This window comes from Hemiscyllium ocellatum, chromosome 5 (assembly GCF_020745735.1).
Source record: "Hemiscyllium ocellatum isolate sHemOce1 chromosome 5, sHemOce1.pat.X.cur, whole genome shotgun sequence".
Lineage (NCBI taxonomy): Eukaryota > Metazoa > Chordata > Chondrichthyes > Orectolobiformes > Hemiscylliidae > Hemiscyllium > Hemiscyllium ocellatum.
Window position 1 is genome coordinate 82,796,727 of NC_083405.1, and position 576,716 is coordinate 83,373,442.

The 576,716-nt window shown below is 41.3% G+C and overlaps 3 protein-coding genes across 8 annotated transcripts; 2 read left to right on the plus strand and 1 right to left on the minus strand.

Annotated features, from left to right (window-relative positions):
• The first annotated feature begins 11,386 nt into the window (after window positions 1-11,386).
• LOC132816096 (lanosterol 14-alpha demethylase) lies at window positions 11,387-33,433 on the plus strand. The gene is made up of 10 exons (XM_060825537.1): window positions 11,387-12,206; window positions 14,383-14,481; window positions 17,927-18,103; window positions 21,781-21,907; window positions 26,351-26,525; window positions 27,121-27,240; window positions 28,121-28,316; window positions 29,759-29,854; window positions 30,659-30,827; window positions 32,380-33,433. Exons 1-10 carry the CDS (start codon window positions 12,042-12,044, stop codon window positions 32,556-32,558), a joined length of 1,503 nt encoding a protein of 500 aa, XP_060681520.1. The 5' UTR covers window positions 11,387-12,041; the 3' UTR covers window positions 32,559-33,433.
• A 2,177-nt stretch (window positions 33,434-35,610) lies between these two features.
• akap9 (A kinase (PRKA) anchor protein 9) lies at window positions 35,611-277,994 on the minus strand. Of its 5 annotated transcripts, none has more exons than XM_060824923.1 (52): window positions 277,909-277,994; window positions 274,218-274,454; window positions 235,322-235,366; window positions 233,403-233,459; window positions 229,712-229,882; window positions 222,942-223,097; window positions 210,340-210,537; window positions 201,802-204,408; window positions 201,447-201,557; window positions 200,929-201,142; window positions 199,757-199,833; window positions 195,979-196,123; window positions 186,721-186,818; window positions 178,055-178,166; window positions 177,654-177,885; window positions 167,538-167,619; window positions 153,776-154,141; window positions 152,744-153,211; window positions 147,817-147,981; window positions 143,998-144,135; window positions 143,407-143,519; window positions 142,036-142,259; window positions 136,341-136,576; window positions 123,184-123,346; window positions 114,087-114,299; window positions 109,766-109,801; window positions 108,692-108,924; window positions 105,801-105,920; window positions 104,736-104,912; window positions 104,217-104,321; window positions 99,960-100,112; window positions 92,247-92,399; window positions 83,750-84,766; window positions 83,301-83,468; window positions 82,489-82,755; window positions 77,037-77,097; window positions 75,380-75,534; window positions 74,797-74,988; window positions 72,136-72,300; window positions 70,822-70,978; window positions 69,623-69,845; window positions 68,349-68,499; window positions 60,651-61,337; window positions 55,398-55,654; window positions 54,244-54,346; window positions 48,455-48,631; window positions 46,969-47,172; window positions 46,485-46,717; window positions 44,355-44,440; window positions 43,223-43,379; window positions 40,595-40,734; window positions 35,611-37,530 (listed from the first exon to the last, which is right to left on the minus strand). In XM_060824923.1, exons 1-52 carry the CDS (start codon window positions 277,954-277,956, stop codon window positions 37,487-37,489), a joined length of 12,297 nt encoding a protein of 4,098 aa, XP_060680906.1. In that variant the 5' UTR covers window positions 277,957-277,994; the 3' UTR covers window positions 35,611-37,486. The 5 variants fall into 5 exon arrangements, with proteins under 5 accessions (XP_060680906.1, XP_060680907.1, XP_060680905.1 ...); XM_060824924.1 differs by having other exon boundaries at window positions 54,244-54,343; window positions 136,341-136,579; XM_060824922.1 differs by having other exon boundaries at window positions 136,341-136,579.
• Window positions 277,995-345,103: 67,109 nt separating this feature from the next.
• LOC132816097 (transcription termination factor 1, mitochondrial) lies at window positions 345,104-355,703 on the plus strand. Of its 2 annotated transcripts, none has more exons than XM_060825538.1 (2): window positions 345,104-345,210; window positions 354,380-355,703. In XM_060825538.1, the coding sequence occupies exon 2, from the start codon at window positions 354,431-354,433 to the stop codon at window positions 355,577-355,579; it is 1,149 nt and encodes a 382-aa protein (XP_060681521.1). In that variant the 5' UTR covers window positions 345,104-345,210; window positions 354,380-354,430; the 3' UTR covers window positions 355,580-355,703. The 2 variants fall into 2 exon arrangements, with proteins under 2 accessions (XP_060681521.1, XP_060681522.1); XM_060825539.1 differs by lacking the exon at window positions 345,104-345,210 and adding an exon at window positions 345,244-345,444.
• Window positions 355,704-576,716: the final 221,013 nt, after the last annotated feature.

Consider the following 576,716-nt stretch of genomic DNA (forward strand, 5'->3'; position numbering starts at 1 on the left):
TAACCCATTTGGTCAGGCCTGCCTCTTCCACTCTTAAAAATCACACAACGCCAGGTTATAGTCCAATAGGTTTATTTGGAAGCACTAGCTTTCGGAGTCACTAGACTCTCCACAATCACTAGATGAAGGAGCAGCGCTCCAAAGCCTAGTGCTTCCAAATAAACCTGTTGGACTATAACCTGGTGTTGTGTGATTTTTAACTTTGTACATCCCAGTCCAACACCGGCGTTTCCCAAATCATGTCCTCCACTCTTGCAAGCAATACATTCCAGACCCGAACTACTGGTTTGTATTTCCTCACATCATATTTTATTGCTTTTTCACATTTACTTGCATTTTCATACATTAATGATGAAAAATAGTTCAGTTATAAACAAAAAAAACTGTAGATGCTGGAAATCAGAAAATAGTTCAGCTATTTTGGAAAATTATAGATGACAACATCATGTACTTGGAAAAACACTGGAATAGCTCAGTAAATAAATACCTAGGGTATTTAGCTATGTTATAATTAAGAGCTACTGTAGTCAATAAGTAAAGAAAAATCAAAAGCTCATGAAATGCTGACTTTAACAAAAGTAACAAAAATGAAAGCTAATAGTAGTACGGCAGTTACCCCATTTGGTTTGTTATTAGAGAGTGTAAATTTATGTTGTATTTTCTGAAGATGATAAATTATCTGATTGAGTTTAGATTTTGAATGGAATCTTCACAGAGAATTAAGTCTTTTAGAGAAATTCAAAGCATGGAAACATAATCTAAAATTTAAAATTAGAACAATCAATTAAAGGATAATTGAGGGAAAGTATAAATGCTATATGGAAAATATAATGGGCACCTGAAGAAAAGTCTTTATCTTTTTAAATAGTTGTAGAAACTCTTACTCTGTTTTCATTTGTTTTGGCTAGGTTCTTCTGTCTACTTCCTCTTTTTCTTTAGTCATTCTTTGCTTTTGGAGCACTCCTCCTTCATCAGATAGCTGTGGAGCAGGACCATAAAACACAAAATTTATAAAAAAAAATTAGTATCATGCATCTGAAATGATATATTCATCCCATAAACTTATATGTGTGTGTGCATGCATAAGAGAGTGATTTTGTGTGTTTGTGTGAGTGCACGTGAGAGAGTGTATGTATGCATGCTTGATAAAGTGTGTGTGTGAGTTGATGGAGTATAAGCCTATGAGAGGGTGTGTGCGTGAGTGTGACTGTGTGGGGTGTATGTATGTTGTATGAGAAAGAACATGTGTATGAGAGAGGGTCTGTGTGAGTGTGTGAACATGTAAGAGTGTATGTGTATGTGTGCTTGTGTGTGAGTGTATTGTGTAGTGGGTTCACCTGTTGTGTGACATGAACCCAAGGTCCTGGTTGAGGCCATCCTCATGGGTACCAAACTTTGTTATCAGCTGCTGCTCGGCCACTCTATATTGTTGTGCATGCCAAAGTCCACATTGATGGATAGTCACCTGAAGATCTGAGGCCAACTGTCCCTGACTGTTGAAGTGTTCCCTGTCGGGAAGGTAACATCCCTGTCTGGCAGTTGTTGCATGGTGTCCATTCATTTGTTGTAACGTCTGCTTGGTCTTGCCAAAGTACCATGCCTCGGGGCATCTTTGCCTGCAACGTATGAGAGAGACAGCATTGGCCGTGTCACATGAATACTTGCTGTGTACACGATGGGTGGTGTCCCCACATGTAACAATGGTATCCATGTCGACACTCTGACACATCTTGCAGTGGTTGGCGTGACAGGGTTGTATGTACTGTGTTGTGGTCAATGTTGTCAGTTTGCTGCGGACAATGGTCTGTCCAAGATTTGGCAGTTGCTTAAAGACAAGAAGTGGAGGCGTAAGGAAGGTCTTGGCAAGGTGCTCATCCTCATCGATAATGTGCTGCAGATTGCAAAGAACATGGCGTAGTTTCTCTGCTCCCGGGAAGTACTGGACAACGAAGGGTACCCTATCTGTTACATCCCATGTCTGTCTCCTGAGAAGGTTATTAAGGTTTCTTGCTGTGGCACATCAGAACTGGCAATCTATGAGTTGAGCATCATACCCTGTTCTTATGAGGGCATCCTTGAACACCTTCAGGTGTCCATCACATTCCTCCTCATCCGAACAGATCCATTAGCTGCACCCACAAGGTAGAGCAAAACATCACCTGATCAAAACATAATGCCATCCAACACTCTCAAAACTAATAGCATCATTGTCATCAAACCAGCAAATAAAAGAGGCGTCATCATCATTCAGAATAGAACAGACTACTGCAAGGAAAATTGAACAACAAAGAACACTAAAGGCAACTACCGGCTAATCTGACCAAAGAACACACCCATGAGCTAAAACATTTATCAGGACTTTTGATCCAGTCCTTCAGAGTTCCCAATACACTCTCATCCCATGTACTTCTCGTGTAGGGGAATTCTACTGCCTTTCAAGGATACATAAACACATCTGGATGTTCCATCATATCAAGCAATGGGACCCTGTATGAGAACCTCTCTGGCTATGTCAAGGGCATCTTGAAACCCAATGTACAGGGGAACTCCAGCTTCTGTCGCAACACTACAGATTTTCTACAGACACTTCAGCACCCACAAACTAGTCAAACCAGGAACATTCCTCATCATAATATACGTTTCAGCACTCTACACCAGCATCCTCCATGATGACATCATCACTGCAACAGCCTCAGTACTCAATACAAACAACTGCCAATCTCCAAGCACCATCCTACAACTCATCGACTTCATGTTTGTGTTGCAGACGTTTCGTCCCCTGTCTAGGTGACATTCTCAGTGCTTGGGAGCATCCTGTGAAGCGCTTCTGTGATCTTTCTTCCGGCATTTGGAGTGGTTTGAATCAGCCGCTTCCGGTTGTCAGTTCCAGCTGTCCGCTGCAGTGGTCGGTATATTGGGTCCAGGTCGATGTGCTATTGATTGAATCTGTGGATCCAAACCACTGTAAATGCCGGAGGGAAGATCACAGAAGCGCTTCACAGGAGGGTCCCAAGCACTGAGGATGTCACCTAGACAGGGGACGAAACGTCTGCAACACAAATTCCCAGCTCGGCGAACGGAACCACAACAATGAGCACCCGAGCTACAAATCTTCTCCCAAACTCATCTGCTTCATCTTAGGCCAAGTTTTCACCTTTGACAACCAGTTCTTCATCCAGATGCCTGAACAGCCATGGGAACCAAACTTGCACCCCATTATGCCAACATTTTCATGCACAGATTTGAACAAGACTTCTTTGCTGCATAAGTCCTCCAACTAGCACTATACACCAGGTATATTGATGACATTTTCTTCCTCTGGACCCATAGCGAGGAGTCACTGAAACAACTATGCAGTGATATCAACAAGTTTCATCCCACCATCAGATCTCCTAGGGACTACTCTTTAGTATCTGTCTTATTCTTGGTCACATGCAACTCCATCAAGGACTGGCACATCAGTACCTCATTCTACTGCAAACCACGGATAGCCTCACGATGCTACACTTCTCTAGCTTCCACCCTAAACATATCAAATAGCCATCCCCTACGGACAATCCCTATGCATACATAGGATCTGTTTAGATGAGGAGGAACGTGACAGACACCTGAAGGTGCTCAAGGATGCCCTCATAAGAACAGGATACGATGCTCAACTCATCGATCATCCATTCTGACATGCCACAGCGAGAACTCGTAATGACTTCCACAGGAGACAGACATGGGATGCAACCGATAGGGTACCCTTCATTGTCCAGTACTTCCCAGGAGCGGAGAAACTATGCCGTGCTCTTCGCAGCCTGCAACACATTATCGATGAGGGTGAGCACCTCGCCAAGACCTTCCCTATACCTCCACTTCTCACCTTTAAACAACTGCCAAACTTGAAACAGACTATTGTACGCAGGAAACTGCCCAGCCTTCAGGACAACATCGACGACAAAATCGAACAACCCTGTCATGGCAATCACTGCAAGATATATCTAGAGTGTCGATATGTGGGACATGTGGGAACACACCCACCATATACGCACCAGGTACTCATGTGACTTGGCCAACATTGTCTATCTCATACGCTATGAGGCCTGGTACATTAGCGAGACTAAGCAGACGCTGCGACAACAAATGGATGGACACAGCACAACAATGCCAGACAGGTGTTTTCTCCCAGTTGGGGAACACTTCAGTGGTCAGAGACATTCAGCATTGGATTTTCAGATGTCCATTCTCTAAGGCTGACTTTGGGATACAAAACAACATAGAGTGGCTGAGCAGAGGCTGATAGCCAAGTTCAGTACCCATGAGGATGGCCTTGGGTTCATGTCACATGAAAGGTGACCTCACTACACTATACACTTTCTCTCTCACACAACACTCTTACATATTCACACACTCATGCAGACCCTCTCTCATACACACACACGCACACTCTCACACTCTCTCTCTCTCTCACACAGGCTGATTCTCGCTCTCTCTCTCACATGCACACACACACATACATATAAGTCAATGGGGTAAATTTGCAATTGCAGAATTATATTTGCAGATACATTCTGTTTTGCTCAAGAAGTGCACAATATTCACATCTGCGAATCCATGTAATATTTTATAAATTCCACTTTGGAAGTAGAACCAGTCTGACTCAATTGGGATACAGACAGACTCTAACCTCACACCTTTAATGCATTGTCTGAGCTGAGGTATCACCTTTTTGTAAAGCCTTAAGTTATCTTAATAATGTGACTTTAAAGAAGTTATGGGATTTACATATTAATGAATATTAGGATGCATAGGATGTGGAAGGAAACTGCAGTGGATGGACACACTTGAAATGTGGAGCTTATTCAAGGAACAGCTCCTGCGAGTCCTTAATAAATATGTATCCATCAGGCAGTGGGGTAGTTGTTGAGAGAGGGAACCAAGGTTTACTAAAGAAATTGAAACTCTTGTCAAGAGGAAGAAGGAGGCTTATGTGAGGATGAGGCGTGAAGGCTCAGTTAGTGACTAGAGAGTTATACATTAGCCAGAAAAGATCTAAAGAGAGGGCTAAGAAGAACCAGGAGGGGACAATGAGAAGTTGTTGGTGGATAGGATCAAGGAAAACCCTAAGGCCTTCTATACGTATATCAGGAATAAAACAATGATTAGAGTAAGATTAGGGCCAATCAAAGATAGTAGTGGAAAGTTGTGTGTGGAATCTGAGGACATAGTGGAAGCGCTTAATGAATACTTTTCGTCAGTATTCACATTGGAAAAGGGCAATGTTAGTGAGAGTACTGAGATACAGGCTACAAGTTGAGATGGGATTGAGGTTGACAAAGAAGAGGTTTTAGCAATTTTGGAAGATCTGAAAATAGATAAAACCCTTGGGCTGGATGGAATTTATCCTGGGATTCTCTGGGAAGCCAGGGAGGAGATTGCAGAGCCTTTGGCTTCGATCTTTATGTCATTGTCAACAGGAGTAGTGCCAGAAGACTGGCGGATAGCAAATATTGTTCCCTTCTTTAAGGAGGAGAGTCGGGACAATCCTGGTAATTATAGGCCAGTTTGCCTTACTTCGGTTGTGGGTAATGTGCTGGAAAAGGTTATAAGAGATAGGACTTATAATCATCTGGAAAGGAATAATTTGATTAGGGATAGTCAACATGGTTTTGTGAAGGGTAGATCGTGCCTCACTAACCTTATTGAGTTCTTTGAAAAGATGGCAAAACAGGTGGATGAAGGTAAAGCAGTTGATGTGGTGTATGTGGGCTTCACTAAGGCGTTTGATAAGGTTCCACACAGTAGGCTATTGCACAAAATATGGAGTTTTGGGATTGAAGGTGATTTAGTGGTTTGGATCAGAAATTGTCTAGCTGAAAGAGGACAGAGGATGATGGTTGATGGAAAATGTTTACCCTGGAGCTCAGTTACCAGTGGTGTGCCGCAAGGATCTGTTTTTATAAATGATCTGGAGGTAGGCATAGAAGGATGGGTTAGTAAATTTGCGGATGACATTAAGGTAGGCAGAGGTGTGGATAGTACCGAAGGATGTTGTGGGTTACAGAGGGACATAGATAAGATGCAGAGTTGGGCTGAGAAGTGGCAAATAGCGTTTAATGCAGAAAAGTGTGAGATAGTTCACTTCGGAAGAAGCAACAGGAATGCAGACTACTGGGCTAATGGTAAAATTCTTGGCAGTGTAGATGAACAGAGAGATCTCTGTGTCCAGGTGCATAAATCCCTGAAGGTTGCCATTCAGGTTGATAGGGTTGTTAAGAAGGCATATGATGTGTTGGCGTTTATTGGTAGGGGGATTGAGTTTTAGAGCCATGAGGTCATGCTTGTAAGGCTGCACCTGGAGTATTGCGTGCAGTTCTATTCATTGCATTATAGGAAGGATGTGGAAGCTTTGGAAAGGGTTCAGAGGAGATTTACTAGGATGTTGCCTGGTATGGAGGGAAGGTTTTACGAGAAAAGGCTGAGGGAACTGAAGCTGTTTTCATTGGAGAGAAGAAGATTGAGAGGTGACTTAATTCAGATGTATAAGATAATAGAGGGTTAGATAGGATGGACAGTGAGAGCCTCCTTCCTCGGATGGTGAAGGCTAACACGAGGGGACGTAGCTTTAAATTGAGGGGTGATAGATATAGGACAAGTATCAAGGGTAGTTTCTTTACTCAGAGAGTAGTGGGGCTGTGGAATGGCTTGCCTGCAACAGTAAAAACAATGACTGCAGATGCTGGAAACCAGATTCTGGATTGCTGGTGCTGGAAGAGCACAGCATTTCAGGCTGCATCTGAGGAGCAGTAAAATAGACGTTTCAGGCAAAAGCCCTTCATCAGGAATACAGGCAGAGAGCCTGAAGGATGGAGATATAAGTGAGAGGAGGGTGGGAGTGGGGAGAAAGTAGCAGAGAGTACAATAGGTGAGTGGGGGAGGGGATGAAGGTGATAGGTCGGGGGGGGAGGGACTCGTCGACTTCAAGGGCATTTAAATGAATATTGGACATTCATATGGATAATAATGGAACAGAGTAGGTTAGATGGGCATCAGATTAATTTTACAGGTCGGCGCAATATTGAGGGCTGAAGTGCCTGTACTGTGCTGTAACGTTCTAGAATCTATGTTGAACCGAAACTGCAACCCATTCTAAAAGATGAATGAATTAACAGCAATCTACGTTTGTTCAATATGTCATTTCAGTTGCATGACACTGATCTTTTGCTACAAATTCTCTATTTTCTACTCCTGCTACCTGCTCCACAGCTACCTGATGAAGGAGCAGCGCTCCGAAAGCTAGTGCTTCCAAATAAACCTGTTGGACTCTAACCTGGTATTGTGTGATTTTTAATTTTGTCCACCCCAGTCCAACACCAGCTCTTCCACAAGTAGGATTATATTCACTAGGAATCTCATAAATACCTATAAAATTTCAACAAGGTTGATGCAGGATGGATAGTTTCAATGACCAGGAGTACAGAATCAGGGGCCGCAGTCTCAGTACAAGGGGGTAGTCCCTTTAGGACACAGATGAGTAGGTATTTCTTCATAGAGAGAGTGCTGAGTTTATGGAGTTTTCTGCCACAGGAAAATGTTGAGACCAAAATATTGAAACCTTTCAAGAAAGATGTAGATCTAGTTCTTAAGATGAAAGAAATTGAAGAACATGGCGAGAAAGCAGGAATTGGCTATGAAGTTGGATGATGAACCATGATCATATTGAATGGCCTACTCCTGCTCCTATATTCTGTTTCTATGGCAGGAAAAATAGAGGAGCTAGATATTATTTAAATAAAAGCATTTGGAGTTTTCTTTTATGAATCAAGTTCAGTGTAATAGGGAAGGCAAATGTAACTTTGGTTTTTATTTCAAAGGGAATGAACATAAAAAGTGTGGTGGTTTTGCTAATACTACACAAGGCACTAGTCCAACCACAACTGGAGTACTGAACATTTCCGGTCTCCTTAATTAAGGAAAGATGTCCTGGCATTGGAGGCATCCTAGAGAAGATTCACAAGATTGATACCAGGTCTGGAGGAACTATCTTACTGGAGGGGTTAAGTAGATTGGACCTGTATTCATTGGAGTTTAGAACTATGAGAAGTGACCTTATTGCAAGATACAAGATTCTTAGCAGTAGATATGGAAAGATTGATCCCCTTTGGGGACAGTCAAATATCATAGGGCATAGTCTCAGAATAAGGGGCCTCGTACTTGGATAGAGATAAACTTGGAAACATAGAAAGCAGATGCAGGAGTAGACCATTTGGCCCTTTGAGCCTGCACCACCATTTAATATGATGATGCAATTTAGCATCCCAGTACCACTTTCTCTCATATCGCTTGATGCCTTTCACTGCAAGCTCCTTCTGGAATATGTCTGACAAACTGGCTCCAACAGCTTTCTGTGGTAGAGAATTCCACAGGGTTTACAACTCTGAGTGAAGAAATTCTTCCTCATCTCAGTCCTGAATGGCTTACCCCTTATTCTTAGACTGTGACCCCTAGTTCTGGACTTTCCCAACACTGTGAATATTCTTCCTGCAGCTAGCCTGTCCAGTCCTATCATGATTTTGTATGTTTCTATTAGATCTCCCCACCCTGCCATTCTTCTAAATTCTAGTGAGTACAAGCCCAGTTGACCCAGTCTTTCTTCATGTTAGTCATACCAACCCGGGAATCAGTCTGGTGAACCTCAATAGCAAGGAGATTTCTTTTCTCAGAATCAGGGGAATTCTTTACTATAGAGGGCTGTCAAGGCTGGTTTGTTAAGTATATTCAAAGCTGAGATAGATTTTTAATGAGTAGGAGAATTCGGGCTTTTAGAGAAAAAGCAAGAAAATAGAGATGAGATCAGCCAATATCGCACTGAATGGGGAGCAGACTCGATCAGCTGAATGACCTACTACTCCTATGGCTTATGATGTAGACTTGTACCCAGGAATAGTTAATGATTCACTCCTGCCCTTCTGCCACCATTCCTATTTGTTATAAGCTGTGCATTAACATACATGTACTGTAATCATGATTTAAATTTTGTCTTACTCTGAGCTCATCTAAAAACTTACTATTTCCTACCTTAATGTTAGTCACCTCCCTGAATTTTGTACACTTGGTATTCATTGAGCTTTCCTATAAACATCACAAAACTGCTCTGTTCCCTTTACACCACCATGGGTGGCTGTGCCTTCAGCTATCTAGAGCTCAGTGCCTGAAATCTGAGTTCAATTAATACAACCATTAGAAATAGAAACAGGAGTATGCCGTTCAGCCCCTTAGCTTGCTCTACATTCAATAGGATCATTATTGATCTGATCCTTGATTTCTCTACTGATCAAGAATCTATCTATCTCAATGTTAAATATACACAAGGACTGTTCCTTCTCAACTCTCTGTGACAAATAATTACAAAAATTCTCAATGACCTGAAAGAAGAAGTTTCTCCTCCTCTGTCTTAATTGATATCTCTTTATTCTGAGACAATGCCCTCTCATCTTAGATTCTCCTATGAGGCAAAAATCCTCTCAGCATTTACCCTGTCGAGAACCTTGGGGTGGCACGGTGGCTTAGTGGTTAGCACTGCTGCCTCACAGTGCTAGAGTCCCAGGTTCAATTCTAGCCTTGGGCAACTGTCTGTTTGGAGTTTGCACATTCTCCTTGCGTCTGTGTGGGTTTCCTCCGGGTGCTCCGGTTTCCTCCCAGATTCCAATGATGTGGGGGCCAGATGAATTGGCCATGCTAAATTGCCCATGGTGTTAGGTGCATTAGTCAGAAGGAAGTGGGTCTAGGTGGGTTACTTTTCGGAGGGTTGGTGTGGACCTGTTGGGCCAAAGGGCCTGTTTCCACCTAATCCTGTAAGTTCCAACAAGATCACCTCTCATGCTTCTAAACTCCAGTGCGTAGACTCCTCAACAGTTTAGAGAGTGTGTTGCAGGAAAAGCACAGCAGGTCAGGCAGCATCCAAGGAGCAGGAGAATCGATGTTTTGAGCCAGAGCCATTCATCAGGAAGGGCCTGACCTGCTGTGCTTTTCCAGCAACACAATCTCGACTCTGCATCTCCAGCACCTGCAGATCTCAATTTCTCCCAACCAGTTTAGCCTTTGCTTGTAAAACAATCCTGGGAATCATCTTAGTGAACCTTCTCTGAATTGTCTTTAAGAAAATAATATCATTCCATAAAGGGACCAAAATTGCTTCTCCAGATGTGGTTTTACCAGAATCTTGAACAGTTGCAGAATGACTTCCCTACTGTTATACTCCACGCCCCTTGAAATAAGGGCCAACCTTCCTGATCACCACCTGCACCTCTGTGCTGGCTTTCTGTGTTTCTTACAATGGTACCTCCAAATTCCTTTGTATTGCAGTTTTTACTACATTTAAATAATTCTGTTCTTCTATCCAAAATGAACAATTTCTTATTATCCCACATTATACTCCATTTGCCAACTTTTTACCCACTTAGACTATTAGGATCTCTCTGCAAACCATTTCCTGATGAAGGGCTTTTGCCCGAAACGTTGATTTTCCAGCTCCTCGGATGCTGCCTGACCTGCTGTGCTTTTCCAGCACCACTCTAATCTAAACTCTGGTTTCCAGAATCTGCAGTCTTCACTTTCGCCTGACTCTGTAAACTGTTTGAATGCTCCTTATAATTTGCATTTGCACTGATTTTTTTTGTATCTGTAAATTTGGTTACAGTACATTTGGTTCGTTCCTCCGAGTTGTGATCCCAGCACTGAACTCTGTGGAACCATATTGCCAAGTTGGGCAATCTTAAAAAAACATTCCCAATCACTGCTTACCAATAATTCTGTCTATGCCAATATACTACCTTCAACACTCTTATGACATTTTGTTGAACACCTTTAAATCTGAAATATAACTCGTGTCAGTAATGATGACAGTAACAGCTGCCCTCAATTGTCAAAATCTTCAGGGAAGGAATTCTGCCTATCGTTACCCATACTGGCCTCCACATCAATGTGGTTGGTCTTAACTGCCCGCTGAAACCTGCAAGCTGCTCAGTTCAGACATGCCCATAATCTGTGAAAGCGTAATTCACAATAAACCAGATGATGCTGTAAACTGTCAGTAATTTGTAGATTTCCAGCTTCTATGTAGTTTATGCCATTAAATGTGTAAGCTGCCTTTCTCCTGATACCTGGGACGTTTTATTTGCGGAAGAAAAATGTTGATAAACGTAGGCCTGTATTGGGGCAGTACGCGTGTGTACAAGGGCAAGTAGAGAATCGCGGGGTATGGGGTGGGGGCGGGACTATCCACTGAGGGTGGGCCTCGTATTGTGACATCATATAGTCAGATATGGGTAGAGCGACGATTAGCCAATGAGAGCTGCAGAGTTGAGTGTAGCCAGTCTGTAGCCACAGTAGGGGGATTGGTCGCGCGAAAAGCACCATTCACTGTGTCAGTGAGAACGGCAGATTGTATCCCACTGGCTCAGAAAGGGAAATACTGTATGCCACTGCTGCTGAGGAGACATAGCGTAGCTCATTGCTTCAGTGAGAAAGAAATACTATCTCACTGGAGGGACATATTGTATCCCACTGCTGTTGAGGGGGAGGGGGCATAGTGTAGCTCACTTCCTCAATGAGAAGGACATACTGTATCTCTACCTCTGAGGGTTATACTGTATCCCATGCCTCTGAGAGAGGAATATACCGAATCCCACTTCCTCCGTGAGGGACATAGCCCACTGATCAGTGAAAGGAACATCGCGTATTCCATATTCTGTGAGGATATACTTTATCCCACTGCTTCAGTAAGAGGGATATTGTCCCGTTACCTCAGCGAGAGGGACATGGTATATTCTGCTGCCTCTCCGAGAGGACATTATCTCACTGCCTCAGTGTGAGGCTTCCTGTCCCTCTGTCTGAGAGGGGTTACTGCCTCAGTCAGAGGCCAGCGACCCGCGGATTCGCTGAGAAGATCATTGTTCCTCTACCGCAGTTCTGCTCCATTTCCACCAGATCTTCCCTGCTGTCACAGCTTCCTAATCTGCCGAAGTTCGCTAGTGCAGACGGGGAGAAAGAGGAGGAAGATGCTGCCACTGCTGGAGGCTGGCACCTCTCTGATAGAAAATGCCGTGGAGAGAGTGGCGGAGGGCAGTTTGACATCTACCGTGCTGGTCACTTCAGCTTTTATCTTGAGTGTGGCGTATTTCTCTAAAATGACTTTAAAACAGACCGAAAATCAGAAGGGTGTGGTATGTACGATTTTTTAAAATGTCCTTTTTATTCTTGCTTTTACATTTTGAAAATATCCATTCGGAACAATTAATGGGCATGAAAGAAATGCTGACAAGTGTACTTCATGTCACATCTTTTTTTTACCCAAGTTATTTCGTGTGTGAGCTAGTGTTCGATCAGAATTATAGCGATTCGTTCCTTTTTTCTAATGCGATCAAAATTAGAATCAAAATTCAAAATGTTTAATTGTGAAATAATAGGTTTGTTTTGAATGCATCTGTTGTTATGTTTGAATTAGTCCACTAATAGCCAGCTATGATGTAATGGTTTCCTTCAGGGTGGACTGTTCGCCGAAACTCTGTTGATGCCCATTGCCAAAGTCAGTGTAGGGTTCCACGATTCCTGCTTTGTAGTTTGCCTTTAATAAAAATATTTGTTGTTTTGTTGTAAGCCCACTTGAAACGAAGAGGGGCAAAATTAATGTACGGAGAACTTCATGCAGCTGATACATCAAAATGAAACTTCTAAAATAAATGAACAATTATAATAGACAACACATTAAAATATTACTGAGAAGATTTGCTGCTCTAGAAAATCTAAGAACACCACTCCTGGGTGTCATTGATTAAAATGGGGAAGATTTACATTTGGTCTTTGCTCATGAGAAGGTAAGATATTTCCTGAAGTGATTGCTAGTAACATGAGTGATGTTATGAAACTTTAACTGGAACTTAAAACTAGGTATCAAAAACAAAAACAACAAAAGTGTATTCCACCACAACATATAAGCCCCTGGCCTGGCACATCTCTATGCTACTATTGTAACTATGAAACTGAGTGCCCGAATCTTCTTCAATAATGTGTGTGGAGGAGCAACACCAGACCTATCTGAGAATTAGATTGGAACCTAGTGAAGTTTTGATGAAGGACAACATGTGTGCTCAATAGCAGGAGCAGATGTTGTACACAGCCAAGTGATCCTGTAAATGACAGTTCGGATTAAAACTTTGCTGTTCTACCACAATAGTTGTGAGCAGGTAAAGGACCAAAAGGAGGAAGACAGGGAACCTCCAAATGCATCACGATCCTCAATGACACTTAAACCCAGCCCATGAATGCAAACAACAAGGAAAAGCATTCACAACCATTTTCAACCAGAAGGCCTTAATTGGATGATCTTTCTCAAGTCCGTTTTATGGTCTCCACTGTCACAGATGCCAGACCTTAGTAAATTTGATTCACACCATGTGATGCCAACAAACAACTGATCACACTGGAAATATTAAAGGCTACAAGTTCTGATAAAATCCAAAATTCTGGCTGCTCCAGAAGAAGAATGCTTCTATCCAAACTGTCCCAGAATAGCTGCAGCACTGGGTCCAACTGAGAAAGTGGGAAGCTATTCAGTGATGTCTCTTCCACAAAAAGTAGGACAAATCCAACGAGACTAATTACCATTAGTGCATTCTTGCTTTTCAGCACAACAATGGAAGATGTTGGTCACAGAGGGAGTTGCAAGGTAATTCCTAACAGACAGTATGGTTAATTTTTTGGATTAAAAATACATTGTTAGCCTAGTGGGCAGGAGGATATAAAATGTGTCAGATGGACATATCATTAAAGGCAAGACTTGAAGTTGATAAGGCTATTAAAATGATAATTAGAGTGCTATGCAGTGTTAATCTCCACATGATTGCAAGGAGATGTGAGGCTTTCCAAAAAGTACAAGTAGGATAGTCCTTATTATGAACAATACAAATGAGAAGACTTGAAAATTGCAAAGTATTCATTCAAAGCATGCAGATTATAGGGTGATATAATATTAAATGAACTTATCTTATGATCATTGTCCTATTTATTGGGAGATTATTTTCAGTTGTTGAAGGGCATTTATTAGAAAATTAAATACAATTATTTTATGCGTGGTAAGTACTATTTGTCTTGATTTGTGAGATTGTGGAATTCACCCACATGTTATTAGTTGAGGCTGAAACTGCTAATGTTGAAGGTGCAATTGGGTCACTAGGTATAGGAACAGAATGGGTAAATGTGATCAGAATTATGTGTTTAGATGGTAGATAGATATTAACTTGGGACTGATGGCACAAATGAACTATTTCATGTGGTATCAATCCATTGTTTTTGATTACTATTTTATAACTGTTATTATAAGATTTTGCTTTTTTTTTTCAGAAATACCCACCTTATATTTATTCCAGTATTCCATTCCTTGGACATGCAATTGCCTTTGGAAGAAGTCCAATTGAATTCTTAGAAAATGCATACTGTAAGGTTAGTGCTAATTTCCCTACGTTGTAACACACAAGCTTAGCTTTGAAGCTTCTAAATGTACCAAAAATAGGAGTTGAAATGGATACATAAAATAAACTTGATGCACTGTTAGTGTGGTAGTCACCATTTTGAAATGTGAAAGAACAGCACATTTTCTTTTTCTTTTCTTTTTCTTTCTGCAGTACAATTAATGAGCAATTTACCAAAGTCAGCTTCACACTTCATTCTTTTTGCCAGGTGTTGTAATTCTGTTCCCATGTATGGTCTGTAGAGCGTGAGCATGTCTTAAAACTCTTAAAACCCATGTTTAATTCATGTGTTGCCTACTTGACCCCATGTGCTTATATGTAATATGAATAAACGTGCATTTCTGAGCAGAAAGGTTGGAGTAGACTCCTAATATGAGTTTAGCATTTCTTTGCAAAAAGAGGGAAGTTGACTTAAATGCCATGATCCATGATATATTTGTATTCCTTACTTCTTCCCTCCATCCCTGAGAACTGGGCATAATAATGTTAATTGTGCATACGGTTCCAGTTTCTCCCAATGCATGGTTTCTGTTATTACTAAAGTAGAGCAAAATTTTTATTAACTAGCACCTATGGGACCAGGAGTGTGCCGGTTCACCAAATATTAGATTAGATTTCTTACAGTGTGGAAACAGGCCCTTCTGCCCAGCAAATCCACACCGACCCACTGACGTGCACTCACCCAGACCCATTCCCTTACTATTACCCCTGCATCTAACACTACGGACAATTTAGCATGGCCAATTCACCTAACCTGCACATTTTTGGACTGTGGCAGGAAACCAGAGCACCCGGAGGAAACCCACGCAGACACGGGAAGAATCTGCAAACTCCACACAGTCAGTCGCCTGAGGCAGGAATTGAACCTGGGTCTCACTGTGAGGCAGCAGTGCTAACCACTGTGCCACTGTGCCGCCCACGGTTAATCAATGTGAAAACACATACTAAGCAATACATCGGATATACACATCAATATTATACTTTACTTACAACATAAATCACTGAAATAATAATGCACATTTGCCTTAAATAAAACTTACAGGCAAAGAGCCTTCTTATACCCTCAATTGACTACTCTGACGTCACAATAATACAGTAAACTTCTGGTATTTTAGATATATAAATTGTGCTGGTTTATAAGGTGCTGGCTAAAATAAAGTTTTCTGCAAATGGTTTAAATCCTTCCATAGAATATTGGATTTTGAAATGAAGATTGCACTATGGGTCTAGGTGGGGAGATGGAATGTGGAAGAAAGGTCTCTACCTATCAAACTCTTTGTGCTAAATATTATTTGCACTTTGAATTATGTACTCCTTTAAAACTATTAAAACTTTTAATGAGAAATGCAAATTTCCAATAGCACAACAAACTTGTTTACATTGTAAGACCAGATGATAATCTAGTATTTATATTTACATTATTAATTCTGATTTCAAGGTTGAAGTTCCTCTGCTGTGAACTTTCAGTGGACTGAAAGCATTCGCAAAACTGTTATTCCTAAATTTATTTTTGTAATGTTCCTGTTATCCATCTTTGTGTTTAGTTAATATATAACTGTGTCTACTTCACATATTTGCCTTTCTACTGAATAGGATTTATACTAATTGTTTACATCATTTGAAGTTTAGCTGTCATATTCTTTAAGGCTGCTTTTCTAATACATTTCTACAGAGGCCAAATTGAAGCTTTGTCTTTTACTCAACAGGACTAGGATGCAAGAAACTGAGTTGGGGGAGAATAAGAATGATAATTTTTATCACACAACAATAAAGTGTTGATAGGTTGGACCTTATCTTGGTCAAGCAGTAAGAACAGTTGATGGCTAACCCTATCTCTCAAACCAGGCTCTGATTGGTCAGAGTGTTGCTGTGGGAATGTAGCAGAGATTGGCAGATTCCATGACTCCTTTTATCCCAATGAGAAAGCTTCAATGAATCTATGAATTGTCTTTGCCTATGCCAAACAGGGTTCTGTGTTTTAAAATGTGTAACTTCTAGCATGTGCAATTCCATCACATTGGGAGCACAATTAATACTCTTAAACTGGTTTCTGTTGTAATTCTTAGCACAGTCAGTTTTATTAAATAAATGTCCAACAGTTGAATCACATGTATTGTTGGACATTGTCAACCATCTTCTGCAGAGTACAATGATTGGCACATTGCCCACCACTAATGATCAATGGGATGTGTAGTTTGATGTCATCTGCCAGTAACTGGGCCATGCAACCGACATACCTGGCATCAAACTGGCATTGCAACTCCTGTATCGGATTACTAAGTTGTGAGAAAGGAAACCTTTTTTGCTTGATGGCAATATCCTTAATGGAGAAAAGCACTTGAGTTTGGTTGCAACGTTTAGCCTGGGACAACTGGCTTCACTGCCCTTCAAATTTTTGAGATGTACTCCTTCAAATGCTGCCTTAATGTCAAGGGCAGTCAGTCTCAGCTTGTTTCTGAAAATCAGCTCTTTTGTTCATGTTTGAAGTGAGGCTGTAATGTAATTTGGAACTGAGTACTTGGCTAAGCATTGCTGTGCATGTTATTGGTGAGAAATTTCCCACTGACAGTACTGTTGATGACTCATTCCATCAGTTTACATAAACTACAACTAATGGTCTGATTCCAGCCTGTGCTTCTTGTATTTTTTTCTGTCATTGATATCCATACATGGCAGCAACTTCCAGATACTTTTATTCTTTGTAAGTTATTCCTGTAGATATTTCTGAAGTTATGTATAAAGTTAAAAACGTGGAATTAATTCTGAAATATTACACAAGATTAGATTGACTTGTAATGAGACACCCTGGTGCTGCCATTCTTAATTATTACCTTTCAAGGTTGTGCTCAAGCCAATATAAGTTGTTTTTGACAAGTATTCCATACACTCTGAATTTATTAATTATTTCTGTACAAATGGATAGTACATGTTTAGGTAATCCTGTTGGTTTTGTGTAGTCTAATCCCACTAACCAACATTGTAATTTAGTTCCACATAAAATCCATCTGTCGTGCCTGGTTTCATCCAGTTAATTTGATACTGATCCCATGGAATGCTGTCAGCAATTCATAGTTCACCTGGGTAACGGCTAATGCTGGCAGTTGTCAAGCAGATTGTAACATCGTCAAGTTGCACCCTATTTGAAAATTTAACACATCAATGTGTTGTGTTGTAGACATTAGATGCAGCTGTAAATTGCATCTTCAGAACTTTTAGAAGTTGCTGTTTTAAAATAAGATGAATGTGAACCAACAGAGTTGGAAAACCAGGTTTATATTTATTGGCGTGAATGCAGGCAATTATTAAACTGCAATTACGCGAATGTATTTTTTGAAGATAGAGTAATGTGAATTAATTTGGTTGTTTATTTTTATAGCATTTCTTAATCCATATTATTCTTTTTGTTTTTTGAACAGTATGGTCCAGTGTTTAGTTTTACAATGGTTGGAAAGACATTTACCTATTTGCTGGGGAGTGACTCGGCAGCTTTGCTTTTCAACAGTAAAAACGAAGACTTGAATGCTGAGGATGTTTACTCCAGGCTGACAACACCAGTGTTTGGCAAAGGAGTTGCTTATGATATCCCAAACCCTGTGCGTATGTTCGAATGTTGTAAAGCAAATATGATGCAAGTAACATGCTAGAATCTCAAGCCCACCTTGTAATTAATTTATTCATTTGTTTTGTATAGTCTTGTTTTGCTTTTGAAATATAGCTTGTTGCCAGTTTAGTTGCGGTAGTCCATGAGCATCACTTTCCGCATGATTTCAGTAATTGTTGAATATGAAACCAGCCTCATTAAAGAGGTAGTTAAATTATGAGTGTGAATTGAAGATAGCTGTAGGTTAAAGGAAGATATCGATGGGTTGGTCAGATGGGCAGACCAGTGGAGATGGTATTTTACTCTGATGAGTGTGAAGCGATGTACTGTGGAAAAAGAAACAGGATGAGGAAGCATTTAATGAATGACAGGACACTGGGTAGCTTAGAGGAACAAGAGATGATTATTCACATTTCCCTGAAGTCAGCAGAGCACATGAATAGGATAGTTAAGAAGGCATATAGGACACTTGCTCGGTGCAGACTTGATGGGGCAAAGGGCCTTTTCTGCGCTGTATGAATCTATGAATTGCACCAAACTGAAACTTCTTTTTCCCCAGTTTCCTGCAGAACAATTAATTCTTGTTACAAAAGAGCTAGTAAATGATCCTAGACTTCACTCATATTTATAGTCACATAAACAAGATGCTAGAATAAATAGAAATTGCAGGATAGAAAACAGCAAGTCTGACAGCGTCATTGAACAGAAAGTAAAGTTAATGTTTTGGGTCCAGTGACCCTTCAAAATTGATTGTAGCTAGGAAATATTATATAAGCTAAGGAAGGGATTGGGGTAGAAAGAAGGAGTTAACAATTGGTGGAGATGGAGCCCAGGGGAGAAGAAAACAATTGGGCAGACAAAGGAAGGTCCTCGGATGCTGCCTGTGCTTTTCCAGTACCACTCTAATCTAGACTCAAAGATAAAAGTCAACCTGGGAGAATGAATAGCTGCGAATGGGTGACATTAGTTGCTGACAATGGGACAATGACCAGGTCCCACAAACAACCCTACTGCCTGGAGTTTTGCTGTACCAAATAGCAAACAGCAACTGACTTGCAATCGCAGGGATGTAGAGATTTTTATACACCTTGTTCAGAGACGCTATAACTTTTTAAACTGATGGGACTTGAACCCAAGCCTTCTAGCTCAGAGGTAAGGACACTACCATTGTGCCACAACAGTCCCCATCCCAGAGATGTATACTTCAGCAATTCACAAAGCTTATTTCAGTCATGTTCTAAAGATGGGTAGTTCAGCTGCCAAAAGCCCACCTTGGTAGTCTAATTAGAAGGTCATTAAGCTAACAGCATAGCTTTGTCTTATCCAGAAACTAGGTGAAAAGGTATTTGTAAAAGCATGAGCAGCCATTTTAAATAATGGGTTTTGAGGTTTCTCTTTACCAAAATATGCCTGGAGGAGATGACTCATCTTCAAGCCATTCATGTCAGTTTGGTTTGGAACATCCATAAAATGGGGTTCAGAAACTTCTGGATATATGATCATAGCATCAGCTATTTTGAGTCAAGCAAGGTTGTTTGTTTTTTAAAGAATCAAGTTAAACACAGAAATAAAAATGTAAATAGTTTTCTTTGAGATTTCTTTTCATTCCTTCTGGCCATGACATTAGGATTCTAATAACTGATCATTCAAATGTGCTTGATGCTGCTAAACATACTCAGAAACAGCCACTGCATATAGGAAATACTCCCAAATCTTTTGGTTCATGCATGCCTACCTTCCATTACAAGTTAATTCCCTGAGTTGCAGTTTTGCAGAACTTGTATGTAACATCATCTCTGTCAGATATATGTTGTCATCCTTTGTGTCAGCATCAAAACATTAATGTCATACTTTATTTGATGATGTTTCTCAGCTGACTTGATATTTCAGTAATAGCCAGAATTTATCTCCAATGATTCTCAGCTCTGTCAATTTATTTCGAATGACATTGCTAATGTTTCGACTTTCATCAGGAAAATGGTAGAAATGATTAACTTGCAAAAGATATCACTTTTGTAGTTATTAATTTTGCTAACCGTGATCATTGAAGATGGAAGTCACATGACACCAGGTCATAGTCCACCAGGTTTATATAAAATCACAGGCTTTCGGAACACTGCACCTTTGTCCCTTCGCCGGTGTGACATGTGACTTCTGACTTTGTCATCCCCAGTTGACGCATCCATGTTGCTATTTAAGACGCTTCTGATAAAACGTGGTGGAAGCTGAAAGCCTAACTAATCCATCAGCCTGTCTGCTTCCATTTTCATTTTATTTGAAAACATTATTAAATCTTCAACGGGATGTAATACATTGTGGAAATAGGCATTGTGATTTTGATACAATTAATGTTGTTTGTGTCTTGATCCCGATGTCTGATTTGAGAGCCAAGTTTTTCCTCCTCTTCAGTTACTTCAGTGCTTGCTAGCCAAAACTAAATGAAATTATGGGAATTTCACAGTGTGACAGCCTTTTATTCTATGCTAACTTTTCAAGAGAGCTGTCATGTTTTGTCCGACATGCCTTTTTGTCCATAACTCTATAAGTTCCTCATCCTGAAGTAGTTATTCATTTCCTTTTAAAATCATGTAAAAGCTCCCACCACCTTTTCAAGTCTTGCTGATTTAGAATCCTGCTTTTGAGTGAAATCATTTCATCTTGTCTCCCTCTAAATCCTAAAATGAATTTGAACCCATGGCCTCAGATATTGGTCTCCTATATTACTTATAACAATACTGTACTTTTTCCTCCATCTACTCTGTAAAAATCTTGAAAACCATTATTAAGTTATCTCTTACATTCATCTGTTCCAAGGAACAGGGTCCTAATTTTTCCAAACGTTGTTCATGTCTGAAGTCCCTGATCTATTGCAATATTCTGATAAACACTAATCTTTGTCATTTCTAAAGTTTTTTTATATCTTTCCTGAATTTTGTTACTTAGGATTGTCACAATATTTCACACCAGGTAACGATTGCAATGTGCCTTTGGTATCATTAAACATAAGAAAGAGAAGATGGGAATAAGAAGGTTTTGGCAAGCTTGGCTAATTCAGCAGAGAAGGTTCATTTAATTGATCCTGAGCATAAAGGGATTATCTTATGAGGAGAGGTTGAGTAGCATGGACCCATACTCATTGAAATTTAGAAGGCTCAGAGGAGACCACATTGAAGGGAAAAACAAGATTCTTAGAGGGCTTGTCAGGATAGATGTGGAAAGGTTGTTCCCCTTCTGGGTGAACCGAGAACCCGAGTATAATCTCAAAGTAAGGGGTTGCACATTTAAGACAGAGTTGAGGAGGAAATTCTTCTACAGAATTCTTTACTGCACAGGGCAATCTCAGTGAGGCTAACAGTTTGCTCATGTGGGATGTGCTGTAGCTCGGATGGCATTCTGTTGTACCAGGATGGTTTAAGAGCAGAGGCACCTGAGGACAGAGTAAATGAAGTATTACTCTGCCATTACCTTCACATGGGAATGGCCAGCAATGTATCCAAAATAGGAAATGTTTAAACTTTGAGGCAAAAAACATTCCCCTCACAGTTGTTTAAGAAGAAGCTGTTCCAAGTTAGAGGATAATTTCTTTATAGCATTGACTTCTTTTCGTAAATGAAAATTGCTCTGATAATTCTTCATCAGTTTATTGTTGTTACTTTCTTGTCTTACAAGATATTCTTGGAACAAAAGAAGATGCTCAAAACTGGTCTGAACATTGCTCAATTTAAACAGTACATCTCTCTGATTGAAGGGGAAACCCATGAGTATTTTAAACGCTGGGGTGATAGTGGAGTTAAAAGTAAGTATTCAGATATTTCATCCTCATAATTGTGCACAAAGTGCCAAATTGTTAATTTTGACCAGTGAAGTTATTTTGCAATTTTGATTAAAATTTGAAGGCCATGTGTATGTTATAAAATCTATGCAATTATCAGCACATAACTCGTCTGATACTGAAAGAAACCCATGCGTAATTTCACAGGTCACTGAGCAAATATAATACTGAGCATAGCAAACTTGAAGATCCCATTTTATTGCTAGGTCTGTACTTCATTTAATGAACTTACTCATTTGGCATATTCATAGAGTCATACAGCATGGCACCAGACCCTTCAGTCCAACTCTTCCATGTCGATCTTATCCTAAACTAAACTAGTTCTATTTGCCTGTGTTTGTCCCACATCCTTCTAAACCTTTCCTATCCATGTACATATCCAAATGTCTTATAGATGTTGTAATTGTACCCACCTCTACCACTTCATCTATCACCTCATTCCACACATGTACCATCCTCTGTGTGATAAAGTTACCTTTCAGGTCCATTTAAAATTTTTCCCTTCTCGTCTTAAACCCATACATTCTAGTTTTAGACTCCCCTAACCTTGGAACAAGACCGTGTCTACTCCCAAGTTGGCTAATGCCTATTTAAACCAAGCAATATGAATTTTGATGCAAAGCTAAATTGTTCTTGGCTGTGGCTACTTCAGAAGTTTCCTCCTAGCATGCCAGATTCTGGTATCCTAATTTATGTTGTTGTGGTTCTGTTCGCCGAGCTGGAAGTTTTTGTTGCAAACGTTTCGTCCCCTGGCTAGGCGACATCATCAGTGCTCTGGAGCCTCCTGCGAAGCGCTTCTTTGATGTTTCTTCCGGTATTTATAGTGGTCTGTCCTTGCCGCTTCCGGGTGTCAGTTTCAGCTGTCCGCTGTAGTGGTTGGTATATTGGGTCCAGGTCGATGTGTTTGTTGATGGAGTTTGTGGATGAATGTCATGCCTCTAGGAATTCCCTGGCTGTTCTCTGTCTGGCTTGTCCTATGATAGTAGTGTTTTCCCAGTCGAATTCATGTTGCTTGTTGTCTGCGTGTGTGGCTACTGGGGATAGCTGGTCGTGTCATTTAGTGGCTAGTTGATGTTCATGTATGCGGATTGTTAGCTGTCTTCCTGTTTGTCCCGATACCCAACATGAGCAAAACTAATGTAGTTTACAAAATACCATGCAAGGACTGCACAAAACACTATATAGGACAAACAGGAAGACAGCTAACAATCCGCATACATGAACATCAACTAGCCACGAAACGACACGACCAGCTATCCCCAGTAGCCACACACGCAGACAACAAGCAACATGAATTCGACTGGGAAAACACTACTATCATAGGGCAAGCCAGACAGAGAACAGCCAGGGAATTCCTAGAGGTATGGCATTCATCCACAAACTCCATCAACAAACACATCGACCTGGACCCAATATACCAACCACTACAGCGGACAGCTGAAACTGACACCCGGAAGCGGCAAGGACAGACCACTATAAATACCGGAAGAAACATCAAAGAAGCACTTCGCAGGAGGCTCCAGAGCACTGATGATGTCGCCTAGCCAGGGGACGAAACGTTTGCAACAAAAACTTCCAGCTCGGTGAACAGAACCACAACAACGAGCACCCGAGCTACAAATCTTCGCACAAACCTTGAATCCTAATTTATGCCTTATGATTGTACACTTGGATGAGCTATTAACAAAGGACAAAAAGCCAGTAAAACATGTGAATGATCTTCAGTGTTTTTCGGTTTTCTGGCACAGTTGGCAATGCTCCTCCTTCTAGGCCAGCTGGTTCCATGTTCATGTCCCATTTGCCTCAGAGGTGTCATAATCTGTTTGAACAGGTTGACTTAAAATACCTGTAAATATGTTCCATGCTCTTTCCTGACTATTTAAAATTGAGTATCACACCTGAGAAAACAAAGAGACAAGGTTTTATTTGACTTCTGAACCTAAATATTGCTCACCTCTTGAGTGAACTTATCAATCTCAATTCAAGAGCAGTTCAACTTGGACCTCACCTCATATTCAATGAAGACTAAACACACATTTTGCCATTTAAGTGACATTGATTCACTTCAGCAGCAGAATAGTATGCATTATGTATTGAGCGTGATCCTTTTACAATAACATACCAACCAATTTTACATATGTAATACCATGGAATATCTACCAGCTTAGAACACAGTGCTTAATGCTTGTTGCTGACAAATGGGTGCACTTTTTTCGGCTGTAGTCATGAATGGTTAACATAAGCAACAAGCTCTGACATTAATTAAATCTTGAAAGAGACTTTTAAAAACTCATCCAGAAAATCTGACCATCCTATCTTTTTATGTTTTGCACAGAAAGGCACACTCTGAATTTTGTTTTGCCATAACTTCCTCCACAATGATTTCCTGCCAGCCTAGCAACTTGAACTGTTTTGAAGCTTGACAGACTAGCAGCCACAAAAAGCAAACATAAACATTCTGATTAACTATTGAATTGTTTGGTTGGATATCATCATGTAATTTGTTTACAAATTCACAGGAACAAAATGGTTACTACTTAACAGAGTGTCTGTTCCTATACCAATATAGCTGGTGTATTTGAAACATTGTAAGATTAGTAGAAATCCCTCACCACGAGAGAAAATTATTGTATACGGGAATTGTCTCCTTAAAGTTCACTAATTTAATATTGTTTTACTTTACTGCCATTAATAAAGTAGGTCACTATACCTGTTAAAAGTTGACTTTTCCAGTCTTGAAATCCCTCTTGTGACCCAGTCCCTGTTTTCATCCTCTGGTCTTACTTTTACCGTCCCTTGTCCATTGCTAGTACTCGGCATTTCCCTTGTATCTCCTGTTCTACTTGCGACTTGCCTTACCGTCAGTATATCTCCTCCTAGCTCCTTTTTAAAAATGAATTCATGGTATGTGGGTGTCACTGGCTGGGCCAGCATTTATTGCCCTTGATAAGATGTTGGTGAGCTGCTGCTTTGATTTGCTACAACCTATATGGTGTCGGGAGACTCACAATGATTAGATTAGATTAGATTCCCGACATGTGTTAGGGAATGAACTCCAGGATTTTGACCCAATAGCACTGAAAGAACGATAATATATTTCCATGTTCGGATGATGAGTGGCTTTGAGGGGACCTTGTGAGTGATGATGTTCCATGTAACTGCTGTCCTTGTCTTGATGGTAGCAGTTTTGGGTTTAGAAGGTACTGTCTAAGGAGCCTCTTTCCACCTTCCTCTTACTCATATCCATTGCCAATGCTACTTTAGCTGCTGTTTTAATTCCATTACATTCTGCACTTGCAATGAATTCCTGATCTCCATCTAGTTCCAGACATTGGTCAGTACTGTACAAACAGTCCTGGGACTTCACTGGCTACCTGCAATACCAAAAACAATAGCGACTGCAATTTAATATTATTTAAATTTTTATTGCATTTTTTTTTAGTTTTATGTTTATTCTAAAGATTATTTTGCTAATGAATGTCAGCGTCTAAAATGTGCAGCATTTCCAAAAGTAGCTCTGTATTCCCTTTTATATTTATTAATTTATTTTGTTTGCAAGTTATATCAGTGAGCAATGCTCAGTACTCATGATATTCTTTCATGTCATTATCAAGACTATTATTCATCTCTAATTGTCCTTGAACTGAGTAGCTTAGTCAGCCCTATCACTGGTCATTTCAGAGTCTTTGTGAGTCTGGTGTCATATGTAGGCCAGACTATGTGAGGATGACACATTCCCTCGAGGATATTAGAGAACCAGACGAGTTTTATGAAAATTGATAATTTCACGGCAGCAATACTGAGACAAACTTTAAATTTTGCATCTTAATAAATGAATTTAAATTCCACCAATTCCTGTGATGAGATTTGAACACCTGTCCCCAATGTACTAATCTGGATGAATGCAATCAGGATTGGTAGTCCAGTGATACAATGCCAAGTTTGGTTTCTCTGGGCAAGAAATGTCCAAACTCAACTTTTACATAAGATCCCATAGAAATCAATGTTTCATTTAAAGTCGTGGTCCTCAGGACCAGGGGTACACCTTAAATGAGGATTTGTTCAAAGCCAAAGGGGTATGAATCTGCAAGCATGGGATGAGATGTGGAGATGGATATTGCTTTTTAAAGTGTTGAATTTAGCACACTTGACATTTTCATGGTGAGAGCTGGCAAACTGTTGATTGTAATGATTAAAATTTCAGGTTTTTAGGATTCCAAATACCTCCATGCGTTACCTCCAAGTAAGGATTTTGATTAGCTTTCATTATGGGAAATGTTACGTCCAAAAGATCCATATGTGCTTGTATTAATACCAGTATATTATTTCCTAGCATAAAATGTTCGAACTCAAAACACATTTCTTATTTAATGACTCTCTTATTTGCTCTGTCATTTTATTTTTTAGATTTGTTTGAGGCTTTGTCAGAGCTGATCATTTTAACAGCTAGCAGTTGCTTACATGGGAAAGAGATACGAAATCTGCTGAATGAACAGATTGCACAGCTCTATGCTGACCTCGATGGTGGATTTACCCATGCTGCCTGGCTTCTTCCTGGTTGGTTACCTCTTCCCAGTTTTAGGTAATGAATAGGAGGCAAAGTGGCAAAGCCTGACCCCTTAACCAAACAATAATTGTTTAGAAAATGTTAAAGGAGAATTCCCATGTTTAAAACTAATATTGTGTGTGTCTTAAGTTTATTATGTATGCTTCCTTGTGAATCTTCTGTAGCATTTCTTATCAAATGATTACACTGTTCTAAAAGAACAAAAGTTACACTTCAGAATATAATCTGTTAGGCTAGTACATAATGCTTATATACCATCTTATTTTTTTGGGCGGGGCGGGGGAAAGGTGGGGGGGGGAGGTGGGGTGTTGCTGCCAGCCTGAGGAGCTAGACCCTGGTAAGCAGAAAATACCTTTATGAAATTTGTACCAAAGGAGGAAGAGGAAATACCAAGTTCTAAAATGGCAGGTAGAGCTAGAACATTTGGCTGAATGCAGCTTGAGATATTCTTGATTAGTTGGATTTATGCAAATTGATTTTGCATCATGTTTTCGATTAATGTTTTCTAGCTGGCACATGTGTACTTTTGTCATCTTATTAAGCTTTGTAAAAGTTTTATATACATTTTTTAATTTTTAAATCATCAAAACATTCCTGTCTTTCTGGATAGGCGGAGGGACAGAGCGCACCGAGAAATCAAGAATATCTTCTTTAAGGTAATCCAGAAACGCAGAGGTTCAAGTGAGAAGGAGAATGACATATTGCAGACCTTATTGGAGGCCACCTACAAGTGAGTGTTATGGCCAAGTATGGAAGGGTGAATAAATTGTTCTTGTAGTTGGAATAACAAAGTTTGAATTTTTAAAAAGGTGGTGCTTTCCAAATCAGTATTGCTGTGTTTATCAATCACTTTGGTTCTCCTCTGTTTTAAAAAAAAGTGCATCTGTTTTTATACTGTGTGCGCAATAGTCTATAAGGATAATAATCTTTCAACAGATAATTGGATATGTCGTGAAGAAAGAATTTGCATCGGTCTAGAAAAGCAGTTGGTTAAATGACTGTATATGTTGGAGATCTGAAGCAAAAACAGAAATTGCTCAAGAAACTCAGCAGGTCTGATTGCATCAGTGGGGAGAAAGCATTGTTAATGCTTTGAGTCTGGTGACTGTTCATTAGAACAGTCCTGATTAAGAGTCATCTGACTGGAAATATTAACTCTGCTTTCTCCCTACAAATGTTGTCAGAACTACTGAGTTTCTCCAGCAATTCCTGTTTTTGTATTAGAACATAGAACAATACAGCACAAAACAGGCCCTTCGGCCCACGATGTTGTGCTGAACATTTGTCCTAGCTTAAGCACCTATCCAAGTACCTATCCAATTGCTACTTAAAGGTCACCAATGATTTTGACTCTGCCGCTCCCACAGAAGTTATTAATTAGCTCTTATAAACAGCAGGCATGATGTTGTGAATAGACTCTTCTGTTATCTGTAACTATGTGGAAAGCAGCAACCTTGCACCCACTACAACCTAATTATGTTGAGTACGTTCTGAGGGACTTTTGTTTAAGAGCAGCCTCCTAGTCTGCTCCTACCAGCTAAGGTTAATGTTATATATTTCATTTGTTTCTTACTGAATCACTGCAATTTACTTTGTTGTATGTTTTCCAGGGATGGTACCCCTCTAACTGATGATGAAATTGCAGGCTTGCTTATTGGCCTGTTGTTGGCAGGGCAACATACTTCCTCCACCACTAGTGCCTGGATGGGATTTTTCTTGGCTAAAGACAAAGAGCTTCAGGAACGTTGCTATGCAGAGCAAAAAACTGTGTGTGGAGAGGATTTGCCACCACTACACTATGATCAGGTACATGCCTGATCTGATCTGTGAAATGCAGAAAGATTTGTAAGCAATGACTGTTTAGCAGATGAAAGGTTAAATACACATTGTACAACTTACTCTGTGCATTTATGCTTGCATTTTAACACAACAGATCTCTCTTGGATTATTGTAGTTTTGTCTGGGGAAATGAACTTCATACATAGGTGGATCCACAACATCTGATTTTCTACCCATTTTTAAAAGGAAAGAATGCTCATATTACTTGTGTCCTCAAAACTTGCCCTTTGTTACTTTCATATTTTATTAATTTGTTTTCCTGCTCAAAAGTGAAGAGTGGAACATAGAAACACAGAATATTGAAAATAAGAGCTGGAGTAAATCCTCTGAACCTGTTTCACTATTCAAAATGTTCATAGCTGAGCATCTAACTCAGTACCCTGTTCCTGCTTTCTGCTCATATGCTTTGGACAATTTAAGATTATTCCATAATCATTTGTAGATTTATACTGTACAAAACATAGCCACATTCCTTTTATTAATCTATCCCAAATTAAACCAGCAAATCTCTTTAACCTTAAAGCGCTGCTGTTAATATTTCTATTTCTGTTTTAATACTGGCATAACTACTGAATTCTGAAACTTGTTCAGAGATATTATTAAACCTCTCTGGAGTAGGTGGGAATTGAACCCAGAACTCTGTCTGGAGGTAAGGATATTAAAGTAATCGGTGTCCTTTCCTTCTGAGCCATTTTAGACTTGTGGATTTGATAAGAGAAATTCAATATAGAACCCAGTAATTTTCTTTGTTTTGATTTGTCCTTTAAATTATTTAATTGAATCAGTGCCTTGAATAGATTGTAATTATTGTAGCAGGAACCTGAGCAAGCATTTGCAACTTGGGAGTGATCCATTAGTCCTCTATAAGTGTTGCAAACCACACTTTTTCTTTCTTTAAGATGAAGGGAATCTGTTAAGAGGAAAGGTTAAGTAAATTGAACCTATACCCATTGGAGTTTGGAAGAATGCAAAGTAATCTTACTGAAACTTCTAAGATCTTGGGACACTTGGCAGGTTTGATGCTGTGGAAATGTTTTCCCTTGTGGCAGAGTTTAGAAGATAGTGTATAGAGTTTTTTTTACTTTATAGAGTTAGTCTGTGGAATTCTCTTCCCAGGGAAGCTGGGACCCTTGAATATATTTCATGCATGTTTTGTTAAATAGACTTGATTAAGAGTCTAGGATTACTTGGGGCTGGTAGGAAAGTGGAATTGAGGCCACAATCAAATTAACCATGATCTCATCGAGTGATGGAGCAGGCACAAAGCCAAATTAGCTTCTCCTACTTTTAACTTTATGTTCTTTCATATAATTGTAAAAGAAACTGGTAAAATTAATAATGGTCAAGGTCTGGCCTGGATTAGATTTACTGCTGCACAGTCAACATTGTGCTTTTTGTTTTATTTGTAGCTGAAGGACATGAACTTGTTGGATCGCTGTTTAAAAGAAACGCTGAGGCTCCGTCCTCCAATAATGACAATGATGAGAATGGCAAGAACACCACAAGTATGTAAAGAGCCTGAAGGAACAGTACCGGTACAATTGGTATTGATTTTTGTTTAGAAATGTCATCATGGATTTTGTGGAGCTGAGAGCTACTGTACTTCTGATTGTGTGTTTTTCAACTTGTGATTCTGTTCAGAAAAAAAGTCAAATATTTGCTAACAACCACAAAGCTTTTCAGTAGATTTACTGGCAGTTATTTGTTTGCATCAAAGAACAAGTTAGATACATATTAATGTCAAGTGATAACTCTGTGAACAGGTGTAACCAACAATTATTCTCAACCATTGCGCCCTTTGGATCAATCAATCAGGATTGAATAATTAGAGTGTTTGCTGGATAATCCATTGTTCTGTGTTGATAACTAAAATGGCCCCAGGTTCTATACTGAGTCACTAGGGTGGCAATGACACTTTGCAATTGGCTTCAGTGTTCAAAGGGTGGGAAAGATCAACAATATATCACTTGACATTTGTGTTTGGACATATTTGTTGCTGCTTCACAGTATCTTTTGCCTTAATTTGATCTAAATCTATTAACTGTTCTCCTCTTGCCATCTTTCTCCTTACTAATTCTGAGTTTAATTTGGATAGACAATTTTTTTGCTTACACTTAGTCAATTAAGGATCAATAAGACCTTAATTTGTGACAAAAAGCCATTCTTTTTGTGCTATTGAAATACTTAGCAAGATTATTAATTAATTATGAACATTTTCATTCAATATTCTACCACTCTTTACTTCTAATTAGCAATTATATGAATGAGCTGAGAAATATTTGTAATCCTGAGCTTTAATTACTTCACAGACTGTAGCTGGTTACACTATTCCTCCTGGTCACCAAGTGTGTGTGTCTCCTACTATCAACCATAGACTTCAGGATACTTGGACTAACAGGCTTGATTTCAACCCAGATCGCTTTCTTCAAGATAACCCAGCAGCCCTGCAGAAGTTTGCATTTGTACCTTTTGGTGCAGGTAGGCTTTATTGGTCTCGAGTGTTTTGTGAAACTTGAGAAGATTAGATTCCCTACAGTATGGAAACAGGCTCTTTGTCCCAACCAGTCGACACTAACCCTCTGAAGAGTAACCCATCCAGACCCATTCCCCTATATTTACCCCAAACTAATGCACCTAACACTATGAGCAATTTAGCATGGCCAATTCAGCTGTACAGCTTTGGGTTGTGGGAGGAAACCAGAGTACCTGGAGGAAACCCACGCAGACACTCAGAGAATGTGCAAACTCCACACAGACAGTCACCTGAGGCTGGGATTGAACCCAGGTCCCTGGTGCTGTGAGGCAGCAGTGCGAACACTGAGCCACCATGCCACCCTAAGAAAACAAAAGCGATGGTTATCATACAGAGATTTAAATCTCTGGGCAGAATAACTGGAGTAGATAGCTAATGAACTAACATACTGTAATATTTTAGTTTATGTTGGCCCATCCTATCAATTTATTCCATACAGGAAACTCTTAATCCTAGAATGAACTTTTCAGATGATAATGGCAGAGCAGTCATGGAGTCCCTACAATCTGGAAGGAGGCCCATCAAGTTTGCATTGACCCTCCGAAGAGCATCCCACCCAAACCCAGACCTCAGCCTTTCCCTGTAACTCACTAATAGCTAATCTGCCTAACCGGCACATCTTTGGAGGGAAACCAGAACACCCAGCAGAAACCTATGCGAGAGTGTGTAGACTCCACACAGAAGCAAACCTGATTCCCTTGCACTGAGGCAACAGTGCACATCACTGAGCCACCTGCTACTGGATCAAAATTAACAAAGGATCAGGAAACTATTAAACATTTTTTTATAGATCAACTTTCCTCCTAACTGACGTATCACCAGATTTTTTTCCCTTTATGAAAGTGCATTGTCAACTTCAGTCTGACTTTTCCCTCTTATTGTTTAGGTGCTAATTTGTAACACCTTAAATGAAAAATCTGCTTTCTTAAGTAAATTCCTTTACAATTTTGCAACATATGTCATTGTTCAGAAATAAACTCCAGCCCAATTTTGATTTTTTAAAAAATAACATCAGTTCCTGACTCACTAAATTGTTTGCTGCTGTCGAGGCAAGAATGAGGAGCAGCGTAAATAGGCAGAAGGAATAAGCTGGATCCTGGGGATAATATTAGAAGCACAATTTGAGAATGAGGGAGAACGAGAAAAGAAATGACTGCACCTTGGCATGCCATTCGGCTAATGTAATGTCATAGTCAGACCAAGTGAATTACTAATGTTTACTACACTTTTAGTTTCAGATGCTGATCACCCAATCCACTCATTTGACTTGTGCAATATTTTCTTCTAATTCAGTACATTACCTTATTTGCTCTTTTTTAAATCATCAGGTAAAGCATGTTAATAATGGTTTCATGGGTTACCCTAGATCTTATAGTTTTTGGTTTGTTTTTAAATCCATAAGTAATCCAAAGCATCATAAATCACTGAGGAAGTTCAGCTATTGTCTTAATAGTTTTATTTATCACACTTGTAACTTTCTTTCTTTTCTCTGTCTAGGGCGCCATCGTTGTATTGGAGAAAACTTTGCATTTGTACAGATCAAGACTATCTGGTCCACTTTAATTCGATTGTATGAATTTGATCTTGTTGATGGATACTTTCCAACAATAAATTACACAACTATGATACATACCCCTAATAATCCAGTAATCAACTACAGGAGGCGAATACAATGAGAACTGGATTAATAAAAGTAATTTTATTGTATTCAATTACTCATTAAGGTTTTGGCCCTAAGATTTATTTCACTGATCTGTTATAGGTACACAACTAAAATGTAAATGAAATAATTTAGTACTGATTATTTATATGTAAGATGGTACTGTACACCTATTAATTTCATTTTTAGAATTTTAAAACCCAACTGGTGAGAGACTTTCCCAGCTTGTTTCTTACAAAGTAAGTTCCTTGTGCTAAGATTCTGAATCTTGTTTCTATTAAACAAAATCAAATCTCATTAGACTTCACAACAACGTCAGATCTTTTAGTAAATTACATGCTTTATTGGTTTACTCAAATTTAAAAAATGAATGTGGGTCCTGTTTTGGCAGTGATTTATCACCAGACATTAAGCAGCTGATTCAGGCCACTTGTATTTTATTGATTTTATGAAGTATAATTATGCCCCATCTTCAAATATGAAATTTTATGTTGACATAATTTGACATTTTAATTTCCCTTGTGACAATTATTTTTAAATAAGTACATTGAGAAAATGTAGTAATTTCATTTTTATTGTGGTTTTCTTATATGGAAAGTGTGGGAACAGGGTTCTAGCATGAATATTAGAATAAGTAATTTAATATTCATTTCATTATAATTATTGAATGATAGAATTTGGACAAATTTTGGTATTTCTGAAAGGCTATATACCATGTTGAAAGTTTGAGTCATATTTTCCCAACCTCAAGTTGCAGTCACAGTTTATAGCTTCAGCTGTCTCGTTTACTTGTAATGTTGGATAAAATAAACAGTTGTCTAATATGCCAGATATTTTGTGATTAATGAAAATTGTTTCAGTGCAACTGTCTACTTCAAGGGGACATTCTTAAAACAGTCAAAGTCCAATATACTTAAATATTGAAAGTTAAAGTAGAAACTGGTGAAATTGTTACTTGGAGGAAATTAAGTGAATCTACTGATAACTTTAGTATTGGTATTTCTTATGATAGATTAAATGATAGGTGCCACTTCTTTAGCTGTAGAAATAAACTTTACAGCCAGGCAAGAACAGACTCTGGGTTTACAAAGGTTAGAGTAAATATGTGCTTTTAGAATGAAACAATTGTGTTCTAAGCAAAGAAAATTTTAAAAATTTGTCTCACTTTCCATTGTTAAACACACCGGCTCAGATGCTTCCTGCAATTTAACATGTAAGCTGGCTTTACACACTGCAGTTAGGTGCATAGGTTGTATAGGTGTTTTATATCCAAGTCCAGGTGAGGACGTTTTTTAAATTTAAAAAATTCCAAATGATACAATTACTTTCTATAATGTGGAATACTGTTTGTGCTAGATGTATATTTTGCAGATTTTAAAAATTCATTCATGGGATGAGTTCATTGACTGAGCCAGAATTTTGCCCATCTTTAGTTGTCCTTAAGATGGAGGTGGTTAGTTGCCTTTTTGGACCACTACAGTTCATTTTGTGTGGATATACCCACCCATATTGCCATTAGATTGAGAAGATTGGCATTTGCTTTCTTTCAAGAACAGTAACGTGAAACACATTTATCATTGGGAACATGGTAAGCCTAGCTGAATTGCTCCTGCAGAGACCCAACACAGACAAGATGGGTACAAATGGCCTTTTTCTGTGCTGTAAATATTCCACGATTACATGTAATGTATTTACTCCCTCCATGACCATTAACATCTAGAAAGACAAGGGCAGTAGATACATAGGAATCTGATGTACAATTTTCCCATCAAGCCACTCACCATCTAGATTTGGAAATATAATTACTGTTCTTTCAGTGATTCAAAAAAAAAAGCAGCTCATCACCACCTTTTTGATAGCAAAACTAGGAATGAATAAAAAAAAATCTTATCCCAGCCAGTGATGCTTGCATTCCATGAATGAATTATTGAAACTGCACTAATACCCAGTTGGTCTGCCTATATTTGACTGACTGTAATGATTACTGGGGGAGGCAGTGGCAGTGTTGCTGGACTAATAAGCACGAGTCCAAGGCTAATACTATGGAAACATGATTTTGAATCCTATACAGATGGTGCAAGTTAAATAAATGAAAATCTGGATTTGAACAAAAAATAAACTGGCCTAATGGCAAACATTTAGCAATCAACTTATTAAAAACTGATCTGGTTTACTAATGCCCTTCAAGGAAGGAAATTTGTCATCATTACCTGGTCTACATGTGACTTTAAACCAAAGCAGTTACTTCAATTGGTAACTATGAATGAGCAGTAAATACTGCCCAATTAGCAACAGAATCCATGACACTTAAAATCAGGCATTAAATGACCTATAATGTGATAACTCAAATTGGATGCTAACTCCAGCCTCAATATTTTATTCAAGTTTATCACAATTTTTACTCTTGAACTCTGCACTATTTATAAAAAATATTGACTGTTACATGCATTTTCATGAAATTATGTATTTGAAAGCCCATGTTTCTCTGTTCATCCATCCTTTGAGTATTCTCATTTTTGTGTTGCCTCAGTGGTCTTGATTACAACGATTCATTGCCAGCTAACCTTTTGCGATAGTGAAAGGACAGTTTGCAGCACAGTACACTTTGCAATTACACCAAGTTATACAAGTGCACAGATGCAAAATAAAATGACAAACAAAAAAAAATGTTAAGAGATGGACACATCTAAGGCCTGTTCTGTTCTGTGTTCTATGATTTTTATATCATTACTGTGTAGGGAAAATACATCCAATATTAGAAATCAAAACAAAATGCTGTAGATACTCAACAAGTCAAGCAGCCTATTACAGAGAGTAACAGCTCAGATGTTGCCAAATCTGATTATTACCTGCATTTTCAGTTTTTATTCCATATTTAAAGTATGTGCAGTTTTCTTTCCTTTTATTCCAATAACAAGAAACATTCTTACTAATGCCAAACCACTTGGCAAAATGCTGCAGTGGAGAGTGATGGTATTCAAAGCTAGTTGGACAAATTGAATAGATAAGTTAAGGAATAACAAAGTTTAATGTTAATAAATGTAAAGCAACATGCATTGTTACAGGAGACATGAAACTGGTATACAATACACAGATGCTATTTTGAAACATTACTTTTGTAGTTCAGTAACTTAACAGGCAAACAACAAGATGAATAATCATTTGTTTTGGCGGCATTAATGAACAAACATTAGCCAGGGTAACAGGAAACATTTTTATTCTATTTGGAACAATGACATGGGCCATTTATTGACATCTAAATAAGTGGATGATATCTTGGTTTAAATTCAAAGCCACAGAATGCTGCTCACTAGGAAGAATGCAGCAGGATTCTTGAACATTCACTGAAACAATTCAGTTAACCCAGCATCAGATAACTAATCATCAATAAGGCTAATGAAGTAGTGGAAAATACTGGCAGTGTTTGACCATGCTCATTTAAATCTCATTTGAAAAATGGGCGTGCACACACAATTTTATTGCTCCAACTTTAAAAATCCAATTGATACTGTTGACAGAGTTGACCAAAGTCCTGTTAGTTATGAAGATATACTTAAAGAATTTAATTGACTAAAATCTTAGTCAAGGTGCTGGTGGCTGCCCAGAAAGTGGAATAAAAGCTGGGACTTACTCATCTGCATTACTCAGTCTTGAATCAGGTGAGCCACCAGGAAAGTTGATTTGATGTTTGAAATGCTGAAAGCCCCAAGTAATTTATATGGTGGTATGTTATTTATTTAATTTCCAGTACTACAGGATATTTGTACAAACTTGACAAACTTTAGTACAACTAATTCATTCCTGAGTAGATCTTTTAGTGCAATGAAGGTTTTCTAGAAAAGAGAAAGACTAAATTTTTAAAAAGTCGTTGGACCAATAGGTTGGACATATGTAGTTAAAGGCAGTATTGACTATTTTGAGGCTACATATTGAAATTGTTTAATAAATATTCTGGAACTATGACTTCAATTCTGAAGTGACTATGATGATATAGTTTATGAAATTCTACTTGTCTGTGTTTGATTAGACACAATGCAATGTTAGACGTTTTCGCTGGAGTTTCCATTAAATTAATCTGAATTAAGAAAAATTTCAGGTATCATGTTTGAAGTATTATCAGCTGTTATCTACATCCCTCAAGAATCAAATTATTTGGACTACATCTTTGAAGGTACAAGCTATACATGGTTATTTGTGGAAAAGTGACCTGAATCAGAATAGACCGCATTTTCACATTTCATGTTGAAAGATTGCCACCGCTACAAGAGATTAGAATATTGGAACATATTGAATCCAATTTCTGGGTCTAATGTATCAAAATATCAAATTCCAGTTTGCAAGAGGCAGACTATACAATTACATAAAAATGTCCCTGTAGTTGTTGAAAGAGCAAGTCTTAAGGAGTTAGCCCACTTAGAGAGTTTCAATTTTATCTTCATACATGTACTTCGCAGAGAAAATGGCAAGTTTCAAAATTCTGAATTCATATTTATTTTAGTACTTTGACAAAATGCCCATATAATTCAAAACTTCTACCATTACAAAAATAATTCCTCTACAAACTGTGTACTGTCCACAATGCCATAGTTAATTATGGATCATGTAGTGTAAAGCTCAGCAGCCATTAGAGGGACTGCAGTGCACCTGAAACCATTTAATAAACATTTTTCCTTTCACCCTTTAAATAAACAGTATTAAGTTATAATCATTTTTAAATTAGCATTCCACAAATATACACAAATTAATTAGACAGATTGTATTGTGCACACTGGAAGCTTAAACTTATATAAAGGATAAAACTCATTTAAATTATTTCATTTGGACTTGCAGGCAAGACATTTTCATTATTAAATCCATGATGGTCCCATAATATACATAAAATAGAAAAACAAAGCCCAGCTTCAAAAGCAATTCAGTTTCAAGTCAAAATCTATTTCCAGGACACTATCTTCTGGTTCCACAGTACATCTGAGCATAAGTTGTTGAACCTAAGCAAGCAGAGAACACAGACTAGTTAACAGTTGTACAGAATACTTTAAAAAATTAGTCATTCCATTTTACAAAATGTACAAAACAAAACAAGTGCAATAAATTCATCCATTTAAAAATATTTGAGGTAAAACCTAAACTGATTGATTGATTTATCAAGGCTTTCACTAGGTTGGAATAAAATCAGAATTTTTAAATTAAGTAACAGCAGTAATTATTGCTGCTTTCATCACCTGCAAGGGTTTCCACAACTATCCTAAACATTTGGACTGAATGTTGACATATATCATCTGAAAATAACCAAACTACTGTGCTGGCAGAACGTATTACCTTTAATGCACCTGACAAACCTTTAGCAACTAAGGGGCAGCATGGCTCAGTGGTTATTACTGCTGCCTCACAGTGCCGTGAACCTAGGTTCGATTCCACCCTTGGGTGACTGTCTCTGTGGAGTTTGCACATTCTTCCCATGTCTGTGTGGGCTTCTGCCAGGTGGTCTGGTTTCCTCCCACTGTCCAAAGATGTGCAGGTTAGCTGGGGATTGGCTTTGCTAAATTTCCCATTGTATCCAAGGATGTGTGTGTTAGGTGATTAGCCATGGGAAATGCAGGGTTGCAGGATTGGATACGGGCTTGGGTCCAGGTGGGATGCTGTTTGGATATCAGTATGGATTCATGGGGCCGAATAGTCTGCTTCCACATTGTAGGGACTCTAATAGTGATCATGACTTAAACAGAACTCTTTTCCTCAAATAAGTGTATTTACATTCTAGACTGATATAGAGAAAGTGTTGAGTAATAGCTGCCTGTATACCTTTCACATTTCCATTTAATTCATTTTACTATTTTCGGCAAATCCATACATACATTGATGTTATCTTACAGACAGACAGATAATTATTTATACAACTGGGGAACTTACATCAGCATGTCTCGATATGACTTTCACAAAAATGCCACACAATGGGCTCATGGAAGTGGTCAGAAACAAAACCCAGTAAAGCCTAAATGTTTCTTCTCCCATTATATAATCATTCTTAGAAGTACAGTATGGGATGAGTTGGAAATCATTATAGTTTGATGATCATCTTTCAATAACTAGCCTTTTCTCAAATGTGCTGATACCTGGAAAGGCTATTATTTCACTCCAGTAAGTGAGCAAGATGTTGTTAAAATTCCCCCACTGGTTATTAAAATCCAGGTCTGGCACACAAAACACATTCTTCCTTTTTAGCATTCAATTTTCTCTTCCCTCCTTGTCTGAAGAAGTCTAACAATTGCCCAAAGCAGTGGAATAGTTAAAAGTTTAAACTCAAAATGTGTAAGTAGCATATAATTTAACTGGTCACAAAAATAATGCACTGATTCTCAGTGTTTAATGCAGTAGGTGTGGACACTATGCACCATTTGTGCACTATTTCTGTGCAAGCAGAATTCCATTGTCAGTTTTTAGGTGCAACAGGAGGATGAAAAGGAGAATTATTCTTAAAAGGTCCATATCTGCCTAGGATCTTGAACAAGCAATTTTCCTAACTGAACCTTAGCAAGAAAGTGTGCGGTGTGAGAGTCTGCATCTCACTAAGGTGTTGGTCACTGAAATATACAAATTGTTCTAACACAATTGTAGCCTCAGAGTAGGGTTGGCTTGACATTGCCAATGGTTACGAAGTTGATTATGATAAACGTTTCAGTTTTATTATTTTGAGGTTAAAGGTGATGATCAGCAACATCTCACAGATTGACATCCCCTGCTGTATATGACCAATGAAGCTCTTAATAAGGTAAAATCAGTCTGTACCCTTGCCAAAGGCAAGCAGACAAAGCACAACAGGATTTGTTCAAATTGTAGGCTTTCCTATGGTACACAATACCTTCGGAAACAGAGGAGGTTCCAGGGCTTGATGGCAGCAGCGGGTTAGCAGTGACTCATGGTTTTGGGAATGGAAGCCCACTTACCTTCTGGAGATGAGACTAAGATACAGGCATTTCTCTTTCTTCCCGGCTCTGTTTCTTATATTTCTGCTTTTTAAAAAAAATTGTGTGTTTTGTATCTAAAATGGTTGTTTTGGTTTTGTATCTAAGAAGGTTGTTTCTGTTAAGTCTGGACTTTTGTACCCAAGATGGTGCTGGATAAAGGTGATTTTGTACACTGTTCACTGTTACTCCTGTATTCCTGTACTAGAGTACACATGACAATAAAACCTAATTCTAAAATTCATTACCTTTGGGCAATCCTATAGTCATCTATGCATACTACCGACGTGACTATTCCTACACAGTGCTATCCAGGTTGCTGACTTTCAGTGGAGGGAGACTGCAGATGGAGAATGATTTTGTGTATCATCTCTATATGGGTGGCAGGACTCTGACCTGGCTGGTTGGCTGATAGCAAAGAACATAGAAATCATATTAATAAAAAGCAGTATGAAGATGGAAGCCTTCCTGCATTACACCCAATGGGCACATGAGAATCAAGTATTGCAATGCCTGCACATATCTGACACTTAATCTAATTTAACCCCCAGAGGTTCAGGACAAAATTAGGATTTAGTAGATCTATAAAGCTCACTTCAAAAAACACAATTTGAATGGATAAAAGTACAGTTTTCAAAATGCTATACCATCAGGTGCACCAAAACTAAGAATGTCATCCCAGCTTGGGTTGATCATTGTCTGAAACGAGATTCCAGATTAGATTGGTGCTGGAAAAGCACAGCAGTTCAGGCAGCATCCGAGGAGCAGGAAAATCGACGTTTCGGGCAAAAACCCTTCATCAGGAATAGAGGCTCTATTCCTGATGAAGGGCTTTTGCCCGAAACATCGATTTTACTGCTTCTCGGATGCTGCTTGAATTGCTGTGCTTTTTCAGCACCACTCTAATCTGGAACCTGGTTTCCAGCATCTGCAGTCCTTGTTTTTACCCATTGTTAGAAACAATCCAATAAGCAATATCGAAGACGATATGAAAGCAGGTTACTGGCCTGCTGAAGGAGGCTAGATAACTCACTGCACCCATCCTCAGGAGAGATTAAACCCTGTTTATCTGTACTGAAAAATACATTACCTGATTGCACACTTCCCAGTCGTCTCTGCAATGTTTCTAATCTATTAATATAATCAGTTAAAGCTCTGTCAGGGTCATAACTTTGCAGGTGTGAAGATGCCAAAGAACTTGGATTAGAATCAGGTAGGCTTGATTGATACCTAGGATAAAGAGGAAAAATAATTGGATACCTAGATCTACAGTTCCAATGAACATTTCTTCAAACTGACACAGTAATTATCTGCTAATGATCTAATGACAAACAGAAACTCCTTAAACCAGTGGAAGATGATTGGAGTTACGTGGAAGGATTACAGTTGCCTTCTCAAACATTTTTGTTCATTTACATAGATAAATTGACATGTAATCAAAATAGTTAAGTAAAAATACTTTAAAACTTCTCAGTGCAATAGCAGTCACTGAATTTTCAAATTGGTGTTTGACAAAAACATGAATGAGGTGTTCTTGATATAATTATCATGATGGGGAGGTGCCAGTGTTGCACAGGGTGGACAAAATTAGATGTCACAAGACACAAGTTTATTTGAAATTGCACTTGAAGTCCACTTCACCTGATGAAGGAGCAGCACTCCAAAAGCTTGTGATTTCAAGTAAACCTGTTGGACTACAACATGGTGTCATACAGTCATAGAAATGTACAGCACGGAAACAGTCCCTTCAATCCAACTCGTCCATGCTGACCAGATACCCCAAACCAATATCCCACCGGCAAGCACCCAGCCCATATTCCTCCAAACCCTTCCTATTCATATACCCATCCAGATGCCTTTTAAATGTTGCAATTGTAATAGCCTCCACCACTTCCTCTGGCAGCTTATTTCATATACGTACCATCCTCTGTGAAAAAGTTGCCCCTTACGTCTCTTTTATAAATTTCCCCTCTCACCCTAAATCTATGCCCTCTAGTTCTGGTCTCCCCCACCCCACAGAAAAGACTTTGTCTATTTATCCCATCCATGCCCTTCATGATTTTATAAACCTCTATAAGGTCACCCCTCAGCCTCTGACGCTCCAGGGAAAACAACCCCAGCCTATTCAACGTGTCCCAATAGCTTAAATCCTCCAACCCTGGCAACATCCTTGTAAATCTTTTCTGAACCCTTTCAAGTTTCACAACATCCTTCCGATAGGAAGGAGACCAGAATTGCACACAATATTCCAACAGTGGCCTAACCAATGTCCTGTACAGCTGCAACATGACCTCCCAACTCCTGTACTCAATACTCTGACCAATAAAGGAAAACATACCAAATGCCTTCTTCACTATCCTATCTACCTGTGACTCTACTTTCAAGAAGCTATGAACCTGCACTCCAAGGTCTCTTTGTTCAGCAACACTCCCTTGGACCTTATCATTCAGTGTTCCAAGTCCTGCTAAGATATACTTTCCCAAATGCAGCACCTCACATTTATCTAAATTAAAACTCCATCTGCCACTCCTCAGCCCACTGGCCCATTGGATCAAGATCCCATTGTAATCTGAAGTAACCTTCTTCACTGTCCACTACAACTTCAATTTTGCTGTCATCTACAAACTTACTAACTATACCTCTTATGCTCACATCCATATCATTTATATAAATGAGGAAAAGTAGTGGACCCAGCACCGATCCTTGTGACACTCCACTGGCCACAGGCTGCCAGTCTGAAAAACAACCCTCCACCACCACCCTATGTCTTCTATCTTGAGCCAGTTCTGTGTCCAAATGGATAGTTTTCCCTGTATTCCATGAGATCTAACCTTGCTAACCAGTCTCCCATGGGGAACCTTGTCGAACGCCTTACTGAAGTCCATATAGATCACGTCCACCACTCTGCTCTCATCAATCCTGCTTCAAAAAAACTCAATCAAGTTTGTGAGACACAATTTCCTACGCACAAAGCCATGTTGACTATCCCGAATCAGTCCTTGCCTTCCCAAATACATGTAAATCCTGTCCCTCAGGATTCCCTCCAACAACTTGCCCACCACTGATGTCAGTGTTCATGGGTCTAAAGTTCCCTGGCTTGTCCTTACCACCTTTCTTAAACAGTGGCACCAAGTTAGCCAATCTCCAGTCTTCTTGCACCTCACCTGTGACTATCAATGATACAAATATCTCAGCAAAAGGCCCAGCAATCACTTTTCTAGCTTCCCACAGAGTTCTAGGGTACACCTGATCAGGTCCAGGGGATTTATCCATTTTACACATTTCAAGACATCCACCACTTCCTCCTCTGTAATATGGACATTTTTCAAGATGTCATCATCTATTTCCTTACATTCTATACCTTCCATGTCCTTTTCCACATAAACACTGACATAAAATACTGGTTTACTATCTCCCCCATTTCCTGCAGCTCCACACAAAGGCCTCCTTGCTGATCTTTGAGGGGCCCTATTTTCTCCCTAGTTACCCTCCTGTCCGTAATGTATTTGTAAAAACCCTTAGGATTTTCCTTAACTCTATTTGCCAAAGCTATCTCATGGCCCCTTTTGCCCTCCTGATTTCCCTCTGTTGTGTGACCTCTGAATTTGGTACAGTTGTGACTTATTTTTCTCCTTACATGTATAGATTCTATAAAGATTGATTGGTTGTACATTTCACCACTTCACATGATACAATAACTGTTTTTTAAAAAAATTACCTGGGTTGAGAATTTGTGATTGATCTCGGAGATTCTTGACCAGACCTTTGCCTACTTGTGCTGTGTCTATGCTCTCCAAACAACTCTCTTGTCAGGCTTGATTCCAAAGATATGCTCCCAGAATGGAGGAAAGGAGAATCTGCTCTTGGTTCAGTAGCTAGGTTTTATAGAAAATTGATGGCATGAGTGGGAAATGCTCGCCCATTTCATGGTACTTGATTCACAAATAAAGTTCTATATCTGTGATTAAGTTCTGTTTAAAGTATTGCAGTCGTTTTATTAATTTATCAAAGGTGGTATGCTTTGCTATACTAGAAGAGAAACAACACTCTAACATTGTCTGATTGAAGATGAAGAATTATCAGCCATGACAGAAGTTATGACAAAGTCCCTAACACGTACTGGCATAATCTTCAAACAAAGCTGCATATTACTGACAGAAGGGGGTGAGCTATTGATGGGGAGTAGATTACTTACAGTGTGGAAACAGGCCCTTTGGCCCAACAAGTCCACACCGACCCGCTGAAACGCAACCCACCCAGACCCATTCCCCTACATTTACCCTGTCACCTAACACTACGGGCAATTTAGCATGGCCAATTCACCTAACCTGCACATTTTTGGACTGTGGGAGGAAACTGGAGCACCCGGAGGAAACCCACACAGACACAGGGAGAATGTGCAAACTCCACACAGTCAGTCGCCTGAGGCGGGAATTGAACCCGGCACTGTGAGGCAGCAATGCTAACTACTTGAGAGAGAGAGAGAGAGAGAGAGAGAGAGAGAGAGAGAGAGAAAATATGGGACAAATATCCAAGTGCTTTCAGACTCTCTTTCATTCCAATGCAGTATGTTTTTTTGAAATTAAACAGATACACCTGTTTAGTACTTCACTGTGTACTCTACAACTTTTGCAACACTGTTGTTATTGCTGTGGAGTTTCCAATCCCAAGAGCAGAAAGCTAAAGGCATTTAATTAGTGGTTATTCTGTACAATTTCAAATGGACAAAATTGAACAAGTGCAAGCATGCAATGTACAGAGAGATTACAGTACATTAAAACTGTTTGCTTTTGCAGAAGGTTTTAACTTCAGCACTAATGCCATTAGTTGACTGATATTGGTGAACTTACCTGACACCTGACCGTGACCATTCCGATTACCAATCAAACTGCTTGACTCAGCAATTCGTGACCATCTGCGGACCAAGAATCGCAACCTGTGAAGATTTAAAAGAAGTCAAGAATTGAAATAAAAATTGAAATAAATCACAATGATGTGAAAACTTAATTAACAACAACCAATTGGGGTTTCAAAATGTTTAATGCATTAAACTATCCCTTGAATTCTGAGGATATGACCAAAACAAATTAACTGAATTTCAAAGATTAAATCTAATTATAAAATAAATATCCAAATGGGTGTGAACGAATGGAATGGACAATAGTAAATGCAGTCAGAATGTATGAAAGCATATGTAGAGTGCAAAACAGAGTTAATGGTTTGAATATTCCCAGCCTGAAGAGGTTAAGCTTGGAGGCACTGTAGCTGGAAAAGTACTAATGGCAGCCACCATGTCAGGATGACTCTATGATGCGTGCCTGCTGCTGAGGAATTTTACATGAAGGAGCTAGTTATTGGATTGAATGCTTGCTCTACTTATGCGGGTAACCATACTGGTGGAGTGGCAAGCAGAGACTGCCCATCTCAATGAATGCTGTCTGCCAGGCCATCAGAGACTGAAACTCCATGACTCAATGAAAGAATTCAATCTTGGCCAAACTCTTTCATGGATTTGCCAGCTCAGATATTGTTTATTTCTTCACTATTGCATAATCCGGTGAGGGCACCTACTTGCTGAGGCACCCTCACAATTTGGTATAAAAGTGCCTATCTCTCAAGGTAGCACTATCAAGACTTCAGTGTTGGTTGTCCTCTGATTGCGTCTGTGAGAGCTCACTATGCGTGGGCACAGCAAATTAGTAATTTCTACTTTACTCTGGATTTCCAACAGGTGCACTAGTTCAGAGTATATTTCAAAACAAGTTCACTTGATTCATACCTGTGACGGTAAGAGAGAGATTATCTAATGAGGAACAGTTAGATAGACTGGGCCTATATCCAGTTGAGTTTAAAATAATGAGAGGTGATCTTGTAGAAATATACAAGATCTTGCAGGGACTGGACAGGGTAGCTGTTGAAAGTTTGTCTCCCGTTGTAGGAGACAGAGTAGAAATGGTTTAAAAGTCAAGAGTCTTCCATTTAAGACTGAAATAGGAGAATTTATTTTCTCTCTCAGAATGCTGAGTAACTTTGCAATTCTCTTCCCCAGTGAGCAGTGAAAGTGCAGTCATTGAGTATATTTAAGGCGGGGTAGATGGATTCCTGACTAACAAGGGAGTCAAAGGATTTGCAAGTGCATGGATTTGAAGCCACAATCAGATCAGCCACAATCTAATTAAGTGGTGGAGCAGGCTAGAGCAGCTAAATGCCTTACTCCTGCTCCTAATTCATATGCATATGCTCATATGCTTGTAACCTCTGTACATTGCTCATGAATTTATCTCTGAACACATTTAATTAGTAAATGTGAATTTTATAATAGCCTTGAAACCAATTAGACATTTGTTTTCTTTCCTACGCAGCAAAGATAAACAGATCTAATTTATACACAATTAGTGTCACTGATCATAACGTATTCAAACAATTAGCAGCAAATTACGTATGATTTTTACGTGAATTTGCAAGTCAGCTGATAAGATTTTCAGTTCCAGCAAATGGTACATTATTCATATTTGGCACAGACAGAAAGAATCACACAAATTACATACATAGATGACCTAACTACCTTAGCTGATTTGTACCTTATGACGGTTGGAGGCGGCTTTATTTCAACAACATTTACAGAAATAATACCCAATGAGAGACAAAAATAACATCTGCATCACCTACACTATTTGTTTTACATTGTTAATGCCAGTTCTTAAGCTATAGCTGATGCATAACTAACCCATTTATACAATAGCTGCAAACTATATAATGTGAAGGGATTCCAAGAAGCAACAAATGCCTTAATGTCACCTTTAAATCATCTCTTACATACCAATGTTCAGAGTGTCTATTAGGCAACATTTCTGAAACAGGACTGCAGTTATGTGCCTTGCACCCTTGTCCTTGATAAATTGAGTTAACACTGATTTATCTGAAATAGGTTCAAATTCCTAAATCTGTAACACCATTTGAAAAAAATTTCGATTGTTTACCTTGAGATTGCTATGGAAACCCTAACCACCGAGCGGAATCTGGTAAAACCTCTGGAACGACGGGTAATAGTCTGTAAATCAGTACAAGATGGGTGACCTCCCATTCGGGCTATAAATGAAAGCGTTGCTTGCTCACATTCTTGAAATCCACCAAGTAGGAGTAGCAAATATTTCTTTTGATAAATGAGAGCTTTTCGGAACCCTTCTGCCCGCAGATACTTTCCATAAATTCTCTACAAGAGTTCAGAAGAATAATTCCTGTTAAAATGCCAAACCTTATTTCTAGTTTTCTTCCTTCCAGTTACACATTAATCTATTTTTACAAGGCAATCTTTAACATCTTCAAACTCACATTGAGGCTCTTTACATATATTACAAATGCAAATCTACAATGAAACAAAGATTATGTCCATCATGCAATGCTATATTCAAGTTAAATATAATTAACTATAGTCAAAACAACATGCACTTTCAAGTAACTTACCTTTACAGCAACAGTTTCAGAAATTGATCCAAGCAACTGTGTGTGTAAAGATTCACTTCTGGCTTCAGCCTTCATTTTAGATAGTTCTGCCTCTGCCAACTTTAAGGCCTTCTGCAAGTTAGATTTTTCTCTAGCCCAAACTGTTCTTTCTGATTTTATTAGGGCATCAATACAGTCTAGATTATCCACTGGCCTTCTTGATAACTGGAAAATGGAAAAACAGATTTACCAACAGATAAACATAGGAAGAAAAAGGGCAAGTTGTGACACAGACATACCCCATTTATATTTCTTGGAAGATGTTTTGAATGGGTGGGCACAGATTTGGCAGATAGAAGGTAAATGTGAACTTCACGTTAAGAAGAACAGAAAAGCAACATATTAGTAAGTTGATAGAGACTGCAGAAATGAGATGGGAGAGATCTAGGAATCACAGTACACAAATCATAAAACATTACTCACCTGGGACAGCAAGTGATCACAAAGGTTAAAGTTGTTTATTGATACATTTGCAATGGACATTAGTGAGACTACATCTGGAGTATACTTTATGTAGTTTTGATCTCCTTATTTCAGAGAGTATATAAATGCACAAGGATCAGTCAGAGAAGATCCACTCAACTGATACTGGAATGGGTAGGGTTATCTTAGGATGAAAGGTTGAACAGGCTGGATCTATATTCATTGGAGTTAAGAAGAATGAGAGGTGATCTTATCTAAACAAAATGAGTGGATTAGGCTGGGGGAGGTGTTTATTGGGAGTGGGTTTGGAAAAGAAGAAAAAGAACTATGGGACACTGTATAAAAGTTAAAGAGTCTTTTTCTCTCAGAATATTGTGTCTTTGAAACTCTTGCAGAGAGGTGTTGAGATAAGGTCATTCAATATTTTAAGGCAAGTATTAACACATTTTTGACTAACATGGGAATCAAAGGGCATTATCAGATGCAGGTAGGAATGTTGAAGTTGAGGCCACAAACTGTGATCTACTAAATTGTGGCTTGAAGCCCCAAGTGGTCTAATTCAGAGATCTTTAAGTATCTAATCTATTCATTTTGCCTGTTGTCAACGGGAAGTGGAATTGGCTTCGTGCTATCCAAAGACTGCAACTTCTGTTATGTATTTAAAATCAGGATTTCACATTTTCATCCAACTGCTTAACATTTAGAACTCCTTTTACATGCTCATTTAAATAAAACAAATGCATTTCCTAAATATTGTACACATCTTCATGCTGGAAGCTTCTTTCAGAAAAACAAATCTTGAAATTTAGAACAAACAAAATCATAATGAAATTTATTGATAATTCAGTTCTTATTTTACATACACAAATATAAAACCTTTGTCTTCATAGCGTAGGCATTTGCTAACCAAGTTCAGAGTAATGCAGTTAAAACTGCCACATTTGCTGCTGTTTTTATCAATTGTAATATTTACTGAACAGTATGTTTTATTTACTTTGATTAATTTTTATGAATTAAAACATACCTGATCACTAGAATTTCGCTGACGGTATTTTCGAACTTCTTCCTGTAATTTCAGTAGACTGTTGTGCAGATCATTCTTTTCTTCAGTGAGTCTGCTGACAAAGCTGGTCAAGTCGGTATTTTGCTTCAAAAGTCGCTCAATGAGAGCAGCAGTTGATCCACTAGAGGGAATGAGATTCTGTTGGAAAATCATAATTGAACATTTGCTGTAATGAAAGATACTAATGAGAAAAATTTTCAATGCTAAAGATCTATTTTCAGCAGACACAATAAAGATGAAAATAAAACAAAATCAGAGTCTTCATAGGTTAAAAAGGAGATATTGTTGCAAACAGGATATATACTTCAAAATTATCCAATTAAAATCAATCCATCTTGCACATTGCTGATGATACTTGCTTAATTCTGCACCATTAAGGTAAATGACAGGTGCCAGGGAAACTCAGTACTCTAAAACTCTGACCTATTTATGCTTTTATTTCATGCAATATCAACCAATGTAACATTCTAACATTCAGAGGGATGCTCACTCATGGGACATGGTGCAAAACCACAAAATTCTCATTCTATTTCCACACAGATGCAATTGACAGAGATAACTTTCTTACACTACACCTACACTTTAATAATACTTCATTGGCTATAAAGTGCTCTCGGACATCCTTAAGGTCAATGAAAGATACAAAATAAATACATGCCTTCTTTAACTTTCCTTTCCAGCTGAAGTGAAGCTTCATATCCTAATTCCCTCAGCTTTCAGCTTCTGAACAAAATTTTGGATCCAACTTACTGATTTATGTCCAGTACAAGTCTGTCATATAGGATATTGTCAAAAGCTTTGTGAAATTGATACAAACTAGTGATGACATGAAAATTGGAAGTATCGTGGACAGCAAAGAAGGTTACCTCAGAGTACAACGGAATCTTGATCAGATGGGCCAATGGGCTGAGGAACGGCAGATGAAGTTTAATTTAGATTTATGTGAGGTGCTGCATATTGGAAAAGCAAATTAGAGCATGACTTATATACTTAATTGTAAGGTCCTAGGGAGTGTTGCTGAACAAAGAGATTTTGGAGTGCAGGTTAATAGCTCCTTGAAAATAGAGTCACAGGTAGATAGGATAATGAAGAAGGCATTTGGTATGCTTTCCTTTTTTGGTCAGAGTATTGAGTACAGGCGTTGGGAGGTCATGTTGCAGCTGTATGGGATATTGGTTAGCCCACTTTTGGAAAATTGCGTGCAATTATGGTCTCCTTCCTATCGGAAGGATGTTGTGAAACATGAAAGGGTTTAGAAAAGACTTACAAGGATGTTGCCAGGGTTGGAGGATTTGAGCTATAGGGAGAGGCTGAACAGACTGTGGCTGTGTTGCCTGCAGCATCAGAGGCTGAGAGGCGACCTTATAGAGGTTTATAAAATCATGAGAGGCATGGATGGGATAAATAGACAAAGCTTTTTCCCTGGGTGGGGAGTCCAGAAATAGAGGGCATAGATTTAGAGTGAGAGGGGAAAGATATAAAAGAGAACTAAGGGGCACCTTTTTCACACAGAGGGTGATACATAAATGAAATGAGCTGCCAGAGGAAGTGGTCGAAGCTAGTACAATTGCACTATTTAAAAGGCATCTGGATGGGTATATGAATAGGAAAGATTTGGAGGGATATGGGCCAGGTGCTGGCAGGCGATTGGGTTGGGATATCTGGTCAGCATGGACAAATTGGATGAAGGGTCTGTTTCTGTGCTGAACATCTCTATGACTCTAAATGCTCAACTCATCAAGTTTCCTTGTTAACTTCATAAAAAAAATTAGTCTCATTGATCAAACATTGATCTTGCTTAACAAATCCATGCTATCTTTGTTTAACTCCTGTTTCTCTAAATGAAGATTTCTCCCATTCCTCAGAATTTTCTGCAATAACTTTTCCACAGAGTTATTCCTAATTACCCATTAATTATCCCTCTCTCCCTTTTAAACAATGTTAACTGTCCTCTCAGCCTTTGGCACCACCACTATAGTCAAAGAGAACTGGAAAATTATGTTTGAGTTTCTGTTGTTTCCTTCTTGCTTACTAGCCTCAAAGATTTTGTTTGGGACTGCATACACGAGGGTATTTGGAGTCGTACGCACATTGAAAAGAAGTTAAGCTCCATAATGCTTCATTTCCAACAATGTTAATTTTGTCTGATGTCTCACACTCCCAACACACAGGTTAGCCTTATGGTCTTGGTTTCAATAATAACTAAAAAAAACATACTCCCATTGATTTGCCTTATTCCCTGCATTTCTTGCACTTGATTGTATACCATTTAATATTGTCAAATTCCTATGCTGCCTGTAGAGTTTAGTCTTCCTTTCTCTTCCCAATATGTTTATTAATCTTCTGCCTTTTATTTCCAAATTTTCTTCTCACCCGTCTGAATCAATTCTTAAGATCCCAATCCGAGGCTTAGTTATTTCAAACCCTCCTGATTAGCATCTGCAATGATACTTTGCCCAATCTTGTTAAGGCGTAACTCATTTGGCTTGTAGATTGTATCTCATCTGAAGCAGTCACAATACCTCAGAATTAAAGCTCCATTTTACCTCCCTCACACTAACCTCTCAGGCCATGCACATATCAGGTAAATCATCTCACTTCTGAACTCAAATACGAGAGTAATTACTGAAAGCAATACAGAATTTTTACTTTGAGGTTGCATTTTCCCTAGGTCCTGAAACTCTGTCTTCAGACCTCATCCCTCTTTCAACTTAAATAAGGGCAATTACAGACAGAAAGACAAAGCAGCAAGAGTTGCCTAAAGCAGGCTGGGAAATGGACTAAGGGAAGGCCAGCAGATGAGCAGTAGCAGTATCTTAGCAAATTTTCAATTCTGCTCAGCAAAACTTTATTCTGGTCAAAAAAGATTAGATGAGAAGAATTAACTACCCGTGGTTAATGAAGGCTGTCAAAGACAGCATCCAATCAAAAACTAAGGCATACAAAGTGGCACAAGTGATAGGCCAGAGGATTTCTTTTAATAAAGGGAACCAGCAGCAATGACTTGAAACCTAATAAAAAGGCAGAAGATTGATTCGGAAAGTAATAGTAAACATTGAGAGGATGTTTCCTCTTTTGACATAATCTAGAACAAAAGGTCATAGCTTTAGGATAAGGAATTGCAAATCTAAAACAGCAATGGGGAGAAATGATTTCTCCCAAATGCTCATGAATCTGTTCAATTCATAATCCCAGAGTGCAGTGAATGCTGGGACATTGACTGAATTTAAGGAGACAGACAAGATTTTTAATTAGTAATGGATTTAAGGGTTATGAAGAGCAGGCAGTAATGTCGAATTGAACCTGAGATGATATAAGCCATGAGCATATTGAATGGCAGAGCAGGCTCAAGCTGCTGAATAGTCTACTGTTGCTTCTACTCCTTACATTTTTATATTCTAAATATAATGACCAACAGCAAGAGTTCTAGGGGATGTAAAAAGAGAGTGACTAAAGTGAGCGTAGGAGCCTTGAAGGATGCAATGGGTCATTTTGATAATGGGAAACCAAGAAATAACAGATAATTTAAACCAATATTTTATATTGATCGTCATGGTGGACTACACTATAAACTTGCCAAAGATAACAAATAAACAAGCTGCTAAATGGGAGGAGAAGGTTTCTAACAGTTTCTATCATAAATGACAATTTATCTGACAAACTAATTGGACAGAAGGCAGACAAGTCACAAGGACCTGATGGCCTGCTTCCAAAGATTTTAAACAAAGTGGAAGCATTAGGCAAAATATTGCAGAACTCACTGAATTCTAGGAGGATATTTGTAGATTGCAAAACTGCAAATGTCACATCCCTGATCAAGAAAGGAGGGAAATGAAAGCAGGAAGACATAATTAAAGACAACATAGCAGGACATTTAGAAAAGTTAATGAAATCAAACAAAGTCAACATGGGTTTTGTGAAAGAAAAATTATGTTCCACAAACTTGCTTCAATTTCTTGAGGTTATAACAAGCAGAGTTGACAAAAGGGAGACAACAGATGTAGTACTTAGATTTCCAGAAAACACTCAATTAAGTGCCATATAAAAGATTACTTCACAAGGAAGGGACTCAAGATATTGGGGCTAATTATTAGCATGGACTGAGGTTTGGCTAACACACAGAAGAGCTACAATTAAAGGTACTTTTTCAGGCTGGAATGATGTAACTAATTGATTGCCACAAGGAGCAGTCTTATGACCTCAGTTATTTATTATCTATATTAATGACTTGGAGAATTAAAGGACCTAAGGGGCAACTTTTTCACGCGGAGGGTGGTGTACGTATGGAACAAACTGTTGGGGAAAGTGGTGGAGGCTGGTTCAATAACAACATTTAAAAAGCATCTGGAGGTGTATACGAATAGGAAAGGTTTAGAGAGATATGGGCCAAATGCTGGCAAATGGAACTAGATAAACAAAAGTTTAGCATACATGTGCAGTTGGTAATTAAGGCGACAAATAAAACTTTGGCCTTCATTGCTAACAAGTTGGAGTTTAAAACTAGGAAAAGCTTGTTACAACTGCAGAGGGTCAAGCTGATATTGTGGAATATTTTGTGTTCAATTTTTGTTCCCATATTTAAGAAAATATATTTTGACATTGGAGATAGTTCAAAAAGGATTCATTAGGGCTGATTTCTGGGATGAAGTGGTTGACTGATTGAGAACTGTCTTTATTAATTATAGAAGAATAAGGAATGATCTTATTGAAACATGCAAGATTCTGAGGGACTCAACAGGATAGATATTGAGAAGATTTTTCTATTAATGAAGGAATCTTGAACTAGGGGACATGGTTACAGAATAAGGGGACATTTACTTAAAACAGAGATACAAAGGAATGTCTTTTCTCATGGGTAGTGCATCTGTGGAATTTGGCATCCCAGACAGTTCTGAAGGTTATACCATAGAAGTATTTAAAAAGGAGGTAGATAGATTTTCTTTTAAATTTCAAGAATGACAGAACAAGATTAAGGGACTGAATGGCCTACTCCTATTTCTTATGCTGTGTTCTACCTATGCCATGGTGCCCAAAAGATAATTGATTTTACTAAGAACACAAGTTTCTGCTCAAACTAATGGGTGCACTTTACATATTGTAAACCATGGCACTAAAAAGTGGTTATGCTATTTACATAAGACAAATGAGCTAATGGGACCTTACTGGACCAGACCAGCAACACAGGGTAGCAGCTGTATTCTAAATAGATGTCTTATTGAATGGAAGACCGTCAAGGACACTGCAATGTTGGACCCAGAAAACATTGCATTGATCATATCCAAAATTTAACATAAAAGCTTAAAATCACAGCTTAAGGACTTGTAGAAATCTTGGATCTCCAGGGAATAACTAAACATAAAGTAACTTCCTGCAATTTAAAAAAGTCTATTGTACTTTGAATTAATGCGATATTAATTTATCTGCTTCTTGTGGGGAAGGAACTGAACTACAATTGGTGTTTATGAGGAAATAAGGGATAATGTTCAAGGACAGAGGTATACCTGGCTATATGTTAAGACAATCCTTTTATTAAAAAAGTTCTGTCACCCAAAGCTCAACAGTCAAATCGTAATTTACCCAGGCAGGGTTGATTGAAAAGGATAATACTTAAGCTGCTTTTGTTTTTAGCAGATGTTAAAAAGCTCCATTTTGTTGCTTAGCTCCCAATCCCAGCAGTAGAAAGATAACTGAGAGACCGCAGGGTTGAACACAGAAAACAATACCAGATCTTTAGTGTAATTTAACCTCACCTCTGGAACAGGGATTTGCAACTGCAATGCAATGTCCTGAATGTTATTCTGTAACCAGATCAGGTCTTCATCATCTGTGGTTTCACTGCTGTGCTGCATTCTACTTTAAATGAATAATGGATTTCAGCTAAAGATACTCAAAATTGTAAAATAAGTAAAATTGGCATAAATACTAGCATCAAGCAATGTTAACATTTCAATTGTTTTGTTAAGTGAGTTTCTTTTCTATTATCACACACATATCACATTAAACATTGAACATATTCTCTTTAGGGCCTGCCACTAAGATGACAGAAATGTCTCCAATGTCAAGTGACACTTCTATTCAGGAGGGAAGAGGATGAATGTTTTTAAAAAACTTTAAAGACTTTAATTACAAATGTTAAATAACTGCACTAGTATAAAATACAACTAAACTAAAGATATTATATATTCATCAGCTGCACAGAAATACAAGAATAATTTCCAATCTTTTAAACATTGTTTCTTCCAATGACAAGTGCCAAAGAAAACTGAACATTGAAAATAAGCATGGGCAATAAATGCAGACTCAGCCAACAGTACCCTCATCCTACAAATTAAAAAGAAAATGGCCCCTTGTCACTTTCAGAGTGAACGTTTCCCTGTAGCAAATAAAGCTGACCCATGTGAGCTTTGATTATTTTGCATAAATGTTTACAGGGAGGGAACTGAGAGCATGATTAGAGGTTTGCTGAGTACAGATGAGAAGATAAAGAAATCACACAACTGCGGAATGTAACAGGGGAACCTCACTAATTTTCTGACATTCTGTTGCCTGTCTATTAGCCAATGAGATAGACATTGGCTATTTTCTGGCTCAGAGACTGAAGGGCAGAGGGTAGCACACGTCAGGCATGACTGAAAGAATGTAATATAACAAGTAGGAGAGATAGAAATAATGGTGACTAGTGCAGGGGAAAGGGCTCCATCTCCACCAGTCACATGGAAGAGAGCAAAGACTGCCTAGGTGCAAACCTATTTAAATAAAGGAATTAAGTTCCTAGTTCTCTATGGTGAGATGCAGACATACAATCTAATGACATACAAAAGACAACATTCATGTATGTAGGAGTTTCAGTCACAATACATTAACATTTTTGAATCCCCATTATTCATTTCAACACTCTTTATACCTAGTAGTAACTTTGTTGGCCAACATTCTAAGTTTGGAAATAATCAGCTGCATCTTCTGTCTGATGCATTCCATGTTAATATTTTCTCCAGGTGCGCTGCCTCCTCCATCAATTTCAGTACCATTCACTGATTCAGTATACCATTGCTCGCTATAAACTGAGGCATCCTTTCCATTCTCTGTTGCTGCCAACTTTTGGTGCATAATCCAGTTTCTTGTTCTATCAGTTGAAAGCCCAATGTTGCAAGTATTCTGCAACTGCAGGGAAACAAAAATCAGGTTAACAATGTGTATGAAAAATAAACTAACAGTCCACTCTCATGACCATTTATATTTACGTATATACCAGAATAATTTGTGTTTTTGTTTGGTGTTCATCAACCATGTACTACACATTCTTTTGATCTATCTCAAAAAGGTATCACCTTTGGCAACAAGGTAAGAATGAGTAATCCCTAGCTTAAAAAAATAAATTGGTTAATCTTCCAAGAGCAAGCCAAGAGAGGAATTTAAGTTTCATTTTTCTGAGAAATAGATTTCAAAATCTGGTCCTGGTGGAAAAGCTGTTGGTACACATGGATAGGTTGCCTTTCAAAGATAGTTGCATTAACAGGTATTAATAGAATATGATCATGAATGTTTTGGTGCATATGAACAGTGGCTGAAGAGGTCTTTCACTGCTAATAATATCCTGGATAGCCCTGATAATCAAACTATGGGGTAACAAGTAGGGAAAATTCAAAGATTTGCTTGCCCCAGCTAACTTAAAAGACATGTCACTGTCAGACATTTTGGACCAGCTTGAGCAGCATTATAGTGCCAAGTCACTGGAGATTACTGCAAGTTATCAGTTTGGAAGACGGGATCAATTGTCCAGTGAGGGCATTGCAGAGTTTATTGTGGCTTTGAAAATTAAGGAAAATTTCAAGAAAGAGTGTGTTACGGTTCAGAGTTGTGTGCATTTTAAAAGCGAGGGCAGATGTATTAAGTTCCTGACCTTGCCAAATAGCAGTTTTCATCAATAAGGTAGAATACAACACAAGAATAGTCAATTGTCAGTCACTACTGAAGTAAATAAGCTTCATTAGATTATGCCAAAAGTCCCAATCAAGGCAATTGTATAGTCTTGTCACCATGTTATACCTTTGTGGGGCTGTGAATTGTCCATTTCTGCAGTCAGAATGCTACTGTTGCAAAAAGGGCCATCTTGCCAAGGGATTGATTGGATTTGATTTGATTGTCATATCAGAGGTTAGACAAAATACTGACAAGGAGGACATGATACAAGTGAACATTGACAAATAGTAGCAGATCATTGACTGTTAATGCGATCTTTTCAATAAAAAGCACAAAAACATTAAATGCAAGTTCACAGTCCAATTATCATCCAAGTAGTACTGAATGGAGTTTTATTGGACAGGGAGTTTGATATGGAATTTCAGCATGACACTGAATAGCTGTACCATCAAAAAACAAATTAGCATCAGTTGAGAAATCACATCTAAAATTAAGGAGTTGTAGAGGATATAAAATTTCTACAAAGAGCAATGGGCAAAATTACCAACTGTCATAACGAAATGTCAGTAACTAGTCCCACTCAGAAGGAACTGATTAAAAACAGTGAAATTACTCTCGAATATGATTTTTCACATAGAAATGAAAAACACAATGCAAGAGTGATTGTCAAGGATCCTCAGCTGTTTCAATAGAACTGATCACCTGATTCAAGGGCAAAGGGTACTTGGGCTGCACCCATATGGTCGGGCCAAAGGCAAATGGCTGTTTGACACGATGTGGAGATTATAAAAGTAACTCTCAATAATTTGCCAAATGTCAAAAATCTGTTCATTGTGTTGTTCAGAGATCAGGTTTCTTCAAAGTTAGATCTGATATTTCCCTTTCCACAAATAAAATTGACAATGAGTTAAAGTCATATTTCATAATTAACAGTCACATAGGTCTACTTCAGTTTCCAGTGTTTCTGAGTCCTCAGAAAGTTTGAGTTGGTGAACTAAATGTTGCAAGGAATTCAGGGATTATGTTACTTGAATGACAGATTTGCTTGAGATCCAAATAGGCAGACCCATGATGAGAAGCTGAAAAAGGTATACAAATATTTAGAAAAGCATGAAGATCAAGTAAAAGCAGTTAAAGGGAAATGTTTCAAAATTCTGTAGTGTAGTTGGATCTCATAGTAGCCAAAGATAGGTTACACCCTACCCAGAGAATTGTTCAAAGCACTAAGAAATGCTCCACACCCTCTATACTCCATTAGAACTATTTTTGGTAGTGGTGAATTATTTCAAGAAATTCATACCAAATTTGGCCCCCTTTTTGGCCATTAAACAAACTTTTTGAAAAAGGGTGTTCTATAGTTTTTGATAAAGGAGTATGACAAAACACTCAAGCTGCATTAAAATAAATGCAAAGGTGGGAAATGCTTATGTATTGTGGTGTCCAAAAAGATTAAACTATCGTGTGATGCATGTTGATGCAGTGTAGCTGTTGTGATCTCTCAACTGTTAGATAAATGCTGGAAGTGCTTTCAGGAAAGATATTTTGCACACAAAAAGCAATAGATGTTCGAAACTCTATTTCACAAATGGCAGTTGATGCTGGATAGGTTGTTAATTTAAATTTGAGATTGATCAATTTTTGTTCAGTAAATGTATTACAGGATATGCGCCAAAAGCAAGTAACGGAGTTAAGCTACACTTCAACCATGACCTCACTGTATCCCTCTTAGAATACAAAACTAATGGTTAAGTTAGATTTGTGGATAAATGGAAAACAAGTTGTATTGAATTTTGAGTACCATATACCACATTAAAGACAAAGGAGTCTAATACCACCTTGTGGTCATTGGCACATATATATATAACTGAATAATTAATTCAATGTTGACGTCCCACGTGCTAAACACTATTTAATATGTTTTGAAAATATATCAAAGACTTTAATTTCAGCAATACCATTTCAAACAAATTTCAGTCTTTTATATTATTAAGTTTTTATAAAACTGAAACACAATGCCTTTATGGTTAAATTTGTATGCGTTAAGAACATAATACTATTACAATGCTTCTAAAGTAACATCACTAAGCAGAATTTAGGGATTCTCAGTTGGTTGAATATACATTTTGGCACTTATTCATGGTTTTAAAAAGCAAAGATACGTTCAACCCAATAAACTATTTGACATAGTAATGGACGCCAGAGTGGGGCCTGTGACCAAGGATTCAAACTCTGAAAACACAGAAGAAGGAAAACATACGTAAAGTGTGTAGTAAAATAGATATTCGACAAAAAGAATGGCTTTAAAACAAACTACTGGTGATACTGTATTTTTCTGAATTTTGATACGTGTCAGCTAAATCATTGTGGTCACATTCAAGTCTCTACATTCCTATGTCGCTTTGTATTTTATTAGGTTTGTATGAAGAGGCCTTCCTTGTTTGCTCTTTCATATTATAGAAACAGAAAACTGTGCTCCAGTATATTTTTGCTTGATACCACATGGCAGAAACAGTTTTCTAAGAAGTGACTCATGTTGAAGTGAACAACAATACAGTACAACCTTGATTATCCAAACATCAATTATCCGAATTTCAGATTTTCCGAATAAGATCTCAAGGTCCTGTTTAAACAGCATTAGGCAACTCAGCATTCAGTGATCAGTTAAACAGCATTATGGAGCATATTGCTGGATAACCGAGAAATGTTCGATAACTGGCTCTCAAATTACGATAGAACAGTTATCGGTTAAACGGTATTATGGCATGCATTGCTAGATGACAGAGAAATTTTCAGATAACCAGCACTCACAAATTATCGCTTGTTTACGATCAGATCGATTATCTGAACGATCAATTATCTGAACAAAATACTCCCTACCTGTTTCACTCGGATAATTGAGGTTCTACTATATTTCCTTTAAGCATGAGAAAAGCAAACTGCTTTAAAATATAATATATTAATAGATTGGGAGTACACTTGGAAAAACTTGTGAAACCTGTTGAACTGCTCTAGCGCTGAGCTGCACGCTACAAGAGAAACTGGTATGAAAACAAAGAACTGTGGATGCTGGAATTCTGAAATACAAGCACAATATGCTGGAGAAACTCAGCAGGTTCTGTAGCAGCCGTGAAGAGACGCTTCAAGTCGGGATGAGTACAGTTCTAATGAAGGGCCACTGGACTTGAAACATTTACTGAGAGTTTCTGTCTACAGATGCTGTCAGACCTGCCTGAGCTTGACTAAAAACTGGTATTGAGAATGCAAAATGAGGGATTTGGCATATGATTGTTGACGACTTTTTTTTCATTTGTGGACAACTGATCAAAAGCTTATCGTAAATTTTGTTAACAAGATCTTGTTGGCTAAACTATTAGAATTTAGCATAAATTTAGCTCTGGTTAGTTTATTTTATTAAAAATAAAATACTGCAGATGCGTGACATTTAAAATAAACACAAAGTGCTAGAAAATGCTCAGCAGTATTGGCAGCATTTGTGTAAAGAAAAACAGGGTTAATTAGTCAATTTGAAAATGACTTATTCAGTCATATTTGAATCAAATGTTAACTTTGTTTCTCTCTCCATCTGTTTTATGCTGCTAAATTTCATGTTATTTTGAAATATACAAAATAGTTAGATTTTATTTCTTCTAGACTAGCCTAGATCAAGGGAGAAAGTGAGGACTGCAGATGCTGGAGATCAGAGCTTAAAAATGTGTTGCTGGAAAAGCCTAGATCAGCCAAGTTACAAGGCAAATGTTCTTCATTTGTGCGAAAAAGTGAAACTCTGAGGATGACTACGTTACTTTTGACGGTAATTGCTCAAAAAAGAAAGTGTCATGATTATGATTGCAACCCAATATTTGATTTTGTCATTGTAATGTTGCACAAGTGAATGCATTAGAAAATAAAAGTCAAGTTTAGATTCGATACCATACTCATAATCTCTCCACTTATGTTCCAAATCAGATTTAGTGGAGCATTTTGATATGCATAAAATGACTACAACTTTTTGGGTACACAACTGGCTATCCATTTACAATTCTAACATTTCAACAGATATCTCTCTCATTTATAATTTTTAGTTTCACATTTTATACTTTATTTCCTATCTTTGACATTTTACCCCAAACTATAGAGAATATCTACACACATAATAAGTACTATATAAATGTAAACTTTTGGCTGTAGTTGTGACAAGTTGTTGAAATGAGGTATTAGTCAATTTTACACCATGTACCTTTGCTTGAGGGATCTTTTCAGTGACAGCCACATCTGTGTCCAATTGATTTTCTGCCTCTCCTTCAGTTCTCACTTGTTTCATTTCCTGTAATGCCTGAACAGTTTCTTTCAATTTTTCTTTCTCTCTTTGCAACTTTAAAACTTCATGTTTTTCTTTTTCCAACTGGTCCATGAGTTCTTTTGCTTGTAGCTGCAAGGAATCTACTTTTTCCAGGATCTGTTTATGCGATTCTTGCTCCTTTAACAGGGACTTCCTATGAATCTGTTGCTGTTCCTCAAGGTGTTGCCTCAACTGAACTGACTCAAGTTTGTACCTTTCCATCTCACTCACCAACTCTACTATACGATTATGTTGATCTTCTAGTTGTCTTTGCAGCTCCCCTATTAACATTTCAGATGTCTTCACCATTCCTTCCTGCTTCTCCTTTGCCTGTGGAAACAGCTTCAAGATGCGCCGTTCTCGTTCTAGTGCACTGCTTAATTCGCAAGATTTTATTTTTTCAGCATCCAAGGCAACTTGGAGCTCACTGACGCGATTTTTCTCATGGGATAAGTCAGTTTCATGTAGGGCTTTCTCAGAATCTAGATTCTGTCTAAGGTCATTTATTGTCACCCTTTCATTTTCCAAAGTACATTCCAAGTGCAAATATCTTTTCTTTTGATCCTCAAGTGCAAATTTCAGGTCCTGAAATTAGATAAGAACATGTTTTTCTAATATTGCTAATAAAATTTGCTTCAAATATGTTTAGTTTTATAATTACTGGAATATTTGTGACTATTTTATCATGCAGATCTTCCGTAGAAACAGAAAAAAGGAGTAGGTCATTCAGCCCATCGAGCGTGTTTGCCATTCAACGATCACTGATGTTCATCTATATCAATGCTATACTCTCATTCTCTCCCCATACCCTTTAATGCCTATAGTGTCTTAAAATGTTTTTTTTCTTAAATATGGCCAGTGCCTTGCCCTCCATAGTCATATGTGTTAAAGAATTCCATGGGTTCACCACTACCTGAGTGAAGACATGCCTCTCTATTTCAGTATTAAATGGCTACCACATATCCTGAGACTGTGACCCCTTTCTCAAGACCAACGAGAAGGGGGAAATATCATTACATCTAATTTGTCCAGCCTTATCAGAATTTCACAAATGGGTGGCACAGTGACTCGGTGGTTAGCATTACTGTCTCACAGCACCAGAGACCTGGGTTCGATTCCCACCTTGGTCAATTATCTGCACATTTTCCCCATATCTACATGGGTTTTCTCCAGGTGCTCCGGTTTCCTCCCACAGTACAAAGACATGCAGGTTAGATGGACTAGCCATGATAAATTTCTCATAGTGTCAAGGGATGTGCAGGCTAGGTGAAGTAGCATGGGAAACGCAGGGTTATAGGGATAGGGTAGGGAAATGGGTCTAAGTGGGATGCTCCTCGAAGGGTCAGTACAGACTCAATGGGCTGAATGACTTGCTACCACAGTATAGGGATTCCATGTTTCTTTAAATGAGATCCTCTCTCTTTTTCTTCCAAAATCTATTGAAAATATAAGCCCTGCTAACCTAATCACTCCTTGTATAAAAACTGCCATCCCAGGAATGTTGGTTGCATTCCCTCCATAGCAAGAATATACTTTCTTAGGAAAGAAGACAAAACTGAATACGATACTCCAGGTGTCATCTCACCAATGTCCAGTATAGCCACAGCAAGTACAATTGCTCCTATAATCAAATTTTCATAAAGTAAACCTGTTTACTATTTGCCACTGAACTGTTTTGCTGCACACTTGCTTTCAGTGACTAGTATACAATGACATCTTGGTCCCTTTTGTATTATTGACAATTCCCAACCTATCACCATTTAAACAATAAACTTTTGTCTGCCAAACTCTTAACTCACACTTATCCAAGTTTTTTCCACATGTCATGCATTTGCCCACTCTCACAACACATCTAAATTGCCTTGAAACCTCCATACCCGTATATCCTTTTTACCACCCAATAATTTTGTGCTGTCAGCAACTTGGAAATGCTACATTTCATTCTCTCATTTCCCAAACATTCCTATACTCAATTACTGATCTCTATTGCACCCCATTAGCTACTGCTTTTCACTCTGGAAAATAAAATCTGTTCCTCCTCTGATAATGTCTACGGAATAATTCTGAATCTATGCCAGTTTATCGTTCTTTAATCCGAATGTGCTTTAATTTTGCACGCTAACCTATTATATGGGACTTCATCAAAGCTTCCTGAAAATCCAAATACATTGCACATTCTCCCCGTGTCTGCATGGATTTCCTCCGTGTGCTCCGGTTTCCTCTCACAATCCAAAGATGTGCAGGTCAGGTGAATTGGCCATGCTAAATTGCCCATAGTGATAGGTGCATTAGTCAGGGGTAAATATAGGGGTGAGGGGAATGGGTCTGGGTGGGTTACTCTTTGGAGGGTTGGTGTGGACTTGTTGGGCCGAAGGGCCTGTTCCCATACTGTAGAGAATCTAACCACCATTCACTAGTTTCCCTTTAACTATTCTATTAGTTACCTTGCCAAAGCTCAAGTAAGTTTCTCAAACATAATGTGTATTTTATGACAGTTTAAAACTTTGAAATAGAATAAGACCATTTAGCCCACCAAATCTGCTCTCCATTGAACTAGATAATCACTGATCTGATAGTCCTTATCTTCATTTTACCGCCTTATCCATATACACTTTGATTCCCTCACTGATTAACTATCTATTTCAGTATTAAATTTATCTAATGACCAGGCTCAGCGGTCCTCTGCTGTAAAGAATGCCACTGATTCACTACCCTCAGAATAAAAAAAACTCCTTATCTGTATCTTAAATGGGGAATCTCTGAGATTATATTCTCTAGTCCTAGACTTTCCCACAAGGGTAATATCCTCTCCACATCTATACTGTCAAGCCATCTAAGAATGTTATAAATTTCAATTAGGTCTCCTCTCATTCTTCTAAACTCCAGTGAGTATATGCCCAATCTCTCAACCTCTCCCCATAAGAAAATTCCTCCAAAGCCAGAATCAATCAAAGCAACTTCTCTGGACTGCCTCCAATGTAGTATATCTTTCCTTAGATAAGTGGATGAAAAAGTGCTCATAGTATTCCAGCTATAGTCTAGCAATTGCCTTAATAGCTTTAAAAATACCTCTCTATTTTTATACTTCATTCCCTTTGAAAATAAACACCAGTAATCCATTTGTCTTTCCTATTATCTAGGAGAAAGTGAGGATTACAGATGCTGGAGAGGCAGAGTTGCAAAATTGTGGCGCTGGAAAAGCACAGGTCAGACAGCATCCAAGAAGCAGGAGAGTTGATGTTTCGGGCATAAGCCTTCATCAGGAAACATTCAGGGGGGTGGTGGGGTACTGAGAGATAAATAAAAGGGTGGGGGTAGGACTGGAAAAGCAGCTGGGAGGGTGATAAGTGGATGCAGATGCGGGGTGATTATGATAGATCAGTGGGGAGGGTGGAACAGATAGGTGGGAAACTAGGTCGGATGCTGCCTGACCTGCTGCGCTTTTCCAGCACCACACTCTTTCCTATTGTCTGTTGAACTTGCATGCTAGCTTTTTGTGATTCATGCACAAACATTCTTAATCTCTCTTTGCTGCAGCTTTCTACACTTAAATAATATTCAACTGTTTTATTCTTCCTGTCAAACCTCAGTTTCCCACATGTCAAATTTTGCCTAATCACAATCTATTTATATCCCTCTGTAGGCTCTCATCTGCAAACCTCCCTAATTTAAGTCATTAATTAATACTATAAATAACTACAATTCCAGCAATGATCACTGTGACACTCCACTAGTAACAGGGTGACATCCTGATTATGCTCGCTTTATCCCAACTCTGTAGTCTATTAGTAAGCCAATCAACTAGCCATGCTAAGGTACTACCACTAACATCACAGACTCTTATTTTGTTAAGTTACCTTTTGTGCGGTTTCTTGTCAAATGTCTTTTCGAAATCAAATTACATTTACTAGTTCCTTTTTATCTGTATTGTTTGTTATTTGCTTTCATAAATACATATTAACTTTGTCCAATCCCATTGATATTTTCTGAGTGCTCTGTTATTACATCCTTTATAAAAGACTGTAGCATTTTCCTTTATATGTTAACCTAACCAGTTGGTAATTCCGTGCTTTCTCCCTTGCCCCTTTTTAAATAGTGGGGTTACATTTGCCACACTGCAATCTGCAAGAAATATTTTAGAATTTATAGAATTTTGGTAGATGACAACCAAACACATTCACTATTTCTGTAACACCTCTTTTGACACCCTGTAATGTATATTATCAGGCCTTGTAGCTTGACCAGCTTTCAGTCCCATTAATTTCTCAAGGATTTTTAAAAAATTGATATGGATTTCCTCTAATTCCTTCTTCTCATTAGAGTCTTGGCACCCTAGCATTTCTGGACAATTATTTGTGTCTTCTCCTATGAAGACAGAAATAAATTATTGTATAAGTGCTCTGCCATTTCTGTGTTCTCCATATCAATTCCTTCATTGCTAATTGCAAGGAGCATATATTTGTTTTCACTAAACTTTCTCTTTTTACATAATGTATGAAAGCTTTTACGGACTACTTTTACATTTCATGCTGGTTTATTTTCTTACTATATCTTTCCCTTCTTAATTGATCAATCCTCTTTTGCTGAATTCCAAAGTACTCCCAATCCCCAGACTTGCTCATTTTTCTAGCAACTTTATATGACTCCTTTTTGGATCTAATATAATCCTTAATCTGTAACTGTTGGAACTCATGAATTCATTCCTTTAATAGTAACCACTGCTTATCTAGTCATGCCTTTTCGTGATGTTACCCAATCTATTATAGCCAATTTACCCTTGATACTTTTCTGTTTTCATTTATTTAGGATTAGGACCCCAGCTATAGATTGGCCTACTTCATTCCCCGTCTCAATGAAGAATTCTTTCAAGTTATGGTTACTCTTCACTTAAGGACCAAAAAGATTATTCATTAAACCCTCTGTACTGCACTATACCAATTCTAGGCTGACCTGTTCCCTAGTTGATTCCTCAACATACTAGTCTAAAACACCATCTTGTACACAATCCAGGAATTTACCTGTCACCGTATTATTGCTAATGTGGTTTACCCAGCCTATATGTAGATGTGATTTAGAGATGCCAGTGTTGGACTGGAGTGTACAAAGTTTCCAGCACTGTGGTGCTGGAAAAGCACAGCAGTTCAGGCAGCATCCGAGGAGCAGTAAAATAGACGTTTCGGGCAAAAGCCCTTCATCAGCCCTTCAAAGACATTCCTATACACACATACACAATGACAAACGTATACACACACATGCATCCTCTCATAGACTTAGACCACTTTACACTCACATACACTCTCTCCCACATACACACACACACTCATACATGCCCCCTCTCACAGACTTAGAAATTTACACTCACATATACACTCTCTCTCTCACGCTCAGCACCCCCCCTCCCCCCCCCCCCCCACAGACAGACAGACAGACACACACACACATATACATTTGTAGGGTGAATTTGTACTGCTGACAACAATTGTTATGGTTAACCTGAGAATGTAACTTTTAGAAAAGGTTTTGTGATTTACATATGAAAGAAGTGAAGCTAACATGGTCATTCTAACAGATCAAACACTTAACAAACAATCAAGGTATTTTTCAATGTATAATTTCAGTTACATCACACTGTAAACTTCTGTCATAAATTCTGTGTCTTACAATTGCATACTCCACAACCACCTGATGAAGGAGCGGTGCTCCAAAAGCGAGTGCTTCCAATTAAACCTGTTGGACTATAACCTGGTGTTGTGTGATTTTTAACTATATGCTGATGCAAATCACCTAGAATTGTAATGTTATCTGTGTCTCCAATTTCCTGTTTAATGCCATCCCCACTTTAGCAATATTGACTGGAGGCTTTTTAACAACTCTCGCTTTTTCCCCTTGTTGTTTCTTGCATTCAATCAGACAGGTTTTACATGTAGATTTTCTAAGCCAATATTCTTTCTCACTGTTGCATAAACCGAATCCTTTACCAACACCATCCACCTCCTTTCCCCTGCTCTTTCTAAATATTAAATAACCTTGTCAGTTCAGTTTCTAGCCTTCGTCACCTGCAGTCATCAGTCACCCTGTTCACAACTGTAATCATATTTTACTTGTTTACAACTATTTGCACTACTGCAAAGATTCTGTGCATCTACATGCAGTATCTATGGATTTGTCTTTGGTTAACCTTTTTTTCCCACACTTTTTTGTACTATAATCCTATTTATTGCTAGCCTTCGTTTCCTCTGTTCCCCACTTCTGCATTCTACATTTCTATCTTTCAAGTCTATCTTTGTTTCCGTTTACTTCTCCTTGCTCAAGTCCCCTTCGCAAGCCCCTCTAAGTTAAACCCTCTCCCACAATACCAACAAATGCCCCTGCTAGGTACAACTCATCCAGCTTCAACATGTTCAACACAATTCCTCAGAAATCTAAACCCTTCTTTCTAACACCATCTCTCCAGCCACACTTTCATCCAGTTTATTCACCTCTTTCTGAATGTGTTAGAATGTTTCAGTGGAAGCATCTTTTCCAGCTCCCTATATTTGCCTGAGGGATCTCAACCTTCTCTTATATATATATTTTGTATACGTATCAACATCTGACAGTTTACCCTCCTTCAGAATGTCCTGCAGCCATTCTGTCATCCTTGATCCTGACATTAGGGAGGCAATGCAACATAAAAGGATGTTACATCTGTGACCCTAGAAACATTGATATGTTTCTCTTATGATAGAATCCCCTATCACTAGTGCTCTTCAACCCTTTTTTTCCCTTCTCACTCTGGGCAGCTGAACTGATTGTGCCATAGACTTGGCTCTCACTATATCCCTGAGATACCATTGCTCCCGGCAATAAGTTCTCAGTGCATTGAAGCCAAATAAATCAGTCAAGTTTATAATCGGTGAGCAATTTTTTTTATATTTTACTGAACTTGCTAAATAATATAAATCTCCACTAATGATAGAATACTGTCCCGAACATAAAACTCATTTCATTTCAAAACTAGGGTTTTCTCTGTAATTTTATAAGCCATTTCTACTTATACAAGTATGTGGCAATAGTTAACTAATGAACTAAAATCTTAATTGTGATCAGGTTATTTGATTTTAGGTTTAAATATAATACAACCCTTTAATTTGAAGTTCATCTGTAAAACCAAAGTAAACCACAATTAAATTCAACATTCAAGCATTTCTGTTCTATGCGGCTGAATAAATTTTCATGAGACAGATGCATCAAGGATGCAGTTAAGAGTGCACACAAAATCATAACAGCTATCTAGATCATGAAGATAATTAAGCATTAATACTTTTTTAAAAAAAGATTGAACCTTCCAAATTATTTTGGCCACTAAACTCAAACCTTAAATAAATTTATTTCATTTTTGACCCAGGTTGGTCATGAACAGGATCTGAATTTAGAAGATCTGAGAAAAATCAGAAAATGTACTTAACAACATGCTATGGATTACACTAATGTTTTGTTGACAGAGCAATGAAATCAGTCTGGGATTGGGGAGGGGGGCAAGAGGAGATGGCAGTCAGAAAATGTTAAGCCCTGCTTCTTTGATTCATATTTGATTGACAACAAAAGAATACTAACCTCCAATTCCTCTTGGTCTTGTTCTTCTTTTCTACTTGTCTTACACTGCTCTTTTTCCAATGCCCACTGTAGTTCCCGTGCTTTCTTCTGTTCACGTGCCAACACATCACTCAGCATGTCTACTTCAGCGGCCTTGTCAGTTAACTCAACTCTAAAAAAAATTAAATGATCATTGGAACTTCATTGTTAATTTGGTTGGCCATTTTATATTTACCAAGTATTAAAAAACTTAATAGCAGTAAAAATGCTAATGTTTGAGCTTCTTTGTTGATATCAGATCATGTCTTCTGATAGAAAAAAAAACACCCTCAATAAATTAGCAATTAAGAACAAAAATTGCTAAGCAAAAGGTATTTGTTTTAAGCTTTTTGACTTGCACACATTAGGTCATTTCACAAGAAATTCAAATGTAAAACCAGCATTTACATTGCATGACAGGAGATTGCTAATTGGTTGGCAATAGACTGATTGCATTCTCCAAGGCAACACCTCTCCCAATCACAGTCCACTTGACAACTAACCAGCACTCTTCTCTCATGCAGGTCTTCATGTCTGGCTACCGGGCGAATGTAACAAAGGTTTTCTAGACTGATCCATGGGATGACAAGACTGACGTATTGGATCAGTCGGGATAATATTCACTGGGGTTTAGAAGAATAAGGGGGATCTCTTGAATCCTATTACATTTTAACAGGAGCAGACAGGATAAACACAGGAAGAATGTTCCCGATACCTGGGGAGTCCAGAACCAGAGGTCATAATCTAAGGATACAAGGTACGCTATTTAGGATTGAGATGAGAAGTTCCTTCACCAAGAGAGTGATGAGCCTGTGGAATTCTCTGTGATGGAAAGTGTTTGAGGCCAATACATTGAATGCTTCCAAAAGGAGTTAGATATAGTTCTTAGGGGTAAAGGGGTCAAAGGGTATGGCAAGAAAGCAGGAACAGGGTACTGAGTAGCATGATAAGCCATGATCATATGAATGGTGGCGCAGTGTTGAAGATCTGAATGGCCTATTCCTGCTTTACTTTGTGTTTCTATAAAAATTGGTTTCCCTTTGAATTTGCATTCTTGCAAAATGCCCTGATAACAGCAAGATGAAAAAGTTTGACAAAATGTCTTGTTTCAGCAATATTCAGGTTCTCTACTACTAAACGAATAAAAGATATATTACTCACTTTAGCTGAAAGGACTCAGGAGATCAAGAGTATTAGCATCACAACTAAGATGAGTATTTTTAAAAACTGCTTGACTGAGCCAGGTACTAAATTACCTTAGCATCTCTAAATCTTTCAAGTGCTTATGTTGTGTCTTAAGTGTCGTTTCAAGCTCCAATTTAGTTTGAGAAAGCTCATTTTTCATCTCTGCCATGATTATTTTCTCCAAATTCAGTTGGTCTTGGAGTTCAGCTCCTTTTTCCTTTACTGTATTCAATTCCGTCTGTAACATGAGAAATTGAGTCTCCTTTTGTTGTAAACTGCTTCCTAGTAGTTCCACTAAAAATGAAGAGATGCATTAAGTTTGAGTCTATAAGTACAGATAGCTTGAGATACACATCAGTTTGTTTTAAAGTCATACTTTTGACAGCCTCTTTTTGTGTATTTGGTGAAATTTGCATCAAATTTGGAAGCAGCAAGAAGTTAGTTACAGGTTAAGTGACTGTATAATGGGAGGTAAGTTGGGGAGCTACAGACAGTTTTACAGTTATCAGGCAAAGTACTATCTAAGGGCAGAATTTCCTCTTTCACCCTTCCCCAACAGGCAGGACACTTGGCACGGCTATAAGTCTACAATGAACAACCATGAAAGAGGATGAACTAGAACCTAGGTACTCTTGCTTCTTCAGTCAGACAGGGCGTTGCTAATAGGATGCTCAAATAGGGCAATGTGCTGCAAAGATTGCCTTCATAATAGGGCAGCCCTGCTGCCTCAGTGTCAGAGGCCCAAGTTCGATTCTAGCCTTCCGTGACTGCATGGAGTTTGCACATTTTTCCAGTGTCTGTGCTGGGTTTCTGTCCGCTGCTTCAGTTTCCTCCCATAGTCCAAAGATGTATAGGCTCACTGAATTAACTATAGTAAGTGTGGAGTTATGGGGTAGAGATGGGGGTTGGGTCTGGGTGGGATGCTCTTCGGTCAGTGCAGACTCAATGGGCTTCTTTCCACACTAGGAATTCTTTGATTATAAGCAAATTCCAAGCCTGGTAGTCTTGCCAAGTACAGCAAGGGGAAGGGCTTCTTCAGAGACCATTTGTTAATTAGCCAAGAGCTTCAATTTACCCAAGGACATGCAGGTGGCTGGACACCAACCCTGCCACTATTACAATGCCTGCAGAGGCATGTAAACTACGAGCAAACTGCCACCATCCTCATCCTACTCGTCAGGTTGAGGGCAAGTTCAAGCCTTAAAAGTGTCACTTAAGTATAAATATAATCAATTATGTGGATTAGGCATGATCATGAACTTAAAACCACCTTCGCTTCTTTGTGCAATTCGTTCTTCCACAGTCATTGGCATCTTGTCACCCTGTTGGGACCTTTGCAGATATGACCACAATTCACGTATCTCCATCATCATACTATTCCTATCTGCAGTCATTAGATGCTCCATATCAGCACTCCTCTGTGCTTCCTGTAGCAAATAGAAAAGGAACAGATTCTAGTATCATCTATATCTGTGTTAACACAAGATTCATTTTTCCAATGCTCTCACAGCTAGCCTCCCACCCTCAATAAACTTTAGTTCATTTAAAACTCTGCCATTCATATCTTACCTAACATCAGATCATGTTCACTAATCACACATTGCTTGATGACCAATTGACTCCTGGTCTGGCAACAGCTTGATTTTGAAAAGCTCATGCTCAGGTTGGAATAACTCTACAGACTTATTTCTCCTCATTGTTGTCATGTCCTTCAAACTGACAATTCTCTAAAATTTCTGCATTCCTCCACAATCAGGCCTCTTGCATAACTTTGCTTTCTATTGCTATGGTTTGTGACCTTTGAAAGGGTAGGTTGTAAAGCTCTCGAATTTTTGCAATACATCTTTCTGCCTCTCCACGTTTTTCTCTTAATTCATTTCTTAAAATCTCCTTGTGGAAATCTGTGATGGATTGGGTTTGAAAATGTTCCTTAAAAACTCCCCTATATACTTCCTAACAATAATTTTCCATCTTGTGCCATACTTTGCCATGAAACCTCACAGTCATTAAGTGTTAATATACAACTTAATGCTTGGTGCAGGTCCATGCAAATACTAGTTATGGAATTATTTTTGTTCATGTCGCTAAGGTGCTTTAACTTGAGAAAGACATACAAGATCACAAGAACTGTTTGTGTGGAATTTGCATGTTCTCCCAGTGTCTGCGTCTGTTTCCTCAGGATGCTCTGGTTTCTTCCCACAGTCCAAAAATGCACAGGTTAGGTGGGTTGACCATGCCAAATTTCTCCATAGTGTCCAGTTAAGTGCAGACTATGTGGGTTAGTCATGGTAAATGTCAAGTTATAGGTATAGGGTGGAGGCTGGGTTTGAGTGGGATGTTTTTGGGAGGATCAGTGAGACCTGATGGACCAAATGGCCTCTTTCTCTACCAATCTATGACAAAATAAACTATGAATAAAGTAAGAACTCTGTTAATAAAAATCTTGTAAACGATTTTGTAACAAATACTTTAGATTGAGTACTTTAGTAACCTACACTCAATGTCCAATCATACAACAAAGAAAATCAGCTAATTATATTTTCAATTAGGAAAAATAAGGTGTATTTTTAGTGAGGAGAGATACCTGTTCTTTTAGCAAGTTTAATAATGCCATTGCATCCATACTATTCAATGATGAAGCTTGTGCACGAAGAGCAACCATTAAAATATCTCGTTCTTTATTAAAAACATTTTGAACAGCTTGGAGAAGTTCACGCCGCCAGTCTGTGATGTTTTCAGGAGATAAAGCCTGTGAAGACATTTTTTTGAATTTATATATTTTTCAGGTAGATACCACATCTGAAACTTAGCAATATAAATCTTTCAAAAGATTACACTTAGTGCAGGCAGTTACATATCATTACTTACATTCTTTGGATGAGATAATGGACCAAATCTTTCGGCAGTCTGAAAGTCAGAGATTCTGTGGGAGTTGCCTGCAAAGTTTAATCTTCTGATGGACAATGGGCCTATCTCTACGGACTCTCAGGAAAAAGTACCCAACTCTGAGTTAGAGTTGAAGACTTTGGGCAATTCTAACATACTTACCTGAATGTTTATTTAGAAAATGCAAGTTTAAAAAAATTCTAGACTAATGCCTGCACACCTATCCAAATTCTATCAGGCTTTCTGACTACTTCCAGACACCAGCCTCCACCAATGCCTAACTACTTTGTTTCCAAGCCACTCTGGTGCTCCCCACACCCAACTACCATCTGATTAAGACTACCACCTACATACATCACACATGCACCCCTATCCCAATCAGCACCTAACCTAACAACCCCTCCGAACTCAATTACGCACCTCACACCTGCCATTCTTACCCAGGCTATCCTATCCCCTTAGCAACACTCATTCACTAAAACACCAAAAAGATGTTTAAACATCCCAAAACGTTTTGGTATTAGTAAATTAACATATAATAGCATACAGCAATTAGTGTGCATAACTAACCATAATCACACCACCATCCTGTGCTGCAAAGATGATTGGCGGAAGATCACTCTGCATCTCTGAAGACACCAGATTTAGGAGTCCCAGCCAGAAAAGCAAAACTTGATTGCAGCAGTTTCAATTAAGAGTAAACTGCTAATCTGATGATAAGTACTGCTATTTGGACAATTTGGGGCAATTCTATTTTGGCCAATCGGTGGATTTTTAAAGAACACATAACACTTCTCAAAGTCATGCTATTTGAAAGGGCATTTTCCTGTTCAATCACTATATATATATCAAATTATTTAATTGTGGTGCACTGCTTACCTGCACAACTGTGGTGATTATGCAAAAGTGATATGAAGCACTATGAAGTGAAAATATGTACTACAAAAAAATGTATTGCTTATTTCTTGTCTAAATTGGATGATTTGTGCTTTTTTTTAATACAATGAATTTCTCTTCATACCTAAGTCTCTATGTAATATATGATGTGGATTAGTGGGTGATCAGACTAATGCCAACATCTGCTAATGACACTTTCAACCACCTAGAAGAATATATATCAAACCTGATGATGGCATTTTCCAATTTCCACATTGCAGTGTGACTGAGATTGAAAGCTTTGTGAAAATTACGAGGTTCAAATACATTGTATGCTACATCATCCTGCAAGATTAGGCTGAAGATTTTATCAATATAAGACTAAGGTTCTGAAATCATATTGAGAGAGCGTGGGCCACATATTTTATAATGTGGATGAAATTCCTCTGTTACTTTAGTGGCTGTGGTAACCTATTTAAGATTAGTAGAATAGAGGAAGCAATTAGTTTTAGTTAGTTAATCCATTCAGAAAGGACTCATGGTTCCCAAATCACTAAGAGCACCGAGAGAGATCTTTATCATCATCCTTTTCTTTGGCAGTCCACAGGGTTGAGGATGACTCCCTTCCACTCAGGTGAGATGGAGAAGGGATAGTGGGTTGGGTTATGTGGTGAACAGTCCTGGAGCTGCAGACTCTGCCACAGGTGGAATAGTTGCTACTTGACGAGGCAGACAGGTAGAACTCTCTTCATTCTGCGCGCTCTTTCTGCTACTTGCACATACTCACTGACACTCCAAGTGGTCGATGCCTCTGTGGATACTTCTTATATTTTCTAGGGCAAGAAATTCCCATAGATTGATGGAGATGTTGAATTTGCTTAGGGAGGCTTTCAAGGTGTCCTTAAGGAATTTGCTGTCTTCCCACTAGCACAGCTCAGAGTACAGCACTTGTTTTGGAGAGTAATTGTGCAGACAATGTGGTCCATCATCATAGCTCGTTGTATGTGAGTAATCCCTTAATACTGAAGACATTAGCCTGGGAGAGAACACAAGTTGGTATGTCTATCCTGCCAGTGGATTTGCCAGATTTTGTGATAACAACCCTTGAATCCCTGAAGAGTTAGGAATGCATTAAATAAATCTTAGTTTGTGGGCTTGGATCAGGAAATTAACCATGAAGATTTTGATGCCAAAACTCTGGATTACGAACGTCTCAAAACAAAGCAGATCAGTGACTCCAGTCCCATGTTATATGCATAAATCCTAAGACCTTCAGGAGTGAAAATTCTGATTAGGGAATATTTGTGTGCTTGTATGGTAAATGCCATAAATAGGCCAATGATCTGTTTCTTCTGTAATTACGTTTGGATGTTGATGCTTAGCTATGGATGTTCAGTAAATACTTTCCACAATTATTATCCATATTTGCAAACAAATGTGAACAGATACTATTAAAAACAGTTCTTAAATGTTTTGTTCTTACCTTAGTTTCTCCAGTGCCCTGAACATTGGCAAGTACATCTTTCAGTGATTGTACCATATTCAAAAGTTCCCATCTTTCCTGAAACCAACTATCTGTGTGACTTTCCAGAGGTGGTTGTTGCCCTTCAAAGTAGGGGGATTTTGAAAGGGTCAATACCTGTATACCCTCTTGATGTACCTCATGAAGTAAAGCCTATAAAAGATTGAGCAAAGAATGGATTAAACATTTAAGCAGTTTCCTTACATTGTTTTGGAAGCAGATTACTGATACTAATTTCTTCAATAAGTAGTATATAAGAAACATTTACTTAAAAAAGGAACAATCATCTTTTAGAAAATTTTATTTTCTTTAATTAAATCATTTTGATCAGTGTGAGGAATGTTTTTAACAAATAGAACTCTTAACTTGGTTATTTGACACTGTATTCAAGTATTCCAAATTAGGTCAGAATAAATGTGCTACTGGATCCCAACAATGGGTTTGGGCCTACTCTCCGGAAGAATAATGCCTTTACTATCAATATGGTATTTTCCATTTCTTCAACTACTACACTGTGGTGTTAGAAAGAATATTGACACCTTACCTTTATTTTATCAGGAAGATTCTCTGTATCTTCCCTAAGTGTTGTATGAACTGGGTGGGACACGTGGTTCACTCTCCTATTTTCTGCAGACATGTTTCTGTATTCCTGTCCTTCAGGAGGAATATCAAAAGTTCTTGGACTCCCAGAGCTACTACCTGCAAGCAGGGTGAAATACGTACATTCAGTTGAATTAACATACTTGAGTGAAAAACATTCAACCAGCAACATATTTCATGGTGCTTGGACATTTTGATAGAGAATTCAATTATATTTTTGAAAATAAAAATGTGGTTAACAAACAGTAAATTATAATGTAATCTCTCCCTGACAATGCTGCATTCTGTTAAATCAAGGATCCTTTCACAGCAAGTTCCAAATCCACAAACTCTACTGCCTGGAAGGACAAGGGCAGAAGATGCATGGGAACAGCAGCATCTCCAAGTTCTCTCCATGCAACATGCCATCTGGACTTGGAACAATATCATGAACCCTTCACTGATACTGGATCAACATCCTGGAATCCCCTACCAAAAATACAGTATTATTATTACAGTAATACAAAATTACATGGAATTCAGCCATTCCAAGCTGGCTTATCACCATCTTCTTTAGGACAATAATTGCTGTACTTGCCAGTAAAGCCCATATTCCATTAACATATTATAAAAAAAAGTTGATCTTGCTCTTCACATTCCCTGTCTGCTTTCCCAACATTCCCTTTCCAATTCCTTAATACTGATTACATTTCACAAGTACTAAGCTTGCTGTAACCCATTTTGAGGGGTCTTCGAAGAGACTACATAAATACAAGTCTAGCTTTTCCCTTTTCCTTTCAAATCTCTCTCCTTTACTGCTTCAGTTCTAATTTCCAGCAATTGGAGGATGCTTTTATTCACAAAAACCGAGACTATCTGTTTAATCGCTTCTCCTCCTTCCCCTCACTTCATCTTGCTCAGCAAGCCAGGCTTTTAGTTATTTCACAGCTTAACCTTGAATCCACAGTGCTCTGCCATTTATAGCCTGTTATAGTTCATTTTATTCAAAAAATCCAAAACCCCTACTGCCTTGAAACCCATTCCCACTAAACTGCTGACCATCAGACAGCTCCATGCACACTGAAATACTGGATAGCTCTCTTTCCAGGTACCACCCCTTCACATTTTCAACACTGCCATTGTCTAATTTACTATTGACCAACACGTGTTCCTCTGAAAAGACTTTAAGAGCATGTCTTGGCTCACATTCTTATTCTTCTTCCCTATAATTCCACATTTGACAATGATCAATTAAGTATATAACCTCACCATTACACTGAAAGCACCAGGAATATTACAGAGAGAGCTGAACCTGTTGTTGCAACTCCTTACAACCAAAAGAAAGAAGATACTTTCATCCAATCAGTATTGAGTAAGTTAGAATCAAATAGGCAAAAAGGTCCTGTACTAATTCAATGCATAATTTATTCCCAAACTACATTCTTAGTAATAATTTGTATTTATATATGTAACATCACAAAGTATTAAGCCTATTATAGGTACAAATAACAAATCTTATACTTTCAAACTAAACCATATCCTTTCTGACCAGTATTGGAGATTGGCTGAAATTTTAAAAAAAGATAGTTTTGGAAAAGTTTCGAGTAATAAAATGTTCTTACCACTGACATTGTTATCCCTGAGTTGTAATGTGATTGATGGTTCTGGTTGACCAAGATAAGCCTGAGTGTAGGAAAAAGTTTTTAGAACATAATTTAACACTAGCAATTAAATATCTGTCAAAAAATAAAAGCTGTATAAAATACCCAAGACAACAAAAAAATTAATATAGTTTATAATAGAAAATAAAAAGGATGCATGCCATAAAAATAGCAATGGCATCACCATAATATCTACAGTCATTATTATAGCATAAACTTGAATGAAATTCTACTGGAAATAATGTCAAATTATTTCAAGAACTGGTTTAGATCTGTTCCAAGTTCCAAGGTGACACACTGGAAGAATCATGGTAGATTAATTTTAGATCTGAAATGTCCCTGTCCAGGATTCCTACTGTGCAAGATGGGTGAGGACAAATTTTTTTTGTTGTATTTTTGAAATTTTCAAAAATGAAGTCCTTTTCTGTCCAATTAAATGAGCCACCAGTGCCAGCCCAATAGGACAACACCTGCCTGTATTTTATCCTCTTCAAAACAGTACCAAATTTTGTCTCACCATTGCTAATTTGATTTGTGCCCTTGCTTCAGTCCTCATCCATTAATGTTGCCTTAAATAATTTGCAGCATTGCACCTGATCATATTTCAATAAATATTGGTTAATTCAAAGGGGAAAATTTCGTTGTCATGAGTGGGCACATAACCACCAGTCTGAAAAGAGTGAAGCAAATGAAATTAAGGTGAAATCCCTTTGCTAAGAAGAAAGAGCAAAGCAGGAATGGCTAAAAGGAATAATGTTCACAGACTTTGTCATTGCAAGGAATTACACAAAAAAATCTTCTGACAGTGACGCTACAGCAAGTTTTATGTATGGAATTTTCAATAAAAGCCAAGAGCAAAGAGATTATATTGAAGATATACAAAAAATTTATTCAGCCTCAGTTGGAATACTGTGTCTAGTTCTGGACACTGCACCTTAGGAAGGAAGCTTGGGTATTGGAAAGAGTGCAAAAGAGGTTTACAAGAATAGTTCTATAGATGAGGAATTTCAGTTATGAAAATGGATTGCAGAGCTTGGAACTGTTCCTTACGGCATGCTGAGGGGGGATCAGAAAGAAGTATTCAAAGTCATGTGGAATCTGGACAGAACAGATTGGGAGAAGATGGTCCCACTCGTCATAAAGTCATAGAGGTGTCCAGCATGGAAACAGACCCTTCGGTCCAACCCGTCCATGCTGACCAGATATCCCAACCCACCTGCCAGCGCCCGGCCCATATCCCTCCAAATCCTTCCTATTCATATACCCATCCAAATGCCTCTTAAATGTTACAATTGTACCAGCCTCCACCACATCCCTCTGGCAGCTCATTCCATACATGTACTACCCTCTGTGTGAAAAAGTTGCCCCTTAGGTCTCTTTTATATTTTTCCCCTCTCACCCTAAACCTATGCCTTCTAGTTCTGGACTCCACGATCCCAAGGAAAAGACTTGGTCTATTTATCCTATCCATGCCCCTCATAATTTTGTAAATCTCTATAAGGTCACCCCTCAGCCTCCGATGCTCCAGGGAAAACAGCCTCAGCCTGTTCAGCCTCTCCTTGTAGCTCAGATCCTCCAACCCTGGAAGCATCCTTGTAAATCTTTTCTGAATGCTTTCAAGTTTCACAACATATAGGAAGGAGTCCATAATTGCAGCAATATTCCACAAGTGTCCTAACCAATGTGCTGTACAGCCATAATATGACTGCCGGACTCCTGTACTCAATACTCTGACCAATAAAGGAAAGCATACCAAACGCCTTCTTCACTATCCTATCTACCTGCGACTCCACTTTCAAGGAGCTATGAACCTGCACTCCAAGGTCTCTTTGTTCAGCAACACTCCCTAGGACCTTACCATTAAGTGTATAAATCCTGCTAAGATTTGCTATCCCAAAATGCAGCACCTCGCATTTATCTGAATTAAACTCCATCTGCCACTTCTCAGCCCATTGGCCCAACTGGTTCAGATCCTGTTGTAATCTGAGGTAACCATCTTCGCTGTCCACTACACCTCCAATTTTGGTGTCATCTGCAAACTTACTAACTGTACCTCTTATGCTCGCATCCAAATCATTTACGTAAATGACAAAAAGTAGAGTAGTCCCCTGGTGAGATTACACTGCAGTATTGTTTTGGTATCCTCACCAGCGGAAAAGATATATTTTTCAGTGATGGAGTTTCTCTAGACCAAGTTAATCCTTTGGATGGTGGGATTGTCCTATGAGGAGAAAATGGGAAACCCAGGCCGGCATTCTCTCAAGTTTCAAAGATTAACAGATGATCTAATTCTTATAGGGCATAATCAGGTGGACATAGTAGGATGTTTCCCCTGGCTGGTGAATCTATAACCAGGGGACTTAACATCAAAATAAGGAATAGATCATTTGAGATGGAGATGAAGAAGAATGTCTTCAGTCAACAAGTAGCGAATCTATGGAATTCTCTGTCACAGAGGGCTATGGGGACTCAATCATTGATTGGGTTCAAGACAGAAATCAGCAGATTTCTGGAGACTAGTAACACCAAGAGAGATAGAAATAGTTCATTTAAAAAAAAAAGTTGTATCTGATTAGGTATAATCTAAATGGCACAGCATGCTTGACAGTCTGAATGATTTACTCCAGTTCCTGTGTTTGTTTTTTTAAAATAATTCAAAGTTGGCAGCTTTAAAGGGAAAGTTTTCATTTTCTCTGTCACCTAACAGGGTAAAAACAAGGACTGCAGATGCTGGAAACCAGATTCTAGATTAGAGTGGTGCTGGAAAAGCACAGCAGTCCAGGCATCATCCGAGGAGCAGGAAAATTGATGTCCCGGGCAAAAGCCCCTCACCAGGCTCCATTCCTGATGAAATAGAGCCTGATGAAGGGCCCACGCCCGAAGCGTCGACCCTCCCGCTCCTCAGACGCCGCCCGAACCACCGTGCCCCCCCAGCACCACTCCAATCTAGAATCTGTCACCTAGCAGCCAACACGGTTTCTAACTGCACTGTTGTGTTCTGACATAAATGTTATCTGAATCTTTTTGTGTGCACTATAAGCATAATTGCTTAAGTTCTCCGAAGGCAGCCTGGAGAAAGCTATCAAATGGTTTTCTGTGCGGAATCTCTCAGTTTGAATATCTACAAGTACCAGTTTTGTTGATGCATTATTTAATCTAAACAGTTTAAAAAACAGGACAAAGACAAGAGTTCCTATTGCAATAAAGAATTCATGAATCCACAGCATGTAAATGTGTATAAATGTTTGAAAACAAGCATCAATAAAGTAGAGTCATCAGTGGGTAGTTATGCAGCCATTTATAGCATGAAAACATTCATAACCCTAAGATGAGCAGGGTAATTACACCAAACCTTAGGGGTGAGTGGGGAGTGGGGGAGGATGTTGAAGGGGTAGCCTCTGAAAGCCACCACCCACCCCCGGCACTCCGAAATCCCCACCCTGTCTGCCATCTCCTCCCCCGCCGTTGGGGGCAGCATGCCAATCATCCCAAACCACACTCATGCCACCACTCCGAAAAATTGCACCCGCCGTCACAGCAATGTTCAAGCAGACACCGCTGCGACCTAGTGCGCACATCATGCAGGTGCCTAAATTCTATTCCTGTTACCCCCTCTCCCCTCCACCTCTTCGACCACTAGACCGCACAACAGACATGCTTGACTTGTGAAAGGATCAGGAATGAGAGGGCATAGATTTAAAGTTAAGGTGTACAAGAAACACCTTTTTCACAAGTGGTTAAGATTTGGAATGCACTGCCAGAAAGTATGGAGAAGGCCCATTCAATGGAAGCATTCAAAAGAAAATTAGGTTGTTATTTGCAAAGGAACAAAATGAAGAGTTGCAGAGAGAAGTGGCATTAAGTAAGCAGCTGATTTAGAGATCTGGCATAGACATGGTGGGTTGATGGCTTACTTCGCATTAAAACAATTTTTTTTGATACTCAAGTGCAAATTTCAGATCCTGAAATGAGATAAGAACATGTTTTTCTAATACTGCTAATAAAATTTGCTTCAAATATGTTCAGTTTTATAATCACTGGAATATTTGTGCACGGTGGCACAGTGGTTAGCACTGCTGCCTCACAGCGCCAGGGACCTGGGTTCAATTCCCGACTCAGGCGACTGACTGTGTGGAGTTTGCACGTTCTCCCCGTGTCTGCGTGGGTTTCCTCCGGGTGCTCCGGTTTCCTCCCACAGTCCAAAGATGTGCGGGTCAGGTGTATTGGCCATGCTAAATTGCCCATAGTGTTAAGTAAGGGGTAAATGTAGGGGTATGGGTGGATTGCGCTTCGGCGGGTCGGTGTGGACTTGTTGGGCCGAAGGGCCTGTTTCCACACTGTAAGTAATCTAATGCCTATCTTCCACCAAAACATAGAAAATAGGAGTAGGCCATTTAGTCCACCGAGCTTGTTTGCCATTCAACATGACCATAGCTGATCATCTATATCTATGTTATACTCTCATTCTCTCCCTATACTCCTTGATTCCTGTAGTGACTTGAAATCTACTTTTTTTCTGAAATATAGCCAGTGCCTTGCCCTCCACAGCCATTCATGTTGAAGAATTCTATGGGTTTACCACTTTCTGAATGAAGACATTTCTTCATATTTCAGCATTAAATATCCCAGACTGTGAGTCCTGTCCAAGACTAACAAGAGAAAACTTGCCAAACCTGTTGAACTGCTCTAAGGCTCAGCTGCACGCATAACATGAGAAACATAAAAAACAAAGAACTGTGCATGCTGGAAATCTGAAACAGAAATGCTGGAGAAACTCAGCAAGTCCAATAGCATCTGTGAAGAGACAGAGTTAACACTTCAAGTTGTGACAAGTCCAGTTCTGATGAAGGGTCACTGGACTCGAATGTTATTGGACACCATTTGCAACTTAGCCACCTAAGGATATTTTTGGACTGGTGATCAAAGGCTTGGTTAAGCAGAAGATTTAAGAAGTGTCCCAAATGAGGATGGAAGGACAACAATATTGAACAGGATGTGGGCATCTGAAGGCTTGAAACCATTATTGGAGCAACAGAAATTGGGGATGTGCAAGAGATCAGAATATTGAAGTGCATAGGGGATCTCACAGTGCAACTCTTACTATGCTGGAATAAATAATCCAATGCAAACGCTTTAACCTGTTATAAATGCAACAGCTTAAACAAAATTGTTCAACTGCTTAAACAAAATTACTGGGTAAATTCTGACATTTCATTACTGAAATTTCTGTAACCAGTCTTGAGCTATTAATCACTGTTTTGAGAGAATGATATTCTTCTCTCAGTGTATTCATTTGTGTTGTGCGGTACTTTATCAATGCTTCTATTTCAGCAGAATATTTAGCTTCCAGTTTGGCTATTTCTACACCATGGAGTTCTTGTAGTTGATTAAGTTCTTCAAAGCTTTGACTTACTTTTGTAATTTCCTCCGAAGAACTAATATATGATTTACAATTAGTTTGGTCTTCTACATTTGTGGTTGATGTTGCTCCAGTAATATCAGAAATCAGTATTTTGCTTTGGACTACAGAGTCTACCAGGCTTTTTATTGGTCTTTCTTTGATTATGCATTTTTGAGGAGTTTGTTCTTCATGTTCCAAACTGATGCCTTTCTCTTTGCGTAAGGCTTCCTTTGCAATGTTGAAGTTTTCCTGAAGATTTATTATAGTTAATGCTTTTGCCTAAATAAAAGAAAGACAGTTCAGGTTTTTAACACATTTTTGGTTTGCTGTCAGCAGACTTCCCAGGCAATCTTCTGGATCCTGGCAACTGATCAGATTTAAAGGTACATTTTCTGAATTATACAATATCACAATTTGAGAGGACCTGTGCATTTTACAAGTACAAAGGATTTTAAAAAGTAAATATCCCTCTTAATTACAATAAAGAAATCCAATCTCTAATTATGAGCAATCACTTTTTAAAATGTTCTAGAGATAAACTGTCTCAGCTATTAACAGAAGTTGATAATCCTTTTCCTCAAAAGCAGAATCAAATTGCAAGATAGTACGGATCTTAAAGTTTATATATTACAACATATATAACAATACTGAAGATTGCATCAGGGACCAAGAGATGGAAGACAAAGATGATGACAGCAAGAGCAAAATAATGATGGGGAAACAGCAAAAGGAGAAAATCACCTTGCTGAGTACATGAACTACATCATCCTTGGGATGCACAACAAAAAAAACTGTTTCTTAACATAAAAATGGTAGTTTTTTACCTGTAAATCTTCTTTGAGTTTCTCAGTCTGGTTTCTGTAGTTGTTTAATTGTTCTTTAGTTTCTTCAGCTTCAGCTTTGACTTGTTCCAATTCCAGAGTCAGGGCAGTTACTGAGGTGGCACCTTGTTGGACGGGATTTATTAAACATGAAACTTGCTCTTGATCAGCCTGCAAGGCAAAATTATGAAGCGTTATCAGCGCTGTACAATGAATACTTCAACAGAGTTCTGGATGGCAAAGTTTTTTCATACTAAAAGGTTAACTATGAAAAAAATTATACTCAGTAATTATAATCTCTAAGTTTGACTGGATTTACCTAGCCATGAAGAAACTCTTTACAGTTTATCAGGTAATAGTAAACTGGTGTTATGAATCTTGCTTAAAACTATTCTTGGCAAAGCAGCACTGTACAGTTGATAATAACTAATTAATAGCTAGGTTATATTTACAATTAATGGTGTTGAAATCTGTCTTCCACTATCATCTTGTTCTTTTGTTTGTTCTTTTTTCTCTTCCATCATTTGATGCAACTTAATTAATTTCTCTTCTTTTTCTGTGGCTTCTTTTCGAGTAATTGAAAGCACTTTCCTTTCCATTTCAAGTTCTTTTTGGAGATCAATTAACTGCTGTTGCACCTCAGTTAACTGCTCTCTTAACTTCATTAATTCTTCTGTTTGGTGATCAATATTTATCATGCCTTGTTTCTCTGGATTTATTTGATTGGTATCTTTGGAGTCTACTGGCCACATCCGTGTTTTTTCTCCTTCCTCTAGATGCTCCAAAGATGATGCCTCCATTCCAATTGAAGTAGTATCTGTTTCTTTAATTTGACCCCTTTGTTGTTCAACACATATCCTTATTTGCTGTTGCACTGCCTTTAACTGTGCTTCGCTCACTAGAATTGTTGCTACTTTTTCCCTTACCGCCTCTTCCAGAGTGAGTATTTGGTTTTCATGTTCTTTAGTTTTAGTTTGGGCTTGATCCTTTAGGCTTTGTATTTGAAGGTAACATGAATCCAACTCTTTCTCTTTCTTTTCAATGGTTGCTTGCAATTCCTGAATTCGGAATTCCACAGTACTGATGGAGTCTTGAACGCATTCTGGAAAAGTATCCTTTTTCTCTGCTTGGATTTTTATCAATTCTAAGCCCTGAGATTGCAACATTCTGTTTTGTTCTAGTTTCTGCTGTGTAAATATCAACTCTTCATTTAGCTTATCTATTTGTTGCTGCAGCAGCTCTTTTTCTTCCGTCACCTTGTCAAGCTGAAGTTTCAAATTTTCTGCATCTTCAGAAGGAACTAATTCCAATGGCGTTACATTTGTCAGTTCCAACTGCAACTTTTCTATTACTTCATTTAACTGTTCAACCTCTTCCTCATGATACTTTTTTAGGCGCTGTTGATCACATTTTAGGAATTCTATTTGGGCTTCCAGTTCTTTCATATGTTCGTTCTTTTTCTGAATCACCTAAAAGATAAAAATCATTGACACAATTACTTAGAATTTCTAGAATTATATAAAAATCTATGATTTTAAAAGTATTTTAGCTTCTCTGGTTTTTTTCATCCATGTTACAGAGCCGTGAATTTCCCAAGCACTGCTAATTCTATACAATCTGAACTTCCTCTGTAAATTCATATGCATATTTTGCTTGCTGTGTTCATCCCAAACCCATTAATTCTACCTTTTCTTCCTTCTGTTGGTGCCCTTCTCTTGTGTTTCCTCTGAATCTCAGACTCCCTGTTCTCAAAATAGCAATCCATAATGCAGGAGTTGGCCATTTAGCCCAATGAGACTGCTGCACGATTTAATACAATCTTTGCTGGTCAAATACTTCAATGTCCTTCAGCCAGACTATTCCTATAACCCTTTACTCCACTGATAGATTATGTTTAAAATAAAGAATGGCAAAGACGAGGCTTTCACAGCCCTTTGAGGTACAGAATTCTAAAGATTCACCATTATCTGAATAAAATAAATGACTCCACATCTCAGACCTAAATGGCAGCACATCTTGTCGGCATCTATGTTTCCTATCTCAAAGTATTTTATAGGTTTCAAGGAGATCACCTGCCATTTTTCAAAATTCTAGAAAATACAGGTCTAGAGTGACCTATATATATATATATGGCAACAGTATCCTTTGAGGTAAGGAGACCAAAACACACAGCATTCCAGGTGTGGTTTAACCAAGCTCCTATCCAGTTGAAGCAAGACTTCACTTCTCCTGTACTCAAATCCACTTGCAAAAAAGGCTAACATTTCATTGGCTTTTCTAAAAATTTGCTGCACCTGTATTTTAGCCTTCAGCAACTTGATGAACTTTGGGTCCTTTTGTATATCTAAATTTTCCAACTTCCTACCATTTAAAATATACTCTGTATATCTGTTCCTCCCAGCAAAATGGATAACCTCTCATTTTTCCATATTTCATGCCACTTGCTATACTCTTGCCCAATCATTAGGCCTGTCCAAATCTTCCACAAGATACTTTACATCTTCCTCACATCACACATTTTCACTTTAGTTTTGTATCATCTGCAAATTTGGAAATGTTACATTTGGACCCGCATCCAAATGATTAATATAAATTGAGAGATGCTGGGGCCATAACATCATAAGATATAGAAGTAGAATTAAAACATTTAGTCAGTTTGCTCCATCATTCCATCATGGTTGATAAGTTCCTCAACCACATTCTCCTGCCTTCTCCCCTTAACCTTTAATCCCCTTACTCATCAAAATCCTTTCCACCTTGGTCACAAATACATTCAATGACTTGGCCTTCTGCAGCAATGAATTCTACTGATTCACCACACTCTGGCTAAAGAAATTCACCTGTATCTCAGTTCTAAGGGGTTGTCCCTTCACTTTGGGGCTCTGCATTCAATCCTAGTCTCTCCTATTGTGGAGACATCATCTCCACGCCCACTCTGTCCATGTCCAAGTACTAGCTCTTGTATCCTATGAGTCACAGCATGCCAAATTGAGAATTATCAATCTATTCCTACTGACTGTTTTCTGTCAATTAGTCAATCTTTAATCTAAGTCAATACATTACCTCCTGTGCTTTAATATTTTCTAAACAATCTACTCTAGAGGGTGACCTAATCAGAAGCATCTGAAACTTCAAGGATACATCTCCCTCCCATAGGTTCTGGGGGATAACTTGGAGATTATCAGATCACACTTGAATTTTGAAAACGCTGTCTTGAACACTGATGGATGGCATGCTTAATAGAAGAAAGTCTATTCTGTGACTAAAGAGAGCTTTGTCCACTTCGATCTTGTGCTGCAAGTGGTCTGGTGGCTTCAAAAATGCTTCACATGTCATGGTGGCAAGCATATTGTTGAATCTTTTAAGCTTTCATTTCCCATATGCCCATCGATTTCTGGAGTTATCTTTGGGCATCAATCTTGAGCTAATGAAATGCTACCTCTGTATCTAAATAGTCACAAATGGTTCTGAAAATTTTGCAATCAATGAACATCCCCATTTCTGACTTTATAATGGAGGGAAGGTCATTGATAAAATATTTTAAGATGGATGAGCATAGGACACTATTTTGAGGAACTCCTGCAGAGATACCCTGGAGTTGAGATGACTGGCTCACAAGCATAACCCTCCCCCCATACCAGCCATAAGTATGACTGCAACCAGTGCAAAGTTTTCTCTTATTTCCATTGACTCTAGTTTTGCAAGGGATCCTGAATGCTATTCTCATTCAAATGTAGCCTTGATGGAAACAAACAGTCACTGACACCTCTCCTCTGTAGTTCAGTTCTTTGGACCATGTTTGAACTATGACTAAACTCACCGACTCCCACAGCTACCTAGATTACACTTCTTCCCACCCTATCTCGTGCAAAAATGCCATCCCGTATTCCCAATTCCTCCGCCGCATCGGCTCCCAGGAGGACCAGTCCCACCATAGAACACATCAGATGGCCTCCTTCTTTAGAGACCGCAATTTCCCTTCCCATGTGGTTAAAGATGCCCTCCAGTGCATCTCGTCCACATCCCACACCTCCGTCCTCAGACCCCACCTCTCCAACCGTAACAAGGACAGAACGCCCTTGGTGCTCACCTTCCACCCTACAAACCTTCGCATAAACCAAATCATCCGCCGACATTTCCGCCACCTCCAAAAAGACCCCACCACCAGGGATATATTTCCCTCCCCACCCCTTTCCGCCTTCCGCAAAGACCGTTCCCTCCGTGACTACCTGGTCAGGTCCATGTCCCCCCCTACGACCCACCCTCCCATCCTGGCACTTTCCCCTTCCACCACAGGAACTGTAAAACCTGTGCCCACACCTCCTCCCTCACCTCTATCCAAGGCCCTAAAGGAACCCTCCACATCCATCAAAGTCTTACCTGCACATCCACCAATATCATTTATTGTATCCGTTGCTCCCGATGCGGTCTCCTCTACATTGGGGAGACTGGACGCCTCCTAGCAGAGCGCTTTAGGGAACATCTCTGGGACACCCGCACCAATCAACCACACCGCCCTGTGGCCCAATATTTCAACTCCCCCTCCCACTCTGCCGAGGGCATGGAGGTTCTGGGCCTCCTCCACTGCCGCTCCCTCACCACCAGACGCCTGGAGGAAGAACGCCTCATCTTCCGCCTCGGAACACTTCAACCCCAGGGCATCAATGTGGACTTCAACAGTTTCCTCATTTCCCCTTCCCCCACCTCATCCTAGTTTCAAACTTCCAGCTCAGTACTGTCACCATGACTTGTCCGGACTTGTCCAACCTGCCTAGCTCCTTTTCCACCTATCCACTCCACCCTTTTCTCCCTGACCTATCACCTTCATCTCCTCCCCAACTCACGCATTGTACTCAATGCTACTCTCTCCCCACCCCCAACCCCCCCAAGCTTATCTCTCCACGCTTCAGTCTCTCTGCCTTTATTCCCGATGAAGGGCTTTTGCCCGAAACATCGATTTCGCTGCTCGTTGGAAGCTGCCTGAACTGCTGTGCTCTTCCAGCACCACTGATCCAGAATCTGGTTTCCAGCATCTACAGTCATTGTTTTTACCACCCTAACGAGATCAGGAGCTGAGTGACCCAGACGGAACCCAATACTGAGCCGGAATGAGCAGAACATTGCTGAGCAAATGCTGCTTCACAGCACAGTTGATAATCCTTTTTATACTGATGATCACTAGTCGACTGATGGTGGGGAAAGTGAATGAGTTGGGCTTGTCTGTGTGTGTGTGTGTGTGTGTGTGTGTGTGTGTGTGTGTGTGTGTGTGTGTGTGTGTGTGCGCGCGCGCGCGCACACACACACAGAGGATACTCCTGGGTAAATTTCCATAATGTCAGGAAGATGCAGTACCGTGGCTATACTATTGTTTGCATTGTACTATATATAGTTTATGGCGAGCTATGGATAAACTAAACTGGGTCTATCACCTATATAATTAGAGTTCTGACAGCACATTTAAGGTCCTCCTCCAGTTAAAAAAAACACGATCCTTATTCTCAAAAAAAACTCTAGCTATTTCCTTGCAAAGTACTTCCCCAAAGCTCCTATCCACTCCAAAATATTACAACACTCTGTCACTGCCCAAATTCATTCACAACTTTCCTGTAACTCTTTACAAACAACTTCCCAAACCACCCCTGAAAGACACATCTCCACCAAAATGCCCAAATCTAAGACACAACTAATATCTTGACCGTAACGTTTCCTTGACCTTGATCACTTGGCAAACTTCGACTTCTGCTACACCACCCTCTTACAACACTACTCCTAAGTTGTCCAGCTCACTAAAGCGGCCCTCACATACTTTCACTACTACCTATTCAATAGTGTTAGTTCACCTGCAGTAATGGCTTCTTGTCCTGCCATCAATAGTGTTTACAGTTGGAATCTTCATCAGCCTTTTTATTGACATGCAGTCCTCTGATGACAAGTGTGTGGGTTAATGAATTATTTCAAAATGAAATTTGTTACAAAATTGAGGGAAATAAACTTGCAAGATCACAGGAAAAAAGGACTATGACCAATTGGCAACATCCTTCTAATTTTTTTGAATCCTTTTAAGTTTTAAATATAGCAGGGAAACCAGGAACTGCAGGCAGTATTTCAACTGTGGCCTAACCACAGTTAGGCCTGTTACAGCTGCAATCTAACCTCCCAACTCCTATACTCAATGCACTGACCAATAAAGGCGAGCATACCAAGTGCCTTCTTCACTATTCTATTTACCAGAGACTCCACTTTCAAGGAATTATGAACCTGCACTCCAAGATCTCTTTGCTCAGTAACACTCCCAAGGACTTTACCAAGTCTTTCAGTCCTGCCCTAATTTGCCTTTCCAAAATGCAGCACCTAATATTTATCTAAATTAAACTGCACCTGGCACTCCTTGGCCCAGTTCTGATCAAGATCCCATTGTATTCTGAGGTAGCCTTCTTACAACCCACGACACCACCAATTTTGATGTCATTTGCAAACTTCCTAATTATACCTCTTACGTCTACATCCAAGTCAGGAGTATGACTGAATATTCTCCATATGTCTCCAGCTCCAGCAACACTCAAGAAGCTCTACATAATCCAGGACAAAGCAATTTATTTGATTTTTACCTCATCCACCGCCTCAAACATTCTCTCCTCCATAATGTGCCTATATCGGAAAGCAGGGCCAAACTGAAACGAAGAATTAGTAGGGGTAAAAGGGGTCATGAAATATCTTTAGCAAACAGGGTTAAGGAAAATACCAAAACCTTTTATTCATATATAAGGAACAAGAGAGTAACTGGAGAAAGGCCCACTCAATGACAAAGGAGGAGAGTTATGCAAAGAGTCAGAAAAAATGGGTGAGATACTTAATGAGTACTTTGTGACGGTATTCACCAAGAGGAGGGACATGACTGATGTTGATGTTAGGGATAGATGTTTGATTACTCTAGGTCAAGTTGGCATAAGGAGGGAGGAAGTGTTGTGTATTCTAAAAGCCATTAAGGTAGACAAGTCCCCAGGTGCAGATAGGTTACTGAAGGAAGACAGAGAGGAAATAGCTGGGGCATCAACAGATATCTTTGCAGCATCCTTGAACACAGGTGAGATCCCAAAGGACTGGAGAATTGCTAATGTTGCCCCCTTGTTTAAGGGTAGCAAGAATAACGTAGGTAATTATAGACAGGTGAGTCTGATGTTGGTGGTAGAGAAGCTGCTGGAGAAGATACTGAGGGATAGGATCTATTTACATTTGGAAGAAAATGGGCTTATCAGTGAGAGGCAGCATGGTTTTGTGTACAGAAGGTCAGTAGATGTCATATATGTGGACTTCAATAAGGTATTTGATAAGGTTCCCCATGGTAGACTGATGGAGAAAGTGAAGTTGCATGGGGTCCAGGGTACACTAGTTAGATGGATGGAGAACTGGCTGGGCAAGAGGAGACACAGTAGTTGTAGTAGAAAGGGGTTTCTTAAAATGGACAACTGAGACAAGTGGTGCTCCATGCTGGTACCATTGTTGTTTGTAATATACATAAATGATCTGAAGGAAGGTTTAGATGGTCTGATTAGCATGAACATAAATGGAGTAACAGGTAGTAAAGGGGACTGTCAGAGAATGGAGCAGAATATAGATAGATTAGAGAGTTGGGCAGAGAAGTAGCAGATGGAGTTCAATCTGGGCAAATGTGAAGTAATGCATTTTGAAAGATCCAATTCAAGAGCAAACTATATGGTAAGTGGAAAAGCCCTGGGGAAAATTGACGTACAGAGAGATCTGGGTGTTCAGGTCCATTGTACCTGAAGGTGGCAATGCAGGTCAGTAGTGTCGTCAAGAAAGCATGTAGCATGCTTTCCTTCATTAGATGGGGCATTGAATTGGCAGGTCACATTACAATTGTGTGGGACTTGAGCTCGGCCACATTTGGAATACTGTGTACAATTATGGTCGCCATATTACCAGAAGGATGTGGATGCTTAGGAGAGGGTGCAAAGGAAGTTCACCAGGATGTTGCCTGGTATGCAAGGTGTTAACTATGAGGAGAGGTTGAGTAGATTAGGATTATTTTCCTTAGTAAAACGGAGGTTGAGGGGGAACCTGATTGAGGTCATCAAAATCATAAGAGATATAGACAACAAGTATAAGATAGCAAGAAGCTTCTCCCCCTCCCACAGAGTGAGGGGGCTCAATTACTCAGGGTCACGAGTTCAAGGTGAGAGGGGAAAAGTTTAAGGGAAATATGCATGGAAAGTTCTTTACACAGAGGGTGGTGGATATCTGGAATGCATTGCCAGTGGAGGTGATAGAGCATCTTTTAAGATGTATCTAGACAGGTACATGAATGGGCAGGGAGCAGAAGGATACAGATCCTTGGAAAATAGGCAATAGGTTTAGATAGAGGATCTGGATCGGCCAGGCTTGGAGGGATGAAGAGCCTGCTCCTGTGTTGTAATTTTCTTTGTCCTTTGTTCACATCAATGCCATTTACCTGCACTTGTCTATATCCTACTGGTATTTAAGTGATCATCCAGATGGCTCCACAACACACTAGGCAGTGTGCTCCATATTTCTACTCCTCCTTGGATTGCCTCTAAACAACTTACCCCTCACCTTAAATGTGCCCCCCGGTCTTATATTTTATCTGGGCCAATTGTAATCATCATTTAAATCAATTAGCCCCTCAGTATTCTTTTAGATAGGAGACAGGAGAAGATATTGCAAGCCATATCATATTCTATCTATAAACAACTAAAATTTGTAAAACTCAAAGGAAGGCACAATTCTTTAAAAGAAATCTTCCTAATTGCTGAGCCTCAATTTGAAATGCATGAAGTAATTGGTTCAGAGGGTTACAGGAAGGGAACTACAAACATCAGTGGTTTGAAATCCTTACATATCTATTTATCTTCAATACATATTGTAGAAATAGCTCATATCCAGTGATACTATTAGTTTAATTTTACTGACCTTATTGTCAGAAGGGAGTTCAAGCTGCTGTTCCAACTTTATAATTTGTTCACTGAGTTTTTCTAATTCTTGATCTCTTTCCTTTAGGGTTTGAGACAAATTCCCAACAGATGAGCAATAATTGTCTGATGAATGCAAGCTGTCCACTTCATCCTGCCATGGACATAATTTTAAAACATGAATAACTAAGGATTTAAAAGAAATTAAATCAGACTGCAACAAAGTTACAAACTCACAAAAACTACATTGTTCTCAACATCTAGATTTACCATCCGGCAACATATACTGAAGAAAAAGCTTCTATTTCATATTTAAAAATTTAGTCAAAGTACTCCTACACGTTCCATACAAACTAAGTCTTTTATATTCAAAATTAAGTCTATAAGATTAAAAATGAACCATATTCACAGTCAACAGAGCAAACCTACGCAGTTACAACTAGATACTTTTAATCAGGGCAGATCTTTAGGAATTTTTTGATACATCCATTGAGAGTAACAGACAGAGCTGCTATGTTTATAACCATCTGTTTGAATAGATGGTTTACCTGGCCAATAACGGGCATCCATGTGATGCTGTGGAGCACCAGTAACAACATTTGTTTCAAACACAATCTGTAACCTCATTATAGAATATCATCCAACTGTAATATCATGTGGGCAATTAGTACAATTGAAAGCTTGGGATGGCATGTCAAGAACAACATCAATTCTAGCTAAAAATGATATGCCAACCTATTGAAGTTACAGCACAGGGGAAGTAGTTACCAAACAGTGGAAACAGCATGCCATGGACAAGGCAAAGCAATGTGACAATTGAAGGATCTGATCTACAGTCTGCAATCCTGCCATGTTCAGTTGTGGATAGTGGTGGACAAATAAACAACCAACAGGAAGTTCTTTCACAATTCTCTCAGTTGTCAAGGATGGGGAGTCTGGTACATCAGTGCAAAAGACAAGGCTGAACAAAGTGTTTTCATCCATCTTCAGTCAAAAGTACCACATCCAATTCAGCCTTCTGCTAAGGTTTCCAGCATTACACACACCAAATTGGATGCATTCTATGTTTTATCAAGGAACAGCTGAAGACAATGAATACTGCAAAAGCTATAAAGGTCAGAAAGCATCACAACAAATGTACTGAACAGTAGTGCTCCAGAATTAGCCAAAACCAAAGCTAACCTGTTGCAGTGAAGCTACAAATTGACATCTACCCAACAATATTGGAGTTTCATTGAATCATAGAATCTTTGCAGTGTGGAAACAAGCTATTCGGTCCCCAAAAGAGAAAATGCTGGAAAATTTCAGCAGGTCTGGCAGCATCTGTAAGGAGAGAAAAGAATTGATGTTTCAAGTCTAACTGACCCTTTGACAAACATCAAACGTCAGCTCTTTTCTCTCCTTACAGAAGCTGCCAGACCTGCTGATTTTCCAGCACTTTCTCTTTTGGTTTAGATTCCAGCATCCGCAGTAATTTGCTTTTAAGCCATTCAGTCCATTGAGTCTACACCGACCCTCTGAACAGGATCCAAACCACGGCGATTTCCCTACCCTATTCCTGTAAAGCGTGTATTTCCCATGGCTGACCTACTGAGCCTGTACATCTGGACACTATGGATAATTTAGCATGGCCAATCCACCTAATCTGCACATCTATGGACTGTTGGAAGAAACCAGAGCACCCAGAGGAAATCCAAGCAGACAGGGGGAGAATGTGCAAACTCCACACTGACAGTCACCCAAGGGTGAAATTGAACTTAGGTTACTTTTGTCTCAAAGTGAAACCCAGAAGTCTTCCATTAACATATAAATCATTGAATGTTAAGAGGTTGCGCTGATTAATGGTCAGGCAGGCGATCAATCCAGAGAGGCACAGGGCATGGCTGAGGAATTAAATGACTATTCCGCATCTGTTTTTATCAAGTAAAATAAGGTTGCCAAAGTCATAGTGAATGAGAAGGCCTCTGAGATTCTTGATAAATTAAAAATTGACGAATATTAAAAACACTGGCTGCACTTTAAAATTGATAAATTATCAGTATCAGTTGGGATGGTTCCAAGATGCTAGTGAAATAAGGATACAAATTGTGGAGGTACTGCCCATTATCTTTCAATCTTCCTTGAAAACAGAGATGCCAGAGCACAGGAAAATTACAAATGTTACTGGTGTAAGGATAAGCTCACCAATGATGGAAGGGCATTCAGAAATAATGATGAGACAACATTAACAGACATATGGCGAATGGTGAATTAAAAGTAAATTTTCAGCATAAATTTGTTAAAGGCAAATAACCCAACTGAGTTTTTTTCATGGGTTGACAGAAAGGGTTGATGCAATGCATGTATACTAAAGGCGTTTGATAAAAGTTTACACAATAGCTGGTAAGCAAATTTGAGACACATTGTATAATAGGGACAGCAATGACAATGAGGGTTAGTTGAGTGATACAAAACAATAAACAGTTGCTTTCCAGATTGGAGAAAACTTTATGGCAATGTTCCCCAGGAATGACTAGTAAGGCCTTTGCTTTTCCTCATAAATATTAATGACTTAGACTGAAGTACAAAGCACAATTGCCAAATTCATGGAAAACACAAAACTTGGATTGTGAATTGAGAAGGAGCTAATATTATATTGAGTAAAATGCACATTTTAAATCAACATCACATTAATAAATCTGTAGTAAATAAAAATTTTAAAATCTGAAAATGATAGAACCTGAAATTATACCAAAAATGTTCAAACTACATAGATGCTACCACTGTGTTTATACATGAATACAGAAGTAGCAGTAGGCCATTCAACCCCCTCAAGCCTGTACCACCATTCAATGAGATCATAGTTGATCTGTGGCCCAACTCCATATTCCTGCGTATGTGCCCTATTCATTAATACAATACTCTCACTACACAAAAATCTTCCAAAGTGCTTCAGAGGTATAAAAGAATTATGTCAAACAAGCAGAAATTGGAAAGCCTAGTTAAAGCTCATGAGGTGGAATTTAAAAAGGATCTTAAAACAGGTAAGAAGAAATTTTGTGTGAGTATTGCAGAGAATTAGTCTCAAGCAATAACAAGGGGAGGAGAGATTGAAGAGGGTTGGCTATGCACAAGAGATCAATCAAAATAATCAATAGTTTTACAGCCAGGGAGGCTGTAGAATTAGGGCTAAATGAGGCCATGAGTGTGATAAACAAAAAAAATGCAGATTTTCACATATAAGACATTAGCAAACAAGGATCTAAAATTGATCTGTAAGGACAGGGGTGAATCAGGGTAAGATGCAGATTAGCATATTTTTGAATTTGCACCTAAGAGAAGACGAGGAAGCAAAATAACAACTCCACTGTGTGAGGAATGAGTAGATAACAATTAATAGAGACGCCCTAACCACAACTAAATATCAGAAAATTAATCATGCAAGGCAGCCCACATAATTGAAAAAAAAAGTTTACATTCTAAATTTGAATTAACTTTCTTTTCTCCTTTTTTGGATGCTGAAGGACCTGCTTTATATTTCCAATTTATTTTATGTATTGGAACTTTGCGAATGATGTGCACTTTTTCCAGCCCTCTTAAAGGAATGCTAGCTATAACTATCATTTAAAATTTAGTACTTTATACCACATATTAAAAATGAAAAATAGCTTAAGTTTTTCTCAAATATTATAATGTTTAATCTTCTAACATTACTATTTATATGTTGCCTTTAATCTAATAAAACATCCTGACAAGTTTTACTGAGACATCATAAAAGAAGCCAAGTTATTTAATGAAACATTAGTGCAAATGGCCAAAAGCTGGAAAAGGTGAGATTTAAAAATGTCTCAAATGAGAAAAAGTGACAGAGATAAGGAGAACATTTTAGAGAGTTCCAGTGCTCAAGGACTAGACAGAGTACAATTTAATGTGAATTTACCATTCCTAGATTGTTTACTTTTACGTACTTAGCATTGACATAGAATGTACAGAACAAACGTTTGGTTTAAGCCCAAAACATCAGTTTATGCAGTCCTCTCTGCCGTTCTTGTAGGCTCCCATTTAGCAGTGGAAAGTCCCAAACTTTGCCAATTTGCTTTATAACTTAGCTGAAAATGTGTTGCTGGAAAAGCGCAGCAGGTCAGGCAGCATCCAAGGAGCAGGAGAATCGACGTTTCGGGCATGAGCCTTCCTGAAGAAGGGCTCATGCCTGAAACGTCGATTCTCCTGCTCCTTGGATGCTGCCTGACCTGCTGCGCTTTTCCAGCAACACATTTTCAGCTCTGATCTCCAGCATCTGCAGTCCTCGCTTTATCCTGCCTTATAACTTAGTCTTACACTACCAGGGGTCAGCCTTATGGCTTTTCTCTGCACGGCCTGCAGAACCTTAATGCCTCTGTGGCTCAACATCTAAATCTTTTGGGGGTCAGTTAGCTCAGTTGCTGGACAGCTTGTTCATTATGCAGAATGATGCCAACAGTATGGGTCAGCTGAGGTCACCCATGAAACTATTAACTTCTTGACTTCACCCCTAACCTGAGTTGTGGTGACCTTCAGATTAAACCACCACCAGTTGTCTCTCTCTCTCTTGAGAAAGCAGCTCTACAGTTCTCTGGGAGCATGGTGACTTTAATTTTACTTATTCACACTTACTTATAAAACAAAATGCAAAAGGTAGGAGCAAATGGGGACAATATGGTTTTTATCAACACTGCTTCACTATTCAACATGATTATGGCTGAACTTTGGCTTGAACTCAGTTTTCCTGCCTGCTCCTGATATCTCTTCATTCCCTGAGGCACCAAAAGTCTGTCTGTCCAGCCTTAACTGTATTCAGCAAAGGGATATCCATAATTTTCTGGGGTAGGCAATTCTAAAGATTCATATCCTTTGAGTGGAGTAAATTTTCATCATCTCAGCACTAAATTATCACCCCCTTATCTGAAACTGTGTCCCAGTGCTTTGGATTTCCCAACCAGTGGAAACCATCTCTGAGAGTCTATTGTATCAAGAATCCTGCATGTGAGATCACTCTTATTCTTCTAAACTCCAGAAAATATAGGCCCAATTTTCTCTGCTTATGGGCATACCCAACCACCTCATTGCAGGGGCTAATTTAGTGAATTTTTGCTGTACTGCCGCAATGCAAGTTTATCATTCCTCAATTAAGGTGACACAAGCTACAGACAGTATTCCAGATATGGTCTCATCAAAACCCAGTATAATTGTGGCAAGACTCACTCTAGTACTCAAATCTTATTGTAATAAATACCAACATGCTATTCGCCTTCAAAAATTACCTGCTGTACCCGTGTTTCATTTCCTATGCTCTTTGCACGAGCACAGTCAGAATTCTTTGTGCACCCACATTTAGAAGTTTTTAAAAATGTTCTGCTTTTCTATTCTGAACTACTTCACACTTTCCCTATGAAAATTGCATCTTATTGCTGCTCACTTAAACTTGCCTATATAGTACATGTTCACCCCACAGACTGCTTTCCACTTAGCTTTATATTATCAGCAAACTTTGATGTTTTACTTTGTCTCTTTATCTAAATCATGAATTTAGCTCGTACATAGCTGAGGCCACAGCAATGACATTCGCAATACTACACGAGTTACACTCTGTCAGCTTGAAGAGGCTCCATATATGTCCACTCTTTGTTTTCTGTTTGTTAACTAATTCCTTTCGAATTCTAATATATTACGCCCTTCTACTCCATGACCCTTTGAGGCCTAAGGCTTTTGTCATATATTAAGCAACTTAATTTGGAAGAAGATTTCTGTCCGTAATGTTAGTCATCATAAAACAATGATTTCTGAAACAATAAATAAAAGTTAATGTTAGAAAAAAAAAGTCAAAACAACAACAGAGTGGGCGGCACGGTGGCACAGTGGTTAGCACTGCTGCCTCACAGCGCCTGAGACCCGGGTTCACGCCTCAGGCGACTGACTGTGTGGAGTTTGCATGTTCCCCCCGTGTCTGCTTGGGTTTCCTCCGGGTGCTCCAGTTTCCCCCCACAGTCTAAAAATGTGCAGGTCAGGTGAATTGGCCATGTTAAATTGCCCGTAGTGTTAGGTAAGGGATAAATGTAGGGGTATGGGTGCGTTGCGCTTCGGCGGGTCGGTGTGGACTTGTTGGGCCGAAGGGCCTGTTTCCACACTGTGAGAGAGAGAGAGAGAGAGAAAACCTGCACAGTTACCGCCTTTGCTGTTTGAATTCGTGTATGGAATGAGCTGCCAGAGGATGTGATGGAGGCTGGTACAATTGCAACAGTTAAGAGGGATTTGGATTGGTATATGAATAGGAAGGGTTTGGAGGGATATGGGCGAAATGCTGGCAGGTGGGATTAGATTGGGTTGGGATATCTGGTTGGCATGGACGAGTTGGATCAAAGGGTCTGTTTCAGTGCTGTACATCTCTATGACTCTAACTGAAAACCCAGCACCAATGGTAGACAATTAAAAATCAAGGATACCCAGGAAATTAGAGTTAAATTAATAGGGAGATATCTTTGAGGGTAGCAGAGCTCTAGGAGATTCCAAAGATAGGAAGGGGCCAGGTAAAGGAGGGATTTGAAAACTCGTATGAGCATTTCATTTGGGGCTGTGTTTAACCAGAAGCCAGTGCAGATCAGCAAATATAGAACTAATGGGAGAACAAGAATTGGTGCAAGTTAGGACATTGGCAATAGCCAAGTTTAGAGACAAAAAAAAAGCATGGATAATGTGAGCAGCAGATGAGCTGATGGAGGGATAGAGTTAGGCGTACCACAAAGATGAAAATAGGCAACAGTTGTGATGGTGTAGGTATAAGGAGTCAAACATGGTACCAATGTCACAAAGAGGCTGGTTCACCTTCCAACAGTTGCCAGGAAGAGCAATAATAATGAGTTAATGATGGTAACCTTAGATAATAGCTTTAGCCTTTCTAACCTTTAATTGGAGGAAATTTCTGCTCATGCAGCACTGGATGTCAAATAAACGGTCTGACCTGGTGAAGAAAAATGGTGGAGAGAATAGAGCTGGGTGTTGTCAGTGTCCAGGTGGAAGTGTGTTTTTGGATGATGTCACATCAGGGGGCTTATAGATAAGAACAGAAGGGAGAACAAAGGTATGCGGGATACCAGAGGTAAGTGTGAAGGAATGCTGATCTCCGGTTAAATGAGTAGAACCAGATGAGTGCAGATCTACCCAGCTAGGCAACAATGGAGAGATACCAGAAGGAGGTGTTGAAATTAAGTTTGCAAAAACTGCAATAAGTCGAGGAGGAAGAGGAGTAATAGTTTTCCTGATATTTTCATGTAAGATATAATTTATGTCTTTGGTAAAAACACTGTGGTTGTGGCAGAAACCTGATTGGAAGGGTTTAAACTTAGAGTTCCTGGAGTTTGGGGTAACAATTTGGGAGGCTAGATATATTCAAAGACTTCAGAGGAAAGAAGTAAAGATGAGATATCAACTTTCAGGTATGGAGGGATAAGTAGACAAATTAAAGTCTCCTAAATGATAAGGATAATCATGAACTCAAAAGGAGGCTACCATAATATTTCAGGAAGACCAGTTCTGAAGCTGGACTCAAAAATATTCTGAAAGATTGCTGCCTGGTGATAGTGAATTCAAAACTAATTTATTTAAGGTTATGCAAAGTCAAATAACTTATCACAGTTGAATGTTTTACTGAAGGTTACAACAGATTGGATCTTGAACTGATTAATGGCAGCAATATCCTTACCTCAAGTCGTTTGTTTTCATGCTGAATCTCTTGCAACTGGGTGGCAGCTTCTTTCTTCTGAATTTCTAACTGCATAAGCAACTGCTGAACTTCTTCATTCTTATTTAATAGCTCTTCCCTAAACTGCTCCAATTGTTCTTCTAGGTTTGCTATCTGTAATTAAACAAAATCCAATTCACGAAATGTAATCAACTATTTCAAAGCTCTGGTTAATGTTGTGGGGACATTGATTTAAGTCTCAACATGGCAAATAGTAAAACCTGGATTCAATAAAATTTGGAATTAAGAGACAGGCTAGTCTAATGGCACCATCTAATCAATGCTGATTGTTGTAAAAACACAATGCCCTTTAGGAAAGGAAAGCTGCTGTCTATACATGATGTGGCTACAGGTGACTCCAAATCCACAGAAATAATGTTGATTCTTAACTACCCTCTGAAATGGGCTACCAAGCTACTCAGGTAAAGAGCAATTATTGATGGGCAACAAATGTTGGCAATGCCAGTGATAACCACATCTCATGTGAGAAAAGTGCTTATGACTTTCATTACATAACAAAGTGAGGTACCTATTTAACATTTTTCAAATCAGCAAAATCTGGGAGAATAGTTTGTGGATTGGAGGAAATGAAAAGAGGTAGAAAAGAGTTAAGGAAACAAGTTGAACAAAACCTTGGTAAATTTCACAGTATTTAAAAAGCATGGATGCAAAGGCATGATAGAAGGTAATAGAGTCTTCCCAATGGCCCAACACTGGCACCACCACATCAAAGGACCATAGTTTGGTGGTGAATTTCAAAGCTGAAAATGTGTTGCTGGTTAAAGCACAGCAGGTCAGGCAGCATCCAAGGAACAGGAAATTCGATGTTTCGGGCCAGAGCCCTTCATCAGGAATGAGGAAAGTGTGTCCAGCAGGCTAAGATAAAAGGTAGGGAGGAAGAACTTGGGGGAGGGGCGATGGAGATGTGATAGGTAGAAGGAGGTCAAGGTGAGGGTGATAGGCTGGAGTGGGGTGGGGGCAGAGAGATCAGGAAGAAAATTGCAGGTTAGGAGGGCGGTGCTGAGTTCGAGGGAATCGACTGAGACAAGGTGGGGGGAGGGGAAATGAGGAAACTGGAGAAATCTGAGTTCATCCCTTGTGGTTGGAGGGTTCCCAGGCGGAAGATGAGGCGCTCTTCCTCCAACTGTCGTGTTGAGCGCCTCATCTTCAACAACACGATGGTTGGAGGAAGAGCGCCTCATCTTCCAACAACACGACGGTTGGAGGAAGAGCGCCTCATCTTCCAACAACACGACGGTTGGAGGAAGAGCGCCTCATCTTCCGCCTGGGAACCCTCCAACCACAAGGGATGATCTCAGATTTCTCCAGTTTCCTCATTTCCCCTCCCCCCACCTTGTCTTAGTCGAATCCCTCGAACTCAGCACCGCCCTCCTAACCTGCAATTTTCTTCCTGACCTCTCCGCCCCCACCCCACTCCGGCCTATCACCCTCACCTTGACCTCCTTCTACCTATCACATCTCCATCGCCCCTCCCCCAAGTCCCTCCTCCCTACCTTTTATCTTAGCCTGCTGGACACACTTTCCTCATTCCTGATGAAGAGCTCTGGCCCGAAACGTCGAATTTCCTGTTCTTTGGATGCTGCCTGACCTGCTGTGCTTTAACCAGCAACACATTTTCAGCTCTGATCTCCAGCATCTGCAGACCTCACTTTTTACTGGTGAATTTCAAAATCAACATTACATGTAATAATCAGCAAACAAATATTGTGCATAAGCGATAGGACTGCAAGGAACCACTGAGGCAAGATGAGATAAAGCCCAGGAAGGAACTTGATGTCAAAAATAATAATTCCAAAATTGACTTCTAGGCACGCAAGAGTAGTGTAATTAGATGCATCCTAATATACATCTCAAGTTTTAAAACTATTTAGAAACATACCAGAATAACACAGCTTATATTTCATATGCTTATATTTTTTCCAATTTACTTTAAGTCACACAAAACCTACAGCACAAGATAAAGCACTTAACTAAACAGGTGCTTTAATCCACATGAGTATCACATTGTATTTACCTCCTCTCACCATCTTCAAATATGAATCATGTCTCCTTGTAAATGTCAAATCTTCCAAGGTACGTAACGTGGATGTAGAATTACATGCAAAAGATCAAAGCTAATAAGTAATAGAATCCAAAGACAAAGGCTACGGACGAGTGATTTGTGATACCCTTGTTATGTATTATCCAGTGACCTTTTTAGAAATGGCGACTCCGTGTCTGCTTAAATATGAATGGTCTTGATTTTACAGTCACCTCAAGTTTTTTTTTATTAATTCATACATTTGGGCGTCACTGCACCGGTCAGCATTTATTGTCTATCCCTATTTGCTCTTGATAGTTGTTGGTGAGCTGCCTTAAATGAATCACTGCAATCAAGTAAGTGTAGGTACATCTGCAGTGCGGTTAGAAAAGGAATTCCAGACTTTTGATTCAGCATCAGTGAAGCAACTGTGATATTGTTCCAAGTCTGGATGGTGAAGTGAATCGAAGGAAAACTTGTATGACAACAGAACCTACATTTGCTGATCTTGCACTTCTAAGTGGACTGATCACATTTTTGGAAGGTAGTATTGAATGTGCCTTGGTGAGTGACTGTAGTGCACAATACAACACTGTACTTTGGTGGTGGAAGGAGTGAATGCTGAAATTGGTGTATGCTACACTAATCAAACAGGCTGCTTTGTCCTGGGGATGGAGATAGAGTTTTTCACTGCCGAATACTTTTGCATCCACGGTATGCGTATGCCTGTTCCATGTTCAGTTTCTGCTCGAAGGTAACCCCAGGATGTTGAAAATGGAGAACTCAGTGGTGGCATGCCATTGAAAGCCAAGATGCAATGGTTAGGTTCTCTCTTCTTGGAGATGGTCTTTGTCCAAGAAGGTGTTGACATTATTTGTTACTTATCAGCTCAAATCTGAATGTTGTCCAGGTTTGTTGGATATGGATACAGACTTCTTCTATATCCAAGTTGTGAGTGGTGCAGAACATTGTGGAATCGCCCTCAAACATCCCACTCTGATCTTCTTTCCAACATAAGGTCATTTAAGAAGCAGCTGAAGATGGTTGGGTCTAGCTAATTATACTGACATTTTACTGTGTGCTAGATAAGGCAATATCCAGTGAAAAGCTTTCCCTGATTCCTATTGAGGTCATTACTGCTGGTGATCCATGATACGAAGGATAGCTGCCCTCCAGATTACATTAAAAATTATTACCAGGAAAAGGATTTTAACAGTATCCAGAACAATGAAACTACATTAGGCAATGAACCAAAGAAATGCAAAATAGGGTGGTCCATATTTGCTGCTGCAGACATCATAGGAAAAATATTTTCCATAAAACAAAACAATAATCAAGTATTTGACATTTATTAAGTGTTCTGTACGACAGACCCTTCCATGCTGAAGCAAAATCACTACTGCAATACTTTTCTGAACTTATATCCATATTGGATTAAGATTTTTGATTCCTCGATCTTTGCAATTCTAGAATTTCACTTTGTAGTAATATGCAAAGAAAAGCGCATAAAAACATAAAGAAGGCAGTGACATTTTCCCTTTTTGAAATTTTGAATTGCCATGATCTCATGCTTCCTCTTCCTTTGCAACCCTGGCAAATTTCTTTGACAATGTGTCTTCCTTCATATGGAGAAGGTACTGAATAGAATAGTCATTTCCTCAATTTTGTACCTCCCTACACTAATGTAGTATAATTAACATCACTCTCCACTCAATTTCCTCATTCTGTCAAAAAATATTAATGTCTCATTTCAATAAATTTCAGAGCAGGAGCTGAGTTGAGCAGAATTCAAACCTGTGTCAAAACTTTATGCCCATATCTGCCCCACAACTACCAAGCCAACAGACATACAATAAAAACAAAATACAGAGAAGTGAAATAGTAAAAAGTCACTCAAGCTGGAAGAATGCAAGATAAGCAATTTTTCTTTTGAGAGAGAAAATAGAATTAGATAACATACCAATGTATCATGTTTCCTAGCATGTAGCAGATCCAACAGATCAATGAAAAGAAGTAATTGCTGGAAACATTCAGCAAGTCAGGAGGATATTTGTACAGAGAAATACAAAATTAACATCACTTAATGTCAGCAAAAAGAAGTATCCTAATTCTAAAAGTCTGACTTCAAATGTCACACAAGTACATTTTTAAAAGAAGTTTTAAAAATGATTTTATACCTCCTTCTCCTTTCGCTCTAAAGCGTCACGTTCTGCTTGCAGCTGTATCTGAAGTGTGTTGTCTCCTTGGATTTCTAAGGCAACGTGCAATTTTCTTTCTTCATTCTTTTTAATTATAACAGGAAATTAGAGAATGTCCGATTGTGAAAGACTAGTGATAGTTGTACTGTATAATAACATGGCAACGGCTATCATTTTCAATCCAGAAAACCCATAGTCCATCTAACTCATCTACCAATCGTATTTCCTTGATGTATATCTTGTAAGTCTCTAAATATTTTAACAGGTTAAGAATCCCACAACTTTATTCTGGAATTCTTGAATTCATTCACAGGCTTAACACATTTTTAATTTTAAAAAATCTCTTTGATTTTATTTCCAAAATTTGTAAATTTGACCACTTGCAACTATAATTCTGTTTATGGCAAAAACGTCTTCCTTGGATCCAATTTGTCCAAATCTTCCATAAAGTTAAATTCTCTATCCTCATATACTTTATATAGCAGTCAAAATAATTACCGTTTGCAAAGGATAAGTGGTACTGATCAATGCATGTTCCAATTCTCTAACTCGGTTTTCCATTTTTTCAATTTCTTCATTCCGTTCTTGTACATCTCTCTGAAGTTGTTCCTTGGCAAGCAGAAGTTCACTGCATCGGTCAGTCTTGTCTTTCAACTGATCTGCAAGATTTTCCATCTACCAAAACATGAAGCCAAATTGATTAGATTAGATTACTTAGATTACTTACAGAGTGGAGACAGGCCCACACCGACCCGCCGAAGCGCAACCCACCCATACCCCTACATTTACCCCTTACTTAACACTACGGGCAATTTAGCATGGCCAATACACCTGACCCGCACATCTTTGGACTGTGGGAGGAAACCCACGCAGACACGGGGAGAACGTGCAAACTCCACTGAGTCGGGAATTGAACCCAGGTTCCTGGCGCTGTGAAGCAGCAGTGCTAACCAATGAGTCGCCTCAAATTGGGCAAAAAGTCAAATTTTTGAAGTGAAGCTAGCTAAAATTGCAAGAATTTTTGAAAGTGGGATCCACACAGACATAGCAAGGTAGAGAGTCTACTGTTTGTTACAATTACTTTAAAAACAGCAGCATCCAGTTGTTACTGCAATTCACAAGAATGACCAAAACAGGTATTCAGACTTTTATCATCATTGTTATATTTGATGTTTACATTATTATAATATGAACTTGGTGCAGTATTCAGTATTAAGTTAGAAACATGATTTACATGTTTTAATTATTAATTAATCAGAATTTAAATTTGGTGGTAAGGCATCTTCTTGAATGGTTTACTATGCCACTTCAAAGGGCTGTTAGAGTCAACCACACTAGTGGCTGCATCATTTGAAACTTTAATGATGTAAACTGAACCAAATATTGATGTAAAGAATAATCAATGGTGCTCAATTTTCTGAGTTTTGGCATGAAAGTGAATGTTATTTTGTGGGCGGTGAGGAATGAGAGAATGTCAATCACATTTGCAGTAATATACTGGAGATTACTCAGTAAACTTGGTGTAGATCGAATGAGTGGGTTTTGTTTTACTGATCAAATTACCTCTCTATTTCTTTGATCATTGATAGGTTGGATTCTCTGTGGAGTTTTCAGTTGTTGCTCTAATTTAACTATCTCTTGCTGAAACACATCTCTCTCCTGCTCACGATCAATTGCCTGCTCCTGTGTGGAAAAACAACAATGCACTCATAACAATTTTCAGCATTTCTGTCTGCATTTAATCAAATAACTCTCTCAGGTAAACATTTTTGTTGCATTATATCACCTAAATTGAGATACAACTTTCATTACATTGCAGATCGTTATGCAATTTAAGGTTTAATTGATTATACAACTGAAATAATATAATTTTTATTTTTGCACTAAATAGATTAGTTGCATTAAGATGTCTTGGTGTATTTGCTTGTATTACTATGTACATGGATGAAGTGAAGAACAGGAATGAGGCAGGGAGACTCCGGGGTGGAGAGATGAATGGGAAGAGGGTGAGGCTGGGGAGAAGGTAGCTAAGAGTCCAATAGGTGGATGGAGGTCGGGATGAAAATGATAGTCGGAGAGGAGGGTGGAGCAGATAGGTGGGAAGGAAGATTGGTAAGTAGGACAGGTTATGAGGATGGTGCTGGCTGACAAGTTGAAACCGGGGTAAGGTGGGAGGTGGGAAAATAAGGAAACTGGTGAAGACCACATTGATGCCCTGGGGTTGAAGAATTCCGAGACGGAAGATGAGGCGTTCTTCCTCCAGGCATCGGGTGGTGAGGGAATGGCGACGGAGGAAACCCAGGACCTGCATGTCCTTGGCAGAGTGGGAGGGGGAATTGAAATGTTTGGCCACGGGGCAGTGGGGTTGATTGGTGCGAGTGTCCCGGAGATGTTCCCAAAAGCACTGTGAGGAGGTGTCCAGTCTCTCCAATGTAAAGGAGACCTCATCGGGAGCAAAGGATACAATAAATGACCTGGATGGATGTGCAGGTGAAACTCTGATGGATGTGGAAGGGCACTTTGAGACTTTGGATGGAGGTGAGGGGGGTGGTTTGGGCGCAGGTTTTGCAATTCCTGTGTGGCAGGGGAAGGCGCCAGGAGGGGAGGGTGGGTTGTTGGAGCACGTGGACCTGACCAGGTAGTCACAGAGGGAACGGTCTTTGCGAAAAGCGGAAAGGGGTGGGGAGGGAAATAGATGGTGGGGTCAGTTTGTAGTTGGCGTAAATGTTGGTATATGATGCAGTTTATGCAGAGGTTGGTAGGGTGGAAGATGAAGACTGGGGGGCTCTGTCCTTGTTGCGTTTGGAGTGGTGGGATTTGAGGGTGGAGATGCAGGATGTGGATGTGATGCATTGGAGGTTCAACCACGTGGGAAGGGAAATTACGGTCTTTAAAGAAGGAGGTCATCTGGTGTGTGTTCTGTGGTGGAACTGGTCCTCCTGGCAACATTGTACTCAGAGGTATTCTGACTCATCTGGAATTGAACACCGAGCATAAGCCCGAAATGAAATTTTTGTTTGAGGTAAGATTGTGTCAGCTGAACCCAATAAGTAATTCATCAGATTTGAGCCAGAATGTGTCATCTATTTGGTCAGTACATACATTTTCCACTAGTATTGGCTTCTGTAATCACCACAACTTCAAAACAGTTTGAGTCTCAACAAAAGCAAATTTCTTTACAAAATTGATAGTTTTTGGCAAGAATAAGTTCCTAAACTTCACAAGTAAACTAGCTGTTTTGAATTTAGTTAAGAGTCATGGGCTTAAGTTTGAAATTTTCTTATGGTAGATTTTGTAGTGAAGCAGCACTCCGGAGGGTCCCTGCCTCATTCCTGAAGGGCTTTTGCCTGAAACATCGATTTTCCTGCTCCTCCGATGCTGTCTGACCTGCCCCGATTCACAGTTCTGCTCACCCTACTGTGGTCAATCTCTGCTGCTCACTACAAAGTCTACCATATGAAAATTTCAAACTTAATTTCACACATTCTGCCCTCCCAAAAATAATATTGAAATCAATCATGTTATGGTCTCTATCAGTCATGTTCCATTATAGTTAGACTCATTACTCTTGACTAAATTCAAAACAGGAGGATTCACATGCTGCCTGACCTGCTGTGCTTTTCTAGCAACACATTTTCAGCTAAATTCAAAACAGCTAGTTTACTTGTGAAGTTTCTGAATTTATTCTTGCCAAAAACTATCAGTACTGTGAAGAAATTTATTTTCGTTGAGACTCAAACTGTTATGAAGTTGTGATTACAGAAGCCAAAACTAGTGAAAAATGTATGTACTGACCAAATAGATGACACATTCTGGGTCAAATCTGATGAATTACTTATTGGGTTCGGCTAATACAATCTTACCTCAAACCAAAAATTTAATTTCAGGTTTATGCTAGGTGCATAATTCCAGATGAGTCAGCATACCTCTTGAGTACAAGGCTCAAGTGAATATTTTAATGCTTAAGTGCAGATAGCAGATTATTCACCTGCTGAGAACATTCACAATCGACACCAATGTGGTCCTTAATGATTATTGCACTTTCAGCAGAGTCACTGGGAGAGTGAACAGGAGTGAATACTTTAGCTGATTTTTTTTCTTCAAAATAAAAGCCCAAACATTTTCAGGTGTGTATTTTCGCAAAGTTAAAAGTCACACAACACCAGATTATAGTTCAACAGGTTATTTTGGAAGCACTAGCTTTCGGAACGCTGCTCCTTCATCAGGTAGCTGTCTACCTGATGAAGGACAGCACCCTAAAAGCTAGTGCTTCCAAATTAACCCGTTGAACTATAACCTGGTGTTGAGATTTTTAACTTTGTCCACCCCAGTCCGATGCTGACTCCTCTACACCATATTTTCTGAAGGAGCATCCTCTAGCCAAGGAAATTTATCTCACATACATTCTGTAAACATTACAGAATTCTAACATTAAAAAGCAAGAACATACATACATCCAAGAATTTTCTGTTTTTCTCCAGTTGTTTTTCCAGGGCCACAATTTGCTGCTGGAGGTCCAGAATCTCAGCATTCTTTTCCTGTTCTATTTCTATCATTCTGTTCACCTGCTCCTCTAACTCACTTTCCAACACTTTCACTTGTTTGGTCAAGTCATTTTGTTCTTTCTCTGCCTGGCGCTGCACTTCCTGTTTTTCCTTCATAAGTTTTTCCGTCTCTTCCAATAGATCTGCACATAAAGTAAAAACCTATTATTGTCTTTGAAATAGAAGGATAAACCAGTCTCAAGGTACCTGAAGTGCAAGGAGTCTTCAAAAGACTTACCAAAGCTTCCCCATCACCTACCTCTGTATCAAAAATGAAGAACCACAACCATGAGAAGCAGTTTAAGTAATCATGTTAGAAGAATATAGAAAATTTGTAAAGACAGAATCCATGTTAGTAATGCTCAAATTATATACCACAGCTAGTATGAATCCAATGGCAACCGTCATCTTTTTAAAAAAAAAATTTTTAAAAAAAAATTCTTCAACACACTTTTGCTCTGATAATTTTGTGAAGCCTAGGAAGAAAGAGTGGCACTAAGCCATTTATTTCACCCCATTTGCATAATAGAAATGGCTCAAATGTTATGATTTATAATTTAGATGGATTCTAATATTGATAAAAATCATTTTGTATTAAAAGATATTGAAGCTTGTTTATCCAACATGAAATTAATATGGACAGCATAAAATGGTTCTGTTTTTATATAGTAATACTTAACTCAGAAACGGTGTTAAAGGATATGATTTGTCTCTATTAAAAATGTCATTTTTTTTAAAAAGATGATTTACACTTCTGTTGCATTAATTAGTTAACAGGGATCATGCTTATTTTAACCTGTTGTGATTACGTGTCAGTAAATCTAAAATTATAATAATTGTATATAAATTGTTTTGAAAGTTCGATTAATAATTAGAGAGCCAAAGAAGCAAACATCCAGCCCAAAACAATTGAAATCAGTACAGCTCAACTTTCCAAATGTACAGAATCTGATTGCAGTTTGGCCATGCAATATACAAACACACCTGCTTCTGGTGCTGCATCTGCAGCTTCAACTAGGCCTAGGAGAACAAAAAAGCACAGTAATTCAGATGCCAACTATAAAGCTTTCAACTTAGAATATGGTGAGTTTACAGAAGAAAGTACAGCAAAGAATTTCATAAAATGATTAGTAACTCAGTTATATTTTACATGCAATGTCAAAACATGGATATTAAAAATTGAACATGAAACACTTTTTAAAATAAGTAATTCTTTTGTCAAAATATACTTACTTAAAATGAATAGACTATTTAACAGCAAATATGCTCATTATAAAAAATAGTTTCTGACAAGAAAATATAAAAAATTCAATCCCACATAACTAAAGCATGATTCAACATATATTGCTAGTCATACAAAAGTTTGTTCTTAAAATTAATTTTGGAATCTTTACTCCTGATTGTGATAAGTTTTCATGTATTTCAAATATTGACAATTAAGGTACCAATAACTGCGACATGCACAGCAGTATGGATCTGGCAATTAAGGTGTGTCAAATAATGATACACAGGGGTCACTATTTCTAATGACAAGCTTGGAATCAGTTTGAATTGCGTTAACTGGCCCCAAACTACAAATTGCTTACCACTGAAAAAGGGACCTTCTTTTAAGTAGCAAACATTTAATAAGGAAGGTCACAGAGAAAGGATGTCTTAAATGGTAAAACGAATAGATTTTGAAAACGTTTTTAAAAATTAGGTGAATATTCTAAGATTTGTCACTGCCTTACGATGAAACAAAATTTATTTTGCTATTTCCTTGTTTCAAAGTGAATCACTACTTAAACAAATCAGATCAATCTTGTTAAAAGGTCAACATAAAACCTTTAAAAAGCCATACAGATTTCACATTAAACAAATGATTTTTACCATTACTTCTCAAACATTTTAAATTTTCATCACCTAACTATCCAACTTCCTCAAGATATGCATTAGAACTTTGATCAAAATTACTTTTCTTTTAAAAATATTCAAAATTTTATTTTTTAAGATGAATTATGCCAAATAAACTCGATGTTCTAATGCCATTTATTGGAATAGCCTGTTTTATACAATTTCATAGTGCAGTAACTTTTGTATCACACAAATGCCAGCAACGGTCATCTCTAATAACAGGCAAGCTAACCACTGCCTCTTGACATTCAATGGTATTACTATCAATATCCTGGCGGTGACCATTGACCAGAAACTCAATTGGACTCAGCTATTGTCTCTGGAGTGTCAGAGGCTGAAAGGTGACCTTATAGAGGTTTATAAAAACATGCTGGGCATGGAAAGGTTAACTAGACAAGACTTTTTTCCCCAGGATGGGGAAAAGTCCAAAACTATAGGGTATAGGTTTAAGGTGAGAGGGGAAAGATTTAAAAGGGAACTAAGGGGCAACATTTTCATGCAGAGGATGGTGCCTTTATGGAATGGGCAGTCAGAGGAAGTGGAGGAGTTTGGTACAATTACACCATTAAAAAGGCATCTGGATGGGGATGTGAATAGGAAGGGTTTAGAGGGATATGAGCCAAATGTTGGCAAATTGGACTAGATTTATTTAGGATATCTGAATGGCATGGACAAGTTGGACCGAAGGGTCTGTTTCTATGCTGTACATTTCGAAGACTCAACTTAAACACATTGTCTACAAGATTAGGTGATAGGCTGGGAATTACTGTGGCGAGTAACTCACTTCTTGACTGACCCAAGTTTGTCCACCAACTATAAGGCACAAGTCAGAATTGTAATGAAATACTCCTCAGTGCAGTTCCAACCACACACAAGAAACTTGACAACCTCCACAACAAATCAGCCTGCTTGATTGGCTCTACATCCACAAGCACCCACTCCCTCCAGCAGTGACACTTCGAAGTAAAATCTACAAGTTGCAATGCACAAATTCACCAAACATGCTTAGATAACATCTTCCAAATCCAGGACTACTAGAAGGAACATCTACATGCGAACACCACCATGTGCAAGTTACCCACCAAGCCACTCAGTGTCCTGACATGGAAATATATCACCGTTCCTTCATTGTCACAATCCTTGAATTCCCTGCATAAGGGAAATATGGATCAAACTACAATATGTGGACTGCAGCAGTTAAAGAAGGCAGCTCACCATCACTTTCTCAATGGCAAATAGAGACAGACAATAAATGCTGTCAGTATCCCATGCATGAATTCAAAAAAAAAGTGACTGAGAACCATTTTCACAACAACTTTCAATTTTTGCCCCTGTTACAAAGCACCAGACAAACAACTCTATCCCCTGTCAAGGTGATGAAATTCTTGCCATGAAGATCATGTTTAAGTAGATTGATTTGATGTCAACAGTGAGCACGGTTACTGTGCTGCTGACTACAGAATACGTGTTTCATGACTTCCATGAAAACCACAAAGAAATCAATTTTCATATTCAATGTTAAACAAATATCTATGAATAGATTTTAATATAGACTTTTGATGTATGGCTCATTTTATTTCACAAGATAATATGATAACTACAAATGAGGAAGTCCATAGGGTTACCTCATGCATTAAGAGGAAATTACTGAGCCGCTCCAAGCATTCACAGCGCCCAATATTATTTACGTTAAAGTTTCTCTATAAATATAAGTGGCATTACTTATTTTGCCATCCATTTACAAGGTTGAAGGCTTCATGTTTCTCCGATCTGTCCTCAGCATTCCATTCACAATGTACACAAGTTTAGAGAGGATGAATTGGGTTGATTGTTGGGATGAAAGGGTTGGCGTAAGAGGAAAGGTTGAGCAGGTTGGTCTGATAAACATTTAAAGTCATAAAAATAAGATTTCGAGGTTTTAGAAAGTACAGATACAAAGGATGTTGTGTCTCACGGGAAAATCTAGAATAGGGGTATAGTTTCAAAATAACCAATCACTTATTTAAACTGAGATAAAAAGGAATTCATTCCATCAGTGTGTTGCCGGTCTTTGAAATTCTATACATCAGCCACCAATGGAGGCTGTCTCATTGAATATATTCAAAGCTGAGTTGGTGGTTTCTCATTTCTACTCCATTAAATATAAATTTAATTTTTTTTTGATCCAGTGACATTTAATAAAAAGGACATCCTAATTAATACTCCTCTCTACTCTAACATCACTGTTTGAACAGTTTTTATGTTTTCAAATTATGCACAAATATAAAATGGCTTAATGAATACCATGACATAATAAATACATCGCACAGAAAAATTGATATTCACAATGTTTTGAAAGGAATTTCATCAGTGTCTTCTTAGATCTATACTGTTTCCTAGGATCATTGCATAGACCAATGAAAATAGAATGCCTACATTCCAACCAATCAAAGAGAAAACATTTTCGCCAAAGTATTCCTTATCAAACAAAAAAGGCTTAATTTTGCTTTATATTCATTAAAACAAAAAAATATAATCTGCATGAATCTTTAGAAATAATACACGTTATACTGAATTTGAGAATAGTAAGCTCTACAAGCATGTCAAGAGAAACTCATTCCAATAAATAGCTTGTCATCTGAAGACTTCAGTTTGGATTCTCAGCCTTTTGGAAGTTTCGAATCACAAAAGCTGCTGTGGGAATCAAAGTGGTGACTTAGGCCACAATACTAATAAGCAGTCATGTTGAATCATCTTTCCTGAAATGCATTCAATGTCTGGAAAAAAAATGCCAGAATTTTCCAACTAATGATGCTTGACTACTATTACAAAATATTGTCAAGAGAGGATTCAAGCAGTCAAAAACATTGTAATCCAGATTCAAGAGACTTATCCTAAATGTCGATGAGTTTCTTATATCACAAAACAGAACTTCAAGCTTATGTAGTCAAGGTGAACCTAGTATTGCATACATTATATTTCAAAGAGAAGCACAGAAGCAGACAAAGACAAAAGGTTGACTGGCAACTAAAGTATACCCTAAAGACTTCTGCTTCTGCAGAAAAAAATGGAGGGGGAACTACTTTCTGTCCAGTGCAGACACAATGGGCTAAAGGGCCTTTTTAGTGCTGCAATCTCTCAATCAATGACATATAACAAGTTCATAGTTTATGGGAAATCACAGGCCTCTTTGTTCAGCTGTGAGAAGGAAAAGGGCTAGCATCCACAATGAACAATTTTAAAATTACACAAAGAAGGCAATTAATGAACAAACACCCTGATATTCAAAATGCAGGAATAGACATAACTTGGGCAATTTCCTCCCAAACGCAACCTAAGATTGATCCAGCAGTTTACTAAAAACATTAATGAAACACAATGAAACAACTGCTTCCTATCTCTCAAAGAGTCACTTAAATTAGACAATACGTACGGAGCTCCACAGTTCCTGCATTTTCTTTCATTGCAACCTGTTGTCTTATGATTAATTCCTTCTCTTGATGAACCTGTTGTCGCTCCTCTTCTAGCTCATGCAGACGACTACTTGTATGTTGGAGTTCCTGTGTGATCTGATTCTGGATCTCAATTTTCTCCTGAATTTGCTTTTCCAGGCTAGCTTTCTCCTCCGTGTAACCATCAATGATACCTGAAAAAGAGATTTTTATCAAACAAAATGAAGCACTCTGACATGAATGGGATATCAAAATGATAAAAACACAGCTGAGGGAGTAAAAGGCAATATTTTAGGAAACCTGATGTGTGTCAACAAAAAACCCCACTAATTCTGTGGACTGAATTATGAAATAGATTAGGTACTTACATTTCTGAAAAATGATTTTTAAGTTCTTACACAACATGGATGGAGTCTAATATTTTCTTTTGTCTTTTTAGATTATTTGCTTCTATGATCTGGGCATTACCTGCTGGACCAACATTTATTCTCGCTCCTCATCACCCCCAAGATGATGCTTAGCCACCTTCTTGGATTCTTGAGGTCCATGGGAAATGCACACCACAATGCTGTTAGAATGTGGAATTCCAAGATTTTAAGCTAGCAACAGTAAAGGATCAACAATATAGTTCCAAGTGTTGCTTGGAGATGGATTTGCAGGTGGCAGCACTCCTATATGTTCTCCACCTTCTAGGTAGTACACATCACAGGTGTACAAGTGCTGTTGAAGGTGATGATATTCTGGATATTTCTAATCAACCTATTCAGACGTGTTTGAAACACAACTGGAGCAGGTGGGACTTGAACCCAGGTCTCCTGGCCCAGAGGTACAATTACTACCATCATGCCATGGAAACCCCCTTTTTTGCAAATCAACCTGTACAGAAATGTTACCACACATCTCTGGAGCAGGTGGGACTTGAACCCAGGTCTCCTGGCCCAGAGGTACAATTACTACCATCATGCCATGGAAACCCCCTTTTTTGCAAATCAACCTGTACAGAAATGTTACCACACATCTCTGGAGCAGGTGGGACTTGAACCAGAGTCTTATCGCTCAGAGGTAGGGACTCTTTGGTGTACTATATTCGTAGACAGCATCTTCCAACCCACAACCATTTCCATCTAGAAGAACAAGGGCAGCAGATACATGGGAACACCACCACCACCTGCAAATTCCCCTCCAAGTCACTAACATTCCTGATTTGGAGATTTATTACTGTTCCTACACTGTCACTGGGCCAAAATCATGGAATACACTGCCTAAGGGTACTGTAGGTCTACCTAGAGCACATGGACTACAGCAGTTCAAGATCACCTTAAGGGCAACTAGGGATGGGCAATAAATGCTGGCAAGCCAGCAAAACCCAAGTCCCACAACATAAAAAAAAGCTACCACAACATCATAAAAGCCATCTTTTAACAAATATATCTAGAATAGGTTTTAATGATCTTAATTCATGTGTGCCACAACTAAAGAGTTAATAATAATGTTTTACAATTGGGACTAAATCAGCAATTTCATTAAGAGACAACATATAGTAAAAAGGTACGGTTTTCAAAAACCAACTATGACTTCACAAGTATTTGAAAAGACACAGATGTCATTGCAAACTAAACAGCAAAAGGAACTTACAAATTGTATTGTATTTCCACATTCTGAAAGTATGTTTCATAACTGAAAGCAAAATCCTGCCAATAATGGAAATCTAAAATAAAAAAGAAAATGCTGGAAATATGCAATCATCTATCAGCACCTGTGGAGAGTGAAAGAGAGGCTGAAATGTTCCCAGCTTCTGAAAGACATGGGCATTGGTGGGAAAGTTGGGAAAAACTGGGTGAGATTGGCATTAAGAAAATAAGTCATATATTTAAAGTAAAATGCTCCATTCTCCAGCCAGATGTTGGATCTTAAGATAGGAATCTCACTCGCGAGTTGTGAGTTGCCTATTTACATCCATTTTTGTTCCATTATTAGTTAATCTCACCTCACTGATATGGAGTCTCCTATTCTCCCACCTACCAGCTAGAAATCAGATGATGATAATTCTGATATATAAATCGGAGTTGTTACATGGCAACTGCAGCTTGCCACTTGCTTCTCTACCTCTCCAACTTGGACAGCGGACATCTATATCTCATGGAAAGCAACTGCACACACTCATTGAGCACATGTGGTGGCATCGGATATGTACCCACCTCACCTCATGGTACATTCCCGATTCACTTGCTCTATGATTCTGTACTTAAGTGCTGCACTTTAGAGTACACTATGATCTTTCATTGTAATCCCACTACAAGGACACTCAGGGTTTGGAACAGGTATCATCTCTGGGTGATGAAACTGCTCTCTCAGTGCTCAATCACCTTGTACATGCTTGAATGCTCACAGCATCTCTGCCTCATCTAGTTAAAAATCACACAAGACCAGGTTATAGTCCAGTAAGTTTAATTGGAAGCACTAGCTTTCAGAGTGCTGCTCCCTCATCAGGTGGTTGTGGAGTACACAGTTGTAAGACGAAATTTAAAGCAAAGTTTTACAGTGTGATGTAACTGAAATTATACATCGAAAAATACCTTGATTGTTTGTTTAGTCTTTCATTGGTTAGAATGACCATGTTAGTTTCATTTACATTGAAATCACAGAACGTTTTTTAACAAGTTACATTCTCAGGTGAACTTTAACAATTAGTGTCAGCCCAGATCTCCTGCTCCTTGGATGCTGCCTGACCTGCTGCGCCTTTCTAGCAACACATTTTCAGCTCTGATCTTCAGCATCTGCAGTCCTCACTTTCTCCTGGGTGGACCATAGTCAGTCTTGGGGGTCAGCTTAATGAAAGTCACCAGGAGCTGTCAGGGGAACAGCTGTGGTAGGCAAGTGGAAGAACTTGATTCTGGGGGTTTAGAAACAGCATGCTGCGATGCAAAGGGGACAGCAATTGTGAAAGGAAAACTCAACATGTGGGTGCAGTGGGGTGAGGTAGACAATAGTGCATTTAGGGAGACATGGTTTACCCAGGATGTTGGGAGAGATTGGGTATCATTGACAGTCACCACCACCCTGGCCTTGACAAGAGTGCATTGCAACCTGATGGTTGGTATGAATAAACTGTCAAGCCAGGACTCGGGGTTAATGGTAAGAGATTAAATCATATTTCAAAGCTGGTGTGGGAACATTTAGAGGCTCAGTATTGATGGGCTTGACAGCATTTGCCAGGAAGAAGGGAACAAAGGAAAGCTCAGGAGGGGCCACTTTGAATTACAGGCTCAGCCTAGTAATGTGCCAAACTACTTTTCATACGCAAGTGACATGCACATCTTACTTGAGTACATAAATTGTAAATGTATAGTTGTTGCAACCACACCCTTAATGGGCGTAGTTAGTGTTTCTTTTTTTTTGTGAACATGTGTGCTCTACTTGTGAGAAATATGAAGGGAAATGTATTAATCAGGTGCTTTTACAGTAGAGGTTGAAGTTATCTGTGATCTCATTCAAGGTCTCCAAGGTCTCTTTGTTCAGCAACACTCCCAAGAACCTGACCATTAAGTATAAAAGTCCTACCCTGATTTGTCTTTCCAAAATGCAGTACCACATATTTACCTAAATTAAACTCCATCTGCCATTCCTCGGCCCACTGGCCCATCTGATCAAGACCCCTTCGTACTCTGAGGTAACCTTTGCTGTCCACTACACCTCCGATTTCGGTGTCATCTGTAAACTAACTATACCTCCTATGTTCACATCCAAATCATTTATATAAATGACGAAAAGCAGTGGACCCAGCAGTGGATCCTTGTGGCACACTTCTCATCACAGACCTTCAGTCTGAAAAACAACCCTCCACAACCCTCTGCCTTCTACCTTCTATTCCACGAGATCTAATCTTGCTAACCAGTCCATCGTGAGGAACCTTGTTGAACGCTTTACTGAAGTACACACAGATCATGTCCACTGTTCCGCCCAATTCTTCTTTAGTAAAGATAGAAGCCAGCTAATTATTTAATATCTCAATATTGTCCTCAGCTTCCATGCATGAATCTCATTTATGGTACATAATTGGTACACTTCTTTTACTACTTTTTCCCAAAGACAACTTTAGGACCCCTTCTCAAAGATTTGCCCGTCTCTTCTCCTATTCCCCCATTGCTTCTCTTATTTGCTTTATCACCATCTTGCTTAACTGTTAATTAGCTGTATTTTTAATAATAATTTCTACATCTTTGTCATTCGGAGATTTCTGGATTTAGCTGCGTTACTTCTCCCTTTCGAGGGTATGTATCAGAACTCAGCCCACACTCTCTCTTTGTTGAAGGTAAATCCATTGCTCCGGTATCATTTATTATACCAACCTTCAACTTCAATTTACTCAGTCCAGATCCCTTTCTACCTGAGTGAAGTTAGCTTTTCCCCAACTAATCATTCTTACTCTTTACTATAAGAATAATTAATTGGGGGATTACTCCACATTCTCCTTTTTCAGTCACCTCAAACCTTCTGGCACAGTGATCACAATCCCCTAAATCCCACTAAGACTTGATCAATTTGGTCCATCTCATTTCCTAAGAAGAGAACATGTAATGCCTCCTTTTTCACTGTACTGGAAACACACAGCTGTATTCATTTCTTCTGCCCTTTGTACAGCTACTAACCTAGTCCATGTTTGGATAATTAAAGACTCCCATTATATTTACTCTAATTTTCAGTTGTCTGCAATTTCCTAGCAAATGTCTCCCCCTATTATCTTTTCCATTAGTTGGTAGCGTATAAATTACACCAAGCAATCTGATTGCATTCTTCTTGTTCCTTATTTTGAGACCTGTCGATTTTGTTTTTGATCCCTCCGGGACATTGTCTTCCTCTGGCACTGCAATATTCTCGTTAATCAATAATATTACCCCACCCCCTTTTCATTTTCCCTGATCATGGGAATATGGAAACAACACCTTTTAATATAACTGGCAGCATATCCCTTAGAAATATCAATTTCAGACAGAACTGAAACTGAAACAAAAAATTAAAATATGAACAACCACAACTACTTGTGAAATTCCTGTTGTTAAGGATGAATGGTCAACAAATAAGCCAATTCATCTTCCTGCTTTACTATGGACAACGGAGAAATCAAAGTCAAAAGGGCATGAAACTAATTTAATCAAATGTTCAATGTATTGTGATGGATCCTCACTTGAGACAAGATAACCTCAGCTGTCTAAAACCATGGCATGACATGCCACAGTACTGTCTGAATACCAGTCAAACACACCACTTCTTTCGAAAAAGGACTGGGACTAATATTAGGGCATGAGTGCATAACAGCCATGTTTGCACTTGCTTTTAGGAGTTACAGCAGAAACAGGAAAAGTCACCATGAGAGATTTTATGTAAAACCCATCTGAAAAGCCATCAAAACCTAATGCAAGAGAACTATGCAGACAAGGTAAAACAGCCATACCTTGGAAGTGGAAGAAGGGATCTACCTGCCACCTTTACTCCATTCCAACCTTTGGGGCAAGTGTGTGATAATAAATAACCTTTTGATTTTAAATTTACAGAAGCTCGGTGCTTGAAGTTATTTAAAATGAGATAAACCAGTTCAGTGTAAGAAAACATACAAAAAACCATGTAAAAACGCCCAACTCTGCTGGTCAAATCTTCATTTTGCCTTTGATTACCAAAAAAACTGCTCAAAGTTATAAAGACAGCTTCTTCCTACTTTAACAGCTCTCCGTTCTCATCCAACTACAGCAATTACTTAAGTGCTGCAAAATGAATGCATCTGAATTAAACACTAGCTCTAGTCTTTTAATAAACAAAAATGTTGATGAACCTGTATATCGTTCCACATTTTTTCATGGCCAGAATCGTATACATATTTCAATGTCCAGCAGTCTTTCATCTACATTTGTTGCTAGAAGCAACTCAATTCAATACTGCAGCAAAACAGTTTTAAAATATATCCAAGTCATAAAAGAGCACTTTTATCTAAACAAACAATGTGAATGCTGGCATGATCAATCTGGGTTGTCATATATTTAATCTTTTGTTTGGCTGCTCTATTAATATTTGATACTCCCATTTTGAAATGTGAAAACTTTTACAAGAAGTAATAATACCTTCGCATATACAAAACTTCCATGGTGCGGTAACTCAATATCAAAGCCACCATGGTGACCTTACACCAAATGATTGCATTATAAAGACATCTTTCAACACGAAAATATTCAGTTACTTCACCTAATGTATAATGTATACATTCTATTCAGAAAGAAAACTTGCTTTACTGTTATTACTCATGCATCACTGAGTTTCTATTCATTCAGATTTTATCATTTAAAAGAACTGTAAGATCTAGTAATTAATAGGAAGATGAAAATGTTTATAACTTATGGATGATATACCTGAATTTTAATTTTTTGGCAGGGGGGGCAAATTAGAATTTCATAATGATAACAATAGGTCTAATTCTATACTTTTTTGTATACCAGCACTGAAATTTATACGTGGGGTTGCTCAATTATATGTTCAGCAGAGAGTTTTTTCAGACTGATACCAGCACCCTGTCCAGCAGAGTACAGGACATACTCATCAAGCAAACGTTTAGATTAGATTACTTACAGTGTGGAAACAGGCCCTTCGGCCCAACAAGTCCACACCGACCCGCCGAAGTGCAACCCACCCATACCCCTACATATACCCCTTACCTAACACTACAGGCAATTTAGCATGGCCAATTCACCTGACCCGCACATCTTTGGACTGTGGGAGGAAACCGGAGCACCCGGAGGAAACCCACGCAGACACAGGGAGAACGTGCAAACTCCACACAGTCAGTCGCCTGAGGCGGGAATTGAACCCAGGTCCCTGGTGCTGTGAGGCAGCAGTGCTAACCACTGTGCCACCGTGCCGCCCAAAACAAAAATCCAAAACAAAACCTCTTCTTTCAGATGGAATTCTGCAACTGGAAAGCACTTCATGAACAATCCTAAGTGTACTAAAAACATGAACAACCAATTTAAGACAATCAAAGGCTAAACAAGGGACCGTTTTACAAGTCCTAGAATTGACATAAGCAATGATGCATTCTTTGCAAAAATACACCTGCAATATTTCTGAATCACCCAAGAGCATAGAGAGTTAATTTCCTGTTATTTCAAAATGATAATGAATAGAAGAATAAAGGCCAATTTGTCATTCAACCATATGAAAGAGAAAGGATAAAAGGTGTGGACCAAGAGGCAGACATACAGTGACATTGTGTTTTAAAATGATGTGCAAATGAAGAAAGGATGATGTAAGAAAAAACATCTTCACGTACCAAGTGGTTAGGGATTGCACTGCCTGGAAATGTAATGAAGGCTGGTTCAATTGAGGCATTCAAAAGGGCATTAGATGACTGCTTGCATAGAAATAGTGCGCAGGGATATGGGGAAAAGGCAGGAGATTGGCACTAGGTAACAGAATTGGTGTAGGTACAATGAGCTGCATGGCTTCCTTCTGCACCCTAACAATTCTGCGATTGAATGATGTCATAAACCATAGCATAACGGAAGAAGCTGATTGCTGAGTAGGATTGATGAATACTCAAGTTTTTAAAGTACAAGTCTTCCGTTTGAGTTCAAGTCTCCAGCCCTTCTTTCTTTAGAGTCAGTAATACAATGTAGAAAGAAGTGTAGTAAATACCATGGATGATTTGGTTGTGGGGAATAAAACCATTCTTTTCAGCATGATAACATTTATGGACATAAAGAAAAGGAATGAAGCTAAAGGGATCACCTGGTAAGGTTCTAGGCATTGGGAATAACAGTAGTAAAGCTTTTGCAGTATGGTTTTCAGCAAAGTGGAGATAGTGAGAACTGCAGATGCTGGAGAGTCAGAGTAGATAGAGTTTTGTTGGAAAAAGCACAGCATGTCAAACATCATCAGAGGAGATAGGGAGTTGATGCTTCAGGTCAGAAGATTTCATCAGGAGTGGAGGAAGGGAAGAGGGCTGCAAAATAAATAGAGGGAGTTGAGTGGGGCTGGGGGAAAGAGGAGTGGGATGTTAATAGGTGGATGCAGGTAGGTGGTGGCTGTCATTGGTCAGTGGGAGGGGTGCCCCCTCCACCTGAGCAGACATGTCCATCTTCCTTCCCACCATCCGCTCTACCCCTCCCACTGACTGATGAATTTGAACAATGTGTTTGAAATTTATGATGTGAAGTCCTGTGGGCCTCACAACAGCAGAATAGAACTAGCAACAGCAGATTTGCAATCAATTGCAATCTATAATCTCATAGTTCTACTAAGTTAGGGAATCATCTCTTGTTTAGTGAAGACTGCAGGAGTATATGCCAGGAGCAGCACCAGGTATTCCAAAAAATGAGATGTCAACCTGCTGGAAGACTACTTGCATGCCAAAGCATAGACCTGTATGCTCTCTTTCTATTTACATATTTAAAGAAATTCTTACTGTCTGTTACTTGTGTTACTTGTTTGTTTGCCATCATAATTATTTTCCTCCTTTTATGATCAACTTTTGTTGGCCTTTAAAACTTTCCCAATCCTCGGATTTACCACTAATCGTTTTATTCAATTTGATAATATCCTCAACTTTCCTGGCTAGTCACAGTCATTCCAAATGTCTTTCTACCTCACTGGGTTACATCTTTGCTGACATCATGAATTATTTTCCTAAACATTTGCCTTTTCTCTCAACCTTCTTTTCTGCTAAACTCTTGTCACAGTTCTCTTCAGTCCTTATTCTTTTATAAATGCCCTTATTTAAGGTTAGCACAGTTGGCTGCAACTAAAGCTTCTCACTCTCAAACGTAATGCTAATTTCAACTGTGTTAGGTCACTATTTCTCGAGGAATTTTACTCTGACATCATTTAATAAACCTGTCTCACGTGCCTCATTACACATGATTCATTTGGACAGTGAGCATGGGACATATTGTATAACCTATACCTATTTTCTCAAACTAACAACTTAATTAATTTCAAATGGTGACACTCCAAGCATATAACCAGCCATTATTCCAACTAATCAGATATAAATGCTCAATCTGATTTTAAAACATCAGTTCACATTTAACATACCTTCTGCTTTATGAAGTTCCAATGCAAGCTGCTCCCTCGCCTTCAGCTCTTCATTAATTCTCTCAAGTAGTTCTTCTTGGCGTTTACGTAAATCATCGATCTCAGTTTTCTTTCTGACAGATTTTCGCATGAGCTCAGTCTGAGTAATTCTGGCATGTTCAAGCTACAGGCAAAGCATATTACAGAAATGAATTTTAAACAACTGTTTATCCGTTCTTAAAAAAGCTTTGATACATTCTCAAAATAATTATTATTTGCTGAGTTTAAAGTGCACTTATTATGTAGTATAATTCTTATTCATTCATGGGATGAAAGTGGTGCTGACTAGGTCAGCATTTATTACCCAACCCTAATTGCCCAAAGAAGAGTTAAGAGTCAACCATCTATGAGTCTAGAGTCATATGTAGGCCAGACCAGGTAAGGATGGTAGTTTTCCTCCCTAAAGGATGTTAGTGAACTCGTAGGTTTTTCTGACAATCGACAATTGATTCATGGTCTTTTCACTAAACTTTTAATTCTAGATCTTTACTGAAATTTCATCTTCTGCCATGTGGGATTTGAACTCAGGTCCCCAGAACATTAGCTGAGTCTTTCAGTTAACAGTCAAACAGTAATACCACTAGTCCATTATGTCCCCCAAATTGTTAATATGTTTGGGTTTTGTATTAATTAATGAAACATGTTTGGAAGAGAGTTGGTGGTTAATTAGAAACCATAGTACATTTTACTGTAAGAGGGAATACATACCTTTCCCTCAACATCTGAAATTAAAAATGAATTGAAAGCTCCATTACTTTTTTTTTATTTAGCATAAGTCATCCAGAAAAATTTAAATTAGTAAGGATAATGTTTATGTACTCAGTTCACTGTACTGGGGACGTAATCTTACAAAATAATTATTATTTGTTCCATCTACTCCACAGATATAAATGTTAAATGAAAAAATAATCAAATATATAGTACATATTTGATGCTGCCACATTAGAACCATTAGGGTATATTCTTAAAAAAATAAAATGAACTTTGTTAAAATCTTGAAATCCTGAACTATAGTTCCCCAGAAATTGAAGTGTCCCGATCTACATAATCTCTGAGACTGGCAGGAGATGTGTCTAATACAACAAAACTTTATAGAATTAAAGATACTTCCACATCAAAAATGTCAATTTGTGACATGATGGAATATTTGCCCTGGGTAGGGTGGGTGGAAAGAATGAGTGAATAAAAAAGGGAAATTGACTTCAGGTCTTAAAATAGCTTCATATAGCAGTTTGAGATATTAAACAAGTGGAGAGCTTTCAAATCCACCAGCTTTCTATGGTAACTGATAACAGATCTCATATCACTTTCTGCTCCTAAATTTTAACAAAATGGTAAAATATGTGCCCATAAGTATTTTATCATTAAAAGGTCACAAAAGTTTGGACTACAAATGAATACAACTTCATAGAAGTATGCATCACTATTCTACCCATCATATTTGAAATGTTATACATACCCTCACAGTATCTAATTTTTCAACAGGTGTACTGACATTAACGCTTTCCATGGAGTTATGCTGCATTTAAGGTGCAATACAGAATGAAGTTGTCAATACTTGTGCTCAGCAGCTGCTCGATTATATATAAATCTGTAATGATCGGTCACTGCAAGACTTCAACTAAGCAGTGCTTGCTCACACTGTATGAAGTATATCAACAAAAGTAGAATTTAAGGTATATTTTGCAAAAACTATTCCACCAATTTAATCTTGCAAAACCCAGGAATGTCCATACATTCCAACAGCTCTTGACAACTTCTAATTTGCTTAATACCTTAGAGTCAGAGTTGCGCAGCATGAAAATGGATCTTTCAGTCCAACTGTCCATGCTGACCAGATACCCTAAACTGCTCTAGTCCCATTTGCCAGCATTAGACTCATCCAGATATATTTTTCATGTTGTAATTGTTCCCAGCTCCATCACTTCCTTTGGCAGCTCATTCCATACATGTGCCACCCTCTGCATGAAAAGGTTGCCACTCAGGTGCCTTTTGAAGCTTCCCCTCTCATTTTATACCTATGCCCTCTAGTACTGGACTCCTCTTCCATGGGGAAAAGATCCTGGCTATTCACCCTATCCATGCTCTCATGATTTATTAAAACTCTGTCAGGTGATCCCTTCAGCCTCAATGCTCCAGGTGAAAAAGCCTCAGCCTATTCAGCCTCTTCCTGTAGCTAAAATCCTCCACAGAGTCTTACAGTATGGAAGCAGCCCCTTCAGTCCAACCAGGCCATACTGAACCTAATCCCAAATTTAACTAATCCCACCTGCCTCCATTTGGCCCATATCCCTCTAAACATTCCTTATTCATGTAATTATCTGAGTGTCTTTTAAATGTTTTAACTGTGTCCACCACTTCCTCTGGAAGTTCATTCCATGTGTGAAAAACCTGGGCATAAAAAAATCTGCCCTTAATATCTTTTATAAATGTCTCCTCTCATCTTTAAAATATGAGATCAAGTCTTGAAATCTCCCACCCTATGAAAAAGACACCTGTCATTCATTTTATCTATACCTCTCATGGACATTTCTCAACTACCTATGTTCCAGGGAAAAATGTCCTAGTCCATCCAGCCTCTCCTAATAACTCAAGAACTCCATTCTCAGCAACATCCTGGTAAATCTCTTCTGAAGTCAAAGTGTAGTGCTGGAAAAGCACAGCGAATCAGGCAGGATCCAAGGAGCAGGGGGAACGATGTTTTGGCATAAGTCCTTCATCAGGAATGAGGCTTGTGGGACAGGGGTACTGAGAAATAAATGGGAGGGTGTTGGGGCTTGGGGGGGGGGAAAGATAACTGAGAATCCAATAGGTAGATGAAGGTGATAGGTCAGAGATGAGGCTTGAGGGGATAGATGGAAAAGGCGATGGACAGGGCAAGAGGGCGGTGCCAATTTGGAGACTTGGGACTGAGAAAAGGTGGAGGCAGGGGAAACGAGGAAACTGGTGAAATCCACATTAATCCTGTGTGGTGGCATGGTCCCAAGGCAGATGATGAGGCGTCCTTCCTCCAGGCGTCGGGTGGTTAGGGTTTGCATATCCTTGGTGGAGTGGGAGGGGGAGTTGAAGTGTTCAGCCACGGGGTCGTGAGTTTGGATGGTGCGGGTGCGCTCTGAAATGAACCACAAGTTTGCTTCCTGTCTCCCCAATGTAAAGGAGACTACAACGGGTGAAGCAGATACAGGAGATGACTTTTGTGGAGGTACAGGTAAATTTCTGTCTGATGCGGAAGGATCCTTTGGGACCTTGGGTGTATGTGAGGCAGGAGTGAGAGCGCAGGTTTTGGACTTCCTGCATTGGTAGGAGAAGGTGCCGGGTATGGGGGTGAGGGCTGGTGGATCTGACAAGGTAGTAGCAGAGGGAATAGTCTCAACAGAACACAGATAGCGGTGGGAGGGAAATATATCCCTAGTGGTGGGGACTGTTTGTAGGTGGCAGATGTGGTGGAGCATGGTGTGATGCACACGGAGGTTGGTGGGGGGGGGGGTTGAGGACCAGAGGAATTTTGTTGCATTGGTAGGAGTGGGTTTCAAGGACAAAGCTGCAGGAAGTGGAGGAGATACGTTGGAGGGCATCATTGAACATGTGGGAGGGAAAATTGCAGTCTTTGAAGAATGAGGCTACCTGGGATTTTCTATGGTGGAATTTGCTATCCTGGGAACAGATGCAGTGGAGGTGGAGGAAGAGGAATTGGGAATAAGGGATGGTGTTTTTACAGGAAACAGGGTGGGAGAAGGTGTAGTTCAGGTTGCTGTGGGTTTGTAGAAGATGTCTGTGGTCAATCGGTTGCTGGAGAAGGTGGTGTCCGAGATGGTCCAGGTGAATTTGAGGTCAGGGTAAAAGGTGTTAGTGAAGTTGATGAACTGTTCAACCTCCTTGTGGAAGCATGGGGTAGCGCCAATACAGTCATCGATGTAGTGGAGAAAAAGGTGGGGGATTATGCAAGTATACTTGCGGAACATGGACTGTTCCCGACAAAGAGGTAGGCATAGTTGGGGTCCATGCGAGTGCCCATGGCTACCCCTTAAGTTTGGAGGAAGTGGGAGGATTGGAATGAGAAGTTAAGGGTGAGGACCAATTCAGCCAGGCGGATGAAGGTGTCAGTGGAAGCGTACTGGTTGGGACGGCATGACAGGAAGAAACAGACGGCTTGGAGGCCTTTGTCTTGGTGGACAAATGCGTACAGGAACTGGACGTTCACGGTGAAGATAAGGCGTAGGGGGCCGGGTAAACAAAAGGCTTGGAGGTGGTGAAGAGCATGTTGGTGTTCCGAACATAGGTGGGTCACTTGCACCAACCAACCCCACTACCCCGTGGCTGAACATTTCAACTCCTCCTCCCACTCCACCAAGACATGCAGGTCCTTAGCCTCCTTAATTGACAAACTATAACCACACGATGCCTGGAGGAAGAATAACTCATCTTCTATCTTGGGATGCTGTAACTACACGGGATTAATGTGGATATTACCAGTTTCCTCATTTCCCCTCTCTCCCCACCCCCCAATCTTATCCCAGTCCCAAGTCTCCAATTCAGCACCACCCTCTTGACCTGTCCATCGCCTTTCCTATCCACCTGCTCCAGCCTCCTCTCTTACCAATCACCTTCTCCCTCACCTTCATCTACCTATTGCATTCTCAGCTACCTTCCTCCCAGGCCCATCACCCTTCCATTTATCTCTCAGCAACCCCCACCTCCCCGGTCCACAAACCTCATTTTTGATGAAGGGCTTATGCCCAAAACATTGATTCTCCTTCTCCTCAGATGCTGCCTGGCCTGCTGTGCTTTTCCAGCACCACACTCTCGACTGATCTCCAGCAAATGCATGTCCTCATTTCCTCCATTATTGCTTCTGCAGTTAAGTATTTGATCTGTATGTGTTGTTTTTCTGTAGACGCTGGTTTGAAGTTTCCCATTGACTGTTCACTCTACTGTGACACCTAGGAATGGCAATTTGTTGTTGTTTTCATCTTTTGTGAATTTTACACCAGTAAGGATATTATTGATGATCCTGAAGGTTTCCTCGAATTTGTTTTGTTTAGTGATGGCAAAGTGTCATCCATGTAGTGGACTGGGAGTTTGAGTTGGACGGTTGGGAGAGCTGTTTGTTTGAGTATCTGCATTACTGCTTTTGCTAGGAACTCTGATATCGTTGACCAACGACTGTGGCAACTCCATTTTCCCTCTCCATATCCCTTGTTTCCCAGAAAAATGAACGATGGAGCATTTAAAATCCTCCAAGTAAAGAAATGTCTCCACATCTCAGTTGTAAATGATTGATTCCTTATCCTGACCCCTAGATTCCTCAGGAGAAAGTGAGGACTGCAGATGCTGGAGTTCAGAGCTGAAAATGTGTTGCTGGAAAAGCGCAGCAGGTCAGGCAGCATCCAAGGAGCAGGAGAATCGACGTTTTGGGCATGAGCCCTTCTTCAGGTATGAGAAAAGTGTGCCAAGCAGGCTAAGATAAAAGGGAGGAGAGACTTGGGGGAGGGGTGCCGGTGACCAACCCCTGCAACCGCAAGAAATGCAAAACTTGCGCCCACACCTCCCCCCTTACTTCCCTCCAAGGCCCCAAGGGATCCTTCCATTTCCGCCACAAATTCACCTGCACATCCACACACATCATTTACTGCATCCGCTGCACCCGATGTGGCCTCCTCTGTACTGGGGAGACAGGCCGCCTACTTGCGGAATGTTTCAGAGAACACCTCTGGGACACCCGGACCAACCAACCCAACCATCCCGTGGCTCAACACTTCAATTCCCCCTCCTACTTCACCAAGGACACGCTGGTCCTTGGACTCCTCCATCGCCAGACCATAGCAACCAGACGGCTGGAGGAAGAGCGCCTTATCTTCTGCCTAGGAATCCTCCAACCACAAGGGATGAACTCAGATTTCTCCAGTTCCCTCATTTCCCCTCCCCCCACCTTGTCTCAGTCCCAACCCTCGAACTCAGCACCATCTTCCTAACCTGCAATCTTCTTCCTGACCTCTCCGCCCCCACCCAACTCCGGCCTATCACCCTCACCTTAACCTCCTTCCACCTATCGCTTTTCCAACGCCCCTCCCCCAAGTCCCTCCTCCCTACCTTTTATCTTAGCCTGCTTGGCATACTTTCCTCGTTCCTGAAGAAGGGCTCATGCCCAAAACGTCGATTCTCCTGCTCCTTGGATGCTGCCTGACCTGCTGCACTTTTCCAGCAACACATTTTCAGCCCTAGATTCCTCCGCCTAGAGAAACAATCTCAGTGTCTAAACATGTTAAACCCTGTCAGCACCTTCTACATTTCAATGAAATTGCCACTTCAAACCCCTCCAGTAAACTAGAATCTTATATCCAAAAGATTTCTCACAGCTTTGCACAAACGATATTCCTTATGAAAAGTTTCTCAATACCTGTGAATCATTAGTTATTCTGAACACTGCATCCCAGAAGAATTGTAAATCTCTATATGGTGGTCATCACAGAATAAGATGGGAATCAAAACAATGTCTGTAACTCAGTACCCACAAGCACTTCAGATCTTTGATTACAAATGCAAATCTACCCTATATAAAAAAAACTATTTTGTTTCTCTTGGCATATAAGATTATCATAGTACGTTGATGTATATTATATAATTAAACTCACCAACAAATACACAATATTTCAAAAAATGAAAACACACATTCTTATCAGCTAAAAATTTCTTCCAGCAACATCTCTTACAAACTCAACACAGGCAAGATAAGCCAAATGATGTCCCTCTGTGATGTATGACTGCGTTTACTAATAAATGAAACTTCAGGTGAATTTAAAGCAGCTCATAATTTCTACTTAAATCTTCAATCCTCTAGCAACCTGTGCATTATAAAAACATGACTGCACTTAAAGTATTCACCACATAATTAGTTTTAATAGGTAATTTAACAAGAGGAGTTTCAAATTCAAATTATACTGTTATGTTCTGCAATGTTTATAGTAAGCAAGGAACAAAACGCTTGAACATTGCTTAATCTGTACTTTGTAAATGGCCCACCTGTGACAAAGCTGAAGTGATAAATAAGATATTTCAATATAATGCTTTATAATATCAAACTAAGTTTACAAACTAACCAAAAGTTGTAAATTTTAATTATCAATTTTTCAGTTTTTCTATTTTTATACAATTTTAACAAACTTTTATACTGCCATAAATAATTTAAAAACAGCACTGAGAGTAGATGCTTTATGAATAAATTATTTTGGAAAAATAGTAAAATTACAGAACAGAATTAGGTAATCTAACCTGTTGCATCTATGCCATCTATAGAACAGCTTGTCAACTGAATCTCAATTTCCAGTTCTTGATAACTTTCCCTCTAGGCCATGGCACTTCAAGAATATATCCTAAATGCAATAAGGATTTCTGTCTCTAGCGGCCTCTCAGGCAGTGACCTCTAGAGCTTTGGTCACCACCCATGGATTTCTTTTTGGAAAATAAATCTTTCACGTATACTCTATGTTCCTCATAGTTTTATGTACCTCAATAAAATCTGTCTCCTCCAATCCAAAGAAAACTAACTCTGCCCATTACAATCTATCCTCATAGATTGCAATGGACAGGTGGCATGATGGCTAAGTGGTTAGCACTACTGCCTCACAGCCCCTCTGCTTGAATCCAGCCTCTATGGAGTTTACACATTCTCTGTGTCTGCATGCGTTTGCCTGGTTGCTTCCTCTCACACTCCAAAGATGTGCAGATTAGATGGACTAGCCAAGATAAATTGTCTGCAGTGTCTAGTTGTTGGGTTAGCCACAGGGAATGCAGAGTTATAGGAATATTGTGGGGTGTCGGGTGCGATGCTCTTTGGAGGGGTGGTGTGAACGGGCTGAACGGCCTTTTTCTGTACTGTAGGGATTCTATGAATATAGTTAAAATTCTCCAGTCTGCAACATCTTTGCAAATCTTGTCATACCATATAGTGTAATGCAGAGACCAGAACTGCGCACACCATCACAGCTGTGGTTGAACTATTGTTTTATATAACTCTAGTGTAATTCAACTTTAACTCTATATTGAGCTATTAATATAAATTCAGACATTTCTTAATTGAACAACTTTGTGAAGTCAACTAGTTCCACAAAATATTACTCCAATAAGTTTTATAAAAATTACTTCAGTTTGATTAAAACAGTAACACTGACAATTTTAACCCATTTTACTTGTACTTTAAAATATAAAGGAACAAAATTAAAATAGTCTTAATACTTACTGTGTATGGAGGGGTAGGCAAGGAAATCTGTGAAATTACTCTTAGCAAGTGTCCATCCACATCACTATAATGACCTATCGCAATGTGGACCACTATTGAATTTAGTTCCGTTAAATGTGTTGAAAAAGTAAATGGCCGTGGCAGTGGGACACGTGATTCAACTTCATAAACTTCATCTTCTTCACCTTCTGGCCAAGCATTGTTTAAAGTATCAGAAGTACATCTCCGCTGAATAGACTCCATATCAAGAAATGTTTAATCCAACTCTTATACATGGGCTTTTATTTTATAGTAAAAGCTTATCATTTTACTAATGAGCCCAAGCCTTATCAAAACCATCACCAACCCAATGCAACTTCAAATCAGCTGACACTTTTTGCAAGTGTTCAGCAAAGGTCTATTCAACAGATGATCACAAGTTGAAAGCAGTGAACAGATAGCAAAAAACTGGCAAAAAAAGTGAATAAATCACTTTTGTTTAGCTTATGACAGAATGCTTTAGTCAACTCCAAAAACCCTTTAGAGAATTAAGATCCATGCTTCAGTTTAGGAAACTCATGGATGATGAGTTACATAGTCAGTTGCCATTTCAATAAAGTTCACTGCTGATTTAAAAAAAAGTACATCTGCTCCAAGCCAGTATAACTAAAGAAATCCATCTTATACTCATTCAATGATTATCTGCCTCAGTGTAGCCAAATAGATCACTGGAGTTTGTCCTGTTGCGTACTTGAGTCTTCATATAAAACAGCGTATTGAGATCACACTTCAAAAATGGTTGTTTTCGTAGGAGCACAAGAACTGTAGTCTGCTTCCTGAACCCGATTATACAATAACTGCTTCCTGGATTTAGATTTTACATGCAGTGCAGGGGAGTGGCCTAATGCTCATACCTCCAAGCAACCTAGCAGGTGCGACTGCAAACAAAGGTCAGTCAACAGAGCCAGTAAAACAGGATTCAAAATCCACGTCACTGGAAGTGCTAATTGCTGGTGCCAAGAACTTTGCATTTCAATTTCAGAAAGTTTACAAAACTTTGTATATTTTAAAAAGTACATTCCACAGCTATATATCCAAAATTAGATGTCAGTCTTGGCTTGATGCTACAGCATTATTACAATTAGAAATTTCTGACTTTAAACCTCATTCCAGGATATAAGCACATAATCTTAGTTGAACATACAGTGACTGCTACACTGTCACAGGCATTGTTTTTCAGTTGAGATGCTAAGACGAGGCGTTGCCTGTCTTTGCATGTCATACTATCTGAACAACAGGTGGGAAGCTCTCCATGTATGTTGGCAATGTTAATTCCTCAATTAACATCACTACATAGACTATCTAGTCATTTATCTCATTGATATTTGAGACGATTCTGTGCAAATTGGCTAACCATATTTCGCCTTGAAAGTGTGACCGTAATTCAAAGAGACTGGACTGTCAAATAACATAATTGAATGTCTTATAGCTTGTGAAAGGTTCTATTTAAGTTCTATTAAAATGTTAATGCTCAGAAGAATCTTTTTTAAAAAGTCCTGAAGCACAAATACCTCAAAAACATTTCTCAACTAAAAATAGCTAGCTTGTAAACAATATTCTCAAAATCCTTCCTTTAGTGGCATAAAAAGCAATCGTTGTCCAAAACGAATTCCATAACTTCAGTAATTCATTGACAATCAAGCAATAAAGTCATAAGACATATGTACAATTCAATTCAACCACGAGAATTTGATTAATGTAAAGTTTTGTCCCCAAAATAAAGTAACTACTTATACTACAAACAACTTGCATTTATAGTCCATAAGATTAGATTAGATTAATTACAGTGTAGAAACAGGCCCTTCAGCCCAACAAGCCCACACCGATCCTCCAAACAGCAACCCACCCAGACCCATTCTCCTACATTTACCCATTCACCTAACACTATGGGCAATTTAGCATGGCCAATTCACCTAACCTACACATCTTTGGAGTGTGGGAGGAAACCGGAGCACCCGGAGGAAAGCCACACAGACACGGGGAGAATGTACAAACTCCACACGGGCAATAGCCAGAGGTGGGAATTGAACCCTGGTCTCTGGCGCTGTGAGGCAGCAGTGCTAACAACTGTGCCACCCCAATAAATAGAGATGCAAGTTCATCAACCTGCTTCTCATTGCACAAATGATGCCAGTCCTGCTGAATAGTTCCAGCACTTTTTCTTTGTAATTAAAGAAAATTTAGAGCAGATGCCCAAAGGTTTGGTTAAACAGGTAGGCTTATATTAAGTACTTTTAATGAGAAGCACTGATTGGACAGCAGTGAAGTTTGGAGAGAGAATTTCTGACGTTATGATTTCAGCAGTTGAAGGCAATGCTATCAATGGATAAAATAAAAATCATTGAGGCTTGAGAAAGAGATCTGCATTGTTATAGCACTTAACATGACAACTAGATGGCTCAAAAAAGCTTTATAGCCAATGTACTATGATGTGCCTTTTGAAGTGTAATCACTTTTTTCTTTGTCCATGGGATTTGGGTGTCATTGACTAGTCAGCATTATTACCCACTGCTGTTATCCAGAGGATATTTAAAAGTCGAGTAAAAAGTGAGGTCTGCAGATGCTGGAGATCAGAGCTGAAAATGTGTTGCTGGTTAAAGCACAGCAGGTTAGGCAGCATCCAAGGAACAGGAAATTCGACGTTTCGGGCCAGAGCCCTTCATCAGGAATGAGGAGAGGGTGCCAGACAGGCTCAGATAAAAGGTAGGGGGGAGGGGCGATGGAGATGTGATAGGTGGAAGGAGGTCAAGGTGAGGGTGATAGGCCGGAGAGGGAGTGGGGGCGGAGAGGTCAGGAAGAGGATTGCAGGTTAGGAGGGCGGTGCTGAGTCCAAGGGAATCGACTGAGACAAGGTGGGGGGAGGGGAAATGAGGAAACTGGAGAAATCCGAGTTCATCCCTTGTGGCTGGAGGGTTCCCAGGCGGAAGATGAGGTGCTCTTCCTCCAACTGTCATGTTGTTATGTTCTGGCGATGGAGGAGTCCAAGGACCTGCATGTCTTCGGTGGAGTGGGAGAGAGAGTTAAAGTGTTGAGCCACGGGGTGGTTGGGTTGGTTGGTTCGGGCGTCCCAGAGGTGTTCCCTGAAGCGTTCTGCAAGTAGGCGGCCTATCTCCCCAATATAGAGGAGGCCACATCGGGTGCAGCGGATGCAATAGATGATGTGTGTGAAGGTGCAGGTGAATTTGTGGCAGATATGGAAGGATCCCTCGGGGCCTTGGAGAGAAGTAAGGGAGGAGGTGTGGGCGCAAGTTTTGCATTTAAAAGTCAACCATTATGAAATAGGCCTGGAATCCCAAGGAGGCCATACCAGGTAAGAATGGAAGATTTGCTTCCCTAAACTACATCAATGGGTTTTTATAATGTGGTTACATGATTGTCATTAAACCAAGATCCAGTGCACCCTTGACCTTTCTGCACTTCCAACACTCAGATTTGTACATTATGCGGATCATGAAGCTTCATGCATTCTTTTTATTAAAATGTATATCAAATAGTTCGGTGACTACTATTGCAGTCATTGACTGGCACAGACTCAATAGTCCAAAGAGCTTTTTCCTTAGACTTGTATGACTCTAAATTTTCTACTCTCCTTGTAAATCTTACCTATTTATAGATCATCATAAAAGCTAAGACCTTTTAACATGTTACAGACTTCTCCAATCATATATTTTAGTGCTAGATTTATTTCTGCTTCCGGTACAAGGTTAAATAAGTAAGTTAACAACAAGCATCATTCTCCCAACTCGACTCTTGATATAAGTCATGTTTTGTATCTAGTGTCAAAGGTAGTTATTGGTTTAAAGGTTTTATTGCTGCCACTATCAGATGACAACATGAAAGTAAAATCAAATCAACCTCTATTTAGATAGTGCTTTTAATTATGGTAAGTACTCCACATTGCAAAAACTGTTGATGCAATTCCCAGAAGAGTAATTCCAAAGTATAATCAAGTTAACATGAATCAGCATCATAATCAACTTTGATAGTGTGCAAAGGAATATAGATGGGACAGTTAAACAGCAAAGAAACTAAAATCAACCATAAGTTTGTAACATATGCACTGGTATCTTAACCCAAACCAGTAGGCTGGTTACAGGACATCCAAATCTGGTCTGACTCTCAAAGGCATACTCAGTATCGAGTGTATCCTTTCCTTTATGTACAAGTTTCCACTTGATGGAAGTTAGAATGATAGAAATTCTTTGATTCTCTATCAATGAACAGAAAGAAGCCATTCAGCCCATTGCATCTGCACAGGCCCTTCGAACACCATCCAACCCAGACCCAGCTCCATACCCAATCTCCGTAACCCCAGGGCTAATCCACCTAGCCTACATGCCCCTGGACAATACAGACAATTTATCATGACGAATTCACCTAACCTGCACACCTTTGTACTGTGAGAAGAAACCAGAGCACCCAGCAGAAATCCAAATCTGGGAACCCAGACAGTCATCTGAGGTTGGAATTGAACCAGAGTCCCCAGCACTATGAGGCAACAGGCTAATTACTGAGCCACTGTGCTGCCATGGGTGATGAATGTGCATGCAGATGAGCCTTTCCAAAGCTACTGTCCCATCTCTACATTTAAAAAAGAATGTTGAGAGGTGTGATCACTGAAGATCGTTGGGCCTTAGTATGGTATAATTCAATGGATGGGATGCTGGAGTGACCCTTTAGAGGAATCTATATATGTTGCTGTGGTGAAAATAGAGAAGTACTTTAGTACAATTCCAGGAAAATCCTTGAAATGCACCTTCCAAATGATGGAAGTGGGTGAGAGTAGAAAGTTGTTAATGAGGAAAAAAAACCTCAATTCAAACTTGTATAGAAAATATGTTACCTGATGGGTAGTTTCACTGATAGCTTCCAGCAACTTTTCCAAAGCAGCTTGCAGACGAGCGCCCACATTTAGTACAAGCTCTTCCGTCTCAGGATCCAGTTCTCCACTGCTGAAAATGCTCTCTGTGAAATGGTGAGAAAGCTCCAGTCCTCCATCTGGAGTTCCAGCCATTCCTCCTGGCCAGATACTACTATCATCCCCTGCTGTGTCATGTCCATCATAGGAATGTAACTGCTCTTCTGAGGATTAAACAAAATGTCTGTAAATCGCGCTTTGCTCACTGAACACAAGACCATTTCACAATAATAGTTATGAAAGCATTCAGAGCTTTAGTTCAAACACAATGGTCCAGATTTTGCATCATTAAATATTTTGAAATTGCCTGCATTCACAGCCATTACTTCTTTGAAATCGACAGCAATTTTTGGAAATCCAAAGTCTACTGCCAGCGATTCTATCCTCTTCAAAAGGTCCCACTTTAGGAATTCCCTAAATCCGTATACTATTTCGAGGTTATTGAGCTAACTTTACTCTTTTACCCAACTAATGTCGCTGTAATGATCTTTGAAGAAGTTACACATTAGTGAATGATGGGTACCTGTGTTTTTAATGACACACTAAGTTCACAATTATTATTGAATAACTCCTCTAGTTCTGTAGAAAGTGTCAAAGTTTTCCATTATTCTTCAAGAATTCCATATTTTAATAATTGTTTTATAAACCTAATACATCCCTGAAGGTGGTAGGACAGATTAATAGGGTAGTTAAGGCAGCATGTGGGATGGTTGCCTTTATCAGTTGTGGCGTAGATTATAAGAGCAGGGAGGCTATGTTGGAGCAATACATAAATTTGATTAGGCCACAGCTGAAGTACTGGTGCAATTACGGTCAGCATACTATAGGAACAATGTCATTGCATTGGATAGGTTGCAAAGGAAATTCACCAGGTTTTTGTTTGGGATAAAGCATTTCAGTTATGAAAAGAGATTGAATAAGCTCTGGATGTTTTCTTTGGAGTAGATTGAGGGGAGGCCTGATAGAGGTATATTAGATTATGAGGGGCATAGACATGTTGGATAGGAAGCATTTCCCTTAGTTGAGGAATCAATAACATGGGGCCATAATTTTGAAGAGAAATGCAGGAGGTTTAGATAATTTGCAAAAAAACCTTTGTACCTAAAGGGTGGTAGGAGTGTGAAATGGACTGCCTGCGAGGGTATTTGAGGCAGAAAACATCACAGCCTTTAAAAAGTACTTGGGATGAACACTTGAAGTGTCACAACATACAAGGTTAAGGGCCTAGTATAAGTTGTAGTGTATTTTTGTTGGTAGAGACTCAGTTGTCCAAAGAGCCTGTTCTGTACTGTACGATTCCATGCAACATTTTTGATATTTCATCTACTAGTTTAATATGCATATGATTTATTTATTTCACTCTGTAAAATGTCATTGATAATGCATTTTATTTCATGGTGCTCTGTCTGAGAGAACACTTTGAAGTGATTGGATATGTAGCCATCACAGCTTTTGGGCACTTGCACCTGGAGACAACACATCCCCACATCCAATGCCATAAATCACTAAACTTGTGCACCTGATCCTTCTGGATCAATTGCGAACAGTCATTTCACTGTGATTGTAAAATTAGGGGCATTTCAGTAACAATATCAGTATGTATGCTGTCTACTAGCCTTCAAAAGTTTTCTAAAATAAATGTTCTTTCTAACATTTTGAATTAAAATTACTTAAGAATTTTAAGTAAACTACCTAGAGAACACATTATAAGTCTGCTTAAAAATACATAGAACAGTAGCTTTGGTAATGAAAACAAAAACACAACTTATGGCATTTTGGGCTTAAATTTTCAGACATCTAGAAGGTTAAGAGATAAACATTTTAGTAATTTTGGAAAAAAAAATGGAAGAAATATGATAGTGATACACCAGTGGAGTGAGTTAATCAAATAATCATTCAGCACAGAAAACTTTGGGTTTACTATGCTAAGATAACTGTTTGAAAGGAACATGTAATTAGTCTTACTCACTGGTACTTCCCACATAAAACTATGACCCCTCATGTTAGTCATTTCTGCCCTGGGAAATAGTCTCTGGCTATCGACCAAGGACAGGAGTTATACAGTTAATGGTATAGCCCTGGTGAGTGTTGTCGAACAGAGGGATCTAAGAGGTTAGGTACATAGCTCCTTGAAAGTGGTGTCACAGATAGACATGGTGCATGATTGCCTTTCTTGCTTAGATCATTGAGTATAGGAGTTGGGATGTTATTTTGTGGTTGGACAGGATGTCTGGCGAGGCCACTTCTGGAGTATTGTGCACAGTTCTGGTCACCCTGCTATAGGACAGATATTATTAAGTTGGAGAGGACACAGAAAAGATTTAGAAGCATAAGTTACTAGGACCTGAGGATTTGGGTGGTAAGGAGAGCCTGGGACCTTTTTCACTGGAGTGGAGGAGGTTGAAGAATACATTGTGGAGGTTTGTAAAATCATGAGGGCATAGAGAAGGTGAATAGCAAAGGCCTTTTCCCTGCGATAAGTAAGTTCAAAACTGGCGGGTATAATTTTAAGGTGAGAGGAGAAAGATTTAAAAGGGACCTTAGGGGCAACTGTTTCATACAGAGGATAGTTCATTTGAGTAATGAACCACCAGAGGGAGTGGTAGATTCAGGTACAGTTATAATATTTAAAAGACATTTGGATAGGTACATGAATAGAAAACGTTTAGAAGGATATGGGGCAAACGCAGGCAAATGGGACTAGTTTACTTTGGGAAACTTGGTCAACACGAACGCATTAGATCAGAGGGTATGTTTCCATACTGTATGATTCTATTACTCGAAGTATAAAATTATCTCCTATAAATCCAACAAAGATCAACGTGAATATTTTCTGATGAGAAAGTAGGAACTAGAAACAGAATTTAGATACCCATGTACAAAACTAAAAAGCTATTTTATATTAAAATAGGACTGAAAATCACAAGAAAGAAAGTGATCTTCGGCTATATAGAATCAGACCCCAATCTGCAGCGCTGCAACCACTTTTGGAACACTGCACATCAGGAAGGAGTTATTCTCTTGGAAAAAATAATGGGGAAATGTAAGAGATGTATATCAGGGCTTGGAAGACTACTCACAATACTGTTGTATTCCATTGAGCATAGAGAATTGCAAGATGATGTAATAGAGATGTTTAAAATAATAAAGTGATTTGATGGAGTGGATATGTGGAACATAAGCTTAACATTACAGTTGGATCATTCAGGAGTAAGAAGCACATTCTTTGTACAAAGGTTTGTGGAAATTGTATCTCCTAAAGAATGTGAATGGACTGAGCCAATTAAAATGTTTATGACTGAATTAGATAGATATTTGTTTGGTCAGGGATATGAAGGAAAGGCAAGTAAATAGAGACAATATCAGTTATGATCAAAACTGAAAAATTCAATGGTGTCTCTTTATTCATGCAATGTTAGTTTCAATATTCCAGTGCTTTGTTATCATTACTTCCTGCAAGACTGAACTAGGACACTAATTTAAACTAATAGTCAGGAAATTAAAAGCTTTCAAATGTATAAAACAGTAAGTGAATTAATGAAGTTATTAGCCAATGTTAACACAATTCTCCAAGTATGGCATGTTTACACTGCTGTGAACATACTTTAAACAGACCTAGCAACTCAAACTTAGGCATCCACATGGTGCTGTGGGCCATCAGCAGCAGCAGAAATGTGCCTGACCACAATCTATAACTTTTTGCCTCAGTATAACTCAATCAAACCAGAAGATCAACAATGGTTTGATGAAAAGTGCAGGAGGGCATGCTTCTCAGCACCAGATTTATATAAAATGAAGGTGTCAACTTAGTGAAACAACTACCCAGGACTACCTGCATCTCAAACATTAGAAGCAATATGAAACAGATAGAGCTAAATGATCTCACAACCAATAGATCTGTATGAAGCTATGCAGTCCTGTCACAACCAGTCCTGAATAGTGGCAGACCATTAAACAACTCTCAGGAGTGGAGGCTCCATAAAGATCCTCCTCCTCAATGAGTCATAGGGGGTGACAGCACAGAAAAAAGGCCTTTTGATCACTGAGTCTGCACCTATTAAAAACAACCACCAACTATTTTAATCACATTTTGCAGCATTTGGCCCATAGCCCTGTATGGTTTGGCATTACAAGTGTACATCGCAAGGGTTTGTGCTTCGACCACCCTTACGGGACATGAGTTCCATATTCCCATTATCCTGTGAGTGAAAAACAATTTCCTTATATCCCAACTAAACCTCCTGTTTTACTATGCTCCCTGTCATTGATCCCTCCACCAAGAGGAAAAGTTTCTTTCCAACTAGCCTAAACTATGCCCCTTTTAATTTTATACATCTCAATCTGGCCCTGCTCAGCTTCTCTACTCTAAAGAAAACAATTCTATTTGAAAACAGCTAATTCTCTCCCTTCATAGCAAAAATTACCACCTGGCAATATCCTGGTAAATCAACTCTGTACCCTCTATAGTACAATCATTTCTCTCCCATAACACGGTTTGCGGGGCAGGACACAATACTGTGAGAGAACACCTTATCAGTGCAAAGACAAGGCTGAAGTATTTGCATTCGACAACAGCCAGAAGTGCCAAGTGAATGATGCATCACAACCTCCTATCGAGGTCCCCAGCATCCCAGCTCCAGCCTTCAACCAATTCAGATCACATTTCAAGAGACAAGTGAAGATTTGGATACTGTAAAAAAGAGTGTGGGGCCTAATAACATTCAATACATGAGTACTGAAGTATCCCTCCATAATTAGCTGTGACCTGGACAAACTACTCCGGTACAGCTAAAACACTGGTATCTACCTGACATTTTGGGAAGTTACACAGGTGTATTCAATACACAAAAAGCAAGATGAATCCAACATGACCAATTACTACCCTGTTAGCATACTGCCTGTCATCAAAGTGATGAAAGGAGCATCAACCCTGCTATCAAATGGAACCTGCAAAAGAATAACCTGCTCAATGATGCAACATTTTTGTACCACCATGACCTCTAAGCTTCTGACCTTATTATACCCTTTGTCCAAACATGACCCAGAGTGGGAAGTCCAGAGGGGAGTGACTGTCCCTCACATGAAGGCAATATTCAACAAAACATGGTATCAAGGACCCGTAAAAAAATCAGGTCAATGGAAATCAGGAGAAAACTCTGTGCTGGTTGGAGCTGACACAAATGCACAGATCAAGACTATCATAGAATTTTCTCTTCTTGCTTGGATGCAAGCAGCTCTAACAACTCTCAAGAACCTCGACACCATCCAGAACAAAGCAGGTTGCTTGACTGGTACATAATCCACCACCGTCAACGGTCACTTCCTTCACAAGCAATGTACACTGGCTGCAGTGTATGCCATTTATAAGATGTGAAGCAGTTACTCACCAAACCACCATCAACAGCACATTCCAAACGAGTGACTTCTACCATCAAGAAGGACAAGAGCAGCCAATGCATTGGAATTTCACCAGTTGCAAATTCCCCAAGTCAGACACCAAAAAAAACTTGCTCTTTAATCTAAAGTCCAATTACAGTATACCTTACATTCGTCAACATCAGCCATCAAGTTATCTGATGAAATTAGATAATTATAAGAATCAGTATCAACATAGACAAACCTTCTACAGTTCCAAGGTTCTGTAATCTGAAAGACTGCAGTGCTTCAATAGATTCTTGCGTGCCTTGATCCCATGAAGGTGTTCCCAAAGAAGGCTGTCCCCTAATGGATCTCTCCACAAAAGCTGAAACATGCCTATTTATGGTTTCTTCTGCAGCTGCCGTAGTCTTAACCACTTCTGACAACACTTTCAACAGTCTCTCATTGGTCTTTTTTAAACTATTTCTGTACAAGTAAATGAAACATTAACAAGGGAATGTTTTAATGTACAAGTTTAAACATTGTATAAAGAATAATCAAATATTAATAACACTACCTTTATTCAGATAGAAATTAAATACAACTTCTTAATTTAACAATTAAAAATATTGAATTTCTTATGTCACTTAACCAGAACCAAAAGTACTCAACAGTAAGGTAGGACAGAAACATTCATCACTGTTAAAATGAGGCAAAAAGTTGACCCTTTTCATTTTACACTCATCAGACCTAGGAAGCAAAAACAGGAGCAATATTGCAACATGATCACAGTCAAAGAGGAAATTATTTCTGACTTGCATTAAGACATTTTCATTGCTGTGGCAGAAGTAGAAAACTAATTGGAGAGCTTCAAGAAAGCTGGACATATATCTGGAAGAAGAGACCATGTTCAAAAGCTTGGGAGAAAAAAGGGAAGTTGGAGATATAGGGTTTGTTTTCAAGGATGGGAATGGGTAAACAATTATTTTTCCTGAAGTGAAGTGATAATAGCAGATTTAAAAGCAAAAGGGACAGTATCTGAAGAGGGAGATCTGTTTATGGCATCAACAAACATGAGGATGAGGCCAAAAGAAATGTTGGATGGTTAACAATTTATTAGGACTAAGATCAAGAAGTGGGTCTCATCAAAGGAGGATCTCAGAGATACATATGGTACACGTGGCTTTAGCTATTCAACCCAGCAATATTGCTGAATTTCATAGTGTTTATATATTATACCAAAAATGCACTTGAACTACTCTTCAAATTATTCTATAATTAATGCATAATTACTCTAATTTATTATTCTGTTTCACTCTGTGTCAAGTTGTAGCTTTGTAGCAAATAAGTACATTAAAAAATCCTGTCATTTTACTTTAATATTTGTGTTGCCCAAATTCATTATCTCATTTCATACAAACTTTGGACTTAAAGCAACTTTACATAATATTCAATCTGTCAGCTTCAAACTATGCTGAAACATGCATTTACGAAGTCAGTTTTTAAAATCCTAGTCGTACTCTAAACTTTAAAGTTTAACTCTGGGAAATAAAATACAAATAGGGTTCAGTTAATTCACGTTTTCAATGTTAAGTAGTCAAACTTGTGAAGCAAATTGCTACACCATGCTAACCTTTGTTTTGTGAGGGCATTTTCATCATCGTCTTCGGATTCTTCTTCACTTGTTGATATGCTCTTTGGATCGTGAGGATGTTCTTTGGATTTATGCTGGTCTTCTGTTTCGCTCTGTCCCAAGTTGTGGATTGGTAGCAAATTAACAAATGACAAAAATCCTGTCATTTTACTTTAACACCTTTCTTCCCTAAGTTCATTTCCTGATTTCATACAAACTCCAGACCCAAAGCAAATTCACATAACGTTCAATTTATCAGCTCCAAATTATGCTGAAACATGCAATGAAACAACACTGTTTTTAGCTACTTCTTTTCAATGTTTTGCAAATTTGAGACCAATGCATTACATTTGGCTTGGCAAAACAAACAGCACATAACTAAGTCCCTCTTGTATGCTGCTATGACAACACAAGAGTTCAGCTATTAATGGTGTAAACGATGCCACACCTTTACCTGTTGAAACCAATAAATACAACAGCCCACGAATTTTACATTCATTTGTTGACAGCATATAATTGCTGAATTTGAATAATTGAGAAATTATTTAAAAATAAACATCAGATCTGCATTATTAGACAAGCATAATTTACCATCTCTGTCTGTGTACTGTTGTGGATTCCCTGTGAGTGCCTTTCCTTTCCAGTTGCATTAAGACTGTTAAGCTTTTCCAATTCTGCAAACATTCTTTCATTTTCTAATGTCAGTTTCTCATTATAAACAGAATCATTCTGTAAGTAAATAAAATGTGAAAAAATTCTAGTGAACATTAAATTGGTCCAATATTTTATCAATTAACATTCAAGCGTCAAATTATATTGACTGCATACTAATTTTATTTAAAAGTGAAAGAAATGGAAACATTTATTTTAGCATTTTTGATTGTTTATCATAGGTATTGTTGAGAACTGACACTTTTTTTTTTAAAAGTCATACAGGGCTGAGACAGAGCAGATGGACAGAAACTACTCTAAAGGATCAAGGAACTTCAACTGGCTGGCAAAAGAATTAATGGCGACATGAAGAAAAATTTTTATGGAGCAAATAGTTAGAACCTAGAATATATCAACTGTGGTGCAAGTAGTCACAATTAGCGTTTTCACAATGAGATTGATAAGCAACCACGAGAATGAATTCCACAGTACTGCAATTTTATTACCCACTCTAGTAGGAAAAACAGAACGGCAGAATTGTTTTCAAATGGTGATAAACTGGGAAATATTGATGTACAAAGGGAACTGGATGGTCTTGTTCATCAGTTACTGAAAACATGCATACAGATGTAGCAAACAGTTAGAAAGGCAAATAGTATATTAGCATTCATTGCAAGGGGATTTGAGTGAAAGAGCAAGGGTGTCTTGCTGAATTTGTACTTGGCCTTGGTGAGATAATACCTGGAGTATTGTCAGTAGCTTTGGTGCCTTTATCTAACCCCATTTAAGCCAGAAAATGTGTATTTTAATAGTAATATTCTGTTCAGTGAATTGAGGTCAAGAATTAAAATTGCATAAGACAGAGTTAGCAACAAATTCAACAGGTTGATTCCTGGGGTGCCAGGTTTGTTCTGAGAGATTGTGTCAACTAGGCCTGTGTTCACTGGAGTTTGGTAGAATGATAGAGGGTTTTGTTGAAATGTATTATTCTGACAGGACTGTACAAACTGGATCTGGGGATGGTTTTCCACTTGCTGTGTGTTGACTGTGTGCTCTAGAATCAAGGGTCACAGTTACAGGACACAGGGTATATCATTTAGGACAGAAATGAGGATTTCTTCACTCAGATTGTGGTGACCCTGTGAAATTCTCTACCATATGAGTTATGGAGATCATGTATGGGACCTTTAAAGTGAAATTATGTTTAATTAATTTGCTTGAGTTTTTAATGAGATAATGTAACAGAGAGGGTTGATGAGGATAATGTTGTTGTCATGCTGTTCATTGACTTCAAAGGTACTTAATAAAGTAACTCATAGCAAAACTGATTAAAATCAATCACACATCTTAAATTCAGCAAAACAAATCTCAGATAACAACAAGACTGAGTGATGAGCAAATATTATTGGTAAATAGTTGTTTTATGGAGTGGAGAAAGGTTTATAATTAATTTCCCAGGGACAGTTTCAGCAATTCTTGAAATCCCTAATCAATGATTTGAGTCAATTGAAACTTCCAAAGAGAATTGAATTGTCTGAGAAGGAAATGTTTCCAGAGGAACAGAGAAATGGCAGGGCAGTGGCATTATGTCAGCATTCAAAATATGCCACTGGAAGGTCGGGAGTGAATTTGCACCTGAAATCCCAAAATACCTAAGACCATTCAGCCACAGGAAAGACCAATTAAGAAAAATCGATCCAATACGAAATCTTCCATACTGCTTCTGCAATCACTGCCTTGTCCTCTCTCAAAGTGATGCTGAGAGTGACAGGGAAGGGATGAGGGAGGGAGGCTGCAGGAGAGAGTGAAGTCGAGAGAGAGAGAGAGAAATCCAGAGAGAGAGAGAGAGAGAGAGAGTTGGCGGGAGCACAACAAACAATGGAGGGATAGAGTGAAAGTCAGGGAGGAAGACTGAAAGGCGAGGAGACAGAAAGGCAAGGAGAGACTAGACAGGAGGATGTAAGCAGCCGAGAAAATCAAGGAGAGGCTCCAAGACTGTATGAGACAGATTATGAAAGTCGTATGGGGAAGCAGTGGTTTGCAAGCTCTAAGTTAGGTGGTCTGAGGAGGAAGGCTTCAAATGAGAACAGTTTTGAACCTGTCAATAAAGAAAGACTTCATTAACTTGGCAAAAAGCAACTTAAAAGTACTGCAAATGAATTCCAGTTTTGTCAATCCGTGATGGTGGGGTACAAGTTGTGGCTTCATCAATCTGCAAAGGATGTCTTTAGGCTGATGACTTTCTGTGTGTAATAGTCTTTGCCAGTTCTTTTGAGCAAAAAGATTTTAATTTATGCCTGTTGCCTTGTGCTAAAAACTGTGCTGTATAAGGAAACAATGCTTTTCCTTTGTACAATATTGTGACTTTACATTTAATAGAAGGTTGATAATCATTGAAGATATCAATGAATCCTCTTAATTCTGCCTTTGTACAGATCCGAAGACCATATATACTGCATTTCAACAGACATATAGAAGGTATTACTACGTAACTACATCACCTAGTAAATATGGAGCTAGAAGGGAAACGGAGCACCTAGAAACCAAATTGTTTCCTTCAAACAAAAAACACAGAGTAAGCAAAAAATAAATCATTGGTGCCCTGCATCAGGTGAATGGCTCCTTTGGAGGGCCAGCACAAACACAATGAGCTGTATGCCTCTTCGAGCTGTAATAGTTCAATGGCTCAATGAGGGTCAATTAAACATTAGTGCAACATTTGAGTGAACAAATTGTTGCAGCAGAAACTGATCCTCACAGAGAAGAAATTAGAGGCTGCTCAATGGTAGAAACATGCAGAAAATAAGAGACAATCTATTAACAAAAGACAGTAATTGTGGAATGTCAAAGTGTGGGCGAATTTGGTCATAGGCCTATTGGTTAGATAAGAGAAAGTCTCAGCTAAGGATAAGGTTCTAATACTAAATTATAGTCATGAGATAATATATATGCAACCTCGAGTTAAGTTTTTACAGGATCAGTGCTGGAAAGATACAAGCTAAATATAATCTGTGTGATTACAGTAGAAATTTCTAACAGCCACACAACTAGAGATGGATGTAATGTATCACAAAGGAATAATACAATGCTGGATTCAATGCTATTCAATCATGATGTGAAAAGTCATGATGAAGAGAAAGCATGGGAAACAGTTCCAAGATGGAAGTCATTCTGCACAATGTGATTTAGAGACAAAATTCAGAACTTACAGAGCACCCTGAAGAATTATGACATTTAGACCTTGATGTTTGTGCTAGACCTTAGACCTTGTGCTAAGCTTATTTAGTATAATATGCAAGGGTAAAGATAAAGACCAGAAAATGGAAAATAGAGAAATTGAACAGAGATCTAAAAAGAGATCAGGATCGTGGCTGCAAATAATACAAAAAAAAATCGCAGCTAAAAAAATCTGATTGATCTCTCTTCACTCACCATGACCCTCACTAAAGAAGTAAATGTATCATACACAAGTTCTCCCAAACTTGTTTTTATTGGTTCTTTAGGCATTTTTTAAAAATATAATTTTCACAAAACTTTTCAATCTAAAATTGCAACCCAATTTCTTTCTTATTCATATATAAACATCTCCATCTCATCCTTTCAGTACTTTTGTTGATTTTCAGATGTCCTACATTCAGATTTCTAGGACCCTTTTTAACTTGGTTTAATATATATTGATACTGTGTTAGTGCCTGCATTCCATCTTTACAAACTGGGTACATATTATTCTCAATCTGCATATTGTTAATTTATTCTCACCTCTGCAAGTTGCTTCTTCAGTTTTTCCACCTCAGCCAACAATTGCTCTTGTTCATCATTCAGTCGTTCTAGCTGTAGTGCATGAAATTGTCGTAAAGCTTCTACTGATTGCTGATGTTCCTGATCTTGTCGAACAAGCTCCTGCCTCAAGTCCTCTAAACTCTCCTGTGAGCAAGTTGGAAAAAGGTGAGGCTGCAATTTATTTTCTGTTTGTAAAGTACATCATTCATCCAAACTGTCATATTGCAACATCACCACTCTACTGCAGATGTTTTAGTGCTTCTGAATAAATACTGTTTAAATATATTCTCAGACTTTGTGTTTAAATTCTTATTTAATTTTTCTTTAAAATTTATTTATCAGAGAATACATGAGAATGAGAAAATTCTTTAAACACTGTCTCAAGAAATCTTAACTAGTCCAGGTGTTCCTATACTCATACTTAAAAGTGAGAAAGTACTCCAATTAATTACAGGAAAATGCTTAGCGCTTAGAACAGAACTCCCAATTTCCTGTAACAATCAAACATGTCCTAGTGCACTGCATTTTATGTTCAACTTACCAAAGAATTAAGAGATCATAGAGTCATACAGCACTGATACAGACCTTTCAATCCAATTCGTTTGTGCCTACCAGGTTTCCTAAAGTGAACTATTCATTTGCTTGCATTCCTCAAAACCTTTCTTATCCACATACTTGTCCAAATATCTCTTAAATGTTGTAATTGTACTCATTTCTATCATTTCCTCTGGCAGTTTATTCCATATACGCACCACCCTTTGTGGGAAAAAGTTGCCACTCTTTCCCCTCTCACCTTAAACCTATGGCCTCTAGTTTTGGACTCCCCTAACCTGGGGAAAAGACCTTGTCTATTCAGCTTATCTATGGCTCTCATGATTTTCTAAACCTTAATAGGTTCACCCTTCAGGCCCGTACAGTCCAGTAAAGGTTAAAAAAAAGACCAAGCCTGTTCCTCTAACTCAAACCCTCCAGTCGAGGTAACATCCTTGTAGATCTTTTCTGCACCCTTTCCAGTTTAATGACATCCTTCCTATAGGAGGGCAACCAGAAATGTACACAGTACTCCAAACATGTCCTGATCAATGTCTTGTACTGCTGCAACATGATGTCCCACCTCCTATAATTCAATGTTCTGACCATGAAGGCAAATGTGCTAAATGCCTTCTTTACCACCCTCAATATCTGTGGCCCAACGTTCAAGGAATTATGTATCTGAACCCCTAGGTCTCTCTCTTTGACAACACTTTCCAGGGTCAAGATTAGAGTGGTGCTGAGAAAGCACAGTGGATCAGGCAGCATCCGAGGAGCAGGAAAATCGACCTTTTGGGCAGGATCCCTGGCTTATTTGGAGACTTACCCCACAAAGGCAATTGCAAAGTCTTGTTGTTGGTGTCCAGTCCAACTGCCCCAGAGTGTGGGGTGGGTGTGTACGGGGTTACGGGGGGGGGGGGGGGTAGGCAGGCGTGTGGGTGACGGTGTTGGACTGGACTGGGCTGGGGGGTGGGGGGGGGGGGGGGTGTTGGAGAGGGTCTGGGATGGGGGGGATGTTAGATAGGAGTGGGGACTGATGTTGAACAGGGTTGGGGGGGAATGTTGCACGGGGTCAAGGGCGGGGGCGGTGTTGGAGGCGTGGCCAGTGTTGGGGGCAGGGCCTCGCACGTTGTGGCCTGCTGCAGTCTTCTGAACAGGGAGCAGACTTTAAAAACTCCCGAGCCCCAGAGGAAAGGCATTTAATCGATTAACTGAATAATCGATTATCTGAACAAAATAGTGCCTGCCCATCACGTTCAGATAATTGAGGTTCCCCTGTATAAGGTGGGTGGGGAATTTCAATGTCCACAAACAAGAGGGGCTCAAGAGCAGCACTACTGATTGAGCTGGTCAATTCCAAAAGGATATAGCTACTAGACTGGGTTTGCAGCAGGTGATGAAGGAACCGCGAGGGGGAAAAAGTGCTGGTTGCAGATCCAGCTGACCGGTAAGAGTGACCACTGCACAGTCCTTATGGAGATGAAGTCCCACCTTCCCACTAAGAATAAGCTTCATGATATTGTGTGGCACTATCACCATCGTAAATGGGAGAGATTTCAAACAGATCTGGCAACTGAAGATTGGATACGCATGAAATTGGATCAACAGCAGCAGAAATGTACTTCAACACAATCTGTAACCTAATGGCCTGGCAAATCCCCAACTCAACTATTACTATCAAGCCAGGGGATCAACTTTGCTTCAATGAAGAGTGCAACAGGGCACACCAGGAGCAGCATCAGGCATACCTGAAAACGAGGTGTCAACCTGGTGAAGCTACCAAACAGAATTACCAAATAGCATAAGCAACAAGTAATATTCAGAGCTAGCGGCCCCACAACCAGGAGATCAAACCTAAGCTCTGCAATCCTGGCATTTCCAATAGCAAATGGTGATGATCAATTGAACAACTTATTGGAGGAGACGACTCCAAAGTATCTCTCAATGACGAAAGAGCCCAGCACATCAGTGCAAAAGGTAAAGTTTAAGCATTTGTAGCAATCTTCTACCAAAACTGCCCTGTGGATAATCCATCTTGGCCTCTGCCAGTGGTCCCCAATATTATAGATACCAATCAGATCTTCAGATACAGATATTTAACCAATTTGATTCACTCCATATGATATCAAGAAACAGTTGGAGGCACTGGTTACTGCCCTGACATTCCAGCAATAGTACTGAAGGCTTGTGCTCCAGAACTTGCCCAGGTACGTGTCGTACATAAAAAGCAGGACAAATCCAACCCGGCCATTAACCACCCCATCAGTCTGTTCTTGATCATCAGTAAAGGGATGGAAAGTGTCATCGACAATGCTAGCAAGCAGTACCTGCTCAGCAATAACCCGCTCAGTGACACCCAGGGCCACTCATTACAACCTTGGTTCAAACATGGACAAAATTAATTGAATTGCAGAGGTGAGATGACAGTGATAGCCCTTGACACCAACACTGCATTCGACCAAGTATGGCAACAAGGAACCCTAGCAAAACTAGAATCAACATCTATCAGGAGACAAATACTCCACTGATTGGAGTCGTACCTGGTAAATAAAATGATAGTCGTTGTTTTTGAAGATCAGTCATATCAGCTTCAGGACCTCTCTGCAGGAGTTCGTCAGGGTAGTGTCCTAGGTCTAACCAATTTCAGCTGCTTTATCAATGACCTTCTCTCTATATAAGGTCAGAAGTGGGGATGTTCGCCGATGATTGCAGTGGTTAACACTATGCAACTCCTCAGATAATGAAATAGCCCATGTTCAAATGCACTAAGATCTGGACAATGTCAAGACTTTGGCTGACAAGTGCCAAGTAAGATAAATAGCCACACAAATGCCAGGTTATGACCATCACCAATAAAAAACAATCCAACTACCGACTTTTGACATTCAATGGTGTTACCATCACTGAATACCTCACTATCAACATCCTGGGGAGTTACCATTGACCAGAAATTCAACTGATCTTTCCATATAAATACAACAGCTACAAGAGCAGGTGAGAGGCGAAGAATATTGCAGTGAGTAACTTACCACCTGACTTTGCAAAGATAGCCCACCATCTACAAGGTGCAAGTCAGGAAGTGGAATACTCCCCATTTGCCTGGATGGGTGCAACTCCAACAACACCCTAGAAGGTGAATTGACCATGCTAAATGGCGGCACGGTGGCACATGTGGGCGGCACGGTGGCATTGTGGGCGGCACGGTGGCACAGTGGTTAGCACTGCTGCCTCACAGCGCCAGAGACCCGGGTTCAATTCCCACCTCAGGCAATTGACTGTGTGGAGTTTGCACGTTCTCCCCGTGTCTGCGTGGGTTTCCTCCGGGTGCTCCGGTTTCCTCCCACAGTCCAAAGATGTGTGGGTCAGGTGAATTGGCTATGCTAAATTGCCCGTAGTGTTAGGTGCAGGGGTAAGTATAGGGGTATGGGTGGGTTGCGCTTCGGCGGGTCAGTGTGGACTTGTTGGGCCGAAGGGCCTGTTTCCACACTGTAAGTAATCTAATCTAATCTAAAAAAAAATTGCCCGTTGTGTTAGGTAAAGGGGTAAATGGAGGGGTATGGGTGGGTTGCGCTTCGGCGGGTCGGTGTGGACTTGTTGGGTCGAAGGGCCTGTTTCCACACTGTAAGTAATCTAATCTAAGCTTGACACCATCCAAAACAAAGCAGCCTGCTTGATTGGCACTACATCCACAAACATCCACTCATCACACCACCGATGCTCAGTAGCAGCATTGTCTACAAGATGCACTGCAGAAATTCATCAAAGATCCTCAGACAGTACCTTCCAACACTACCATCTTGAAGTACAAGGGAAACAAATATATGGGAACACCACCAGCTTTAACTTCCCCTCCGAGCCACTCACCATCCTGATTTGGAAATATATTGCCGTTCCTGAACTGTTATTCAGTCATACCCTGGAATTCCCTTCCTACTGGCATTGTGTGTCAACCCACACAAGTGGAATGCAGTGGTTCAAGAAGACAGCTCACCACACCTCTCAAGGGCAACTAGAGATGGGCAATAAAAGCTATTCATCCAGCAATGCCACAATCCCACAAATGAATTTTAAAAATTGACTGATTCATGAAAACATCATGGCACCAAATACACCAACAGCTAGGACATGAATAAATATAAACATAAATATAAATATGTTCATACAGGCACAAAGTTATATTATCAGCATACTGTACTGAAAAAATGTGGCCCAAAAATTGAATACTGTACAATGTCTGTTATGATATTTTGAATATAAGGTTAAGCCATTTGATAAGGCACTGAATCTGACCTGAGCTCTGCTATAACATACATGGAAGTGCTAGAGGAACTGCTGCAAGATTTTCATTATTTATTCCGGAGAAGTGGAAACTCACCTTTGTGACTTCATGCATCGTTAATTCAGTATCTTCTACTTTACATTCACTGCTAATTTCCTTCAAATTCAGACTTGAGTGATCTTGAACATAAGAATGTTTGTACAATTGCTGGTCAGCTTTCAAAACCTCTTCCTGCAAGGCCACATCCGTAACTTTACCATCATTTTCAAATTTATATTCTGTCTTGTAATTCTCCAATTGCCTTTGAATAGCTTGAATTTCAGTTTCCTTTTGTTTCAAGGAATTCTGAAGTTTCTCTTTTTCTTCTGAAAACAGATTTTCTAATCTTTTTCTGTCTGCATCAAATTGAATCTGGAGATCTTGTTTCAGAGTACTCAACCTCTGCTCCACTTCCTTCTCTAATTCTTCACTTATTTTACATGGATTAGGATCTTCTTGAAGGTTCCTTGTCATCCTGGCCATCTCTGTCTGCTGAGCAAACTGTACAGACATGTGTACGATTACCTACGAAATAATTGAAAATACACTGGACTAAAATACTGATTTAAAAACCATGTCAGAGTCATGCATCATAAAGCAAGTTTAGAAATCACACAACACCAGGTTATAGTCCAACAGATTTATTTGGAAACACTAGCTTTTGAAGTGCTGCTTCTTCATCAGGTGGTTACAGGTGGTACAATTACCTGATGAAGAAACAGTGTTTCAAAAGCTAGTGCTTCCAAATAAATCTGTTGGACTGTAACCTGGTGCTGTGCGATTTTCAACTTTGTCCACCCCAGTCCAAGACCTGCTCTCCAACTCATCACAAATCAAACAACTTTAATATTTCTATTGTTTCATAGCAAACATTTCTGACATTCTCAAAGTCAAAAGCAGCGCAGTTTCAGCTACTGCTAATTGTCATTTTAGACTTGTAATTATGCTGTAGTGAGAGAATAATAAGGCAAGGGAAAAATAGACTGCAGATTACTAGTACAGCGAACATTAAAACCAACCTCTCCAATTCATGTCAAACCACTAATTTTACTAAATCTTTTGCATTGTGCCATATTCTTTAGTATTTACCTTAGCTATTTCTTCCTGCATGCGTTTTTCGTACTGTTCCTTTAGAAGATGTATAACTTGATGAGATTCACTCTTTTGTTCTTCTTTCTCTTGCAATACATCTGTTAGAATAACTTCATTCAGGACCCTGAAAGTAGGATCTCCTCCGGCATATTGAGTTGACTCCTCTCCAAATATTCCCACCCCTTGATTATACTGTGTTCTTATTTCAGTTTCCACGTGCTCCAGTTTGTGATTGTGTTGTTCCTTTAAATCAGAACTTCCCTCTTTATTCTTGGCACACACACTTTTTCCCAAGCATTGCAGCTGTTGTGAAAGATCAAGCTGTTTCATGTCCCTTTGAGTGACACCGAACTTTGCCTCATCCTATATGAAAAAAAAGTAACTCCATTAGCTCATAAGTTGTCTGGTGTTTTAGTGCTCATGATGCATTTTACAAAAGTGATACTTAATAAAGTTGTCAAGGGTCTAAGTATTGATTTAAACTACTTCATTTTCCAAGTTGATAGTCTGTTACATTAACACTGAGTCATTCGACGCAGCACAATATTATCCTAACAGAAATGTAATGCCAAAGCCACAACAACCAATCTGAAACATATAATTTTACTAATCATTTGGTTAACCATTTAGTAAATGCTTTTGTAACATAGGTTAACCAAAAATACACCATATAATAGCTTCATTTACACTTAAGAGCAATTATTAATACGACACAGCAAAATTGCCAATGTACATTATCCACAGTCACAGGAATTCAGTTGCCAAAACTATTGCTGCTCTTAACAGAAAAAAAAGCATTGAATTATAGCCCTTGTTTATCTTCTGCACAGCAAGCTTGGGCTAGCAAGTGGCAGCTAACATTGATGCCAACTGATGACCAACCTTAACATAAAAACTCAGCCTTCTGTTTCTGGAAAAGACAAGTTAATCTATTCAGATCAACTGGAAATTAATAATAAATGGAGTTCTACCAGCATTGCCCACATCGGGAAAGCATCAGAACATATGGTAGATTCTCATCACTGGGACACCCTTTCGTGCAGAACGGTTGCTGTATTTTCCCACAAAACTTCACCTCAAATGTAATTCAATCTGTGGAGCATTTTAAGACAATCAAGCGCAATAAAATCCTGCACATATTTGGAAGGGCATGCACAAGACATTCTGTCTTGAGCAAGCACTTATTATCTTGTAACAAAAACCATTCACCACGATAGCACCATTTTCAAACTAAAGTGCAAGATTTATGAAAATCCTACCTACATACCCACCTCAAGGTGGCCTGGAGAGTCACTGGAACAGGAATATGCCATTCAGCACCTCAAGGCTGTTCTGTCATTTAATTAGATCATAGCTGATCTGTGGACTAACTTCATATATAGGCAGTCCTTGCATTACAAATGGGTAATGTTCTTGAGTCTGTTCGCTAGTCACTTTGGACACAAATCAGAACACAATGTAGGGAAATATAAAATAGCTGTTCACAAGTAGAAGGAAATGCCCACATGTTGGATTTTTAATATTAATTTACTCCCTTATGTGATCACGTTCATAAGTATGAGCATTTGTAAGTCAGCCACTCATAAATTGGGGAAAACCTTTACTGCCTTTGGCTCATATCTCTTCAACCATTGTTTACAAAAAATTTATTTGTCTCAGATTTAAAATTAACAACTAATTGAGCATTAACAGCCATTGATGGAAAGTGTTTCAACCTATAGCAACCTTTATTTTAGAAGTGCTCCCTAACATCTTTCCTGAATGGTCTGACCCTTAATTTTTAGACTGTGTCCCACAGTTCTAGAATCTTCCAGCCAGTGGAAATAGTTTATCTTTATGCATTCAGCCATTTCTTGTTAATATCCTGAAGACTTCGATCAGAACACTCCTCAATCTTTCATATTCTAAAGAATAAAGACCTAATTTATGTAATCACTTCTCATAACTTCTCCCCTGAAGTCCAGGTATCATTCTTGTAAACCTACATTATACCAACTTCCAAAGCTAATATATCCTTCCTGAGGTGTGGTGCCCAGACCTGCTCACAGTATTCTAAATAGGGTCAAACCAGGATTTTGTATAGCTGCAGCATAACTTCTGTATCCTTATACTCCAGTTCTCCAGGTATAAAGGCAAGTATTCCGCTAGCTTTCTTGATCATTTTCTGTATTTGTTTGTGGCAATTTATACATGTATGTAACTGGACTCCACGTCTCTTTGCTGACATTGGTAGGGAAAACAGTACCAAAAATTTGATCAAGGATCAGTTTAAGTAGTAGCATACTTTTGCAGAGTTTATATTTGAGTTTTTAAATGGAAATACAGAATGGCAATGTTTGAAAAGTCCAAAACAAAAAACACTGGAGAAACTCAGCAGATTTGGCAGTATCTGGAGAGAGAAAAGCAAAGTTAACACTTCAAATCCAATGACCCACTTGTTAGAACTGAAGATAGCTGGAGAAAGATGGTTTTTATGCTGATGATGAGGCTAGTGAGTGGAGGGGGGGAGTGGAGCACATGGGAACAGTATGTGGTGGGAGGGGTGGGAGAAAGTTAAAAAAAAAACAACAGTGATTGCTGATAAACCACAAGAGACATAATTGTTATCTGGATCGCAAACAAGAATGTAAATGATTGAAAATTGATTGGTTATGCTGGGATCAGTCTGTGTACAGCACAGGATCCGGTGTGGGGGATGGGAACAAACATGGTAAAAGGTGGACAAAGTTGAGTTCTGAAGGCTTTAAAGTACCTAGCCAGATGAAATGCTGCCCTTCCGGATTGTGTTAAGCCTCACTTCAACATCACAGCAGGCCTGAGACAGAACATTGGCATGGGAACATGGCATGCAAGTGGCAGGCAACTGGAAGTTGGGGTTATTTTGGCAAAGCCGTTGGTGTTTGGGCAAGTGGACATCCCATTCTGCATTTCACCTTTGCAACATACAGGAGACTGCATTGGGAGCAGCTAGATTGAATAAAGTGCAAGCAAATTGCTGCTTCCCTTAGGAGGCACGTCTGGGGCCTTGGACAATGAGGAAATCGGTAAACAAGCAAGTGGTACACCTACTGTGATTGTATGAGAAGGTGTTATTGGGATATGGAGAGGTGTTACAAGTGAAAGAGTGAACCAGTGTGTTCTGGAGGGAATGGTCCCTGTGGAATGCTGACAAGGGGTGAAAGGGAAAATTGTCTTGCGATGGCATTCCACTGCAGGTGACAGCAATAGTGGCTTATGATCCTCTGGATGTGGAAACTAATGGAGTGGAATGTTAGGATCATGGGTACCCTATTGTTGACACAGGAGGGGAGAGAGACAGCGAGGGCAGAACTGCAGGAAATGGGTCAGACACATCTGAAGTTCCTGTCAACCAGAGTAGCAAGAAATCCTTGGTTGAGGAAAAAGGTGGACATTTCTGAGGGCCTCTGTGGAAAGTGGCATGATCAGAACAGATGCAATGGAATCAAAGAAACTGCAAGAATGGGTATAGTCCTTACAGGAAGCAGAATGCGAGGGCATATAGTCAAGGTATTTGAAAGAGTTGGTGCATTTGTAATAGAGTCAAAAGTGTGGTGCTGGAAAAGCACAGCAGGTCAGGCAGAATCCAATGAGCAGGATAATCAACATTTTGGGCAAAAGCCGTTCATCAGGATTGAGGGTGTTAGATATCCCAACCCAATCTAGTTCCACCTGCCAGCACCTCACCCATGCCCCTTCAAACCATTCCTATTCATATACCCATCCAGATGCCTTTTAAATGTTGCAATCGTACTAGCCTACACCACTTCTTCTCATTCCAAACACATACCACCCTCTGTGTGGAAAAAGTTTTTTTTTTAGATTAGATTACTTACAGTGTGGAAACAGGCCCTTCGGCCCAACAAGTCCACACCGACCCGCTGAAGCGCAACCCACCCATACCCCTACATTTACCCCTTACCTAACACCACGGGCAATTTAGCATGGCGAATTCACCTTACACGCACATATTTGGACTGTGGGAGGAAACCGGAACACCCGGAGGAAACCCACGCAGACACGGGGAGAACGTGCAAACTCCACACAGTCAGTCGCCTGAGGCAGGAATTGAACCCAGGTCTCTGGCGCTGTGAGGCATTGTCCCATAAGTCTCTTTGATATCTTTCCCCTTTCACCCTAAACCTACGCCCTCTAGTTCTGAACTCCCCCACCCCAGGGAAGAGATTTTGTCTATTTATCCTATTCATGCCCCTCATGATTTTGTAAACCTTTATAAGATCACCCCTCAGCCTCTGACACTCCAGGGAAAACAGCCCTAGCCTATTCAACCTCTTCTTATAGCTCAAATCCTCCAATCCTGGCAACATCTTTGTAAATCTTTTCTGAAACCTTTCAACATCTTTCTGATAGGAAGGAGACCAGAACTGCATGCAATATTCCAACAGTGGCCTAATCTATGTCCTGTACAGCCGCAACATGACTTCCCAACTCCTTTATTCAATACTCTGACCAATAAAGGAAAGCATACCAAATGCCTTCTACACTGTCCTATCTACCTGCGACTCTACTTTCAAGGTGCAACTTAGAACGAAGCAATTTGTGTAATAGGACAGCTGGTGCCATCAAACTGTCAGTTTTAAAGTTACCAGTCAGAAATGTTCACTGTTTTCTTCAAATGAGGATTCCCCCCCCCCCCTCCCCGCCACCGTAATTGATGGAGTCCTCAAATATGTCTTACTCATTTCCTGCAGCTCTGCCTTCATCCCTTCCCTCTGCTCTTAATCAACAATAGCATACCACTGGTTCTCAATTTCCACCCCACCAGTCTCTACATCAAAAGATCATAAGCCACTAATTCCTCCACCATCAGACACAAATCCTCCAATCCCAAGATAGCATTCCAAAAAGTCTGTTCCTTCTGGTACACCCTGATGCACTCCTCAAATCCCAACACCTCTTCACACCACCACTGCACCACCTCATGCAATCGCAGAAGGTCTGTTTACATCTCCCTCCTCATTATCCAAGGCCCCAGATACAGCTCCCAGGTAAAGCAGCCATTTACGTGCACTCCATTCAATCTAGTCTACTGTGTTCGCCGCTTACAAGACTGATTCCCTTACATTAGGGAGATGAAATGCAGCCTGGATGATCACTTCTCTCTGTCAATAAACTCGGAACTTCCAGTTGCCTGCCAAATCATTTAAATTAATTCAGTTGTGGCCAACCAAGACAAGGGGCAATGGTGATATAAAGAGGAGCCTCCATCACCATTCAGGAGAGTAACAATTTGCCGATGCTCTATCCAGAATCATAATGATTTGGGGATCATCACCCAGAGACTGATCACAACATAGAAAATTGGAAAAGTCAGGAGATTTATTCCCATTCTGCATGTTCTGTGTTCCCTGCAGTGTATCCGTTGAGAACCCACATTGGTTATTTTGTTCCCAAAATGAGGAAGGGAGAAAATAAATCAGCCAGAACACCTATTCTTGTCAGCATAACTGTACGTCAATTTGCATCTGGCTATCTGTGGTTGTGGCTGAATTTTTCCAGGCCCTTCATAATGTGCGCAGTGGCGCATCAATTGACAAAATATAGCAAGAAAGATTAGATTTTTGACATTGAGGAAACAAAAAGTTCAATCTTCCACCCAAAGTTTTCATGGCTCCTTGAGAATTGCACTGGTGAGCAGAGCAGATCCTATTTGATGCATAAACATCTCTTTATTAATTAATCTCACCTATATGCATGATGATATTTTCCCAAACAATAAAGAGAAACAATTCCCAACAAAGAGGTCAGTGTGTGTATCTGGAGCTGTGATGTACTAATGCATACTTCAGGCCCCCACCTTGGCCGGCATTCTCAAATATTTCTGGCATACTCAATGGGCTGCCTGTGACTGCCTGCACCCTCTGTCCACAGTAGTTAGTATCAGCAAAACACTAGATTCACTACATCATCTTGGTACTTCTCAGATTCACTTCTATCACTTCAATACTGGTCTTTGGCACACACCAACACTTTACCTATGGAAGGTGGGTCCTGTACAAGAAGGACCTGAACTGTATGGGCACAAATGTCCTGGGTGGGAGATTTGTTTGGTGTTTTGGGAGGGTTTAAACTAGTTTGGCAAGGGGGTGGGAGCAGAGCTACCTATCTGAGAGGGGGTTAGTTGTAGATGGGGCAGTGACAGGATGTAGTGAATCTAACAGGAAGGTTTTTCACGTGATGAAACAAAGGGATCCATTAAAGTGTGTCTGCTTTAACGCAAGGGGTGTCAGAAATAAGAGAGATGGACTTAGTCCCAAGTACTGATCCATGGTCTATGATGTCGTGGCCATAACGGAGACTTGGGTTTCACAGAGGCAGGAATGGTCGCTAGATGTTACAGGGTTTAGAACGTTTAAAAAGAACAGGGAGGGTGGAAAAAGAGGGGGGATGTAGCATTGCTAATCAGAGAGTGGATCACAGCTACAGAAACAAAGGTTGTTGAGGAAGGTTTGTCTACTGGGTGGAAGTTAGTAACAGAAAGGGAGCAACCAACACATTTGGGGTTTCTACAGACCCCTTAACAGCAGAAGGGAGATTGAAGAACTCATAGGCTGGCAGACTGCTGAAAAAGCACTGCAGTTCAGACAGCATCCAAGGAGCAGTAAAATCCCATCTTTCCTGATGAAGGGCTTTTGCCCGAAATGTCAATTTTACTGCTCCTCAGATGCTGCCTGAACTGCTGTGATTTTCCAGCACCTTTAATCCAGAATCTGGTTTCCAGCATCTGCAGTCATTGTTTTTACCTAGATTTTGGAAAAATGCAGTTGTAACTGGGTTGTTGTTGTGGGTGACTTCAACTTTCCCAATATTGAATGGAACCTCCTCAGTGCAGATGGTTTGGATGGACTCATTTTTGTCAGATGTGTTCAGGAAGGTCATTTGGATATCAGGCCATTTTGGATTTGATACTCGACAATGAGGCAAGACAGGTGTCAGATCTCGCAGTGGGAGAACACTGATGACAGTGACCACAACTGCCTCACATTTACCATAGCCATAGAGACAGAAAGGACAGTTACCAAGGGAAAATATTTAATTGGGGAAAAGGAAATTATGATGCTATCAGACAGGAGTTGGGAGCAGATTGGGAGCAATTGTTCCACAGATAGGGCACAACAGACATGTGGAAACTGTTTAAGGAGCAGTTGTTGCAATGGATGCAAAAATTTGTACTTCTGAGACAGGCAGGAAGGGGTAAGATTAAGGAGCCTTGGATGACGAGAACAGAGGAACTTCTCGTCAAAGGAAGAAGGCAGCTTACGTAAGGTGGAGAAAGTAAGGATCTAGCATAGCTTTAGAGGATTACAGGTTTACTAGAAACGAACTCAGAAATGGACTACGGACAGCCAGGAGGGGTCACGGAAAAATACTCATGTGAGGAATAAGAGATTGATCAGGGAGAAGGTAGGGCCGATTAGAACCGTAGGGAACCTGTGCGTGGAGTCTGAGCAGATAGGGGAAGCCCTAAATGAGTTTTTTGCCTCGGTTTTCACTAAGGAAAAGGACCTTGTTGTGAATGAGAACTTTGAGGAACTGAGAAACAGGCTTGAACAGATCAAGATTGATGAAGTTGATGTGCTGGAAATTTTGACAAACATTAAGATTGCGAAGTCCCCAGGGCCAGACCAGATTTAACCTAGGCTGCTCCGGGAAGCAAGAAAGGAGGTTGCTAAGCCGCTGACGAAGATCTTTGCTTTCTCACTCTCCATGGGAGTCGTACCAGAGGATTGGAGGTAGGTGAATGTTGTTCCTCTTTTCAAGGAGGGGAATAAGGAAATCCCTGGCAATTACAGACCAGTCAGTCTTACGTCTGTGGTCAGCAAAGGTTTGGAAAGAATTCTGAGGGATAGGATTTATGTCTATTTGGAAAACCATAGCGTGATTCAAGGCAGTCAGCATGGCTTTGTGAAGGACAGGTCATGCCTCACTAATCTTACTGAGTTCTTTGAGGAGGTGACAAGACAGGTCGATGAAGGTCAAGCAGTAGATGTGGCATATATGGTCTTCAGCAAGGCATGTGACAAGGCTCCCCATGGTAGACTCATTCATAAAGTCTGAAGGTTTGGGATACAGGGAGATTTGGCTGTCTGGATTTAGAATTGGTTGGCTGATAAAAGGCAGAGAGTGGTTGCAGATGGAAAGTATTCTGCCTGGAGGTCAGTGGTGAGTGGTGTCCTGCAGGGCTCTGTTCTTGGGCCTCTGCTCTTTGTAGTTTTTATAAATGACTTGGATGAGAAGGTTGAGGGGTGGGTTAGTAAATTTGCCGATGACACAAAGGTTGGATGTGCCGGTGATAGTATCAAGGGCTATTGCAGGCTGCAGAGCTGGGCTGAGAAACGGCAGATGTAGTTCAATCTGGATAAATGCAAAGTGATGCATTTTGGAAGGTCGAACTTAAATGCTGAATATAAGATCAAAGACAAAGACAGGATTCTTGGCAGTGTGTGGAGGAACAGAGGGATCTTGGTGTTCAAGTTCCCTCAAATTTGCCACCCAAGTAGATAAGTATTGTTAAGAAAGCACATGGTGTTTTGGCTTTCATTAATGGAGGATCGAGTTTAAGAGCCATGAGGTTTTGCTGCAGCTCTCCAAGATCCTGGTGCAACAACACTTGGAATACTGTGTCCACTCTGGTCGCCCTATTATAGGAAAGTTACGGTGGCTTTGGAGAGGTGCAAGGATAGCTTTAGAGGATGTTGCCTGGACTGGAGGGCTTGTCTTGAGAGGTTGACGAAGCTCAGCCTTTTCTCTCTGAAGAGAAGGAGGAAGCGAGGTGACCTGATTGAGGTATACAAGGTAATGAGAAGCATGGATAGAGTCAATGGCCAGAGACTTTTCCCCAGGGGAGGACTGACTGCCACAAGGGGTCATAGTTTTAAAGTGTTAGGGAGAATGTTATAGAGGAGATGTCAGAGGTAGGTTCTTTATGCAGAGAGTTGTGAATGCATGGAATGTGTTGCCAGCGGTGGTGGTGGTGGAACAGAGTCGTTAGGGACATTTAAGCGACTACTGGACTTGCACATGGACAGCAGTGAATTGAGAGGTGCATAATTTAGGTTATTTTATTTTAGATTAGGATTAATCCTCGGCACAACTTTGTGGGCCGAAGGGCCAGTTCTGTGCTGTACTCTTCCGTGTTCTATGTTACATTGTAATATTGTTACCAGTCAGTTTGCTCACAGAAACATTTCATGCATCAGAATAGGATATATCTCAGGTATCTTTCCTTCTTTGCAAGCACTCACTTTGTGCCCACTTGAATGGTCACAACATCTATGCCTTAGCTTGCCTATCTGACAGATAGGCAGATTATCACATTTGGCAGCAATGATCGGTCAAGGGGGATTATAGTTACTTAATAGGGTAGTTCATCATCAATGAGGGAAAGGGGGTGAGGTGTCTTGAATAAGTGAGAAGAAACTGTAGAGGGCAGGAACACTCAGTAGCTTGGGTGGAGTTGGGGGTGAATGAGAATCATTGATCGAAGATGCTGCATGTAATGGTGAGAGTGTAAACCATGAGGTTTGACGGGATTTGGATGCAATGGCAGAATGAGAGTGAGTGTGAAGTAGCACTCATCCTGTGGGATGCAGAAAGTCATTAACCTTCTTGTGACATTGCTGTACGTTTCTCCACACTGTGGGCATTGAACTGACCTAGTGACAAAACAGCTTTACAATAATGTGCAGATCAAATCATGAGCAACATAAAATTACGTCTGAAAAATTGCTAGGGCTCACGGAGGTCAACTCTCTGTGAAAAACCCTGAAATTGACAGTTATCTTTTGGTAAAATTCTGCCCAATGTACATATTCAGTGATTTTGGATGAAAAGTCAGACTCAGCCATATGGTCAAGGAACTGCCTATTGAACTATATCCTTCAAAAGAATAACAAAAGAAAGAAAGTTTAAAGACAACAAAAATGCTGGATTAAAAATGAATATTAGTTCTGTTTGATCAATTTTGTATTTGGTAATAGGGATTAGTCATAAAGTCATGGAGATGTACAGCATGGAAACAGACCCTTTGGTCTAACCTGTCCATGCCGACCAGATATCCCAACCCAATCTAGTCCCACCTGCCAGTGCCCGGCCCATATCCCTCCAAACACTTCCTACTCATATACCCATCCAAATGCCTTTTAAATGTTGCAATTGTACCAGCCTCCACCACATCCTCTGGCAGCTCATTCCATACACGTACCATCCTCTACATGAAAAAGTTGCCCCTTAGGTCATACTGTTTTAAATTAACATGCCACTGTCATACATCTGGAATTGCAGTGCCTTTGCTGACAAGAACCTAATGATAATTAAATTGCCAATATGTACTCATTGGGACCTGGTCTATAAACGAACGAATATATCAGCATATGTGTACGACATCCTTCTAACTACTATCGTAAGTAAGGCCATTATGTTTAAATGATTTTAGAGCAAGGGCTGCTATCTTTGTTGAAATAGTGGACAAAAGAACATTTAATACATTAATAAGAATTTCTGTGCCAGTGATTTTTGTAAAAAAAAATGTGAAAAGCAAAAGGGAACTATTTTAAGCATAGAAAATAAAATACACTGTCTCTTCAAATAATGAAAAGGAACCGCAGCAGCAGTTAGAAGGGTCATAACAGTCACTAGAATTATAGACAACTGAATGAGAATAAAAACTGAATGCAGCACTATGATAGTCACATTTAGCTGCAAAGATAACAGTAACTGGAGGGCATAGGCTTAAGATGAGAGGGGAAGGGTTTAAAAGGGACCTGAGAGGCAACTACCTCTCGCAGAGGGTGGTGCATACACGGAATGAGCTGCCAGAGGATGTGGTGGAGGCTGGCACAATTACAACATTTAAAAGGCATCTGGATGAGTATATGATCAGACAGGATATGGACCAAGCGATGGCAAACGGGACTAGATTAGTTTAGGATATCTGATCGGCATGGATGTGTTGCCTCGAAGGGTCTTTTTCTGTGCTGTACATTTCGATGTCTTCAATTCACCAGCATGTTCCCATACGAACATTTGTCTCTCAGTCCCACTGCTATTCTCCAGAAAGGCTCAACACAAACAGGAGGAGCAACACCTCATCTTACAGCCTTCAGGACTCATTGAACTTAACAACTTAAGAACATGTACATTCTCTTTGTTTGTTTCCCTGCCTGACACAACATAGGTCATGTCCCATATTGTATACTACAAGCACAGTCAATCCATTTTTAACCATTTACACTTCTCAGTAGCACCACCACCTAGAAATTCTCTTTCTCATGGCTTAACATCGGCAATCTATTTGTTTGTTTATCACTTTATTCTCTATCTCTTCCTCTGGGCACTGTTTCCTTGCACTCTATTCTCCAATCCCCACCATTGGCATACTGCATTTAAGTTCTGATGAAGAATCATCCATCTCAAACTGTTAACTCACCTATATCTGCTTTTCCCTCTATAGATGCAGCAGACATTCTGAATTTCTCCAGGGCTTTCTGTTTTTGTTCAAGTTTCTCTAAGCTTACCCTCAGGAGCAAATTTCAACATGAAAGTAGTTCTTCTGTGGAACTCTATTTGATACATTGCACTGAATTTTCACAATCAGGACTGTCATTTTAGCTTGGAATGGCACTGACGTAGTCAGGGGCTACAGACAACATCAGACTAATAAAACAAAAGTTTCCTGCTGAGTAAAGATAAACTCAAGAGAACTACCATACTGTTACACCAACTAGAAATCTCACACTAAAGGAATGGCTGAAATGACAAATAAGTATATGCAAACTGTTGAAACAGAAGGTGTTTTTTGAAGAGTGGTGTTGAGATGCCTCATGAAGATAGAAAGAAGTTAGCCCAATTCTGCATCTTATACATGTGTGTACAGGTCATTCTGCTATAACATGCATTTGAGTAACATGAATTTGCTGTAACGTGACTGTCAACTTGAGGACACTGTTTCTAAAGTTCAAACTTTTAAAATGTGTGTTGGCTGTAATGTGATTACATCAGCAACACTGTACGTGCTGTTTCTAAAGTGGGATTTTTCTATCATGCAGGGTTGCACAAGAACACAACTATCAAGTTATCGAAGAACTATTTGCAATTAGATAGCAATTAGAATATTGAATATTTGCCAAGAGTGAGAAAAACATTCCTAGCCCAATACCTTCAAATGTATAACATTCACCAAGATTAGGGGCAAAGTGACTAGATGTTTCTAATGGAAGAAGGGAAGGTCTGTGGGATTTGAGTACAGTGTTTGAATTTTTCTTTCCCTTGATAAAGAAGATTCATGTGCATGAAGCTAAGAAGTTTAGTGTAATTAAGTTGAACAATATATGTGGTGATATTTAAAATTCAAGGATGACGGGTTGGCAAATTGAGGGAAATATAAGACACTTCAGAACAATCATGCTTTTCAAATAGGAGAGCAGCTATGTACGCTCACGCAATTCTCAAACTGCCTTAAAAGACATCAGTCTCACAATTGACAATTTGGTTTTAGCTAAAGAAAACAAATTAAGAATGCATAAGTTTGTAATTAAGCTACATGAAAGTAGGAACGTTCAGGAGAGTGTGTGAGAAAAGTAAAAAGACAAACCAATAAAACAAATACCATGGTGTAAATAATAAGGACGGCATGGTGGCTCAGTGGTTAACACTGCTGCCTCACAGTGCCAGGGACCCAGGTTTGATTCCAGACTCGAGCGACTGTCTGTATGGAGTTTGCACATTCTCCCCGTATCTGTGTGGATTTCCTCTGGCTGCTCCTGTTTCTTCCCACAATCCAAAAATGTGCAGGTTAGGTGAATTGGCCATGCTAAATTGCCCATAGTGTTCAGGGATGTGTAAGTTAGGTGCATTAGTCAGGGGTAAATGTAGAGGGATAGGGTATTGGAATGGGTCTGGGTGGGTTACTCTTTGGAGGATCGGTATGGACTTGTTGGGCCAAATAGCCTGTTTTTACACTGTAGGGATTCTATGATTTTATGATGATTTAAAATAAACCATTTTTATTAAAAGCTGAAATTGAAATCATTGTATCCACACAAGATGTTACTATTATTTCTAAGCCATTTTCAGTATGGTTTTCCTTACAAAACAGTTAATTCAAGTACTACACTGATAAGATAAACTGTCACTCCAGTAAGAAACTAAACAATAGTACTTAAAGATAGCTAAACATTCACACTACACAAATGACAGGTAATAACCAAAGCACAACAAGTCCAATCACCTACCCTTAACATTTAGTGGTATTGCCAAAAGCTGAATCCCCAGCACATCACCAACGATCCAAAGCATAGCTGGACTAGACAAAATAACATGGGTACAAACCCAAGTCAGAGTCTGGGTATTCTGGAGTGATTGTTCACCTCTGGCATTCCCATTTTTCCATCTACAAGGCATCAGGCCAGGGATGTGATGGAATACCTGCCACTTGAGTGACTACAGTTTCAAAAACACTAAACTAGCTCAATTATATCATGAACAAACCGATTAATTATTTGCATCCCATTCACTATATCTGCAATGTGGATGCAAAGCCCCAAGGCTCCTGCAATGGTACACTTTCCAAATAAGAATCCTTTATCATCTAGAAAGAGAAGATCAGCGGATGCATGGAGAACATCATCTCCTCCTAATCTCTCATTTCAAAACACCACAAATATACAAGATTAATTTCTCTATTTCTTATTTAAAGTACACTTATGCTTTGTTGCATTACCTTAAATGCTGCTACTTTATCTTGGTCAAGATCAGCAATACAACCTTCAGCCACTTGATTATCATGGGCAATTACTTCTGACCTAAATGATGCGATAGAGAAAACAGACAACAAAATAAATCAGTATGAACGTAATCACTCTATTTAGCTCTCATCAATTCTGTAATCTTCGCATTATTTCTTTTCTCTTCTCAGTCTTTAAACTATATGGCCAAACTTTTGTCATTTCCACTAATCTCTCTCTTTCTTCGTGTCAATGCTCATTGAGAGTAAGATTAAGTCATTATAAATACCATTGGTTACTGTTTAGCTAGATTTATTCAACAGTAGCAGCACATATTAATATTCAAAAGTTGAAGATATAAGCCAATGTACAAAGTTTACTGTAACTATTTACATTATAGCTTCTAAACAGTGGAAGATAGCATTCAAAACATTCCAAATAAAAAAAACTTAAGATGCATCAACAGAATTAATTTCAAACAAAAACCTGTGCACAGAACATCTGAGAGATTAAACATAATGAGTACACAGAGTTTCCTTTCACAGGATAAAAACATCATTAACGAATATAATTTTTCCAGCTGCAATGAGGGAATTTGAACTCAGATCTTAGCATAACTAGTCTAGAATTCTGGATCACTAATCCACACATGTGACATAAGGAGCTGTGTTTGGGCCTCAATTCTTTCTAATTTATATAAATGACATGGATAAAGGGACAGGAGAGTTGTGCCATTATTTTATATTGCTGCTCTACCATAGAACATAGAAAAATACAGCGCAGTACAGGCCCTTTGGCCCTCGATGTTGCGCCGACCCAAGCCCATCTAACCTACACTAGCCCACTATCCTCCATATGCCTATCCAATGCCTGTTTAAATCCCCATAAAGAGGGAGAGTCCACCACTGCTACTGGCAGGGCATTCTATGAACTCACGACTCGCTGAGTAAAGAATCTACCCCGAACATCTGTCCTATACCTACCACCCCTTAATTTAAAGCTATGCCCCCTCGTAATATCTGACTCCATACGTGTAAAAAGGTTCTCATTGTCAACCATATCTAAACCCCTAATCATCTTCTACACCTCTATCAAGTCACCCCTAAACCTTCTTTTCTCCAATGAAAACAGCCCCAAGTGCCTCAGCCTTTCCTCATACGATCTTCCTACCATACCAGGCAACATCCTGGTAAACCTCCTCTGCACCCGTTCCAGTGCCTCCACATCCTTCCTATAGTATGGCGACCAAAACTGCACACTCCAGATGCGGCCGCACCAAAGTCTTATACAACTGCAACATGACCTCAGGACTCCGGAACTCAATTCCTCTACCAATAAAAGCCAGTACGCCATATGCCTTCTTCACAGCACTATTTACCTGGGTGGCAACTTTCAGAGATCTGTTTACATGGACACCAAGATCCCTCTGCTCATCCACACTACCAAGTATCCGACCATTAGCCCAGTACTCCATCTTCTTGTTACTCTTACCAAAGTGAATCACTTCACACTTACCTACATTGAACTCCATCAACCTACATTGAACTCCATTTACCTACATTGAACCAAAATGTACCCTTCATGATTCCCTCCCTTAAGCTTCTTTTACCAATTCTATCAATCTCTGTTTGCCTGCTTTAAGTCTATCACTGTCCTTCACAGTTCGCGATACTTCCAAATTTTTTGACATCTGTAAAGGTTGAACCTGTGTCCTTCATGTCAAAATCTAGGTCATTAACACATATCAAAAATGAGATAATCTTGGACCAATCCACCAGCAACACCATTGCGCACATTCATCCAGACTGAAAAACAAACATTCACCAAGATTCTACTCCCTACTGGTTAATGACATCCTATCAATAGGCTCATTCAATACGCTTCAACTTTGCTGGCATGACTAATTATTTTATTACACATGTTGTGGAAGTCCACGTAAACCTACAACTCAACAGCAGTTTCCAAATGCATTGACTCTACCACCTGAAAGAACAAGGGCAGCAAATGCACAGGAGCACACCAATGCAAGTTTTCCTCCAAGTCATACACTGGCCTGAAGTTGAAATTATTTCATAATTTCTTCACTGCTGCTGAGCCAAATCCTGAAACACATCAACCATGTTATCCTCATCGATGATCTCTTACCAAAAAAGCCCAAATGAGTTAAACAGTTAGCATTTAATACGTCTTGTTATTTTCCTAATTAAACCACACTTCATAGAGTCATAGAGATATACAGCATGGAATCAGATCCTTCGGTCCAACCCGTCCATGCCGACCAGATATCCCAATCCAATCTAGTCCCACCTGCCAGCACCCAGCCTATGTCCCTTTAAACCCTTCCTATTCATATACCCATCCAAATGCCTCTTAAATGTTGCAATTCTACCAGCCTCCACCACTTCCTCTGGGAGCTCATTCCATACACACACCACCCTCTGTGTGAAAAAGTTGCCCCTTAGATCTCTTTTATATCTTTCCACTCTCACCCTAAATCTATGCCCTCTAGTTCTGGACTCCCCGACCCTCGGGAAAAGACTCTGTCTATCTACTCTTGCCATGCCCCTCATAATTTTGTAAACATTTATAAGGTCACCCCTCAGCCTCTGACGCTCCAGGGAAAACAGCCCTATAGCCTCTCCCTATAGCTCAAATCCTCCAACCCTGGCAACATCCTTGTAAATCTTTTCTGAACCCTTTCAAGTTTCACAACATCTTTCCAATAGGAAGGAGACCAGAAATGCATGCAATATTCCAACAGTGGCCTAACCAAAGTCATGTACAGCCATAACATGACCGCCCAACTCCTGTACTCAATACTCTGACCGATTTCCAATACATGACTTGGAAAGGGTGGACGCTAGGAAATTGCTTCCATTAGGCGAGGAGACTAGGACCCGTGGACATAGCCTTAGAATTAGAGGGGGTAAATTCAGAACAGAAATGCAGAGACATTTTTTCAGCCAGAGAGTGGTGGGCCTGTGGAATTCATTGCCGCACAGTGCAGTGGACGCCGGGACACTAAATGTATTCAAGGCAGAGATTGATAAATTCTTGATGTCACAATGAATTAAGGGCTACGGGGAGAATGCGGGTAAGTGGAGTTGAAATGCCCATCAGCCATGATTGAATGGCAGAGTGGACTCAATGGGCTGAATGGCCTTACTTCCACTCCTATGTCTTATTGTCTTATTTTGTTCTGGATTATCATCTTTAAAAGCTTTTGCACCACTCAAGTTGAAATGATTGACCTGCAGTTGTTGGGTTTATCCTTGTACCTGGTTTTGAATAGATGCAAATATTTGCAACTCTCTAGTTCTCTGGCACCACTGCCTGTATGTAAGGAAGAATTTGGTCTGATTGCCAATTACAATAATCTTCATCTTCCAGCATTCTAGATGCATCTCATTCAATCCTGGTAATTTATTAACTCCAAATGCAGAAATACTTTCTAATACTCTTCATATTCAAGTTTTAGTTCATCTGGCATTTCAAATGCCTCTTCTTTCACTATGATCGTAACAATATCTTCTACCTTTGGAGATACAAAATATTTACTCAATACCTCAGCTCTTCTCCAGGATCCCCAAATACCCCACATCCTCCTCTTACTACTATTTTACCTATTAAATTTTGGATTCCATTTCATGTTAGCTACATTTATTCATAAACTCTCTTTGCCTTTCATGTTTCCTTTTATACTTATAATCCAGCAATGAGGTGATTAGATCCATGGTTAAAACAAAAATCATGTTTTATTTTAACATCTTCCAAGCATCGCGGAATTTATTCTTAAAAAATTATTCAGAGGATGTGGTCAATACTTGTTATGAGTTTCTCATGGCTTTCAAATTGAGTGACTTGGTTGGCCACTTCACAGGCCAGTTAAGAATCACCAACATTACTGCAGATCTGGAGTCACATGTAGGCAAGATTGGTAAGGATAAGACCTTAAAACATATGAGTTGAAGAAGGCCATTCAGCCCATTAAGTTTGTTCCGAATTTCAAGGAGATCATGGCTAAACTAATAAAACTCAACATTCCTTCTCGTGTCTTTTCACTATAACCCAATTCCACTCCTGAATAAAAATATGCCTAGTTCAGTACTTAATATACTTCATGACCATACCCTTAACAACCTTCTATGGTAAAGAATTCCACAGATTCAAAGCCTCAGAAGAAATTCCTCCTCATAGCTGTCTTAAATATGCAGCCCCTTGTTCTGAGATTATGCCCTCTGGTCCTAGGCTATCCCACAAAGCGAAACCACCTTTTCAAATCTGTCTACAATGTCAATATAATTTTTCTTAAAAAGGACTCCAAAACTGCTCATAATAACCTAACTATGGTCTGACTAGTTCCTGCTATAGTTTTATCAAGACTTCCCTATTTTTATACTCCATTCCTTTTGAAATAAAATCTAACACTCCATTTGCATTCTCTATTACCTACTGAACTCAGATGTTAGACTTATGTGATTCATGGACGAAGACTTCCAAATCCCTGCGTACCATATTTTCTGCATCCAGCTTTGTCCATCCAAATAATATTCAGCTCCTTTACTCTTCCTGTCAAAGTGCCTAACCTTACATTTCCCCACATTTATCTGACATCTTACTGTCCAGTCACTTAACATATCAGGATGTGTGTCAACCTCATCATTTGCCTTCCCCCCAATTTTGTGTCAGCTACAAACATAGCTATGGTACATTCACCTTTCTTATCTAAGTCATTAATATTGTAAATAATTGTGGCCCAACCACTGATTCATGTGATACTCAGGTTGTCACCATGAAAATGCCCCTTTAAGCCAACTCTATCAGTTTGTTAATTGCCTATCCATGCTAATATACTACTTCCAACTGCATGGGCTCTTATCCTATTAAGTACATCTCTCTCTAAAGGGTAGTAGAGAACTAGGTTGATACTTACATCAATTGATAATATTTAGATTCCCTATTAGATTCCCTATTTTGATCATCATTACTCAAACTAGATTTAATTCCAGATTGATTAACTGAATTTAAATTCCATCAGCTAATGTAGTTGGATTTGAACTAGTGTCCACAAATCATGAACTGGGAACTCTGGATTACTTGGCCATCTCCCTCTTCAGAAGGTTGTGGTAACTGCCTTCTTGAAGCACTACAGAGCATGGAGATACAAATACACCTATGTGCTATTAGAAAGGAAGTTCCAGGATTTTGATTCAGTGACAGTGAACAAATATGATGTTCCTGTGCATCTGTTGCCCTTCAGTAACTTGCTCAACCATCATCCTTTGTTCTAAGAATGACTCCAATGAGTACAGTAAGCTTTCCTGCTGATTTCCATTGACTCTAGTTTAATCAGGCACATTTATAGGCAATTTTCCTTCTGAATGGTATGAAATCTGGTGAAGGGGAAGTGATGTCTATAACTAACAAATGACTGAGTCAAGTAAGTGTCTGAAGCAGGCTAGGGATGTGGAATATGCTGTATGTGTAAAGTGGAGATCAACTGATTGTATTAGCTTCTAAGGTCTGGCGTGAAGTTTGATTCCAGTAATCATTAATTCTTAAACTCTGGCAATCTTGATTCTAAGTCTGGAACATGATTAATGTGGTGTAACTATACTATGTAAAGGAACTGAACAGACAAAAACCTGGAAGATTGTTTTCTCGCTAAGATGAAATATGAAATTCATAAGACTGAGGTTGTTGTTAAATTTGTAATAAATACACCATATGGATAGTCACACAGAAATTGAGAAATTGTCTAGTTAATCACGAGGGCTGGAGAACAAAGAACTAGCTGTTCAAGATGTTTTAAAAATTGCTGATGTTGCCAAGAGGCTTCAGGCCAATCACTGAGCCTCAAGCGGGTAGGTTTGGCTTATCAGACAACTCACCAATTGCTAAGTGGAGAGAAGGCAGGTTCAGCATACCCAAAGTCAATTATGTCAGAAGCATGTACTAAGTTGGGTATAGAGGTCGCAACTTGCCATAGCTAGTTCAGGATCAAGTAGGCTGATCATTTATTTGGAGACAGGAAGGAGAGAACTGATCACTTAGAGGTTATACAGAACTGAGAGAGACCCTTCAACTCATCACATCTGTGCCAATCATCATTCATTTATTCTAAACCTACGTTTCAGCACTTGCCCCATAGTCTTTAATGCTATGGCATTCCAACTGCTCACCTAAATGGTTCTCAAAAACCTTCAGGATTCTCACCTCTACCATCTTTTCAGGCAGTGAATTCCAGGCACCCACAACCCTGTGTGTGAAATGTTTTTTTCTCAAATCCTCTCTAAACCTCTTGCTTCTTACCATAAAACGATACTCCCTGGTTTCAGATCCTTCTAAGAGGAAATATTTCTGCCTGTCTACCTCATTTATGTACATCTTGATCAGCTCTCCCCTTAGCCTTCTCTCACCTAAGGAAAATAACCCTAGCCTAACTAGTCTCCCTTTATAGCTGAATCACTACAGCCTAGGCAACATCCCTCTCTGGTACACTCACATTTTTCCTATAGTGTGGCAACCAGAACTGTACACAGGTGTCCAACGCAGCCAAACTGACATTACAGAAAGCTCCATCATAACCTACTTGCTCTCTATTCAATGCTTTGACTGACAAAGGCAAGTATTTGACATGTCTTCTTAACCACCATATTTATTTGTCCTGCTGCCTTCAAGGATCTATGAACATGCACACTAGAGTCCCACTGATCCTCTCTACTACCTAGGGTCCTTTCATTCAATGTGTGCTCCCTTACCTTGTTGGCCCTCCCGAAAAGCATAACCTCAGGCTTTTCATGATTAAATTCCATTTGCTACTGATCAGCTCATTTATGTCATCTTATAGCTTAGGGATTTCTTCCTCACGGCTTACCAGCATCACCAACATTTTCGTCATCTGCAAACTTACTGATCGTACCTTCTACATTCATATCTAGATTATTAACATATCAACAAACAGCAAAGGAAGCAGAAGCAAAATTGGTGGCCCACCTCTCAATGCAGGCTTCCTGTCACAAAACACCTTTTGACCATCATCCTTGGCTTGAAGCCACTAAGCCAGTTCTAGATCCAATTTGTCAAATTGCCCTGAATTCTATCAGTTCATAGCTTCTTAACCAGACCAGCATGCAATATCTTATCAAAAGCCCCATCGAAGTTTATGTAGACTATCTACACTACCCTCATCTATGCCAAAGGGTCTGTTCCTGTGCTGTAAATGTTCTACATACACACCTCGCCATCAACTCGAAAAGTTGTTAAATTTGCTAGACATAACCTCTCTCTTACAAAGCCCGGTGATCACCCTTCATTAATTTTAGTCTCTCCAAGTGGAGATTAATTAGTGAAGGAAGTGTTTGGTATGCTTATCTTTATTGGTCAGTTAATTGAGTATCAGAGTTGGGAGGTCATGCTGTGGCTGTACAGAACATTGACTAGGCCATTTTTATAATACTGTGTTTAATTCTGGTCTCCCTGCTACAGGGAAGGATGTTGTGAAACTTGAAAGGGTTCAGAAAAGATTTACAAAGATGTTGCCAGGGATGGAGGGTTTGAGCTATAGGGAGAATCTGAATAGGTTGGGATTATTTTCCCTACAGAGTCAGAGGCCGAGGGGTGACCTTATCAAAATTTTAAAAATCATCAGGGGCATGGATAGGATGACTAGCCAAGATTTTTTCTCCAGTGTGAGAGAGTCCAAGACTAGAGACCATGGGGGTTTAGGGTGAGCAGGAAAAAATTTAAAAGGGACCAAAGGGGCAATGTTTTCACTCAGAAGGTAGTGCATGTATGGAATGAGCTGCCAGAGGAAGTTGTAGAGGCTGGTACAATTACAACATTTAAAAGGCATCTGAAAGACATATAAATAGGAAGGGTTTAAAGAGTGAAATGGGTCAAATGCTGGCAAATGGGACGAGATTAATTTAGGATATCTATTCTGCATGGATGGGTTGGACTGAAGGATCTCTTTCCATGCTGTACAGCTTATTGACTCTAAGTTCCAAAGTCTGTCAACCCTCAGAAGAAATTATCAGCCCAAGCCTCAGTGAAGAAGTTCCTCCTCATTTCACTCCTAAATTGTCACCCTTTATTCTGTGACTATCCCCTCTGGTCCTACACTCAACCACGAGGGGAAAAATCTTCTCAAGCCCCTTAAGAATTCTACATTTCAACAACATCACCTCTCACTCTTCTAAACTCCAGTGGGTAGAGTCCAACTTACTTAGCTTTTGCTCATAAGAAAGTCCCTCCAAACCAGGGATCATCCAAGTGAACCCTCTGAACTCTCTCCAATGAAATAAATGATTTTCTTAGATAAGGGAATCTAAATTGCTTATAGCACTCTAGATGTGGTCTCATGAGCACCTCGTACAGTTGTAGTACGACTTCCCTACTCTTATACGTCAACCCCCTTGAAACAATAGCCAACATCTCATTAGCCTTCCCAATTACCTGCTGTACCTGTGTGCTAGCTTTCTGTGTTTTACTGGTTTGTTCTAATTTTGGCACCCGCCCAATATGTTTATAAACCAGGCTTCACAAGCGGAACAGGGTCGGATTTGCTGAGTCACACCTGGTTCCTAAGTCCAGGTTTTATTTTTTGCTTTCCTTTCCTTTGGCTTTGTTGCAGTTGACCAAGTCAGGGGTCAGTCAGATAGCATCAGAAAGTATTTCAGAACCAGCCCCACTCTTGAGAGTCTGGACCCTCACAACGTCCAGCCTTCTTTTTTCACACGTGGAATGTGAGTGTCACTGGCAGGTAGACATCTATTGCCCATTCCTAGTTGAATTTGAGGTGGTGGTAATGAATTGCCTTCTTGAACTGCTGCACACCATGTGCTACAGGTTGACCCACAGTGCCCTTGGGGGATTGGAGGGGGGGGGGAAATTCCAGGATTTTGACCTAACCAAAGTGAACGAATGGTGATGTACTTCCAAGTCAGAATGGTGAGTGGCTCGGAGGGGAACTTGCGGGTAGCAATGTTTCCATGTATCTGCAGTCCTTGTGCTTCTAGGTGGAACTAGAAGTGGAGGAGAAAGTGAGGTCTGCAGATGCTGGAGATCAGAGCTGAAAATGTGTTGCTGGAAAAGCGCAGCAGGTCAGGCAGCATCAAAGGAACAGGAGAATCGACGTTTCGGGCATAAGCCCTTCTTCAAGGAGGCTTATGCCCAAAACGTCAATTCTCCTGTTCGTTTGATGTTGCCTGACCTGCTGCGCTTTTCCAGCAACACAGTTTTAAGCTCTGATCACCAACATCTGCAGTCCTCACTTCTCCCTGCAGTAAGATCTGGACAATATCCAGGCTTGGGCTGACAAGGGCAAATAATACTTGTGCCACACAAATGCCAGATAGGGATCATCTCTAATAAGAAATAATCTAACCACTGCCCCTTGTTATTCAGTGATGTTACCATCACGGAATTCCCATTATCAATATTGTGGGTTGCCATTGACCAGAAACTCAACTGGATTTGCCATATAAGATCTTACTGCACTTGAACATGTCCTGCTTCAGTTTCAGAAGAGTTATGTATGCTGCTTTTCATTGTGCAATCATCACTTTTGATCTTATGATGGAGGAATATTCATTGATCAAGCAGCTGGAGATAGCTGGAGGTAGGACACAACTCTGAGGAACTCCTGCAGAGATGCCCTGGAGCTGAGCTGACTAACCTCTAATGACCACAACTATCTTCCTATATGCCAGATATGACTCTAACCAGCACAAACTCTGTCCCGATTCCCAATAATTTCAGCTTTGCTAGGGCTCCTTGATGCCACACTTGTTTGAATGTAGCTTTGATATCAAATGCTGTCATTTTCATTTCACCTCACTTCTGAAATTCAGCACTTTTGACCATGTTTGAACCAAGACTGTAAGGAAGTCCGAAGCTGAGTGGCCAAGGAAGAATCCAAACTGGGGGTCAGCGAGCAAGAGTAGGTAGAGACTGTATATTTCCTTCCATAAAGGACATCAGTGAATTAGACACCGGTGACGTTGCCACAGTGCTAAAGACATTGATTTGTATTGATCCTTGAACATACTCCCCTAAATGTTTTAAGGTATAATATTCTATTTCAAACGGTGAATAAAATTGGTTCATACCTGCACTGAGAAAGTAAACTAGTTAAATTCTGTAGTTTTTCCTGCAGAGAGAAAATCTCTGCAATGTACTTCTTCTCCATTTCTTTGCATTGTTGTTCATGAGTAGTCCTCAGATCATTTAGTTCTTCTACATGCTGGTTCTCTAACTCAGCTTTCTGTTGGCAAAATTCCAGCTTTATCTTTTCAATCTCTTCAAGCCGAGCTGACCGGACCCGCAACTGCTCCTTAAGATCTAAACAACACAGGCAGACAAGAAAAGTGGATTATTGCATACCTTCAATTAACGATGCAAGTTTGTAATTTACTTTCCCTCACACCAGTACACTTTGCTATTTTACATTTACAAATTACAGTTTTGACTCCAATTACATTCATTTGCTAAATAAAGTTACATAGCATACCATTAAGGTCTTGAGAACTAGCACGTGAACTCTCTATCTGCATTCGTAAACTAGCATTTTCTTCTTGGCTTTGCAATTGCAAATTTACGTAAGCAGACTGGAGGTCTTCAATCTGCAATTACAAAAAAAATGAAACAAGGTTTTGCATTTATAGCACATACACTGACATCATACCTTTAAAATTGTTAATTTCAATTTCTAGGTAATTACGTTTTCTCAATCTTTTCATATTTAATATATAGCATTATAATTTAGATAGCAACTTTGACAACTTCAACTAGGTAAAAACAATGACTGCAGATGCTGGAAACCAGATTCTGGATGAGTGATGCCGGAAGAACACAGCAGTTCAGACAGCATCCAAGGAGCAGTAAAATTGACGTTTTGGGCAAAAGCCCTTCATCAGGAATGCAGGCAGAGAGCCTGAAGGGTGGAGAGATAAGTGAGAGGAGAGTGGGTGTGGGGAGAAAGTAGCATAGAGTGCAATTGGTGAATGGGGAAGGGGATGAAGGTGATAGGTTGGCGGGGGGGGTGGGGGTGGAAAGAGGGTGGAGCGGATAGGTGGAAAAGAAGATAGACAGGTAGGACAAATCATGGGGACAGTGCTGAGCTGAAAGTTTGGAACTGGGATGAGGTGGGGGAAGGGGAAATGAGGAAATTGTTGAAGTCCATATTGATGCCCTTGTGTTGAAGTGTTCCGAGGCGGAAGATGAGGCGTTCTTCCTCCAGGTGTCAGGTGGTGAGGGAGCAGCGGTGAAGGAGGCCCAGTACCTCCATGTCATCGGCAGAGTGGGAGGGGGAGTTGAAATGTTGGGCCACAGGGAGATGTGGTTGATTGGTGCGTGTGTACTAGAGATGTTCCCTAAAGCGCTCTGATAGGAGGCATCCAGTCTCCCCAGTGTAGAGGAGACTGCATCGGGAGTAACGGATACAATAAATGATATTGGTGGATGTGCAGGTAAAACTTTGATGGATGTGAAAGGCTCCTTTAGGGCCTTGGATGGAGGTGAGGGAGGAGGTGTGGGCGCAGGCTTTGCAATTCCTGTGATGGCAGGGGAAGGTGCCAGGATGGGAGGGTAGATTGTAGGGAGGCGTGGACCTGACCAGGTAGTCATGGAGGGAATGGTCTTTGCGGAAGGCGGAAAGGGGTGGGGAGGGAAATATATCCTTGGTGGTGGGTTCTGTTTGGAGGTGGCAGAAATGTCGGCAGATGATTTGGTTTATGTGAAGGTTGGTAGGGTGGAAGGTCATCCAAGGCATACAGCACCACTAATCCAGAACTTGACAACTTCAAGTCATCCGAAAGTGCCTGCAACATATGGCCAGATGTCAGAATGTTTGCTGTGTTGAGCAACTCCTTTGCTGAAATAGGCCTTAACTGGCACAGCATAACCTCAACAACATTCAAGCTTGAGCTGGCAAATAGCCTTCACGCTGTGCAAATGCTAAGCAATGCCTATCGTGACAAGAGTAAACTTAATCATACTCATTGAGGGTCAAAGGAGCTACCATCAATGAATTCCACCCAGACATATAAATACAATGGTTACAAGAACAAGTCAGGGGCTCAGAAGTTCAACACATCTCCCGACTTCCCAAAGCTTATTTATAGGACATTAGGAATAGTCTCTACTTGCCTGAATGACTGCCACTTCAACAATCCTCAAGAAGATACAATACAATATAGGATACAATTGCCCTTTTAATCGGCACCTCATTTATCAATTCAAATGTTCATTCCCCCCACCATCACTGCCCAGTGACATTAGTGTGTATCATTCACAAGATACATTGCAGCAAAGCAAGGCTCTTTTCACTGCAACTTCTATCACAGAGAAGAACAAGGGCAACAGATGGACAGAAACCATCCACTGCTATAGTGGGCGGCACGGTGACACAGTGGTTAGCACTGCTGCCTCACAGCGCCAGGGACCTGTGTTCAATTCCCGCCTCAGGCGACTGACTGTGTGGAGTTTGCACGTTCTCCCCGTGTCTGCGTGGGTTTCCTCCGGGTGCTCCGGTTTCCTCCCACAGTCCAAAGATGTGCGGGTCAGGTGAATTGGCCATACTAAATTGCCCATAGTGTTAGGTAAGGAGTATATGTAGGGGTATGGGTGGGGTTCGCTTCAGCGGGTCGGTGTGGACTTGTTGGGCCGAAGGGCCTGTTTCCACACTGTAAGTAATCTAATCTAAACTCCACAACTTGCAGGTTCCCTTCTAAGTCACACATCATATTGACATGAATCCATATTGCTGTTTATTTCTTAAAAATAGTCGGTGAACCTACACCACATGCGCTTCACTGGTGGTTCACCATCACCATCTTAAGTGCAATCAGCAATGGCCAATAAATTATACTCTGACCAGCAATCTTCTCATTCAATAACTTTGTAAAAAAAGGAGCCACAGATAAAAGAACAAATTTCATAATCAATGCAATTAAACAACATTTACTATCTACCGAAGAAAAAGTTGCCAATTTACAAAGTTCAACAAATACAATACTTGTGTCTCAATCTCAGAGAAGCGGTTTAAAACAATTATGATTGAGGGTGCTATTATTTAGATGATCAGTTACACTTTAATCAACATGACTTAACATTTTCAATGGTTCAATAGCAAGAATAGATTTTAAAAATCAACCTGTTCAGAGGTACTCTTACACACTTCTGGAGCAGGTGGGACTTGAACCCAGACAGCAAAAAGTTGAAGTTGACCTCAAATCGCTGATTTGTTATTGATTTCATCTGCGATTTGGAGAGCAAGCCATCACTGACAGCAACTTTCAGCTTACTACTTTGCATTGCAGATGCACCATGCCATATTTTGTTTAGCGTTTTACACAGTAAAGACTAACTGATGACAGTTTCCATCAATATAATAGCAAATCCTAAACCAATCTGTTAGAGATTGCTGCAAAAAGAGATACATTTTGCCAAAGTTTCTCCTCACTCACAATTTGCAAGAAATACCAAAGTAAAAGAAAAGCCTCATTTATGCTGTCTCGCAGGGGAAAGTAGTTGGCATACAAACTCTAGATTGGTGGAGTCATTGCCATGGAGAATGCACCAGTAAAAGATAACTTGGCAGTTGACTGCCAAGTTCTGTTTAAATTTTAAACAAGGCAAGTTAATTCTGATTGGTCAAGGTACTGCTCCATGAAATGAACAAAAAATGGCTGTCATTTATTTTACTATGTTGAAACAGATACAGTGTGTATACATTGTGTCTTTCTGCAAAGAACAGGATTCTGTATTAATATATGTAACTTTCAATACATACAAATGTGCCATAATGTGAGCCAAACAAACATTCCTAAAGTGCCAGCACTGGATTATATGCAAATATTCTCCAATTGCAGAATCACATCCAATGTTGGTCACTGTTGTGAGTTTTGCAGATGCTTGTTGTTGTACAATGTTTGATGTCATCTGAAAGTCTCTGGGTTGAACAATTTAAATGTCTAGCCAGAGTGAAACTCAAATGATAGGCAGACTGTTTACTGGCTAGACAGCAGCAACCTCTTAATGGCAAACACTACTCTTTTTGCAAATGCATAATAGTAGTGTATAAGTGCTAGTTTCACGTATTGCTCTTGCAGGGTAATCCAACCAACTGTAGGACAAAAGTAACCAATCTTGAGTCCACTCATGACTTACAGCGATGTACAGAAATAAATTATCTACTTAGGGTAGCAAGGATGGCTTTGATGTACCCTATTTCAGCATACTGAACAAGTAACTTGGGCCCTTATTATGAGTTTGCCAATAAAACCATTTCTAAGGTGCATGGAACTATAGGTTCAACACCTGGAGTCAGGTGTTCTACACTGCTATAAGGCTGTAACAAAATGAGTGGTACTAGAACAGACTGCATGCATTGCTTGATAAGAAAGTTTAGATAAGAAAACTGCATGATAAGAAAATTCAGCCTAACTTAGTATGTAGCTGGCATTAAGAAGAAGGATGCAGTTTTAATTCTGTAGTAGCTGGCCTTAAACAGGACTTTTTAAAACAAAACGTTGCAGTGAAAGAGTAGTTTAATTAAGAACAAGCTAAAACTGTTTCCCAATTAAGTGATTGAGCACCATGCTACAAGAAGTTCTTCAAGTGAGGGGAGGAAACACGCATTTAGTAGAGGTGGGGGACAATATAATTAGCTCTCTAATTATATTGCAACTATGAATGGGAGACTCAAAGGCTGTGGTTGCCTGTCCATTGCTAGTGTTAAGGACATCTCTTCAGGGCTTGAAAGATCCAGATGTAGTCATCCATGGAGATACCAACAACATTGATAGCACTAGAAAAAAAGTTCTGTTGAAAGATTTTGAACAGTTAGATCCTCCAAGGTAACAATCTCAGGTTTGCTATCAAAATCACAGGCAAACAGGCATAGGGTAAATAAAATCAAGGGGTTAAATGCATGGCTCAAAGATTAATAGAGGAGAAATGGGTTTTAATTCATGGGGCATTGACATTAGTACTGGGGTAAAAGGAAGATATTCAGTTGAACAGGTTTTACATGAAACGTGTTAGGAACAGTGTCCTGGCGAATCAAATCACCAGACTGTGGAGCAGGCTTTAAGTCAATTGAGTGGAGGGGTTCTGGAGAGGAGATATAAAGCAAAAGGAGATCACAGCATTACAGAGCAGCCATTTAGGTCATTATACTCAAAGAGGGACAAGATTAGGGCAGTATACAAGCACTAAAAAAAACAGCAAATGGGATCAAAAGAGGAAAAAAATGTGAAAAAGGCAAAAGAATGACTGTTAAAATGCTCTTAGGACTCAAATGAATTAATGATGCAAATAGAGATTAATGGATGTAATCTTCATGGGCATTACAGAGACATGATTGCAAGGAAATCAAAACTGGGGCATGTGACATTTCAACAGGATGGGCAAAAAGGAAAGGGTGGTGTTATAGCTTTGTTAGTAAGGGAGAATAAATAAGATAGCTAGAAATTATCTTGGATTGGAAGATGCAAGATCCATTTGCCTGGATCTAAGAAATAGAAAGGGAAAGATGGCACTGGTGTGAATAATATATAGGCACTCTAAGAGTAGTTACACAGTCAAAGAAAGATTAAACCAGGAGATAATGATGGAATGTAAAAAAAAGATAGTAATCACATGACTTTAATTCTCATGTTGATTAGGAGTAGTCAGATTAGCAGAGGAAGTCATGAGAATGAATTCTTAGAGTATTTATACGACAATTTCAAAGAATAATATACTGTGTATCCAACCAGGGATCAGACTATTTTGGATCATATAATATGTAATGAGGCAGTTTTAATAAATTGCATCAGAGTAAAAGGTCATCTAGGGGGAGAAGTTTGAGAGAAATGTCTATCCTAAATTTGAGGGTAATCACAATGGAATGTGAGTGGAGGTGGCTTGAGAAAAGATAGTTGATCAACTGCAGCAGTCGTTTAACAAAATGGTTCATGACCTACAGCAAAGATATATCCTAGTGAGGAAGGATTCCAGGAAGGGGACAAACTGACCATCGTCAATTAAGGGAGTTAAGGATAGTTTCAAATTGAATGAAAAGAAACATGCATTGTGGCAAAGAGGGAAACTAGAACAGTAGAAAAGTTTTAAAAGATAACAAAAGATGACAAAAAACATAGAAAATAAACTTAGGGTAAACTAGCAGATAAGAGAAAAACAGGCAGTAGGAACTTCTTTGAATGTAGAAATGAAGAGACAAAGGGAATGCAGGACCTTAGAGAATGAACCAAGGAAAATAATAATAGGGAACCAGAAAATGGCACAGGAGCTATGTTACGTCAGACTTTACATTAGAAGACACAAAAAGCATTCCAAAAATTCTGAACCTTTGGGGTGACAGACTGGGTAAAGAGGAGAGACAGACAGATAGACAGTAAATAAATGCAACTAACACTAAAGAAAAATACTGGGCAAACTAATGAAGCTAAACACCCAAAACATTCTTTGGACCTGATGTGATGCATCCTAGGATACTAAAGGAAATGGCTACTGAGATAGTGGATGTACTGATGGCAACTTTTCAAGAATCTTCTGATTTCAGCAAAGTCCCAGAGGATTGAAAATTATTCAATAAAGGTGGAGTTTTTTTTAAAAAAGCTATCTATAGGCTGGTTAGCTTAACATCTGTCATTTGGAAGATGTTAGAGTCTACTAGCACAGCATTTGAAATACACAATATAATCAAGCAGAATCAATATGGCCTTGTAAAGAGGAAATCATGTCTAACAGTTTAATTATAATTGTTTGAGGTGGTAACAAGCAGGATTCATAAAGGGGGACCATAAAGGACAAACATGTAATATATTTGAATATCAAAATGGTACACTAGGCTACCTAATATGAAAAGAGCAGGGCTGGAGGATAAGCTAACTGATAGAAGATGGAAAGTTGAGATAGAGGGGAACCTGTAACTAGTGGTGTGTCACAGGGATCAGTGCTGGGGCCACAATTACTCACAATATATATTCACGACTTGGATGAGGAAAGTGAGAGTACTATAGCCAAATTTGTGAATGACACAAAAATAGCTGGGAAAGCAAGTGCTGAAGAAAAAACAAGGAATCTGAAGAGGGATATAGACAGGTTAAGTGTGTGGGCACAAACGTGGCAGATGGCATATAACGTGAGGAAATATATGCTTATATATTTTGATAGGATAAACAGTGGAGCTGAATGCTATTTGGATAGAGAAAAACTGCAGAAAGCTGGAGCAGAGGTTTTTGGGATTCTTATTCATGAGTCATAATAAGCTTGCCAAAATTCACTGGATAATAAGGAACGTAAATTGAATGTTGTCCCTTATTTCAAAATGGAATGGCACAGTGAAAAAATAGAGAAGTCTTGCTGAAAAATGCAAGGCACTAAACTAACCAGATCACAGCTACAATACTGTGTTGAGTTTTGGTCTCCTTATCCAAGTAGAATTTACAGTGGCACTGTAGGCAGTCCACTGGAAGTTCACTCAATTGGTCCAGGGTATAGAGAAATTTTATGAGGAAGATTAAGTAGGTTGTGACAAAAACAGAAATCGCTGGAGAAACTGAGCATGTCTGGCAACATCTTAAGAGAAAAAAACGTAATGGTTTGAATTCAGTGACCTTCTTCAGAATGTCTCCATAGATTCTGCCAGACCTGCGCTTAAGATGGAAATCAGGTGCAATTTCTTCTCTCAGACGTAGTGAATCTGTGGAGTGCCTTGTCGCGAGACCTGTCAATACTGCGCCGTTAAGAATATTCAAGGCTGAGACAGACAGATATCAAGTCAATAGGGGAATAAAGGGTGGGGGTAAAAGACACGAATGCTGAGTTGAGGGTTACAAGATCAGTCATGGTCTCACTGAATGGCAGAGCAAATAAAATGGGTTGAATCACCTACTTCTACTCCTACATGTTATGGAGTGGTGGTCACCTCTAACAGAATGCTGCCATTAAACTATAAAGATGTATCACACAAATAAATACTGCCATATATGAATTTTTGTAACAGCAGGATTCTAGGTATGTCAGCCATTTGTCCCAAAGCCAAGTGGGTTATATCAAATGGGATATCACTTCAGCTGTTCGCAACAAATAAGGTACTAACCACACCCAACCAGTCCACATTTGCAAACTCACAACATAGTATATAGGATTAGATGGAATTGTAAAATTGGAGGGCATTTGCTAAATAATTCCAAGTGTGCAGAGAATTATGCTGCAACCAATTTAGGATTTACTGAATGTCATTTATCGCAGCAATGCATTGAGCATTTTACCTTATTTAAAATTTAAATAAAGCTTGGCTGTTAATTGCCAGTTATTATCAGATGATGCAATCTTCATGGTAACATATCACTCACACCAGAGTCCATCTGCCCATCAATCTACACTCTTCTTATTTAGTGGTTATATTTTTTCACTTTACTTGGATACTTCTTCTGAATTGCCTTGGCAGGTGCAAGGCAAAAATTTCAAAAACAATTTTTTTTAACGCAACATGTTAATTTGGTACAACCAAATGATTATTTATTGTAGAGGTAATGATTAAGGAATAAACAAACACTGTCTAGGATACAAGGCAAACTTTCTTTCCTTCATGGGATCATTTCTGGATGTAAAAGATGCACAGGGCCTTGGTTTAACGTTGCATCTGAAAGACATCATCTCTAACAATGCACATTGCACAGCCCAGATCTATGTTTGAGACGATTGCTCAGTGGTATTATCGTTGGACTGTTAATCCTGAGACCCAGATAATGTTCTGGGGACTAGTGTTTGAATCCCACCATGGCAGATGATTGAATTTGTATTAACAAATTTCAAAATTCAGTAGATGTCCCTTAAGGAAGGAAACTGCCATCCCTACTTGGTCTAGACACATGTGACTCCAGACTCTTAGCAATGTGGTTGACACTTAACTGCCCTCTTGTCAATTAGGGATGGGCAATAAATGCTGTCCAGCTAGCAACGTCTTCAACCTATGAATGAATAAAGGAGATTTTGCACCAAATCTGTGCAATGGAACTTCAACCCGGAAAGATCGGAATTAGAACCAAAATATATTACCAACAGAAACGTGGCTAACAGTGAGAGTTTTATGGAGAAAATCAAATTGCTTTTGTTTTTCAAAATCAACTGCTGCTTCTGGATACACTGAATTACTTTACTTACCTTTTTGAAATCATTAGTTAATTGAGTTTGGAGAACTCTCAGTTGATTGTACTCCTCATGTAGTTCCCTTTGCAGCATCTGTAGATTTGTTAGCAGTGCTTAAATAAAAACAAAAGTTACAGGTCACATCTCCCGCCGAAATCTAATCTTGAGGATGTGCTTTGTGAAGTGAAACTGTGAAATTCTGATTGAATATTCAATTCAAAGTCCTATAAGCATTTCACAATTTCTAATAGCGTTTGAATTGAAAAATCTTTCCATCCATGTCAAATGTCTTCCAAAATTATTGCAATGTTTCACCATGAAAATCCAGGAACTAAATGTTCTACTGTATTTGTTGGAATAAACAATTTAAGTTGTAGCAAACTCTTATAATTGCCTGAACATGAAAACATCACCCATTAAGCATTTATAGATTACAACTTTCCATGTTGCTGTGACCAGAACGATTTTTTTCCCCCATTGTGTGATGAACTAAATATAAGTGCCCAGAATTTCTGGTCAACAGTGCTCATTGGTTACCCGGAAAAAAGCTGCCCACAAAAGTCTAGCATCTGTTTGGGGTAATCATTCCCTTCAGCCACCTTGTTAAAATTTCTCATCAATGAAGGACATCACAATGGAGGATTCTGAGAGAGAGTAAACTAGAGAGGAGAAAGTTAAGTGTGGGGTGCTAGAAAAGCATACCAGGTTAAGCAGCATCCGAGGAGCAGGAGAATTAACGTTTTGGCATAAGCCCTTCATCAGGAATGAGGGTTGTGAGTCATGGGGGCTGAGAGATAAATGGGACAGGGGTGGGGGGAAGGTAGCTGGGAATGTCATAGGTAAATGAAGGTGCGGGTAGAGTGATAAGTCGGAGGGGACAGTGGAGCAGATGGGTGGAAAGGAAGGAAGGTGGACATGTAGGACCGGTTAAGGTGGCAGTACCAAGTTGGTGGCTTGGGGCAGGAATACGATTGGGGGGGGTTGGGAGAGGGAATAAGGAAGCTGGTCAAATCTACATTGATCCCGTGTGGTTGCAGGGTCCCAAGGCAGAAGATGAAGCATTCTTCCACCAGGCGTCGGGTGGTAAGGGTTAGACGATGGAGGAGACCCATGACCTGCATGTCCTTGGTGGAGTGGAGGGGGAGTTAAAATGTTCACCCATGTGGTTGTGGGGTTGGTTGGTGCGGCTGTCCCAGAGATGTTCTCTGAAACAATCCACAAGTTGGCACCCTGTCTCCTCGATGTAGAGGAGATCACATCAGATGCAACAGTTAAAGTATATTATTGCGCAGAAGTACAAATAAATTTCTGTTGGATGTGGAAAAATCTTTTGGGACCTTGGACAGAGTTGAAGTGGGGTGGTGTGGGCCCAGGTTTTGCACTTCCTGCGGTGAAAGGGGAAGGTGCTGCGGGGAGCGGGGGTGAGTGGTGGGGGACACGGATCTGACAAAGGAGTCACAGAGGAATGGTTTCTCCGGAATGCAGATAGTAGTGGGGAGGGAAATATATCCCTCATTGTGGGGTCTGTTTACAGTTTGTGGAAGTAGCAAAGGACAATGCAATGTATGCAGAGGAAGGTGAGGTGGAAGGGGGTTCTTTCTCTGTTGCGATTGAAAGAGTGGGGTTCAAGGGCAGAGCAAAAGGAAGTTAAGAAGATGTGCTAGAGGGCATCGTAGACCATGTGGGAGGGGAAATTGCGATCTTTGAAGGAAGAAGCCATCCGGGATGTTCTATGGTGGAACAGGTGTATCTGGGAGCATAAAGTCATAGAAGTGTACAGCATGGAAACAGACCCTTCAGTTCAACCCGTCCATGCCGACCAGATATCCCAACCCAATCTAGTCTCACCTGCCAGCACCCAGCCCATATCCCTCCAAACCCTTCCTATTTACAAACCCAGAGCAATAGGATATATTTCCCTGCCCACCCCTATCTGCATCTGCTCCCAGGAGCTAAAAGTAGGTAAGATCCCTGGCCCTGACTGTGAATATATTGGTTGAAATTTTTCAAAAATCATTGGATTTTGGAGAAATACCAGAGGACTGGAAAATGACCAATGTGAAACTTCTACTTAAAAAGGAAGGGAGGCAAAAGCAGGTAATTAGCATAACATCTATTGTTGGAAAAGTATTGGAATCTATTATAAAATAAGTAATAGCAGAGTTTTTGAAAGATCATCATCTAATCAGGCAGAATCAGCATGGCTTCATTAAAGGGAAATTGTGTCTGACTAATTTATTAGAGTTTTTAGAAGGTGTCTCAACCAGAATGTATCGAGGGGAATCAGTACATGAACATATATCAGTACATATTTGGACTTCCAAAAGGCATTTGTCAAGATGTCTCATAAAAGGTTTTGTCATAATATGAGAGTTCATGGTGTTGGAAGTATCATAGTGGTATGGGTAAAGGACAGGCTGATGGGGAGGAAATAGCAAGTGGGAATAAAGCAGTTATTTTTCAGGTTGCAGACCCGTGATCATTGAGGTTTCATAGAGATCAGTGCTGGTACTGCAACTGTATATTAACGACTTGGAATAAGGAAGTGATTGTATTGCAGCCAACTTTGCAGACAACATAAAATTAGGTGGAAAAGCAAGTTGTGAGAAGAATGCAAACAGTTTATAAACAGATACTGATAAATTAAGTGGGCAAAAAGTTGGCAAATGGAATGGGGGAAAATGCAAAGTTGTTCATTTTGGAAGAGAGAACAAAAGAACAGAATATTATTTAAATATTCTATTTCGATGCGACACAATGGCTCAGTACTGCTGTCTCACAGCACCAGGGTCCCAGGTTCGATTCCAGCCTTGGGCAACTGTTTGTGTGGATTTTGCACATTCTCCCTGTGTCTGCGTGGGTTTCCTCTGGGTACTCCAGTTTCCTCCCACAGTCCAAAGATGTGCAGGTCAGGTGAATTGGCCATGTTAAATTGCCCACACTAAATTGCCCACTGAGTTTGGTACATTAGTCAGAGGGAAATGGGTCTGGGTGGGTTACTCTTCAGAGGGACGGTGTGGACTTTTTGGGTCAAAGGGCCTGTTTCCACACTGTAGAGAATCTAATCTAAATGCAGAAAAACTGCACAAAAGCTACACTACTAAAAGGACTTTGCAGCATTTGTACACAAAACACAAACAGGTGCAGCAAATACTCAGGAAGGCTAATGGAAGGTTGGTCTTCATTCCAATGTATAAGAGTAGGAAAATCTTACTTCAACTGTACAAGGTGCTGATGAGATCAGATTTGGAGTGATTATGTGATCAGTTCTGGTTCTCCCTATTTAAGTAAAGGTATCATTTCATGAGAGGCAGCTAATGCTCATTAGGATGATCCTTAGAATGGAGGGATGTCTTATGAGCAAAGGCTAAACAGGTTGAGACTCTACTCACTGGAATTTAGAAGAATGAGGGGTGATCTCATTGAAACATATAAGATTCTTAAGAGGCTTGAGAAGGTAAATGCTGAGCAGATGTTTCCTCTCAAAGGAGAGTCCAGGAGCAGAGGGCATTGTCTCAGAATAAAGTAATGCCAATTTAAGACAGAGCTGAAAAGGAATTTCTTCTCTCAGAAGGTTGAGAGCTGTAGGGGCACAGTCCTTGTGAATATTTAAGGCATAGATAGATACATACAGTCTTGATCAGAAATGAAATCAAAGGTTACAGGACGAGGGCAGGAAAATGGACATGTGGAGTATCAGATCAGTCAGGATTCTATTTAATGGTGACACAGGCTCATGAGGCCGAATGGCTTACTCCTGTTCCTATTTCTTATGGTCTTATCTGTTCTGAGACCTCAGTTTGTCAAATTATTCTCCTTGTGTTTGAATATCTCTGACTCTCCTAATTCATACTTTTTGTTCCTAAAACTCCGGTTTCTTGTTCAGCTAGGTAAAAACAACGACTGCAGATGCTGGAAATCAGATTCTGGATTAGTGGTGCTGGAAGAGCACAGCAGTTCAGGCAGCATCCAAGGAGCAGTGAAATCGACGTTTCGGGATTATTCCTGATGAAGGGCTCTTGCCCGAAATGTCGATTTCGCTGCTCCTTGGATGATGCCTGAACTGCTGTGCTCTTCTAGCACCCCTAATTCAATTTCTTGTTCAGCTGTTTGGTCCATCACACAAGACCTAATCTCTTAAATTAATCCCCAAAACTACTTTGCCTCTCTCTTTGTCTACTATTGACAAAACCCAAATCACTGACTAAGTTATTCAATTACTTCTTGTCATCTCTTTGGTTCTGTATCCACTTTCCTTAAACCTGTGAAGTAATTTAAGATATTGTTCTAAATTAATGATGCTTAAATTATTCAAATTGTTCTGATAAGATTGTATTACCACATAGTTCAATTTGTTTAGCATAAAACTGGTTAATAAACAGTGAAATGCACTATATATTTTGGAGAAGTCAAATGCTGACATCACTAAATTTCAGTGATAATAAATTCAGTGGGTACGGAATTAAGTAACCATGTGTAGAAAAGTGGTAACCAATTTGTAAAAGAGTAAGTGTATTGGTATATATTGTGTTATGTCTTTGTGGTTAATTCTATTTTAGTCAGTGCAAGAACTGTTTATAGAAATTATAATCTATAAACTGTGCAAGTAAATTCAAAGAGCTCAAAGCAGTCAAATTGCAGCAGGCAACTCTGATGAAGGTTCTCTGTTGAAACATTAACTTTCAATTTACTTTCAGATGTTAACTAACAAACTGTGAATATTCAGAATTTCCGGTTTTATTTTGCAGTGCCAGTAGTCATAATTTCCAAAAAGTTACATAAAACTCAAGTGTTTTAAAACATAATTCAACACAAGGGTACCAATTTGCAACATAGTGATTAATCTACAGATTTTAGACAAAAATAGATAATAGGAAAAAAACAAAGAACTGCAGATGCTGGAAATAGAAAACAAAAACAGAAATTGCTAGAAGAAATCAGCAGAGTTGGCAACATCTCCCCTTGCCCAGTACTTTCCCACATTCATCCACAATTCGAGCCCCTTCCCACGTACATCAAGGATTCTTCTGACACTTCACATAAGTTTCAGTATTCCCAGCTTGTGGGCTCAAGCCAATGCCTCTTCACCTTGGATGGTCTCAGGGCTTTCCACTGCTACCTGGGAAAAAGATCTTAACTGTCCCCATTCTCCAGTAACCTCTGCCTGGCCAAGTTTGCCCCCACTTTGAGCAATTTCTCCTTTAACTCACCTTAATTTCTTCAGGTCAAAAGTGCAGCATTGGGTAGATATGCCCGTCTCTTTGTGGAGTACGTGGATAATTCCTCATTCCAGTCCTACTCAGGCCCCCCACCCTCAATGTTTTGTCTGGTATATTGATAACATAATTGATGCTGCTTCTCTCTCTCATTCAATTTCCACCCTACTTTCATCTTCACCCCGTCCATCTCACACTCCTCCCTTCTCTGTCAACTTCTTTGTTTCCATTTCTGGAGGATAGGATGACCACCAATATCCATTACAAACCCACTTATTACCACAGTTACCCTCACTATTCATCCTTACACCCTGATTCCTGTAAAGACTATCCCATTCTAATAGTTTCACTGTCTCTGTCACACCTGTTCTGATAATGCCAGCTTCTACAAGGGTGCCTCTGAAATGTCACCTTTTTCCACAACCGAGAATTCCCCACTATGTGGTTGACAGAGCCCTTAGTTGTGTTCAACCCATCTCTCGTATTATGGCTCTCACCCATTCTCTTCCCTCCCACAACAGCAATAAGCGCCTCGGTCTCCACTTACAAACCCACCACCAGCCACCTCCAAAGGATCATGAGCCAACATTTCTGCTACTTCCAATGGGATGCCATCAGCAGGCTAATATGCCACCCCTCCAACCCCCACACCTCTCCCCGCTCCCACTCCCCCAACCCCCAACCTCAATTATCAGCTTTCCACAGGGGCCGTTCTCTCTGGGATAACTTGGTCCACTCCACTTCTACTCCCAACACCTCCACTGCACCTTCGCAGGCAATCACAGAATGTGCAACACCAGTCCATTTACTTCCTCCATTCTCACTATCCAAGGTTTTAGAAACACCTTCCAGGTCAAGCAGTGATTTACTTGCACTTTATTTAATCTAGTCTACTGGGGAGATAAAACTCAGACTTGGTGACCACTTTCAAAATACCACGTTCTGCCTGCAAAATCAACCTGAGCTTCCTGTTGCCTGCCACTTCAACACACCATGATGTTCCTGGCTGACATCTCTGTCTCAGGCTTGCTGCAGAGTTCCACTGAAGGACAGCATCTCTTTTTCAGCTTGGCGACCCTGCAGACTTCAGAAGTCAACACCAAATTCAATAATTTGAGGGCCTGAGTACCTTCTCCCATGTCCTTACCCTACGCCCAACTTATTCACCACACATCAGACCTTGTCATCACATGGGCTGCTACAACAAACAACTCATTGTCAACCACTAATGGCCCCCGTTAGCAGGCCTTTACCCAGTGACTAGTGGTGTGCCTCAGGGATCGGTGTTGGGACCGCAATTATTCACAATTTATATAGATGGTTTGGAGTTGGGGACCACGTCTAGGCATTCAAAGTTTGCAAATGACATTAAGATGAGTGGCAGAATAAAGTGTGCAGAGGACTGTGAAACTTTGCAAAGGAACATAGATTCATTGAGTGAGTGGGTAAAGGTCTGGCAGATGGAATACAATGTTAATAAATGTGAAGTCATACATTTTGGTAGGAGTAACAGAAAAAGGATTATTACTTCAATGGTAAGAAGTTGCAGCATGCTGCTATGCAGAGGGACCTGGTATCTTTGTGCATGAATCACAGAAGGTTGGTCAGCAGGTGCAACAGGTAATTAGGAAGGCAAATGAAATTTTATCCTTCATTGCTAAAGGATTGAGTTTAAATGTAGAGAGGTTATGTTGCAGCTGTGGTGGAACTGGTCCTCCTGGAGCAGATACGGCAGAGACGAAGGAATTGGGAAACAGGGATAGCATTTTTGCAGGAGGTAGGGTGGGAAGAGGTTTAGGCCAAGTAGCTGCGGGAGTCGGTGGGTTTGTAAAAAATGTCGGTGTCAAGTCGGTCATCATTAATGGAGATGGAGAGGTCCAGGGAGGGGAGGGAGGTGTCAGAGATGGTCCAGTTAAATTTAAGGTCAGGGTGGAAGTTCCACCACGGAACACACCAGATGGCCTCATTCTTTAGAGACCACAATTTCCCTTCCCACATGGTTAAAGATGCCCTCCAATGCATCTCGGCCACATTCTGCACCTCTGCCCTCAGACCCCACCCCTCCAACTGTAACCAGGACAGAATCCCCCCTGATGCTCACCTTCCACCCTACCTACTTTCGTATAAACCAAATCATCCACCGACATTTCTGCCACCTCCAAACGGACCCCACCACTAGGGATATATTTTCCTCCCCACCCCTTTCTACGTTCTGCAAAGACCGCTCCCTCCGTGACTACCTAGTCAGGTCCACGCGCCCCTACAACCCACCCTCCCATCCTGGCACCTTCCCCTGCCATCGCAGGAATTGCAAAACCTGCGCCCACACCTCCTCCCTCACCTCCATCCAAGGCCCTAATGGAGCCTTCGACATCCATCAAAGTTTTACCTGCACGTCCATCAATATCATTTATTGTATCCGTTGCTTCTGATGTGGCCTCCTTTACATTGGGGAGACTGGACACCTCCTAGCAGAGCACTTTAGGGAACATCTCTGGGACACCCGCACCAATCAACCACACCGCCCTATGGCCCAACATTTCAACTCCCCCTCCCACTCTGCCAAGGACATGGAGGTCCTGGGCCTCCTTCACCACCGCTGAAGAACGCCCGATCTTCCGCCTCGGAACACTTCAACCCCAGGGCATCAATGTGGACTTCAACAGTTTCCTCATTTTCCCTTTCCCCTACCTCACCCCAGTTCCAAACTTCCAGCTCAGCACTGTCTCCATGACTTGTCCTACCTGCCTATCTTCTTTTCCACCTATCCACTCCACCCTCCTCCCTGACCTATCAACTTCATCCCATGCCCATCCACCCACTGTACACTGTGCTATCTTCCCCCACCCTTCTCCCTGACCAATCACCTTCAACCCCATCCCCACTAACCTATTGTACTCTATGCTACTTTCTGCCCACCCCCATCCTCCTCTCATTTATCTCTCCACCCTTCAGGCACTCTGCCTGTATTTCTGATGAAGGGCTTTTGCCCGAAATGTCGATTTTACTGCTCCTTGGATGCTGCCTGAACTGCTGTGCTTTTCCAGCACCACTAATCCAGAATCTGGTTTCCAGCATCTGCAGTCATTGTTTTTACCAAGGTGCTGATGAGACCACACCTTGAGTACTGTGTACAGTTTTGGTCTCCTTACTTGAGAAAAGATGTACTGGCACGGGCAGGGGTACAGAGGAGGTTCGCTAGGTTGATTCCGGAGATGAGGGGGTTGGTTTATGAGGAGAGACTGAGTAGACTGGGATTATATTCATTGGAATTCAGGAGAATTGGTGGGAAGGGAGGGAGCAGGTGGAAGAGATCTTATAGAAACCTATACAAATATGAGGGGAATAGATAAGAAAGAAGTAGAGAGGATATTTCCACTGGCAGGTGAAGCTAGGACAAGAGGACATAGCCTCAAGATTAGAGGAAGCAGATTTAGGACTGAATTGAGAAGGAACTTCTTTACCCAGAGGGTTGTAGATCTATGAATTCCTTTTCCAGTGAAGTAGTTGATGCTACATCAGTAAGTGCTTTTAAAGCTAAGGTAGATTCTTTTTTTGAACAATAAAAGAATTAAGCGACATGGTGAGAGCGTGGATAAGTGGATCTGAGTCTACAAAAACCATGATCTTACTGAATGGCTCAACAGACTCAAAGGGCTGGATGGCCTACTCCTCTTCCTAGTTCTTACGCTCTTATGTACTCAACTCCTTTGTCTGCCCAAATGTGTTATTCCCTCTCTGGACTCCATCTCTATGCATTTTTACTCTTTCCCCACCAGCTCTTTACCCTGTTCCGTGCCTCCCCACTTCCCCCCACCTCACCCCAATCCCATCTTCAGTATATATTCCAACTTTCTCCTAGCTACAATCAGTACTGAAGAAGGGTCACTGGACCAGAAACATCAACTCTGCATTCTCTCCACAGATGTTGCCAGATCTGCTGAGTTTTTCCAAAAATTTCTGTATTTGAATAGGTGTTAGGACCTGCATTAAATATTTTTGTAGTTTTATTGGCTTCAACAGCTATGTTATCAAATACTACAAAAAGGTATTTTACCTCTTGCTCCTTCCGTGAGATCCTTGTGCACTTGGTATCCCTCATCAATATTGTCTTTATTTCCTAAAATTAAACCTTCCTCAGGCTGATCGTGATGTTCTTTCTTTTCTTTCAAATTATCTTCGCTCAGCAGACTGGCAAGTAACTGTCAAACAAAAACATTGAATTGAGATACAATCAAATCACAAGATAAAAGCTACATATAATGTTCATCTGAACAAAAAAAAACTACTCTAGATATAAAAGCGGGAATAGCGTGAAAACAGAAGAGAAAGACAGCAGAACTTAAATTTCAAAAGAGATGAAGGTGCAAATTTATACTTGTAAAAAGAAAATGTCAAACCTCTAACATTTCTGGTTCTAATGGAATGTCATTAACCTAAAATGTTAGCTGATTCTTACTTCACAAATTCAGAGTTTTTAACAATATTTTCTGTTTTTCTGAATTTCATTATCAGCTGTAATTGTTTTTGAATTAACAAATAGCAAAGAAAAAGTAGAAAGGCTGACGATAGGAAAGATTTTAGAATTCAGGGAAGTTTAGAAATACAGGAACAGGTGTAGGGCATTCAGCCCATCAAATCTGTTTTGCCGTTCAATGAAAGCATGGCTAAACTACAGCTTGACATCATCCAGGCCTTTGGCCTGATTCCTTTAACAAAAAATTATGTCTCAGATTTAAAATTAGCATTTGATCCACCATCCATTGCTGTTTGTGGAAGAGAGTTCCAAACATCTACCACCTTTGCCCATAGAAGTACTTTCTAATTTCTCTCCTGAATAGTCTGACCCAATTCTCAGACTAGTTCTAGAAACCCCAACGAGTGGAAATAGTTTATCTGCCCTGTCTTTTCCTGTTACTATCTTGAAGATGTTGATTAGATCATCATTTAACCTTATAAATTCTCAAGAAAACACAGCTTCTCTTTGGAACTTAACTCCTGAAGTTCAGGTATCATTCTTGTAAATCTACGTTGTACCCCTTCCAAGGCAAATAGATTCTTCCTAAGGTTTTGCACCGAGATCTACTCCCAGTAGTCCAAATGGGGTTTCACCAGGGTTTTATATAATTGTGGCAGAACTTTGGCATTCTTGTGCTCCATTTCTCTAGATATAAAGGCCATGTTTATATTAGTTACTTGATTATTTTCTACACCTGTTTCTGACACTGAAAATATCTATGCACCTGAATCCCAAAGTCTTTTGGACACCCACTGTATTTAACTTCACAACATCTAGAAAGTACCCTGATCTATCCTTTCTTCGTCCAAAATGGCCTACAAATTTATAAAAGAAATGAGAAAGACAGTAAAATAGCAAAACACAAAATAGATTGAACAAGCTGCTGAAAAGGAAGAAATTAGTAAACACAAACATGGACCTATGAGAAAAGGGGCAGGAGAAATTATACCGAGTATCAAAGAATTTACAGATATATTAAACATATACATTATGTCTGACTTTGCATTAGAAGACAACTAAGACCCAAAAAATTTAGAGAAGTAAGAGTCTAAGAATGAAAAGTTTAAACAAACTAGCAAATCAACTGGAGAAATAAACAATTATAAAAGCAGACAAATTCCCTGAACCTGAATAAAGTTTCCAAAGATTTTCCTGAGTTTCCCAGATTCATTACAATTTGCAAGGGAGCATATGTTAACCAAGATGTTCAAGGAATGAGAGAGAAAAAACACAAAATAGGCCAGTTAGTGTGGATTGGTTAATGAACAAAAAAGCAATTGTGGGAATAAACATGCCTTTTGGGATGGCACTGCTCAAATATGGTCTCCTTTACATTGGGAGATGAATGCTTTGTGGAACAGGCTAGATAAATGCTTTGTGGAACACCTACATTCTGTTCAGAAAACGACCGCAAGCTTCCAGATACCAACCACTTCAACATCGCTGCATTTCTTAGCCAATATTTCTGGCCCTGACCTATTGAAGTGTTCCAGTGAAGCTCAGCATAAACTGACTAACAGCATTTCACTTGCCACCTGCAGCCCCTGTGGGGTTCACACCTCAACACTGAATTCAATAATTTTAGGCCTGGACACCACCTTCCATGTCTTTTTCCCACTCCCATATCCCTGGTCCTGTCATCACATATACTGCTTTCACCACAGCCAACCCATTTTCACCTGCTAATAGTTCTTATTATCAACTTTTCTTTCTCCCTGGCTCACCAGTATCCAGCTCTGTCTACCCAACTGCAGCTCACTTTCTCTGGGCTCCATCTCCACCTTTTGTTTATTTCTTTAGCACCTCCACTCCCCCATACCACCACCTCCTGTCTTCAGCATATATATCACTTTTTGCTAGCTATAATCAGTTCTGAAGATAGATAACTAGACACAAAGTGCTAATTCTGCGTTCTCTACACAAATGCTATCAGACTTGCTGACTTTCTTTGGCATCTTCTGCTTTGTTTTCAGATTTCCAGTTTCTGTAATCTTTGTTTTTCTCCTTTGGGGGTTGACCGGCAGTCACTAAGAGTGTGCTGAAAGAATCAGTGCTTGAGCCGCAGATATTTACAATCCTTATAAATGCTTATTGAAGTGTTCAAGAGTAAAATATCCAAATTGATTATGTAGAATTGGTTGGCAATGTTAGCAGCAAAGAGGCTGGAAAAACATTAAATAATGGAGTAGAATTTGAGAGAGGAAATATCGCAGAGATAAATGTGAAACTACTTCGACAGGAAAAATATAAAAGAGTTTTTTAAAATCATGAGAGACTTGCAGTTGTTGGCACTGAAAGGATATGGACATCCTTACCCACAAAATCAAAAGGTTATCGTGTAGCTGCAGAAAGCAAATGGTTTCTTGCCTTTAATACAAAGGAATTGGAGTAGAAGGATAAGTAAGTCCTACTAAAACTATGAGAAAACTCAAGTACCAACTACAGTTTTAGTCTTTGCATTCAAGAGAAGATATTGCCTTATAGGTTCACTAAACTAATTCGCAGGAAAAGAGTCAATCAAAAGAGGTTCAATAGACTAAGTCTATTATCACTAATGCTTTAAATGAAAAGATTTCATTGAAATCTGCAACATTCTTAAAGGACTTAACAGGACAGATGCTGCAAAGTACATTTCCCCTGGCAGGGGAGTCTATAACAAAGGGTAATTGTCTCAGAATAATGATCAGCCATTTAGAAACATTGTGAGAAGAATGTTTTCCATGCAAAGAATGGGGAATTATTGGAATTCTCTAGCCAGCCTCAGCGAATCAGGCTATTCAACTGTCAGATTTAAAGATTTTTGGAATTAAGGGAAATAGGGAATAGTGTGAAAAGATGCAGCTGAGGAAGTCAGCCATGATCATACTAAATGGCAAAGCAGACATGGGGCTAAATAGCTTTCTTCTGCTCCTAGTTGTATGGTTATTTTACAGAAACATATTGCTCATTTGTTTACACGTTATCAAAAATTGCTTTAAACATTAGAAGATGGTCCTTTTCTGAACATAATTTTCGACCAAATAAAACAGTCTAAGTGTTCAATTGTATTTTACTGTCAAAGCAATGTTCATGACAATTTAATTGCACAAGGGAAAAAAAAATTCTGTTCTTTGATGACTGCAATGTAACTGCTTACAAAAAGCTATCATGAATACCGCAGTTGATTCTTTACTTAAAATTGATTCTTCAAATATTAAATACAAAATTTAAATATTACTTATTCTGAAAAGCAATCTCATCTTGAAATGTGCAAAATATCAGAGTACATATAAACAAAAAACAATGTGACTTTCCAAGTTTTTTTTTTAAAATGTACCTGGGTGAGTTGCGTGCATTCATTTGAAATCTTCTTGTTGAGCTTCTCTATCAAGGCTTGAGAAGATTCTTCAAAGTCTAAACAATAACCATTTATTACCAAAGAGATTGCTAAGAAAAGGTAACATTGGCATAGTCCACGGGTGTGCTAAACAAATCCAAGTTAAAGCGATCAAAACTGTACGCAAATTATTTATGGATTTAAAACATTTGTCCAACTGAAGGTAACATTTAATTGTAAAAATACTTACACTCTCCTAGTCACTCCATTGAGTAATAAAGGTTTTGCTGATCATGTTAACAGAAACCTAATTTAGAATGGAGAATTGGGCATCTGTTTATTTTCATACAAATTTTCAAAGAATCTCTACCATGTGGAGACAGGCTATTTGGCCCAACAAGTGCACACCAATTCTCCAAAGAGTATCCCACCCAGACCCAATTTCCTATCTTATTACTCTACATTTCCCCTGGCTAAAGCACCTAGCCTATACATCCCCAAACACAATGGGCAATTTAGCATGGCCAATTTATCTAACCTGCATAGCTTTGGACTGTGGCAGCAAACCACAGAACCTGGAGGAAACCCACAGAGACATGTGGAGAATGTGCAAACACCACACAGACAGGTGCCTGAGGTTAGAATTGAATCTGGGTCCTGGTGCTGTGAGGCAGTACTGACCACTGTTCTACCGTGACACACTGCACCAGCTGCTGATATAGAATAGCTACTGAATTGTTTCTGCCATTGCTTTTTTAAATTTTCTAATCTGTTCAAAATGTTATTATACATCACAGGAGTAGGTAGGATGTGAACCCAGGCCTCCTAGTCCAGAGGCAGGACAGTATCACTATGCCACAAGAGCTCATTATTGCCTACTGCATTTATATCATTATACATCTCTGCAGTTGATTAGAGTCGAACCAAGATATTCTAGTCAAGAGGTAGGGACATTACTATTGTGTCACAAGATTCACCCTGTTTATATTGCTATTGGAGATGTGCAGTTCAATGGAAACAATGTTTAAAGCTATTAAAACGTGCTTCTAGAGAAGAGGACTATTAAAAATAAATTAAAACATTTAATAATCAAATATTAATATTATACTGGTTTCACATTAGACAGGCTCAGACTGTGCTGTCCCCACAGAGTTTGTCTATTTTTTAATCACCTTTGTGTGATTCTTTGAAGCGCTGTAATTCCAGCTGGGATTGCGCTTGAAGCTGCCTTATTTCTGAAATATGTGAGGCTGTGAGCTTCTCTCCAAGTCTTTCAAGTGCAACCTCTTTTTCATTTTTCAAACTGTCCTGGACAAGCTCCAGTTGAGCAGCATAAATCTGTGTAAGACTAATGCGCTGAGCCTCCAACTGAAGCTTTAACTCAGCCTGCCAAAAACAGAAAGATTAATTTCTTGAACATGATTACTGACTAGAATATTATTTGATTCACAATAGCAAAAAACGTCAGAATGTAAGATAGACATTCAATGAAGGCACAAGTTTACAAGGAAGTCAATGTAAAAAATATAAATTTTTAAACCCTTAGCATTTTAACAATATAAAGTCAAACTTCCAATTTTCTTAAAATATTACGTACCATTTTAGGGGCATTTCTTTGGGTGGTGCTGAGGTAGTGATAGACACGGGTTAAGACTAAGTAAAATGTTGAATTAAATTTAGAGAACCATACCTCTGCCTGCAGCTTAGTTTGTTCCAGTTGTGTCATGTAATCTTGATCAGATTGAGTACATCCCTGAACTGCGACAGCATTCTCATATCTTTTGTGTACTGTCTCTTTTGCCTGTGGCAAAACAGAAAACACGTAACGCATAACAGAAGTTGTGTTTGAATTAGGAGAAAAGTCAATGCTTAAGTGAAATTTTAAACATTATAGCCAACAGTAAAAACATATTTAACGACCTAATTATTTTAGTTTTGAGAAAATAGTAATTGACTTTGAGAATGAGTGATTACAAATGGTAATTATTATAAAATTTCCAGGTTTACATGTTATATTTACAGTATTTAATTTTTCACTCACATACCTGATTTTCCTCCAATTCAGTATGCTGTTCACAAATAGAAACTCCAATTTGTGCTTCAATCTTCTTCTCCAATTCCAACTTCTCCTGCTGAGCTATAATTAGAGCATGTTTCATTTCCTCTCTTTCTTTGTGAAAGGCTTCTTCGAGCAACATTTTCTGCTGGACAAGTTCAGCCAATCCCAACTGCTCATTTCGAGCAGACTCTAGCTGATGCCTGAGATGGTCTATTTCAGTCTGTAGACTGCCTAAGGATTCAGATGCTAGTTTCTCCTGTAGGTGTTTAATTTGGGTTAGTAAAGACTCTTTTTCTTGACTAAAGTTAATCTGATTTTGTTGCATCTCATCTCTTTCTGAAACAATGATCTTCATCGAGTTTTGTAGCAAAATTAGTTGTTCCATTAGATTTTCTTCCTGCTGCTCATGTTCTTTTAAATCGCAGGAAACAATAAAAGATGGTTGTTCAGACTGACTCTCATTCTTTGCTTTGATTAAATTAGTTTGGGACATTTGTTTGTGTTCTTGAGACTCCTTTTCAACATATGGTACTTCCTGACTTTCAATTCTGGCAGTTTCCTCACACTTTTCTTTGGCTGGCTCTTTTAGAAATTTTAGTTCCTCTTTCAAATGTAAAATTTCATTCTGTCTCAGAATCAAAACCTCTGATAGATCAGTCAGTCTCTTCGAGAGCTCATCCTTATGCTGTTGAGCTATCTCAAGTTTTTCCATAAGTTCAGTTGCATCTTTTTCAATAACTTCTATAGGTTGGGTACTGGAACTGTCAGGTGTTTTGTCTAGCTGCACTTCATTTTTCACTGTGCAGTTTTCAGTGTCTGACTTTAACAGTTGGAGCTGTTTGCTTAAGATCTTTAATTTAGCTTCATATTCGACTTCTTGCTTAATCATCTTTTCTTCTGTGAGTGACTTCATTTTCAATAGACAATCATATTCATCACGTAATTCTTGAAAGTTAACTTCAAAATTTTTCTCAGCGAAAGAAAAGGTGTTCCTTTGTCTCTCAACCTCCTCAAGAAGTTCTTTCTCACGGGCTTCAAGTTGTCCATTAACAATTGTAAGCCTTTTGATCTGTTCTTTCATTTCTGAAAGCTCATCTTCACTAACTGATACTAACTTATTTTCTTCAGATACAAAGTGCATTTTCAGCTTCTCTTCCAATTGTGTTTTGGTTTTTTGAAGACCTTCATTTTCGTTTTGAAGACCAGTGATTTTCATCTGCACAGCTTCTTGCTCAGTAACCGGTTCCTCCAAAACCTTATTCCTGATTTGTAGCTCTAGTATTCCCTTTTCTAGTGCACTCTTTTCTTTCTCAACTTCTCTTAGTGCTTCAACTTCTGTTTCAAGTTCAAGTATCCGTAAATGCATTTCTTCCAGTTTATCATTTTTAACTGATGCCTGCAGCTCCTCTTTCAATAAGGCAATCTCAGATAATAATTGATTATTTTTAATTACAAAATTATCCCTTTCACATTTCATTTCTTCCATTTCTTTTCTAAATTCTGTTTGCAAGTTTTTTAATTGCTGACTCTGTTTCATGGCCAAATCTTCTTGAAGGTTACGAATATTTAATTTATGTTCCCTTTCTAGGTCTTCTTTTAGTTTGCTTAGCTCTTCTTCATGACTAAAAAGAAGTTGAGTCCTTACTCTTTCTAATTCAGCTTCCTGAGATTCAGCCATTCTGTCCAAAACTTCATCTTTTTCCCTCTCCAGCATGTCGAGCTTAATTTTATAATTGGTAATTTCTGCCTCGTGCTCAGATTCCAGCTCCTTATTAGACTCTGAAGTAGCTAATAGTTGAGCTTTCAATTGTTCAACTGTGTCTTTCAGTTTTTCTACTTCCTGTATTTTGTATTTCTGATCAGTAATGCTTTCTGAGGCTCTCCGAATTTGATCTTTTGTGAAGTTGAGCTCTTCTAAGTGTTCTTGAACTTGTTTCTGTAGCTGTATGTTTTTTTCAGAACTTCTTTCCAGCTGTTGTGTTAGTTCTTGTCTTATTTGATCTCTCTGAAAATGAGAGTCTCTTAATTTGGCATTTAATTCATTGATTGCCGTATTTAATATATCAATTTGTTCCTCATTGACTAAGTTATTTACAGAATGACCCAGAGCTGTTTCCATTTCGGTCTTATGCTGCTCAGTGAGTCTCCTAATCTCTAAAGTATGCTGCTGCTGCAATTCTTGCTTCATCTGCACAATCTGTTTACCATACATTTCATCCAATTCTGCTTGAAGTTGCTCCATTTTTCGATGACTTTCTATTTCAATTTTTTGTACTGCTTCTAATTCAGACAAATTGCCCATGTGACAGCGTTTCTGAAGTGTTTCTACAGTACCCATTAACTGTTTTATTTCATCTGATGACTGTCTCTCCCTTTGCTTTGAGCTAGTCAATTCTGTTCTCAGGTTCTCAGTCTCTTGATTCTTTTGCACCATCTGTTCATTTAAGTCTTGAACTAACTTATCAGAAGCAAGCATCTTATCTTTCAACAATAATGCAGTATTTTCATGTTCTTCAACTGTTTTTTCAAGCTGTTCAATTAGTTGGTCTTTGCTATTTAACTTCAGCGTATTATCAGTCTTTTCACTGTCAGTCTGTTTATAAAAAGAAATAAAGATGAATATTCTAAACATTCATATTCAATTTCAAAAAAGAACTTTGTTTGATCTGGTATTAGGAACATAAATTTTAATAAGAAACCTTTTATTAAATCTTAACAAGTTCAAAGCAAATGAAAGAGAATGCTCTCAGCCTGAACAGATTGTGCTGAAAGCATGCCAACCCTGGTAGCGTTATCGGGAAAAAAGCTTTGCGTGTTCCAAAATTGCACCCTCGTATAAAGGACTCAGTAACTTCAAACTGCCCTGGAAAGCAATCTGGTAAAATTCAATTGCAGATGAACGCATTAAGTGCACGATAAAATCTATTAGGAGATCTCCCAGAAAATAGGAAATTTTGAAAATAGGTCATTTGGATCTCATTTCAATAACCAAAAGCAAAACTTAATTTGTTACATAATTTCTTAGAGATGCCAATATGACAAAAATATTGGGACAAAAGAGAATCTCCAAAATGAAATGTGCACCAAACAGTTCTCAAATATAAGTCCAAACAATGCAAAATATCTACTTGCTGATATCTAATGTGTGAATCTCATTCAGCCATGAACATAAGCAAAGTAAACACAATGAATTCCTCAAGGTAGGAAAGGAGACATCAAATTCAACATCAATGTTTTGCATTTACTGGCTATCCAAGCCAATAACAGCAGAATGCAAGGGAAGTTAAAGAAACTGAAAAAACAATTAAAGTCACTGCTGTAAAGTGAAAATAGTAGGAACCCCAACACCAAATCCAGAAGCATTTCATTTCCACAATATCTCCTCAATCTGTCAAGTAGCTTCTCCAAAAGGTATTCATTCCTTCCTGCATCTGTTCAATTACTAGGTTTGATTTTGAATGGCCAAAGCTTTAAAATAGAACTTTCTTCAAATAGGCAATAAAATTAATGTAGGCCATATTTCAAGGTTTTCTACTCTACACTTAGCAGTGACTTCCGCAAAAGAAAAAGCAAAGAGGACTCAGAAGATTCAGCAAGATTGTACCCAAATTGTCTACTGCATACTTGGTTATGTTAAACTGGGAGAATGCCAACTATAACCAAATTAGGCAAGAACTGGAGAATGGAGATTGCTTGAGGATAAATGTACATCTGATACAAGTCTTTTAAGGATCACTTGATTAGAATGCGCGACTGGCATGTTGTGAAAATGAAGGAGAGGAATAGCAGGATTCAAGAACCTTGGACGACAGGGGAAATTATCAGCTTACTGGAAGCATACCCAAGATCTAGGCAACTAAAAACAGATGAAGTCCTTGAAGAATATAAAGAAAGTGGGAGGGAGTACAAACAGGAAGTTAGGAAGGCTAAAAGGAGATATGAAATGTCCTTGGCCAACAGCATTAAAGAGTATCCTACAGCATTTTATACATATATTAGGAGGATAGCTATGGACAGAGTTGGTCCGCTCAAGGATAAATCAGAGAGGTTTTGTGCAGAGCTAGAGGAAATGGGTAAGATCCTTAATGAGTACTTTCCATTGGTGTTCACTAAAGACAGGGACATGAGGGATGTGGAGGTTTGGCAAAGGTGAATGAATATTCTCAGGCAGGCCAACATAATGAAGGAGGAAGTGATGGCGGTTTTGAAATAAATTAAGGTAGTCAAAACCCCAGATCCAGATGGGATCTATCCCAGGATACTGTGGGACATCAGGGAGGAAACAGCAAGGGCCATAACAGTTATCTCTGCAACCTCCTCGGCCTCAGGCATGGATCCAGAGGACTGGAGAATGGCCAATGTTGTTCTTTTGTTTAAGAAAGGAATCAGAGATGATCCAAGTAAATACAGGCTGGTGAGCGGTCAGTAGTGGAGACACTGTGGGAGAAGATACTGAGAGATAGAATTTATTCACATTTAGAAGCTAATAGACTTGTTATTTGTTAGGTTTCATAGGTTTGTGTGGGGGAAGGACGTATCTCACCAACTTGATTGAGTTTTTTGAGGAGATGATAAGAATGATTGATGAGGGAAAGGCAGTAGATGTTGTCTACATAGACATTAGCATGGAATTTGATAAGGTACCACATGGCAGACCGGTATGAAGGTAGACTTTCATAGGATCTGGGGTGAACTGGCTAAATGAAGACTAACCTGACAGAGAGAAGCAGTGGAAGTTTTTGGAATAGAGATCAGTGACTGGTGGTGTTTCACAGGAATCAGTGCTGAGACCTTTGTTAGTTGTAATATATATAAATAATCTGGAGGAAAATATAGGTGGTCTGATTAGTAACTTTGCAGTGGACACCAAAATTGGCAGAATTGCAGATAGTGAGGGGGACTGTCAAAGGCTCCAGTGGGATATAGTTAGATTGCAGATTTGAGCAGAGAAATGGCAGATGGAATTCACTCCAGACAAGTGCAAGGTGATGCATTTTGAAAGATTAAATTCAGGTGCAAATTATACAATAAACGGCAGAGCTGTTAGGAGCACTGATGTACAGAGAGATCTGGGCATTCAGATGTGCAGATCATTGAAAATGGCAACTTAGGTGGATAAGGCAGTCAAAAAAGCTTACAGCACACTTGCCTTCATCAACCAGGACATCAAATATAAAAACTGGCAAGTTGTATTGTGATGAGTTGGACTGATGGGTCTATTTCTATGCTATATGACTGTGATAGAGCTGTACAAAACTTTAGTAAGGCCACATTTGGAATATTTCATGCAATTCTGGTTGCCACACTACCAGAAGGACGTGGATGCTTTGGAGAGGGAGCAGAGAAGGTTTACTAGGCTGTTGCCTGGTCGGGAAGGTTTTAGTTATAAGGAAAGGTTGGATAAACTTGTATTGTTTTCACTGGAGAGATGAAGGCTGAGGGGAAACCTGACAGACGCCTCCAAAATTATGAGAGGTATTTTCCCAAGGTGGAAATGTCAACTACAAGAGGGCACAGGTTCAAGGTGAGGGTGGGGTGGGGTGGAGGTTTAGAGGAGAAGTGCAGGGACAATTCTCCACACTTTCCAGTGCCTGGAACACACTGCCAGTGGAAATGTTGGAAGCAGATGTATGACCAACACGTAAGGTATGTCTCAATAGACACAAGAACAGGATGCAAACAGAGGAATAGAAACCATGCATGTGCAATAAGTAGCAAATCCAAATAAGGATTAGGAATCAGTGCAGACTCAGTGGGCTGAAGGACCTGTTCCTGCCCTTATTATAACTCCCAATAAATAGTCATACAAGATTAACAGGTCAACACCTGGTCTGTTTCTTTTGTTAGACTATTTGAAAATAAGTATCATATTCTCACTCTAATCCTAAAGAATAACTCTTAGATTAGTTATTCTATAACTATAATTTGCAAAAGAAAATAACCCCCACAATAACCAGAATTGACAGTCAACATAAAAATAAATACAACACCTGACTTCAGTTCAAATACTGTGGGGTGTGGTATCATATGATCAGCATTTTATTTGAACTTGTACACACACCCACACAGAGTCCAGGGAGTTAAACTTTCTAATACAAATCGTTGAGGAAAAAAAAATTTCTTTTGCAGGATATCTACATTTAACCTGAAGCAAGGGAAGATGGAATTGGCTTCTACAGGAATGTTAAATGAAAGCAAATGGTTAAGTTTGCAGTATCAAAATGCAGGTCGTTTTGTTATAAAGCGCATTTCGTCAATGCAAATATGCTGTAATGCAATTGGGAACGCTGTTTAGAGTCATAGAGACGGACAGCAAGGAAACAGACCTGTTGGCCCAACCTGTCCATGCCGACCAGATATCCCAGCCTAATCTAGTCCCACCTGCCAGCACCCAGACCATATCCCTCTGAACCCTTCCTATTCAGATACACATCCAAATGCCTCTTAAATGTTGCAATTGTACCAGCCTCCACCACTTCCTCTGGCAGCTAATTCCATTTATGTACCACCCTCTGTGTGAAAATGTTGCCCCTTAGATCTCTTATATATCTTTCCCCTCTCACCCTAAACCTATGCCCTGTAGTTCTGCACTCCCCGAACCCAGTTACTCTATCCATGCCCCTCATAATTTTGTAAACATTTATAAGGTCACCCCTCAGCCTCCAACGCTCCAGGGAAAACAGCTCCAGCCTGTTCGGCCTCTCCCTGTAGCTCAGATCCTCCAACCCTGGCAACATCCTTGTAAATCTATTCTGAACCCTTTCAAGTTTCACAACATCTTTCCGATCAGGAGACCAGAATTGCACGCAACATTCCAACAGTGGCCTAACCAATGTCCTGTACAGCCGCAACATGACCTCCTGTACTCAATACTCTGACCAATAAAGGAAAGCATACCAAATGCCTCCTTCACTATCCTACCTACCTGCGACTCCACTTTCAAGGAGCTACGAACCTGTACTCCAAGGTCTCTTTGTTCAGCAACACTCCCTAGGACCTTGCCATTAAGTGTATAATTCCTGCTAAGATTTGTTTTCCCAAAATGCAGCATCTCGCATTTATCAGAATTAAACTCCATCTGCCACTTCTCAGCCCATTGGCCCATCTGGTCCAGATCCTGTTGTAATCTGAGGTAACCCTCTTTGCTGTCCACTACACCTCCAATTTTGGTGTCATCTGCAAACTTACTAACTGTACCTCTTATGCTCGCATCCAAATCATTTATGTAAATGACAAAAAGTAGAGGGCCCAGCACTGATACTTGTGACGCTTCACTCGTCACAGGCCTCCAGTCTAAAAAAATCCCTCCTCCACCACCCTCTGTCTTCTACTTTTGAGCCAGTCCTGTCTCCAAACAGCTAGTTCTCCCTGTATTCCATGAGATCTAACCTTGCTAATCAGTCTCCCATGGGGAACCTTGTTGAACGCCCTACTGAAGTCCATATAGAGCACATCTCCTGTTCTGCCCTCATCAATACTCTTTGTTACTTCTTCAAAAACTCAATCAAGTTTGTGAGACATGATTTCCCACGCACAAAGCCATGCTGACTATCCCGAATCAGTCCTTGCCTTTCCAAATACGTGTACACCCTGTCACTCAGGATTCCCTCCAACAACTTGCCCACCACCAACGTCAGGCTCACCGGTCTACAGTTCTCTGGCTTGTCTTTATCGCCCTTCTTAAACAGTGGCACCACGTTTGTCGACCTCCAGTCTTCCGGCACCTCACCTGTGACTATCGATGATACAAATATCTCAGCAAGAGGCCCAGCAATCACTTCTCTAGCTTCCCACAGAGTTCTCGGATACATCTGATCAGGTCCTGGGGATTTATCCACCTTTATCGGTTTCAAGACATCCAACACTTCCTTCTCTGTAATCTGGACATTTTGCAAGATGTCACCATCTATTTCCCGACAGTCTATATCTTCCATATCCTTCTCCACAGTAAATACTGATGCAAAATACTCATTTAGTATCTCCCCTATTTTCTGCGGATCCACACAAAGGCTGCCTTGCTGATCTTTGAGGGGCCCTATTCTCTCCCTAGTTACCCTTTTGTCCTTAATTATTTGTAAAAACCCTCTGGAATCTCCTTAATTCTATTTGCCAAAGCTACCTCATGTCCCCTTTTTGCCCTCCTGATTTCCCTCTTAAGTATACTCCTACTTACTTTATATTCTTCTAAGGATTCCCTTTTAAAAGTGCCAACTTTTAAAAGGTGTTGGCTGTAACACATTAAAGCGTGATTTCTAACAGTGGTTTGCACAAGAATGCCACTATCGCATTATGGAAGAACTGACTGTACTCACAAATAATCCAGAAACAGTTACTAATTAACTAGTATAGATTTTGGAATAAAACTACTACAATGTCATCACATTTGTTTTATTAAATAAATTAATATAAATCATGTCTCTGCTCAGAATCTGGAAAGCTGGGGTCATGTTAAATGATTCTCTTACAAGAACAATACTCTTTACTTAAAAACAGTGTTAGCTTTTATATTCAGAAAGAGACATACCACTGCATAATCTTGAAGTTGATTCTGTAGATATTCAATTTGTTTTTGACACTCATCATTCATTTTCTGGAAGGCTTTCAACTGTTGCTCCTGCTCATCAATCTGCAATTGATACGTGATAAGCTGCTGTTTCGACTGGATCAAGTCAGCTGTTGTAGTACCATGATTCGTACTTCTCATAGCTTCACTAGCTTGCAACTGCAATTTATATGAGGGAAAACGCATTTAATCAAGCTGTTAATTTTTTCAAAATAAAATAGCTTTTCTAATTATAATTACCTTATAAAGTGATAAAATGCAAAAATGGCAAAATTTTTCATGAATGAATAAACATGTAGACATATGGTTTAGCAGTTATGTTCCTTCTAATTTCTTTTTCCCCACTATGCAAACTCTGAGTGTGGCAGTGAATTCTGCACGTGGAAGCCAATATGTCAAAATTCCAGACAGTGTGCATGAGACCTCCAAGTATCTGTGCAGCCATAGAGGCTATAGCAAACATTGTTTAGGAGTCAAGGTAGGGGACGGTCACTTGGCCTTTCAAGCTTGTGCTGCCATTTAAAATCATCATGGCTGGTCTGACAGTAAACGCAACTCCACATTCCAACCCCCCTCAATAGTCTTTCAGCCCGATGCTTACTAAGAGCCTACCCAATACTGCCTTAAAAATATTCAAAGATTCTGCTGCCACTACCTTTTCAAGATGAAAATTTCAAAAACTCACCAACTTCTCAGACAGAAAAAAATCTGATCTGTGTCCTAAATGGGCAATCTCTTATTTTTAAACAGTGACCCATTTGTTCTATTCTTTCGTCAAAGGAAACACCATTTCCACATTCACCCTCAAGTATCTTCAGGACCTTATATATTTCAATTGTCACCTCTTACTCTTCCAAACTCCATCTAATTTCTATTAATACTGTACAACATTTAAAGCTATAGATCTACAGTAAGGTCAAGCGATATTTCTTATTGTTGCAGTAGAAGAGATCACTATACACAGAATATGTCAGTGAAAGTTGTCTAACCTTATCCAATCTGTATAAACTTTAAATTTTAAAGAATACATCTAGACAGAAACGCACCTGAAAAAGTCTAAAATCAAGCAGATTTAATTTAACACTTTAATTTAGCATTGAGTTAAAGGCAATAACACAAGGAAACATGGATTTTTTTTACATAAATTGCAGAAAATAATGCACAGTACCAATGATGGCATAAACTAAAATTTCAGTTAGTAGAGCAGGGAATGTTCTAATATGATGCAAGAATGCAAGTTGATATGACCACAATACAAAAATAAAAATTATTTCAAAAATACATCAAGTTATGCTTGTATGTTGCTCATTTGTTAATTGTTATCTGGCAATTTGCAATTCCATACATTGAGAATATTACATTGTTCAATACACGATAGAGTGAAAAGTTTATTTGACAATGATCTTTTCCCGGAAGATCTGATCAAGGAGTCCAGCAGTCCATTAGGTTTACGTGGGTGAAGCTTCAATAAATAGCTTTTCAGTGCTCATGTGCAGGAAGTAGCAAACTAATATTTTCCATACTTTCAATCAGCTACAGACACCTAGTTATCCAATCTCACTGGGTTTCACCGGTATTGGGCACTCCGTGTTGTAAGTTGACAAGCTTCGAGAAAGGATGCTTACAAGTAATACAAACAAAGTGTTGAGAAACTCAGCAGGTTTAGGAATATTTGTGGAGAGAAATAGAATGCTACTTCGAGTCCAAGGTGGCTCATCGTTGCTGAGTTTCTCAGCAGATTTAGGATTCCCTGTGGAGAGAAGCAGAATATTCTGGATCAAAGAGGACTCTTCTTTGCTGAGTTTCTCCGCCACTTGGTTATTGTTTCAGATCTTCAGTATCTGCAGTACTCTCCTTTTGTTTAAATATTACCCAGCTCTGAGGGAATCATGCATTATTTATTCAGAATGGGAAATATCACCCAGTTACTTTGTCAATATACTTTTATTGTATACTTTGTCAGGTGACAAAGCTTCCTGCCACAAAAAGCAAACTTAAGCTACTGCAAGAATAGTTGGACAACAAGTCAGTAGGTATCATTTTGTTTTTAAATCTCTCTCTCTCTCTCTCACACTGCCCTTCTGTCATTTGCTTCTTGTGGGGCCTTGCCATGTGTAAATTGACTGTCACTTTTGTTTGCAAAGCAATGATGACTATACTTAAAATCAATACCTTTAAGTCTGCTTCACTTTGGGATATCTTGAAGATTTGAAAGTAGCTATATATATAGACGAATACTTTATGGAGCGATTTGTCTCAAACAATTTGTTTAATTTTAATTGCTAGACGCAAGCATTATTGATTACCTTGGTAACTTATTGTAAATTGGCAATTAAATTAAAGGGTTGAATTTGAGATAAATTAAACCCAATTTGTCATTTTTTATCTAATGAAGAATTGTTCACATTTTGCACTTCCACAAATTGTTGGAATGACCTCCGATTATTCTGGCATTAAACAATGGCTGTTCATGCTCAATTTTACTTCTCTTTTCAGACTTAATGATTGGTGGTACCTGAAGTTGAATTTTCCAAGATGCTATTACAGGCTCATGGTATTGTCATTCATCTATTCCTAAGTGTTGTCTGGAAATGTTATTTCCAGATTTAACTATTCTAATTCTGTCCTAGTAAGGCTTGGGCTCATGTGAATCTCTGCTGCCTGCAATTTAACATGTACCAAGTTTGATCCAGCCATCTAAAACCATGTGCTTGTTGACCTGTATTGACATTGCGTTTAATTTAATATACTTATCTTCACGGTTAAAAACTTTCAGGCTTGCCTTCTTCTTCTCGAAAGTGTCCTCCATCCCTACCATTCTTAAAGATCTGTGTTTTCCTCTGATTGAAGATCTGAGTTTCCCTCTTCACTATCCTCAAATTCTCTTGCCCCGTCATTGATAATTGTGCCTCAGCCCAAGTTCTGGAATTCCCTCAGTAAACCCTTCTACCTGTTTTTGGTCACCTATTCTCATATTTCTTAAGTACCTTGTTTCCAATTATGTTTAGTAAATTGCCTTGTGACCTTTTTGCTATGAGTAATGCAAATTATTTTTGCTGTTGATTGATAATTACTAATCTGTAGTTTCCATTCAAGACCCCCACAACTGAATCTATTTCACCATTGATTCTCCAACAGGGGAGCACAGCCATAGAAACCCAGAAGCCATTTGACCCTTTGAGCATGCTTTGATATTCATTATGATGATGCTGATCGTGGAGTTACATATCCTATTTGACCAGGGCGCGTGTGTGAACGAACACACACACACACACACACACACACACACACACACACACACACACACACACACACACACTCACTCAACACAAATACGCACCTTCAGCTTTAAGAGCTATATCTACTCCTTCCTCGTAAATGCAATGTTTTGGCCTCAACCACTTTATGCGACACTGATTCCCACAGGGCTCACCACTCTCCAAGTGAAGAAATTTCTCATTGTCTCTGTCTTAAAAGGTTTACTTAAAGGTTAAACTTAAACTATAATGCTAGTTCTGGACTCCCCCATTTTTGCAAAAGTCCTTCCTGCATGTAAGCTGCTAAAAGTTTTATACTAAATCATACCTCGTGCCTGCCATCCCATGAATCAATTTGGTAAAACTTCTCTTCACTCCCTTAACAGTAAGAGCAACCTTCCTCCCGATAAGGAGACAAACTGCAGACAATATTCTTGGTGTGGCCTCAGAATAATTTGAGGTTATTCCAACAGCTTGGGCACAAAGAGTGAATAATCCTTCATCAGATAAATTAAACCCAACTCATCAATATCCTAAGTGTGTCATCAACCAAAGCCTTGTGTAGTTGCAGCATTATATTCTTGTTTCCATATTCAAAACCTCTGGCTATGAAGGTCAATGTACAGTTTGCCTTATTTACTGCCTGCTGCACCTATATGCATACTTTCTTTGACCGATTTGTGAGGAAGACCAAAGCTCGATGAACATCCCCCTCTCTCATTGTACATCCATTCAAATAATCTACCTCCCTGTTTTTTGCTACCAGTGTGGATGACCTCATATTTATCCAACTTATACTGCATCTACTTATAATGCATGTACCCTCTTACTCAGCTTTCCAAATCACACTGCAACATGTCCGCATGCTCCTCATGGCTCACCTTCCCACCCAACTTTGTGTCATCTGCAAATTTTGAGATATTACATTTAGTTCCCTCATCTAAATCATTAATATGTATATTGTGGATAGCTGAGGTGCTGATGCTTGCTGTGGTGCCCCACCTGTCATTCAGGAAAAAGGCTCATGCATTCTTACTCTTAGTTTCCTGTTTGCTAACCAGTTTTCTATACATAGGCTTCTAGTCTAGGTCTGTGATGGATTTCCTCAAAGGTAAATGTTCTGCTGAATGTACATGTATGCCTTCCAGTTCATTCATTGGCATTAATAGCTTCTTTGTTCCTTGTTGAAGAAAGTGAAGGATGGTCTCGTGTCATCTCTGGTAACTTTCCTTCATGTGTAAGTTGTATACTCTAGCAAGGTGCAGAAAATTAAACGAACACAGAAGATTTTTCAGCGAGGGAAATCATCTTTCTTTAAAAATCTACTGAAGTGACTTTCTTCAGACTATAATTGTATTTCATTTATTTTTTTCATTTTTGGTTTGAAACAGAATTAAAATTGCCAGTTGAACTTTGAATGGCAGCTTGTTTTTAAAAAATGTTAGAGCAAAAGACAAATGTTAGCTGTTGGAAACTGGCATGAAAAGATAAATGCGGGTTTATTATTACTTTACAAATACTATACATTCAACGCCACTGAGATGTTTTCATGCTCATGGACTGACAACTTGTCGAGTGTTGAATTGATCAATCCGGGGCGGACAGGTGCTGGCCAACCAAACACACACAATGTTGGGGAGAAAAGGAATAAGAGTTAACTAGCTCTGACTTGATTTTGGACAGGAGGCAGTTTTACTTCGGAGCCACTGGACTATGTTGGTTTTTTTTGGGTTTTGCTCTCTATAGTTACTGACTTGTTGAAATTTCTGAACAAATAAACAAACTGTAAGTAGTAAGTAAGGAAGTTTCCACGTGTCTGGAGAAGATGTTAGCATTGACTGGTGACTTCAGCATTCAATCACAATATATCGTCCTGCATGCCTGTAACATGAGCCTTCATTCAAAAATTTCAAGAAGGTCTGGTAATGATTGCTGAACTGGCAATTCATGATGCTTTTATTTTATTTTCAATTTATTTTTCAACTGTATTTCTCTGTCAGTGAGAGGATGAGGGTTTCTATCCAAGACGATTGGGCTTAGATCATAGATGCTAATTAGATTGTCTTGTAGTTTATTTGTGTTTTGCTAAAGTTGGATTCTTAACAATAAATTGTTAACTTGTGTTTACATTATAAACTTAGTGTCCAAAATCAGTTATTTGTAGTCTGGTTAGGAGCGTTGAGCATTTTTGAGGCTTAGTGAACGTTTTAAGTTCACTGTGTTGCGAATCCAGTGGTAATGAGGTCTCTTTATTGTAACACTTCAAATTTTAGCAGTGTGGTAGTTAATTTTTCTGGCTTTTATTTTCCTCATTTTGTATGGATCGAATTCTGTGTTAATTCAGCACATAAAGGTGAAGTATGATTTTTGGTGACTAATTTAAAAACAAAATGATACCTACTGACTTGTTGTCCAACTATTCTTGCAGTAGCTTAAGTTTGCTTTTTGTGGCAGGAAGCTTTGTCACCTGACAAAGTATACAATAAAAGTATATTGACAAAGTAACTGGGTGATATTTCGCATTCTGAATAAATAATGTATGATTCCCACAGCTGGGTAATATTTAAATAAAAGGAGAGTACTGCAGATACTGAAGATCTGAAACAATAACCAAGTGGCGGAGAAACTCAGCAAAGAAGAGTCCTCTTTGACCCAGAATATTCTGATTCTCTCCACAGGGAATCCTAAATCTGCTGAGAAACTCAGCAACGATGAGCCACCTTGGACTCGAAGTAGCATTCTGTTTCCCTGGTGGTGGGGTCTGTTTGGAGGTGGCAGAAATGATGGAGGATGATGTGATGTATCCGGAGGTTGGTGGGGTGGAAGGTGAGGACCAGTGGGATTCTGTCCTGGTGGCAATTGGAGGGGCGGGATTCAAGGGCGGAGGTGCAGGAAGTGGAGGAAATGTGGTGGAGAGCATCGTCGACCATGTCGGAGGGGAAATTGCGGTCTTTGAAGAAGGTGGCCATTTGGGTTGTTCGGTAGTGGAATTGGTCCTCCTTGGAGCAGATGTGGCGGAGACGAAGGAATTGGGAATATGGGATGGAATTTTTACAGGGGGCATGGTGGGAGGAGGTGTAATCTCGGTAGCTGTGGGAGTCGGTCAGTTTGTAGTAAATGTCTGTGTTCTCCGTCACCCGAGATAGAAATGGAGAGGTCTAGGAAGGGGAGGAAGGAGTCTGGGATGGTCCAGGTACATTTGAGATCGGGGTGGAAGGTGTTAGTAAAGTGGATGAACTGTTCAACCTCCTCGTGGGAGCACAAGGTAGCGCCAATACAATCATCAATGTAGCGGAGGAAAAGGTGGGGGGCGGTGCCAGTGTAGGTGCGGAAGATGGACTGTTCCACATATCCGACGAAGAGGCAGGCATAGCTGGGGCCCATGCGGGTGCCCATGGCTACTCCTTTGGTTTGGAGGAAGTGGGAGGATTGGAAGGAGAAGTTGTTAAGAGTGCGGACCAGTTCAATCAGTTGAAGGAGGGTGTCAATGGAAGGGTACTAGTTGGGTCGACGGGAGAGTAAGTAGTGGAGGGCTTTGAGTCCTTCATGATGGGGGATGGAGGTGTACATGGACTGGATGTCTATAGTGAAGATAAGGCTTTGGAGATCGGGGAAGTGAAAATCATGGAGGAGGTGAAGGGGGTGGGTGGTGTTCCGACCGTAGGTGGGGAGTTTTTGGACTAAGGGGGACAGGACCGTATTGAGGTATGCAGAGATGAGTTCAGTGGGGCAGGAGCAGGCTGAGACAATGGGTCGGCCGGGGCATTTGGGTTTGTGGATTTTGGACAGGAGGTAGAAACGGGCGGTGCGGGGTTGTGGCACTATGAGGCTAAAGGCGGTGGATGGGAGATCTCCTGAGGTGATGAGGTTATGGATGGTCTGGGAGATGATGGTTTTGTGGTGGGAGGTGGGGGTCATGGTCAATGGGGCAGTAGGAGGAGGTGTCTGCGAGTTGGTGTCTAGCTCCAGCAGTGTAAAGATCGGTGCGCCAAACTACCACTGCACCTCCCTTGTCTGCCGGTTTGATGGTGAAGTTGGGTTTGGAGCGGAGGGCTGCACGTTGCGAGGGTGAAAGGGGTGGACAGGTTGAGCCATGTTTCTGTAATTATTACGATATCCCAGTCCCATGTTCCTAACCATGTCCTGAGTTCATCTGCCTTCCCTGTTAGGCCCCTTGCATTGAAATAAATGCATTTTAATTTATTAGTCCTACCTGCCTGCCCTGACTGTTTGACTCAGTTCTGTTCTCAGCTGTACCAACCTCAGATTGATCTCTTTCCTCACTATCTCCCCAGGTCTTCCCCCACCACCACCACCTTACTAGTTTAAATCCTCCCAAGCAGTTCTAGCAAGTTTTCCTGCCAGTATACTAGTCCCCTTCCAATTTAGGTGCAATCTGTCCTACTTGTACAGGTCACTTCTACCCCAAAACAGCTTCCAATTATCCCAAAATGTGAATCCTTCTCCCATACACCAGCTCCTCAGCCATACATTCATCTGCTATATTCTCCTATTCCTGCCCTCACTAGCTCGTAGCACTGGGAGTAATCCAGATATTACTACCCTTGAGGACCTCTTTTTTAAATTTCTGCCTAACTTTCTGTAATCTCCCTTCAGAGTCTCAACCTTTTCCTTTCTAATGTGGACAATGCTGGCCCCTCTCTCCCGTGAGAACATTCTGCACCCTCTCTGAGACATCCTTGATCCTGGCACCAGGAAAACAACACACCATTCTGCTTTTTCTCTCCTGGCCACAGAAATGTCTGTCTGTACCTCTGACTACAGAATCCCCTAGCACAATTGATCTCTTGGAAGCCGACATACCCCTCATTGCGTTAGAGCCAGTCACAATACCAGAAACTTGGCTGTTAGTTCTACGTTCCCCTGAGAATCCATCACCCCATACATTTTCTAAAGCAGCATACCTGTTTGAAATGGGTATATCCACAAAAGACTCCTGCTCTCGGTGCTAACCTCTCTCACCCTTCCTGGAGTTAGCCCATCTATGTGACTGTATCTGAGACTTTCCCCCCTTCCTATAACTGCCATCCATCACATACTGTTGCTGTTGCAATTTCTTCATCGCTTCTATCTGTCTCTCCAACCAATCCACTCGATCTGATAAGATTCGCATCCAAAAGCATTTGTGGCTGATATAATCTGCAGTAACCCTTAAACTCTCTTTAAACTCCCACATCTGACAAGAAGTACTTTTCATTGCAAAGGCCATTTTTGCTCCTTCACAATCTACAGACCCAGAAAATAATACTGTCTTATTCCTCTACAAACACTGCCCCAAGTTAAATTAATAGCTATGGCTTATATTTTGTTCAATCAAGAGACTTATCTCCAAAAAACATATAATTAAGAAAGAATCCACTATACTCACTACTTCAGCCTTTCTCTTGGACAGACTTAAAAACAGCAATTAACTTATCTGATTTCTGCCACCTCCAAACAGACCCCACCACCAGGGATATATTTCCCTCCCCATTCCTATCAGCGTTCCGGAGAGATTACTCCTGCGACTCCCTCGTCAGGTGCACACCCCCCACCAATCCAATCTTCACTCCCAGCACCTTCCCCTGCTACCGCAAGAAGTGCAAAACTTGCGCCCACATTTCCCACCTCACCTCCCTCCAAGGCCCCAATGGATCCTTCCATATCCGTCACAAATTCACCTGTACCTCATTTACACATCATTTACTGTATCCGTTGCACCCGACATGGTCTCCTCTACATTGGGGAGACAGGCCGCCTACTTGCGGAATGTTTCAGGGAACACCTCTGGGACACCCGCACCAACCAACTCAACCGCCCCGTGGCTGAACACTTTAACTTCCCCTTCTCACTCCGCCAAGGACATGCAGTTCCTTGGTCTCCTCCATCGCCAGACCCTGACCACACGACGCCTGGAGGAAGAGCGCCTCATCTTCCGCCTAGGAACCCTCCAATGACACGGGATGAATGCAGATTTCTCCAGCTTCCGCATTTCCCCTCCCTTCACCTTATCTCAGTCCCAAACCCCGGATTCAGCACCGCCCTCTTGACCTGCAATCTTCTCCCCAACCTCTCCGCCCCCCCATCCCGTCTCTGGCCTATCACCCTCACCCCATTCCACCTATCATATTCCCAGCTCCCCTCCCCCAAATTTCCTCCCCCCTAACCTTTATCTCAGCCTATTTGGCACACCAGCCTCATTCCTGAAGAAGGGCTTATGCCCGAAACGTCGATTCTCCTGCTCCTCGGATGCTGCTTGGCCTGCTGTGTTTTTTCAGCATCACATTTTTCAACTCAAGGATGGGCAGGACTGGCAGCTTAATATTCCAGGATACAAATGCTACAGGAAGGATAGAAAGAGAGGCAAGAAAGGAGGGGGAGTGGCATTCTTGATAAGGGACAGCATTACAGCTGTGCTGAGGGAGGATATTCCTGCAAATACAACCAGGGAAGTGATTTGGGTGCAACTGAGAAATAAGAAAGGGATGATCACATTATTGGGATTGTATTATAGACCCCCCCGCCACCACCAAACAGTCAGAGGAAAATTGAGAAACAAACTTGTAAGGAGATCTCAGCTATCTGTAAGAATAATAGGGTAGTTATGGTAGGGGAATTTTAACTTTCCAAACATTGACTGGGATTGCCATAGTGTTAAAGGTTTAAATGGAGAGGAATTTCTTAAGTGTGTACAAGACAATTTTCTGATTCAGTATGTGGATGCACCTACTAGAGAAGGTACAAAATTTAACATACTCTTGGAAAATAAGGTAGGGCACGTGACTGAGGTGTCAGTGGGAGATCACTTTGGGGCCAGAAACCATAATTCCACTGGTTTTAAAATAGTAATGGAAAAGGATAGATCAGATCTAAAAGTTGAAGTCCTAAATTGGAGAAAGGCCACTTTTGATGGTATTAGGCAAGAACTTTTGAAAGCTGATTGGAGGCAGATGTTTGCAGGTAAAGGGATGGTTGGAAAATGGGAAGTCTTCAGAAATGAGATAACAAAAATCCAGAGAAAGTATGTTCCTGTCAGGGTAAAAGGGAATGCTGGATGACTAAAGAAATTGAGGGTTTGGTTAAGAAAAAGAAGGAAGCATATATCAGGTATAGACAGGATAGATCGAGTGAATCCTTATAAGAGTATAAAGAAAGTAGGAGTATACTGAAGAGGGAAATCAGGAGGACAAAACAGGGACATGAAATAGCTTTGGCAAACAGAATTAAGGAGAATCCAAAGGGTTTTTTAAAATATATTAAGGACAAAAGGGTAACTAGGGAGAGAATAGGGTTCCTCAAAGATCAGCAAATGGGGGAGATACTAAATGAATATTTACTGTGGAAAAGGATATGGAAGATATAGACTGTTGGGAAATAGATGGTGACATCTTGCAAAATGTCCAGATTACAGAGAAGGAAGTGTTGGATGTCTTGAAACCGATAAAGGTGGATACATCCCCAGGACCTGATCAGGTGTATCTGAGAACTCTGTGGGAAGCTAGAGAAGTGATTGCTGGGCCTCTTGCTGAGATATTTGTATCATCGGCAGTCACAGGTGAGGTGCCGGAAGACTGGATGTTGGCAAACATGGTGCCACTGTTCAAGAAGGGCGGTAAAGACAAGTCAGGGAACTATAGACCAGTGAGTCTGACCTCTGTGGTGGGCAAGTTGTTGGAGGGAATCCCGAGGGACAGGATGTACCTGCATTTAGAAAGGCAAGGATTGATTCGGGATAGTCAACATGGCTTTGGGCGTGGGAAATCATGTCTCACAAACTTGATTGAGTTTTTTGAAGAAGTAACAAAGAAGATTGATGAGGGCAGAGCAGGAGATGTGATCTATATGGACTTCAGTAAGGCGTTCAACAAGGTTCCCCATGGGAGACTGATTAGCAAGGTTAGATCTCATGGAATACAGGGAGAACAAGCTGTTTGGAGACAAAACTGGCTCAAAAGTAGAAGACAGAGGATGGTGGTGGAGGGTTGTTTTTCAGACTGGAGGCCTGTGACGAGTGAAGTGCCACAAGGATCGGTGCTGGGCCCTCTACTTTTTGTCATTTACATTAATGATTTGAATGCGAGCATAAGAGGTATAGTTAGCAAGTTTGCAGATGACACCAAAATTGGAGGTGTAGTGGACAGCAAAGAGGGTTACGTCAGACTACAACAGGATCTGGACCAGATGGGCCAATGGGCTGAGAAGTGGCAGATGGAGTTTAATTCAGATAAATGCGAGATGCTGCATTTTGGGAAAGCAAATCTTAGCAGGAATTATACACTTATTGGTAAGGTCCTAGGGAGTGTTGCTGAACAAAGAGACCTTGGAGTGCAGATTCGTAGCTCCTTGAAAGTGGAGTCGCAGGTAGATAGGATAGTGAAGGAGGCATTTGGTATGCTTTCCTTTATTGGTCAGAGTATTGAGTACAGGAGTTGGGAGGTCATGTTGCGGCTGTACAGGACATTGGTTAGGCCACTGTTGGAATATTGCATGCAATTCTGGTCTCCTTCCTAACGGAAAGATGTTGTGAAACTTGAAAGGGTTCAGAAAAGATTCACAAGGATGTTGCCAAGGTTGGAGGATCTGAGCTACAGGGAGGGGCTGAAAAGGCTGGAGTTGTTTTCCCTGGAGCGTCGGAGGCTGAGGGGTGACTTTGATAGAGGTTTACAAAATTATGAGGGGCATGGATAGGATAAATAGACAATGACTTTTCCCTGGGTTGGGGTGTCCAGAGCTAAAGGGCATAGGTTTAGGGTGAGAGGGGAAAGATATAAAAGAGACCTAAGGGGCAATATTTTCACGCAGAGGGTGGTACGTGTATGGAATGAGCTGCCAGAGGATGTGGTGGAGGCTGATACAATTGCAACATTTAAGAGGCATTTGGATGGGTATATGAATAGGAAGGGTTTGGAGGGATATGGGCCAGTTGCTGGCAGGTGGGACTAGATTGGTTTGGATTTAAGGTTCTGTTTCCATGCTGTACATCTCTATGACTCTATAACTGATTCACTACCGTAATGCGATGCTCCTTGAGGAAGGAACATTGATGAAAACACCATGTCAATGCCTTGCTCTTGTTAAAATAATGTCACGGCAAGTTCATCCATCTCAATGTAAAAGTTAGTATCTCACTATAGAACTACAGTATCAGCAGATTGTGAATTTGTATTCTGGAGTGGAGGTGGAACTTAATACTCTATGCTCAACTAGTAATAGGTATACCAGAGTGCTAAATTAACAGCTTGCACACTTGTATATAAATCATCTCTTTCGCAATATTTTAACTCGACTGGTAATAGTTAATTTTACCTGTTGAAACTGAATTTTTAGTTTTTGACTTTGCTCTGTTAAGTCCAAAAATTCTTGTAGAATCTCATCCTTTTCTTTCCTAGCTTGCTGTAGATTAGCAGTAAGCTGAGTAATAATACCATCTCTCTGCTTGACTGCAGCTTCAAAGTCCTGTAGCTGTGTAAAGAATACAATTATAAAACATAAAAAGAATGATTAATTACAAATAATACAATTATAAAAAATAAATAACGCCATCAATTACGACTTTTAACTATTTTCATACTGCACTGATGACACAGCGGACAGATATAAACACATCTCTCTATACCTATTCTGAAGTACATTTGAATAAATGTATTTTCATTTGAAGTTGTTGATAAATTAGGAAGGTTTCCCAAATAGTGCTATCATAATTTTGTTTTTGTACACTTTCTGGGCAAGGTTAGTCTCTTTCCTGAAGCAAATTACCACCAACTCTCCTGCTCACAAACTTCTTCTCAAACCCTCCTGCTTGCATCATTCTACTCTCTCGATTCATCACCCCTCCTGATTGCTGTTTCCTTGAGTGACTCTCTGGCTTTGCTATTTCCATTCCAGACCCTTCCTCTAAATTCACCCTCCACAATTCCACCCACCCTCCCCACCTGTAGCCATTCTTGTTATCTTCCTCTGTTGATCCCACTCTTGCTCATTGTAAAGTTCTGAGAGATGGAAGCAATGAGGTACAAGGAAAGGCAGGGAAATGGAAAGAATGAAAGAGCAGACAAAAACAAACGGTACTTTAATAGCTCAAATAAGTCATTACATAGTTTTGCACACTCATATTAACAGTGTCAGAATTTTCGGTGAATTCAGCATTCCAGCCACATGCACGGCTGGCAGGATTGGAAGTCATCAGGAATCGGACGTAGGTTCAGACTGATTGGTTATCGGTTATAGGAGAAATGTAAAGTAACAAGATTGGAGTTTAGAAGATTAAGGGGAGATTTAATAGAAACTTACAAGATAATACATGGCTTGGAAAGGGTGGACGCTAGGAAATTGTTTCCGTTAGGCGAGGAGACTAGGACCCGTGGACACAGCCTTAGAATTAGAGGGGGTCAATTCAGAACAGAAATACGGAGACATTTCTTCAGCCAGAGGGTGGTGGGCCTGTGGAATTCTTTGCCGCAGAGTGCAGTGGAGGCCGGGACGCTAAATATCTTCAAGGCAGAGATTGATAAATTCTTGATGTCACAAGGAATTAAGGGCCACAGGGAGGATGCTGGTAAGTGGAGTTGAAATGCCCATCAGCCATGATTGAATGGACTCGATGGGCCGAATGGCCTTATTTCCACTCCTATGTCTTATGGTCTTAATTGAAGTGCCCATCAGCCATGATTAAATGGCGGAGTGGTCTTGCTTCCACTCCAATGTCTGATGGTCTTAGGAATGGCAGATGGAGTTTAATTTAGATAAATGAGAGTTGTTGCATTTTGGTAAGGCAAACCAGAGCAGGATTTACACAGTTAATGGGAGGGCTCTGGAGAGTGCTGTCAAACAGAGAGACCTAGGGGTGGCAGGTACACAGTTCTCTGAAAGTCGCATCACAGGTATATAGCATGGTAAAGGTGGCGTTTGGCACATTTGCCTTCATCAATCAGATCACTGAGTACAGAAGTTGGGATGTCATGTTGCAGTTGTACAACATTGATAAGGCCACATTTGGAATACTGTGTACAATAGTTGCCCTGCTAAAGGATGGATGTTATTAAACTGGAAAATGAGAGGCTGAATAGGCTGGGACTTTTAGCCCTGGAGCACAGGAGGCTGAGGGGAGACCTATTGAGGTTTATAAGGTGATAGATAAGGTGATTAGCCAAGGTCTTTTCCAGGGTAGGGGTTTAGGGCATAGGTTTAAACTGAGAGGGGCAAGATTTAAAAAGGGACCCCCTGAGGAGCAATGTCTTCACACAGAGGGTGGTGCATATATGGAATGAGTTGCCAGAGGAAGTGGTAGAGGCAGCTATAATTACAACATTTTCAAGGCATTGGATAGGAAAGGTCGAGAAGAATATGGGCCAAACGCAGGAAATTGGACTAATTCAATTTAGGATACCTAGTCGGCACAGATGAGTTGGGTTGAAGGACCTGTTTCCCATGCTGTGTGACTCTATGACTCTAATGGCGGAGCAGGCTCGAAGGACCCAGAAACCTGTATTATCTCATCACAAATAACATGTCTTTATTAAGATGCAGGTAATGTCACCACATTAATAATCCAAAATCCCAGACTTCTGTTCCAAGGAAATGGTTTCAAATCTCACCATGCCATCTGGTGGAATTTGAATTCAATAAAAATTTAGAATAAAAGGCTAGACTAATGATGACCATGTAACCACTGCCAATTGGTATAAAAACTCATGTAGTTCACTAATATCATTTGGGAAGTAAAACTGCTGTGCTTATTTGGTCCAGCTTACATGTAACTTCAGACACACAGCAATGTGGTTCGGGATGTACAATAACTACTGGCCTAGCCAGCAACACTGACATCCCATGAACAGAATGTGTTTTTATACAGTGTGCTTAATATAATAAAGCATCACAAGATACTTTGCTCAAGTATCATGAAAAAATATATGGCACTGAGCCATACAATGATATACCTGGGCAGATGAACAAAAGCCTGGTCAAATAAGTACCCTTGAAGGTGCATCTTCAAAGGTGTAAAGAGAGGCAGCAAGGTTCAGGAAGGGAATTCAATTACTTAGGACCCAGGCAGCTGAAGTCATGGTCACAACTCGGGAATGACTAAAATCGGATTTTAGAACATAGAACATTGAACAGTACAGCACAGATTAGGTCCTTCGGCCCACAACATTGTGCTGAGCATTCATCTTAATCTAAGATGAACCCACCCTACAGACCCCTCAAATTTATTGCCATCCATGTGCTTTTCCAGCAGTTGGCTAAATGTCCCTAATGTCTCTGACTCTACTACTACACTGTCAATGCATTCCACACACCCACCAATCTCTGTGTAAAGAACCTACCTCTGACATCTCCCCATACCTTCATCCAATCACCTTAAAATTACGACTCCTCATGGCAGCCATTTCTGCCCAGAGAAACATCTATGGTTGGCTACTCTGTCTATGCCTCTCATTACCGTGTATACATCTACCAAGTCACCTCTCTTCCTTCTTCTCTCCAGTGTGAAAAGCCCTAGCTTACTCAAACTCCCTTCATAAGACAAGCCCTCCAACGCAGGCAGCATCCTGGCAAATCTCCTCTGCACCCTTTTGAAAGCATCTACATCCTTCCTATAATGAGGAGACCAGAACTAAACACAATATTCCAAGTGTGGTCTAACCAGGGTTTTATACAGCTGCAGCAAAACCTCACGGCTCTTAAAGTCAATCCCCTGTAATGAAAGCCAAAACACCACATGCCTTCTTAACAACCCTATCAACTTGGGTGGCAAATTTGAGGGATCTATGTGGACCCCAAGATCCCGCTGTTCCTCCACACTGCCAAGAATCTTGTCTTTAACCCTGTATTCAGCATTCAAATTCGATCTTTCAAAATGAATCACTTCACATTTAACCAGGTTGAACTCTTTCTAGCACTTCTCAGCACAGCTCTGCATCCTGTCAATGTCCCGTTGTAGCCTGCAACAGCCCTTGACACAATCTACAACACTAGTGGCCATTGTGTCATTGGCAAACTTACTATCCCAACCTTTCACTTCTTCGTCCAAGTCATTTATAAAAACTAAAAAGAGCAGTGGGCCAAGAACAGATCCCTGCGGGACCCCACTTGTCACCGACCTCCTGGCGGAATACTTTGCATTCATTACCACTCGTAGATTTTGTCAAGAGGTCAGAATTTAAGAAATGAAGAAACAAGAGGATTGTTGGACTGGAAGAGACTACATAGATGGGAGCGATGCTAGGCCATGAAGAGATTTGAAAAGCAGGCTTAGAATTTTAAAATTTAAGATCCAGCGAAGGTTAATGAGCCCAGACAGAATGGCAAGACAGACAGAGAAACATAGAAAATTGGGGCAGGAGTAGGCTATTCAGCCTTTTGAGTTTGATCTGCTAGTCAATATGATCATGGCTGATCATCGAACTCAGTATCGTGTGCCCACTTTATCTCCTTACCCTTTCAGCCCTTTAGCCCTTAGAACTATTTCTCACTCCTTCTTGAAATCATTCAACGTTTTGGTCTCAACCACTTTCTGTGGCACAAAATTCCATAGGCTCGCCACTCTCTGGGAGAAAAAGATATCTGCTCAACTTAATCTTAAGTGGTCTACCAAAAATCTTTTGATTGTGACCCCTGATTCTGGAATCCCTCTTCGTTGGCAACATCCTTTCTATATGTGCCCTGTCTAGAATTTTATAGGTTTCTATGAGATGCTCCTCATTCTTCTAAACTCCAGTCTTTCTTCACAGTCCTGCAATCCCAGCAATCAATTTGGAAAACCTTTCTTATAATCCCTCTATAGCCAGAACATCCTCCCTCAGATACGGAGGCCAAAACTGTACGCAAGACTTCAGGTGTGGTCTCAACAAGACATCCCTGCTCCCATACTTGAATCTGCATACTATGAAGGTCGGCGTACCTCCTCATTCCTCAATCAATCATCATTCAGATAATCTGTCCTCCTGCTTTTGCTACCAAATTGAATAACCTCACATTTAACCACAATATACTTCATCTACCATGCATTTGTTCATTAATTCAGCATGTCCAAATCACAATGAAGCATCTCTAGAACCTCCTCTGTTAGAATATGAGAAACAGAATTTTGGATGATCTTAAAAATACTGCAGATAAATTGTGGGTACCCAGCCACAAGTACATTAAAAGAGACACATTTAGAGATAACAAAGGCACAAGTCAGGATGTTAGCAGCATAGGAGTTGAGGCTGGAATAGATGCTATGTTGGAAACAAGGTCCTGCTTCTACGTTCTTAAGGCAGGTTGTGGCGTTGAAAGCATTTCTTGGAGTCAAATATGACACCAACGTTATGAAATATTCAGCTTCAGAGAGCTCAGAGGAGGAGGCAATGAAATTAGTAGCAGGGGAGTGGAGTCTGTGATGAGAGTTGAAAATACAATGGTTTCAGCTTTTCTTATATTTCACTGACATAAATCTTTGCTCAGTTAGTATTAGATGTCAGATAAGCAAGTTGACAATTTAGAGATCAAGAATAACGGTTATGTGATTGGTAATGGGATGACAATGGTCTAGTAATATTTTCGCTATTTGAGAAATCTAGAACCCCAGAGTAATGTTCTGGGGACCTAGGTTCAAATCTCAATGTGCTGATTCAACAACAAAATTGTAATTTCAAGTCTAACAATGACGATAACTACTGTCGATTTTGTGAAAATACATCTCATTCACAAATGTGGCTTAGGGAAGGACTACCCTTACCCAATTTGGCCAAACCCACAGCAGCATTGTTCACTCTTACCAGTCCTCTGAAATGGGCAGGGCAAGCACTGAGTTATATCCAATGGTGAATATGGATGGGCAACAAATGCTGGCCCAGCCAGTGCTCATATCGCATTAGTGAATAAAAAAGCTAGGTACCACCACTGCACATGCAGAAACTGCATCTTTTTGGATAATGTCACTGAAGGATGGCATGCGTATGAGACATAAGAGGAAACTGAATTACCAAATAGGTTTAGAAAATATGCAAATGCTTTAGAAATAGATTTAGAAAGTTTGCTAATGATCTTTTAAGATACCACAAATGTAAACCAGAAAAGTTAAGGACTCAAAGTAAGTATTAAAGTAAATGGGTGTTGATACATCTGATGTTTTTATTATACTGAAAAGAACCACACAAGCATCAGGGCATTAGAATGAAAGGATTCATCAAAAGAAAGAAAATGAAAAGTGCACAAAACATAAACAAAAATAAATGCAGCCTTCAATTAAATAAGTAGTCAACTGTTATGTCCTACAACTTTGAACGGAATTCTTTCCCTACTAAAAATGGCTTGACATCCTACATGTACCAAAGGATATTTTATACATTATAAAGCAAAATAGAAATCAAGCATGCATAGTCTAATACATAAAATAATGTATTTTATATTACTTTTACAACCAAGGTGATTTGATTCCAATAACAGAAATTGCAGCACCAGTGAACTTAAGTAAAGCAAAGTTAGTACTAGGAAATAGAGATTCATAAACTCTACACCAAGATCTTAGTAAACTTCCACAATGCACTTCTGACTCTAAAACAAAGACAAGATGTAAGTGTGAGTTCAAAAACTTACTTTCTTTAACAGGATTGAAATGTTTTGGAATATACTGTATTAAAAATCTTAGTTTGCAAGTCTCTTCCATTCAGACAATTCTAAATTTTGAATATGCAATGCTAGATGTAAATCTTAGTAATGGATTATATCAAAATGATTAATATAAACACTAGCAGAATATTCATTAGAAACCATAAGTTGCATGAATCTGAGATGAGTTCAACGATATCAGAGAAACAGTAATACAGTTTCTTCATTTAAAATGCTTTTCATCTCTTTACAAACTATGCTTGAACAGTGAGGTCACTATACTGAATTACAAACAAGACTTCAAATTTTGCCTTTAAAAATGCATTATATTTAATTTAGTATTAAACCAAAGGATTTTGAAAAATTCTTAGACCAGGAAAAATCTTCAATATTTTACTAAGGCTTTTTTCAAAACGCCAAAAATAGATCAAGTACACATGCTTTAAAAAAGAAGAAATGCACAAAAGGGAAGAATGGAAATTTACCTGCTGAAAACCTTCTTTACCAAATACCCCTCTCAGCTCTTCCAGCTCTCTGTTCAGCTCTTCAATCTCTTGTTGTTTAGCAGTTAAATCTTCCTCCATTATTTCAAGTCTTGTCTGAAAGGGCTGCGCATCATGCTCAGAACAGGTTCTTGATATACTAAAATCCTCTTCCTGAAGCAATTAAAATGAATTAGAACCCTGTACAGTGATACATTGCTTTAAAGATCTTTAAGGAAAAGGCATAAATCGAGAAAAAATATTTTCATAGAGGTTGATTTAATATTAATACATGCAGCTAGTAGCAATTTATCACTATAGAAACCATTGTTAGCAATTTGCATTTCAAAAGCTGCATGATAGGTTTGTCTTTCGATTCACAGCACTTTGGTGGTCAAGGCACAAAATAACGTTATTAATTCTATATTATTTCAGGTGAATACTTTTATGAACTATTACAACATGGCAATAATATTACCAAGTCTTCAGAGAATAAAATCTATGCGCAGTATACATAATCTACTTGTCACGCTGAAAAATTAAATCATGAGGATAAAAATTGGAAAATATTACCTAAGACATGCCCAAATTTTTTCAAAACTGGCAGGAGGTTGACAACTTTCCATTATCTTACCGAATAATTTCAGGTCCTCCAATGGCTGGGCACTGTGACACTGAACTATTCGAACTGGAAAACCTAATATTCAGTACTTGGTCTTTGTAATGCTAACTCACTGCAAGGGATCAGTGTCATTGTATACTTGGCCTCTAAGGAAATGAGACTTAAAATCCTAGATCCTTATCATTAGATCCTGCTGGTAGATGTGCATGCACAAATGTCAGTAGGATCAGATGGACCTAGGTTGCAATCCCCTGAAGGTAACAACTCAAGAGTTTGGATTCACATTTGAACAGTAATTATTTGAATGAAATATGCAGAAGCTTGCTAACATCTGCAGAATTGTTCCCATTCATGAACTTTGGAAAGAAGGAGACTACAACAAAATGCAGCATTTTGAAAATATTAAACTACAATACGTATGACCTGCTGAAAAGCAGAAGTTGAAAAGTTAAGCATAATGATAGTTCCAGAGAAATATAACTTTTATTTTAAATTTTTTAATTTTTAAAATGTTTAATAACAATGACCAATTATGCATTTGAGGTTGAAAGCAGTGATATTTGATATAAATCTGGTATAAATTAGAACACTGCAAACTCCGTTAGGAAGAAATTTAACCATCTCCTTAATTTGGAAAATATAGGTATTCCACTTTCAAAAAAGATACATTATTCACTTAGTTGATACATTAAAATGATAACTGCATTGTTAAAAGTTGCAATAAACACTGAAGAAATATACCTTGCTCTCAGAGTGAGCTAGTCAAGCAATTCACAACACTAAAGTTAGTATGTAGGTTATGCATTAAACTATCAAAGAATGTTAGTTAACCATGTTAATAGACATTGTTAACCATCTGCTACTCACAATGGTTAAAACAGCCCCAAAAAATTCCAGTGTGTCTTCGGTTGAATTTGTGTATTGAGGCATATGAATACCAGTTGGAGCAAATAAAAACTTCAATTTTAACACTTAGTGCAAGTATCAGGCCAGATCAGGGGCAGCACAGATGAAATTAAAGAAACTAGGATGGTGAAGAATAATGGGTTACTGCAGAAAGTGCAGCTGAGCTAGATCAGCCATGATTGTATTGAATGGCAGAGGTGAGGGCTGTTCTGGTGCAGTGGTAGTGCTCCTACCTCTGAGCCAGGAGACCCAGGTTTAAATCCCATCTGTTCCAGAGGTTTGTAATAACATCTCTGAATAGATTGATTAGAAAAACACTGAATGGATGAGTTAAGGGCTGTTGTGGGGCAGTGCTAGCATTAGGAGACCTGGATTCAAGTTGCATCTGTTCCAAAAGTGTGTTATAATATCTCTGAACAGTGTTACTGGAAAATATCTTGAATAATAGAGGAAGCTTCAACATGCAAAAGGCCTAATCCTGCTTATACTCCAATCTTTCTCTGCTTCAACAGACTTAAGAATGTTTTGCAACCACTCTTGTATATCACTCTGAGAGCCTTTCTTGAATTGCTCATCAGTGCTGCATTTAGACTTTAAAAAAAATTGGGCTATATTCTTTAGGAAGAGCTTTTGCATTAGTTAGAGTGATGAGAGAAATCATTTTGAATCCACAGGTGTCAAAATTTAGCATTCCACTTTATTTACCAGACAGACAATTGACCAATTTCTGTAATGATTTGAGTGGATTTGATTTATTATTGTCACATGTACTGAGACAGAATGAAAAGAATGGTTTTGCATTCTATCCAGGTAAATCATACTTATACAAGTACATCAGGATAATAGAAGGGAATACAGAGTATAGTGTTACTGCTGTAGAGAAAGACTAACTTTAATATATGAGAGTTCTGTTCAAAAGTCTGATAACAGTCAGAAAGAAGCTGTTTTTGAATCTGTTGGTATGTGTTTTCAAACTTTTTTATCTTCTGCCCAATGGAAGAGGCTGGAAGAAAGTATAACTGGAGTAAAAGTGGTCTCTGGTTATGTTGGCTGTTTTCTTGAGGTAGTGAGAAGTACAGAGGGCATCAATAGATGGAAGGCTTGTTTATGCGATGGACTAGGCTGCGTTCACAACTCTTAATTTCTTGTGGTCTTGGGCAGAGTAGTTGATATACCAAGCTCTGATGCATCCAGATAGGATGCTTTCTATCAAGCATCTATAAAAACTGATAAAATAACTCTCTTCTTTTTGAAATTTATGAAGTTGATTTTGGGATGTGGGCATTGCTAGCTAGGTCAGATTTAATGCTCACCCATAGTCACCCTGTAGAAAGTAGTGATTAGCAGCCACAGTCCTTGGTATGTAGGGACAACCCCACAGTGCAGTGAAGGAGGGAATTCTAGGTATTTGACCCAATGACACTGAAGGAGCGATGATATAGTTTGAAGCCAAGATAATATGCAGCTTGGAGAAGAATTTTCATGTGATGGCATACCCATATTTAATGTTGCCCTTATCCTTCTAGGTGGTAGAGGTCATAGGTCTAGTGTTGCTGTCCAATGATTATTTGTGACATGGTACAGTGTATCTTATAGATGGTACACACTGCTGCCACTATGCACTACATCAAGAGGATTCTTGCTTGACAGGGATGGTCATTGGTCCGGGAAAACATTACTTATCACCAAAGCATGAATGTTGTTCAGGTCTTCCTTCACATGGACATAGGCTGTGTCAGTCTCTGAGAAGTCATGCATGGTACTGAACATTACGCAATCATCAATGAACATCTTCACAACAGATCTTATGATGGAGGGAAGGTCATTGATTGTGCAGCTAAAGATGACTGGGCATAAGACATGACTTTGAGGAGTGCAGTGATGGATTGCCCTCTAACAATCATAGCTATCTTCCTTTATGCTGGTTATGACTCCCATCAGAAAAATGTTTCCCCCCAATTTCCAGTAAGTTCAGTCTTGATAAGACTCCTTGTTGCCATATTCAATCTGAAACTGCCTTAATGTCAATGGGAATTTACTCTTACCTCAATGAATGCAGACAACTATATAGAATTACATACTGGGAACTGTTCTAACCATATGGAAAATATTTGGTCAGTAGCTGTGGTTAAATATGCCAGCAAGTTATTTGACTTCATACTGTACCCTCATATCTTCTGCTTTAAATATAGTTTCTCGTTGCACTGTACAACAACCATTTGCCTGTACAAACCAAACAATATTTTTAAGCATTTTCTCATCCATTCCTAAACATCTTTCCAAAAAAAAAAATACGGTATGAATATTTATTAGTATAGGTGAACAGCACGTAAAATATGGTCTAACCATTTCATTACACAGTCGTCCAACAGTTGGTCATTCTGCATTTCACCGAAACTTTCTCAACTTCTCACATCCATCAGAAATTAAACGCAAATCATTGATAGTCACTTGTAATCAAAAAGCACATTAATACATCTCAAATTAAGAACCATTTTCTTCTTTCAAATGATTGATGTAGCTTCACTTGTCAAAGTCTTTACTTTTTTTTGCAGATAAGAAGTTAGAGTTCAAAAAACTCGTACATTTGCAATCAGTGCCTTTTTGATAGGTATAACTTTTAAGTTATTAAGTTATGTACATTACCAAATCACACGCCCAACCGATCAGCATTCTTTAACCATAATAGGAACACAAAGCATTGTCTTAGACTCCTGAAAATAAGGTACATCCTCCACATTCCATAAGGCCATAAAATATAGGGACAGGAGTGAGCCATCCAGCCATCAAGCATACTCTCCCATTCAATAGGATCACGGCTAATCCAACATTTCTCATGTATGCTTTTCTGCCTATTCCCTGTAATTCTTGATTCTCCTATTGATCAAGAATCTATCTACTCAGACTATAATACACGCAAGGACTCTGTCCCTCAGTTCTCTGTAGCAAGGAGTTCAAAAGACTCCATTCTCAGCAAAGAAATTCCTTATTTCAGTCTCAAATTGGCACTCCTTTATTCTGAGATTACATCTTCAAGTGCTGGACTCTCCCAAGAGGGGAAATTAGCATTAACCCATGAAGCCTCTTAAGAATTCTATCTGTTTCAATGAGATCACTGCTCATTCTTCTACAAAGGTGCTGTTAAACATTATTTTTCACTACTGAAGGCTCACAGAGAACTGCAATACATCAAAGTTGCAAAACTCTTTCTCCTTTCAGCTCTATCTACTTTGCTCGATTCTGCTAAATACCCTGATGCTCTCTGCTGGGTGTATGTATCAGGATGACAGCTCTCATATAGGCAAAATAACTTTTTTTAAGCATTGAAATAAATTTCCTGTTATATTTCAGAGATTCATAATTTACACACAAGATAAGATTTGAGAAAGGCCACTGATCCCCCCATAAGTCCCCAAAGACAGCATTCATTCAGGTCCAGAATGATTGGAAAGTTGTCTCCAACATATTCTGTGAGAATATTTTTTGATAGCATTCAAAATTTGACTGTTAGTTGTCAAAAAACTGGTACATTTGCAATCAGTACCTTTTTGATAACTCATTCCATTCTTAAAATGTATTTTAAATATTCCAGACTTTCATTTTCATACCTTTCATTCTCAAATAAAAATATGCAGAATCCATGAGTTACTATACTATGCTCATCTCATTAGAATTACTGATGTTCGGCATCTAGGTCATATTAGTTGTCTTTGTAATTAAAGGTGTTATGGTTGCTCATTTCCAACTCCACAGAATTGAACCATGATCTAATAATTCTTTTTGATAGTTAGTGCTCCTGGAGTGCCTTGTTAGAACTCTTTAGAACTCCAAGGTATAAAAATGACTACTGAAAAGTCTATCTACTCTTAAATTTGTTTAAATAATTTTAGAATAGATCATAGATTAAGCAAGTCTAAGTACCTATAAGTTCTCTTTGAATTTGTTGGGCAGATTCTTAATCCCTTCTAGGAGAATCCCTCTGCCATATCCTTTTACTGAAATACTTTATGTACTTTTACAAAAAAGAATATAATTTCTAATAATCTTAAACCCCAAATATTATGCATTCTTCACAAGATATTTACCTCTGACGTATAGTCATCAGCTGTGGTAGACACTTCACTTTCTGGCTGAAAAATAAAATACATAAATTAATTAAAACATTTTAACATTTCAAAATAAAGATGTATATGCATTCACAATATAATGACAAGTTTAAAAAATATGCAGGGCACAACTTTACTTGGGCAATCCCAAACTTTGTTTCTATGGCCCTATGCATTAATTCTTGAACAATGTTGACTAAATTTCCCTGGCTACTTTGATCATTCTGAGATATCTAAATTGGTAATGTATGTTCACAACCACAATAATGACCTACATTTATTTAGTACATTTAACATAATTGACACGTTATTATTACTCATTGCTTGTCATTTTATAAGTTCAGAATCTCTCACACATGCACACAAAATGCCTACTTCAGAAAACTTGAAAGCTAACACAAACTATTTCAACAGCCTACAGTACACACCAAAAGAATCTAGAGATTTCCAATCTTGAGCTTTGTCAATATTTTCAGTCTGAAATGTTTCATATCCCTTTATCATGATACCTTCTGGTATCAGGAGGCATATGAGTAGAGCCAATGGGAACAGGAAGGTACAAAGACATATGGACAGCACTAATTTGAATATTTTGTAAATGACAATAAGCTGGGAACTGCAGAGCAAAATTGACACAAACAAACATTCTCACATATAAAACACTGGAAGCGAGTACACATGTTCAGAAAGTCAAAAAAGACAACTATTGGAATGTTGGATATTATCTCAAGGCACCTGGAATACAAAAGTCAGGAATGACAAATCAGTTTTAAAGCCTAGGTCAGATTTATTCTGAAGATGTTGCATTCAGGTTTACGGATAACAATATGGAAGAGGGTTATGAGGCTACAGTGCACACTCACCACGACATCAAGGCGTGAACCTAAAAAAAAAATTTGAGGATAGAATACAGGCATTTCTTCTATACAGAGGAACCTCGATTATCCAAACAAGATGGACGGACACTATTTCGTTGGGATAACTGATTATTTGGATAATTGACTTAAACAAGGTAAGCCATGTTGATCTAATGCTGTGCTCTATCAGAGATTTTATTTAAATCTATAATCTTAATGTATTGAGTGCACAAGGATACAGATTTCACATGATGAGCAAAATAAAGCGATGATAACACGAGAAAACATTTTTAAAAATGCAGCAGTATTTACAATTTGGCAAGAAAAAGTGGTGAAGATAGCATTAATCAAAGTCCCGAATAGCTTCTACAATCCTAACAGCATTTATCAGTTTTTGAGAACACAGTCTCACAATAGAAAGACGGGAGCACCGCCTCGCGCATGCGTTTACGCAGCCTTTTTTTAAAATGAATGGCCCGGTAAAGTGACAGAAATACCTGTAACCTAAAGCACTTACTTTTGTAAAAGGACTGTGTAACAAGCTTTACTTAAAAAATATCCACTCACAGATGCCTGAGCTGCTTGTGTTTCATTGTTTTTGCCAACATTTTCAGATGTGGGGCAGTCCAGAACTAGATGACATAGGTTTAGAGTGAGAGGGGAAAAATATAAAAGGGACCTAAGGGGCAATTTTTTCACACAGAGGGTGGTGTATGAATGGAATGAGCTGCTAGAGGAAGTGGTGGAAGCTAGTACAATTGCAGCATTTAAAAGACATCTGGATGAGAATATGACTAGGAAGGGTTTATCGGGATATGGGTCAAGTGCTGGCAAATGGGAGTAGATTAGATTAGAATATCTGGTCAGCATGGACAAGTTGGATCAAAGGGTCTGTTTCTGTGCTGTACATTCCTGACTCCATTACTCTGTTCTTCAGTACAGATAAGTCGAATACACTTACCCCTTTAATGTAACATTTTTGTGGGACCTTGAAGTCATCTTCAAATAATCCAAGATGCGAATAATCAATATTTGGATAACTGAGGTTCCTCTGTAGAGCATTAGTTGAGTTCCAGTGCAATCCTGCACTGTACAAGAAACGTGTAATACAAATAACACTTAAAATGTTGGCGATGCGATCGCACTATTGCCAACATACATTTTAATAGTTCATGCTTTAGAACAGCGTCCCCTATTTGTGAATCGCATTACAGCTAATTAGGATTGATGAAACAGGCATGAAAGCAGAATAACCTATAAATGAACATGATTTGTAAAAGCTTGTATTGAGAAGGTCAAGAGATAGTCGAACTGACTGCCTTAAATGGATACATCGATAAATATTTGCCCATTTAAGACTAAAATTGGGAACTTCTCCACACAAAATGAAGAAATATGGAATTCTTATCCCCAAACTAGAGATTTCAAAGAGTTTGGATTGAAGGGAGTAAAGTGAGTTAAGGCACAAATCAGACATCAATTAATTGATTTGAATAGGTTCAAGGAACTGAAATGTTTTTTCTTGTTCTTATATATCCTGACTAAATGTCAGCATTGATCTTGCTTTCTTGTGGAGTTAGCCCAATATGCCTGCCTCCTGGTCTCTTAAGCTGATCGAACACTCTAGTATAATTTTACAGGTAACTGCAGTTTCATATTCCATTGAGCACATATGCAAACTGCTAATCCTCACATTTGGCTTTGCACTTGCTCTAGATGCATGTGCAATGCCAAAACAGAAGATCTCTCAAAGATTTAGTGCCTTGTTTGGGTTGGGTATTGAGTTAACAGACAAGGACATAGGACTTCATAGGCTGAAGCATGAGATTCTATGTAGCATGCAGCAGTATAAAATTTCTTGGGTAGCTTCATGCCTGTCTATATTTATTCTGATTCTTGAAATTGTTATGATGCCAGATGAGGGTAATATTGAACAAATCAAATCCCAGAATGGAACCAGGCTTGATAGACAATAAGCTTTATTTTTGCTGCTGATTTGCCATGAAGATCTGTACTGAACATATCCATAAGGGACTTTGAAGGAAAGTCCACATTTAATATGTGGGAGGCTTTCAAAGATAGGTTAAAGATAGTGCAGGATAGGCAAGTCCCGTTGATGACAAAGGATAGGAAGGGCAAGATTCGTGAACCGTGGAAGACAGAAGAAATTGTACAACTAGCCAAGAGGCAAATGGAAGCATACGTAAGGTCTAGGCAGCTAAGGACAGAACAGGCCCTGGAGGAATATCAGAAGAGTACGACGAGTCTTAAACGAGGGATCAGATGGGCTAAAAGGGGTCATAGGTTAGAGTGGTGCTGGAAAAGCATAGCAGTTCAGGCAGCATCCGAGGAGCAGGAAAATCAACGTTTCGGGCAAAAGCCCTTCATCAGGAATACAGGCAGAGTGCCTGCAGGTTGGAGAGATAAATGAGAGGAAGGTAGGGGTGAGGAGAAAGTAGCATAGAGTACAGTAGGGAATGGGTGTGGGCATGGAGGTGATAGGTCAGGGAGGAGGGTGGGGTGGATAGGGGGAAAGGAAGATAGGCAGGTAGGATAAATCATGGGGAGTGCTGAGCTGGAAATTTGGAACAGGGGTGAGATGGGAGAAGGGGAAAATGAGGAAACTGATGAAGTCCACATTGATGCCCTGGGGTTGAAGTGCCCCGAGGTGGAAGATGAGGCGTTCTCCCTCCAGGCGTCGGGTGGTGAGGGAGCAGCAGTGAAGGAGGCCCAGTACCTCCATGTCCTTGGCAGAGTGGGAGTTGAAATGTTGGGCCATAGGGCGGTGTGGTTGATTGGTGAGGGTATCCCGGAGATGTTCCCTAAAGCACTCTGCTAGGAAGCTTCCAGTCTCCCCAATGTAGAGGAGACCGCATCGGGAGCAACGGATACAATAAATAGTATTGGTGGATGTGCAGGTAAAACTTTGATGGATGTGGAAGGCTCCTTTGGGGCCATGGATGGAGGTGAGGGAAGAGGTGTAGTCACAGATTTTGCAATTCCTGCGATGGCAGGAGAAGGTGCAAGGACAGGAGGGTGGGTTGTAGGGGGGTGTGGACCTGACCAGGTAGTCACAGAGGGAATGGTCTTTGCGGAAAGCGGAAAGGGGTGGGGAGGGAAATATATCCCTGGTGGTGGGGTCCGTTTTGAGGTGGCGGAAATTTCGACTGATGATTTGGTTTATGCGAAGGTTGGTAGGGTGGAAGGTGAGCACCAGGGGCGTTCTGTCCTTGTTACGGTTGGAGGGGTGGGGTCTGAGGGCGGAGGTGCGGGATGTGGATGAGATGCATTGGAGGGCATCTTTAACCACGTGGGAAGGGAAATTGCGATTTCTAAAGAAGGAGGCCATCTGATGTGTTCTGTGGTGGAACTGGTCCTCCTGGGAGCAGATACGGGGGAGGCGGAAGAATTGAGAATAGGGGATGGCATTTTTGCTGGAGGTAGGGTGGGAAGAGGTGTAATCCAGGTAGCTGTGGGAGTCAGTGTGTTTGTAAAACAAAATGGTGGTGTCAAGTCCATCATCATTAATGGAGATGGAGAGGCCCAGGAAGGGGAGGGAGGTGTCAGAGATGGTCCAAGTAAATTTAAGGTCAGATTGGAATGTGTTGGTGAAGTTGATGAATTCTCAACCTCCTCACGGGAGCATGAGGTGGCGCCAATGCAGTCATCAATGTAGCGGAGAAGAGGTGGGAGTGGTGCCAGTGTAATTACGGAAGATGGTCTGTTCTATGTAGCCAACAAAGAGACAGCCATAGCTGGGATCCATATGTGTGCCTATGGCTTCTCCTTTGGTCTGGAGGTAGTGGGAGGATTCGAAGGAGAAATTGTTAAGGGTGAGGACCAGTTCAGCCAAACGAATGAGAGTGTCGGTGGAAGGGTACTGTTGGGGATGTCGGGAGAGGAAGAAACAGAAGGCTTGTTGGCCCTGGTCATGGTGGATGGAGATGTAGAGGGATTGGATATCCATGGTGAAGATGAGGCGTTGGGGGCCGGGGAAACTGAAGTCTTGGAGGAGGTGGAGGGCATGGGTGATGTCTCGAACATATGTGGGGAGTTCCTGGACTAGGTGGATAGGACAATGTCGAGGTAGGTAGAGATGAGTTCAGTGGTGCAGGAGCATGCTGAGACAATGGGTCGGCCAGAGGGGTCAGGCTTGTGGATTTTGGGAAGGAGGTAGAACCGGGCAGTGTGGGGTTCCCGGACTATGAGGTTGGAAGCTGTGGGTAGGCGATCTCCTGAGGTGATGAGGTTCTGTATGGTCTGGGAGATGATGGTTTGGTGATGAGGGGTGAGGTCATGGTTGAGGGGAGGTAGGAGGAAGTGTCTTTGAGTTGGTGTCTGGCTTCAGCTGTGTAGAGGTCAGTGCGCCAGACTACCACTGCACCCCCTTTATCTGGTGGCTTAATGGTGAGGTTGGGATTGGAGCAGAGGGAGTGGACAGCTATGCATTGTGAGGGTGAGAAGTTGGAGTGGGGGGGGTGGGGTAGACAGGTTGAGGCCGTTAATGTCTCAGCGGCAGTTGGAACTGCTCGGACACCATTAGCCATTCGGCTGGTGCAGCTACCATCCCCCACGGTGATCTATGACGTCACTTCCGCCCGCCCCCAATCATGGCAACTTCCGTCCTCATAATTCCTCATGCACCACACGTGTCACCACTTCCGGCCCTCACATCATCGCTGATGTCACACGCTCAGTAACTTCTCCCCCACCAACCACTGCCGTGTTTACTTCTGCATTACTTTTTCAAAAAAAATCAAGTTAGTGAGACATGATTTCCCCCACACAAAGCCATATTGACTATCCCTAATCAACCCTTGCCTCTCCAAATACATGTAAATCATGTCCCTCAGGATTCCCATGCATTGTTTTCATTTAAATCATCTACTGCTCTCTTGAATGCCTCAATTGAAGCTACTATCAGGCAGTGCATACCTGACTAATACCACACACAGTCTGAAAAAGAGAAAAAAAAAAGCCCAAAGAACTGCAGATGCTGGAAATCAGAAACACAAACAGAAATTGTTGGAAAAATTCAGCAGCCCTGGCATATCTGTAAGAGAAAGAAAAATTAATGTTTTTAATAACCTTTAGAACTGTCCTAAACTTCTGTAGAAGGGTGACTGGACTGAAACATTAATTCTGCTTTTTCTCCACATGCTATCAGACCTGCTGAGGTTCTTCAGCACTTCCCAATTCTGTTTGATATTCCCCTGTAAGTTAGCTGCCAATCTTATTTTCATATTCCCTCTTTGCTTCACTTATTTACTTTTTCACTTCCCTTCCGAACATTCTGTTTTCCCTTTGGTTGTTCACATGTATTTTCTATGTGACACCTATCATAAGCTCACTTTTTGTTTTTTTTATCTTAATCTCTAGCTCCTTTAACCAACACCAAGGATTCTGCATTTATTTGCCCTACCTTTCCCTTTTCAGGGAATATATCTCCACTGTATCCAAACCATCCCTTCTTTGAAGGTAACCAATTGTTCAACTAGATTTTCCTACCACCCTTTGACTCCAGTCGATCTGACCCAGTTCTGTTCCTGCCCCATTTTAGTTAGCACTTCCCCAGTTAATTATTTTTACTCCGAATTGTCTTTGTTTTTTAAACTGTCATCTGAAACCTTATGGATCAATGATCAGCATACTCTAAATGTTCTTCCACTGACACTTATTTATTCGACCCAATTCATCTCTGTGAAGCAAGCTTAGCAATGTGGCCTTTCTTGTGATCAAGCACCTACTGCTGTAGAAAATTTTTCTGAACACAATCAAAGAATGTTTGCCTCTCTCGGTCCTTAACTCTACCATTATCCCAGTCTATATTCAAATTAAAACCATCCATATTTACTAGCCTACAATGCTTTCACCTCTTATTTCCTTGTAGACTTGTTCTTTAATATCCTTTCCTTCAATTGGTCTGTAGACGATGCCAAGCAATGTGACGGTACCCTTCCGGTTGATTCTATCTTCAAATCCTCCAAGATATCTGGTCTTTGTGGTACAACAGTGCTGTCCTGAATCAATACTAGTGCCTTTCCTCCTTTTCTTCCTTTCCTTACAGTCTTGAACACTCAAACTAGAAATATTTAAAACTCAATCCTGCCCTTCCTTCAATCAGGTCCCCTTGTTTGTTACAGCATAATTCCACATGCCAATCTACCCATGCAATATCGTACATGCAACGTAGATCTGATTTAGCAAACTTTACTTTTTCATTTATTCAGAACAGGCCCTTCGGCCCTCGATATTGCCCCAACCAGTGAGCTATTCTCAGCTCGTCCCCCTACGCTATCCCATCATCATCCATATGCCATCCAAGGATTGTTTAAATCTCCCTAATGTGGCTGAGTTAACTACATTAGCAGGTAGGGCATTCCATGCCCATACCACTCTCTGCGTAAAGAACCTGCCTCTGACATTTGTCTTAAATCTATCACCCCTCAGTTTGTAGTGATGTCCCCTCATACAAGCTGACGTCATCATCCTAGGAAAAAGACTTTAACTGTCTACCCTATCTAATCCTCTGATCATCTTACAGAGTCGTAGATTCATAGAGTCATAGAGATGTACAGCATGGAAATAGACCCTTTGGTCCAACCCGTCCATGCCGACCAGATATCCCAACCCAATCTCGTCCCACCTGCCAGCACCTGGCCCATATTCCTCCAAACCCTTCCTATTCATATACCCATCTAAATGCCTCTTAAATGTTGCAATTGTACAGCCTCCACCACATCCTCTGGCAGCTCATTCCATACACGTACCACCTTCTGCATGAAAAAGTTGCCCCTTAGGTCTCTTTTATATCTTTCCCCTCTCACCCTAAATCTATGCCCTCTAGTTCTGGACTCTCCGACCCCAGACTTTGCCTATTTATCCTATCCATGCCCCTCATAATTTTGTAACCCTCTATCAAAGTCACCCCTCAGCCTCCGACGCTCCAGGGAAAACAACCCCAGCCTGTTAAGCCTCTCCCTGTAGATCAGATTCTCCAACCCTGGCAACATCCTTGTCAATCCTTTCTGAACCCTTTCAAGTTTCACAACATATTTCCGATAGGAAGGAGACCAGAATTGCACACAATATTCCAACAGTGGCCTGACCAATGTCCTGTACAGCCGCAACATGACCTCCCAACTCCTGTACTCAATACTCTGACCAATAAAGGAAAGCATACCAAACGCCTTCTTCACTATCCTATCTGCCTGCAACTCCACTTTCAAGGAGCTATGAACCTGCATTCCAAGGTCTCTTTGTTCAGCAACACTCCCTAGGACCTTGCCATTCAGTGTATAAGTCCTGCTAAGATTTGCTTTCCCAAAATGCAGCACCTCGCATTTATCTGAATTAAAGTCCATCTGCCACTTCTCAGCCCATTGGCCCATCTGGTCAAGATCCTGTTGTAATCTGAGGTAACCTTCTTTGCTGTCCACTACACCTCCAATTTTGGTGTCATCTGCATACTTACTAACTGTACCTCGTATGCTCGCATCCAAATCATTTATGTAAATGATAAAAAGTAGAGGGCCCAGCACTGATCCTTGTGGAACTCCACTGGTCACAGGCCTCCAGTCTGAAAAACAACCCTCCACTACCACCCTCTGTCTTCTACCTTTGAGCCAAATTCTGTATCCAATTACAGAACTTACAATTCTCTATGCTAATGCTATCCATCTGTCCCAGTACAGTGTGCAATCAGATACTACTAGATGGTATTTTCTCTTCCTCTTTCAAAACACCTACAGAATTAGGTGACTATCCTCCCACAATCACTAGGAAAATGTTCTGCAAGGAATTCAGTCTCAGCTGTCTTCAGGTGTCATTTTATCCAGAGCCAGTCCAGTGTCCCAGGAATTGTTTTATGGGATAAGGACATCACTCAGTGATCCAACATTCATTGTTCACCTCCAAATGCCCTTAAAAAGCAGTGATGAGATGCCTTCTTGACTTACTGCAGCCTATTTGGTGCTGGTACAGCCACATGACTGTTAGAGGTGGAGTTCCAGGAATTTTACTGAGTAACACTGAAGGAACTGCAATATATTTCCAAGTCAGGACAGTGAGTGGTTTGGATGAGAATTTTCAGCTGATGGTATTCTCGTGTGTCTGCTGCCATAGAGTTACAAAGGTCAACAGCACAGAAAAAGGTCCTTTGCTACACTAAGTCTATGCTGGTCAAAAACAGCTGTCTAACTATTCTAATCACATTTTCCAGTACTTGACCTGTAGGCTTTGCAAGCCATGGTATGAAAGATGTAAGTCTAAATACTTAAGCTCGTAAGGGTTGCTGCCTCTCCTAACTTTCAAAATAGTGAGCTCCAGATTCCCACCACCCTCACATTTTCCTTACATCCTCTCTTGCCTCTTGCATTAAATCTATGCTCTGGTCATTGATCCCTCCATCAAGGGGGAAGGTGTTCGTTCCTATGTCTCAATTATATTCTCCCTCAGTCTAGTCCTTCTAAATGGCAGTGGACATGGTCTTGGATGGTCTTGCTATTGCGTATAGATGGCTGCAGAGTGGTGTGGTGCCATTCAAGTGGGCAGTTTTATCCCAGAGGTTGTCAAGTTGAGTGTTTTGGAGCTGTAGTCAAATAGGCAAGTGAAAAATCCATCACATTCCTATCATGTGCCCTGTAGATGGTGGGCAGGCTTCAGGGAGTCAGACTTTAAGAAGTCAGTAAGTTACTTACAGCAGGATTCCTAGCCTCTGACTTGCTCTTGTAGCTACAGTATTTGTATGACTAATCCAGTTCAATTTCTGGTCAGTGGTAATCACCAGGACGCTGATATTTGGGGATTCGTTGATGATAATGTCACTGAATATCAAGGGGTCTTAGTTGAATCATCACTTGTTGGAGATGATAACTGAATGGCAGTCATGTGACATAGAACATACAGTGCAGCACAGGCCTTTTGGCCCTTGATGCTGTGCCAACCTGTGAATTAATGTACGCCTACCCCCCACACTATCCCATCATCATCCATATGTTTATCCAAGGACTGTTTAAATGTTCCTAACATGGCTGAGTTAACTACATTGGCAGGCAGGGCATTCCACGCCTTTACCACTCTGAGTAAGGAACCTGCCTCTGACATGTGTCTTAAATCTATCACCCCTTAATTTGCAGCTATGCCCCTCGTACAAGCCGACATCATCATCATCCTAGGAAAGAGACTCTTACTGTCCAAGCTATCTAATCCTCTGATCATTTTGTATGTCTCTGTTAAACCCCTTCCTAGCCTTTTTCTCTCCCCAATAAGAACAGATCCAAGTCCCTCTGCCTTTCCTCATAAGACCTTTCCCCCAGATCAGGCAACATCCAAGTAAATCTCCACTGCACCTTTTCCAATGCTTCCACATCCTTCCTGTAATGGGACGACCAGAACTTTACACAATATTCCAAGTGAGGCCGCACTAGCGTTTTGTACAATTGCAGCATGACATTACGGCTCCAGAACTCAATCCCTCTACCAATAAAATCTAACACACTGTATGTCTTCTTAATAGCACTATCAACCTGGGTGGCAACTTTCAGGAATCTATTTACATGTACACCAAGATCCCTCTGCCCATCAACACTACCAAGAATCTTTCCACTGACACAGTATTTTACCTTCCTGTTATTCTTCCCAAGGTGAATCACCTCATATTTATCTGCAATGAACTCCATTTGCCATCTCTCAGCTCAATTCTGCAGTTTATCCAAATTCAACAGCAACATTCTTCCACACTGCCACCACTCCACCATCTTTAGTGTCATCTGCAAATTTACTAACCCATCTATCTATGCCTGCGTCCAAGTCATTTATAAAAATGACAAATAACAGTGGTCCCAAAACAGATCCTTGTGGCACACCACTAATAACTGGACTCCAGGCTGAATATTTTCCATCAACCACCTCTCACTGCCGTCTTACAGAAAGCCAGTTTCTAATCCAAACTGCGAAGTCACCCTCAATCCCATGCTTCTGCTTTTTCTCCGAAAGCCTACCATGTGGAATCTTATCAAAGGCTTTACTGAAGTCCATGTACATCATGTCAACTGCCCTACACTCATCCACATGCTTGGTCACCTTCTCACAAAACTCAATGAGGTTTGTGAGACACGACCTGTCTTTGACGAAACCATGTTGACTATTTCCAATCAAATTGTTGCTTGCTAGATGATTATAAATCCTATCTCTCATAATCCTTTCCTCAACTTTTCCTACAACTGACGTAAGGTTCACTGTTCTATAATTACCTGCGTCATCTTCTGCCCTTCTTGAACAAAGGGAACAACATTTGCAATACTCCAGTCCTCTGGTAATAAACCTGTAGACAATGACGACTCAAAGATCAAGGCCAAAGGCTCCGCCATATCCTCCCTAGCTTCCCAGAGAATCCTCGGATACCCAATTCTATGCATCCTAAGTCTTGTCTAATCACATTATAATTCCCTTCCCCCACCTACAACTCTTGCCCTGTGGCATGTACCTATCCCTTTCCATCGCTAAACTAAACGTCACCGAATCACAGTCACTCTCTCCAAAGTGCTCACCTACTACTAAATCAAACACATGGCCTGGTTCATTACCAAGCACCAGATCCAGTGTGGCCTCCCCTCGTGTCGGCCCTTCGACATACTGCGTCAGGAAACCCTCCTGTACACATTGGACAAAAACTGATCCATCTGACGTACCAGAGTTATAGCATTTCCAGTTAATGTTGGGCAAGTTAAAATCCCCCATAATAACCACCCTATTCCTTTCACTTCTACCCAGAATCGTTTTGCCAATCCTCTCCTCCACATCCCTGGAATTTTGCAGAGACCTATAAAAAAACTCCCAGCAGTGTGACCTCTCCTCTCCTGGTTCAAACCTCAGCTCACACTACCTCAGTAGACAAGTCCTCGTGGAAAATTCTTTCAGCCACCATTATGCTGTCCTTGACTAGCAAAGCTACACCTCCTCCTCTTTTACCACTTTCCTTGACCTTAATGAAAGATCTAAACCCTGGAACCTCCAACATCCATTCCTGACCCTGCTCTATCCGTGTCTCAGAAATGGCCACAACATCGAAGTCCCAGGTACCTATCAATGCTGGAAGCTTGCATACTTCAAACCAGCTTGCTGTCTGCGAGCACATTCATGTAATCGCGAAATCCTGTCCATGTCCTCCCTACTCACATCATCCTGTGCACTGGAATATACCACAGATTTCCCATCCCCCTGCTGAGCTAGTTTAAACCCACCCAAATAGCACTAGCAAATTTCCCACCCAGGATATTAGTAGCCCTCTGGTTCAAGTGAAGGTGTCCTGTTTGTGGAAGTTTCACTTTCCCCTGAATGAGCCCCAATTATCCATATACCTGAAACTCTCCCTCCTATACCATCCCTGCAGCCACATGTTCAGCTGATATCTCTCCTTGTTCCTCACCTTGCTATCACATAGCACGAATAACAAACCAGAGATAACAACTGTTTGTTCTAGCTCTCAGCTTCCACCCTAGCTCCCTGAAATCCTGCCTTACATTCCTATCCCTCTTTTTATCTATGTCATTGGTACCTATGTGGACCATGACTTGAGGTTCGTCACCCTCTCTCTTCAGGATCCCAAATACACAATCTGAGACATCACGGACCCTGGCACCTGGAAGGCAACACACCGACAGCAAGTCTCTTACGTTCCCAACAAACCTTCTATCTAACACTCTAACTATTTAGTCCCCATGACTAACACTCTCCTTTTCCCCCCCTACCCCCCACCCTCGTTTCCCTTCTGTGCAATAAGGACAGACTCTGTGCCACAGACCTGCACCCTAATGCATGCCCCTGGTAAGTCGCCCACCCCCTAACAGTATACAAAAACGTATCCTTGTTTTTCAGGGGAACCACCACAGGGGATCCCTGCACTGACTGTTTTTCCCTCTTTTAACAGTTACCCAGCTTCCTTCATGCCTAGGAGTAACTACTTTCCTGTAACTCTTATCTATCACAGACTCTGTCTCCTGAATGATCCGAAGTTCATCCAGTTCCTGCTCCAGTTCCCTAATGCGGTCTTGGAGGAGTAAGGAGCAACATGAATATTACTTGTCATTTGTCAGCCCAACCTGATACTGTCAAGGTCTTAATGCGTTGGAACATGGACAGTTCAGAATCTGAGGATTGTGAATTCTGCTGAGCCTTATGTATTCATCAGTGAACATCCCCATTTCTAACCTTACGATGGGGGGGGGGGGGGGGGGGGGGTCATTATAAAGCAACTTTGTTGAGTCCAAGACAATTTGAAGCCCTCCTTTCTGCACCATCTTCCACCACCCATCTATTTGTCATATTCTCCAGTCTATACTCACTGGTGCCTGGTACTGACAATAATTCAGACATAAACAATTTTTGAACCAAGTTCCCATTGTTCCTACTGCTACCAACATAGACAGTGACATCAGATTGATCACCTTCTCTCTCAAAGAATATTTATAACTGTCCTGTAACATCCTTGACACAGCACCAGAAAGGCAACATTCCACCCTGGAGTCATGCCTACAGCCACAGAAACATCTGTTACCTTCCTAACAATGATTTACCTATCATTACTGCTCTTCACACTTCTTTGTTCCCACCTGCACAGCTGGTCTACCAATGGTGAAACAGAAATATAGAAGCAGGAGTAGGCCATTCAATTCCTTGAGTCTGCTCCACTATTCAATATGATCATAACTGATCCTTGAGCTCAATACTCTTCTCCAAAATCCTTTGATCACTTTAGCTAAAAGAGCTATATGTATCTGGTTCTTGAAAATCAATGCTTGGCCTCAACCACTTTCTGTGGCAGTGAATTCCACAGGCTTATCACTCTCCAGATGAAGAAAATTTTCCTCACCTCAGTTCTAAAAGATTTACTAGGCAGATGCTAGAGATTACAGTCAAGATTAGAGTGGTGCTGGAAAAGCACAGGTCAGGCAGCATCCAAGGAGCTGGAAAATCAAAGTTTCAGGCAAAAGCCCTTCATCATAGATTTTCTTGCACTTTTCATGCTGCCTGACCTGCTATGCTTTTCCAGTACCACTCTAATCTTGACTCTAAAAGATTTACCCCTTATTCTTAAACAATGTCCCTGGTTTGGACTCCCTAATAAATGAAAACATCCTTCCTGCATCTAACCTGTTAGAATTTTATAGGTTTCTGTGAGATCTCTGCCTCATTCTGCTAAACCACTGTCATATAATTCTAACTAATCTAACCTAATCTCTCCTCCCACTGCCCTAAAAAAATCAATTTGCTAAACATTTGCTGCACTCCCTCTATAGTAAGAACAGCCTCCCTCTGAAAGAGACAAAAACTGCACCTGATGTTCCATGTATGACCTGACCTGCTGTATTTTTCCAGCACCACACTCTCAACTCACTAATGCCCTGCATAATTGTAGCATGACATCATTGTTTCTATAGTCAAATCTTGCTATGAAGGCCAACATAGAGTTTGTCTTCTTTACTGCCTACTGTACCTATATACTTACATTCAGCAAATGATTCACAAGGACACCCAGGTCTCATTGAACATTCTCATCTGTAAATTTACAGCCATTCAAATAATCTGCCTTCCTACTTTTGCTACCAAAGTGGATAACTTGATATTTAACTACATATTACTGCATCTGCTATACTTTTGCTCACTCACTCAGCACGTTCAAATCACACCGAAGCATCTCTATATCGTCCTCACAGCTAACCTTTCCACCCAGATTTGACATCTGTATATTTGGAGATATCATATTTAATTCCCTAATTTATATCATGAACATACATTGTGAATAGCTCAGGTCCTAGGACCGATGCACGTTATTCAGAAAAAGATCAGTTTATTCCTACTCTTTGTTTCCTCCCTGGTAATCAATTTTCCATCCATCTCAATACACTACCCCAATTCTATGTGTTTTCAGTTTACACATTAAATTCCTACATGGGACTTTGCAAAAAATCTTTAGAAAGTCCAAATAAACCACATCCACTGGTTTCCCCCAATCAACTCTACTGGATACATCCAGGAAGAATTCCAGTAGACTTGTCAAGCATGATTTCCCTTTTGTAAATCCATGCTAATAATGTCCGATTCCACCAATGTTTTTCCACATACAAAATCCTTGATAATGGACTGTAGCATCTTCCTGACTAGTAATATCAGACTCACTCGCTGCTTTCTCCTTCCCTCTGTTTCTAACTACTACCTTCCAATCTGTAAAAACTGTTCCAATGTCTGAAGAATCTTGGAAGGTGACTACAAATGCATCCATTATTTCTAGGGCCATCCTTACTCTGGGACGTAGATTAGCAGACCCTGGGGATTGATCAGCTTTAGAGCCCATCAATTTTTCCAACACAATTTCTCTCCTCGTATAGATTTACTTCAGTTCCTTGCTCTCACTAAACCCTGTGTTCCCCATCATTTCTAGTACATTAATTATGTCTTTATGAATACAAAAGCAAATTATGAATTTTGTTTGTCAGCTATTTCTTTGTCCCCCATTAGAAATTCCCATTTCAGACTGTAAGGGACCTTCATTACTTTTTACCAATTGCTTTCCATTTACATGTCTCTATAAACAGTCAGTTCTAATATTCCCTGCATGCTTGCTTTCACACTCTATTTCCCCCTTCTTATTTAATGCCTTGGTCCTCCTTTTCTGACTTCCAAACTGTTCTCAATTCTCAGATCTGTTGTTTTTATTTGCTAGTTTGCATACCTCCTTTTTTGCATTCAAATGTATCTCTAACTTCCTCATAAGCCATAGTTTGGCCACTGTTCTCGTTGCACTCTGGCGCCAGACAAGAAAAAACAATTTTTGTAGTTCACCCATTTGGTCTTTGTTTGCCATTACTTATCCACTACCATTCACTTCAGTAACATTTCCCAATCCATCACCACCAAGTCAGTCTCATATCAAGATAATTTCCCTTAATAGGATTTGGAATCAATTACCTCACACTCCATCTTGATGAAGAAATCTATCATATTGCAATCACGTATCTCCAAAGGATCTCTGATTACATAACATAGAGTCTAAGATGGCCAGTTCTAGAATTGGTTCATCAACATATTGGGCCAGAAAACCACCTGATATGCACTCTAGAAATTCCTCCTCTATTGTACTGTGACAAATTTGATGCACCAAATCTACATGCAATTTAAAGTTACTATTAGTTACAGATGTTTCTTTACTGCATGCATCCATTATTTCCTGTTTAATGCTATTCCCAACATTAACCCAACAGTTTGATGATCTATATCCCACTGCCACTAACGTCTTTTACCCCTTGGTATTCCTCAATTCTATTCACACAAATTCAACATTGTCCCAACTAATACCTTTCCTCAATATCCTCTTTAACAAATAATGCAACTCAACCACCTTTTCCTTTCTGTCTGTCCTTCCAAAATGCTGAATATCTCAAGATGTTTAGTTCCCATCTCTTTTCACCTCTTACCATGTCTCTGTAATCCCAATATATCATACTTGTTTACAACTATTTAAATGATTAATTCATTTACTTTATATTGAATGTTCCATGTATTCAGGCACAAAGCCTTATGGCTTGTCTTTTTAAAATTCATTGTTCAAATTTCACTTTTTTTTTACTGCATACTGGTTTGATTCTGGTTTTTGATTCCTCTGCGTATTGCTGCTCCTAATCACCCTGCTGGGATTTGTTCTTGACCTTGATCCCTCTTTCTCTGACTCCTTGCATTGATTCCTAACTGCCTATATTCTGCTTTTAGGATCGCATCTCTTCTAAGCTACCAAAGCCATTACACTCATGTATACCATGACCACAGGCTATTCACCTTTGCACTCTAAGATGGCCCATAGCCACTCTGGGACATCATTGACCCCAACATCAGAGAAGCAACATACCATTCTGAAGTCTCATTTGCAGCCAAAAAAAATTTCTATCTATCTCCTTACAAATGAATCCCCTATGACGACTGCATTCCCATACTTGTGCTCCACTCATCAAAAAGAGCCAACCATGATCCCATGATGTTGGCTATTGCTGTTTTTTTTCCTGAAAGTCCATTCTCTCAATAATATCCAAAGCAAGAGAGTTGTTTTCAGAGGAAAGATCAGAGAGGATACCTGCACTGCCCAAACATACAATGTCCAGCTGTAACCCATTCCCTTTCTGCTTGTGGAGTCTTAGCCTGTGACATAACCACCTTACTCTATGTGCTATTCATGATTCTCTCAGCTTTACAGATGCTCGTGTCCCCAGGTCTACACCAGTTCTGAAACCCAGAGTTTCAGAAGGTCCAGTTGGAGATTCTTCCTGCACACATGCTAATTGCAGGCACTGGAAATGTGCCTTGCTTCCCCAGAGGAGCACGAGCACACCACAACTTTCAGCATTAAATTAAATCTTTGAAAGATGCTCAATATTAAATAATAACAATTATTCTAGGGCCCTTACCTGTTCTTGTTACTACAGAATACAGCCCTTCAAAACTAAAACTAGAAAAAGACCTTACAAATTATAAGCGATAAATGTTGTTACCTGCTACTTACCAATCAGGTCTCTTCTTGGAGCGTCTACTCCTCCAGTAGGGTAAACAACTCTGGTTTTCCAGTGATATTACTCCTTATTTCCTCCCAATAAAAAGGACATCTTTCTCAGACTATTTCATCATCATAATGACTGCAAGGGTGCCCTCCCCAGACTGGATTACTGTCATACCAAGTGTGAGGACAATCTTCCCCGACTACTGGACATGCAGATCTGATAATTTGCTGCACTCCTCCAATAAACTAAAACCCTCACCAGTATACAGAATGGGGAAAAAATAATTCTGTAGCAGGATTCAGGCAATTCCTGTAATATCTACCTAGCTTTCTTAGGCTGTCTGGCAGTCACCCATTCCTTATCCACCTGCATGCGGATAATATGCTTATCTAGGCAATACAATCTTGCCAATGGATCACAGTGATTCCAGCCACTGCTTGAGTTCCAAAGCTCAGAGCTACTGACATTTCCTGTATGCGTCCATTCAGGTCGCATGATATGCCCACAATTCATCACATGTCAAATTGATCAAAAATTAACTCAGGAGTTAATCAAAGTTCTTTCCAGATCTGACTGAACACAACCAAATCATTATTACATACAATACAGTTGCATAATGGCAGAACCCTTCGGAGCATTGACATACAGAGGGGTCTGGGCATACAGGTCTACAGATTCCTGCAAGTGGCAACACAGGTAGATAAGGTAGTCAAGAAGGCATAAAGCATTCTTGCCTTCACTGGCCAGGGCATCAAATATAAAAGTTGCCAATTATGTTACAGCTGTACAGAACTTTAGTTAGGCCACATTTGGAATATTGCATGCAGTTCTGGTCGCCACACTACCAGAAAGACATGCATGATTTGGAAAGGGTGCAGAGAAGGTTTACCAGGATATTCCCTGGTCTGAGAGTTTTAATTATGAGGAGTGGTTGGATAAACTCAAATTGTTTTCACTGGAAAGAGGAGGGGCAACTTTATAGAGGTCTACAAAATTATAAGAATAAATAGGGTAGATAGTCAAAGGCTTTTCTCAGGGTGGAAAGATCAACCGCAAGAGGCACAAGTTCAAGGTGAGAGGGGAAAGTTTAGGGGAGAAGTGCAGGGAAAATTTTTCACACTGAGGGAAGCGAATGCCTGGAACATACTCACTTGGAGGTGATGGAAGCAGGCATGTTAGCAGCATTTAAGTCGTATCTTGAGACACATGAATGTGAGTCAATCGGTGTAGGCTTGATGAACCAAAGCTAGATTAGAGTGGTGCTGGAACAGCACAGTAGGTCAAGTCCTGATGAAGGGCTTTTGCCCGAAACGCAATTTTCCTGCTCCTTGGATGCTGCTTGACCTGCTGTGCTTTTCCAGCACCACTCTAATGTAGACTCCGAATTCCAGCATCTGCAGTCCTCACTTTTGCCTTGGTGAGCCAAAGGGCCAATTCCTGTGTTGTGTTGTTTTGTGTTGTGTTGTCTTGGACAAATGCTTTGATGATTCCATTGAATTTTCAGAAGTTATCACTCCGGACACTTTTGCTTTACATGAATAAATATCCATCCACGGTTACAAAAGTTTATATTTCTTTGCTGTGTGAATCAAAAGAACGTGTAATATCCATTTAATAAGTTAATTTTTGCAATGGACTATACTTGTTCAATCATCTCAATCGTCCTCCATTGGTGGAATCAGATATAAAACCACCTTTATTACAGTGTTGACTTACGATAATTTGCAAGGTAAAAACAATGACCGCAGATGCTGGAAACCAGATTCTGGATTAGTGGTGCTGGAAAAGCACAGCAGTTCAGGCAGCATCCGAGAAGCAATAAAATCGACGTTTCAGGCAAAAGCTTTTACTGCATCGATTTTACTGCTCCTGGGATGCTGCCTGAACTGATGTGCTTTTTCCAGCACCGCTAATCCAGAATTATGATCATTTGTAAACAATTGTTGGGAGATAGCAGAAAATTTCATCTAACTTTTCACGCAACTCCACATTATCCATTTTATTATTAGAGATTTGATCTTAGAATTTTCAAATTCTCATTATTTCCCAAATCATGATATCTTTTATTTTGCTTCCTATTTATTTCACCTTTGTAAATACACTTCTTTCCTGTCACAACACTGCTTTAACATATCAACCTGCCAAGTAGTTAATTTTCTTCTGCTTGAAGTACTCACTACATAATTTGTACAAATGTATTTCTTTTTGATTTGATACAATCAAGTCAACCACACTCTTATGGGATCCCCAGAGACAAGTAACAATACTACCATCTTGTCTCCAGCCAATTTCCAATTTATGGCCTTTTTCACTGTCTTATCTAGTTTGTTAAATTTGATTTATCATTGTTGTTAAGAAATTTTGGAATTCTTTTAGTTCAACTTAAATAAGTTGGGAAAAAAATGACATTCTGGAAATCAGAAAGAAAAACAGAAATTGTTGGGAAAACTCAACAGATCCGACAGCATCTGTAAAATAATGTGGTTACTTTTTCTCAGGAATTTGACACATTGGTCAGAAGTATAGTTTCTGAGCTTTAGGTTATACATTAAGCAATCATTTCACTTACGCCCCTGATCAATTCAAAAGGAATGAATTCTATGAACTCAACAACTGCCTCCCTAACAGCAAACAATAAGGGGAATTGCTTTATCCTAAACTTAAGACATTCCTCACAATAAGCTTGAAACTTGGTCTTTAAAGTTTGACACCATCTTTCAAATGTTCCTTGAGAATGCAAATGCTAAGCTAAAGACAATTTGTTCCATTTCCAAAATATTCAGCACTTCTTTAATTAGATGTGATATCAAAATTTTCACCTTGATCTGATTCTATTTCCATGGACAATTCATATATTGTAAAATAAACTTCAAATAGATCAAAAAGAAAAGCAACTCCATTTATTGAATCCCATTCTATCTCTAGGCTATTCAAAAGTTAATTAATTTGACAGCCAATTAATTTGAAATTTCATCACTATAGCCATGAGAACACAACATGGCGACATGGCAAAGCAAGAAACCACAAATAGCAAATGAAACATCATTCAATTTTAGTTCTGGTGTTCAGGAGTACAATATTTGAGTTTGTATCCAAAATAATACTTTTTTTAAAATGCTATTAAACAGGGGATCTAGCCCATAGAACTTAAAAGTTGATTACAATATTGCAAATACCTAGTGAAAATAATGCTTCTAAATATTCTTTTGTGAATTCTGTTGACAAAATTGTACTTTGTCAAAGAGACAAAATGCTGTGACTTGAGAAACAAGAATTGCCATTGGTAGAATCTTTCACCGAATTTCTCAAATTACAGCTACATTTTGACTCTGAGCTTCAATGTAATTTTATCTTTTTCTCAGAGTTCCTCTTGACAGAAGAAATTAAAATCTTTTTGGTCACACTCTTGTGGAACTTTTCTCCTACCACCCACTCCCACACGCCACTTCATTTTCTTGTTACATCTTTCATTTTTGTTTCAACCCCCTAAAAAAAATGTTTAATTGTCTTTGGTTGATTCACTTATCACCTAGCTTTTTTTTTCTCTCTATAGTACTGCACAAAACACTCAGAGTCTTACTATATTAAAAACCTTAGCCAATTAGAAGTTGCTGCTGGTAATACTTAGTAACTGTTTTAGTTGGTACCTAACTATATTGTGAATCATGTCTGAATAGTCAAAAAACCAAAATCAAGAGGTTAAAGCTAATGTCAGAGGTTTATAATGCTGTTGGTTTTCAAATGCTGGAACCTCTCATACTATACTTACAACACAGAACTACTGTTTTATTTGGCTGGTATTCTGAATTTTATCCTTTTATATTAGAGTCATAGATATTATGCATAGATTACACAGCAACAAAACATGATGCAACAGGTCAGCACATGCATACCTGTTTGAAAATAGTTCATCTCTAAGCTGCAAAACCTGCTCTGGAATCTGAACACGGAAATTAATATCCAGAGGTAGCAATTATGACTGCTGTTGCAAGTTTGCCTTTAACGATGCTAGTGAATAATATATTTCATTATGCTTTATTTTACCTTGCGAACCTCAATGGAGAGTTGGCGACGCTCCATAAATGATTGAATGGCACCACATAATTGCAAACTCCAAAACTAGACATCAATGTTTACACTTGGGATGAATATGTTATTGCATTGTCCCATGGAGGGCTTCAGTCTTTCACCTTTACTTTTTCAATAAAGAGAAACCTTGCACATACTATAAGGAACTCTGACCTTTTTATGTACCTATTCGAATTGGATTTAATTATATAATCCAAACTAGTTTTAAGTATCTTAAACTCTGCAATTACCAGGACCAAATTCAAATGTCAATTTTGGGTCTTCCCTTTCCTGCATGATATTGGTCGGAACTGTAGAAAGCACAATCTGAATAAGAGGCAGACAACATCTGAGGAGTGAAAAAATGTTAACAACATGAGCTAATATGGGAGGCAGAGGAAAGCTAGTTGATTAGCAGTCTACTGGAACACAGTCAGTGGAGACAGCGATGAGTGCTAGGGATAAGGCAGGAAGGGAGATAGGAAAAGAACTAGAGAAATTGAATATAGGACTTGAGCAGGTGGAATAGCAGAAGTTTGGCCTCAGAAGGTCAGGACAAGCTTAAGAATGCACTGCAAGTCATGGGATCTTTGTGTAAAATAAACTGCAGATGTGACCTTTCAAGGAGCGTATTGTTCTGAATTCATAGCTGCTGGCACCAAGTACAGGTCTGACTTCAGACTCTATCTGCATTGTCATTATGGACCAGTTAAAAATTTTAAATATTTACAGTCACTTATCAACCTCCCTTATCAAGGCACTGCAGGATCGGAAACCAAATGGAGTCATTAAGTCAAACTAGATTAGAGAACGTAAGAAAACAGGAACCATGCATTACATCTATAATAGTAAGGGAAAGATTTGCCCTCAGTAGCTCCATCTCTATTCTCAATCCACTTTACCTTTTGCTATTGATTTGCTTTTCTACCGAAACACAAGCTCCATCGCTATCCACCTCTTTTTAACTATTTCAAACTTAGTGCATTCTCTCTCATCACACTCTCAAATCTCAATCTACCCCAAAAGGAATGGTCGAAAGCTATAGACCATGTCACCTTCAATAAACTAATTACCTTTGTCCGCTCCAACTCTACATTTCCATTTGTTCACTTCAGAGATTTTGTCTGGTTACAAAATTCAAGAATATTTCAAAGAAACGAAACAAATTAGAAGCAAAGATTCACCTCACCCCTCTTCTGATAATATCTGACTTTCAGTTTCTCTTAACATGTTATCTGGGTGTTGCCAATTGAGTACAAGCTATCCACACTAACCTTTTTTAGGGAGTTTTGAGCTTTGTAGCTCAGGTTGAGTTCTGGATATAGGATTGCTCGCTGAGGTGGAAGGTTCATTTTCAGATGTTTCATCACCACACTACATAACATTTTCAGTGAGCCTCCAGACGAAGCACTGCTAGTGTATCCTGCTTTCTAGTTATATGTTTGGGTTTGGTGAGGTCATTTCCTAAGGTGATATTATTTCCTGCTTTTCTTTCTCAGGGGGTAGTAAATGGGATTTAAATCAATGTGTTTGTTGATAGAGTTCTGGTTGGAATGCCATGCTTCTAGGAATTCTCATGCATGTCTCTGTTGGCTTACCCTAGGATGGATGTGTTGTCTCAGTCGTAGTGGTGCCCTTCCTTATCTAATATGTAAGGATACTAGTGAAAAAGGGTCATATCGTTGATGTCATGTTGCCAGTTGATGTTCATGTATCCTGGTGGCTAGTTTTCTGCCTGTTTGTCCAATGTAGTGTTTGTTACAGTTTTTGCACAGTAGTTTGTAAATGACATTAGTTTTGTGTTTTGTCTGTATAGGGTCTTTCATTAGCTGCTGTTTAGTGTGCTGGTCAGTTCGTGGCAGTCATTTTCAAAATGTTTTTGATGTAGGGGAGAGTGACTAGGGTTTCTGGATGTGTTTTGTCTGCTTGTTTGGGTTTGTTGCTGAGAAATCAGCAGTCTGTGTTCATTGGGGACCTATTCTTTTTGAATACACGGTATATGTGATTTTCCTCTGCTGTGCATAATTTCTCTGAGCTGCAGTGTGTGGTGGCTCGTTGAAATAATGTTCTAATGCAGCATCATTTGTGGATATTGGGATGATTGCTTCGGTAGTTCAATATTTGGTCCGTATGTGTTTTTTTCCCGTATACGCTGGTTTCAAGTTCCCCGTTGGTTGTTCGCTCTACTGTGACATCTAGGAATGGCAGTTTTTTGTTGTTTTCCTCCTTTTCCGTGAACTTTGTGTCAGTAAGTGCAAAATTGATACAAACAAAGGACACTTGACAGTCATTTTAAATCAAAGGGACTTCATTGAAAAAGCGGACGCACTACATGCACATACTAGAGACATACTTACCAACAAGTGGTGATAGACCCAACCCTATAACTGGAGAACAGAATCACAGCCCTACTCAAAAATCTTCAGAAATCTGGAGAAATAAATAAGACTGACTTCCAAAAAATGAAACAGACGGATCCTACACTCTTCTACGGATTACCCAAAATTCACAAACCAGGAGCCCCCTCAGACCCATAGTCTCGCTACCTGGAACACCAACTTACAGACTGGCCAAAGAGTTACAGCAAAGATTAAAACACGTCGTAGTAGAAGACTCAGATCACTCCATCTACTCCACCCAAGAATTCCTGAAGACCAAAGGCACCAAGATAGAAGAGGATAAAATAATGGTCTCTTTTGACATAACAGCCCTGTTCACATCTATCAACATCAACCTGGCCAAGGCAACACTGACTACATTATTAGAAGACCCAAAGACATATACACCAAACACCACCAACTTCAACAGCAAAGACAGTATTGTCAAGCTAGTGGAACAATGCCTTACCCCACACTTCACCTTCAACAACAAAACCTACAGGCAAACCAATAGAACACCCATAGGATCTCTGATATCAGTGTTCTTAGCAGAGGCAGTAATGTAGAGACACGAACAGACAGCTCTGCAAACCATCCAACCCAAACTTTGGTTCTGCTACGTGGATGACACCTTTGTCATCACTAAACAAAACAAATTAGAGGAAACCTTCAAGACCAACAACAACACCCTTTTTGGCATAAAATTCATTAACGAGGAGGAAAACAACAACAACAAACTGCCAGTCCTTGATGTCACAGTAGAGCGAACAGCCAGTAGGGAACTTGAAACCAGCGTCTACAGGAAAACAACACATACGGACCAAATAATGAACTACAGAAGCAATCATCCCAACATCCACAAACAAAGTTGCATCAGAACATTATTTCAATGAGCCAACACACACTGCAGCACCAATGAACTATGCAGAGCAGAGGAAAATCATCTATACAGTGTATTCAAAAGAATGGTTACCCAATGAACACAGTCTGCCGATTTCTCAGCAACGAACCCAAACAAGCAGACAAAATGCGTCTAGAAACTCTGGCCACTCTCCCCTACATCAAAAACATTTCAGAAATGACTGCCAGACTACTCAGTCCCCTTGGCACCATGGTAGCCCACAAACTCACCAACACACAAACCAGCAGCTAATGAACTTGAAAGACCCTATACAGGCAAGCAAAACTAATGCCATTTACAAAATATCATGTAAGAACTGTAACAAACACTACATTGGACAAACAGGCAGAAAACTAGCCACCAGAGTACATGAACATCAACTAGCCACAAAACAACGTGACCCTCTCTCACTAGTATCCTTACTTATAGATAAGGAAGGACACCACTTCAACTGGGACAACACATCCATCCTAGGACAAGCCAACAGAGACATGCACGAGAATTCCTAGAAGCATGGCATTCCAACTGGAACTCTATCAAAAACCATTTACTACCCCCTGAGAAAAACAGGAAATGATATCACCACAGGAAATGACATCACTAACCCAAGGAAACCTGAACAGATAAATAGAGAGCAGGAAACACCAGCAGTGCGTTGTCCGGGGGCTCACTGATGATGTTACCTAGTATGGTGACGAAACGTTTGAAAATCAACCTTCCAGCTCAGCGAGCAAACCTACATCTACTGACCTTTTTAAATTTAAAAATAGGTGAGGTAATTAGATGGCTTCATAATCAACTGCTTTAAAAGATAATGAAGCTAACATAAGAGAAACTACAATCTAATATTTTCCACTTTCACTTTATAAAATTTACAGACGATAAAATAATGGCCATAACTGGACCCTAACCTTAAGTCATTTATTTCTTTCACATACAGCTTTTATTGAATAAAGATTATGTTGTTTTGGAACAGAATCATCTAACTTTTCAACGAGAACTTCAACGTTGAAAAGTTTCTGTGCAAAAGACAACATTCTCATTGATAATGCATTCTGAGAAATTCAACACGCTTGCTGCCATAGATCTTCCACAAAAGTATCAACTCACTGCTCAGGCTTTGGAGATAGGTGAAGCCTTCAACTAAAGACTTTCTCAAAGGCACTAAAAGGCATAAGGGCATTTCAACACAAAATATTTGAATATTGTTAATGTATTTTTAATATTTTGGCATTAGACCTCTTATCTGAACAATATAAATTTCAGTAACTGAAGGAAAATCATAAGCTTTCAAGTCACATTGTCAGAGATTTATGGGGTTCCTTTGACTGGACAAGAGACTAATGAAATCACAGTACATTTCAACATAAAAGCTGACAATAGTATCAAAAGTATAGCAACCAGAAGCCAACTTGCAAGATGCAAGATTTTTATATTGTATTTATGTTTATAACTTATTGACTGATTAGCAAGGTTAGTTCTCATGGAATAAAGGGAGAATTAGCCATTTGGATACAGAACTGGCTCAAAGGTAGAAGACAGAGGGTGGTGGTGGAGGGTTCTTTTTCAGACTGGAGGCCTGCGACTAGTGCAGTGCTACAAGGATCGGTGCTGGGCCCTCTACTTTTTGTCATTTACATAAATGATTTGGATGCGAGCATAAGAGATACAGTTAGTAAGTTTGCAGATGACACCAAAATTGGAGGTGTCGTGGACAGCAAAGAGGGTTACCTCAGATTACAACAGGATCTGGACCAGATGGGCTAATGGGCTGAGAGGTGGCAGACAGAGTTTAATTCAGATAAATGCGAGGTGCTGCATTTTGGGAAAGCAAATCTTAGCAGGATTTATACACTGAATGGTAAGGTCCTAGGGAGTGTTGTTGAACAAAAAGAGAACTTGGACTGCAGGTTCATAGCTCCTTGAAAGTGGAGTCGCAGGTAGATAGGATAGTGAAGAAGGCGTTTGGATTGCTTTCCTTTATTGGTCAGAGTATTGAGTACAGGAATTGGGAGGTCATGTTGTGGCTGTACAGGACATTGGTTAGGCCACTGTTGGAATATTGTGTGCAATTCTGGTCTCCTTCCTATCGGAAAGATGTTGTGAAACTTGAAAGGGTTCAGAAAAGATTTACAAGGATATTGCCAGAGTTGGAGGATCTGATCTACAGGGAGAGGCTGAACAGGCTAGGGCTGTTTTCCCTGGAGCATCAGAGGCTGAGGGGTGACCTCATAGAGGTTTACAAAATTATGAGGGGCATGGATAGGATAAACAGACAAAGTCTTTTCCCTAGGATCGGGGAATCCAGAACTAGAGGGCATAGGTTTAGGGTGAGAGGGGAAATAAAAGAGACCTAAGGGGCAACTTTTTCATGCAGAGGGTGGTACATGTATGGAATGAGCTGCCAGTGGATGTGGTAGAGGCTGGTACAGTTGCAACATTTAAGAGGCATTTGGATGGGTATATGAATAGGAAGGGTTTGGAGGGATATGAGCCAGGTGCTGGCAGATGGACTATCTGGTCGGCATGGACGGGTTGGACCGAAGGGTCTGTTCCCATGCTGTATATGACTCTATTTGGAATGTCCTTAAGATTGAAAGTTGAAGCATTTAGTCTGTGACTGTTCCTGGATCTGTATGAAAGAATTGCATGCTTACAAAGTGTAAATTACTCTAAATCATTGTTAAATCTATGAAATATCCATATACTTACAACAATAGCTCTAACATGTTTTACAAAAAAGAAAATTACAACACAAAATGAGATAATGCAGCCTTTTCTGTCCCTGCTGAACTGTGTTAAAGCCTTTTTCCTTAACATGTTTCCCTTAATGTTTGAAGAGCAGCTGGTGGTATAGTAATATCCCTGAACTAATAATCCAGAACCCCATGCTATATCTCTGGGGGCATGGGTTCAAATCCCACCACTGTACCTGATGAAATTTGAATTCAATTAATAAAATGTCAAATTACAAGCTCGTCTTATTAATGGTGACCATGCAACTATCTCAGGGATGGACAACAAATACTGGCCTTGTCGGCAATGGCCACATCACATGATTTTAAAATACTTGCTCAAAATTTCTAATTACTAATCCATTTTCAGGACTTTATTTGATTTAAAATATTGACATTTCATCTCAGCCTACCTGCTTTGACTAACACTATTTTTACTCCATTATCAGTTGTAGGTTTTTGTCTTTTTATCCAACCTTCCAACCTTTTTTGTTCAACTAGACAACCATGTAAAGATAACAGATCTAAAATAAAATTCATTATTTGACTGAACACAGAATCTCATAAGTCATTACCTTTCTTAGACAGCATTTTTTAAAAAAACTATCAAATTCACTACTGCCTGTTCCATCGCTTATTTTCACAACAGTCTTACTATGTAGCCAAGGGTGGAGGAGGAAATCATGATCACCATTTCAAACATTACATATTTCACAAGTCATAAGTGTACACCCATATAGCAGCTCATTTTGATTTTACTGATGGAATGTGCTCAAATAATTCCACAGAACAAACTGCACAGTTGTTGACAAATTATTTTCACTTTTAAGGCTTTGGCGTAAAGCCAGCAAACTGGTAGACACTTTTATTCATCTATTTGTTGGCCATGAGGATCTGATGGTAAATGAATTCAAAGCGCCTCAATAACACCACCACAGGTCCCTTCATTCAGCACAAAACTGTGGGAGACCAAATTAGGTAATCTATTTAGAACACAGAGAAGTAGGTGGTGTGAAAAACAACTTAGCACTGGTTATGAAAGCCCTCTTTTCCTACTGCACTTATACATAGGCAGAGCTAATAAGCTTTGCTCTGCATTTGTACCATCTGATTTAGAAATCACTGATGCAGATGCAATGTGCAAATTTATCTCAATATTTAATGATCACACTTCAAAAACTGCAAATATAATTAATATCAGTGGGCGGAGTGAGATACACAATTAATTGTATTAAAAAATACAATGAAAATGCGGCATCCAGTAATTTTATTTCTCCAAATGCACTAACATGAAATTATTGATTCTGTATAAGGATATGACAGAAGTATACAAAAAAGCTCCATCATTGTTGCACATGCTATTCTGTTACCATAATTGTATTCAATTTGTGCATGACAAAACAAGAATCTCTCTTCTTGAACTGGTAAAATGGAATACAGTTTAAAGAAAAAGTGGTTCAAAAATGGAATTTAGTAGCATTTTAAAAAGCAGCATTCATCTTGCTGTAAAAGACTTAATATTCAATTAGAAATTTCGTGGTTTTATAGTTAAGCAATAAAAATTTACTTCCTATTGTCACATGAAACTGCATGGACCACTTGGCATTGACTGAGGCACTGGAAATGATAATGGCAAAACTGGCCCTGATCCCCGCAAAGTCCTCCTCAATGACATCTGGTGGCTACTGCCAAAAATTGGGAGGGGTGTCTCACAGGCTAGTCAAGCAACAGCCTGACATAGTCATACTCATGGAATCATACCTTACAGTCAATGTCCTAGATACCACCATCACCATACCTGGATATGACCTGTCCCAATGGTAGGACAGATCCAGCAGATGTGGCAATACTGTGGCATACAGTCAGGAGTGACTTGCCTTGGGATTCCTCAACATAGACTCCAGCAAGTCTTATGACATCAGGATGAACACAGCCAAGCAAACCTCCTGCTGGTTCCATGGACATTCTTCCCTCAGCTAATGAATCAGCACTCCTCTATATTGATAAACATATGGAGGAAGCACTGAGTGTGGTAAGGGCACAGAACATGCTCTGGGTGAGAGACTTCAATCTCCACCACTAAGTGTGGTTTGGCAACAGCTCTGCTGATCAAGCCAAACTTGACTGGTCCTAAAATACATAGCTGTTAGATTGGGGTTGCAACAGGCAGCAAGGAAACCAACAAGGACAAACATCATCCTCATCAATCCACCTGCTGCAGATGCAGCTGTCCACGACAGCATTGGTAAAAGTGACCACCACACAGTCCTTTTGGAATTGAAGTCATGCCATCACATTGAGAATACCTTCCATCATGTTGTGTGGCACAATTAACATGCTAAATCAGAAAGACTTTGAACAGATCTAGCAACTCAAGACTGAACATCCACGAGGTGCTGTAGCCCATCAAAGAGCCAGAATCATGCTCCAGCACAACCTGAAAACTGGTACGCCTGTACTCAATCATTATCATCACATAAGGGGATCAACCCTGGTTCAATGAAAAGTCAGGAAGACATGCCAGGAGCAGCACTAGGTATACCTAAAAATGAGCTGTCAACCTTTGTTGAAGCTACCAAACAGCATAAGCAGCAAGTGAGAGCTAAATGATCTCACAACCAACAGATCAGATCTCAGTCCTGTAGTCCTGTCATATTAGAGTTATGAAAGGTTGTGTACAATTAAACTCTGAGGAGGAAGCTCCACAAACATCCCCATTCTCAATGATGAAAGAGACCAGCTAAAGATAAGTTTGAAGCATTGGAAACAACCTTCAATCAGAAGTGCCAAGTGGATGATCCATCGCAGCCTCCTTCAGTGGTCCCCTGCATCACTGATACCAGCCTTCAACCAATTTGATTCACCCCATATGATATCAAGAAACAGTTGGAGGAACTGACCACTGCAAAAGTCTATGGTCCCTAACAACATTTAGGCAATAGTATTGGAGACTTGTGCTCCAGAACCTGTGCACCTGTAGCCAAAACTACAATGCTGTCAATTACCTGGCAAGTGTGAAAAATTGTCCAGCTATGTCCTGTGCACAAAAAGACAAATTATTCCAGCCAATACCAATCATCAGTAAAGTGATAGATTATGTCATCAGTGCTGTCAAGCAGCACTGCCTAAGAACAACCTGCTCACTGACGCGCTTCTGACCTTCTTAAAATCTTGGTTTAAAAATGGACACGAGTTGAATTCCAGAGATGAAGTAAGAATGATAAAGCTGCTTTGACTGAATGTGGAATTGAGTGCTAGCAAGACTGAAATCAATAGGAATTGGGGGGAAAGTCTCCGTTGGTTGGAGTCATAACAGGCACCGAGGAAGATAGCTGTATTTGTTGAAGGACAGTCATCTCATCTCTGCAGGAGTTCCTAGGTCCAACTGTCTTTAGTTACTTCATCAATGACATTCCTTCCATTATAAGGTCATAAGTGATAACGTTTGCTTTGTATTCAATGATTGCACTATGTTCACTGCACTATATTCAGCATTATTTGCGACTCTTCAGATATTGAAGCAGTTCATGTATAAAAGCAAAAGAACTGGACAATATCCAGGTTACAAGTGACAAGTCACAATCATGCCAGACAAATTCCAGGTAATGACATCTCGAATAATAGACAACTTGACTCCTTAATCTGAAATTAATTTGCTGTTATTTCAGTGCCATTGAGTCAAAATCCTGGCATTCCCACCCTTACAGCATCATGGTGTAACTATATCAAATGAACTGCAGCAGTTCAAGAAGGCAGCTCTACACCTTCTCAAGGAAATCTAGGAGGAGAAATAAATATTGGCCCATCATCAAGAGCCCACATTCCAAAACTGAATTTTTAAAAAATTGTTGACATGTTTCAATATGCCTGAGTTTCTTTGAGGGGCAACAAAAACTTTCTGGATTTCTACATGGTTCAACATCGTTCTCTTTCTCTCTCATCCTCGAGGGAGTATTGGCTTTGATTTCCCTACTTTTCACCATTGTGGGAATGTACTTGCAATGTGCATGGACCATTTCCTCTTTAAAGGTTAGTATGTTATAGCTTTTCCTGACCATCTTTGATTTTAATTTACCTGGAACATATCCACCCTCATTGGCCACCTCTTATTCTTATTCTGTATTAGCCCTTGTCCTATTTTTCCATACCTAACCCAAACTATACAATACTATGATCACTGCTCTCTAAAATTCTTTGATTAACAATGTGGACTTTGGATTTACTATCCTATTTCTACATCTATCAGTGTATAACATAGGGAATAAGCCAGAGCTTTGATGCTCTGTTGCAAATCCCTTTCTTTGTTCTTGAAAATCTCCAGTTTATCATTCTTACCTCATCCCTCAAATGCTTTTCAGCCAGGGACATCCTGCAGAAAGGCAATAAACCATCCTGGAATTAGACTTTTGTCCCTGAAATAATGAACGCCTCATCAAAATGGCTTTCCAAACTTCCTCTGCTCTCTGTGCAGAAAAGCAATCTGTTTGGTGGATTGAGAAAGCTGCCAGAAAAATTAACTTGGTATCAAGCTTTACTCAGAATTTTGAGCCCATCCTTTCAAGCATGGAGATCCATCAGCACTTCTGTCAGGTCAACCATGATGGTATCAAATGGTTGATTTCTCAGATTCCTTTAAAAGTCAAGTGTACAACAGAAGACCAGCATGCTCCATCAAGCACACCACCACTGTAGGTCCGCAACATCATAGATGCCAGTCTTCAACATATTTAATTCACTCCATGTGATATCAGGAAATGCCTGAAAGCATTGTACTGAAGGCCTGTGTTGCAGAACTAGTTGTGAAGGTTAGTCATTCAATCCAATGGCATCATTACAGGATTTTTTCAAGGTAGATATTTTTCTATTCAGCTTGATCAGAGATGTCATTACTTATTGCTGGAATACGTGTTACTTGAACCAGACCTCCAACCTTAGAGGTTGACTTACTACCACTGCAGCACAAGTGCCCTGATTCGTCAAGGTAGCTATTTTCTAATCAGTATGTTCAGAGTTGTAATTACAGACCTCTGAAGCAGATGGGACACTACACAAGCCCAAATTCATTACAGTATAAATTCCCTGTAAGATGCATTGCTGTGCTCTGAGGGCCCACACCAATTAGCATGACGACACTTGTCACAGCCTGTTCTCGAAGTCACAACTGCATATGGACTTCAGAAGTCTGCAAAGAAAAGCAAATTAGTGGCAACACTGATTCTGTGCAAGTAATTGACCTCTTGTCTCTTCAATGCCTGTGCATCACCTACAAGACACGAGTCAGAATATGATACAATAATTTCCAATGGTCTGGTGGCACAGCTCCAACAGTACTCAGGAAACTTAATACTATCTATGACAATGTAGTCCACTTGATTAGCACCCATCCACCACCAAAACAGTGGTGGGAATGTGCATCACCTCCACGGTGCACTGCAGCAAAACTCACAAGGGTTCCTCAGATAGCAGTTTGCAAACTTGTGACATTTTACCACAAAGGCAGCATAAACATGGGAACAATGCTCCCACCTGCACGCTCCCCTCCAAGCAGATTTAGAACTACATGCTATTCCTTCACTATTGCTGGGTCAAAATCCTGAAACTTCCTTTCTAAAAGCACAGCAAACACAACTATATCCCCAAGACCTCAGGGGTTCTGGATGGCAAGCCACCATCACCATCTCAAGGGTAAATCAGGATGGATAATAAATGCATGCCAAGCCAGAAAATAACATCTCATCGGCAATTTCTTTTTTAAAAACAGCATATTATAATACTCAAAGGGGATTGCAAGGTGCCCATCCCTCAAAAGGTTACTCAGAATCTTGGGAGTGAAAGATGTAGCAATGCTTTTATGGAGCACGAATCTATTGCTCTGTCTCAGAAAGACATTCATTTATATTTCCCCTTCGACTCTGACAGTGCAGTTTGTTGTTGTCTGTCAGGCAAATGGCCCAGGACTACTGCTGCCCATTCCAAGATGTTAGAATTTGCAACTAGACCATCAAGGTTCAACTATGTTGTTATCCAAGGCTATCTTCAACTGAATGGCAGTAGCCTTACACCAGCCATACTGCAACTTCAGGGAAAGCACTGCCTTACAGCACTAGGACAGGCAAATGCACAGAAGTTAGAAGTTGTTGCAGATTTCACTGAAAACATATGAATTAGGAGGAGTGGGTTATTAGGTCCTTTGAGCCCACTCTGCCACGCAATAAGATCAGATTGTAATTTCAATTCTACTTTTCTGACATTCCTCCAGGACAATGTGGGATCGTCTTCAAATAACAACCGAAAACAGCGAGTGGCAAAATCAGTGAGTGAGACTTTTATTCGGCAACCGCAAGTTCGAGGTGGCAATTGAATCCCGAAATACAGTTCTTACATGTATTATAATTCTATTACAATGGTGTTACATTGTTTTAACTATAGTACATAAATAAAGGTTGAAGGGTTTCTGTCCTGGGAGACTGGAGATGGGTTAAAACATGTGCTAAGTATTGGGTGCTACTCCTGATAGGATTCAAAGTGTCTGTCCACTCTGCTTGCAAAATTAAGAGGTGTTAGTCCTTTTGTCTTTTATATTAATACATATTAGCAAAAAAAAATACTAGGCATATATGCTCTTATTAAGTTAGAAATTGAATCTGTATTTAAAAGAATAAATGATATTAAACTGGTTACTGCAGCTGGGTTGTGAGGTTTGTTTACTATTTGTTGGTGAGTTTCATTCATTCATTCACGTATTTTCACATAAGCACTGTTTTGACAGTCAGTTTCTGAAAGAGATGACAACCCAATTAAAAGATACTTTGATCATAAGACATAGCAGCAGAACTTAGGCCATTCAGCCTACTGAGTCTGGTCCACTATTCAATTATGGTTGATAAGTTTCTCACCCCATTGGCCTCTACAGCCTTCTGTGGCAATGAATTCCATAGATTCACCACTCTCTGACTGAAGAGGTTTCTCTTTATCACTGATCTAAAGGTCTCCCCTGTACTCTAAGACTATGCCCTTGAGTTCTAATCTCTCCTACCAATGGAAACACCTTTCCAACATCTATATTGTGAAAAGTTGTGGTCTCCAACACTGAGCCCTGCAGAACACTGGTCATTCACTGCCATCTTGAGAACGACCCTTTTATTTCCATTCAGCTTTCTGCCAACAGCCAAGCATTTATCCATGCTAGCACCTTGCCTCTGACACCATAGGCCGTTATCTTACTCAGCAGCCTCCTACGCGGCACCTTGTCAAAGGCCTCCTTGAAGTCCAGGTAGATATATCCATTGGCTCTCCTTGATCTAATCTGCTCATTACTTCCTCAAAGAATTCTAGCAGCTTTGTTAGCATGACCTCCTCTTGATGAAATTATGCTGACTTTGCCCTATTTTACCATACACTTCCAATTATTCAAAAATTTCATCCGCCACAACAGATTCCAGGATCTTACCCACAACCGAGGTTAGGCTAATCAGCCTGTAATTTTCCATCTTTTGCTTTACTCCCTTTTTAAATAGGGGAGTCATGCTAGCGATGTTCCAGTCCTCTGGAATCCTCCTTGATTGAAGTGGTTCCTGAAAGATCACCACTAATGCTTCCACTCCCTCTTCAGTGTAGTCCAGCTGGTCAAGATGATTTATCCACCTTAAGGCCTTTCAGTCTTTCTAGCACTTTCTCCTTGGTGAAGACAACTATACTCTGCTCTGCCCCGTCATTCTCAAATTTTTGAGATATTACTTGTGTCTTCCACGGTGAAGACCAACACAAAGTAATTATTCAGGTCCTCAGCCATTTCCTTGTTCCCCACTATCTCTCCAATGTCATTTTCCAGTGGCCCAATATCTACTTTTGCCTCTCTTTTGCCCTTTATATAGCTGAAGAAACTCTTACAGTCTTCTTTTATATTACATATTTAATCTTCTCCCTCCTTATTTTTTCTTTGGTATCCTCTTTTTATTTTTTAAGTTTCCCAATCCCTCTTGCCACATTATATGCTCTCTTTTTGCTTTTATGATATCCTTGACTTCCCGAGTCAGTCATGGTTGCCTCATCCTCCCTGTACCATGCTTCTTTTTCCTCGGGATGAATCTCTGCCGTGTCTCCTGAATTATTCCCAGAAACCCCTGCCATTACTATTCTACTGTCTTTCCTCCTAGGTTCCTCCCCCAGTCAATTCTACCCATGCCTTTGTAGTTGCCTTTATTCAGCTGTAAAACCGTTACCTCTGATTCAATCTTCTCACTCTCAAATTGCAGTCAACACAGTCATATTATGATCACTGCCTCCTGAGGGTTCTTTCACCTTAAGCTCCCTTATCAAGTTTGCCTCATTGTACAACACTAAAGCCAACATTGCTGCTTCCCTAGTGGGCTCCACCACAAGCTGCTCCAAAAAGCCATCTTGCAGATATTCCACAAATTCCTTTTCTACCAATTCATGACTAATCTGATTTTCCCAGTCCACCTACATATTGAAGTCCCCATGGTCACTGTAACTTTGCCTTTCCTACACGTTTTCTATTTCCTTGTGGATCCTGTGCCCTAGCTCCTGGCTACTACTTGGAAGCCTGTACAAAACTCCAACTAGTATTTTTACCTTTGTGGTTCCTTGATTCTATCCATACAGATGCTGCATCACCACCCCCCTACTATGGATTTAATTTAATTTCTTATTAATAAGTCAACCCCACCCCCTCTGCCCATCAGCCTGTCTTTTCGATAGGATGTATGTCCTTGAATATTCAGCTCCCAATCCAGTCCCCTTGCAGTCACATCTCCACGATGCCCACCACATCATACCTGCCAATTTTGATCTACGCCACAAGCTCATTTACCTTATTCCTTGTATATTGCAATGTGTTCCCTTAGCTCTGGTAGTTTGCTATTCTTTCAAATCCAAAGCCACACTGCCCCTCCCTCAACTGGACAGTTCCCACTAATGGGAAAGTGTTATTCACTTGTTTTTGCAGATTAAGGCAAACAACTTGTTTTGTGAAGGAACATTTTCAAAGCTACTCTTGTTACGCACCACAATACATGATCACTACAATCTCTACATGGTCAAGTGACCTTTGTAAATCAACATTAAAAGGGTTTAATGAGGAAAGTAATGTTATTGAATGCATACCTCTCATGTAATAAAAGCCGATACTTTATGTGAATAAAACAATTTAAGTATTTTTTGTTTGACAAATTAGTTTCTCCTCTGCAAGTAATTCAGAAACTGTCAAATATTCAGGTATTAGCTCTCTAGATAATGTTCAAATGAAAAAGCTACTTACTACAAATTAATTATGCAGTTGTTTTCACAGTTAGGTCAATGTAGTTTGTAATCTCAGCAGTGCAGCTACAACCATTACACTATGCTATATTTATACGGTAGTTTAAAAATCTTCAGGTACAAGACATACAAAATCTGGGAACGGGCCAAATCTGCGCCAAGTACAACAGAGAGTGTGTCTCCCACATGATGACCAGGTTTCTAACTGCAATGGAGAGGGAGCAGAGCTCTCAAAACCCAGTTTCTGCTTTACCTTGGCGATGCTCTCCTCTCCAGATTTTGCTCACACTCAGCCCCTCTGAACCATATTCCCAGCATCTTCAGGTAATTTTCCTGATGGTGAAGGGTATAAAGGACCAGTCAGCCGAGTTCCCAAAGAACATGACCTCGCCCTTGTCTCAATTTATCTAGTTCGAACTGTGCACTGACAGTGGACCCAAACAGAAAACAGCATTCTCATCCATGTACAGTGAGGCTTTGATCTGCACTGCCTAGAATAATCATCCCTCTTTTCTAAGGACTCAAGGGCATTCATCAGTTCACTCAAAGATAATGGCTGGTCCAGCCTCTTCTGTGTGTTGTCATCTAAGACCTCTGTGACAGAGGACAGGAATGCAGTCACCCAAGCCACCTTCCAATTCATTTGAAGGTCTAAGATGGACCATTTCAATAGGGACACAACATACTAAACTCTGAATAAGTGGGGAAAGAAATCACCCAATGCTGCCCTCATCCGCATGACCACCTTTGTGAGTGGCTGCATCAAGCTGCACATAGACCCTCAGTATGCGAACACCAAGTGTCACTATACTGGGGTTCTACCTATCCCGGTGTTGCAAAGGATGGATCTGGCATTATCGCCATAGAATGCTTGAAGTAATTGAACCTTTCCTCATCACCTGCCCTTTGTGGAGAAGATAGAAAGATTGTGGAAAGATTGCCAAAGAAAAACACCTTTGACCACAAGTCCATCAGGAAGTAGTCAGCTCGTAGCATCCTCGATACCCTGAGAGAAAAGGAGAGAGTGGATTCTGTTGAGTTGTTCCTTGATCACACTGTCATGGCCATTTGGCAGAATGCCTCATCACCAGAACTTTCCAACAAGCACCAAGACATCGGAGTCTCTGGGATCGGTGGGATAGAGACTGTCACACATCTCATTCTGGAACATGCCTTTGCAAAAGTAAGTCTGGTGAAAAATGCTGTGGTTTTTGAAGAGCAGCTCTGTGATTCAGAACTCTGCGTCTGTTTCCCAGGATGCACACTGAAACAAACATCGACTGTGCCTGGAGGACCATCAACTCGGTAAAACACATTCTTTGGTCTGCCTGAAACTTGTTGGTCTTCCAGAACAAGGAGCTGACCTCAGCCAAGTTTTGCATTCCAAGGTCCTGGCCAACATGCTGAGGGTGCACTAAATCTTGAGGCTGCTGCCAGCAAAGCGCAGTGGGCAAAATAAACCACCATGAGGTCTTTCTGCCAAGGTTCAGTTGTCAAACTTGCTCCAGTACCTCAAATGCATGTAAATATAGTCTTGAACAAATAACAAATGCCTTGGGTTTGTTTGCTGGATAGAATTAAACTTCAACTTTTGTTTGTTTGTTTCTTCATACACTTCTGTACAGGACTGAACTGCTTTAGTGTCTACATATATTGTCACGTGTTTCTTTTACATTAAAAAGTCCAAAGAAAAGTTTTATAACTATACATGTATATAACTGCATTTAAAAAAAACATACAAAATCTAGGCTAATATGTTGAACTGGTGGATTGTGACCATATCTCATGTTTAGTCGGTGGTCTGGGTTAAGTCAATTTTTCTGATTACCTAGACATCAGTGCTAATGACAAATTGTATTGCCTTCAACAAATATGACAAAATTCTACTTTCCAATCAGAAAGATGTGAATTTGATATTTTGTAAGACACCATCTACTCAGAGAACATAATGTATGAACTTATTAGACGTGGGAAAATGTTAGGCTTTTGGACTCCCTTACTGAGGAACTATACAATGTGACACCACACAAATTCTATATAGTAAATCAACATACTATTATGAATTTGTCACATCTTATTAAATTGAAAAAAACAAAGCACAAATAGTTCTCACCTCAATCATATAGGTCTGGTCCTGTTTGATTACATCTCCACTGCGTAAAATCCTATTAATTATGAACTCTCCATCTCCTGGTGGCCCACTCTCTGCCTTAATTTTAGCATCCTGTTCCTGATGTTTAGTTGTGATGTATCCCACTTGCTCCTCCGGTTTGCTTGCTACTTTTTTCTTTTTCTTTTGTTTTCTTCCCGGAAGATCGGCCTGGGCTTTCCGTTGTCGAAACTGGGCAAGCTAAAAATAGAAAAATTGATCATAACTTTTCAGATTATCAAAATCTTTAACAGTGATACAAGATCTTACACTTTTCTTCCCACAGACAGAAATTAAAACATTATGGTAAATTATGACAATTAATCCTATTGAAATTCCCTCATGCCTGGAATACACATTGTATAGTGTAGTTCCTGTTTGGAAAAGATGTTGCAAAAAAGTTCTATATTACAGATAACATTCTATTTAATTTCTAATAGTAATGATTTTGTTACATGCATCACGTTTCTGCACAATGGTTAGAATGTACAAGGTTAAAGGGTGATTTGACCAAGGCAATTTAAGATGCCTTGGTTAGTGGAGAGAAACATGTCCCTACTGGTAGATGACTTTAAGAAAATAAGACTTGGTTCGAGAAAATGTAGCCAGTTCCACGTACTGCTGTATCCCCATAACCCTGCAAATTCCTTCAAATATCTTATCCATTTTCTTTTGACATCATGGAGTTTGGAAATGGTTTGGAACTCCAATTAAAAGAGTAGATGCTAGCTCAATTAAAAAATGCTAAATCAGAGGTAGATACATACTCGACATCAATGGAAAAGGATATTGAGCGAAAGCATGCGCAGTAAAGTTAAGGTAGAGATTAGCCATGATCTCACTGATTAGTAGAACAGGCACGGAAGGCATAATGGTCTATTCTTGTTCCTACATTCCCATAATCTAATCCAGTATGAAACAGTGATTTGGTTATGTAAATTTGGACTCCAGCAAGACATCATTCCCTTAACAAACTTTACACTCCTTTTTCAAAACCTTTCCATTCTCAAAAGAAAATAAACAACAATAATAGTATGATGATAGGTTTAGAATGACTTCCAACCCAGGATAACACTGAGAGGAACATCTGGAAATATATTTTCTATGTAATATAAGCATATATTGCAAAGCTTGGAGCAAGTTGTCAACATAATAGATATAAAAGCAAAATGCTACAGATTCTGGAAACTGGGGAACAAAACAGGAAAATCTGGAGAAACTCAGCAGGTCTGACAGCATCTGCAAAGAGAGAAACAGAGTTAACATGTCACATGAGTTACACATTTGCTGAAAGGTTACAGAGGATTCCAATACATAAGTTCATCACTGTTATGAAAGTCACAGGACTATGTGCATCATGATCTTCGACTGAAAGAATGCAAGGATATGCTTGGAATATATGTGCAGGCAGCATCTGATGGTGTACTGCTGGACAAAAAACTTCTTAAAAAATTATGCGACTCTTCCACAGGATATATTCCTTGAGTAAAAAGCTTAGTTAATGTGCAAAATCATTACATCACAACATTTGGGAACTGCTGAGTCTGATCCAGTTTCACACATCAGTTCTGCAGAATTATGTCAGACTTGAAATGGCAACTCTGACTAAATGTTAACTCTGATTCAGTATTCAGCTTCTTGTTCACCAATCAGATATGATTTCAAAGATACTAATCAGATAGAATAAGGTTTGTTAATTAGGATTAGGGTAACATTTTTCTAGATATTGTCCAATTCCGTACAGTTTATGAATCCATTTTAGAGATGGTATGTTGAGCTTTATTACTCAATCGAGTAGATGCATCAAGCTAAAATAAATGTGGAAATGTGGAAACATGGAAACACAGACTTCAAAATACTTGCATCCAATCTGGGAAAAAAAACTCAAAAGTTGTCCTCCATGTCATGAAATATACTCATTTTCATAACTATCATAACTTTTGTAAATATGACACTGGCTCAGTGAAATAATTCTACTTTGCTACAAACCAAGGCTTTAGAGATTTGCTTCATCCTTTGAGTAAGCAGCAGCATAATGAGTAAAACATTACCTCACAACACATTTGGCGACTGCGGATTCTGATCAGCTCCAGGTCATCACTGCAGAAGTTTTTCACAATAGCATTGTAGGTCCAACACAGCTTCATCGATGACTTTCACTCAATCATAAATCCTGAAATTTGTGGGACCACTTTCATCGCACAGACTGCACTAGTCTAAAAATGCCCATCATTACCTCCTCAACAGCAGCTATCGATGGACAATAAATTACAACTTTATAATGACAGCCATTTCACTGAAACAAAAAGTTGCTTTGTGTTTTCATACTTAATCTACATGCTATATTAATTTGGAATATTTTAATTCAATTCGTACTCTATTTTCCCCAACTTCTACTGCAGCTTTGCCAAACTTCAAGGTTGTCTTTTTCACTTGTCCATTTGTCACTCAGCAAGCTTACAAATGAGCATAACTTAAACAAAGACACTTTGTGAAAGTGCATTGAACTATGTGAGAATGCAATAAGATGTTTTTTATATATATAGTATATCATGGGTTATTCTTGAAGACAAAAGATACTACTGCACTAATCACATTTAATCAGCCTGTAACCAGATAAGAAACTGCTTCCCTGTGACGTAAAACATTTTCAGTACATCAATAAATACAGGAAATTATGCCTACTGAATGTTGAAGTGCTCAATTCCACAAACTTTAGCACACTCAGAAATAAAGATGTCATTACTTACACAGGACACACATAATCTTGTAATTTCTTGGGCAAAATAGGTGCTAATAATTAAATTATTTGGCTAACAGTCAAGCGTGGGGTGCTGGAAAAGCTCAGCAGGTCAGGCAGCATCAGAGAAGCTGAAGAATCAATGTTTCGGGCAAAAGCCCTTCATCAGGAATGTGCTTTTGCCTTTCACCTATTTGGCTAACAACTCAAATATTCTAACATGCCTTCATTAAAGAATGAATTCTGTTGATGGGATTACTAATTAAACACTACTAAATTCTAAATCTGAAAAAGTAACAATTATATACATTAGAAATGTTCGTATAACTTCTGCAACCTTGTTACTGTCAAGTAACTTTTGCTCCAGGCTTCGTAAGATGTATTATCTTAAATGTACTTCAAGATGTTAGAATGTATGTACAGTATTGCATTGAGCTGTCATTACGAATAGCTACATCTAGTGCAGTACGTACAACATTAACAAATGGCTTTCGTTTTAAAGTAAAATCTTTAAAGAACTTTCATAAATACACTTTTGAAAATAATAATCACCGTTTAATTTCTCTTGTACAATCTGTCGTTCAACACGTCCTTCTGGCAAATATCTTTGTACTGATTTTGATTAGCCGTTTAATTCAACATACAACAAAGCCCTGGATCGTGCTATAGGCCCTTCTGTTACCTTGTGTAAACAATAAAAGCAACAAAAAGGCCTACAATCCTCTGCAGTTGGCTAAAGCCTGCGGATCCAATTAGAAAGCTCAGAGAGACATAACAGCTCATCCCTCTGCACCTGGAGACGGGGCCATGGACCGGCACCATCCAGGCAGAAAATTACAGAGCAGCGCCGGCCTCCTTCCCTCCCTCATCCCGCCTCTAATGTTCGCCGCCGCCTAGCAAGTGAGACACTCTTACCTTGGCTTTGCCGGCCTCCAGTTTCTTCTGTCTCTCCTCGTCTTCCATAACTGTGTGTGTATGTGAGAGAGAGGGAGGGAGCAGAGCTCAGTCAGTGACACGTTAGCAGCACCCGCCGACACCGCCGCTCGAGGCAACACCCCCACTGCGCATGACAGACTGGCCGCCAGCAATCCCTCACGAAGAAGGGAGGGAGGGAAAGGGGAGACGAGGAGAGGGAAGGGGAGTAGGGGATGGGAGAAGAGAAAGGACGGACGGTTAAACCACGATCAATCCTCTCTCTCTGATAAGAGAATAGCTTTATGATCTGATAAGACTTATAGTGACTTGATTACTGAAGGTATAAAAGATTATCAGGGATATGCAGAAACTTAAAGGTAGAATCTATCTACCTCTGTCTTAAATTTTTTTTAAAGATTCTGCATCCATCGTTTTTCTCTCAAATTTATTTGAGAGAAAGTATGTTTCTTCATCTCTATAATAAACATGTCACCCCTTATTTTTGAACCGTGGTGCCTAGTCCTAGAATAGGACATTCATCTGGTCAAAAAATGAGGTCTGCAGATGCTGGAGATCACAGTTGAAAATGTGTTGCTGGTTAAAGCACAGCAGGTCAGGCAGCATCCAAGGAACAGGAAATTCGACGCTTTGGGCACAAGCCCTTCATCAGGAATGAGATGAAGGGCTTGTGCCCGAAGCGTCGAATTTCCTGTTCCTTGGATGCTGCCTGACCTGCTGTGCTTTAACCAGCAACACATTTTCAACATTCATCTGGTCAAGTCCATTCAGGATCTGAAATATTTCAATTAAGAGTAAATTGACTATTCTAAACCCCAGAGGATATAAGCATGCACTGTCTAGTCTTTCCTCATAAGGCAAACTTCTCATTCTAGGATTACTGGAATTAGTGTTTTATGATACAGGTAGACATGTATATCTACAGGGGTTTCTGTTTCACACCCATAATTAAGCACAGAATGTTGTTCTATGATGCAGAAAACTCAAAAATCCAGAAATGGTTTGGTCCCAAGCATTTTGGCCTGCAGGGTATCAAGTGACTTACATACAAATGAATGACAACAATTATTAAATTCATTAAAACAGGTAGACAAGAGTTCTATTTATTTCTTCAACAGTTTCATAACAATAGTGATGGAAATGTACAGAATGGAAACACACTCTTTGGTCCAATTCTTCCATGCCAACCAGATATGCCAACCTAATCTAGTCTCACTTGCCAGCACCCAGCCCATATCCCTCCGAACTCGTCCCTTCCTATTCATATACTCATCCAGGTGCTTCTTAAATGTTGCACTTGTACCAGCCTCCACCACTTACACTGGCAGCTCATTCCATACATGAACTCCCTCTGTGTGAAATTATCGCCCCTAGGTCTCTTTTAGATCTTTCCCTTCTCACCGTAAACCTATGCCCTCTAGTTCTAGACTCCCCCACCCCAGTGAAAAGACCTTGTCTATTTACCCTATCCATGCCCTTCATAATTTTATTAACTTCTTTAACGTCATCCCTCAGCCTCCGATGCTACAGGGAAAGCAGCCCCAGGGTATTCAATCTGGACAATAGGGAATCACAGCGAAAAAGAGAAAGGTTTTCCATTTTTAGAATTATATTTCCATAAATTAATTTCACAATGTATAATGAAGTTGTTAGGTTTCTGTAACAGAAATGTTTGTGACGTTCAGGATATCATAGATAAATATGAAATGAACTGAACTTTAATCATATCTCATTGTAATAATCTGAATGGAAAAGTTATCAAAAGGTGACCAGATACTTCAAAGAGGAAATAAACAAAAAGAGGGGAATGCACTTTCACTTCAAATTGATCCTGATAATATTTGTTACACTCTTAGGACACCAGCCATGACACCCACCACCAAGATTTTGCTGGATCAGATGATTTCCCTTGCCAGTGGGTTTGCTGGCAAGGAGGGCCATAATATCCTCCAGTTATGAATCTTGTCCCATATTTGTCCACCCCTGACCTGGTTACAATTTTACAGGAGGCAGACAAGGTCTAAGGTGGCATGCCTGCCCCCACCCAAATGACTAGGAGAAAGTGAGGACTGCAGATGCTTGAGATCAGAGTCGAGAGTCTGGTGCTGGAAAAGCACAGCTGGTCAGGCAGCATCCAAGGAGTAAGAGAATCAATGTTTCGGGCATAAGCCCTTCATCAGGAATTCTCCTGCTCCTCAGATGCTGCCTGACCGGTTGTGCTTTTCCAGCACCACACTTTCAACCCCCACCCAAATGACATCTATAAGTGGCCAATTAACAGGCAAGTTAAGGCCATTTTCAGCCAGAGTGAGGAGGTCAAGGAGGAAAGAGCACAGCACATTAGCCTGCTCAAACTAAGTGCATAGTCTGATAAGTGGCATGTTATAGAGCATTTATAATTGTTTGCTGTATCAGAGACTTTCACAAAACATAGAACAGTACAGCACAGTACAGACCCTTCAGCCCTCGATGTTGTGCCAACCTTTTATCCTACTCTTAAGATTTAATTAACCTTCATACCCTTACATTTTACTATCATCCGTAAGCCTATCTAAGAGTCATTTAAATGTTCCTAATGTATCTGACTCTACTACCACTGCTAGCAGTGCATTCCACACATCCATCACTCTGTGTAATGAACCTACCTCTGACATCCCCCCTCAACTTTCTTCCAATCATATTAAAATTACGCCCCCTCGTGACAGCCATTCCCGCCTGTGAAAAACTCTCTATCCACTCTATCTATGCATCACATCATCTTGTACACCTCTATTAAGTCACCTCTCATCCTTCTTCGCTCCAATGAGAAAAGCCTCAACCTTTCTTCATAAAAAATGCCCTCCAGTCCAGGCAGCACTCTAGTAAAAATGACACCTGTAAGTGGCCAATTAACAGACAAGTAAAGGCCATTTGCTGTTTAATTTCCAGGCCAGAGGCAGGAGACAAGGACGGAGGAGCACAGCACATTAGCACATTTCGACAATGAGAATTTAAGTTACACAGCTAATTCTCCTCTGATTGGTTATCCTCTGTAGGCACTGTTTCACAAAAGTTTAATATTAGTAATTAATTAGAAAATAGTGACAAGGGTTGTTTTGCTTTTTATCATCTTGCTATCATGCTAAGAGATATTTACTTTTGCCATTTACAACACCTTACGTGGTGCTGTGTCCCCACTAACTCATGCCAAAATTAATAAACTTAACATTCACAAGTCTGCATGCCTTTATATGATGAGACCGGGCTTTCCAGTTACCTCTAAAAAAAAACAACCATAAGTTGATTGATTAAAAATGCCTGAGTTTCCTCAAGTAATGAGATGAATCAGAGTTCCCAGTGAGAGTTGGGCCACAATACTTTCTGGCTTTGATGAGCTGTGAAGTTAAACTTGGTTTTATCCTCTTTACTTAAATTAAATTCCATTTAACTGGATGTCCTATTTTTAACTTAATTTTCAACTCAGTAAAGCAATGCAACTACCTTTATTCTTCTGTTCTATCCAAAATTTGTACCTAGGTACCTGTATTTAAGGTGTCGCCAGAAGAGGTAGACGTTGTAAAAGCTTTTCACCTGTACTCCTACAATGGAGTACACATGATAATAAAAGATATTCTATTCTATTCTGTTTTATTCTAATTAGCTTGAAGGTGAACTATTGGAGCCAAGATCCAGAAGGTGGAAGTCAGATAGGAGACATTTTGAGCTATTTCACAATATCTGTTTGCTAATTTTGACTAAACTTGGTGTGCTTCACAACTGAGTTGAAGATAATTTCATGACTTTAAAAATTATATACTTTACAGTTATCTCATAATAGTTTTTTCATTAAGACAAATATATTTGAATCAATAAAAGTTTGCAAAATAAACTAACTTTCCCCATTTTGAATCTTTTTTTATTTTACAAATTAAGGTGCCTTCTTTAAAAACTGAAAGTGCCAGAGAAAATTGACAGATCTGGCAGCATCTGTGGAGATAGAAGTGTTTCACAACCAATGTGACTCTTACTTCAGAACTTTATTCTCTCGTCACAGTTACTGCTGAGCTTCTCCAGCACTCTGTTTTTATTTCTGATCTCCAGCCTCTTTCAGTACTTTGCTCTTATTTAGGTAGCTTACTTATTTGGGCTTGAAAAGTGGCTAAGGGTAAGACAACGTTACAGCTAATTTTACAAACATAACTTGCACAGAGTTAAAAATGATCCAGGATTTCAATTCGAGGAGATGGAATCAGGCGGTGGAACAGCTGTACCCAAAAATACATATATGCAATTCTTAACATAGTATCTTCCGCTATGGAATGCTGATGTGCAAATATAAAATGGTTGTAACATTTCAAAATTTGTTTCATGAATAAAATTGAAACTTTACATGTATTGTTGAGTTTTGTGACGGGATCCAATTTCATCAGGGTCACCACTACAAAAGCTTTCATATCTGGAAACAACAGGTGACAGATGACAATAACGATAGAACAGTAAATGTTTTAAGTTGAATTTGTAAAATTTTGCAGCTTAACCAATCATTTAATTCAAGGATAAAATACCAGCCTTTGCAAATGATTGATGTCAGTTAGAAGGAAGAAATATTGGAAAAATATTTTTGTGATCATCAATCTGTTCAATCATAGTGAAACAGTAGGAATTATATGAAGATACTCTCTCAAGTGTCCAATAAGTTTAAACAGTACAGTACATTACCAACATCACTGGTTTTCTCTTGCCTCCTGGGAAGTGGTGTTGTGCAGCTGATCGTCTGACAGATTTTTAACTCCACACATCGCCTTTTAGACATTTTTGTGCCTCTTTTATGGTTAAAAGCTGTCTCCTAGAACGTGCTATCTCAGAGTACCTTTGCAAAGAAATGCTCAGTGTTTCAGATTTCAAAGTTTAAATGATAAATTATTTAGTTTAGAGGATAAATGTATCAGAGAATGTAATTTAAGCCACAACAGTTAGGTAATACAAGTGAGCACACTCCTTTTACTCATTAATGAATGACATTTTATACAAGTTAAATGTCTTTGTACCATGTGTTTGATAATGCTCAATTAATATACGTGCATAATACTTATATGTTAGTGTCTACTATGAAGGAGATAATGAAAAGCATTTAGAAATACAGAATATAATCAAGGTTTGCTTCATGAAGGGGATATCATGCCTGACAAATTTATTATAATTCTTTAAAAAGGTAACAGGTAGGATAGAGAAAGAGGCACCAATACTGGGGTCAAACGAAGCTGTTCTGATGAGGTCATTTCTCTTGAATTGTGTTGGGCAAAATGAATAACTGGGGTTAGAGACGATCTTACACTAATTGAGGTGAGGGAGGGTTTGGGAGAGAGGAAATATAGGTTTACAAAGCAAGAGGATTTGGCAGCATTACAGGGCAGCTATTTGGATAATGACTCCCAGAGAAGGACAGGAAGGGACTGAATATACAAACATAGAGAAAACAGCAATAAGTAGGGTTAAAGGTGGGAGACATTGATAAATAGGCAAAATGAATGGCTCTTTACTTGAGTGCACATAGTACTCTGAACAAAATAAATTAATTAAAATAAATACATGTTAATAGGTATGATCTTATAGTCATTATCTATAACAAGGTACGAGAAGATCAAAAATATTCAGGTATGTGACTTTTCAAAAGAACAGACAGAAAGGAAAGGGTAGCAGGGAAACATTGTTGGTATGGGATGGAATAAATATGATAACAAGATATGATCTTGAATCAGAAGTCTTAGAATCCATATGGGTGGAGCTAACAAATATAAAGGGGAAGAAGACACTGTTAGAAGTAGTCTATTGCATTGTTTAGTGGCCTCATTGTACCAGGAGACACCAAGTGTGCTGTTTCCAAGGACTACCAGGCATAATTGTAAGCTATCAGGCGAAATGACTACCTCAATCACCTTGGACCAGATTGTATCTGTCTTGGCTAGGCCCTTAGGAGACATCCTTATTTGTCCCCTGCTCTGTACCAGGTGACTAAAGATCAGGAGACTGGGATTGAATGGGGAAGTCAGTACTTCAATGTAGGCCAATTTAAAAGTGAGAAGAAAGCTTCAATTTTTGGATGATATGAACTCTGCAAACATGCATTTTAATTAGGAAATGAGGGCAGGTCCTTGATATTGGTCAATCACTGGATTCCTGATTACTGGAGTGGCCTTTCAATTGGCCACACATTCCAACTATTGATTCCACAACCTTTTAAAATGTGTTACTTACTCCTCCCATTTTATGTGGATTAGTGTAAAAAATAATAAGTGTATCGCACAGTTGATTTCTGGATCAATATGTTGAGTTTCAGGATTTGTGGTCGCGGCAGGGTTCCCCATGACCCACAATACCCACCCAATTCTGTTTTTATTTCCAATATGTTGTGATCTTCATTTCCTCAATAATCCTTCATTCTCTCTCCATTTCAGTTGATCGCCTTTATGTTATGTTTAGATTAGACTTACAGTGTGGAAACAGGCCCTTCGGCCCAACAAGTCCACACCGACCCGCCGAAGCGCAACCCACCCATACCCCTACATTTACCCCTTACCTAACACTACGGGCAATTTTAGCTTGGCCAATTCACCTGACCCGCACATCTTTGGACTGTGGGAGGAAACCGGAGCACCCGGAGGAAACCCACGCAGACACGGGTATGAGCCCTTATATTCAAGGTGCCCATGTATTTGCTGACACTGTAATCACCCCAGAGTGAGGCAGAGTCACCTTGAGTTTCCTTCACATCTCCTTTCAGAATGTCTGCTCCCCTCCTCTCCGCAACCAGATCTCACACTACATTTAATTGCTCCCTATGACTGGAACCATTTCCTCGGCTAGTGAATACGACCATCCCAATTCCCAAACTTAAGATGCCTGCAGCCCCAATGATACCATGGACAGACCCTTGAGAAATCATACATTGCATACAATATCCCAGACAACGCCATTGCTGTCCCACTGGCTCACAGACCCAGCATAATTGGCGAAACAGTGGTGTACATTCAGGAGCAAGTTCCCCTGGGAGTCCTCAACAATTGGAATACTCTATTTGGAACTATATCACTCTTTCTTCACTGTATCTGGGTCAAACTCCTGGAGCTCTTTTCACAGCACTATGAACAGTGCAACACCCAAACTACTGCAGCAGTTCAAGTGGGCACCACCACCACCATCTCAAAGGCAATTGGGTATGGGCAATAATGGTTGAGCTAACCAGTAAACCGGGGAATTGTAGAGGCTTGATCAATGAAAGTATTTAAAGAGATTATAGAATTTTCAAATATCAAGGGATTGAGAACTGTGATATGCTGGCACAAAAGAGTTATTCGTAATGTTCTTAAATGTGTCTATAGATCACACAGGCACAAAATATTGCAAATACTGCTGAAGCATTAGTTAAACAACAATTTTAATCTCCTTTTCACTGGCCTTTTGATATCCAAACGAAAACATTTTTTTCCACAGTTATAACGGAATCATCACAGGCGTGAAACAAATTTAAATTCTGATAGCATGTTCATACATTCTTAAGGATTTGATTATAGAAGTTATTCCGTACAAGTCCGCTTTATATAGTGTTCGAATTAACTCGTCTAAAGCCTCAGCAGGTTCTAGTGTACTTGCACGATTATTTTCCCACCATTGTAGAGCTTCCTTTATTTTCTCTTTTAATTCTAACCTAAATAAAAGGAAAACAAGATTTAAAGTCTGGTTGAAGATTTGTAGCTCGGGTGTCCATTGTTGTGGTTCTGTTCGTCGAGCTGGAAGTTTTTGCTGCAAACGTTTCGTTCCCTGGCTAGGGAACATCATCAGTGCTATTGGAGCCTCCTGTGAAGCGCTGCTTTGATGTTTCTTCCGGTATTTATAGTGGTTTGTTCTTGCCGCTTCCGGGTGTCAGTTTCAGCTGTAGTAGTTTGTATGTGGGGTCCAGGTCGATGTGTCTGTTGATGGATGTTCTTGCCGCTTCCGGGTGTCAGTTTCAGCTGTAGTGGTTTGTATATGGTGTCCAGGTCCATGTGTCTGTTAATGGAGTTTGTGGATGAATGCCATGCCTCTAGGAATTCCCTGGCTGTTCTCTGTCTGGCTTGTCCTATGATGGTAGTGTTTTCCCAGTCAAATTCATGTTCCTGGTTGTCTGAGTGTATGGCTACTAGGGATAGCTGGTCGTGTCGTTTTGTGGCTAGCTGATGTTCATGGATGCGGATTGTTAGCTGTCTTCCTGCTTGTCCAATATAGTGTTTTGTGCAGTCCTTGCATGGTATTTTGTAAACTACGTTAGTTTGGCTCGTGCTGGCTATTGGGTCCTTCGTTCTAGTGAGTTGTTGTCTGAGTGTGGAAGTTGGCTTGTGTGCTGTTATGAGTCCTAAGGGTCGCAGTAGTCTGGCTGTCAGTTCTGAGACGCTCCTGACGTATGGTAGTGTGGCTAGTCCTTTTGGTTGTGGCATGTCTTCGTTCCGTGGTCTATCTCTTAGGCATCTGGTGATAAAGTTGCGTGGGTATCCGTTTTTGGCGAATACCTTGTATAGGTGTTCCTCTTCCTCTTTTCGCAGTTCTGGTGTACTGCAGTGTGTTGTGGCTCTTTTGAATAGTGTCCTGATGCAGCTTCGTTTGTGTGTGTTGGGGTGGTTACTTTCATAGTTTAGGACTTGGTCTGTGTGTGTTGGTTTCCTGTGTACCCTTGTGGTGAATTCTCCGTTGGGTGTTCTCTCTACTAACACGTCTAGGAATGGGAGTTGGCTATCCTTTTCCTCTTCTCTCGTGAATCGTATTCCTGTGAGTGTGGCGTTGATGATTCGGTGTGTTTTTTCTTTTTCTGTGTTTTTGATGATTACAAAGGTGTCATCGACGTATCTGATCCAGAGTTTGGGTTGGATTTGTGGTAGGGCTGTATGTTCTAACCTTTGCATAACTGCCTCTGCTATGAGTCCCGAGATTGGTGATCCCATGGGTGTTCCGTTGATTTGTTCGTATATCACCAATCTCGGGACTCATAGCAGAGGCAGTTATGCAAAGGTTAGAACATACAGCCCTACCACAAATCCAACCCAAACTCTGGATCAGATACGTCGATGACACCTTTGTAATCATCAAAAACACAGAAAAAGAAAAAACACACCGAATCATCAACGCCACACTCACAGGAATACGATTCACGAGAGAAGAGGAAAAGGATAGCCAACTCCCATTCCTAGACGTGTTAGTAGAGAGAACACCCAACGGAGAATTCACCACAAGGGTACACAGGAAACCAACACACACAGACCAAGTCCTAAACTATGAAAGTAACCAGTGAGTAAAAAATGAGGTCTGCAGATGCTGGAGATCACAGCTGCAAATGTGTTGCTGGTCAAAGCACAGCAGGCCAGGCAGCATCTCAGGAATAGAGAATTCGACGTTTCGAGCATAAGCCCTTCATCAGGAATAAGAGAGAGAGTAGCCAAGCAGGCTGAGATAAAAGGTAGGGAGGAGGGACTAGGGGGAGGGGCGATGGAGGTGGGATAGGTGGAAGGAGGTCAAGGTGAGGGTGATAGGCCGGAGTGGGGTGGGGGCGGAGAGGTCAGGAAGAGGATTGCAGGTTAGGAGGGCGGTGCTGAGTTGAGGGAACCGACTGAGACAAGGTGGGGGGAGGGGAAATGAGGAAGCTGGAGAAATCTGAATTCATACCTTGTGGTTGGAGGGTTCCCAGGCGGAAGATGAGGCGCTCCTCCTCCAGCCGTCGTGTAGTTGTGTTCTGCCGGTGGAGGAGTCCAAGGACCTGCATGTCCTCGGTGGAGTGGGAGGGGGAGTTAAAGTGTTGAGCCACGGGGTGATTGGGTTGGTTGGTTCGGGCGGCCCAGAGGTGTTCTCTGAAGCGTTCCGCAAGTAAGCGGCCTGTCTCACCAATATAGAGGAGGCCACATCGGGTGCAGCGGATGCAATAGATGATGTGTGTGGAGGTACAGGTGAACTTGTGGCGGATATGGAAGGATCCCTTGGGGCCTTGGAGGGAAGTGAGTGTGGAGGTGTGGGCGCAAGTTTTACATTTCCTGCGGTTGCAGGGGAAGGTGCCGGGGGTGGAGGTTGGGTTGGTGGGGGGTGTGGATCTGACAAGGGAGTCACGAAGGGAGTGGTCCTTGCGGAACGCTGATAGGGGAGGGGAGGGAAATATATCCTTGGTGGTGGGGTCCGTTTGGAGGTGGCGGAAATGGCGGCGGATAATACGTTGTATGCGCAGGTTGGTGGGGTGGTAGGTGAGAACCAGTGGGGTTCTGTCTTGGTGGCGGTTGGAGGAGCGGGGCTCAAGGGCGGAGGAGCGGGAAGTGGAGGAGATGCGGTGGAGGGCATCGTCGATCACGTCTGGGGGGAATCTGCGGTCCTTGAAGAAGGAGGCCATCTGGGCTGTGCGGTGTTGGAATTGGTCCTCCTGGGAGCAGATGCGGCGGAGACGAAGGAATTGGGAATATGGGATGGCGTTTTTACAGGGGGCAGGGTGGGAGGAGGTGTAGTCCAGGTAGCTGTGGGAGTCAGTCGGTTTATAATAGATGTCTGTGTTGAGTCGGTCGCCCGAGATAGAAATGGAAAGGTCTAGGAAGGGGAGGGAGGAGTCTGAGACAGTCCAGGTGAATTTCAGGTCGGGATGGAAGGTGTTAGTAAAGTTGATGAACTGTTCAACCTCCTCGTGGGAGCACGAGGCAGCGCCGATACAGTCATCGATGTAGCGGAGGAAAAGGTGGGGGGTGGTGCCAGTGTAGTTGCGGAAGATGGACTGTTCCACCTATCCTACGAAGGATCCTTCGTAGGATAGGTGGAACAGTCCATCTTCCGCAACTACACTGGCACCACCCCCCACCTTTTCCTCCGCTACATCGATGACTGTATCGGCGCTGCCTCGTGCTCCCACGAGGAGGTTGAACAGTTCATCAACTTTACTAACACCTTCCATCCCGACCTGAAATTCACCTGGACTGTCTCAGACTCCTCCCTCCCCTTCCTAGACCTTTCCATTTCTATCTCGGGCGACCGACTCAACACAGACATCTATTATAAACCGACTGACTCCCACAGCTACCTGGACTACACCTCCTCCCACCCTGCCCCCTGTAAAAACGCCATCCCATATTCCCAATTCCTTCGTCTCCGCCGCATCTGCTCCCAGGAGGACCAATTCCAACACCGCACAGCCCAGATGGCCTCCTTCTTCAAGGACCGCAGATTCCCCCCAGACGTGATCGACGATGCCCTCCACCGCATCTCCTCCACTTCCCGCTCCTCCGCCCTTGAGCCCCGCTCCTCCAACCGCCACCAAGACAGAACCCCACTGGTTCTCACCTACCACCCCACCAACCTGCGCATACAACGTATTATCCGCCGCCATTTCCGCCACCTCCAAACGGACCCCACCACCAAGGATATATTTCCCTCCCCTCCCCTATCAGCGTTCCGCAAGGACCACTCCCTTCGTGACTCCCTTGTCAGATCCACACCCCCCACCAACCCAACCTCCACCCCCGGCACCTTCCCCTGCAACCGCAGGAAATGTAAAACTTGCGCCCACACCTCCACACTCACTTCCCTCCAAGGCCCCAAGGGATCCTTCCATATCCGCCACAAGTTCACCTGTACCTCCACACACATCATCTATTGCATCCGCTGCACCCGATGTGGCCTCCTCTATATTGGTGAGACAGGCCGCTTACTTGCGGAACGCTTCAGAGAACACCTCTGGGCCGCCCGAACCAACCAACCCAATCACCCCGTGGCTCAACACTTTAACTCCCCCTCCCACTCCACCGAGGACATGCAGGTCCTTGGACTCCTCCACCGGCAGAACACAACTACACGACGGCTGGAGGAGGAGCGCCTCATCTTCCGCCTGGGAACCCTCCAACCACAAGGTATGAATTCAGATTTCTCCAGCTTCCTCATTTCCCCTCCCCCCACCTTGTCTCAGTCGGTTCCCTCAACTCAGCACCGCCCTCCTAACCTGCAATCCTCTTCCTGACCTCTCCGCCCCCACCCCACTCCGGCCTATCACCCTCACCTTGACCTCCTTCCACCTATCCCACCTCCATCGCCCCTCCCCCTAGTCCCTCCTCCCTACCTTTTATCTCAGCCTGCTTGGCTACTCTCTCTCTTATTCCTGATGAAGGGCTTATGCTCGAAACGTCGAATTCTCTATTCCTGAGATGCTGCCTGGCCTGCTGTGCTTTGACCAGCAACACATTTGCAGCTATGAAAGTAACCACCCCAACACACACAAACGAAGCTGCATCAGGACACTATTCAAAAGAGCCACAACACACTGCAGTACACCAGAACTGCGAAAAGAGGAAGAGGATCACCTATACAAGGTATTCGCCAAAAACGGATACCCACGCAACTTTATCACCACTTGCCTAAGAGATAGACCATGGAACGAAGACATGCCACAACCAAAAGGACTAGCCACACTACCATACGTCAGGAGCGTCTCAGAACTGACAGCCAGACTACTGCGACCCTTAGGACTCATAACAGCACACAAGCCAACTTCCACACTCAGACAACAACTCACTAGAACGAAGGACCCAATAGCCAGCACGAGCCAAACTAACGTAGTTTACAAAATACCATGCAAGGACTGCACAAAACACTATATTGGACAAGCAGGAAGACAGCTAACAATCCGCATCCATGAACATCAGGTAGCCACAAAACGACACGACCAGCTATCCCTAGTAGCCATACACTCAGACAACCAGGAACATGAATTTGACTGGGAAAACACTACCATCATAGGACAAGCCAGACAGAGAACAGCCAGGGAATTCCTAGAGGCATGGCATTCATCCACAAACTCCATCAACAGACACATCGACCTGGACCCCACATACAAACCACTACAGCTGAAACTGACACCCGGAAGCGGCAAGAACAAACCACTATAAATACCGGAAGAAACATCAAAGCAGCGCTTCACAGGAGGCTCCAATAGCACTGATGATGTTCCCTAGCCAGGGAACGAAACGTTTGCAGCAAAAACTTCCAGCTCGGCGAACAGAACCACAACAACGGAAAACAAGATCTTAACAATGGTGTTTTTCCATTTTTCTCAGTAAATGCATCAATATTACTTTGTTTATTAATGAATTAATGTTAAGGATAATCTGCTCCTACTTATATATAAAATGGCCACTGGAAGGTGCTCGAAATTAAACTGAAGTGTCATAGGTAGATGGAGAATTTTTAAAAAACCATTCAGTTCATTAGTTCATTGATCCACAAAGTTCCCAATTTCAATATCTGATTTTTAAAGATTCGAGGGTTGCTATCTTCATTAATCTTCCAAGAAGTCCATTTCACATGCTACTTATCATCCAGCGCTATTCACATCTGCTCAGCTACTGAAGAAGTCCATGTCAATATGCAACGAGAAATGGACAGCATGCAAGTCTGACAAGTGCCATGAACATATGCATATAGTAATAATGATGGTTGCCATGATCATAGAGGACCAAAGGGCTGATCTCTCACTAGAGAGAGAGAGAGACAACTGGTGATGGTTTAACCTGATGGTCATCATGCCTCAGGCAAGAGATGAGGTTGAAAAGGTGAAACTTAACAGTGATTGACAGTAACCATTTCCAAAAAAAGAATTTACATTCAATACATTGCCATTTCTCAATCTCCCACTGTAAACGACCTGGAGTTTATCATTGACCAGAAACAACTAGCTGAACATTGAACTAAACTAACCATATAAATACTGTAGCTATAAGAGCAAGTCAATGACTAGGAATCCTGCAGTGACTAATTCTCTCTTCTAAAACCTGTCCACATCTAGAACACCTAATAAGGATTGTGATGGAATACTCTCCAGTTGCAGCTCCAAGAACATCCAAGGCGCTTGACACCATTCAAGACAAAGCAAACTGCATAATTAACATCATATCCATTCATTGCCTTCACCTCTGATGCACAGTAGCAGCAGTGTACAGTATCAGAAAATGACAGGCAGAAATTCACCAATGCTCCTTTCAAACCCATGACTATCACATTCTAGAAGGACAAGAGCACCTTCTTGTGAGCACCAGCAACTTCAAGTTTCCGAATCAGCCACTTCCATTCTTGAATTTAAAATATTTCTCCAGGGTCTCTGGGTCAAATTCCTCAAAGTCTCTCCAAAACAAAATTATGGGTCTAAAACACAAAATGGACTGCAACGATTCAAAAAGTGGAGATGCCAGGGGTGGACAAAGTTAAAAATCACACAACACCAGGTTATAGTCCAACAGGTTTATTTGGAAATATTAGCTTTCAGAGCGCTGCTCCTTTATCAGGTAGCTGCGGAATAGGATCATAAGACACGGAATTTATATTAAAAGATCACAGTGTTATGCAATTAAAATGATATATTGAACAAACCTATATTGCTGTTAAGTCTTTTGTCTTTTAGAATGGGTTTGCAGATTTCGGTTTATTAATCTTTAAATCCCAGTACTTCTTTTAAGCCACATTTTTGAGATAGCTTAAGGTTTTATAATAAAAAGGTAACATATCAGCTCAGATAATGTATTAAAGATGTGAGGTTAGAGTCTGTCTGTATCCCATTCTTGAGTCAGACTGGTTTTCTTTCCAAAGTAGGAATTTATAAAATGGTATATGGATTGACTGCCTGCATTGACTGCTTGCAGATTGTGTGCTTTTTGAGCAAAAATAGAATGTATCTGCAAATGCAATTCTACAAATCCAAATTCGCCCCGGAGACTTAAATGTATGTGCATGTGCATGTGAGGGAGGGAAAAAGAGAAAGAGAGAGTCTGTGTGTGAGTATGAGTGCGCATGCAAGAGTGTGTGTTTACGTGCGCCTGCTTGGTAGAGTGTGTGCATGAGTATGACGGAGTATAAGCCTGTGAGAAGGTATGCGCATGGTTATGAGTATGGGGAACGTATGTGTGCGTGTCTGAGAGAGACTGTGTATGAGAGACAGTCTGCTTGAGTGTGTGTGTGTGTCTGAGAGAGACTATGTGTATGAGACACAGTCTGTATGATTACGTGTGTGTGTATATGTGGTGGCGTCACCTCTAGTGTGACATGAACCCAAGATCCCAGTTGAGGCCATCCTCATGGGTATTGAAATTGGCTATCAGCCTCTGCTCAGCCACTCTGCATTTTTGCATATCCCGAAGTCTGCCTTGGAGGACGGTCATTCAAAGATCCGAGGCCAAATGCCCCTGACCACTGAAGTGTTCTCCAACTGGGAGGGAACACCCTTGTCTGGTGATTGTTGCGTGGTATCCATTCATCCGTTGTCATAGTGTCTGCTTGGTCTTGCCAATGTACCATGCCGCAGGGCATCCTTGCCTACAGCATATGGGAGAGACCACATTGGCCAAGTCACATGAGTTCCTGCTGTGTACACGGTGGGTGGTGTCCCCACATGTAATGGTGGTATCTATTACACTCTGACATGTCACGCAGTGGTTGCCATGCCAGGGTTGTACAGTGTTGTGGTTGATGTTGTCCTGAAGGCTGGGCAGTTTGCTGCGAACAATAGACTGTTTAAGATTTGGCGGTTGTTTAAAAGTGAGAAGTGGAGGTGTAGGGAAGATCTTGGTGAGGTGCTCATCATTGTCGATAGTGCGTTGCAGGTTGCGAAGAGCATGGCGCAGTTTCCCCACTCCCAGGAAATAATGGACAACGAAGGGTACCCAATCGGTTGCATCCCATGTCTGTCTCCTGAGGAGGTCATTATGGTTTCTTGCTGTGGCGTGCCAGAATTGGTTATCAATGAATTGAGCATTGCACCCTGTTCTTTTGAGGGCATCTGTCAGCACCTTCAGGTGTCCATCGTGTTCTTCATCATCTGAACATTTCCTGTATATGCACAGGGATTGTCTGTAGAGGATGGCTGTTTTAATATGTTTAGGGTGGAGGCTAGAGAAGTGTAGAATCCTGAGGTTATCCATGGGTTTGTGGTCGAGTGAGATACTGAGGTGTGTGGAGATATGTGTGTCCAAGAGTGAGACACTTACTAAAGAATAGTCCAAGGTAAGTCTGATGGTGGGATGAAACTTGTTTACATGACGTGCAATTGTTTCAGTGACTCCTCGCCATGGGTCCAGAGGAAGAAAACGTTATCAATATATCTGGTGTATAGTGCTGATTGGAGATCCTGTGCAACAAAGAAGTCTTGTTCGAACTTGTACGTGAACATGTTGGCATATTGGGGTGGAAATTTGGTCTCCATGGGCTGTTCTCTGTGTCTGGATGAAGAACTGGTTGTCAAAGGTAAAAATGTTGTGGTTGAGAATGAAGCGGATGAGTTGTAGAACTGTACTCGGAGATTGGCAGTTGTTGGTATTGAGTACTGAGGCTGTCACAGTGATGCCATCATTGTGGGGGGATGCTGGTGTTGAGTGACGAAACGTCCATTATGATGAGAAATGTTCCCAAATCAACTAGTCCGTGGGTGCTGGGTTTCTGTCAAAAAATCTGTCGTGTTGCGACAGAAGCTGGTGGTTCCCTGTCCAATGGGTTTCAAGATATTCTCGAAATAGCCAGAGAGGGTCTCACACAGGATTCCGTTGCCTGACATGATGGCACAACCAGGTGTGTTGGCTTTGTGTATCTTTGGAAGGCAGTAGAGGTCCCCAACGCGAGAAGTATGTGAGATGAAGGTGTATAGGGTTCTCTGAAGGACTGGATCAAAAATCTTGATCAATCTGTTCAGTTCACGGTGCGTCCTTTAGTCAGATCGGCCAGTTGTTGTCTGTAGTGTTCTTGTTTGTTCAGTTATTGGTACACTTCCTTGTAGTAGTCTGTTCTATTCTGAATGATGATGGCTCTTCCTTTATCTGCTGATTTGATGTCAATGTTGCTATTAGTTTTCAGAGCATGGACAGTGTTGTGTTGTGATCGGGTGAAGTTTTGTTCTACCTTGTCGGTGCGGCTGATGAATCTGGCACTTACACATTTCCTGACGGTTTGTGCACATATGTCAAACCCAGGGCAGCAGCCTTCCAGAGGGGGTCATTTTGGAAGGTCAAATTTGAATGCAGAATACAGGATTAAAGACAGGATTCTTGGCAGTGTGAAGGAACAAAGGGATCTTGGGGTCCATGTTCATAGATCCCTCAAAGTTGCACCCAAGTTGATAGGGTTGTTAAGAAGTCATATGGTGTGTTGATTTGGAGATGCCGGTGTTGGACTGGGATGTACAAAGTTAAAAATCACACAACACCAGGTTATAGTCCAACAGGTTTAATTGGAAGCACACTAGCTTTCTGAGGGACGCTCCTTCACCTGATAAAGGAGCATCGCTCTGAAAGCTAGAGTGCTTCCAATTAAACCTGTTGGACTATAATCTGGTGTTGTGTGATTTTTAACTATGGTGTGTTGGTTTTCATTAGAAGGGGGATTGAGTTTAAGAGCTGCAAAGTTATGCAAGACCGGAAAGCTGCAAAGTTGGTTTGACTACACTTGGAAAGTTCTGGTTGCCTTATTAAATGAAGGATGTGGAAGTTTTAGAGAGGGTGCAGAGAAGATTTACCAGGATGCTGCCTGGAGGGCATGTCTTATGAAGAAAGGTTGAGGAAGTTAAGGTTTTTCTCATTGAAATGAAGAGGATGAGAGACAACTTGATAAGGGTGTACAAGATGATGACAGGCATAGATAGGGTGAACAGTCAAAGACATTTTCTCATGGTGGAAATGTCTATCACAAGGGGGCTTAATTTTAAGGGGATTAGAGGAAGATTTAGGCATTCTTTACACAGAGCGGTAGGTGTGTGGAGTGCACTGCCAGAAGTGGTAGAAGAGTCAGATACATTCAGGACAATTTAAGCAGCTCTTGGCACATGTTTGATAGTAAAATGAAGCATATGTAGGTTAGTTTAATCTTAGAGTAGGAAAAAAGGTCAGCGCAGCATCAAGGGCTGAAGGGCGTGTACTGTGTTGTATTGATCTATGTGCTATGTATTCGCTTCCTTTTACTGGCCTCACTGGCACATGGCACAGAGAGTAATCCTGAGATTACAACTCTAGAGGTCCTGCTTTTCAACTTTCTACCTAACTCTCTGAATTTCCTTTGCAGGTGGAGTGCCACAAGGATTGGTGCTGGGTCCTCTACTTTTTGTCATTTACATAAATGATTTGGATGCGAGCATAAGAGGTACAGTTAGTAAGCTTGCAGATGATACCAAAATTGGAGGTGTAGTAGACAGCAAAGAGGGTTACCTCAGATTACAACAGGATCTTGACCAGATTGACTAATGGGCAGAGAAGTGGCAGATGGAGTTAATTCAAATAAATGTGACGTGCTGAATTTTGGGAAAGCAAATCTTATCAGGACATATACACTTAATGGTAAAGTCCTAGGGAGTGTTGCTGAACAAAAAGACCTTGGAGTGCAGGTTCATAGCTCCTTGAAAGTGGAATCGCAGGTAGATTGGATAGTGAAGAAGGCGTTTGGTATGCTTTCCTTGATTGGTCAGAGTATGGAATACAGGAGTTGGGAGGTCATGTTGCGGCTGTACAGGATATTGGTTAGGCCACTGTTGGAATATTGCGTGCAATTCTGGTCTCCTTCCTATCAGAAAGATGCTGTGAAAGTTGAAAGGCTCAGAAAAGATTTACAAGGATGTTGCCAGAGTTGGAGGATTTGAGCTACAGAGAGAGGATGAACAGGCTGGGGCTGTTTTCCCTCGAGTATCGGAGTCTGAGAGGTGACCTTATAGAGGCTTACAAAATCATGAGGGGCATAGATAGGGTAAATAGACAAAGTCTTTTCCCTGGGATTGGGGAGTCCAGAACAAGAGGGCATAGGTTTAGGGTGATAGGGGAAATAAAAGAGACCTAAGGGGCAACTTTTTCACACAGAGGGTGGTACGTGTATGGAATGAGCTGCCAGAGGAAGTGGTGGAGGCTGGTACAATTGCAACATTTAAGAGGCATTTGGATGGGTATATGAATTGGAGTGGTTTGGAGGGATATGGGCCAGGTGCTGGCAGGTGGGACTAGATTGGTCGACATGGATAGTTTGGACCGAAGAGTCTGTTTCTATGCTGTACATCATCATGATTCTATGACCTCATCTCATTTCCTGCTAATATCATGAGTACCAGTATGGACCACGATCTACATATTAATGACTTGGAGGTGGGGGGGGGGGAGTGAGTCTATTGCAGCCAATTTGCAGATGACACAAAAGTAGATCGAAAGGCAGGTTACAAGAAGGATACAAACTGCTTGCTGAGAAATATTGATTCTCAAAGTAAGTGGGAAAATATCAGCAAATGGAATGTAAGTTGTAGAAACTGAAAAGTTGTTCATTTCAGAAGGGAGAACAAAAGAAGAATATTATTTAAATGAAGAAAAACAGCAGAAAGATGCAACACAAAGCAACTTGGAGATACTTGAGCAAGAAACACAAAAAGCTAGCATATAAGTGCAGCAGGTAATCAGAAAGGTTAACGGAATGTTAGCCCTTATTTCAAAGGGGTTGGCGTATAAGAGTAGGCAGGTCTCACTGTACAAGGCACTGATGAGACTACATCTGGCGTACTGTGAGCAGTTTAGGTTCCCTTTTTAAGTAAAGTTATCTTCTCATTAATGACAGTTCAGAAAAGGTTATCCCTCCTGGGTATGGAGGGATTGTCTTATGACCAAAAGTTATACAGGCTGATGCTTTACTCATTGGAATTTAAAAGAATGAGATCTGATTTCATTGAAACATGGTAAGTCCTGAGATTATGTTACCCCTCATGGGAGAGTCTAGGACCAGAGGACATTGTCTCAGAATTAAATTTAAGATTGAGATCAGGAGAAATTTCTAGTTCAAGGGTTGTGAATTGTGGGAAATCTTTACCAATATTTGACAGCACGAGTAAATTGTCAATTAATTCTGACCACCTTAAAATAATTAGTCAAAGTGTATTTGATACCCTCTTATTGCAACTTACCAGTCAAATGCATCCATTTCTTCTTTAAGTCTGAAATTTCTAACAAAATACTTCTCATGAACTGGTAATGTCCCAATGCCTGGACCACTAATGCCTAGGCTGATGTGCCACCTGCTCCAGAGGTGTATAATAACATCTCTGAACAGGTTGATTAGGGAAATAGGTTAAATTTTCAAAATAACAAACGAACTATACTGTGGCTTAATGACATAATGGATAATGTGTCTGGCCACAGATGAGAAGATCATAGGCTTGACTCCTTCTTGGCTTGAGTGTGGTGGGGCCCTCTTGACCCTACCCATCAACTAAGCGGTTGGAGTTCAAGTCCCACTTGCTCCAGAGGTGTGACAATAACATCTCTGAACAGATTGATTAAAAATATCTAACCAGGTTTTTCATATAACAGCCCTAACAACAAGCTAAAGAGAGCTCTGGCACAATGATGGTTTCCATACTTCTGAGCCAGGAGACTTGGATTAAAGTACCACTTTCTCGAGCTATGGCTTATAATGTGTCTGAACAGGTTGATTTAAAAGCTAAACAAGACTGTGTGGAATGGTGGTAATGTCCCTACCTCTGAGCCAGGAGGTCTGGTTTCAAATCCCACCTTTTCCAGAGGTGTACAATAATATTTGGAATATAATAATAACAATGATTTGGAAAACATATAACAAAAACAACAAACCTGTGGGGATTTGATTTGATTTATTGCTGTCACATGTACCGGGATACAATGCATAATGTTTTGCATGCTCTATAGGCAAATCATATCATATAAACTGCATCAGGTGGGAGAACAGAGGGAAGAATATAGCGTTACAGACACAGAGAAGTGTAGAGAGAGAGATTAATATTAACATTTGACAGGTTTGTTCAAAAGCCTGATAACAGCCAGGAAGAAGTTGTTCTTGAATCTGATCATGCATTTTTTCAAACTTTTAAATCTTCTGCTGATATAAGAAGGTGGAAGAGAGTATGTCTGGGGTGGAAAGGGTCTTTGATTATGTTATTTGCTTTCCCGAGGCAATGGGAAGTATAGGTGGAATCAATGGAGGGTAGGCTGGTTTGTGTGATGGACTGGGCTACGTCCACAAGTCTCTGTAACTTCTTGAGGTCTTGGGAAATGCAGTTGTCATACCACGTTGTGATGCATCCAGATAGAATGTTTTCTATGGTGCATTCATAAAAATATCTAAGAGACTTTGTTGACATGCCGAATTTCCTTAGCCTCCTGAGGAAGTAGAAGCGTAGTTGTGCTTTCTTGACTGTCGTGTTGATTGAGTGAACAAGGACAGATTTACGCAGGCAGGGGCATAACTTCCACTCCACTTCCTGAAGTCAATGACCAGCTCTTTCATTTTGCTGATTTTAATGGACAGATTGTTGTCTTTACACCATGCCGGTAAGCATTCAATCTCTCTTCTGTACGCTGTCTCATCATTGTTTGAGATCTGACCTACAACAATGGTATCATCAGCAAATGTGAAAGAGGGGTTTGGGTGGAATTTGGTCACACTGTTATGAGTGTATAAGGAGTACAGTAGGGGGCTGAGTACACAACCTTATGGCACACCAGTGTTGATGATTATGGTAGAGGAGGCGCTGTTGCCTATTCTTACTGATCGCAGTCAATGGGTCAGGAAGTCAAGGATCCAGTTGCAATGGGGGGAGCTGAAACCTAGGTTTGAGAGTTTGTAGATGAGTTTGATTGGAATTATGGAATTTAAGGTGAAGCTGTAGTCAATATTATGCCTGATATATGCATCCTTGTTATCTTGCTATTCAGGGTTGAGTGTAGGGCCAGGGAATGGTGTCTGCTGCGGACCTGTTGTGCCAGTAGGCATTTTGCAAAGGAGCAAATCATTCTGGTAGTCTGGAGTTGAGGTAAGCTATGACTAACCTCTTGAAGGACTTCATAACTATGGAGATCAGAGCCACCAGGCTGTAGTCATTGAGGCACACTGCATGATTTTTCTTTGGCACCAGGATAATGGTGGTATTCTTGGGACTTCAGATCGAAGTAAGGAGAGGTTAAAGATGTCAATCAATGCTCCCACTAGCTAGGAGAGTTGATACCCAATTCAATATAACCATTTTGAGAATTAAAACTCATTCCTAAATATACCTATCAAGAATTTCCTGAATTGAATATGGTGCAAAGTAAGGACATACCCATGACAAATAAATACGGGCCAACCAAAGCAAGAATATTTGGATGACTAAGGACATTGACGAGAAAATCAGGAAGAGAAAGGAGGTATACGATGCATACCTGAATAATAATAATAATAGCAATAGAAATCAGGAGGAGTACCTCAAATACAGGGGAGAGGCTAAAGCTGATATAGGGAAGGCTCAAAGCAAGCATGAGGAGAGGATGGTAGGCTGCGCTGAAACAAAAAGTAAAATGTTCTTCAAATATATTAATAGTAAAGCTTAGTGAAGGATAGAGTGGGACCCATAAGGAACATTCAGGGTAAACTACTCACTGAAACAAAGGGCATGGTAGAAGTAGAAAATGAACACGTTGCTTCTGTCTTTACCAAATTAGAAGACAGTGACAATGGCCCAGTTGAAAATGTGGATTTTGAGCAATTGAGCAGTATAGTGATAAATTAGTAAAAAGTGCTAAAAGAGGCTGGTAGCATCCCAGGTAGAGAAGTCATCAGGTCCTGATGGGATGCTTAGATTACTCAGAGAGGTAAGGGAGCAAATCACAGGGCTACTGACAGAAAAGTTCCAGGTCTCTCTGAACACAGAATTAGTACCAGGTGACTGGAGGATTGCAAATGTGACATTATTGTTTAAGAAAAGGGCAAAGGATAACCCAGGAAACTACAGACCTGTCAGCTTGACAACAATATTGGGAAAACTGATGGCCATAATACAGGATGAGATATATATAAACTTGGAGAAAATAAGCTAATACTAGATAGTCAACATGACTTTATCAAGGGCAGGTTATATTTGACAATTTTTTTGAGTTATTTGATGATGTGACACAGGCAGTGGATGAGGATAGTACTGTTGGTGTTGTATACGGTATTTGAACTTTCAGAAAGCATGTGATATGGTGCCACATGACAGATTGGTTAGCAAATTAGAAATGTTTGGGATGGATAGGTACTTAGCAGCATGGATTAGAAATTGGCCAAAAGATAGGAAAGAGAGGTATAGGTGGGTATTTCTCAGACTAGAGAGCACTTGAAAGTCACAGCAGTTCAGGCAGCATTCAAAGTGCAGCGAAATCGACGTTTCGGGCAAAAGCCCCTGTTGATTTTGCTGCACTTTGGATGCTGCCTGAACTGCTGTGCTCTTCCAGCACTACTAATCCAGAATCTGGTTCCAGCGTCTGCAGTCATTATTTTTACCTAGCATTTGAAAGGTGTATTTCCCAGGGACTCTTATTTTTTCTGATATATGTAAACAATTTGGAGATAGGTGTTGAGGGCAAATCTCTAAATTTGCAGTTGATACTAAGTTGGGGAGATTAATGAATTGTGAGGTTGATGCTATGTGACTTCAGGGGAAAATTGACAAATTGCCAAATGGACAGATGCTTGGCAGATGAATGTCAATGCAGAGAAATGTGAGGTAATGGCAGAAGAAACATGAAGAGACAGCACAGGCTCAACAGTACAACTTTTTGAGGGGACAACAGGAGCAGAGAGACCTTAGGGTCCAAATGCATAGTTCTCTGAAGATGGCCAAGAAAACTGAAACAGTTGTTAAGAAGGCTTATACGATCCTTAGATTTATAAATTGAAGCACAGAGTATAAAAGCAAGGGAGTGACGCTAGACCTGTATAAACGATTGGTCAGACTACATTTGAAGTAGTGTGTTCAGTTCCAGGCACCTTATTTAAGGAAAGATGGTAAAGCCCTGGAAAGAGTGCGAAGGATTTTAGATACAAGGAGATATTGGAGAAATTGGGCTTATTTTTGTTGGACCAAAGAAGTCTAAAAGGTAACCTTAGTGAAGTGTTCAAATTTAGGAACAATTATGACAGGGTAAAGAAGGATGTTCTGCTTCCAGTAGTTAGTAAATCAGTAACTTGGAGGTCACAATTTTAAGATTGTCAGCAAGAAAGCTAGGAGTGAGAGAGTTGATAGGATTTGTAATGCTCTACCTGGGAGAGTAGTGAAGGTAGATTCCATACAAGATTTCTAAAGAGAGATGAATATACATTTGAAAGTGATGAATTTAGAGGGCTACAGAGATAGGGCTAGAGAATGGGACTAGCTGGGTTGCTCTTTTGGGAGCCTGTACAGACACGACAGGTTGAATTGCCTCCTTCTGTACTGGAAAATTCTATGATTCTCCACCATTACCATTGTTAGACAAGGAAACATAGAAGATAGGAGCTGGAGTAGGCCATTAAACCCTTTCAGCCTGCTCTACCATTCATTCAGGTCATGACTGTTCATCAAGCTCAATAGCCTAATGCTGTCCTCCTCCCATAGGTCTTGATCCCTTTAGACACAAGAGCTATATCTACCTCCTCCTGGAAAACACATCCTTTTTTGTCCTCAGACACTTTCAATGGTAGTGAATTCCAAAAGCTCTCTGGGTGAAGGGATTTCTCCTGATCTCAGTCCTAAGGTTATCCCTGAACATCAAACTATGATGCTGATGGTTCTGGACTCACCCACACTAGGAGTACACTTTCTGCATCTAACCTGTCTAGTTCTGTTAAAATTTCTCTGCAATCCCCCCTCATTCTTTGAAACTCCAATGAATACAATCCTAAACAATTCAATCTCTCTCCATACATCAGTCTTGCCATCCCAAATTTGGTACCTCATATTTATCCACATTACACTGCATCTGCCATGCAAATGCCACTTAGCCTGTCCAAATCACACTGCAACATTTCTGCATCCTCCTCACAGCTCCCCCTACCATGTAACTTTGTGTCATCTATAAATTTGGACATATCAGATTTAATTCCCTTATGTTCGTCGTGAACATATATTTTGAACAGCTGAGATCCTAGTACTGATCCCTGCAGTCCACTTCTAGTCACCGCCTGCCATTCAGAAAAAAGACTAATTTATTCCTACTGTTTGTTTCCTATTTGCTAACCATTTTTTTATCCATCTCAACATATTATCCCCAATGTCACGTGCTTTCATTTTACACATTAATCTCCTACGTGGGACATTGCAAAAGCCATTAGAAAGTCCAAATAAATCACATCCATTGACTCCCACTGGTCAACTTTATTCATTACATCCTCAGAGAATTCCAATGAATTTGTTCAGCATGATTTCCTTTTTGCAAATCCATGCTGACTGTCTGATTCTACCTCTGTTTTTTATGTGCTGAGATAAAAATATCAAGAATTGAGCATCTAAACCAAGAGCAAGATCAGACTCAGTGGTCTATTATTTCCTGTTTTCCTTCTACCTCCATTTTTAAATAATGGAGTAACAACAGTTACCCTCCAACCTGTAGAAACTGTTCCTGAGTCTGAAGAGTTTGGAAGATGTTCTTGTTATGTCACCATAGTCTTACCAGACCATAGGGATTTCTCTCATTAAAGAGAAGCAACTGGTGGTGATTTTAACCTGAGGGCCATCACACCTCAGACGAGGGAAGAGGTTGAACAGGAGAGCCCTTCATGGAAACCTCAAATCAGCAATGGGAATTAAACCCATCCTATTTTCATCACACTGTTCTATAAACCAACAATCCAGCCAACTGAGCTAAGCTGATTCCCCCTTGGAAAATGACCACCAGTGTACAATCAATTCTGCTATAATACGGTAGTTCTGTTCTCATGCAATCCCGTGTTATAAGAAAATTGCAGCACTATTTAAACTAATGGGGCTGGAATCATCTTATAACCAATACACTTTTGAAAACTTTGCACTTTAGAAACAGTGTCCCCAATTTGTCAATCATGTCACAGCAAATTTGTGTTAATGAAATGCATGTTATAGTAAAACTACCTTATTCATTACTTCTGGAACCACTTTCTTAAGTACTCTGGGATGTAGATTAACCAGCTTTGGGAATTTATCAGCGTTCAATCTCATCCATTTCTTCAACACCATTTCTCCATTTAATTTGATCTGATTTGATTTATGTATTGTCATGTGTACCTACGTCTAGTGAAACGCTTTGTTTACAAGTAATACAGGCAGATCATAGTAAGCAAGGACATACAGATCATAGGGTGAAAAAAAACTTAGGAAAGGCATGCAATTTGTGTCCCACAGGGAGTGTACTAAGCAAGATCAACATTAGCAAGGTCAGCATTATTTGAAGTTAGGGAATCCATTCGTCAGTCTAATAATGGCTGGGAAGAAGCTCTACCTGAACCTGCTGCTGTGTGTATTCAAGCTTCTGTATCTTCAGCCTGATGGATGAGGTTGTAGGAGAGTATTACCAGGGCACAATGTGTCTTTGATGATGTTGGCAGCCTTTCCATGGCAGCTAGCTGTGTAAATGGAGTTCATGGATGGAGGGTTAGTTTCTAAGATGGTCTGAGCTGTGCACACAACCTTTTGCAATTTCTTATTATTCTGGGCAGAGCAGTTGCTATACCTGGTTGTTACGCTCCTGGACAGAATGCTTTCAATGATGCATTTGTAGAAGTTAATGAGGGTAATTACGGACGTATCAAATTTCCTGAGCCACCTGGGGAAGTAGAGGTGGTGTTGTGCCTTCTTGACTGTCACACCTGCATATGAAATCCAGGACAGGTTGTCAGTTATCATCACTCCTAGGAACTTGATGCTGTCCACTCTATCAACCTCAGCTCCATTGGTGTTGATGGGGGTGTGTTCTCCTCCTTTCTTTCTGAAGTAAATGATCAGTTCTTTCGTTTTGCCGACATTGAAAGAGGTTGTTTTCATTGCACCATGTCACCAGCCCTCTAAATGCTTTCTGTATTCTGACTCATCGTTGTTAGATATCTGTCTCACCTTGGTGGTATCATCAGCAAACTTGTATATGGCATTCATTCAGAATTTGGTAACACGGTCATGGGTGTACAGAAAGTACTGTAGAGGGCTGAGGACATATCCTTTGGATGCTCCTGTGTTGAGTGTTATCGTGGAGGACGTGTACTTTTCTATCTTCACTGATTGCGGTCTGTGTATCAGAAAGCTGAGGATCCAGTTTCAGAGGGCGGAGCCAAGATCAGTCAGAGTCTTGAGATCAGTCTGGAGAATTGCTTCAGTTCATCCCTCTGACTAAACCCTCTGTTCTCCATTATTTCTGGTATGTAAAGACAGAAGCGAAGTTTGGAATTTATATTGTGATAGTGTTGAGGAGGCAGAGAAGCTGCAGAATGACTTGGACAGGCTAAGACAGTGGGCAAAGAAGAGGCAGATGGAATACAATGAGGGAAAGTGTGAGGTTATGCACTTTGCTTGGAAAAAGAGAGGCTTTTCTTAACAGGCAAAGCCTTTGGAAATCTGACGCAGAAAGGGATTTAGGAGTCCTGGTTCAGGAGTCTCTTAGGGTTAACATAGAGGTTTTGTTGGCAGTTAGAAAGACAAACGTAATGCTAGCATTCATTTCTGAGTGGGCTAGAATACAAAAGCAGAGATCTATTGCTGAGGCTATATAAGATCAAACTGCATTGAGAATGCTGAGAGCCCTGTATTTAAGAAAGGATGTGTTGCCCTTGGAGAGGGTCCAGTGGAGGTTTACAAGAATGATCATAGAAATGAAGGGCTTGTCATACGGGCAAGGTTTGAGGACTCTGGATCTGTTTTCAGAATTTAAAAGGATGAGGCAGATCTCATTGAAACTTATAGAATAGTAATGAGCAGCACAGTAGCTCAGTGGTTAGCACTGCTAACAGTGCCAGGGACGTGGGTTCAATGCCGGCCTCGGGTGACTGCTGGGATGGAGTTTGTGCGTTCTCCCCATGTCTATGTGGGTGTGCTCCAGTTTCCTCCCGCTGACCTTGTGTGTTTATCCTACCCAACTCCCAATGATTTTATAAACCTCTATAAAGTCATCCCTCAGTCTCCAATGCTCCAGGGAAAATAGCCCCAGCCTATTCAGCCTCTCCCGTTCCAATGGTAGCCTATGACCAGTTATTTGCCACAAGAATCGGTGCTGGGTTCACTATTTTTCATCAATTGCATAAATGACTGGAACATAGGAGGTATAGTTAGTAGGTTTGCAGATGACACCAAAATTGGAGGTGTGTAGTGGACAGCGAAGAAGGTTACCTCAGAGTTCAACAAGATCTTGATCGGATGGGTCAAAGGGCTGAGGAGTGGCAGATGGAGTTTAATTTAGATAAATGTAAGGTGCTGCATTTTGGAAAAGCAAATCAAAGGAGGACTTATATTCTTAATGGTAAGGTCCGAGGGAGTGTTGCTGAACAAAGAGACCTTGGAGTGCAAATGCACAGATCCTTGAAAGTGGAGTCACAGGTAGATAGGATAGTGAAAAAAGCATTTGGTATGCTTTCCTTTATTGGTCAGAGTATTGAGTATAGGAGTTGGGAGGTCATGTTGCGGCTGTACAGGACATTGGTTAGGCCACTTTTGGAATATTGTGTGCAATTCTGGTCTCCTTCATATCGGAAGGATGTTGTGAAACTTGAATGGGTTCAGAAAAGATTTACAAGGATGTTTCCAGGGTTGGAGGATTTGAGCTATAGGGAGAGGTTGAATAGGCTGGGGTTATTTTCCCTGGAGCGTCACAGGCTGAGGGGAGACCTTTTAGAGGTTTATCCTATCCATGCCCCTGTGGTGGGGGAATAGGTTCAGGGTGAGAGTGGAAAGATATAAAAGAGACCAAATTGGCGACTTTTTCACGCAGAGAGTGATGCGTGTATGGAATGAGCTGCCAGCGGAAGTGGTGGAGGCTGGTACAGTTACAGCATTTAAAAGGCATCTGGATGGGTATATGAATAGGAAAGGTCTAGAGTGATATGGGCCAAGTGCTGGCAAATGAGACTAGGTTAGTTTAGGTTATCTCGTTGGCATGGACAAGTTGGACCGAATGGTGTGTTTCCATGCTGTACATCTCTATGACTCTATGTGCAGGTTCGGTGAAGTGGCTGTGCTAAATTGCCAATAGTATTTAAGGATGTGCATTAGTCAGGAGCAAATATAGGGTAGGGGGAATTGGTCTGGGTGAGTTACTCTTTGGAGGGTCGGTATGGATTTGTTGGGCCGAATGGCTTGTTTCCACACTGTATGGATTCTATGATTCTATTCTATGATCGAGGCCTGGACAGAGTGAACACGGAGAAGATGTTGCCACTAGTGGGAGAGACTAGGACCAGAGGCGACTGCCTCAGAATTAAGGGATGGCCCTTTATAACAAAAAATGGGGAATTTCTTCAGCTAGAGGGTGGTAAATCTGTGGAAACCATTGCCATGGAAGACTGTGGAGGCCAAGTCATTGACTGTATTCAAAACAAAGATATATCGTTTTTTGATTAGTAAGATCAATCAAGGGTTATAGGGAGAAGATAAGAGAATGGAGTTGAAAAACATATCAGCTATGATCTGACGGCAGAGCAGACTCAAAGGGCCAGATAGTCTAATTCTACTCCACTATCTTATGCAGTTCATCAGCCATTTCTGCGCTCCCCATTATAAATTCCACTGTTTCTGACTGTAAGAGGCTTGTAGAGAGGGGGAGGCAATGGCCTAGTAGTATTATCACTGGATTTTTAGTTCAGAGATCCAGGCAATGTTCGGGGGGCCCGGGTTTGAATCCTGCCATGGTAGATGGGGAAATTTGAATTCAATGAAATTCTGAAATTGAGGGCCTAATGATGACCATAAATCCATTATCAATTGTCAGGAAAAACCCACCTGGCTCACTAGGGTGGCATGGTGGCTCAGTGGTTAGCACTGCAGCTTCACAGTGCCAGGAACCCAGGTTCAATTCTAGCTTCAGGCGACTGTCTGTATGGAGTTTGCACATTCTCTCTGTGTCTGTGTGGGCTTCCTCTAGTTTCCTCCCACAATCCACTGATGTGCAGGTCAGATGGATTCGCCATGTGAAATTGTCAATAGTGTTAGGTGCATTAATCATTGAGAGATGGGTCTGGGTGGGTTGCTCTTTGGAGGGTCGGTGTGGGACCATTGGGCAAATGGCCTGCTTCCACACTGTAGGAAATCTAACCTAATGTCCTTCAGGGAAGAAAATCTCCTATCCTTACCTGGTCTGGACTACATGTGACTCCAGATCCATAGCAATGTAGTTGATTCTTAACTTTCAGCTTGGATTGATAATAAGTACTGGTTTAGACAGTAACATCTCATCCCAGGAATGAATAAAAAAATTAGTTTTTACCAATCTTTTTCTCTTTACATATTTTTATCTTTTATAATCAGTTCCCTCCAAGCTTACCCGCATACTCTTATATTCCCCTTTTTTATCAATCCCTTGGTCCTCCTTTTTTGACTTCTAAAGTGTTCCCAATCCTTAGGACTATTGATTTCTCTTGACAATTTGTGTGCCTATTTTTGCATCTAATATCTCTGCCTTCCTTTATAAACCATTGCTTGGCCACTATTCTCTTTGCACTCTGGCGTCAGAAATGAAAGAAACAACTTTTGTAGTTCACCTCTTTGCTCTTTGAATGTTTGGCATTGCTGATCTACTCTAATTTCTTTCAGTAACACTTCCCCAATCCATCATAGCCATCATACAATCATTTTCTTTTATTAAGATTCAGGAACATTAATCTCAGAATTAATTACTTCACTCTCCACCGTGATATGGAATTTAATCATATTATGGTCACTCATCTCCAACAACTTTACCAATTATTCTTTTCTCATTGCATAGTACACAGTCTAAAATGGCCTCTTTTCAATGTATTTGGTTCCTCAATGTGTGGTCCAGAAAACCTACCCCGTATACACTCAAGGAATTCCGTCTCTATGGTACTGTGACCAACTTGATTTGACCTATCCATATGCAGATTAAAGTCACACATAGTTACAGATGTTCCTTTTTCACATGAATCTCTGATTTCATCTGATTAGAATTCAAAACCTGTGTTTCACAGGAAGTCCTAACACAGATGACAACAATGCTAAATTCTCTATAGGCTGTTTTACATTCTGAAAATATTTGGGAAGATTTGAAGGTATGAAAAGCCAAACCTTGATTTTTCAAGAGCAGCAATGTCACTAGCAGGTAGATGGAGCTTTGCACAGAAATATCCAAAATCTTCAGAAGAGACATGATTTGGTATTAATTGTAAAACTTTCTTCAGAAACTTTTCTAAAACAAAAAGATTAAATAAAATGACACATGCAAAACTGGAGGAATTATTGATCACGGTTATATTTAGATTGTCACTGTTAATAATTGCCAGATAATGACTGCTTCTATGTTATTCAATACAAAATACTTACTGTCCTTTTCATATGCATATTTCAAATATTGTTCAATTGGTGTGAGTGTTCCTCCTTCACATACTATCTTTGGAGGTCTTACTAGTGGGTTTTCATTTAAATCTATTTCTTTCAAAGCCTGCAGTTGTCCAAAATTAGTTGGTAATGAAGTTAATGCATTTCCTGAAAAAAACAAAAAGACTTTTTCAATTTTTAAAGGGGTTCTGGTATTTTCAATGGAGCAAAAACAAAAAGAAGTGTTTTGATTAGGGGTTACTGGACTTGAAACGTTAATTCTATATTTTAATCTCTCCACAGATGCTTCTAGACCTGCTGAGTTTCTCTAGCATTTTGTTTTTGTTTCAGATCTCCAGCATCTGCAGTTCTACACTATTTCAGGGTTTAGATGAGATAATGACACCATCAAAAAATAAAGCCAATTTCCCAAGGATGCACATTTTCCATATTTTCGATGTGCCTGCTAATTATCGCCTACTGTCCCCCTTCAGCTGATGGATCAGTACTCTTCTCTGTTGAACACTGTTTGGAAGAAGCAGTGTTGAAGGGAATGCATGTGAAAGGTGGTGGATGGCATGCCAGCCAAGTGTGTTCCTTTATCCTAGGTGGTACTCAGGCTTCTTGAATGTTGTTTCAAATGCACTTATTCACACAAGAAGAAACACTCCTGACTTGTGCCTTGGGGACAGACATTGGCAAGACAAAGTTTTGTCAGTTACTCATCAATGAATTCCTGGCCTCTAACCTATTCTTGTAGTTGAATGGCTGGTCCAGTTCAGTTCCTGATCCATGGCAACCCTCAGGATATTAATCATGGGTGATTCAGTGCCGGCAGTGTAATTAAACATCAAGGGGGTGATGGCTATATCGTCTCTTTTTGGACATGTTGATTGCTTCACATATGTGTTGTGTGAATATTACTTACTGCTTATTAGCCTAAACATGGGTATTGCCTAGGTTTTGTTGTATAAATTCCTGGCATTTCCAACAGTCGTGTACCTAGCAGTTCAAGAAAGCAGATCATCACCACCTTCTCAAGGATAATTATGGATGATCAAGTAATGCTGATCCAGCCAACTACACCATCATCCCATGAAGAAATAAAATTAAATTAAGGTGCAGAGGAAAATTCAAATTACAGCGATGCAGGCATGTGCAATGTATTCAACTATGGAAGCTGTTGAGGAAGGGCCTTATACACTTCAATTCCAGGCCTGGTCTTCAACTATTCATTGCCTTCACTTTTACTGCCCACCTTTTATCCTCTCGACAACTTAATAGCGAAACCCATCATTGCATTGTGGAGGAGACCCCTCATCCTTTATTAGCACCAAATCTCAATTCTTTCGATGGAAGCCACAGCTACTCTTGTTTGTGGTAATCTCTACCCAGCCACAGTCACCTTTTATGATCGATCTTTGCAGCAATCATCTGGAAATAGAACTCCTTTGCATTTTGAAATGTTCGAGAGATGGTCAAAGCTTTGTTTTGAACTATAGAGTTGATGCTGGGTGAGTTCTGACATATCTGAACACAAATGAATTATTGGTGCCAGCAACCAAGCTTTTCCAAACAGAGGTTTCTTCGACCTGAATCTTTTATGTTTTTCTTTATGATAATCATACACCTGATAATGCTGGTCAGCATGTTAGCAATCCTCCCTCAAAAAGAATGAATGCAAATTTTTAGCTTTTAAATTGGTCTTACTTTCATTTAAATATGGTGCCTTCCCTTCATGAAACTAGAAGATATGGTTTCCCTGACATCAGAAATGACACTGCCATGTCAACGGGAGCAAGGCTATGAGCTTGTTGCTGGGAAGAAAGTTAGCAACCTATATCATAACTAATTGATCCCAAGAAATGTTTGGAGCTGCTAGCAAATGCATTGTGTCACTGATTATTATACGGAATAGAATGCAATATGAAGAAAGATAACCAGCATAAACCTACTAATCCAACAGCGCCCAATGCTTTCTCATTCAAGTCCCATGCTTAGATTTTACAGAGGACTGCTGCTCAAATAATCAGAGGTGGCATCCTCTTGAGTAATGCATTGCCTTCCTGTACAAAAGTAGCAGCATTTATTATGTAAATTGGTGGCACGAAATCTTTGTATTCTCATATTTCAAAGTGCTTTTCATAGGCATTGCAAAGGCAGAAACATGCATTGTGCTGACAATGGTTACGGAATAAAGGCAAAACACATGGATCCTGGATATCTGAAACAAACACACAAAACGCTGGAGAAACTCAGCAGGTATGGCAGCATATGTGGAGAAAGAAACAGTTGATTTTCAAATCTGGTATGACTGTTCTTCAGAATTGAATTGATAAAGATGTTCAAAAATATGAGGGGTTGAGACAAGAGCAAATATAGAGAGAGAATCTAATTGGTGCAATAGTCCAAGAAGAAGACACTGATTAAATGTGATTAAAAGTCCTGGATCAACCCAACGCACAGCCTAAATGTATCAATTCAATGAAAATACAGTTGATTTCAGATGCATTCACTTAGGTGCACCTCATCACTGCATCAACTGACAGAGGAAGAGAATCATTCCTCATGTGTGTAGTTTATTTGTGTTACTGCTGTTCTCAAAATATCTGTACATATATGAGCATGTTATTTCTCATAAATCAACCATTCCAATCAATCAAATTTTAAATATGACAAACAGATATTGTTCCACATATCAAGCACAATTCAATTGTAAAAATTACATTGCCATCTCTTTCCAATGCAGCAGCTGCTACTGATGTAATATTGCTTTTTCTTTACCATTTTTACAGCAATCTCACCTCTGAAGTTAATAGATAGCAGATTGGTAAGTGTTGTTAAGGATTTGGGGAGGTAGGTTATTTTATTATATGCAGCAACAAGTCTTTCCAAATTCTTCATTTCTCCAATGTTGGCTGGAATGGATGTCAGTGCATTGTACGATATGTCAAGCTCTCTTAATTCAGTCAAATTACACAATTCATCTGGTAAGTTTTTTATCTGTTAAAAAAAATGACTCTGACAAAATCAAGTCATTTCTATGCTGTACTTGTCATTGTGACAGTCATAACAAAGTTTATCAGTGTATGTGATAAGAAACATTTCACCTGATAGATTTCTTGTGAATAAGCTGTGGACAGTGCATACTATGTATTAGTGTCTGTAAAATGACAGATTATTAAATAGGTAAATTTAAACTCTCTGGTTACTAACCATAAATTAAATGTTTAGTATAAAACAGCAATACTCAAACATTAATGGTGAGACATTAATGTTAGACATGTTAGTCTTCCAGAATGATAGCCAACTGAAAACAATTATCTGAATCATGGCATAAACCATAGTTTAGATTTCTCAGTTCTAGTTTTCAATGAATCCAAACTCTTGAGGTGAATTGAAAAGTCGTTTAACCAGTACACAATTTTGCATTATGAAGGGCTACAAAATATAATTTAGACTAAAAGATTTGTTGCTTATGAAACCATACAAAGGATAAATTCTAAATGAAGTGTTTTAACCCTTTATGAGCCAAGAATATCTCAAAATATCTTCATTCTTTCTAAAGTTTGCTGTGGATGGTTTACCACAGTGTAATCCTCCAAAGCCTTACCCCAGTTGTCCAGCATTTCATGACAGTTCTTGCATATTTCTATTCTTATGTAGGGCACATGTGGTGATTTAATAATTATTTATCTCTCAAAAAATGGGTGGAATTCAATGGCTCCCTCTGGGAGATTTCTAAGAAGGGAAGGGTTCTGTTTGACTGTATGAGAAAATGTAGGGTAGACTTCACTGCAGTCCTGTATTCCCAATTACAGCCAATTTGTGAGCATCTTCCTGCCTGATTGCTAATTCCATCACTGCTGGTCTTTAAATAGTGTCACATGGGAGACGCTATATAGAACACTGAAAAGCAAACACTGTTGCTTATGGTCTTGTAGGGTAAGCCTTTGTTCAAAAGCATTTAGTGCCAGATGACATTGGGAAGGTGGGTGTCTTCTGAGAGCCAAATCACTTGTCCATAAATTGACCATCTTTTTGCAATCCTCATCTTCCTGCAATCCTCATGTTGCTCTCACTTAACTTTCTCCAGGTATTCCTGCTGAAATGTCAAGTGAATTACTGGTAGCAGCCATTGGCAGCTCTCGGATGGGAATTCTGCACTACGTGGGGAAATCTAGAATTATATGACCCCTTTGAATCCCCAATAAGGGATACTGCTGGCAATTAAAGTCTACATTTTCTCAGAGTTCCCAGTGATCATGTTCGTGAGAGTTTTGGTGTGCATTACTTTTGTTGCTCCCAAAAAATTCGATCCATCATCATTAAAACAAATTATTACGGTCATTATCTCATGGTTGTTTGTGGAGTCTTTTCATATATATTTTGGCTACAACATTTCTTATGTTACAAAAGTGATATGGTGCAATTATCAAACATATCTTCCTCTCCCACTTTATTATTCCAAAGAACCATCCCTTATGCCACATCTTGTCCACTCCTGCATCACATGCAACACTGCTTTCTCTTCCTTTCATTTCCTATATAGATGCTGGAGATGTAACCCTTGCTGTTTTATCTCCACTTTCCTTGTTTTCTAAGCTCCAAACATGGGATGGTCTGTACCCAAACCAGAATGGGACCAACATCCTTGTGGGTGGGGTTACTAGTACTGTTGGGAGGAGTTTAAACTATTTGGCAGGTCAAGGGTACACAGAGTATTTGTACAATAGAAACACAGCATGTGGTAGTAAAACAACCAAGGCACAGAGAGTTCAGTCATGTTGAGTTTCAAGGGAGTAAAGCTGGTTGGTTTCTATATCAATGCTAGGAATACTACAGGACAGACAAATGGAATTACAATGTTGTTGTCATCACAGAGATATGGTTGAGGGAGGGGCAGGACTGAAAACTCAACATTTTGGGGTATAGGATCTTCAGACGAGACAACAGAGGATCTAAAAGAGATGATGGTATCGCGTTATTAATTAAAGAGTTGGTTACTGCAGTAAGGAGGAAAGCGGAAAGCATTATAGCGAAAGTGATCACAATACCATACATTGGAAAAGGAAAAAGATGGTTTGCAAATAATATTTTTTGATTGTAAAAAAGGCAAATTTTATTAAAATAAGGAAGGGCCTGGCAAAAGTAGGCTGGGAACAGCTTCTTGTGGGAATATCCACAGCTGAACAGTGGTGGGGTGTTCAAAAAGGAATGGGGGAAAGTGCAAGCCCAACATATTTCGTTTAGGGTCAATTTTAGGAGCACCAAGCACTGTGAAATTTGGATGTCTAGCAATATTTAGGACTGAATAAGAAGGAAAAAACATTTAGCAAGTATAAAGGAAGCAAATCAACAATGCCCTCATGAAGTATAGGAAGTGAAGGGTAGCACTTAAGAAAGCAATTAGATAAGCAAAGATGGGGGGAGGATTGGGGGCACAAAACAGCATGGTGGATAAAATTAGAGTCATAGAGATGTACAGCACGGAAACAGACCCTTTGGTCCAAGTCATCCATGTCGACCAGATATCCCAACACAATCTAGTCCTATTTGCGAGCATTTGGCCCATATCCCTCTAAACCCTTCCTATTCATATACCCATCCAAATCCTTTTAAATGTTGCAATTGTACCAGGCTCCAACTCTTCATCTGGCAGCTCATTCCATACACACACCACCCTCTGCGTGAAAAGGTAACCGCTTAGGACCCTATTATATTTTTTTTAGATTAGACTTACAGTGTGGAAACAGGCCCTTCGGCCCAACAAGTCCACACCGACCCGCCGAAGCGCAACCCACCCATACCCCTACATTTACCCCTTACCTAACACTATGGGCAATTTAGCATGGCCAATTCACCTGACCCGCACATCTTTGTGACTGTGGGAGGAAACCGGAGCACCCGGAGGAAACCCACGCAGACACGGGGAGAACGTGCAAACTCCACACAGTCAGTCGCCTGAGTCGGGAATTGAACCCGGGTCTACAGGCGCTGTGAGGCAGCAGTGCTAACCACTGTGCCACCGTGCCGCCCACTATCTTCTCCTCTGACTCCCAATGCTACGAGCTAGTGAGGGCAGGAATAGGAGGATAGAGCAGATGAATGCATGGCTGAGGAGCTGGTGTATGGGAGAAGGATTCACATTTTTGGATCATTCAAATCTCTTTTGGGGTAGAAGTGACCTGTACAAGAAGGACAGATTGCACCTAAATTGGAAGGGGACTAATATACTGGCAGAGAAATTTGCTAGAACTGCTTGGGAGGATTTAAATTAGTAAGGTGGAGGGGGGGGGGGGGGGGGGGGACCCAGGGGATAGTGAGGAAAGAGATCGATCTGAGACGGGTACAGCGGAGAACAGAAGTGAGTCAAATAGTCAGGGCAGACAGGGACATGGTAGGACTAATAAATTAAACTGCATTTATTTCAATGCAAGGGGCCTAACAGGGAAGGCAGGTGAACTCAGGGCATGGTTAGGAACACGGGACTGGATATCATAGCAATCATGGAAACATGGCTCAGGGATGGGCAGGACTGGCAGCTTAATGTTCCAGGTTACAAATGCTACAGGAAGTATAGAAAGGGAGGCAAGAGGTGGGGGGGGAGGTGGCATTTTTGATAAGGGATAGCATTACAGCTGTGCTAAGGGAGGATATTCCCGGAAAAAAAATCCAGGGAAGTGATTTTGGTTGAACTGAGAAATAAGAAAGGGATGATCACCTTATTGGGATTGTATTATAGACCCCCTAATAGTCAGAGGGAAATTGAGAAACAAACTTGTAAGGAGATCTCAGCTATCTGTAAGAATAATAGGGTAGTTATGGTAGGGGATTTTAACTTTCCAAACATTGACTGGGACTGCCATAGTGTTAAAGGTTTAGATGGAGAGGAATTTCTTAAGTGAGTACAAGACAATTTTCTGATTCAGTATGTGGATACACCTACGAGAGAATGTGCAATACTTGACCTACTTTTGGGAAATAAGGCAGGGCAGATGACTGAGGTGTCAGTGGGGGAGCACTTTGGGGCCAGCGACCATAATTCTATTCATTTTAAAATAGTGATGGAAAAGGATAGACCAGATCTAAAAGTTGAAGTTCTAAATTGGAGAAAGGCCAATTTTGACGGTATTAGGCAAGAGCTTTCGAAAGCTGATTGGAGGCAGATGTTCGCAGATAAAGGGACGGCTGGAAAATGGGAAGCCTTCAGAAATGAGATAACAAGAATCCAGAGAAAGTATATTCCTGTCAGGGTGAAAGGGAAGGCTGGTAGATATAGGGAATGTTGGATGACTAAAGAAATTGAGGGTTTGGTTAAGAAAAAGAAGGAAGCATATGTCAGGTATAGACAGGATACTTGTCTAAACTTAGAATCCTTAGAAGAGTTTAAAGAAAGGAGTATACTTAAGAGGGAAATCAGGAGGGCAAAACGGGAACATGAGATAGCTTTGGCAAATAGAATTAAGGAGAATCCAAAGGGTTTTTACAAATATATTAAGGACAAAAGGATAACTAGGGAGAGAATAGGTCCCCTCAAAGATCAGCAAGGCAGCCTTTGTGTGGAGCCACAGAAAATGAGGAAATACTAAATGAATATTTTGCATCAGTATTTACTGTGCAAAAGGATATGGAAGATATAGACTGTAGGGAAACAGATGGTGACATCTTGTAAAATGTCCAGATTACAGAGGAGGAAGTGCTGGATGTGTTGAAACAGTTAAAAGTGGATAAATCCCCATGACGTGATCAGGTGTACCCGAAAACTCTGTGGGAAGCTGGAGAAATGATTGCTGGGCCTCTTGCTGAGATATTTGAATCATCGATAGTCACAGGTGAGGTGCCGGAAGACTGGAGGTTGGCAAACGTGGTGCCTTAAGAAGGGCAGTAAAGACAAGCCTGGGAACTATAGTCCGTTGAGCCTGACCTCAGTGGTGGCAAATTGTTGGAGGGAATCCTGAGGGACAGGATGTACATGTATTTGGAAAGGCAAGGACTGATTCGGGATAGTCAACATGGCTTTGTGCGTGGGAAATCATGTCTCACAAACTTGAGTTTTTGGAAGAAGTAACATAGAAGATTGATGAGGTCAGAGCAGTAGATGTGATCCATATGTACTTCAGCTAGGCGTTTGACAAGGTTCCCCATGGGAGACTGATTAGCAAGGTTAGATCTCATGGAATGCAGGGAGAACTAACCATTTGGATACAGAACTGGCTCAAAGGTAGAAGACAGAGGGTGGTGGTGGAGGGTTGTTTTTCAGGCTGGAGGCCTGTGACCAGTGGAGTGCCACAGGGATCGGTGCTGGGTCCTCGACTGTTTGTCATTTACATTAATTATTTGGATGCGAACATAAGAGGTACAGTTAGTAAGTTTGCAGCTGATACCAAAAGTGGAGGTGTAGTGGACAGCGAAGATGGTTACCTCAGATTACAACAGGATCTGGACCAGATGGGCCAATGGGCTGAGAAGTGGCAGATGGAGTTTAATTCAGATAAATGCGAGGTGCTACATTTTGGGGAAGCAAATCTTAGCAGGACTTATACACTTTATGGTAAGGTCCTAGGGAGTGTTGCTGAACAAAGAGACCTTGGATTGCTGGTTCATACCTGTTTGAAAGTGGAGTCGCAGGTAGATAGGATAGTGAAGAAAGTGTTTGGTATGCTTTCCTTTATTGGTTTGAGTATTGAGTACAGGAGTTGGGAGGTCATGTTGTGGCTGTACAGGACATTGGTTAGGCCACTGTTGGAATATTGTGTGCAATTCTGGTCTTCTTCCTATCGGAGAAATGTTATGAAACTTGAAAGGGTTCAGAAAAGATTTACAAGGATGTTGCCAGGGTTGGAGGATCTGAGCTACACGGAGAGGTTGAACAGGCTGGGGCTGTTTTCCCTGGAGCGTTGAAGGCTGAGGGGTGACCTTATGGAGGTTTACAAAATATGAGGGGCCTGGATAGGATAAATAGACAAAGTCTTTTCCCTGGGGTCAGGGAGTCCAGAACTAGAGGACATAGATTTAGGGTGAGAGGGGAAAGATATTAAAGAGACCTAAGGGGCAACTTTTTCACACAGAGGGTGGTACGTGTATGGAATGAGCTGCCAGAGGATGTGGTGAAGGCTGGTCCAAGTGCAACATTTAAGATGCATTTGGGTGGGTATATGAATAGGAAGGATTTGGAGGGATATGGGCCGGGTGCTGGCAGGTGGGACTAGATTGGGTTGGGATATCTGGTCGGCATGGATGGGTTGGACCGAAGAATCTGTTTCCATGCTATACATCTCTATGACTCTATGACCCTAAACCTATGCCCTCTAGTTCTGGACTCCCCCACCACAGGAAAAAGATCTTGTCTGTTTATCTTATCTATCCCCCTCATGATTTCATAAACCTCTATAAGGTCACCCCTCAGCCTCAAATGCTCCAGGGAAAACAGCTCCAGGCTATTCATCCTCTCCCTCTCACTCAAATCCTCCAACCCTGGCAACATCCTTTTGGATCTTTTCTGAACCCTTTCTAGTTTCACAACATCCTTCCAATAAGGAGACCAGAATTGCACACAATATTCCAAACGTCGCTTCACCAGTGTCCGGTACAGCCACAACATGACCTTCCAACTCCTATACTCAGTGCTCTGACCAATAAAGGAAAGTATACCAAATGCCTTCTTCACCATCCTATCTACCTGAGATCGGTGCTGGGCAAGTTGTTTGAGGGAATCCTGAGGGGTAGGATTTATGTGTGTTTGGAAAGGCAAAGACAGATTAGGGATAGTCAGCATGGCTTTGAGCATGGAAAATCATGTCTCATGAACTTGATTGAGTTTTCTGAAGAAGTAACAAAGATGATTGATGAGGGCAAAGCAGTGGACATGATCTATATGGACTTCAGTAAGGTGTTTGACAAGGTTAGTAAGGTTGGGTCTCATAGAATACAAGGAGAACTAGCCATTTGGATACAGAACTGGCTCAAAGGTAGAAATGGTGGTAGAGGGTTGTTTTTCAGACTGGAGGCCTGTGACCAGTGGTGTGCCACAAGGATCAGTACTGGGTCCACTACTTCTTGTAATTTATATAAATTATTTGGATGTGAAGGGAGAGTCAAAGATATTCTCATTTAGGGAGAGGGGAAAGATATAAAAGAGACCTAAGAGGCAACTTTTTCACACAGAGGGTGTGTGTACGGAATCAGCTGCCAGAGAAAATGGTGGAGGCTGGTACAATTACAACAATTAAAAGGCATCTGGATGTATATGAATAGGAAGGGTTTGGAGGGATATGGGACAAATGTTGGCAATGGGACTAGATTAGGTTGGGCTATCTGGTCAGTATGGACAAGTTGGGCTGAAGGATCTGTTTCCGTTCAGTACATCTCTTTGACTCTATATGAAGCAGAAAGAGGAGGGTCTATTTGGGATGAAGAAGGCATCGTTCATGGAGCCAGAGGACATTGATAGAATACTAAATGAGAATTTCACATGTCTTCACTTTGGAGAATGAGGATATAGGTATAGAATTTGAGGAGAGGCACTGTGAGCTTCTTCACCATATTGACATATGGAATAGTGGTATTAAGGTTTTGCAGGCATAACAGTGGACAAGTCCCCAGAAGCAAGGGAGAAAAATACAAAGCCCCTGACTCAAATTTTTAATACCTCTATCCACAAGGGAGGTGACAGAGGACTGGAGGATAGCTAATGTGGTTCTATTTTTCATGAAGGATGGTAGAGATAAACCAGAGAATTACAGTCCATTGAATCTCTCATCAGTGGTAAGAAACATTCTGAAGAAAATTCTGAAGGAGAGAGTTAATCTCCACTTAGAGAGTCAAGGTTTGATTTGGGATAGTCAGCATGACTTTGTCAGAGGGAGGTCATGCCTAACAAGTTTGATAGAATGTTTTAGGTGGTGATCATGTCACTGAGACGTTGCTTGGGATGGAGCATTTTACGATGAAGAAGGCTTGGATATGCTCAGGTTATTTTCATTGGAGCAGAGAAGGCTGAGGGTAACCTTATTAAGGTGTACAGAGGAACCTCGATTATCCACCATTTGATTATCTGAATATCGGTTTATCCAGCAAGATCACAAGGTCCCGATTCTTGGCTAAACAATATTATCTGGTATTCGATTATCTGGAATTTGATTAACCGAAAGAAATACTTCCTGCCTGTGTCCTTCGGATAATTGAGGTTCCTATGTATAAGATTATGAAGGGCAAGCACATGATGGATAGGTAGCAGCTGTTCTCTTTAGTCAAAGAGTCAAAATCAAGGACAAACTTTTAAGGTGAAAGGGTATTTGAAGAAATTTGTTTCACCCAAATAAATGAGAGTGTGTTGGGAATCTAGAATGCACTATCGGGAAACTTCACCAAGTATGTGAATGAGCACTTGATCTGTCTCAACATTCGAAGCTGTGAGGCAAGTGCTGGAAAGTGGATTAATGTAGATAGTCAACACAGAGTCGATGGGCCGAAGGACTTCTCTTATGCTCTATTACTCTCATATCCCTCCACATGAAAATGTATTTACCGATTTATCTTTTCATTTAGCATACTATTTGTTGTCTAGAATGCAACAAAGCAGAGTAGGCCACTGCTTTCCATAGTACTGCCACTCAATCTACAAACATAGTCTCAGTTTCCCATTGTCTGTAGTTTTAATTCTCTAATTTGCTGTCATGCTGATTACCCTGATCTTTGTGTCTAGCAGTGGTTCCAATGAAAGTCTATGTAAACTTGAGCAACAGCACCTCATTTTTCAATTTGTAACTCTATAGCCTTCCCGATTCAACAATGAGTTCAACAATTTCAGACTATAATCTCAATCCCCAGTTGGATACATTATCTTTTGGAGATTTCACTATCAGACTTGTTTGCTATCTCTTGTTTTTGATTTTGTAGAACATCAATTCAACGGTTTGCCATCCACACTTTGTGTAAATACAACTTTTGTTTGTTTTACTTCCATCATTTCCACTCATTTTGGCCCTCTACTATCAATTCTTTGGTCATTTAATCTTTTCTGTATTACACCCTACCACAAACCTCCCCTTTTGTTATTCTTGCTCTCCCCACTATCATTTGTTTAACACTGATTACATTTCTAACTTTTCCCAGCTCTGATGAAAAGTGAAGTTTCTGTCCTCACAGTTGCTGCCTGAACTGCTTCATACTTCCAGCATTCTGTTAATAATTCGGATTTCATAAATCTACAACAGTTTGTTTTTGTATTAATCCAATGTTTTAGCACTTGGGTAGAACAAAATTATTTTCACTGCCACATTCCCTCCCCTTAGCAATGTATATCTATGTATTTCAAATATTTATCAATTTGTTCCTTTAAAAAATGTAAACCATCCATACTTCAGCAGTTCTTTATACAAATTATTTCAATCATTGTTGTATCCGTACCCATACCTTAAAACCATCCAACTGACTGATTTGCAGTTTTCTTAATGTTGTTAAATGACACAGTTCAATTGGAAATAAATTAAAATGGTTATTAGAAAGATTGATCTCCAAAATATTCTGTAGATTTAGAATATCCCATGGAAGAGTTTCTATTTGATTGTTAGATATATCTAGTAGAGTCAGGTTGGACAATCTGCATAAATTATAACAAAACGTGCTAAATTTGTTATTTTGAAGAAGGAGAATTTGAAGATTATACAAAGCAGATATTTGCACTGGAATAGAATCAATTCCATTTTGACTCAAATCCAAATAATCCAAATTCCACAGTTTACATATCTCAATTGGAAATGAAGTAAAGTTATTTGCACTTAGGTTGAGGTTTTCCAGGTTCCTCAAGCAGCACAACTTAACTAGTATTTCAGAGATGCAGTTGCCACTAAGATTCAAATACTTCAACTCAGTTATTAAACATAATGCTACTGGAAACTGTTGAAGATTGTTGTTACTAAAGTTGATTTTTGTCATTCTAAAACAGTTTTTGAGTTCAATAGGAATGTATTCCACCATATTATGAGAAATATCCAGAACTGAAAGATGGGCAACATGTGACATACCCACTGGCAAAGTTTTCAGTTCATTTTTGCTGGCACAGAATTCTGTCATATTAAAAAGATTGCCTATTCTTAAAGGCAGGTCTTTGAGCTGATTGCTATCAAGTAAAAGTTGTTTAATTCTTACACAATTGGAAAGCTCATTTGGAAGATATTTTAACTGATTATCTTTTAGTTGCAGAATCCGTAGTTCCTGTAGTTTCTCTATTTGCTCTGAAAGGCTAGCCAACTGATTTCCACACAATCTTAGTTCTTCAAGATTAAACAAATCAAAAAACTGTAGCGGCAAAAAGGTTATCTTGTTATCATTTAAAGACAGTTCACTCAAGTTTTTCAGCTCAGAAATCTCCATCGGTAAGCTTCGAAGAGAGTTTCCTGAAAGGCTAAGCTTTGTTAGCTCTGGAAGCAGACATATGGCTCTTGGAAAAACAAAAAGCCTGTTTTGGTCTAAATTGAGAACAGTCAAATTCTTCAGCCTGGCTATAGTTTCTGGTAAAATGCTCAGTTGGTTTTCTTTCAAATTCAGGGTTTCTAATGTTATTAACTGTCCAATTTCAGCAGGTAGCTGTGAAATATTATTTTTATTAAGGAAAAGTTGGGTCAGCTGACTGAACACAGCAATTTCACCTGGAATACATGTGATGCTGTTTTCGCTGATATTCAAAACATTCAGATTTGTAAACAGATAAAGTTTTGATGGAATTGAGGTTAAATTCTTTCTTCTAAGCGGTAATATTGTAAGCTTAGCCACCATGTTGGCATCAATTTCCGAGTCATCGCTCTCTGAAAGTATTAAATTTGCTACATACTCTAGAAAGGCAGAGTCCAAGTTTTCTTCTGAATTCTCTGTTGTCAAAATGATGGCATTAGGTTTGTCATTCATTTTCTCTTCACTAATGTTTATATAAATTCATGACATATTTGTTGAGACTGCATTGACTTCCTTTATCATTGGACAACACTAAAAATAGAAATAAAGTCATTCACTAATACACATGCGAGAATATTATATCTAGAATCATACAGCATGGAAACAGACCCTTCAGTCCAACTCGTCCATGCCAACCAGATATCTTAATCTACTCCCATTTGTCAGCACTTGGCCCATATCCCTCCAAACCAGATGCCTTTTAAATGCTGCAATTGCACCGGCCTCCACCATTTCCTCTGGCAGCTCAGTCCATACAAGCACCACCCTCTGTGAAAAGGTTGCTCCTTAGATCCCTTTTATATCTTTCCCCTCCCACCAGAAACTTATGTTCTGGACTCCCCCACCATAGGGAAAAGACCTTATCAATTTATCCTATCCATTCCCCTCATGATTTTACAAACCTTTATAAGGTCATTCCTCAGCTTCCGACGCTCCAGAGAAAACAGCCCCAGCATATTCAGCCTCTCCCTATAGCTCAAATCATCCAATCCTGGCAACGTTAAAAATCTGCAAGTGCAAATTCACCAAACAAACGTATCTGTATATGTGTGCATGTATGTTTTGTGTGTGTGTGTGTGTGTGTGTGTGTGTGTATGTTTTTGTGTGTGCGTATGTCTGTCTGGGTTGGGCAAATGTGAGTGTCTGTGAGAGAGAGTGTATATGAATGTGTGTATGTGAGTGTAAACTGGACACACACTCCTACAGACACAAACTCCCATACTCACATGCATCCTCTCACAGACTTAAAAATCACACAGCACCAGGTTATAGTCCAACAGGTTTAATTGGAAGCACACTAGCTTTCGGAGCGACACTCCTTCATCAGGTGATAGTGGCTGAGGCCCTCCCTATGGGTACCAAACTTAGCTATCAGCCTCTACTCGGCCACTTTCCTCTGCTGCCTGTCCCAAAGTCCATCTTGGAGGATGGTCACCCGAAGGTCCGAGGCTGAATGTCCTGGACCACTGAAGTGTTCCCCAACTGGGAGCGGACCCTCCTGTCTGTTGATTGTTTTGCGATGTCCATTCATTCGTTGTCGTAGCCTTTGCTCGGTTTCCACCAATGTACCATGCCGCCTGGCAGAGATACATTACACTTTGCTCAAAAACTGCATACATTCATGCAGAACTCTGAGCTCAAAAACTGCATGAATTTATGTAAAACTCTGTTATCTCACTTTTTAGATGAGAATCAATCTAAACATCAGGTCATAGACAGAGAACACTGGGGGCTAACATCTTCAACATATTGTCTAGCTATCACTATTGTTAACAGCTAACCTGAGAATGTAACTTTAAAAAAAAGGTTTTGTGATTTACACATGAAAGAAGTGAAACTATCACTGTATTCTAACAGATGAAAAGCTTAACAGACAATCAATTTTTCAATGTATAATTTCAGTTACATCACACTGCAAATTTTTGCCATAAATTCTGTGTTACAATTGAGCCCTCCACTATCACCTGATGAAGGAGTGTCACTCCAAAAGCTAGTGTGCTTCCAATTAAACCTGTTGGACTATAACCTGGTGTTGTGTGATTTTTAACTTTGTACACCCCAGTCCAACACCAGCATCTCCAAATCATGACTACCATCTCACAGACTTAGACACTTTACACTCACACACACACGTACACTCTCTTTCACAGACACTCACAAGCCCCCACTCCCGACACACACACATGTATCCTCTCACAGACTTAGACACTTTACACTCTCACTCACTCACACACATACACTCACTCTCACACTCATAACACCCCCACCCCAGACAGACAGATAGACACACAAAAAAACATACACAAGCACACAAAGACATATATGTTTGTGGGGTGAATTTGTACTTGCAAAGTTACATTGTACTTTGCTCAAAAACTGTTAACTCACTTTTTAGATTAGAATCAGTCTAAACAATGGCACAGAGAGGGAACACAGGGAGCTAACACCTTCAACATCTTAACATCTTCTCTGGCTGACACCAATTGTTACAGTTAACCTGAGAATGAAATTTTTTAAAAAATGTTTTGTGATTTACAAATGAAAGAAGTAAAACTATCATGGTCATTCTAATCGATGAGAGATTCAACAATCAAGGTATTTTTCAATGTATAACTTCAGTTACATCAGACTAAACTTTTAATAAAATTCTGTGTCTTACAATTGTGTACTCTGCAACCACCTGATGAAGGAGTGGTGTTCTGAAAGCTAGTGCTTCCAATTAAACCTAATGTGTGATTTTTAACTTTGTACACCTCAGTCCAACACGGGCATCTCCAAATCAATCCTGACGACATCCTTGTAAATTTTTTCTGAACCTTTTCAAGCTTCACAACATCCTTCCGATAGCAAGGAGACCAGAATTGCACACAATATTCCAAAAGTGGCCTAACCAATGTCCTGTACAGCCACAATATGACCTCCCAACTGCTTTTCTCAATGCTCTGACCAATAAAGAAAAGCATATCAAATGCATTCTTCACTATCCTATCTACCTGCGACTCTACTTTCAAGGAAATATGCACTCCAATGTCTCTTTGTTAAGGAACATTAAGTGCATAAATCCTGCTCTGATTTGTTTTTCAAAAGTACAGTTACTTGATCTCTATAACTGGTGGGCATTGGAGAGTGCTGTCATCATGTTTCATAACATAAATTTTTAATATATTAAATTCCCTTTGTTTTTATGGCTTGGGCGTTACTGAGATTTTTGATACGATTTCACATATTTTGATTGATGACACTGGGCAACCATCCATTTTAGTGGAAACGTATGCTGCAATAGAGAGCTGACCTCCCTTTGGGCAGTAGTCTATTTTGTCATCAAAGGAAGAAAACCAAAATCTTTCAGCACTGAAGCACAAATCCACAAAAATCAAAATCCAAAAGGAGATTAAGGAGTAAAACCTTAGGCAAACTCCTACACTAACTCCTTACACCCACTGATAACACTCAACCACAAGCACAACCCCTAGAGTCATGCCACCTGACTAAACCCTCTGAACCATACACCGCACAGTTCCTGCCAGACCTGACACCCATCCCATTGCCAACACCAAACTCTATACCCAAAGCCTTTTGCAAGAGTTGACAACTAGTCAAGGCAGCATAACTAGTGGTTAGCGCCAGGGACCACAGTTTGATTCCAAGCTTGGGGAGTTTGTACATTCTCCCGTGTCTGCATGGGTTTCCTCTCACACTACAAAAAAGATGTACAGATTAGGTGGAGTGGCCACGCTAAATTGCCCATGGTGTCCAGAGATGTATAGATTAGGTGGATTAGCCATGGGCAATGCAGGGTTACAGCGTTGGTGATTCTGGTTGGGATGTTCTTCTGAGAGTCAGTGTAATCTATGATAAGGTCAACTCTCAAAAGACCCTGCCACTGATGGATGTGTTCCCTTTAACACCACCACTGAACTCACCTGCCAGACCCAATACACCACCCCAGTTGTCATCCTACTCGCACACCAGACCTTAATCTCCCTGCCACTGGACATGACACCCCATTCTCGCCCTAACTGCTGAATTGGAATTTGCCACTAGAAATGCAGATTTAGTTCTAATTGAAATGTATAGCACGCGAAGTGAGGATTGCAGATGCTGGAGATTAGAGTTGAGAGTATGATGCTGAAAAAGCACAGCAGGTCAGGCAGCATCCGAGAATCAGGAGAGTCAATGTTTCGGGCAAATGCCCTTCATCAGGAATGAGGCTGGGAGTCTGGGGTAGGGACATAAATGGTAGAGGGGTGGGGGGGGGTGGGGTGGGGAGGTAGCTGAGAGTGTGATAGCCGGATGGAGGTGAGCTTAATAGTGATAGGTCAGAGAGGAGGGTGGAGCAGATAGGTGGGAAGGAAGATGGACAGGTAGGAGAGGTCATGAGGGCGGTGCCGAGTTGGAAGGTTGGGATAAGGTGGGGGGAGGGGAAATGAGGAAACTGGTGAAATCCACATTGATGCCATGGGGTTGGAAAGTCCAGAGGTGGAAGCTGAGGTGTTCTTCCTCCAGGCTTTGGATGGTTAGGGAGTGGCGATGAAGGAGGCCCAGGACCTGCATATCCTTGGCAGAGTGGGAGGGGGAGTTGAAATGTTGGGCCACTGGATGGTGGGGTTGGTTGGCGCAGGTGTACCGGAGATGGTCTCTGAAGCACTCTGCGCGTAGGTGTCCAATCTCCCCAATGCAGAGGAGACGGCATCAAGAGCAACGGATACAGTAAATGATGTGTGGAGGTGCAGGTGAAACTTTGATGGATGTGGAAAGCTCCTTGGGGCTTTGGACAGAGGTGAGGGCGGAGGTGTGGGTGCAGGCTTTGCAATTCCGGCAGTGGCAGGGGAAGGTGCCAGGAAGGATGGGTGGATTGGTGGAGGGATGAGGGGGGACTGGAGGTGAGCCTGACGAGGGAGTTGCAGAGGGGACAGTCTTTATGCAAAGGGGATGGGGTGGGGAGGGAAATATATCTCTGGTGTGGGGGCCCGTTTGTAGGTGGCAGAAATGGCAGAGGATGATGAGATGTATATGGAGGTTGGTGAAGTAGAAGGTAAGGACGGGGATGGGGGGGGGGTTCTGTCCTTTTGGTGGTTGGAGGGATGCGATTCGAGGGCAGAGGTGCAGGAAGTGGATGAGATGTGCTGGAGGGCATCATCAACCACGTGGGAGGGGAAGTTGCGGTCTTTAAAGAAGGAGCTATCTGGTGTGCTCTTTGGTAGAACTGGTCCTCCTGGGAGCAGAGGCAGCAAAGGCAGAGAAATTGGGGATAAGGGATAGCATTTTTATAGGAGGCAGGGTGGGAAGAGGTGGGTTTGTAGAAGATGTCAGTGTTGAGTCAATCGCTGGTAATGGAGATGGAGAGGTCCAGGAAGAGGATGGAGGTGTCAGAGATGATCCAGGTGAATTTAAGGGTGGAATGTGTTGTGAAGTTGATGAACTGTTCAACCTCCTCGTGGGAGCAGGAGATGGCGCCAATGGAGTCATCAATGTGTGGAGGAAAAGGCGGGAAATGATGCTAGTGTAACTACAGAAGATGGATTGTTCCATGTAGCCGACGAAGAAACAGGCATAGCTGGAGCCCATGCAGGTGCCCATGGCTACCCCTTTTGTCTGGAGGAAGTGGGAGGATTCGAAGGATAAATTATTGAGGGGGAGGACCAGTTCAACTAAATGAATTAGTGTGACAGTGGTGGGAATATCAGGAGAGTGAGAAACAGACGGCTTGGAGGCCCTGGTCATGGTAGATGGAAGTGTATAAGGACTGGATGTCCATGGTGAAGATGAGGCGTCGGGAGATGGATAAACAAAAATCTTGGAGGAGGTGGAGGGCGTGGGTGGTGTCCTGAATGTATGTGCGGAGTTCTTGGAGGAGGAGGCATCGGACAGTATTGAGGTTAGTGGAGATGAGTTTGGAAATGTATAGCAGCCGAGTGATATCCAGGTTTTAAATCTCGTGACCTCAAGCAAGTTCCTTCAAAGTTCCTCTTACTGTCACAAAGCAGCTGTCCATTAATATCGCCGCCAGAGAACAGGCTGCGGTGAGAACATTTAACAGAAAAACAGAACAAATCAAAAGCCAAGATCTGCCCTCTCTCTTGATGTACAGGTACGCCGGTGAGAAGACGACAGCCAAGGGTGAGAGTTACCAGAGAGGGAGCATCTGCAACTCCTTCTCCTGGCAGGGTCAATGGAAGGGAGGTAAAAACAATGACCGCAGATGCTGGAAACCAGAGTCTAGATTAGAGTGGTACTGGAAAAGCACAGCAGTTCAGGCAGCATCCGAGCAGCAGTAAAATTGACGTTTCGGGCAAAAGCCCTTCATCAGGAATACAGGCAAAGTGCCTGATGGGTAGAGAGATAAATGAGAGGAGGGTGAGGGTGGGGAGAAGGTAGCATAGAGTACAATAGGTGAGTGGGGGAGGGGATGAAGGTGATAGGTCGGGGGCAGGGTGGGGTGGATAGGTGGAAAAGAAGATAGCCAGGTAGGACAAGTCATGGGGACAGCGCTGAGCAGGAAGTTTGGAACTGGGGTGAGGTGGGGGAAGGGGAAATGAGGAAACTGTTGAAGTCCACATTGATGCCCTGGGGTTGAAGTGTTCCAAGGCGGAAGATGAGGCGTTCTTCCTCCAGGCATCTGGTGGTGAGGGAGTGGCAGGGAAGGAGGTCCAGGACCTCCATGTCCTTGGCAGAGTGGGAGGGGGAGTTGAAATGTTGGGCCACAGGGTGTTATGGTTGATTGGTGTGTGTGTCCCAGAGATGTTCCCTCAAGCGCTCTGCTAGGAGGCGCCCAGTCTCTCCAATGTAGTGGAGACTGCATCAGGAGCAACGGATACAATAAATTATATTAGTGGATGTGCAGATAAAACTTTGATGGATGTTGAAGGCTCCTTTAGGACCTGGGATGGAGGTGAGGGAGGAGGTGTGGGCGCAGGTTTTGCAGTTCCTGTGGTTACAGGGGAAGGTGCCAGGATGGGAGGATGGATTGTTGGGGGGCATGGACCTGACCAGGTAGTCACAGAGGGAACGGTCTTTGCAGAAGGCGGAAAGGGGTGGGGAGGGAAATATATCCCTGGTGGTGGGGTCTTTTTGGAGGTGGCGGAAATGTCGGCGGATGATTTGGTTTATGTGAAGGTTTGTCGGGTGGAAGGTGAGCACCAGGGGCGTTCTATCCTTGTTACAGTTGGAGGGATGGGTCTGAGGGCGGAGGTGCGGGATGTGGACGAGATACGTTGGAGGGCATCTTGAACTATGTGGGAAGGGAAATTGCGGTCTCTAAATAAGGAGGCCATCTGGTGTGTTCTGTGGTGGAACTGGTCCTCCTGGGAGCAGATACGGTGGAGGTGGAGGAATTGGGAATACGGGATGGCATTTTTGCAGGAGGTAGGATGGGGAGAGGTGTAATCCAGGTAGCTGTGGGAGTCAGTGTGCTTGTAAAAAAATGTCGGTGTCAAGTTGGTCATCATTAATGGAGATAGAGAGGTCCAGGAAGGGGAGGGAGGTGTCAGAGATGGTCCAGGTAAATTTAAGGTCAGGGTGGAATGTGTTGGTGAAGTTGATGAATTGCTCAACCTCCTCACGGGAACATGAGGTGGCGCCAATGCAGCCATCAATGTAGCGGAGGAAGAGCTGGGGAGTGTGGGAGGGCCGCGGCCGGGCACCACAGCCAACAGTAAACTCACGCGCTGCTTGTTGTCTTCCCGCCCCCTGTCGCGAGTTCGGAGCTGAGATCCCGCCCCTCCCATGTGATCGGCGCCGCGAACCCGCCCCTGTCGCGAGATCGGTGCCGAGAACTCGCCCCCTCCTGCAGGAGAAGCCGAGACCCCGCCCCTGTCGCGAGATCGGTGCCGAGACCCCGCCCCTCCCACATGATCGGCGCCGGGACCCCGCCCCTGTCGCGAGATCGGTGCCGAGACCTCGCCCCCTCCTGCGGGATCGGCGCCGGGACCCCGCCCCTGTCTCGAGTTCAGTGCTGAAACCTTGCCACCCCTCCCGCGTGATCGGAGCCGAGGTACCACCCCTTTCAGTTAGTTCGGAACAGCGGTCCGGGACAAAGCCGTCCTCTCCGTCATTTACTCCATTCACTACTGAGGCATAGTGGTCTAAGTATTTATCATCTACCACATGAACTGCAACAAGTGTCTTTTGAGAGCATCTTCCAAATCCAAAAGTTGTACCACCTAGAAGCACAACAGGGTCGCAGATGCATGGAGCACAACCATCTATCTGTTCATCTTCAATCCACAAACCATCTTGACCTGGAACTAGATCAACATTCATTCAATTATATTCAGCATTCTGTCTATGAGTCAAAATCGTGGAACTCTCTGAGAAGCAGCATTGTGGGATTATCTGCTCTTAACTGATTGCATTGTGCTGTCACAGTGTATTAGAACATAGAATAGTACAGCACAGGAACATGCTTTCTGCCCACCATGTCTGTCTTGTCCATGATGCTGTTTTAAACTAATCTCATTTGCCTGCACATGGTCCATATCTCTCTATTCTCTCCCTGTTCGTGTGTCTGTCTAAATGCTTACTCATGATTTTGAGGTGCTGGTGTTGGACTGGGTGTACAAAGTTAAAAGTCACAACACCAGGTTAACACCAGCTTTACTTGGAAGCACTAGCATTCAGAGCGCTGGTCCTTCATAGGTGATTTTGGAGTATAAGATCGTAAGACACAGAATTTATAGCAAAGGTTGATGTGATGTAACTGAAATTGTGTGCACATGTGTAGGTTTGTGTAGGGGGGGAGGGGTGGTGGGGGTATGGGTGTCTGTGAGAGAGTGTGTGTATGTGTGTGTGAGTGTAAAGGCGTATAGGTCTGTGAGAGGGTGTTCCCTCATCTGAGAACACTTCAGCATCCGGGACATTTGACTTTACGGTGACCGTCCTCCAAGTTGAACTTCAGGACCGGCAACAAAGTGGCCATGCAGAGGCTGATAGCCAAGTTCAGTATCCATGGGGATGACCTCAACCAGGACCTTGGGTTCATGTCACACTATAGATGATTCCACTGCACTCCTACAGACCCATAAACTCACGCAGACCCTCTCATACACAAGCTGTCTCTCATATGCCCACAGATACACTCCCACACTTACACGCACCCTCTCACAGACTTAAACTCCTTTGCACTCACACACATGCACACACTCTCTCACAGACACTCATAGACACCCCCACACGCGTGCACGCGCACACACACAAGTTTGTGGGGTGAATGTGTACTTGTAGAATTGCATTTTATTTTGCTCAAAAACTGCATGAATCCATGTAAGATTTTGTAAATCCCTTTTTTAGATAAGAATCAGTCTGAACATTGGGCCACAGACAGCCTCACACAGGACATCTCACACCTTCAATGCATTATCTGGGCCGACATGACACCAATTGTTAAAGTTCACTTGAGAATGCAACTATAAAAAAATCCTGCAATTCACATATGAAAGAACTGAAACCAATATGTTCATTCTAAAAGATGAGAGACTTAATAAACAATCCAGGTCTTTTCCAATATATAATTTCAGTTACATCACACTGTAAATGTTTCCTATAAATTCTGTGTCTTACTTTCTTACACTTCACAACCACCTGATGAAGGAGCAGTGCTCCTAAAGCTAGTGCTTCCAGATAAACCATTTGCACTATAATCAGTGTGATTTTTAACTGAATGCATACTTGTGCACTCAAAAAAGTAAGTGGAGAGAATTCTGCCACATTTGTGACTGTGAATGGTCAATAATAGATAGGCTTCAGGGTATTAGTGAATAACTTACTACAGAACTCTATGTCATTTATTTACATGATTTGCATATTAATATAGGAGGTATGATTAATAAGTTTGCAGACGACACAAAAATTAATCATGTAGTAGACAGCAAAGGAGACTAGCTCAAGGGACCTTGATCAGATGGACAAATGGGCCAAGGAGTGGCAGCAATAGTTTATTTTAGATAAATGTGACTGTATCGAAGTTTATAAAATCTTGAGGGGCATGGATAGTGTAAATAGCTAAGATTTTTTTCCAGGGTAGGGGAGTCCAAAGCTTAGGTTTTGGGTAAGAGGGAAAAGATTTAAAAGGGACTTAAGGGGCAACTTTTTCATGCAGAGTGTGCTGCATGTATGGAATGAGCTGCCAGAGGAAGTGGTGGAGACTGGTACAATTACAACATTTAAGATATATCTGGATGAGTACAAGACGGTGGCTCAGTGGTTGGCACTGCTGCCTCACAGCACCAGGGAGTTGGGCTCAATCCAGCCTCTAGTGACTGTGTGTGGTGTTTGCACATTCTCCCTGTGTTGTGTGGGTTTGCTTCGGGTATTCCAGTTTCCTTTCACTGTCTAAAAATATATAGTTTGGTGGACTGGCTATGCTTAATTGCCTAACATTTGAATTAGTCATGTAAAATGCAGTGACAAAGGTAGGGAGTGGGTCTGGGTGAGATGCTCTTTGGAAGGTTGGTGTGGACTTGATGGGTTGAATGGCCTGCTTCCACACTATTGGGATTCTATGATGAATAGGAATGATTTAGAGGCATATGGGTCAAATGCTAGCAAATGGAACTAATTGATTTGAGCTACAAGGAGAGGCTGAATAGGCTGGGGCAATTTTCCCTGGAGCGTTGGAGGCTGAGGGGTGACCTTATAGCAGTTTACAAAATTATGAGGGTCATGGATAGGATAAATAGACAAAGTCTTTTCCCTGGGGTGGGGGATGCCAGAACTAGAGGGCATTTGTTTAGGGTGAGAGGGGAAAGATATAAAAGAGACCTAAGGGACAACTTTTTCACGTAGAGGGTGGTGCATGTATGAATGAGTTGCCAGAGGAAGTGATGGAGGCTAGTACAATTGCAGTATTTAAGCGGCATTTGGATGGGTAAATGAATAGGGAAGGGTTTGGAGAGATTTGGGCCGGGTGCTGGCAGTTGGGACTAGATTGGGTTGGGATATCTGGTCGGCATGGATGGGTTGGATCGAAGGGTCTGTTTCCGTGCTGTACATCTCTCTGACTCTATGATATCTGGTTAGCATGGTCAGGTTGGACTGATGGGTCTGTTTCCATGCTGTATGGCTCTATAACTCCTACCCCTGACCTGGTCTGTAAACTCAATATTTATCTGGCTGGTTCAGTCCAGTTCCTGGTCAATGGTAAACCCCTAAGGTATTTATAGTGGGAAATTAGCGATAGTAATGCCATAGACTGTCAGGGGGAGATGGTTAGATTTTCATGTTTCGGAGTGTTTTGGTTTTATTTTTCCAGTCCACACCTAGCATTAAATTAGATCATGTTATGACCACTCCTATTGTTAATTATTAAATAGTTCCTCTTAATGCCCATTACTAAATTAGTTTGATAATTAGAGTGATGGTAGTAAAATGTGTTGCTCCATAAAGCTATCATGAACACTGCCAAGAAATTATTTTACTTTCTGATTCGCTCCTCTCAATCTCTATTAAAGCAACTCTTCATTTGTTACAATCCTTTGAATTAATGCTTTCAGCTACTTCATTGCTAGTTTTGTGAAGTCTGTAGTCAATTCCCAATACAGTTTTAAGTCATCCCTTTTTCCTCAATTCTAGCCATTGAATAGGCGAAAGTGAGGACTGCAGATGCTGGAAATTAGTGTTCATTGTTGTGCTGGAAAAGCACAGCAGGTCAGGCAGCATCTGAGGAGCTGGAAAATCGATGTTTCGGGCAAAAGCCCTTCATCACAAATGAGGCTGGGAGCTTCGGGAGTGGAGAGAATGAGAGAGGGGTAGTGCTGAGGGGAAGGTAGCTGAGAGTGCAGTAGAAGGAAGGAGTTGGGGGTAATGGTGATAGGTTGGATAGGAGGGTGGAGCGGAAAGGTGAGAAGGAAGATAGACAGGTGGGACAGGCCATGAGGACAGTGCTGAGCTGGACGGATGGAACTGCGATAAGGTCGGGGAAAGGGAAAATGAGGAAACTGGTGATATCCACATTGATGCCCTGGGGTTGGAGGGCCCAGAGGCGGAAAAAGAGGCATTCTTCCTCCAGGTGTCAGGTGGTAAGGGAGTGGCGATGGAAGAGGCCCAGGACCTGCATGTCCTCAGTGGAGTGGGAGGGGGAGTTGAAGTATTCAACCACGGCATGGTGGGGTTGGTTGGTGCGGATGTATGGGATATGTTCTCTGAAGCGCTCTGGGAGTAGGCGTCCTGTCTTCCCAGTGTAGAGGAGACCACATCAGGAGCAATGGATGCAGTAAATGATGTGTGGAAGTGCAGGTGAAACTTTGATATGGAAGGCTCCTTTGGGGACTTGGATGGAGGTGAGGGGGTAGGTGTGGGTGCAGGTTTTGGAATTCCTGCGGAGTAGGGGAAAGTACCGGGAGGGGTGGGTGAGTAGTTGGGGCCGTGGACCTGATGAGGTAGTTGCGGAGAAAACAGTATTTACGGAAAGCGGATAGGGGTGGGGAGGGAAATATATCTCTGGGGTGGGGTCCATGTGTAGGTGGCGGAAATGGCACAGGATGATGCGATGTATGTGGAGGTTAGTGGGGTTGAAGATGAGGACCGGGCTGTCCTGTCCTTGTTGTGGATGGAGGAGTGGGATTACAAGGCAGAGGTGCGGGAAGTGGATGACATGTGCTGGAGGGCACTTTCAATCACGTGGGAAGGGAAATTGCGGTATTTAAAGAAACACGATCCCTGGTGTGTTCTGTTGTGGAACTGGTCCTCCTGGGAGCAGATGCGGCAGAGGCAGAGTAATTGGGAATAAGGGATAGCATTTTTACAGAAGGCAAGGTTGGAGGAAATGTAATCCAGGTTGCTGTGGGAGGTGGTGGGTTTGTAGAAAATGTCAGTGTTGAGTTGCTTATCATTGATGGAGAGGTCCAGGAAGTAGAGGGAGGTATCAGAGATAGTCTAAGTGAATTTAAGGTCAGGCTGGAATGTGTTGGTAAAGTTGGTGCGGTCTCCTCTACATTCGGGTGACAGGACTCCTACTCGCAGAACGCTTCAGAGAACATCTCCGGGACACCTGCACCAACCAACCTCACTACCCCGTGACCGAACACTTCAACTCCCCCCTCCTACTCTGCCGAGGACTTGCAGGACCTGGGCCTCCTCCACCGCCACGCCCTTAACACCCGATGCCTGGAGAAAGAACGCCTCATTTTCTGCCTCGGGACCTTTCAACCCCAAGGCATCAATGTGGATTTCACCAGTTTCCTCATTTCTCCTTCCCCGACCTTATTCCATTTCTAAACCTCCAGCTCAGCACCCTCATGACCTGTCCCACCTGTCAATCTTCCTTCCCATCTATCCACTCCACCCTCTTCACCGACCTACCACCATTATCCCCACCTCCATCCACCTATTGCACTCTTGGCTACCTTCACCCCATTACCACCCCTCTCCCATTTATCTCTCCACGCCTAAGACTCCCAGCCTCATTCCTGATGAAGGGCTTTTGCCTGAAACATCAATTTTCTTGCCCCTCAGATGCTGCCTGACCTGCTGTGCTTTTCCAGCACCACACTCTTGACTCTAGCCGTTGAATCCCTGCTGATCACATTCTCTCACCTATATCCTCTGTTATTAATGTTGTATCCAGTGTGTTGTGGCAACAGCCTTTTCCAAGATCGCAAGAAACTACTGCAAGTCATGAACACAGCCCAGTCCACCATGCAAAACAGCCTTTATCCACTGACTTCGTCTATACTTCCCATTGCCTCAGGAAAGCAACCAACATACTCAAAGACCCCTCCCACCCCAGTTATACTCTCTTCCACCCTCTTCCATTGGGCATAAGATATAAAAGTTTGAATACACGTATGAACAGATTAAAGAACAGCTTCTTCCATACTGTTATGAGACTTTGAACCTCTCAAATGTTAATGTTGAGTTCTCTCTCTTTACCTCCTCTGTGCTGTAACACCGTATTCTGCGTTCCGTTCTACCCAATGCACTTTGTATCTTCCAATCTGCCTGTAAAGTACGCAAAGCAACATGTTTCATTGTATCTTAGTACAGACTGATTAGAGATAGTCAACATGGCTTTGTGCGCGGGAAATCATGTGTCACGAACTTGATTGAGTTTTTTGAAGAAGTAACAAAGAGGATTGATGAGGATAGAGCAGTAGATTAGATTAGATTAGATTCCCTACAGTGTGGAAACAGGCCCTTAAGCCTAACAAATGATCTGTATGGACATCAGTAAGGCGTTCGACAAAGTTCCTCATGGGAGACTGGTTAGCAAGGTTAAATCTCATGAAATACAGGGAGAACTAGCTATTTGGATACAGAACTGGCTCAAAGGTAGTAGACAGTGGTGTTGGAGGGTTGTTTTTCAGACTGGAGGTCTGTGACCAGTGGAGTGCCATGAGGATCTGTGCTGGGTCCTCTACTGTTTGTCATTTACATAAATGATTTGGATGTGAGCATAAGAGGTACAGTTAGTAAGTTTGCAGACGATACCAAAATTGGAGGTGTAGTGGACAGCGAAGAAGGTTACCTCAGATTACAACAGGATCTGGACCAAATGGGCCAATGGGCTGAGAAGTGGCAGACGGAGTTTAATTCAGATAAATGCGAGGTGCTGCATTTTGGGAAAGCAAATTTTAGCAGGACTTAAACACTTAATGGTAAGGTTCTAGGGAATGTTGCTGAACAAAGAGACCTTGGAGTGCAGGCTCACAGCTCCTTGAAAGTGGAGTCGCAGGTAGATAGGATAATGAAGAAGGTATTTAGTATGCTTTCCTTTATTGGTCAGAGTATTGAGTACAGGAGTTGGGAGGTCATGTCATGGCTGTACAGGACATTGGTTAGGTCACTGTTGGAATATTGTGCGCAATTCTGGTCTCCTTCCCTTGTGGGCGGCACGGTGGCACAGTGGTTAGCACTGCTGCCTCACAGCGCCTGAGTCCCGGGTTCAATTCCCGACTCAGGCGACTGACTGTGTGGAGTTTGCACGTTCTCCCCGTGTCTGCGTGGGTTTCCTCCGGGTGCTCCGGTTTCCTCCCACAGTCCAAAGATGTGCGGGTCAGGTGAATTGGCCATGCTAAATTGCCCGTAGTGTTAGGTAAGGGGTAAATGTAGGGGTATGGGTGGGTTTCGCTTCGGCGGGTCGGTGTGGACTTGTTGGGCTGAAGGGCCTGTTTCCACCCTGTAAGTCTAATCTAATCTTCCTATGGGAAAGATGTTGTGAAACTTGAAAGGGTTCAGAAAATATTTACCAGGATGTTGCCAGGGTTGGAGGATTTAAGCTCTAGGGAGAGTCTGAACAGGCTGGGGCTGTTTTCCCTGGAGTGTTGGAGGTTGAGGTGTGATTTTATAGAGGTTTACAAAATCATGAGGGGCATGGATACAATAAATAGACAAAGTCTTTTCCCTGGGGTTGGGGAGTCCAGAACTAGAGGGCATAGGTTTAGGGTGAGAGGTGAAAGATATAAAAGAGACCTAAGGGACAATGTTTTCACATAGAGGGTGGTACATGTATGGAATGAGCTGCCAGAGGAAATGGTGGAGGCTGGTACAATTGCAATAGTTAAATGGCATTTGGATGGGTATATGAAAAGGAAGGGTTTAGAAGGGTATGAGCTGGGTGCTGGCAGATGGGACTAGATTGGGTTGGGACATCTGGTCGGCATGGACGGGTTGGACTGAAGGGTCTGCTTACATGCTGTACGTCACTCTGACTCTATGACTCTATGTGACAGCAATAAATCAAATCAAGGTATCTTTACCATTATATCTCTGTTCTTTCTGTATAATAATGTCTTTTGGACTTGCAATTCAGAGGCCTAAACTAATCCCACCTTTGCAGCTGATAGGATTTAAATTCAATTAATACAAGTCTGAAATATAGTTTCAGAAATATTAACCATGACAACTTCAGCAATTTCTTTTGGTCCACTATTGACTATTATAGATTAAAGTAGAGATGGGGAGTTTTAGTGATATACCTAGTAATATTTAATAGTTAGAGTTATTTATTTTGTTTATCTCATCACATTTGTCTGATTGTGAGTGACAAATTGTAAGTTGTCTACTGTATTAACCGCACAACAACATTAAAGGGTGAGGTGATGGCCAAATAGTATTATTACTGGATTATTAAGTCAGAGACCCAGGTCTAATGTCCTGGGGACCTATATTTGAATCCCCCTGGTGAGCAGCTGGTGAAGTTTTAGTTCTATTAAAATCTGGAATGAAGACCATAATGATGGCCATTAATCCATTGCTGATTGTCAGGAAAAAAACCCACCTGGTTCACTAACGTCCTTTAGGTTATGGAAATTGCCGTCACAGAAATTGGTTGAATCTTAACTGCCCTCTGGGCAATAAATGCTGGTAGCCAGCAATGCCCTCATCCTATGAATGAAAATAATAATAAAAATGTTAATTTGTATTTCACAACTTCTACTTGATAAAGGAGCTAATAAATTATCCCAATGTCATATCTTAAAGGTGTACTTTAAGATATGGCATTGGAACATCTTTTCATGGTTCTTTGAGATGATGATCAAACAGGTGGATGAGGGTAAAGCAGTTGATGTGGTGTATATGGATTTCAATAAGGTGTTTGATGAGGTTCCCCACAGTAGGCTATTGCACAAAATACGGAGACATGGGGTTGAGGGTGATTTATTGATTTGAATCAGAAATTTGCTAGCTGGAAGAAGACAGAGGGCTGTGGTTGATGGGAAATGTTCATCCTGGAGTTCAGTTACTAGTGGGGTACCACAAGGATCTGTTTTGGGACACAGCTGTTTGTCATTTTTATAAATGACTTAGATGAGAGTGTAAAAGGATGGGTTATTAAATTTGTGGATGACACTAAGGTTGGCGGAGTTGTGGATAGTGCTGAAGGATGTTGCAGGTTACAGAGGAACATAGATAAGCTGCAGAGCTGGGCTGATAGGTAGCAAATGGAGTTTAATGCAGAGATGTGTGAGGTGATTCACTTTGGAAGGAGCAACAGGAATAAAGAGTACGCTAATAGTAAGATTCTTTAGATTACTTACAGTGTGGAAACAGGCCCTTCGGCCCAACAAGTCCACACCGACCCACCGAAGCGCAACCCACCCATACCCCTACATATACCCCTTACCTAACACTATGGGCAATTTAGCATGGCCAATTCACCTGACCCGCACATCTTTGGACTGTGGGAGGAAACCGGAGCACCCGGAGGAAACCCACGCAGACACGGGGAGAACGTGCAAACTCCACACAGTCAGTCGCCTGAGTCGGGAATTGAACCCAGGTCCCTGGCGCTGTGAGGCAGCAGTGCTAACCACTATGCCACCGTGCCGCCCTATTCTTGATAGTGTCGATGAACAGACAGAGCTCGGTGTCCATGTACATAGAATCCCCAGACGTTGCCCTCAGGTTGATAGGATTGTTAAGAAGGCATTGAGTTTCGGAGCCACAAGGCCATGCTGCGGCTGTACAAAACTCTAGTGCGGCTGCACTTGGTGTATTGCTTACAGTTCTGGTCACTGCATTACAGGAAGGATGTGGAAGCTTTGGAAAGGGTTCAGAGGAGATTTACTGGGATGTTGCCTGGTATAGAGGGAAGGTCTTACAAAGAAAGGCTGAGGGAATTGAGGCTATTTTCCTTAGAAGAAAGTTGTGAGGTGACTTAGTTGAGACATATAAAATAGGGTGAACAGTGAATGCCTTTTTCTTCAGATGGAGATGGCTAACACAATGGGACATCGCTTTAAATTGAGGGGTGATAAATATAGGACAGATGTCTGAAGTAGTTTCTTTACTCAGAGAGTACATAGAACATAGAAAAGTACAGCACAGAACAGACTCTTTGGCCCATGATGTTGTCCTGAAGATTAATCCTAATGTAAAATAAAATAACTTAACCTACGCACCCCTCAATTCATTGCTGTCCATGTGCATGTCCAGCAGTCGCTTAAATGTCCCTAATGACTCTGCTTCCACCACCACCGCTGGCAACGCATTCCATACATTCACAACTCTTTGCATAAAGAACCTACCTCGAACGTCTCCTCTATACCTTCCTCCTAATATCTTAAAAATATGATCCCTCGTGCCAGTCAACCCTGCCCTGGGGAAAAGTCTCTGGTTATTGACTCTATCCATGTCTCTCATTATCTTGTATACCTTGATCAGGTCACCTCTCTTCCTCCTTCTCTCCAGAGAGAAAAGTCTGAGCTTAGTCAATCGCTCTCCATAAGGCAAGCCCTCCAGTCCAGGCAGCATCTTTGCACCCTCTCCAAAGCCTCTGTATCTTTCCACTAGTAGGGAGACCAGAACTGGACACAATATTCCAAGTGTGGTCTCACCAGGGACTTGTAGAGCTGTAGCTAAATCTTGCAACACTTAAACTCGATTTCCCTGTTAATGAAAGCCAAAACACCATATGCTTTCTTTACAACTCTATCCACCTGGGTGGCAACTTTGAGGGATCTATGCACTTGAACACCAAGATCCCTCTGTTCCTCCACACTGTCAAGAATCCTGTCTTTAATCCTACATTCAGCATTTGAGTTTGACATTTCAAAATGCATCACTTCGCATTTATCCAGGTTGAACTCCATCTGCCATTTCTCAGCCCAGCTCTGCATCCTGTCTATGTCACGCTGCAGCCTGCAATAGCCCTCGATACTATCAATGGCACCTCCAACCTTTGTGTCATCTGCAAATATACTAACCCACCCCTCAACCTTCTCATCCAAGTCATTTATAAAAACTACAAACACCAGACGCCTAAGAACAGAGCCCTGTGAGATCCCACTCACACTGACCTCCAGGGACATCCACTCCATCTACAACCACTCTCTGCCTTTTGTCTGCCAATCAGTTCTAAATCCAGATAGCTAAATCTCCCTGTATCCCATACTTCTTGATTTTATGAATAGGCTTACCATGGAGAATCTTATCAAATGCCTTGCAGAAGTCCATATACACCACATCCACTGCTCGTTGACCTGTCTCATCACCTCTTCAAAGAACTCAATAAGAATTGTGAGGCATGACCTACCCCTCACAAAGTCATGCTGATTGCCTCTAATCACGCTATGCTTTTCCAAATAGTCATAAATCCTATCCCTCAGAATTATTTCCAAAACCTTTCTGACCACAGACGTAAGATTGACAGGTCTGTAATTGCCAGGGATTTCCCTATTATCCTTCTTGAAAAGAGGAACAACCTTTGCCTCCTTCCAATCCTCTGGTACAACTCCCATGGAGAGTGAGGAAGTAAAGATCTTCACCAGCCACAAAGCAACCTCCTTGCTTCCCGGAGCAGCCTAGGATAAATCTGGTCTGGCCCTGGGAACTTATCAATCTTAATGTCAAACTTTCCAGCACATCAACATTATCAATCTTGATCTGTTCAAGCCTGTATCCCAGTTCCCCAAAGGTCTCATTCACAACAAGGTCCCTTTCCTGAGTGAAAACCGAAGCAAAAAACTCATTTTAGGGCTTCCCCTATCTGCTCAGACTGCCCGCACAAGTTCCCTATGCTATCCCTGATCGGCCCTACCTTCTCCCTGATCATTCTCTTATTCCTCACGCTTGAGTAAAATACCTTTGGGTTCTCCCTAATCTTTGTTGCCACGCTTTTTTCATGCCCCTTCCTGGCTCTCCTCAGTCCATTTCTGAGCTCCTTTCTAGCAAACCTGTAATCCTGTAAAGCTGTGCTAGATCCTTGCTTCCTCCACCTTACATAAGCTGCCTTCTTCCTTTTGATGAAAAACTTCTTTGTTCTCATAGTTCAAGGGGCGTGGAACACACTGCCTGCAACAGTAGTAGATTCGCCAACTTTAAGGGCACTTAAATGGTCATTGGATAAACATATGGATGAAAATGGAATCGTGTAGGAAAGTTGTGCTTCAGATTGGTTCCACAGGTTGGTGCAACATCGAGGGCCAAAGCGCCTGTACTGCTCTGTAATGTACTATGTTTCCCTACTGAATGTTTATCTTCGGTTGTGAGGAATTTATTATTAGGAATAGACAGACTGCGCCTTCATACAAACAGCCTTTGTTGAGGCAAATACATAATACTGTAGATGTTTACGTCTGAAGAAACAGAAAATGTAAGTACAAGGGCACTTCGATTATCCGAATGTGATGAGCGGGCACTATTTCTTTCGGATAATCAATTATTCGGTTAATCGATTATATGCCATTCTCTGGGCCTCGGAGTTTTTGAAGCCTCCTCCCCCTTCAGGAGACTACAGCAGAACACAGTGCATGAGACCCCACACCCAAACCCTCCCCCCGGGCCCCTGACACTGCCCCCCCCCATCCCCGTCCAACACTACCCTCTGCTCCCCCATCCCCGTCCAGCACTGACCCCGCTTCCTCATCCTGGTCCAGCACTGCTCCCGTCCCCCATCCCCATCCAACACTGCCTCCACCCCTCATCCATATCAAGCACTGCCCCACCCCCATCCCTGTCCAGTACTGCCGCTACCTCCTTCCCCGTCCAACACTGCCCCCTCCCCCCATCCCAATCCAGCACCGCTCCTGCCTCCCCATCCCCGTCCAATATCAAACCCTGCTTCTCCATTCTGGTCCAGCACTGCCCCTGCCCCCCCCCATCCCCGTCTAGCACTGCTCCCGGTCCCTCTCCGGCGCAGCCAGACTGCACACCAACAGCAAGACTGCTGCTGCTGCTGCTGCTGCCTTTGTGGGGCAAGTCTCCAAATAGCACACACACACATATTTTACTGCAACTTTTTGACAGGTTCCACCTCTGCTCTGTACAGGACAATGTTGGTCAGATTATCTGGGGAAGGGGGGCGGTGGGGTATGGGTTTAGGGTAGAACACCAGGGAAAGTGTGGGGGGAGAGAGGGCTGGAGGCCAGTCATTTGAAGACAGTGCCTGTTTAATCACTATAACAAAAGACACAATGACTGTTAGAAACACGTCTTTGATGTAATGTTTCTATCGGGACCTCGAGATCTCCTTTGGTTATCCAATTTTTGGATAATTGGTACTTGGATAATCGTGGTTCCACTGTATACTGAGCAGATAGAAAGTGTATTTGAGTCAATTACTTTTACAAGAAATTTGAGGATATATCATCATCTGATTAATGTAGCTGTTTTGATTTTTAAGTGGCCACTAATTTTCCAGAAGACATTTGATTAGGTGCCTCTACATTATTAGCATTGATTAGAATATGCAATATGAGCTGACTTTTTGATGGATAGAAAATTGCTTGAGAAATAGAAGAGTGGGCTTATCAGTTATCATTCTGTGATTGGGCACAAGAATTGTTATTGTGGGACTCCAAATTTTCACCATATTTATTAACAATTTGTGTGAAGGAATAGAGATAGAAATATTTACCCAAGATTCTGATATTAGATCTTATGGTCAGTAGCAAAGCCAGGACATTCACTTTTACAACAAAGATATAATTTGCTAAAAGATCTCACCATTTGTCGGAGAGAATTTCAACTCGAATGAGCTGACTAACATTGCTGCTTACTGCAGTTTTTTTTTAAGAAAAGCATCGAACACCACCGATCTGCAAAGGAATACCGGCCTTGAAAAAATTCCGGATAATCGGATTGACATTATTAGCATTGATTGCATAAGAGTAAAAAGTGAGGTCTGCAGATGCTGGAGATCAGAGCTGAAAATGTGTTGCTGGTTAAAGCGCAGCAGGTCAGGCAGCATCCAAGGAACAGGAAATTGGACTTTTCGGGCACAAGCCCTTCATCAGGAATGAGGAAAGTGTGTCCAGCAGGCTAAGATAAAAGGTAGGGAGGAGGGACTTGGGGGAGGGGCGATGAAGACGTGATAGGTGGAAGGAGGTCAAGGTGAGGGTGATAGGCCGGAGTGGGGTGGGGGCGGAGAGGTCAGGAAGAAAATTGCAGGTTAGGAGGGCGGTGCTGAGTTCAAGGGAACGACTGAGACAAGGTGGGGGGAGGGGAAATGAGGAAACTGGAGAAATCTGAGTTCATCCCTTGTGGTTGGAGGGTTCCCAGGCGGAAGATGAGACGCTCTTCCTCCAACCGTCGTGTTGTTATGTTCTGGAGATGGAAGAGTCCAAGGACCTGCATGTCCTTGGTGGAGTGGGAGGGAGAGTTAAAGACATGTAGGTCCTTGGACTCCTCCAATTGATTGCATAAACCCATTCTGAATGATTTAGGGGTCTAGGTGTTGAAATTTGAACAAACTGAAGATTTAAGGACTGAAATGTTCATAGAAATATGCAGTAGAACGATGAGAAATGCAAAGGAAGAATAAAGCCAGGTTTGATTTCAGAATTGTTTTCTCCCAAAATGTTGATATACCGTTTTCTCAGTATTAATCTTTTACTTTATTTCTGGCAATCTCGGTTTTGTAATTTGAGCAACAAATAAAAACATCGATTTCCTTTCCTTGGAGATGTCGTCTTTACAGTAGGGCGTGTGAAAGGCTCACTGTAATCTTTCCAAGCAGCTATTGGCGCAGCTTTTTAAGAAGGAAGTGTGTCATTGAGAGACAACTTCCAGCTTGTGCACAGAAATAGACATGTTCGTTTCCGAGTAGTCCCGGAAATCCCTGCATTCTTCATTGACTCTCAGTTACAGGCGGGATATTAATGTGTCTTTGTGTACCGGTGAGTTCTGCATATAATCCAAAACAAAGTTATTTTAAGTGGCTATTTTTGGTTTTATGGCAAACGCTTTGCCGATGGTTTAGTTTTCCCTTTTCAAGCAGCTTAGACGGCTGTATGGTTTCAATGTGTGCGGAGTTGAAGGGTTTTAGACAGTCTGAGAGAAACGGGAATCCCGACAAGAAACAAATCAAAAGTAGACGAGATGGAACAGAAATTAGATCAGCAAAAGACAAGGTGCGTTTGCAACGTTTCTGATCTGTTTATTGTGGTGAATAGTCATTGTTTTCTCCACTTTTCACCTTGGGCGGCCTGCAAATTTATTCTGCTTTCAGATGCCTAATTGGTTTCTCAGTGACGGCGATAGGTTATCTGCTTATTTTGCAAAAGAGTCACCCCTCTCCATTCTGAAATTCCAGTGACGATGACTAACTGATCCCGCGTACAAGCAATGTTTGCTCTGATTCCCATTTTCAGCCGATAAAGCTATTTTTTTGACCACTTGCACTTAAGTCAATAGTGAGGAAATTATTCCAGAATTTGGCATCAGTTGTACCTGCCATTCTGTCCTCCTGTCTTTTTGTGAACCCACGCTGTTGTCGTTATTCTGCATCACGAATGACAAGAATCTCAGGGAATCCCCCTCCCACTGCAACTCCCAGGTCATTTCCTCTGCCCTGAAGCTCTTCTATGGTACTCTCTCCACACCCACACCTCCCTCTGTTGTGGTTCTGCTCGCTGAGCTGGAAGTTTTTGTTGCAAACGTTTCGTCCCCTGGCTAGGGAACATCATCAGTGCTGTTGGAGCCTCGTGTGAAGCGCTGCTTTGATGTTTCTTCTGGTATTTATATTGGTTTGTTCTTGCCGCTTCCGGGTGTCAGTTTCAGCTGCAGTGATTTGTATGTGGGGTCCAGGTCGATGTGTCTGTTGATGGATGTTCTTGCCGTTTCCGGGTGTCAGTTTCAGCTGTAGTGGTTTGTATATGGTGTCCAGGTCCATGTGTCTGTTGATGGAGTTTGGGGATGAATGCCATGCTCCTAGGAATTCTCTGGCTGTTCTCTGTCTGGCTTGTCCTATGATAGTGGTGTTTTCCCAGTCAAATTCATGTTGCTGGTTGAGTGTATGGCTACTAGAGATAGCTGGTCGTGTCGTTTTGTGGCTAGCTGATGTTCATGGATGCGGATTGTTAGCTGACTTCATGTTTGTCCTATATAGTGTTTTGTGCAGTCCTTGCATGGTATTTTGTAAACTACGTTAGTTTGGCTCATGCTGGGTATTGGGTCCTTTGTTCTAGTGAGTTGTTGTCTGAGCGTGGATGTTGGCTTGTGTGCTGTTATGAGTCCTAAGGGTCGCAGTAGTCTGGCTGTCAGTTCTGAGACGCTCCTGACGGATGGTAGAGTGGCTAGTCCTTTTGGTTGTGGCATGTCCTCGTTCCTCGGTCTATCTCTTAGGCATCTGGTGATAAAGTTGTGTGGGTATCCGTTTTTGGCGAATACCTTGTATAGATGTTCCTCTTCCTCTTTTCACAGTTCTGGTGTACTGCAGTGTGTTGTGGCCCTTTTGAATAGTGTCCTGATGCAGCTTCGTTTGTGTGTGTTGGGGTGGTTACTTTCGTAGTTTAAGACTTGGTCTGTGTGTGTTGGTTTCCTGTGTACCCTTGTGGTGAATTCTCCGTTGGGTGTTCTCTCTACTAACACGTCTAGGAATGGGAGTTGGCTATCCTTTTCCTCTTCTCGTGTCCAAACACTCCATACAATCAACACAGGAATTGTTGGACGTCATCAGGAATACACACATAGACAAAGAAGAAAATCACTACCAGGGACACCAGCATACAAACTGGCCAAAGAACTACAACAAAAACTGAAACACCTAGTCAGCGGATCCAAACACTCCATACAATCAACACAGGAATTCTTGGACGTCATCAGGAATACACACATAGACAAAGAAGAAAATCACTACCAGGGACACCAGCATACAAACTGGCCAAAGAACTACAACAAAAACTGAAACACCTAGTCAGCGGATCCAAACATTCCATACAATCAACACAGGAATTCTTGGACGTCATCAGGAATACACACATAGACAAAGAAGAAAATCACTACCAGGGACACCAGCATACAAACTGGCCAAAGAACTACAACAAAAACTGAAACACCTAGTCAGCGGATCCAAACACTCCATACAATCAACACAGGAATTCTTGGACGTCATCAGGAATACACACATAGACAAAGAAGAAAATCACTACCAGGGACACCAGCTTACAAACTGGCCAAAGAACTACAACAAAAACTGAAACACCTAGTCAGCGGATCCAAACATTCCATACAATCAACACAGGAATTCTTGGACGTCATCAGGAATACACACATAGACAAAGAAGAAAATCACTACCAGGGACACCAGCATACAAACTGGCCAAAGAACTACAACAAAAACTGAAACACCTAGTCAGCGGATCCAAACACTCCATACAATCAACACAGGAATTCTTGGACGTCATCAGGAATACACACATAGACAAAGAAGAAACCATGGTATCATTCGATGTGACGGCACTGTTCACTTCAATTGACAAAACCCTAGCCAGAGAAACAATAGCCAACCTACTGGACATACATAACAGAACACAGGAGGCCGAACCTATCAACAAGGACGGCATACTTAAACTACTAGACCTGTGCCTCACCACACACTTTACATTCAACAATCAGATATACGAACAAATCAACGGAACACCCATGGGATCACCAATCTCGGGACTCATAGCCGAGGCAGTTATGCAAAGGTTAGAACATACAGCCATACCACAAATCCAACCCAAACTCTGGATCAGATATGTTGATGACACCTTTGTAATCATCAAAAACACAGATATAGAAAAAAACACATCGAATCATCAACGCCACACTCACAGGAATCCGATTCACACGAGAAGAGGAAAAGGATAGCCAACTCCCATTCCTAGACGTGTTAGTAGAGAGAACACCCAACGGAGAATTCACCACAAGGGTACACAGGAAACCAACACACACAGACCAAGTCTTAAACTACGAAAGCAACCACCCCAACACACACAAACGAAGCTGCATCAGGACACTATTCAAAAGGGCCACAACACACTGCAGTACACCAGAACTGTGAAAAGAGGAAGAGGAACATCTATACAAGGTATTCGCCAAAAACGGATACCCACGCAACTTTATCACCAGATGCCTAAGAGATAGACCGAGGAACGAGGACATGCCACAACCAAAAGGACTAGCCACTCTACCATACGTCAGGAGCGTCTCAGAACTGACAGCCAGACTACTGCGACCCTTAGGACTCATAACAGCACACAAGCCAACATCCACGCTCAGACAACAACTCACTAGAACAAAGGACCCAATACCCAGCATGAGCCAAACTAACGTAGTTTACAAAATACCATGCAAGGACTGCACAAAACACTATATAGGACAAACAGGAAGACAGCTAACAATCCGCATCCATGAACATCAGCTAGCCACAAAACGACACGACCAGCTATCTCTAGTAGCCATACACTCAGACAACCAGCAACATGAATTTGACTGGGAAAACACCACTATCATAGGACAAGCCAGACAGAGAACAGCCAGAGAATTCCTAGAAGCATGGCATTCATCCCCAAACTCCATCAACAGACACATTGACCTGGACACCATATACAAACCACTACAGCTGAAACTGACACCCGGAAACGGCAAGAACATCCATCAACAGACACATCGACCTGGACCCCACATACAAATCACTGCAGCTGAAACTGACACCCGGAAGCGGCAAGAACAAACCAATATAAATACCAGAAGAAACATCAAAGCAGCACTTCACACGAGGCTCCAACAGCACTGATGATGTTCCCTAGCCAGGGAACGAAACGTTTGCAACAAAAACTTTCAGCTCGGCGAGCAGAACCACAACAACGGATACCCGAGCTACAAATCTTCAATCAGATTTTAAACCTCCCTCTAGCTTATCTCTCCATGCTTCCAGCTCACTGCCTTTATTCCTGATGAAGGGCTTTTGCCCGAAACGTCGATTTCGCTGCTTGTTGGATGCTGCCTGAACTGCTGTGCTCTTCCAACACCACTGATCCAGAATCACGAATCAGCCGTCCATTCAACTGAACTAATGATCCATATTTTTATGAATATAACCACAAACATTAAGACATACTGTCCCTGGCCGGCACGGTGGCTCAGTGATTAGCACTCCTGCCTCACAGCACCAGGGTCCCAGGTTCGATTCTAGCCCCGGGCGACTGTGTAGAGTTTGCACATTCTCCTCGTGTCTGCGTGAATTGCCTCCGGATGCTCCGGTTTCCTCCCACAGTCCAAAGCCGTGCAGGCCAGGCGAATTGGCCATGCTAAATTGTCCATAATGTTAGGTATATTAGGTCGAGGGAGATGGGTCTGAGTGGGTTACTCTTTGAAGGGCGGCACGGTGGCACAGTGGTTAGCTCTGCTGTCTCACAGCGCCTGAGACCCGGGTTCAATTCCCGACTCAGGCGACTGACTGTGTGGAGTTTGCACGTTCTCCCCGTGTCTGCGTGGGTTTCCTCCGGGTGCTCCGGTTTCCTCCCACAGTCCAAAGATGTGCGGGTCAGGTGAATTGGCCATTCTAAATTGCCCGTAGTGTTAGGTAAGGGGTAAATGTAGGGGTATGGGTGGGTTGCGCTTCGGCGGGTCGGCGTGGACTTGTTGGGCCGAAGGGCCTGTTTCCACACTGTAAGTAATCTAATCTAATCTAAAAAAGGCTCATGATTTCTGTAAATTTATGAACATTCCAGTTAGGAGCTGCAGTAGGCTATTCTCAGGTCTACCCCACCATTCTGTAACATCATAGCTGATCTGTTCATATTTTGAATTCTTTTCTACCCTTAACCTTTGATTCCCTCCATAACAAGAATCTATCAACCTCTACACTTAAAATTATTCAGCGATCCTGTCTCTGCTGCCTTCTGATAGAGTTCAAAGGATGTCTAACACCAAATGAAAAAAAAACTCCTCATCTCAGTCCAAAAAGGGTGATTCCTAATTTTTAGACAGTGTCCCCTCACTTTAGATTCATCGACAAGAGAATCCTTTTCATCCCCATTTTATCAAGTGCATTCAGGATTTTCTGTACTTCAATCATGTCATTTTCTAAACTCCAGTGGAAACAAGCCCAATCTGTGAGATATTCCTTATAAGACAGTCTGCGCATTCTGAGTATCAATTTAGTGAAACTGCTGTGAGCCGCTTTCAATGCATTTCCATAATTGTTAAAAAAAAGATTAAAACTGCATTCAACATTCGAGATGAAGTCTCAACAATGTTCTGTATAACTGAAGCATAATGTCTTTACTTTTATGTTAAACTCTTCTTGTAATAGAATGCTTTTTAGCCTTTTTAATTACACGTGCCTGAATGCTAACCTTTTGTGACTTGCGCACTCAAATACCTGGATCCTCTGCACCCTACAGTCATTCTTCATTTAAGTAATACTCCGCTTTTATATTCCTTCTGCTGAAGTGAACAACCACATATTTTCCCACACTATAGTTCATCTGCCAGATCTTTTTGGTCACTTGCTTGGCTTATCTATGTTTCTTTGCATTTTCCTTTTGTACTCATCACAACATAGTTTCCTACCCATCTTTGTGTCATCTGCAAATTTAGCTACCATACCTTCACTTCCCTTATCATAGAATCCCTACAGTGTGGAAACAGGCCTTTTGGCCCAAGAAGTCTACACCAACGCTCCAAAGAGCCAAGACCCATCCCCCGCTACCCCATATTTACCCATGAGTAATGCACTCAACCTACACATCCCTGAACACAATGGGCAATTTAGCATGGCCAATTCACCTAAACTGCACATACTTGGATTGTGGAGGAAACCCGCACAGACATGGGGAGAATGTACAAATTCCACGCAGTCACCCGAATCCTGAATTGAACCTAGGCCCCTGGTGCTATGAGGCAGCAGTGCTAGCTACTGAGCTACTCCAAGTCTTTGATGTAAATTTTAAAATGCTGAAGGATCTGGGCAGGCACCTGTGGTACTCATTCTTGATTAGTAAGGGGATCAAGGGTTACAGAGAGAAAACAGGAGAAAGGAGTTGGGAAACATATCAGCATGACTAAATGGCTTAATTCTGCACCTATATCTTATGGTCTTTTGATCTCATCTCATCCTCCAAATTATAAGCAGGCAATTTTCTATCCATGCTAATATATTAGGCCCCATACCATGGGCTCATAACTTGCGCAATAACCTTTTATGTGGCACCATGTCAAATACCTTTGGAAATCCAAGTACAGTGCATCTGCAGGTCCCCTTTATCCACAGCACTCTTTACTCCTTTATAAGAACTCTAATAAATTGCTTAAACAAGATTTCCTTTTCACAAAGTCACACTGAATCTTCCCTATTACCATGAAATTTTCTAAGTACACACCTAAACTAACCACTTTAATGATGGACTTTAACACCCTTCCTATGATATAATTCAAGCTTGTGGTTTCTGCCTCCCTCCCTTCTAGGATAGAGGGGTTATATTTGTTATCTTCTAGTTTCAGGAACCTTACCAGTATTTAGGGAATTTTGGAATGTTTACACTAACGCTTCTATTACCTCAATAGCCCTCTCTTTTTAAGAGCCAGGAATACAGCTTCACCAGTTTGCTCAGTACCATTTTCCTGATTCTTCTACTTTTTGATGTACAGCTATAGCTAGATTATTTTGTAACCTTCACGTTTAAGACAGAAGCAAAATATTTGTTAATTTAATCTATCATCCCTTATTATCAAATATCTATTCTCATTCTGAGAACCAGCACTCACTTTAATTTCTGTTTTCCTTTTTAAGTACCTGTAGAAGCTCTTGGTATCTGTTGTTACATATCTAGCTAGCTTCTTCATGCTGTAATTTTTTTCTTCTGATCGATCTTTTGGTTATTCTCTGAAATAATCCATTAAACATTTGCTGCTGCTTCTCTGTTGATCTACCCCGAGCCTAGTTTTCATTACACTTCAGCTAACTCAGCTTTTAGGTCCATCTAAATTTTCTTACTTATGTTTTAAATTACTAATCGTTGACCCATCTTTCTCCCTTTTAAACTGAATGTAAAATCCAATCTTATTTGATTGCTGCTACCTACGGTGCCTTTATTCTGAGACCATTAACAAATTCTGTGATGTCACACAATGCTATATCTGATATAACCTGGTTCCAGAACACACAGTTTGAAGAAGTTATCTTGAAGGTGTTCTGTGAAGTCCTTATTCAGGCTTGCATCGCCAAACTGATTTTTCCAGTTTACACCTACATTAAAATCAACCAGGGATGTGAAGATTAGGTGTATTAGCCATGGCTAATGCAGGGTTACAGAGATAGGGTGGGGGTAGGGTGAGTCTGAGTAGGATGGTCTTTGGAGGATCAGTGTGGACTCGATGAGCCAAATGACCTGCTTCCATACTACAGGGATTCTATAATTATTGCCTTTCAGTTATCACAAGTAACCAATATTTCTTGTTTACTTTGTCCTACATTGTGTTTACTGTTAGAAGCCTGTACATGATTGCTGCTTGTAACTTCTTTCCCCCACTTTCCTCACCTCCACCTAAAATGATTCTATGCTTGGATTTTCTGAACCAATGTCAATCTAACTAATGCACCAGGTAAAGTCACCATAATTCCCGAGAGCTATAGTGCTATTCTCTCATTAGACAGAATGAGAGAGACAAATGATGATTGGTGAGGTTGACAAGGCAAGACTTTAATGATGACCTCAGCCTCTGCAGAAATTGAGCTTGGGTTGTTGGCACCACACTGCATCACAATCCAGCCATCCAGCCAACTTAGCTGATTCCACATCCACTGCACTAATGCCATCCTTGAATAGTGGTGCTATCCTCAATCTTCACCCAGATTTCTATTCTTCTCAAATGACATACTCCTCAATATTCATGATCAATCCTTGTCATCATCCAGCCATGTCTATCAGGTCATGTTTACTTACTTAAAAATGTGCTATTAAATTGTTTACTTTGTATCTGAATTCTTAAGGTTTAATTTCACTGTCCCTTCCAGTTATTCTCTGACACTCATTTCCCATATTTCTATATTGCTGTCCTTCCTTGATTTGCCACATCTACCCAAACATGGTTACTCACTGCCGTTATTTAGTTTAAAGCCATTTCTATTTCCCTGGTTATGCTGCTTTCTAGAACACTGGTCCCAACAGTACAGCTCCCACTTCCCCAGTACTTAAGCCAGTGTTCCATGAACTAGAACCCTCCTTCAAAATCTTCAACACCACTCTTTAATTCAGTCATTATTCATTTTGCTAATGTTATGTGCCCTTCATCAATTAGTTCGTGGCTGAGGAAATAATTCAGAGACTATTAGCGTTGAGGTTATGTTTTCCAATTATATGCATAGCTTCTCAGTGCCTCATCAGAGCCTCTTGTCCTGCTATGTCATTATCACTTGCATGGACTACTACAACTGATCCTTGTCTCGCTCCACATTTCTATCCAGCCCTGAGCAATGTCCTGAACCCTGTCACTAGATGGGAAACTTCGCTTTCTGGACTCGGAACAATGTCTGTTTCCCTCACTATACTATTCCCTACTACCATTACATCCCTTTTTGTTCTCCCAATTGAATGGTTTTCTGTAAAATGGTGCCATAAGTTCTGCTTCAAGTGTTCCTAAGGCACACACCATCTTAACTTGAATTTTTTTTTTGCCGTACCTTCACAGCTGCTTTATCAAAACCTAGAAGTTCCTTTACTGCTGCTTGATCAAAACCTAGAAGTTCCTTTACAGCACTTGTAGGTGTTCCTACACCAGGTTTACTGCAGTGGTTCAAGAAGATGATTCACTCGCTTGCCAAAGGCAATTTGGGATGTGCACCAAATCCTTTTCAGTGACATTCACATTGCTTTAAATAATATTATTTCCGTGATAATGTAATAATCTACCTTGTCAGCATAAACTTGGAAATATTGATTTTTATTCTTAATCCTCATTTCTGGCATTTATTTAAAAACATTAACAAAACTGTAATAACTACAGAATTCAATTTTTAAAACAATTTAATTTAAGTAACACCAGTAACATTGCTTGTTCTTTCTTCTATGTATATAGGTTTGAAAGACTGTAACCAGAGAGTATATCTGCCGTGGTTATTGTGGAGATATGGCAGCCAGGATGGTAGCCCAAGTAATGAACATTTATCTGTGCAGAACAAGATTTCCTGATTTACCAAACTGCTTTCCATCTGCGTGGTTTAAGTCATCATATTTGAGACTCTGTGCTTTTAGTTGCAATCATGCAACTGAGGCAATTCAAAAACCAGAAAATGCAGCTTTGTTAAGCAATTTGTCTGTTTTGGGTGTGGATATTAAGATGGCCCAGAAGAGGCAGCCTGGAGTCTTCAGAAAAGTGGTCACTAATGAAGAGGGTGTAGCCGAGTTCTTGAGAAGCAAAGGTGCCAATCGCAAGACCATTGCCAGTGTTATCTCAAGATACCCTCGAGTCATCACACGTTCCTATCACCACCTTGAAGAAAGATGGCAATTATGGCGAAGCATTTTCAAGACAGATTCTGAGATCATAAGCATTATTGAGCGTTCTCCAGAATCATATTTTCGTTCAAGTGACAATGAAAATTTTGAAAAAAATATCAATTTTCTTTATTCGCTTGGCTTAACCTCAAAGGACTTGCGTCGCATTTTAACTGCTGCTCCACGAGCACTCTCAAATAGTTTGGAACTAAACAAACAGATGGCAAAACATCTACGAGATCTTGGTGTTAGTTTAGGCATTGAGAATCCAGATGATTTTGTTAAACGGATTATGACTAAAAATGCTTACATACTTATAAGAAGCACTAAACGGATAAAAACCAATGTAGACTTTTTCAGAGAAGCACTTGAACCAAGTAACAGTGAACTTATAAAACTTCTTCAGGGGCAAGGCGCTGAAGTTTTGGACCTCTCGACTGACTACATGAAAAGAAATTTCAAAAATATAAGCGAACAGTTGTATTCATTAGGATGCAGCACTGAGGAAGTGCAGAAATTCTTTTTGGAATATCCACCAGCCTTTTATGCTTCATTTGAAAAACTTTCCTATAAAATCGACTGTCTCCTAGAAAGTGAAATTAATATTAAACAACTATTAAATAAGCCAAGAATATTGGAATTCAGTGCAATCAATTTGAAGAATCGTATAAAGGAGCTAGAACGGGTTGGGTATGACTTTACAAAACATGGTGTGACCATTTTAGATTCTAGTAGAAGACGATTTGAAGCAAAATTAGGAAAGCTAAATAAAGAGGAATAGCTATGTTGGTTCCTTGATTTGATGAGTCTTGTATCATTCTGTGTACTCTGAATGGTGCGATCATTTTTAACATGACTTTTGACTCTTTGAATTTAACATTGTATATAGAAAGGTGATTGAGTGCTTATTAAATTATGCAGTGTTGTGAGCAGTTAAAATAATTGTTACAGTAGGCATTATTGTACTTAAATTAACTTTGTGTCATCAATGTAATTTTAACAGTAATAGTCATTTTTCATAAATTAAAAAAGTTTAAAGTTAATTTGAAAGTTAGTTTTACATTCTTCCCTGAATGTGTCAATACCAGCCATTTGTTATGCAACATTGTTCGCTCCATATTTTCCCACCTCTAAGTTCCTGCCAAGTTAAGGTAAAAGAGTCCTGTACATTTTCACTCTGACACCCAGGTTTAAATCTCAGAACAGTTTCTTTGTAGGATTGTTATTGAAATGTGACTTTATTGAAGGAAAGAAGAACACTGCTTGTTTGTACAGAACTTAAACACAGAGGCAAATTTTTCATCTTGCACTCATCATTTGAAAGGAAAGAACAATTTATCAAGCATAAAAAGAAGTGCTGATTGGTTGGCTTAGTGATGCAGCTGGCCGTATTAATTGTCAATCTTGGCCAATTAAACTCAGGCCAATCAGGGAGATTCTGGTCAGGATTTTGCTCTGGCGAATGCAGTAGATATTTGTAATCTGCAAAATCCATTACTCATTGAAATAATTGCAGTGTACGGGCATATTCTTTGTGCCTACGAATCAAAGGTTTTGAATGTGAATATAAATAGCTTCTAACACATACAATGAATCCCACATTGTGAGTCCAACTGGTCTTAAATTGTTTTCTTATATAATTCTGATTAGAGCATTGTTAGAATTATTTAGTAAATGCCTGATAGCAGAATCACATTGAATGTTGGACATGGTATTCTGAGGTTTGTAAACACGGGCCAGCTGAGCACGGTTGGTATGCTGTCTGCTACAGACATTCGAAGAGAACTGTTGTTTGACATAGTTTGCCGGTTGTTGGAATTTATGTCCTTCATGTCAGGCAACATACTGACACTAAAACTGATGTACCAATTTTTTATTTATGTGGCAAGTAAAATGTATTCCTGTCCTGGTGATAGCATCCTGTTGATGGAGAAGATCACTTGTGTTTACTACAAGGTGGCAGTCTAAGATGGCTACTTTCAGCTGTTACACAATTTTTGATCCACCTTCCCCTCCAGTTTAATCTGAGCATCATGCGCGGCCAAAACTGAGGGCCACAGGCCCTTTGATGAGTTTATGCAATACATAACTAGCGATGATTTGCTCAAGTTAGTCATGATCATGTGGAAGTGCTTTTAGGTTCTAGACCAGATTTTCCAGGTCTTTCAGCATTTGTACATCAGGATGCTGTCATCAAACCAGAAAGAAATTGCCTACTGCATAAACAAGTAATGTAGTGTATGAAGTGTTGTGTCACTGTGATGCTAGGTATGTAGATTGTAAGTCAACACTGGGCATAGTAGGGATCTATTTGGATGTATGTGGGGTCATTAAAACTGATTTGGCCAAGTTGCTGAGTTCATTAATCCGGTGATTCTAATTGAATAGGAATTCCACTGGATGCAATTTAATTTTATATTTGGCCTGCAGTGATGTATTTGGACATGCTAGAAGATAAAAATAATATAGAATCCCTACAGAGCAGATAAGGATCTGCACTGACCCTCCAAAGAGCATCTGACCCAGATCCATCCACATTCCACTCTCTCTCTCTATTACCCCGCATTTCCGGTGGCTAATCCACCTAGGCATTGCATCCCTGGACTCTACGGGGAAATTTAACACGGCTAATCCACCTAATCTGCAAGTTTTTGGATTGCGGTAGGAAACAGGAACACCTGAATGAAATCCACACAGACAGGGAGAATGTGCAAGCTTCACACAGACAGTCGCCTGAGGATGGAATTGAACCTGGATCCCTGTTGTGCGGCAGCAGTGCTAACTGAGCCACAGTGACACCCTAACGTCCGTAATATGTTCATGGATAGCATCTTTTTAAATGTTGAATGGATCACAGAGACTGGCCAGGGCATTGCCAATCAGTTTATCTGCCTGGTCTGTAATGAATATCATGTATAGATTGGCAGTAACAGTTCCTGCTATGTCTCCATGCCAATCCACTTGTCTGGATGAGTGCAGCTCCAACAACACTCAAGGAGTTTGACATTATCCAGGACAAAGCAGTCTGGACCTCATAAATTCCCTCCCTAAAGACATTGCGGGTCAACCCACAGTAAGTGCACAGCAGCAGTTCAAGAAGGTAGCTCACCACCACCTTCTCAAGGACAACTAGGGACAGGCAATAAATGCTGGCCAGCCAGTGAAGCCCACATCGCTGAAATGAATAAAAAAAAGCATATTGTAATCAAATAGCTCCCTCTTCTCATAGTACCTGTATGTAAATTGTTGTTCATTTTCTCAGTTGGTTTCTTGTGTCCTCATCCCAGTGAATGCAAGACAAAAAGCTTTGATTTGGTGAATCACAGAAGGAAATATAATTGAAAATCAAAAACTCAAGAGCATTATTATTTTAATATCAAATTTTACAGCTTTATCATAACTCCAGAGGAGACCTTGAAAGCACTGATTGATAAATACAAGGGATGCTCACCCTAATTGTTGACTGTAATGTGATTCCACAGTGGCCCTTTACAGCTGCAGCAAAACTTCCCGAACTTTTTGTTCCACTATCCTTGCAAATAAAAAAAACCTTTGCCTTCCTAATCAAGTGCTGTTCCTGCTTATTAGTTATTTGTGGTTCATGTATCTGGACAGTCAGATTATGGAATTTGGTGGCACTGAACACAGTGTAGTAACATATATACTGACCAGTATGTAGGAACCTATGTACTGCAGACAAAGAGCTGAAAATGGGATGAAGTTGGACAGCTCGTTTTTGATTCTGTTCTTAACTGTACCAGTCTCAGATTGATCTCTTTCCTCACTATCTCCTTGGGTCCCACCTCCCCACCGTACTAGTTGAAATCCTCCCGAGCAGCTCGAGCAAATTTCCCTGCCAGTATATTAGTCCCCTTCCATTTTTAGGTGCAATCTGTCCTTGTACAGGTCACTCTACCCTGAAAGAGATTCCAATGATCCAAAAATGTGAATCCTTCTCCCATACACCAGATCCTCAGCCATGCTCTATCCTCCTATTTCTGCCCTCACTAGCTCGTAGCACTGGGAGTAATCCAGATATTACTACCCTTGAGGACCTCATTTTTAAATTCCTGCCTCTCTGTAATCTCCCTTCAGAGTCTCAACCTTTTCTCTTTCTATGTCGTTGGTTTCAATGTGGACAATGTCCTCTTGCTGGCCTCTCTCCCCCGTGAGAACATTCTGCACCCTCTCTGAGACATCCTTGATCCTGGCACCAGGGAAATAACACACCATTCTGATTTTTCGCTGCCGGCCACAGAAACGTCTGTCTGTACCTCGGACTAGAACACAATTGATTTCTTGGAACCCGACGTACCCTGTATTGTATTAGAGCCAGTCTCAATGCCAGAAACTTGGCTCTTTATGTATGTTCCCCTGAGAGTCCACCCCCACCTACATTTTCCAAAGCAGCATACTTGTTTGAAATGGGTATAGCCACCAAAGACAGCTGCCTAGCTCTCTCACCTTTCCTGGAGTTAAACCATCGATGTGACTGTATCTGAGACTTTCACACATTCCTATAACTGCCATCCATCACATACTGTTGGTCAGAGCAGGCAGGGACACTAAATTAAACTGCATTTATTTCAATGCAAGCGGTCGAACAGGGAAAGCAGATGAACTCAGGGCATGGTTAGGAACATGGGACTGGGATATCATAGCAATTACAGAAACATGGCTCAGGGATGGGCAGGATTGGAAGCTTAATGTTCCAGGATACAAATTCTACAGTAAAGATAGAAAGGGAGGCAAGAAACGAGGGGAGTGGCGTTTATGATAAGGGATAGCATTACAGCTGTACTGAGGGAGGATATTCCTGGTAATACATCCAGAGAAGTTATTTGGGTGAAACTGAGAAATAAACGGATGATCACCTTATTGGGATTGTATTATAGACCTCCTAATAGTCAGAGGGAAATTGAGAAACAAATTTGTAAGGAGATCTCAGCTATGTGTAAGAATAACAGGGTGATTATGGTAGGGGATTTTAACTTTTCAAACATAGACTGGGACTGCCATAGTGTTACGGGTTTAGATGGAAAGGAATTTTACAAAGAAATTGAGGGTTTGATTAAAAAGATGAAGGAAGCATATGTCAGGTATAGACAAGATAGATTGAATGAATCCTTAGAAGAGTATAAAGTCAGTAGGAGGATTTAAGAGGGAAATCAGGAGGGCAAAAAGGGGACATAAGATAACTTTGGCAAATTGAGTTAAGGAGAATCCAAAGGGTTTTTGCAAATACATTAAGGACAAAAGGGTAACTAGGGAGGGAATAGAGCACTTAAAGATCAGCAAGGCGGCCTTTGTGTGGAGCCACAGAAAATGGGGGAGATACTAAATGAGAATTTTGCATTAGTATTTACTGTGAGAATGGATATGGAAGATATAGACTGTAGGGAAATAAAAGGTGACATCTTGCAAAATGTCCAAATTACAGAGGAAGAAGTGCTGGATGTATTGAAATTCATAAAGGTGGATGAATCCCCAGTACCTGATCAGGTGTACCCTAGAACTCTGTGAGAAGCTAGAGAGGTGATTGCTGGGCCTCTTGCTGAGATATTTGTATCATTGATAGTCACAGGTGAGGTGCCGGAAGACTGGAGGTTGGCTAACGTGGTGCCACTGTTTAAGAAAGGTGGTAAGGATTGGCCAGGGAACAATAGACAGGTGAGCCTGACATCAGTGGTGGGCAAGTTGTTGGAAGGAATCCTGAGGGACAGGATGTACATGTATTTGGAAAGGCAAGGACTGATTAGGGATAATCAACAAGGCTTTGTGCTTGGGAAATCAAACCTGATTGAGTTTTTTGAAAAAGTAACAAAGAGGATTGATGAGGGCAGAGTGGTAGATGTGATCTATATGGACTTCAGTAAGGTGTTCAACAAGGTTCCCAGTGGGTAGATCGGTTAGATCTCACGGAATAGAGAGAGAACTAGCCATTTGGATACAGAACTGGCTCAAAGATAGAAGACAGAGGGTGGTGGTGGAGGGTTGTTTTTCAGACTGGAGGCCTGTGGCCAGTGGAGTGCCACAAGGATCGGTGCTGGGTCCTCTACTTTTTGTCATTTACATAAATGATTTGGATGTGAGGATAAGAGGTACAATTAGTAAGTTTGCAGATGATACCAAAATTGGAGGTGTAGTGGACAGCAAAGACGGTGATCTCAGATTACAACAGGATCTTGACCAGATTGGCCAATGGGCTGAGAAGTGGCAGATGGAGTTTAATTCAGATAAATGTGAGGTGCTGCATTTTGGGAAAGCAACTCTTAGCAGGACGTATACACTTAATGGTAAAGTCCTAGGGAGTGTTGCTGAACAAAGACCTTGGAGTGCAAGTTCATAGCTGTTTGAAAGTGGAGTCGCAGGTAAATAGGATAGTGAAGAAGGCATTTGGTACGTTTTTGTTTATTGATCAGAGTATCGAGTACAGGAGTTGGGAGGACATGTTGCGGATGTACAGGACATTGTTTAGGCCACTGTTAGAATATTGCGTGCAGTTCTGGTCTCCTTCCTATCGGAAAGATATTGTGAAACTTGAAAGGGTTCAGAAAAGACTTATAAGGATGTTGCCAGAGTTGGAGGATTTGAGCTACAGGGAGAGGCTGAACAGGCTGGAGCTGTTTTCCCTGGAGTGTCAAAGGGTGTTATGTGTATGGAATGATCTGCCAGAGGAAGTGGTGGAGGCTAGTACAATTTAAGAGGCATTTGGATGGGTATATGAATGAGAAGGGTTTGGAGGGATATGGGCCAGGAGCTGGCAGGTGGGACTAGATTGGGTTGGGATATCTGGTTGGCATGGAAGGGTTGGACTGAAGGGTCTGTTTCCATGGTTTACATCTCTATGACTCTATGACTCTATGATTGCTTATGAGCCAAATGAGTTTTGCCTGTGCCATAAATATTCTGTATTTAATCTCAGAGAGGGTTGAAAGAATAGAGATGGCCACAGAGCTATAAGTGACCAAAAACAAGTCACAAGCACAACGGCGATGTGTAAACAGATTTGGCATGAGTGAGCAGTCACAGTTGCATGCTTTTGGATTAACTCAAGAAGGCTGGATGACTTTAAATCAGTATCTCTTTAATGAGTTGACATGGTCTGTCAGAAATTAGGAGCCACCTACAAGTAGAGTCTCTTTCTTTCTCTCAATGAAGCTTTTGAAGCTATGATGTTTCTTGTTTAGCATGTTCCATGTCGTAGTTCAATTAGTTAAATTCAAGACCCTCTTGTTGTTGAACAGTTCTTTGCTGCCATCTAATGAGCATTTTATGTAGTGCAGTTACTAAGGGATTAATGTCTCTGAACTTCATAGAATGGAATTGTATATTTTAAGTACTTGGGGAAAGGTCTGCCTAGAATTGCTAAATGTAGTGACACCTAGCCAGCAATACAGTATGTTGACTGAGAAAAATTTTAGGTAGCGAGCTTGATCTGAATTATTCATAGGTTCTTGGACAGCTTTGTTTTCTGCAGGGTGATAATTAAATACCATTTAGACCACAATTACTTAACATTGAAAATGTTCAATTGATAAATGAAAGCCAGCAAGGATACATAAAATGTATCAGACATATGTGATGAACAAGATTTAATTTGTTTTTTTTGAAGAAATGATGATAATGGTGACAGTGGAGTGCTGAATGATGTGATTTATATGGACCTCAAGAAGATATTTGATTAAAATCTATCTTAAGAGACTATTAGCCAAATCTGAAGCTTGTAGAATTGATATCAGATTTGTGTCAGGAGACCAAGAGGGAAAATGGATAGGTATTCTGATTTGGAGGATGTGACTAGTTTCCCACAAGGATTTGTTTTGGGGTGTTGACTATTTACTGTACCTGCTAACAATTTGATTTGATTTGATTATTGTTACATGCACTGAGATACAATGAAAAGTATTGTTTTGTGTGTTACCCAGGTAAATCATACCATACATGATTACATCTAGGAGGCCTGTACACAACTTCCATCTTTTTCCTTCATGGTTCCTCAACTCTACCCATGGATTCTATGCATTCCGACTTTATATCACTTCTTGCTATCAGTGTAATTTCATTTTTTACTAACGAGACAACGCTGCCAAGACTGCCCATCTGCCTGTCCTTTCGATCAGACATGTATCCTTGGATAGTTAGTTTCTAGCCCTGATCCCCTTGCAGCCACTTCTCTGTGATACCCACAGATTGAAACTGTGTACAAGCTCATTTACCTTGTTTTGAATATGACGCACATTTAAGTACAACACTTTCAGTTCTGTATTTACTATCCCCCTTTCTTATACTTGTCTCCTTATCTGCTGTGTCTAAAGTTAGATTCGTGACCCTTTCCATTATTGTCTATCCTATTACTTATTCTGGAAACTTTAACAACCTTGGTGCTCAGCACCAGTATTCTCCACCCCCCCCCCCCCCCCCCCAACCCAGACAACCCCTGGTCCCAACATGATTCAGGCGTAACAGCTCTCTCCTTCCTCAGTTCAGGTCCCAGTGTCCTTTGATTTTTAAACTTATTCCTCCCACACCATCTTTAAGCCATGTTTATACCTCTTTAATCTTGTTGATTCTCTACCAATTAGCTCATGGTTCAGGTAATAACACAAAGATTAATACTTTTTTGTTCTAATTTTTAATTTAGCCTCTAGCTGCCCATATTCCAGCAGAATCCCTTTCTTTCTGCCTGTATCGTTGGCTGTATACATGGACCACAACAAGTGGATCTTTCTGCTCCTACTGTAAGTTCCTCTGCCGCCCACATGAGATATCCTGAACTTGGGCTGTGTTGCCTGCCTGGGTTTCTTGATCCTGGCCATAGAGAACAGTGTCTATTCCCCTGGCTATACTATCCCCGATTACAAATTCATTTCTCTTTTTTTTCGCCACCTCTCCTCCACCCTCGATTGGGCACCCTGTTTCACCTTGCTACGGTCAGCTTGTTCATCCTCCCAACAGCCCCTGCTTCCATCCACATGGGGAGCAAGAATCTCAATATTATTGGACAAGCCTAAGTGCTGAGGCTCCTTCAGCACTACCTCCTGGATCCCTCCACCTGCCTCACTTGTAGTCACACCCTCCTGTCCTTGACCACTATTCAAATTTGAGACAGTCAATCTAAGGAGTGTGACTGCCCCCAGAAAGGCCTTCTCCTTCTTGATGTGTTTTATGTTCAAAGCTTTATTTTTATTTCAAAAATATACTTTATTCATAAAATTATTTGGATCTCTATACAATTGGTCATGCCATTCTAGTGCACACATTACATTACTTTACATACAGACATCAACATTTATTTTTCCTATATACAAGTCTGTAAATTTACTATCCAGCTCTTTTGCTGAGGCGTCAGCAGAGCCCAAATGACTGGGTGGCCCCCTGTTCTTCTTAGGCAGGCAGATGTTACACGATGGTCTTTCCCCCCTGCGTCTTGGCGGCAGCTGCCCCAAGCTTCAACACGTCCCTCAACACATAGTCCTGGACCTTGGAATGTGCCAGTCTGCAACACTCAGTCAGGGTCAACTCCTTCAGCTGGAAGATCAACAGGTTTCGGACCGCCCAGAGAGCGTCCTTCACCGAGTTGATGATCCTCCAGGCACAGTTGATGTTCGTCTCGGTGTGCGTCCCGGGGAACAGACCATAGGTCATGGAGTCCTACGTCATGGCGCTGCTCGGGACGAACCTTGACAAGCATCACTGCATTCCTCCAGACTTCTGCATAGGCATATTCCAGAAGGAGGTGTGTGATGGTCTCGGTCCCCCCAACAGCCGCTTTGAGGACAGCGCGGCAGAAAGTCCGGGCGTGCATAAAGGATCTCACAGGCAGAGCCCTTCTCACCACCAGCCAAGCCATGTCTTGGTGCTTGTTGGAAAGTTCTGGGGCGATGAGGCATTCTGCCAAATGACTTTGACAGTCTGCTCAGGGAACCGCTCAACAGGATCCCCCCTCTCCTTTTCCCGAAGGGTCTCAAGGACACTACGTGCTGACCACTTCCTGATGGACTTGTGGTCAAAGGTGTTTTTCTTCATAAACTTCTCCATGAAGGACAGGTGATATGGAATGGTCCAACTACTCGGAGCGTTCCGCGGCAGTGAGGCCAGGCCTATCCTTTGCAACACCGGGTCAGGTAGAACCTCAGTACATCGTGACACTTGGTGTTGGCGTACCGGGGATCCATGCACAGCTTGATGCAGCCACACACAAAGGTAGCCATCAGGGTGAGGGTGGCATTGGGTGTGTTTTTCCCCCGTTGCCCAGATCTTTATACATCGAGTTCTTTTGGACCCGGTCCATCTTTGATCTCCATATAAATTGGAAGATGACCTGGGTGACTGCAGTGGCATAGGTTCTGGGAATAGGCCAGACCTGTGCCACATATAACAGCAATGACAGTGCCTCACACCTGATGACCAGGTTTTTTCTCACAATGGAAAGTGACCGTACCTTCCATCTGCCCAGTTTCTGCCTCACTTTGCTGATACACTCCTCCCATGATTTGGCACACGCTCCAGTCACCCCCCCCCCCCAATACCAAATACCCAGCACCTTCAGGTGGTCGATCCTGACTGTGAAGGCGATCGAGGATTGGTCGGCCTAGTTCCCGAAGAACATGGCCTCGCTCTTGCCTCGGTTTACCTTGGCCCCCGAGGCCTGTTCAACCTGGTCACATATGCACATGAGTCTGTGCACGGACAGCGGATCCGAGCAGAAAACGGCAACGTCATCCATGTACAGGGAGGCCTTAACCTGCAGGCCCCTGCTGCCAAGAATAGTCACCCCTCTCAGGCTTGCATCCTTCCTGATGGACTTGGCAAATGGATCTATGCAGCACACAAACAAGGCAGGAGAGAGACAGCAGCCCTGCCTGATTCCAGATCTGATTGAGAAGCTATCTGATTCCCACCCATTGATTGCAACTGCACTGACAATTGCAGATTCCCTCCCGAAAGCCCATTTTGGAGAGAACATCTCTCATATACGTGTGTGATATCCTGTCAAAGGCTTTCTCCTGGTCCAGGCTGATCAGGCAGGTATCCAACCCTCTGTCCTGCACGTAGGCGATTGTATCCCTGAGGAGTGCGAGACTCTCAGCGATCTTCCTGCCCGGTACAGCACAGGTTTGGTCAGGGTGGATCACCGATCCCAGAGCAGACCTGACCCGGTTGGCGATAACCTTTGACAAAATTTTGTAATCCGCATTCAATAGTGAGATTGGCCTCCAATTTCTGATTTCCTCCCTCTCCCCCTTCTGCTTGTAGATGAGGGTGATGATGCCTTTCCTCATGGATTCACTCATGGCACCTGCCCGAAGCATACTGACATACACCTCCAGCAGGTCCTGGACAATCAAGTCCCACAGAGCGGAATAGAGCTCAACTGGTAAGCTGTTGCTTCTGGGAGTTTTATTCTTTTTGAAGGACTCGAGGGCCTTGGTCAGCTCGTCCAGAGATAGCGGCTGGTCCAGCCTCTCCCGTGTTCTGTCATCTAAGACCTCCATGATAGAGGACAGGAATGACTGGGAGGCCGTGCTGTCGGTCGGCTTCACATCATACAGACTGGCATAGAAGGATTTGCTGATCCTCATGACGTCAGGCTGAGATGATGTTATCGAGCCATCTTCTTCCCTCTTTGTGTCTTTGTGCGCATTCTGGAAGAAGAAACATGGGCACATCTCGTCCTGCTCCACCGAGCAGACCCTGGACCGGAAGATCATCTTGGAAGCCTCCGAGAAAAAGAGCGATGTTTGCTGGCCCTTCACCTCCTTGAGGTCCTCCTTGACATTGACCCCATCGTCTGCAGCAGGAGCAGGTTCTGCATACTTTCCTGGAGCTGGGACAGTTTCCCCCGCCTCTCTCTCGCCTCCTGAACACCTCTGAGGATGAAGAACCTCTTGATGTTCCGTTTTACTGTTTCCCACCAGTCCACTGGGGACTCAAAGAGGGGCTTCACAGTTCTCCAACCTGCGTAATCCCTCTTGAGCTTCTCAATGTTTCCCGGGGTCAACAGCTTTGTGTTCAGCTTCCATGTTCCCTTACCCGCCCGCTGCTCGTCCTGTAGGTGACAGTCGGCCAGCAGGAGGCAGTGGTCAGAGAAGAACACCGGCTTGATATCGGTGGTTCTGACCGAGAGCATTCGGGACACAAACAGGTAATCTATCCTTGAGCGGATAGACCCGTCTGCCCGTAACCAGGTGTATCTATGCTGCGCTCCATCTGCAGGGGTGCTGAAGATGTCGTGCAGCTTGGCATCTTTTACCGTGTTCATCAGGGCTCTGGACGTGGCGTCCAGTTTACTGTCATAGAACATAGAACATAGAAAAATACATCACAGTACAGGCTCTTTGGCCCTCGAAATTGAGCCGACCCAAGCCCACCTAACCTACACTAGCCCACTATCCTCCATATGCCTATCCAAAGCCCGTTTAAATGCCCATAAAGAGGGAAAGTCCACCACTGTTACTGGCAGGGCATTCCATGAACTCACGACTCGCTGAGTAAAGAATCTGCCCCTAACATCTATCCTATACCTACCTCCCCTTAATTTAAAGCTATGCCCCCTTGTAATAGCTGGCTCCATACATGGACGCCAGATCGTCCATCTGCATTAATGATACAGTTGAAGTTTCTGGCCAGAATGACCGGCCTGGATGTAGCCAGCAACAGTGGAAGCTGCTGCAGGACGGCCAACCGTTCACTCTTACCCACTGGGGCGTACACATTAATCAATTTCAGGGGAGCATTCCTGTACATGACGTTGGTGACGAGGAGGCACCCAACCACCATCTCCTTAACCTCGGAGATGGTGAAGTTGCCTCCTTGCAACAGGATACCCAGGCCGGAGACGCGGCTATCATTGCCCCCCGACAAAACTGACGGCCCGTGGGCCCATAAGCCCGACCATCTCCTGTAGCTACTGAGGTGTAGTATCCAACACTCCTGCAGAAACAGGACATCTGTTTTAACATTAGCCAGGAAAGCCATGGTAGAAACACATTTCATAACCAATTTGATGCTACGCACATTGATGCTGGCAATTCTTATCCCCATTTTAACAGTTTACGAGGTTGCTGCTGGTCTTGCCCCTCTGGGGTAGCTGTGTGCATGCCTGTGTGACAGCAAACTGCTGGACCCTCCCAGGGCTGAGGTAGCTGTCCGTCTCCACGCTGGAGCCATTTCCCCGCTCTGGTTTCTTCGTGTCTGGCCCAGGGTCCGCACCGTCCAGTTCTCCATCTGACAGCGGGGCTGTCACAGGACCGCTGCTCCCAGTTACCTGGAGCTGTGGGCCATTGGGTACCTCTTGGTTCTCACCGGGTTGGGGGGAGGTCTTTACCCATCCCCTCAGAGGGATCGTCTTTTCTTGTGCTGCCCTCCTTTTTCCCCGCGGCGCTCTGTCTCTTCCTCTGGTGATGACCCTCCTTGCAGCTGTCCTCACCATCCGAAGAGCTGCCTGTATCCTCCTCATGCAGGTGTCGTTTCCCCCTTTGCTGGGTGGCTTTGGGGGCCTGCCGAGGTTTCCTCTTCCTGCTTTTGACAGTAAATCCATTCCTCTCCCTCCTTTATTCCCTCCTCTTCCATTTCCTCCGTCTGTCTTGAAGGAGCTTGGATCGGCTGCTGCATCTCCCCGCTGTCTGCCTTCTTCTCCGCTCCAGCCTGCCCTTCCGTGTGCCACCAGACATCGTTCCCGTGCTGGTTTGAGGTACCCTGTTGGTCTTATGTGGTCCACAGCTCGTGTTGCCACCTCCGGCCATCTGTGCAAAGGTGGCGGCCCCTCGTCTTGGGCAGGCCTTGTACATGTGGCCTGCCTCTCTGCACAGATCACAGTTCTTGGCTTGTTTACATTCCTTGGTCAGATGGCCTTCCTGCTTGCAGTTTCGACAGATGGTCACCTTACAACCCGTCGCCATGTGGCCTGACCTCCCACAGGTTCGGCACACTTTCGGCTGCCCTGCGTATGTCAGGTAACTTCTGCTTCCTCCGATGGCAAAGCTGGAGGGTGGGTGGAGGATGTTCCCACTGGCATCGACCCTCAGGTTTATCCTGACCTGCTGCTTGCTGGTCCAGATCCCGAAAGGATCAACCACATCGGTGCTTTGTCCCTCGATCTGGATGTACCTTCTCAGGAAGGTCAGGAGATTTGCTGCTGGGCCATGGGGGTTGTACATATGGATTGTAACAATCCGACTCCTCTGCGCAGGAAACACACACAACGGGACCACTAACAAGATGGAGAACAGAGGCTCCCCTTCCTTCTCCTTGAAGACCTTCACACTCCTGAAGGTCACGTCGAAATACACACAGTATATGTCCGCTGCATCGAACCTGCAGCATTCCAGCAAAATCTTCTTCACAAACACCGTCCGATCGACCGGTGTACGCTCCTCCACCTTCTTCACACTCACCATGAACCACAATAAGGTTGATCTGTGAGATCCTTTATGCACGCCCGGACTCTCTCTCGCACTGCATGTTGCCCTTGAAGCAGCTGCGGGGGGTACGAGACTGTCACACACCTCCTTCTGGAATGTGCCTATACAGAAGAAGTTGGGACAAGAATGCAGTGGTGTTTGTCGAGGTTCGTCCCAAACAGCGCCTGACACGGGACTCCGTGATCTACGGTCTGTTCCCCGGGACGCACACCGAGACGAACACCAACTGTGCCTGGAGGATTATCAACTCGGTGAAGGATGCTCTCTGGATGGTCCAAAACCTGTTGATCTTCCAGCTGAAGGAGTTGACCCTGACTGAGTGTTGCAGACTGGCACATTCCAAGATCCAAGACTATGTGTTGAGGGGCGTGTTGAAGCTTGGGCAGTTGCTGCCAAGGCGCAGTGGGGAAAGACCACCATGTAACATCTGCCTGCCTAAGAAGAACAGGGGGGCCACCCAGTCATTTGGGCGCCGCTGACGCCTCAGCAGAATAGCTGATAGTAAATGTACAGACTTGTATATAGGAAAAATAAATGTTGATATCTGTATGTAAAGTAATGTAATGTGGGCACTAGAATGGCATGACCAATTGTACAGAGATCCAAATAATTTTATGAATAAAGTATATTTTTGAAATAAATGGAGGTTCACCTGCTCCCACGTTATGTAGTTACAACACATTGCCTGGCACAGCAGCTCTATTTTATTTACTTAGTTCTTAATTTGACTTAAGTTGAACATTTCATACTGGTCTTTTGGCTTGTAGCCTGTAAATATTTCCCCTACTTACCTTCAATCTAAAATTAACTTTAGTGTATAGTCAGATTAGTAGCTATCATTAGCCAATGAACATACGGTTTACCTCTGATGTCACTGCGATTCACAAACTGCCTCTAAATTCCCTGAAATACACAGATAAGATTTCTCCTTCCAGACCATGCAAAACCACTGCTTCACAAACAGGGTATCGAAGGAGCTTGATGAAGGAAGACCATGTAAAGACATTAAAGTCAAAGATAATACAGTGGCTGGATTAAAAATGCTGAAAAAAATTTTAAGATGGCTGAACAAAGAAACCTTGGAGTGCAGGTTCATAGCTGTTTGAAAGTGGAGTCGCAGGTAGATAGGATAGTGAAGAAAGTGTTTGGTATGCTTTCCTCTATTGGTCAGAGTATTGAGTACAAGAGTTGGGAGAACATGTTGCGGCTGTACAGGATATTGGTTAGGCCACTGTTGAAATATTGTGTGAAATTCTGGTCTCCTTCCTATCGGAAAGATGTTGTAAAACTTGAAAGGGTTCAGAAAAGACTTACAAGGATGTTGCCAGGGTTGGAGGATTTGAGCTACAGGGAGAGACTGAACAGGCTGGGGCTGTTTTCCCTGGAGGGTTGGAGGCTGAGGGGTGACCTTGTAGGGGTTTATAAAATCATGAGGGGGATGGATAGGATAAATAGAAAAGATCTTTTCCCTGGGTGGGGGAGTCCAGAATTAGAGGGCATGGAGCATAGAGAGGAAAGATATAAAAGATACCTAAGGGGCAACGTTTTCATGCAGAGGGTGGTACGTATATGGAATGAGCTGCCAGAGGATGTGGTGGAGGCTGTTACAATTGCAACATTTAAGAGGCAGTTGGATGGGTATATGAATAGGAAGGGTTTGGAGGGATATGAGCCAAGTGCTGGCAGGTGGGACTGGATTAGGTTGGGATATCTGGTCGGCATGGACGGGTTGGACCAAAGGGTCTATTTCCATGCTGTACATCTCTCTGACTCTATGACAGTGGAGAATGAAATGCCAAATCAAGTTGATGCGAATCGCAAAAACTCCTGGATTTGAGGAGATGCTCAGCTCTTTGTAGAATAACAGAGTTGAAGCTGACCAGATCATTAATGTTTCTCGACACTTCCTGACAGCACTTGACACCTTTTGACAATTCTGGACAAGTTGACAATTACTGATACTTGTTGATAGTTCCAGGTGGGTCTTACAAGTTGGACAGTTCCAAGGGTTTTATGAACCTTTTACACACAAACTTTTCCACACTTAGTATTCCCAAAGGGAATATAATTTTCCCAAAGGATAATTGTCTCCTACTTCAGTGTGTACCAGGATCATATCTGCTGTGGTACCCAAACTCTCCATAGAGTATTGGCTGTCCAAAATAAATACTACTAAAAGACCTATTTTTACTTGGTTTAATCTCTAGACCGCAAAAGTCGTTTTTGACTTGCAACATTAATTCTGTTTCTTTCTATACAGATGCTGTCAGGTGCATCGAGTGTTTTCAGCATTTACTGTTTTGTTTTAAGTATTTTGCATGAATATTTCAATTCATACTGATAGGTATGAGATTTTTGCTCCCTGTATGGATGAGGAAAAGGGCTGTGGACAGGATGAGCCAGCTGACCACGGCACCATGGTGTAGAAGGCCATTCAAAAGAGAGGAGCAAAAAGGCCAAGTAGTTTGTTACAGAGGATTCTATAATTAGGGGGACAGATATCCTATGCAAGCCAGATCAGGAGTCCCGCATGATGTATTGCCTGCCCGGTGCCAGAATGTAGGACATCTCTGACCAGCTTGCAAGGATATTGGAGCAGGAAGGGGAGGATCCAGTTGTTGTAGTCCATGTTGGGACTAACAGTACGGGCAAAGTTAAGTTGGAGGACCTATATGGGGATTATCAAGCACTAGGAAGGAATTTGATGTACAGGTCCTCAAAGAGAACAAAGAACAAAGAAAATTTACAACCCGGGAACAGGCCCTTCGGCCCTCCAAGCCTGAGCCAATCCAAATGTACTGTCTAAACCTGTCAGTCAATTCCTAAGCATCTGTATCCCTCTGTTCCCCACCTACTCATGCATCTGTCCAGAAGCATCTTAAATGAATCTTCCGTGCCTGCCTCTACCATCTCTGCTGGCAACGCGTTCCAAACGCCCATCACCCTCTGTGTGAAGTACTTGCCACATGTATCCCCCTTAAACTTTCCACCTCTCACCTTGAAAGCATGACCTCTCGTTATTGAATCATTCACCCTGGGAAAAAGCTTGTGTCTATCCACCCTGTCTATTCCCTTCATGATTTTGTAAACCTCAATCAGGTCCCCCCTCAATCTCCTTTTTTCTAGTGAAAATAAATCTAACCTACTCAACCTCTCTTCATAGCTAGCACCTTCCATACCAGGCAACATCCTTGTAAACCTTCTCTGCACCCTCTCCAAAGCGTCCACATCCTTTTGGTAATGTGGCACCCAGAACTATACATAGTATTCTAAATGTGGCCGAACCAATGTCTTGTACAATTTTAACATGACTTGCCAGCTCTTATACTCAATACCCTGTCTGATGAAGGCAAGCATACTATATGCCTTCTTGACCACTCTATCCACCTATACAGCAACCTTCAGGGTACAATGGACCTGCACTCCCAGATCTCTCTGCCCATCAACTTTTCCCAAGGCTCTTTCATTCATTGTATAATTCACTCGAGAATTAGACTTACCCAAATGCATCACCTCACATTTGTCTGGATTGAAAGCCATCTGCCACTTTTCCACCCAACTCTCCAGTCTATCTATATCCTCCTGTATTCTCTGACAGTCCCTTATGCTTTCTGCCACTCCACTAATCTTTGTGTCACCTGCAAACTTGCTGATCATACCAAAAGTGTCCTCTTCTAGATCATTTATGTATATTACAAACAACAGTGGCCCCAATACTGACCCCTGTGGAACACCACTGGTCACCTTTCTCCGTTTAGAGAAACTCCCTTCAACTACTACTCTCTGTCTCCTGTTGCTCAACTAGTTCTTTATCCATCTAGCTAGAACACTCTGCACACCTTGTGACTTCACTTTCTCCATTAGTCTACAATGGGGAACCTTATCAAACACTTTAGTAAAGTCCATGTATATGACATCAACAGCCCTTCCTTCATCTAACAACTTGGTCATTTCCTCGAAGAACTCTATTAAGTTGGTAAAGCACGATCTCCCCCACACAAAACCATGTTGCCCATCATCGATTAGCTCATTCCTTTCCAAATATCAATAACTCCTATCTCTCAGTACCCTCTTCAGCAACTTCCCCACCACCGACGTCAGGCTCACTGGTCTGTAGTTACCCAGAATATCCCTACTACCCTTCTTGTACAGGAGGACAATATGTAGTAGTAAAAAATGAGGTCTGCAGATGCTGGAGATCACAGCTGCAAATGTGTTGCTGGTCAAAGCACAGCAGGTTAGGCAGCATCTCAGGAATAGAGAATTCGACGTTTCGAGCATAAGCCCTTCATCAGGAATAAGAGAGAGAGAGCCAAGCCGGCTGAGATAAAAGGTAGGGAGGAGGGACTAGGGGGAGGGGCGATGGAGGTGGGATAGGTGGAAGGAGGTCAAGGTGAGGGTGATAGGCCGGAGTGGGGTGGGGGCGGAGAGGTCAGGAAGAGGATTGCAGGTTAGGAGGGCGGTGCTGAGTTGAGGGAACCGACTGAGACAAGGTGGGGGGAGGGGAAATGAGGAAGCTGGAGAAATCTGAATTCATACCTTGTGGTTGGAGGGTTCCCAGGCGGAAGATGAGGCGCTCCTCCTCCAGCCGTCGTGTAGTTGTGTTCTGCCGGTGGAGGAGTCCAAGGACCTGCATGTCCTCGGTGGAGTGGGAGGGGGAGTTAAAGTGTTGAGCCACGGGGTGATTGGGTTGGTTGGTTCGGGCGGCCCAGAGGTGTTCTCTGAAGCGTTCCGCAAGTAAGCGGCCTGTCTCACCAATATAGAGGAGGCCACATCGGGTGCAGCGGATACAATAGATGATGTGTGTGGAGGTACAGGTGAACTTGTGGCGGATATGGAAGGATCCCTTGGGGCCTTGGAGGGAAGTGAGTGTGGAGGTGTGGGCGCAAGTTTTACATTTCCTGCGGTTGCAGGGGAAGGTGCCGGGGTGGAGGTTGGGTTGGTGGGGGGTGTGGATCTGACAAGGGAGTCACGAAGGGAGTGGTCCTTGCCGGGGGAGAAACCTTCCAGTCCTCTGGCACCTCACCTGTATTTAAGGATGCCATAAAGATATCTGTCAGGGCCCCAGCTATTTCCTCTCTCGCATCCCTCAGCAACCTGGGATAGATCCCATCCAGTCCGGGGGATTTGTCCACCTTAATAACCTCTAGCATAACCAACACAACTTCCCTACTTATGCTAACGTGATCCAGACTAATCGAACTTCTATCTCTAATCTCAAGATTCATCACGTTCCTCTCCTCAGTGAACACTGATGCAATGTAATCATTCAGAATCTCACCCATTCTCTCAGGTTCGGCACACAGCCTTCCTTCATTATCTTTTAGTAGATCAATCCTTTCTCTAGTTACCCGCTTGCTTCTTATATAAGAATAAAATGCTTTGAGATTTTCCTTAATTCTGCTTGCTAAAGCTATTTCATGACCCCTTTTAGCCCACTTGATTTCTTTTTTAAGATATGCCCTACTCTTCCAATATTCCTCCAGGGCCCGTTCTGTTCTCAGTTGCCTGGACCTTATGTACGCTTCCCTTTTCCTCTTGGCTAGTCATACAATTTCCCCTGTCATCCACAGTTCACGAATCTTGCCCTTCCTATCCTTTGCCTATCCATTGCAGGACATGCCTATCCTGCACTGCCGTTAACCTATCTTTGAAAGCCTCCCACATCTCAAATGTGAACTTCCCTTCAAATAGCTGTGTCCAATCCACATTTCCCAGCTCCTGCCTAATTTTGATATAATTGGCCTTGGCCCTGTTCAGTACTCTTCCCTTAGGACCACTCTCTTCTTTATCTACGAGTATTATAAAACTTACAGAATTGTGGTCACTGTTCCCAAAGAAATCCCCCACGCAACTCCTACCACTTGTCCTGGCGCGTTCCCCGGTACCAGGTCCATTATGGCCCCTTCCCTTGTCAGGCTATTGACATACTGCTCTAGGAAACTCTCCTGGATGCTTCGTACAAATTCTACTCCATCTAGACCTCTGACGCTAAGTGTATCCCAGTCAATGTTGGGAAAATTAAAATCTTCCATCACCACTACCCTATTGCCTCTCCATCTATTCATAATCTGTTTACCTATTTGTTCTTCTACCTCATGCTCACTGTTGGGAGGGCTGTAATACAGCCCCAACAATGTAACTACACCCTTCTTATTTCTCAGCTCCACCCATAATGCCTCACTACCCACAACCGCCATAGTTTCCTCCTTCAGCACAGCAGTGATATCATCCCTGACCAGCAATGCAACTCTAACCCCTCTTTTACTTCCCTCCCTGTCCTGTATGAAACATCTGTATCCTGGAACATTCAGTTGCCATATGCAAATTGACAAGAGATAAGAAAGGAAGAGACGTAAATATGTGGATAAAGGATTGGTGCAGGAAAGAGGGATTCCATTTCATGGGGCATTGGCATCAGTTTTGGAACCGGGGGGGATCTGTACCATTGGGACAATCTCCACTTGTACCGATATGGAACCAGAGTTCTAGCGAAAAGGAAAACTAGTGACTTTAAACTTCTGAATTGGGAGGGGGCGGGAGGGAAAGCAAAAATGACAGGGAGTATGGAGTTAAATGGAAACATAAGCAGCAGGAGACCAGTGTGCAGGTGATTTTAAGCTCCAGGCAGACTAGGAATGCAGCAAAAAGGAAGGATAACTTAGGACATCTTATGATTTCCAATATCTCTAATAATGATAAGAAAGTTAGCCATAAGACACTTTACCTGAATGCTCATAATATTCGTAACAAAATAGATGAATTAATGGTGCAAATCATTGTGAGTGATTATGATGTGTAGGCATCACAGAGACGTAGTTGCAGGGGGTACAGGACTGGCAGAATTTACAACTTATCACAAAGACAGGGCGGTGGCAGAGGCAGGAGGATTGCCTTGTTAGTTAAGAATGAAATTAAATCTATGGCACTGAATGACAGAGGGTCAGATGATGTGGAGTCTGTGTGGGTGGAGTTGAGGAACCACAAAGTAAAAAAAAAACCATAATGGGAGTTATGTACAGACCTCCCAGCAGTGGTCAGGACCTGGGACGCAAGATGTACCAGAAAATAGATAGGGCATGTCAGAATGGCAAAGTCACGGTGATCATGAGGGACTTCAATTTGCAAATGGACTGGGTGAATAATGTTGCTGGGTGGATCCAAAGAAAGGGAATTCATGGAATGCTTACAGGATGGGTTTTTGGAACAGCTTATGATGGAGCCCAACAGGGAATAGGCTTTTCTGGACTTAGTGCTATGTAATGAGCCAGACTTTTTAAAAAAGATCTTAAAGTAAGGGAACATTTAGGAGGCAGCGATCATAATATTGTAGAGTTCAGTCTGCAGTTTGAAAGAGAGATGGCAAAATCGGAAGTAATGGTATTACAATTAAATAAAGGTAATTACAGGGGCATGAGAGAGGAACTGACAAAAATTGACTGGAAGCAGAGCCTAGTGGGGAAGACAGGAGAGCAACAATGGCAGGAGTTTCTGGGTGCAGTTGAGGACACAGTACAGAGGTCCATCCCAGAGAAAAGAAAGGTTATCCAGGGCGTGGAATTAGACAGCCATGGCTGACAAAGAAAGTCAGGAAATGTATCAAACATAAAAAGCACTGGGAAATCAGAAGATTGGGAAGGTTACAAAAACAAACAAAGGATAACAAAGAGAGAAATAAGGAAGGAGAGGATCAACTATGAAGGTAGGCTAGCCAGTAATATTAGAAATGATCGTAAAAGATTCATTCAATGCATAAGAAACAAATGAGGAGCAAAAGTAGATATTGGGATGCTCCAAATTGATGCTGGAAGCCTAGTGATGGAAGATAAGGAAATAGCTGAAGAACTTAGTATGAACTTTGTGTCAGTCTTCACAGTGGAAGACATGAGTAATATCCCAACAATTAAGGAAGTCAGGGGCAAGAGTTGAGTATGGTAGTCATTACAAAAGAGAAAGTGCTAGAAAAGACAAAAGGTCTGAAAAATGATAAATCTCCTAGCCCTGATGGGCTACATCCTAGAGATCTGAGGGAGGTGGCTGAGGAAATAGCAGAGGCATTAGTTGTGATCTTTCAAAGAATCACTGGAGTCAGGGAAAGTCCTAGATGATTGGAAAGTCACCGTTATAACCCCGTTCAAGAAAGGATCAAGACAAAAGATGGAAAATTATAGGTCGATTAGCCTAACCTCAGTTGGTTGTAAAATTCTAGAGTCCATCGTTAAGGATAAGATTTCTAAATTCTTGGAAGTGCAGGATCAGATTAGAACAAGTCAACATGGATTTAGTAAGGGGAGGTTGTGCCTGACAAACCTGTTAGAATTCTTTGAAGAGGTAACAAGTAGGGTAGACCAGGGAAACCCAGTGGATGTTATCTATCTAGATTTCCAAAATGCCTTTGATAATGTGCCTCATGAGAGGCTGCTGAGTAAGGTGAGGGCCCATGGTGTTCGAGGTGAGCTACAGGCATGGATCGAGCATTGGCTGCCTGACAAAAGGCTGAGAGTTGGGACAAAAGGTTCTTTTTTGGAATGGCAGCTCGTGACAAGTGGTGTCCCGTAGGGTTCAGTGTTGGAGCCGCAGCTGTTCACTTTATATATTAATGATCTGGATGAAGGGACTGTGGGCATTCTGGTGAAGTTTGTTGATGATCTAAAGTTAGGCAGACAGGCAGGTAGTATTAAGGAGGTGGGGAGGCTGTAGAAAGTTTCATACAGTTTAGGAGAGTAGTCCAGGAAATGGCTGATGAAATTCAACGTGAGCGAATGCAAAGTCTTATACTTCGGAAAAATGAATACAGACATGGATATTTTCTAAATGGAAAGAAAAGTCATAAAGCCAAAGTACAAAGAGATCTATGAGTGCTAGTCCAGGATTGTCTAAAAGTTAACTTGCAGGTTGAGTCCATGAATAAGAAAGCGAATGTAATGTTGTCATTTATCTCAAGAGGGTTGGAATGTAAAAGCAGCAATGTGTTTCTGAGACTTTATAAAGCCTTAGTTAGGAGGAGAAAGTGAGGACTGCAGATGCTGGAGATCAGAGCTGAAAATGTGTTGCTGGAAAAGCGCAGCAGGTCAGGCAGCATTCAAGGAGCAGGAGAATCGATATTTCGGGCATGAGCCCTTCTTCAGGAATGAGGAAAGTGTGCCCAGCAGGCTAAGATAAAAGGTAGGGAGGAGGGACTTGGGGGAGGGGCATTGGAAATGCGATAGGTGGAAGGAGGGCAAGGTGAGGGTGATAGGCTGGAGTGGGGGTGGGAGTGGAGAGGTCAGGAAGAAGATTGCAGGTTAGGAAGGCAGTGCTGAGTTCGAGGGTTGGGACTGAGACAAGGTGGGGGGGAGGGAAATGAGGAAACTGGAGAAATCTGAGTTCATCCCTTGTGGTTGGAGGGTTCCTGGGCAGAAGATGAGGCGCTCTTCCTCCAGCCATCGTGTTGCTATGGTCTGGCACTGGAGGAGTCCAAGGACCTGCATGTCCTTGGTGGAGTGGGAGGGGGAGTTGAAGTTTTGAGCCACGGAGTGGTTGGGTTGGTTGGTCCAGGTGTCCCAGAGGTGTTCCCTGAAATGTTCCGCAAGTAGGCGGCCTGTCTCCCCAATATAGAGGAGGCCACATCGGGTGCAGCGGATGCAGTAAATGATGTGTGTGGAGGTGCAGATAAATTTGTGGTGGATATGGAAAGATCCCTTGGGGCCTTGGAAGGAAGTAAGTGGGGGGAGGTGTGAGCGCAAGTTTTAGGCCTCATTTAGAATATTGTGTCCAATTTTGGGCCCCACACCTCAGGAAGGACATACTGGCACTGGAGTTTGTTCAGCAGAGATTCATAGAGGTGATCCCTGGAATGGTGGGCTTGACATACGATGAACAGCTGAGGATTCTGGGATTGTGTTCATTAGAGTTTAGAAGGTTGAGGGGAGATCTAATAGAAACTTAAAAAATAATACATGGCTTAGAAAGGGTGGACACTGAGAAGTTGTTTCCGTTAGGTGGGGAGACTAAGACCCGTGAGCACAGCTTTAGAATTAGAAGGGGTCAATTTAGAATGGACATGGGGAGACATTTCTTCAGCCAGAGAGTAGTGGGCCTGTGGAATTCATTGCCATAGAGTGCAGTGGATGGAGGGACATTAAATATTTTCAAGGCAGAGATTGATAAATTCTTGATCTCACAAGGAATAAAGGACTACACGGTAGGTGGCGTGGTGGCACAGTGGTTAGCACTGCTGCCTCACAGCACCAGAGACCTGGGTTCAATTCCCACCTCAGGCAACTCTCTGTGTGGAGTTTGCACATTCTCCCCGTGTCTGTGTGGGTTCCTCCCAAAGTCCAAAAATGTGCAGGTTAGGTGAATTGGCCATGCTAAATTGCCCGTAGTGTTAGGTAATGGGGTAAATGTAGGGGAATGGGTTGCACGTCAGTGTGGACTTGTTGGGCCGAAGGGTCTGTTTCCACACTGTAAGTAATCTAATCTTATGACTACGGGGAGAGTCCAGGTAAGTGGTGTTGAAATGCCCATCAGCCACAATTAAATGGTGGAGTGAACTTAATGGGCAGAATAGACTTGCTTTCACTCCTATGTCTAATGTTCTAATTATTAATAAAGATCAGCATGATCTTGTTTACATTAGTGATCGAGCCGATGGCAGAGGCTATCTGGAGGAACGCCAATATAAGTGTTGCGGATGTGGGATCGAGGGGCATAAGATCACCCTTTATGCAAATGACATTCTCCTTTTTCTAACTAACCCACCAATATCTGTGCCCCATTTAATGACTAATTAATTTACTTGTTTCTTTCTTGGGGTATAAAATCAATTTTACAAAGTTGAAGTCCATAGCTGTTGGGGGAGTGGGTGGGTGGTGGTGGGGGGCATCTTGTTGGACAACCTGACCTTGGGGGTGGAATCCGATTCCCTTTTAGGTGGTCACAGGAAGGCATCCTGCATTTAGGCATTTTTATTACTCCAGCATTTGATCAACTATACAAAGCTAATTTTGTGCAGTTTTTTTTTAGATTAGATTACTTACAGTGTGGAAACAGGCCCTTCGGCCCAACAAGTCCACACCGACCCGCCGAAGCGCCACCCACCCATACCCCTACATTTACCCCTTACTTAACACTACGGGCAATTTAGCATGGCCAATTCACCTGACCCGCACATCTTTTGTGACTGTGGGAGGAAACCGGAGCACCCGGAGGAAACCCACGCAGACACGGGGAGAATGTGCAAACTCCACACAGTCAGTCACCTGAGGCGGGAATTGAACCCAGGTCCCTGGCGCTGTGAGGCAGCAGTGCTAACCACTGTGCCACAGTTGCTAGAGAAGATAAGACAGGATCTTCAGCGCTGGGAGGCTCTTCTGATATCATGGTTGAGTAGAATAGCTCTGATTAAAATTTATTATATCCCATGTGAATGCTCCCTTTGACGCTACCTAGGCAAGCGCTACGGAGGCTTATCAGTTGGCTCGGTTCTTTTATCTGGCATTTGAGGTGTACAAGATGATTAGGGGTTTAGATAGGGTTGACAGTGAGAACCTTTTTCCACTAATGGAGTCAGCTGTTACTAGGGGACACAGCTTTAAATTAAGGGGTGGTAGGTATAGGACAGATGTTAGGGGTAGATTCTTTACTCAGCGGGTTGTGAGTTCATGGAATGCCCTGCCAGTAGCAGTGGTGGACTCTCCCTCTTTATGGTCATTTAAGCGGGCATTGGATAAGCATATGGAGGTTATTGGGCTAATGTAGGTTAGGTAGGCTTTGGTCGGCGCAACATCGAGGGCCGAAGGACCTGTACTGCGCTGTATTTTTCTATGTTCTATGTTCTATGTTCTATCACAGGCGGCCTCTTATTAAGCTTGGCAAATTGCAGCTTCCGCAGGGGATAGGGAGTGTGGACTTTCCAAATTTTAAGAAGTGTCATTCCAAATGTTAAGAAGATAAATTCCCTCTTTTCCTATGTGGCAGACAGGGCTTGCCAGGACCTGAGGTAAATTTGGCTGGATAATGAGGCCTCCCAGGCAAAATGCCCCCTCATTAATTTATTGTTTCTGGACAAGGTGAAGATTGTCATGGAGCATTGCAGAAACCAGATTGTCCTTAATGCGGTTAAAGCATGGAGAATAATGCAACAAAGCACGGGCAATTTACAAAAATAACTTCCCTTTTTACTTTCCTAGTAAGAATGCCAGGATTCCGGCTGGGATCGACGGATTCTGGCTTTTGGATCTGGGAGATTTACTTGACGGGGAGGTCATGATGTCTTTCGAGCAGCTGAGCCAGAAATATGAACTATCTAGGAGGGACCTCTTGTTATTTTCAGTTTAGGAACTTTATACAGAAAAAGACTACATTATTGTTGAGTCCCCATAAGTCTGATGTGGAGAGGAGAGTACTTCAGTCTACAGGTACTCTCTCGATCAGTACCCTCTATCATTTATGAGGAGGTAGTGTCTTAAAGGACATTGAGTGGCTGTGCAGGATCTGGACTCAAGAACTGGTGGTGGAGGTCTTGTCAGAGGCGTGGGAGGGTATTTGAGAGAACGTTAGAAAGATTTTGATTTGTAATAAGATTCAGGGTATACAAGGTACTCCACAGGGTTTATTTAGCGCTGGACTGGCTTGTGAAATTTAATACAGGAGCATCACCAGTGTGCCCCAAATGTAAAACAGATATTGGTACTCTGACTCATTGCTTGTGGTCATGCCACAAACTTCGCAGGTAATGGGGCGCTATAGTGAATGTTTTGGAAGGGGTCTTGGGAATCATCCTCAAGGTAGATCCGGTGTCCTTCCTCTTGGGTCTGCCAAATCTCCCCTTTTTGGGAAGAAACTGTTTAATATTCTTTCATATTGAGCAAGGGAGAACATTCTGATGAGCTGGATGTCGGAAAATACCCCAGGACTCTTGGGGCGGTGTAGGTTAGTTATGGAGCATGTTCCCCTGAACTTCCTTACAAGTATGATGCGCCAGAAAACTCAACTCTTGTATAGGACGTGGCTGCCCTTTTTGAACTATATAGGCGCAGACTTCTTGGCTGTATTGGTCGGGCCCTTTGCATGGCCATGGGGGCGGGGCTGGCAGGCTGGGGGCCCCTGAGAGGAAGAATGTCGAATATATAGGGGTGTGCCAACTGATGCTCTCGATGATGGGGAGCTTTGGTGGAATTGTACTGAGTGTTCTAACTTAATTTAGTTTAACTGATGAAGGGCTTATGCTCGAAACGTCGAATTCTCTATTCCTGAGATGCTGCCTGGCCTGCTGTGCTTTGACCAGCAACACATTTGCAGCTTGATTCAATCCAATCTAGTTCTGTTTGTTTTTGTTTAATTATTTATTGAATTGTAGTATGGGTAACTTTTTAAATTTTTTTCCTTTTAAACTGTTTGTGGAGTAGAGTAATAGTTTGTTTATTGTTATTGTTGGTATATCATAAAATTGTTATGCTATTTTGTAGTAATTTTGTAACTTTGTAAAGAATTCAAAATCTTTTTTCAAAAATATTTATTGAAAAAATCAGCATGATCTTACAGTCCTGATTTATGTGTATAATAGTATGGATGTAAATTATGGGTGAAAATACTCAATTTCAAATAATAAACATCTCATAATATAACTGATCGTGCTCAACAGAATGTAACATTTGAATATATTTAAAAGTCATGATGTGGAGGTGCTGGTGTTGGACTGGGGTGTACAAAGTTTAAAATCACACAACACCAGGTTATAGTTCTACAAGTTTATTTGGGAGTACTAGCTTTTGGAGCGCTGCTCCTTCATCAGGTAGCTGTGGAGTAGGATCAGTTACCTGATGAAGGGGCAGTGCTCCGAAAGCTAATACTTTCAAATAAACCTGATGGACGATATCCTGATGTTGTGTGATTTTTAACTGTATTTAAAAAGTGGAAAACACTTTTACTAAGAATATCCTCCAGAGGTCAGTGTTGCCACATGTTATTACATTTAGTATTAAACTGAGATTTAATTGGTAGATTTTTGTTGTTTTTTTCTATCTGTTATCATTATACTGTAATGTATGCAATCGCTATATTATATATATATATACAACTGATATTAGATGTTAATATTGTGACTCATCACTCAATAAAGCAAAGGGAGAAGTTGTGATGGTCTTTGAACTGGAAGCAATACAATAAGCACAATTTGTAATTTAAAAAAAGTCTAGGGGATGTGTATTTGTATTTAAGAATGATGGGATGATGCTTAAGTTAGCTCTTGTGGCACTGAGGCAAAAGTGAGGACTGCAGACGCAGGAAACCAGAGTCTCGATCAGAGTGGTGCTGGAAAAGTACAGCAGGTCAGGCAGCATCCGAGGAGCAGGAAAATTGATGTTTCGAGCAAAAGCCCTTCATCGGGAATGGAGGCAGGGAGCCTCCAGAGTGGAGAGATAAATGGGGGGTGGTGGGGCTGGGGAGAAGGTAGCAAAGAGTACAATAGGTGAATGGGGGTGGGGATGGAGGTGATAGGTCAGAGGGGAGGGTGGGGGAAGGTAGCAAAGAGTACAATAGGTGAATGGGGGTGGGGATGGAGGTGATAGGTCAGAGGGGAGGGTGGAGCAGACAGGTGGGAAGGGAGGTTGGCAGGTAGGACAGGTCATGAGGACAGTGCTGAGCTGGAAGGTTGGAACTGGGGTAAGGTAGGGGGGAGGGGAAATGAGGAAACTAATGAAGTCTACATTGATGCCCTGGGGTTGAAGTGTTCCTAGATGGAAGATGAGGCATTCTTCCTCCAGGTGTCGCGTGGTGAGGGAGCAGCGGTGGAGGAGGTTTTGGACCTGCATGTCCTCGGCAGAGTGGGAGGGGGAGTTGAAATGTTGGGCCACGGGGCAGTGGGGTTGATTGGTGTGGGTGTACCGGAATGTTCTCTAAAGCGCTCTGCGAGGAGGTGTCCAGTCTCCCCAGTGTAGATGAGACTGCAAAGGGACCAATGGATATAATAAATTACACCTTTGCTACTTTCCCCCACCGTTCTCTCTGACCTATCACCTCCACCCTCACCCCATTCACCTCTTGTACTCTTTGCTACTTTCTCCCCAGCCCGAACCCCCCTCCTCCCACCCACCATTTATTTCTCCACCCTGGAGGCGCCCTGCCTCCATTCCTGACGAAGGGCTTTTGCCCGAAACGTCGATTTTACTGCTCCTTGGATGCTGCCTGACCTGCTGTGCTTTTCCAGCACCACTCTAATCTAGACTCTTGTGTCCCTGAAACATTCAATAACTCTTTATTACCTCCCCTGGTATCTACTGTATGGATTATAATCAAAGACTGTGATTAGGCTCATGTTAAATAATTTGGATGTGAACTGCAGCACACTTCCTCAGCATGTCATTCTGCAAGAGAGAGTCAGAGAGCGACCTGAGTAAGATGGAGACTGAGACCTTTATATTGTCAGGTTATATGCTATGATCAGGGGATAATCTCATGGGCACGTCTCCTAAAGGTAAATTGTGTATTATCTGTGAGGTACAACACAACATAGGGAATAGTCCATGGTTGTGGGCTCTATCTCTGTCAGCAAGATGCACACTCCACTGACTATTTGGGTTGTTGCTTGGGAAGCCCCATCATATGAAAAGTATTTAAAATTATATTTGATAATTCAAGAACATAATTTACTATCAGTAGGTATTGTATCATGAGCTAGATTCCAAACCAGACTGGCTTGTACCTTTAAGACAGTTAGTTGCCATCACAACATATGATGTTCCAGTATAAGCCTCACCTTTAGTCACTCTGTATCTAATGTATTCTGTGTGTGTCTTCAGCTGTGTGTATGTAATGTGCAGTATCCTCAGTAAGCAGAACTAAGACCACATGTGAAAATCTGTTATGCAGAAACCGTGTAAATTTGGATCAACTTAAACTCTATCATTATACCAAGAGATAAGGACCTTCTCCAATCTAGGATATTTGCACATCATTTTGTGAGGTCACTGAGAGACAGAGTGTTGTTGGAAACTGAAGTGGCCATGCAGCAAGTAACAAATAACATTTGTCCCAACGACAGAGTAGCCTTTATTGTCACGTGCACTCAAATAAGTGCAGTGAAATGTTAATAAAGTCGCCGCTTTAGTGCCATCTTAGGTACAGGGTACCTAGGTACAGAATACTTAAGTGTTTGTTATAGTATTGAAAGAGTAAAGAACATAGTTCAGCATAGGAATGCAAAGTTTTAAGAAGTACTTGAATTACTTGAAGTCGAGAATAAGAATAAAAGTATTTTTTAAAAGTATTCAAATCACAGTCTATTTTCACCGGGCCTCAGGAATTGAGGCCTCGCTGCCTCTTTGCTCTGGCCTATGGCCCATGACCTACTTCCAGGACTCATCTCCCAGGCCAGACTGTACTCAGACTGCCTCTGGGCTGCCAACAAGCAAACTAATGAGGTCAAACTGGTAGAGTAAGTCAACCAAGCTGTTACAATTATGAGATATGCAAGATTATGTTTTCGGACTAAAATAACTCCACAGAGGTCAGTATCCCATCACCAAGTCTCTCTTTATTTACACATGGAGAGTCCTTGACACTGATTCAACTTCCTCAAAGCCAGCTCTGAGTGAACAGAACCTCTGACATTCCTGTTTATATCTGTCAGCCAGAACTCCCTGGTTGGGGCTGTTAATCTGGTCCAACCAGGGAACTCAATCTAGGACGTCCACCCAGCTGACCTCATCGCAATCACTACACCCTCCCTTCCCTGAGTCTGACAACATAGGATGGCTCCTCTTTTTGTAGCTCCTCCTGGACCATTTCAGCATCAGGTCAGGCTCCTCCAACTCAGCCTCTAATACAGGTGACATGCCATGCACAATATCTTACCTGTTGCAACCAAAGTGTCTCGGAAAACATTCACTCTCTTCTTTAGGTATCAAACACATCGAGGTGGTGACATCCACCTTGTCCATCTCAGATTCTTAGGTATCTTTAACAGTTGATGGAGAGCGAGAACCCATGGGTTCCAAAACAGTCAGAAAGGCTATCGAGGAGCCAGGCATATTTTGCTCCCGCACCGTTTGCGAGTTTGCAGCTTCCATATGGTTCATGTGCTTGTTCAGGACCATTGCACTGACCTGAACTTTATACGTCACTGGGCCTGACCTTGCCAGGCCATTCCTGTGATTCATAAATCAAACCTTTTCTCCTGAAAGAAACTTTCTTTCATTGAGGAGAGTGCTGTGTCAGGAATTGGCATTCCTGATACCATTTCACCACCAGCCACCCCAGCTCTAGGAAGGTCAGATTTAACCTGGTGTGGAGTCTTCTCCCCATTAGCAACACGGCTGGAACTATCCCTGTAGTTGTGTGAGGGGTGGTCCCATAATCAAACAGGAACTGGAAAATTTGATATGTAGAGAAGCTGTAGGCTGTTTCTTTAAACCTGCCTTCAATGTTTAGATTGCTCTTCCTGCCAGACGATTTGATGATGGATGGTTTGGAGCAGTCTTTATATGATGAACACCATCGACTTTAGGAAATAGTCAAATTTCCTGCTGGTAAACAATGGCCTGTTAACTGTGACCAAAACCTCCAGGAGTTCATGTATTGCAAAAGATATGTGCAGTTTTTCTACCGTTGTTCCCACGTTTGACGAATGAACACGATACACATTCAGCCATTTTGAGTGGGTATCCACAATGTCTAAGAATATTGAGCCTATGAAAGGACCTGCACAGTTGGCATGTAGCTGACTCCAGGGTTTACCTGGCCATTTCCAGGAATGAAAGGAGAGCTGCTAGCAGTAAATTCTGTCCTTGTTGGGCACTCTGGGCACTGTCCCACCAACACAGGCTATGTCTGCATTCAATACTTGCCACCAGACATAAGATCTCACAAACATCTTCATTTTGGGAATTCCTGGATGACCCTGGTGGAGTTCAACCAGTATTTGGTGGCAACCTTTGCTCGGTACATTCACTCTTGCTCCCCATAACAATACGACATCCTTTACTGTGATCTGGTCTCTCTGGGTCTAAAAATGGATCAATTCTGGTTTTGACCAGCCCTTTGGATTCCTCCATTACCACCAGCTCTTTCATTTTTGCCAGGACTGGATCTTTCTGCATCAAAAGTCTGATATTGTTGGCTTTGACTGAAATTGTGTCCAGAAAATTTAAAACTACTACATACTCTTCCAGTGGCAATACCAGTATCTGCCAGTGGGAGGCAGCTTAATGCATCCGTATTTGCTATAAGACCATAAGACCATAAGACATAGGAGTGGAAGTAAGGCCATTCGGCCCATCGAGTCCACTCACCATTCAATCATGGCTGATTGGCATTTCAACTCCACTTACCAGCGTTCTCCCCGTAGCCCTTTATTCCTCAAGACAACAAGAATCTATCAATCTCGGCCTTGAAGACATTTAGCGTCCCGGCCTCCACTGCACTCCGTGGCAATGAATTCCACAGGCCCACCACCCTCTGGCTGAAGAAATGTCTCCGCATTTCTGTTCTGAATTGACCCCCTCTAATTCTAAGGCTGTGTCCTCGGGTCCTAGTCTCCTCACCTAACGGAAACAATTTCCTAGTGTCCACCTTTTTCAAGCCATGTATTATCATGCTATTTGGCCTGTTGGACGGTGTTGAAAAGTGTGGTGCTGGAAAAGCACAGCAGGTCAGGCAGCATCTGAGGAGCAGGGAAGTTGATGTTTTGGGCAAAAGCGCTTCATCAGGCTTATGTCCGAAACGCCAATTCTCCGGCTCCTTGGATGCTGCCTGACCTGCTGTGCTTTTCCAGCACCACACTTTTTGACTCTGATCTCCAGCATTTGCAGTCCTCACTTCCTCCTGGATGTTGCTCCAAGTTGTAATTATATGCATTTAGTATGACAGCCCACTGTTGAATTTGACCTAAAGCTATGAGCAGTACTCCCTTGTCCTCTTTAAGTAGACCTAACAGGGGTTTGTGGTCTGTTATTATTACAAATTTACATCCGTAAAGGTATTGGTGGAACTTCCTCACTCTAAATATGACCGCCAAGCCTTCCTTCTCTCGCTGGGCATACTTATATTCTGTATTAGCCAAGGTCCTGGATGTACACATGATTGGGTATTCCTCTCCATTGGGCCACTTATCAACTAATACTACCCTATGCTGTATGGGTAGGCATCTCATGTCAATACCAGATCTCATTTGGGATCAGGGTGTACCAACAGCTTAGAGGATGTTAGCTGCTTCTTCACTTCCCTGAAAGCTATGGCTTGGCTATGTGACCATTTTCAATGCTGACCCTTTTTTAAGAAATGCAAAGGTGCCATGATGAGGGCAAGGATATGTATGAACTTTCCATAATAATTCTCCAGCCTAAGGGAAGACCTAAGCTCCGGTATTGACATGGGAACCAGGGAACATTTAATCACCCCCACTTTATCTTCCAACGAGAGTAACTCAGTCTTGTTGACTCTGTAGCCCAAGTAGGTCACCTGCGATGCCTGGAACACTTTTGTTTCCTCCTAAGTTGTACACCCACCTTGGAGAAATGTTAATGTCCAAGTTTTCTAAATGTTTTATTGGTCTTCCCAATTATTAGCACATCATCTAGATAAGGCTTATGCCCGAAACGCCGATTCTCCTGCTCCTTGGATTCTGCCTGACCTGCTGCGCTTTTCCAGCAACACATTTTTCAGCAGCAATCACCAAGATAAGTGCCAGCCTCGGGTAGACCTTGTAAAATGTTTTGCCTTGTCTGCTGGAAAATGGCACAGGTTGATGATCCCCCAAAAGGCAGTCTCGTATATTGGTACACACCTTTATGGGTATTAATTGCAGCATACTTTTGGGAATCCTCATCTAGCTTTATTTGCAACAGTCCTCCTGCCAGCTTTGCAGATAATTCCTTTTTGTGAAGGATTAGGTGTTTATCCAGCTGTGAAAAGCAGTTTACTGTTTGTTTAAAATCCCCACAAAGATGAACCAACCCATCAGGCTCACAATTGGTAAGACCAGTACAAACTGGACTGGCTTGATGATTCCTGTGCCTTCCGGCTTCTTGATTTCTGCCTCTACCTTTGCCCTTCAGGCCAACAGCACTGGACAGACCTTGCAGAATCAAGGAATTGCTTCCTGGTCAACGTGCAAAGTGGCTTAGCTCCCTGACTTTCCCAAAAAATGTTTTGGTATTTAATTAGGACCTCACTCAGGCAGCCATTTTCTAATCGAAAAATGTTGAGCCAATCAAGGTGAATCTTCCTCAACCAATTTTGCCCCATCAAGCTTGGGCCTGAGCCTTTTACTATGATCAGTAATAACTGAACCAATTACTTCTCATAAGAGACTGGAACTGACATTGTACCCTTAATCTGTAATGGCTCCCCAGTATAGGTTCTCAGTCTAGCTGAGGTCTTGTGCAAACTTAAGGGTTGGAGTCCAGAGCGAATTTTATTAAAGACTGGCTCTGCAATTACACTTGTGCCAGCATTGATCACCATTGAGAACCATGTGACCATTTAACCAGATGTTTATTTTGATTTGCTCTGATTTGAATGTTGCTCTGATATAGTTGGACTTTCCAGGGTGTGTATTCTCCTGGATGCCAGCCTATGAGTTGTCTTACTCAAGTCAGGCCTTGTAAGACTCCTTTGCTATCTCGAGTCTGCATACTGGCAGCAACTATAATGGCTTGCTGGCCTGGATCCTGAAGAAAATTTTAACCATTTGGCTAAGGATTGGCTTTGTTTTGCGGTTTTGCAGTGGGCTGATTTAGAGTCCCTCTGTTCAGGATATGTTCTAAGTAAAGCTGTGCAATTACCTTCACTCAAATGGTTTTCCTCAAGCTCAGTCGGACTGGCAAGGGTGTCCACTTCCATTGGAATACCTTGCAACTCCTATGCTCCACTTGCTGCATTTTCCAATGATAAAACCATTTGTATTGCCTGTTTGAAGACCAGTTGGGCTTCAGCTAGTAGACGCTTTAGCATTGTTACATCATTAATCCCACATTGATAGTCCTGAAAACTCAGACACTGTTTGTCTGCCAGGATTGCAGGGAGAGGGGGAAGAGAGAGGGCAGCTGAAGGCTGAGGAGTTTTATGGTTTACCACATCATAATGCAGGTGGAAATCTGTACTTGGATTGAAAAGCCAAATTTATGAAAAATTAAATGAGGTTGGAAGATTTGCCTAGTTTGCACTAGAAGATGATCTTCAGTAATATTTTCCACTGTGAATGATTTTTCTGAGTCTAGAAGTTGTCAGGCTGACAATAGAAAAAGGCAATAAATTCTCAGGAGCCAAGAATAACTTTGAACTTGGGAAAGTTGAATGTCCACTTGGAGGATATGTAAAATAAATACCTGTGAAGTGCATTTCTTTCTGTTGTGCTAAAACTGAAAAGGACGATATTTTATTTTGTGATTTAAAGTGTAAGTTGTTCACAAGATAATGTTTAGTCACTTGAGGTTTTCGTTTTTTATTACAGTAAAAGTCCTAAGACCTGAAATGTTCACATGTCTTTCCTTCAGGCTATTAACTTGGATATTTGAATTTTTAAAACAATTCAATCTGTCTCTATGGACGCCATAACCAAGTGATGATTTGGAGATGCCGGTGTTGGACTGGGGTGTACTAAGTTAAAAATCACACAACACCAGGTTATAGTCACAACCACCTGATGAAGGAGTGTCGCTCCGAAAGCTAGTGTGCTTCCAATTAAATCTGTTGGACTATAACCTGGTGTTGTGTGATTTTTAACTTTATAACTAAGTGATGTTGTGCTGGAATGAGTGGATTGTGTTGTGAGGAAAGGCTAAACAGGCTGGGCCTGTATTTTTTGGAGTTTAGGAAAGTCAGAGATGAAGCACATAAGATCCTGAGGGGATTTGACTGGGTGGATGTTGAAAGCACAATCTAGGACTAGGAATCATAATTTTAAAATAAGGGGTGCCCGTTCAAAACAGTGATAAGGAAACATCTTTCCTCTGAGTGTTGAGTCTTTGGAATTCCCTTCCTCAAAAGTCACTGGATGTAGAGTTTTAAACAATTTTAAGGCAGAGGTCGAAAGACTCTTGATTACTAAGAACATGGAATATTATAGGGGATAAGCAGGGACTGTAGAGTTGAGGTTAAACTCAGGTCAGCACTGATCTTAGTGAATGGCGGAGCAGGTTCAAATGGCCAAGTGGCCTCCAATTGTTCCCTGCATGTATTTTTGGTGTGTATTGCAGTGCTGATTAAAGGTGATCAACTTGGAAAATGACCTCCCTCTTTCTCCACTGATGCTGTCTGATAGTTGAGTAATTTGTGACATTTTCGGATCTTTAACAACAATTATTTTGTATTTTTATGTAAATGATCAATTTACAGCAACTCAGCAGTGCAAAATGTTAAGTACATCATCTGTTATATAAATATGTGTGATTAAACCCTCAACTCAGTAAAGATATTTTCATTATAAAATGGAAGCAAATGCTGTCGCCTACACATTCTCTTTTAGTAAGAATGTTCTGTCGCATGTCAATTCTTTCATTGATACACTGTGGCTTATGTTAACCCTGTCATATAGGATATTATGGGTTTCAGCTTTCAGAGTCTTTCACCATCATTTGAACATCTCTTCTAACTCTTGAAAGAACTGAGAAAATTCCAACAATTAACTCTGTTTCTGTCCCCACAGTGCAAGTTCCATTGAGTATTTCCAGATTTTTTTGTATTTGCTCCTTTCATTGAGTGTCTGACAGCTCAGATCTTCCTAGTTTCTCTCAATCTTGTTTCAAAATGAGGTATATTTAGTGAGATGATGCACATTCTGCTCCTGTCCCTCATGTGGAAGAGAAGCAAAATCTGCTTTCAAGAGAAATGACATTTAGGAGATAGATTGCATCAAATTCTGTTAGCCACTTTAAGTTTTATCCAGCTGAATGCTTATATCAAAATCTAAACTGATACACTAAAGTAAATTGAGTAAAAGGTAAAGGAAAACTGAGGGGAGCGAATCAAAATTTTGTCATGGTAATGAATACAGCAATAAAGAAATAAAATATATAGTATACAGTTTTTAAGTAAGAGGGTATTTTCCAAGTATATTACATATCAATTTAATCTATCTTGTATACCTAATACAGTATAGAATTAAACCTGTTAAATAACCAAGTAAATTGCTTATGCTGTGCCTACTTTGTACTATTCAGCAGTAAATTTCTAAGGAGGACTCTATTGCTTCAGTAAAACAGCCTAGGACACCTCAGTAAATAATTGTTGACCTTTCTTCCCGGGTATTTGTGATACTTCTGCCAAAGTTACAATAGATATGTGGAAAACACCGACTGAAATTTCCATCTAATTTTTTTTGCCACATTTCAATGTTAGTTATTGTTGAGAATATTTGTAGCTCAGGTTGATGATAAGTATATAAGTTAGCTCGCTGAGCTGGAAAGTTTGATTTCAGACATTTTATCATCATACTAGGTAACATCATCAGTGAGAGTCTTTGGTGAACCGCTGGTGGTGTATCCCGCCTCTTTATTTCTAGGTCTTGGTTTCTTAAGCTGGGTGATGTCATTTCCAATTCTTTTTTTCAAGGGAAGGTAGATAGGATCTAAATTGATGTGTGTTTATTGATGGAATTCTGGTAAGAATTCCATGTCTCTAAGAATTCTCATGCATGTCATTGTTTCACCTGTCCTAGGATATGTGTGTTGTCCCAATCAAAGTGGTGTCCTTCATTGTGTGTATGTATGGAAACTAGTGATAGTGGGTCCTGTCTTTTGGTGGCCAGTTGGTGTTCATGTATCCTGGGGGCAGGTTTCCTGCTTGTTTGTTTGATGTAGTGTTTTTTACAGTTCTTGCATGGTATCTTGTAAATCATGTTAGATGTGCTGGTGGTATCTAATGGATCCTTTAGTTTCATTAGTCGCTGTTTAAGTGTGTTTGTAGGTTTGTCAGCTACCATGACGCCAAAGGGTCTTAGTAGTCTGGAAATCATTTCTGATATGTCTTTGATGTCAGGTAATGTGGCTATAGTTTTTGGTTGTGCTGTGCCTGCTGTTTTGGGTTTGTTTCTGAGGAATTTTTGATAAGGGATAGTGTTACAGCTGTGCTGAGGGAGAATATTCCCGGAAATACATGCAGGGAAGTTATTTGTGTGAAGCTGACAAATAAGAAAGGGATGATCACCTTATTGGGATTGTATTATGGACCCCCTAATAGTCAGAGGGAAATTGAGAAACAAACTTGTAAGGAGATCTCAGCTATCTGAAAGAATAATAGAATGGTTATGGTAGGGAATTTTAACTTTCCAAACATCGATTGGGACTGCCATAGTGTTAAAGGTTTGGATGGAGAGGAATTTGTTAAGTGTCTACAAGACAATCTTCTGATTCAGTATGTGGATGTACTACTAGAGAATGTGCAAAACGTGACCTACTCTTGGTAAGTAAGGCAGGGCAGGTGACTGAGGTGTCAGTGGGGGAGCACTTTGGGGCCAGTGACCATAATTCTATTAGATTTAAAATAATGATGGAAAAGAATAGACCAGATCTAAAAGTTGAAGTTCTAAATTGGAGAAAGGCCACTTTTGATGGTATTAGGCAAGAACTTTTGAAAGTTGATTGGGTGCAGATGTTCTCAGTTAAAGGGATGGCTGGAAAATGGGAAGCCTTCAGAAATGAGATAACGACAATTCAGAGCCTCAACTCCATTTTCCGGCCTTTTCCTTGTAACCCATGATTGCCTAAGTGATTAAAAAATGTTATATCTCTGTCTAGACAATTTTTTTCATTCTAGCTACTTTCCTTCCCACCTATTTTTGTGCCATTGCAAACTTGTTGATAGTACATTCATTGCCCTCCCCTCATCCAAATCATTAATATGTATTGTAAATTGGTGTGGCTGCAGTGGTGATCCCTATGATGCCATCCTATAGTCAGCCCCCCCCCCTTATCTCAACTCTCTGACTTCTATTAGTTATCCAGTCAGTCATGCCAATATACAACCCTCAACTCTATGGGCTGTTATATTATTAATTATGTACATATATTACATTCTTTGGTACTCCTTTGCATATCTTCTTTCAAACGATTAATTTTGAAATGCAGTTTGGTTTCCATTATGGTGGGAAAATGTGAATTATATTATGACAAACAAGAAGAAACTTAGTCTCACTTCCCTTTCCCTTTGCAGTTTTAACTTTTTTTTCTATTTCGAGTATTTCATTATTTAAACTATTGCAAATTACACTCTTGTCATTATTTTTGGTTCCTAATAACATTGTAACACCAAAGTCCTACATTTTCCATCATTCTTTTAGTTTGGTAATACATTTCTAGTTCCTACATACTGAATCTGTGAAATTATGGTGCATTATTTTGGGTCTTCAGAGGAGACATGACTTCAGAGTGGCTCTTAACACCAGTCTCTGTGGTGGTTTGCTGGTGTGTTCCCACCTGTGGGCCCTTCTGCTAGTTAAAGGGTGAAACACCTTTCCATCCACAAGTGACAGGCAGGCAATTTAACCATTAATGAATTCTTTGAGACCTTTCTGCTGGCAGACATGCTTCTTATGTGGCTGGAACATGGATGATGAAAGGAGTCAGCTTCTTGACTACAGATTGGATGCTGGTACTTCAAACGCCTCAAATAAACTGCTACACAATGTCCACCTTCCATGACCAACAAAGGGCCACAGCTGTTGCCAGAGGGTATGAAGGGTTTTGTGCAACAGATTTTATGAATGCATTTTATAAGCTTTGAGGAGTCACTCTCATCCTGAAGCACCCGCTCAGTCTCTCTCCTGTCTACATTGGCAATATCAACCTCTGACATGGAGGGCTGGTATCATCCCATTAGGCCTCAAACCTCATGCTAATTGTGTGGTATGTGTGTGTCCCTGACACTGATTGGCCATCCCTTCAATAATCACCTTGGGTCTGCCATGCCACTGCCATTCACGATCAGAATTGGAAACGATCATATTGGAGTGGGAATTGAACCTGGACTGTTGATTTTACCCAAAACCACACTGTTGCTATCTAATCAATTGAGTTAGCCAATGTCCCAATAGAAAACATTGGAGATGTGCTGGGAGCAAAGTTGCAACAATATGTGCACAGGGACCACACTTGGAAAAACTAGCATATGGAGATAAAATTGGAATTCATAATATTCATTAATGAAAGGAACAATTGAGAACTGAAATATTAATCAGTAAAAATAAACAATTGCAATGATCCTCTATATGATCCTTATTCTGATATTACGCCCTGTGGTACTAGATCCTCCCACAAGAGGAAACAATCTTTCCACACCTACCCTGTCAAGTCCCTTAAGGATCTTATATATTTCTATAAGATATCACACATTTTTCTAAACTTCTGTGACTACAGGCACAACCTACTCAACCTCTCTTCTTAAGACAATCTCTCCATTTTGGGCTCAACCCAGTGAATCTTCTCAGAACTGACTCCATGCTTTCCTTAGAAAAGGGACCCAAAAGTGTTCACAATATTCCAGCTCTGTTAGAATTCTGGTAAACCAAACTGTGAAAGCAGAATCTGAATTTTTTTTGTTTACTGTGAGCACAATTCTTTAAAAGGATATGCAGGTAAACTCTGTTAGGATGTTTCATTTACATTATCTCACTTTGGCACAGCATTATTGCAAGTTCATTTTATGTTTTAAAAATTCTGCACACACAACGAGGCATTCTGTGCTTTCTTCTGTCAGAACATTTACTGTCCTATTGTCTGTTGAGCTGAATCTGGCTCCCTCCCACCATCTTTCCTTCAGGTAGAAAGAGTTAAATAATGTGAAGAGTTAAATAATACCAAAGACATAGACTTTAATCCATTAATAGAAGTCAGAGGGAAAATTAGTTTATAAATTAAAGCCATTGAAAAACATATCATTTGAACAGTTGATAAATGTTTATTTGCATATTTATATAATAACCATTTTAATTCTTAAAAAATGCATATTTATTAGGTGCCAATAATATGAAGGTTCACAGAATTGAAAGTCTCAAGAGTGTTTGAAAAAACATTGAAAATGATCAGAAGTAGAGTCCAAGAACATAAGGAAAATAATAAAAGTAAATAAAGAAAAGTCCATAAATCTGTGAATGTTTTCTGCGCAGTTGGAGGTCATTCAGCTGTTGTGTCAGTTTGTTAGAGTAAAGAAAGAGCAGTTTAACACATTTGGCACATTAAAGTGAGGGAAGCCACTGACAGAGTCAATTGATTTACAAGTGAACAAGCGCCTAGGGAATTTTTGTTTTATTTTCAGTACTAAACTCTCCTAAATATGAATTGATGGCTATATATATATATATAACCAACAATAGAGATGCCATGTAAATCAAAAGGGAAGTGAGTACATATTTAGAAAATATTGCTTGCATTTAAGTCATTTTTGCTGACCTATCCTCCCCTTTGAACCTTGGTATGCAATTTTGGTTATGTAGTTAAAAAAGGATATATTACTACAAAACAATGTGAAGCTAAAGGGCCTGTTTGGTTTACAGTACAGCAGATGAACTACTCATGAGTCTTAATATGAAGAGATATTTCTATTAACAAATACCAACAACAAGAATTTGAGTTCTTATAGAAGGATCTTGAATTGAAGTTGTGCAAATAACAAAACAAACTTGTCTTCCTGCTAAATTGTGGTTTAAATTACATATCTCCCAATCTTACCACAGTTGTAAAATCCTTCTAATTACTTTTATTGGTCATACTCTATCTTATAAATCTTTTAAATTAGACATTTAAAACAAAATTTATGGGATGTAGGTGTCATTGGCTGGACTAATATTACTGCCTATCCCTAGATTTTGAGAAGGTGGTGGTGAGCTGCCTTCTTGAACTGATGTAGTCCATGTGTCATTGGTACATCCACAATGTCCTTAGGGTGGGAGTTCCAGCATTTTGTCCCAGGGACATTGAAGAATAGTGATATATTTCTAGGTTGAGGTGGTGAGAGTCTTGGAGGGGAACTTGTACATGTAATAGTGTGCCCATGTATCACCTGCTCTTATCCTTCTAGATGAGGGTTTGGAATATGATATCTAAGGAGATTTGGTGAATCTCTGACACCTCCCTCCCCTTCCTGGACCTCTCCATCTCCATTAATGACGACCGACTTGACACTGACATTTTTTACAATCCCACCGACTCCCACAACTACCTGGATTACACCTCTTCCCACCCTACTTCTTGCAAAAATGCTATCACGTATTCCCAATTCCTCCGCCTCTGCCGCATCTGCTCCCAGGAGGACCAGTTCCACCATAGAACACACCAGATGGCCTCCTTCTTTAGAGAGCGCAATTTCCCTTCCCACGTGGTTTAAGATGCTCTCCAATGCATCTCGTCCACATCCTGCACCTCCGCCCTCAGACCCCACCCCTCCAATCGTAACAAGGATAGAACGCCCCTGGTGCTCACCTTCCACCCTACAAACCTTCGCATAAACCAAATCATCCACCGACATTTCCGCCACCTCCAAAAAGACCTCACCACCAGGGATATATTTCCCTCCCCACCCCTTTCCGACTTACGCAAAGACTGTTCCCTCTGTGACTACCTGGTCAAGTCCACGCCCCCCCCTACAACCCACCCTCTCATCCTGGCACTTTCCCCTGCCACTGCAGGAACTGCAAAACCTGTGTCCACACTTCCTCCCTCACCTCTATCCAAGGCCCTAAAGGAGCCTTCCACATCCATCAAAGTTTTACCTGCACATCCACTAATATCATTTATTGTATCCGTTGCTCCCGATGCGGTCTCCTCTATATTGGGGAGACTGCGCGCCTCCTAGCAGAGCGCTTTAGGGAACATCTCCGGGACACCCGCACCAATCAACTACACTGCCCCATGGCCCAACATTTCAACTCCCCCTCCCACTCTGCTGAGAACATGGAGGTCCTGGGCCTCCTTCACCGCCGCTCCCTCACCACCAGACGCCTGGAGGAAGAACGCCTCATCTTCCGCCTCGGAACACTTCAACCCCAGGGCATCAATGTGGACTTCAACAGTTTCCTCATTTCCCCTTCTCCCACCTCATCCTAGTTCCAAACTTCCAGCTCAGCACTCTCCCCATGACTTGTCCGGACTTGTCCTACCTGCCTATCTCCTTTTCACCTATCCACTCCACCCTCTCTTCCCTGACCTATCACCTTCATCCCCCCCCCCATTCACCATTGTACTCTCTGCTACTTTCTCCCCACCCCCACCCTCCTCTAGCTTATCTCTCCACACTTCAGGCTCACTGCCTTTATTCCTGATAAAGGGCTTTTGCCCGAAATGTCGATTTCGCTGCACTTTGGATGCTGCCTGAACTGCTGTTCTCTTACAGCACTACTAATCCAGAATATTGTAAATGGTATTGACTGCTGCTGAGCATCAATGATGGAGGGAATAGATGTTTGTGGATGTGGTATCAACCAAATAGGTGCTTTGTCCAGGATGTTGTCAAGAGTGTAGTATATTGTTGGAGCATCTAGTGGAAGTAATGACTTCGGTCCCACTTTATTTAGAAACTTGATAAATTTAGAACTAAAAATGCAAAATTATTTTGATGCAACTTTACAATTTAGCTTGATATAAGAATTTCTCTTTGCTCTGGAAAGAGTAATATAATTACAAATCCATTATCAAGATTGAAATGATGTTGGGATATGTTGAACATTTGAGAAGAAAAGAAGTTTTACACATATCCTGTGTAAGAATGACAGAAAGTGAACGAAGTTAAGGTTTTGGATAACAAACACAGAAAGCGGTGGAGGAGCACAATTGGTCTGGCTGGTCTGTGTGTTATAGCCTGTATTTAAATAGTCCATACCAGATTTGAAACATTAACACTATTTCTCTCCACAGATGCTGCCATGCCTGCTGAGTTTCTCTGGTAATTTGTTTTTGTTTCAGATTTTCAGCATCTGCAGTATTTAGGTTAATTTTTTAATGTGTTTATTGTATGCATGTTATATTTACTATGTGATGGAAAATTTAAAAATTATGGTTCAACTCTCCAAGTGTGGAGGCAAAAAAGAGGATTTTATATATTTTGATTTTGGAGCTATAGACTGGAAAATGGAAATTTTGAGCTGGTGTGTTGCAGAGAATGAACTTCGAGTCATAGAGATGTATAGCATGGTAACAGACCCTTTGGTGAAAATGTGTTGCTGGAAAAGTGCAGCAGGTCAGGCAGCATCCAAGGAGCAGGAGAGTCGACGTTTTGGGCTCATGCCCGAAACGTCGACTCTCCTGCTCCTTGGATGCTGCCTGACCTGCTGCGCTTTTCCAGCAACACATTTTCAGCTCTGATCTAAAGCATCTGCAGTCCTCACTTTCTCCTAACAGACCCTTTGGTCCAACTTGTCCATGCCAACCAGATATTCTAACCTAATCCAGTCACACTTGCTAGCACTTTTCCCACATCACCCTAAACGCTTCCTATTCACATACCCATTCAGCTGCCTTTTAAATGTTGTGATTGTCCCAGCCTCCACCACTTCCTCTGGCAACTCATTCCATACACGCACCACCCTCTGCATCAAAGAGTTGCCCCATAGGTCCCTTCTAAATTTTTCCCTTTTCACCCTAAATCTATGCCCTCTTGTTCTGGACTCTCCACCCCAGGGAAAAGATCTTGTCTATTTACCCTATCCAACTTCTTTTAAATGAAGAAAAAATTGAAATTTACAGTCTTCACTTATTCACACAAATTTTTGTAACTTTTGGAGAAGCTAGATGTAATACTTTTGTGAGACTAGCTGGCACCAAGTGTCTTTGTGTTAAAAACAAAATTCCCTAGCAACAGGTTTTGCATTAAGTTTAAGTAGCAGTCTTGTCACATACCTGACAGAAAACAATGAGATTTGTACATGCATCAAATCAAATTTGTCCATTTTCTGCAAGTGGAAGAAAACCAGCACTAAAAGACACAGAAAAGAAGTTCTTCCAACTCAAGGAAAACCTGAGGTCCAACCAACTGGCTACCAAATTGAAGACCACCACAGTCGATAGCAACCTGATATAATTAACAACACCAAGAAAGGACTGTGAGAAAATCAGGTCATTCTATCCTGTGGTTTGGGCCCTTAGAGTCATTGAGTCATAGAGATGTACAGTATGGAAACAGACCCTTTTGTCCAACTCATCCATGCTGATCAGATATTCCAATCCAATCTAGTCCCACCTGCCAGCACCTGGCGCATATCCCTTCAAACCCTTCCTATTCATATACCCATTCAGATAGCTTTTAAATGGTGCAATCGTACTAGTCTTCACCATTTCCTCTGGCAGCTCATTCCATACACGTACCACCCTCTCCATGAAAAAGTTGCCCCTTAGGTCTCTTTTATATCTTTCCCCTCTCACCCTAAACCTACACTCTCTAGTTCTAGACTCCCCCCATCCCAGGGAAAAGACTTTGTCTATTTATCTTATCCAAGCCCCTCATGATTTTGTAAACCTCTATAAGGTCACCCTACGACCTCTGATGCTCCAGGGAAAACAACCCCAGCCTGTTCAATCTCTCTCTATAGCTCAAATCCTCCAACCCTGGCAAAACCCTTGTGAATATTTTCTGAATCCTTTCAAGTTTCACAACATCTTTCTGATAGGTTGCTGCATAGAATTTGCTCCTTTGTACTTATACTTTTCAACCGCAATATTTCTGTAAGATTATGTGTTGTCTATTCTCTTTGTGAAGGAATATTTACATGTTTGGTTTTAAAATGAGCATCCTTCAAGTTTGCATATTAGTAATTAAAGCTCCGTCTCACCACTTGTTAAAAGATACGTTGTTCTAATGAATAATGTTTTGTTTTCTTGTTCATTCATTAAACCTAGTGAGAGTTTCCTTTATCTTAGATAGTTGACATAGCCAAGCATTAACGATACGAGAGATTTAATTGGTCATTTTTAGATTTCTGATAACTTGTGGAATAGTGGGGCTTGAACTCCAGTGCACTCTTCTCTTCAGAGTTGTGACACCTGTGACACCAAACATTTAACCTTCGTCAAGTTTTTATGTTGCACATATGTAGAGGCTGTTTAAAATCTAATTTTTTTTTCAATTACATTAGTCTTATTTATCAGCTCCTTCAATAATGTTGGTCAACTATGACCTCCTTATTAGAATTTAGGCTGATTGTTCTTTGTTGTATTTTCAATTTCTAGATGTTTTCCTATAGTTGTTTAAAGAATGTATTGCCTTTTCCCAATACAGCTGTACACCCATTAAATGATTTGGTTGATAATTTTCACGGCTTGCTTCCTATGAGGGAATCTGGTTGTCTTCACTGCAGGATACAATTTGATGTTGCAAGTTGCCCTACTGTGAGATCTCTTCAAATTCCTTTCGCTGCAGTTCTGTTGTCATCCTTGAAGGATCCATTGGAGATGAAAGACAGGAATTATTGCTGACACGAGGAAAGGGTTTATACTCTACACTGGGTATTTCATCTCTAGTATTTTAGCTCACGGAGACATCAATTCATCATGAGTCGTCAACTCTTCTTCAACTTCTTCATTCAATTTCTTCTTTGCTGTTTGGCCCCATGCATCAATAATTAACATCTTTAAGAGTCCTAAGGCTTGTTTTTGAATGAGGATCCTGGCACACCGCATCTGCTGACTGCCTATTTGGCAGCTCACCCATATCTATAGTTTAGGTTGTATGTGTGGGAGATTGCATCAAGAAATTAATCACTTGGCCTATATTTAACATCAACAAAGTCACACAGGGAATAATATCCCCTCCAATATGGGAAGGCAGACACTTGTGAGTGTGTAAAACTGAATGTATGGAGAGCATGGAGTGCTAACGTTTCTGGAGTGTGGTTGGGAGAGATGACATGGAATGAATGATGGTGAGTATTGGCCACTCAGCTGGTGATGTGAGGACATGCCTGCAGACAGAGGGGCTGCAAGATGTGTTGGTCTGAGCAATATTGTGCAGAAGAATGCTGGGGAAGTCAAGAGTATTACTATTGGCACCTAAATACTTCAAATCTCTCATGGGTTTCGGGTGTCACTGGCTGGGCCAGCATTCATTGCCAGTCCCTAGTTGCCCCTTAAGAAGGCGATGGTGAGTTGCCTGTTGAACCATTGCAGTTCATGTCCTGTCGGTTGACCCTCAATTCCCTTAGGAATTGAATTCCAGGGCATTGATCCAGTAATAGTAAAGGAACAGCACTATATTTCCAAGTCAGGATAGGAAATGGTTTAATGGGGAACTTACAGGTGGTGCTGTTCCCAGTAAGCTGCTGCTCTGTCCTTCTAGATGGAAGTGGGTTTGGGAGCTATCCAGGGATGGTGATGGCGGTATCTGGGATATTGTTGGTCAGGTATGATTCTGTGAGTATTATTATGTCATGCTGTTGCTTGACAAATCTTTGAAACAGCTCTCCCAATTTTGGCACTCGTTCCTAGATGTTAATAAGGAGGACTTCACAGAGTCAACAGGCTGTTTCTGCCGTTGAAGTTTCTGATGCCTAGTCAATGCCAGGTGGTCCATCTGGTTTTATTCTTTTGTTCAGGCTTTGTAGCAATTGATGCAACTGAGTGGGTTCTGTTGTGGGTAAATAACCACTTGTTATCTTTAATTCAGCTCTTTATTAAGATATCTCACAGATAATCAAGTACTCAAAGAATAATTTAAACTTTATTGCATGTAGCAACCAAAATAAGACCCCTCAAATAAGCAGGTCAAGCCTCTCAACTCAACTTGGCTAATGGTGGAATTTAGCTACGACTCCAACCACCAGTGTCCATCCCTGAAAATGTCCAATGTTTGATCCTTGTGCAATGTTATTCTTCGAAGTTCTGCTACTGAGTTGTTCTGGTGTTCAATTCTTATACAATTTTCTCTCTTCCGAGTTTGTGGTGTGACATTATTGATGATGCTTGAGGTTCTTTCGTCCCCAACATTGATTACTCTTTTGGAGGCCTCAAGTCTGTAGCTTCCTTCTTATCTGAAGTAACTCCTGTGTTCCTTGTTACATTCAGTGTTAGCTATCTATTTGAAACAGGCAAAAGTGAGGATTGCAGATGCTGGAGATTAGAATCAAGATTAGAGTGATGCTAGAGATACACAGCAGGTCAGGCAACATCGAGGAGCAGGAAAATCCAGGATGATGAAGGGCTCCTGTCTGAAATGTGGATTTTCCTGCTCCCTGGATGCTGCCTGACCTGCTGTGCAACTCCAGCACCACTCTAATCTTGACTCTAATCTGTTTTAAACAGCCCATTCTGCAATTTACCTACTTACTTCAGGATATTCCTTTTGTAGGCAGTTTTAATTCGTGGTCGAAAAGTGTGGCGCTGGAAAAGCACAGCAGGTCAGGCAGCATCCGAGGATCAAAAGAATCGGCATTTCGGGCATGAGCCCATCATCATTGCTGATGAAGGGCTTATGCCAGAAACATTGATTCCCCTGCTCCTCAGATGCTGCCAGACCTGCTGTGCTTTTCCAGTGCCACACTTTTTGACTGATCTCCAGCATCTGCTGTCCTCACTTTCTCCCAGACAGTCTCAATTGCCCATTTGCCATGAGGCAGCAGAATATCAAGTGATGTTACCCGTCTCTTCGAGGAAACAACCTGTTTGTGTTCTTTTGACTCTATCTTCCAGGGATGGTTAATCAGCTTGTTGCTTATAGTTCCTTTATAACAGTTTCTCCATGTCCCTTTCATCTTGGGAAACAAGAGATGCTGCTGATTCTTTCAAACCATGAAGTTACTAAAGTTCTGAAGTTTACATTGTCACACTTGCTAGACCATTGACAGTTGAGAGTCAACCACATGCTGTGGGTCTGGAGTCACATGTGAAGTGGCAGTGAAGATGGCGGATTTTTTTCCCCTGAAGGACATAAGCGAGCCAGATGGATTTTTCTGACATTCCACAACAATTCTTGTCATGAACAGATTCTTACATCAAGACATTTTCATTGAAATCAAATTCCACCATCTGCTGTGATGGCATTTGGTCTGGGGTCCCCTGCATATTAACTGAGTTTCTGGATTAACAGTCTAGTGATAATACCACTAAGCCATTGCTTCCCACTGTAAATGTGAAATACTCACTTTCCCTGCTTTTATTAGATTATTGAACCTTTTTCAGAACTGTATCCATCTAAAAGAGACCACACTATGGTTGCTCGCTACTTCTGTGACTTCTAGCCATGCCTGCTTGGTTTGAGAGCTGTTATCTTCTTCATGTTGACATGAAACAATGCTTGCTTTATACCCCTCACAATCACCAGCATTAGACTAGGGAAAAGTTAGAGAACTGGTGAGAGTGAAGGGATGTGTGAGTAAGTTTTGTGTTTGCGGATAAAGCTGAATATGATATGAGTGAGCAAAAGTCAGAAGTGGGCTGCAGTTTTGCTGTCAAGAGTTCATTGAGTCATACAGCCTAGAAACAGGTCATTTAGCCCACCAGCAATGCTGACCAACAAATATCAAACTAAACTAATTTTATATACCTGCACTTGGAAAATAGCCTACCATGTCCTGGCATTTTAAGTGCTCCTCCATTATCAGATTGTAGCTTGAAATCATCCTCCCCACTATCAATGACACTGCAAGTTTTCATTTCAGCTGCAAACTTACTAATTATACCTTCTCCACTCACCTCTAAGTCATTAACGTGTGTAGCAAACAGCAAGGGTCCTAGCACTGAGCCCTGTGCTCCACCAATGGTCATAGGCTTCCAATTGTGAAGACAGCCCTCTACCATTACTCCTTGCCTCCTATTTGTAAGTCAATATTGGATCCATTTTGTCAATTTGCCTTGGATCTCATGGGATCTTACCTTCTGGGCCAGCCTTCCATGTGGGACCTTGTCAAAGGCCTTATTGAGGTCCATGTAAACCACATCAACTGCATTACCGTCATCAATATATTTAGTCTTCTTTTCAAAACAAAACTCAATTAAATCAGTCAGACAGTATCTCCCTCCAACAAATCCATGTTGACTGTTGCCGATCAATTCCTGCCTTTCCAAGTCTTGATAAATCTTGTCACTCAGAACTTTTTCCAATAATTACCTAACAACCTATGTCAAACTACTGGTCTGTAATTACCTACTGTTCTTGAACAAAGGGACTACATTAGCTATCCCCCAGTCAACTGGCCCTTCACCTGTGGCCAGTGATGCATTGAATATATCCGCTAGGACCCCAGCAATCTCCTCCTATGCCTCCCATAGCAATCTGGGATACATCTCATCAGGCCCTAGGAATGTACGCACCTTCATGCCCACTATATGTTTGAACACATTCTCCTTATCAATCTTAATCTAATTCATCCCTGACTATGACACCAGGAAGGCAATATAACATTTGAAAGTCTCATTTGCTGCCACAGAATGGTCTGCCAGTCTCCCTCACAAGTGAGTCCCCTATCACTAAAGCTCTCCCAGTCTTTTTCATCCCCATGCTGTGCAGCAGAACTAACCATGGTGCCACAAACTTGGCTGCTGCTGAGAGGCATTCCTTCTAGGGTAAGCCTGTTGAGAGGGGGATAGTCACAGGGAACTCCTGCATTGTCTGCTCACACTTACTCATCTTCCCGGGGATGACGCAATTTTTTTTTCTGTCTGTGTAGCCCTTACTGGTGGTGTGACCAGCTCACTAAATGGGCTATCCATAATGTCCTCAGCCTCATGGATGCTCCATAGAGAGTCCATTCGCAATTCCAGGTACTCCATGCAGTCAAGGAACAGGAATTTTGACGTTTCGGGCCAGAGCCCTTCATCAGACTCTGGCCCGAAACGTCGAATTTCCTGTTCCTTGGATGCTGCCTAACCTGCTGTGCTTTAACCAGCAACACATTTTCAGCTCTGATCTCCAGCATCTGCAGACCTCACCTTTTACTCCATGCAGTCAATCAGGAACTGCAGCTAAACTCATCTCCTGCATACGTGGTCACTATGGACACTAGAAATGTCTCTGAGTTCCCACATATTGCAGGAGGAGCATTCCATAGGACTGAGTTCTCCTGCCCTTGTGATCCTTATCAACTACAGACAATAAACTAGGAATAAATTCCCTCTCCTACTACAGTACTCATCAAATCAGATTTCTATCTCTTTATCTTTGTCTCCGTTTCTGTCTCTCTCTCTTTCCCAATTTCTAACAAGCTACAAACCACGTAATAAGGACTTTATGCTCTGTCTTGCTCCTGATACTAGTCTCTCTGCTTTATGTCTCTTGCCTTGCGTCAGTTTTTGAACCCAGATGTCAATACAGCAACTCTGCCTCTGGATTCAATGAGGTTTGTTCCACTCTGCTCCTTTCCTTGTGCTGTTCCAGTTGAGCTTCATCTTTCCCCCGCTCCTCAGGCTTCTTGGTGAAAGCTCCACTGCCACTGTTCACCTCCCCAGTTTCACTTCACCCCTTTCCTGTTGGCTGCTGCTCTGACTGAGCTTGGAATCTTGAGAGTTTGAACTTCCTGGATCCACACTCAACTAAGTAAAAAAGTACATCTTTGCTGCTTGACCCAGGCACCACTAATTAACATATTCAGAGTCCTAAATCTTATTTTTAAATGAGGGTCCTGGCACTCTGCATTTGCAGTCTTACTATTTGGCAGTTCACCCATTTCCAATGTTAAGTTTGTGTGGGAGATTGTAACAAGTAATTAATCATTTAACCTATATTTAACACCAAAAGAAATCACATTAGGATCTAATTTCTTCCAATTCATTTTTAATGGTAATGGGTACAGTGTCATCATGATTGACATTAACAACAGGTAAAACTAGGCAGAATTGTGTAATACCCACTACACACACAAGCACCATCACTGTTGTAACTTCCATCTAATGGATGCACCTCGCACATGTCTCCACAACAATGTAAAAGATATCAGCAACTCAGCAACATCACATCTTCAACTATCACCTTGTGATTGATTTGGTTTTCCAATGTGCTACGTTGATATGGTGCTAAAATTGTTCCCTTGACAACAGAAATTGGTCTTAACTGCTGAATAAGCATCAGCCAATTTTCACTGAACCAATAGCATTACGACAATTTCCAATGCAGTAGCTTGAAGAAATTTGCTGTAAGTAACTTAAGCTCGTCTTTATAACACACTTGTATTTCCTCAATCTTTTGTCCTGATTCAGTGGAACTGAAACATATTGCTCCTCAGTGACAGTGTACTTATCTCAGAGCCAGGAGGCCCAGGTTCAAATCCCTCCTGAACATCTCTGGACAGGTTTATTAGAAAAAAATCTATGATTACATTTCATGCAATGGACTGGGAACTGAAAGTTTCTGTAGCTACATCAGTTCTAAATGACCTGTAAAACTTTCAGGACGGCAGGACTCAATGCTGTATGGTGGATGTTTAAAACTTGTTTTTTCCCTCTACTCAGAGACTTGTATCATTTTCTGGAGCTTTGAATAGATTTTTATGGTCTCAGAATGAGTTACATTAAAAATTGAAAAGCTTGAACAGTTAGGTTTTCTGAAAAATGTCAGGAATGTCATCGATTATTTGATGGTAACATGAAAATGGCTCAAAGAAAGTCAGCAGCCTCACATGATGCTTCATTCTTTTCCCATTGGAAATAAAGCCAGCTGACCCAATGCTTTGACAATTATCTTGAGGGCAGTTTATTATGTTAAAAGGCCAGAAATGTAAGTTGCAATTAATAGTAGTTGCAACATGAAATGAAAAGAATAAAGCCACTGGTAAAGGAAGCAAGGAACAGGAGCAGATTATTTTGCTGCTCGGGCATGTTTCCATTATTCAACTCCATCCTAACTCCAGCTATCTGTTTTGGTTCTGTAAGTCGTAATAGCTTTTCTTAACAGAACTCTCGTCAACTTCCATTTTGAAATTTTCAATTCACAATTTTTTTGAGGACAGAGTTTCAGACTTCCAATACAAAAGCCCAAAAGAACTGTGGATGATTGAAATCAAATAAAAACAAGCGATTGCTGAAAAAACTCATCAGGTCTGGTAGTACGTATTCTGAAGAAGGTCCACTGGACCTGAAATGTCAACTTCCTTTCTCACCTTTGATGCTACTGGACCTGCTGATCTTTTCCAGCAATTTCTGATTTTGGTTCTGATTTCTAATACCAGTTTCTTGAAGCAATGTTTTCTGACAGCACTACTGAAGGTGGCTTAGCAGGGCGGTGTAAGGATATGACTTTGTTCTGAACTCTCTCACTAAAGGAACTAAGTTCTCTCTATTTAAACTATATCAGCTCCTATGATCCTTTTAAATAGGTCAATTAATAACCCCTAACTCTTTGATATTCTGGGGAATACAAGCCAGGCCAAAGTATTCTGTCCTCATATTTTAACCTGTTTAGCCCAATTATTATTTCCAACTTCTTTCCTCTGATATCTTCCTCTCTGTTACTGAAAAATGTCTTCCTTTATCTTGTGTTTGCCTCTTGATTTGTGACAAATGTTGAAACGTTTCAACTGATTGCTTATTCAATTCTGATCTAGTTGAACTTTATGTTGTTACATTTACAAAATAACTGGGAAAATATTAAAGGTATTGTTGCTCGTTTTACTGACCCTTTAGGATTCAGAATCCCAATGTGTCCTTCTTTAAGATAAATCATTATCTTAAATGTCTTCTTTTCCTGACCAACTGAAAGTTTTCTTACTAATTTCCATCTAAGTTGTTCCCTGTCTTTTTTTGTTCTATTGTCTGATTTTATAAAATGTTAACTTTTACTTCACTTTCAAACAGAAATTGACAAAGTGTGGTCAAACGTATACTGGAAATGAGTATGTCTCTTGCAATGAGTATGATGGGAACAAGGATATCACTCATTCCTAACAGTGTTCCCTGATCTTTTTCTCCTGGGTGACAAGAAAAGCTGGTAGGAAGCAGTCCCAGTTGACAGGAGCAGATGGAGTCACTGGGAGAATGAGAATCTAAGATTTACCTGCAGCACGTAAATGTTTTTTTTCCAAGCAATATGCCATCTGTGTCCCAGTCATTCAGTCATCCATTAATGTAACTCAAAATGAAAAGCCAAAAAAAACTGTTTAACTGATGTTTAAGCGTAACTATTGTAATGATCATACTGAAGCAATTTTATAGCATTTAACTACTGTTAGAGGTTATGCTTCAATTTACTTAAATATTGTTTGAACCTCCATTCCGTGTGGGTGGGCTCAGACTAAGCAGCTTTGTCAGTTCAAAGTAGGAACAGATCTATAGGGCAAGTGGCATCCTGAATCTTCTCTGATCCAACAGATTCAGTATATTCTGAAAGTAGAGACTGTCTCTGCTCCAGCTTCTCTCTGAAACAAGAACAAAGGTTTGCTATAAATAAAAATATAGGCAAAGTAATTCTTTTTGAAGTGACGTTTAAGATTACTATAAATAAAATACATTGAGCTCAGCTGTTGTGGAATAAATGCACATGCTTTAGAGTTTTTAAAAAATCATGCCACTTTTATTAAAGATTCGATAGGGAAGTTAAATGTGGATGGCAATTTTAATAATGTTTCATTTCAGTGTCAAAGCGATTTAATAAAGCAAAAGATGAAATGAGAGATAAAATGAACCAGGTCTGGATTTTCTGAGGAGTGGGAATCCCACACAGATTGTCAATCTGGCCCCTTTTTTAGGAGAAGAGTGCTCCTTATTTCTGAGGTAAGTTTCCATTCAGGGCTCCATGAGGAATGTGGAAACGGATGTCCAACCTGACAGTTCAGAGCTGTCAGAGGAAGGCAAACCACACTCATTCACACACCTCTTGCCACCCCTTCCATGTCACAGCAGTCAGCTGCTGAATTCTGAAATGTAAAAGTCCTGACAGCAGCTTTGACAGCTGCTGTCAAACCGCAAGTACAGATTCCTGATGAAGAGCTAATGCTTGAAATGCCGATTCTTCTGCTCCTCGGATGGCCTGATCGGCTGTGCTTTTCCAGGACCACACCTTTTAACTCTGATCTCCAGCATTTGCAGTCTTCACTTTCTCCCATAAGTACTGAAGGATATTACAGAGCCTGCTGAGTAGGGTGCCAACTGAAATGAGGTAAGATGCCAGGGCAAGATGCCAGGTTAGTGAAATGCTTGCTGGGTAAGATGCCAGGGTTCCAACTGAGTGGGTGCCAGCTGAGAAGGGGGGTGAATGTCAGGTGTGAGGGCTTTGAATCTGGTGGTTGGAATGGGTCTAGTGGGGTGGAGGTGAGTTTGAGTTAGGTCTAACGAAGAAGGTGAAGGGTGGATCCATTGGTGGGGTGGTCAGCACAGATTTGGCAACAAAGTGGGGTGTGTATTGGGATCAGATCCAGCAAGGTGGGGGTGGTGTTATGTCGGGTTCTGGTATGGATCCGTTGTGTGTTATGTCGGGTCAAACAGCAGAAGGATCAAGTCCTGTGAAGGTGGACTTCTGTTAGGTCGGATCTGATGGGCAGTTGGTTGGAAATGTCAGTTCAGGTCTGGCTTGAGGGATAAAACGAGGGGGTTGGCTTGGGTCTGGCAGGAGGGAAAGGTGCATTGGACCCAAGGAGGTGTGGAGTTAGGGTTTGGGATTGTAAGTGGTTTGGGGATCGTGTAGTTGACCATGTGTGTGAGGTAAGTATGGGGGTCTGTTTAATAGGTACTCAGGAGTTCGACAATGTATATAATATTTCAACTTTTCCTGAGAAACCATTTGACTTAATTTCATTGGAACCCCTGACATTTCTGATTTAAAGGGAGACTTTTGAAAATTTACAGGCCTAGAGGAATTGACCAGTGGAAAAGTCAATATCTCAGGCAATCCTTTTGGAGTGTGTAACAAAGGGATTTTGCAGAGTCTATTGGCTATTAAGCATTGTAGTGGAATCTGTAGCCGATATCCATATATAGGATTGCACCTTCCATCTGCTTTTATCAGATAGAGTTTAGCGTGGCACCTTGAGTGAATTTCCTTTCTACCACCCAAGATTGTAGATCATTGTCGCCCTCAGCTTTGAGTTGGTTGAGAGTAGTCATTACAGCATACACTGTAGATTGGATCAAAATGGAACTTTGTAGTGTTCAGTTTCATACCAGTTGGCTATTTAATCACTGAACAAATATCTTATTTTTCTGACTGACAATACAACCTTTCAGATTGCATTGCACCTAACTGATGCTTGTAGTATGCTAAATAATAATTTTTCCAACTATATATTTAATGTGGTGAAACACTACACAGTAAAATAATTCATCTATGCATTAAGAATTGCCAACAGCATTTCAAATGTTTAATGTCAACATAATGAACATGTAATTTTCATTCAGAATAGTTTTAATAAGCAGGTGACTGGTTCCCTTATGTTAGTTTAGATCATGAAAATAAATTGCCTTTCACCGTCAGTCATCACAGATTGCAACCTTGAAAAAGCTTTAAGATTATGAAACCTCCCTGGAGAGCCACAATTCACAGTGCGGTGTACTCCTGTAGGATTTCTCAACTTTCTCAGAATGATTTGAATCTCCTATATTAATACTTCAAACGCTTCCAATCACAACTGGTAACTTGTGACTTTATCTGCTGTACGATAATATTTCAAGACCTTAGTGAAAACTTTACAATTATGAAGTTTATAAGGTTAATAAATTTTGGGAGTATGTTTTTGCATTTAAGGTAATATAAGGGTGTCATGTGGCCTGGGTGAAGTCTGTCATTTGAGTCGATGTTAGGATAGAGTAAGTGGGTTAAAGAATAACTAATCAGTATTGTTTTTTACTGAATAAAAAGCATATGTAATTAATATTGCTATGGAGAAGGGTGCAGAAGAAGCATGGTAAATATCAGGTTACAACCTTTCCTGGAGTATCACTGAAATCAAAAATAGGTATGTTAATCTGCACGGGTCTGAGAGAGGGAGAGCATCTGAAGGCCAAAAGCCTCAATCAGCACTGCACTGGAATGTAGGTGGAAGCTCGTGTTTGGATCAGAAATATTACATTTGTGAGCAGTTTAACTGAAGTTGGAAGACGAGCCTAACTTGCACTAAAGGCAGGATCTCCAGTATCATTCTCACCACAAAGGACTGTTCTTGGATTAAAAGTTACCAGAGTGACAAAGGTAAAGAACAGAAGTAAATCCTTAGGAGCTAAAAGTCATTTTAGTCTGATCTCAGAAGAATTGAAAGTCTGTTTAAAGGATGGTGTAACATGTATGTGTGTTTTCGAGCTTGTTTCAAAATTAAGAATGGGGTATTTCTTGTCTGTGATTTAGAATATAAATTGTCTAAAACAATAATGAGTGGCAGTTCCTGAGACCCTGAATGATGTGGGCAATTCTGAGTCAGTTGGAAAGATGTGATTGGAACAGAAAAATGAGAATCTTGACAGAGAAAAAAAATGCAAATTTGTGCACAGGATTTTAACTGTGAAATTAGAATCTTGCTGGTGAGCAGTGGGTGGTCAATTTGTACGCATTAACATTTTATTATCTCAGAAACTAGACAGCAACAATTTCCAAAATGGAAATCTGACCAGGTACATTATGGCTGTAAGTTGCCAGCATCATCTCAAACCTCTATCTTGGCCAGTATTCCCCAACATTTTAGGGCATGCTACATGGTCAGTGACCGCCTACATCTGGTGGACCTGTGCCTCACCACCCACTTCACCTTCAACAACATAATCTACAAACAAACCAACGGCACACCCATGGGATCTCTGCTATCAGGATTCATAGCAGAAGCGGTAATGCAAAGATTAGAACAAACAGCCCTACCAACCATCAAACCAAAAATCTGGGTCCGCTACGTAGATGATACCTTTGTCATCACAAAACGAAACAAGATAGAAGAGACATTTAACATCATCAATAACACCCTCACAGGCGTAAAGTTCACCAAGGAGGAAGAAACTGACAACAAACTCGCATTCCAGGACATCTCAGTCGAAAGAAAGGACAACGCAGAACTACAAACTTGCGTATACAGAAAACAACAAACACTGACCAAATACTTAACTACACCAGCAACCATCCCAACACACACAAATGAAGCTGTATCAGAACACTATTCCAACAAGCCATCACACACTGCAGCACAAACTTCGGAAAACAGAGGAGAACCACCTATACCACGGATACTCAAAAAATACAGTCCACAGATTCCTCAAGAACAAACCACAACAAGCAGAACAAACACAGCCAGAAACCCTAACCACCTTACCATACATCAAAGAAGTTTCAGAAATGACAGCCGGACTACTGAGACCCCTCGGACTCCTAGCAGCACACAAACCCACCAACACTCTTAAATGAAAACTAACAAACTTAAAAGACCCAGTACAACCCATGGACAAACCAACGTCATCTACAAAATTCCATGCAAGGACTGCCACGAACACTACGTAGGACAAACAGGAAGAAAGTTAGCCATCAGGTTACACGAACACCAGCTAGCCACAAAAAGACAAGGCCCTCTCTCCCTCATAGTCCTACACACGGATAAAAAAAAACACCATTTCGACTGGGACAACACATCTATCCTGGGACAGGCTAAGCAAAGACATGCCAAAGAATTCCTAGAGGCCTGGCACTCCAACCACAACGCCATAAACAAACACATAGATCTAGATACCATCTATCAACCCCTCAGAAAATGAATAGGGAATGATATCACCACAAACCCCAGGAACCCCATCCAGGACAAACATATAAATAGAAAGCAGGTGACTACAGCTTCGCTTCACTTGGCAGTCGCTACTGATGATGTTACCTAGCCAGGTAATGAAACATCTGGATATCAAACCTACAGCTCAGCGAGCAAACCTACACCCTAAATCTATTAACCGAGGAGGCTGGCATCAGACAAACACCAAAACTACCACTTCTTTAGGACACACATCCAACTCATTTATAATATAATGCAACATTTTAATACTGCACTTTGGATCTCACTGACACCTTACGCTGCAATGCTGGTGTCAAGCCACAGTGCACAGGGACAAGCACTTACCTCATGCAATGGAATAGGTGCATCTCAAGACTCTTAGCATGCTCTCTTTGCACTTACATTATGCCTACTTGGATACATACAGCATTCTGCTTTGCTTGCCACTTTGTGCATTAGCCCTTCATTCAGAACTTATAGCTTCATGGTACTTCTACCCTGCCGTATATTTTTGAACGTTGCCACTTTATTCAGATCTTGAAGGGTCATAATACTTCTGTCTTGCCTTTAATGCAGATGAAAAGTTGGGCAGCTTGTTATATTTGCCAGCAATGATCAGTAAATGGGATGGACATGTTGCTGTACAGTCCTGTTTTACAACAGTGTCAAACCTGCGGTGTGTGCAGCAACTTACACAATAAACACTCTGCAGATACTATAACCAAATGGCCACGTTTCACAATCTGAGGAAAGTAGCCTTGATGGTTGAGTCAAAGATTAAGGGTTGCGAGCACAGTCAATTAAGGATCTTGGCTGATATCGGTCAAGCAGTGTGTTAGTAGTCACTGGGGCACTTGGAGTGATTAGGATCAGGAGGTCCTTATCTTCACCATCCAGGATGTGGACCATGCACAGTACTGTAAGGTCCAGTGCAACCAGCCTGGTGATTTGCAGTAAGTCAGTCTCAGATATCAGCCAGGGGTTGGGCCACTCATCAGTGGAGGGCTGACCTTCTAATTTGGTAGCCATGGGGTGTTTTGTCCTTTGTTCACGAAATATTCATGTAAAGGGAAAACAAAAATTAAAAGGGATAGCAGAACAGAGGGGATATTATGAAATAAGGTCACAAGGTTGTTACAAAAGAGAAAAGATAATGACTTGTCACAGCTCTTCCATCAAAAGGACCCTCCAGTTTCCTAGCTCTTATATCCCAGCCTCACAAAGACTACAGAAGGAAAGCAGTGGAGAAATCTCAGTGAGAAACCTGATGTGATAACTGAGTAGAGAATGAGAAAATTAAAGAGGAGTGACAGAAGTACAAGTTGAGATGCTCAATGAAGAAATGGCTGCTGGGCAGTACAGGAACAAACAGATGTGATGTAATGATAAAGGCTATGCCACATCTACAGCTGCTTATGAAATCCAATCTCACAATCTTTCTTTGGGCTTTCTTAAAATTCATTTAAAAGGGAATTAAATAACTTCTTACAAAAGATGAAAAATAGAATATAGGAGGAATGAGGTACAGTTTGGAATTAGACCATGTGGTTCATGCATTAAAAACACCAGTCCAACTTTGATGGACTAAATGGTTGATTTCTGTGCTATAATATTCTATAATCCTGTTTTTCTCAACTCAGACTGAGGCTGGGATATAAGGTGAAAATGTGTTGCTGGTCAAAGCACAGCAGGCCAGGCAGCATCTCAGGAATAGAGAATTCGACGTTTTGAGCATAAGCCCTTCATAAGCCTTTCCTGATGAAGGGCTTATGCTCGAAACGTCGAATTCCCTATTCCTGAGATGCTGCCTGGCCTGCTGTGCTTTGACCAGCAACACATTTTCAGCTGTGATCTCCAGCATCTGCAGACCTCATTTTTTACTCTGGGATATAAGGGCCAGGAAACTGAAGGGTCCTTTAGATGGAAGAGCTGTGACAAGTCATTGCCTTTTATTTTTGTAACAATCTTATGACCTTATTTCATAATGTCCCCTCTGTTCTGCCCTCCCTTTTAATTTTTTTAACACCATTATTTGTTACTGTCAATATGTAATACCAAATCTACTTGGTCTGGATTTCTATGCTTTTCAATTTTTAATCCCTTTCTCCTGAACAACGTACTTTCCCAAAGATCTTATTATCATGAAATTTTGATCCTCTGCTTCGAGCACCTTAATTGTGGAAGAATTATAAATATGGTGAATTACATGGTCCCAGGGGTGATCCAGAAAGCTCTACTATTTAATTAACACTCTCACCATTGATTGTTAGCCTCTGTTCAATGTTAATTAGAAACTTAAATTGTAGCTCTTCACTTCCTTCTTTGTTCCCAGCATTTTCTTATAAGGTATGTTGACAAGTGCTCTTCAAGTATAAGTGATAGGATTTTTGTTCATTTGCTTTTAAGAATTTGTACTCTCAATGTCTAATTTCATCCACCTGTACATAGAGGTCAACAGTACCACAGAATTTTCTGAGTTCATTCTTAATATTGAACCACTACCACGTGATCCACCAATTCTATTAAAACTTCAGCGTTTTTATTGAAAGTGTAACCTGCTTTTAATAAACTGAGTGTGCTCCTGAGAAGGACTCTGGGAGGAGTCATCTCAGTCACTGTGATGAGGAGGGGAGTGCAAAAGAGCTGGCGTCAACGAAATGTGTAAGGGCATCCAACAGAGGGCACTGCTGGGAAGGTTTCTGGGAGGAGTTATCTCAGTCCCTGCCCAGGAGCAAATAAAAGGAAGGCAAGCTATAGTGGAGTGGCCATTTTGAGATGGGCAGCTTTGAGGTGGAAGTGGAGGTTTAAATGTAGGCTTAAATAAATACCGGGCTTCTGTGAGGACGGCGAGCAGCAGTGAGGTAAGGCAGTCAGTGGAGGAGCAAACTGCTGTAGCTGCTGCAGACACAAGGTAAAGGAGAAGTAGAAGTAAGTTTAATTGTGAAGTCACAGGCAGCAGGTACGTGACTGACTGGTGAGTAGTTTTTCTTCTCTCGTATTTCTCTTCCCTTTGCTACTGTTGTTAACTTAAGGGTTACATCATGGCAGGAGATCCCAGACCCATGTCATGCCCCTCCTGTGCAATGTGGGAACTCAGGAACAATTCTGATGTCCCTGAGGTTTTCACAGCCAGGACATGTGTCCAGCTACATCTCCTGTCTGACTGCTTAACAGCTTTGGAGCTGTAGCTGGATTCACTTTGGAGCATCTGTGATACAGAGGGAATTGTGGATAGCGCATTCAGTGAGTTGGTCATACTGCAGATAAAAATGACTGAGGTAAGTTGGGAACGGGTGGCCAACAGACAGAGGTAAGAGTAGGAAGGTAGTGCCAGTGTCCCTTATGATGTACGATTTTGGAAATTGTGGGGGAAGATGGCTCACCAGGAGAAGATGGCAGCAGCCAGGTTCGTGGCACCGTGGGTGGCTCTACTGCACAGGACAGCAGGAAAAAGAGTGACACAATTATAGGGAAAGGGGATTCCAATCATAAGGGTAATAGATAGATGATTCTGCGGCCACAAACGTGAGTCCCTGATGCTGCATTGCCTCCCTGGACAAGGGTCAAGGATGTCTCAGAGTGGCTGCAGGACAGTCTGGGGTGGGGAGGGTGAACAGCCAGCTGTCATGCTGCATATAGGCACCAACAATATAGGTAGAAAAATGGGAAGAGGTCTTATGGGCTGAATGTAGGAAGTTAGAAGTTAAACTGAAAAGTAGGACGTCAAAGGTAGTAATCTCGGGTTTGCTACCAGTGCCACTTGCTAGCCAGAGAAGGAATGGCAGGATAGCTAAGATGAATATGTGGCTTGAGGGATGGTGCAAGGAGGGATTCCAATTCCTTGGACACTGGAGCCGATACTGGGGGAGGTGGGATCTGTACGAACTGGACGGACTGCACCTGAGCAGGACTGGAACCAATCTCCTAGGGAGAGTCTTTGCTGGTGCTTTCAGGGAGGGTTTAAACTAAAATGGCAGGGGATGGAAACCAATGCAGCAAGTCAGAGGGAAGTAAAGTGGAAACAGAAATAAAGGAGAGTAAGGAAAAAGTGAAAGTGGAAGGCAGGAGAAACTAAAGCCAAAAATCAAAAAGGGCCACGTTTCACAATGATTCTAAAAGGGCAATAAATACAAACAAAAATGAGCCTGAAGGCTCTGTGTCTCGATGTGAGGAACATTTTTTAGATTTTAGATTAGATTAGATTCCCTACAGGATGGAAACAGGCCCTTCAGCCCAAAAGGTCCACACTGACTCTCCAAAGAGTAACCCACCCAGACCCATTCCCCACCCTCTATTTACCCCTAACTAATGCACTTGACACAATGGGCAATTTAGCATGGCCAATTCACCTGACCTGCACATCTTTGGATTGCGGGAGGAAACCAGAACATCTGAAGGAAACCCATGCAGACACAGAGAGAATGTGAAAACTCCACACAGTATTTGTAATAAGGTGCTTGAATTAACTGCACAAATAGTTATTAATGGATATGATGTAATTGGGATCACAGAAACCTGACTCCATATTGACCAAGGATGGGAACTCAACTTCCAGGGTTATTCAAATTTCAGGAAAGGCAGATGGAAAGGAAAGGGACGGTGAGGTTGCGCTGCTGGTTAAGGATGATTAACACAATAGTAGTGGAGGACATTAGCCTGGATGATGTGTAATCAGTATGGATGGAGCTACAGAGCACCAAAGGCAAAAAGACACTAATGGGAGTTGTGTACAGACCACTAAACAGTAGCTGCGATGTTAGGGACTGTATCAAACAGGAAATTAGAGATGTATGCAGTAAGGGTACAGCAGTTGTTGCAGGTGTCACAATCTAAGCATTGATTGGACTAGCCAAACTGGTAGCAATACGATGGGGGAGGATTGACGGGAATGTATGAGGGATAATTTCCTTGACATTAACACACTAGACAGCAGGCCATCCTGGACTGTGTATTGTGTAACGAGACAGGATTAATTAGCAACATTATGGTGAGAGATTCTTTGATGAAGAGTGACCATAAAATGGTAGAATTCTTCATTAAGATAGAGAGTCACACAATTAAATCTGAAACTAGAGTCCTGAATTAAAGTAAGCTAACTTTGACAGTATGAGGCATTATTGGCCTATTGACTAGACTAAGCTGGCCAATGATACTTAAGTGGTTGATAGTGGATAGGCAATGACAGACATTTGAAGAACTTCAACAATTGTACATTCTTATCCAGTATGAGAGCAAAACAGGGAAGGTGGCTCAACCATGGCTAACAAGGGAAATCAGGAACAGTGTTAAAGCCAAAAAGGAGGAACAGAAAAAGCAGCAAGCATGAGGATTGGAAGAAATTTAAAATCCAGCTGGTTGGTGAGGGGGGGGGAGGGGGGTTTGATTTCAAAGAGTTTAATATGGAGAAGGAAAATAGAATATAAAAGTAAGCTTGCATAAAACATAAAAACTGACTGCAAAAGCTTCTATAGATGAGTGAAGAGAAAGACAGGTGAAGACAAATGTAGGCCCCTCACATTTAGAATCATGTGAATTCATAATGAACAACAAAGAGGTGGCAGAAAGTATGGATTGCAGATGCTGGAGATCAGAGCCAAAAGTATGATGCTGGAAAAGCACTGCAGGTCAGGCAGCATCGACATTACACAATACACAGTGCAAAATGGCTTGCTCTGTATTTGGTTTACGTCGCAGACACCAACCCTCATGCTTTCACATAAATCCTCCTCCATTGCATTGCTACCAGTTTGGTTAGTCCAATCAATATGTAGATTGAAGGAATCCTGATGAAGGGCTTTTGCTCAAAATGTTGATTCTCCTGCTCCTCAAATGCTGCCTGAGCTGCTGTGCTTTTCTAGCACCACACTCTCAACAAAGCAATGGCAGACCAGTTGAACAAATACATTTTAGATCTGTCTTCACTAAGGTGGACTCCAATAACCTTCAGGAAATGCTAGGTCAAGCATGAAGGAGGAATTGAAGAAAATCCTTCTTTGTCAGGAAATGGTATTGGGAAAATAAGTCCCTAGGGCCTGATGCTGTGCATCCCAGAATACTTAAGGAAGTAGCTCTAGAATAATGGATGCATTGGTGATCCTCTTCCAGAATTCTGTACACTCTGGAAGAGTTCCATTAGACCAAAGGGTAGCTAATACAACTCCAATTTTTAAAAAAAGGAGGGATAGAGAAAATGAGGAACTATAGACTGGTTTGCCTGACATCAGTGGTGGGGAAAATGCTGGAGTTAATCATTAAGGATGTAATAATTGGGCACAGTGACAGAATGTGTCCTAGTCAGCATGGATTCACTAAAGGGAAATTGTGCTTGGACAAATCTTCTGGAATTTTTTGAGAATATTACCAGTAGAGTAGATGATGGTGAATCAGTAGAAGATGTGTATCTGGACTTCCAAAAGGCTTTTGATAAGGTTCCACACCAGAGATTAGTAGGGAAAATTAAAACTCATGGTATCTGAGGTAATGTATTGACATGGATAGAGAGCTGGATGGCAGACAGGAAGCAGGGATGGGAATAAACGGGTCCTTTCAGACTGGCAGGCAGACGAATGGGGTTCAGTGCTTGTGTCATGTTATGAGCATCATTGAACAGGACAATTTGATAATATAGAAATATAGAAACAAAGGAAATAGGTGCAGGTTCACAATATACATTCATGATTTGGATGAAGGAATTGAAAGCCATATCTCCAAAGTTACAGGTAACACTAAGCTGGGTGGCAGTGTATGCTGTGCGGAGGGTGCTGAGAGGCTGCAGGGTGACTTGAACAGACTGGCTGAGTGGGCAAATATTTGGTAAATGCAATATTAAATGAATAAATGTGAGGTTGTCCACTTTGATCACGAAAACAGGAAGGCAGATTATTATCTGAATTGTGGCAGTTTCAGAAAAGGTGAGGCGCAGTGAGACCTGGTTGTCATGATGGAGCAGTTGCAGAAGGTGGGCGTGTAGGTGCAGCAGGCAGTGAGGAAAGCTAATGGCATGCTCTCCTTCATTGTGAGAGGATTTGAGTGTAAGAGTAAGGATGTCTTGCTGCAGTTATACACGGCCTTGATGAGGCCACACCTTGAGTATTGTGTGCAGTTTTGGTCTCCTAGTCAAGAAAGAATGTTCTTGCTATTGAAGGAGTCCAGCAAAGGTTCACCAGACTGATTCCTGGGATGGCAGGACTGACATTTGAGGAAAGAGTGGATCGACTAGGTTGATTTCACTGGAATTTAGAACATAAGGGAGGATCTCAAAGAAGCATATAAAATTCTGATGGGACTGGACAGGCTAGAAGCTGGAAGAATGTTTACAATGTTGCGGATGTCCAGAACAGGGGCTCACAGTCTCAGAATAAGTGGTAAGCCATTGAGGAATGAGATGAGGAAGAATTTCTTTATTCAGAGAGTTATGAACCTATGGAATTCTCTCCCACAGGAATCTTTTGGTGTCAGTTCATTAGATATATTCAAGAGGGAGCTGTACATGGCCTTTGCAGCTATCGGGATGAAGTGATATGAGGCGAGGGCGGGTATGGAGACTGAGATTGCATGATCAGCCATGATCATATTGAATGATAGTGCAAGCTTGAAGGGCTGAATGGCCTACTCCTGCATCTATTTTCTATGTTCCTATATTTCTATATTTTCATGTTGTCCTGTTCAATGATGCTCATAATGTGACACAAGCAAACAAAAATAATATAGGATGTTTTCTGTAGTTACTTTATGTGAAAGCAGATATGAGCAAATGATCACGTCTGACTGTTGCCTTCAACAAAAGCTACCTGGTATACCTGCTATATCTGGTAAAATGTATTAATGCCACACATGGAGGGATCTGAAAAAGAAGACATGAAATATAAGCAAATCTGAATATATTAAGCTGAAATACCTTTCCTGCCATTAGGGTGGAATTACCAATCTATTTAAAACAAACTAGTTAATATGCTGTATCCCAAAAGGAAACATTTCAGGTCACGTTAGATAATCATATGCTGAGATCCAATGGCGTAACATCAGGGTCACTGAAAGTTACAAATAAATGATTCTATGTTCATTTATAATGGACTAGTTGTGTCATACAGTTATTCATGTTCTATTCATTTATCAGATATCATTTCCATCGCCAAAGTTTACTTTGGTCTGGAAAAGTACATCCTGAACTCTAACCACTGAAAACGTTCATTTCTCTTGCATGTGTAAACATAAACATTACTAAGATTTACTTGTGTGTCAGATCATGATCTATTTATTAAAGTGATTCATTATGATTTGATAATTATTAAACTTAACAGGATATTCATTAAACACCTTGGTTTTGAATTCTAATAATATATAATGAGAGAAGTCTGAACATAGTCAAAACACTGGTGGTGTTGTTTCCTAAATCAGATAGATTGACCAGAATCTGTACAGATTATAGGAAGGTGAATGTGGTCACGAAGCCAACATCTTTTCTATAACTAAATTTATGAACTAGCATATGATATACTTAATTTAGCAAACATTATATTTGACCAGCTTGCTATAGTTATAAGTCAGCAATATCCTCTGATTAACATATTAACATTTCTGCACCACTGGAGTTTCATTGGCTTTTCTTACCGACCTAATGAGGTAATGTCCACAGTTCTCTGGGGTAGAGAATTCCAGATATTAACTACCCTCTGAGAGAAGAAATTTCTTTATATCACAGTTTTAAATACATTTCTATTTATTCTGTAACCATGTCTCTTTGTTTGAGACTCCCCCTTTAGTGAAACCATCTTTTCAACATCTACCCTGTCAAGCTCCACAGAATCTTGTATATTTTCAATAAAATCAGCCCTCATTCTTCTAAACTTGAATGAATAAAGGCCTAATCTGTTTAGACATTCTTGATAAGTAAACCCCTTCACCCCATGAATCAATCTAGTAAATCTCTTTTGTACTGCCTGCAATGCCTACATGTCTTTTCTTAAATATGGAGATCAAAACCGTACACTATATTCCAAAAGCAGCCTCACCAACACCCTGTAAAGTTGTAACAAGGCTTCCCTATTTTAAACTGCTAGCCCTGAGCAATAAAGCCCAAGGTACCATATGTCTTCGAATTAGTTTTGCAGCTACATGTTCATGCACAAGAGCATCCAGATCTCTTTGCGCTGCATTGTTTTTGAATCTCTCTCCATTTAACTAATAGTGTGCTCTTGATTCTTCCTACCAATATGCATGAGCTCACACTTTGCCCACTAACTCATTCCTCATGTCCTCATCATCAAATGCCCTCTCATCTATTTTTGTATCAGCTGCAACTTTGAATACATTATACTCTGCCTCATCCTACAAGTGACTAATATTGATAGTAAATAATTGAGGCCCTTGGAATGATCCAGTGGCACCTACTATTTATGACTTTTCAACCTGAAAAGACACATTTGTCCTGACTGTCTGTCTCCAGTATGTTAACCAATTCTCAATCCATGCTAATACATTTCCTCCAATACCATGAGCTTCTATCTTTTATCTGGCACCATATCAAATGCCTTCTGGAAACCCCAATGCACACAGCTACTAGTTCCCCTTTATCAACTCTACTTGCTTTATCATCCAACAAGTTTGTTGAACATGAGTTTCCTTTCACAAAACCACATTTACTCTGATTGCATTAAGTTATTTAAGTATCCTGCTATTTCTCCCTTCATAACAGGCTTCAGCATTTTACAAGTGACAGATGGGCCAACCAGCCTATAGTTTCCTGTTTTCTGTCTCCCTCCCTATTGAGCAAAGATGATGGAAAAAACCATAATCTACCAAACCTTACATACTCTATATTATTAAACTGAATTAACACAGTAATAAATAGTCTAAAAGGAAAACAAAATGATCTGAGACAGAATGGAGGAGGTTTTGAATATACCAGAATCACAATTATTACTAACTTAAAGCATTACTGTTGTGAATTATAAATAGTGTCTCTCGCTCCTTCACTATTTCCCATTTTAGGTGGAAGGGAGTTATTTTTAGATCATAAGACCATACGACATAGGAGTGGAAGTAAGGCCATTCAGCCCATTGAGTCCACTCCGCCATTCAATCATGGCTGATGGGCATTTCAACTCCACTTACCCGCATTCTCCCCGTAGCCCTTAATTCCTCGAGACATCGAAAATCTATCAATCTCTGCCTTGAAGACATTTAGCATCCCGGCCTCCGCTGCATTCTGCGGCAATGAATTCCACAGGCCCACCACTCTCTGGCTGAAGAAATGTCTCTGCATTTCTGTTCTGAATTGACCCCCTCTAATTTTAAGGCTGTGTCCATGGGTCCTAGTCTCCTCGCCTAACGGAAAACATTTCCTAGCGTCCACCCTTTCTAAGCCATGTATTATCTTGTAAGTTTCCCCTTAATCTTCTACACTCCAATGAACACAATCCCAGGATCCTCAGCCATTCCTCGTATGTTAGACCAACCATTCCAGGGATCATCCGTGTGAATCTCCACTGGACACGTTCCAGTGCCAGTATGTCCTTCCTGAGGTGTGGGGACCAAAACTGGACACAGTACTCCAAATGGGGCCTAACCAGAGCTTTATAAAGTCTCAGTAGCACAACGGTGCTTTTATATTCCAAACCTCTTGAGATAAGTGACAACATTGTATTCACTTTCTTAATTTTTAACAGCATACTGAGACTTGTCAGCAGGGAAAGGCAAACAGACATACTATAAAATGGTGTTTGTCTAGTACAGAGAAAAAGGTGAAAATTTAATGGTCCCTAAAAATGGGGGCATGGATGGAATGCCTGATCAAAACAAACACTTCTGGTGCAAATGATATAAGAAATTTGTTACCTAAAATTTGCATGACTTTTTGTCTGCATTTAGTGCAAGGTGCTCTGATGAGTGACTAAAACCCCCAACAGGAGACCAGGGTGTGTGGAAGGTTAGCACTACTTAAACTGTAATACTCAAAGCAACCAGAACAGTGTAAAAGTTGGATGCATTGTGGATGCAGTAGGTGTTGGAACAATCCTTGGAAGATAATTTGAATGGAAAGAAGAGTAGGTTAAGACACAACAGGGGAGCTAGCTCGCTGCAATGTAGTCTGACATAGCCGAGAATGCCAAGTACAGGAGGTGGAGGGAGGAGTAATATAAATTCACATCTTACCAAAATCCCATCCCAATATTGAGAAGGGTGTGTGACCACATAGGTGTGGAGTTTAATAAAGTACAACTGAGGACTGGATGCATTTTGTGAGATACAATCTTATAGAGACTGATCTGTTTTGAAAAGAAATTCAAATTTCCAGTGAATGACTGAAATGATCATGTGTTCAACTTTTACTGGAACAAACACACTAAAAGTAATTACATCTGTGGGCACCTTATGTTCCAAACTACAGAAAAGATCCCATTTAACAGTTACAGCCACTCAGAATCCCTATGGCACAGCTATGTTTCATTCTGCAGGAACAAATCACAAGCTATTCTCAGCTACATTTTCCTTTAACAGTCAGATAATGACTACTCCCCAGAATGATTTTCACGGTCCGGGAAGAATTGGGGATCTTTCCCTCTAGTAAAGTTAGGAGAACCTTCCAGCTTTGTGTAAACCCTCATGAACTTGTTCAAACCTGAGCACTCTCCTGCATAGTGAATAACAGATATTTTCTGACTCCATCTCTCTGCTTTCTCTCTCTCTCAGATTCGTATAGACTGATCTCGTTCATGAGGCTTAGAGATAGTTTTTCACAAAACCCGTGACCCAATCTTACAATGGCTCCAATTGTACACTTGCTCTTTCTAAGTCCATCTCAATAGCAATGTGAATCATATCACCCTGTATTCAATTAGAAATGCTAATTAACTATTCTCTGAACTCCAACTCCCTTATATCTTGGAATTAAAAAGACAGGATGGTTATACATTAAACTATCATTCCAGGCTTGAAGTTGAGTAGATTTCAGAACAAGGTGGATAAGTTCCTTCATTCCTTAACTTAAAGCTAAATTAAAGTCATAAAAGTCACAGAGCAAGATGTTTTCCATTTGTGAGCAAGACTAGAACTAAGGGACACAATTTATAAGTGAGGGATTTCTCATTTAAGAAGCAGGACTTTTTTTTATCTTAGATGAACAAAGACAGAGACTTTGCAACATTGCTCCATAAACAATGGTAGAGATGAGACATTGAATGCTGTTAGGACAGAAGTAGGTAGAGTATTGACCAAGAAGGAGTCAAATGATTATTGAGGATAAACTGGAATGTGCACATTGAGGCTACTACAGATCAACTCTGATTTTACTGAATGGCAGGGCATGTTAGATGCAACAAATGGCTAATCCTGCTCCAACTTCAAATGTCACATGACACCAGGTTATAATCCTCGAGTAAAAAGTGAGGTCTGCAGATGCTGGAGATCAGAGCTGAAAATGTGTTGCTGGTTAAAGCACAGCAGGTCAGGCAGCATCCAAGGAACAGGAAATTCGACGTTTCGGGCCAGAGCCCTTCATCAGGAACCAGGTTATAATCCACCAGGTTTATTTGAAATCAATAGTAATCACTTCACCTGACAAAGGAGCAGTGCTCCAAAAGCTTGTGATTTCAATTAAACCCATTGGACTATAACCTGGTGTTGTGTGACTTCTGATTTTGTCCACCCCAGTCCAACACCTGCACCTTCACATCACGGCCAATTCAAATGTTCATATGTTCAATCTTATAGGCTTCATATTTGTAACAACTGCTGCGAAAAAATTGAACCTCATGTATATGATCAAGGTCATTGAATGCATCTTAAAATTCTATATCCCAGCAGTTATGTCAGTAAAGTCATGTACTGTTTGACGAACCAAGTCTCCGTTAGTCACGCACCAACAACCTGTGACTGAAACCTAACAGTCATAGCTTCACCTTACCCTCAAAAGTTGGCATCACTGCTAAGCTTGTATTCATCTCTCTAAGATTGTATACATGGCCAACTATTCACCCAGGACACATTGCACCACGTTCATGGACAGCCTTCTTTTCCTCTGAGGACGAAGTGATAGGTTCGTAAATGAAGAGAGTAAGACCTACCTGGTTGGAGAGACATGTAGCTGACCTCCTCTCATGTAGAAGATGGTGCTTCCCATCATTGGACCACACGGTGATGGATGTTATGATTATCAGAAATAGAGGAATGGTAAGATGTATGACCACTGATAAATCATGAGTGAATTGGGATCACAATTTACTGAAGAGCAATTGGATGAACATTCATGGATCACCTGAGCAGAAAGGAACTACATTAGTTGGACATCCTATCGATCTTTTTCTGCTCCAGTAGCTGTTCCTCAGCCAGTTGCCACATGACTGATGACTCTCGAGATTAAGGTTGAGATTGTGGGGTATGTACTAGGTCACGAAAATACTGGGCATCAGCACTGCAGTAGATGGTAGGGCTCCTTCAGAGAAGCAACTTTATTTCTGAATATTGATCATCTCTTTTGCTACATTTCATGTTCAGCATGGCTTTTATTGGATACACAAGTGGAACCCTATTGCTCAGTGACCACTCTGTGAAAGTTGTCTCAGCGACAGCATGAAGGAAATAAAATACTTTCACCTTGCCCCATTAAAAATGGAGTCCAACCCACTGCTGGCTATGGTATATGCCCCAACCTAAGCTACCATCTCCCATTTCATACAGTCATAGAGTCATACAGAACAGAAATAGACTCTTCGGTCCAACCAGTCCATGCTGAACATAAACCGAAACTAAACTAGTCCCGTCTGCCTGCTCCTGGCCCATATATCTCCAAAATCTTCCTATTCAAATATTTACCTAAGTGTCTTTTAAATGTTCTAACTGAGCACACATCTACCACTTTCTCAGGAAGTGCATTCCACACGTGAACCACCCTCTGTGTAAAAAATATTTCCCCTCTTGCCTTTTTAAAATCCCTCTCCTCTCACTTTAAAAATGTGCCCCCAGTCTTGAAAATCCCCCTCTAATGGAAAAGACACCTACCATCAAACCAATCTATACACTTCATGATTTTATAAACCTCTACAAAGTCACCTGTCAAACTCCAGTGAAAAAAGACCCAGCCTGTCCAGCCTTTCTTTAGAACTGAAACCTTCCATACCCAGCAACATTGGTAAATCCCTTCTGAACCCTCTCTAGCTTAATAATATCCTTCCAATAACAAGACAACCAGACTGAACATAGTCGACATGTGTGACACTGGAAAATCACAGCATCCGAGGAGCAGGAGAGTAGACGTTTTGGGCGTAATCCCTTCATCAGAACTGAACATAGTACTCCAGAAGAGGCCTCACTGATGTTTACTCTAGGCACAGAGTTTTGATGGAGCATCCCTGATCTTTCCCATGCTGGCAAAATGCATCACTGTTTTTGACAGCGCAACTAGTTTGATCCTGTCAGACCTGATCCTGTCCTGAGAAGCATACGTTCTCATGTCATGGCCAGGCCACCCACTGCACATCTGAGACTGAAGCTGACCATACTGAATTTTCCAGCACATGATGAAGTCATTTGACTTGAAAGGCTGTTTGCACTTCAACATTGGATTTCCTTTAACTTCATTTTTCCTTTGTACCTGTTTACCCACATCTGCCGTATAATTAAAATCAAGTTTATGGAAAAGCCATAGCAGTGTTTGTAATTGTTCAGCTTGATTCCAATGGGCAAAATTGGAATTGTTGTATAACAGGCATATTTTGTTTTCAAAACTGACCTTTCTTTGCAAATTTTGTCAAAGCATTTTCACAAAAGAGATTGACTTGAAAATCACAGAGAGTGCTGCAAAATTCAACTTGTCTCCATATACCATGTTGCACTCCTAAATGCTTCAAATTGACTGCAATTGTTTACCAATGAGCACATGCTTTGCTCTGTCAGGTGAACACCCGCGCATCCGTGTGAAGGTATAAATTACTTCCAACTCTGATAGGCCTGTACTGAGGACACTGAGGTGAAAACCTTTTCATCAATATCTGCACTTGTTGTGGTAGTCTGTTTTTGTAAAGAAATTGCACCCCTATTTTTGGATGTCTTAATTCCCAGTTGGAACTATTCATTGGAACATAACCTCCTTAGTTGGAGCACAGACTCAACAGCTGTCTGCATGTTACTCTGTAATCATGCCTGTCTCCTTCTGAATGGAATGCTGTATAATTACTCATATCTAAAGGCTTCACACCATCCTGATTTTTCTGATCTTTTGTTTTAAAGATTTCTTGAGAACAGCTGTATTTTCTTTACTGAAAAACAAAGCATTGCCAACATTGAACAAAATAAATTCAGTCCCCAGCACTGTATTGTAATGTAGCTAAACAAAGTTACACTCCTGTGCTAAAAATCCACTGAATAGTTTACAGGTATACAGGTAAAATCTAAACTTCTATTATTTAGCTGTGGAATGTATCCCACAGAATGAGGGGAACTGGTGCCTCTTGGGACTGTACTCTAGATAAGTCTCTTAATTATTATTATGCTTTTTTAAAAAAATGTTTGTTGGCATGAAGTTGTCGGCAACTGTCTCCAGATTGTAATCCTTTTTTATGAAGTGAGCAGTCAGTTTTAGATTAGTCTCATTGCCTGAAGAAACAAAAAAAACTGAAACAATCTCTTAAGCTCAGCATTTTTAGATGAACAATGAACATGCAGCAATTTCCAGCTGAACTGACTACTTACTGTAAACGACATTGATGTTTTCTTGGTTTCAAGAATCTAACCCATCAGTAACTTTCAATTACTAGCCCCCATTGCGTGAAACTGCTGGTATTGCACATTTTATTGTGACAAACAGGATTTCACTATGAAAGGGTTCAACTGAACTAAGACCTCCTTTTATTGCACCCAATTCTTTTGCACAAATGTGATCTGTCATCTGATACTTGGATTTATTGAAGCCGTCTACAAGGTCAAACAGCTGCAGCTCCAGGTCACAGGCATGTTGCTGTGAGGAGAAAAGGTTCTTCTCGTCATAATTTTATTGCCTGAAAAGAAAGACACACGTTTAAGTCTTTGTTTTTGCCTGCTGTTAAGGATTGAGGTGCACGAGAAAGTGAAAATCCTAATTCTGTGAGAGAAAGTCAATAAAATTTATTTTACAGTTCACTGTCACAGAATTTCTCTTTCAGGAGCAAAATTAACAAGTTGACAGATGTCAAACGAATGATTCTATTCTATTCTATTTGACTTTGGAGGAAAGGCTGTCAGAATGGTACAGGGTGAGCACAATGGGGCCATACTTCAGAGGTCAATATACCAAAGTCATGCTAATTCTCAGGAAGAAGTCCCAATGTTTGAAGAATGAATTGACTGGTTGTATCAATCTCTTGCTTATGACACCAGCTTGCATATCACATGTCTACTGGAGTGTAGATTCACAACTAACATCTCTGAGAAATCGAATGAAGCCATTAAAGTAAAACTAAATGTTCAATATTTTACACTTAAAGCCACTAACCAAATATCCTAAGCTGATCTTATTGTTTGGATGAGGTGCTTGTATTTGCTATGAAGGGGGAGTAATGCTTACATTGGGCTCTGAAGTGATTATTATTACATTTAGATATTATGATTGGTGTTGATCAGTCACCCAGCTAGACCTGCAACAGGAAATGACCAAGTGGTTGAAATATTAGAAACATCACTGGGGGACTATCCCTGGTGAAATAATGATTTGTTCAGCAAGAACCATATCCACAGTGAGAAGAGTGGAGAAGGAAAATATAGCTTAGATAAGTGATTATTAGAGTATTTAAGGAGGCTTTAGGAAGGATGTTGTGAAAAGTGAAAGGGTTCAGAAAGAAAATTACAAGGATGTTGCCAGGGTTGGACGGTTTTGGGTGATATGGAGAGGCTGAATAAACTGGGCCTGTTTTCCTTGAAGTGTCGGAGACTGAGGTTTATAAAATCATAAGGGGCTTGGATAGGGTAAGTAGACAAGATTTTTTCTCTGGGATGGAAGAATCCAAAACTAGAGGGCATAGGTTTAAGGTGTGAGAGGAAAGATTTAAGAGGGATCTAAAGGGCAATTTTTTTAACATAGAGGGTGCTGTGTGTATGGAATAAGCTGCCAGAAGAAGTGATGGAGACTGGTACAATTACAACATTTAAACTAATGGGTATATGAATAGGAAGGATTTGGGCTAAATGCTGGCAAATGGAACTAGATTAATTTAGGATATCTGTTTCTGCACTGTATATTTCTAAGACTCTATGAATGTCTTAATTTCATATCTGCACTCCTGCTGTATGAAAATGAAAAAAAATCTACTGTTCCTTAACTTATTTGTCTATGAAATACATGAACAATTGGTTTAGCAAACATGGCCAATTCATTTTGAAACTTTATTGCGTTTCCCTTCTAACAAGATTGGCAGTATAGTTCCAGTTCTTCTTGGACCGCCGTGTGACTCGGAGATGGAACATTGGCAGCAAAAAGGGTAAGCTGTGCCTAGAGAAAGGAGGAGGAGTGCTCTCCGTAAAATATGATAACCGCCAAGATCCTCAAGGAGCTTTTCTCCTGCCTCCACCTCCATTATGTCTGAGATAATAATGTTTCACCAAGGAGATGGTCACTGACCTGTTCCAACCATGAGGATCACAATTTCTATACCAGTGGACCCTTCCAGGATGTAGGTGTTGCTACTGGTGATGTTTACCCATCATTGCATAAAGTAGATGACAGCGATCCTACAGCTGGAAAGAGGGCTTCGCTGTCTTCTCTCTAATCAGAGCAAAAGATGAATGATCACAAAGTTTTGCCGAGCTAGTAGATTTCCAGTTGTACATGAAGCCATCAATTGTCTGCACATGGCTTTGCAGGTCTGACATGTTAATAGGATGATGCACCAGAACATTATGGCAAAAGCAAAATACTGTAATAAAGATAAAGTTGCCATAGTCTTACCAGACCATAGAGTTGTTATCTTGTTAGAGACAGATGTCTGGTGGTGGTTTCACCTGACGGTCACCATCCCTCAGGCAAGGGGAGAGTCTGAGATAGAGAGTCCTTCATGATAACCTCAAGCTGATGTGGGAATTGAACCCATACTGTTGTGGGGGGCGAGGGCTGCAAGGGGAGGGTCACTTATCATTGCAAACCGTCCATCTAACCAACTGAGCTGACTAACCCCAGACAAAAGGCAAACTGGACAATCAAAAGACTCTTTCTCAGTCTGAATGCTAGAATCTGATCATGGTCGAAAGTAATGAGAACCACAGAATCTCAACCAACCTGCAGGACTAAAGATCATGAAACTAACTGCCCAAACAGCAACATTAATGTAACTGATAATCTTCACGACAAAGTGGCGGCACGGTGGCACAGTGGTTAGCACTGCTGCCTCACAGCGCCAGGGACCTGGGTTCAATTCCCGCCTCAGGCGACTGACTGTGTGGAGTTTGCACATTCTCCCCGTGTCTGCGTGGGTTTCCTCCGGGTGCTCCGGTTTCCTCCCACAGTCCAAAGATGTGCGGGTCAGGTGAATTGGCCATGCTAAATTGCCCGTAGTGTTAGGTAAGGCGTAAATGTAGGGGTATGGGTGGGTTGCGCTTCGGCGGGTCGGTGTGGACTTGTTGGGCCGATGGGCCTGTTTCCACACTGTAAATAATCTAATTTAAAGTCTGCAACATTCAATTTTCTGCTCTTCATGAACAATTCAAAAACTGATCTTTATGTGTATTTGTAACTTTTATCTTTCCTCAGCTTTTACTTTTATTCTGTATGCAGGTGTGTTGTGTTACTAATTAGTCTGGAGTTTGGTATTTAATAATCTCACTCTTTGTTAACTTGTGGGAGCCTGTTGAAGCTGACATATTTAAAACATTATTTCACGTGGTCTGGGAGAAAAGTGCCCATGCAGAAAGGGATCCTTTTTAACTTAACCTTGTTGCAACCAGCCAAGTCTATGGGTGAATAAAGAAGGAGAGCCAATTCATCCCTCCTCTCCTGAGGGCTTAACAGTTTGGGCCGATCCCACCTGGATCCATAAAGAATTGGAGAACCACACCCAGGGTCAGGTTGTTACATACTGGCATCACACAAATGCTAGGTGATGACCATCTCCAACATGAGAGAATGTAATGATTGTCCCTTGAAGTTCAATTGTATTGCCTTCACTGAATCCCTCACAATCAACATCCTGAGGATTATTATTAAACAGAAACTGAACTGTATTAGCTGTACAAATACTGTGGCTACCACAGCAGGTGAAAAGATAGGAATCCTGGAGCAATGATTCTCCAAAGACTATTCGTGATTGCCAAGGCTTAAATCAGGTACATGATGGAATATTCCCCATTTTCCTGGATGAATTAAGCTCCAACTACACTCAAGAATCTTAACACCACCCGGGACAAAGTAGCTCATTTGATTGGCACACAAACACGCACTTGCTTCTCCATCAATGCAGGGATGCACTGCAACAATTCATCAAACACCTTTCAAATTCCTGACTAATACCATCTAGAAGGACAAAGGCAGCAAGAAAAAAATGGGAACATCACCACCTTGAAGTTCCCCTCCAAGCCATTCACTGTCCTGACTTGAAATATATTGCTGTACCTATATGGGTGAAAACCCTGGAACTCCACCCCTCATGTCATTGTGGGTCTACATCCAGCTCATGGAGTGCTTCAAGAAGGCAAATTCTTGATATCCTTTGACATTCAGATCCCCTGGATTTACTGCCCTGCCCTTAAGCTGGATCTGAATTCTCACTAAACTACATTTAAAATATCCCCACTTTCCAAGTGTAGGTATACCTGCAAGTGGCTGCTCCCAGTTTATGTTTGCCAGATCCTACCTAATGATATTAAAGTCTGACTTCTCCCAACCTTAGACACTTAACTTCTTCACTATTCTTATTAATTTCCATAATGACTTTAAAGCTTATAGAGTTATGGTCACTATCCTCAAAATGCTCACCCACTGTAACTTCAACCACTTGAGCACTTCATTCTCTAGTATTAGATCTAGCACTGGCCCATCTCTACTAGAATTATCCCCATGCTGGCACAAAAAGCTCTATGGAATGCACTTTAAAAAATCCACCCCAATGAATCCTTTCACACTAAGCTGATCCCAGCGAATGCTAATAATATTGAAGTCATCTACAACTATAACCCCATTTCTCTCACACCTTTCTGTGATATCTGTTCACATATCTGCCTACATATATCTCCCTTTGTCTGTTGGGAGGCCTATGGTATAACTCCAGCAAGATAATTTTTTATTTCTGAGCTCTCCCCAGATGGCCTCATTTGAAAAGCCTTCTAGGGTATCCTCCCTCATTATTGCAGTGATGGTTTCCTTATCTATAATGCCGTTCCCAAACCTCTCTTACATTGCACTCCTAGTTCACCTGAAACTTCTATACCTTGAAATGTTGAGCTGCCAATCGTGTCCTCCCTCCAGTCAAGTCTCAGTAATTGCAACAGTATCATATTCCCATATGCTGATTGATGCTCTAAGTTCACTCACCTTACCAGTCAAGTTCTTTGCATTAAAATAGATACAATTTAGTTTTCTAGATCTCTCCTTTGCCTAATCCTGCCCGTGCCCTCACTTCATACTGAACTGTCCTAACATTCCTTCTCTCTCCGATTGCACCTCGAACCCGACTTTACATCTACTCTCTACCTCCACTCCTGCTAGATCAGTTTAAAACCTCACCAACAGCACAAAGATATTGTACCCATTCTGATTCACATGCAGCCCATGCAGTTTGTACAGGTCCCACCTGCCCCAGAAATTATGCCAATGATCGAAAAATCTAAAGCCCCAGCCCCCCACCTCCCACCACCCCAACATCATCCCTTTAACCAAATGCTCATCTGACCTATCTTCCTATTCCTATACTTAGTAGCACTTGGCACTGGAAGTAATCCAGTGATTGCAAGCTGAGTAGTCTTCCCCTTTAATCTGCTACCTTACTGCCTAAATTCCTGCTGCATGACCTCATTCCTTTTTTTGTTATCAATGTTGTAGGTACTGACATGTACCATGACTTTTGGCTGTTCACCAACCCCTTCAGAATGCCCGGCAGCTGTTCTGAGACATCCCTGACCGTGGCATCAGGAAGACAATGTACCATTTCAGAGTTTTATTTGCTGCCACAGAACTGCCTGTCTGTTCCCTTTACAGTCAAGTCCCCAATCACTAAAGCTGTCCCAGTTTTTTTCCTGCCTTGCTGTGCAGCAGAGCCAGTTATGGCATCACAAACTTGTCTGCTGCTGCTTTCCCCAAGAGGCCATTCCCTCTCGGTTATGTTAGTTTGAAAGGGGATAGTCCCCTGACTGCCTGCCCATACTTACTCATCTTCCTGGTAGTGACCCAATGTTTGTTTTCTGGAGATGTTCCTAATTTCCCACATATAGTAAGAAGAGTATAGCACAGAGCTGAGTTCTCCTGCCATTGTGACCTTATCACTACAGACAATAAATGAGGAACAAATTACTCAATGTTGCCCAAACTCACCAAAGCTGATTTCTCTTTCTTTTTCTCTTTCTTTCTCTCTCAATTCTTAACAAACTACAAACAACAAAAATAAGGACTTCACATTCTGTCTTCCTCTCCTTATTATTCACTCAGTCCTGAAACTTGGTTCTTAAGTAGCCAGTTCTCTTGCCCTAAGTCCCTTTTATCACCAGAAGTCACCTCAGGTGCCTCTGTATCCAGGTTCACTCTACTCTGTTCCTGTCGTGATGTCGTTCTGAATTAGCTCAATCTGGGCCCTGCTCCTCAGGTATTTATCCAGACGCTCTCCTGCTGCTGTTCATCCCTAGGTTTGATGTGTTTAGCTCCTGCTGTATTCCGAAGATAAGGGAAAGGATTGTTGGGTTCCTGGAGGATATACTGAATACCTTGCTGACTACATGCAAAGTGCCAGATGACTAGAGGATATCTAATATGGTTCGTTTGTTCAAGAAGGATAGCAGGGATGAACCAGGTGGTTCTAGACTAGTTCGTTTGACGTCAGTGTTAGGGAAATTATTGGAAAATGTTCTGAGGGATTTGTTAGAGGGAGATCCTGTGAAGACTTTAATTGAATTTTATTGAAAATATGACTAAATGTATTGATGAGAGTAGTGCAGATGACATAGTTTACTTGGACTCAGTAAGACCTTTGGCAGGACCACATGGACAGCTGGTCCAAAAGGTAAGAGTCCATGAGATTCAAGGCAAGTTGGCAAGTTTGATCGAAAACTGGCTGATAAATAGGAGACAAAGGGTATTGATGAAGTGTCGATTTTATGATTGGAAGCCTTTAACTAGTGATGCACACACAGTTCAGTGTTTGTTATGTACACTAATGACTTGGATGTGAATGTAGAAGGTATGTTTAATAATTTCACAGATGCCATGAAAATTGATAGTGAGGCAGATGGTCTCAGTCTCCAGTCTGAGATTGATCAGCTGGTAAATCCAGCAAAGAAATGACAGATGAAATTTAATCCCAATAATTGTGAGGTGATGCATTTTGGGAAGACTAAGAAGGGAATGATATGCGCAATGAATGGTAGGTCTCCAGACAGTACAGAGCAACAAAGGGACCTTGGTGTATAAGTCCACATAAGGCTGAAGGTGTCAGCCCAGGTATACAGACTTGCCTTCATTAGCCAGGACGCACAATGTAGGAGCCAGGAAGTCTTGTTACAACTTTATAAAATATTGGTTAGGCCACAGATGGAATTCTGTGTGCTGTTGTGGTCACCACACTATCGGAAGGACATGGTTGTATTGGAGAGGGTGCAGAGGAGATCCACCAGGATGTTGCCTAGGATGGAAAGTCTCAGTTATGAGGAGAGACTGGATAGGCTGGATTTGTTTTCCTTGGAGCAGAGGAGCCTGAGGGTGGATCTGTTTGAGGGGTACAAAATTTTGAGGGCATAGACAGAGTTGATTGAGAGAATCTCTTCCCCATAGCAGATGTGTCTAAGAGCAGATGTCAGAAGTTTAAGTTGAGGAGTGCATGGTTTAGAGAACATGAGAGAGCATTTTCACCCAGAAGGTGGTAGAATAATGGATATATGCTGCCTAAGAGTGTGGGGGAAGAGAACTCCTCTTGCAATATTTGAGAAGCATCTGGATGAATATTTAAAATGTTGGGGCATAGTAGGGGACAGTGATCTAGGGACCAAGTACAGGCAACTATGATTAGTGTGGTTTAGTGTTTGTTGGTTAGTTTAGACATGATGGGCCAAAGGGCCTGTTTCTATGCTGTATGACTCTGTGATTCTTTGACTGTAAGGCAGCTCACACCACCTTTTCAAAGGTGATGAGAAATGGACAGTAAATGTTGACCCAGCCAGTGATGTCCCCATTCCATGAGTGAATAAAAAAAAGATCTTACCTCTAAGTACCGCTAATAGAAATGTTACTAACCCAGTCTTAATATGAAGGCCAGATATTTGTCTAACGGTTTTCACTGGTGCTATACCATCCACTTCAGTCAAATTAGGCACACCTTCATGATCACTGGTGTTTGTGGGACCTAAATAGTGTTCCAGGATAAGTTTGTGGTCTGGACCTCCCAGAAGGCTGGTTAAAATTTTTCAACTTTATTTAAAACAGCCTTCCTACAAAGGAAGCCTTGAAGAAATTATAACAATTTTCAAGAAGGAGCCACCCCACTGGCATCTGTGCAATCATCTGCAAATGTTTGAGCCTCACTGGTAACATGTGTGTCTCAGATGTGCTACAACTAGCATTAGTATCTCCCAGTGGCAAACCATGTGGGAGAATTCTGTCAATCCTGTAAATCTGTGTTTGTTGTTTCATGGATTCTTGAAGCGAGGACATGTGATCAATACTGTCATAACATTGGTTCTACATTTGGTAGTATAGCGCTTATTATTGTAAGAGATATCTGTAATTGGCCTTTGATGTAAGGGAGAGCTAAGTGTTCATCCTAAGGATGGATAAAGACATGGTGAAAAAAAAAATCTTTCCTCAAGTTCCCTCTAAACTTCTTATGTTAAAACTGTGCTCTCTGCTAAGGGGAGAGATTTCTCCTTATCTACTTTATCTATGCCCTTCAGATCTTTATGCACCTCAATCAGATGTCTCTTAGCCTTCTTCAATCTAAGGAGAACAACCCCAGCCTACCTCCTTGCTCTTGCATTCAATGCCAAATATACTAGTATAGACTTCTTTAGCACCTTATCTCCCTGGCCTGCTGATTTCAAAGATTTATGAAAATGCACACCAAGATCCCTCAGATCTTCTGTGCTTCTTAGAGTCCTTCCATACAATATGTACACATTTGCACCTCGGGTCACCACAAGTTGCCAGTGGCAAATATACCTTTTAGAAAAAAGGAGAAAGTGAGGACTGCAGATGCTGGAGATCAGAGCTGAAAAATGTGTCGCTGGAAAAGCGCAGCAGGTCAGGCCTTCAGGAAGAAGGGCTTATGCCTGAAACATTAATTCTCCTGCTCCTTGGATGCTGCCTGACCTGCTGCACTTTTCCAGCAACACATTTTTCGGCAAATACACCTTTTTACCATCACCTGCTTCCTACCACCAAGCTAAGTTTGGATCTAATTTGCCAAATTCCCCTCGATCCTATTGCTTTTATCTTCTTAATTAGGGTACCACATCTTGTCAAAAGCCTTACTGAAGTCTATGTAGACAATATCAACTGCACCATCCTCAACCACGCACCCAGTCACCTCCTTGAAAAGTCAAACTAAATTTTTTAGAAATGATCTCTACCTGACATATTGACTATCCTTCATTAATCCTTGCTTCTTCAAATGTTGATTAATTCTGACTTTCAGATATTTTTCCAATATTTGCCTAATGACAGATGTTATACTCACTGGTCTGTAGTTTCCTGATTTATTCCTACTACCCTTGTTGAATAATTGTACTACATCAGCAGTCCACCCATTCTCTGGTACATCTGATTCAAAAATTAATGTCACTGCTCCTTCAATCTCCTGCCTTGCCTCCCATAGCAGCCTGGGATACATCTCATCTTAGCCTGGGGGCGTATATATTTTCAAGTCTCTTATAACAGCTAATAGCTCGTCTCTCTCAATGCTAATTCATTCAAGGATACCACAGGTCCCCTTCCTGATTTCTGTACCTGCATCTTCCTTCTCTACAGTGAATACAGATGCAAAGTACGTATTTAAAACCTTAGCTTTGTCTTCCACCTTCAGACAGATATTGTCACTTCGTCCCTCATGGGGCCTATGTTTTCCAGGGTATTCTTTTGCCACTAATACATTTAAAAAGCATCTTTGTATCTTCTTTGGTAGAAATCTACCTCCCAAAACTCTGTTCTCGTACTTATCTACATTTACATTTATTACTACGTGCTTAAGGCTGATCACATGGAAGTAATGGTAGAAGAGGCATGGTCTTAATTAACAAAATACATATATTTCTTGGTAGTAATATAGCAAGTTACAGTAGAGGAAGGTTAGATAACTCCAATATAAGTAAGTAATACCATATTGTATATGAGACCATAGCTAGGTCTAGGCTATATGCTACAGGCTTTAGAGTCTAACTGCAGACTGGAACAGACTGCGCCAAGAGGCAATCACAAATACACTAGTGGGCAGGACCTCACAATTGCCAACAGTTAACCCCCTCATGGAAATCATCTTATATAACAGTTACATCAATGGGCTAATACATAGAGTTTGGGTGAATAATCCAGAAATGTTAGTCAAATGATACCTTGCACATATACATTCAGTTCAATAATGATGCCATGAAACTGACAGTGAGTTGGATTGTGATAAATTCCATATGATTCAATATTATCCATTAGGGAGGGAAAACTAGTGTCATAAGCCATTCCAGTCTATATGTGGCTCCATAGCCACATTAATATATTGACCTAACTGAAGTTGCAGAAAGCAATGAAAATTTCAGTGTAGCTAAAGATAATGAACAAACCTAAATGCTAATAATTGATTTTTCTTCAAAAATATTGAGGTGCTGAGATAGATCTTACCAAATGTCAAATATAAAGAAATAATGATTGAGAGAAGACCATTGATTATACCATTGGTTCAGGTTAAGTTATGGATTCATATTAATGATTGCTTTTCATTGTTGGTTGATTTACAAGTTATATTTTGTCTTGTATAACTTTTGGTATACAGCTGCTTCCCTAACTAAAGATTGAAGAATCTTAAACTGCAGTGGATGGCATTCTATTCCAAGATTTGCCATTCCTCTCCACCTAAATCACTTGGTAAGTTTTACCTTTTCTTTCTAATTCCCTGCTCTTGTCCTTTTATAACTATTCCAATTGTCTGTGACAAATTGTAATGTACAGATCCAGACAATGAGCAACTTTAACAGCACTTCATTCTGCACAAGTGGGTTTAATACTTGAGAAAGTAATGACATTAAAAAATGCATCAAAGTTAGGGCAGTATCCAAAATTAGGTGCATTGGTCATAGTAATTTTAGAATAATCTTTGAATAATCAAGTAATCTTTGAATGACTGAGGCACAATACCAGTCAAAGTACTGTAATTAGGAAAACATAAAATAAACAGCAATTAGGTAATTTTATCCTAGTCACAAAGTTAATGTGAGGCTTTGTATTAAAAACTCTTTTCTTAAACACAGAGAGCTAGTAAAGGTCATTCTGTTATAACATGTGTTTTGTCAAAGCAAATTCGCTGTAATGCAATTGACGAATTGGGGATGCTGTTTCTACAGTACGAACTTTTAAAATGCATGTTGGCTGTAATGTGATCACAGCGCCAACACTTGGAGGCACTGTTTCTAAAGCGTGATTTTTCTATTACATGGGACTGTACAAGAATGCAACCTTCGCATTATAGAAGAACTGAGAGTAGAACAATTATCCAGTTAGTAGGGATCCTAATATCCTGCCATTTGGTAACTTTTTATAGAGTCATAGAGTCATAGAGATGTACAGCATGGAAACAGACCCGTCGGTCCAACCTGTCTATGCCAACCAGATATCCCAATCCAATTTAGTCCCATCTGCCAGCACCCAGCCCTTATCCCTCCAAACCCTTCCTTTGCATATACCCTCCAAATGCCTCTTAAATGTCGCATTTGTACCAGGCTCCACCACTTCCTCTGGTAGCTCACTCCATCCACCCTCTGTGTGAAAAAGTTGCCCCTTTAGGTCTCTTTTATATCTGTCCCCTCTCACCCTAAACCCAGGCCCCTCTAGTTCTGGACTCCCCCACACCAGGAAAAAGACATTGCCTATTTACCCTATCCATGCTCCACATAATTTTGGAAACCTCTGTAAGGTCACCCCTCAACCTCCGACGCTCCAGGGAAAACAGACTAAGCCTGTTCAATCTCTCCCTATAGCTCAAATCCTCCAACCCTGGCAACATCCTTGTAAATTTTTTCAGAACTCTTTCAAGTTTCAACCTTTTCCCTTCCTAGATTGTTGGTTCCAATGTGGACAATGATCTCTTGCTGGTCCCTTTCCCCGTGAGAACATTCTGCACCCTCTCTGAGACATCCTTCATCCTGGCACCAGGGAGGCAACACACCATTCTGCTTTTTTGCTGCTGACTACAGAAACATCTGTCCATACCTCGGACTACAGAATCCCCTAACACAGTTGATCTCTTGGATCCTGACGTACAACTTGTCGCATTAGAGCCAGTCTCAATACCAGAAACTTGGCTGTTTGTGCTACATTCCCCTGAGAATCCATCGCCCCCTACATTTTCCAAAACTGCATACCTGTTTGAAGTGGGTATATTCACAAAAGACTTCTGTACTAGCGGCCTACATCTTTTACCTTTCCTGGAGTTAACCCATCTATGACACTGTATCTGAAACTTCCTCCCTTCCTCTAACAGCCATCTATCACGTACTGTTGTTGTTGCAAATTCCTCATTGCTTCTAACTGTCTCATCAACTGATCCATTCGATCTGATAAGATTAACAGCCAACAGTATTTATGGTAGATATAATCCACAGTAACCCTTAAACTCTCTTTAAACTCTCACAAATGAAAAGAAGTACATATCAGTCTATTAAAGGCCATTTTTCCTCCTTCACAATTTACAGACACAGAAAATAATACCGTCTTATTCCTCTATAAACACTGGCCCAGGTTAAATGAATAGTTATGGCTTATATTTCAAGTTTAATCAAGAGACTTATCTCAAAAGATATGATCTAGAAAGGAGCCACTCTACTCCACACTGCAGAATCTCTGTAGGCATCCATCCATCTATCTATCTATCTATCTATCTATTTATCTATCTATTTCTCTCTCTCTCTCTTTGTAACTCGATGTGATGCATCTTTGTTGGAAAACCAGTACATTTTTCAGGTAACTTTGTCACATGAACTAAGTGACAGAATGTACATCTTATGCTTGCATGAAAACACGCATCATGTAGTCAGGTCCTGGACTGCTTTATCACCGATCAGAAAATTCATGCCCATACCAGGATCTCCTTTCTCTTCAAGTTTCTTCAGAACCATATCCTTTCACTGTTACCAAGCATTTTTAATGAATTGAAGAAGTTTGGAAGTTCTCCAGAGACTTTCAGAATTTTTACTTCCAATTACACTCCGCCTCAACTGGCTTCATCCTTTTTCCACAACTTTTTACATTCCTATTGCTAAAGGGTTCCCGAGACCTAGTCAAGTGCCACTCCTCTTCTCTTGCCCAGCTTAGTCATAGAACTTTTTTCATATTAAGTACTCTAAGAGCAGCCAACCTTTTGAGTACCTTCTGCCTATATATTTTTATCTTGTCTTATCTCTACTATCTCCTCCTTTTCCCTGACACTGACAGCATCTTCTTTGTTATTATGGAGGCAAAGTTTTCATTTCATGCTCAGCCATTAATCTATATAAAAATAAGTTCTTGTCTTTGGTTCCTACTTAGTCCCACCCTTTCTTTGACTGCACTTCTATAATTTATATGTTTATTGAAAACATCTGATTTCTGAGTTACCCATTATTCTCATACACCCTTTTTGTACTTCTTTCATTTTTTCACTTCTGTTCTGTAATTTTTGTAAACCTTCTTCTGTCTCAGTTAAACCTCTATATCTTTAGACATCCACCATGCTATAGCTTTGGATGTCCTTCTTTTCCAGTTTGTGGGAATATGTTAGATGGTACCCAATCTATCTCTTCATTGAAGAATTCCCGTTGTTCATTTATTGTTTTATATGCTAATGTTTGATTCCAATCTAAGTAAACTTTGAAAGCTAACAGAAATTAACTATCGAGTAAAAAATGAGGTCTGCAGATGCTGGAGATCACAGCTGCAAATGTGTTGCTGGTCAAAGCACAGCAGGCCAGGCAGCATCCATTCCTGAGATGCTGCCTGGCCTGCTGTGCTTTGACCAGCAACACATTTGCAGAAATTAACTATCCTCCAGTTAAGAATTTTAACAATTGTTTCTTTTCCTTTTCCATAATCAGTGGAAGCCTAATGTTATAATGATCATTGTTTACCAAATGGTCTACCAATGAAACATAGCCCACTTGCTTCAATTCATTGTCCAGAATTAAATCCAGCATTGCTTCCTTCTTCATTGGCCTTGAAACGCTCTGGTCATGACAGTTCTCTCATACAAATATTTGAATCTTTGCACTTGTCATTGTTATTTACCCTATATTGAGACATCTGTGCTTTTTCAGCTATGATTAGTGTATGGATGACAGACATATAGACAAAGAACTTGGCCACTAGGCCACAACCTGCTGGACATTTATATCTTATAAGAACAACTGTTAGCAAGATGTGAGGATGGTGGACGTTCACACTGACAACTGGGAGACCATTGCCAAGAGGTGTGATCGCTGGAGACAATTGTCTGGAGGGACAATGTAAAAGATGAGCTGAAATGGAAAGCTCAGCTGTTCAAGTAGAGAACCCAAAGAAAACAGAGAACAGTGAATCATGCACATTCTCAGTCCTGTTTTCACCTACAGAAATTGTAACAGATATTGTCATACCAGAGAATGCTCTTGAGCTAAACCAGACAATGTTTAACACAGAACCGACTAACAAAGGACAACCAATCATTTCATGAGATAGATATGTAGTAAGCAAGTGGTCTTCGGATAATTTATGACTTTCATGATCACACTCTACATTTCTCAATCGTGTGCTGGAGGATATATCTCTTCATAGTGCAGTTTAATCAATATCACCTCTTCCCATCCTTTTTATTCCATTCTTATTTCCCCGATTACATTGTAGCCAGTAAAATTGTGCCTAATTCTCCTTTTACGTCAGCCAAGTTTCTGTTATTCCTATTTTAAAAAATTCAGTCAGGGGTTGTGGGCTTTACTGGTAAGGCCTGCAGTTATTTCCATTCTGATTTGCCCCTGAAAAGGTGGTGATGAGCCTCATTTTTGAAGTGTTACAGCCATCTAGCATGTGTATACACATAGAATGTTAATGTGAGGGAATTCAAATTACAGTGAAAGAATTTCCGAGTCAGGATGGTGAATGGCTTAGTGAAGAACTTGCAGATGGTAGGGTTCCCATATATCTGCTACCCTTGAATCCTTAGTGGTCATGGGCTTGTAAGGTTCTGTCTAAGGACGCTTGGTTGAAATTTGCACTGCATCTTCTAGATGGTACATGCTGATGCCCCTGTGCATTGGTAGTAGAAGGAGTGGATCTTGAAGGTGATGGATGGGGAGCCAACCAAGCAAGCTGCTTTGCTCTGGATGGTGTCAACTTCTTGAGGGTTGTTAGAGCTGCATCTGTCCAGGCAAGTGGGGAGTATTCCATCCCTGAATTTTGCCTTATAGATAATGGATAAGCTCTGGGGAGTCAGAAAGCTGCAGGATTCTCTGCATCTCTCCAGCTCTTATATCCACAGCTCTTATATGTAGATGGCTAATCCAGTTCAGTTTTGGATCAATGGTAATCCATTGATGATAATAGGGTATTCAGTGATAGCAATGGCATTTTATATTAAAGGGAGATGGCAAGATGCTCTCTTGTTGAAGATGGTTACTACTTGGTGTTGTTTTATTTGCGGCTTTTCAGTGCCATCCTGGATATTGACCAGGTTTTTCTGCATTTGGGAAATGGACTGTTTCATTATTTGAGGAGTGGTGAATGGTGCTGAATATTGTTTAATTATCAGTGAATATCTCCTCTTCTGACCTTATAATGGAGGGTAGGTAATTGATGAAGCAGTTAAAGATGGTTTGGCCTAGGACTGTACCCTGAGGAACTCCTGCAAAGGTCTACTGGAGCTGAGGTGACTGCCTTCCAAGCAGCCACAACTGGAGGTGAGGTGACTGACTTCCAACAGCCACAACCATCTTCCTATGTGCCACGTATGACTCCAACTAGCGGAGAGCTTCCCCCCGGATGTCAAAGGCTGTCACTCTCTCCTCACTTCTGGAATTCAGCACTTTTATCCATGTTTGAGGATGAGGATATTTTTGGGGCCTCCTCCACTAATGAATTGTTTAATTGCCGCAAGTGGATGTGACTGGACTGCAGAGCTTAGATCTGATTGTGGTTGTGGGATCACTTTACTCGCCTATCACTTGCTGCTGATACATGGCACGCAAGTAGTCATGCTCAGTAAATTAACCAGGTTGACACATCATTTTTAAGTATACCTAGTGCTGCTCCTAGCATACCCTACTGCACACTCCATTGAACCAAGGTTGATCCCCTGGTTTGGTGGTAATGGTTGAGTGGGGGATATGTCGGGCCATGAGTTTGCAGAATGTGCTGGAGTCCAATTCTGTTTCTGTTGATGGCCTACAATGCCTCATGGGTGCCCAATCTTGAGTTGCTAGATCTGTTTGAAGTCTGTCCCATTTAGCACTGTGATAGTGATAGTACAGAGTATTCCCAATGTGAAGGTGGGACTTTGTGTCCGTAAGGATTGTGCGGCGGTCTGATATTGACATGGACTGATCCATCTGCAGCTGACAGATTGGTAAGGTTGATTTCAAGTATGTTTTTCCCTCAGTTTGGTTCCCTCACCGCCTTCTACAGACTCAATCTGGCAGCTATGTCCTTTAGGACACAACTAACTCAATCTGTAGTATTGCTGCCAAGCCATTTTTTAGTGATGGACACTGAAATTCCCCACCCAAAGTACATTTTGTGCACTTGCCAACTTCAGTGCATCTTCTAAGTGTTATTCAGTATGATTCATCAGCTGAGGCAAGATGACAGGTAGTAACTAACAGGAGATTTTCCAACCCATATTTAACCTGAACTCATGAGACTTAATGATGTTGACTTTTACATCAATAGTCGGGAAATAATTGGAGAAGCTTCTTACAGTTAGGATTGCCTTGCGTTTGGAAAAGAATGGACTTATTAGAGACAGTCAGCATGGTGTTATGCAGGGCAAGTCTTGCCTCACAAGTTTGATTGAGTCTTTTGGAAAAGTGCAAAAGATGATTATGGGGAAGGCTGTGAATGTTGTCTACATGGGCTTTATTAAAGCATTTTACAAGGTCCCTCATGATAAGCTGGTCCATACAGTTAAGTCACATGCGATCCACGGAGAGTTGGTAAGTTGGATACAAAATTGGTTTGCTCAAAGAAGATAGAGGGTAGAAGGATGTTTTTCTGACTGAAGGTCTGTGACCAGTGATGTGCCTCAAGAATCGGTGCTGGGAATTCTGTTATTTGTAATTCATATAAATGATTTGGATGAAAATGTAGCAGGTTTGCAGACAACAGGAAAATTAATGAAATTCTAGATAGTAATCAGGGTTGTCAAAGGATACAGCAGGACAAAGATCGGTTGCAAAGTTGGGTGGACAAATGGCAGATGGAGTTTAATCCAGCCAAATATGAAGTAATGCATTTTGGGAGGTCAAATGCACAAGAAAATTTTAGACTAAATGGCAGGACTCTTAGAAAAATTGATAGAGAGATCTTGAGGTGCAAATCCATAACTCCCTGAAAGTGGCAATAAAAATTGGCAAGTGGTAAAGAAGGTTCTAGATGGTATGTACGCACTAGCCTACGTTGGTCAGGGCACTGAGTATGAAAGTTGGCATGTCATGTAGCAGTTGTATAAACCTTTAGTTAGGCCACATTTGGAGTATTGTGTGCAGTTCTGGTCACTACATCATTGTAGAAGGTGTAAAAGAGGTTTATTGAGATATTGGTAGGCTGACCAAGGATACCTGACCAAGCTTGTCCTCATCCTGCATCAAAGGAGAAGGAGAATCGACGTTTCGGGCATAAGCCCTTCTTCAGGAATGAATCTTCATTTCTGAAGAAGGGTTTATGCCCGAAATGTTTATTTGCCTTCTCCTTTGATGCTGCCTGACCTGCTGCGCTTTTCCAGCATCACATTTTTAAGCTCTGATCCCCAGCATCTGCAGTCCTCACTTTCTCCTTGTCCTCATCCTGAACAACTTCTCTCATTTTCTTCAGGTTAGAGGGGTGCCCATGGCAACCCACATGGGCCTGTCTCTATGTGGCATTCATGGAACATTCCTTGTTTCAGTCCAATCCTACCACTACCTACAACCTTTCTCTGGGATATTGATGATATTATCAGTGCTGCTTCCCTCTCTTGCCTGGAATTAGAAAGGTTTGTTGATTTCGCTTCCAATTTCCACCCTGCCCTCACTTTCACCTGGTCCATTTCTGACTCGTCCTCTTCCCTTCCTCAACATCATTGTTTCCATTTTTGGAGATGGACTGGGCAGTAATATCCACTACAAACCCAGCAACTTCCATAGTTACTTCAAATATACATCCTCACTCTCCGCCCCCTGTAAAGACTCTACTTCCTTCTCCCAGTTCCTCTGTCTCCATCGCATTTGTTCTGGTGATTCCAACTTTGACAAGGGAGTCTCTGAAATGTCCACCTTCTTCCTCAACCAAGGATTCTCCAGTACTGTTGTTGACAGGGACCTCAGCAGGGTCAACCCATCTCCCACACTTTGGCCCTCACCCCCATCTTCCCTCCTGTAACTGTGATAGGCTCCCCCTTGTCCTTACCTACCATCCCGCCAGCATCCACATCCAGAAAGTAATTATCTGCCATTTCTGCCATCTCCAGTGAGATGCTATGACCAGACACACATTCCACTAGGTAAAAACAATGACTGCAGATGCTGGAAACCAGAGTCTAGATTAGAGTGGTGCTGGAAAAGCACAGCAGTTCAGGCAGCATCCGAGGAGCAGTAAAATCAACGTTTTGGGCAAAAGCCCTTCATCAGGAATACAGGAATACACATTCCATTCCCTTGTCAGCCTTCCGCAGGGACCATTCCCTCCGGGACATCAAGGTTCACTCTTCCTTCACTCCCAACACCCCGCCCACAGCCTCATGGCACCTTCTGCTGCAACTGCAGAAGGTGTAACATCTGTCTATTTACTTCCTCCCTCCTCAGTATCCAAGGGTCCAAACACACCTTCCAGGTGAAGCAGTGCTTTACCTGCATTTCACACAATTTAGTCTACTGCATCCGCCGCTCACAATGTAGTCTCCTCAACATTGGGGAAACAAAGTGTAGACTGGTTAACTGCTTCACAGAACATCTACATTCTGTTCACAAAAAAGACCTTGAGCTTCCAGTTGCCTGCCACTTCGACACGCCACCCTGTTCCTGGCCAACATCTCCATCGCAGGTTTGCTATATTGTTCTAGTGAAGCTCAGTGCAAGCTGGAAGAACAATACCTAATTTTCTGCTTGGTAAACTTGACAGCCTTATGGACGCAATATTGAGTTCAATAACTATAGGGTTTTATCTCTCCCATGTCCTTACCCCAACCTCCCCACACAAGCCCTTGTTATCAATAGTCTACTATTACACACAAACCATTGTTAGCCACTAACAGTCCCCATTAATAGCTATCCACACTCCTAGCCACATCATTATCCACTTCTTTGTCTGTCCAACTGTACTTTCTCGCTTTGGGCTCTATCCCCACCTATGGTTTACTCCTTTACCCCCAGCACCACCCTTCAACTCAATCTTCTGCATATAAGCAGGCATCTTCCTAGCTCCCACCAGTTCTGAGGAAGGGTTACTCAACCCAAAATGTTAACATTAATTTCTCTCCACAAATGTTGCCAGATGTGTTAAGCTTTTCCACCATTTTATGTTTTTGTTACCAGGATATTGCCTGGATTGGAGTGTATTAGTTTTTAGGAGAGGCAGGATACTTGGATTGGATTGTTTTTGCTAGAGCAGCAGAGGCTGAGAGGAAACCTGATAGAAATATATAATATTATGAGAGGCAGGGATAGCCTGGATAGTCAGGTTCTTTTTTCCCACGGTAGAAATTCCATAGGTTTAAGGTGATGGGGCAAGTTTAAAGTTGATGTGTGAGGCACATTTTCTACGCCGAGGGTGGTAGGTACCTAGAACCACTGCCAATGGAGCTTGTAGAACCAGAAATGATAGCAAGTTTAAGAGGCATTTGAAAGACACATGAGCAAGCAGGGAATACAGGAAGTTTGAACATTTGCAGGCAAATGGGATTAGTTTACAAAGGCTTCAAGGTTGGCACAGCCATTCCTGATGAAGGGCTTGTACAAGAAACATCGATTCTCCTGCTCCTTGGATGTTGCCTGACCTGCTGTGCTTTCCCAGCACCACTCTCTTGACAGCCATCATGAGCCTAAGAGCCTGTTCCAGTGTTATTCTCTTCTATGTCCTATGTTTAATGATTTATATTAATATAGTTTCAAGCATTAATAAATGTGTGGCACATGGGAAAGGTAATTACAATTTTGCAGAAAATATAGAAAAGATTCAGTCATAGACAAATTAGAAATTGCTGAAGAAATTCAGCATATCTGGCAAAATTTGTTGCAGGATAACACAGTTAACATTTTGAGCCCAGTGCCCCCTTCTCAAAACAGCCATGAGCTCGGTTTTTCCCACAAAATGGATAAGCTTTGCATGGCTATATTTTATGTAAATTAAAATTATTTTGTTATAAAACCTGAAGTAAATAAAGGATCAGATTTTGTTTTTCATGGTGAAGGGATGGGATTTCAATTTGGCTCATAGACAGCCTTCCATTAAAATCACCTTGGCATGAACTTGCCCTTTCCAGACGGTAATTTGACCTCATCACTAACGGGAGGGAATCTCCAAAGTCCTGCAATGGTGATCTCATCAAGTAGTCAATGATCTGGAAGAATTCTCACAAACTAAAATGTTTATCCTTCACTTTGAAATAATTTTACACAGAGGGAAGTAAAGATTGGGAGATACACAAAGGTTTACCATAGAATGTGAAATATCACAAAATACTTCTTTCGTTATTCAAAAAATGTAAGGTTTTTTAAGAACTTGCTTTTCCACAAATATATTATTAATTTTCTGGGACTAGAGATGATGAAAAAAAATAATCATGATTTATTCAATGATTAACAACTCATTTGACCAGACTTAACTATTTCCAATGTTTTATCAATAAAAATCATAAGGTAAGAAATGAAAGTCAATTTGAGAGATTTCTAAAATTTTCATTTGCAGTTAGTTCAACAGCTCACCTCCAGAGGGGCAGGAAGCCACTGGCAGTAACCTCTAGTTTCTGTATTTGACTGCACATGTCCAGTCACCAGATGTCACTGTCAAGTTCACTGACTAATGACTGCAAATGTTAACAGTTTTCAATCATTACAATTGCAAGATCACACCCAAGGACTTTGGAAAGTCATTTTATTTCACAACTTACCTTTCATCCCTTTAACTTTCATTATCCTTCATCAGTGCTTAACTTATTTCATTCCTTTGATCTTTCTTTTCCATCCTTTAAAGGGGAAGCGAATTTTACCAATTGCCCCAAAATCTTAAAGTTGAAGAGAAAGATATCTACATCATCAATGGCTCTTATTGAGCTCATTTTGTTGGGAAGGTTTAAAAAAAGGTTTTCAGAGTATGATGTACTCTGAAAAATATGACAAAATGGATGCTGAATAATAGGGCAAGAAAAGATCAGCATTGTTAATTGTTCCATATTTAACCCATTCTCATATATGCTTAAAATCTCATCCATGCTGTTGTAAATTCTAGGCTTAATCCCTCTGATGCTTGCCTGACCAGTCTCACAAACTTCATTAAGTTCAAACTTAAGGTCATTCATAATTTCAGTGCCTTGATCCTATCCTGCACAGCCACATTGCTCTCCATGATTCCTGTTGTTCCCAACCACTACCCATACCTTGTACACTGAAATGTTGATATTATGGTATCAATGATAATTGCAAATTCCACTATTATTTTATACTATTTAACCTCCTTTACCTTTACAACTCTAGTTATCAGCCACTTCTGTCAACTTTGGTATACCTTCCAGTGCTATTTCTCTCTGCTCTACCATTTAGGTGAAAGTCTTCAGCATTTTGGATGTATGCTTTGCAATTTGCTCCCAAATTCCTCTGAATTTCCTGCTTTTGGGAGATTTACAAGGTCACAAAAAAGGTTTATCACAAGTTTCAAAGCGTAATTGATAACCTTAATAGCTATGCCAGAAACAGGATCACCTCCCAAGAATAAATTACGTACACTGCAGGCCACCATGGGAACATGACTATTCCAAAGCCCTCCACAATAAAAGCTCCATTTGTTCTATCATAAGCAGACCCAGGGGCACCTTGGCTCCAATCTAGATCAATTTATTCTGCCCTCATTCACATCTGGTTGAACTATAAATAATGCAGACCTTCAACAACACCCTTGAATTGTTGATTTTTCATAATGAAACTACATCAAGAAGCCTGGCCTTGCTGGGCAGAAACTCTTGTTTGCAATAGTCAATGGGTGGGTTGTCTTTTTTTTTAGATTACTTACAGTGTGGAAACAGGCCCTTCAGCCCAACAAGTCCACACCGACCCGCCGAAGCGCAACCCACCCATACCCCTACATTTACCCCTTACCTAACACTACGGGCAATTTAGCATGGCCAATTCACCTGACCCACACATCTTTGGACTGTGGGAGGAAACCGGAGCACTTGGAGGAAACCCACGCAGACACGGGGAGAACATGCAAACTCCACACAGTCAGTCGCCTGAGTCGGGAATTGAACCCGGGTCTCAGGCGCTATGAGGCAGCAGTGCTAACCACTGTGCCACCGTGCCGCCCATCTTCAATTCCACCTGAACGTGCATCATCTAATAGAGTTACTATTTCCTCCTAGTCTTAAATTAGATATGTCTGCTAAATCCCCAGAAATTCATAGGAAAAGGGATAGAAAAAATGAAAGAATTTGTAACTCTCTAATATACCCTTCTTTCACCCTCTCAAAATATTTTATAAGCGATGAAGTGCTATGGAAACATGGTCAGGGTTGTAACAGAGGCAAAGGCAGCAGCTAAATCTATACCATCTAAGTTCCCACATCCAACAATGAGATGATGACTTGACGGTTTTTGTTGATGGTGGTGGTTGGGAGTAGCTGTTGGTCAGGATACCAGGATTACTCAAGCAAAAAACAAAGAATTGCAAACATTGGAAATCTGAAACAAAAACAGAAGTAGCTGCAGAAGCTCTGTAGTTCTGGCAGCATGTGTAGAGAGAAAGCGCATTCACCAGTTTGGGTCCAGTGACCCTCTTTCAGAGTAGAACAAAACTACTCACCTAACCTTCTTTGAAAAGTGTCATATGATCATTCATGTCTATCTGAGAGGAACGACACAATTCAAATTGACATTTCACTCAAAATGCACTACCTCCACCAGTGCAGCATGTAGGAAGGCTGAATAAGGCATCTCAAGTCTTACATAGGTCTCCCTCTATTTCCTTCCATCTCCAATATGCCATCAGGAAATCAACTTTGCCACTTCACCACATATAAATGACAGGAGATGCAGCAAAGGTACTCAAAGCTACTCAATCTTTTACAGCTTCTGAACCTTGCTCCTAAGGCAGTAGCAGTGAGAGAAAACTGTTACTGATGCTAATTAATTTGGAACTGTTGGACATGTAAGGACGGCAAATGTGTCATCTTACTGTACACAGCTCAATTGATTCTTTTATCTTTGCCAAAAGACAGTGATTTAGAATGCTGGACATTTGGTGGCTAACTGACAGCTTTCATTGCCATTTTATCTTCAAATCTGACTGCAACATGAAGATTTAGTGGAAGTGCAGTTTTCCACCAGGTCAAAGTTGCATAATCTTGCTTTATCGCCGAGCACAAAATCTATTCCATCATAAAGCCTGCAATTAATACATATGCAATTTTGAATGTAGCATAATTTGGTTTGTTCCATTATTGATTCCACATTCCACTTGCAACACTGCACATTTCAATCAATGGGGGCATCAGCATATTTCAATTTCTCTCAGTGTGAAAACTGATGATGGATCTCAAATATTTGAACAATGAAAAGTATTTAGATGACAAATAAAATAAGTGCTGAAGTCCATGTTTTACCATTTATTAAATTTCTGTTAAAGTTTTAACATTACAGTTTGCAAAAATTATTTTAGTGGAAGTTGTTAATAATTAAATGAATAATTCAAATAAACATAAAAGATACTGAACGACTCAACAGGTCAGGCAGGGAGAGAAATTTCTTTGATTATTGATTTATAATCTTGGTGTCAGGTTATTATGAATGAAATTTATATTTTAGCCACATAAGAATACTAAACACAAAGTATTATTAACTTTTATATCTTTATGTAATTTTCCATCCCCTCATTTAAGTCTTCACATTTACCTATTTCATTTATGAGGGTTAATATCATATAGAGAATAGGTATTCCTCAAACTTGCCAAACAAGAATAAAGTATTCCAACAAATTTTGTTTTAACTGGCATTCCATGAACCGGCACTCTCAATAAAGTGGCAAAAATTATATACCTCGAATACTGCAAAGTTTACTGTATTATTCTGTCCAATTATTACAGTTTTAAAAATTATTTACCTCAATGTAAATAAACTTGTTATTCAATCAAATGGCCACATAAAATATTAACAGTTGATTCAATTTCGAGTCAGTTTTTCCTCAAATACAAAGATGTTCAAGTAGTCAGTTGAGGGTGCGAGTGAGAAGGCTCTCTGTCAGTGAGTTTCATTTCAGGCAAAGTGTGTTATTATGCTGTAAATGAAATGTAAAAGTGATGTACCCCTTGCATTTTGTTTCTATAACTTCAAGTGTGTTTTTGCAATAATTATGTGGACCTCTTGATTATCCGGAATATTTGATCAACTGGTACACTTCTGGTTCCATTGATGCTGGTTAATAAGATATTTGCTGTACATCAGTAGATAGATACAGAAGTAGTTTGCAGCTGCACTGCAGTAAATCATTTAGGATCTACACTTTGAATGGTGATGCACCTGGAACTCTTAAAGCTTAATGTCCCAACTCTTCACTATAAAATGAGGTCAGATAATCCCTGAAATACCATTGCACTCCTAATAAATGTAGAAAATGCTCTGGGATTACACCAAAGTATTTGGTAGAATATTCTGTGAGCAGAACCACTTAAATGTCTGCTTGTGGACCTTAAAGCTGTCCTGATGTGACAGGAATAGGGGGAGACAACTAGACCTTCCAACTCAACACGAAGCAAACATGACCTAGTCAATCATTACATTTTTCACTTGCTTAAAGCACTTGGACATGATGCCTGTTAACATACTTGACATATTATCTCTGGATTTTTCCAACAAAAAAATAACACTCACAACAGATAAGCTCGAGTCAATGGTCACTTTTATAGTCACAAACCACTATCTCTGCTCTCAATGTGGTTTCAAGGTCTGTATCTAAAAGACAACATGAATGAGTTAATCGTGTGAATTTAAGTGAAGTTATATCTTCATTCTCATTATGTTTCATGCCTATGATGTGATGGACTCTAAAAAATACTGTAACAATACTGCTTAATTTACCTCCATACCTGAAAGCTGATATATTTTCTTTGCAGTTAAAAGCTTTTACCATAATTTATGTTGCGACCTTTATTCCTGTCAAGAATACAATGCTGCTTCAAATTGTGTTGGAAGTATTCTCCTTCCGTCAGTCATGCTTTCATCATGAAAGTATTCAAGGTTGTGTCATTTTAAATATGAATGTTTTTTCTGACAAGGAGTTTAATGTAGGTTACACATGCTATATTGAGCTTTTAATGCATTGATTGAAACAGATCCCCTTCAACATCACATAAGGAGATTGCTTGTCATTGCCCAGTGAATAGGACAAAAATAATGTTTTCTTTTAATGAATTGTGCCATATTTATTAATTATTACTCAGTATTGATGTACATTGGCATCATTTATAGGAATGAAATTTGAGGCTTGCATGGTATATTTTCACTTTTCACATTTGACTGCTAGTCAGGCTCTAAACTACTGCTTGATATTGCCTCTGGCAGCTTACTAAATCTTGCATATGTCTGACAACATATCTTGTGTTTCAGAAAATGACTGAAGCACAAATGATGTGCTACAGAGTCTTTCATTTGCAGAGTTATCTTTTGTTGCAGCTTACTTGGGAGAGGATATGGAAAATTAATTTTACTCGAACAACTGTTTTAGTGAAAATCTCACTGTAAGTATAAACAAAATTTCCCAACAGTGGTGTCTTTTTCTTTTTCAAAGTTAATTTTAAAAATTCAGACCCATTATTGTGCAGGACAGGGCGATAGCTTTTGAAGAAGAACATTGAATTATACCAAGACCTTACTAAATTGTATTGATTAAATTTGTATACAGAGCCGAACTGAAAAGGCTTGTGTCCAAAGTTTCTGTCATACCACTGCCAGCACAGTTCAGATGTTATATGTACTCCAATTTGAAAGCCTTAAGAAAATGTGTAAAAGGAGAAAGAAAGCCAATACTTTATTTTTTGAAATGATTTAATATATTAGAAAAGGGTGGAATGGTGTCTTAGTGGTTGGAACAGTGCCTCACAGTGCCAGGAACCTGGATTCAATTCCACTCTCAGGAGACAGTCTGTGTGCAGTTTGCATGTTCTTCCTCTGTCTGTGTGTTTATTACTCCCACTGTCCAAAGATGTGCCATGGGAAATAGAGTAGGGTTTTGGATTTGAGTGGGATGCTTTTCAGAGGGAAGGTGTGGACTTGATCGGCCAAATGGTCTGCTTCCACTCTATAGGCATTTTATCCTAACTCTGCAAATTAAGAAGACTGCTGCTGAAATTTAAAGTTGTTCTCCCACTTTGATTTAACTCTAAATCGGGGGATTATTTTTATTTATAGACTAAAGCCTTTATTATTGCTCAAAAATAACCTTGAAAAGTTTTCAACCTTTGGGAAAACTGGACAGCAGGACAACAATTACAGTCGGGAAAAATAAGGTTGGTATCCCAACCTTGCAGATGTGACATGGTGCCTGTGAGCAAGTAGGAGATTGTATTGTCCTCAACCCTTTGCTTCATGGCTAATAAAATGGAAAAGCAGCTGTTTAAAGTAGATGTGAGGTGGACTTCTCTCTTTGAAACTTCAGCCAGGTTCAAGATTATCAACAGTCTCTGTAGCTGCAGGGCGAAACAATGCACCTGAAGGAATTAGCAAGGTAAGGAAACACAACAATACCATATGTCAAATAGATTGCTTGAGAATTTGTGTTTCAAATATCCCTGACAATCTCTTCACTGTTTACTAATTACTCATACACTTACACATGCCCTTACACAAATATATGACTCCTCCATGTCATTTAATGACAAGTCAGCAAGGTACACAGTCAATGTACAATCAACAACCTGGCTCCATTCAGTTCTTTCATTGGCTTCAAATATTATTGCCAAAGAAATCTGCTGTGTATTGCTATCCAGGATGAACTAGATTCACATCAACTAAAGGATTAAAAATATGGGATAAAATTAATACTGAACAAAAGGTACTGGGAAAATTAGTGGGATTTAAAGTTCACAAGTCCCCAAGGTCAGGTAACCTGCTTCCTTGGGAATTACAAGAAGTGCAGAGACAGTGGATGAATTAGCCTTAATCTTGTGCAATTTTCTTAGATTGTGAAAAGGTCACAGTGAATTAGAATTAGAATTAACTTTATTGTTACATATACTCAAATGAGTACAGTGTAATGTTTACAACTCACCACATATAGTGTCATCTTAGATTCAGAGGTCCCTAGGTACAGGTTCTTAAGTGTAAATTCTTAGATAGATTCCCTCCAGTGTGGAAACAGGTCCTTCGGCCCAAAAGTCCACACCAACCCTCCAAAGGGTAACCCACCTAGACCCATTCACCTGCTCCCTACTAATGCAATTATCACTATGGGCGACTTAGCATGGCTAATTTACCTGACCTGCACATCTTTGGACTGTGGGAGGAAACCAGAGCATCCAGAGGAAATCCACGCAGACACAGGGAGAATGTGCAAACTCCAAGCAGACAGTTACCCGAGGCTGGAATCAAACCCGAGTCCCTGACACTGCAAGGCAGTAGTGCTAACCACTAAGCCACTGTGCTACCCCTATCTTTCGTAGGAGAAAAATATTAGAAAAATAACGAAATAATAAGTCCAGCATTACAGATAATAGGAATAAATTAGAAATAAAGAAATTTAAAGTTTGGAATAACAATCCTTTCAATCCAGTCCACATTGGTACCCCGCCTCCAATCCACATCGGCCCTGATTTCAGACTGTGCCAGGCTTCACCTTGAGGCTGGGAGACTGCTCTGGAATCACGCCAAGGCCGGATGTCGACACTGAGACCATGCCGAGCCGTCGACAGACCATCACAAGTAGGATGAAGGAACAAATAATAGAAAACAGGAAACCATTTGGCCAGTTAAACTGAAAATCTGTCATTTGGAAATTACTGTAATCCTTTATTAAATAAGTAGTAGCAGGGCATTGTCAAGCTGTCAATATGGTTTTATGACATGGAAACTCTATTTGACAATTTTTTTTGGAGTTCTTTGAAGATGTAAGAGGCAAGGTGGATAATGGAACACAAGCTGATGTAATGCATTTGAAATTCCAAAAGAGATTCAATGAAGTGCTGCACAAACAAGTCACTACACAGGATAGGATCTCTGAGTGCTGACGGAAATATATTACCGTGCCTGAAAGAAGTCAAGAAGTCTAAACTTTTCACCTTGCATTCATTAGGACTACGACATAAGAAATGTGATTTGATAAAAATGATACAAATTTATATGTTATGAGAAGAGAGAGCTAATTTGTTGTGCCATCATTGGCATACAGACATGGCAAGAATAGTTAACTGTCGATCTAAACTATCAGACCAGACAATTCTCTTTCTTGTGTTCTAGTCCTAAAGAATAATAAATGAAAAGCTTTCACTTCTTGTTTTCTTTTAGCAATATTTAAGTTCTGTGCTATTAAACAATTATTTATATTAGCATGGAGAGAGAATTGGTTAACAACAAAAAAAAGGTCAGTACAAGTAAGCCATTTTCAAATTGGCAAACTGTAATCAGTAGAGTGCCAAAATGTTAGTACTAGGGCCTGAATTATTTATAATTCATATTCATGGCTGAGATGAAGGGACAGCGTATTGCAGCCAGATTTACCGATGATACAAAGATAAATTGAAAAACAAGTTTTGTGGTGGAAACAAATGGTAGAATTTTATCAGCAACATGGCATTTCCAACATTAGAACCAGAACTGGGCACCATTTTTGCAACGTTTCCTTACTCCTATGTGATCATAATAACGTTTTTTTCATACTTGAAAGGCACTTAAAAAGGAATGCATTTGAACAGATCAGTCTACATTGACCCAGGCACTGGGAAGAACAATGCCCTGATAGCACCATAAGGTCATCCTTAGCAACATCTGTGGATTTATGGCAAAGTTTAGATAACTGACCCACAGACTAGTCAAGAAACAGTCTGACATCGTCTCCAACTTATACTTCTGTCAGCATGACTTTGTCCCAAACACTATTACCACCAACCTTAGGTTTGCTCTGTGCCATGAACAAAAATCCTGTCTTTACACTAAGAATGTCCTCCTTATATTGTGTGGCATTGTCACTGTACTAAGTGGGATAGATTTCAACCAGATCTAGCAACTCAAAACTGGGTATCCATAAAGTAGAGTAGGCCATCAATAGCAGCAGAATTGAATTCAACTACTATCTGTACATCAAGCTGAGTGAACAACCCAGGAATCAGCTCCTGCCTTATGTTGGATCCTGTTTCCCACTTTGACTGTGACTATTCCTTCCTCAATTTAGTACTCTGAATTTGACCTCTGAGCCCAACCAGTGGGCCGGATTTCCATGTGTAAATCCCTTCCTGACTGACCAACAGCCATCCTTTTCTGGCTCTACCATACTCAGGATTCTAGGTCTCTCCCTCTGCTAAATCTCCTCCCTTCTCTCCTCTGCTCTTCTCTTCACCCAAAAACCAAACAATGTCCACCCTCCCTTCCTACCTCCACACCTCCCTGCACCCAAACACTAACCTTTAAACACCGACTGTTTCGTGCCACAGAATTCAACATGGAAACGTGTTTACCTCATTGACCTGAATACTTTACCCCTGTAACACTGTTGTGAGTTTTTCCCCTTCATGCAGAACAATTTAGCTGATGCTTTGGCCCAGTTAAAAAGCATTTGTTTAGTGTTTATGAAATTGTAAGATGATCTCAATGAAACATAATAAATTCTTTGAGGGTTTGACAGAATGGAACCTGAAAGGCTTGTTCTGTTAATGGAAAGTGTAAATCTATGGGTCAGAATTTCAGGATAAGGAAGGTGGTCATGTCAATTTGAGGTAAGGAAAAATTTGTTCATGTAGAGGATTGCGAATTTACCCCTGATGATGATTATGAGTTAATGAATATATTAGAGACTTTGAGTGATCGATTTTTCATTACTATAGTGATCACGAGGTATAGGACCGGGTGGAAAGTGGAATTAATGTAGATGATTAGCCATAGACAAGTAGGCTCAAACAGCTCTACTAACCCTTCCTCCTATTTCTTATGTCTTGCATTCAATCAACAATGATATTTATGAGAAAAATATTTTGGATGGAATCCATTAAACTGTTAATGATTGGAAGTGAGACCAAAGTAAACATGCTAAAATCAGCTGGGTCTCATTGAGAGCAAGTGAGATTTGACATGATTACAATTTGAGAGTAAATGCTTCTGCTACTTCAAAGAACTTGCTGTTTAAATCCAAGCTATTTTTTGACAGTGAGTCACAGAGTCATGGAGTTATATAGCATGGAAACAGACCCTGTTTCCATGCTATATAACCAACACATCTATACCAATCAGCTATCCTAAACTGATCTGGTCCTATTTATCAGCATTTGGCCCATATTCTTCTAAACCCTCCAATTCATATATCCATCTAGATGCCTTTTAAATGTTGTAATTGTACCAGTCTCCAACATTTCCTCTGGCAGCTCGTTTCATACACACACCACCTTCTGCCTTATAAATCTTTCCCCTCTCAACTTAAACCTATGCCCTCTAGTTTTGGACTCCCCTACCCTGGGGAAAAGACCTGGGCTATTTACCCTACCTATGCTCCTCATAATTTTATAAACATCTATAAGGTCACCCCTCAGCCTTTGATGGTCCAGTGAAAAAAGCCCAGTCTATTTAGCCTCTCCCTCCAATCCTGGCAACATCTTTGTGAAGGCTGAAGCCTGTCATACAAAAAAATCACAACCAAAAAGGCTAACAACACTTATCCTAATTTAAATTATTTATGCTTTGCAAATAATTTACTGCTTCCTCATTTTCCAAGCTGGAAAGATGCCGACACAAACTCAGCATGGACTGAAAATATACTCGCGTTCTATAAATGAGATTGACATTCACAAAATCAGAGGACTTCTTACTGTACTGCCCATTGATGCCTGACACAAGTGGATATTCCACTCAGTCATATATTTTGTAGATTATAATGAATTATTACCAGTGAATTAAAGATGCGCAGGAAGTATATCTGCATGCTTGATTGCCTTAAATATAATTGCAAATTCCAAAGTTTAATCTTTATTATCCAGTGCCAAATTGTATTTTGTAACTGTTTTTATTCCCTATTTCAATCTCATATTGCTGCTGCGGGTTTTTGATATGCAAATCACAAATTTCAAATCCAACAATATTTTCAGAGCTACAGGAGAAATAATGAACAAAAAATTGCATCAGTGTCATACTTGGACACAATGTACACAAAACAACATGGGACCCCTTATTTAATTTCAATTTATCAACTATAGCCTTCGATTCCTTTCTTCCTCATATACTGATTGAGCTTTTATTCTGCTTTGTGTGATAATGAGAGCCATGTTCTCATTGTTCTCTGAATAAAGAAGTTTCTCCTGAATTCCTTTGAGATCACTAAGTGCTGGAGAAATTCTGCAGTTGGTCTGACAGCATCAGTGGTGAAAGAAACAAAGTGAACTTTTCAAATCTGTTTTTTTTGGACCTGGACTCAAAACATCAACTTTGTTCCCCTCTCCTCGGATGCTTCAAGACCTGCTGAATTTCTCCAGTACTTTCTGCTTCTATTTCAGATATCCAGTATCAGTATAACTTTCTACTGTCTCTTGATTTCCTTATTAGAATTATTTATAAATCTCGTGAATATCTTGCTGAGATCTTACCATTACTAACCTTACTTGAAATCTGTGAATTGTGTAACTTTGCTTTCTAATTCAGTTTGGGTTTTGATCCTCGCTGATCATAATACTGGACAATTCAGGTCCCAGAGAGAAACCTAGTTTTAGTTTTGATAGTTTTTTTCATCTTGGCAGTTGAACACTGAACATAAACAGAACAGTCTGTTAATGTGACTTCCAATTAAACAACATAAAAGTTTATTACACACAACAGGAAAACAACACTAATTATTTCACATTGCATAAGAGCAATTTGAAATGCTCTTTACAAATATCAGAAAACAATTCTGCCCTGTTACTCTCAAAAGCACGCTCATATATATATTTAAAACTCAGTGAAGGATAACTCTGTTTCCACATGTGTAATTGGTTTCTGGAGCATTTTCTTATTGACTTCTTAGTGCTTTCAAAGCTGACACATGGGTGTTCCACACTGTAGGGATTCTGGTTTGCGGTCAGTAATTTGCTGATTTTTAGGTGGTTCGAATCACCTCCACATTCCTGGTTCTGACACCAGACTTATTTCAGAATGTGAAATGAAGAAGGCAATAGACAGGTGTTTCAGAGCAAAGCAATGTTTCCGTTTATTAAATACAATAGGTAAGTGTAATACAAGATATAAAGGCAAATGTAGTAAACAGTGAAGTTGACACAATCAACTATGCAGAGGGCTGTTACTAAATACACTATTAAAATAAACACAGGTTAAACACAATTAAAAGTTAACTAGCAATTTTAATCACAGAAATTTTAATTTTAATTCCCAACCTTGGGGTTCCTGCACTATCACCACCCATCTTCCTGCCCCGCTGCTGACTAGGTTGGAAACTTTGGGGTCTTGGGAATTTAAGCTCTCCACCGGGGAAAAAGACAATTTTGCGGTGCAGCTGGCTGTTCCTGTTTGCATACCCAGTGCCTCAATGAAGACTTCAAATGGAGTGTTTTGGATTTATCGGGTGAATACTCAGTTTTCGTTACTTTCTGATGGTTTTGCAGGCCAGTTTTCACGTCAGAAATGTGTCTGAGGCCTTGTTGTGTAGGTCGGGTCAGTAGTTTTCAGAATTCGTAGGTGCTTAGGTCTGCTAGTTGTGGCCAATTGCTGTTAGTTCTCCTGTACGGGACAGACATATGTCAGTAGCTTTTGTTGGGATCCCACTTCCGGACATAGTTGTGCAGATAGCTCCTGGGGAGATAGCTCTGTCAGGTGAGATCGGGGCCTGCAATCATACTAATTGAGGGTCCTCATCTTCAAGCCAAATCTGTGCTTGCTATTGTATTGCTGGTGAAGTCAATTGGCTTCCTGGCAGTTAACGAGTATGTGTAAATGTATTTTGATTGATGTTGAAAGCCCGACATCTCTGTGAATGAATATTGTTTGAAGTTGAATGTCCAGTATCTGGAGAGGTTCCATAATGTCCGGGCTGGGTAGCCCAATGTGTAAAAATTTGTCTTAGTCTATGATGTTAGGTCTGGTTAATTATTCTCGTAGAGTGGAGATATAATTTGGACTTTTGGGCTGAACAATGGTTCCAGGTAGCTATCTCTGCATCTGTGTATTTTTACGAAAGGTCAGCCCAGCTGCCCTCCTTTCTTTTAAAAGTTTTTAAAAAGATCAGGGTTTTGGTCCAGTATGGCAAAATATAAGGATTTTTGCTCAATCCCACAATACCTTCACTTTTCAGCAGTTTTCTACTTTTGGAGTTTATTTTAAGCTAGTGAGGACCTTCTGCCTGGCCCTGACTGTTTAAGAAGCTGCTAAACTCATAGTATCTTTTCAGTCTGACTAAACCAGCATACCTTTTCTTAATCTTTAGATGGTTTTGTCTTTCTTTGTTGCTAGGTAACAACCTTCTTTTTCCTCTTCGATCATTGTTTCTAATACACTAAACTATTCACCTTGAGCTCTACTCCAAGTTTGTAAGCCCTCATTAAAATGCATATATCAACAAATTTTAGACATCCAGAACTCACCACTCAGAGCAAATTGAAACTGAAACTAAAACAATGTCTCCCATTCTTATACACAATACAGAAATACAGATTAAATTTAAAGTATCTGTGATTCTTCAAATTTAGAACACAGTTTTAAGGGTTTCAAATAAAGTTTATGATATATCTTGGACCTTCACCACACCCTCCCAGAAAAACAAAAAGGTATTTTTAAGAAGCATTTTCATTTTCCTGTTACAATTTTCTATTACCAGCCTATTGTACAGAATTTACTCTATGTTCAATACACAAGGACTTTCCATGAAAATCTTCGTCTACACAAGTCCATTTTGATCCTCATTCATTTCCTTTTATATTTACTCATGAGGGGGTGCCATTATGATCTTTTTTCCTGCTATGTGACTGATTTTCAAATTGTATGGTTGCAGCAATAAACTTTAACAGTATAGTCTTATGTTCTTGCCATGAAATCTTTCAAGAAAAGTGAAAGGATTATGATCCAAATAAATAACAGTTTCTGGAGAGATGTTCAGAATGAAGATTTCACAGTGTTATAGAACTTATGTCAAACTCAAAGGACTGGGATCTGACTTTTTTTGGTTTAGTGCAAGTTACATCATGTTTTTTTTGGAATAAATCTCACTGTGAGAGACAATAGTATTTCTCGCCTTATTGTATGAAACAAGAACCATTTCCAGAACATCTCACCACTCACCAGATGAATGTTCATTCTATAAGGATTTGTGCACTACTCCAACTCCAATCTCTTCCCTTGCTAAATTATTATTTACTCCAATTCTATATAATGGAACCAGTTTTTAACTTCCATGTATACCTGTAATTATCACCTTTTCCCTTCAAAAGCCTAGTGTTTTTCAAAATCTTTATTGGTTTGCTGCCTTGATTACAAGTGTGATAACCCCTATAAGGCTCATAGGGAATCACTAATTAATCTCCCTGTGGAGTTCGATGAGTATGCGTTCCCTTAGTAACAGGCAATAGCCTGCTCACTTGGAACTCATCATCTAAGCTCCATTTAAAGCAGGCTCTAGGGGGGGCCCTATTGTGGTGCAGTGGTAGTGTCCTTACCCCTGGACCAACAGACCTGGGTTCAAGTTCCACCTTTTGCAGATGCGTGTGATAACATCTCTGTGCAGGTTGATTAGGAAAATAGGTTAAACCTTTTTAAATGGCAGACCCAGTGGGGTTCTTGTGGCACAGTGGCAGTCTCCATTCCTCTGAACTAGGAGATCTGGATTCAAGTCCCACCTGCTCTCAAAATATATCATAACATCTTTGAGCCAGTAGAATAGAACATAGATGCATTTAAAAAAAAACATAACTGTCAGTCCCAGGCTGGGTATAGTCTTTGTACTCTATGAGTAGTGGGCACATTTTAGTTCTTCAACAATAAATAATATTCCTTTCCAGATAGGCTTCCAGAATTATTACAAGTAGTATAAGAAAATATAGCTCCCTGTGAAATAAAATATCTAGATTGTCCAAATGGTCTGACTCTCTTTAGAGAAGGACAAATTGGCTTGATTGTCCTGTGGTATCTCCCCCTTCTCAGTAGGCTCTGGAGGGAACATGATCCACCTGTCCAATGGCTCCAGTTTCAATCTCAATTTCCTACCTTGATGCACTTGATTTGATTCCAGACTTGCAAAAACCCATGATCAAATTTCTAATGGAAAAAAAGTCAACTTCTCTCTGTTCCCTTCACTTAAACATTTTAATATGACTTTGTTAATTTATGTATCCTTGTATTGGAAAGATGTCTTAATCGTAAGTGTTAAGACCAAATCATGAATGAATTTCTCCAGTAGTTTATGTTTCCAAACAGGATACTGCAAGCTTTTAAGCTGTTGGGTGAGTAGGGATGAACTGAGTCCCCTTCTTTATTCACTCAATCCCCTCAAAAGGTTGCAACAAAGTTAGTTTAAAAAGGATTCCCGCCCTTTGGTTTTCGAATTAACAAAATTTATTAACTACAAAAAGAATTAATAATAAAATATACATACATGATTCATGACTGCATGAATCCAAAAAGATTAAAGTTAAAGAAAGGAAATGGATCAGTCTGAATTATTTGCGAAGAGCAGCGAACCAAATGTTATTGCCTTTGCAATGGAGGTGGCCAGTAATGTTGGCTTGATAGGTGAACAGTCAGCTTGCCAATTCTTAATTGTGCAGATTCATTGAGATTCATCTTTCAACTGTGTGTAAATTCTCGCATTCAGGGAAGGAGAGGGTATTTAACTGTAGCACAGGGTGGCTAAGGTATAATTCTTTGACCTTCACAGTATGTTAATGTAAACTATCTTATTATAGACATATTAGAGCACCCAATTCCTCTTGATAACTGCAGTAGAGTTGAAACTTACTTTTTAACCTTGTGTATTCTTTAAAGGGAAAAACACAAAATATGTCTGCAGTGTAATTCACAGGCCATGGTTTATTATTCAGTACAGAGTAAACAACCCCTTATTATCTTTGTAATTACAAAAGATCACAGCCTTTTTGAGGTTTCTTTGATAACTTTAGGTGTTATATCCCTCCGACCTACACCAAAGATCTTTTACTCCCCTGCAGTTATTGCCTCTATAGTAGTCCTATTTAAAAAAAACACATTGTTGAATTAAAGGCTAAAAATGTTCACGGTACTTTGTGGTTCTGAACCCATGATTATGACATAAGGGTAGAAACTTGCCAATGTATCCCATAATGCATTGACCCAATGCAAAGTGAGAAAGTTTAAAATTACCCTGTTTTAATATAAGGACTTCCTGTTTATCCACAAAACTGGTTGGCTGACATGTTGCCATGTGTAACTTATTCCTTGTGATGGCCTGCTGTCCATATACATGTACATGAATTAGGAGCAAGTGTAGGCCATTAGCCTTGTAATCTGCTCTACTATTGAAGATCATTCCTGATCTGATTATCTCACATTCCCACCTACTCCTGATAATGTTTCACCCCCTTGCTTACCAAGCATCTATTCACTTCCACCCTAAGACTATTCAAGGATTCTGTTTCCACCACTTTTTGGAGAAGAGTTCGAAATACCGATAAAGATCTGTGAGAAAAGATTTCTTCTCATATCTGTCTTCAATGGGAAGCCCTTATTTTGAAAGAATGACTCCTAGTTGTAGATTGTCCCCCAAAAGGAGAGATCCTTTCAACAGCCTCTCTATCAAGAGTCCTCAGCATCTTTTATGTTTCAATCAAGACACCTTCTAAACACCAATGGATACAACCTTAACCTGTCGAACATTTCCTCATTAAGACAACCCATTTATTTCAGGTATTAATTGTGTAAACCTTTTCTGAACTGCTTCCAATGAATCTACAACTTCCTTAAATAAGGAGACCCACGCTCTTAATGTAGTAACAGAATTTGCTGCAAACAAAAAATTTTAAAACGTCACAACGTACCTTTCCTTCTTTTGCTTTACAATATGATTGTGTCCTTGTCTGCAATAAATGTTGGAAAGGCCAAACTGTCAGGAGTCGTGTTTGTTATCTTGCATCATGCTATATTGTGGTTTAGTACATTAGTGCAACAAAGCACTGTGACATGGGGCCCCTCATATTCACAGCAATGTTTTAGCTCTCTCCATTGGAAGATTTCCCCTGAGAGTTAACACCACAACAGCAAAAACAGATGCTCAATGAAACACAATCTGGAAATGGCTTTCTGGCATGGCCTATAGCACTGGTGCTAAGATCAACTTCCTGACCTCTGCATACACAAGTGTTCCTTTTGTGAAGCTGATCTGATATTTTGAGCTGTGGGATGAAAGACAAAAAGAAAACATCTTGATGATAAGGATCTTTCCTTTCACTCATACCCATTAAATAAAGCATTGCCCCACCTTACTAGAGGATGCTACGACTCCTGAAGAATTCCATCTGCCAAAATGTCACGCTTTAGAAAGACTTCAGCCTTTAAAAGCAGTAGATTGTATTCCATTTCATGTCACCTTGCTCACTGGCTTGTGAAAGTTATCAGTATGTACTTACTTTGGAGGTGTCTGAAAGTTATATGATAAAACAGCTCAGCCAGTTCATCAGATTATTTGAATCTGTCATTTTCTTTCACACCCTGTATATAGAATTTCAGAAAGGATGCACATGCAATTACATAAAATAATTTCAAATCTGGCATACTTTGCATAACCTTTTCCTTTATACAAAATTGAATTGGGTTTTAATTGCAAGTATTGAAAATTAATACCAGATATCAACATTAAACTGATTATTATCAACAAACTAAGTGGATTACCACAATATCTATTTGTTGAAACAGTGTGATAGTGGACACTAGCTTAACATGAACCTTAATCGTTCAGTTACATTACAGGCACTGGTTTTGAGACAGCATTAGAAGGAAGGATTTTTCATGTGTTGGAAATCGAATCAATGCTGACAGTGAAAAAGTGAAGACTGCAGATACTGGAGAGTCAGAGTTGATCAAGTGTGGCACTGGAAAAGGCACAGCAGGTCAGGCAATATCTGAGGAGCAAGAGAATTAATATTTCATCGAATGTCTCGTTCCTCAGATGCTGCCTGACCTGCTGTGCCTTTTCCAACACTACTCAATGCTGACTGTGACATTCACAAACACATTTTTGCCATTTAGCCAACTCAGTTAACTGTAGAGCTCCATGTTCTATTACATTACTGTACAAATATAAGTGAAGTAATTATGAACTAGGGTCATTTTCAATGTACAAATGATTGCCGCATTTCCTTAATAATGTTGTACTGCAATATTGCAGGTTTCCAATGACTTCAGATTTAGAATTCAAAGACTTTGATGAATATTACTGTATGAAAGTGCTGTTGGTGGGCACATGTTCTTTCATGTAGGAATTTGAAGCCAAATTACTGAAAAGAGATATAGTTATTTCAAGCCAAAGGACATGAAACAAACACGTTTGTACAGACACAAGAGATGACCTTAGATTTAATCTGAGTCACCTCCAAGCTGCCAATGCATGCATTGCAATGGTAGCTCAGTGCTTAGCACTGCTTCCTCATAGCACTAGAGATCTGGGTGTGATCCCAGCCTTGGGGTAACTGTCTGTGTGATTAGATTAGATTACTTACAGTGTGGAAACAGGCCCTTCGGCCCAACAAGTCCACACCGACCCGCCGAAGCGCAACCTACCCAGACCCACTTCCCTACATTTACCCCTTACCTAGCACTATGGGCAATTTAGCATAGCCAATTCACCTAACCTGCACATTTTTGGACTGTGGGAGGAAACCGGAGCACCCGGAGGAAACCCACGCAGACACGGGGAGAAAGTGCAAACTCCACACAGTCAGTCACCTGAGGCGGGAATTGAACCCAGGTCTCTGGCTCTGTGAGGCAGCAGTGCTAACCAATGTGCCACCGTGCCACCGTTTGCACATTCTCCCCCTGTCTGTGTGGGTTTCCTCCAGGTGCTCTGGTTTCCTCTCCAAGTCCTAAAATGTGCAGGTTAGGTGGATTGGCCATGCTAAATTGTCCCATAGTGTCTAGGGATGTGCAGCCAAGGTGGATTAACCAATGGGAATGCTGGATTACAGGGATGGAGTGGGTATGAGTGGGATGCTCTTCAGAGGGTTGGTGTGAACTTGAGCTAAATGGCCTGCTTCCTCACTGTTGACATTCTATGAATTCAGTGCCAAAAGAGGTCTGGGAGTCCATCGTGAACTATGGTTCTGCAGAATCACAGCTAATAAGTTGGCAGGAAAGATCTTTTACATTCCAATTTCTTCTCTATGAAATCCTCAAGACATTATTTGCATTTTAATATGTCTTCCAAACAAACAAGATAACTTCCAGTCTTGTTTATCAGCAGAGAAGGAAGAAGATCATCTGACTTCCTGGCTCCATCTTGTTTCAAAACAGATTGCACATTCTCCATTTTGTTTTGAAAAGTGTCATTTTTCATAAATCAATGAATATAACATGTGGATTTCATAATAGGTAGTGAATCTTCACAGAATCTAAGAAGGAGGTATATAATTTAAACTGATGCATAACTAAAACCACAAGAAGACATTCTTTGATTTTTTGGGTGGGTATCCTGGAGAAGATAGATTAGGACCCTTAGAAGTTAAAAAATGAGAGTTGCATATTGGTGTTCGCACTCATCTTCTCACGTGTCTGTGGCTCGTGTACTTAACAAGGAATATATCATCGAGTATATTATAGATTGCTTAAGGTCATAATTTATGCTGAAAGAATAGAGAGCTCAATGATAGCTAGATTTCAAAATGGACTTCATTGTGGATGCAAGCGTGGAATGCTTAAAGGCAGACAGCAAGAGAATGAAAGCTCCCTTAGCAAATCAGTGCATGACGGCAGAAAATAGAATTGAAATGGCAACAATAGGTACATGAATCCCAGGAATGCCAAAAAACAGTTAATACATGTTTCAGGTGCAACTTGAAGTATCTTTGTGTGATGAGCTGTTCAAAATGGAAAGCAGAGCAATTAAAATGATACATGATACAGAGAATTTTATGGAAGAAAATGAAAATAATGATAAGTTCAAACAAATTAAACCAGTCACAAATTTTTTTATGTTGTCTCAAAAATACTTTGATTGCAGACTCATTACACTTTACAATGCTAGACAGTACTAGGTCTTGGACACTATTTAAGATAGATTTGTTAAAATGTTACCTTGGTTCACTAAATAGTGAGGATAGATACAAGATTTAACAATATTAAAGCACAACTTTGTTTTGGCTCAGAGATGACTACTGAGATCTCTAACAAGAGTTACATGTAAAAATCATAACAACAGCAATTTATATTAACGTGCTACCTTTAACATGATAAAATAATTCAAGGAATTTCACAGACATGTTTTAAAAGACAGAACACTGAGCCACATAAGGTGATAGTCACCAAGAGATGGTCACCAGCTTTCTCAAGAAGGTAGATTTTTCTTCTTAAAGGAGAAAGCTGAGGTGAACAGAACATAGAATAACTTGACCTATCTGAAAACCCAAGCCACTCTATTACAATTTAATGATGCTCTTCCAATTTCCTGCAACATCCACATAAACGTGCCCTTAGCAAAAAAGATAAAGTCAAACACATGATCTTACAGGAAAGATGTTAGAGAAAGAGTCAGCCAACAACCTCTGTTGAATCAGGGAACCTTTTCCCCCAGCAGCTTTCTTTGACCAGCAGCTTTAAACTAAACCAAACTAAAAAAAACCTGAGCTGGGAAAACTGGCCACTCCCCTTTCATTGTACAGTTGTTTTAAACAAAAATCCCTACAGGCTTCCTCTGATTGTTGATTTAGGCAGTATCTGTTAGCCACTATTAAAGTAGCGAGTTCAGACTTATCGACACCTCTGCCGTTATGACCCCTCTCAAAAAGAAAAGGGCAAAATAACCTTGTTAAAAGGCAGCAGCATCACTGTTGAAAGGGTTATTCTCTATTTTGCTCCCTTTCTCTCAGTGTCAATCTCAATCTCAGAGACCAGCGCTAGCAGGGTTAGGTGTGGTCGGTGGGGGGGTTAGGCGTGGGGACGGAGAATGGCGCGGGGGCAGAGACGCATGCAGCGTGGTCATTGTGCAGGTGAGTGACGTCACTGGGGGTGGAAGTAGATGCGGCGACGGCAACTCCGGGGGTGGAAGTGGTTGCGGCGACGGCAGAAACGGTGTGTTCCCGGTGGCTGTGCACCCCGCGGAGGCCGCGAATCTGTCGGCGATGGTCTTCCTGGCGATCGTGGAGGCGGTTGTCTGGTTGAATTTCCGCCACCTCCAGACAGACCCCACCACCGAGGATATTTTTCCCTCCCCTCCCCTCCCCTATCAGCATTCCGGAAAGACCACTCCCTCCGCGACTCCCTTGTAAGGTCCACACCCCCCACCAACCCAACCTCCACTCCCGGCACCTTCCCCTACAACCGCAAGAAATGCAAAACTTGCGCCCACACCTCCCCCTTCACTTCCCTCCAAGGCACCAAGGGATCCTTCCATATCCGTCACAAATTCACCTGCACCTCCACACACATCATTTACTGCATCCGCTGCACCCGATGAGGCCTCCTCTACATTGGTGAGACAGGCCGCCTACTTGCGGAACGTTTCAGAGAACACCTCTGGGACACCAGCACCAACCAACCCAATCGCCCCATGGTGGAACACTTTAACTCTCCCTCCCACTCCGCCAAGGACTTGCAGGTCCTTGGCCTCCTCCATCGTCAGACCATAGCAACACGACGCCTGGAGGAAGAGCGCCTCGTCTTCCGCCTAGGACCCTCCAACCACAAGGGATGAATGCAGATTTCTTCAGCTTCCTCATTTTCCCTCGCCCCACCTTATCTCAGTCCCAACCCTCGGACTCAGCACCGCCTTCTTGACCTGCAATCTTCTTCCCGACTTCTCCGCCCCCACCCCCTATCCCACCTATCACCCTCACCATAACCGCCTTCCGCCTATCGCATTCCCAACGCCCCTCCCCCAAGTCTCTCCCCCCTACCTTTTATCTTAGCCTGCTTAGCACACCTTCCTCATTCCTGAAGAAGGGCTTATGCCTGAAACATCGATTCTCCTGCTCCTTGGATGCTACCTGATCTGCTGCGCTTTTCTAGCAACACATTTTTCAGCTCTGATCTCCGCATCTGCCATCCTCACTTTCTCCTAATTGATCCCATGTGATCCAAATATCTCTAACCAGTCTACCATGTGGAACCTATTTGAAGGACTAGCCAAAGTCCATGTAGATAACATCTACTTTCCTGCCTTTGTCAACTTTCTTGGTCTTTTCTTCAAAAAACCCAAACAAGTTTGTGAGATATGATATCCCATCCACAAAGTCATGTTGACAATTCCCTAATCAGTCCTTGCCTTTCCAAATGCTTGTCTTAAAATCCCCTCCAACACGGTGGCACAGTGGTTAGCACTGCTGCCTCACAGCGCCAGGGACCTGGGTTCGATTCCCGCCTCAGGCGACTGACTGTGTGGAGTTTGCACGTTCTCCCCGTGTCTGCGTGGGTTTCCTCCGGGTGCTCCGGTTTCCTCCCACAGTCCAAAGATGTGCGGGTCAGGTGAATTGGCCATGCTAAATTGCCCGTAGTGTTAGGTAAGGGGTAAATGTAGGGGTATGGGTGGGTTGCGCTTCGGCGGGTCGGTGTGGACTTGTTGGGCCGAAGGGCCTGTTTCCACACTGTAAGTAATCTAAACTTACTCACCACTGATGCTAGGCTTCCCAGTCTGTAGTTCCCTGGCATTTCCTTGCAGCCTTTCTGAAATAATGGTGCAACATTAGCCGACCTTCAGTCTTCTGGCACCTCACCTGTGGCTGTTGATGATACAAATATCTGTTAGAGGCCTTGCAATTTCTTCCTTAGCTTCCACAATATCCTGAGATGCACTTGGTCAGCTCATGGGAATTTATCCATCTTTATGCATTTTAAGACCTTCTCTTCTGTAATGTGAACTTCGTTCAAGACATCACTATTTATTTCCCCAAGGTCCTTAGCTTCCATGCTTTTCTCCACCGTAGATACTGACACACAATGTTTGTTTTAGGAGCTCACCTATCTCCTGTTGTTCCACACATGGATGGCTTCATTGATCTTTAAGAGACCCTTTTTTTTCAGTTACTCTTTTGCCCTTCATATACTTGTACAATCTCTTTGTATTCTGATAAACCTTATTTGCCAAAGCTACCTCATGTCCCCTTTTTGCTCTCCTGATTTCCCTCAAGTGTAATCATACACCCCTATACTCCTCAAGAGATTCACTTGATCCCAGCAGTCCATACCTAACATTTGCCTCCTTTTTCTTGAGCAGAGCCTCAATACCTCTGGTCACAGAGTCATAGAGTCATAGAGATGTACAGCACAGAAACAGACCCTTAGGTCGAACTTGTTGATGCGAACCAGATATCCCAATCCAATCTAGTCCCACCTGCCAGCACCTGGCCCTTATCTCTCCAAACCCTTCCTATTCATATACCCATCCAGATGCCTTTTAAATGATGCAATTGTACCAGCCTCCACCACTACCTCTGGCAGCTCATTCCATACACGTACCACCCTCTGCGTGAAAAAGTTGCCCCTTAGGTCTCTTTTATATTTTTCCCCTCTCACCCTAAACCTATGTCCTCTAGTTCTGGACTCCCCACCCCAGGGAAGGCACTTTGTTATTTATCTTATCCAATCCCTTCATGATTTTATAAACCTCTATAAGGTCACCCCTCAGCCTCCGATGCTCCAGGGAAAACAGCTCCGGCCTGTTCAACCTCTCCCTATAGCTCAAATCCTCAAATCCTGGCAACATCCTTGTAAATCTTTTCTGAACCCTTTCAGGTTTCACAACATTCTTCCCATACAATGGAGACCAGAATTGCACGCAATATTTCAAAACTGGCCTAAACAATGTCCTGTACAGCTGCAGCATTACCTCCCAATTCCTGTACTCAATACTCTGACAAATAAAAGAAATTAAACTCCATTTGCCAATTCTCAGCCCATTGGCCCATCTGATCAAGATCCCATTGTAATCTGAGGTAACCTTCTTTGTTGTCATCTGCAAACTTACTAACTATACTTCTTATGCTCTCATCCAAATCATTTATATAAATGAGGAGAAGTAGTGGACCCTGCACTGATCCTTGTGGCACTCCACTAGTCACAGGCCTCCAGTCTGAAAAGCACCATCCACCACCACCCTCTGTCTTCTACCTTTGAGCCAGTTCTGTATCCAAACGACTAGTTCTCCCTGTATTCCATGAGATCTAACCTTGCTAACCAGTCTCCTATGGGGAACCTTGTTGAATGCTTTACTGAAGTCCATATAGATCTCATCTACTGCTCTTCCCTCATCAATTCTCTTTGTTACTTCTTCAAAAAACTCAATCAAGTTTGTGAGACGTGATTTCCAATGCACAAAGCCATGTTGACTATCCCTAATCTGTCCTTGCCTTTCGAAATACATGTACATCCTGTCCCTCAGGATTCCTTCCAACAACTTGCTCACCACCGAGGTCAGGCTCACTGGTCTACAGTTCCCTGGCTTGTCCTTTCCACCTTTCTTAAACAGTGGCACCACGTTAGCCAACCTCCAGCCTTCCAGCACCTCACCTGTGACTATCAATGATACAAACATCTCAGCAAGAGGCACAGCAATCACTTTCCTAGCTTCCCACAGAGTTCTAGGGTACAACTGATCAGGTCCTGGGGTTTTACCCACTTCTATGTGTTTCAAGACACCCAGCACTTCCTCCTCTGTAATATGGACATTTTGCAAGATGTCACCATCTATTTCCCCTCATTCTTTATCCTCCATTTCCTTTTCCACAGTAAACACTGAATCAAAATGCTCATTTATTATCTCCTCATCCCACACAAAGGTTGCCTAGGTTATCTTTGAGGGGTCCCATTCTCTTCCTAGTTACCCTTATGTCGTTAATGTATTTGTAAAAACCCTTTGGATTCTCCTTAACTCTATTTGCCAAAGCTATCTTATGTCCCCTTTTTGCCCTCCTGAATTCCCTCTTAAATATCCTCCTACTGACTCTATACTCTTCTAAGGATTCATTCGATCTATCTTGTCTATACCTGGCATATGCTTCCTTCATCTTTTTAATCAAACCCTCAATTTCTTAAGTCATTCAGCATTCCCTACATCTACCAGCCTTTCCTTTCACCCTAACAAGAATATACTGTCTCTGGACTCTCTGTATCTCATTTCTGAAGTCTTCCCATTTTCCAGCTATTCCTTTATCTGCAAACATCGGCCCCCAATCAGCTTTCGAAAGTTCTTGCCTAATTCCATCAAAATTAGCATTCCCCCCAATTTAGAACTTCAACTTTTAGATCTGGTCTATCCTTTTCCATCACTATTTCAAAACTAATCGAATTATGGTAGTCATTGAGTGTTTCCTACACGTGCCAGCTTTCCCCTTCACATTAACAGGAACATACTGTTCTTGAACTCTCATTATCTCACTTTTGAAAACCTTCCACTTACCATGAACAACCTCCTCCAATCAACTTTTGAAAGTTCTGTTTAATACCATCAAAACTGGGGCCTTGCAAATGAAATTGGTTGAGTGGCAGGAAACAGAGAACTGGAATAATGAACAAGTACACAAATTGTCAGGATGTGACTAATGTTGTCTAACAGGGATCTGTGCTTGGGCCTCAATTATTCACAATCTTAATTAATGACTTGGATAATGGCATAAAAAGTCACATATCCAAATAGGCTGACATCACAAAATTGGGCAGCATTGTAGATGGTGTTGATGACAGCATAAAATTACAACAGGATGTTGATAGATTAGGTGAATGGGCATACTGTGACAGATAGATTTTAATATAAGCAAATGTGAGGTCATCCTTTTCAGGTAGAAAAAGGATAGGTCAGGGTTATTTTTAGAAAGTTCGACATTAAATCTAGTGGATGTCCAATGAAATTTGTCTCTTTAAAATGCCATGAACAGGTGCAGAAGATAGTCATAGAATGCAGGTCTTCACATCTAAAGGGCTGGAGTGTAGGAATGTAAACATTATGCTGCAGTTACACAAAACACTAGGTAGGGCCCGGTTAGAATAGTGCGAGCAGATCTGGGTACCACACCTTAGGAAGGATGTTTTGACCAGTTTACCTTGCTCTCCAGAATTTAAAATGGGGTGATCTAATTAAGATTTTCAGGATATTATTAGAGAAAGACAGGATAGATAAAGTGAGACTATTTCCACTGAATGAAGATTCTAGAACCATGGGCATGGGCTAAAAATTAGGGCCAGGCTATTCAGATGAGATGTTTGAAAGCATGTATATACACAAAGAGTTTTGGAGGATTGGAACTGTCTTCCTCAAATGGTAGTCAATGCTAATTCAGTAGTTAAATTTGAATTTGAATCTAATATGGACTTTTTTTAAATTAAGTAAGGGTATTGAGTGTTATGGGCCCAAGGCAGCCATGTGAAGTTAGTTCCCTGTGAGTTTGTGGTCATACATACAATTTTTTTTTAATTTTAACAGAGGAAAGGTAACAATTATCTTCAATTGTATGCAGGAGGCAGACATTAACTGAGGCTTCACTTGAGCCACTGTTCATGCAGACTGAGGTGGTGCTGATTTAGGTGATGAGGGCTTATAATATGTAACTCTGTCCATAAATGTATACATACAAGCCCTTACATGACCTTTCATCTCACTACTAACTCACTGAATTACTGATATTCATTTAATACTCAACTACTGTCCAAAATACAATCTGATTTATCAGAATTAACAGGTACCCGTCTGAGATTAATTGATGCTCAACTAAATTCCTTTTCTTAAATGAGCTTATTTTCTCTAATATGGCCATTAGACAATAAATTAACCATGAATATTATATCTTCCCCAATCCCCTTTCAATGAACCAACAACAAAATCAAGGCCTAAAATTATCTCAATTAATGTCATGCCACGAATCAACTTGTTCCTTTAAATAAATGGACGTATGCAGCAAACAATCTGCATGTGTAGCGTGGAGACAACCATATATCCAAATCTAAAGGGACTAGTCGTCATTGAACTCCGAAGCCACCCAACCGTCAGGGGGCCTTGCCATATTAAGTCAAGGGTGCCTCCTTTTCGAATGCAGGGTACTGGCCATGGTCAGATGTTGTTGGGGGTGGACGTGGGGGTTGGTGGGGAGGGGTTCCTGTCTTAATCATGACTTCATGCCTCTGCAGTCCAGCCACTCTGTAGTAGATCACACTCAGACCATTGACCTTGTAGTGGCAAGTCTATGGAATAGGGTTAATACAGTCTAACGATGTATTGGCACCAGCCAGGGTCTGGGCATCTATTTCCTGGGACTGTCTAGCCATGTTAGCCAAGAGAGTCAATCCATCAGAACTGTCCACAGAAATATGGGAGAGACACAGCTGTGGCAAGTGTGGCAAGCGTCTTGGCAGCTTACCATTGAGCACTGGAGCTGTGGACTCTGGGCAGATACAATTATGAAAGGCACAGCAGGACTTCATTGAAATGTAGAAACGTAGAAAGCAGGAGCATGAAGTAGGTCATTCAGCTCTTCAATCCTGCTCTGCTATTCAGTATGGTCATGACTGATCATCGTACTTAGTATCCTATTTCTGCTTTCTCCCAATACCCTCTCATCCCTTTAGCCACAAGAACCTTTTGGACCATTGGGATCTCTTCTGGTATAGAAGAGACCTGTTCAAAAACGTTGTGTTTCACCTGAACTGGAGGGGGACCAATACCCTGGTGGGGAGATTTGTTAGTGCTGCTCAGGAGCCCTTAAATTAGTATGAGGGGTATCCTAAGCAGTCGTGAGAATATAGAGACAACTGAGAATGGTTCAGAAGTTAAAGAGAAAGTTAATTAGAAAAGGCAGGCAAGAGCAAGTCAGACTGCAAGGTAACTCTGAAGAATTAAACTGGGTTTAGATGTTATAGGAAGGGAGGCAAGAGAGGAGGGTAGTGGCATTTTTGATTAAGGAAAACATTACTCCTGTATTTAGAGAGGATATTCCTGAGGGATTGTCAAGTGAAGCTGTATTGGTGGAACATAGAAACAAGAAAGAGATGATCACCTTGATGAGATTATACTATATGCCCCCAGTAGTTGGTGGGAAACTGAGGAGCAAATGTGTAGAGAGATCTCAGATACATGTAAGAATAATAGGGTTGTAATATTAGGGGCTTTTACCTTTCTAAATATAGACTGACAGTGCCATAGCAATACAGGTTTGAATGGGGAGAAATTTGTTAAATGTGTTCAAGAAAATTTTCTTTATCAATATGTAGATGTACCTACTAGAGAAAGAGCAATTCTTGGCCTTTGCTTGGGAAATAAGGAAGGGCAAGTGACTGAAGTGTTAATGGGGAACACTTTGAGACCAATTATCATAATTCAATTAGTTTTAGAATAGTTATGAAAAAGGGTAGGCTTTGTATAAAAGTTAAGGTTCTAAGTTGGAGAAAGGCCAATTTTGACAGTATAAGACTGGAACTTTCAAAGTTAATTTGGATAGACTGTTCACAGGTAAAGGGACAACTGGCAAGTTGGAGGGATTCAGAAGTGAGACAATGAGTCTTCCTGTTAGAGTGACTAGTAAGGCTGATAGAAGTAGGGAACAATGGATGATTAGAGATCTTGAGGCTCTGGTCAAGATAAGAAGGAGGAATATGTCAGGTATAGACAACTGGGAGCAACTGAATCGCATGAAAAGTATAAGAATAGTAGGGGCACTCTTAAGAAAGAAATCAGGACGGCAAAAAGGGAACATGAGATACCCTTGGCAGATAAGGTTAAGGATAATCCAAAGAGATTCTACAAGTATATTAAAGGCAAAAGAGCAACTAGGGAGAGAATAGGGCCCCTTAAAGATCAACAAGGTTGTCTATGTGTGGAACCATAAAAGATGGGAGAGATACTAAACAAAATTTCACTTCAGTATGTACTGTGGAGTAAGAAATGCAAGCTAGGGAACTCAGGGAAGTAAATATTAATGTCTTGAAAACAGTCCACATTACAAAAGAAGAGTTGCTGGAGGCCTTAAAAAGCACAGAGGTAGATAAATCTCCAGGACCTTATCAAGTGTATTCTGGGACATTGTGGGAAGCTAGGGAAGAAATCGAGGGGCCCTTAGCAAAGATATTTGTGTCATCGATAGCCACAGGCGAGGTGCCAGAAGATAGATGTTTGGCTAATGTTGTGCTTTTATTTAAGAAAGCCTGCAAAGAGAAGCCTAGACGAGTAGTTTGGCATCAGTGGTGGGTAAGGTTTTTAGAGGAAATTCTGATAGATAGGATTTACAAGCATCTAGAGAGACAAGAACTAATTAGAGATAATCAGCATGGCTTTGGGCATGGGAAATCATATCTCACTAACTTGATTGAGTTTTTTGAGGATACGACCAAGAAAATAGAGGTCATCTACAGAGATTTTAGTAAGGCCTTTGACAAGGTTTCTCATGGTAGTCCGGTCAGTAAAGTTAGATCAAACAGGATCCAGGGAGAGTTAGCCAATTGGATACAAAATTGGCTTGAGGGCAAGATGGTGGTGAAAGGTTGTTTTTTGGACTGGAGGCCTGTGACCAGCGGTGTTTTGCAGGGTTTGTTGCTAGGTCCACTGTTGTTCTTTATTTTGTAAATGATTTGGATGAGAATATAGGAAGCATGGTTACATAAGGGATGACATCAAAATTGGTGGTATAGTGGACAGTGAGGAAGGTTATCTAAGATTACAAAGTGATCTTGATTGGTTGGGCCAATGGACTGAGGAGTGGCAGATGAGTTTCATTTAGATAATTGTGAGGTGTTGATGAACAAAGGCAGAACTTACACAATAAATGGTAGGGCGCTGCGGAGTGTTGTAGAACAGAGAGACCTGGGGGTTCAGGTACATAGTTCATTGAAAGTTGCATCACAGGTGGACATGGTCGTAAAAAAGGCATTTGAAAACACTTGCCTTCATTGCTCAAAGCATTGAGTTTCAGAGTTGGTCATCATGTTGTGGTTGTACAAGACATTGGCGAGGCCACATTTGGAGTACTGTGTACAATTCTGGTAGCTCTGCTATAGGAAGGACATTATTTAATTGGAGTGGCTACAGAAAAAATTTACAAGGCTGTTACTAGGATTGGAGGGCATGAGTTATAAGGAGAGGCTGGATAAGCTGGGACTTGTTTTATAGGAGCGTAGGAAGTTGAGGGGTGACCTTATAGAGATTTATAAAATCATAAGTGGCATAGATAAAGTGAAAAGCAAAGGTCTTTCCCCTAGGTTTGGGGAGTTCAAAACTAGAGGGTAAAATTTTAAGGTGAGAGGAGAAAGATTTAAAAGAGGCCTGAGGGGTGATATTTTCACACAGTGAGTGGATCGTATGTGGAATGAACCACCAGAGGAAGTTGTAGATGATGCAGGTACAGTTATATTATTTGGGAGACATTGGGGCAGGTACATAAATAGGAAAGGTTTAGAAAGGTTTAGAAGGATATGGGCCAAGTACAGGCTAATGAGACTAATTTTATTTGGGCTGGCATGGATGAATTGGACCAAAGGGTCTGTTTCCATGTTGTATGACTCTATGACTTTATAACTCTATCTAACTGCCCACCCCACTCCGGCCTATCACCCTCACCTTGAATCTTCTTCCTAACCTCTCCGCCCCCACCCCACTCCGGCCTATCACCCTCACCTTGAATCTTCTTCCTAACCTCTCCGCCCCCACCCCACTCCGGCCTATCACCCTCACCAAGACCTCCTTCCACCTATCACATCTCCATCGCCCCTCCCCCAAGTCCCTCCTCCCTACCTTTTATTTTAGCCTGCCTGGCACCCTCTCCTCATTCCTGATGAAGGGCTTATACCCGAAACGTCGAATTTCCTATTCCTTGGATGCTGCCTAACCTGCTGTGCTTTAACCAGCAACACATTTTCAACTGTGATCTCCAGCATCTGCAGACCTCATTTTTTACCTGAAGATTTTAACCTACTGCGAATCCTCTTACAAGGATGCCTTCCTTGAAGAAGCTCTCTTCCTCCCTCTACAAGGATTTCAGTGAGTCTCTCTCTCACTGCACCCCCCAGGTCATCTCCTCTGCACAGAAACTCTTCTGCCACGTTCTCAAACAGACCCGTTACCACAGCCACATCTCCTTTCTCAGCACCTGCCTACGGAACCGATTGATCCCACACGGACTCCGAACTACATTCCAACCAACAAAATTTGGACCCAACCAGGACAACCTGTACCTACAACAAATCCGATGCCTCCAGCAACAGACGTCCCTCCGGATCCTCCGCTCCACCCTTGCAGCCATGCGTCGCTACCTACATTCCCTGCAATCAGCCCTTCCCCAGCTCAGGATAACACTCTCACAGACCTGCAAAGGACCCCTACAGAAGAATCCACACACTAAACAAACAGTTCTTCCTAGCCATATCAGAAATTAAAGACAGTAAGTACCGAAAACTTTCATGTACTTACCCCCACACTCGTGGTTCCTCAACTGTTCCAGAATCTTCTATCGGCCTGTCGGACGCCATTACACATGTGGCCGCTACAGCGCCCGCGGCACCAACGGCCGCTGCCGACCGTGACGTCACTTCCGCCCCCGCCGACCTCGGAGCCTCCGCGATCGCCGCCCAGGCGGCCGCCCCGGCGATCGCTGCGCGGACGGCTGCTTCCACGATCGCCGACGGACTCGCGACCCCCGCGGCTGCTGGGAATGACTGTGGTTCTTCCGTCGCCACGGCCATTTCCGCCCCTTCGGTTGCCGTCGCCGCAGCCACTTCCGCCCCCACTGACATCACTAACCTGCAGGACCACAACGCCTCAGGTTTCTCCGCCCCACGCCATCTTACGTCACTACACGTAACCCCGCCCTCACGCAAACCTTCGTCACCACGCATAGCCCCGCCCCCACGCCGACTTTCACCACCACACGTAACCCCGCCCCCACGCTTATTTCCATCACGACGCATGACCCCGCCCCCACGCTTGACCCCACCCCCACACCGAGCAACGTCACCATGTCTAACTCCGCCCCTACATCGATCTCTGTCCCCGCCCCTAACCCCGCCCCCAGCCCCAGCTCCAGTCCCACACCAGGTCCTAGCTCCCAGCCCTGCCGTGTTTTCACCATCCCTCCAGACCTCCCCCTCTCTGAGGATGAAAGATCAGTCCTCAGCAGAGGCCTCACCTTCATTCCCCTACGCCCTCATATCAATGAGTTCAACACGCGGCGAGATATTGAACAATTCTTCCGCCGCCTTCGCCTCCGTGCCTACTTTCACAACCAAGACTCCCGCCCTCCGTGCCTACTTTCCCAACCAAGACTCCCGCCCACCCTCTGACGACCCCTTCTCCCGCCTCCAACGCACCCCATCCACCTGGACACCCTGTGCTGGCCTCTTACCCGCCTTCGATCTATTTATAGCCAACTGCCGCCGCGACATTAACCGACTCAACTTGTCCACCCCTCTTACCCACTCCAACCTCTCACCATCAGAATGTGCAGCCCTCCACTGCCTCCGCTCCAATCCCAACCTCGCCATCAAACCCGCAGACAAGGGAGGCGCAGTAGTAGTTTGGCGCACCGACCTTTATACCGCTGAGGCCAAACGCCAACTCGCGGACGCCTCCTCTTATCGCCCCCTCGACCACGACCCCACCTCCCACCACCAAACCATCATCTCGCAGACCATCCATAACCTCATCACCTCAGGGGATCTCCCATCCACCGCCTCCAACCTCATAGTCCCACAACCCCGCACCGCCCGTTTCTACCTCCTGCCCAAAATCCACAAACCTGAATGCCCCGGCCGACCCATTGTCTCAGCCTGCTCCTGCCCCACCGAACTCATCTCCGCATACCTTGACACGGTTCTGTCCCCTTTAGTCCAAGAACTCCCCACCTACGTTCGGGACGCCACCCACGCCCTCCACCTCCTCCAGGATTTTCGCTTTCCCGGTCCCCAACGCCTTATTTTCACGATGGACATCCAGTCCCTGTACACCTCCATCCCCCATCACGAAGGACTCAAAGCCCTCCGCTTCTTCCTTTCCCGCCGCACCAACCAGTACCCTTCCACTGACACCCTCCTTCGACTGACTGAACTGGTCCTCACCCTGAATAACTTCTCTTTTCAATCCTCCCACTTCCTCCAAACTAAAGGAATTGCCATGGGCACCCGCATGGGCCCCAGCTATGCCTGTCTCTTCGTAGGATATGTGGAACAGTCCATCTTCCGCAACTACACTGGCACCACTCCCCACCTTTTCCTCCGCTACATCAATGACTGTATCGGCGCTGCCTTGTGCTCCCAAGAGGAGGTTGAACAGTTCATCAACTTTACTAACACCTTCCATCCCGACCTCAAATTCACCTGGACTGTCTCAGACTCCTCCCTCCCCTTCCTAGACCTTTCCATTTCTATCTCGGGCGACCGACTCAACACAGACATCTACTATAAACCGACTGACTCCCACAGCTATCTGGACTACACCTCCTCCCACCCTGCCCCCTGTAAAAACTCCATCCCATATTCCCAATTCCTTCATCTCCGCCGCATCTGCTCCCAGGAGGACCAGTTCCAACACCGCACAGCCCAGATGGCCTCCTTCTTCAAGGACCGCAGATTCCCCCCAAACGTGATCGACGATGCCCTCCACCGCATCTCCTCCACTTCCCGCTCCTCCGCCCTTGAGCCCCGCTCCTCCAACCGCCACCAAGACAGAACCCCACTGGTTCTCACCTACCACCCCACCAACCTCCGTATACAGCGTATCATCCGCCGTCATTTCCGCCACCTCCAAACGGACCCCACCACCAGGGATATATTTCCCTCCCCTCCCCTATCAGCGTTCCGCAAAGACCACTCCCTTCGTGACTCCCTCGTCAGGTCCACACCCCCCACCAACCCAACCTCCACTCCTGGCACCTTCCCCTGCAACTGCAGGAAATGTAAAACTTGCGCCCACACCTCCTCCCTCACTTCCCTCCAAGGCCCCAAGGGATCCTTCCATATCCGCCACAAGTTCACCTGCACCTCCACACACATCATCTATTGCATCCGCTGCACCCGATGTGGCCTCCTCTACATTGGGGAGACGGGCCGCTTACTTGCGGAACGCTTCAGAGAACACCTCAGGGATGCCCGGACCAACCAACCCAACCACCCCGTGGCTCAACACTTTAACTCTCCCTCCCACTCCACCGAGGACATGCAGGTCCTTGGACTCCTCCACCGGCAAAACATAACAACACGACGGTTGGAGGAAGAACGCCTCATCTTCCGCCTGGGAATCCTCCAACCACAAGGGATGAAGTCAGATTTCTCCAGTTTCCTCATTTCCCCTCCCCCCACCTTGTCTCAGTCGGTTCCCTCAACTCAGCACCGCCCTCCTAACCTGCAATCTTCTTCCTAACCTCTCCGCCCCCACCCCACTCCGGCCTATCACCCTCACCAAGACCTCCTTCCACCTATCACATCTCCATCGCCCCTCCCCCAAGTCCCTCCTCCCTACCTTTTATCTTAGCCTGCCTGGCACCCTCTCCTCATTCCTGATAAAGGGCTTATGCCCGAAATGTCGAATTTCCTATTCCTTGGATGCTGCCTAACCTTCTGTGCTTTAACCAGCAACACATTTTCAACTGCTTTTTGAAAGCATCCAATATTCTGGCCTCAATTATATTCTGTAGAGAAGGCTTCCACATGATCACTACTCTGATGGAATATTCCTGAGGAAGGGCTTTTGCCCGAAACGTCGATTTTCTTTCTCCTCAGATGCTTCCTGACCTGCTGTGGTTTTCTAGCAACACTCTAATCTAGTCTCTGATGTCCAGCATCTGCAGTCCTCACTTTCGCCTACATGATCACTACACTCTAGTGAAGAAACAGTCTTTATATGATGACCTTGGTTCTAAATGACCCAATCATTGGGCTCATCCTTCCTGCATGTACCCTGATCAGCCCCACTTGAATTTTGTAGATTTTGATAAGATAGTTTCTTATTCTTCTCAACTTCTAATATAGACCTAACTGATCTAGTCTTTCTTCGTTAGTCTGTCCTACCATTCCAGGAACCAGTCTAGTAAACCTTTATTACCCTCCCTCCATAGCCATAAAATCCTTTCTCAGATAAGGAAACAAAAACTTCACACAATACCGCAAAGATTATTGAAACTGGGTAATTAAATATATTCAACACTGAGATAGGCAAGTTTTAATCAGTAAGACAATCAAATATTGAGGATTATCAGATCAGTCATGATGTCATTGAATGGCAGAGATGATATGATGGGCTGAATGGCCTATTACTGATTCAATGTTTTATGGTCTTATCAGATGAGAACCATCTCAGATGAAAACTTCCTTCTCAGGGCTAACTGGGGACGGGTATTAAATGCTGATCTACCAGCAATGCCCTCGTCCCACAAGTAAATAAAGAAAATCTTGATGGCGTTGTGGCAAATAAACAATCAAAAAACTTGTGCAACTTGGACTTGTTCAAAAACGTAAGATTCAATCCATTGTCATTTATTAGATTAGACTCATTTCTCTACCAAAATAAAATATTTGAAAATCTATTATTCTGATTCAATGTACTGCGTCACTGAACAACAACCAAACTAAGTAGTGGGATGGGGGCAAGGTAATGTTCCATTACATAGAAAATTATGGAAAAGGCAAAGGTGGGGAGGACTCAGCAGAGGATAGTAGTAACAGGATAGGACAGAGTCAGCATGGATTTATGAAGGGGAAATCGTGCTTGACTAATCTTCTGGAGTTTTTTGAGGATGTAACTCTGAAGATGGACAAGGGAGATCCAGTAGATGTAGTGTACCTGGACTTTCAGAAAGCTTTTGATAAAGTTCCACATAGGAGGTTAGTGAGTAAACGTAGGGCGCATGGTATTGGGGACAAAGTACTAGATTGGATTGAAAATTGGTTGGCTGATAGGAAACAAAGGGTAGTGATAAACGGCTCCATTTCGGAATGGCAGGCAGTGACCAGTGGGGTACCGCAAGGATCCGTGCTGGAACCGCAGCTTTTTACAATATATGTTAATGATATAGAAGATGATATCAGCAATAACATTGCTGATGATACAGAGCTGGGTGGCAGGGTGAAATGTGATGAGGATGTTAGGAGATTACAGAGTGACCTGGACAAGTTAGGTGAGTGGGCAGATGCATGGCAGATGCAGTTTAATGTGGATAAATGTATGGTTATCCACTTTGGTGGCAAGAACAGGAAGGCAGATTACTACCTCAATGGAATTAATTTAGGTAAAGGGGCAGTACAGAGAGATCTGGGTGTTCTTGTACACCAGTCAATGAAGGCAAGCATGCAGGTACAGCAGGTAGTGCAGAAGGCTAATAGCATGCTGGCCTCCATAACAAGAGGGATTGAGTATAGAAGCAAAGAGGTGCTTCTGCAGCTGTACAGGGCCCTCGTGAGACATTGGACAGCAATAGCAGAAGTTTCAAGGGGTGATTTGGGAGGCTGAAATTCAACCTAAGGAAGAAGAAACATTCTACATGGAGATTGAGGCAACCATGGTGGAGGAATTGAATAGGTACTTTGCATCAGTCTTCAGGTGGAAGACACCAATGGCATAACAGAACTTCAAGAGAGGACAGAGGTGACTGTGGTTGCCATCACTATGGAGAAGGCTCTGGGGAAACTAAAAGATCTGAAGTAGGATAAATCACCTGGACCAGATATGGACTCTGGGTCTGTACTCAATGGAGTTTCGAAATATGAGGGGGGGGATCTGATTTCAACTTACAGAATACAGAGAGAACCGGATAGAGTGGAGTTGGAGAAGATGTTTCCACTAGTAAGAGGACATATGGGCAAAGCCTCAGGCTGGAATGATAACCCTTTAGAAATGAGATGAGGAGGGATTTCTTCAGCTAGATCGTGTTGAATCTATGGAACTCATTGCTGCAGAATGGTGTGGAGGCCAAGTGATTGAGTGTATTTAAGACAGAGATAGATAGGTTCTTGACTGGTAAGATGATCAAGGGTTACAGGGAGAAGGCAGGAGAATGGGATTGAGAACCACATCAGCCATGATTGAATGTTGGAGCAGACTCAATGGACTGAATTGCCTAATTCTGCTCCTATATATTAAGGTCTAAACAAGTCTCCTGACCACATCAGTTCATGCCTGAGATCTGGCACTTTGTCACAGTGGGCAGCATTTATTGCCCATCCCTGATTGCCCTTCAGAATGTTGCAAGTCAACCCACAATGCCTTGAGGGAGGGAGTTGCAGGACTTTGACCAAGTGACTGTGAAGGAGCAGCAATATGTCAGGTTGGTAAGTGGCTTGGATGGCAAATTGCAGGTGGTGGTGTTTTAATTTCACTTTTTTTTTAACCAGGTATCTGCTTTCTTTCTCCTTCTAGATGTAGCTTTTGTGAGTTTGGAAGGTGCTGTCTCAAGAGTCTTTGTGAATCATACAGTGCATCTTGTGGATAGCGCACACTATCAGTGGTGGAGCAAGTGAAAGTGTAGATGTGCATCAATCAAGCCAGTTCCTTTGTTCTGGATAGTGTCAAGCTTCTTGAGTGTTGGAGCTGTACCCACCCAGGCAACTGGGGAGTATCCCATTACATTCCTGACTTGTGCCTTATAGATGGTGCATGAGATAAATTACCTTTGCTAGATTCCTAGCCACTGACTCACTCTTGAAACCATTGTATTTATAAGGCTAGTCCATGTTTCATATCTGGTCAATGGTGACCTCAAGATATAGTCGTGGTGTTTCAGAGATGATAATATACTCTTAAATGTCAAAGGATGATGGTCAGACTTACTCTTCATGTAGAGGGTCATTGTCTGAAAGTTGTGTGACATAATTATTACTTGCTATTTACAGACCTACCCTGGATATTGTCCAGGTCTAGCTACATTTAGAGAAGGACCGCTTCAGTGTCTGAGGAGTTACAAACAGCACTGAAAATTGTGTAATCATCAGTGAACGTCCTGTCACCAGAGTTAATGACAGAGGGAAGGTCATCTGAGGAAACAGTTTTTAATGTCAATGCCCTCATATCCAGCATAAGGCTTATGTTCTACAAGTCAGTCATGTTACCAGCCCTCCTACATGTATCAAAGGCATGGACAATGTCCAGCAGATGGCTCAGTTCCCTTGAGAATTATCACCATTGTTGCCTCTGCAAAATCCTATAGAATCAGTGGTAGTGGTGCTCCCATCTCAGGGCCCCTCTCTCACACCAACATTGAAGAATGGCCCCTGGAGTCAGTCAGCTGCATTGGGCTGACCTTGTGGTCCACATGCCTAACACAAGAAACTTCTCTACCCTGAGCTCTGTCACGACAAATGGTTACCAGGAAATCAGAGGAAATGTTTCAAGGAGGTCATAGAGTGATACAGAGCTCCCAGCATGGAAACAGGCCCTTCAGCCCAACTTGCCCATGCTGCCCAGTTTTCATAATTAATCTGGTTCCATTTGCCTGCATTTGGTCCATATCCCTCCATACCTATCCCATTCACGTACTTGTGTAAATGTTTCTTAAATGTCAAAATTATACTCGCTTCAACCATTACTTCTGGCAGCCCATTCCAGATACTCATTATCCTCAATGTGCAAAGATTGCCTCTTTGTGAGTTTTTGTATCTCTCCCCTCTCACCTTAAACCTGTGACCTCTAGATTTTGATTCCTCTACCATAGAGAAAAGCCATCAGCTATCTATCTCTCACGATTTTATAGACCTCCATAATGTCACCTCTCAGTCCCTACATTCCAGGGGGAAAGAAGTCCTAGCCCTACTTAACCTCTCCTTATAATATTATTTATATCATCGACAACCACGTGTCATGTGCGACTTTTCAGTGGAATGATTGGTGCACCAGATTATGGCAAATAGAAATTCAACTAATGTTGCAAACCCTTATTCTGGTCAAAAACTCCACAAAAATACAGTGATGACTTTTGTTCTTATTGCAGATTCTGTAGGTCTTCAGACATTTCCTGAAAAACTTTAATGTCCTTAGGTGACTGTGACAATCTCTAGCCCAAGGCCACCCAAACTGGCGAAGAAGCATCTGCAAAGGTTCCAACCATTTTGAATGTCTTCTATGGGCCGAGTTGGAAGTCAAACACGGAAGGAGTGTGTCACACCCTCGCCTCCCAGCCGTTGCTTCAGCAAACACCATGTGCCCTTCCTGTGGCACACAGTCTATGGATCCAGTCTCACCTTAGGACTCACAGCACTGAAACGAAAGAATGTCATTTTCTATCCCAGGGAAGTGCTTAATAATAAATCTCTGCTGATAAAACCAACATTTATTGTGATCCCACCCTTAAATAATTAATTCATTCATATTTTAATCCCTTCTTGATACTCATGACCACCCTTTCCTGTTTTGTGCTTTGAACTGTCATAGTCGTCAATTCTCAGTTAATGTAGTCATCACTCATCTTCTTGCCTTTATTTACCCACCCAATAAAACAACGCTTTGCACAACTTCAATGCTTTTTATAACTAGTGAAAGAATGTATTCAAAGATAATGGAAAAGAAAAAGCACAATTTCTTTTTATCCTAATGGTTTTTCTGCTGAGTTGCTTACAGCACAGAACAGGAAATTAATTGTCAATTTATAGAGAATTGGCAACACTAATTCCTGTGCTTTGTTACTGATCCCTCAGGGTTTGAGATTCCATCTTTCTACTCTCTTTGTTGTTGGACTGCTCCTGTCTTGTTTAATCTTCCTTTTCTATATTCCTGATCAACCTATTATTCTACACACCACTCCCAATATTTTATACTGAGCTTTGACTCTGCTCTAAGCCAAATCCATTTGTTACTCCATTTCTATCCGGCTTGTGCTCAATCAGTGCTCCAGCAATTACTTTTTCTTTCAAGTTGCCAACCTTTGCTCTTTGCTGAAAATGTGTTGCTGGAAAAGTGCAACAGGTCAGGCAGCATCCAAGCAGCAGGAGAATCAACGTTTCGGGCGCGAGCCCTTCTTCAGGATTGAGGAAAGTGTGCCCAGCAGGCTAAGATAAAAGGTAGGGAGGAGGGACTTGGGGGAGGGGTGTTGGAAATGCGATAGGTGGAAGGAGGTTAAGGTGAGGGTGATAGGCCGGAGTGGGGTGGGGGCGGAGAGGTCGGGAAGAAGATTGCAGGTTAGGAAAGTGGTGCTGAGTTCGAGGGTTGGGACTGAGACAAGGTGGGGGGAGGGGAAATGAGGAAACTGGAGAAATCTGAGTTTATCCTTTGTGGTTGGAGGGTTCCTAGGCGGAAGATGAGGCGCTCTTCCTCCAGCCGTCATGTTGCAATGGTCTGGCGATGGAGGAATCCAAGGGCCTGCATGTCCTTGGTGGAGTGGGAGGGGGAGTTGAAGTGTTGAGCCATGGGGTGGTTGGGTTGGTTGGTCTGGGTGTCCCAGAGGTGTTCACTGAAACGTTCCACAAGTAGGCGGCAAGTAGGACCTGCTGTGCTTTTCCAGCGCCACACTTTTTAACACTGATTCTCCAGCATCTGCAGTCCTCACTTTCTCCTGGAAGATTTTAACCTTTGCTCCTTGTGATTCTTCCTTCAAATGATCTCATTCTGTATCATTCACTGCATTTTCTTTGTTAACATTAATTTTTTTAACTTGTTCATTCAAATTAAGGGATAAATATAATCATTGCCTGTCACTAACGCTCAGCACCTTTCAAGACACTACCTTGCCTTTATTGGCACTTGCATTCTTACCTAGTGGAGATCATTCTTTCCTTTTTTGTATGCACTGTACCCATAGATGGGAAATCATTACAGTGGGAATAGTTTGGATTTCTCTACCAAATAATGGGAAAGGACGCTATGGGATGAATGGCATCCTTATGCGTTCTGAACCTCTATGAATTATTCATGATTTGATTCCTTGCTTTCCCACACTTCTCTCAGTTTTTCTCATTTCTGAATACTTGCTTCAATACTTATCTTCCCTTTCTTTGCTTACCTTTTTGACCTGTCTCTACCCTTTTCCAACAGTAATAATGTTTCTCTCTTAATCAACCCTGTGCTCACCAAGTCCCAAACAATCATCTTCCCTGCACTTGCCCACAAATACAGGTCCCCTGTGTTATAGAAGAAAGTGAGGACTGCAGATGCTGGAGAATCAGTGTTAAAAAGTGTGGCGCTGGAAAAGCACAGCAGGTCCAGCTGCATCTGAGGAGCAGGGCAATTGATATTTCAGGCAAAAGCCCTTCAACAGGAATGTCCCTAATGGATGTTCCTGATGAAGTTCATATGCACCAAACGTCGACTCTCCTGCTCCTCGGATGCTGCCTGACCTGCTGTGCTTTTCCAGCGCCACACTTTTCAACTTCCCTGTGTTATAGCCAACGGATTTCATGAACCTCATCTCTTTCCAATATTTCCATGGGCTCACATCAAACTATTTTGGGAAGCATTCTCCAGACACGTCACAACTCAAAACTACTGAGGAACAAATTTGTAAGGAGATTTCAGTTATCTGTAAGAATAATAGGGTGGTTATAGTGGGGAATTTTAACTTTCCAAACATAGACTGGGACTGCCATTGTGTTAAGTGTTTAGATGAAGAAGAATTTGTTAAGTGTGTACAAGAAAAATTTCTGATTCAGTGTGTGGATGTACTTACTAAAGAAGGTGCAGAACTTGATGTACTCTTGGGGCAGCTGACTGAGGTGTCAGTGGGGAGCACTTTGGGACCAGCAACCATAATTGTATTAGTTTTAAAATAGTGATGGAAAAGGATAAACTGCGTGTAAAAGTTGAAGTTCTAAATTGGAGGAAGGCTAATTTTGATGGAATTAGGCAAGAACTTTCAAAAGCTAATTGAGGGCAGATGTTCACAGGAAAATGGGAAGTCTTAAAAAATGAGATAACGAAAGTCCAGCGATTGTATGTTCCTGTTAAGGTGAAAGGAAAGGCCGAAAGGTGTAGGAAATGCTGGATGACTAAAGAAATTGAAGTTTTGTTTAAGCAAAAGAAGAAAGCATATGTCAGGTATAGACAGGAGAGATCAAGTGAATCCTTCGAGTTTAAAGGCAGTAGGAGTATACTTAAGAGGGAAATTAGGAGGGCAAGAAATGGACATGAGATAGCTTCGCAAAAAGGGTTAAGAAGAATCCAAAAGGATTTTATAAATACTTTAAGGACAAAAGGATAACTAGGGAGAGGATAGGACCCCTCAAAGATCAACAAGGCAGCCTATGTGTGGAGCCGCAAGGGATGAGGGAGATACTAAATGATAATTTTGCATCAGTGTTTACTGTGGAGAAGGACATGGAAGATATAGAATGTAGGGAAATAGATGGTGACATCTTGAAAAATGTCCATATTACCGAGGAGAAGGTGCTGGATGTCTTGAAATGCATAAAAGCGGATAAACCCCAGGACCTGATCAGGTGTATACTAGAACTCTGTGGGAAGCTAGGGAAGTGATTGCTGGGCCTCTTGCTGAGATATTTGTATCATTGATAGCCACAGATGAAGTGCCAAAGACTGGAGGTTGGCTAACGGGGTGCTACTATTTAAGGAAGGTGATGAGGAAAGCCAGGAAACTATAGACCGGTGAGCTTAACATTGGTTGTGGGCAACTTGCTGGAGGGAATTCTGAGGGACAGGATATACATGTATTTGGAAAGGCAAAGACTGATTAGGGATAGTCAACATGGCTTTGTGCGTGGGAAATCATGTCTTACAAACTTGATTGAGTTTTTTGATGAAGTAACAAAGGGGATTGATGAGGGCAGAGGGATAGACGTGATCGATATGAACTTTGGTAAGGCATTCGACAATATTCCCTATGGGAGACTGATTTGCAAGGTTAGGTCTCATGGAATACAGGGAGAACTAGCCATTTGGATACAGACGTGGCTCAAAGATAGAAGACAGAAGGTTTGGTGGAGGGTTGCTTTTCAGACTGGAGGTCTGTGACCAGTGATGTGCCACAAGGATCAGTGCAGGGTCCACTGCTTTTCGCCATTTAATAAATTATTTGGATGAAAGTATAAGAGGTGTAGTTAATAAGTTTGCAGATGATACCAAAACTGGAGGTGTAATGGACAGCAAAGAACGTTACATCAGAGTACAACAGCATCTTGATCAGATGGGTCAATGGGCTGAGGAGTGGCAGATGGAGTTTAGTTTAGATAAATGCGAGGTGCTGCATTTTGGGAAAGCAGGACGTGTACACTTAATGGTAAAGGCCTGAGGAATGTTGCTGAACAAGGAGACCTTGGAGTGCAGGTTCATAGCTCCTTGAAAGTGGAGTCACCGGTAGATAGCATAGTGAAGAATGCATTTGGTATGCTTTCCTTTATTGGTCAGAGCATTGAGTATTGGAGTTGGGAGGTCATATTGCAGCTGTACAGGACATTGGTTAGCCACTTTTGGTTGATTGCATGCAATTCTGGTCTCCTTCCTATCAGAAGAATGTTGCGAAACTTGAAAGGGTTCAGAAAAAATTTACAAGGATTTTGCCATGATTGGAAGATTTGAGTTATAGGGAGAGGCTGAATAGGCTGGGGCTGTATTCCCTGGAGTGTCGGAGGCTGAGAGATGACCCTATAGGGGTTTATAAAATCATGAGGAACATGGATATGATAAACAGACAAGCTCTTTGGGGTGGAGGAGTCTAGAACTAGAGGGCGTAAGTTTAGGGTGAAAGGGGCAAAATATAAAAGGGGCAACTTTTTCACACAGAGGGTGATATGCATATGGAATGAGCTGCCAGTGGAAGTGGTGGAGGCTGGCACAATTACAGCATTTAAAAGGTATCTGGATGGGTATATGAATAGGAAAGGTTTAGAGGGATACGGGATAAGTGCTGGCAAATGGGACTAGATAAGGTTAAGACATCTAGTCAGCATGGACGAGGTGGACCAAAGGGGCTGTATCCATGCTGTACATCTCTATGACTCTATGATTCTATGTTTCTTTGACTTTCGATGACTGCCACACCGTCAGTCTCCAAGATCAAATGTTGTAGTATTCCATTTTGTTCCTGAGAATTCTGTTTTAAAATGGTTTTATCTTTGTGCTGTTTGTCCTTCAAAAACCCTAAAATGCAATTTATTCAATCATACCATCAGTTTCTCCTTCCAAACTAATTTACTTTCCACTTGGGATCCATTTTAATCTTTGCTAAGTTGTTTGAGAGAGTGTATTTTATGAGCAGGTGGCTTTTTAAATGCAAATTATTGTCCTGCTTGGTTGATGGAAACCTTCTTTGGAGAAAAGCCATTGGTAATTTTTATCGCCTTTTATTCAACACAATTTTGAATTTACAACTATAATATTTTAACATTGAGTTAACAGTTAAATGACACTGATTGTCCTTTTTTGAGAAACATTTTGTTGGGAAGATGTAAAATAAGTAGGATACATTTTACGAGTGTCCATGTTGAAATCAAAATAATTGAGAATATTATTATTTAAAAATCTTGTGGCTTTTAAGTTTATTGGACACAAAATTCAATGACTCCGATGGTTGAATTGCCAATATTCATTCTTGGTGCATGAAGTTCGTGATCAGGTGCATTAATTGATTTGAAAATGTCTGTCTGTCATTTACATTTTTTTTCTTTATTCATTCATGTGGGTAAGTTCAGCATTTATTAGAGATGCCTAATTGCCCAGAAGGCAGTTGAGAGTTAACCACAATGAGGATTCTGGAGTCATATGTAAGCCAGACCAGATAAGAACAACAGACTTCCTTCACAAAAGGTCATGAATAAATCAGCTGGGTTTTTAACAACAGTCAATAATGGTTTCATGGTCATCATTAAACTTTTAATTTTTTATTAAATCTTACCATCTGGCATGGTGGGAGTTGAACCCCTGTCCCCAGAAATTTAACCGTGGTTTACTAATCCAGTGCCATTACAACTACACCAGCACCTCCCTGCAAGATGTAAATGATCAAACTACAATCGTGAGTCACTTTTCAAAGTAGTTTTGTTTTTGTCCACTTCCTTGGCTGAAAGCCATTGTCCAGGGATAGCATGGTGGCTTAGTGGTTAGTACTGCTGCCGCATAGTGCCAAGGTCCTGGGTTCAATTCCAGCCTCAGGTAACTGTCTGTGTGGAGTTTGCAAATTCTCCCCATTTCTGTGTGGTTTCTACTGTGTGCTCCAGATTCCTCCCACAATCAAAGGTGTGAGTTGGTTGTGCTAAATTGTCCACAGTGTTCAGGATGTGTAGATTTGGTGCATTAGTCAGAGGTTAAGTGTAGGGGATTGGGTCTGGGTGGGTAAATCTTCAAAGGGTCAGTGTTGGGCTGAAGGGCCTGTTTCCACACTGTAGGGATTCTATTTGCATGTGACTTAAAGTCCTGTCAAATATTATCTGATCAAATTTCATGCAGGAAATGCTTCCAATCAGAGTTGGCAACATTATAGAGGAGCAGTTTTTATTGCAACTGTCCTAATAGGAAAGGGCATCAGTTGTAAATTAAAAGGAAAACAATCAAGGGAATATTTTTTGAACTGAGATTTATATCAATGATCGAATGCTCTTTAGGGGACTATAGAATAGAAGCTCCCAATTCTTCCATCCCCAACAGGAACAAGAGTTAGCAGCTGGACCTTTTTCATGCTTTTCGGAGGACAGTGAGACTTGGGTGAACCCAGCTCTTTACGTGCACAGCTTTCCCACAGTCAGGAGACAAAAATTGACTGTGAAAAAACAAAGGGACTGTCACGCCTTCTTTCCCATAAAGAGCTTTACATTAAACGTGCATGGGCAAATCAGGAATGGAAAGTCAGCTGTAGTGTGGCCCCAGGCACCTTCACAATGTGTGACTGTGAGCAGGGGAAAAAATAGCATTGTGCAAGCCAACATTCCAAATGTAACCTATCACCATGATTAAAATTTCACTCTTTTTTTTTATCTTTGTGTTAAATCTACAGACTAGAATTACATGCAATTGTAAAAGACTATTTCCTAATTGGGGCCATATTAATTAATAGCATGTGGATATAGCAGCTGGTTATTTTCATAGATAGTACAAGTTCACAGGATAAAAGGATAAATATGGAAAAGAGACAATTTAACCCTCCCAAGCTTATCAATGCAGAAAAACAATCCCCCATTACAGCGTCTGCTTGCTGTCATTTTCCTTAGGCATGGCTTAGACAGGCTTTCATGTGACTGCAGGTCTAACAGATCTGTTGGCTTTAGAGTCCGCTGGAGGGAAATGATACAACCACTTTTTGTCAGCTTGCTGTCATTGATTGTTTTGGTTTTCACAGCAACCATTTGCAAGCTTTTAAACAATTGATGTACTGGAGTGAAGATCTGTGGGATTCAGGTTCCCTGTAGCGCTGCCCTGCTGTAATCTGTAGGGTCAGTGGGAGGGCATCTAATTTGCACAGAACAGACGACACAGTGCCGTTGTGGACCTAACTCAAGTACCTGATTGCCATTACTCAGGTGGAAGATCTGAATCCAGTTCACCATTCGGAAGAGGAGAGTGACAAAAAGAGTGTTATTGTCTCCTCTATTCCTGATTTACCAATATCCTCAATTTTAAATCCAGAAGGCTGTAAAGTGCCTAGTTGGAAGATGAGATGTTGTTCCTCTAGTTAGTGCTGTGATTCACTGGAACACTGCAACATGCTGAGGACAGACATGTGGGCGTGCAAGCATGATGCTGTGTTAAAATGATCAGCTCCAGGAAGGTTGGGGTCATTATTGCACACAGACAAGAAGTGATCTGCAAAGCAGTCACTTACTGTGTTTGGTTTCTTCAATGTATAGTAGGACACATTGGGTGCAGCGAATACAATACACAGGATTGGAGGAGGTATAGGTGAAACTCTTGCTTCACTTGAAAAGATAGTTTAGGCCCTTGGGTGTTGAGCAGGGAGAAGGTGAAGGGCAGGTGTTCTGCAGTTACATGAGAAGGTGCCTTGGGAAGGAGGCATGGTATTGGTGGTTGTGGAATGGACTAGGATGACCTGGAGGGAACAATCCCTGTGAAATGCAGACAGGGAAGTGAGGGGAAGATGCATTTGGTGGTGGTGTCCTGTGGGAGTCGTCTCAAATATTGGAGAATGATCCTTTGAATGCAGAGGGTTGTGGGATGCAAAGTGAGGACAAGGGGAACCTGATCATGATGTTGTAAGTAACAGGAAGAGGCAAGGGCAGATTGTCCACAGCCATCCACTCCACAGCCATGGACTCCCATAGCTACCCTCATTACAGCCTATCACACCCCATGTCTGGTAAGGACTCCATCCCCTTCTCCCAGTTCCTTGCTTAAAGTCATATCTGTATGGATGATACCACCTTCCAACTGATATGATTTGCTTCTTTCATGACTGTGGTTTCCCACCCACTGTGGTTGACAGGGTACTCAACTGCATCCGACCTATCACCTGTACTTCTGCCTTTTCCCCTTCCCACCACTCACAACCACATGATTGGATTTCCTTTATCTTCACTTTCCATCACACCAGACTCTGCAGTCAAAGGATCATTCTCCACCATTTCAGAAAACTTCAGCAGAATTCCACCACCAAACGCATCTTTCCTTCACTCTCCCATCTGCATTGGACACCATATCCGACCACTGTCACTACAGCCCCTCTCCACGGCACTTTCCCATTAAATCGCAGAAGGTGCAAAACCTGCCCCTTCACCTCCTTCCTACTCACCATCCAAGGGCCTACACATTGTCTCCAGGTGAAGTAGCATTTCACCTACACCTCCTCCAATCAGTCCTGATGAAGGGTCCTGCCCGAAATATTGACCCTTGCTTCTCGGATGCTGCCTGACCTGCTGTGCGTTTTCCAGTGCCATGCTTCAACTCTGATTTCTCCAGCATCTTCAGTCTTCTTTGTTTCCTCCATCCTCCAATCTTATGTATTATATTCACTGCACCCAATATTGACTACCCGACATGGGAGAAACCAAATACAGAACTGGATGACCACTTTGCAGAACACCTCTGGTTTAAACACAGACAGGACCTTCCCATAGCCGTTCACATGCCCACTCGTCTGTCCTCTGCATGCTGCTGTGTCCCAGTGAATCACAGTACAAACTGGAGGAGCAACATCTCATCCTCAGACTAGGCACTTGACTGCCTCCTGGACTTAATACTGAGCTCAACACCTGCAAATTGTGAACCACCTTTCAGGTCTTCCATTTCTTTCAGCTTGTTACCATGTCCCATGTGGGACTGTCTGTCCTTTAAGTCTAGCAGGAGACGCACCATTGTTTTACCTTTCTCATGTTCCGATAACTTACTTTGAATTATCAACATCTTTCCTCCATCAGCACTCCACACCCACTACACCTCCCCCCATCCCCCAAACTAAACAAACATACTGCCCTTCACTTCAGGTCTGATGAAGAATCATCTAGACTTGAAACATTCAATTGCTGCCTCTCCCAGAAGCTGTCTGACCTGCTGTGATTTCAAGTATTCGTTGTTTTCAGTACAGATTCCAGCATCTTACCAATATCTTTCCTACTCTAATGTAACATTATCAGTCTAAGGGTCATTTGAAGATTCCAGGCATGGCAAGGCAGGCTGGCAAATTCTAGCATCACAATCGGAGACTGACAGAGTTCCAAAAGCTTATTACTGCTAGTATGGATGGTCTTTTATTTATTGCTGACAGACCACCAAAAGATAAAGAAGGCTATCTATAAAATAAATGCTCAAGCTATTCCAAATACTGTAAATTATTGAAGGGGAGACTTCACACACAGATATATAACTAATTTCCATCTGAACTTTTGAAGCAATTATTGTTTCAGAAACAAAAACAGAAATTGCTGGTGAAACTCAACAGTTTGGCAGCATCTGTGGAGAGAATGCAGAGTCTATGTTTTGGGTTCAGTGACCCTTCAGAATAATTTCAGAGCTGTGTCTTGGAATATTTATTTGAAGAAGTAACTTACTTTGAAATCCAGCTATATGTAAATTTCAGCAATCATTTGTACATTACCAAGGTACATCAACCACAACCCCTCTTAGCTCATTAATATAAATCTACTCCGAATCAAAAAGGCTAGAATAAGTTTCCTGTATTTACACAAGTTCTGAGCTTGAATACATTTGTGGCTAAACACTTTGAAGCAACATGGCACCCATTAGAGTAACTATAATTTCTGGTTAATTACTGAAAATGATTTCCTTCAACGTTTAAAAAATAAACTTACTGGGAGCTCCCCAATAAATAATCACAGTTCTGTCAGTCTCAGTCCACTAAAAATCTTTATTTCCTTGCACTCACAGACTCACCAAAAGCTTCCCCACCAAGTGACACTCCCCATTTCGCACAAAATGCTCAGAAGGATGAACTTGCAAGAATTGCCTTCCCAAGCAGCAGAGGTTAGACACTAATGAAGACAGATATCCTTTTTTGCACTTTCATAATTACTCCTATGGGTGGCACTGTACTTACACTTATTTCATACCAATTTTTATAATCCAGCCTAGGCAGGTCAGCTCTGCAGTAAAGCTCGCTTCAAATTCCCATCAGGATTGTAGAAACTGACATAAATTCCACCATAATTAGTGCAAATCTGATCAATACAAGTTCCAGGTTATGGGAATATTTCACTCACCTTTTTTACTTTCTATAAGCCCGAGTGTGCTGCCTATAAGTTATATTTCTCACATTTATTTAATTGAAATAATTATGGTTGTGTTTTAAAGGTATTAAAGCTCAGCTTTATGCAATTTGAGATAATATATTTCATGGTACCATATTCCATACGGTAGCAATCCTTTGTCCTTTATACCTCTCAACAGTTCTATAAATGGTGGCTCACAGCATTATTGCAGTATCAGATGTTTAAAATGTATTAGTGTTTTCCAGGTTCATTGCCAACTTTGTTTCTGCATCTCCATGTTTGAATTTCTCCAGGATTCTCCTTCCCTGCCCAAGCACAGCACTGTCACTGTAAGGCATAATTTCATAAAATGCCATGACTTGTGAAGGTGCTCACAATGCATTTTCCCTCATTGTCTTCTTGAGCTTTCTGCAATCTTTGTCTTAATTGTCTGCACTCTCCTGTTCTAAAAGCACACTCCCACCCTCCGTGTTTAACCTCAGTAATACAATGATCACTTAGAGAAGATTTTTCAACTTTTTTCGAAGAAGTATGGAGATAAATGCGTTGACCATGAGACAACTCAGCAAATTTCCCTCCAACTAGCTCATTAACATCTGGTAGGCAAATTTCTCAGTGAATCACAGGCCTCGACATTGGCATCCTGGGTTGTCAGCTGCTGGCCAAGCAAAGGACCCTTTAGTCTGCTGTATGGTGCCTTCCCCAGTCGTAAGAAAGTAAATATGTCCTTCCTGCATGGTGGAGTCATGGGAAAAGGAGGGGTTCAAAGGTAGTGGTAGAGGCCATCCCTTTGTCTCATATCTCTGCCCTTGATTACCAATAATTTGGCCATCAAGACCCAGCAGGCAGGATGTCCTGCTTCACCAGTTTGGAAACTAGTCACCTCTTTTGCTCACAGGGAAGATGACTGATCAGGAAGATGCTGGGTTGAAGTCCTTAAGCGGCCGTTAATTGGCCACTCACTTGCCTTAATTCTTGACAGGTCAAGAACATTTCCCACAGACCTCCATGCCCAGAACTTAATAAGTAAGGAGGCAAGAAGGGATTGGGTTTCTCTCCAGGGCTAATGTCTTCTCCTTCCCTTGCCAGCTGCAGAAAGTTCTATCTGTTAAATAAAAGGGTAGGCTCTGAAAGTGTTAATGCTAAGGAGTACATTAACCACTGTCAAATATAAACAGGTCATATGGGCTTGGCTATGGGAGTAGCTCTGGATTTCAAAGGAGATTGATCTCGTCAGTCTTTGCAGCAAGGCTTAGAATTTAATCAGGGTCTTAGGGACGTGGGCTTTGCTGAGATTCGTGGCAGAATAGGATAAGAAGTGCATCTCAACATTGGGAACAACTCACACCATCTCTTATGCTTTTAATGAAGAGTTTCTTGTTAGGTAGCAGCAAGTTTCCAATTAAAATGGATTATTATTCATTAAACACTTTGTTGTCAGCCTAGCATGCTTATTAATACTCACTTTCTTCATTAACCAAATCACCAACTAATCTAGATGTCAAGAAAACCTGACATGGAAACCAGAGCAGATTCCTGGAAGATTAAGCTGGCCGGTTGCTCCAAAAGATCTCCAAGTTGCATGTGATCAAACTTCAGCACAGGGCATGATCCCCAGGCACCAGCCTTACTCACCAAGTGTCCAGGGACATTGGCACCTTGCAATTGTCAAACCCTCACAGTCATCATGGCAACCTTAGTGATACACTAGTAAGATGCTTTGGAGACACAGGCTTGCATTGTCAGGCACACTGGAACTAGCATTGAAAGGCTGCAGCAAGGACATTTTGTCTGTATGGACTCATATCCAGGTCACAGATGGGACCAGGCTGTATCTCAGGGCTGTTTGTTTGCTCTTTTGGTGTTCTGTTACTTAGCACCTACCTGCATGCTCACAGCATCTCTGCCTTGCCATGCACAATACTGCAGTATCACAATCAGGCAGCTTGCTCCGGTGGTCAGCAATCCTCCCTGGGCGGTGGAGGTTTGGAGTAAAGGGTGTGGACATCTTGCTGTACAGCAGTGTGCTCCATCAATCTCACACTGCACCATTTACAAGCTGCTTTTGTAGCAAACCCGACTGCAAGTTCAGCAAACAGGCGGCCATGTCCGAGAGTCTGAGGGAGGTCATCCTCATCAAAGCCCATCAAGGCCTCGGTCAGTCAGGATGTCCTGGCACAGTAAGTCAATGACAGCTTCTGCTACCAGTCCAGGCAAATTTCCAGGATCAAGCATTTTATCAAAGTGATCTTCTGCGAGTGGGTCATAGTCCATAAAACCATAAGATACAGGAGCAGGAGTACGCTATTCTGCCTTTGAGACTGCTCCACCATTCAATCATGGCTGATAAGTTTCTCAACTCCATTCTCCTGCCTTCTCCTGGAACCCTCGATCCCCTTACTAACCAAGAACCTACCTATCTGTGTCTTAAATGCACCCAATGACTTGGCTTCCACAGCCTTCTGCAGCAATTAGTTTCACAGATTCATCATCCTCTAGTTGAAGAAATTCTTCCTCATCTCATTTCTAAAGTGTTGTCCTTTCACTCTGAGGCTGTGCCCTTGGGTCCTAGTCTCTTCTACACGTGGAAACGTCTTCTAACCCTGGTCACTCGAAAGCATTACCCCCTCCTCCCCTCGATGTACCCCCTGCTACAGACGTAATGAGCAATACATTGACAGCTAAACATTTGAACACAGAATCTTCGAAAGTATAGGAATATTGTACAAAGAGAGCCAAAGGTGTTGGCATGACACAATGCCATGAATGTGTATTATTCCTCTTGCTTCCTGATGATACAGCAGCCTCTCAGCCCTGATCTCCATCCATGGAACATACTCTGTGGACATGAATTGATGCCTGATGTCGTCACCAAGGCATTTTGACCTATGCAGAGAGACTACAAATAAACGTAAGGTTAAAGCAGTAAAATTTATTTTAAAGTACCAAATCAATCATGGCCATCTGTGCCACAAAAGTGCCCTCTTCTTTCTCCTCTCCCTGCCATTACATCCTAGTGTATTGCCTGGTTCTGTGAGTGTAACAAACCTGCTCAGCTTGGGAGCCCATTGGCCTTGGGGGTTTGGTTGGTCGATCCCGGGAGCACTTATGCCTGAATGAACCAGACACGCTGAGGGATTTCTTGCCAGAAGTAAGTTGAACCTCCTCAGTGTGAACTTCAAAAGGCTGGAGAGGAGTAGGCAGGGCCCAGTCACCTCCTTTATGTTCTGAGAGGTGAATTCCAAGGGACCTTTGAATTGAATTGAATTGAATTTATTGTCATGTGTACTGATGCACAGTGAAAAGCTTTGTCTTGTGAGCAATAGAGGCAGATCAGAGTTTAGTAGCAGAGATAAATAAATAATAGGTAACCAGCAGCAAAAACAAAAGCACAGGTACAGGAGAATGTTAAGAGTTTGTGAGTCCATTCAGTATTCTAACAACAGTAGGATAGAAACTGCTGCAAAACTGGCTGATGCATGTGTTCAGACTTCTGTACCTTCTCCCTGATGGTAGAGGTTGTAGAAAAACATTGCCAGGGTGTGATAGATCTTTAAGAATGCTGACAGCCTTTCCTTTGTGTGGTTGCACTTCCAGCTGTGTGCCTATTTCTAAGGAACAGGCAGTTATCCCCATCCATCTTGCCAAGCCTTTGATACTGAGGCTGGGGCGATGGAGTACAGGTATGTGCACTACTTCAGCACAATCTGAGAGTGCTGGACCTGGTTCTCTATTGGCAGTCTCCAAGCTGTCCATGGCAGAGGCAGTCGCAAGATTCACCACATTGTTCCAGTTTCTTTGCATCCCACATGTCTATCTGCTCCTCCTGTTCTCCCTGTGAATGTGGACAAAGTTCCTGTTTGCTAGCACCACACAGTCCTCTCCTGCTGAGGTTGAGCCGATGCCTGTTTTCCAGGCAGTCCTATAATTGCCAGTGATCTGTGGAGATACCATGATGAAATATTCACCAGATCGTGATCCCACACTTTCCAGGCCTATTGTTCCCACAGAGGTGGATTAGTGGTGCTGGAAGAGCACAGCAGTTCAGGCAGCATCCGAGGAGCAGTAAAATCCACGTTTCGGGCAAAAGCCCTTCATCAGGAATAAAGGCAGAGAGCCTGAAGTGTGGAGAGATAAGCTAGAGGAGGGTGGGGGTAGCATAGAGTACAATAGGTTGAGAGGGGGAGGGGATGAAGGTGATAGGTCAGGGAGGAGGCTGAAGTGGATAGGTGGAAAAGAAGATAGGCAGGTAGGACAAGTCATGGGGACAGTGCTGAGCTGGAAGTTTGGAACTAGGGTGAGGTGGGGGAAGGGGAAATGAGGAAACTGTTGAAGTCCACATTGATGCCCTGGGGTTGAAGTGTTCCAAGGCGGAAGATGAGGCGCTCTTCCTCCAGGCATCTGGTGGTGAGGGAGTGGCAGTGAAGGAGGCCCAGGACATCCATATCCTCGGCAGAGTGGGAGGGGGAGTTGTAATGTTGAGCCACAGGGCGGTGTGGTTGATTGCTGCAGGTGGTCCTGGAGATGTTCCCTAAAGTGCTCTGCTAGGAGGCGCCCAGTCTCCCCAATGTAGAGGAGACTGCATCAGGAGCAACAGATGCAATAAATGATATTGGTGGATGTGCAGGTAAAACTTTGATGGATGTTGAAGGTTCCTTTAGGGCCTTGGATAGAGGTGAGGGAGGAGGTGTTGGCGCAGGTTTTGCAATTCCTGCGGTGGCAGGGGAAGGTGCCAGGATAGGAGGGTGGGTTATAGGGGGGGCGTGGACCTGACTAGGTAATCACGGGGAGAACGGTCTTTGCGGAAGGTGGAAAGGGGTGGGGAGGGTAATATATCCCTGGTGGTGGGGTCTTTTTGGAGGTGGCGGAAATGTCGGCAGATGATTTGGTTTATGCGAAGGTTGGTAGGGTGGAAGGTGAGCACCAGGGACGTTCTGTCCTTGCTACGGTTGGAGGGGTGGGGTCTGAGGGCGGAGGTGCGGGATGTAGACGTGATGCATTAGAGGGCATCATTAACCACGTGGGAAGGGAAACTGTGGTCTCTAAAAAAGGAGGTCATCTGGTGTGTTCTGTGGTGGAAATGGTCGTCCTGGGAGCAGATATGGCAGAGGCGGAGGAATTGGGAATACGGGATGGCATTTTTGCAAGAGGTATGGTGAGAAGAGGTGTAATCCAGGTAGCTGTAGGAGTCGGTGGGTTTGTAAAAAATGCCAGTGTCAAGTCGGTCGTCATTAATGGAGATGGAGAGGTCCAGGAAGGGGAGGGAGGTGTTAGAGATGGTCCAGGTAAATTTAAGGTCAGGGTGGAATGTGTTGGTGAAGTTGATGAATTGCTCAACCTCCTCGCGGGAGCACGAGGTGGTGCCAATGCAGTCATCAATGTAGCGGAGGAAGAGGTGGGGAGTGGTGCCGCTGTAATTACAGAAGATCGACTGTTCTACGTAGCCAACAAAGAGAACAGGCATAGCTTGGGCCCATACATATGCCCATGGCTACCCCTTTGGTCTGGAGGAAGTGGGAGGATTCGAAGGAGAAATTGTTAAGGGTGAGGACCAGTTCGGCCAAACGAATGAGAGTGTCAGTGGAAGGATACTGTTAGGGACGTTGGGAGAGGAAAGAACGAAGGGCTTGGAGGCCCTGGTCATGGCAGATGGAGGTGTAGAGGGATTGGATATCCATGGTGAAGATGAGGTGTTCAGGGCCGGGGAAACGGAAGTCTTGGAGGAGGTTAAGGGCGTGGGAGGTGTCTCGAATGTATGTAGGGAGTTCCTGGACTAGGGGGGATAGGACAGTGTTAAGGTAGGTAGAAATGAGTTCAGTGGGGCAGGAGTATGCTGAGACAATGGGTCAGCCAGGGTGGTCAGGCTTGTGGATCTTGGGAAGGAGGTAGAACTGGGCAGTGCGGGGTTCCCGGACTATAAGGTTGGAAGCTGTGGGTGGAAGATCTCCTAAGGTGATGAAGTTCAGTATTGTCTGGGAGATGATGGTTTGGTGATAGGGGGTGGGGTCATGGTCGAGGGGGCAGTAGGAAGAGGTGTCCTCGAGTTGGCGTTTGGCTTCAGCAGTGTAGAGGGCAGTGCGCTAGACTACCACTGCGCCCCTTTATCTGCTGGCGTGATGGTGAGGTCGGGATTGGAGCAGAGGGATTGGAGGGCTGCGCGTTGTGAGGGTGAGAGGTTGGAGTGGGGGAGAGGGGTAGACATGTTGAGGCGGTTGATGCCCTGGCGGCAGTTGGAAATGAAGAGGTCGAGGGCAGGTAATAGGCCAGCGCGGGATGTCCAGGTGGATGCAGTGTGTTGGAGGTGGGCGAAGGGGTCCTCAGAAGGTGGGCGGGAGTCCTGATTGTGAAAGTAAGCTTGGAGGCGGAGGCAACGGAAGAATTGTTCGACGTCACTGTATGTATTAAATTCATTGATGCGTGGACGGAGGGGGATGAACGTGAATCCTTTGCTGAGGACTGATCATTCGTCCTCAGTGAGAGGGAGGTTTGGAGGGATGGTGAAAACTCGACAGGGCTGGGAGCTGGGATTTGGTGTGGGTGTGGAGCTGGGATTGGGAGCGGAGCGAGTGTGATGGTGGGGGGAATGGGGGTGGAGTCATGAACAGGGGTGGTGTTCCCCTCAGGGTTCTGGGGGGTGGGGATAGTGACATTGGGATCTATGGGGTCATGTCAGCAGAACGCAGGTGAGTGGCGTTGGTGGGGGTGGAAGTGGTGGCAGACACTGCAGTAGGGGTGGCAGAAGTTACTGAGCGTGTGACATCAGCGATGATGTGAGGGACGGAAGTGATGTCATGTGTGATGCATGAGGAATTGTGAGGGGCGGAAGTGGCTGTGAGAGTGGCCATGATGGGGGCGGAAGTGACATTATCAATCCGCGTGGGGGTGGCAGCTGCACTAGCCGCATGTCTAATGGCGTCTGAGCAGTTCCAGAGGCCGGGGGAATCTTCTGGAATGTTTGAGGAGCGCTGGTTATGGTGGTGGGTAGATAAAAGTTTGTTGTACTTACAGTTTTTGATGTTTGAGATAGGTTGAAATACTATTGGTTGAGAATATGAATTCTCCTGAGGAAGTACAACAGACTGGGTCCTTTGCAATTCTGAGATAGTGTGGCCCTCAACTGAGGCAGGGCTGACTGTAGAGATGTTAGTGCCGGCTCATTGCTGCAAGTGTGGAGCAGAGGATCTTGAAGGAGAACCGTTGCTGGTGTTTTTGAATCTGTAGTCTGTACTGTTTGTCCTGTTCTTGTCCAAACTCTGCTGGTTTAAAGGTGGTCCGGAGTCCGTGTGGGATGAGTTGGTTACGGAGGCAGGCACTGAGGAAGCAAATGTGGCTGTGGTAGCGAGTTTGTTTCAGGACATGGTTGAAGAGCTTCAGGGCAGAGGAAATGACCTGGGAGTTGCAGTGGAAGAGAGACTCGCTGAGATTCTTGTAGAGAGAGGAGGAAAACTTCTTCAAGGCAGGCATCCTTGCAAGAGGATTTGCAGTAGGGTTAAAATCAATGAGGTAAAAACAAAGACTGCAGATGCTGGAAGCCAGATTCTGGATTAGTGGTGCTGGAAGAGCACAGCAGTTCAGGCAGCATCCAAGGAGCAGTAAAATCGAAGTTTCGGGCAAAAGTCCTTCATCAGGAATAAAGGCAGAGAGCCTGAAGGGTGGAGAGATAAGCTAGAGGAGGGTGGGAGTGGGCAGAAAGTAGCATAGCAAAGACTGTTCCCTCCGTGACCACCTGGTCAGGTCCACGCCCCCCTACAACCCACCCTCCCATCCTGGCACCTTCCCCTGACACCGCAGGAATTGCAAAACCTGCACCCACACTTCCTCCCTCACCTCCATCCAAGGCCCTAAAGGAGCCTTCCACATCCATCAAAGTTTTACCTGCACATCCACCAATATCATTTATTGTATCCGTTAATCCCGATGCGGTCTCCTCTACATTGGGGAGACTGGACACATCCTAGCAGAGCGCTTTAGGGAACATCTCCGGGACACCCGTATCAATCAACCACACCGCCCTGTGGCCCTACATTTCAACTCCCCCTTCCACTCTGCCAAGGACATGGAGGTTCTGGGCCTCCTTCACCGCCGCTCCCTCAACACCAGACGCCTGGAGGAAGAACACCTCATCTTCCGCCTCAGAACACTTCAACCCCAGGGCATCAATGTGGACTTCAACAGTTTCCTCATTTCCCCTTCCCCCACCTCACGCTAGCTCCAAACTTCCAGCTCAGCACTGTCCTCACGACTTGTCCTACCTGCCTATCTTCTTTTCCACCAATCCACTCCACCCTCCTCCCTGACCTATCACCTTCATCCCCTCCCACACTCACCTATTGTACTCTATGCTACTTTCTACTTTTTTTTCCAGCATCTACAATCATTGTTTTTACCTAGTTCCATAGAGGTGTCAGTATCTAAACAGGTGGGGGGCAGGATACAGAGTTGCCAATGCTTCCTCTGAGGTCTAAGTACAATCGTCCCCAGAGATCCAGGTTGTGGCTTCTGGAGAGCTGTGTTATTATCTACAGGGATGGTGTAGATGCTGCCTGTCACTGCAAGACACAAAAGTGACAGAAGGTGGACTTGTGGTTAGATGTGAAATAAATGAGACTTAGAGTGAGGTTAATGTGAGAGTCATAGTGGAATGAAGAGTAGTACTTGGTTGGCAGGATAATGATGTCTTTGCAATCCTACAGGAGTTGTCCTGGTCTTGTCCTGCGTGGGCAGGATTCTCTGCTCAAGTGGAATAAGGTGTCTAACGTCAAGCACCATCCCTTTGGAAAAGTTTGCTCTACTCTGCATGGGCAAAGTAATGAGAGAAAGGGAGGGATTAAGTGAGATGAAAATGGGTGGCGCTGCTGTTAACATTAGTTTTAATGCCAGGGGTGGAAAGACGGGGATATGTTTTGATGGAGTGATGAGGAAATGCAGAGGCAATGCAGGGTTAGTGGTGTAGGGAGTTGAGACAGCTGAGTGTGGGTAAAGGAAGAGGTTGAAGACAATAATGAAACTGGCAAAGCATGAGCTTTGGGAGGTGGGTGCAGTGGCAGAAAGAATATGAGGGAAGTAGCAGGGAGATGAACATGGCATTTACTATCGCAGAGTAGAGAAGATATTTAGCATTCTTTTAGTGCTGGTGGCCATTCCTCCAGATCATGGATCTGATGCTGACCCAAGTGGCAAACTTGAACCAGTCTGCCAGGGCCTAGTGGCATGGCCTCTTCTGCCTGTCCTTGAGGAAGAAGATGACTTTCCTTTGTGCCACTCCCTTGACCAGTAACTCCAGGTACCTGTCAGGGTATTGTGGTGCCAACTTCATCTTCTCTGATATCTTCCAGAAACATCCTCAAGCTGTGCAGCTTTGGAATACCAAATTCTCATCTGTGGCATTTTAAAAATGCATCTTGACCTTTTGATGAATATCTGCTGAGTAGCAAGTTATTCTGGCCATGGTGCTTGGTAAGGTGCTACGGGAATTGGATATGATGAAACCACGGGACTGCAGTAGGTTATTAACATAACAGGTTTGATAAAATAAAGTGGGAAAACTCGCTAGCCCTCTTGGTGCAAAATCTTTCAAAAAACTTGACTTAACCTGGACCAAGCCAAAAAAGTAAGATTCGGCCCAACATCTAAAGTACCAAACAACTTGTACTGATTACCATCATGCAATGAACAATCGTTGTTTAAGACAAGAACCTTTCTTATTAGACTAGTAAGTGGTTTTCCTGTATAACAATTAGACCAATCAGTCCCTTTTAGTCCAACCTAAAAGAAGAATGGCAGCAGCAAATCTACCTTTTACAAGGCGAAGCCATTGCTGGTTAGGCCAGCATCCCAGAGGGCAGCCAAGATTCAACCACATTGCTGTGGGTCTGGAGTCACATGTAGTCCAGACCAGGTAAGGCCACACAGTTTCCTTCCCTAAAGGACATTAGGAATGTGTTTTACCCAATAATGGTTTCATGGTCATTATCAGACACTTAATTCCAGACATTTTTTTTAAACAATTGAATTCAAATTCCACCATCATCTGCCAAACTCAGGTCCCCAGAACATTATCTGTGTCTCTGAATTAACAGTCCAGTGATAATATCATTAGGCCATCACCTCCCCATACCTGACCACTCATTCATCAGGATGACTGTGAAGATCGTATATGCAACAATACAAATGAGTAGTCAGCGCTTTTGCAGCAATTTCTTCCCTTCCCATCCCACACCTTTGTTCTTCATACTCAAAGATTAATGATCACTCTTCTCCTCTTGTACATGTGTGCCTTGTCTGCTACTAGTAAACAGTGCACTTTCTCAGTTCCTGTATTGCCATCATGTTTCTGGCATAGAAAGATTAACGGACTTTGGTGAATCAGCATCAACATTTCAAAGTCAAGTAATGGCATTTTCCCATGAAAATACATCAAATCCTCAAGATGAACATGAAAAGTATTCATGACATACCTTTCAGTCATATTCTGTCAGTCTTTGAAGTATACCATGTATAATGCGATGAACTGCATTAACGACAACATATATTAATGTTTTGAGCTGTAGATTATAATTTACATTCCAAAATAATACACTTATTACTATTTTGCAAGACTTTTAACACTTATAGCCAAATGTGAAAATTATACAATAGAAGTATCCTTTTTATATAATTTTTACATGGATGATTTTAAGACTTTTGAACTCAGCTATTATATTAAATAATGTGCAATTAATTTTGACATTAATGTATTATATTTCATTCTGCAACAATATGTAAATATTGTGCATTCTTTCCCATAAAATAGAAAACATTTCCTTTCATTTTTATTTTGCCTTTATCTGAATTACCATTGGTTAAACGTGTGTAATCAAATTCCACCATCATCCACCATTTACTTTCCCTGCAATTAGAAACCGTAGGCCTACATTTTAAAATGGACTGCTAAAAATAAGCACTACTGCAGTTAGGCGGTAGCGTGGGGGTAAAAAAAAACAGGTGTGTCAGAGGTTCTGTTCACTCTGAGAGCTGCCGCTGGGGGAGCTGGATCTCTGTGTGCGAAAAAAAAATAAAATGGACTGCTAAAAGGGAAAAAAAAATGAACTGCTAGAACTTTACTTTTCAGCAAAAGTATTTTAAAACCTGTGTTCCTAAATGTTTTTGACAATTTTCAATGTAATCATAATTATCCTGAATGTTACTCCTGAATAAGGAGCAGTGTGCACCTATATCTCAATGAAAGAAATTAAATAGCCATTAACCTGAGGTAGTTTAGTTTGGCAAACTAGGACTACAGACATTTTATTTACTGGAATGAGAAGCTTGAGGTTATCGTTACAGAATTATGAAACATTGTGGAGGTCCTGACATGGCAAATAGACTGAAAAGTACATGAACTTAATTGGGCAAAAGGAAAAATGATCTGGTTCCCACATCAGTGATTAGGTTTTTCCCCTTCAGGTGGCACTCTGAGGTTGAGGTCTATCTGTATGCATTTACATCTCATTAAAAGTATAGTTTGCCGAAATAAACAGAGTGGAGCATCTCTCCTGCGTGTCATTCACACGAGGCCAAATCATGTCTCAGTCCAGGGATGAACATAGGAACAGGAGTAGGCCATTCAGTCCATTAAACCTGCTTCACAATGAAATACATAACACTTCAATGCTATTTACCCACATTATCCTCAAAACCATTTATGTTATTGGTAATGGGAAATCTATACATCTCTGCATTCAACACCCTCAAATACTGAACTGCCAGAATCCTTGTGGTTGCAGAGTTACAAGATACATAACTCTGAATAAAAAACACATTTTTTCATTTTTGTTATTATTGGCATCCCCTTTGAGTTCTGCTCCTGATTCAGACTCCCCAACTAAGGGACACATCTTATTTTCATTTACCCTGTCTATCACTTTAAGTATGTTAGAGATTTGAATTAGATCACTTTGAAATTCTAGTGAATACAGACCCAATGTCTTCTCATAGGACAGGCCTACCAGCCTGGGAACAAATCTGCTGAACCTTTCCTGAACTCGGTCAAAGGCAAAAATACAATTCCTGAGGTAAGGAGACCAAAACTACACAGAGTACTCCTGATGCAGTCCAACCACGCTCCTGTACAACTGAAGCAAGACTTCACTACTCCTATACTCAAATCCTCTTCCAATAAAGGCTAACATTCCATTTGCCTTACTAATAATTTGCATGTTAACCTTTAGTGACTATTGACAAGGACACTTTTGTCATATTTTTAAAAATTCACTCATGGAATTTGACCACCTCTAGCTAGGTCAGCCTTTATTGCTCATCTCTCATTGCCCAGAGGGCTGCTAAGAGTCAAACACATTGCTGTGGGTCTGGAGCCACATGTAGGCCAGACCAGGTAAGGATGACATTTGACATTTTCCCAACCTTTTATTACGTATGAAATGATGTTCTTGCTTATTCAGTAAGCCTATCCAAATCCTCCTGAAGCCATTAACATCTCCCTCACAATACACATTCTCAGTTAGCTTTGAATCATCCACAATCGAAAATATTACATTTGCTCCCCACGTTGATACATATGGTAAAACTATGGGCTCCAAATGAGTGACAAACAATCAACTCTAAAATGACCTTTGTTTTTACTCTCTGCTTTCCGTCTGTTAGCCAATCCCCGATCCGAGTTCAGAACACCCATCCCAAGTGCTTTATTTTTGTTGACCAATTTTTTGTGTCTATATTATCAAATGTCTTCCAAACATTGAATTATATTATGTCCATCAAGTCCCCCTTGGCAATATTGTTAGTAGCATTGTCAAACCTGATTTCTCATTCATAATTTCATGCTAATTATGCCAATGATATAGTTATTATCCATGTGTCAATTTATCCTATCCTTTATAATAGATTCAGCCATTTTTTATTCCACTGATTGTCATAGAGATACACAGCACAGAAACAGATCCTTCAGTCCAGTTTCTTCTTGCCGACCAGAAGTCCTAAATTAATCTAATCCCATTTGCCAGCAGTTGGCCCATTTCCCTCTAAATGCTTCCTATTCATGTACCTATCCAGATGCCTCTTAAATATCGTTATTGTACCAGCCTCCATCAATTCCCCTCATAGTTCATTATGTACACTCACATGCATGAAAAAGATGCCCCTTCAGTCCTTTTTAAATCTTTCTCCTCTGATCTTAAACCTATGGCCTCTAGGTTTGAACTTCTCCACCCTGGGGAAAGGATCTTATCTATTTACCCTACCCATGCCCCTCAAGATTTTATAAACCTCTATAACATCATCCCTCTGCCTCTGATGCTCCAGGCAAATTGGACCAGTCTATTAACCTCACCCTATAGCTTAAACCCTCCAACCCTGGCAACATCCTTGTAAATCTTTTCTGAACTCTTTCAAGTTTCATAACATCTTTCCAGGGAGACAAGAATTGCACACAGTATACCAACCACTGCCTAACCAATGATCTGTCCAGCTGCAACATGACCTCTGAACTCCTATACTCAGTGCACTGACCAACAAAGGCAAGCATACCAAACACCTTCTTCATTATCCAATGTAAGGCTAATGGGTCTGTATTTGCTAAACTCTCACTTGCTCCCTTCTTAAATACTTGGATGACATTTGCTACCTTCCAAACTGCAGGAATCATTCCAGGATCTATAGAACTTTGGAAGATGATCACCTGACATATCTTATTCCATCCAGCCCTGTCCTGTCCTTTGAGGCCACAGCATGCAGCTGCTCTTAGAATACGTTGGTTGGGTGAGAGGCCAAGTGATCCACTCTCCCAGGCATGATGGGAGAAAGCCTAAGAGAAACATCACCATCTGTATGACATCTACATCTTCACAGATCTCCTGAAAACAACGTCAAGATCAATCCTGCCTTTCTTTTGGTCATCTTGCTTCTCAGCAGGAGCTACAAACATAACCTGCTCCAATAGAAACAGCAACAATAACAGAAGGAAGAGGAGCTGGTGCATGATGTGGACCAACCAGCTGAGGCATAACATCTTGGGCAAGAGAGGGCACATGGAGATGGTGAGCGTTGGCCTGAAACTGAACCGTGAGGCTTCAATGTAACTACCTGTATATGACAGAACAAAAGTGTCAACATAGGATAACTAGGGAGAGAATAGGGCCCCTCAAAGATCAGCAAGGCAGCCTTTGTGTGGGGCCGCAGAAAATGGAGAATATACTAAACAAGTATTTTGCATCAGTATTTACTGTAGAAAAGGATATGGAAGATATAGAAAGTAGTGAAATAGCTGGTGACACCTTGCACAATGTCCAGATTACAGAGGAGGATGTCTTGAAACGCATAAAGGTGGATAAATCCCCAGGACCTGCTCAGGTGTACCTTAGAACTTGGTGGGAAGCTAGAAATGTGATTGCTGGGCCTCTTGCTGATTATTTGTATCATTGATAGTCACAGGTGAGGTGCTGGAAGACAGGAGGTTGGCTAACGTGATGCCACTGTTTAAGAAGGGTGGTAAGGACAAGGCAGGGAACTATAGACCAATGAATCTGATGTCAGTGGTGGGCAAGTTGTTGGAGGGAATTCTGGGGGACAGGATGTACATGTATTTGGAAAGCCAAAGACTGATTAGGGATAGTCAACATGGCTTTGTGCGTGGGAAATCATGTCTCACAAACTTGATTGAGTTTTTTGAAGAAGTAACAAAGAGGACTAACGAGGGCAGAGTGTAGATGTGATCTATGTGGACCTCAGTAAGGCGTTCAACAAGGTTCCCCATAGGAGACTGATAAGCAAATTTAGATCTCACAGAATACAGGGAGAACTAGCCATTTGGATACAGAACTGGCTCAAAGGTAGAAGACAGATTAGATTAGATTACTTACAGTGTGGAAACAGGCCCTTCGGCCCAACAAGTCCACACCGACCCGCCGAAGCCCAAACCCACCCATACCCCTACCCCTACATTCACCCCTTACCTAACACTACGGGTAATTTAGCATGGCCAATTCACCTGACCCGCACATCTTTGTGACAGTGGGAGGAAACCGGAGCACCCGGAGGAAACCCACGCAGACACGGGGAGAATGTGCAAACTCCACACAGTCAGTCGCCTGAGGCGGGAATTGAACCCAGGTCTCTGGTGCTGTGAGAGAGTGGTGGTGGAGGGTTGTTTTTCAGACTGGAGGCTTGTGACCAGTAGAGTGCCACAAGAATCGGTGCTGGGTCCTCTACTTTTTGTTATTAATATAAATGATTTGGTTGCGAGCATAAGAGGTACAGTTAGTAAGTTTGCAGAAGACACCAAAATTGGAGGTGTAGTGGACTGCAAAGAAGGTTACCTCAGATTACAATGGGATCTTGATCAGATGGGCCAATGGGCTGAGAAGTGGCAGATGGAGTTTAATTCAGATAAATGTGAGGTGCTGCATTTTGGGAAAGCAAATGTTAGTAGGACTTATACACTTCATGGTAAGGTCCTTGGGAGTGTTGCTGAACAAAGAAACCTTGAGTGCAGGTTCATAGCTCCTTGAAAGTGGAGTCGCAGGCAGATAGGATAGTGAAGAAGGCATTTGGTATGCTTTCCTTTATTGGTCAGAGTATTGAGTACAGGAGTTGGGAGATCATGTTGCGGCTGTACAGGACATTGGTTAGGCCACTGTTGGAATGTTGCATGCAATTCTGGTCTCCTTCCTATCGGAAAGGTGTTGTGAAACTTGAAAGAGTTCAGAAAAGGTTTAGAAGGATGTTGCCAGGGTTGGAAGATTTAAGCTATAGGGAGAGACTGAATAGCCTGGGGCTGTTTGTCCTGGAGCTTCGGAGGCTGAGGGGTGACCTTATAGAGGTTTACAAAATTATTGGGGCATGGATAGGATAAATAGGCAAAGTCTTTTCCCGAGGATCGGGGAATCCAGAACTAGAGGGCATAGGTTTAGGGTGAGAGGGGAAAGATATAAAAGAGACCTAAGGGGCAACTCTTTCATGCAGAGGGTGGTAAGTGTTTAGAATGGGCAGCCGGAGGAAGTGGTGGAGGCTGGTACAATAGCAACATTTAAAGGCATTTGGATGGGTATAGGAATAGGAAGGATATGGGCCGGGTACTGTCAGGTGGGACTAGATTAGAGTTGGGATATCTGGTCGGCATGGACAGGTTGGGCTGAAGGGTCTGTTTCCATGCTGTACATCTCTATGATTCTATGACTCTAGACTATCTCAAGAAATGCCAGGAAGTCATCTCCTCCATCTGCCACCTACTGGGTGAGTCCCTTTGTCCTTCTGGTCACTGAGGGATTTCCATCCCAGTGGCCTTGATGGTGACAATGGCCCACAATTTATACACGAGTAGATCATTTCAGGAACTTCACTCAGAAGTGTAAAACAAAGAATGGTGGGTGCTGGAGATCTGAAACAAAAACTGAACTTTCTGGCAAAACTTAGCCGGTCTGTCTGCATCTGTTGGGAGAAAGCACTATTAATGTTTCGAGTCCAATGATCCTTCTGCAGAACTCATGAATGGCCCCACGAGGTCACTGATGCTCTGTTTGCTAAGGCTAACCTGTTGATTAATTTCCATTTGGATGTGGTGGGTCAGGCAACTGCAGCAGGCAGTTTAGCTGCCAGGACTGGGTGCAAGGGGCAATCGGCTGTACCACCTGCAGTATTTCACAAAATTCCTTCTTGTTGGGAATACTCTATTGGATGGAACTTTGTACTTTTAAAACATTTAAAACTGTGCTCGATCTGCAAAAGGAGTAAGCCACAAGCAGGTGGTGAGATGGATCTACACATAGGGATTCAGGTATTCCGAATGCAATTACAATGTCGAATGGGGAGCTTTGACTCAATCGAACATTTTGCATTTTCAATTAAAACTTTGCTTCTGAGTCATTGAGCCCAAAACCAAAAGGAAATCTGCCCTGAGCCTGTTCCACACCACTGGTTACACAGTTTATAGAAGATTCTGACCCATAGAGCTGGTGAGGAGCCAAAAAGGCTACTGTAATGACAACCCAGTGTTCAACACCATCCAAAACAATTAACTGTCAACAATGCATTCTTGTAAATATCGAAAATTCGATTCAACCAATCAAGCATACAAAGAAAACATCAATGAGACAACGGACCTGGGGATTATTGTGCAGGTTTCAGAGGCCCCGCGAATGGTGTAACTCTAGGCCCTGATCTGACATCCGGGGTCTGTGGAGAGTGTACTTGCAGAGAACACAGAGAAAGATAAGATGGCGAACATCAAAAATATCACAACTGACCACACCAAGAAGAAACTAAGTCCGACAAAATCTGAGGTAACGACAAACCCAACAGATACTACAAGTCCTCAGGCAAAACTGAGGTGAAGACCGAGCTCAACAACCAAGTAGGAGTAAAGAAAACCAAGTGCCCTCCCAGCAAAATCCAACACATGTCTAACTGCACCAACGCACTCAAACCAGACTGAGCAGTTGCGCAGCAAAAAGTCCCCTTCAACATTCGGGGTATGCCGAGCCAGAACAACGACATCCAGTAAACCTCAAAACCGCGTTTGGATTGGTGAGCATAATCCCAAGACCCAAAGGCCCAACTTAGTAGCAGCACTGGGTGGGGGGGGGGGGGGGGGGGGGGGGGGGGGGGGGGTGGTATTGGTGCATTGTAAGTTTGCATAGTAGTGTTTTGTGTTACGCTACTTTTTGATATCGATAAACACAAAGATTCTTTTGTCCTCAAACGTTTGTCTGCTGACTTTTCATCGCATCCTGGTTAATACATCCAGTGCCTGAAACCAGGAGCTCAGAATTATTCAAACTGCTTAAAAGTCAGAAGCAAAACTGACAGAAAACAAAATCCCCTGCACCATGTAGCCATCAAAGCATCCTATCAACAGCCAGCTGCCTTCAGGAATTGGGAGGGTCTCCACTGCATGAAGTTACTGATCATCCACACTCACACCAGCAGATAATGCAAGCCTGTACAATTTATCCAGGGCGCTGTCAGTGTAGCCACATTCTACAACATTCACAGGTTCCTGTACCTTTCGGCAACCCCCTCAGCACAGAGATGGCTGCCTCATAACTCCTGTCAGGAATCCACAGACTGACACCGAGGAAGCTCCAAATGCTACCCATTCTTTCACACAAGTCATTGTAGAGTAGACCATAGATCGCCTAATAATGAAATTCAAACACGTGGACTGATCTGGCAGTGCAATGCTGTACATTGTGACTAGAGTGCCCTGCATCAAAATTGCTTGTTGTACCCTCCACAATCAGACTAAACAATGGGGATGCCTTGGGAAAGGAGGAGAAGGAGGGGTGGAAGGTCTTCTCTGAGGATGAAACTGAAACTGAGGATGCTGAAGGAGCCCAGGAAAGCCCAAGGCCCAGATACCAGGGCTATGTACTATAAGATAGAGAGGTATGTGACAACCTCATAACCATTCATTTCTAAGGAGATTGAGCTACATGGACATGTTCCTTCTTCTTCCCAAGTTTGAGTTGAAGAAGAGTCAAATTGGATATGAATGTCAACAATGTTTCTCACTCCAGAATTGCTACCAGACCTATTGAGTTTCTCTTGCACTTTCTGTTTTATTTCTTTCTCAAATCTGTTTGTTATGGACAACTGAAGCGATGGCATCCTCTATTCAACATACCTCATTGATTGAGAAAGGTTTCGTCTCGCACTGTTATTTGCAATAAAAGCAAAGATTTTCTTCTGTCTGCTTGGGATACAATAACTTTGAGACAAGAAGGCTACCTGAGAGACCTGAGGCTCTGTGCCAACTATGTTAACCTAAAGACCTACCACACTAGGTACTCCTACAAGCCAGAGTTCGGGATGGGTTACAATTTTCTGGGACACACCTACATTAAAGGAAAGCTAATTAGGAGATTGTCAACCTGGAGAAGTTCTCCATATCTGTGCTATCACTTGTTCCAATCCACACTCTGTTTCCCAACAGTCCTGTAGAATATAGAAGGACACTTTAGGAGCAGGAGTTGAATATTTGACTCCTAGAACCTACTCCACCATCCAATAAGATCATTGCTGATTTATCATAATCTCAAATCTATATTCCTGCCATCCCAATAACCTTTTAACCTCTTGCTTACCAAGAATCTGTTCACTCTGCCATAAAAATGTTCAAAGACTCTGTTTTCACCACCTTTTGATGAAGCGTATTCCTAAACCTCAGCCATGTAAGGGAAAAAGAGTATTCCTCCACACCTCTGTCTTAATGTTCCACTTCTTAGTGGTGATCCCTAGTTCTAGATTCTCTCACAAGGAAAGCAATCCTTTTCACATCCAGCCTGTCAAGGGTCTTAGAAAATCATTTGTTCAATCAAGTACCTTTTACTCTTCTAAACCCCAGTGCACACAAGCCTTATTTATCAAACCTTTCCATCACAAGCCAACATGCCCATTCCAAGTATTAATCTAGAAAACTTCTTTGAATTGCTTCCAACATATTTGCATCTTTCCTTATATAAGGAGACCAAGAATGTGCCCAGTACTCCTAATGTGTTCTCACCATTGCCCTGTATAACCGAAGCATAGCCACCCTACTTTTGTATTCAATTCCCCTCACAATAAACGATAATGTTCTATTTCCTGAGGGGGATTGACATGATGGATGTAGAAAGGATGTCTCCTCTTCTGCAAGAATCTAGACTTAAAAATAAGGGATTTCTTGTTTAAAACAGAGAGGTAAGGAGACATGTCCTTATAACTCTTTGTGGAAAGGTAGTGGAAGCAGAATCTTTAAATATTTTTAAGACAGACCTAGATATACTTTTGGTGATCAAGGGGTTAAAAACATATCAAGGGCAAGTGAAGATATGGATTTATGATTACAGTCAGATGAGCTAAGATTTTATATAAAAATGGAATAGACTTGAGGGGTCAGGTAGCCCACACTTGCTTCTAGCTTATGTGTTTGGATGTCATCAGTTGAGTTTAGAATGTGACTCATTTATGCTGTCTACAAATGACATTCATTAATATGTCAGGAGTATGTTCAAATCCTGTGTCAGAAACTTGTGGAACTGATGGATTTTTGTTGTTCTTTCCATGGCAAAATTCAACCATTCCAATAATGATGGTTCCAGCAAAGTAATGGCAGGAGTAGAATAGGAAAACTAAAATTATGGCCATGTTTATATTGCACCTTACATGAGCTCAAGTGGTCTCAAAGTGCTTCACAACAAATGAAATATTTCTGAAGTGTAACGATGTTCATAATATAGGAAATGTGGCTATAAAAATGTGAAGAGTAAGGTCCTATTAATAGCAATGTGATAATGATCAGATAACTTGTTGCCATTACATCAGTTGAGGTACAAATGTTGGCCAGGATAATGGAAAAAAGCTCCTTATTTGAAATAGTATTATCTTTTACACTCACCTGACAACAACGATTGGTTTAATAGATTATCTGAAAGATGTTACCTCCTATAGTAATACCTCAGTACTGTTGTAGCAAACTAGATTTTGTGCCCAAGTCTCTGAAATGGGATTTAGTGCACAATCTTCTGATTCAGAGATTAGAGAGCCATCTTTGAGGCACAACAAATGCTTTTAGGTGATTTTAATGGTGGGAGTGTTATTGCAATATTTGGAAACACTGAGTGCTCTTGCAGATAATTGCAATGGATTTGTTTGCGAGTCAGAGATAGAACAGTTTTAGTTGTACAAAAATAAATCTTAAAAGATACAGCTAAATTCAAACTAGTGCTCCTTGTTATGCTGCTTTAACCATGTTTGTGGTATATTTGAACTGGGTATTGCATTGTCCAGTATTGACAAGAACAAGCCTTTAACATAGCTGTGCACATTATGTGACTTTTAGCATTTGGAGTACAGACATCATCAAGTTTCAGGTGCACACTTAATTAAATATGGATGTAGTTTAGAGTCACTCAGCCATTTGTGGAATTCACACTAATCAATGTTTGAGGAAGACCAACACCTAAAGACTATGGAGTTTCTCAACAGCCTATCTCCTTGTTTCATACAGGACAAAAAGGAAAATTGAAACACAATTGTGACAGAGCGCAGGAAATGGCCACTGTCAATTTTTCACCATGTCACAATGGCATCCCCAAACAAACTAAACTGGGTGAACTTCAGAAGTTTTAACCTATAACATTAGACTGGATTCAACATGAAAGCAACAGTTTACTTGGACAGAAACTTGTGAGAAGTCACATGGTGGGACAGTCATGTTTTAATTTTGTCTGTTTATAAGATGAGCTTAGAGCTGTAGGCAGAGACATCCAGCAGCTCCATCAAAACCATCATCTGTGAACCACGTTCAGAAACGAGTTACCAGCTGACGAAGTACTTACCCATTCCAGTTTCAAAGTTCACCCATGAACCAACCTTCTAAGTATGAAGCTATATGATATCTCCCAAACTGCTGTGAACTCTTTACAAGACCTTTAAATCATTCTGTCTGCTCAAGAAACCACAGCCTCTTGAGGAGAGAAGCTATTAATCCGAGACTGAATTAACTGTAATCTGTAAAAATGGAATCTGTAAATTACTTTTATCATGCTCATGAGGCAAAGTGTTAATTTGAGGTAAATGTGTGAGAATAAATTACCTTTGTTAATTTACGCACTTTACTTAAAGAAGGGGCAGCATACCGAAAGCTTGTGATTTCAAATAAACCTGTTGGACTACCAGCTGGTGGCGTGTGACTTCCGACTTTATCAACCCCAGTCCAACACTGGCAACTCCATTTCTTTAGTTTAACTTCATGAAAGCTTGCTAAGGATTATCTGATGGTAATACGTTAAAAAAACAAAGAAAATTACAGGACAAGACCAGGTCCTCCAAGCCTGCAATGATCCAGCTCCTCTATCTAAACCTGTTGCTTATTTTCTAAGGATCTGTATCCCTTTGCTCTCTGCCCATTCTTAAATACACTATTGTGTCCGCCTTTGCCATTTCTGTTGGCAACGTGTTCCAGGCACCCAGCACCCTATGTGTAAAGAACTTTCCACTCATATCTCCCTTAAACCTTTCACCTCTCACCTTGAACTCATAACCCCTAGTAACTGAGTCCCCCACTCTGCGAAAATGTTTGTTGCTATCCACCCTGTCTATACCTCGCAACCGGGTCCTGCCTCAACCTCCATCTTTCTAATGAAAATAATCCTAATTTACTCAACCTCTCCTCATAGCTAGCACCCTCCATATCAGGCAACATCCTGGTGAACCTCCTATGTAGCCTCTCCAAAGTATCCACATTCTTTTGGTAATGTGGTGACCAGAACTATATGCGATATTCCAAAAGCGGCCAAACCAAAGTCCTATACAAATGTAGCATGACCTGCCAACTCTTGTACTCAAAACCCCGTCCGATGAAGGAAAGCATGCCAATGTGCCTTATTGTCCACTCTATTGACCTGCTTTGACACCTTCAGGGTACAATGGACCTGCACACCCAGATCTCTCTTTGCATGAATTTTCCCCAGGGCTTTTCCATTTACCGTATAGATTGCTCTTAAATTGGATCTTCCAAAATGCATCACCTCACATTTGTTCGGATTGAACTCCATCTCTGCCCAACTCTTCAATTTATCTATATTCTGCTGTATTCTCTGATAATCCTTCACTATGTGCTTCTCCACCAATCTTGGTGCCATCTGCAAACTTAGTAATCAGATCACCTATACCTTCCTCCCGATCATTTATGTATATCAAAAACAACAGTGGTCCCAGCATGGATCCCTGTGGAACATCACTGGTCACAGTTCTCCATTTTGGGAAACTCCCACTACTACTCTCAGTCTCCTGCTGCTCAGCCAGCTCTCTATCCACCTAGCTAGTGCACCCTGGACCCCATGCAACTTCACTTTCTCCATCAGCCTACCATGGGGAAGCTTATTAAATGCCTTACTGGTCCATGCTTAGGTCCTTCCCTCATCAATCAAGTTTGTCACTTCGTCAAATACTCCAAAGAAAAAAGACACCATTCTTTCCATATAAAATGTACTGATTATAGACAATAAGAAAGTGTGTACATTCTATTTGTGTAAGAATCATTAACTACCTGTGAGTAATTATTAAGGTGATATCATTGTTTAGGAGTTTAGTGGAGCTTTGAGATCTTGATTTTTTTATGGATTAGGCTCATTCAAAACATAAACTGATTACTTCAAATGGAAATATCTTTCCTTTCTTTCAATCTATGTGTTTTGTTGTGCTTTTTCTATTGTCTTAATGTATGTGATTTTCACAGATGTGTTACTTGTTTCTGTTTTGGTTAAATGCATTTCATTGTTTGCCCTTGTAGTTGATGATCTGATATAAATTTCGTTCTTTGAATATCCACCTAATACAATGATGGAGATGATTCCTAAAATGCTCTGAATGATCTTGTTCCAAATTAGCTGCTGGCTAAAGTTTTTTTTAAATTCATTCAGGGATCAGGAGTTTCATTCGCTAAGCCAGTATTTGCTTCCCATCCCTAATTGCCTTTAAGAATGTGGTGATGAGTTGCCTTCTGGAACCACTGAAATGTTGGCAATCTTGTTTTCTCCCCTTCGTTCATATGTAAATGCACTTGACTGGGGAAGGAGGAGAGAGAGATGACAACCTTTGGAGCTCCTATGCTGTCAGCTTAAATGCAGTGAAGGATTGTCCCCCACATTAACTTTCAAGTGTAACATTTCTCTCAGCTGTAAGTTAGAACTCTACACCAGCAAAGTGTAAATTACAACAAATGTTTGACATTTGTAAGAATGATACATTAGCTGGGTTACTGGGATTATTATTTCCATAGCTTGATATGCACCAAATAAGTACAAATTCCACCTGTCTTATTGTACTTCAGCAGATAATCCTTCTCGCACATAGTTTTTAATCAGGTTTCAATCCAAAATAACATTTCCATGACAGATGTTCTTTACACATTTTAATAATCTGGCCATTAGAAAACCTCCGGTGTGAAATGAAACATGAGAATTAGATACATCCCTTACTTAAAATTCCAACTATCCCTCGAAGCTGCAAAATTCTAGCAGTCAATCACTAGAACAAGTTTGAGAATGCCACTTATAATCTCCAAATCAAGCCATAATAACATTCAATTTATATTCCAATTTATCACGGTTTTGTTGGCACCGTCAGTCTGAATTAAATTAAAGATGTACAAATTTTACCTTTAGGTTTATTTTTTTAAAAATCATTGAATTACCAGATGTAACTGAATCGTTTGTTCAATTACATTTATAATGTAAATTACATACAAACAGCTCAACATTAGTGAAAAAAATCCATCATGAAACTGAAGTGATTCATTTTAGTGAGATGAATGAGAAAAGTCAAAATATATTATAGGATAGAATTCTAAGGGGGTGTCATAGATATAAATACCTCCTAAAAGTGGCCTAGGACCAGATCCAAAGGGTTCTTTACCTCTCCAAATGTAGAAAACATTCCACCAAACCCTCTCCATTCACAGTCCACTCACTCCCATATTCTAACCTTGCCAATCTATGCAACGTAATACATCAGACCGAACCTCAAGGTTTCATATATCCCTTCAGCAGATTAGTGCCTACTTCCGCCTAGCATTCTTCACCCATCATTTCATCAGGTATCCAGAAGTAAATATGCACAGAGAAGAAAAAAAATTACTTTTGAACAGAGCGGTGAGGGGAGAGGGGGCGGAGAGAAACGAGGGCAGCCGGGAAAGTCAGTTTTTCCCATTTAGAAAGGGACTTAATTCAAGAGTCGGACCTCCATTTTGAACAGAGCGGCGAAGAGAGAGGGCGGAGAGAAACGAGGGCTGCCGGAAAGTTTTAATGTGGGTGAGATGTAAACCCACGACCCTTCACCATACGGCCTCCCTCACACCCACTTCCTCCAACCTTACTAAGAGTCAGTAAACTTGGTAAGTTTTCAGGCTTTCTCCTTTTTTTTCTTCTCTTCCTTGTTTAGCCCTGTGTGTGCTTTCAGATTAGTGGGGTAGGCCTGATAGTGCAGTTGCATGTTTCTCCTGCAGAATGTGGCAGGTGAAAGACACGACACGTGCCTCTGCCGATCACATTAGCGGGAAGTGCACCCAACTCCAGCTCCTCGAAAACCGAGTTAGGGAGCTGGAGCTGGAGCTGGATGAACTGCGGATCATCCAGCAGGCTGAGGGAGAAATTCAGAGGGTGTAAAGGGAGGTGGTCATTCTAGGAGAAAGTGAGGATTGCAGATGCTGGAGATCAGAGCTGAAAATTTCCTGAAGAAGGGCTCATGCCCGAAACGTCGATTCTCCTGCTCCTTGGATGCTGCCTGACCTGCTGCACTTTTCCAGAAACACATTTTCAGAGGTTGTCATTCCTCAGACACAGGATAAGGACAGCTGGGCTACAGTCAGGGGGAGGAAAGGGAACCAACAGATAGAGCAGGGATCCCCTGTGGTCGTTCCCCTCAGCAATAAGTATACCATTTTGGATACTGCTAGTGAGGATGGCCTACCAGGGGAAAGCCATAGTTGTCAGGTCTCTGAGTTAACAGAAGGGAAGAGGGGGGAGAATAGAAAAGCGCTTGTGGTAGGGAATTCAACATATAGACGGATTGACAGGAGATTTTGTGGTCAGGAATAGGACTCCCAGAAGATATGTTGCCTCCCTGATGCCAGGATCCGGGATGTCGCTGATCGGGTTTACAGGATTCTGAAGGGGGGAGGGTGAGCAGCCAGAAATCATGGTACATATTGACACCAATGATATAGCCAGGAAAGGATTGAGGATCTGAAAAGTGATTACAGAGAGTTAGATTGTACACTGAAGAGCAACATGAGTAGAGTAGTGATCTCAGGTTTGCTACTGGTGCTACAAGACAGTGAGGTGAGGAACAGTCAGCTAATGCAGTTTAACACGTGGCTGTGAGGCTGGTGCAGGAGGGAGGGCTTCAGTTACCTTGACCATTGGGATGCCTTCTGGGGAAGGTGGGACCTGTACCTGAAGGACAGGTCGCACCTGAACTGGAGGGGCACAAATGTCCTGATTGGGAGATTTGTTCATATGGTTCAGGAGGGTTTAAACTGGTTTAGCAAGGGGGTGGGACCACAGCTACATATCTGAGGGGGGGAGGCTGTTGTAGATGGGGCAGTGACAGGATGTAGTGAATCTATTGGGAAGGTTTATCATGTGATGAAACAAAGGGATCGGTTAAAGTGTGTCTGCTTTAACGCAAGGAGTGTCAGAAATAAGAGTGATGAACTTAGAACATGGATCAGTACTTGGGGCTATGATGTTGTGGCCGTAACAGAGATGTGAGTTTCACTGGGGCAGGAATGGTTGTTAGGTGTTCCAGGGTTTAGAATGTTTAAAAAGAACAGGGAGGGTGGAAAAAGAGGGGGTATGTAGCACTGCTAATCAGAGGGTGCATCACAGCTATGGAAATGAAGGTTGTCGAGGTGGGTTTGTCTACTGAGTCAGTATGGGTGGAAGAGAATTGGTCTTCTCTATATGGGGGAGACAGGGTGCCTACTTGCAGAATGCTTTACAGAACATCTCTGGAACACATGCACGAAACAACCCCACAGCCCAATGGCCGAACTCTTTACCTCCCCTCCCACTTGCCCAAGGACTCGACAAACCCTTACCACTCGCCGCCTGTAGGAAGAACGCCTCATCTTCTGCCTTGGGACCCTCCAACCACATGGGATCAATGTGGATTTCACTAGTCTCCTCATTTCCCCTCATGCCCACCTTATTCCAGATCCAAACTTCCAACTTTGCACTGCTCTCTTGACCTGTCCTACCCAGCGATCTTCCTTCCCACCTTTTCGCTTCACCCTCCTCTCCGACCTATCACCTTCATCTACCTATCGCATTCCCAGCTACCTTCCCTCAGCCCCACCTCCCTCCCATTTATCTCTCAGCCACTTTGGCACACAAACCTCATTCCTGATGAAGGGCTTATGCTCAAAATGTAGATTCTCCTGCTCCTTGGATGCTGCCTGCCTTGCTGTGCCAACACCACACTCTCGAATTTGATCTCCATCATCTGCAGTCCTCACTTTGTCCTATTTGATGAGACTACTCAATGGATAATATAGAAAGACCAATAATTGAGAAGAAAGCTAGTTACTATCTGACAGTCTTATTAATTGGATCTTCATTGCATCAAGAAAATCTAGAAATACACATTACACAGTGTTTAATTTGCACTCATTTTTATTTGTTGGAATGGCAACTTGATTCATGAATATATCTAGAATCAATGCAAAACCTCTGTACTAATTTATTCCAGTATAAATTAATTCAGCAACTTCAAAGATTTAACTGTCTTCTACCCAGTGATTTTTCACCTTATTCACTTCATAAAAATGTTCAATGTTCTGCATTAATTCTGCCCACTCAGTTCCCCCATAGTTCTGTTAACATGGTTGGTCCAGAGGTTAAATGGCATTGTAATGGGCTGACATCCTCTGACTCTATAGAATGAAAACAAGAAGTAGGCAACAAAAGACCCACCCCTTAGTTGTAGCAGAGGTCATAGTAAACACCACTTTGCAGGATCGATATTACGAGAAGAACGAAAATCAATTTTCCCATTTCCAACTTGCTTTATGGCCTTTTGAAAACACTTTGTCATCTGGCACTTTATTTTGCTACGGTGTCAAAATGTTTTTACAATCCTTAGCAGATTAATCGGTCTACTTGAATAATCAAATTATTATTTAATTAAAATGTGTTGGTCAGCAACAAAGACAGATTGGAGAAATTAATTTCATAACATTTGTGACTCTGGTCAAAATAATATTAAGTTAAAAGCCAAATTTTTGAATGGCAAGGTTCAATTTGCTTTTGAGAAACAGTAATAACGTGGAAATGAGTCCCAGAATCTGTAGGGTGACGCAGGCTCATGGGTGTCAGAGGGACCTCAAATTTTATTCATGGTGGTAAAACCTGACCAGTTGTATTAAAGTGTCAATGGATGAATTCGAACCTAAGAGCAAAATTAACACCTGAACTAAAAGCATTGTGCTGCATACTGCCCCCTCCAAAGGCAGGTGGATAACCAAGATGTGCCCGTCGAAGAATGGTCTCCCATTAACAAATGCCAAATGGATTGATGTCACTCTGACCCTGGAAAAACTGCTGATGCAAGAATGTCAGAATGTTCTGGTGGGCATAAGATTGGACAACTAACATTGCCCTCTCATGCATTTTCAGGATTAGCAAATTGAACTGACACTATTTGAAGAGGTGATATAATACATACTAAATGGGTAATCACATAAAAAGATGAGAATTGTGGAACCAGTTGTGAATATAGATTAATAGCAATAAGAGTAACAACTAATAGTTAAGGATTGCATGGGCCAGTCAGTCTTAGAATTAGAATTTTTTTGGGTAATTAAACGGGAGTGAATGTAATAGTCATGTTTGCATCTGAAATGTCATTTTATGAATACGAAACTAGGAGCCTGTGATAAAAGTATTTTCTGTATTAAACAATGATTGTTAATTCACAGGATGAAACCTGAATTAAACTTCCAAAATTAGAGACATTGAAACATAGAGATTAAAGGTGATTTGAACTTACAGCTGAAGTTAGATACTCCAAATGGCATCACTCTACATTTTACATTCCAATCCATTGGAGTGGAGATTGTAGGCGTTTCCTGCTGACTTTTTTCAGCAGAGAGGTATCGGTGCCTGGCCTGTCACCTTCCGGCCTATCTTTGAGCTCACTTCTAGAAGTAGAGGGTGGGTAGGCACTGAAATCAGCAGCTCATCTACCAGTAGAGCCTATTACTGGGGGTGCCATAAGTGATGAATATTGGCTGGCATATCCTAATTAAGGATGGGACATCCACTATTAAATAATTTATCCAGCTCAGAGTGCGTTGTGGTTGTAGGGAAGGCTTCCAATGGATGCTTCTTCCAACAGATCTTTCTCCTGGGACTCACAAGCCATTTACCACCTGTAAAATTCAGCCAAGCATCCTTGTAAAATCCATTGAAAACAAAGACCTCAGGAATTGGCCCACATCTCCATTTGCAATACATTAAGGTAACATTAAACATAATCACTTGGAAATTATGACCCTAAGAGAACTTCCAATATAAAACCTATTGTAGTTATCCTTGGAATACAAAGAAGCAGCTTATTAGAATCCCCAGTGCGAGAGAAGTTCATATATGTCATTCTTTTTAGTACTTGTTGTTACTACAGATCTGTGCACATAAGCTGAGGCACTGAGAGAGAGAAAATCCTAGTGGACTTCCCCCTTTCTTCCTCTCTCTTTCACCACCCTCTTTATAAGATTCAAACTTTGGTTTCTGACCATGACCAGACAGGGGTGACCCTGCGGTAGACATACTTTTTAAAAAATTCAACCCAGCATTATCTTTTTAGCAGAACAACTGAATCAACCAGCCATCGTTAAATTGGAAGCATATGGACGACTGAAAAGAAGTCATCAGACCACTCAATTTCCACAGACTGTATATTCTACTTACATTTTAGAGACCATAATTTGACCAGTCTATTCTCCCCAGTCTGTAATCTATGTGTGTGTGTTGTGTGTGTGTGTTGTGTGTGTGTGTATCTGCAAAACATCAGAGCATTTTTAAAAATTATTTTACCTAAAATGGTAAAGAAAGAACTTCTTTCTTTGTTCAACTTAAGAAACTTATCTGATGATTCTTTTATGATCACAGAATGTAATCAGTTAAATACTGACTGAATTCGCAAATCAATCCTTTTCAAAGCAAAAATAAATTGTTTTGCAGTCAAGTGAGGAGAGTGAAAAGAGGGGAGCCATTTGGCAACACCCCTATTGCCTGAATGTAACAATTCATAAATTTATGAAAGTCACCAAAAAAATCATATAATGTTGTGCAGAAGAATCTTTACTCAATGAGTAAATATGGAATTTGCTACTATAAATGACCAAATGGATAGCAAAGATTAATTCAAGGGAAACTCAGTAAGTACACAAGGGGGGAACAAAGAGAAAGATTTGTTGATATGGTGAAATTCAGTAAGGTGGGAGGAAGGTCATATGGAGCAAAAGCACTAAACTTGATTAATTTATATGAACAGCCTGGGTATGTGCAGTAAATAATATGCATTCGTATTTTATTGTAAAAGTAGGACATCAGGACAGCTATGAGGGTTGAATTGAAACTCAAACAATGTTACAAATTACAGCATCGTAATATAATACCTGATGCACACTACTGCAATCTTAGAGGTAATATTCCGTCCAGGAACTATGAGCAATTTTTACTTAGTGAAGACACAATTATTTAATAATCTCAGTAAAAAAGAAAGGGCAGTTTTGATTTTGAATTTACTTCTGGCTATGTTTAGCCAGCTTAATATTTTGATTCAGGAACATTTCCTTGTACTATATGACTGGCACACAACACAGCATTGAAGTACAGACTGGATATAGTGTTTTAGCTGTGAACATTTCTCCCCTTTCCTTTGGCTTGTTATCATGTCCTCCCCTCCCCCCATTTCCATTTACTATCCTTTCAAGTCTGGCAGGAGACACACCAATGTTCTGTCTTTCTCACTTTCAAATTATTTAAACTGTACTATCAACATCTTTTCTTCACCGGCACCTCCACCCACTGCACCCAATTCACTATCCCCGCAGCCTCCAATAAAAACTAGCGCATAAATGCTATACCCTCCACACTTTACTTCAGCTCTGATGAAGTCATCTAGACTTGAGACATTAGTTTACTCTTCTCAATGGGTGCTGTCTGACCCACTGCGATCTCCAGCATTTGTTGTCTTCAGCACAGATTCCAGTATCCGCAGGAATTTGTTCCTACATTGCATTTAATTGGCTACTGCATCTCTTTTGAGGAATGATTATACTAAAGAAATTTTGCTTCTACTTACGACAGTATTTCCGGTTATCTCTTTCACCATGTGCGTCTTTGTTGCTCCCCATTTCACTGCTGGTGTTTGACAAGGTGTTCGCTAAAACTTGCTTCCACAGCCATGTTTCCTTCCTCAGTGACTGCCAATGACTCAGACTTACCAAGCATAGATTTCAACTCAAATTTCACCCTTCATGTTTTGAATCTATCCAGGATTACAAGTATCACCAGGACATACCACATTCTTTGGACTGCTTTTCCCACCAGATCCTGCGATCCATGATCAATGCCATGCCCCTGCATATGTATACCCTCAACTCCACTCTGCAAAAACACCGACTCACCATCTCTGAAATCTGTGCCGACATCCGATTTCACTTCATCCTTCGCCTCATCCATCATCTTGACAAAAGAGTTGTTCTCTTTCTTATGGACATCAAGGGGTGCAAGCTGCAGCAACTTATAGATGCCACTATCCATCCTGCAGACCCCACTCCCTCCAGCACCCATCTCTTCCCTCAGATGCCATTATTTTCCGTTCCCCTGAGGCCTCTTCCCTAATTCCATGCCTCCTGACCAACCCCTCTCTGAGGCTGATTGTACTATGCTCAGCGAAGGACACAGCTCCATGCTCACCTCCGTCTCCATGCTCACTTCCTCAGGCAGGACCCCGCCCCCCGTTCCACTGATCCTTTCACCCACCTCCAGTATTCACCCTCCACTTGGACCCCTTCCCCTGACCTCTTAACTGCCCTCGATCTCTTCATTGAAAACTGCCGGCATGACATCAGCAGTCTCGATTTCTCTGCTCCTCTCAGCTATTCTAACCTGTCCCCTTCTGAAACTGTTCGAGGAGAAACTGAGGTCTGCAGATGCTGGAGACCAGAGCTGAAAATGTGTTGCTGGAAAAGCACAGCAGGTCAGGCAGCATCCAAGGAACAGGAAATTCGATGTTTCGGGCATAAGCCCTTCCTCAGGAATGAGGAAAGTGTGTCCAGCAGGCTAAGATAAAAGGTAGGGAACCTACCTTTCATCTTAGCCTGCTGGACACACTTTCCTCATTCCTGAGGAAGGGCTTATGCCCGAAATGTCGAATTTCCTGTTCCTTGGATGCTGCCTGACCTGCTGCACTTTGCCAGCAACACATTTTTAGCCCTTCTGAAACTGCCACACATCACTCTCTTAGGTCTAACTCTGACTGCGTTATCAAACCAGCCGACAGAGGTGGTGTTATTGTAGTCTGGCGCACAGATCTTTACCTTGTGGAGGCTCAATGTCAGCTTTCAAACACTTCTTCCTACCGCCCGCCCGACCATGACCCCCACATCCGAACTTCAATCCATTGTTGCCAGGACTGTCACCAACCTCTCTACCTCTGGAGATCTTCCCCCCATTGCCTCCAACCTAGTAGTCTCCCAACTCTGGTTAGCCTGCTTCTATCTCCTTCCCAAAATCCACAATCCAGACTGCCCCGGTAAGTCCATTGCATTAGCCTGTTCCTGCCCCACTGATCTCACTTCCTCCCACCTTGATTCCATCCTCTCTCCTCTTGTCCAGACCCTCCTACTTACATCCGTGACTCCCTCCACTATATTGACAATTTCCGGTTCCCTGGCCCTAACTGCCTGCTGTTCACCATGGATGTCCAATCCCTCTATACCTCCATTCCCCACCAGGATGGTCTGAGAGCTCATGGCTTCCTCCTTGACCAGAGGCCTGAACAATCCTCATTCAATACCACCTTCCTCTGTCTGGCAGAACTTGTTCTCTCACTGAACAATTTCTCCTTTAATTCATCTCACTTCCTCCATGTCAAAGGAGTGTGCATGGGCACCCACATGGATCCCAGTTATGCCTGCCACTTTATGGGCTATGTGTATTCTTGCCAGTGTCTTAACTGGCGCCATCCACAACTGTTTTTTCTGATACATTGACGACCGCCTGTGTTCCACTTCACCCTCCAGCCAGGACCTTAAAAATGTATTTATTTTGCTTAAAGTTCCCACCTTTCACTTTCACTTCATCCATTTCCAACAGTTCCCTTCCCTTCCTTGACCTCGCTGCCTTCATTCTCCAGTGGAATAAACTGTCCACTGCCAATCACTACAAAACTACTGACTCCCATGACTACATTCACTACAACTTGTCATATCGTCAAAGAGTCATAGAGATGTACAACACGGGAACAGACCCTTTGGTCCAACTTGTCCTTGCTGACCAGATATCCCAACCCAATCTAGTCCCACCTGCTAGCACAAAGTCGATATCCCTCCAAACCCTTCATATTCATATTCTCATTCAGATGCCTTTTAAATGTTGCAGTTGTACCAGCCTCCACCACCTCTTCTGGCAGCTCATTCCATATACATAGCACCCTCTGTGTGAAAACGTTGCCCTTTAGGTCTCTTTTATACTGCTGACATGGCTTAGCTTCTTCCTTGACGTTTTTTTTCCCATGCTCTGTGGTTGACAGGGCCCTCAACTGTATTCAACCTATCACGCATGCTTCCAACCTTGCCCCTTCCCACCTCTCACAACAACGGGTCCCCTTGTCCTCACTTTTCATTATACCAGCCCCCACATTCAAAGGATAATTTTCACCATTTCAAACAACTCCAGCAGAACGCCACCACCAAACACATCTTCCCCTCATTCCCTGTCTGCATTTCACAGGAATTGTTTCCTCCAGGATGCCCTAGTCCAGCTCACAACCTCTAATGCCACCCCGCCTCCCCATGACACCTTCTCATGTAACTGCAGAAGGTGCAACACCTGCCCCTTCACCTCCTCCCTGCTCCCCATCCAAGAGTCAAAACAGTGTTTCCAGGTAAAGCAGCATTTCAACTGTGCCTCCTCCAATCTTGTGTATTGTATTGGCTGCACCCAATGTGGCCTCCTCTATACTGGAGAAACCAAATGCAGACTAGATGACTTCTTTGTGGACCATCTCTGGTCTGTGCGCAAGCGAGACCCTGACCTTCCCGTGACTGATCATTTTAACACAGCATCCTGCTCGCATGCCCACATGTCTATCATTGGCATGCCGCAGTGTTCCAATGAATCACAACACAAACTGGAGGAGCAACATCTCATCCTCAGACTAGGCACTCTATAGGTTACTGGACTTAATGTTGAATTCAACACCTTCAAAATTGTGAACATTTCTTCCCTTTAGTTTAGCTTGTTATCATGTCCCTCCCTCCCCCATCCCCCTCACTAACCTTTCCAGTCTGGCAGGAGACACACCATTGTTCTACCATTCTCACACTCCGCTCTCTTAAATTGAATTATCAGCATCTTTTCTTCACCAGTACCCTTCACCCACTATACCTAGCAACCTCCCCCAAACTATTGCATCAATGCTGTTCCCTCCACACTTCAGCTCTGATGAAGAGTCATTTAGATTTGAAATGTTAGCTTGCTCTGTCTCTCCGTGGATGCTGTCTGATCTGCTGTGATCTCCAGCATTTGTTGTCTTTGTAACCAAATATCATGTTTTCTGAACCTAAACTGAAGCAGAAAGGCAACAAATCTACAGGCGACAATACTTTACATTTAGATTAGATTCCCTACAGTGTGGAAACAGGCTCTTTGGCCCAACTAGTCCACACCAACCCTCTGAAGAGTATCCCATCCAGACTCATTTCCCTCTGACTAATGCACCTAGCACTATGAGCAATCCTACACATCTTTAGACTGCAGGAGGAAAACAGAGCACCCGGAGGAAACCCATGCAGACACGGGGAGAATGTGCAAACTCCACACAGTCACCCAAGGCTGGAATTGAACCTGGGACCCTGGTGCTGTGAGGCAGCAGTGCTAACCACTGAGCCAATGTGCTGCAGTATGTTTCATTTTGTTTTACCAAAACATGATAAACATAACTTGATTTCTGTTATTACCATACCAGGTCTTAAAATGGAATATGTGTGTGGATGAGAAATTACTGAAAATCTTTACCAATCACCTCCAAGGGGTTGGAACTGTAAATACCCACCATCTGTTCGTATGGGTGCATGCCAGAGAGCAGATAATGCCATTAAAGTGCTCTGTTGTATCACAGAAAATCACAAGATCCGTTTAAATGAGAAAGGTTCTTCAGGCCTTTTGGACTTATCCATCCACAATACCAACTCCAAAATCATTACATTGCAATATTAAACAATGTGTAAAATCCACATGCCATTAATTTAACATCTTAAGTTAGGGTGATGGTATGAAATATTCAGTACATTGTGTAGCATTTAAACAAGGAGAAAGTGAGGACTGCAGATGCTGGAGATCAGAGCTGAAAATGTGTTGCTGGAAAAGCACAACAGGAATCCTGAAGAAGGGCTCATGCCCGAAACGTCGATTCTCCTGCTCCTTGGATGCTGCCTGACTTGTTGCGCTTTTCCAGCAAAACATTTTAAACAAAACAAACTACATCTTGGCATTTACAATCTTGAGAAATGTAACATAGGGCCTGACAGTGAGATACTGTGCATAATATCTCAATACAGAATGAATGCCTGGGAATAAATTTTCATTGGGAACGCAACTAACCATTTATGCCATTTCTCTGACAATTCTGTCAACCTTACCCTGAGGTCCTAGTGGGAGGTATAGAGAAGCTCCATTGAAATTCTACCCTCTTGAATTCTGAGAGGTTCTGGAAATATGAGAACATTCATATTTCAGACAAGAAGGCATAGATTAGTTCTTATTTAATGTCTGTATTCAAACACAGGGTATTCAATCATAGACCAACTAAATTCATGTGACAAATTCCACAACTGGCACAGATTCAAGCTCAGAAGAGGAACGGATAATAGAAAAGTTTGATTTAATTATTTTGCACTGTCAATGATGAATGTCTGGAATGTGATGAGTGGGGAGACAATGATGACAGCTTGGCATTGGTTTTGTGGTAATAATCATCACAAGATTGTGAATGCTCACCAGAATCACACAGAATGGATACTGTGCAGAAGGAGGCCATTTAGCCCATTGTGCCTGCAAGTCTCAAGATTTTCAGTTACCCTATCCTTAATGTTAGATTCTATCAATTTCCTGATAGCAGATGTTTGGTTAATTAGGTTAATTATAATTCTCTGGCTTCTCTCTCTTAACTTTCTGAAAGAATGGAGTTACAGACATAAATAGCCAATCTAAAAGGTCACTTCCTGAATTAAGAGAGATTTGGAAGTTTGTAGTTAGGCCATCTACAATGTTACTATCAAGTTAAAGCCCTGGATTAAATTCCGTGGGGAATATAGGACATGCACCTGCTAGCCAAAACATCCATCAGTTCTGCACTGACCAGAAATCTACCTGCCCCTCAGCAAGGTGGGCATCCTTAATTTGTTAAGATTGTGACCTCTTCCCTTTAGGGACAAGAAGTTCCACTCCAGAGAACAGTTTTGTCATCTCGGCAGTGCCAGGATTGATTAATAGCCGCTGCCAGTCAACCTTGAAGACAAAGTGCCTTAGATCGTGGTGCTCAGCTAAAGCCAATTACATTGTACGGCCTTGTCGAGCATACCCTAGCTTAGGGTATGGCAGAGGTGGAGGGTTGAGAGTTAGAAACCAAGTGGGGAAGGATAAACTAGAGACTATAATTTTGGTGGTGTGTTTGTTTTCACAGGGGACAATCCCAAATGAAGGCACCATCTTCTTTCCTGCCAATAGCCCGTGCAATGAAAGTTGCCAGATGTTTGCTTTTTCCCTGCCGAGGTAGACAAGCAGGAGGCTTGTGGAACACAGCAAGCCAGGCAGCATCAGGAGGTGGAGAAATCAGGTATAACCCTTCTTCAGGACGAGGAGTGGGTGTAAGGAGAGCTGTAGATAAGGGGGGAATGGGGGAGGGTTTTGGATGGGGAGAAGGGCGGACTGACGAGTTGGTGATAGGTGAACACAGATAGAGGGTATGGCCTGGTTGGTCGATGGGAAGAATGAATCCAGTTGGTAGCTGGAAGGAAGGGTCGGTCGGAGGAATGGAAGGGCGGAGGATGGGGTGGCAATGGAGTCAGGGGATTTGGAAGGGAGGTTATTTGAAATTGGAGAACTCAGTGTTGAATCCTCAGGGCTGTATGCTGCCCAGGCTGAAGATGAGGTGTTGTTGCTCCAATTTGCGGTTTGGTTAGTTGTAGCAATGGAGGAAGCAGAGGATGGTCATGTCAGAAAGGGAGTGGGAAGGGAAATTATAATGGGCAGTGACTGGGAGGTCAGGCTGGCCCTTACAGGCCCGGCTGAGATGCCCGGTGAAATGTTACCCTAGTTTACGTTTGGTCTCACCAATGTAGAAAAGACCATACTGAGAGCATAAGATACAGTAAACTAGGTTGGAGGAGAGTGCCTCCGTCTCCGCCATATCTGCTCCCAGGAGGACCAGTTCCACCACAGAACACAGCAGATGGCCTCCTTCTTTAGAGACTGCAATTTTCCTTCCCATGTGGTTAAAGATGCCCTCCAACGCATCTCATCCACATCCCGCATCTCTGCCCTCAAACCCCACCCCTCCAACCATAACAAGGACAGAACACCCCGGTGCTCACCTTCCACCCTACCGACCTTTGCATAAATCAAATCATCCGCCAACATTTCCGCCACCTCCAAAAAGACCCCACCACCAGGGATGTATTTCCCTCCCCACCCCTTTCCGCCGTCCACAAAGACCGTTCCCTCCGTGACTACCTGGTCAGGTCCACGCCCCCCTACAACCCACCCTCCCATCTTGGCACCTTCCCCTGCCACCGCAGGAACAGCAAAACCTGCGCCCACACTTCTTCCCTCACCTCCATCCAAGGCCCTAAAGGAGCCTTCCACATCCATCAAATTTTTACCTGCACATCTACCAATATCATTTTATGTATCCATTGCTCCCAATGCGGTCTCCTCTACATTGGGGAGACTGGACGCCTCCTAGCAGAGCGCTTTAGGGAACATCTCCGGGACACGTGCACCAATCAACCACACCACCCTGTGGCTCAACATTTCAACTCCCCCTCCCACTCTGCCGAGGACATGGAGGTCCTGGACCTCCTTCCCCGCCGCTCCCTCACCACCAGACGCCTGGAGGAAGAATGCCTCATCTTCCGTCTCGGAACACTTCAACCCCAGGGCATCAATGTGGACTTCAACAGTTTCCTCATTTCCCCTTCCCCAACCTCACTCTAGTTCCAAACTTCCAGCTCAGCAGTTTCCCCATGACTTGTCGTACCTGCCTATCTTCTTTTCCACCTATCCACTCCACCCTCCCCCACCCCCGACCTATCACCTTCATCCCCTCCCCCACTCACCTATTGTACTCTATGCTACTTTCTCCCCACCCCAACCCTCCTCTAGTTTATCTCTCCACGCTTCAGGCTCTCTGCCTTTATTCCTGATGAAGGGATTTTTCCTGCTCCTCAGATGCTGCCTGAACTGCTGTGCTCTTCCAACATCACTAATCCAGAATCTGGTTTCCAGCATCTGCAGTCATTGTTTTTACCTGGAGGAGAGGCAGGTGAACCACTGTCTCATCTGGAAGGACTGTTTGGGACCTTGGAAGGAGTGAGAGAGGTGGTGTGCTGGCAGGTTTTGATGCCAGGAAACGTACCAAGGGGTTCGGGGGGTGTTCATGGGGAGATGGCGCAAACCAAGGATTGGCAAAGGGAATGGTCCTTGTGGAAGGCAGAGAGGGGTGGGGAGGGGAAGATGTTCCTGGTGGTGGGGGGTCTGGTTGGAGTTGGTGGAAGTGTTTAAAGATGATACATTGGATGTAGAGACTGGTGGCATCGTGGGTGAAGACAATGGGGACTCTGTCTTTTTTGCGTTTAGAGTGGGGGGAGGGTTTAGAGCAGTGGAGAGGGGAATGGAGGAGATGTGGCAGAGGGCTGTCTAGATGACAAGGAGGGATATCACATTGTTTAAAGATAGGTAGACATGTGGGATGCTTGGAAGTGGTGTGTCTCTTCATCCAAGCAGATGTGACAAAGGCAAAGAAATTGGGAGAACGGGGTGGGAGGTGATGTAGTCCAGGTTGTTATGAGAGTCTGTGGGTTTATAGTAAATGTCAGTCTGTAAACTGTTGCCAGAGATGGAAACGAAGAAATGGGATGGAGGTGTCCTAGATAGATCATGTGAATTTAAGGTGGAAGTTTTGGCCAAGTCAATGGACTGGTCTAGTTCAGCTTGGGTGCAGAATGTAGCACCAATGCTGTCATTGATGTAACGGCAGAAGAATTGGAGTATAGTGCCTGTGTTGGTACTGAAAAAGGACATTAAACGTAGCTGACAAAGAGGCAGGTATAGCTCGGGCCCATCCGAGTGCCCATGGTCACCCCTTGGATTTGGAGCTGAAAAATGTGTTGCTGGAAAAGCGCAGCAGGTCAGGAATGAAGAAGGGCTTATTCCTGAAATGTTGATTCTCCTGCTTCTTGGATGCTGCCTGACCTGTTGTGCTTTTCCAGCAACACATTTTCAGCTCTGATCTCCAGCATCTGCAGTCCTCACTTTCTCCTTGGATTTGGAGGAAATGGGAAGAGTTGAAGGAAAAGCCAAGAATTGCAGCAGAATGGGATAGAGGCCCTGAAGTAGCAGTTCATAATCTACCTTAATAGGCCCAAGGGAAGACATGCTACCTGATGCTTTACCCACTACCCCATAATATACAGGACAGGGTGAGGGTGGCAGGAAGGCAGTCTGCTGGCCACCTAATTTATTTCATCTGTCTGCCCTGCCATCAGATTCAGGACCCTGGGATACAAACCATTCTGTTTGGGACCTGTCACTTTTTGAAACTGCTGTAGAACTCTTCCACCCCACCTTTTGCACCATGACTTAGAGTTCATTTTATTAAGCAAAAGCTTTCTTACCTCAGTGAAAAGTGGCTGTATATTCACTGTTAGTGAGTGTCTTCAGCATAAATTTCACAACACTGACCTTAAATAAAGATTATGTCATAGCATTACATCAAGATTGTAGTTGAAACTTGTTTGATTAAAAAGCCTACTTTGTTAGCTGCAAATATGATCCTTAATTTATACAATGGGTGTGGTCTTGGGATTGAAATACCAGAGAGATGACACTTTGGGTAGATTCCACCGTTGCAGGGTTGATCATGTGATTGTGCCTCTCTGCTGCTGTCAATCTTCTCTGTGTCCACCTTGCAGCTGAGTAAATATTGATGTCTTAAGTAAGTATAAGAACATCTAATGTTTGAAAAATGTATAAAATGATCTGTTTACCAGCCACATGCAGATGAAGTAAAGCAATGCTACAAATCTGCCTAATTAACCAAAGTAAGTATTTCATTCCTCTGTCATGCTAATCGTGCAAGCTCCTGTTGGGAGAACTGAAGGTAGGGAGAATTTACTGTTCCTCTGTAATTCTAATGACAATTTGAAATTCTGTCAGTGCATGGAAGGCAAATGTGTTGTGCAGTTAGGAAAGTCCTTTCACTGGTGAAACCCACCATCAGCAGACAATGCATACAGGTGGATTATCAAAGAGGCTGATGGGAGACTCTGTATCACAGCTTTCTTTCCTAACTCCATTGCTATTAACATAAACCTATTGAGAGCACAAAGACGGCATTGTTGTTTCTCAAATTTAAATCCAATTTGTAAATATTTCATATTACAAATTGGTTCCACTTTACCCATGTGTGCATCATCATTATTGTTGAGAGTTAAATGGACTGGCACATTTACAGAAGAGTTATGGGCATTCCTTTTCACAGAAGAAACAAGCATGAGTTTTTGTGTTCACTCTTTACTGAATGTGATATTAATGTTCAGTGTTGAATTTGCTACTCTGTGGGACATGACTGAATTTGTCAACTCAGCAGTCCTTCCCTCTTTACACTTTTAATATGAGATTTGAACACACAGAAGTCTCAAAGGTCATGAAACAGGGATTCTTAATTCCATAGGCATCAGGTCATTACAAACAGAAGTGAAATTAAAGACAAACAAGAACTATTTATACTATACAGGAATGATGATTTAGGATACATTGGGCTGAGAAAATCCTTTCTGTTCCTTCTCCATTTGCAAATGCCTTTCTATCAACAAATAACAGCTTTTCTTTCCATTGTAGATCTGTTGTAACTGCTCCTACAGTTCTCTTTTACCACCGCCACCTACTAATGGAAATCATAGAGAAGTACTCAGCTCCTCACTCAGTGGCCTCTATCACTGTCACCATGTATGTCTACAGGTTCCATTACACATTGTAAAGGGCATAACCTGAGATTATTCTCATCCTGGATAAAATAAATGTTGGTAAGTGAAATAAAATCTCTTAGGCAACACCTTGAGATGAACCCATTGAGATGTGGTCAAAGCCATTTTCAATTCCATTGCACATTTGCTTCTTTGTATTCACTTGTGGGATTTGGGCATTGCTGGCTGACCAAAAGTTATTGTCAATCCCTAGTTGCCGTTGAGAAGATGGTGTTGAGTTACCTTCTTGAACTACTGCTGTCTACCTGCTTAGGCTAACCCACAATACCCAAAGGCAGAGAATTCCAAGATTTTGACCCAGTGACAGTGAAGCAATGGTAATAAATTTCCAAGTCAGGATGGTGACTGACTTGGAGGGGAACTTGCAGATGGTGATGTTCCCATATATCTGCTGCTCTTGTCCTCCTAGATGGAAGTGGTCTTTGTGTTGGAAGATGCTCTTTAAGGATTTTAATGAATTGCTGCATAACATCTTGTAGATGCACTGATGTAATTGAGCATTGATGGTGGAAGGAGTGGATGTTTGTGGATGTAATGCCATTCAAACAGGCTGCTTTGTCCTGGATGGTGTCAGGCTTCTTGAGTGTTGTTGGAGCTCCACCCATTCAGACAAGTGGGGAGTATTTCATCACAGTCCTGACTTATGCCTTGTAGATGGAGGATGGGCTTTGGAGAGTGAGGAGGTCAGTTATTTGCCACAGTACTCCTAGCCTCTGACCTGCTCTCGTAGCCAATATGTTTATTTGGTAAGTCCAGTTGAGTTTCTGATCAATGGCAACTCTAAGGACATTGATAGCAGGAGAATTCAGTGATTGTAGAAGCATTAAATGTCAAGAGGTAATATTTACATTGTCTCTTATTGGAGATTGTCATTGCCAGGCATTTATATGGCACAAGAGGTAATTGCCACTTGTCAGATTGTCCAGATCTGACACCATTCTTTTGGGCCTCTCAGTTCCTTAACTTGAATAACTGTTTTAACTAAAGCCTATGACTGTTACATGCCCCAATCTCACCCTTTGTTCTTATTTGGACTCATCATTTACTCCTCCGTCCTATCAATAACACTCAGCATCCTCCTCAACTACCATCTTTCCCTTCTTTGTTCCTCTCTTAGGAATATATCCTCTCTTAGATAAGAAATGCAAATCTGCACACAGTAGTCGGGGTGCAGTCTCACCAAGGCTGTACACAATTGTAACAAGTCCTGCTTTGTCCTGGATGAAGGGCAATATTCTATCCATGCATCATTCTCCTACTCTCTTCCTTTGTGCTGTAGAGTTCAAGTTAGAGTCATTGACAACAGAGAGAGCAAGTGAATGTTTGTGAAAGGAATTAACCCTCCTATCACTTTCTGCCTTTTAGCTAGTTCTGTCCTGAGCCTCGAGGTTTAAACTTAATTTAAAATAATTTTACTGTTAAACTTTACCAAAAGACCTTTGGACATTGAAGTACACAATCCTACGGGTTTTAGCACAATCAGTTTAGGTTCTCAATTCTACATAATCAGAGGTAGTGATTCTATACTGAGTAACTCACCTCCTGATTCTCCAAGGCCTATCCACCATCTACAAGGCACAAGTCTGGAATGTGATGGATTACTCCCTGCTTCCTGAATTAGTTCAACTCCAAAAATGCTCAAGAAACTTAATACTATCCAGGACAAGGTCTAGATTAGAGTAGTGCTGGAAAAGCACAGGCAGTGTCCGAGGAGCAGGAAAATCGATGTTTCAGGTAAAAGCCCTTCATCCAGGACAAAGCAGGACTTGTTGCAATTGTGTACAGCCTTGGTGAGACTGCAGCCCGACTACCATGTGCAGATGTGCAGAGAGAATATGTTTGGCAATAGAAGGATTGCAACTGAGGTTGACCAGACTAAACCCTGGGATGGCAGGATTGTTTTATGAGAAAGGATCGGGGAAATAAAGATTATATCCTCTAGTGTTTCAAAGATAAGAGGTTGCTGTATATTAATAACCTCAGAGTAAATCATATTCAAGGTTTTGGATGGGTCAATTGATACTGAGTTATTTAAAAATAATTTGATTCTCAACTAAATAAAAATTGGAAGCCGAGAAAAGATTTAAAAGATCAGTTTATTTTTCAATAATGTGTACATTTAATTGTAATGATGACCTGAATTTTCCTTCCTCGAAATTAGCAAATGTTGAGATGTTGAGGCATGAACTAACAACATTAATCCTGATGAATTCACTTAGACTGAAATTTGGAAGCTGCAGTGTTCCTCAATGTATTCTGGAGAAGCTCAGACTGATGGTCCTGTCATTCCCATTCTTAAAACAGCAGGGGTCATTAATATGTATAATACCTGTCCCTTAACCTTCAACCTGCATAGATTGTTCCATGCAATAAGTTAATGTTGATAATTACAGGCTAAATGAAGGAATCAACCTTCCCTATGCTTATGTCCAATCCACAAAATAAACAGATGGTTACTTATGGTGATTAAAATACCTTTCATGATCTCCTCAGCAACTATAACTCTGTGCTGTGACACCTTTATATTCCTTCCAAATCGCTACCTGGTCTCTCTTCTTCCTCCACAAGATCCCACCCCTACCTCTCACCTTGTACTGACCCTGTTGTGGCAATTGCACTGGCAAACACTGACACTTGCAGGAAATTTTGGGTCAATGAAAATTGTTGAAAATATAAGCACTTCAAGTGAAGCTGACTGCAAAAGCAAATTCGTAAATCTGTAGATTTCAACAATGTGGCGCTGGAAAAGCACAGCAGGTCAGGCAACATCCGAGGAACAGGAGAGTTGATGTTTTGGGCATAAGCCCTTCATCAGGAATGCCTGAAACATCAACTCCCTTGCTCCTCGGCTGCTGCCTGACATGCTATGCTTTTCCAGCTCCACACCTTTTGACTCTGATCTCCAGCATCTGCAGTTCTCACTTTCTCCTAGATTTCAACAGAAGTCCAATATGTTAATTGTGATGTGTTTTGTGGTTTTCTATATGCTGACGCTGTGAACTGCATTAATCCTGTAAAGTCGTCCTTTAAGTACCTGGGATAACTATGTCACAGAAGAGTCAAACAATAGCCTGACATTGTCATTGAAGCGTACCAGGCTCAACCATCACCTTTCCTGGGTATATCCTGTCCCACAGCAGGATGGATCCAGTAAAGGTGGCAAAAGAATGGTAAGATATTGGATAGAATTTCCTGGGTACCGTCAACATTGATTCCAGACCTCATAGCATCAGGGAGCACTTCTCCATCCCCAACTCGCAACCCCCCCCCAACCCCCCCCCCACCCCCCCACTCCCACCCCCACCCTCCAGTTGATCCATCAATGCTCTTCCATGTTGAACACCACTTAGAGCAAACGCTTATGATTACAGGAGAATAAAATGTACTTTGGATGGAGAACTTCGTGCCCATCATCGACAGGGGCTAGCCAACATTAATGCAGACTGAGTTGAACGGGTCCTAAAGATATTACAGCTAGACTGGCTTTGCAGTAAGTGGTGAGGAAACAACATGAGGGAAAAATCTGCTTGAGCTCATCCTTATCAATGTGCCTGTCACTGAAGAATGCATCCATGGCATGCCAGTAGGGGTGACCACATCATAGTCCTTGTGGTGAGGAAGCCTCATCTTCACAGTGAGGATATCTTCCATTGTTTTGTCAAGCATTACTTCCACACAAAATGGGATAGACTTTGAACAGATCTAGCAGCTCAAGACTCAGCATCCATGAGGAGCTAGGTGAAAGTGAGGACTGCAGATGCTGGAGATCAGTCGAGATTAGAGTGGTGCTGGAAAAGCACAGCAGGTCAGGCAGCATCTGAGGAGCAGGAAAATTGACACTTTGGGCCTATACCCCCAGAAGTAGCAGAATTGTTCTCAACTGCAATGTTTAACCTTAAGGCCTGCATATCCCACACTCTACCATTACCGTCAAGGTGGGAGTTCAATCCTGGTTTAATGAAGAGTGCAAGAGGGCATGCTAGGAACAGAACCAGGAATATGTACAAATGAGGTTCCCACCTGGTGAAGATACAGCAAAGGACAACAGCATGCCAAGCAGCAGAAGAAGCAAGTGATAGATAGATCTAAGCATAAGATCAGATTGAATATCTGCAATTTTGTCACATCCAATCATGAATGTTTCTGGACAATTAAGCAACTAACAGGACATATAGGTTTTACAAGCATTCTCATATTGAAGGGCTTGGAAATGCAGGACACCAGTGCAAAGAATAATGCTAAAGTCCCTAACATCACAGATGCCAGTCTTCAGGTAATTCAGTTCACTCCACATAGTTACAATAAATGGTTGAAGGCATTGGATACTGCAAAGGCTGTGGGCCCTGACAAAACTTCAGCAAAAGAACTGAAGATGAGCTCTAGAACTAGTGTGCTCTTAGCTCCACTGTCCCAGTATATTGACAAAACTGGTCTCTCCTCAACAATATATACAGTTACCAAGGTAGGTTGACCAAAAAAAAGGACAAATCCAACTTGGCCCATCAGTCTGTACTCTGTCATCAGCAACGTGATGGAAGGGATCATTGACAGTGCTACAAGATGCACTTACAAAGGAATAACTATCATCGAGTTTAGCTGGAGCCACTCAGCTCCTGACCACATTACAGCTTTGTTTCAACTGTGGACAAAAGCACTGAACTCTACAACTGAGGTAAAAGTGACTGCCTTTGACATCAAATCTCTATTTGATTGTGTGTAACATCAAAGAACTCTAGAAGAATTAAAGTCAATGGAAATCAGGAGGAAATCATTCCACTGGTTGGAGTCGTATCTAGCTTCAGCATTATTTTTTGTGCTGATGTTCTGGATTTCCCAATCATTGAGTATGAGGGTGTTTATAGAATCTGCATGCCCTCTTAGTTCCCTAATTATCAACTAACAACAGGATTTGCCTATGGTTATTGGAGGTCAATGGTCTCAAGCTCAGGACTCCTCTACAGAAGTTCCTTGAAGTAATGTCCTTGGCCCACAATCTTCAACTTCTTCATCAAGGACTAAGACCAGAAGTGGGGATGTTTAGCACCATGCATGACATCTGAGATATCGAAGCAGCTTAGTTCCTCTGCAGGAGCACACTCAGCAGAGTGAGACAGAGGCCAAGTGAATATCGACTTGGAAATTTGGTTCAGAGTAGGAATTCAGTGCAGAGGAAGCAAAAGTGATTTCATTCAAGGTTTACTGCAAGAGGTAAATGTTTCAGAGCAATAGATGAGTAGGAGACGATAGAAGTCATGGACTGAGAGGCTGATATATCATGAAACCATTGGGGAATAATATCACAAACTAGAGCGCGATCCAAGTGCAAGCGAAGCAGCTGATTGGTAATTAGGATTGGTGAACATTTATAGCCTTTTAAATAAAAGTAAGGTCTTCAGTTTCTGTTTAGATCTTCAGTGTTTTCTTTTATTCCTTTCTTCTCTTTTTCTAAAAATAGCTGCTTAAGTGTAAAATTCATACAGGCGATTGTTTTATTTTTTAAAAACAAAATATTACAGTAAAGTGTAAAAAGCAGGAAATCTTGAGTCATTAATTTTAAAATGAAATTCACTGCTCCCTTCAGTGTGGAAGCAGGTCATTTGGCCCATCAGGTCTATACTGACCCTCCAAAGAGCATCCCAACGAGACCCACACTCCCTAAGCAATCCCTGTAACCCACCATCTCTCACGGCTACTCCACCTAACCTGCATATCCCTGGACACTATGGATAAATTAGCATGGCCAATCCACCTAACCTGTGCAACTTTGCACTGTGGGAGAAATCCGAAGCATCCAGAGGAAACCAATGCAGACATGGTGAGAATGTGCAAATTCCACACAGACAGTCACCCTAGGGTGAAGTTGAACCCTGGTTCCCTGACGCTGTGAGGCAGCTGCAGCATGTGGAAGCTGCTGGACACCGGTGTGATCCTGAGAGAACACAGCTGGAAAAAGTGTTTGCTGCTCAAGGGACTTCGAATTCAGGTTGAGGAGCTGGAATCAGAGCTGCAATCAGAGCTGTAAGCATTGCTATATATCTTTGAAGGAGAAATATACCCCAGCCCTCGGAAGAAATCACTTTCTGTTTTTCAGCGGCAGCAGCAACTCGAAGGGCGGGAGCTTGCACCAGGGGCCTGCTAGTGAGTCACTGATTGTGCTTTTAAATTTGAAGTCAGAGAGCAGAGGTTTCTGGGAAAGGAGGGACTTCTTATTTTTATTTCCGTCCTACTATATAAGTCAGTGTCTTCTCAACCCGAGACCCTCCCACCCAACCACCTCCTCTAACCTTAAAGACCAGGGACATATCAGGAAAGCACCTTTTTTTCACTTTGTGACTGGGGACTAGCAGGGATGGCAAAGGAGGGAGAACAATGTTCCTCCTGCATGATGTTTGAGGTCAGGAATGCCATTAGTGTCCCATCCAAGTACATCTGCAGGAAGTGCACCCAACTCTCACTCCTCCAAGACCATGTTAGGGAACTGGAGTGGGAGCTGGATGAACTTCGGATCATTTGGGAGGCCGAATCTGTGCTAGATAGGAGTTACAGGGAAGTAGTTACTCCTAGGCAAGAAGAAAGCTGGGTGACTGTTTGAAGGGGGAAAAAACAGTCAGTGGATACTGTTGAGGGGGACGACTTACCAGGGGCAAGCAGTGGGACCCAGGTCTCCAGCACAGAGCCTGTCCCTGTTGCACAGAAGGGAAGGAGGGTAAGGAGGAGATTGTTAATCACTGGGGACTCAATAGTTAGAGGCTCCGATAGAAAGTTTGTTGGGAACGAACGAGACTCGCGGTTGGTATGTTGCCTCCCAGGTGCCAGGGTCAGTGATGTCTCAGATAGTATTTTTGGGGTCCTGAAGGGAGAGGGTGACCAGCGTCAAGGTGGTGTCCATGTAGGTACCAACAACATAGGTAGAAAGAGGGAGATGGATGTAAGGCAGGATTTCAGGGAGCTAGGGTGGAAGCTGAGAGCTTGAACAAACAGAGTTGTTATCTCTGGTTTGTTACCCGTGCCACGTGATCGCGAGAGGGCAATAGGGAGAGATATCAGCTGAACACGTGGCTGCAAGGATGGTGCAGGAGGGAGGGTTTCAGGCTCTTGGATAATTGGGGCTCATTCTGGGGAAGGTGGGACTTGTACAAACAGGACGGTCTTCACTTGAACCAGAGGGATACTAATATCCTGGGTGGGAAATTTGCTGGTGCTATTCGGGTGGGTTTAAACTAGCTCAGCAGGGGGATGGGAACCGGAGGTGTAGCTGCAGTGCACAGGAGGATGAGATAGGAAGGATGAGGACAGGATTTCAGGGTCACAGTAATGTGTTGGCAGATTGCAAAGTGGTTTGAAGTGTGTCTACTTCAATGCCAGAAGTATCCAAAATATGAGCTTGCAGCAAGGATAGGTACCTGTGACTTCAATGTTGTGGCCATTTAGGAGACATGGATTCAACAGGGTGAGGAATGGATGTTGCAGGTTCCAGGGTTTAGATCTTTCATTAAGAACAGGCAAGGTGGTAAAAGAGGGAGAGGTGTGGCCTTGTTAGTCAAAGATCGTATAATGGTTGCTGAGAGAATTTTTGATGAGGACTCGCCTACTGAGGTAGTGTGTGCTGAGGTTAGAAACAGGGGGAGAGGTCACATTGCTTGGAGTTTTTTATAGGCCTTTGCAGAGTTCCATGGAGGTGGAAGAGAGGATTAGCAAAATTATTCTGAGTAGGAGTGAAAGGAACAGGGTGGTCATTATGGGGGTCTTTAACTTCCCCAACATTGACTGGAAATGTTATAGCTCCACTACGTCGGATGGATCAGTTTTTGTCCAACGTGTACAGGAGGGTTTCCTGACACAGTATGTCGAAGAGCCAACACGAGGGGAGGCCACACTGGATCTGGTGCTTGGTAATGAACCAGGCCAGGTGTTTGATTTAGTTGTAGGTGAGCCTTTGGAGAGAGTGACCGTAATTCAGTTATGTCCAGTTTAACGATGGAAAGGGATAGGTACATGCCACAGGGCAAGAGTTATTGATGGGGCAAGGACAATTATAATGCGATTAGGCAAGAATTAGGATGCATAGAATGGGGTAGCAAAATGCAGGGGATGCAGACAATGGAAATGTGGAGCTGGTTTAAGGAACACATATTGCATGTCCTTGATAGGTATGTTCCTGTCAGGCAGGGAGGAAGTGATAAGGTAAGGGAACCGTGGTTTACAACAGAAATTGCATCTCTTGTTAAGAAGAAGAAGGAGGCTTATGTGTTGATGAAGCAAGATGAAATCGATGAGGCGATGGAGAGTTACAGATCAGCTAGGAAGGATTTAAAGAGAGAGTTAAGAAGAGCAAAGAGAGGACACAAGCAGTGTTTAGCAAATAGAATAAAGGAGAACTCTAAAGCTTTCTATAGGTATGTGAGGAATAAAAAGATGAATAGGGCCAGTTAAAGACAGAAGTCAGCAGTTGAGTGTGGACCGTGTGGAGATCCAGAGGTGCTAAACGAACATTTCTCATTGGTTTTCACTCAGGAAAAGGAGAATATTGCAGAGGAGAAGAATGAGATACGAGATATTAGACTAAAAGGATCAAGGTCAGTTATGCACAGGTGTCATCAATTCTAAAAGGAGTGAAAGTAGACAAGTCCCCTGGGCCAGATGGGATTTATCTGAGGATTCTCTGGGAAACTAGGGAGGAGATAGTAGAGCCTTTGGCTTTGATATTTGAGTCGTCATTGCCTACAGGTTTAGTACCTAAGGACTGGGGGATTGCAAATGTTGTGCCCTTGTTCAAGAAGGGCAGCAGAGATGACCCAGGTAATTATAGACCAGTGAGCCTTACTTCTGTTGTAGGAAAGGTTTTGGAAAGGATTATAAGAGATAAGATTTATAATCATCTAGCAAGCAACAATCTGATTTCAGATAGTCAACATGGTTTCGTCAAGGGCAGGTCGTGTCTCACAAACCTCATTGAGTTTTTTGAGAAGGTGACCAAGCATGTAGATGAGGGTAGGGCAGTTGATGTGGTATACATGGACTTCAGTAAAGCCTTTGATAAGGTTCCGCATGGTAGGCTGATGGAGAAAATGCAGAGGCATGGAATTGAGGGTGATTTAGCAATTTGGATTAGAAACTGGCTTTCTGGAAGAAGGCAGCGAGTGGTGGTTGATGGAAAATATTCAGCTTGGATCCGGTTACGAGTGGTGTGCCACAAGGATCTGTTTTGGGACCACTGCTGGTTGTAATTTTTATAAATGACTTAGACACAGGCATAGGTGGATGGATTAGTAAATTTGCAGATGACACTAAAGTCGGTGGAGAAGTGGACAGTTTGGAAAAATATTACAAGTTGCAGGGGGACTTGGATAAACTGCAGAATTGGGCTGAGAGGTGGCAAATGGAGTTCAATGCAGCTAAATGTGAGGTGATGCACTTTGGGAAGAAAAACAGGAAGGCAGAGTACTGGGTCAATGGAAAGATTCTTGATAGTGTGGATGTGCAGATGGATCTTGGAGTCCATGTGCATAGATCCCTGAAAGTTGCCACCCAGGTGGATAGTGTTGTTAAGAAGGCATATGGTGTGTTAGGTTTAATTCGTAGAGGGATTGAGTTCCAGAACCGTAATATCATGCTGAAATTATACAAAACGCTAGTGTGGCCTCACTTGGAATATTGTGTACATTTCTGGTCGCCCCATTACAGGAAGGATGTGGAAGCATTGGAAAAGGTGCAGAGGAGATCTACCAGGATGTTGCCTGGTCTGGAGGGAAGGTTTTATGAGGAAAGGCTGAGAGACTTAGGTCTGTTCTCATTGGAAAGAAAAAGGATAAGGGGGGATTTGATAGATACATACAAGATGATCAGAGGATTAGGTAGGGTAGACAGTGAAAGACTTTTTCCTAGGATGATGATGTCAGGTTGTATGAGGGGGCATAACTACAAATTGAGGGGTGATAGATTTAAGACAGATGTCAGAGGCAGGTTCTTTACGCAGAAAGTGGTAAGGGTGTGGAATGCCCTACCTGCTAATGTAGTCAACTCAGCCACATTAGGGAGATTTAAACAATCCTTAGCTAAGCACATGGATGACTTTGGGATAGTGTAGCGGGATGGGTTGAGAATAGTTCACAGGTTGGCGCAACATTGAGGGCCGAAGGGCCTGTTCTGCGCTGTATTGTTCTATGTTCTATGTTGTATAAACCTCGACTGTGATCAGGGATGAAAGAGTGTGACTACAGATGGGGCAGGTATGATGACCCAGAGAATTGCAATTGAGGAGCCTCAGTCCTGCCATTGTCCAACAGTTGCAAAGTTCTTCTAAGCCGTGTGAATGACAGTGGTGTCTGCAGGAAAGCTGAATGAACTGAAAATGGTATCTTGGTACAAGGCAGCAGAAATGGGAGTGCAACAGTGGCAGAGGGCAGTATAATTAGGCAGATGGATACCATTCACTGCGGTCATGAGTGGGTGTCCTGTCTGCACAGTGCCAGGGTTCATCACATCTTCTTGGGGCAAGAGAAAATAACTTGATGAGGGAGGTGAGATATCCAGTAGTCAACATATATGTTTATACCAATGAGATCAGTTAGAATGGAAATGAGGTTTTGCTGAAAGAGTTTGAACAGTTAGAAGCAAAATTAAAAAGCAGAACCTCCAAGGTAATAACATCTGGATCACTACCTGAGCCCTGGGCAAACTAGCATGGAGTAAATGATGTCAGAGTTAAACACAAGGTTCAAAGATTGTTGTGGGTGGAACGGATTTCTGTTTGTGATGAAGCTGCTCAATGGGATAGACTACAAAAGGGTCATACTGAATTTGAAACATTAGCTCTGTTTCTTTCTCCACAGATGCTGCCAAGCCTGCTGAGTTTCTCCAGCACTTTCAGTGTTTGTTTCTACGTATTTGCAAAGTTGTGATATCAGAGACTCATAAACACTGTCTGGATTCTGTGCATACTGATGTAATGGTACATTACATTCCCATAACTGACTGACTGAAGATCCATTATGCAGAGACAGTAACCTGAAGGTGACATGCAAGGCTTTATACCAGAAATTTGGTGATCTATTATACACTGTGAAGTAGTCTATTCTAGGGTGTAATAAGGGATGCCATTGCAGTTTTATAGCTATGTCCATCCTCAAGAAATGCATCAGTGTTATGGTTCATTTTCTTGCTCAAAAGATAAGGCTTTAATTGGTGTAGAGACAATGACTAACTCAGTGAGTCTCTCTAATAGTTCCTCAGTGGAAAAGCCATACTCATGCTCATTGTAGAGACATCAGCCAACAAACTAGTCAATAGATTCTTGAGGTTGCTATCTGTATGACATAAGTTGAAGTCTGTTATTTCTTACCTTGAACTGGTCTTCAAAACACTTAGATCAGAATGGTGCTGACCCTCCTGTCCTGGCACCCTCCCTTGCCACTGCAGGAGTTGCAAATCCTGCGCTCACACCTCTTCCCTCACCACCATCCAAGGCCCTAAAGGAGCCTTCCACATCTATCAAAGTTTCACCTGCATATCCACCAATGTCATTTATTGCATCCATTGCTCCCGATGCGGTCTCCTCTACATTGGGGAGACTGGATGCCTCCTCGCAGAGCACTCCAGGGAACATCTCCGGGCCACCCACACCAATCAATCACACCGCCCTGTGGCCCAGCATTTCAACTCCCCCTCCTACTCTGCTGAGGACATGCAGGTCCTGGGCCTCCTCCACCGCCACTTCCTCACCACTTGATGCCTCGAGGAAGAACGCCTCATCTTCCCCTCGGAACACTTCAACCCCAGGACATCAATGTGAACTTCAACAGTAACCTCATTTCCCCTCCCTCAGTTCCAACCTTCCAGCTCAGCACTGTCCCCATGACCTGTCCTACCTGCCAATCTCCCTTCCCACCTATCCACTCCACCCTTCCCTCTGACCTATCACCTCCATCCACACCCCCATTCACCCATTGTACTCTTTGCTACCTTCTCCCCACCCCCCCTCCTCCCACCACCACCAATTTATCTCTCCACTCTGGAGGCTCCCTGCCTATTCCTGATGAAGATCCAGGGATATGCAGGCTAGGTGGATTTGGCATGGGAAATGCAGGGTTACAGGGATAGGAAAGAAGGATAGGCCAATGTGAGATGCTCTTCAGAGAGTCAGTATGGACTTGATGGGCCAAATGGCCAGCTTCCGCACTATAGGGATTCTAGGATTCAAAGGTTTTAATTTAATGAAACCCTTATTTCCAAAGGCAAATTAGATTTTTAAATTTCTATTTGGGATCATTGATCACTTGATCTGTAAAGCAAAATTGTATTTATTTTAATTCAGTAAGAGTGTCACTGAATGCCTAGTCCATTCTGACCTTTCTGCTATCTGTAACTCTATTTACACTGTGACAGAGTAAGTTAAAACTGCTCCTTTCTTAATAACAGATTTGTTGCAGCTTTTGCTATGAGAGACTGTAATTTATGTATCAACTGTCAGGGATAGAGCATTCCAGCCTTCCAAACTTTCTGTACTACACTGGAATGGTCCTGTGTTCCAGCTCAAGAGAACATTCCTTTTATTTTGAAAGGTAACCTTAGAAATTCATCTTAACCTTGGAAAAGACATACGTTCACATCAGAAAGCAATCAGCTCTATTTTTGTGTAGGTCATTATCCTATTTACAGATCTATACTGTTTTCTGTCCTCACAGAAGCTGATATTGTTTAATGATAGGAAACTGTTCCTTTATCCAAACTCTTTGTTGTCCAAAACTCTTGTCCACTTGATCTTCAATTAGTTTTCCAAATATTTGTCATCAAGATAATGGAGTCTTTTATTGATGGCCACCCCTGCTACATTAGTGTTTTATTTGCCTCAAAAAGGGTGTTTCATCTGATGCAGTAATGCTTATATGACCTCTTGTAATGTAAGAAACTGTACATGAATATAATGGTGTTAAGAATCCAACAGGTATTTTGCATTGCTTAGGTATCTAAGTATCTGGGTAACATTAAGCTGTTATGTTATAACACAGCAGCATGTTTCCAGCAGAGAATCATGATTCAAGTGACAGTATTTAAGATAAACAATGAGACTTTTACATTTAGATTACATTACTTACAGTGTGGAAACAGGCCCTTCGGCCCAACAAGTCCACACTGACCCTCCGAAGTGCAACCCACCCAAACCCATTCCCCTACATTTACCCCTTCACCTAACACTATGGGCAATTTCCCATGGCCAATTCACTTAACATTCACATTTTTGGACTGGGAGGAAACCGGAGCACCTGGATAAAACCCACGCAGGCATGGGGAGAATGTGAAAGCTCCACACAGACAGTAGCCTGAGGCAGGAATTGAACTCGGGTCTCTGGCTCTGTGAAGCAACAGTGCTAACCACTGTGCCACCATGCTGCCCATATTCTCAGGGTACATTTTATGATACAGCATGTCTCTTCAAGGTATGCTAGTACATTAACTGTAAGACAGAACACAACATTTTTCAGGTGAATCAGTGATTTATTTAGACTTCTTTCAATCCTGTCTACTGTATTTTCTGCTCACAATGCGGTCTTGTCTACACTGGGAACACAACGCGGAATGGGGGTGAGTGCTTTGCAGAACAATTCCATTCAGTCTGCAAGCATGACCGTGACTTTCCGGTATTTTCCCATTTCGTTATCACATGTTCAATTGTCTTGCTCACCTTTCCGTCCTGGGCCTGCCATAGTGTTCCAACATGGCTCAAAGCAAGCTGGGGAAACAGCATCACACTTCCTGCTTAGGTACTTTAAACATCCTGGACTGAACATTGAGTTCAACAACTTTACACCACGAACTCTGTCCTTTGTTCTGATATTTTGTCCCCTTTTGGTCCCCTCTCTCCCACTCTCTGCAGTGTCTGTATCTTATTTTTCATGGTTTTGCTTTCAGTCAAACCTCATTTTTATTCTGCTGTTAGCACCTACTCTGGATATAGGCTGTCTTGTCTACAGCTATTTCCACTGCCTTTTTCTTTGTTCTATGACATCTTTGATCTGCAATTTCCCTTAACCTTTCCTTGACCTACCCTTCTGTTCCACTTACCCCTCCTCCTTTTCAACAGAATAAAATGCATGATTTACCTACTTCTCTTCTATTCTGAAGAAAAGTCATTTGGCTCAAAACGTTAACTCTTTCTTTCCCCACAAATGCTGTCAACCTGATGAATGATTTCATCCATTTCTGTTTTTATTTCTGATCCATAACTTTGGTATTAGTACAGGGATGATACTTTTGTATAGCAATAAATATGTTCATTGTATACTGTTGAAATCTTGTAATCTGGTAACATTTTCAACAAATAGTACTATTTGCAAGAGTTTTTTTTACATTGAAACTGAGTGGAAGGTTTTGTTCAATGTTTTGTAATTGATTGCAGTCTAGGGGATCTCAACACTGCATGCCCTGAAAACAAAATCTCGAATTCCACATTTAGCTGTGAAAACTCCAGCAGCTGCTGTCAGTTTCAGATCAATGATGACAGCGAAATGCTGACAGGTTCTCTGCACAATATTGTGCTCCTTGAAAACCAGTGACTAGAATTTACTGTTACCATGCATCAGGCATTGGAAGGTCTGCTCCTTTTCCCTTGTTCTCCTATTTTTACCCACCATCAGACATAGAATATAGAACATAGAACATTACAGCTCAGTGCAGACCCTTCACCTCTTGATGTTGCACCGACCCGTGGAACCAATCTGAAGCCAATCTATCTGACACTATTCCATTTTCATCCATATTTTTATCCAATGACTATTTAAATGCTCTTAAAGTTGGCAAGTCTACTTCTGTTGCAGGACATGTGTTCCATGCCCCTACTAATCTCTGAGTAAAGAAACTACCTCTGACATCTGTCCTATATCTATCTGCTAGCCATCACCATCTGAGGAAAATGGCACTCACTTTCTACACTATATAACTCTCTGATTATCTTATATGTCTCAATTAAGTCACCTCTCAACCTTCTTCTCGCTAATGAAAACAGCTTCAAGTCCCTTAGCCTTTCCTCATAAGATCTTCCCTCCATACCAGGCAACATCCCAGGAAATCTCCTCTGAACCCTTTCCAAAGCTTCCATATTCTTCCTATAATGTAGTGACCAGAACTGTATGCAATTCTCCAAGTGTGGCCACACCAGAGTTTTCTACAGCTGCAACACGACCCCGTGGCTCTGAAACTCAATCCCTCTACCGATAAAAGCTAACACACCGTATGCTTTCTTACAACCTCATCAACCTGCGTGGCAACTTTCAGGGATCTATGTACATGGACACCGAGATCATCTCTGCACTACCAAGAATCTTAGCATTAGTACTCTTTACTCCTGTTGCTCCTTCCAAAGTGAATCACCTCACACTTTTCCACATTAAACTCTATTTGCCATCTCTCAGCCCAGCTCTGCAGCTTATCTATGTCCCCCTGTAACCTTCACATCCTTCATCACTATCCACAACTCCACCGACCTTAGTGTCATCCGCAAATTTACTAACCCATCCTTCTACACCCTCATCCAGGTCATTTATAAAAAATGACAAACAACATTGGCCCCAAAACAGATCCTAACAGTGCACCACTAGTAACTGAACTCCAGGATGAACATTTCCCATCAACCACCACCCTTTGTCTTCTTTCAGTTATCCAATTTCTGATCCAAACCGCTAAATCATCTTCAATCTCATGCCTCCGTATTTTGTATATAGCTTACCATGAGGAACCTTATCAAATGCCTCACTGAAATCCATATATACTACATCAACCGCTTTACCCTCATCCACCTGTTTGGTCACCATCTCAAATAACTCAATAAAGTTTGTGAGGCATAACCTACCCTTCACAAGACTGTATTGACTGTCCCTAATCAATTTATTCCTCTCTAGATGATTATAAATCTATCTCTTAAAACCTTTTCCAACACTTTACTCATAACCAAAGTAAGGCTCGCTGGTCTATATTTACCACGGTTGCCTCTACTCCCCTTCCTGAACAAAGGGACAACATTTGCTATCCTCCTTCAGGCACTATTCCTGTAGACCATGATGACGCCAAGATCAAAGCCAAAGACTCTGCAATCTCCTCCCTGGCTTCCCAGAGAATCCGAGGATAAATCCCATCCAGCCCAGGAGACTTATATATGTTCACATTTTCTAGAATTTCTAACAGCTCCTTATTGTGAACCTCAATCCTGTCTAGGCAAAAGTGAGGAGTGTGGATGCTGGAGATTAGAGTCGAGAGTGTGGTGCTAGAAAAGCACAGCAGGTCAGGCAGCATCTGAGGAACAGGAGAATCAATGTTTCGGGCAAAAGCCGTTCATCAGGAATGGGACTGTGAGCCGAGGAGTTGCAGATATAAATGGGAGGGGGTCAGGCTAGGGGTAAGGTAGCTGAGAGTATGATAGGTAGATGGAGGTGAGAGTGATGGTGATAGGTCAGAGAGGAGGGTGGAGCGGTTAGGTGGAAGGAAGACAGACAGATAGAACAGGTCATGAGGGCGGTGCCAAATTGGTTGGTTGGAACTGGGATAAGGTAAAGTCTGTATTTCAGTATTCTTCTCGCCAATATTGTCTTTTTCCAGTGGGAATACTGATGAAAAAGATATTCATTTAACGCTTTCCCCAGTTCCTCGGACTCTACACACAACTTTCCACTACTATCCTTGATTGGCCCTAATCTTTCTCCCTTGTCAGGTCCACGTACCCTCACAAACCCACCCTCTCCTCCTGGCACATGGAAAACCTGCACTACACCACCCCCTCATTTCTGTCCAAGGCCCCTAAGGAGCCTTTCACACCAATCAAATTTTTAACTGCACTTCCGCATGTTAGTTACTGTATCCGTTGCTCCCAATGCGATCTCCTCTACACTTGGTAGACAGGACGGCTACTTGCAGAGTACTTCAGAGAACATCTCCAGGGCACCCGCACTAATCAATTCCACTGCCTTGTGGCTGCACATTTCAACTGCTCCTCTCACTCTGCCAAAGACATGCAGGACCTGGGCCTCCTCAATTGATAACCTCTAACCACCTAAAGCCTGGAGGAGGAACACCTCATTTTCCTCCTTTGGACCCTTCAACCACATGGGATCAATGTGGATTTCTGGAAAAGCGCAGCAGGTCAGGCGGCATCCAAGGAGCAGGAGAATCGACGTTTCGGGCATGAGCCCTTCTTCAGGAATGAGGAAAGTGTGCCAAGCAGGCTAAGATAAAAGGTAGGGAGGAGGGACTTGTGGGAGGGGCCTTATATCGCATTTCCAATGCCCCTCCCCCAAGTCCCTCTTCCCTACCTTTTATCTTAGCCTGCTGGACACACTTTCCTCATTCCTGAAGAAGGGCTCATGCCCGAAATGTCGATTCTCCTGCTCCTTGGATGCTGCCTGACCTGCTGCACTTTTCTAGCAACACATTTTCAGCTCTGATCTCCAGCATCTGCAGTCCTCACTTTCTCCTCAATGTGGATTTCACCAGTTTCATCATTTCTCCTCTCCCCACCTTATCCCAGTTCCAAACTTCCAACTTGGCATCGTCCTCATGACCTGTCCAACTTCCTTCCCGCCTATCCACTCCACCTTCCTCTCCAACCTATCACCATTACCCACCTTCATCTACCTATCACACTCTCATTTACCATCCCCCCAGCCCCATTTATCTCTCCAGCTCCTCAGCTCAATGCCTTATTCCTGATGAAGGGCTTTTGCCCAAGATGTCGATTCTCCTGCACCCCAGATGCTGCCCTACTGCTGTGTTTTTCCAGCACCACACTCTCAACTCTGATCTCCAGCATCTGCATCATCACTTTTGCCTAATCTTTCTCTTTTTTATTCCTGAAATACTGATAGAAAACTTCAGAGTTTTCCTTGATCCTATCTGCTAATAACTTCTCATGTCCTCTCTTGGCTTTTCTTCACGCTCTCTTTAGGTCTTTCCTGACTAACTTGGAACTCTCAGGTTAACTGAGGTTTCATGTCTCATCCTAACGTAAGCCTTCTTCTTTCTATAGACAGATGATTGAACTTCTTTCGTAAACCACGGCTCTCTCGTTCAACTACTTCCTCCCTGCCTGACAGGTACACACTTATCAAGGACACGCAATAGCTGTACGTTGAATAAGCTCCACATTTCAATTGTGCCCATCCCCTGCAGTTTCCTTCCCCAACCTATGCACCCTAAATCTTGCCTAATTGCATCCTAATTGCCTTTCCCTCAAGAATAACCCTTGCTCTTCATTATATACTTATCCTTTTCCATCGCTAAATTAAACATAACTGAGATGCTGCCTGGCCTGCTGTGCTTTGACCAGCAACACATTTTCAGCTCATAACTGAGTTATGGTCACTGTCACAAACATGCTCACCTACCTCCAAATCTAACACCTGGCCGAGTTCACTATTCAGTACCATCTTGTGTTTTTTTTCTCTTCACAACATTTGAGCTGTGACTGGGTTTGCCAGTACAGAGTTAGCTGACTGTTGTTTGTAAGCAATCCACTTGCCCATTTCTTTAGGCACTGTTGTACCATATAATTCATATTCACTTTTTGACCAGAGGATGAAATGTTATGTGTAGCTGTTGAGAAAATAATAAAGGCATAACAAGAACTTGCTGGCAATTTAAATAGCATGTTTAGATATCATTTAATGCGAAGTAAACGCAATTCCTCTCAAGTGCATAATCTAACCCCATATCTTATCAGGAAACAACACGTGTGGCCACAAACTTGATGTGTTTAATTCAGAGGCTGATTACACAGGACCAGGATGAAATCCCTCTCTCAGTAAAATAAAATTGTAACTGACTTGCATGCACAGTCACAAGCTCCAATTGATGCTTTTTATGACTACAAGAACTCAATGCTGCTTGGAAGCTATAATTTATATTATCATCTTATTTGCAGAATAATGATCTGGTCTCTATTTGTCACAAGTAACAGACTCCATGTTTGGATTAATCAGCTATGGTGGACAATTAAGGACTGATCCAGCCTGAGCTATTCCTAGACAACAATTCCAAAAGACAATTAAAGATATGCTTGAAATAGCCAGAACCTGTTCTTGGCTGTGGAAATAACACTTAGTGGAATTATATATATATACATATATATCTATCAGCTTTTACAATTTTTAATTGTTAACCATTTTCACATGAAGAAAATGCAAGTTTCTTGCTCCAGAATTCACTCCAAGCTCTCTGCTCCTAAAAGTAAGTTTACACATCACCTGAAATAGTGGATACGTAAATTTCAAACAAACATGTATAGTTATTGCTCAACAACATTTGCAACTGTAAACTTCAAACTCCTAACTCATCATTCAATGCACTCTCATCCTATTCTTATTAACGTTTCTTGTACATCTTGCAATTCCTGAAATATGTGCATGCTCTACAGTTCGTAAAGTTCAGCCTTGCTACATAACACATTCAGTTAGAAACATGATATATAAGTCACACAGTGAACATTATATTCTTGCTGAAGACTGTGAACAAAATGGGTCCCAGGTCAATTATACATTTTATATGGTACTGTTCAATATGTCAAAAATGTCTCTATTGCTGTCAGTATTTATTACATTTGGGACATATGATAGAAATGTAATAAGTTAAGATACAATAAATGCTGGCACACACATAGACCACAAACTTAACTTATGATGGAGAATTTCTGAAAGCACTACTTATGCTGGAAATAAACTTACAAAAGAAGAAAACAAGAACATTATTGAGTTAGTCATATAGTAGCACATAACTTCTGCATTGCTAAAATAGGCATTTGTGCTGAATTTTTCAAGGAATGACAATCGCACACAGATTTGGCACTCTGCTCCTGTTTTCATGTTAAGAAAGAGCTCTGCATTTCTGACAGGAGAGTCTGATCAGGGCTCCTTCAAAAATGTCGAGCCCTACTTTCATTCTGACAGATCCCTTGTTGTGCAGAGCACTTGGGGAAGGCAAACCACAGTCCCTTTTCTACAGCAGTCGGTTGATATATTCCTTGATTTAAAGGTCCAGCTACATTGCTAGCTCTTGTGAAAAGGTAAATGCATCAGACAAGTGTGAGATTAGTGTGCCAGGTGGGTCAGGTGGCAGGTAGATAGGTGCCAGGCTAGTGGTAAGGTATCAGAGTCAGGTGGGTTGGGGATATGGTGCTATGCTAATAAGATGTCAGGTGGGCAAGTGTAAACCATCATGTAGATAAAGTTTCAGATGGATAGGGTACCACGTAAACAGAGTGCTAGCCAGGCATAGTATAGGTGCCAGGTTGGTAATGTTATAGTTGGGTTGGGGGCCAATTGGACATGAATAGGGTGTTGTGCAGTCAAGGTATAGGTGGATAGAGTGTCATGGAGGTAGGGGCCCCAAATTGCTAAGGTACCAGGCAGGCAGAAGTGGGATATGAGATGTGTAGGTTGCCAGGTAATTACAGTGCCAGGTAAGTAGGATGGCAGGTGACTAGGGTGACAAGTAAGTAAGGTGCCAGATAGGTAGGATACTAGGACACAAGGGAGCCAAGTATGCGGCAGATTGTTTAGCATAGGTCAGGGTGGGTGGCATTTTTTTTGGCAGGGGCAGGATTGATATTGAGTTCCATGGGAGGTGTGAGCAGCTTATCATGTCCTGGCAATGTGGAAGTGCGCTGTTAGGTCCAGCAGTGGAAGGTGGAAAGGTGAGGTGTGTTGAGTCTGGGGAGTGGTGGTGGGGTGAGGGGTAGAAGGCGGTAAAAGATGCCAAATCTTGTGGTAGAAGGAATATTGGATCCAAGGACCTGAGGGTGGTGAGAATGGGGCTGGGTCACCTGGGGTCTGATGGTAGACAAATGGTGAGTTGGCGCTCAGATGGACTGGGGTGTTGATTGCAGGAATTTCAGGTTCAGGTGCAATGGATGGAATTGGGATGCAGAGACAGAAAAAGGTGCCATGTCTCTGGAATAAAGTTGGAGGGGGAGGGGTTGGTGGAGATGGGATAGGTCCAGTGGTGGTAGAAGGGTGTTGAGTTTAGGAAGAACAAGGATGTGTTGGATCCCAGGGGTACAAGGGTGAGGGGGGACCATGGCTCAGTGAGAGAGAAGCATGTTGGGTATGATATTGGGAATGAATGTGTTGTTACATCCAGGGAGAGCAGGAAATGTTGGATTGGATGGTGCGTGATTCCTTTTGATTAAATGGATACTTTTGAAGGGATCCAGATGTACGAGATTTGCTCAGGAGAATCTTAAGTTTCCCAGGAAATTTCCAGATCAGAGATTCTATGGAATCCACAAGCGCAGCTCCCATCTATGCTGCAGAAACAATTACGTGGCCATTGAACAATCCTGGCTGTTTTGCTCAAACTTTTCAACAGGTACTCATTAGGACGTTTGCAAGAAAGCCGATATAAAGTGGAATAATACTTTACACTGTATGAGAAGAGAGTGCTTTTTCTGAGGGAGATGGGTATGTTGAAAGGAATTCAAGACCTTAAGGCGTCGTGCCGAAAGCCCAACCAGTAGCAGTAGGTTTAATGAAATAGAGGGCCAGAATTCTTGAAGCTCTTTAGGTCTTGAGAATTTCTAAGAATAATCACATGGATGAATTTGAATATTGAATTTCTGAATTGAAATTTTGGTGACTGGGAGAAGTAAGTCTGAGGAATAAACTGGACAAAATGCAAATAATAATGTAAATTGTAGTGATGTTAGTATCTGGCTGGAGAAAGAGGCTGACCAAGAAAGGGCTTTCACTTCCTGATTGTATAAATTGTATGATACTTTTACTGTCTAGAAATATCAAAGAAAGGGGCTCTGTAATATGTTTCAGCTCAGTTGTTTAGTCTGACTGTAGCCTGCCATATCCTATACTACAGTTAAAAAGCTTTGGACTCGGGCATTGCTGAAAAGGGGTCTTAGCTCAACTAAAAGCAGAGCACACGGGAAACAGTCAGCAGGTCAGATAACATCTGTGCATCTACAGGAGATGCAGATAGGAGGGTAGTAACTTTAACAATAGCTACTCTCTGAAAAAATAGAATCAGAAGTTAAGATCTGAAATTATTGAACTGAATCTTGAGTCAGCAAGTATTTAAGGTTCTTCACTGAAAGATGTGGATCTGTTTGTCAAGTTTATGTTATGCTTGGGAACAGTCCAGGAGGTAGCACAGAGAGGTCACGGTGGGATGGGATGAAGAAGTCAGGTCCGGTGATAGCTCAAACAGTCCCGAGACATCAAGATGGAGGTGGTGGAAATGGGATGGGACAATCCATATAAGGTGGAGGCTGTGAGGTTGTTAAGTTTTCTGGCCCTTATTGTCCTTTCTTCATCGTGAAACCTGAATTTCTTTGGCACCTTTATTCCCCAAGAGGACAATTTGTGGCCTCTCCATTTCTTCCTTGAACATAGACGCCATTGGTCTCAAACTGCCATAACATTTCTCAGTTTGGCTAAACCTACTTTCTGACTGAACAACTTCTCCACTCACTTTCTTTGAATAAAAAATGTTACCATGAGAAGGTTCTGCCATCCTGAGGTACTGCAGCCTCAAGTCCATCAACGCCTGTCCATCCCCCATCCCTCATTCCATTCCCCCCGCCCTCATTTTGGGAGCTCTAGCCACAATGATGTGTTTCTTCTCCCGGCTTACAGACAAAAGCTCAAGCAGGAGATCCCTCATGGATACAGGTCCAGTGCTAGTTGGAGGAGGCAGAAGATCAACTCCAGTGCTGCCTGGAATTGGCTGATTGGGCCATATTCAAACAGTCTACAGGCACCTTGGACAAATACGCTACCACCGTCACAGACTTTATCAGCAAGTGTGTGGAGGACTGCATTCCGAGGAAGTCAATTAGGGTGTTCCCCAAAAGGAAATCTTGGATGAATCAGGACATACAGAACCTGCTAAAAACCTGGCGTGAGGCCTTCAGATCAGGAGACTCACTCAAATATAAGGAATCCAAGTATGACCTTTGCAAAGCCATTAAAACAGCCAAGGATCAATACCGATCCAAACTAGAGACCCAGACAGACACCTGGCGGCTATGGCAAGGACTAAATGACATCACAGATTCTAAAGATAGCAGATAATGACAATGAAAATGATGGGACCAGACAGAACACCAGGCCGTGCACTCACAGCATGCGCAGATCAACTGGCAGAGATCTTCTTGGACTTCTTCAGCCTCTCCCCTCAGCAGGCCACTGTCCCTGCCTGTTTCAAGAGGGTCAACATCATCTCTGTGCCTAAGAAGGCTCATGCAGCATGTCTCAATGACTATTGCCCAGTGGCCCTAACCTCGGTGGTCATGAAGCGCTTTGAAAGGCTGCTCATAGCATTAATCAACTCCAGCCTCCCCATTACTGTTGACCCACTCCAATTTGCCTAATGGACCAACAGATCCCTGTCAGATGCTATGCCACTTGCCCTTCACTCTTTCCCAGAACATCTTGACACCAAGAACAGCTATGTAAGAATCCTACTCATTGACTACAGTTCAGCCTTCAACACTATTAACCCCTTGAGACTGATTACCAAACTTAGTGATCTCGGACTAAGCCTCACTTTCTGCAACTGGATCCTCAGTTTCCTGACCCACAAGTCACAATCAGTGAAGACAGGGGGCAATATTTCATCCTCATTAACACTTAATACTGGAGCCCCCCCAGGGGTGCGTAAATACCAAGCTAATGCCAATTACAAGTTCGCTGATGGCACCACCTTCATCAGTCAAATCTCAAATGGCAACGGAGCAGACTACAGCCAGGAGGTGGAAGATCCGGAAAAATGGTGCACTGAGAACAACCTAGCTCTCAATGCCAGCAAAACCAAAGAACTCATTATTATTGACTTTCAGGGGGATGTTACTCATGCCCCCCAACACAATAACACTACAGAGGTGGAACGAGTGGAGAGTGTCAAGCTCCTGGGAGTGATCATCCACAACAAGTTTTCTTGGACTCTTCATGTGAACGCACTGGTTACAAAGGCCCAACAATGTCTCTTCTTCCTTAGGCAGCTGAGGAAATTTGGCATGATGACAAATACCCTTGCCAACTTTTATGGGTGCGCCGTTGAGAGCATTTTGTATGGATGTATCACTACCTGGTATGGCAACTGTACCATTCAAGATCAGAGATGGTTACAGAGAGTGGTGAACTCAGCCTGTACAATCACAAAGGCTAACCTCCCATCTATAGAATCCATCTACAAGGCACGCTGTCAAGGAAAGGCTGCCAGCATTCTCAAAGATCCATCCCAACCTGGCAATGTTTTTCTACAACCTCTACCATCGGGGAGAAGGTATAGAACCTGAACACACACACACACACACACACACACACACGTTTCAAAACAGTTTCTAGCTTACTGTAAGTAGGATTCGCAGAGTGGATTCTTCTGTAGATGAAGAACAGCAGGGGTCCTTTGCAGGTCTGTGAGAGTGTTGTCCTGAGCTGGGGAAGGGCTGATTGCAGAGAGTGTAAGTGGCGACGCATGGCTGCAAGGGTGGAGCGGAGGATCCGGAGGGAGGTCTGTTGCTGGAGGCTTCGGATTTGTTGTAGGTACAGGTTTACTGTTGTTAGAATACTGAATGGACTCTCAATCTCTTGACATTCGCCCATACCTGTATTTTTGTTTTTGCCGCTGTTTACCTATTATTTACTTATCTCTGCTACTTAACTACGTGCTCTGCCTGTATTGTTCCCAAGGCAAAGCTTTTCACAGTGCCTCGGTACATGTGACAATAAATTCAATTCAATTCAATTCTATTCTTTCATTAAAATTGAATTTGCATCTCTCTTTCCATGTGGGGAACTAATTCTAACTTCCGAACAATCAAATAGCCTTGAAGCAACAATTAAAATATGTAATGGCTGAAATCTTGTCTGAATTACTCTCACTGGTCAAATGTTTTGAATCCAGGAATGGTCTATTTGTAGGTATTCAAATAGAAATTGCAGGAAAAGCTCAGCAGGTCTGGCAGCATCTGTGAAGAGACATTAGAGTTAATTTCAGGTCGAGTGACCCTTCCTCAGATCTTCTAGTGTGCGGGGAGCAGTCAGAGAGAGGAGCAGCAGCACGGAGTGAGTATAAAGCTGAGCTCTGGGACCGGGGCCTAGTCCTCGGGGAGTGGTCGGAAGTCAGAGCAGCAGCAGCAGCAGCAGCAGCAGCTCATAGGACATAGGATTGGAAGTAAGGCCATTCGGCCCAATGAATCCACTCCATCATTTAATCATAGCCAATGGGCAATTCAACTCCACTAACCCACACTCTCCCTTGCGAGATTAAGAACTTATCAATCTCTGCCTTGAAGACATTTAATGTCCCAGCCTCCACAGCGCTCCGTGGCTATGAATTCCACAAGCCCACCACTCTCTGGCTGAAGAAATGTCTCCTCATTCCTGTTCTAAATTGACCCCCTCTAATTCTAAGGCTGTGCCAATGGGACTTAGTCTCCCCGCCTGACGGAACCAATTTTCCAGCGTCCACCCTTTCTAAGCCATGCATTATCTTGTAAATTTCTATTAGATCTCCCCTCAACCTTCTAAACTCTAATGAATACAATCCCAGGATCCTCAGTCGTTCATTATATGGTAGACCTACCATTCCCGGGATCATCCGTGTGAATCTCTTCTGGACACGCTCCAGTGCCAGTATGTCATTCCTGAGGTGTGGGGCCCAAAATTGGACACAGTATTCTAAATGGGGTCTAACCAGAGCTTTATAAAATCTCAGAAGCACACCGCTGCTTTTATATTCCAACCTTCTTGAGATAAATGACAACATTATGTTCGCTTTCTTAATCACAGACTCAACCTCAAGTTAACCTTTAGAGACTCCTGGACTAGTACTCCCAGATCCCTTTGTACTTCAGCTTTATGAATTTTCTCACCGTTTAGAAAATAGTCCATGCTTGTATTCCTTTTTCTAAAGTGCAAGACCTCGCACTTGCTCACATTGAATTTCATAAGCCATTTCCTGGACCACTCTCCTAAACTGTCTAAATCTTTCTGCAACCTCCCCACCTCCGCAGTACTACCTACCTATCCTCCTAACTTCGTATCATCGGCAAACTTCTCCAAAATGCCCCCAGTCCCTTTGTCCAGATCATTAATATATAAAGTGAACAGCTGTAGCCCCAACACTGAAACCTGCGGGACGCCACTTGTCAACGGCTGCCATTCCAGAAAAGAACCTTTTATTCCAACTTTCTGACTTCTTCAGACAGCCAATACTCATTCCATGCCAGTAGCTCATCTTGAACACCATGGGCCCTCACTTTACTCAGCAGCATCCCGTGAGGCACTTTATCAAAAGCCTTTTGGAAGTCTAGATAGATAACATCCACTGGGTTTCCCTACTTGTTATCTCTTCAAAGATTTCTAACAGGTTTTTCAGGCACAACTTCCCCTTACTAAATCCATGCTGACTTGCTCTAATCCAACCCTGTACTTCCAAGAATTTAGAAATCTTATCCTTAAAGATGGATTCTAGAATTTTACCAACAACCAAGGTTAGGCTAATTGACCTATAATTTTCCATCTTTTGTCTTGATCACAATGGTGATTTTCCAATCAGTTGAGAATTTCCCTGACTCCAGTGAATTTTGAAAGATCACAATCAATGCCTCCATTATTTCCTCAGCCACCTCCCTCAGAACTCTAGGATGTAGCCCATCTAAGCCAGGAAATTTATCACTTTTTAGACATTTTAACCTTTCTAGCACTTTCTCTTCTATAATGGCTACCATACTCAACTCTTGCCCCTGACTCTCCTTAATTGTTGGGTTTTACTCATGTCTTCCACTGTGAGGACTGATGCAAAATACTTATTAAGTTCTTCAGCCATTTCCTTATCTCCCATCACTAGCCTTCCAGCATCAATTTGGAGCAGCCCAATGTCTATTTTGCCTCTCATTTGTTTCTTATATATTGAAAGAAACTTTTACTATCATTTCTAATATTACTGGCTAGCCTACCTTCATATTTGATCCTCTCCTTCCTTATTTCTCTCTTTGTTGTCCATTGTTTGTTTTTGTAGTCTTCCCAACTTTCTGATTTCCCAGTGCTCTTGGCCATTTTAAAGGCTCTCTGTTTTTCTTTGCTACATTTCCTGACTTCCTTAGCCAGCCATGACTGTCTAATCCCCTACCCCCCCACCCCCTGATAATCTTTCTTTTCTTTGAGATGAACCTCTGTACTGTGTCCTCAAATTATACTCAGCATGGAGTGAGTATAAAACTCACTGAACTCGGGGAGTACAACCAAGCCTGTGGGGAGCGGTCGGAGGGAGGAGCAGCAGCAGCACAGAGTGAGTATAAAACTCACTGAGCTCAGGGAGCATGGGGGTAGTCTGCGGGGAGCAGTTGGAGGGAGGAATAGCGGTAGCAGCACGGACTGAGTATAAAACTTATTGAGCTCGGGGAACGCGGCCTAGTCTACAGGGAGCAGTCGGACAGAGGAGCAGCAGCAGTAGCAACAGCATGGAGTCAATATATAACTCACTGAGCTCGGGGAGTGAGTATAAAACTCACTGAATTCATGGAGTGAGTATAACATTCACTGTCGTAAAGAATACTGGAAGGATGTCACAGGGAAGCAGCGATCTGATTATCTGGTAGGAAATCTGCACTAAGTTTGAAAAAAAGCGTAACAGTGAAGTATTAAGAAATTAATTATCTCATAAGTTTATATAAATTATTAAGTAGAGTTTGTTGGGCAGTTGATGTGCCGTGGCTGTATGATTGATGAGGGCAGAGTGGAAATTGTGAAGTTAAAATCCAATACCAGGGTCCTGTGCTTAAACAAGGGAGACTCCAATAGGATAAGTGAGGAATTGGCTAAAGTAGACTGGAAGCAAAGACTTTATGCTGGGACAGTTAACGAACAGTGGAGGACTGTTCAAAGCAACTTTTCAAAGTGCTCAGCAAAAGTATATACCAAGTGGCCAAGATCAGCGGGAAACAAGAAGATTGGGAAAGTTTTAAAGGTCAACTGAAAGCCACAAGAAGAGCTATAAAGATAACTAAGATAGATGATGACAAAAATCTAGCTCAGAATATAAAGAATATATAGCAAAAGTATCTATAAATATATAAAACAAAAGGATGAGAAGGGGGGATTTAGTCATGGGATGGTAGGAAATGGCCGAGGCAATGAACAGGTATCCTGTGTTGGTCTTCACAGTGGAGGTCATGAATAACATGCCAGTAACTGACAAGGAGACAAAGGTAGGTGAGGACCTGGAAACAATCATGATCATGGAAGAGGTAGTCATGGGCAAGTTAATGGAGCTAAGAATAGACAAGCTTCCTAGCTCTGACAGAATGCATCCCAGGACGCTAAAAGCGATGGCGAATGAATAGCAAGTGCACCTGTGGCAACTTTCCAAAATTCACTGGACTCTAAGACAGTTCCAACAGATTGGAAAACAGCAAATGTGACGCCACAGTTTAAAAAGGGAGGTATACAAAAGATGGGGAATTATAGACTAGTTAACCTCTGTGGTGGGGAAAATGTTTGAGTCTATTATCAAGGAAGAAATAGCAAGGCATCTGGATAGAAATTGTCCCGTTGGGCAGATGCAGCATGGGCTCATGATAGACAGATTATGCCTAGCTAATCATTTGGAATTCTCTGATGACATTATGAACATGGTGGACAACATGCACCCAGTAGATATTGTGTACCTAGATTTCCAAAAGGCCTTTGACAAATGCCGCACAAAAAGCTGCAGTTTAAGTTAATGATGCAAGGTGTAATGGGAAATGTATGAGCATGGATAGAGGGTGGGTTAACCAACAGGAAACAAAGAGTGGGAGTAAATGAGTGATATTCTGGTTGGCAATCAGTGACTAGTGGTGTGCCTCAGGAATCAGTGTTGGGACCACAATTATTCACAATTTACAATTTGGAATTGGGGACCATATGTAACGTGTCAAAGTTTGCGGATGACACTAAGATGATAGAGGGAAGTGTGCAGAGGACTGTGAAACTTTGCAAAGGGGCATAGATAGTTTAAGTGAGTGTGCAAAGGTCTGGCAGATGGAATATGGAGGCCATGAAAAGATCAGCCATGATCTTATTTAATGAGGAAGCAGGCTTGAAGTGCCAGATGGCTTCCTCCTGCTCCTAGTTCTTATGTTCTTATGTTGCTGACCTGCTGTTCTTTTCCAACAATTTCTATTTTTATCTCTGATTTACATCATCTGCAGTTCTTTCAGTTTCCACTTGTAGTTATTTTGGGAAAGGGGGACACAATAACATTTTTGTTGACTAGAACCCTCCTCGGTGTATGCCTAAGAAGTAAATTTGTTATTTTATAACTGGTCCTATAAACACAAAAACATTTGTTGTTTTATGGCATAGATTGTAGACCATGCAGGCATTGTATCTTTCAGACTGCTACATTGCATGTGATATGCCAGTATAAAGGCTCCTGTCTCACCCGGAGTTACTGTCCTTGTGTAATAGAGCCAATATGGTGTGTTCAGTCGGTTAGCAATGTGATGCACAAATAACATCATTAACCACAGAACTTAGAATGAGTCTGTGATATCACTGTGTGCTAAAGTAAAGTAACCATAGTCCCAGAGGGCTGCTGTCTCATGAGAGAGAGATAACTGGTGGTGGGTTTAACCTGAGGGATGCCACACCTCAAATAAACTATGAAATTGTTAATTGAATTGAACTTGCACATGAATTGAACCCATAGAGTTGGCATCACAAACCAGCCATTCAGCCAACTGAACTACCCAGCCCCTTCTAAACTGTGGCATATTTTATGTGGACTAACATATGGAAAACCACAAAGTGCAGCAAAGTTCTGACCTTGGAGAAAGGCTGCCTTAAGTACTCAATAAGCAGTGGATGTAATTGCAATTAGTGATGATGTCTTTAATCTGTAATAACCTTTGAGAAAATAATTCATAGTAGCAAATAATCTCTCTCTCTCTCTCTCTCTTAAGTATCATCTGAATCATCTTAATCTGCCAGTATTCATCCCTGACAGTTTTTCTGAATTAGACAAGCACTATCATCTATTTTTTTTAACTGCTGGTTTAGGTTCTTGTGTCAAAATGTCAAACAAAAAATTTCCTTCTTCAAATTTGGTTGGTTTCAATGCTGAACATCTTGACTGAGCTTACACATAACTTGAAAGCTAGGTTTTGTTGTGAGATTGCAGTATGCTAGTATTGTTCGCTGTTATCTTTACCATGGGATCAACAAATCAAAAGAACCAAATTTATTTACTGACAGCAATAAGAAAAACAACTGGACAAAATATCACTTTATATAACTTTTACTTTAACAATCAAAAGTCAGCAAAAATGAAAGATGAATTGACAGGCAACACACACCTTCTCTCTGTCCACTTAAACATTTTTGATTCAGAAGCAATGCAATAAGTAGTTGCATAATTTCTTTAAAAGGTCTATAGATTCTGTGATTGTTTTCAAGAAACTTTAAAAAACCTTTAAGAGGGTTGCTTCAATGTACTTAGATCAACTGTAATGTTCCTGAATTCTAAGAATAGCTGGTTCACACAAACTGGCAACCCTTTATCTTGAAGCCGGAAGGAAGTTGAGAAGGGAGCAGAGTGACTAGCAGACACAATCATTGAAGACAAAAGGAGGAGTTACAAGTAGACAAGGTTAACGCTAATAGTGCTCTGATGCAAACATAGCCTGAAGGCAGCCACAGAGTCATATTCACTACTTACCTTCTCATCTATTTTTTGTGTCATCCACAAATGTGGCTGTAGTGCATTAATTTCCCTGATCATTAATCTATAGTAAATAATTGTGGTCGCGGCACTGATCTCTGTTCTCTATAACACTCCACTACTTATAGGTTGCCATTCTGAAAATGCCTCATTTATCCCAACCACATCTTCTATTAGTCTATTAGTTAGTCAATCCTCTATTCATGCTAATGTACCAACCCCAACGCATATGTTATTAAAAGTGAACATGTGAAATGTTATTGAATGCCTTTTAGAAATCCAAATATATTACTGGTTCCTCTTTATCAATTCTGCTTATTTTTCCTCAAAGCTGAGAGGTGATCTTATAGAAGTTTATAAAATTATGAGGAGCATGGATGGGGTGAAAAACCAAGGTCTTTTTCCCATGGTAGAAAAGTCCAAAACTAGATAGTATAGTTCTAAGATGAGAAGGGAGAGATTTAAAAGGTATCTAAGGGTCAAGCTTTTCACACAGATAGTGGCATATGTATGGAATGAGCTGCCAGAGGAAGAGGTGGAGGTTAGTACAGTTACAACATTTAAGAGATATCTGGATTGCTACATGAGTGGAACGGTTTAGAGTGATATGGTCCATAGCCGAAAAATGGGACCAGGTCAGGTTAGGATGTCAAATCAGCATGGACGAAGGGTCTGTTTCCATGCTGTAAACAAACCTACCTGCGGTTACCTGTATTTTTGTCTCCTTCCCCTTTTGAATAAATGTATTACAGTTATCTGTTTTCTAAGTGTCTGGGACCTTTTCAGAGTCTAAGGATTCATGGAAGATTACTCCCAGTACATGCACTAACTCTGAAGTTACTTCTTTTAAACCCGTCAGGTCCAGGTGACCCTCGAAAAGCTTTAGCAGTTGTTTCTCTCAAATGTTTTTTAGTCTGAACACTTTTTAACTGAAAGTGAAATTCTACCAAGTTATGGTCACAGTTTCCTCGGGGATCTTTTATTCTGAAAGTGGATGAGGCTTCAGATGCATCTCCACAACTCAGATCTAAATTTGGCAAGCTGCAAACACCTCCTAAAGCTGGCTTCATCCTGGATCATATCTTTTTCCAGCAGCTCTCACATGCTACAACAGAAAAACATCACCTGTCTTGCCATCACATAATCATATTTTATTGAAGTTAATTTATTATTCTAGAGTATCTTCTCTTTATTGTATTTTTGCTAAATACCAGTGTCAATTTTATTCTTTATAAGATAAAAAAGAGAGATAAATAAAGACTGGAGACATAAACACAAACTAAAAGCCTTATTTTTACTTTAAAGACTAAAAGCATTGACCAAAGCTCCTTATGAATCTGTTGCTGTCTCTGCCCATGCATCATCTTATTGTCTACGATGTCACTCACTGCTGATCTCACTGCAGGTAAACTTCTTGATCCGTGCTTTCTCCATTTTCCCACTCACCTCTCACTCTGGAGACATTACTTCTTACAGTATACTTTACAGAAAGCATCCCTTTCACCATCTGCAACAAATGCTCACTTTGGACCAAACTCCTAGGTATACCTTATTGGCCCCTATCTCACTCAGCAAAAATCTCCTATGCTCCTTTCTGACCGCATGGTGTAAAAATCCTTCTTATGTGGAGCTGCTATGAATCACTTTTTAATGAGAGCAACCAGTACCCCATTTAGGCACAGGATTCCAGGCGCTTAATAGATACCTGTTACTATTAGGCAGCCACCTTTCTGAATTAAGCCATTTTAACTTTGTAAAAGGTACTATCTTAATCTTACTTTAATTGTAAAATTGAACTGAGAAAATATATACCAGTTAAATTCCCACTTTGAAACAAATTCCTAGAAATATTCATTTGGCCTTTGTCTCACCCAGGTGAAGTCTCCACTCATTTATACTGTTAGGACTATTGTGACCTGAAAAGGATAGCATTTGCACAATATTCTTTGCTGATTTTAATTGTACCTATGAAACTTGAAGGTGAAAGCTATTGACTCCTGAACTTTCTAATGATGTAGAGATAGTTAGCATTGTGCGTAGCATAGTTGGGATGCAACTGTACAAAGAGATATTAAGTGATCTCGTGAATGAAAAAATTAGACAACTTTATTTCAATGTAAATTCATCCATTTTAAACCCAAAGGAATGTCTTCTTTAATATGGTATGATATTTTAGAACAACCATAATTATAAGTAGGGAAAATTAAAATGCAAGATGTTATTTATGTTGAGTTGAGCAGCTGAAATCTAAAGCTTTATATAGTGTGATCATTTGAAAGTTTGGATGGTTGCAGAAATTATATTAAAGTATCACAAACAGCTGAATATTCAATATTCATAAAAATCCACAAATCTTTATATTTTTTAATAGTGCATCATGTTGTAGCCAAATGAGTTATTCTAAAATGACTTCTTCTTAAGTGATATCCGGATGGTTTTGTCTATCTCTACGTCCTTGCCTTAATGGGTGGCACAGTAGCTCAGTGGTCAGCACGGTTGTCTCATGAGAAAGTGAGGACTGCAGATGCTGGAGAGCAGAGTCGAGAGTGTGTGGTGCTGGAAAAGCACAGCAGGTCAGGCAGCATCCATGGAGCAGGAGAATTGATGTTTAGGGCATAAGCCTTTCATCAGGAATGAGGCTTATGGGCCAAGGGGATAGAGAGATAAATGGCAGGAGGTGGGGCTGGGGGGAAGGTGGCTGAGAGTGCAATAGGTAGATGAAAGTGGGGGTAGTTGGGATAGGTCAGAGAGGAGGGTGGAGCGGATAGGTGGGAAGGAAGGTAGGAAATGTCATAAGGTCATTGTCAATTTGGAAGATTGGATGTGGGATAAGGTAGGAGAGGAGAAATGAGGAAAATGGTGAAGTCCACATTGATCCCATGAGGTTGGAGGGTCCCAAGGTGGAAGGTGAGGTGTTCCTCCTCCAGGCGTTGGGTGGTTGGGTTTGCCGATGGAGGAGGCCCAGCACCTGCATGTCCTTGGCAGAGTGAGAGGGGGAGTTAAAGTTTTCAGCCACGGGGCAGTGGTGTTGCTTCATGTGTGTGTCCCAGAAATGTTCTCTGAAGCGTTCTACAAGTAGGCATCTTGTCTCCTCGCATTGGGAGTAACAGATACAGTTTATGACATGTGTAGAAGTGCAGGTAAATCGATGATGGATGTGGAAGACACAATTGGAGCCATGACTGGAGCACACTTGTCTCATATTACCAGGGATGTAGGTTCAGTTCCATCCAGGGTGACATCTGTCTGGAGTTTGTACATTTTTCCTGTGTCTGTGTGGGTTTCTGCTCTGGTGTCATCCCACGGTCCAAAGATGTTCAGGTCAGATGGATTGGCTATGGTACGTTACCCAGCAGTATGTAGGCTAGCTGGATTAGTCAAGGGGATAGGGCTATGGGCTAAGTCTGGGTGGGATGCTTTTCAAAGGGTTGTTGCAGGCTGAATGACCTCTACCTGCATGGTAGAGGTTTTATGATTCTGCCTTGCTCCTGTGAAAAATAGTTTTACGACTCTAAGCAAAAGAAGTAATGTTGGAATCTCAGGGATCAGCATAAATATTTAGTGGAATACATAATATCAGATTGGACTTGAGATTAAGAAGTTAATAAAGGTAATTTGAGAAAGTTTAATTCACATTCCCATTGTGTATTGTATTTACATTTCTCTTTCAGAACTGTAGTTATTCACATCCAGTTCCAAACTGTATAGCTGTGTGCCCTGCTAAAATAAATCTCAAAAATTAAATTCACACAAAATGGCAACTAGGAAGAAGATTGAAAGGGTGTTGGTAGTGTTGGTATTGTAATGACGAGAAGCAAAATCCACCAACAGTCTGGGTGGTTTTAATATTGGGTTGGGCTGTAGGGATTCTTGAACTTGACAAAGAAGATTGACAGAGGGACGGGACATTCTATGGCAATTTAGGGGAGTTTATTACATATAAAAAAGTAAAACACTAAATAAAACAGGTACTTGTTTACAGGTCGCTATGGCCATTGCTTTTCATTTTGACTGTGGGGCAGAGCACACTAGGACATGTCATGTGATCTTCTCCTGCTTGTACTTTGCTGAAAATGTGTTGCTGGTTAAAGCACAGCAGGTTAGGCAGCATCTCAGGAATAGGGAATTCGACGTTTCGAGCATAAGCCCTTCATCAGGAATGCCTGATGAAGGGCTTATGCTCGAAATGTCGAATTCCCTATTCCTGAGATGCTGCCTAACCTGCTGTGCTTTAACCAGCAACACATTTTCAGCTGTGATCTCCAGCATCTGCAGACCTCATTTTTTACCCTGCTTGTACTTTTCCATCATTGTAATGTACCTGTTCTTTTGTGAAGTCATCTTTCTCCAATGTGAGTTTTGGCTCAGTTTCTTTTACACAGTTTCCAGTACTGGGGTCTTCTTGCTGAATCATTCTTATGCGATTACGGTAATAATGTGTATCCAAAGGGTATGCTTCAAACAAAGCCAATACAGCTTCATGATAATTGAATTAAAATCAAGAATCAACGAGGATTGCAATCATACTTTAACAATTGTACTCATTTAACTGAGTCCATTATACAGACATGAGCAGTTTAAAATGCATAAAACTAATCACCATGAGGACCTGCAGTGCTCTCAGTTATTTCAAAATGAAATGTTAAATGCTGACTATAATTGAATATAATCCCTTTGAATGTTATAAAATTATTAAAATTGAATTCCTAGTGTAATTTTTGTTTGGGGAAATAAGGGCATTCCACATTCTAGTAAGTATATTTTAAAAATTACCTTGTTAGTATGATCTATTGTGGTCCTTTTAAGGACTGCCCATTAAACTATATAGACACCTTGCATGGAATATTCCTATCTCCATACCAATGTGGGCTGTGGTGAGTATTTTAAATCAATTGGATGAGATGTCCAGTGAGGATTTTGAATGTTCCCAATTTCCAGCCAAATGTTGGATGGCAAGATGGGATTCTTGTTCATTAGTTGTGAGAGACCTTGACATAGATTGTAGCTCATTAGCACCCTCATTACTACCTGGAGTTCAAATCCTTGCCCTCAGCATTACAAGTCAATCCCACTACTAGCTATGATGTACTAGCAATGTTTTGCCACTGGACAGTTTGATCCCAGTTGCCAAAGACTAATTTACCCACAGCCTGCACATGGTGCAGGAGCAGCTCACTTCACAATTTGAACCATCAAACATTATTTAGTGTGAAGGATAGCTAGGCTCTGTATCAGCTACGCCTCATCTTCCGCCTCGGAACATTTCAACCCCAGGGTATCTATGTGGACTTCACCAGTTTCCTCATTTCCCCTCCCCCCACCTTACCCCAGTTCCATCCTTCCATCCTTCCTCCTGTCCTACCAGCCTGTCTCCCTTCCCACCTGTCCGCTCCACCCTCCTCTCTGACCTATCACCTCTATCCCCACCCCCATTCACCTATTGTACTCTTTTCTACCTTCCCCCACCCTCCCCTCTGACCTACCACCTCCATCCCCACCCCTATTCACCTATGGTACTCTTTGCTACCTTCTCCCCAGCTCCCCCACCCACACCCCCTACACCCTCCCCCCCTATTTATCTCTCCACCCTGCAGGGTCCCTGTCT

What these genes read in the sequence shown, in the direction of transcription:
- LOC132816096 (XM_060825537.1), top strand. Translation starts at nt 12,042, where the DNA reads ATGCTGCCACTGCTGGAGGCTGGCACCTCTCTGATAGAAAATGCCGTG. An exon ending in GGGTGATAGTGGAGTTAAAA is followed by an intron (nt 21,908 to 26,350) that starts GTAAGTATTCAG and finishes TTTATTTTTTAG; the next exon opens with ATTTGTTTGAGGCTTTGTCA. An exon ending in ATTTGTACCTTTTGGTGCAG is followed by an intron (nt 30,828 to 32,379) that starts GTAGGCTTTATT and finishes TTCTCTGTCTAG; the next exon opens with GGCGCCATCGTTGTATTGGA.
- akap9 (XM_060824922.1), bottom strand. Translation starts at nt 277,956, where the DNA reads ATGGAAGACGAGGAGAGACAGAAGAAACTGGAGGCCGGCAAAGCCAAG. An exon ending in ACAGTACACAGACAGAGATG is followed by an intron (nt 143,520 to 143,997) that starts GTAAATTATGCT and finishes AACTTGGGACAG; the next exon opens with AGCGAAACAGAAGACCAGCA. An exon ending in TAAACTTGCTAAAAGAACAG is followed by an intron (nt 70,979 to 72,135) that starts GTATCTCTCCTC and finishes TATTTGCTACAG; the next exon opens with GAAGCACAGAGGAGTGCTGA.
- LOC132816097 (XM_060825538.1), top strand. Translation starts at nt 354,431, where the DNA reads ATGGCAGCCAGGATGGTAGCCCAAGTAATGAACATTTATCTGTGCAGA.